This window comes from Mesoplodon densirostris, chromosome 2, assembly GCF_025265405.1.
Source record: "Mesoplodon densirostris isolate mMesDen1 chromosome 2, mMesDen1 primary haplotype, whole genome shotgun sequence".
NCBI lineage: Eukaryota > Metazoa > Chordata > Mammalia > Artiodactyla > Ziphiidae > Mesoplodon > Mesoplodon densirostris.
In genome coordinates this window covers 80,050,121-80,626,836 of record NC_082662.1, presented here as the reverse complement: position 1 = coordinate 80,626,836, position 576,716 = coordinate 80,050,121, and the positions used below count along the sequence as shown (strand labels likewise).

The 576,716-nt window shown below is 37.6% G+C and overlaps 7 protein-coding genes, 1 non-coding gene and 1 pseudogene across 15 annotated transcripts in view; 8 read left to right on the top strand and 1 right to left on the bottom strand.

Annotated features, from left to right (window-relative positions):
• The window catches only part of LOC132503253 (golgin subfamily A member 6-like protein 22), a 21,305-nt gene extending 5,074 nt beyond the window's left edge, over positions 1–16,231 (top strand). Inside the window, exons 7-16 of the mRNA XM_060119682.1 lie at positions 1,002–1,086; positions 1,958–2,122; positions 2,471–2,658; positions 9,951–9,999; positions 10,381–10,545; positions 10,896–11,054; positions 11,405–11,563; positions 11,914–12,072; positions 12,425–12,612; positions 15,929–16,231. Coding sequence (XP_059975665.1) covers positions 1,002–1,086; positions 1,958–2,122; positions 2,471–2,658; positions 9,951–9,999; positions 10,381–10,545; positions 10,896–11,054; positions 11,405–11,563; positions 11,914–12,072; positions 12,425–12,612; positions 15,929–16,231 — 1,620 coding nt within the window. The remainder of the gene's footprint in view (positions 1–1,001; positions 1,087–1,957; positions 2,123–2,470; positions 2,659–9,950; positions 10,000–10,380; positions 10,546–10,895; positions 11,055–11,404; positions 11,564–11,913; positions 12,073–12,424; positions 12,613–15,928) is intronic.
• Positions 16,232–36,446: 20,215 nt separating this feature from the next.
• On the top strand, positions 36,447–45,576 carry LOC132480773 (guanylate-binding protein 6-like; annotated as a pseudogene).
• A 25,892-nt stretch (positions 45,577–71,468) lies between these two features.
• On the top strand, positions 71,469–82,231 carry GBP5 (guanylate binding protein 5). Of its 2 annotated transcripts, XM_060085181.1 has the most exons (10): positions 71,469–71,710; positions 72,210–72,337; positions 74,331–74,440; positions 75,813–76,009; positions 76,377–76,619; positions 77,663–77,943; positions 78,691–78,903; positions 79,662–79,764; positions 80,061–80,242; positions 82,118–82,231. In XM_060085181.1, the coding sequence occupies exons 1-10, from the start codon at positions 71,521–71,523 to the stop codon at positions 82,229–82,231; spliced, it is 1,761 nt and encodes a 586-aa protein (XP_059941164.1). In that variant the 5' UTR covers positions 71,469–71,520. The 2 variants fall into 2 exon arrangements, with proteins under 2 accessions (XP_059941164.1, XP_059941155.1); XM_060085172.1 differs by lacking the exons at positions 79,662–79,764; positions 80,061–80,242 and having other exon boundaries at positions 71,521–71,710.
• A 31,327-nt stretch (positions 82,232–113,558) lies between these two features.
• On the top strand, positions 113,559–130,953 carry LOC132480755 (guanylate-binding protein 4-like). The gene is made up of 11 exons (XM_060085160.1): positions 113,559–113,612; positions 117,053–117,248; positions 120,641–120,768; positions 122,590–122,699; positions 122,904–123,100; positions 124,486–124,731; positions 125,608–125,888; positions 127,127–127,339; positions 129,214–129,316; positions 129,645–129,838; positions 130,714–130,953. The coding sequence occupies exons 2-11, from the start codon at positions 117,059–117,061 to the stop codon at positions 130,951–130,953; spliced, it is 1,902 nt and encodes a 633-aa protein (XP_059941143.1). The 5' UTR covers positions 113,559–113,612; positions 117,053–117,058.
• Positions 130,954–193,043: 62,090 nt separating this feature from the next.
• Positions 193,044–203,913, top strand: LOC132480748 (guanylate-binding protein 1-like). The gene is made up of 11 exons (XM_060085147.1): positions 193,044–193,166; positions 195,291–195,490; positions 196,012–196,139; positions 197,032–197,141; positions 197,414–197,610; positions 198,217–198,459; positions 199,322–199,602; positions 200,261–200,473; positions 201,105–201,207; positions 201,452–201,645; positions 202,738–203,913. The coding sequence occupies exons 2-11, from the start codon at positions 195,301–195,303 to the stop codon at positions 202,852–202,854; spliced, it is 1,776 nt and encodes a 591-aa protein (XP_059941130.1). The 5' UTR covers positions 193,044–193,166; positions 195,291–195,300; the 3' UTR covers positions 202,855–203,913.
• Positions 203,914–219,580: 15,667 nt separating this feature from the next.
• KYAT3 (kynurenine aminotransferase 3) lies at positions 219,581–272,710 on the top strand. Of its 3 annotated transcripts, XM_060090069.1 has the most exons (15): positions 219,611–219,638; positions 225,473–225,552; positions 226,817–226,916; positions 243,099–243,157; positions 243,750–243,894; positions 244,532–244,681; positions 247,817–247,903; positions 248,688–248,813; positions 248,910–249,030; positions 255,141–255,217; positions 256,460–256,549; positions 260,746–260,932; positions 264,657–264,733; positions 265,139–265,225; positions 272,338–272,710. In XM_060090069.1, exons 3-15 carry the CDS (start codon positions 226,818–226,820, stop codon positions 272,398–272,400), a joined length of 1,368 nt encoding a protein of 455 aa, XP_059946052.1. In that variant the 5' UTR covers positions 219,611–219,638; positions 225,473–225,552; position 226,817; the 3' UTR covers positions 272,401–272,710. The 3 variants fall into 3 exon arrangements, with proteins under 3 accessions (XP_059946051.1, XP_059946052.1, XP_059946053.1); XM_060090068.1 differs by lacking the exon at positions 225,473–225,552 and having other exon boundaries at positions 219,581–219,638; XM_060090070.1 differs by lacking the exons at positions 219,611–219,638; positions 225,473–225,552 and adding an exon at positions 219,794–220,484.
• Positions 272,711–288,431: 15,721 nt separating this feature from the next.
• GTF2B (general transcription factor IIB) lies at positions 288,432–315,495 on the top strand. Its single transcript, XM_060090067.1, has 7 exons — positions 288,432–288,525; positions 292,464–292,570; positions 308,694–308,827; positions 311,088–311,234; positions 311,356–311,485; positions 312,665–312,946; positions 315,107–315,495. Exons 1-7 carry the CDS (start codon positions 288,509–288,511, stop codon positions 315,238–315,240), a joined length of 951 nt encoding a protein of 316 aa, XP_059946050.1. The 5' UTR covers positions 288,432–288,508; the 3' UTR covers positions 315,241–315,495.
• Positions 301,673–465,831, bottom strand: PKN2 (protein kinase N2). 5 transcript variants are annotated; one of them, XM_060090065.1, is made up of 23 exons: positions 465,426–465,831; positions 425,811–426,111; positions 407,995–408,149; positions 400,970–401,087; positions 400,277–400,422; positions 399,974–400,187; positions 377,010–377,195; positions 375,927–376,036; positions 359,884–360,027; positions 359,488–359,563; positions 358,722–358,896; positions 358,366–358,492; positions 356,155–356,285; positions 355,999–356,074; positions 355,829–355,920; positions 349,555–349,731; positions 345,202–345,264; positions 343,886–343,962; positions 341,698–341,840; positions 339,464–339,571; positions 339,178–339,258; positions 335,871–335,900; positions 301,673–302,451 (listed from the first exon to the last, which is right to left on the bottom strand). In XM_060090065.1, the coding sequence occupies exons 1-23, from the start codon at positions 465,471–465,473 to the stop codon at positions 302,425–302,427; spliced, it is 2,805 nt and encodes a 934-aa protein (XP_059946048.1). In that variant the 5' UTR covers positions 465,474–465,831; the 3' UTR covers positions 301,673–302,424. The 5 variants fall into 5 exon arrangements, with proteins under 5 accessions (XP_059946048.1, XP_059946047.1, XP_059946046.1 ...); XM_060090064.1 differs by having other exon boundaries at positions 301,674–302,404; XM_060090063.1 differs by lacking the exon at positions 301,673–302,451 and having other exon boundaries at positions 335,793–335,900.
• Positions 305,833–305,905, top strand: TRNAR-CCU (transfer RNA arginine (anticodon CCU)). Its single transcript has one exon. It is a non-coding gene; the product is annotated as a tRNA-Arg (tRNA).
• Positions 465,832–576,716: the final 110,885 nt, after the last annotated feature.

Genomic DNA, 576,716 nt, shown 5'->3' with positions numbered 1-576,716 from the left:
TATTTTGAGATGGTTATTTTTCCTGTGTGCTCTCTCCCATTCATAGCAGCTCAAGTTCCTCTGTGGAGCTTCTCTTACCAGATCTTTCATTATCTTTATTATTCCTTTAGTTATATTACTGTTAATCATACACTTTAGATAGAATGTGAGGAAGCTACAGCTGTGAGGAACTACAGACATTATAAAAAGCAAACCCTACATTTCACCTGGAAGGCTCAGGGGATAAAGACACTTACTATTAGTCTTTTTTTTTTTTTTCTTTTTTGCGGTACGCGAGTCTCTCACTGTTGTGGTCTCTCCCGTTGCGGAGCACAGGCTCCGGACGCGCAGGCTCAGCAGCCATGGCTCATGGGCCCAGCCACTCCGCGGCATGTGGGATCTTCCCGGACCGGGGCATGAACCCGTGTCCCCTGCATCGGCAGGCGGACTCTCAACCACTGCGCCAACAGGGAAGACCTACTAGTAGCCTTAAAGAGAGTATTTCAGCACTTTTCTCTGAGATGTAGTAATTCAAGTTTATTTAAAGAGTTTTATTGAGATGTAATTCACAAGCCATAAACTTCATACATTTAAGTGTACAACTGATACAAATTTATGAATGTAAATGTACAGTGATTTCACATGGGGAAGGTAGTTTAGCGAATCTTCCTGGAAGAGGTGTGATGTAAATTTTGAAAATTTTGTACATATTATCCATGGTGGGATGTTACCTGAAGAGCCAGAAGCAGAAAAAACAGCATATGAAAAATATGAAATTGCCCAAGGTTACGTATTTGTAAAACTGCACATTATTCTGACTGGTGGAACCTCCATGGCTGGTGGAAGCAACACTGGAAGAGGAGGCTGGAGGGGTAGCAATGTAGGCAGGATCTTGGAAACTTTATTGTAGGCAGTTGGACACAACCAAGGAGTGTTATTCTGAATAGTTCTTTTCTCAGAATATATCAATGGAAGTTCAGGTTTGACCTGCCCGACATGTCTTTGCCACTTTGTGTCTCCAGAGAATAGGGTTGATAAAGGAGGAACTAGAGGAATGCTGCATGAAGACAGATGGGCTCCTTCGTGATGCAGCAAAGACCTTAGCAGGTACAGGGGAGGGGTCAGCTCACAGTGGGGTGGGTAGGTTCCTGCAATGCCCTCTGAGAACTCTGACAGGAGGAACTTCCAGAAGCAGGGACTTCTCCTTCTGTGAACACACTCTGCTTCATCTGAAAATAACAAGGCCAGTTGTGGTTTTAGGTCCAGCCAGCCAGTCAGTGTCTTTCCTAGCACATTCCCAAACCTGCCCTTGATATGTGATCACAGGTGAATACAGCCTCAGCCATCTCCTTTTTCACAACAGTTTGGTCACTGAGAAAGTAGAGGTTTAGTGGATGCAGGAGGTTGTACCTCTCAGGGCTGACTGTGTTTTCTTCCCTTTCTAAAATCTTCTTGGACAAGCAGAATGGACTGAAAGAGAGCCATCAGAGAGGGGAAAGGAGCTTCTAAAGCAAAAGTATAAAGAGATGTGGCAGAAGGTGGAGGACCAAGAAAAAGACTTTGAAGGATTCATAGGCAAAATGACAGAGAAAATAAGAAAAAGAGAAAAGACCTCAGCAGGTACATGGATGGGCCCAGCACACAAGGTGCTGGGTAGTTTCCTGCAATGCCCTTTGAGAAGTCTGATGGGAGAAACTTCCAGAAGCAGGGAGCTTCCTCTCATCTGTGAACACATTCTATTTCATTGGGAAAGGACACTGCAAGGTGTGGTTGTAGGTCCAGCCTGCTAGTCAGGGATCTTCCCAGGAGATTCTCCACCCTGCCCTTGGTGTGTGGACACTGGTGAATTCAGACATTTCCATCTGTTTTTTCACAACAGTATGGTCACAAAGAAGTTAGAGGATGGGGAGTGGCGAAGGGTTACAGCCCTCAGATCTGACTATTGCTTCCTTCCTTCTCTAACATCTTCCTCAAACAGAAGAGCGTGCCAAGAGGGAGGCAGCTGAGAGGGCAAATGAGCTTCTCGAGCAAAAGGTTAAAGAGCTGCAGGAAAAGCTGGAGGACCAAGAAAGAGTCTCTGAAGAATTAAGAGTCAAAATGACAGAGGAGATAAGAGAAAGAGAAAAGACTTCACCAGGTACAGGTGAGGGCTCAGCTCACAGTGGGGTATGTAGGTTCCTGCAGTGCCCTCTGAGACTCTGACAGGAGGAACTTCCTGAAAGAGGGACCTTCTCCTCCTTCTGTGAACACACTCTGGTACATCTGAAAATAACAAGGAGAGTTGTGGTTGTACCTCCAGGTAGCTAGTCATACCCTTTCTTGGCACATTCTCACACCTGTCCCTATGTGTGGTCACAGGTGAATTTAGACATGTCCATCTGTTTTTCCCAGATGGTTAGGTGACTCAGAAAGCAAGGGTTGTTGGTTGGGGAGTTGTAGCTCTCAGTGTTGACTGTTGTTTTCTTTTCTCTCTAAAATATTCTGGGAGCAGAAGATCTGGCCAAAAGAGATGTCGCTAAATGGGAAAAGGAGCTTCTTGAGCAAAAAGTTAAAGAATTGCAGCAAAAGTTGGAGGACCATGAAAGAGCCTTCGAGAGATTTAGAGTCAAAATCACAGATGAGATGAGAGAAAGAGACAACCATTTGAGAAAGGTGAATGAAAGGATTCAGATGCTGGAGGTAACCTGGTCTGGGTCAGGGCAGTGACTGTGGCACAAAACCTGGAACCACAGGAAGGGATGGGTGAAAATTAGATCAAAGTCATAGAGAGAAGCACTATTGTCCTTTACTGCTTTTGATTCACTAGAAGCCCTGAGTTTTTAGTGGCTTATATCCAGGCACTTTAGTTTGGTAAACAGTGAGCTTATGAACAGTCCATAAGGACCTTGGTATCTCCAAGCATTTACAGAATATAAATAATTTTCCCAGGGCTTGTGCTGCTGTTTTTTTTTTTTTAACATCTTTATTGGAGTATAATTGCTTTACAATGGTGTGTTAGTTTCTGCTTTATAACAAAGTGAATCAGTTATATATATACATATGTTCCCATATCTCTTCCCTCTTGCGTCTAGCTCCCTCCCACCCTCCCTATCCCACCCCTCTAGGTGGTCACAAAGCACCGAGCTGATCTCCCTGTGCTATGCGGTTGCTTCCCACTAGCTATCTATTTTACATTTGGTAGTGTATATATGTCCATGCCACTCTCTCACTTTGTCACAGCTTACCCTTCCCCCTCCCCATATCCTCAAGTCCCTTCTCTAGTAGGTCTGTGTCTTTATTCCCATCTTGGCCCTAGGTTCTTCAGGACCTTTTCTTTTTTTTTTTTTTCCTTCTTAGATTCCATATATATGTGTTAGCATACAGTATTTGTTTTTCTCTTTCTGACTTACTTCATTCTGTATGACAGACTGTAGGTCCATCCACCTCACCACAAAAAACTCAGTTTCATTTCTTTTTATGGTGGAGTAATATTCCATTGTATATATGTGCCACATCTTCTTTATCCATTCATCTGTTGTTGGACACTTAGGTTGCTTCTATGTCCTGCCTATTGTAAATAGAGCTGCGATGAATATTTTGGTACATGACTCTTTTTGAATTATGGTTTTCTCAGGGTATATGCCCAGTAGGGGGATTGCTGGGTTGTATGGTAGTTCTATTTTTAGTTTTTTAAGGAACCTCCATACTGTTCTCCATAGTGGCTGTATCAATTTACATTCCCACCAACAGTGCAAGAGGGTTCCCTTTTCTCCACACCCTCTCCAGCATTTATTGTTTGTAGATTTTTTGATGATGGCCATTCTAACCGGTGTGAGATGATATCTCACTGTAGTTTTGATTTGCATTTCTCTAATGATTAATGATGTTGAGCATTCTATCATGTGTTTTTTGGCAATCTGTATATTTTCTTTGGGACATGTCTGTTTAGGTCTTCTTCCCATTTTTGGATTGGGTTGTTTGTTTTTTTGATATTGAGCTGCATGAGCTGCTTGCAAATATATTCTCCCATTCTGAGGGTTGTCTTTTGGTCTTGTTTATGGTTTCCTTTGCTGTGCAAAAGCTTTTAAGTTTCATTAGGTCCCATTTGTTTATTTTTGTTTTTATTTCCATTTCTCTAGGAGGTGGGTCTAAAAGGATCTTGCTGTGATATGTGTCATAGAGTGTTCTGCCTATGTTTTCCTCTAAGAGTTTGATAGTGTCTGGCCTTACATTTAGGTCTTTAATCCATTTTGAGTTTATTTTTGTGTATGCTGCTAGGGAGTGTTCCAGTTTCATACTTTTACATGTACCTGTCTAGTTTTCCCAGCACCACTTATTGAAGAGGCTGTCTTTTCTCCACTGTATATTCTTGCCTCCTTTATCAAAGATAAGGGAACCATATGTGCATGGGTTTATCTCTGGGCTTTCTAACCTCTTCCATTGATCTATATTTCTGTTTTTGTGCCAGTACCATACTGTCTTGATTACTGTAGCTTTGTAGTATAGTCTGAAGTCTGGGAGCCTGATTCCTCCAGCTCCGTTTTTCTTTCTCAAGATTGCTTTGGCTATTTGGGGTCTTTTGTGTTTCCATACAAATTTTGAAATTTTTTGTTCTAGTTCTGTGAAAAATGCCATTGGTAGTTTGATAGGGATTGCATTGAATCTGTAGATTGCTTTGGGTAGTAGAGTCATTTTCACAGTGTTGATTCTTGCAATCCAAGAACATGGTATATCTCTCTATCTATTTGTATCATCTTTAATTTCTTTCATCAGTGTCTTATAATCTTCTGCATACAGGTCTTTTGTCTCCTTAGGTAGGTTTATTCCTAGATATTTTATTCTTTTTGCTGCAATAGTAAATGGGAGTGTTTCCTTAATTTCACTTTCAGATTTTTCATCATTAGTGTATAGGAATGCTAGAGATTTCTGTGCATTAATTTTGTATCCTGCTACTTTACCAAATTCATTGATTAGCTCTCGTAGTTTTCTGGTAGCATCTTTAGGATACTCTATGTATAGTATCATGTCATCTGCAACCAGTGAGAGCTTTACTTCTTCTTTTCCCATTTGGATTCCTTTTATTTCTTTTTCTTCTCTGATTGCTGTGGCTAATACCTCCAAAAGTATGTTGAATAATAGTGGTGAGAGTGGGCAACCTTGACTTGTTCCTGATCTTAGTGGACGATTTTTCACCATTGAGGACGATGCTGGCTGTGGGTTTGTCATATATGGCCTTTATTATGTTGAGGAAAGTTCCCTCTATGCCTACTTTCTGCAGGGTTTTTATCATAAATGGGTGTTGAATTTTGTTGAAAGCTTTCTCTGCATCGATTGAGATGATCATACAGTTTTTCTCCTTCAATTTGTTAATATGGTGTTTCACATTGATTGATTTGCGTATAGTGAAGAATCCTTGCATTCCTGGGATAAACCCCACTTGATCATGGTGTATGATCCTTTTAATGTGCTGTTGGATTCTGTTTGCTAGTATTTTGTTGGGGATTTTTGCATCTATGTTCATCAGTGATATTGGCCTGTAGTTTTCTTTCTTTGTGACATCTTTGTCTGGTTTTGGTATCAGGGTGATGGTGGCCTTGTAGAATGAGTTTGGGAGTGTTCCTCCCTCTGTTATATTTTGGAAGAGTTTGAGAAGGATAGGTGTTAGCTCTTCTCTAAATGTTTGATAGAATTCACCTGTGAAGCCATCTGGTCCTGGGCTTTTGTTAGTTGGATGATTTTTAATCACAGTTTCAATTTCATCACTTGTGATTCGTCTGTTCATGTTTTCTATTTCTTCCTGGTTCAGGCTTGGAAGGTTGTGCATTTCTAAGAATTTGTCCATTTCTTCCTGGCTGTCCATTTTATTGGCATAGAGTTCCTTGTAGTTATCTCTCATATCCTTTGTATTTCTGCAGTGTCAGTTGTTACTTCTCCTTTTTCATTTCTAATTCTATTGATTTGAGTCTTCTCCCTTTTTTTCTTGATGAGTCTGGCTAGTGGTTTATGTGCTGCTGTTTTGAGGGATCCTTGAATGATCTCATGGAGCCAACATTAAATGGGGTTCCCAGGGTTATCAGGTGGATATTCTAATGGAGTGTATCTAATAGAAGCAGGAGAAGTTACTGAAGCACTACATGTAATTTGTCTTAATAGTTAATTCTTCATGTTACCCTCTCTCCCTCACGGCCACTTTATTGGCCACAGATTTATTGCCATTCATGGTAGAAAGATCCTGATTCCTCTGAGTAAGAGATTTCTAATAGATGATATTACTCTATTTTATCTCCTTCTTTTCCAAACTCAGGCACTTCTTCTGGAAATCTCTCTGACCTCTGAAGCAAAGTCAGTATAGTACAGGCACTCAGATGTCCTCCTTGACTGAACACTTGCAAAGTTCCCATATGTCCTTGGAACACACTTAAGTTATTTCGAGCTTGTTGTTTTTCTGTGCGCTCTGTCTCATTCATAGCAATCCAAGTTCCTCTTGGAAGATTCTCTTACCAGGTCTTTCTTTATACTTACTTTGCTTTTAGTTGTATTACTGTTAATCATACCCTGTAGATAGAAACTCAGGATGCTAGAGCTGAGGAAGCACAAAGATTATATAATGTAAACCCAATATTTCACAAGGAAAGCTGAGGGACTTAAGCCACTTACTAGTAGCCATAATAGAGTATTTCGGGCTTCCCTGGTGTGCAGTGGTTGAGAGTCCACCTTCTGATGCAGGGGACACGGGTTCATGCCCCAGTCCGGGAAGATCCCTCATGCCACGGAGCAACTAGACCCATGAGCCACAACTACTGAGCCTGTGAGTCTGGAGCTTGTGCTCCGCAAGAAGAGAGGCTGTGACACTGAGAGGCCTGTGCACCACAGTGAAGAGTGGCCCCCACTCGCCGCAACTAGAGAAAGCCCTCGCACAGAAACGAAGACCCACCACAGCCAAAAATAAATAAATTAATTAAAAGACAAAAGATTTTTAAAATTAATAATTCACAAACCATAAATTTCATACATTTAAAATGTATAATTGATACAAATTTACCAAAGTATATACAATGATTTCACTTGGGGAAGGTGCTTTAGGGAACCTTCCTGGAGGAAGAGTGTCGTGTAAAATTTTGCTTTTTTTAACAAGGTCCTACTGTATAGTGCGGGGAACTATATTCAATATCCTGGGATAAACCATAATGGAATAGAACATTTGAAATTTTGACTCTTGTCTTAACTATCTCTCTGATCCAGAGTTTCTTTTTTTTACCTTTTTATTTTATATTGGAGTTTAGCCAATTAACAATGTTGTGGTAGTTTCAGGTGCACAGCAAAGCGACTCAGCCTTACATATACATGTATCCATTCTCCCCCAGACTCCCCTCCCATCCAGGCTGCCACAAAAGACTGAGCAGAGTTCCCTGTGCTATACAGTAGGTCCTTGTTTGTTATCCTTTTTAAATATAGAGTGTGTACATGTCAATCCTAAACTCCTTAACTATCCTTTCCCTCCACCCTTCCCCACCTGGTAACCATAAGTTCATTTTCTAAGTCTGTGAGTCCATTTCTGTTTTGTAAATACATTCATTTGTATAATTTATTTTTAGATTCCCTATATAAGCAGTATCATACGATATTTCTCTTTCTCTGTCTGACTTACTTCACTCAGTATGACAATCTCTAGGTCCATCCATGTTGCTGCAAATGGCATTATTTCATTCTTTTTTATGGCTGAGTAATATTCCATTGTATATATGTACCACATCTTCTTTATCCATTCCTCTGTCAATGGACATTTAGGTTGCTTCCATGTCTTGGCTATTGTAAACAATGCTGCAATGAATATTGGGGTGCATGTATCCTTTAAGACCATGTTTTTCTCTGGATATATGCCCAGGAGTGGGATTTCAGGGTCATATGGTAGCTCTACTTTTAGATTTTAAGGAACCTCCATGCTGTTCTCCAGTGTCTGTACCAATTTACATTCCCACCAGCAGTGTAGGGGGGTTGCCTTCTTACCACACCCTCTCCAGCATTTATTGTTTGTGGATTTTTTGATGATAGCCATTTTGACTGGTGTGAGGTGATATCTCATTGTATTTTTGATCTGCATTTCTCTAATCATTAGTGATGTTGAATATCTCTTCATGTGCCTCTTGGCCATCTGTATGTCTTCCTTGGAAAAATGTCTATTTAGGTCTTCTGCCCATTTATTTATTGGGTTGTTTGTTTTGATGATATTAAGCCACATGAGCTGTTTGTAGATTTTGGAGACTAATCCATTGCTGGTCACATCATTTGCAAATATTTTCTCCCAATCTGTGGGTTGTCTTTTTATTTTGTTTATGGTTTCCTTTGCTTTTGAGTTTAATTAGGTCCCATTTGTTTATTTTTGTTTTTATTTCCATTACTCTGGGAGCCAGATCAGAAAAGATATTGCTGCAATTTGTGTCACAGAGTGTTCTGCCTATGTTTTCCTCTAGGAGTTTTATAGTGTCTGGTCTCACATTTAGGTCTTTAATCCATTTTGAGCTTATTTTTGTGTATGGTGTTAAAGAATGATCTAATTTCATTTTTTTACATGTAGCTATCTAGTTTTCCCAGCACCATTTATTGAAGAGACTGTCTTTCTACCATTGTACAGTCTTGCCTCCTTTGTCTTAGATTAATTGACCATAGGTGTGTGGGATTACTCCTGGGCTTTCTATCCTGTTCCTTTGATCTATAGTTTTATTTTTGTGCCAGTACCATACTGGTTTGATGACTATAGCTTTGTAGTATAGTCTGAAGTCAGGGAGCCTGGTTCCTCCAGCTCTTTTTTTCTTTCTCAAGATTGCTTTGGCTATTTGGAGTCTTTTTTGTCTCCATAAAAATTTTAAGATTTTTTGTTTTAGTTCTGTGAAAAATGCCATTGGTAATTTGATAGGAATTTCATTGAATCTATAGATTGCCTTGGGTAGTATAGTTATTTTGACAATATTTATTCTTCCAATCCAAGAACATGGTATATCTTTCCATCTGTTTGTGTCTTTGATTTCTTTCATAAGTGTCTTATAGTTTTTGGAGTACAGGTCTTTTGTCTCCTTAGGTAAGTTTATTCCTAGGTATTTTATTCTTTTTGATGCAATGGTAAATGGGATTGTTTCTTGAGTTTCTCTTTCTGATCTTTCATTGTTAATGTATAGAAATGCAAGAGATTTCTGTGTATTAATTTTGCAGCCTGCAACTTTACCAAATTCATTGATGAATGCTAGTAGTTTTCTGGAAGTGTCTTTAGGATTTCCTATGTATAGTATCATGTCATCTGCAAACAGTGACAGTTTTACTTCTTCTTTTCCAATTTGGATTCCTTTTTCTTCTCTGATTGCCATAGATAGGACTTCCAAATCTATGTTGAATAAAAGTGGTGAGAGTGGGCATCCTTGTCTTTTTCCTGATCTTAGAGGGAATGCTTTCAGCTCTTCAATGTTGTGTATGATGCTAGCTGTAGGTTTGTCATATATGGCTGTTATTATGTTGAGGTAGGTTCCCTCTATGCCCACTTTCTGGAGAGTTTTTAATCATAAATGGGTGTTGGATTTTGTCAAAAGCTTTTTCTGCATCTATTGAGATAATCATATGATTTTTATTCTTCAATTAGTTAATGTGGTGCAGAGTGTGATGTAAATTTTGAAACTTTATACATATTATCCAAGGTGGGATGTTACCAGAAGAGTCACAAGCAGTAAAATACAGCATATGAAAAAAATATGAAAGCACCCAAGGTTACCGATTTGTAAAACTGCACATTCTTCTGACTGGTGGAACTTAGCATGGGTGGTAGAAGCAAAACTGGCAAGGAGGCTAGAGAGGTAGGTAGTGAGGCAGGCAGGATCTGGTAAATTTACTTGAAGAGTGGGAAGCAACCAGGGAATGTTATTCAGAACAGTTCATTTCTCAGAACATTTCAGTGGAAGTTCAGGTCAGACCTACCTGACATATCTTTGCCTCTTTCTTGTCTCCAGTGCCTACTGAGGATACCAGAAATACTAGAGGAACACTACATGAAGAAAGGTGAGCTCCTTTATGATGCAGAAATGAACGTAGCATGTACAGGGGAGACCTCAGCTCACAGTGGGGTGGGTAGATTCCTGCAATGCCCTCTGAGACTCTGACAGAAGGAACTTCCAGAAACAGGCACCTTCTCTTTCTGTGAACACACTCTGCTACATCTGCAAAAACAAGGCTAATTGCGGTTGTAGGTCCAGCCAGTCAGTCAGGGCCTTTCCTAGAAGGTTCCCAAACCTGCCCTTGTGTGTGGTCACAGGTGTATTTAGACATGTCCATCTCCTTTTTCACAACAGCGTGGTCACTGACAGAGTGGAAGTTTGGGGTAGGGTGGGCTCTACCTCTCAGGACTAACTGTTGTTTTCTTCCCTATCTAAAATCTTCCAGAAGAAGAAAAGCAGGCCAAAAGAGAGGCAGCTGAGAGGGAAAAGGAGCCTCTTGGACAAAAGATTGAAGAATTGCAGCAAAAGTTGGAGGACCAAGAAAGAGTCTTCGAGATACTAAGAGTTAAAATGACAGAGGAGTTGAATGAAAGGAAAAAGTCCTCAGCAGGTACACGGGAGTGCTCAGCTCACAGTGGGGTGGGTAGGTTCCTGCAATGCCCTCTGAGAACTCTGACAGGAGGAGCTTCCAGAAGCTCCACTCCTCCTGTGAACTCACTCTGCTTCATCTGAAAATAAGAAGGAAAGTTGTGGTTGTAACTCCATCTAGCCAGTCAGGGCCTTTCCTAGCGCATTCCCAAACCTGCCCTTGATATGTGGTCACAGGTAAATTTAGACGTGTCCACATGCTTCTTCACGACAGTTTGGTCACAGAGGACGTGGAGAGCTGGGAATTGGGAGAGCTGTAACTCTTAGATCTGACCGTTGGTTCCTTCCCTTTCAAACATCACCCTTGAGCAGAAGAGCAGGCCAAAAAGGAGGCAGGTGAGAGGGAAAAGGAGCCTCTTGGACAAAAGATTGAAGAATTGCAGCAGAAGTTGGAGGACCAAGAAAGAGTCTTCGAGATACTAAGAGTTAAAATGACAGAGGAGTTGAATGAAAGGAAAAAGGCCTCAGCAGGTACACGGGAGTGCTCAGCTCACAGTGGGGTGGGTAGGTTCCTGCAATGCCCTCTGAGAACTCTGACAGGAGGAGCTTCCAGAAGCTCCACTCCTCCTGTGAACTCACTCTGCTTCATCTGAAAATAAGAAGGAAAGTTGTGGTTGTAACTCCATCTAGCCAGTCAGGGCCTTTCCTAGCACATTCCCAAACCTGCCCTTGATATGTGGTCACAGGTAAATTTAGACGTGTCCACATGCTTCTTCACAACAGTTTGGTCACGGAGAACGTGGAGGGCTGGGAATTGGGAGAGCTGTAACTCTTAGATCTGACTGTTGGTTCCTTCCCTTTCAAACATCACCCTTGAGCAGAAGAGCAGGCCAAAAAGGAGGCAGGTGAGAGGGAAAAGGAGCCTCTTGGACAAAAGATTGAAGAATTGCAGCAGAAGTTGGAGGACCAAGAAAGAGTCTTCGAGATACTAAGAGTTAAAATGACAGAGGAGTTGAATGAAAGGAAAAAGTCCTCAGCAGGTACACGGGAGTGCTCAGCTCACAGTGGGGTGGGTAGGTTCCTGCAATGCCCTCTGAGAACTCTGACAGGAGGAACTTCCAGAAGCTCCACTCCTCCTGTGAACTCACTCTGCTTCATCTGAAAATAAGAAGGAAAGTTGTGGTTGTAACTCCATCTAGCCAGTCAGGGCCTTTCCTAGCACATTGCCAAACCTGCCCTTGATATGTGGTCACAGGTAAATTTAGACGTGTCCACATGCTTCTTCACGACAGTTTGGTCATGGAGAACGTGGAGGGTTGGGAATTGGGAGAGTTGTAGCTCTCAGATCTGACTGTTGGTTCCTTCCCTTTCAAACATCGCCCTTGAGCAGAAGAGCAGGCCAAAGGGGAGGCAGCTGAAAGGGAAAAGGAGTCTCTTGAACAAAAGGTTAAAGAGCTGCAGAAAAATCTGGAAGACCAAGAAAGAGCCTTCAAGGGATTAAGAGCCAAAATGACAGAGGAGATAAGAGAAAGTGAAAAGACCTCAGCAGGTACTGGGAGGGCCCAGCTCAAGTGGGGTAGGAAGTTTCCTGCAATGCCTTCTGAGAACTATGACAGGAGGAACTTCCAGAAGCAGAGACCTTCTTCTCCTTCCCTGAACACGCTCTGCTACATGTGAAAACAAGCCCAGTTATGGCTGTACATCTATCTGGCTAGTCAGTGCCTTTCCTAGCACACTCTCACACCTGCCCTTGATATGTGATCACAGGTGAATTCAGACATGTCCATTTGCATTTTTCAAGACAGTTTGGTCACTGAGAAAGTGGAGGGGTGGGGGATGAGGGTTGTAGCTCTCAGGGCTGACTATTGTTTTCTTCCCTGTGTATAATCTTCCTGGAGCAGAAGAACAAGCCAAAAGAGAGGCCACTGAGAGGGGAAAGGAGCTTTTTGAGCAAAAGTTTAATGAATTGCAGCAAAAGTTTGAGGACCAAGGAAGAGCCTTTGAGGCATTTAGAGTCAAAATGACAGAGGAGATGAGAGAAAGAGACAATCTTCTGAGAAGGATGAATGAATGGATTCAGATGCTGGAGGTAACCTGGTCTGGGTCTGGGTAGTGACTGTGGAACAAAGCCCTGGAACCTCAGGAAGGGATGAGTGAAAATTAAAGCAGTCATAAAGCAAAGCATCATGGTCTTTTACTGCTTTAGTTTCACTAGAAACCCTGAGATTTTAATGGCTTGTATCCAGGCACTTGAGTTCTCTTCACCGTGAGTTTCTGAAGAGTCCATGAGTATCTTGGTACCTCCAAGCATTTACAGAATATAAATAACTTTCCCAGGGCTTGTGCTGCTGTTTTGAGGTATTCCTGCATGATCTCATGGGGCCAGTATTAAATGGGGTTCCCAGGGTTTTCAAGTGGATTTCTGACCAATTGTATCTAATATCAATAAAAGCAGGAATTGGTTCACTTTACCAAGCTTCCTGCCAATTTTCAGGGATCCTACTACCCGCAAAGACCCTAAGACAGATCCTTGCTAACCTAAAACTGTCAAATATGCACAGACTTAGAAATGTTGGCAACTGACAGCTCCTAATCTGGCTGCAGTTGTCTGCAAGTGAGGATAACCTGCAGAACAGCCTGCAGCAAAGGGGCAGTTCTCTCTTCTTCCATCTGGAACTTAGCTTAGGAGTTCTGGGTATTTTTTATATGTGGGTGAGAATTCGTATGATTCACAGGGAGGGCTCCCACCCCAATAGCATAAATTTGGCTGGAATATCTTATAACAATTGTCCTTATGCCTGGTTAGCACTCTAGGAAAACCCTAGTGATGAGTGAGTATGAGTAAGGTTGTGCTATGCTTCGTCTCACCTTCCAAGCCTAAACCAGGAGATATTCTTGATGAAAATAATATCTTCTCATGATCTATTAAGAAAGAGCTCTTTAAAAGAAATCACAGATGATTTTATAAATTGTTAATGGAAAACCTTGTTTTTGAAATATTGAAACTTTGAAAAGTTTTCAGTTTACTAACACATCATACATTTTTAGGTCACAGTGAGCAATGATAATGACAAGAATTATGAGCAAAATACTGAAAATGACTGCACTTCATAGACACAGGAAGACAGTGACAAAGAAAATACTTCACGGCTTTTTGTTTTGGTCTCAGATTTGGGAGAAGATAAAACATGTGTGGTCACTAATTACCGGTTATTTTTCTTGTTTAAATTCTGGTAATATTAAAAGTTTTTATAACAGCTTTGTGATCTGGATTATTTTCATTTATGCATGCAATTTTTCTTTTTTCATCAAAATTTTAATATAAAAATAGAAAAATTATCTACTATAGGACATCAATGCCTGGCACACAAACTATAGAATTAATGTTGCTGGGTAGTTAATTTAAATGGAAATGGAAACAACTGAGTAGAAGACAAAGAGAAGGTCAAATTTGTAATATCTTGAAAAAAAGCAACATTCTAATGTTAAATAATGCTTCTGAAAGTCACATATAAATAATTATACAAATGAATATGTATACTGATTTCTTTAGAGGAAAGGACTAATTTCTTATATAAAACAATTATCTTTTACTTCACCTGTAAATTTTATGTGTTTTGAGTTAAAATTTCACAAAGGCTGATTGTAAATTTTAAATGGAGCTGATCAAACAAATTAAAAAGCCATGACAATTCAGAAGGGGTGCAATGAAGTTTATAGAACTGCAATAAATAGAACAATGTATCATTGAGGCAGAAATATGAAAACAAAGAGTAAGAACATGCTACATAGTCTAAAAATAGAACCAAAAATATACCTGATCAACTGTATGTGTACAGTGTTATTTCAGATCAGTTGGAAAATATAAACTGAATATAAAGTGTTGTCAGCCAACTGGACAGTCATATAGAATAAGAGGGTGACTAGATCACTTACAAATCTTGCACAAAGAAAATTCCAGCTTGATTTTAGACTTAAATGTTTAAAAATCTTGATAAAAACAGTAAATATCAGATAATTGTAAAATAAACTTGGAACATCAAATTTATTTTTAAGTGACATAAAACTCAGACACACATTTTATGATTTTGATGTCCTCTTTTACATCCTCATGTTTATCATTTTGCTGTTCATTGTGTTTATCACTGTTTTCACAGAAATTTTTTGATTTTTAAAAAATCTGTGTACTGACTTATTTAAGGGATTTACTTTCCAATTGTGATGTTCTTTTTCCTATACATACTTCTTTTCTATTTAGAGGAGACCTTTCAATTTCTTTTAGGATAGATTTAGTATTTCTGTATTCTTTTAGTTTTCACTTGTCTGAGAAATTATCTTTCCTTCTGTTCTAAATGATAATCTTTCTGGGTAGAGTATCCTAGGTTGCAGGTTTTTCCCCTTCAGGACTTTGAATATATCTTTCAACTCCCTTCTGGCCTGCAAGGTTTCTGTAGAGAAATCAGCTAATAGACTTACTGGAGTTCCCTTGCAATTAACTTTTTGTTTTTCCCTTGCTGCCTTTAGAATCCTCTCTTTAACTTTTTGCCATTTTAATTATAATATGTCTTTGTGTAGGTCTGTTTGGGTTCATCTTGTCTGGGACCCTCCGTGGTTCCTGTACCTGGATATCTGTTTCCTTCTTTAGGTTTGGGAAGTTTTCAGCTATAATTTCTTCACATACATTTTTGATGCCCTTCTCTCTTCTCCTCTGAGATCTTTATTATGTGTAGTTTGGGATCCTTTATATTATCTTATAATTGCTTTCATTTTTCCTCATTTGTTTTTCTGTCTGCTGTTCTGATCTGGGTAATTTCCATTATTCTGTCTTCCAGATCACTTATTCATTCTTCCGCATTACGCAGTTTGCTATTTATTTTCTTTAGCTCAGGTTTTGTCTCTGCAAATGAGTCTTCTAATTTCAGTTGGCTCCTCTTTATAGTTCCTAGTTCCTTTTTACAGTAATCTGCATTTCTATGTAAAGCCTTTCTTCATTCCTTCAGTATTTTCATTACCTCCTTTTTGAATTTGTGATCTGGTAGACTGAATGAGACTCTCCTTCATTTTACTTATATTTCTCTGACTCTATGAGTTTAGGAGAAATGGTTACCTACTGTGGTCTTGAAGTGCTGTTTTTATGTGGGAGTGTCCCTGTGTAGTCTGTGTGAGTCTAATATTTTAGGTGTGAGGGCTATTTTTTGTATGGATGCCTGCCACATATTTCCTCCGTGTGTGCTGGCTACTATCCCCTTGATAGGGGCTATGATTGTTGTTGTGATGGCCAGAGCCTGCACTGGTTGTTGAGTGGGGACTCCTCTTTGCTCTGTGGTTGTCACAGCCCTGTGGGGGGCAGGGTCAGCTCCACAGTTGTTGGAATAGATGCCTCCAGATCCATTTCTGAACTGTAGTGTGAGGTAGGTGGGACTGGAGTGCTCCTGCTGGGAGAGGAGCCACTGAGTATTATACTGCAGGAACTGCCCGTCGAGAAGTGTGCTTATGTGTGGTGTTGCCTGTCACCCATTGCTCAGATTCACAAAGCACACTGTTTTGGCCACCATCCTTGCCTGCACCTCAACTGTGGATATTCAAACAATCAGCCTGGGTGTTCCTCAGGTGCTATGCTCACAAAGCCAGTAGAGCAGATCTGTTGGTGCAGAACTGCTGAGGTCAGGCATGGGACTGCTGTAGTCTTGCACCTGGACCTGCCATGAGTCAGCCCAGGTCCTGGCCCAACCTCCATGTGCACACATCCTCAGAGCCTTCAGCCAGAACCGCTACAGCCAGGGAAGTACCAGCAACAACTTGGATGTCCCAAAGGCACTTATTTTACAAAGCTGCAGGTGGTACACAAATTCATGGATTGCACAGCCCCGGGGAGAGTGCTCAGATTTTAGCCCTGCCTCCTGTGTATGGTGAGAATGAGGTAGCTGCTGTGGCAGGAAACACCCTCCCTTCAAGCACACATGTTAACAATGGGGTTTCAGTGGTGGACCCAGGCTCCTCACGTTGCCCCCTGGAACACACTCCAGCCCCTTTAGGCTGTCTCCGAAAAGCCAACTGTAGTCCTCTCTTGGGTTTGTCCTCTGAAGCTCAAGTTTCAGCACCCAGCTCCAGCAAGTACCCACAGATGCACATCTGGGCTGAGGAACGCAGTGAGGTGGCATGGACACTCTGTGCTGGCCTCTATCTATTCTGCCTGCCACAAACTGGCTGCTACACTCTCTTCTGAGTCTCTGAAACTCCCTTTCTGTCCCGGTTGATCTCCGTGTTGGTGAGGAGGCTTCCAAAGGTGAGGGAATCTTTCTTCTTTCACAGCTCCCTCTCAGGGGTACATGTCCTGTCTCCATTCCTTTTTTCCTTTTTGTCCCACCTAGTTACATGGTGATCTTTTTTGCAATTTTGGTTTTATGAGATATTCTGCCAGCATTCAGCAGGTATTCTGTGAGAATTGTTCCACATGTAGATATGTTTATGATGTAAATATTTGTGGGAGGAGATAATCTCTTGTCCTTCTGTTCCATTGTTTTGATTCAGCTCTGCATATATCCGTTGTTGTTTTTTTTTAAATTTTATTGGAGTACAGTTGATTTACAATGCTGTTGTAGTTTCAGGTGTACAGTAAAATGATTCAGTTATACATATACATATATTCATTTTTTTTCAGATTCTTTTCACTTATGGGTTATCATAGAATATTGAGTAGAGTTCCCTGTAAAATACAGTAGGTCCTTGTTGGTTATCTACCTTAGGTATTGTAGTGTGTGTATGTTAATCACAAGCTCCTGACTTATCCCTCTCCCCCACGTTTCCCCTTTGGTAAACATAAGTTTGTTTTTTGATATCTGTAAGTCTGTTTCTGTTTTGTAACTAAGTTCATTTGTATCATTTTTTAAAATTAGATTCCCCGTATGAGTGATATTTGTCTTTCTCTGCCTGATTTACTTCACTTTGTGTGATAATCTCAAGATCCACCCATGTTGCTGAAAATGACATTATTTAGATCTTTGTTATGGCTGAGTAATATTTGATTGTATACATGTATTACATCTTCTTTATCCATTCCTCTGTAGATGGACATTTAGGTTGCTTCCATGTCTTGGCTATTGTAAATAGTGCTGTAATGAACATTGGGATGCATGTATCTATTTGAATTATGGTTTTCTGTGGATATATGCCCAGGAGTGGAATTGCTGGATCATGTGGTAGTTCTATTTTTAGTTTGTTAAAGAACCTCCATACTGTTCTCCACAATGGTTGTACAAATTTACATTCCCACCAACAGTGTAGGGGGGTTCCCTTTTCTCCACACCCTCTCCAGCATTTACTGTTTGTTTTTGATGATGGCCATTCTGACTGGTGTGAGGTGATACCTCATTGTAGTTTTGATTTGCATTTCTCTAATAATTAGTGATGTTGAGCATCTTTTTCATGTGATTTTTGGCCACTTGTATGTCTTCTTTGGAGAACTGTCTGTTTAGATCTCCTGCCCATTTTTTTTTTTTTTTTGATTTGGTTGTTTGTTTTTTTGACATAGAGCTGCATGAGCTATTTTGGAAATTAATCTCGGAATATTTTGGAAATTAATTCCTTATGGGTCACTTCATTAGCAAATATTTTCTCCCATTCTATGGGTTGTCTTTTCATTTTGTTTTTGGTTTCCTTTGCTGTGTAAAAGCTTTTAAGTTTAATTAGGTCTCATTTGTTTATTTTTGTTTTTATTTTTATTACTCTTGGAGGTGGATCCAAAAAGATATTGCTGTGATTTATGTCAAAGAGTGTTCTGCCTATGTTTTCCTCTAAGAGCTTTATAGTGTCCAGCTTTACATTTAGGTCTTTGATACATTTTGAGTTTATTTTTGTGTATGGTGTTAGAAAATGTTCTAATTTCATTCTTTTACATGTAGCTGTTCAGTTTTCCCAGCACCACTTATTGAAGAGACTGTCTTTCTCTATTGTATGTTCTGTCCTCTCTTGTCATAGATTAATTAACCATGGGTGTGTGAGTTTATTTCTGGGCTTTCTATCCTGTTCCATTGGTCTATGTTTCTGTTTTTGCACCAGTACCATACTGTTTTGATTATTGTAGCTTCGTAGTATAGTCTGAAGTCAGGGAGCCCAATTCTTCCAGCTCTGTTCTTCTTTCTCAAGATTGCTCTGGCTATTCAGTGTCTTTTGTATCTCCATACAAATCAAAATTTTTTTTGTTCTAGTTCTGTGAAAAATGCAATTGGTAATTTGATAGGGATTGCACCGAATCTGTAGACTGCCTTGGGAAGTATACTCATTTTGACAATATTGATTCTTCCAATCCAAGGACATGTTATATCTTTCCATCTGCTTATGTCATCTTTAATTTCTTTTATTAGTGTCTTATAGTTTTCAGAGTACAGGTCTTTTGTCACCTTAGGTATGTTTATTCCTGGGTATTTTATTCTGTTTGATGCATTGGTAAATGGGATTGTTTCTGTAATTTCTCTTTCTGATTTTTCATTGTTAGTGTACAGGAATGCAAGAGATTTCTGTGTATTAATTTTGTAGCCTGCAACTTTACCAAATTCATTGATGAACTCTAGTAGTCTTCTGGTAGGCTCTTTAGGATTTTCTATGTATAGTATCATGTCATTTACAAACAGTGACAATTTTACTTCTTTTTTTCCAATTTGGATTCCTTTTGTTTCTTTTTCTTCTCTGATTTCCATGGCTAGGACTTCCAAAACCATGTCAAATAAAAATGGCAAGAGTGGACATCTTTGCCTTGTTTCTGATCTTAGAGGGAATGCTTTCAGCTTTTCATCCTTGAGAATGTTAGCTATGTGTTTGTCATATATGGTCTTTGTTATGATGAGGTAATTTCCCTCTATGCCTGCTTTCTGGAGAGATTTTTATCATAAGTTGGTGTTGAATTTTCTCAAAAGTTTTTCTTCATTTATTGAGATGGTCATGTAGTTTTTATTCTCCAGTTTGTTAATGTGATGTATCACACTGATTGATTTGTGGATATTGAAGAATACTTGCAACCCTGGGATAAATCCCACTTGGTGAGTGATCATGGTGGATCATGGTGGATGATCCTTTTAATGTACTGTTGGATTCAGTTGCTAATATTTTGTTGAGGATTCATACATCTATGTTCATCAGTGATATTGGCTTGTAGTTTTCTTTTTTTGTGATATATTTGGTTTTGGTATCAGAGTGATGCTGACCTCACAGAACAAGTTTGGGCGTGTTTCTTCCTCTGCAATTTTTTGGAAGAACTTCAGAAGAATAGGTGTTAACTCTTTTCTAAATGTTTGATAGAATTCTCCCGTGAAGCCATCTGGTCCTGGACTTTTGTTTGTTGGAAGTTTTTAAATCACAGCTTCAATTTCAGTACTTGTGATTAGTCTCTTCATATTTTCTATGTCTTCCACAGGTTCAGTCTTGGAAGATTGTGCCTTTCTAAGAATTTGTCCATTTCTTCCAGGTTGTCCATTTTATTGGCATAGAGTTTTTTGTAGTAGTTGCTTATGATCCTTTGTATTTCTGTAGTGTCCATTGTAACTTCTCCTTTCTCATTTCTAATTTTTTTTGGTTTGAGTACTCTCCTTTTTTTTCTTGATGAGTCTGGCTAAATGTTTATCAATTTTGTTTATCTTCTCAAAGAACCAGCTTTTAGTTTCATTGATCTTTTCTATTGTTTTCTTCATCTCTATTTCATTTATTTCTGCTCTGATCTTTATGATTTCTTTCTACTAACTTTGGGCTTTTTTTTTCTTCTTTCTCTAATTGCATTAGGTTGTTTATTTGAGATATTTTTGTTTCCTGAGGTAAGATTGTACAGTAAGTCCCCTACATATGAAACTTCAACTTGCGAACTTCCAAAGATGTCCAATCACATAAGTTAGTTCATGTGTCTGGTGTACACTGTCACTTGTGTGCATCCTCTACAAGTGGTTGTGCTTTTGTGTACTTTATTGTACAGTCCTGTATAGAGTACATTAGTACAGTATCTTTATTTCAAGCCCAGGATGTCCAGAAGCAAGTGTAAAAGCAGCGGTGATGTAGCTGGTACTGCTAAGAAGTGCCAAGCAATAACAATGGAAACAAAAGTGAAAATAATAGAGTGAGTCGAAAAGATGGTAGATATTGTTTGTTCTTATAACATAAATCATTTAATCATCAGCACAATTCTAAAGAAGAAGGAGAAGGTCACAGAACATGTGAAGTCTGCTGTGCCGATGATGTCAACAATATTGAAGAAAAGTGGAAAAGTGTTGGAGGATATAGAGAAACTTCTCAGTGTGTGGATGGAGGATCAGCATCAGTGTAGAGTCCCACTCAACTTAATGCTGATTCAAGAGAAAGCTAAAAGCCTTTATGAAGACTTGAAGAAGAAACACAGTGAAGAATGAGAGGGCACAAATTTTAATGCCAGCTACAGCTGGTTTCATTGGTTCAAGGCTAGAGCCAACCTTCACAACTTAAAAGTTAGTGGCGAGGGGCTTCCCTGGTGGCACAATGGTTGAGAGTCTGCCTGCTGATGCAGGGGATACGGGTTCGTGCCCTGGTCCGGGAGGATCCCAAATGGCGCGGAGCGGCTGTGCCCGTGAGCCATGGCCACTGAGCCTGTGCTCCGCAGCAGGAGAGGCCACAGTGGTGAGAGGCCTGCGTACCGCCAAAAATAAATAAATAAATAAAAAGTTAATGGCGAGGTAGCAAGTGCAGATATGGTAGCTACCTGGGTATTTCCTGAAACACTTCGAGAAATTATTGATGAAGGTGTGTATTTACCCGAACAGGTTTTTAATGTGTATGAGACAGGACTGACTGCACTGGAAGAAGATGCCAGACCAAAGTTACATCAGTAAGGAGGAAAAGTTGATGCCAGGCTATAAAGCAGCAAAGGATAGGCTAACTCTGTTGTTTGGTGGCAATGCTTCTTCTGGTGATATGAAACTGAAGCCTCTTTTAGCTTATCATTCAGAGAACCCAAGAGCCCTTAAGACCAGCCAAGGGCTCTCTTTCTGTTGTATGGACGAGTAACCCCAAAGCCTGGGTTACACAGGCCATTTTCCAGGACTGGTTTTTCCACCACTTTATCTTGGAGGTAGAGAAATAATGCTTGGAGAAGGAAGTCCCATTCAATATTCTTTTGCCACTCGGCAATGTTCTGGGTTACCCCCATTCATGGATGACTTTCATCCCAATGTCAAAGTAGTGCATCTGCCACTGAATACCTGTACTACATTGCTCATCCAATGTATGGACCAGGGAGTTATAGCGACTTTCAAGAAATATTTACATCACATTTTCATCAGGCAGTAAAGGCAAGTGACTAATAGGGACAACATTGTGACAATTTTGGAAGGACTATAATTTCTACAAGACCATAAAAAACATTGACTTTTCTTAGCATGAGGTTACGGCCATCACCATGAATGGGGTTTGGAAGAAACCTTGCCTGCAATTTTTTCATGATATTTGTGGATTTGAAAATGTGGATGAGGAGTCCAAAGAGGTCTTCTGTAACTCTGTAACCCTCAGAGAGAAACCAGAGCTGGATCTGCAAGAGGATGACTTCATTGAACTCCTTACTGTGCAACACAAGGAGCTTACTAACAAAGACCTGATGGATCTGGAGGCCCAGAGAAGGATGAAGAGAGACAAGAGGAAGAAGAAATAACTGAAGAACTGAAGAGATTCACGATGCAGGAAATGGCAAGGGGATTTTCTTTATTTGAGGAGGCACTGTTAATTTTTGAGGAACAGGACCTGAAATAAAACAATACATGAAGGCTGCAGTAGCTGTTCAAAATGCAATCTAGGGATACCATGTCATCTATGATGAGAAGAAAAGAGCTACTACTCAGACATCAATGGATCATTTTTTCAAGAGGGTTTATAGAATTGAATCCAGCAAGGAACTAGAACGTGTGCCATCAATGTCAGGCATGAGTGAAATTGCAGCTTGCCCTCCTTGCATTCCTGAGATAAACCCCACTTGATCATGGTGTATGATCCTTTTAATGTGCTGTTGGATTCTGTTTGCTAGTATTTTGTTGAGAATTTTTGCATCTATGTTCATCAGTAATATTGGCCTGTAGTTTTCTTTCTTTGTGACATCCTTGTCTGGTTTTTGGATCAGGGTGATGGTGGCCTCATAGAATGAGTTTGGGAGTGTTCCTCCCTCTGCTATATTTTGGAAGAGTTTGAGAAGGATAGGTGTTAGCTCTTCTCTAAATGTTTGATAGAATTCGCCTGTGAAGCCATCTGGTCCTGGGCTTTTGTTTGTTGGAAGATTTTTAATCACAGTTCCAATTTCAGTGCTTGTGATTTGTCTGTTGATATTTTCTATTTCTTCCTGATTCAGTCTTAGCAGGTGGTGCATTTCTAAGAATTTGTCCATTTCTTCCAGGTTGTCCATTTTATTGGCATAGAGTCACTTGTAGTAATCTCTCATGATCTTTTGTATTTCTGCAGTGTCAGTTGTTACTTCTCCTTTTTCATTTCTTTTTTTTTTTTTTTTTTTTTTTTTGCGGTACGCGGGCCTCTCACTGCTGTGGCCTCTCCCATTGCGGAGCACAGGCTTCGGACGTGCAGGCTCAGCAGCCATGGCTCACGGGCCTAGCCGCTCCGCGGCATGTGGGATCTTTCCGGACCGGGGCACGAACCCGTGTCGCCTGCATTGGCAGGCAGACTCTCAACCACTGCGCCACCAGGGAAGCCCTCCTTTTTCATTTCTAATTCTATTGGTTTGAGTCTTCTCCCTTTTTTTCTTAATGAGTCTGGCTAATGGTCTTATCAATTTTGATAAGAGTCAATTTTGATAATGAGTCATCAATTTTGTTTATCTGCTCAAAGAACCAGCTTTTAGTTTTATTGATCTTTGTTATCGTTTCCTTCATTTCTTTTTCATTTATTTTTGATCTGATTTTTATGATTTCTTTCCTTCTGCTAACTTTGGGGTTTTTTTTTTTTTGTTCTTCTTTCTCTAATTGCTTTAGGTGCAAGATTAGGTTGTTTATTCGAGATGTTTCCTGTTTCTTAAGGTAGGATTGTATTGCTATAAACTTCCCTCTTAGAACTGCTTTTGCTGCATCCCATAGGTTTTGGGCCATTGTGTCTCCATTGTCATTTGTTTGTAGGTTTTTTTATTTCCTCTTTGAGTTCTTCAGTGATCGATTCCTTATTAAGTAGTGTATTGTTTAGCATCCATGTGTTTGTATTTTTTACAGGTCTTTTCCTGTAATTGATATCTAGTCTCATAGTGTTGTGGTCAGAAAAGATACTTGATGCAATTTCAATTTTCTTAAATTTACCATGGCTTGATTTGTGACCCAAGATATGATCTATCCTGGAGAATGTTCCATTAGTATTTGAGAAAAATGTGTATTCTGTTGTTTTTGGATGGAATGTAATATAAATATCAATTAAGTCCATCTTGTTTAATGTATCATTTAAAGCTTGTGTTTCCTTATTTATTTTCATTTTGGATGATCTGTCCATTGGTGAAAGTGGGTTGTTAAAGTCCCCTACTATGTATGTGCTATCATCGATTTCCCCTTTTATGGCTTTTAGTATTTACCTTATGTATTGAGGTGCTCCTATGTTGGGTGAATAAATATTTACAATTGTTATATCTTCTTCTTGGATTGATCCCTTGATCATTATGTAGTATCCTTCTTTGTCTCTTCTAATAGTCTTTATTTTAAAGTTTATTTTGTCTGATATGAGAATTGTTACTCCAGCTATCTTTTGGTTTCCATTTGCATGGAATATCTTTTTCCATCCCCTTACTGTCAGTCTGTATGTGTCTCTAGGTCTGAATTGGGTCTCTTGTAGACAGCATATATATGGGTCTTGTTTTTGTAACCATTCAGCCAATCTGTGTCTTTTGGTGGGAGCATTTACTCCATTTACATTTAAGGTAATTATCGATATGTATGTTCCTATTCCCATTTTCTTCATTGTTTTGGGTTCGTTATTGTAGGTGTTTTCCTTCTCTTGTGTTTCTTGCCTAGAGACGTTCCTTTAGCATTTGTTGTAAAGCTGGTTTGGTGGTGCTGAACTCTCTCAGCTTTTGCTTGTCTGTAAACGTTTTAATTTCTCCATCAAATCTGAATGAGATCTTTGCTGGTAGAGTAATCTTGGTTGCAGGTTTTTCTCCTTCATCACTTTAAATATGTCCTGCCAGTCCCTTCTGGCTTGCAGTTTCTGCTGAAATATCAGCTGTTAACCTTATGGGGTTTCCCTTGTGTGTTATTTGTTGTTTTTCCCTTGCTGCTTTCAATGTTTTCTTTGTATTTAATTTTTGACATTTTGATTAATATGTGCCTTGGCATATTTCTCCTTGGATTTATGCTGTATGGGACTCTCTGTGCTTCGTGGACTTGATTAACTATTTCCTTTCCCATATTAGGGAAGTTTTCAACTATATTCTCTTCAAATATTTTCTCAGTACCTTTCTTTTTCTCTTCTTCTTCTGGAACCCCTATAATTCAAATGTTGGTGCATTTAATGTTGTCCCAGAGGTCTCTGAGACTGTCCTCAGATCTTTTCATTCTTTTCTCTTTATTCTGCTCTGAAGTAGTTATTTCCACTCTTTTATCTTCCAAGTCACTTATCCATTCTTCTGCCTCAGTTATTCTGCTATTGATCCCATATAGAATGTTTTTAGTTTCATTTATTGTGTTGTTCACCATTGCTTGTTTCATCTTTAGTTCTTCTAGGTCCTTGTTAAATGTTTCTTGCATTTTGCCTATTCTATTTCCAAGATTTTGGATCATCTTTACTATCATTATTCTGAATTCTTTTTCAGGTAGACTGCCTATTTCCTCTTCATTTGTTAGGTCTGGTGGGTTTTTATCTTGCTCCTTCTCCTGCTGTGTGTTTTTCTGTCTTCTCATTTTGCTTATCTTACTGTGTTTGGGGTCTCCTTTTTGCAGGCTGCAGGTTTGTAGTTCCTGTTGTTTTTGGTGTCTGTCCCCAGTGGCTAAGGTTGGTTCAGTGGGTTGTGTAGGCTTCCTGGTGGAGGGGACTAGTGCCTGTGTTCTGGTGGTTGAGGCTGGATCTTGTCTTTCTGGTGAGCAGGTCCACGTCTGGTGGTGTGTTTTGCGGTGTCTGTGGACTTATGATTTTATGCAGCCTCTCTGCTAATGGGTGGGGTTGTATTCCTGTCTTGCTAGGTGCTTGGCATAGGGTGTCCAGCACTGTAGCTTGCTGGTCGTTGAGTGAAGCTGGGTGTTGGTGTTGAGATGGAGATCTCTGGGAGATTTTCACTGTTTGATATTATGTGGAGCTGGGAGGTCTCTTGTGGACCAGTGTCCTGAAGTTGGCTCTCCCACCTCAGAGGCACAGCACTGACTCCTGGCTGCAGTGCCAAGAGCCTTTCTTTCACACATCTCAGAAGAAAAGGGAGAGAAAGTAGAAAGAAAGAATTAGTAGAAGTAGAAAGAAAGAAAGAAAGAAAGAAAGAAAGAAAGAAAAAAGGAAAGGAGGGAGGGAGTGAGGGATGAAGGAAGGAAGGAAGGAGGGAAGGAAGGAAAGAAAGAAAGAAGATAAAGTAAGATAAAATAAAATAAAGTTATTAAAATAAAAAATAATTATTAAGAAAAAAATTAAAAAACGAACAAAAAACGGACGGATAGAACCTTAGAACAAATGGTGGAAGCAAAGCTATACAGACGAAATCTCACACAGAAGCATACACATACACACTCACAAAAAGAGGAAAAGGGAAAAAAATCATAAATCTTGCTCCCAAAGTCCACCTTCTCAATTTGGGATGATTCGTTGTCTATTCATGTATTCCACAGATGCAGGGTACATCAAGTTGATTGTGGAGCTTTAATCCGCTGCTTCTGAGGCTGTTGGGAGAGATTTCCCTTTCTCTTCTTTGTTCTCACAGCTCCCCGGGCTCAGATTTGGATTTGGCTCTGCCTCTGCGTGTAGGTCGCCGGAGGGCATCTGTTCTTTGCTCAGGCAGGACGGGGTTAAAGGAGCATCTGCTTCGGGGACTCTGGCTCACTGAGGCTGGGGGGAGGGAGGGGTAAGGAATGTGGGGCGAGACTGCGGCGGCAGAGGCCAGTGTGACGGTGCAGCAGCCTGAGGCGCGCCGTGCGTTCTCCCGGGGAAGTTGTCCCTGCATCCCGGGACCCTGGCAGTGGCGGGCTGCACAGGCTCCCCGGAAGGGGGTTGTGGATAGTGACCTGCACTCTCACACAGGCTTCTTGGTAGCGGCAGCAGCAGCCTTAGTGTCTCATGCGCATCTCTGGTGTCCGCGCTTTTAGCCGCGGCTCGTGTCTGTCTTTGGAGCTCCTTTAAGCAGCGCTCTTAATCCCCTCTCCTCGCGCACCAGGAAACAGAGGGAAGAAAAAGTCTCCTGCCTCTTCGGCAGGTCCAGACATTTCCCCAGACTCCCTCCCGGCTAGCCGTGGTGCACTAACCCCCTGCAGGCTGTGTTCATGCCGCCAACCCCAGTCCTCTCCCTGTGCTCCGACCGAAGCCCGACGCTCAGCCCCCAGCCCCGCCCGCCCCAGCGAGTGAGCAGACAAGCCTCTCGGCCTGGTGAGTGCCGGACAGTACTGATCCTCTGTGCGGGAATCTCTCCACTTTGCCCTCCGCACCCCTGTTGCTGTGCTCTCCTCCGCGGCTCCTAAGCTTTCCCCCTCCACCACCCGCAGTCTCCACCGGCGAAGGAGCTTCCTAGTGTGTGGAAACATTTCCTCCTTCACAGCTCCCTCCCACTGGTGCAGGTCCCGTTCCTATTCTTTTGTCTCTGCTTTTTCTTTTTTCTTTTGCCCTACCCAGGTATGTGGCGACTTTCTTGCCTTTTGGGAGGCCTGAGGTCTTCTGCCAGCGTTCAGTAGGTGTTCTGTAGTTGTTCCACGTATAGATGTATTTCTGGTGTATCTGCTAGTGTTGGAGGGTCTCCTGCAGAGTCAGGGGGTGGCTGTGTCTCTCCGTGAGGACAAGGACACTGGCAGCAGAAGTTCTGGGGAGTACTCTTTGGTGTGAGCCCTCCCAGAGTCTTCCACTAGCCTCAACAAAGAGCCCGGGTAGGCTCCAGTGTTGGGTTGCCTCAGGCCAAACAACCTTAGGGCCCTTCTATGCACTTTTTCTTCATGGAGGAAGCACCAGTGAAATAAATAAAGATCTAATTAAAGGTAAATACATGGCCAAGTATAAAAGCTAATATTAATATAACAACATTTTGCAACTATACTTTTTGTTTTCAATTATATTTACAAGATCAATTCATTACAAAATTAGCCTAAAAGCTAGTATTATTTTATTTTAGTCACTTTTCAAATTAATTTTTATTGCATTATAGGTGCTTTACAATGTTCTGTTAGTATCTGCTGTACAGCAATGTGAATCAGCTATACATATACATATATCCTATCTTTTTTGGATTTCCTTCCCATTTAGGTCACCACAGAGCACTAAGTAGAGTTCCCTGTGCTATACAGTAGGTACTCATTAGTTATCTATTTTATCCATAGTAGTGTATATATGTCGATTCCAGTCTCCCAAATCATCCCACCAACCCCCTTTCCCACTTGGTATCCATATGATTTTTCTTTATGTCTGTGTTTCTATTTCTACTTTGCAAATAAGATCATCTATACCATTTTTCTAGATTCCACATATATATGTTAATATATGATACTTGTTTTTCTCTTTCTTTGTTACTCCTATAATATTTCATTTATATGTTTTTCTCTTTCTGACTTACTTCACTCTCTATGACAGACTCTAGGTCTATCCACATCTCTGCAAATAACACAATTTTGTTCCTTTTTAAGGCTGAGTAATATTCCATCATATATATATACCACATTTTTTTAAACAACTTTATTGGAGTATAATTGCTTTACAATAGTGTGTTAGTTTCTGCTGTATAACAAAGTGAATCAGCTATACATATACATACATCCCCATATCTCCTCCCTCTTGTGTCTCCCTCCCAACCTCCCTATCCCACCCCTCTAGGTGGACACAAAGCACCGAGCTCATCTCCCTGTGCTATGCAGCTTCTTCCCACTAGCTATCTATTATAAATTTGGTAGTGAATATATGTCCTTGCCACACTCTCACTTCATTCCAGCTTACCCTTCCCCATCCCCATGTCCTCAAGTCCATTCGCTACGTCTGTGTCTTTATTCCTGTCCTGCCCCTAGGTTCGTCAGAACCATTATTTTTTTTTTTAGATGGCATATATATGTGTTAGTATACATTATTTGTTTTTCTCTTTCTGAGTTACTTCATTCTGTATGACAGTCTCTAGTTCCATCCACCTCACTACAAATAATTCAATTTCATTTCTTTTTAAGGCTGAGTAATATTCCACTATATATATGTGCCACATCTTCTTTATCCATTCATTTGTCGATGGACACTTAGGTTGCTACCATGTCCTGGCTATTGTAAATAGAGCTGCAATGAACATTGTGGTACATGATGCTGTTTGAATGATGGTTTCTCAGGGTATATGCCCAGTAGTGGGATTGCTGAGTCATATGTTAGTTCTATTTTTAGTTTTTTAAGGAACTGCCATACTATTCTCCATAGTGGCTGTATCAATTAACATTCCCACCAATAGTGCAAGAGGGTTCCCTTTTCTCCACACTCTCTCCAGCATTTGTTGTTTGTAGATTTTCTAATGATGCCCTTTCTAACTGGTGTGAGGTGATACATGCATGGAGGCTAAACATTATGCTACTAAATAACTAAGAGATCACTGAAGAAATCAAAAAGGAAATCAAAAAATACCTAGAAACAAATGACAATGAAAACACAACAACCCAAAACCTATGGGATGCAGCAAAAGCAGTTCTAAGAGGAAAGTTTATAGCATTACAATGCTACCTCAAGGAACAAGAAAAAATCTCAATAAATAAACTAACCTTACGCCTAAAGCAATTAGAGGAAGAAGAACAAACAACACCCAAAGTTAACAGAAGGAAACAAATCATGAAGATCAGATCAGAAATAAATGAAAAAGAAATGAAGGAAACAATAACAAATATCAATAAAACTGAAAGCTGGCTCTTTGAGAAGACAAACCAAATTGATAAACCATTAGCCAGGTGCATCAAGAAAAAAAGGGAGAAGACTCAACTCAACAGAATTAGAAATGAAAAAGGAAAAGTAACAACTGACACTGCAGAAACACAAAGTACCATGAGAGATTACTACAAGCAACTATATGCCAATTAAATAGAGAATCTGGAAGAAATGGACAAATTCTTAGAAAAGCACAACCTTCCAAGACTGAACCAGGAAGAAATAGAAAATATAAACAGACAAATCACAAGCACTGAAATTGAAACTGTGATTAAAAATCTTCCAATAAACCAAAGCCCAGGACCAGATGGATTCACAGACAATTTCTATCAAACATTTAGAGAAGAGCTAAAGCATATCCTTCTCAAACTCTTCCAAAATATAGCAGAGGGAGGAACACTCCCAAACTCATTCTATGAGGCCACCATCACCCTGATACCAAAACCAGACAAAGATACTACAAAAAAAGAAAATTACAGACCAATATCACTGTTGAACATAGATGCAAAAATCCTCAACAAAATACTAGCAAACAGAATCCAGTAGCACATTAAAAGGATCATACACCATGATCAAGTGGAGTTTATCCCAGGAATGGAAGGATTCTTCAATATACACAAATCAATCAACGTGATACACCATATTAACAAATTGAAGGAGAAAAACCATATAATCATCTCAATAGATGCAGAAAAAGCTATTGACAATATTCAACACCTATTTATGATAAAAACTCTTCAGAAAGTAGGTGTAGAGGAAATTACCTCAACTTAACAAAGGCCATATATGACATATCTACAGCCAACATCATTCTCAATGGTGAAAAACAGAAAACATTTCCACTAAGATCAGGAACAAGACAAGGTTGCCCACTCTCACCACTCTTATTCAACATAGTTTTGGAAGTTTTAGCCACAGCAATCAGAGAAGAAAAATAAATAAAAGGAATCCAAATTGGAAAAGAAGAAGTGAATCTGTCACTGTTCACTGATGACATGATACTATACATAGAGAATCCTGAAGATGCTACCAGAAAACTACGAGAGCTAATCAATGAATTTGGTAAAGTAGCAGGATACAAAATTAATGCACAGAAACCTCTTGCATTCCTATACACTAATGATGAAAAATCTGAAAGAGAAATTAAGGAAACACTTCCATTTACCATTGAAACAAAAAGAATAAAATACCTAGGAATAAACCTACATAAGGAGACAAAAACCTGTATGCAGAAAAGTACAAGACACTGATGAAAGAAATTAAAGATGATACAAACAGATAAAGAGACATACCATGTTCTTGGATTGGAAGAATCAACATTGTGAAAATGACTATATTACCCAAAGCAATCTACAGATTCAATGCAATCTTTATCAAACTACCAATGGCATTTTTCATAGAACAAGAACCAAAAAATTTCACAATTTGTACGGAAACACAAAAGACCCTGAATAGCCAAAGGAGTCTTGAGAAAGAAAAATGGGAGTGGAGGAAACAGGCTCCGTGACTTCAGACTATACTACAAAGCTACAGTAATCAAGACTGTATAGTACTGGTGCAAAAACAGGAATATAGATCAATAGAACAGGATAGAAAGCCCAGAGGTAAAGCCACACACGTATGGTCACCTTATCTTGGATAAAAGAGGCAAGAATATACAATGGAGAAAAGACAGCCTCTTCAATAAGTGGTACTAGGAAAACTGGACCGCTACATGTAAAAGAATGAAATTAGAACACTCCCTAACACCATATAAAAAAATAAACTCAAAATGGATTAAAGATCTAATGTAAGGCCAGACACTATCAAACTCTTAGAGGAAAACATAGGCAGAACACTCTACAACATAAATCACAGCAAGATCCTTTTTGACCCACCTCCTAGAGAAATGGAAATAAAAACAAAAATAAGCAAATGGAACCTAATGAAACTTAAAAGCTTTTGCATAGCAAAGGAAACCATAAACAAGATGAAAAGACAACCCTCCAAATGGGAGAAAATATTTGCAAACAAGGCTGCTGACAAAGGATTAATCTCCAAAATGTGCAAGCAATTCATGCAGCTCAATATCAAAAAACAAACAACCCAATCCAAAAATGGGCAGAAGACCTAAATAGATATTTCTCCAAAGAAGATACACAGATTGCCAACAAACACATGAAAGGATGCTCAACCTCACTAATCATTAGAGAAATGCAAATCAAAACTACAATGAGTCAGAATGGCCACACCAGTCAGAATGGCCATCATCAAAAAATCTACAAATAATAAATGCTGGACAGGGTGTGGAGCAAAGGGAACCCTTTTGCACTGTTAGTGGGAATGTAACTTGATACAGCCATTATGGAGAACAGTATGGAGGTTTCTTAAAAAACTAAAAATAGAACTACCATATGATCCAGCAATCCCACTACTGGGCATATACCCTGAGAAAACCATCATTCAAAAAGCCTCATGGGGCTTCCCTGGTGGCGCAGTGGTTGAGAGTCCGCCTGCCGATGCAGGGGACATGGGTTCGTGCCCCGGTCCGGGAAGATCCCACATGCCGCGGAGTGGCTTGGCCCGTGAGCCATGGCCGCTGGGCCTGCACGTCCGGAGCCTGTGCTCCGCAACGGGAGAGGCCACAACAGTGAGAGGCCTGCATACCGAAAAACAAACAAACAAACAAAAAGCATCATGTACCGCAATGTTCATTGCAGTACTATTTACAATAGCCAGGACATAGAAGCAACCTAAGTGTCCATTGATAGATGAATGGATAAAGATGTGGCTCATATATACAATGGAATATTACTCAGCCATAAAAATACATGAAATTAAGTTATTTGTAGTGAGGTGGATGGACCTAGAGTCTGTCATACAGAGTGAAGTAAGTCAGAAAGAGAAAAACAAATACCATATGCTAGCACCTATATATGGAATCATAAAAAAATAGTGGTTCTGAAGAACCTAGGGGTAGGACAGGTATAAAGATGTAGACATAGAGAAGGGACTTGAAGACACATTGAGGAGGAAGTGTAAGCTGAGACGAAGTGAGAGAGTGGCATTGACGTATGTACACTACCAAATGTAAAATAGATAGCTAGTGGTAAGTAGCTGCATAGCATAGGGAGATCAGCTCATGCTTTGTGACCACCTAGTTGGCTGGGATAGGGAGGGTAGGAGGGAGGCACAGGAGGCAGGGTATATAGGGATATATGTGTACATATAGTTGATTCACTTTGTTTTTCAGCAGCAACAAACACAAGAGTATAAGGCAAGTATGCTCCAATAAAGATGTTAAAAAAATACCTGCCCCCCAAAACAAAACAAACAAAAGAAACCAAATGAAATTCTGACATATAGTACAACACGAGTGAATCTTGGAGACATTATGCTAAGTGAAATAAGCCAGTCACAGAAAGACAGATACTGTATTACTCCAGTTATATAAAGTACTTTGAGTAGTAAAAATCCTAGAGAGAGAAAATAGAATAGTGTTTACCAGGGGCTGGGAAAATGGGGCTTGGGGAGTTATTGTTTAATGACTATAGACTTTCAGTTTTATAAGATGACAACTATTCTGGAGATGGATGGTGGTGATGGTTGCATGCAACGTGATTGTACTTAATACCATTGGGCTATGTACTTTAAAATGGTTAAGATAGTAAATATTACATTATGTGTATTTTACCACAATTAAAGAAATTGAAAAAAAAGTGCTTCTGTACTCATTTTCAAACCAATTTTCAGAATGGGGGTTCAATTCTCTTTGTGGACCTCCTTGATCAAATACCATCCCCTTACAGAAATGGTGGTCTGTAGATGCAGAGAACAAAGATAGTTTCCATCCAGGAGCCTACAAACAATTATCATTGGAAGAGATTATTTCATATTTATACAACCCTACAGTAAGGGCATTAAAAATCAGCAGGTAGGAGTGAATTTAGTCCCACAGCACAGGTCTTTATCAGATAAAAATAACTATAGTCAAAACTGAGATTTTTGTGTAGACATGTTTCCCTTAGAAACATCAGAATCACTGGCAGCTTTTGGTACACTTATAGACTCGGGCTTGGGAATCTGGGTTTTGCAACCACTCCAGATGTTTCTCGTGTATGTCAAATTTTGAAGATCACTTCTGAACAAGAGTTAACAACACTACTTTGTTTATGTGAAGCTAAAATCTGTGATTCTTTCACAGCTGAGACAATGCAGACTAGTTTAAAAATTTTTTTCAATTAAAATTCACATCTTTTTGGAGTTTCCCTTAATCTTGTCCCTGAAAAGTGGAGTGCAAATCCAGTGATTATAATGTAGCTATTAGGGGTTATGTTTTCCCACCATATGACTTATTTTTCAGAGCCTGAAGAATCCAGTAAAGGAGGAGTGAACAGAAATTGTGTGATTTCAGCAGATTATTGTTTAGTTCTGATGAAAAATTTATTTCCACACCTCATGTCTTTGTAATTTACAGTTCATAGAATCCATTGAAATATATTAATGGACTAAATTGTCATTGTGTCATTAATCTAATTACTGAAATCATATTTTGTGCTGGGCACTCTGCTAAGATGAAAGCTAATAGCATCTCATTAAAACCTGAAAACAAGCCTTGAGGTAGGATTTATTATTTTACCTATAACATTCATACAATAACTTAAAATGTGAGTTAGCCAGGTTAAGCTCCTTGCAAAGGTCACATAGGTAGTCAATTGCAGAGCTGGAAAAATTTGAAAGTAAAGATGTGTCTTAAATGTTTAATATATAAAATATAAAAATATTTTAGACACTTTGACTAAATGCTTTTCCATATTCTTATAATAAAAAAAATTAGAGATATCATAGAGAAGCATTTTAACATAAGATAATCAAGTATTTGCCTGGAGGCTCATGCAATAATGATACATTTAATATTTAATTATTTATTGAACTTTTATTTTGAAAAAATAATCTGAATTACAGAGAAAGTTTGATTTCAATGAAATATCATGTACCTTTCACTTACTCCTGGAGGTATTTTGAGACATTTGCTTTCTCTTCTTATAAATAGATGTATAAGTTTTTTATTTACATTCTAATTCTGATTATTATTTGGTGGCGTAGGTAGCAGAGGCCATGACCTTCAGCACGAAACACATCAGCACGTATCTTGCGATCCAGACACCTTCCTACATTTCCTTCTTGGAAGGGAGCTGCCTTCCCTAGATCTCCCTCATTCCCAAGACTGCTCCTTCCTCCAGCTCTGGCTCCTGGTCCATCACTCTACTAAATCTGGGCTGGATTTACCCCAGATTTAGTAGAGATAATTGTAAGTGTGATAAACAGTGAATTGTGATCAGTATGGGTATCATCTGTTGTCTTCCTAGTTTGAGGTGGTTACTGGGAAACACTTGTAGCTTCCCCTCATATCCATTTTTCCCTTCTCCCATAGTCATAGAACCTTTGCTTGTCTGCTGTGTACATGTTTTCCCAGAATACTCATGGTAATTCCAGCTTCTCCTATGGCTGTATATGGTAATTTAATAACTTAAGTGTTATTGTTTTTTAAGTAGAAGTGATGAGTTCTTAAAGGAAAGGCCTACACTTCTTGCCCTTCTCTAATTTGCTCTTATTACAATGAATGATGGCACACCATCTTGGACCTTGGGCTGCTCCTTATATTTGGCTGAGCTTATGATGGAAGGGTTCTGAGTTACAGTTCTTTTTTTAAGGGAATACTTTATTTTATTTATTTTTGAAGTATATTCATTTACAATACTATATTAGTTTCAGGTGTACAGCACAGTGATTCCATATTTTTATAGATTATACTCCATTTAAAGTTACTATAAAAGAATGGCTATATATGCTGTACAATATATTGGGCTACAATATTTTATGAAACAAATCTCTACCCTACTAGTTGTGGACTACTAATCCTAGAATTTATGTAAGAGATTAATTTAAATTGTCTATGCATCTTTTTCCCCTATTTCTCACAGCTAAACCTAATCCTAACTGATATAGTTAATCTAGTATTACTTTGAGAGCAGGAGCCATAGTTTATAAATAATTTTATCCCAGGAAACAAACACAATTTCAGGTACATAATAGATGCTCATCCAATGCATTTAAATAAATAAAAGACAGTATTAATAGAAGGAAAACATGAAATCCTACCATTCAAAAAATACTAGGTTACCAGGAGCCCTTGATGGAACACTGCTTATGCAAGAAAAGAGCCTGGTATCAAAACTACTGAGTGGTTTGTGGAGTGAGAGCCTTACCCTGCAGAAATAACAGGAACCAATGTTGTCACACTAATACATTAGAGAAGGTATTGTTGGTATAGGAGAGTCAATAGAAAGCCCCTTTACATTATTGATTGAAGAATATACAGGGTAATCAATGTTGTTGAGAAAGATTATCCTGTCTGATAAGTGGTTGCAAAGCATGGCATAGTGAAACAGACTTCCCTGGTTCACATCCAGGATCTACCACTTACTCATATATGAATGTGAGCAATCCCCCAGTCTTCCTGAACTTCGCCTTCCATATGTGCAAAAAATGGGTATTATAAGCCCAAACTTGCAAGGTTCTTATGAAAAAACAGTTAGGTCAGGTATGTAATGCATGTTTCACAGTGCTCAGCATAATGTAGACTCTCAGTGTATGATAAACATTGCTTGAATTTTATTTTTATGGAAATAAAATTTTGGAGGCTGGTGATATCTGTTGTTTCTGCAGTACCATCATAAAAGATTATGGTGGAGGAAGCCCTCTGTGGTCCACTAAACCCTAGAAGTACAGAAGTCCCATCAGCCTTCTGCTAATGACATATGCTTCCATTAACCCTGAGGCAGAAAATGAATTTGTGATCTTATTTCTACAGAGAGACTTTCTGGTTTGCAGGTTGCCATGACATCTGGACCCATCATGTTCGTTCCCGTGTGTTTGGTGGAAAACAAGAAAGAGCAACTGTCTGTGAACCAGGAAGACTTAAAGATTCTTTACAAGATTTCTCAACCTGTAGTGGTTGTGGCTATTGTTGGGCTATATAGTACAGGGAAATCCTACTTGATGAACTGTCTTGCAAGGGAAAAGCTTGGTGAGTGAAGTCCTGTGACAGAGGCTATTTGTGTGACTCCAGCTGAATCTCAGCTTCTCACCACTCCTCTAGGGGCACATGAAGAGAGACTCCCAATTTCTTATTAAATACACCATCTAATTCTAATTCTCACCAGCAAAATTGCAACCTGAACTTTTTCAGTCACCAATCCTTACTCCCATGTTTCTGCTTCCTATAAAAGGAAAATCTCCTGTACTAGAGCTCTCAAAGCTATCTTTTCTAACCTTCCAGGCATTGAGCACTTGCAGTTAGTCTCCCACATCGTATTTTGCTTTCTCTACTGGAGTAACATGCTTGAATATCTATCACTTTAAAAAAAATTCTCCCTGGACTCTATTCTCATCATGACCACCACCCCATTTTTATCTTTTTACTTTTCTTCAAGCAAAAATATATAGTCTCAATTTGTTTTTCCCACTTCTTCTCTCATCTCTCTCTTCAACTGACTCCCTTCTGGTTTTAACCCCAACAGTTCACTGAATGTTCTTGTTATATTTACCAGTGACCACCATTTTATCTGATTAGTCCCCTGTTTGGCATCATATCTCATAGTTGACTTACCTCCTGCTCCTAGAAATTCTTTCCTTCCTTGGCTTACGAGGCACTATGCTCTTCTGGGTTTCTTCCTAGCTCTGTGTTTAATTTTCTTCAGTCTCTTTACCAACCTCTGACTTTTCTTCTAGCCGTCTGAATTGTAGGTCCTTCCAGGACTTGGCCCTGGGATCTTTTCTCTGTTCTATTTATACTCTCAAAATTATCTCATTCAATCTCTGGACTTTAAATGTCACTTTTATTCTGACACCTCTCAAATAGATATTCCTTGCTTTAATATCTCTTCTGAAATTCGGACACATAAATAGAAAAATCACTTGATTTTTTCTTTTGGAAAGTTATCCACTTAAAGCTGCCATTTTCACCATAAAAGTCTTGATCAATCTCTCCTCCTAAACACACTTTCTGCTTTCTTATTCCTCTTCTTCTCAATAGTGTACCACCAACCTCCCAGTCTCAAGTCCCAAAACTTACATCCCTCCCTTGTTTATTTCCCATATCCAATTTGTATACCAGTCCTCTTGTTACTCTTGCTAAATATATCTTGAATCTGTCTCTTTCTCTCAATTTTTATTTTACTATCCTAGACTGTCACCCTCATCTTTTGCCTGAAACTTCTTTTATCTGAAGTGTCCTCTTTGCTTCTACTTTGACCCTCTCTAACAACAATTAAAGAACAACAATCTTTAATCTGGTTGCTTTTAATACTTCCTTAAGCTTGCATTATATCTTTATGAAATCCATACTCCTCAGAAGCCCACTCTGACCCTAATCTTTCCTATTTCTCCTAACTTATCTTTTTTTACATTTATTTTTTATTGAAGTATAGTTAATTTACAATGTTGTATTAGTTTCTGTTGTACAGCAAAGTGATTCAGTTTTATATATACATTCTTTTTCATATTCTTTTCCATTATGGTTTATTACAGGATATTGAATATAGTTCCCTGTGCTATACAGTAAGACCTTGTTTTTTATCCATTCTACATATAATAGTTTGCATCTGCTAGCCCCAAACTCCCAATCCATCCTTCCCCACCCCTTTCCCTCTTGGTATCTATGTCTGTATCTATGTCTATGAGTCTGCTACTATTTTATAGATAAGTTCATAAGTTCATTTGTGTCATATTGTAGATTCTACATATAAGTGATATATGGTATTTGTCTTTCTTTTTCTGACTTCTTTCACTTAATATGATAATCTCTCAGGCAATTCATGTTGCTGCAAATGCATTATTTCATTCTTTTTTATGGCTGAGTAGTATTTCATTTTATATATGTATATACATACACACACATTATATATATACATACACTTTATAATGTATATACATTATACATCATTATATATATACATACATATATATGTATGTATGTGTGTATGTGTGTGTGTGTGTGTGTGTGTGTGTGTGTGTGTGTGTATATATATATATATATATATATGACCCTAAGAATGACTCATGGATCTTTGCCCTGGCCGTGCTTCTGAGCAGCACTTTAGTCTACAACAGCATGAGCACCATCAATAATGATGCATTGGAGAAACTGCAGTATCCTTACCAGTTTTACTGAGAAATTGATGAGAATGGAGACCAAACTGGATTTCCCTTCCCTGTGGCCAAGTTGCCTTTGGTGGAGCAGTGGGGACCCATGGCAAAAAATAGTATTTACAATAATTTTTATGAGGAAAATGTGGGAATTGTGGGTAGAAAATTCCATTTCCTTAACCAAGTCCTAGTTATGTGACAGAGTTCACAGAACTCATCAGGGCCAAATCCTCTCCCAAAACGGGTGGAGTAGAAGATTCCACAGAGTTTGTGAGTTTCTTTCCAGACTTTATCTGGACTGTATGGGATTTTACCCTGGAGCTGAACTTACATGGTCATCCTATCACAGAAGATGAGTACCTGGAGAATGCCTTGAAACTGATTCCAGGTATCAGAGCATGACCTTGGTAGTGGGTGGTCCAATAGAGGGTGGGATCTAGGAAACACTGTCCATCATCTCAGGAGTTGCATTTATATTTGAGACTAGATCAAGGCCCATAGAAATGGTGACTGAGACCTAGGTTGTTATTCCTTGATAAGTTCTAGTGACTACAGTTAAACTCACCCAAGAAGAATAGGGCTTAACAAAATGAAATTATTCAAAACTAATTTGCACTTAATTTGTACCTTAACATTTGGATACAATGGGTACCAAAACTTTTCAAAGACCAGATGCTTGCTTTCCTTATTATGCTTCTCCCTTTTTCAGTTGAGGAAAACAATGAATTATATATAATTGTTAGGCATAAAATCACAATGAAGAATATATTTCCGTTAGTTTGTACACTTCTCAAGGAGAGTTATAACTTTCTAGAGTATGGATAATTGTATCTTCTACAAAAAGTGACTTTAAACCCTAAAAAAACTGACGATCTACTTTCAATCTATACTTTTCATTATTTCTGTTAACAGCCAGATCCTTCATTTTACTTTCCTCATCATATCATTCTTTTTTTTATTCTAACATACTTATTCACTCGGTCACTATTTTAAATTAATACATTATTTTAGGTGGGTGAGTACTTGACAAAAGCAGAGTGTTTATGGAGTAGTGCTAAGTTCTTCAAATTACATTTAGGTTCCTTTTAGTCTTCAGAGTTTGTACCAAAAATAGCTAGTCTTATTTGTATTATGTGAATTCAATCAATGAAGTTTTCCTTAACTGAACAAGGTATCTATTTCCTATGTTAATCATTACTCCATTACCTTTTCTTTTCTTTTTTCTTTCTTTTTTTTTTTTTTTTGTGGTACGTGGGACTCTCACTGTTGTGGCCTCTCCCGTTGCAGAGCACAGGCTCTGGATGCGCAGGCTCAGCGGCCATGGCTCACGGGCGTAGGCGCTCCGTGGCATGTGGGATCTTCCCAGACCGGGTCACAAACCCGTGTCTCCTGCATCAGCAGGTGGACTCTCAACCACTGTGCCACCAGGGAAGCCCTACTCCATTATCTTTGTTTGTAGTTCTTCTTCATTTTGTTCCTATAGTTTACTTCCAAGGTGGGCTGGAGTAGACCGGAAATTGATATTTGGTCATCATTCATTACATCACTTATTCGATAAAAATCTAATGAACTGGGTACCATGTTTGTTTCTGTGCAAACAAGCCTTAAGTTTCTTTACTTGGAGAGACTGTTTCCTAAAATTTCTTTCCAGTGATATGTCATTCATGTGAATCTCATTTTCAATTTATATGAATATGTTAGAGGAGTTCTATGAGCATAGAAGATTCCAAACATCAAAAATCCATAGTCATAAAAATCTTTAGCTGCATTATCCCAAGACTGTGCTGTTTTCTCCCTTCCTCAGGTCAGAATCCCAAAGTTAAAAATTCCAACATATCTAAGGAGTGTATCAGGCAATTTTTTCCAAAATGGAAGTGTTTTTTCTCTGACCGGCCAATACATGAAAAGGAATTCCTAGCCCATATTGAGGAGGTTTTGGAAAACCAACTGGATCCTAAATTCAAGGAACAATTGAATAATTTCTGTTCTTATATCTTCACCCATGCAAGGCCCAAGACCCTCAGGGAAGGGGTGAAGGTCACTGGGAATCATGAGTCTCCTTTTCTAAAATTATATTTCTGATGGCCTGATATGTGTTGACTATTTATTTATAGTATGTGTTCTTCAGTAGTTTTGTTTCATTGTGTATAGAAGTGTGTATTTATAAAAAAATAGTAATGCCCCAGAGAGAGATGTGTATGTGTTTTAGAAATTCTCTCTCATCATTGGATTAACAAATTCCTTTCCAAAACCCCTTGTCACTGCTATCTGGGGTTCCTGAATTTAAGAAGAATCCTACTGTTGATGATAAAATCACTAACTGGGTATACAAACAGAGTACATTATCTTCTCGGGTTAGTCCTATACGTCTTTTTCTTGAGGAGACTTCTTAAGAGTTTAAACCAGTCCAAAATAACTATTAGTTTCTGAGTTCCTGAAAATCCATGAGAAGTTTAGGAATTAGGAATAAATATTATTTTAATTATCCTGCCGAATCTATCTGTGAAGTCTGTATTTTTCTTTTAATTTGTGTTAAAGTGAAATAAATTTTCTCAGACAATTATGTTAGATGAAGATAGATATTTAACATTTTTTAATGTTATGGCTTGGAGAATAATAAAGAGTAAATGTGAAAATGAAGGTGATGATAGTAGAAATAAGTAGGTGTGTGTGAGTGTGTGTGTGTGGTTTTAGAATCGTAATTTCAGAATCTTGGATCTCATTGAGTAAGAAATTGGTATTTATCAATATTTCCTGCTTTATTCAGGGCTGGGGATTCTGGTGGTAACCTATGTGGATGCCATTAATACTGGAACAGTTCCTTGTTTGGAGAATACAGTGACACCTCTGGCCCAGCTGGAGAACCCAGCAGCCGTGCAGAAGGCAGCCAACCACTGCAGTGAGCAGATGACCCAGAGACTGAGCTTCCCCACAGACACGCTCCAGAAGCTGCTGGAGGTGCACACAGCTTGTGAGAGGGAAATCATTGCAGTCTTCATGGGGCGCTCCTTCAAGGATTACCGACAGAAGTTCCAGAAGAAGCTCATGGTACTTTGTCTTAGCATGTGTCCTTCTTGATTCTTGCCCTTCTGGAATGATGTCTGGAGTTTATCTGCTATTCAGGGAAAAACAGTCTGGATTCTCATGAGAGAATGTTAGAGGACTATATTTCCTTTTTTATCTTTAAAGCTAGGGAAATTTTTCAGGACCTGTCTGATCTCTCAAGCAGCAGCAACATTGATTTCTCCTTTAGTGAATTGTGGCATGGTTCCAGAACTCCCCTAAGTCATTCCTGATCTAGATATAATCACTCCTATCCCTAGATACTTGATTTCCTTGGTCAAACTCTCTTAACAAAGATCCTTCTTTATATTTACTTTCTTCTTTAGTTGTCTTATTGTTTTAATGAAGATAGAGCCACAGGATGCTACAGTTACTAAGAACGATAGAGAATAGATAATTCAACCTCAGCATTTCACACATGAAGAACCTGAGGCCCAGGGACATTAAGAAAGTTTTCCATAGTCTTGCAGAGATTTCAGAGTTGAGAGTAAATCTCTGTATTCTGGCTACATTGCTTGTGTTTCTACACTAGAATGCTTTTCTCACAAGGACCGCAGTTGGACCAATCTTTCTACCAGATTCCTTGGAAATCTATCTCCTCTGTTCCTTGCTTCTGGTGACATCCCTCTACGTTTCCCTGCAGGAAATCATAAAGAACAAGAAGGAGGGTTTCTTGCCGCAGAATTAAGAGGCATCTGTCAAATACTGCCAGGCTAAACTTGATCAGTTTTCAAAGGCCCTAATGGAAAGTATTTCAGCAGGAACTTTCTCTGTTCCTGGAGGGTACAAACTCTACAGGAAAGCAAAGGAAAGGTTTGAATGGGATTATTGCCAAGTACCCAGGAAAGAAGTGAAGGTGAGGGATAAGGGGAGCATGGGGAGCCTACATAATAGAGTCAAGGGGGTTTCCTGAGAATCTGAGAGCACAGCACCAGGTGTGGGTAATGAGAGAACATGGGCATATCATGACAGCTTTAGCTCTCAAGGCCCATTACATGCTATTTATCCCTGAGGAGGAATGTCCAGTCCCCAAAAACAAGTATGGATTTCTAAAATCCACCAGAGACAGCACAGAAGTTATTCATTTTCTTTATCCAAAAACATGACATTTAATGTGCCACATGCTGAGGATTTATGATGCAAAGTCAGAATCTTTGTACTCAAGGCTAATTAAAGTGAGAGAGGAAGCCAAATAAATAGACAATTGTATATGGAGGAATAACGCTTATGAAACTGTGATCCTGGGCTGCACTGGTGGTGGTAATAAACATCATAATAACAATACAAAGAATATATATCGAACTGTTATTGCCTATAGGTATAATGTTAAGCTCTTTCTCTAGAGATTTAAATTTAATCCTCCAAAAGTTGTTCTGAAGCATCTACTCTTATTACCCACATTTTATATATGTGAACTAGGAGGCACAGGATGGTTAAATAACTCGCCTAAATTTACACACTAGCAAGTGGTAGGAGAGAACGGCTGCATAGATTAGAGTCTGACTTTCACATTGGCACATAGTCTAGGAAAATTTCCTGAAAAAGAGGGGGATGTAAGTTGAAATATTTGTACATGTTGTTCAGGTTGAGATGTTATCCAAAGGGAAGAGCCCCAGGTAAACATGCAAATATATGAGACTGTGGGTTTGTACAACTGTGTTTAGTTCTGACTGCTTGATATCTGGAGCAGATGGAAGGAAGTAGCACTGGGCAGGGAACTGGAGAGAGATAGGGAGAGTCTCTGGTGACAATAGGGAGCTTGAATGCTTTGTAGGAGGATCCTGGAGCATTTTAAGCAGAAAGTAAAAAATGACATGGATGGACTTGTTTGTACAGAACAAGTCTCCTCAGTAGGAATCTAAAGTGCTTTGGTCCTTCTTAATTCCTCAGGCATATGAGGTGCTCCAGAGCTTCCTGCAGTCTCAGGTGGCAACTGAGAAATCCATTCTGCAAGCAGATGAAGCCCTGACCTATAGGGAGAAGGCCATAGCAGGTATGGGGCAGGGCTTAACTCTTAGCAGGGTTGGGATGTTCCTGCAATGCCCGCTGACAGATTGAATGAAGACCTTTCCAAAATAACAAGCTTCCAATTCTTTTGTGGAATACACTCTCACTAAATCTGAAAATAACAGAGTTGTGGTTGGACATCAGCCAGACGGTCAAGGCCCTTCCCATCATATTCTCAAACCTGCTCTTGATGGTGTGGCACCAGGTGAATTCAGAGATTTCTCACCCTCTTTTTCAAATTTGATTTGATCTCTGATCCCAAGAAGGTAGAATTTGAGCCTGATCAGCTACTTTCTTCTTTTTCTGAAACCTTAATGGGGCAGAGGAGTGAGCCAGGGAGGAGGCGGCTGAGAAGGAAGAGGAATTGCTAAGACAGAAACACTGGGAGCAGCAACAGCAGATGGAGGCTCAAGAGAGAAGCCTCAGGGAAACATAATCTGACTGAGAGAGAAGCTGGAGAGGGAAAGAGAAAATCTTCTGAGAGAGCAGGAAAGGATCCTGGAGCACAGGCTGAAGGTAAGTCTGGCATGGCCTCACTAGTTCCTGACAGTCATTGACCTGGCACATCAGGAAGGAATGGGTGAAAGTTAAAGCAAAATTAAAAAAAAAAAAAAAAGCACTACTGCCATTTACTGCATTTGATTCACTCAAAGTTTTGAATCCTGGCTTTTCAAAAGATCTTTGAATTCTGCTCCACACTGAGACCCTGGAGAGTCCAGGATGACCTTGGCCCCTCCAAGTCCTTGAAGAAAATAAATAACCTCACCAAGATTTTAGATTCTCTATAGCTGAGATTCTAGGGAGATCCCATGGAGCCCAAATTATTCAGGGTTTCATGGATTATCAAGTAGCTATTCCATCTAGGTGTTTTTAATATTAGCGGCAATTGGGTGTTTTGCTAAGATCATTGTCAATGGTCAGGAACCCTACTAGCACCAAAGACCCTGATTTGGGTCTATGCTGACCTAAAACTATCTGATATGTCCAGACATAGAAGTGTGGGGAACTGACACCTTATAAACTTGCTGTAGTTTTCTCCAGGCGTGGATAGCTTGCCTGTGTTACCACATAGAATTGGGGGAATTCTCTTTCCCATCTAGAAGTGTTTATATGGGATTTCTTGATCAGCTTATAAGTTCCCATTATTTTCACGATATGGGTGACCATGCCATCCCAAATGGGACTGATAATTTGTGCAAGTGAACTAATAGCTCTCTCCCAACCCTAAGTTTTGGTTGGAACATATGATTGCATTTGTCCTCATGCCTGACTTAGAACCCTAGCAAAACCCTAATTGTGTATAAATATCAGTAAGGTTGGGAACTATCCTTCCTCTCACTGTCCAGGTCTAAACCAGAAGATATTCTTTGCTTCAAATATTGTCCTTTGATGATCTAATAAGAGAGAATAATTATATGTGTCAAACAGAGACAATTTAACACAGTTCTTAAATATAAAATCTGACTCTTGAAAAAATGGGGATTTTCAAAGTTTCGCTTTTTCCTCTGCCCACAATCCTTTGTTTTAGGTTCAAAACGATCTGCTTACTGAAGGATTTAGTAATGAATCTGAGCAGATGAAAGAAGAGATGAATCATCTAAGAAAAATAATTGAGAATAATAAAAAGGATAAGACTCCCTGGATTGCACGGACCTTGGACACACTTTCCACTAAAGCAACTGCAATTCTGTCTGTTCCTGCTAAACTAATTGGTCAGGGTCTGAAGGGCCTGAACTCACTGTTTAAATAGGATTAGCTTTTATTTTAAGGAAATTATAGAATGTGGATATATGCTCTGCCCTATTTTTGGCATGTATGTTTTTTAGTTTCACTCAGAAATCTTTAAACATAAAAAGTGCCTACTAGGGCTTCCCTGGTGGCGCAGTGGTTGAGAGTCTGCCTGCCAATGCAGTGGACACGGGTTCGTGTCCCAGTCCGGGAAGATCCCACATGCCGTGGAGTGGCTGGGCCTGTGAGCCATGGCCGCTGAGTCTGCACGTCCGGAGCCTGTGCTCCGCAATGGGAGAGGCCACAACAGTGAGAGGCCCACGTACCGCCAAAAAAAAAAAAAAAAAAAAGTGCCTACTAGAGGATATCACTGCCTGACACACTTTAGATAGATTAAATGTTGGTTTTATTAGTTAGTTTAAAGGGAAAAACAAATAACTTTATAACAAGGCCAATAACTTTGGACTATAGACCAAATCTGCCCTGCTATTTTTGTAAGTAAAATTTTATTGGCACAATACCACACTCATTCATTTGCATATTGTCTCTGGCTGCTTTCATGGCACAACATCTGCAGAGTTGAATAGTTGCAACAAACACTGTTTGACCCATAAAATAGAAAGTATTTCCTCTTGGGTCCTTTACAGAAAAAGTTTGCCACTTGCTGTTTTAGGAGAAAGAGACTAAATTTGCAATAGAGGTAAAAATTACCTTGAAAAAACATGTCAAGAATGACACTGAAAGTCACAAAAGAATTATATAATTTATACATATTAAAGTCAATTCTCCTCTAATTCACTTATAAATTTAATGTGTTCTGTGGTAAATCTATGTTTTTATAAAGAGAGGTAGGCTACTACCTTTCTACATGTTTAAATGGAAATGCTTAACATACTTTTAAAAATTGTCAGGATAATACAGAAGAAAAGTAAAGAAGAGGAGCCATATCTGCTCCATATGAAAACCTGTTCTAGAGCTGGGTTCATCAGACCAGTGCAGCTCTGTGTTCTAACAATACAGACAAAGTTATAGAACAATTTACCTAGTCTAGAGATAGAGACAAACACTTCCAGAAACTATTTATCTTAAATGTTTTATTTGATATCAGTGGGAAATAATGAACTGTTGAATAAATTGTCTAAGGCAACTTGACAGACACCTAGAGAAAACAGAGATTAGACATCATATATATATATGTATATATTATGGCAACATATATATATATATATATATATATTATGGTAAAGAAATTCCAGATTTCCTATAGATTTAAACATGAAGATTGAAATCATAAAATTTGGAAATTGCAAATAATTTTTAAAAATCTTGGAATGTGGTAGTCCTTTCTAAGCAAGACACCAAGCCCAGAAGATATAAGATACATACAAAAGCACATAAAACTGAAATAAATCCTTTATGTCAAGAAAACAAAGTCAAAGGACAAACAGCTGTCTGAAAATATATTTCCAGCTTTTATCATAGGAAAAGCTAGTTTATTTAAGTAATATGAAAGAGATATGTGAGTAGAAGTTCACAGAAAATAAATAAAACATATTCCAACTTATTCATGATTAGTGAAATGAAACTGAAGCTACCAGATATAATCTTTCACTTCTCAGATTGACAAAGGTCAAAAAATCTGATAGCAAGTTATGTTAGAAAGGTATGGAAAGAAGAGCTATCTCATATGGGAGTATAAATTATACAATTTCTATTGAGAATTTGTCTTAATATTTCTTACATTTTAATGTATTTATGACTTGATATAGCATGTTCACTTTTAGGAAAATACATGTGCACAATTATACACATACACACACACACATACAAAAATGAGATCCATTGTGGTATTGCTTTTAATAAAAAGTGGTAATATAAATACAAAGTTAGCAATACATGTAGTTAATTCTAGGTCACCATTAAATAATTTGACAATGGAGTTTACATATACTACTATAGAACAATCTTCAAGATATATCTTAAGGTTAAAAAATGAGGTGTCAAACCATGTGTATAGTGTAGTTTTTGTGGAAAAAGAGAGGAAGTCATGAAAACTAGTAACATTCTTTCTGGGGAAAACTGGGTGGGATCAGGAGGAGGAAGGATACATAGCTTGTATTGTATATCCTATATTTGAAATTTTGTAAAGAAAGCTTAATACTCATAAATAAAAAAGAATTTATAAAATAATACTAATAATCAATACTAATCTGATGTGAAACTGACCACTAGATGATAAATTGCTCTTTGCTCCAAGAAATGACATCAGCCAGTTCAGTGAAGGGTTTAAGACAGAATCAGAGGACTGGAAAGCACAAAATTTGCACCCTAATCTTCTTTTCATTTTGACCTTGGTTCTTTAATCCCTATATTCATTTCAAAACTAAGGTAAAAAGTTTCTGGTGATCTTTGAACTCTCACTTAGAGTGGCCTCCATTTTCTATCTCTGAAGTGGAACTTTAAAGTGTTAGAATGAAAACTAGCCAAAAACAAGAAAGTGCACTGGTGAGAGGGATCCTGTCATCCTTGAACTATTCCATGCTGACCTCTCTGCAGTATGTCAGGGCAGGTGGGATGACATGCCACTGAAGAACAGTACTCCTGGTGGTGTTGACCAAGAGATATGAGAGATGAGAGACCATGTCACATGGAGGTCACGTGTTGGTTCCTACACATCAGAAGCCAAGTGGAAGCAGTGATAGTTGAGTAACAAGGTTGGAGTGACAGCCTGCTAGGCCTGATCATAGAGAACTCAGAAGATGATGAATAGAACATGGTCAAGTGAGACAGGGAGGAAAAAAATCAATGGAGTCAAGGATGGTTTAGGAGGAGGCTATGGATTTATATAGCCCCAGTTAAGTTTTCCAATACCTAGCCTTGATCTGAGCCAGTTTCAGACCAGGAACCCATCATCTGGAGGAGATCTGGGTCCTCGGGAAGAAGGATCCTGAGATTCCAGGACAAGAAAAATGAAAACAAGTCTTTCTGCCCTCCCTCTGGGGGACCACTGACCATTTACTCAAGTACATATGCACTCGGAAAATGGAACTACCCACACATTTAAGGACTCTTGACTCAGGATCCAATTTGGCATTGATACCCAATACCAGAAAGATTTACACACCCCCTGTTAAAGTAGGGGCATATGGATTTAGGTAATAACCAGAGTCCTTGTCCAGGCACAATTAAATTGTGTCTAGTAATTATTTTCAGGTAGATAGTAAAGTTCATCTGAGGGCAGAGACCATTTTTCTGCTCATCTTCTCAAAGTATGTTTAGGCATAGGATGTGCTAAATAAGACGAAGATGGTATTTTACATGATTTTTTTTCAATTGTAAGAATTCCATGAACCCTTCCAGTATCAGAGGAGGTAATAGTAGTTTGCAGTTTAGACACCAGATTCATGTCTCTAGAGTGATTTAAAGGCTAACAGAACAAAAGAAACTTCTGTAGAAAGGTCTCCTCCTCTGTAACCTTGACATCACAGTATCTGTGGTTCTGTGTAGAAGTTAACACATCTGTACCAGGGATTTTAATCAGGTCTATCCAGCTGAGACTTAAGTGTTCAGAAGGAAGAGTGGCTTTACATTTTAAAGAGAGAAACCATGCAATAATGAATGTGTCCATAAATTGAAGAGTTTAATAGAAAACCAAGCTACTCTATAGAAATATCTGTTCCCATCGAGAGCTCAAATTAAACAGATGTTCTGATTCCTTCAACTAAAGAGATCCTATGCGGTAGGCTGAATAATCTTCAAAGAGGTTCCCCTATAATTGCCAAAACCTATGAATATGTTCCCATACATGGTAAAAGGACTTTGCAGATGTGATTTAGTTAAGGCTCTGGAGATGGGTGCATGATTCTGGTGAACCCAATGTAATCACAAGGATCCTTGTAAGAGGGAGGTAGGAAGGTAAAGGCAGAAAACAGTGAGGAGACTACAGAAAGGGCAAGAGAGTTTGGAAGATGTACCGTGTCGTCTTTGAAGATACCAGATGGGCCAAAGAATAGACTTTGCCCTCAGAAGCTAGAAAAAGTAAGGAGAAGATTCTCCCCTTTTCCAGAAGGATAGCATCCCTGCCAACCCACTTTTGACTCTGATTTCCAGAACTGTGAAAGAAAACATTTGGGTTATTTTAAACCACTAAGTTTGTGGTAATTTGTTATAGCAACAACAGGGAACTAAAACACCATGAATTAAAGAACAAAAAGAAAAACAATGCTTTTATCTAATTAATAATTTGTACACATCTGTATTTCATATACATTAAGTTTTAGATTCATTTATTTGACTGCTCAATTCTCATTCTGTACCTATCATTGTCTGAGCTCTATGAAGAAAGGGACAAGACAGATAAAGCTCTTCTCTTCATGGAGCTTATGCTATATAGGGATATTAAAAATAAGTAACATTTTATAGGGAATAAAAATAGAAAAATTTACCTTTCTGGCTAGAGATTGAGCTCTATTAGAATAAGAAAGAACAGTCTTTCCTTAAGTTTAGCTTCAATCTAATTTATATTTCCTGGAAATAAAATTGCATGCTTCTTTTGAATCCCTAGGATCCAATACATTAACATTAGCATAGTATAACCCAAGGAGGGTGGTGATTGAAAAACTGAATGAATAAGTGTAACATTTTAAAAAATATTTTGAGAGATAGTAAATATCTCTCCTGTAACTCATAGTCAAAAATTAAAGACTTTTACTGAGGATGTTGTGTTCTTAGATCCAGCAGAACCAAGACACAGACAAGATCTCAAATAGAAGGATTACACTAATGTACTGATACAAGGCTCTTGATAGCTAGATTTATGTTTTCTCCACTTTTCTCGACCATTTTAAGTGGTCACCAATTTTATAAATATTTTTAAATAAGAAAATTTTAAATTATTTAAATTTTGGTTTTTGCCTGCAAGTTTTCTATTTTATAACTTTTTTGGTTTGTATTCCATTTAATTTTTTTCTTATTTCTTAAGACATAAGCTAGGATCAGTATTTAAACCTTTTCTATTTTAGGAAGTTTTAAAATTATAAATTTCACTATAATTATTGCATACATTCCTAAAATATTGATACTGTATTTTTACAATGTTTACCAAATTACCCTTGTGATCTCACCTTTACTTCTGGAGTTACATAGGTGTGCATACTTAACTTACAAATATTGGGCATTTTTACAGTTTTAAAAAATAACAATATAATTTTCTCTTTGTTGGAGAACATATTCTGGAAGATTTTAATCCTCTGAAAGTTATTGAGAGCGGTCTGATGTGCCAAATATGGTTTATCTTTATGAATACATGTCTATTCTTCAATTTGACCAATGAAATTTTAACTAATACAATTTAAATACAGATAAAAACTAATATATTTGGAGCAGGTACCATGGTGCCTCTTTCTTGCTTGACACTCAGAGGGTATCGAAGCACTTTTCTGTGAAGGAGGTATTGGGGAATGGGTATAAGAGGGAAATTACTTCCTATTACCATGTTTATAAATTCTCTTTGTTTCTTATTCTATATCCTCCTGTCCAAGATATTCTAATCCAGACTTTAAAGAACAGAATGACTTTAGTGTTCCTCTTTCAGTAATAAGTACCAATGCAAGCCAAGATATAATATTTTTGTATCATTTGTGATTTTATTGAACACCTCCAGAAGACATGGTATACGTCTGCACACAGTTGCTTCTACTCCATGAATTTATTTCTCTTGTGTTGTAAGAATTGGGAAAGGGAGAAGAAGAGATACATGTTAAAAGTTTCTTTAATATTCTGTCTGTTGGTCTCTAAGCTCTCCCTAGAAATGAGTTGAGACCCATCAGGCCCTAAGGACAAGGGTTCCACCTCAACCCCTGGAAAACTTCACCTAGCTACATCTTATAGATTCTGCTTTTTGGTGGCCTCTTGGTGAGTCCTTTGGGGATACTGTCGTGGTTCCTGCAAAATGATGGAGAAGAAGGATAGAGAGAAGTGGTTCCAATTGTACTAAAAAGGCCATTCTCAGAGGGCTAGGAGGAGGGAGGTGGCTGATGGCAAGATCTGAGCATTTCAACTAAAAATGGCAAATATTTACCCACCTTTATTTTTAGCTATAGGCTTGAGAAGCCATTTCCTATAAAGCAGGAAAAGATCTTTCTCTGTCCTTTATACTATTACACTAAAGTAAAATGTTTTAAAAGTGGAATTCAACTTCTGGAATGGCAGCGTTAGGAATTTTACAGACCTACTCCCCAGCAGAAGAACTGTTGTAAATTATTTAAACAGCAACCATTTAATGTCTCTGGAAATTGCCCTAGGACATACAGCAAATAGATAGGCACTTATTCAAGAAAATAAATTACTAAATTTTGGAAATAACAGTGCAAGTCTATCGTACTTGAGCCACTATCTGCTCCCTCTCCACACTCCCAGCTCATCATGACAGAATCTTCACTTTGGGTTGGTGTGGCCATGATAACAGAGATCTCCCTACGATCAGCTCCAGTCAAGGGACACCACTACACTAAGAGGAGCAGTCACTAGCGTTTTTCATCATTCCCAGCTCTGAGTTGCAGAGGCTAAACTCCTGGTGAGTGCAGTCAAGAAGTGAGATCCTGTCTTCCTCCACCCATCCTCCATTCACCTGGTTGGGGATCTCTGGCAGGTGCCTTCAGGCTTAGAATGCTGGAGTCCTGATCACACTTGCAATGCTCACTCCTAGGGAAGATATTCTGGTTCAGGAGATGCAAACTGAGGAAAAAAAGAGGCTACTGCCTTTGCCCAGCAACTTGCTTTTAAACAGAGGTGTTAGAAATGGGCCAATGTCTCACCCCTAGCTCTGGAGCAGGAACTCAGAGATTTTGCCCAGGGTCAGGGAAATCCATAGATAAGAGACTCTGAAACTGTCTTCAAAGGAACTGACTTTATTTGTAACAAAGTGTAGGGGAGTCCAAACCTAAGGCCTCTGTCAAGACCAACTGATATTTGAGTGGTAATCAAGAAAGAAATTTGAGTGGTAAGCAGTTTAGACATTTCATTGGTAAGCAATTATATACTCTTCTTAATTAAGAACAATAAGATAAACAGCAGGCCAGCTAGTTTATGAGAGAGAACCAGAAAAAGAAACCCTTAAGAGCCCTCCTGTGATCAGAACCCCCCAAACTGCCTGTAATATCTACCCTTCTCCAAGTTTAATTGAATTCTACTGGAGCAATTTATTCCCTAAGGCATTGTCAAAAACTATAGAGCATTCAGCTGGAAGTTAGTTGACCCTACAAATGGTTGGAATTCCATTAGTGGAAGACAGTTTGACAGAGGAATTAGGGAAAGAGACCAAGAAAAAACTGATAAAAACACTGCTATCCCAGGTGATTATCTGCCTGCTCAAGGCTGTTCCCTCTGAGGATTGACATCAGATGCTTCACACTATGGGGGAAATAAACTTTACTAGACAGTCTAGCCAAGTTAAGAAAATAATAAATTTAGTTAAACATGTTTTATTCCCAGAATGTAGTCTATCTTGGGAAATGTTCTATGTGCATTTGAAGAGTATATGCATTCTGCTAGTGTTGGATGGAATGTTCCATAAAATCATTTAGGACAAGTAAGTTGATAAGGTTGTCCAGGTCTTCTGTATACTGGTTTCCTATCTACTTGTTCTGTCAATTATGGAGATAGAGGCATAGAAATTCCTAGCTACAATTGTGAATTTGTCTATTTCCCCTTGCAGTTATATCATAATTTGATTCATGCATTTTGAAGCTCTATAATTTGAGGTATAAACATTTATGATTATTATGTCCTCCTGATAAACAGAGGCCTTTTCATTGTGAAAGGGTTTTCTCTTTCTTAGTGATATTAATTGCTGTGAAATCTACTTTGTCATATTAATTTGGTCTCTCTGGCTTTCTTTTCCTTGGGGCAAACATGGTACATCTTTTTCCATTCTTTTACTTTTAACTTCTATTTGTCTTTACAGTTAAAGAGGGTTTTCTGCAAGCAGCATGTAGAGGTGTGGTAGACTGAATAATGGATGGGTCTCCAGAAGATGTCCACATCCTAATCCTTGGAATCAGTGAATATGTTGCATTACATGACAAAAGGGACTTTGCAAATGTGACCAAGTTAAAGATCTTGAGAGGGGGAGATTATTTAGATCCTCTGTGGGGACCCAATGTAATCACAAGAGTGTTTTTAAGAGAGAGGCAGATGGGTCAGAGTCAGGAAAGGTAATGTGATGATGAAAGCACAGAAAACAAGATTCATAAATGCTACTGTGCTGGCTTTGAAGATGGAGGATGGGACCATGAGCCAAGAAATGAAGGAAGTCTCAAGAAGATAGAAAAGGCAAAGAAATGGATTCTCCCTTAGAGCTTCCAGAAGGAATGCAGCTGGCCAATCCATTTTTGAGTCTGACATGCAGAACTATAAGAGAAGACACTGTGGTTGTTTTAAACCACTAACTTCGTGGCAGTTTGCTACAGTCACAATAGGAAGGTAACACAGAGAGGTCACTGTTCCATGTTTTTTCAATTGTATATAATAATATCTGTCTTTCAGTTGGGTTGTTTAACACTTTTACATGTAATGCACTTATTTGTTGTGCTTAAATTTACCTTCTTGTTATTTTTTTCTATTTGTTCCACAAGTTTTTTGTTCCCCTTTCCCTCTCTTTTTGACTTGTGTTGAATTTATTGAGTGCTTTTTTATGATTTATGATTTCACTTTCTCCCTTTGATTGACTTATTAGCTTTAGTCCTTTGCCTTTTTTTCTGTTTGAGGTAGGATTTATAGTATACATCTTTAAATTACCACTGTCCATTCTTAACTGATATTATAACATATCATTTGTAGTACAAATGCCTTACAATTACCTTCTTTTCCATCTACTGGATTTGTACTATTATTGTCACATATGTTAGTACTACATATGCTATAACTGTATAATCTATGCTTACTACTTTTGGTTTACATAGTCACTTAGACAAATGATATTAATAAAAAGAAGACAAGTCTTTGTACCCTTGTAGGTAACATATCAGGTGCTCTACATTCTAAATCCAGATTTCCACCTGATATTATTTTCTTCTGCTTGAAGGTCTTCCTTTAACATTTTTGTAGTATAGGTTTAATGCCAATGCATTTCAAGTTCTATACGTTTGGAAAAGACATTACCTTCATTTTCGAAAATTATTTTCACTGGGTGGCGACAGTGGTACTTTTTACACATACAGGTTCTGGGCAGTGAGAATCTGTTTTGTTTTTTTAACAATCACCCCAAGGGGATTTATTCATAGTATTATATAATTACCATGTGAAAATTGTGATTTAGTAAGGTTATTCCCTTGCTCAGATCACATAAGAAGTCAATTATAGTGGGAATATTTTGAATCTTAAATATTTAACGTAAATTATGACATTTATGTTATTTATGACATTTGATACTTTTGTATACAATGCTGTTTGTATAAAGTTATAAAAATAAAGTGATAGTTTAGAGAACCATTTTATTAAAGCCAATCAAATATTTGCCTGAACACAAGCAATATTTCAAATTAAACCTATTTAAAAAAATAAAATCCTCAGTTACAGAGAAAAATAAGATTATGGTGAAATCTTACGCTATTTAGATAGGTTCATCCTGTTGTGATATTTTGTGACATTTGCATTCACTTTTTCTAAATAGATGTAAAAATTTTTCTATTTACATTCTTATTCTGATTATTATTTTAGAGAATAAATAGCAGAGGCTATGACCCTTCATCACTACACAACTCAGCATATATCTCTTGAGATCCAGACAACTTCTTACCTTTCCTTCTTGGAAGGGAGCTGCTTTCCCTGGATCTCCCTCATTTCCATGGCTGCTCCTTCCTCCAGCTCTGGCTCCTGGTCCATCACTCTAGTAAACCTGTGCTCAGGAAGGTCATCCTTGGCCTTCATGCTGACAACAGTGGTGAACTCTCCGGGTGTTTACCATCGCTGGCTTCTCCCCTCTCCTCGATGCTCACTCTGTCTCCTTGCCTCTGAAACTCCATGCTCCCTCAGGACTGTCACCCCTTAGATTTCCCAAATCTCTTCTTCATTTGTACTATTAGACTGAATTAAGTCATATCAACACACGATTTGACTGACTATATCACTCACATAGACCCCTTTCCTCAGGATTGATTATTTCAATTTAACAAATCTACTGTCCCCAGCCTGGAGACTGAGCAGAGAACAAGAGAGACATGGTACCTGCCCGATGTCCTTTCCCCACATCTCCAAGCTTAGGCTTTAGTGGAGATAAATTACTAGTGTGATAAGCAGTGGACCATGATCAGTGTTGTATTGTCTCCAAAATACTAGCAACCTGAATCCAACAACACATTAAAAGGATCATACACCATGATCAAGTGGGATTTATCTCAGGGATGGAAGGATTTTTCAATATCCGTTAAGTCAGTCAGTGTGATACACCACATCAAAAAATTCAAGAATAAAAACCATATGATCATCTCACTAGATGCAGAAAAAGCTTTTGACAGAATACAGTACCCATTTATGATAAAAACTCTCCAGAAAGTGGGCATAGAGAGAACATACCTCAACATAATAAAGGCCATATATGACAAACCCACAGTTAACATCATATTCAATGATGAAAAGCTGAAAGCATTTCCTCTAGGATCAGAAAAAGGACAAGGATGTCCACTCTTGTCACTTTTATTCAACACAGTTTTAGAAAACAAACTTATGGTTACCAAAGGGAAAATGTGGGGGAGGGATAAATTAGCAGTTTGGGATTAACATATACACACTACAATAAACAAAATAGATGATCAACAATGACCTACTGTATAGCACAGGAAACTCTACTCAATATTCCTTAGTGACCTATATGGGAAAAGAAACTGAAAAGAATAGATATGTGTATATGTATAACTGAATCCCTTTGCTGTACATCTGAAACTAACACAACATTGTAAATCAACTATACCCTAATATAAAATAAAAATTAATAAAAAAAGAAAAAAATGTTGCCAGAATCAGAAGCCTCTTGTAATTCTCCTTTTTATTTCTACTCAGAATAATATTAAGTAAAGAACTTATATCAGAATAAAATCCAACACCATCACTAAAATTATAAGACAAATCTAAGTAAAACCCCTAAGGTTACTGCCTCTTGTACAACATACGTATTTCACAGAGACAAGGGTTTCTTTTCGGTCATAGAACCATGAAGCTAAATCTAACATGAGAAGATGATAATGATGATGATGACAACAATGACGGTAACAAGTACAATAGTAAAGGAGGTCATATTCATGAAGTCATGTTTGAGCATCTTGAGGTAGATTTCCCACATTATGTCCTATCAGGTCAAACACCCAGGATTCTGTGAGCCAAACTCAGATGTAGACCTGACTGACATAGGGCATGTGTTTTTAAACATGATTGCATTTATTTATTCAATAAATAGTTATCGACCACTGACCATGTGCTGGACACTGTGGAAGGCATTGGGGAAAACAGCAGGAATACTGTGGTTAGTAAAACAGCTATGGTCCCCATGCTCATGCAGTTTTTTAGTTCACAAGTAAGACATCAATAAATTGTCATACCAATAAGTGTAATATTTCAACTTCTGAAAAACACTGTAAGGGACTAGTCCAGGATGCATGAAGAAGTGTAGAGGGGTAACCCAATGTAGATGAGTTGGTCAGAAATGCCTCCCTGAGAAAATGAGAGTTAAGATGAATTATTTTTATTGGAGTATAGTTGATTTACAATGTTGTGTTAGTTACTGGTGTACAGCAAAGTGATTCAATTATATATATATATATTTTTTTCTTTTTCAGATTCTTTTCCATTATATCAATAGTTTATTACAAAATACTGAATATAGTTCCCTGTGCTATACAATAGGATGTTGTTTATTTCATATACAGTTATTTATATCTGCTAATCCCGAACTCCTAATTTATCCTTCTTTCCCGCTTTCCCCTTTGATAACCATAAGTTTGTTTTCTATGTCTGTGAGTCTGTTTCTGTTTTGTAAATAAGTTAATTTTATCATTTTTTAGATTCCACATATAAGTGGTATCACATGATATTTGTCTTTGTCTGACTTTCTTCACTTAATATGACAATCTCTAGGTCCATCCGTTTTGCTGCAAATGGCATTATTTCATTCTTTTTTATGGCTGAGTAGTATTCCATGGAATATATATATACCACATCTTCTTTATGCATTCATCTGTGGATGGACATTTAGGTTGCTTCCATGTAAGATGAATTTTTATTAGGAGAAAATTGAGTCAGGAAAGGAAGGAGGGAATACAGTTCCAAGTAGAAGGAGACCTTGTTCAAAACTCTTCACTGAGGAACAGCTTGGTGTGTTTGGTTCTGAATGAAGGCCCATGTGTAAAGTAGAGATAGCTTGGGTTTAGAGCGGGGATAGGCAGGAGCCAGATTATGTTGATTCTTGCAAGTCACAGAGGAGGCTGGATGTTATACTCACTGCAACTGGAAGCTTTTAACTTTTTAAAACTTTTGGGCATAAACACAACAGGATTCGTTGTGGGTTTTTTTTTTTTTTTAAATCACTGCCTACTGAGTGGAGAATGAATTGAAAATAATCAAAAATAATGATTATAAGTCATGACATCAACCCTGTCAATTGTTCCCCCTGCAGCTTCCTGTAATTACGAGCCTGTTTGTAGAAAGATTTAAAAGATCTAAATGCCACACACTTGCTCCTGAAAAGCAACAATAAAAAGGGAAGTGCTGGAACTCCCTCCTTAGCCTCCAAAAGTTACAGGCATTTCCAGATATTATGCTGTTAATGACCTACTGTAAAGGTTTTCCTACTCTAAATGTTTTCCAGCCAGGAAAACAAGCCCTTAGGTCAATTCAAGCTTACTCAAAACAGCATGTTCTGGGATAGAATTCAGATTGAAACTGAAAGCAATAAACAGTTACTTGTATAACAGGCTCAATTCTAGGAAATCAGCTGCTCTTCTGTTCTAGCAAAACATGACTCTTAAAATATTTAAACTTGCATCAGACTGCATAAAAACTGTTGAAAGGACAATGAAGTCACTGTTCCTGAGGATGACTTTGAAGATGGTTACTAGATACCTCCTTTTTCCACTGTGGCCCCCTGTGTTTCCCTGGCTAGAAAAATTTCACATGCAGCTGTTGCTTGTCTGGAAACATCACCAAAGGCTCAGAGCTCACAAAATGTATAATTCATTTTAAGCTGCATGCCTCTGGACTCCTGTAGGACACTTTTTCACATGGTTTCCAGAGCACGGGTGTCTGTGCACAATTTACAATGCCCCACATTTTTAAATTCAGCCCCCTACTCTCTAGCAGTGGAAGAGCTACTGGGATAACATATTATAAAAAGGTAAAGCATATGTTTAGTATCGAACGGTTCACACCAAAATTCTTGCTGGAAGGGGAAATGTGCATGTTTGTAAAAAGTTATTGACATGCCTGTTGGAGCAGAGGTAGCAAATACAAGGATGTAAGTCCCAGTAGAAACCTGTGTGTTCCAAAAAGCAAGGTAGTGAGTAGAGGAAAGCAGACAGAATGGAGTCATCAGGGTAGAAAGAGAATGAGTTTTGGTGGAACAGAAGGCTTGTATCAAAGCTGTGATAAGAAAAGAAGTCTTAGGAAAAGAAATGCCCCCTACTGTACACCTTTAATGGAATCTACCACACTTAATGCATGATTTTCATATAGCCTGCATTTGAGAGCAGGGTTTATAAGAGCTGCTGTTTCCAACTCTACCTCAGATAAATTCCAATCCAAAAACAGTGTTCACCTTCACCATGACTGAAAATTCATGCTACAATAGATCAGACAATGACTCAGTATGGTCTCAGCCAGCCCTGGAGAACCACCTAAATGTCATATCTTAGGAATAAAATGGAGTCATCCTTTGATCTGATTTTCCCTTTAGGGGATGTATTAGTTAGGGTCTCTAGAGAAGCAGACCCAATAGGAGATGGATCTATCTATCTATTTATTTATCTATCTATCTATCTATCTATTTATCCATCTATCTATCTACTATCTACCTACCTACCTATCTAGAGTTAGGTGTGTGTGTGTGTGTGTGTGTGTGTGTGTGTGTGTGTGTGTATAGATAGATATAAAAATAAAAAGATAATATGTCTATCTATCTATGTATCTAACTGTACACACACACACACATACACACATATATACATTAAGGATTTGGCTCTTGTAATTAATTGAGAAGTCCCATGACCTGCCATCTGCATGCTGGAGATCCAGGAAAGCTGGTCGTGTGTAATTCAGTTTGAGTCCCAAGGCCTGAGAACCAGGGAAGCCATTAGTGTAAATTCCATTCCAAGGGCAGGAGAAGATGAAATGTTCTAGCTCAAGAGTGAAGGAGCAGGGGAAAAAAAGGAATGAATTCCTCCTTCCAATACTTTTTGTTCTATTCCTGTCCTCAGTGGATTGGATTTTGCCCACCATGTTAGAGGACAATCTGCTGAGTCCACTGATTCAAATGCTAATCACATCTGGAAACACCCTTTTAGACACACTCAGAAATAATGTTTAATCTGGGCAGTCCAAAGCCAGTCAAGTTGAAACATAAGATTAACCATCACAAGTTCACCTTTTGTCAATTTGGCACCCATACACAGCTCCTTAAATCATAGTTCTTCTCCAAATAAAGACAATAACAAAGTCGTAGTTCCATATAACATGATACTGCTATACTACACGCATTCAAAAGTGCACTAATCCCTTCCCCAGAAAAGGAGGTAAAGTCCTTGAGTAATGTTTACTCTTCTCCTTGATATCCCATAACTTAAATACTGTGATGTAAAGTTAACAGTGCTTAAAACTATGATGTAAAATCAGTAAGTCTTATGTTACTTGAAAGACTAAGAGAGGAAAGAAAACAAAAATTTGTATATATACACATACATGCAAACATATTATAGCAAAATAAGGAGGAAATACTCATGACAATTACAGTCTGTGTTTCTGTAACTAGTCATGTGGTATGTATAACTACCTTTTGCTACTACCCACTTCATATTCTCTTTGCCTTTAACAAGCATCTCAGCTGGTCATGGTTCTTTATATGATATGGGGTGACCCGAACTTTCATTTCTGAAGAGTCTGGACCATTAGTAGTCCTGCCTGGATTGTGTTGTTTTAGTGTTCTGTTGACCTTAATCATTATGAAATGGATCAGGGCCTATGGTCCTTCCCCACCATGTCCTCTGCCTGCCTTTTGTCTGTAGGAAAACTTTATCCAAAGAATAAGTTTAATTAGAGAAGTGAGAAAATATAGAAGCAAAGGAAAACAGTCAAACAAGACCAAATAATATTAGTTTAGACATTAAACAAAGACAAGGACCTTTAGTTCCCTCTTCAAGGGCTATAGATAATATTCTGAGCCATATCGTGTGAGCTGTCTTCTAGGTACTGAGACCTCCACCAGGTGAAAGAAGTTAACTACATGATGACCAGACTGTAGCCATGACATAGGCTGCCACAATTCTGAGAACTGGCCTCAGGGAAATGGGGAAAAAAAAACCCTGGAACTGAAGATTCACTGTACTTAAAACAATCGAGATGATGCTGAGACCATTGCACAACCAATTTCAAGATGACTGTCAGAGTTGACTGTGCTACTTCTGCATGTAGCCCCCTCCTCCTGCCTATACATCCCTGAAACTTCCCTTTAAAAGCTCTTTCCCACTGACTATCAGTGGGGGGAGTTGGCCTTTGGACATGAGTCCACCTCTCCCCAGTTGCTGGCTTCCAAAATAAAGCAAACTGTCCTTTCCATCAACCTTGCCTCTTTATTGGCTTTCAAGTGGAGAGCAGCCGGACCCCAATTTTGCTAACAATTATGCATGGTAATATTAAGAGATGCCCTAAGGATCCTCTATATTCCAGACACACTCTTCCTCACCTCCATTATGGAGTAGTAGTCCAATTTCCCCTTGGTAATCAGGGTCAATCATTCCAGCCAACACTGTCACTCCCTTCTTTGCCTGTTGATTCAGAGGCACAAGGACACCAAAGTGGCCAGATGGCAGTCTTAACTTCTAGTTCATTGGAATCTTTATTGTGTCTCCTGGTAGAAGCATTCCTACCTCTGGAATTAAGACCTCTAAACTATCAGAGCATAGAGTTGTGAAAAGAGGAGGCAAAACTTTTCCTAGGGAGTCCCTAGTGGTAATAGTGAGTGGTGCCACTCCCATTTCTATCCCTTGATTCCTGGACGCAAGAATCTTAATTGTCAAAGAATCAGCAACATATATTGGACACTGAGTCAGAGCATATACAGTATTTTGAAGAAACCTGCCCCAGCCTTGCCAGGTTTGTGGACACCTAGCTGGCACTGTAATTGAGTTTTAAAAAGGTTATTTCACAGTTCTATCAAGCCAGCTGCTTCAAGATGGTGGGGAACAGTAAGGTCAATGAATTCAATGAGCATGGGCCTATTGTCACAGTTCATTTGCTGTGAAGTGAGTTCCTTTATCAGAAGCAATGTTGTGTGATATACCAGGGTGGTGGATAAGGCATGCTGTAAGTCCACGGATAGTAATCTTGACAAAAGCATTACATGCAGAGGAGGCACCATCATGGGCCATGTCAGTGATTGGTGTTGATCTCTGCTACTGGCTAGACACTCAGCAGTGGTGGTAGTCAGAGCAGCCTTGGTGAGCAAAATCCATGTTGCTGAGCCCATGTATGACTTCCATCCCTGCCACCTTTCTTCTTGATTACTAAAATCCTTCTTTGCTGAGGGTCACACTTAGGTGAGAATTCACCTAAGGATGCAAATATCTTCATGTTTTTTACCCATTCAGAGAGAACAGTAGACATACATTTTCTCCAAATTCTTTCCCACCAATTTTCCAATCATGTTCCTTTTAAGTCCCTGATCATCCAGCCAAACCATTGTCCATTAGGCCATGAATCAGTATATAATCTATGTCTGATCATTTCTCCTTTTAAGCCAGGTGAACATCCAGGAGGTGCACTGCTCAATACTAGCTGGCATTAAAAATAATCAATTCCAGGTGGACTGTAGATCAAAATATGAAAGAAAAAATAATTTTTTTTGAAAATAGCAAAGACATTATTTTTACATCCTCTGGGTTGAGAAATAGGATGTAGAACATTAAACAGAAATAAAGAATTGATGAGTTTAGATCTATACACACAGACACACATACACACAGCTCAAATTCAGAAGATATAAAGCAATCTTTATATCAAGAAATAAAAAAGACAACCTACTAGAAAAATAAGCAAGAGTTTTGAATAGGTGTGACGAAAGGGATATCCAAATAAGCGATAGATATGAAAAGATCTTTAAGCTCTCTGATTATCAAAGAAAAGCAAATTAAACCTGCATTTACTACACTCACCACACCCTCACCAAGATGATTACATTCTAAAAGTCTGACATATCTAACCAGTGGTTAGTATGTGGAACGTTGGAAATTCTTATACATTGATGGTGAGAGTATAAATTGAGACAACCACATTGAAAACTATTCATTAATATGTGAAGTAATATGTTTTTACTGAACTCAACAACCTGAACGACTATAAAAACATAATGTTAAGCAAAAGAAGTGAAATACAAAAACAAAACGTCCTGTATAATTTAATTCGGATTAAGATGAAAGACACTAGTAATTTATGGTGTTAGAAGTCAGATTAAAGTTTCTGAATTAGTTATCTGTTACTACAAAACAAATTTCCCCAAAATTTAGTGTTTGACAAAACAACATTTATTATCTCACAGACTATGAATGTCAAGAATCTAGGTGGGTCCTCTGTTTCAAGGTCTCTCCCTGCTGCAAAGTGCCATTTGGGACTGCAGTCATCTCAAGGCTTGACCAGGGAAGGATTCACATCCCAACCTTACTCTTGTGGTTGTTGGCAGCATTAATCATTATGAATTTGGGGCTAAAGGCTTCAATTCCTCACTGGCTGTTGCCTAGAGACCACTCTCAATGTCTTGCCATGTGAGTGTCTCTACCATGGCAACTGGCTGCACCAGTGTCACCAAACCAAGAAGGGGGGGAGGGAGGGAGGGAGAGAGAGATCAGTCTTTTATAGCCTAGTCATGGAAGTAAAACCTCACAACTTTCACCTTATTTTTAAAAGAAATTCACTAGACTCAGCCCACTGTCAGAGGGAAGAGGATTGCACAGGGGTGTGAATACTAGGAAGTGGAATAGTGTAATGAAGCTAGGATCATTTGGAACCATGTCAGAGGCTATCTACCAGTTTCCCTGTGGGAGGAGGGAGTTGAAATTGCAAGGTTCTATGACTGAGTTTCTGGAAGTATTTGTAAAAATCTATTCCTTTACTGACATGAAAGCACAAGAACATATCTACTTTCAGAAAAGTATCTAATGTCTATATTAATTAGATCCTTGTTATCTAATTAGATACTAATACTAAAAGTATCTAATTAGATACTAAAAGTATCTAATGTAGATGTGTAATTTGGTCACTTCTCTTTATGTGTATGGTTTTCCAATAAATATTTTTAAAGTAAACACTGTGGAGTGACATCAACATCAGGGCAGAGACAGATGCTTTCTTTGTCTCCCCCCTACAACCTACGACCATTAAACATCCACAATTCAGCATAGATACCTCTGCCCAACACACCAGGAAACCGGAGAATTCCATAAACCTGTACATCTAAAGGTGGGTGAACTGTAACACACAAAGGACACAGAACTGGGGAAACAGTAGAGGCAGTGCCTGCAGTACTTGTCCCCCAGCTGCAGCAGTTGAGCCGGCAGCCACAGAGAACCCAGGAGCAGCAAGGGAGGTGGCACACACGACTCTGACCTTCTGGCCATAGCAATGCTTGTGGAGACAGATATCTAGGCAGTGGCAGCAGTGGGACCTGTGACACCATCCCTCCAGCTACAGAGGCACCCACAACTCCAGTCCGCTCATCCATCACCACCCACGGCAGCGTTGCCAGTGAACCTCGCAACCCTGGATATGGCAGAAGTGCCCATGATCCTAGCTCCCCCTCCCCCTTCTCCTCCCCCAGCAGAGGTGGAGCCTGTGACTCAGGAGATCTTGGATGCGGTGGAAGCACCTGCTATTTTGGTGCCCCGGACGGCAACACCAGGGACACAAGCAGTAGCAAGGCCCTAACAACCCTAGAGACACAAGCAGGGACAAGAAGGCACCAAACTACACCTCTGACAGAGGCAGTGGAGGGTGGAAAGTGCCAACTCTCTAACAACTCATCACAACATGAAGAACAACAGTAACACTGTATCACAGAAAGAAAGTGACAATTCACCAGAACCTCAGAGAGGCAGTACAATGAGCTCAGGAATAAATGAACAGAAGGAATACTTTGCTAAAGGGATTGAAACTCTAAGAAAAAGTCAAATAGAAATTCTGGAGCTGAAGTACTCAATAAACAAGATGAAGAATGCATTAGAAAGCGTTGGAAATAGAGCAGACCACATGGTAGAGAGAATTAGTCAGTTTGAAGATAGAAATCTAGAAATAATACAGGCAGAAGAGGAAAGAATTACAATCTTTAAAAAATGAGGAAATTCTATAAGAACTATCTGACTCTTTTAGGAAGGGCAACATTAGGTTAATGGGTTTCCCAGAAGAAGAGCAGATGAAGGGAGCAGAGAATTTATTTAAAGAAATAATAGCTGAGAATTTCCCAAGCCTGGGGAAGGAACTTGATATTCAAGTCCATGAAGATAAGAAAGAGAACACCTAGTTACTTCAATGTAAAAAGACCTTCTCCAAAATACATTATATTAAAACTGTCAAAAGTCAATGGCAAAGAAAGAATTCTAAGGCAGCCAGAGAAAAAAACATTTTAACGTACAGAAGAATCCCCAATAGGCTATCAGCAGGTTGCTCAGAATAAACTCTATGGACCAGAAGAGAGTGGAATGACATTCTCAAAATACTGAAAGGTAAAAACTTTCAGCCAAGAATACTCTATCCAGCAAAGTTTTTTCATATAAAAGAATCCTAAAATTCGTATAGAATCTCAAAAAGGCCTGAATAGTCAAAGCAATCTTGTGAAAGGAGAACAAAACTGAAGCCGTCATGCTTCTAGCTTTTAAACTATATTACAAAGCTATAATAGTCAAAATAGTATGGTACTGGCATAAAAACAGACACAGAGATCAACGGAACAGAATTGAGAGCGTACAGATAAACCCACACATATATGATCAATTATTTTACAACAAAGGAGCCAAGAAGATGCAACAGGGAAAGAATAGTCTCTTCAATAAGTAGTGTCGGGAACACTAGACAGCCACATGTAAAAGAAAGAAACTGGGGCCTCCCTGGTGGCGCAAGTGGTTGAGAGTCCGCCTGCCGATGCAGGGGATACGGGTTCGTGCCCCGGTCTGGGAGGATCCCATATGCCGCGGAGCGGCTGGGCCCGTGAGCCATGGCCGCTGAGCCTGCGCGTCCGGAGCCTGCGCGTCCGGAGCCTGTGCTCCGCAACGGGGGAGGCCACAACAGTGAGAGGCCCGCATACCGCAAAAAAAAAAAAAAAAAAAAAGAAACTGGATCACTATCTTTCACCACACACAAAGATAAACTCAAAATGGATTAAAGATTTGAATGTTAAGACCTGAAACCAAAAAACTCCTAAAACAAAACATAGGGATAATCTCCCTGACATTGGTCTTGGCAAAGTTTTTAAAATTTAACACCATAAGCAAAGGCAACAAAAGCAAAAATAAACAAATGTAACTACATCAAATGAAAAATCTTCTGCACAGCAAAAGAAACCATCAACAAAATGAAAAAGCAACCTACAGAATGGGAGAAAATATCTGTAGATCATCTACCTGATGAAGTTAATATCCAAAATATATAAGAACTCATACAACTCAGTAGGAAAAAAATTTCTGATTAAATTTGGGCAGAGGACCTGAATAAACATTTTTCCAAAAGGACATAAAAAGGGTCAACAAGTAACTGAAAAACAATGTTCAACATCACTAATTATTAAGGAAAGGAAAATCAAAACCACAATGAGATATCACCTCACACCTGTCAGAATGGCTATTATCCAAAAGACAATAAATAACAAGTGTTGATAAGGATGTGGAGAAAGCAAACACTTATGCACTGTTGGTGGGAATATAGATTTCATACAGCCACCATGGAAAACAGTATGGAGGTTCCTCAAAAATTAATAATAGAACTATCACATGACCCAGCAATTCCAGTTTTGGGTATATCTCTGAAGGATATGAAAACACTACCTTGAAGAGATATATTCACTTCCATGTTCATTGCAAGATTATTCACAATGGCCAAGATGTGTAAACAACCTAACTATCCATCAATGGATGAGTAGATAAAGAAAATGTGGTATGTATATATGATAGAATATTACTCAACCATAAAAAGGAAGGAAATATTGCCATTTGTGACAACATGGATGGACTTGGAAGGTATTATGCTAAGTGAAATAAGTCAGACAGAAAGACAAATACTGTATGATCTTACTTATATGTGGAATCTTAAAAAATAACAATACACTGACCTCATAGAACAGATGGGTGGTTGCCAAAGGGGTGGGGAGGGAGGGTGGAATGTGTTAAGGTGGTCAAAAAGTACAAACTTCCAGTTATAAATAAATCCTGGGATATAATGCACAGCGTGGTGACTATAGTTAAGAATACTGTATATTTGAAAGTTGCTAAAAGAGTATATCGTAAAAGTTCTCATCATAAGAAAAAAATGTAACTGTGTGGTCACAGGTGTTAACTAAACTTTTTGTAGTAATGATTTTTCAATATATACATATGTCAAATCATTGTGTTGCATACCTAAAAGTAATACAATGTTATACATCAGTTATATCTCAGTAATAATAATAAAAAGACATAGAGAACTTTCTATTATTAATATCTTGGGTGGTTGAAAGATTTAAGTTACAAAGCTCTGAAAAACAATGTGCCAACGCTACCAGACAGTAATTGAAAATAAGGAAGACAACCAAATAAATATTTGCATGCTTGGGAGGACTGGGTTTGAGGGAGGCAAAGGAGGCTGTAGGTTGCATTCATCTAGAGCGAAATCTCCTCATAGGCATTATGATGCTTCTTGATTGTTGGTTTCTTGCTTCTCTTTGAATACTGCAGTGTGTAGTAGGCATTCAAAGTGTTTGCTTTGAATGTTTGCCTGACAGATGAAAGGTGCAGTTACAAAAATCTGTTGACCATTTAATGACTGATTTTTTTTAAGTTCTTTAAAATTGTTTAGCATCTAGTTTGTCTATTGAGGAAGTGGATTTTTCTTCATTGAAATTATACAGCAGTTTATTCTGTGTGTCAAGCTCAAGTTTTCTCAGAAAAAGATTCTATCAGAATTCCTAAATGTTTAGCAAGAGATGACCTGAATTGGATAGGAAGGCTGGTTCCTTAAAAGCAAACAAACGGGGACTTTCCTGGCGGTCCAGTGGTTAAGACTCTGAGCTTCCACTGTGGGGGGCAAAGGTTGGATCCGCATCGGGAACTAAGATCCCACATGCGGCGCGGTGCAGCCAAGCAAAAACAAAAACAAAAAACAAACAAAAATGGTAAACTCACATAATGTAAACAACCTTGGGGTTATATTCACTGTTACTGTAGACTTATTATGGTTTCTCACAGCCCCGAGGACAGTTTGGAGTAGAAAAAAATGCAAATGATTTCAAAGTTCTCTTCCATGTACAATTTGGCTTGTGGTTTGGCTTGTGGTTTCAGTTTGGCTTGTGGTTTCAGTTTACTGCAGTGACATTTCAAAAACCCCTTCCACTTTCAGTTCTTGTTTCATACTGTAATCCTTGCCCTCTGGTAGAGTGGAGTGGAAAGAAAATAAATCTCCAGGACTGGATAAGAAAAAAGTATATCAGAAACCAACACAGCTAAACTGAGGGACAGATTTAGAACTCTTAGCAATTTCTCATTGAAGCACCTTTCTTACCAGCTCTAAAAGATCTCTGCTACTGATTTCACCGTTAAGGTAAGTCTGGGGCAAGGGTGGAAAGTGTCAGGATGTCTTAAAAAGTCTGTTCACGATACATTGCAGCTGAGCTCGACGTGGACTATCAACTCTTATTAAAGGTAAATTGTGGTGTTGTCAGACAGGCAGCAGAATTCATTAAGTGCCAGTTCTGCTGAATTAGACACGAGCACGTGTGGGGACTGAGAGTTTGAAATGTCTTCATACTGTTTTTCTTCCTTTGCCACCCTATGATCTATGGAGATCATAACTGCCACTTAGGTTACCTTTGGTAAAACCTGACAAAGATCCTTCAAACTGAAGCCTTAACTTTTGAAGAGTTATGACTGTACTATTTTCATGAGAAAGAGCATTGAACGAAATGTAATGTAAAAGGTTTGCTTACCTTGTTAAGGACAAAAAGAAGAAAGAAAAAAAGCTGAAACCCAGAATGAACAATGAAGAAGTTTCATGAAAATGGCTATATATTTTACTCATAGTCCTGCACTTTTTTGAAGATGAATTTCTTCCTTTAGAAAGAACCCTGAATGAATTAGTCTTGATTTATTGACACCCACTCATTCCTTAAGGCCTTTTGTGTCGGACTTTGTTTCTACTCCTCTGATAATTCTACTATTATGAATCACTTTTTGTTTTTTATGTATTTTTCATTGTTATTTTGTTTTGTTTTGGCTGCACCGCACGGCACTTGGGACCTTTAGTCCAGGGACTGAACCCCTGCCCTCTGCAGTGGAAGCGTGGAGCCTTAACCACTGGGCCTCCACGGAAGTCCCAACGAATCACTTAACACTGTCTGGAAATTTTGTTTACTCCTTGAAACATTCTCTTCCTTTGAATTTCTTATCACGGCACATACTTTGTGCATCTCCTTCTTGCTTGATTTCCATTTTTCTCATTAAGAAGAGCTTTTTCCTTTTCCTACCAACTCAAACCAAAAACAACACAAAGCAAAGTGAAGGCAACCAACATAAAAGTAACACAAAACCCATCTAGAAAACAGAGATGTCTTCTTCTAGAAACTCCATCAGTAGTCCTTCCAAGCCTTTTCTCTTATATTTCTTAGCACTTTCCTTCTTTACACATATTTTTCCTTTCCTACAGCTCTCTCTCTCTTTTTTAAGCTAGCAGTTATACTGATGTATATAAAGTTATTTATTTACTTTCTTTTTCTGAAGATAGGCTTAGAGTGTTAAGTGAAATGCCAGTGTCACACAGAGAGCCAGGTGGAGGTCTGAGATTAGAAATCAGATCTGCCCTATTTCAAAGTCAAAATGTATATTTGTATTTCTGTGTGTTTTAATGCATTCTTGCATTGTCTTTATTTACAAAAGAGTATGGGGCTCTAACAGAGTTAGGGAGAAGAATGCAACTCAGAGCGCACATCATAGGTTGAGTTATGATAGAGTAATAGTTATGTATGGGGCTCAAACACATTGAATTTGCAGAGATGTTTTGGAGATTGGGCTGTCCTAAAAACATTAAAGATGTTACCCGGGTAACATCTGGGGACAATGTATAAAATACTTTCATTAATATAGATACACAGCGCTAAATGTTATTCATTAGGAGGTCTGAAAATTCAGACAAACTAGCTTCCTTTCCCATTAGTGACCTCATTCCAAAGCACAAGAGCTTGTAGTTTCCCAAAGTCTGCAAATAGATTTAGATTGTGTATCTTCTGTCTTTCTAGCTAACTGTTATAGATCATCACTGCCAGGTCCCCATATCTTTCGAACCTAAAAATGATTATGACCCCTGCTATATACAAATCAGATAACAGAACTCAATAAGCATAAGGTGCCAAAACTGCATTGGAAGTGGATTAGAGTAAAAAGAAACTTTGCATTTGGGAATGTAAAATTATGTGTGATCCCCTCTTTTTGGATGTGACTTGGACTGAACATTTCCTGGCTCCCATGCCCTGACGCGATGACATGTGCAATGGATATGTTATCTGTTGCCAAGCAGTTTCTGTTTTTATTTATCTGTCATCTGGATAATCTCTGGGGCATTGGCTATGAAGAAAGGGGGAGAATGGGTCTTTATAACTTTTTAAAAGCTAGCAAGGGAATCCAGACCTTTGCGCTGTAAGATTTCAGTTTTTTGAAAAAGGCAAGCAGATGGTGGATTTTTAGCTTCTGTTGAAAATAATCACTTCTAAAATGGAAGAAAATTGTTCTTTATGATGTGGCAAGGCAGAAAAGCAAGCATTTGTTTTAATCTCAGATAGCTTAAAGATGTTTTATCGGGGACTCCTTAGGTTACAGAAATTGATGCCCAGAAATTAGAAAATAAATGGTTAAGTATTATTTAAGAAAATATTTTCACTCACTTTCTCATTCATAAAATGAACACTCATTAAAGTTTTGACTGAAGAACACATATTAATAGCTACATAAAAAATTCTTTAAGAGTAAAGCTTTAGGAAGTAAACAACCGTTATTTGTTAGATAATGCTACATAATGACCTGGCAGCGTTTAGTATAATACACTTTGACTGGACATAGCCCTAAATTAGAGAAAAGCAAGTTGATACAGTGTAAAAGCAAGAAGTGTCATGTAACAAATAGTGGTCATAAAGATTCAATCTGGGGATTCAAAGAGGTAAAAACTAAGAAATATAAGCAAGCCAAAACCAGTGGGGAAGTGTCAGACTCAAAATAGCAGTAAGTTAGTCTCAGAAAATGGTTTTCCATAAGGCCACCAAATATTTAAGAACCAGTGGGGTAGCCTATAGTAGAACTCTGTAGGGCCTAGGACATATTTTACTATGACCCTCTTTGCTCTTTTGTCTTTTTTAAACTTCTTCAGAAACTTAGGCCATGCTGCAGAGTAGTATGCCTGCAGGTTGAGGAAGCAAAATGATTTTTCTGTTTAAAGTCTAGAAATTCCAGTTTATCCCATCTCTTCCCTTGCAGATCAGGTGACCCCCCTGAACATGGCCCCAGTGGTTCACATGCCAGAACCCTTGTGCCTCATTGAGAACATTAATGGGCGACTGTTGGTTAATCCGAAAGCTCTGAAGATCCTGTCTTCCATTCAGCAGCCCACTGTGGTGGTAGCTATCGTGGGCCTCTACCGCACCGGCAAATCCTACCTGATGAACAAGCTGGCTGGGAAGAACAAGGGTGAGTGGCACCAGCAAAGCCCAGCCTAGTCCCTTCTGTCCACCCACACTCCCAGCATGCAGGAAGGTGATGCGAGGAGAGGAAGTTAGAGATGCGGAGGAATATTGAAAGCTAATGTTTGGGCCACCGATAGTTAATTATCTTCTGGGAGATAAAGAGTTGAGTTCTGTTTCTGACATATCACCTCTTTTTTTCTTAGAAAAATCATACTATTTTCCAATTATAAGGGTAAGACATCATTAAAATACTTCTACATATGTAATTACAAATGATTAAAATTTTAATACCATAATATTCTTGCAAAAAATCCATCAAATTTCCAGCCTACAGTACTTGGTATTCTTATTATCTCATCCCTCTATTGTAGTTCAGATCAATACTGGGTTATACTTTCTGCCATATCTTCATTTGCTTTCCTTAAACGGTAACTCAGTTGTCAAGAAAGTCTCCAATTTCCAGATCCCCTCCTCAATTACACCCTCTCCACTCCCCCTTGCAGGTTTCTCTGTTGGATCCACAGTGCAGTCTCACACCAAGGGCATCTGGATGTGGTGTGTGCCTCACCCTGAGAAGCCAAACCACATCCTGGTTCTTCTTGACACGGAGGGACTTGGAGACGTAGAGAAGGCAAGGAACAAGGATTTTTTTAAAATCAACCTCCTCATTCCTGAACATTCTTTACACAGGGAGATTATTTTTTTGTACTTCTGCTTAACCAGGGTATACCTTTTTTCCCCTTTCTTTCTTTCTTTTTTTTTTTTTTTTTTTTTTTTTTGCGGTACGCAGGCCTCTCACTGCTGTGGCCTCTCCCATTGAGGAGCACAGGCTCTGGATGCACAGGCTCAGTGGCCATGGCTCACGGGCCCAGCCACTCCACGGCATGTGGGATCTTCCCGGACCGGGGCATGAACCCATGTCCCCTGCATCGGCAGGCGTACTCCCAACCACTGCGCCACCAGGGAAGCCCTCCCCTCTCTATTTTTAATAGTCAAAGTTTGGAAACCTGAAGTGAGAAAAATATATGTATAAGCCAGAATCATAATTGGGAAGCTGTGCTAACGCGGAGATAGGCACTTAACCGAACTGCAGAAAGGTGGTACAAACAAAATCACTGTCACGAGTCTGACCCTGTAGAGGATAGAGATATGCAGTAAGCTTCAGGGCAGTGGGACTTGAGTCCAAATCAGGGTCCTGGCACTAGGAGCTCTCGGACTCTGACAAACAAGAATAAGTCTCCTCAAATCTTCTATTTCTCCTTTGGTCTCATCCATTTTATCATTTGCACAGGAGTAACGTGGGATTTTTCCACTTCTACGCTGGTAAGTGTCTAACAACCAGCCCACTGGGGAAAAAAAGCCTTGCTTTGTAGTAGTTGCCAGTTTTCCAAGTACTCCCATAACAGCTCACTCCAAGCTACCAAAGTCAAGTCACTAAACTCAGGGCTCAGGAAAGATGTACACAGCCAGCTCTGGTGAGCTGGCTCGAGCACAAAACTGGATCTTTCCCTTGAGCTCTCATTTTTTATGTCTTCGTTTTGCCTTTAATTTACCACAATTCAAAATAGTTAACTCACTTTTTCTTTAGTTTCCTCACCTGTAACATGGAGACAGTAGTTAAAAACTTATCTCGACAGTACCAGGAATCAAACATGTTTCTGCTCCAGTCCTGCTAACCAGTGAAGAATTATCTCTGATCCATTTTACATTTTAAACATTATCTGAAACCTCAACAAGGGGAAAAATATGACAGTAGTCTGTGGAGAAGAGGCTCTGGGGCTCAGGCTGATAAGGACTTTACCTTTCTCATCCCTACCAGATTAGATAATCACCTGGAGATCTGTAAGAAATGGCCTCCATGTACAGGGACTGTATATCTTTGTATCTTAGCATCTTCTGTGTACAGATCCCAACACGAAGAAGGTGCCTTGGAGCCCAAGGTTGGGGGTATCCAGTTTAGATTACATGTTCTAAAAGAGGAAGAGAACCATTTAGAGGTTTGCATTGAATACTCTGAAGGTTCTCCTTTGCAGGGCTCCTGATCCATTTGTGCAGCAGAGAAATACCAAGTCAATTCAGAGAACTGCCTTATTACCTGTGCAGTTTATTCACATCCTTCACCCCCAGTAGGCTCCTGAATATGTATCCCTAATACACCCCTACTCTTTGAGCAATTCTGGTGCTGAAGCTTAGCTGTATGCTGTCACTTGTCCTATCCCTCTCTCTAAAACAAAAAAAAAAAAAAAAAAAAGGAAAAAGAAAAACGTATCGAACTGTCCTGTGTATAAAAGCTACTCAATAAAATAGATGCATGTATTATGTATACAGACCAACTTTGTTTTACACAATTGAAAATCTTGATTTTAAGCACTCTGGTTACCTTCACGAACTTTGACTATCCATATTTCAAATACCTAACCAGTTATAAGAGGGACTGATAAGTTAACAAAATATGGTTTTGTATAAAATTATCAATGCTAATGACAGAACTATTCAAAGCTCATATGTTTCTCACAACCATTTCTGTTCGTCTTATCTAACATTTGTAAGTCAAGGGTCTATTTTTAATAACTGCTCATATGGGAATGCCATGAGACATGACTGAAATTTGTTCTGATTTCTAGGGTGACAAGAAGAGTGACACCCAGATATCTGTACTGGCACTACTACTGAGTAGTACCTTTGTATATAATACCATGAACACAATTGACCAGAGGGCTATCGACCTCTTGCAGTATCCTTTTGTTGTCCAGGATGGCACCAAAGCCAGAGAGAACTGCTTTATTCACCAGCTATGTTCATGAGTCCTTGTGTATCAAACACAAAAATGAAAACATTGTAAACATTAAAAAGACAAGACAACCCTCAGAATGGGAGAAAATATTTAGAAATGAAGCAACTGACAAAGGATTAATCTCCAAAATTTACAAGCAGCTCATGCAGCTCAATATCAAAAAACAAACAACCCAATCCAAAAATGAGCAGAAGACCTAAATAGACATTTCTACAAAGAAGATATACAGATTGCCAACAAACACATGAAAGGATGCTCAACATCACTAATCATTGAAGAAATGCAAATCAAATCTACAATGAAGTATCACTTCACACCGGTCAGAATGGCCATCATCAAAAAATCTACAAACAATAAATGCTGGAGAGGGTGTGGAGAAAAGGGAACCCTCTTGCACTGCTGGTGGGAATGTAACTTGATACAGCTGCTATGGAGAACAGTATGGAGGTTCCTTAAAAAACTAAAAATAGAACTATCATACAACCCAGCAATCCCACTACTGGGCATATACCCTGAGAAAACCATAATTCAAAGAGTCATGTACCACAGTGTTCATTGCAGCTCTATTTACAATAGCCAGGACATGGAAGCAACCTAAGTGTCCATTGACAGATGAATGGATAAGGAAGCTGTGGCACATATATACAATGGAATATTACTCAGCCATAAAAGGAAATGAAATTGAGTTATTTGTAGTGAGGTGAATGGACCTAGAGTCTGTCATACAGAGTGAAGTAAGTCAGAAAGAGAAAAACAAATACCATATGCTAACACATATATATGGAACCTAAAAAAAAAAAAAAAAAAGGTTGTGAAGAACCTAGGGGCAGGACCAAAATAAAGATGCAGATGTGGAGAGTAGACTTGAGGACATGGGGAGGGGGAAGGGTGGGCTGGGATGAGGTGAGAGGGTGGCATGGACATATATACACTACCAAGTGTAGAATGGATGGCTGGTGGGAAGCAGCTGCATAGCACAGGGAGATCAGCTCGGTGCTTTGTGACCGCCTAGAGTGGTGGGATAGGGAGGGTGGGAGGGAGGTGCAAGAGGGAGGGGATATGGGGATTTATGTATACGTATGGCTGATACACTTTGTTATACAGCAGAAACTAATGCACCATTGTAGAGCAATTATACTCCAATAAAGATGTTGGGGGGAAAAAAAGGGGCAAGAAAAAGAGTCCTTATATTTACTGATGAAATGAGGATTGGTTATAACCCAAAGGGAATATAAAAGTATAGGAGGGCATGGAATTAAATATGGTTTAGACACAGTTCTATTTCCAACAGTTTTCCTTAATTGCATCTCAGCTATGTGACAGAACTGTCAAATCTACTCAGAACAGTTACCTCACCTGATCTTGATGGGGTAGACAATGAAGCTGACTTTATGAGCATCTGTCCAGACTTAGTGTGGACTGTGAGAGATTTCTACCTTGACCTGGAAGCTAATGGGCGACTCATCACAGCAGATGAGTACCTGGAGAATTCACTGAGGCCAAAGCAGGGTAACAGGGACTTCAATTTTGGAAAGAGGGAGAAAAGTAGCACAAGAAATTATCTCTTGTGTATTGCTGGTTAAAGTTATAGTTTCCTATATTTATTCACCTGACTAAATTATCACATAAATAATTAATACTATTGATTTAAAGTGAACTAATACATTCAATATTAAATTGTATTACTCCCCTGTTCTTGGAGCAAATTACTTTTCCATTTTCCTTTCCCTGATTGATCACGTTTTAAGTTTGTGCTTAGGGTTTGTGAAAATGTAGTGAAAGAAATAACAGTAGGTAGAAAGCACATTTATTTGTGGGAAAGAGATTAAAATGAAAGTTAACCCTATACTAAATAATCCTATTTTTCCTTCCTCAGGCACCGATCAACATCTTCAAAATTTTAATTTGCCCCGTCTGTGTATACAGAAATTCTTTCCAATAAAGAAATGCTTTATTTTTGACTTGCCCACTCATCGGAAGAAGCTTGCCCAGCTTGAGACACTGCATAATGATGACCTGGATCCTGAATTTGTACAACAAGTGGAAGATTTCTGTTCCTACATCTTCAGCCATTCCAAGACTAAAACTCTTTCAGGAGGCATCAAGGTCAATAGATCTCGTGAGTACCTCTTCAAGGATTTTCCTTCAATCCAAAATAGAGAATGGGAGCACTGTTGTAATTTTCTCCTTCCACTGTTGAAAATACATAATCAGCTACTACCAAGAAAACCATATGTATCATATTTATTAAATTCAGGTGAGTACCAAAAATATTTCTGGGCTTTTTTTAGCAATGCCTGCAAAGTAAGATAAATTAGGAATATAACCTGATGAAAAGGTCAGGTTACAAAAGTTCTACCTATAAGTGGTCCACTGTTGAACTAGACTAACCCACATGGTTGGCAGCATTTGTTCTACCGATATTATGGATACTTATTATGCCTTTGATAAGCAGAAGATGAGGAAAACACATACATTTTCTGTATAAATAGAATGTTCTTGATACAAACATTAAACAAGCAGATGCCCAAGTTGTTTAGAACCCTTAAAGAAATCTAAGCAGACTTCTTGGTCCAGTTGTTCTTAAATACTCTATGTTTTGGAACTTTGTCAATTATTGCTACGCTCTAAAGGGAAGTTGAGTGCAAACAAAAATAGCTAAGGACAAGGAAGACAAACAGGACTATTCCAACAAAGAGTAAGGTGACCTGGTCTAATTTGCCTACTTTGTGATTTTTCCAGTGAGGGTAACACTCATACCAGCTTTACATGTTGAAGTGGAGGAGGAAATGGAATTCTGAAGGAAATAGAAACCTGAGGAAGAGAGAAAGAATGGGAAGTATAAAGAGGCAAAAGGTCTATAGTATTCTAATCAAATGAATACACACAATTTTATATAACCATTTCCTCATTTCTCAATGAGAAAATGATGAAATGTGGATCATCACATAGATCTTGAACTTTCCTCTTTGAACACTTTCTTTTCTCAAAGAATTAAAGATCTGTCTTTTTGGTCACATAATTTCCCAAAGGAACTTATTTGGGCCACTTGAACACTGTGCAGGAGGCTGAATACGCTAAATTAACATTCTCAGAATTACTCAGTTCAGAGCATGTCCTTTTTCTCTGCAAATAATTCAAGCATCTCTTCCTCCTGTGAAGATCTAGAGAGGCTGGTACTGACTTATGTCAATGCCATCAACAGTGGGGATCTGCCCTGCTTGGAGAACGAAGTCCTGGCCTTGGCCCAGATTAAGAACTTGGCCGCAGTGCAAAAGGCCATTGCCCACTATGACCAGCAGATGGGCCAGAAAGTGCAGCTGCCCACGGAAACCCTCCAGGAGCTACTGGACCTGCACAGGGCCAGTGAGAAAGGGGCTATGGAAGTCTTCATGAAGCACTCTTTCGAGGATATAGACCAAGGATTCCAGGAAAAATTAGAGGTAATTAAGTTTTATTGCTGTAGTTCATGGGGCTTAGGGGCAATATAGGCAAGGTATTGCTATGAGGCAAAATGAGGACTTAAGAGAAACAATTCTTACTAGACTGAGAGACAATGACTATCACTTATGTGACCAAGATATCACTATTATTCTGAAAACAAACAAACAAAAAACCAAACAAATAAACATGCAACTACTCTGGACCCTATAGATTCTGAAACTTTCACAGGCAGACAACTCAACTTACTATGTTACACCCATGGACTAATTTTTTTTTAAGTAATCTTATCCCTTAAAAAATGTATTCATAAAGTACTAATTAACTTTCCTTTTTTATTAATCAAGCATACAGAATTGCCAAATGGATCTACTAAAATATTATATCCCTAGGTTTAATAGCACACACTCATCCATTCTACATAATTGGGAATCCCAGCCCAGTATAATACTGGGATGGTTGTAAAACAGTAGGTTGCATTTAAAATTAGGGCATGAGGTAGTCTGAAGATCTTATCTAAAGCAGAAAAAGCAAAAGAATGGGGTTCCAGGAGATTTCAAAAACAAAAGTAAAGTCATTTTTCTACAGTGTATCATCCTTGGAACTTTTCTAGGTTTGGTAGGGAGGATATAGCATTGCTTGTAGGCCTTGAATTTACAGAAAAAATCCAGAAATTCTTTTTGTAAACCATTTCTAAAAGTGCTGTAGTGTTGCTAACACCTCTTCCATGGGCCTTTTTCCCTTTGAAGACCCTGCTAGAAGCCAAACAGAATGATTTTTGTAAACGGAATTTGGAGGCATCACTGAATCGCTGTTCAGCTTTACTTCAGGATATTTTTTGTCCTCTAGAAGAAGATGTGAAGCAAGGGATTTATTCAAAACCTGGGGGGCATCGTCTTTTCCTTCAGAAGAGAGAAGAGCTGAAGGCAAAGTACTATCAGGAACCCAGGAAAGGAATACAGGTATCCCTAGTTTTATGTATTAATTATGGGGAATTGCTAGGGGTCTTCATTTTTTGGACAGGAAGAATGAGAGCTGTGGTATTAAACTGACCTATCACCATAGTCACCAGACTTTTATCACAACCTTCAACACTCATTGCAACAAAGGGACTTTTTTGGTTACACAGTACAGAATCCCAATAATTGAACTAACTTAAGAAAATAATTCACTGGCTCACATAAACTAAAGGCAAAATGTTTAAATTTAGTTGTAAGTGTAGATATGTTCAAGAGTTTAACATAATCAGTTGAGTACATGTAACAATGTAATCAATTTTCCCCTTTCCTTTTTCTTTCCAATCTCACCTCCAGCTTTCTGTTCTGTTTTCCTCACCATTGGTGTCATTCTCAGGCAGGCTCACCCCACACAGCAGCAAAGATGACACCAACAGCTCGCAGCTTAACTAGTCCTTTGTGCCCTCAGTGTCATGGGAGAGAAAGCATCTTTCCCACCATCCATGTCAGTCTTTAAAACATCCAAGCTGCAGTATTTTCCCGCCTGTACTCAAATATTTTGCATCAAGTGGCCTTGGGTACTCTGATAGGCCAGCCTGGAGCTTGTGCCCACCCCTTGACAGAAAAGCCTTGACTGATAGTTTCACCAAGTACAGACTGAGCACTTCCAGGGAGGAAAAGATGCTGGGAAGAAAAGGAAATAAAGAGGTTTATAACATTTCTAATCATTTCCTAGCTCTAACTGCATTTTTTGGGGTTCCTAGGCTGAGGAAGCTCTGCAGAAATATTTACAGTCCAAGGAGTCTGTAAGAGTTACCATTTGGCAGACAGATCTGGTTCTCACAGCAAAGGAAAAGGAGATGGAAGGTGAGAAGAAAACGGGGGGAAAAATGCAAGACAGAAATTCTATACATTTTAAATTAACTTGGCCTGGTTCACCTGGGATCATTAAACAAGAGCAAGAATGGCAAAGATGTGCCATTCTTAGCTCCCCAGTCTATATCTGAATAGGGCGTATACTGTCAGCTACAATATAATTACCTGGAGGGGAAATATGACCCCAGGGAATTTTCTCTATGAAGTAACAGCAATAACAAATGAGTGGGGGGCAGAAGGAAGGGTACTTTAATCCTAGAGAAGTTTGCCATTTTCTTCCTTTTCAGAGGCACGTGTGAAAGCAGAGTTTATGAAGGCTGAAGAACAAAGGTTGTGGGCAATTCTAATGCATCACCAGCAAATGATGGAGCAGAGGGAGAGACTCCATCGGGAACAAATGAGACAAATGGAGATAAACAGAGTATACCAGCAGGCCCTGCAACAGAGGGCCCAAGAACGTCAGCTCAAGGTACTCATCAATTATTTCATTTCTGGATTTTAATCATATTCCCCTCCCTGTATTGATGAGAACATGAAGCAGTGACAATGTGGGAGAGGCAGCATAATATTGTAGCTCAGTGCAAGGACTCTGGAATCAGACAGCCTGGGTAAAAAAGCCAGCTCTGGGCTTCCCTGGTGGCACAGTGGTTGAGAGTCTGCCTGCCGATGCAGGGGACACGGGTTCGTGCCCCGGTCCGGGAAGATCCCACATGCCGCAGAGTGGCTGGGCCCGTGAGCCATGGCCACTGAGCCTGCGCGTCTGGAGCCTGTGGTCCGCAACGGGAGAGACCACGACGGTGAGAGGCCTGCGTACTGCAAAAACAAAAAAAAGCCAGCTCCACTTCTTATATTATAAATATATAAATATATATATTGTTCAGAGATGGTTATAATACCTATTTTATAGGGCTATTTTTTTTTTTTTTTTTTTTTTTTGCGGTATGCGGGCCTCTCACTGTTGTGGCCTCCCCCGTTGCGGAGCACAGGCTCCGGACGTGCAGGCTCCGGACGCGCAGGCTCAGCGGCCATGGCCCACGGGCCCAGCCGCTCCGCGGCATATGGGATCCTCCCAGACCGGGGCACGAACCCGTATCCCCTGCATCGGCAGGCGGACTCTCAACCACTTGCGCCACCAGGGAGGCCCTATAGGGCTATTTTGATACTTAAATGAGTCAATATTTGTGTTTAGAATGACGCTTGGCACAGCATAAGCACTATTTAATTTGTTAAGCAAAATCCAAGGATATTTCTAACCCACGGTAATTAGTCTTTTTTGTTATCTTGTTAATTGCTCTAGCTAGTCTTTTCCACTTGTCATAGATTACCTTGCTAAATTAATTTCATATTACTGTGTTTATGCTCCTTTCCTTTCCTTAATTGTCACTGGTTCTGAAAGTCTTTAACTTGTTTCATCCAGTCCTCTACTATTATTATCGCTCAATTAACAGTAGTTCTTATTTACCAAGCACTGTACAAAGCACTTTACACACATTCTCTAATCTAATCTATTCACTGTGAATCAGAACCATTATGTCCTTATTTTTCTGATTAGAAAAATTAGGTTCCAAAGAGATAACTAAATGCCAATATCATACATCCTAGCAAGTTATCAAAACCGCCTTCCCAGTGAGTGAGATCTACAATGCTTTCGTTTCTACAAACCTAGTCTGAAATTCTTATGTGAGCACCCTTATGAGACAAAGGACACCCTTCTCCTCCTCCAGGGTGGCTGATCTACCTGTAGGTCCTCGTTTTCCAGACACTGCTCCAAGACAATTTTGAAATTACAGACCTGCACTGAAGGACAGTATTTTCAACCTGGTGTTTCTGATCTCCCCACACGGTCCTTCTACTTTTACCCCATAACTGTGGAGACATGAAACAAATTCCCTTATTGAAGGCTCAGACTCCTCACCTGATTGTGGATATCACCTAGACACCTAGTTGTTGTATCAATCTCTCCTTGTAATACTAGATCTGACATTCCTCTGTGTATACATGAGAATTGACGTCAAGATGTGACTCAGATTCCCTAAGGACAAAGGGGGAAGGGGACTTAGGGTATAATTCTTGGAACACCAACAGTTCAGGGATTGAGAGATGATGATGCTTCTGTAGCTAGATAAAGAGACATGGGAGAAGAATTACACAAGTAGGAAACCAAGAGTGAGACGTAAAATGGACATGAACAGAAAGGAGGAATCAGGGTCTGTCTTTTGTTACTGATTGATTAAAATAACTAAGGGAAAGTCAATGATTTGGGCTCCTCACCTCCCCCCTCCCCCTGCAGTGATCTGGACACTACTTTTTGCTAAGCTCTTTGGTTTTATGTATCACTCTTTAGGAGGAGGCTGAAAAGCTCAAGGAGAGATTACAAGCTGAGAGCAGAAAACTTCAGGATGAGATCCAGCATCTCCAGAGGAATGACCCACCAGATGATACCTGTATCTTACTCTAAAGAACTAAACACTAGAACTTCATTTTCTTGTTCACTTTCACTGAAGACACAAAAGGAACAAGAAACTATAGAACTTGAGACAATCACCATTTAAATAAACTTCATAATAATTATATTGAGCTTTTGTATTGAGTTATAAAGTTATGATGGTCATAATTGGTAAAATGTGCATTTCACTAATTTCAATAGTTTAAATGTTGTTTGCTTCCTTGAAGAGATTATGACTTGTATTATAAGGGACATATTATCATTGCCACTATTGGCAGTGACATTGGGCAGGACCTATCAAGGGAAACTTTCTCTTGTACACCAGTACCACCCCTCGAATTTTCCATATTTGTCTCAGTGGGGATTGGAAGAGACCTGGGAGGGTGTTTCTACAGTAAACTAAGTCACATGGAATTTGCCCAGTGACTTGGACTCAGGTGGGCATCACTCCTGCCAAGTGGTTTTGTGCTGGATGCCATCAGGGAGAGGCACTGATGATAAAACACACACAAAAAAACTAACCTAGCTTCTTAGTGGAGACGTGTATGGTTCCCAGCTGGGTGGAGGCTCCTCAGTCTATGGGCAATTATATGACTCCTGGTCATGGTCAGTAGACAGTCTGCTTAGACTATTCTAAGCTGTAAGCAAATAACATCATAATGAAATAGAGGTGTTCTTGAAGATGGAAGGAACTACCAGCATGGAAATTGTGTCATAGGCTGAAGAGCTAAAGAAGCCTAACCTTCCTGTTATCCTCACCAAGGGCATAACTTAAATAGGACATTATACATTATGAAGCAATTTATATTGGACTTGATAATTGTGTATCACATCTTTATAATCCTTTAAGTCTATAAATAAATGGTATAAGGCAGGGGTTTCCAGTGCCTGGGCCATGGACAAGTACCAGTCTGTGGCCTGTTAGGAACGAGGTCGCATAGCAGGAGGTGAGCAGCCGGCAAGCGAGTGAAGCTTCATCTGTATTTACAGCCACTCCCCATCGCTTGTATTACCACCTGAGTTCCGCCTCCTGTCAGATCAGCGGCGGCATTAAATTCTCATAGGAGCGCGAACCCTCCTGTGAACTGTGCATGTGAGGGATCTAGTTTGCACGCTCCTTATGAGAATCTAACGCCTGATGATCTGAGGGAGAGCTGAGGTAGTGATGCTAGTGTTGGGGAGCAGCTGCAAGTACAGATTATCATTAGCAGAGAGGTTTGACTGCACAGAGACCATAATAAATCAATTGCTTGCAGACATATCAAAACCCTATCAGTGGGCCTCCCTGGTGGCGCAAGTGGTTGAGAGTCCGCCTGCCGATGCAGGGGATACGGGTTCGTGCCCCGGTCTGGGAGGATCCCATATGCCGCGGAGCGGCTGGGCCCGTGAGCCATGGCCGCTGAGCCTGCGCGTCCGGAGCCTGTGCTCCGCAGCGGGGGAGGCCGCAACAGTGAGAGGCCCGTATACCGCAAAAAAAAAAAAAAAAAAACCCTATCAGTGAGTGGCAAGAGAAAACAAGCTCAGGGCTCCCACTGATTCTGCTTTATGGTGAGTTATATAATTATTTAACTATATATTACAATGTAATAATAATAGAAATAAAGTGCACAATAAATGTAATGCATTTGAATCATCCCGAAACCATCCCCCCTCCCCCAGTCCATGGAAAAATTGTCTTCCATGAAACCTGTCCCTGATGCCAAAAAGGTTGGGGACTGCTGGTATAAGATATGCAAGATAATGTTCCAAAAGATCTCATAGGACTTATTTAATTTTATGCTTGCTTATAGTACTAAAATTAAATTATTTTAATTCTTTGAAATCATATATGGAAGCCTACTGATTTTTATTAAAAACTATGGATTCTATAAATATATCTGTGTATATATATTTTTAACTGTAAATAACCATACAATTTTTAAAAATAACTATACTACTTTGTGTTTTTTTCCTCCCAATAGCTAAAAGTCTATAGGGACTTCTGAATTTCCCTAAAAATATTGAGAACTTTTTTTCTGAGAATTATTTTAATATTGGAAATAAAACACATTTTCTTATACCTTTCTATTTGCTTTTTGTTTCTTTGTTTTATAAACCTCTAGTGAAATAGGTTTTAAAAATTATAGAAACATTATACAAAACTCTATTTTGTTTTCCTTAAATTGCTTACTTATTTATACAAGGCATTTCCCAATTGGATTACATTATAGGAGCTTGAAATTTTTTAGTTGCTCAAAATATGATTTACTGTTTAAAGAAGAAAAGCATATATATATATATTTCTTTTTTTTTTTCTTTGCGGTACGCGGGCCTCTCACCGCTGTGGCCCCTCCCGCTGTGAAGCACAGGCTCCGGACGCGCAGGCTCAGCGGCCAGCCATGGCTCACGGGCCCAGCCGCTCCGTGGCATGTGGGATCCTCCCAGACAGGGGCACGAACCCGTGTCCCCTGCATCGGCAGGCGGACTCTCAACCACTGCGTCACCAGGGAAGCCCGAAAAGCACATATTTTAACATCTTTTTTCCTGTTCTTTGCAGAGTTTTATTATGCTGAATTTCCCATAATCAGATAGGGCCTTGTGCTGTTCAGCTGTATTTCTGGACTTGAACTGAACATCCGAAGGTACCAAAGACCATAACATATTTGGCTGAGCATTTACCTAATAATACTTTATAACTGCCTTTGCAAGCTGTACAATTAATAAAGGAAAAAAATACATCTTAATACCCAAGGAATTGTCATGGTTGAAAAGAACAATATCTTCAAAATAAATATTGATTTCATTACTACCTCTCTTAGAGAGATTTTTAATAATTGCAGCTAAGCAAAATTAAGTCACTTATCTAAGATTCCAAGCTTGGTACTGGTAGCTTAGACTATATTACAAAGTGTCTGATTTCTAGTATAATACTTTTTTATTATATTTTCAGGGAAAAAAAAGGCTTCCTCCTTTCTCTTAGAACTTACAGAGGCACATGTTGCTTTCATCAGTCATCCACAAATATTCTTACCTACCACCTTTCGTTGGATGCATAATTAGGAGTGAAATGCTCAAGCTATTGGCTACTTATGTTCAACTTTAGTAGTTGATTCCAAATACTTTTCCAAAATACTGAAAATCATCCTTAAAATTATAATGGTTTCTAAAAGCTTTCCAGGAGTAGTATTTTTAGGCCCAAACAATGTATATGTGTTTAATGATTGATAATTCATAGTAAATATTTATATCTATTTAGAAATGATATACTCATGCAAACTAGTAAAATAATGCGTAGAATGCACTTGGCTATAAATATATTTTTCTGATTCAACAGACTCTAGATAACACCTCCAAAAGAGGAGGAGCATGATGGAGGAGAGTGGAGGAGAAAAAGAAGAGAACGAGGCAGGAGAAGGAAAAGTGAGGTAAAAGGAGCAAAGGATGCTGATTCTGCCAAACTTGTCTGAAATATGCTGGGCATGTAATCTCAGCAAAAAGTGGGTACCAGTGTAAAAATAACAGCTCTCCTGTTACAAGGAGTTGATGTTCTCCTTCAGGCTGCATCATTCCTCCCACAGTTTTGGGAAGGATTTTTCCTGAGTAGTGGTCCAATCAGTGACCTAACTGATGTTGAGGTTGGGGATGGAACAGCTCAAGTAATATGAGGGAAGTCCATCTAACAACTAGAATCCAGGATGTCCTGGGACATTGAATCCTTCAGAGGGCACTTGTGGGAACCCTAGATCAGGCAATTCAGAGGAACTTACTGGTCTTAGACTATGCTGTGTCTATTAATTCTGTTTTATCAACACAAATGCTGGTTTTGAAGGCATTGGAGCTATAATAATGACAAATAGGCAAAATGCAAATCAATTGCTTTTGATAGCAGAGTTTGATTGACCGGATGCCAAAGTCACAAATTTGAAAATTTCTTAACCTAAAATGAACTAGCCATGAAAAGTTTTGGAAATGTATAATGGACACTTTCAAGTTTATGATAATCTACTCACATGCATATTCAACATTTGGAAATAGATGTCACAGGTAACAGAGGACGCCAAATTATCTAACTATTGTTTTAATTTCACAGATTGGATCTTAGGACAAAGGGTGAAGATGCTCTTTCCAATTGGCCTCACTTGAGAGGCACCAAATCTGTTTCTATGGAATGAGTTAGGGCAAAATGAGAAACAATCAAGACTCCAGGGCTGTATCTGCAGTAGTGCTTATGATCACCATTGATGATATGGCTTGAAGTGAATGTGCTCAGTTAGTGGTAGAAGAGGAGAAAAGGTAGAGTCAGCTCAACCTGTGTTGAGGGACAAGGAACAGAAGGAAGATCAGTGCCTCTCAAGGAGGGACAGCCTTTTGTCTTTTATCACATTCACAAATACATGATGCCATACCTAGGATACTTTCTTTTATCTATGTGTCTATCCTACAAATATGAAATCTTCATAATCACCTTACTCCCCTCAACAGCAGTTTAAATTTTCATTGGGATTACATTGAATCCATTAAAAATATTTCTATCAGCTCTGCTTTGAAATCTCTGTATTTACATCCATTTTGAAACTTTTTTACTGAGTAAAGAAATTTGAGTTGACATTGTTTTTTTATTCAGTACTTTAGAAATGTTTTTCCACTTTCCCTAACTTGCACAGTTTCCAGAAAGAAGTTGTTCACCTTCTTACTCTTGTTTCTCTGTATGTAGTGTCTGTTTTTCTTGTAGCCTTCAAGATCTTTTATGTTCACATTTCATTATTTTGCCTATGGTGTGTTTAGGTGTGTTTTTCTTTGTATTTATCCTACTTGGGTTTCTCTGAACTTCCAAGTCTGTAGTGTGCTTTCCGTAATTTTAGAAAGTTCCCTTTCCTTTCCATTTTTTAATATTACAATTACATGTATATTGTTTTGATATTGTTTTGTGAGATGTACACGAACTACTGGTTGCTCAGTTATTTCTTTCACTCCTTGAATATCTTCATGGTTCAGTTTGGTTAATTTCTATTGACCTAACTAAAGTTCTCTGATTCTTTCCTCCACTGGGTACTCATTCAGTCATCCGTTAAACCCATTAAAGGACTTCTTCATTCTCCCTTACAGCATTTCCATCTGACTCTACTAATAGTTTCCACTTCTCCACTGAAAACTCACATCTGTTCACTGTGTTCATCTTTCCACTAGATCCTTTAACATAATAATTATAGTGATTTTAAAAGCGCTGTCTGATGGTTCCAATACTTGGTCTATCTCTGCTTCTGCTGCTTGTTTTATCTCTTCACAATGGATACTTTTCACTTCGTTTTTTTCTGTGTCTTATAATTTTTTATTGAATGCTGGCCATTGTGCAAAAATCAGTTGAGATTGAAATAATATTTATGCTTAGAAATGAGTACGTCTCTTTTCTGTTAAGATGTTTGTGGTGACCATTGATTTAATGTAGTTATAATTCAGTTGGATATGGGTTTTGTTTTTTCTACAGCTAACTTCAGTGTACCACAAGCCTCAAATTTCTCCAGTGGAGTTCTACAATTACACTGTTCTTTATGTAAAGCCTGGAGTGCCAGAAAGTTTGTCTCAGTATTGCTGTTCCACTCTCAGTTTTAGCAGACCCTGAACACTGGTGTCACATGGGTCTTTTATTTCTTTATGATCTTATTCCTATCACAATGATGGTCTGCTAGTACCTGTAACTCAGTTCAAGGTGCCTGGTGAAAGCATGGGTCATCTCTGCTCTCCAGGTACTGCTGTGCAACCTCAAACCATGAAATGCCCAACCTGCCTGTCCCACCAAGGGGGCTCCCTCATTTCTCCTGCCCTACATTTAATATTTTTCTGTGAGCACCTGATGGAGGCCAGCTTTTTAGTGTTTTACCAAACTTTGTGTAGCAGGATATTAAATAATGAGACTGTTCCTGTCTGAGTATTTTCACTAGGCTCAGTAGCTGAGTACTCTAGGTTTCAAAAAAAACCCCACAATTTCTAAAACAAGATGCTAGATGATCTTTTCTGGAATTCAACTAACAGAATATGAAAAACTTCATATCAACTAAATGGAGCCCCATTAAATTCTATCATTTTAATAACCCATTTTAACAAATTGTCCTTTACAATACTGTGCTCTTACAGCTGAACTTCTGAATGTAATTTTAAAAGGTATTCTACCTCAAAACATTTGCAAACCATGGAATCTGGAAGAAATAATCCAAATTTACTTTTTCCTCCATTATCAATTAACAAAAAACCTTTACAGTCAAAAAGAACTAACTAGACTTAGATTATTCTTCTCTAGAAACCCGTCTTTATAGCATCATAAACAATATTAAAAATAAAACCAAAAACACAAGAGATAAGGGGAGCTTCTTGGATCCAGGTAGGTGATAAAGGACTGTTATTATTCAGGCTTGGGTCATGTGCCCACCTTCCTTCTACATCAGTCTCTGTGTCTCAGGAAGTACAGGGCCACTATACTTAGCCCACCTTGGGTTCAACTCTCAAAATGGCCAAGATTGCTTTGGGACTCATTATAAAAAAATCTGTCTCTGATATATTGTTGCATATATTTTTAGAGTTATAACAGAATTTTCACCTCTAAATATTGCATGATTATATTTTACAAGATGAGCTCATGCAACCCAACTAGAGACTATATTTTTCTAGCTACGCTTGCAGCTTGGTATGGCCATGTGATTAAGCTTCACATGAAATATAAACAACAGGGAGATCAGCTGGGTGCTTTGCGACCACCCAGAGGGGTGGGATAGGGAGGGTGGGAGGGAGATGCAAGAGGGAGGAGATATGGGGATATGTGTGTATGTATAGCTGATTCGCTTTGTTATAAAGCAGAAACTAACACACCATTGTAAAGGAATTATACTCCAAAAAAGATGTTAAAAAAAAGGTATATGTATGTCACTTCTGGATCTGGATGAGAGAAATTTGAACTTTCACTCTGTGAATCCCTTTTTCCTTCCTACTGCCTGGATCACAGATGTGGCAGCAAACTTTGATCTTGCAGATGAATACTATGACTTGATGGGTACAGAAGAGCAGTATGCAAGGAAGCTGCATCCCTGAATGATCTTGTGGAGCAGTTTCCACTCAAGCCAAGAGCAGAAGGACCGTAACGTGTCTTCTAAGCCAGCGGTCCTTAACCTTTTTGGCACCAGGGACGGGTTTCGTGGAAGACAATTTTTCCACAGGCGAGAAGGGGGGAATTGTTCAGGTGGTAATGTGAGCAATGGTTCAGGCCATAATGCGAGCGATGGGGAGTGATAGGGAGCAGCAGATGAACCTTTGTTTGCTCGCCTGCCATTCACCTCCTGCTGTGTGGCCCGGTTCCTAACAGGCCGTGGACTGGTACTGGTCCAGGGCCCGGGGGGTTGGAGACCCCTGTTCTAAGCTACCACCTCCTAAATGAGCTCTTTCTCCAGTGAGCTCTTTTTTTTCCCTCTTTTCCTGCAATCAGAGTGATGCAACAAGCACAGCTCTGAGCATGCTTGATAATCTTCAAAGACTGCCTGCCTCTGAAATAAAGTCTATGACCTAGGCCACAACTGACCTTTCAACTTCATCTTCAATGAGCCCATTGGTTACAGTGGACTTCAAGTGATGTGTGTAGCATTTATTCACTACCATTATATATTTGCTCATTCCCTTCCTTTAAAACACATTTCCTCTAATCTCTCTTTGATGAAATCTGAGTCATCCTTCAAGATACAGCAGAAATTACACCTCCTTATGAAGCCATCTATAACCTTTCCAAGTATAATTGTTGCTTTGAAATAGACTCAAATATTTAATTTGTTACATTATGTTAGCACTGATATCTTCTCACTTTATTTTATATTATTTGCCCCCTTCAAGGTATAGTTTTGCCAAGAGCGAGAAATTTGTTTTAAATACCCAGTAAATATGGGTCTCCAATTGGATTACATGTACCAGTAAAATGTGAGTTCAAGTGTTGCAGGCAAAGATAGCATTGGTCAATTTTAATAATTCCAAATAAAGACAATTGAAAACATTGATCAGTGTGGCAGCCACACTGGCCATCTCATGGTTTCCTGAGCACACCAAGCTTGTTTTCACCTCTGCAACCTGCTGTTCTCCTGCCTGGAACACTATTCCACTTTATCTTCAAATGGCTTACCCCCTCACTTCAGTTACAACTTTTAAAAATGTTACCTCCTCAGAGAACCCTTATCTGACTAACATAGTTAGAATATCTACCTCCTCTGTCCATTACCCATTGACTTGTTACCATTCTTTATCTTCACCTAAAATTTTATATGCATATACTCATCCATGTAAACACACACATATTCATATACTAATTTATTATTTGAATTAGTATATTTCCTTTGTATGTTTTTCTCATAAACCTCTCTCTCCTTTCAAAATTGTAAACATTTCAATATCTGGGACCATGTCACAATCTGTACCTACTGCAGGGATTAGCATACAATAATTACTCAATATATGCCTGTCAAATTGAATTGAATCAATATAGTGCTCTCCACATTTATTATTCATTTACTTGTGTTGATTTTTTTAATTGACTAAAAGATTAAACAATCCATCTTTTCAGGTACATACTTAAGTGCTAAAATAGTTTAAAAAAAGAAATACAGCTTTCAGTTTAAAGCCATTGTTGCTTGGAAGATTCATACTGATAGCATACATATGTAGCAACCCTTTGAGGTAGATATTGAGTAAATATTTTTATTGCCAACTTTGAGTTAAGGAAATTGAAAATCTACATTGATTTTAGTATCTTTAACTGTAAAAGCACAAATGAATACTAGAGATTAGCTAAATCCACTTAGAGATAAATAAACTGCAGCTAAGAAAAACTAACAGAATTCCCAAAGTCCTTACAGACTGTTAGTGGACTAATGCCAGAAAGACTAATGCCAAAAAGTTGAAGTATTGGCAATGTTGAAATAGAAAATTATGTTTACTTCATACATGTTTTGAAGTTTAAAAAAAAACACTGATCATCTAATTTCACCATGATATTATATTGGAAGAGTATATTTTAGCTTTTAATATTAGGAAAAATAGTATATAATCACATCTTAAAGGTAAAGTTTCCTATGAAGATGAGATTAATAGCATTACATCATATATCAAAGAAAAAAGAAGGATTTTAACACTTCGATATGAAGTTTGGGAGACTACACATAGGCACACCAAAATCACAACTATTTGCAGAACAACCATTGAGGAAAAAGATTTGAAACTACTGGAAAAGATCTTCTACAACTAAAGATGTAAAGAACAGCAATAAGACAGGTAGAGGGGTGGAGTCATGATATAGTCAAATCCCATACCCCTGGATGGGTAAACAGAAAATAATTACAACTGTGCAGGTTCTCCCAGAGGAGTGAGAGGTCTGAGCCACAAATCGGGTACCCCAGCCCAGGGGTGCTGCTCCACAAAGCATTTGGCTTTGAAGGCCAGTGGGGCTAACTTTCAGGAGTCCCAGAGGGCTGAGAGAAATAGAGAATTCATTTTTGAAGGGCACACACAACATATCACATGCTCCAGAACCCAGGGCAGAAGCAGAATTTGATAGGAGCCTGGGTCAGACCTACCTGATGAACCTGGAGAGTCTTCCAGGGAAGCATGAGGCAACAGCAGCTCACCCTGTGGACATAGACGCTGGCAGCAGCCATTTTGGGGAGCTCATTCTGTCACATGGACACTGGCACTGGCAAGCAATTTTGGAATCTTCCCTCTAGCTTTTTAGCCCCCAAACCCAGCCCTGCTCTAATCCAATGGTCTGCAGGTGCCAGTGCTGGGATGTCTCAGGCCAAGCAACTAACTGGGCATGGACAAAGCCCCACCTACAGCAGACAGCCTACCTTAAGACCTCCTATGCCCACAGCCACCTCTGGACATGGCCTTGCCCACCAGAGAGCACAGAACCTGGTCCCATGCACCTGCACAAGTACTAGAACTGAGAGACACAGGGTCCTCCAGCCAGACGTCCCAGGAGCCAGCTCCACCCACCAGTAGGCAGGCATCAGCCCCAGAATCCCCTGGACACTGTGCCCTCTGGCAGGCAAGGCCATGTCCAGAGGTGGCTATGGGCTTAGGGGGTCTTAAGGTAGCCTGTCTGCTTACCAGTGAGCCTGCTCTAGCCTCGGGCCCAGTTCCACCCACAAGCAGACAGACAATAGTAGCAAGAAGATTGCAGTTCCACAGTCTGTAGATAAGGCCCACCCACTAGCAGGCCAGATCCTGCCCTAGGAAGGGCTGGGCCCAGACCTGGTCTACCAGCAGGCCAGCACAAACTTCAAGATACCTCAGGCCCTGCAGCTAACTGTACAGGAATGGCCACAACCACCAGCAATCCGACACTTGCTCTGGGATGCCTGGGCACTGAAACCAGACCACAGGGCCCAGCTCTACCCACCAGTAGGCTGGCATCAGGACCTGACTTCAGCCAGCAGTAGGTGGGCAAGAGCCCTGGGGACTCCTGGACTCTGATTCCTTCAACCAGTGACAGCACTATCCCCAGGGCCCCCAGGGGTTCCACAGTGAGCCACCTTGTGACTTAGTCCCACCTACCAGTGGCTGGCAGCCTCTGCAAAAGGCAGGGCCTGGCAACAAAATGGACCAGGGGACAATAAAGCCTACCAGACAGCCCACATAGTCTGTCCACCTCAACAGAAAAACCCACGCAGCCCTCACAGGGGAAACCCCTAGAGGATATAGCTCTGGTAACAAGAGGGGAGTGTGCTGCTGAGATGCATAGGACATCTCCTGCAAAAGGCCACTTCTTTAAGGGTGGAAAATGTAACCAACCTACCAAATACATAAAAATATAAACAGCAACTAGGGCAAAATTAGCCAATGGAAATTTTTTCCAAACGAAGAAACAAGATAAAATCCCAGAAGAACTAAGTGAAGTGGAGATAGGTAAGCTACCTGAGAAAGAGTTCAGGGTAGTAATGCTAAAGATGACTGAAAAACTTGGGAAAAGAATGGCAGAGTGAGAAGTTAGAAGTATTTAACAGAATTAGAAAATATAAAGAACAGCCAAACAGAAATTAAGAATAAAATAAAAAATGAAAAATACACTAGAAAGAATCAACAAAAGACTAAATGATAAAGAGGAACAGATCCGCAAACTGGAAGACAGAATAGCAGAAATCACTGATACTGAACAGAAAAAAGAAAAAAAGAATGAAAAAAAATGAAGACAGTTTAAGATACTTCTGGGACATCAAATGCACTAATATTCACATTACAGGGGTCCCAGAAGGAGAAGAGAGAGAGAAAGGTTCTGAGAACATAACTGAAGACATAACAGCTGAAAACTTCCTTAACCTGGGAAAGGAAACAGATATCCAAGTCCAGGAAGCACAGAGAATCCAATACAAGATTAACCCAAAGAGGAACATATCAAGACATATTTTAATAAAAATGGCAAAAATTAAAAACAGAGACAGAATATTAAAAGCATCAAAGAAAAAACGAGTAACATACAAGGGAAAACCCATATTGCAATCAGCTGATTTTTCATCAGAAACTCTGCAGGTCAGAAGAGAATGGCACAATATATTTAAGTGATGAAAGGGAAAGATTGACAACTAAGAATACTCTACCCAGCAAGGCTCTCATTTAGACTGGATAGAGAAATCAAAAGTTTTACAGACAAGCAGAAGCTAAAAGAGTTAGTACCACCAAATCAGCTTTACAAGAAATGTTAAAGGAACTTCTCTAAGTGAAAAAAAAAAGAACACAACAACAGGAAAACATGAAAGGAAAGAACTCAACAGTAAAGGCAAACATACATTAAAAAGAAATCCTAACACAAAGCTAGAAGGAAGGTTAAAACACAAAAGTAGTAAAATCATCTATATCCACAACAAGCAGTTAAGGGATACACAAAACAATTACATGTAAAATATGATAGCAAAAATAGTAATCATGAGAGGAGGAGAGAACAAATGCAGGGTTTTAAAATTTTATTTGAAATTAAGAGATCAGCAACTTAAAATAATCATATATATATATATATATATATATATATATATATATGCCTCACGGTAATTACAAACCTAGAACCTATAACAGACACACACAAAAAAAGAAAAAGGAATTCAAATATAACACTAAAGATAGTCATCAAATCATAAGAGAAGACAACAAAAGAAGAGGGGAATAAAAAAGACCTATGAAAACAAGCCCCCAAACAATTAACAAAATGGCAATAAGTACATACTTATCAATAATTATTTAAATATAAATGGACTAAATGTTTCAATCAAAAGACATAGAGTGGCTGAATGGATACAACAATAAGAACCATTTATATACTGCCCACAAGAGAGTCACTTAAGATCAAAGACACACACAAACTGAAAGTGAGAGGATGGAAAAACGTATTCCATGCAAATGGAAATCAAAAAAAATCTGGGATAGCAATATTTACATAACACACAAAAAAAGACTTTAAAACAAAGACTATAAAAAGAAACAAAGAAAGATAATACATAATGAAGGGATCAATCCAAGAAGACATACCAATTGTAAATATATATGAACCCAGTATAGAAGCACCTAAATACATGAAGCAAATATTAATATACATAAAGGGAGAAATAGACAGGAACAATAATAGTAGGGGACTTTAACACCCCACTTACATCAGTGAACGGATCATCCAGACAGAAAATCGATAAGGAAACAGTGCCTTAAATGACACATTAGATCAGATGACCTTAATAGATATATACAGAACATTCCATCCAAAAGCAGCAAAATACACATTCTCTTCAAGTGAACATGCAACTTTCACCAGGATAGGTCACATCACAGGCTAGGCCACAAAACAGGCTTTGGTAAATTTAAGAAAACTGAAATCATATCAAGTATATGTCCTGACCACAACTCTATGAGACTAGAAATCAATTACAAGAAAAAAAAAACTGCAACAAAACCAAACACATGGAGGCTAAACAATATGCAACCAATGGATCACTGAAAAATTCAAAGAGGAAATCAGAAAATACCTAGAGACAAATGAAAATGAAAACATGACAATCCAAGATCTATGGGACATGGCAAAAACAGTTCTAAGATGGAAATTTATAGCAATGCAAACTTACCTCAGGAAACAAGAAGCATCTCAAATAAACAACCTAACCTTACACCTAAAGGATCTAGAAAAAGAAGAACAAACAAAATTCAAATTGTAGAAGGAAAGAAATCATTAAGAACAGAGCAGAAATAAATGAATAAAGACTAAAAAAAATAGAAAAGATTAATGAAACTAACACCTGATTCCTTGAAAAGATAAAGAAAATAGATAAATATTTAGCCAGACTGATCAAGAAAAAAAAGAGAGAGAGCCCAAATCAATAAAATCAAAAATGAAAAAGGAGAAGTTACAACAAACACTATAGAAATACAAAGGATTATAAGAGACTACTATGAACAACTATATGCCAATAAATTGGACAACCTAGAAGAAATGAACTAATTCCTAGAAATGTACAATCTCTGAAGACAGACCAGGAAGAAATAAAAAATATAAAGAGTCCAATTACCAATAATGAAACAGAATCAATTATTTAAAAAACAAAAAACTCCCAACAAACAAAAGTCCCAGACCAGATGGCTTTCTCAGGGGAATTCTACCAAACATTTAGAGAAGAGTTAACACCTAACCTTCTCAAACTATTCCAAAAAATTGCATAGGAAGGAACACTGCTAAACTCATTCTATGAGGCCAATATCCCTCTGATTCCAAAACCAGACAAAAATATCACAAAAAAAGAAAATTACAAGCCAATATCACTGATGAATATGGATGCAAAAATCCTCAACAAAATATTAGCAAACCAAATCCAGCAACATATAAAAGGATCATACACCATGATCAAGTAGGGTTTATTCCAGGGATGTAAGGATTTTTCAATATCTGCAAATCAATCAATGTGATAGACCACATTGATAAATTAAAGAATAAAAACCATATGATCATCTCAATAGGTACAGAAAAACCTTTTGACAAAATTCAACTTCCATTAATGATAAAAACTCTCTAGAAAGTGGGTATACCAGGAACTTACTTCAACATAATAAAGGCCATAAATGACAAACCACAGTTAACATTATACTCAACAGTGAAAAGCTGAAGGCATTTCCTCTAAGATTAGGGAAAAGACAAGGATGCCCAGCCTCACCACTTTTATTCAACATGGTTTTGGAAGACTTAGCAACAGCAATCATACAAGAAAATAGAAATAATCCAAATTGAAAAGGAAGTAGTAAAACTGTCACTGTTTGCAGATGACATGATACTATGCATAGAAAATCCTGAAGATACCATTAGAAAACTACTAGAGCTCATCAATGAATTTGGTAAAGTTGCAGGATACAAAATTAATATAAAAAATCTGTTGCATTTCTATACACTAACAATTAAATATCAGAAAGATAAATTAAGGAAACAATCCCATTTAGCATCATAGTAAAAAGAACAAAATACCTAGGAATAAACCTAAGTAGGCAAAAGACCTGTACTCAGAAAACTAAAGGATCCTGATGAAAGAAGTTGAAGATGACACAAACAGATGGAAAGATATACAGTGTTCATTGATTGGAAGAATCAATATTGTTAGACTGTCCATACTACCCAAGGCAATCTATAGACTCAATGCAGTTTCTATCAAAATACCAAGGGCAGTTTTCACAGAACTAGAACAAATAATTTTAAAATTTGTAGGAAACACAAAAGACCCCAAATAGCCAAAACGATCTTGAGAAAGAAGAACAGCTCTGGAAGAATCAGGCTCCCTGACTTCAGACTATATTACAAAGCTACAGTAATCAAAACAGTATGGTACTGGAACAAAAACAGACACATAGATCAATGGAACAGACTAGAAAGCCCAGAAATAAACCCACACACCTATGGTCAATTAATCTATGACAAAGGAAGCAAGACTATACAATGGAGAAAAGACAGTTTCTCCTATAAGTTGTGTTGGGAAAACTAGACAGCTTTGTGAAAAAGAATAAAATTAGAACATTCCCTAACACCATATACAAAAATAAACTCAAAATGGATTAAAGACCTACATTTTATACTGGAAACCATAAAATTCATAGGAGAAAACCTATGCAGAACACTTTTTGACATAAATCATCGCAATATTTTTTTGGATCTGTCTCCTAAAGCAAAGGAAACAAAAGTAAAAATAAACAAATGGGCACTAGTTAATCTTAAAAGCTTTTACACACAAAGGGCTCCATTAACAAAACAGAAAGACAACCTACTGAATAGGAGAAAATATTTGCAAATTATATGACCAATAAGTGTTAATATCCAAAGTATATTAACATCTCATACAACTCAACATGAAAAAAATTTTTTTTAATTGGCAGAAGAGTCGAATAGATATTTTTCCGAAGAAGACATATAAATGGCCAATAGGCACATGAAAAGATGCTCAACTTTGTTAATCATCAAAGAAATGCAAATTAAAATGACAATGAGATGTCACCTCACACCTTTCAGAATGGCTAATATCAAAAATACCACAAATAACAAATATTAGTGAGGATGTGGAAAAAAGGAAACCCTTGTACACTGTTGATGGGAATGTAAATTGGAAAACCATATGGAGGTTTCTCAAAGACTAAAAATAGAACTACCATATGACCCAGCAATTCTACTCCTTGGTATATATCTGAAAAAAAAAATGAAAACACTTATTGAAAAAGTTACATGCACCACAATGTTTATAGCAGCATTATTTACAACTGCCAAGATATGGAAGCAAACTAAGAATCCATCAATAGATGAATGAATAAAGAAGATGTGTGTGGCTTCCCTGGTGGCACAGTGGTTGAGAGTCCAACTGCCGATGCAGGGGACATGGGTTCGTGCCCCGGTCCGGGAAGATCCCACGTGCCATGGAGCGGCTGGGTCCGTGAGCCATGCCCGCTGAGCCTGTGAGTCTGGAGTCTGTGCTCCGCAATGGGAGAGGCCACAACAGTGAGAGGCCCGCGTACCACAAAAAAAACAAAACAAAACAAAAAGAAGATGTGTGTGTGTATATATATATGTATATGTGTATACACACACACACACACACACAATGGAATACTACTCAGCCATAAAAAAGAATGAAATTTTGCAATTTGTAACAACATGGATGGACTTGGAGAGTGTTATGCTAAGTGAAATAAGTCCGAGAAAGACAAATACTGTATATCACTTATACATGGAATGTTAAAAATAAAACCAACTTGCTAATATGACAAAAAAGAAAGAAACTCACAGATATAGAGAACAAACTAGTGGTTATCAGTTGAGAGAGAGAAGCAGGGAGGGGCAATATAGGGGTAGGAGTGTCAGAGGTACAAACTACTATGTATAAAATAAATAAGCTACAAGGATACAACACAGGGACTATAGCCAATATTTTATAATAACTATAAATGTAATACAACCTTTAATAATTGTGAATCACTATTTCATACACCTGTAACTTATATAATATTGTACATGAATTATAACTCAATAATAAAATAATTTCAGTATGAAATTCTATTTCCATGGTGTTTTATTCTATTACTTATGATACAAGTTTGCCATATTAGGAACCTGATAAAAGCTGTGAAAAGTGAATCTCTAACATCTAAATGTTAGTACTTAGTTTTTACCTCTGCTACTGTGAGAGAGCCAATTTCACAAAAATATATTGGTGAAATTGGGAAAGACTCTTAAGGTCTTCTCAATTCACTCGGAACATTTTGGAAATAGAAAGGTAGCTAATGAACCAAAGACCACACTGTTCTAGCGAAACAGCTCCTACCTATATCTATTCAGAAGACAACAGAGGCCTATAATTGGCCTATAATAAAAGGCCAATTTGGGCTTCCCTGGTGGCGCAGTGGTTGAGAGTCTGCCTGTTGATGCAAGAGACACGGGTTCATTCCCCGGTCTGGGAAGATCCCACATGCCATGGAGCGGCTGGGCCCGTGAGCCATGGCCGCTGAGCGTCCGTGTCCGGAGCCTGTGTTCTGCAACGGGAGAGGCCACAACAATGAGAGGCCCGCGTACCAAAAAAAGGCCTATTTAATTATAACTGTTATTCTGTTGCTCAGTATAATGGAATGAAATTTTAAAGTGCATTAAAATGTTTCTTCTGTATGCCTCAACTTTATTGAGAATGCCAGAATTATTGCTCACAATGAAATTTAAATATGATAAGGAAGTACTCTAACAGAAGTAAAAAATAAAAGCTGAGATAAAATTCTGTAGCATTGTCAGCTTTAAGAAAATGTTACTTAGAATTTATTTGCTAATTTAAAATATTTTCTTTTGAAATTTTACTTTTTATTATTTTAAAGCAGAATCCCAAATTATATAAGCTTCAGGATATCAAAATCCAGATATACCTTAGCATAAGCAAAGAAAAAAATCAGGAAGAATGTACATCAAAATCGTAGTGATTATCTCTGGACTATAAAATCAAGGGTTTTATATATGCACGTACATATTGCACATATTTTTATTGTCCTGAATAGAGAAGGCAGGTTAACTACAAGAGTACTCTTTTTAAAACCTGTACGAGAGAGCAAAGAAAAAACAAGAAATGTGTAAGTAAAAATTACCAAAAATACCATTCACACCAACAAAACCTTAAACCTCTTTCCTGACAAAGCACCCCTGAGAAACAGGCTGTTGAACTATTTCATCCTACAGTTACTTTGTTCACATTCACGCCTGCTGCTCTGTATTTATGGCGGGCCAAGGACACCTAAGCCAACTGTAAAAGAGGGCCAGGCTTGGGTTTCCAACGCCAGGTGTTGAGGAACCGCGCGGACTTGCCACAGCCTCACCCCACAAACCGTTCTCCAACCTTGATTTTAAAAAACAAGTTAAAAAACCCCAACAGTTAAAGCCACAAAATAAGCTCATCTACTTTCGGTTCTGCTTATTCCCACCGGCTTTAACATCCTGCTCGATTTTCAGCTTCTAGAAGAGTCGGTTTCCGGAGGAGCCAGACGCAGGAAGAGGGCGAGGGGCGAGCAAAGGTAGGTGAGAACTGAAAACCTGTACTCCAGCTACAGCGCCCGCGCCACATAAATTCCCTCCCAAATGTGGTCATCCGCGCACTTTCCGTTAACTAACAACAGCACAGAACCTCCGCCTGTCCCGGGCCCAGACTGCAAGTCGGAAGGCAGCTGGCGGCCGCGCAGGGCTATGGTGTGTCGCAGCTGCAAGGCCAAATCGAGGGCACCTTGTTCTGGGATGCACTGCTCCCCTTCAAGATCCACCCAGGGCTGCACAAAAAGCCCTGCAAAGGAGAAGGAGGAGTGCATCGTACCTCAACTGCGGAAAGGGGGCTGAAGTCCATTTTCTGACTGAGGACCAAAATCCAGCCCCTTTGCTGAGGTGCTGGGTGGGGTCGCTTCATCCCACCTCTCCTCCCTCCTTCAAACATTTTCTAACTGCCCCCTGCCAAGCATTGGAGAAACCTAGAAAAAAGACAAGAGGGTCCTTACCTTCAGACAATATATCCCAGAAGATAGTTTCTTGCTTATTTTTGTATTAACTATGTTTAATTTCATAAATTCTACAAAGCTATATTACATGGAATAATTCAATCTCATTTACACTCACTACTGTTAAAAATAACTATAAAGTTTACTCTTATTTGTTTACCATGCACTTTTTAAATGCATGGTCCATGAACAAATTACATCAAAATTAGCTGTGGTACTTGCTGCAAATAGGGATTTGGGACATTTTTTATCATCACGCTAGATGACTTATGGATAATAACTTTTGGAAACTGTTGATCATCTACACAGTCTAATAATCTAATTTACCTGTTTAATTGAAGTTTGAAGCTTCTTTGCTTGGATAACTATCCTCCTTTGCAGTAAAAACAAAAAACAAAAGCAAGCAAATAAAACACCCCAAATGCACAATTGTGTAAGCACAATTGTGTAATGCACAATTGTGCATGAGATAGATATATATATACTTAGCTCTGATTTCTAAGTTTTTTCTTTATTGACCTGGGTATCACTCTCTTCCACATGATATTTTAACAAACAATGTTGTTTTCATTCTGGCATTAGTTTATTACTTTATTTTAGGGCCCACACTTCATTTCTGCCATGGAGATATTAGGATCACAAAGAATTATGACTATATTTTTCATTAATCTATCATTCAATAAACATTTAATAAGTACTTAATTCACCAAACTCCATACCAGTGCTAAGAAAACCAACCATAAGCTTCTTCACTTGGGCTGCATGCCTCTCCTTTCTCTCTTGAAGTACATCCTTGACTCTTGGCCTGTGCAGAAAATGATTTTCCTTGTCTTTGCTTGATTAGCACAAATTTGATTTGCAATAAGGTAATACTAGATTGGATTAAAGGAGTTTTGAAAGCATAGGAGCTGCAAAGAGGCAAAGATTCCTGGAAATGAAAGTCCTCAACACCCTTGCCTGAAGGCTGCCCCTACAATGGTCACTATTTTTCCACAACTGCAGGTAAGAGTCTTAAAATCCAAAATTCCAACATGCCCAGATTTTATCAGGTGGTTCTTTCTAAAATGGAAGTGCTTTGTCCTTGACCAGCCAATGAGTAACAAAAATCTCTTATTACAAGTTGATAATATTCCAGAAGACCAGCTGAATAGTAACTTCCAGGTGCATTCAAAAATTTTCTATTCCTATTTGTTCACCCATGCAACTATTAAGACCCCCAAAAGAGGGTATCATTGTCACTTTGTCCCAAAGCATATCTCTGTGCTCAGTATATGTGGTGGAGCTTTGATTATACTGTGAGTTCATCAATATTTGGTTTTTCAATAAAGCTTTAAAATTCCTAATCCCCCTAATCTCTTTAGATACTAAGTCATATGGGAAGTTAGCTGGAATGACATCTAAATTCCAGCCCCAAATTTATGAAGTTAGTGAATTAGAAGAAAATTTTTTCTTCAGGGTCAACTCCATTTCGGGGGAGTGCTTATGCTGTCTACTGCTTTAGACTCTGCAGTAGCTAGAATGAACTCCTTGTAATTCTACAAGCCGGACATATTCTCTTAACTCTGGGCCTTTGTCTTAAAGAGACACTCGTGCTTCCTCATCTGATACCCCTTATTTGTTCATCTCTGTTCCTCCTTATGGTACCCTACTTCCTAACTTCCTGAGGCTGGAAGGGGTGACCCACCTCTGTGCTGCCATGCCTTGCATGTTGTAACTCCTGAAAAAACACTTTTTATATAATTGTGAACTTGAAATTGCCTATGCACTTTTGTCTCCCTTACTGTCTCTTGATCTCATGTATTGGTCAGAATCATATATTGTTAGCTCCCAGTGCAGAGTCCACCACATAAACAACCAGTGTAGGCTGAGTAAATACAAGAACTGCCATTCCGTTTACTATGTCCTCATTATATTCCCTGCTTTCCCAGGGATCTCAAAATACTGGACACAGTTTTAGGAACTAGTGCAGATGGTAATCACCAAGGCAGAAAGGACATGCTCTCCCATCTGAACCTGTTGTCTTGTTCTCTTAGGGACAGAAACTCTATGTGCTCTGTGTCCTCAAACTTCCTCCCATGACAATTACCAGGAATTAAGCTATTGCCTTTGTCTCACAGGGTAATTATGGTGTTTAAAACAGTAAAGAAATTACCAGAATCATGGAAACCCTTCATAGTTCCACTGTAGTTGTTGTTTTTTTAAATCAGTTCAGGTGCTTCTGTTGAAATAAAATCATGCTTTTTCTACGAGAACCAATATCTCAGTGTACATAATACACATAGGCTGACAGTGTGGTAGAATCTGAACATTATCCATTGAGCCATGAAACAGCAACTCTGTAATCAGACTTCATTTCTTCTTTCCTTCTAAAGGCAGAGAGCACAGCTCTGCTTTCCTGAGGGAGGTGAGGTAATTCTTAGTCACCTTGCAGTTTCTCCAACCAACACTGGAATAAGAAGTGTGAGAGTTGAGCAAGTCCTAAAGCCCATTGGTCTCATCTAGAGAAATATGCTCCATACTGCATGTCTGGATGGTCTAGAAAGGGGATAAAGGGGCAGGGAAAAGCACTGTGTCCCCATCAATCTGCCCAGTATACATGACCAGTAAATGGAATATGCAACATTCAACACAAGAATGTTGGCATGCAATTAGAGATGTTTAACGATTAGGAAGGGATCAAGAGTGAGACAAAGGACAATGAAGCTGAGTGAAAGCAATATTCACCCATTTTGAAGTTCAAGCATGAGTTGTCATCTGTTGTCATATTTTATATACACAAAGAAAAGGTTCCAGGCAAAAGACCTCTCACATACTTGAAAACTAATTAATAATTATTGACATTGCAGGAATAAAAGATCTATTTCAAGTAACTTTTTCACAAATTTTTTGGAAGCCAGTTTCTCAACCATCCTTGCACGTGGTATTTTATACACTAAGTCAGCAGCTCTGCCATTCCTAGAATTCTCTCCTTACTTTTCAGCCTTATCTTCAGCTTGAAGACAGCTTATGCTGTCTTCTCACCTGTAAGCTTGGTCTCAAATAGCCCTCAGACAGGGTATTTCTTAAGGAAACACTTATGTGATGAAGTAGGGATTAGGGGCAGGAAATTATGAGAAATACAAAAATAAAAATAAAAAAGAGAGAGAGAGAGAGAGGAGGCCTCCCTCCAAGAACACAGGAAAGAGCTTAAGGAAGCTCAGGAGAGCTGGCGAGAGTGTCAGGTGGGTTCTTGTGGCCTCCTCAGTCTCAGATTAAATTCTGCAATATATGTGTACCTTGAAAATAACAAGAAAGTGAGAGCATTTAAACAATCTCTCTGCAGCCTGGAGAGGTCCCTCTGTGTGCAGCAAAGATTCATCTCCAGGTGGAGCCAGTGAGATTCTGTGGCAGGGACAGGATCCTCTCTCTGGGGCGAGAAGCAGGACCACGGGTTCTAGCCCTGGAATATGCATAGCTGGCAGGGTATCAGGTTCTGATCACTTCTCCGAAGCTATCATATAATTTCAACACTAATGACTTCATTATTTCTGCTAACCTTTATGTCAATTAATAAACTCCTTGTTGTAAATTCAAAAAAGAATACTTCCTCTGCTAACTCCTAAGGTGATGATACCAGATTAGGGCAATTCACATGCTCATTAATGACCCCATGGGTTTAAACCAGGGGCAGATTGGAAGCACACAGCACACTGCTTATTGCAAAATACTTTAAAGTAAATTACTACATGGATAATACAATAATTTGCTTTCTTGTTTGCCTCCTAGGATAAAAACATTGGATGGTGCAACTATAACAAATGAGACTGGTTTTGGTCCAAACCAAAGAGACCAGTACAATCCCTCATTCCAAGCCATCTTTCCTACATGATCTACCTTAATATAATAACTCCCTGTCTGTACACAGTTGAACATTAAGGTATGGCGCCATCGCTTATTAAATACTTCTCTAAAAAATGAATGACCAACGGATTGTGATACTCAAAAAAATATTTCTTGAATAAATGATTTTCTTTTTCAAAAGGAAAATTACTTTTTGGGTATGTTTTTCTACTATTATAAAATAATTTGTAGTCATTGAAAAAAATCCACAATATTCAGAAATGTATAAAAATAAAAAATAATCTCTAATCCCTTTAATTAGTGAGAAATAAGGTTAATTTTGGAATATACAATATATTCTTCCAGGCTTTTCTATACTAATTATTGATTTATAAGTATTTCATTGATAGAATAATTTTATACCTACCATAAATTGAATTATTCTCAACCAACATGCCAAATTTGTTATGAATATTAACTTTAGTTCATCTGGAAAAAGGTTTGGGGGTAGAGAGCAAGTTCAATTGCTTCATATTGTTGTGAATTAAAATTTTAATCAACCCTCCCCATAACAATTTCAAAAAGAAGGAAGACTTTCATTATTGAGTAAAAAGAACCAAGTACATGCATATAGGTAGGCTGAAAGTGACTAGAAAGTCAGGATAAAATTTCACACTTCTTCTATAGCCAAGCAAGTAACATCCTTTTGCACTGTTTTTAGCCAGTATGTGACATGTTTCCTTGGATCAATGGTATCCCGTTTTCCCATGGGTACTGTGCAGCACAGTTTGCTGTGACATCCTGAACTTCCTATACCTCCTTTTAAAGAATTCGCCCTAATCTCACTTGAAAATTGAAGTAGCTACTGTCTATTTAATTGCCCTCATCTGAAAGAATAATAAAACATTTCTAAGTTCTCAATTGTCAGGAAACCTGAAGCTCTAGGTTTCTGGGTGTTCATACTTCAATAGAGGTGAAGCCCAAACACTTGGAGACTCCTCTGGTTTGTAAAGCTGCCAATGGTTTTATTTAGACCCTGGAGTTATATTTACATTCAGAAGTTTAGAGAAAAGACACTGGTTCTTTGTTACCAAAGAAACCCTCTGAAAAGGGGATAGGGAAATGAGCTTTTTCCAGCAGGTGTTATTCTCTTTTATTTATCCTTATATTACACACAATTCACAAGAAGATTCAACTATTCCTGGAATTATATTTTGGTTGCCTGATAAAAACAACAGATTGTACTGGTCAGGAGAAGCAACAGTTGATTTCTCAGCATTAGCCCTAGTTCAAAGCAGCCCTGCCCTACTTTCACTTTCAATCTCACTTGTAACAGGAACTAAAGTTTCAAATTTGTCTTTGACACCAGAATCTTACACTCATGAAAAATATAGGGATGAATTATAGACCTTATAATTTGCAAAATATTGATCAGGGTAAGTTAGAGAAGGCAAGAAAAGAGACAGGTAGGATAGGAGGGTCCTTGCCCAGTTTCTCTCAGATTAGAGTTGATGTGGCCCCAAACTCTGTTGACTCAGTGACCGATCATTTTAGGATCTGAGCCAATTTTCCTGAAAGTGCGGGTAAGAAACTTAATTTGGACTTGGCTTTACATTTTCCAGTTATTTCACAAAGTCATCTAAATATTATCAGATGACTGTGACATTGGGGAAGAAGCAAGGCAGGGCATAATCATTTTATTTTTCTTTGTTGTGGGGAGAACACATTCATAAAATAGGCCCCAACTGGCTTTTTTATAAGGGTAAAGACATGTCCCATAACATTAAAAAAAAAAGTTAGTGTATGTATAAGATAGGAATAGAAAATTGCTCAGCTCAAAAGTACACAGTAGGTGAAATATCAGAAAATGAATACAACCACCCTGTTCATTTTGCACCAATATACCAGAGGTCTTCTTGTGCCCCCTTCTAATCAATAACCCCTCCTTCCAGTTCTAAAATAACTACTTTCTGACTCATAACATCAGAGATTAGATTTGCTTGTTTGTGAACTTCACATAAATAGAATGAATATTATTGGGCCCAATTCCTTTCACTCATGACAATCTGGAGATTAATTTTCAGTATTGAGTATAAGTGTAGTATGGTCATTTTCATGGCTATAAGACATTCCATTGTGCAGACATACCACTTATCCATTTTACTGTTGATTTACATTTGGATAATTTTCAGTTTGGCGATATTATAAATACTTATGAAACGGTCATTCTATATATGTCTCTGATATGCATGTGCATATATTTCTGATAGTAATGTACTTAGGAGTGAAATGGTCAAGTCCATAGAGTACTTATATTCAACTTTAGTATATAATGCCAGCCAGTTTTCCAGAGTGGTTGACTCTATTTTCTATTGCTGTATAATAAACACTCAAATCCTAGTGGCTCAAAACAACAATTATTTTATTTCTTACAAATTTGTGAATTGGGTGAATTGTTCTGCTAGACTCACCTGCTACCCTCATGTAGCTACTACCTTCTACTGGTGAATAGCTGGAGGTCGAGGACACAAGATGGACTCATCCACATCTATGGGGTCTTGGTGGTGATTGTTGGAAGACAGAAACCAATCTCTTTACATGGAATTTTCATCATTCAGTGGTCTAGCCTGATCTTTATAGAGGCTCGACTCCAAAAGCACAAGTCTCCATTCAGGAGACTTAAACAACCCTGGGTCATATTTGCTGATGTATCATTGTCAAGTCACAAGACCAAGCCTGTATTTAATGTGGAGGGGACTACACAAGGGCATAAGTACCAGGAGACATCTCCTGGTGCCATCAATATCAAAATCAAAGCCTACCCTAGTGGTTGTACTAAATTTACTCAGGAGCAATGTCTGAGAATTCCAGTTGCTCCATATATTAGTCTACATTTGCAATCATCAGTATTGTTAATTTAAGCCATTGTGGTAGGTGTGCACAATATCCTAGTGATGCTCACTTGATTTCTCTTATGATTTATGATACTAGACCCTTTTCTAATGTTTATGTTCATTTGGATATCTTCTTTTTACAGAGTCTAGGTATCATATCCTTTTTTTCTATTGAGTACCTATCTTTATAGAAGTTATTTATATAGTTATTCCTATATTTATATATGGTCATTTATCATTTATGTATGTCTTCTCACATGCGTGCTTTGCATTTTTCCTCTATTAATGGTGTCTTTTGATAAACAACTTAATTTTATATAGTCAAATTCATCAGTCTTTACAATTATGTTTAGAACATTTTGTGTCCTACAAAAAACTTTCCCTATCCTCAAACACTTGAAAATATTTTGCCATATTATTTTCTAGAGACTTTATTGTTTTGCCTTTTATTTTGAATTCCACAATCTTGCTGACTTGCTTTTTGTGTATGGTATGAGGTAGAAGTCATTTCCTTGTTTTTCCTTATGGGTATTCATTGACCCAGGACCATTCATTTAAAAACTCATCATTTCTGTCTGTAACAGTTTTAAATGTTCCCTGGCTTGCCCTCCTGCTCCCGGCTGGGACATAACGCTTAACCATAAGTCTGAGATAATATTTTAAATGGGCATCCACTATAGCTTTAGCATTACAATTTGTTCAGTCCACACTCGCCCTTCTTATTCCCACCGATTCTAATCTTCCCGTTTAGTACTTTATTATGTAACTCTCTCTTCAACTAAAGAGTATGTCCCATTTCAGGTAAAGATTAATTTTATTCATATTTATATTATATTGGTATATATTTGTATATATACCCAGATGGAAACTCAGAGACAGAGAATGGAATGAAGAGCAAAGAAAGGAATTCCACTGAATTATGTTGAGTTCTATTAAATATCCATAGAACACTGCACTCAACATCTGTAGGGTACATAATCCTTTAAACTGAACAAAGAATATTTAGGTCGACATATTTCTTACCTCCTGACTCTTTTTCCTCCTGGGACAGTGGGGATAATAATTAGCCATATCATAAAGCATTATTATGAGTCTCAAATTATATATGTGAAGAGTTTGGCCTGGGAAGCAATTGATAAATAAGAAACATTACTGTTATTATTGTTCACTCAGCAAACACAGAGGTATTAAGTGAGGTGATTGATAGCATGGGCTCTGGAGAAAACTTTTGGGGTCCAAATCATACCGAGTGCCTTGTGATTTTAACAAATTATTAAACCTCTCTAATATTGTGGTAAAAGTATTTGTAATAAGACTCAGAGGGGCTAATCTCTGTAAAGAAGTTGTCACTGGGTATGAATCAAGTGTGCAAAAAAATGGAATCTATACTCATTATTTTTTATTATTTATTAAGTACTAAGTGCCAGTACCTGGGTTAGGTAAAGAGAATTCCAAAATGTATGACATAGTCATTCCCTCAAAGAACTTACAGTCCTCACTCACTAAGCATGAGTAACCAGCTCCATTGTGACTGAGTCTAACTTGACATAGAAAATTATATTAGGTTTTCTCATCCTAATGCTTTTCAAACTGGCCCCAAACATGAAGTAAATAACATTATTTTAATTGATCCAATGGACCTTTCTTTCATTTTTATTATAAGCAGTCTCTAAGATGTCTTCTAATAATAGAAGTTAAAGCTTCCAGTTGAAATTTACTCTTTGTTATCTAGATTGCAAATATTTTTTCTCAGTTATTTCCTTTTTAACTTTGTTTATGTTTTCTTTTGCCCTAACAACATTTTATTTTTTAAATTAATTTTTATTGGAGTACAAGTGCTTTACAATGTTAGTTTCTACTGTACAGCAAAATGAAACAGCAATGCATATACATATATCCCCTCTTTTTTGGATTTCCTTCCCATTTAGGTCACCACAATGCATTAAGTAGAGTTCCCTGTGCTATACAGTATGTTCTCATTAGTTGTCTATTTTATACATAGTATCAATAGAGTATATGTGTCAATCCCAATCTCCCAATTCCTCCCACCCACGCTCCCTTTCCCCCTTGGTATCCATACATTTGTTCTCTACATCTGTGTAAAGGTCTATAAAGAAACAAATAAACCAATAAAGGAGACAAACAAGTGGAAAAATAGATTAATGATATGAATATAACTGTCATATTCACATAACTTTACTGATAATTAAATAACAAATCAAAACTGTAATTATTATTTCTTAAGTATTTCCAAATTTGAAAAATGTCAGTCAAATGTCAAACACAAATAAATACCAACAAATTGTCAAATATTAAAATAGCTATTATAATTTTAAAAAAAATAAAGTTTCCAGTTGAGAAATCACGTCAAACTCTCTCACTAGCATAGCTCTCAGTGATTCCTCTGCTGAGTGAATGCCTTGGACTCTCAGTTTCATTTCAGTCTATTTCTTTGCAGATGTCGCCTGCTAGCTTTGATTTTTATCATTGGGTCTCAGAAGAAAATCTGGAAAGTCTCAGGACATTGGAGGAATAAAGTCAAATCCAAATTGCTAGTGAGAGAGAAAAGTGAAACCAGTGAAGCTAAACTCTGATAAAAAACGAAGAGGATAACACTTCTAACTTTCCAATTGAAGCAGCTTTCTTCTCACCTCTAAAGGATCTCTCCACCAGCTATGAGGCTGGGTGGGAAGAGATTTATAAGAGGCAGTAAATGTTCTCTAAAACGACCATCCCAAGACAGGCTGCAGCTGAGCCTGATCTGGCAAATGAGTTCATATGAAAGTCTGATTTGGGGCAGCAGGCTGTCCTTTAAGTGCCCACGGCTGCAGCTCTGTGTCGAATTAGGTTCCAGCAGAGGTAGAGTCTAAACTGAGAACCAGGAATGTTTCAACATTATTTCTTTCTTGACACTTTCTTAAAGTACCTTACCTTTTTTTTTTTTCTTTTTTTTTGCGGTATGCGGGCCTCTCACTGTTGTGGCCCCTCCCATTGCGGAGCACAGGCTCCTGACGCGCAGGCTCAGTGGCCATGGCTCATGGGCCCAGCCGCTCCGCGGCATGTGGGATCTTCCCAGACCAGGGCACGAACCCGTGTCCCCTGCATCGGCAGGAGGACTCTCAACCACTGCGCCACCAGGGAAGCCCATTACCTTATCTTTGATAAAACACACTTAATAAAGCTCAGACTTCATTTCTTTCATTATTGCAAACTTTTCTAGTGCTAGGTAAATAGAAGTTGAGGTCTACAAAAAAGGCAACATGTTATTGTAATTTGGGAGCTTATGAAATCTTTGTGCAGCCACTTTTTCTGAGACAATCACTGATTGATTCCCCTTTTATAAAAGTGCTATGCCTCATGTTATAAAATCGGACAGACTATCTTCTTGCAGCAGTCCCAGTGAGCCATTGTTGTAAAAGGAAACAGGTCCTGATCATAGGAAAAAACGCTTTTTGTTGGCCATCGTTCCCTGAAGCGATGGGAAGCAAGATAGCAGGCAAGACTTCATCTTATTAGATCTAAGCCCTCAGCCAGAGCAAGTCAGAAGTAATCAGCCATAATGGAAGTGGAAGTGCTTTCTTACAGGATAAGAATAAAAACTGGCATGGCTGTAGTCTGCATTTGCTGGTATCTCAAAAAGTTAACAAATGTTTTATCATGAACACTTCAAGTTACAGGGACTGAGATGTTGAAATTAAAAAGATAATGATAGGACATTACTAAAAGAAGACTTTCATTTCTTTTAACTTTATAAAATTATCAAAAGTATCAAATTATCAAGCCCTGGTTAAAGAGGTCATGATTAAAATCATGTGAATAGATTGGTTCAATATGGCAGAGTTGAAGGACGTGCTCTCACTCCCGCTGCTTGAGCACTGGAATCACAACTAACTGCTGTACAATCATCAACAGGAAGACACTGGAACTCACCAAAAAAGATACCCCACATCCAAAGACAAAGGAGAAGCCACAATGAGATGGTAGGAGGGGTGCAATCACAATAAAATCAAATCCCATAACTGCTGGGTGGGTGACTCACAGACTGGAGAACACTTATACCACAGAAGTCCACCCACCGGAGTGAAGGTTCTGAGGCCCACGTCAGGCTTCCGAACCTGGAGGCCTGGCAACGGGAGGAGGATCTCCTAGAGAATCAGACTTTGAAGGCTAGTGGGATTTGATTGCAGGACTTTGACAGGACTAGGGGAAACAGAGGCTCCACTCTTGGAGGGCACACACAAAGTAGTGTGCGTATCGGGACCCAGGGGAAGGAACGGTAACCCCATAGGAGACTGAACCAGACCTACCCATTGGTGTTGGAGGGTCTCCTGCAGTGGCGGTGGGGGGGTCACTGTGGCTCACTGTGAGGACAAGGACACTGGCAGCAGAAGTTCTGGGAAGTACTCCTTGGCGTGAGCCCTCCCAGAGTCCGCCATTAGCCCCACCAAAGAGCCGGGTAGGCTCCAGTGTTGGGTCGCCTCAGGCCAAACAACCACCAGGGAGGGAAGCCAGCCCCACCCATCACCAGACAAGCGGATTAAAGTTTTAGTGAGCTCTGCCCACCAGAGCAACACCCAGATCTAACCACTACCAGTCACTCCCATCAGGAGTGACTCCCATCAGGAAACTTTACAGAATAAGCTCAGGGCAATCTGGCTAAGGATTATTATACTTTTCTAGCTGCTTTTGAAGCTAGATAAGTCTGCATATGGAATATGTGTCAAAGCACTTGCTCTTGGGGAGTCTTGGCCATAGAACTTTGAGACTACACTCTCCCTGTCCTTCCTTCCCCTCACTACGGTCTGAAATACAGATGTGGTAGTGAAACCCTGCTCCATAGGGTTAAAAACCTGTAACAGAAACTGGTGACTAACAAATTCTTGAGCTCATCTTACAGAACAGCAGATAAGGGAACAGATCGAAAATCCCTCCTCTTGTAAGACAACAAAACTGGCTGAAACAAGGTGAAACCAATATGGCTGATCAGAGTCTGCACAGAATATACTTGCTTGTCCCATAGGTGAATTTTGTCATCACAGCCCCAAATTCTTCAACCTGTTTCAAACCAAATCTCCCTGAATTTGCACAGGCATCCCATGAAGAAGCATGCAATTCAGATAAGCCTGCACAGAACTCCAATTACCTCACCTTTTCCCTACCTCCGATCACCTTTCCCCACGGTCTAAGACCACTTTGCTTCTTTGTCCCCTAAGTATTCCAAACATCTCTCCTTCTGGGAGGCAGACCTGAGACTTGTTCTCCTGCTTCTTCACTAGGTTGCCTCACAAATAAAATGTTTCTCTGTTGCAAACGTCAGCGTCTCAGTGTTGTGGCTTGCAGCTCCTCGAGCAAAAGAACCTGGTTGCCTAACAGCAGCAGTCAAGTTTTTAAGTTGTAGGTAAGTACAATGCCTTAAAGGATACAGAACAGGATGGAAGGAATCTGAATCAACTCTCAACCCCCAAATTTGCATCCACCCTCAAATTATAAACAGTCCTCCCGCCAACCCCCAACCCCCAAATCTGGATGCACCCTAGTAAAAGAAAAGAAAAGAAAAACTGTAACAAAATGATAGTGAATATGTCTGGGCTATAAAATCATGGATTTTATACACACACGTATTTTTCTTGCTAAGGAAAAAAAAATCACCGCGGTTAAAAAACAAAACCACTTTTTTAAAAAGGAAAGAGAAAGGAAATGAACAAATGAAATATTTTTCAAGTGAAGAAAATTAATAAAGAAACCTATTCTCTCACAAAGACGCCCCTGAGAGACAGGCTGTTGAACTCTCTCATCCTACCATTATTTGGGCCACGTTCACCATGGGGTCAAGGACACATAAGCCACCTGTGGAGAAGGGACAAAGTTGGGTTTACCCAGACAGGTGTGGCGGAACCCCTGTCTCCCTGTCTTTCCCCGACTTCATTAGGCTTCCTGATTCCATTAAAGGAAGAAAAAGAAAAAGAAAAACAGCCGTGTCCTTATGTCCTTTCGATTTCGATTTTGTTTCTTATAAACCCGACCCATAACGGGATGGCTTTTGATAATCGGCTGGCTTTTCAGCTTCTACAAAAGAGTCGGTTTCCGGAGGAGCCAGACGCAGGAGGAACCCTAGGGGCGAGCCGGAGCAGCTAACTTGACCCCAGCCGCAACAGCGCCACGTAAGTTTGCTGCTAAACTTTACCTTCCAAGCACATTTCCATTAAAAAACAACAATCAATCCTCCAGCGCAGGTTCCACACTGCAGGAGGGGAGGCCGCGGACGCCAGCGCCGCGCGGAGGGTGTGCGCCCCGGCGGGCGCGTTGCTTGGGCAGCTCAGCGTCTCCTTTTGGATCCGGGGCGGCTGCCAGGCGTGTCGCCGCGATGCGCAGCTCCTCCTCGAGCACCTACGCAGGGCTGCAGCAAAAAGCCCTGCATGGGAGAGGGAGGAGTGCATGCTATATCTTCTCAGGAAAGGGGGCTGAAGTCCTTTTCAGAATTGAAGACCCAAACCTTCGGCCCCTTGCAGGGGCGCTGGGTGCGGTCTCTTCCTCTAGCCCCTCCTCCCCTCCTCGGATACATCCTGACTGCGCCTCGCTGGGCACTGGAGAAACAGGGAAAAGATGGTCCTTGACGTAGAGACAATTTAAATCCTAAACTGACCCTGCATTATTTTTGTCTTAACATTTGATTTTCCAAATACTACAGAACTGTATTATACGGAATAATTCAATCTCACTCTCACTAAAAAAAAAAAAAAAAAAAAAACTATTGATAACTGTTAAGGTCTAATCATGTTTGTTTATCATACATTGTTTTTCATGTGTGGCCCAAACATTAATTGTATCAGAATAATTTCTGGTACTTGCTGAAAATACAGGGATTGGGGTATGTTAACTATCACTTTAGATAATTCTCCTGAACAGTAACCTTTGGAAACTGTTGATTGCCTCTGCCATCCAGTAGCACTATTCTTTTCCACTTGTTTAGTTTTGAAGTTAAAAGCTTCTGGTTTTGGTACCTCAGTATACTTTGAATTTAAAAAGAATCTTTGTAGACTCATTGACTTACACAAAGCTTTATCAGTATTCAATCTCAGAAATAAGCTCTACAATTTCTCTTGCTTATAGCTATTCAGCTTAAAAATAAAACAGCTATTTTACCAGCAAAAGTGAGTTTATTCGGGAATAGCAGAGGAATTGCAACTTGGGACAAGCAAGCTATAGAAAAAGCCATAGTCAAGTCCAACAAAGAAGAACATTATTTTATATTTTATAGAGAAAAGGAAGGGGCTGGGAAGGTTGGTTTGTAAAGAAAAGTCAGAGTTCAGGGTGATGACAGATTCTCATTGACTGAGTTGCCAGGTAGTCAATTCTTGTAGGAGATGCAATGTACACCTTTTCCTAAAGGGGACTGTCACTGATGACTCCTTCCCGTGGAAGATTTTTCCCCTGGGGTCTGTAATTGACAATTCTTCCTGTAACTGACCTCCAGGCAGTGGTTCTGCATGAGAGCTCCCCCTTCTGGCCTGCTGACTCCATGTGAGTGAGGTGTCCCTGTGATGGGGATGGGTGGGGCACGGCAGGAGCTTGTGGGATCTTAGTTCCCTGACCAGGGATGGAACCAGCGCCCTCCTCAGTGAGAGCTCAACCACTGGACCGCCAGGGAATTCCCCAGGTTTCCCTTTATTAATTTTCACATAACACAGCAGTAAAAGGTCATGTTTTACTCCCCCATCTCTGCTCCCAATCCACTATAGAAAAAGAAAAGAAATTGTACAGAGGAAGGCTGTTAAATAAATTCATGTTTTTTTCTAATAAAAAGATTTTAGATACAGTACCTTATATTTCTTGGCAATTTGCAGCTTACAGAATTCATTGACACATTATAACGCAATGTCTAATTGCTGATTATTGAAATAGTACATGACTCCAGGAAAATTCTTTTTTCATAATTGATAGCCTATCTGTTACCAGCTATACAGTAATGAATCAGGCAAGAATTGTTTCTTTACCTATAAACTGATAAGAAAATGCAGGCTGTGGAGGTAACTTCCTTTTTCAAGGTCTCAATAGACCATAACTGACTTAAACCCTCAGGTTTGAACCCTGGCAGCCGGACTCCAGAACCTGTACTTGGACATCCCAGGGCAGCTCTGAGTTCCTCCATCCTGTCTCTCCCTCCATCAGTGTCCTCCTTCTCAGCTGTTATCACTGGTCCTCCCCTACCTGCTCATCTTCCTCATGGGCTGTGTCCTCCCACTTGCTTGCAACCAGGGAGGGAAGTGTCACTGTTTCAGGCCAAAGCTAATCCTCCACTTTCATTCAGAAATTACCCTCTCTTCAGAGACACTTAATTTTAAAACAATACTTATATAGAATTTACTATGTACCAGCATAATTTTAAGAGCATTGTAAGCATTATGAGATATTTAACCCTCCTAATGACCCTAATGACATACTGAGTTTTACTTTTAGGGTTACCATTTTACAGAAGAGAAATCTGAGGCACAGAGAAATTAATCTTTCCAGTCGTCACACAGCTAGTCAAGTATGGGAACATGTGGATGTTGCTTAGTATTGTCTGAGAAAATAAAGGGACAGTTAAAACTCTCTGACTGCTGTCTGTCTCTTGCGATCATGAAACACCCAATCATTGTGATGAAATCTTTAAAGTAGAGCCTGGCCCAGATGTGAGACTGTGACATATGTAGGCAGACCTTAAAGCACCCTGGTTGCTTGCCTCTCTTCCCTGTCAGCTTAAATAATAAGAAATGTCCTGTAATTTCAGGTAATAAATTCATTCTTGCATGCCCAACTTTGTTAGGTACCTTTAAGGTCTGTCCTGTTGTGTTTGAGGGAGAGCTGCATTCTTTGTGTCTCCTTTCCCTCACAGTAACTCCTCTTCCAGCCTGTTCCCACCGATTCAGTGCATCTGTCCTCATCAAGGTCACCAGTCACATTCATTTTTCCTTTGTTGGCAAGTTTTTCCCTGATTCAACTCTATGTGAATTCAACCCCCAACACTCTAAACACCATTCCCTCTCATTTCCTTCTGATCATTTACCATCCTCTAATATACATACATGTATTTTGCTTTTCCACTTTCTGTATTATCTGTCTTCTCCACTAGATTAGATCTCCATGAAGCAGGGATTTGTACCCATTTTGTTCACTGTTTGATACTAAGCCCCTAGAACAATCTCCAGCACATGGTAGGTTCTCAATAAATATTTGTGCAATTAGTGAGTGACCAAATCATTCTGGAACTCCAGAAATCGTCTCTGGTCACTCCTCATCTCCTTCATGTCCCATTCTGCCTCCACATACCCCCAAAATGTTAGTGTTCTCATGGCTCCATCATCAATGCTTTGTTCTCTCATTCTATTCACTGTATGCATCACATGGATAAGGTTGCTTTAGGGTTCATGTAAGGATCAATAAGATGATGCACATAAAGTATCTATACAGACCTTGGCACACTAGGCTAAATACTTACCTTTTAGAAGCATACAAAACATAGAAAATTGATATATAAGTTCCAAATGCAGAAGCCTGATGTGCATCGTGAGAGATAACTTGTGGATCTTGTGTTTTACTGAGTCGTTCCTCTGGGTTACAGCTTCCCATGGCATCTGGATCCACCATAATGGACCCCATCTTTCTGGTGGAAAACCAGAACAATCAGCTGACAGTAAATCCAAAAGCACTGAAGATTCTTGACCAGATTTCTCAGCCTGTGGTGGTGGTAGCCATTGCAGGGCTGTATCGGACGGGAAAATCCTTCCTGATGAACCGCCTGGCAGGGCAGAACCACGGTGAGTGTCGTTTAGTGTTGTTCAGGACCATTTGCTCGGAAGCAGTGATAACAGGCTGTGGATCATCCTCCTCTAGTGTCATGTTAAGAAAGAGGCTAACCCCTCCCACTGAAGAAAACTTCTAATTCTCACCACCAAATTTATAACTTCAAACCCGTCTCCCCACAATGTTCACTCTTTTCTCCAGTAATCAAGTGTTCCCAACCCCATGGAAACATCCACCTCATTTGTCCTGATCCATTGCCATCTGCTCAGGGGCTCATCTTCAACAGTTATTCCCTTCCTTTCTCCTTCCTCACTTTGGCTTTAAACCAGTCATTCCAAGCAGCACACAAATATTGTTCAACGTGTCTTATTTTTAAAAAGGGATGGAAGGAAGAACAGACAGTAAAATCCCTATATCCCATATCTCAATGGGGCTACCATGCATTCTTTTTGGCTTAATTTCACAGCGAAACTTTGATAAACTATACCCCTTTTCTTTCTCTAACTAGTCTTTTGTAATACGTGAACTCTAAAACATATGGAAGAGTGCATAAAAATATAGATACATGTAATAAAGTTGATAAATATGAAGTGATCATCTGTTCAGTCACCACCCAGATCAAAAAATAAAACATCACCAACACCCAAAAGCCCAAATCACACCCTCTCACACCCTCACTAGAGCTCACCAATGTTTTGATTTTCATGCTGCATTCTTTCACTCTTCCTATTTAAACGTGGTTTTACAATCTATGTAAACATTTCTTAAAAATAGCTTAAACTTTATAGAGGGAATTTCATTCTGATATTCATTGGGATCTTGCTTCATATTCTCAATAAGCAGTTTATGAGGTTCATCTAGCTTGTCACATGTGTCTGCAATTATTTTCACTCTTTTGTACTTTGCAACTGACAGAGGATACCACAATTTATTCATCCATTTGTTGCTGATGAACAACAAATGGTGTTCTCATGATTATTCTTCCGTCTATATCCTGGTACACGTGTACACTAACTTCCTTATGTTATACCCAGAAGTGGAATTGCTGAATCAAGAAGTATTTATGTCTTCAGCCTTTCTAGATAATATCAAACCTTTTAAGCTTTTTAAACCTTTTAAGCTTTATCAAAACTTTTAAAGCCTTTTATGCTTTATGTCAGTTTGTATGCTTATTAGCAGTAATTTAGAATTATCCACATCCTTACAAAATTTTTGTAAAAACACTTTTTAACTTGCTGATCTGGTGTCTGTGTAGTTGCATGTTATTTGCCTCACTACAGATAAGCTTAAGCACCTTATCACATATTTACTATTTGCATTTCCTATTTCAAAAGGTTTTTTTTCCTACCAAGTTGCCTGACTTGTTTCTTGTTGATTTTTAGGACAATCCGCCTAGGTCCTGTTGGGCAGTTCTAAGAAGACCACACACCATTTCTTTCTTTCTTTTTTTTTTTCTTTTTAAGAAGATGTTGGGGGTAGGAGTTTATTAATTTATTTATTTATTTTTGCTGTGTTGGGTCTTCGTTTCTGTGCGAGGGCTTTCTCTAGTTGTGGCAAGCGGGGACCACTCTTCATCACGGTGCGCGGGCCTCTCACTATCGCGGCCTCTCGTTGCACCATTTCTTTCTTAATGCCTTCCTCTGTGGCCCAGCGGCTCAGCACAATTAGGGGGTAGAACCTCAGTCCACCAAACTCTAAGGATCCTTGGGAATATCTCATTGTCTCTCTCCCTCAAACTATCTCTGTCTCTGTATATCTCTCTCCCCCATCTCTCTATTTTCTTTCTTTCTCCCTCTCTCTTTTTTGCTTTGCAATATCTTATTGGCTTCAAGCAAAACATTTTATGTTTGTCTTTCTTTGAGAGGAACTTGATCACCAACCAGGGAAGACTTTTCCTTGACAGCCTAAATTAATAAATAGGTCATTTTTGGAGGGATTAAAGATTGGAGAACTCTAAGAAAAAGATACATACAAGGAGTTTCAACAACATTCTTGTTTTTCTACTTGAGATTACATCAGGTAACAAGGAGGTGATTTCCCTTACTGAGGAAATACCTAACCTAGTTTTGTTTTAAAACACCTGAATTGTGACTCACCACCCCAGTCATATTACAGGAAGAACAAAAACAAACAAACAAAATTAGCACCCAAAGTCAGCTAGCAGAACCAAGTCACTACTCTTTCTCCTTGTGATGACTTCTTTGCCTGTTCTTTACCTCACATAACTTGCACCGATGAACTCCAGTTACACCTTGTCTTTTCTAGCTGAGAAAGTTCAGATTTTTCTGTATTAATCAGCAAGCAGTCAAATACCATCACAATGTAGAAGAGTGCAGATCATCTCAGGTCTTATACCCTCTCTGAGCAGAATGCACAGGATGTAGCAATTGAGGGGCCTGAGCCATGCTGAACTATGCTCCCTTAGGTATTTCATCATATCCATTTCCATTCTCAGTTGAAGGGAGCATTGGCATATGGCATATGGTCAAAATCTTGGACTGTTGGACGAGATACATTACCTGCAGCTTCCAAGGCATATACGTCATATCCTCTTCCCCTGTGGGCTTAAGCCTTTGGAAAGAAAAGCAAGCAATTCTCACAGGTCTTTTCTGCTTTCCCTTCTATTATATCACCACGTGAGTCAGTGAACAAAGAATTCATCATTTTTTGAAGAGAAGAACAGAAATGAGGAAAATACAAGGAGGAAGTGGAGGAAAAGAAACTAAAAATGCTGATCTATCAGTCCACATCCTGAAAGGACACAGATAATCCATTTAAAGGATAACTGAAGATGTTTAATGGAGGGACAATTACAAGGGCACCAGCAGGACAAAGGGAACCAATGAAGGTACAGAGTAGCCAGAGAGTGGCAGGAACAATGGCCAGGTAGCCTTTATAACTCCTGTAGTATGAAGAGACAATGTGTAGATTCCAGAATGTGGCAGAGACCAGAGTTACTGGTTGGAGTTAAATGAAAGGAGATGTGACCAAAGTACAGGAACAGAGACACTGGGACACTGTGGCTCACCAAGGTGGAAGCCAGGGGAACAGGAGGCTGACTTCTGATCTCCTGCTGGTACCTCTCACTGACAAAAGTCCATCAGAAAGTGGGGGAGAAGGGAGCTCTTCAGTGGCAGATAAATATAGAAAGGTTAATAGAGCTAACATTATTTCTGGAATGTGACACAGTTTGAGCCATTAATATTAGGAGGTGAATAGGGGACACAAAGTGGTTCTTGAGAAGGTTCTGAATGTGTACAGAGGTTGGATTTTCTGTCCTTGTTGAAATGGAAGCACCTTCCTCTGAGACAGGCACTCACCTTCCGACAAGTTTACCCAAAGTAACCGCTGGGCAGCCTGGACTATCTGCTCTTACTGTGTGCTGCTTTCTCCTCTTTCTTTGCAGGTTTCCATCTGGGCTCCACAGTGAGGTCTGAAACTAAGGGCATCTGGATGTGGTGTGTGCCCCACCCCTCCAAGGAGAGCCACACCCTGGTCCTTCTGGACACTGAGGGCCTGGGTGATGTGGAAAAGGTAAGGCGGGGAATCCTCTATGCTCTTGGTACTCCACTTTCGCCTCAATTTCCCACCTCAATTCAACTTTTATAACATGTTCGTATAAACTGCAAATCCAATTAAGAATAATGAGGCTAAAATCTCTTACCTTGAATTTATTCTTTAATAAGATCAATACTTTCGTTATTGGGGATAGATTGCCCTATTTTTAACACTGGGGTGAAAGATACAAGTTAACAAATATTTATTGGACATCTGAATTCCAGGGCTTTTCTATCACAGTGAGTGAGGTATGGGCCCAGAGCTGAGTTGGGAAGATAAGAAATATGCAGTCTTATCAGTACAGGGAGCCATGGACAAAAAAAAGTGAGACCTTACCCCAGTTGTTCAGGTTCAGGAAGACATCCTGGTGGAAGCTATAATCCATGGAATCCACTGGCTCTACAGGTTAAGGTATATGGGGTTAGAGGTAGGAATCATGAAAATATGTTTTCAGTGAATAAACTTTTTAAAATCTCCAGAAAAGCTTCCACTATACCAGGAACATTTTATTCTGAGTTTCAGGGCTCTGAAGATGAATCCTTCAATGAATTCTATAAAAACATGAGCTAGACCCACCAAAAAAAGGTAAATGGGATAATATTAGGTATTTTGTCTTCACAGTGTTACTAGCAATCAGTCTTTTCTCCTTATTTATATTAATCTGCATCTAAATTAAAGTAGTAGCAGTGAATCTTTGGCTTTCATCACTGCAGGCAAGGGTTGGGGCATGAATTAAGAAATTGTGAATTTAAAAATCCAGGTTTAAAGTATTCAATAATCACCTCCGTGTCAGCCCAAGATGGTCTACTGATTCCTACTAGATTTTAGTTTGTATAATCTTCTTCTTTTTATCTAACTGCATTTGTCAAGGAACTAAAGCACACCAAATTGCAAACTGATAGAGCAGAACTACTTGCTGTCCTTACTACATGTAGTGTATTTTGGTAGTATATATAATCTATTCCAAAGTCACTCATGACTTGTCCTGAATCTCATTTTCATCCTCATCATCTATTACCACATGGGTAACCACTACTTCAGTCAAACAAAGTAACCTTGTAATACCTCTATATGACCACACTTTCTGGCAATTGTGATCGGCTTCTGTGGGTCCTTCTACCTGCATGATCCCTATAGCTCCACAAATCCACATTCTGTCAATTCTTTAAAGCCCAACTATTTTCGTCTTAATACCATCGTATCACTGTCAGACATATTCACTTCTTGCTCTGAATGCACAGAGTACTTTTTCTGTTTTTTTGGAATTGCCCCTTTGTCTTTTACATTATAATATTTGGTTCCATGCCTGGTGGTTTATCATCTTGAATGTATTTATATGTTCCCAGGTATATCTGCCCCTCCATCTCTCTAGGGCAGGGACTCTCATATGAAACTCTATATCCACACAAGCAGATGCAGTATCTGCTGTTTTCTAAATGCACAATGAATAGATGATGAATTTAATTGAATAGTACTAGTCCCTAATATAGCCCATGATCAAGAAAAAAAGTGCAAAGGAATCATGGCCCACTTATTACTGCATAACTTCTGTGTTCCAGGCACTGTATTAAACAGTTGACACATTTCACGTCGCTCACTTCTGTTAACAGCTAATGAAACTGAGGCCCTGAAAGGTGTCAGTGTCAACACCAGAAAGATTTGCATTTAACCCTGTCTTGAAAATTTATGTTATTTGTCTTACTACTGAGTTACAGGACAGCTATTTTAGTAAATGAACAACTGAATGAGAAAATGAGGAGGAGTGTCCTCAGTCCCCTGCTGCAATGTACTTTCTAGGGTGACTCCAAGAATGACTCGTGGATCTTTGCCCTGGCCGTGCTTCTGAGCAGCATCTTTGTCTACAACAGCATGAACACCATCAACCACCAGGCCCTGGAGCAGCTGCAGTATCCTTCCAGGAACTGAACCACCATGTTTCATTGAGTTTATGGGAATAGCAACTGACACTGTTTCTTCTTTCCCATGACTCCTTTCTCATGGCTGATGAGAAGGGAAATTGGAGCAAAAAGGAATGTTGATAAAACTTGTTTGGGGTTGAGATCTGGAAATTGTGTTGGAGGGCACTTCTCATTCCTTAGCTAAGATCCCAGCTATGTGACTGAACTAACAGAGCTAATCAGGACAACATCCTCTGCCAGCTCTGATGAAGTACAGGACTCAGCCGAGTTTGTGAGTTTCTTTCCAGACTTTGTTTGGGCTGTACGGGATTTCATGCTGGAGCTGGAGTTAGATGGATACCCCATCACTGAAGATGAGTACCTGGAGAATGCCTTGAAGTTGATTCCAGGTACCAGAGCAGGGCCAGGGTGGTGGAAGGTTCAGTAGGAGATGGAATCAACAGAGCTCTGACATTCAGCACTTGATGTCAATCTTGATTTGGGGTTGGATTGAGGCCATGCTAATGGTGCTTGGTGAATGACTGGTGGGTGTGGCTTCAGTCATTATTGTTACTGGGAAAACCCTAGTGACCAGAGCTTAAGCTCACAGAGGAAATTTATACTCCAATATTACACCAAATGATTTTAGAAAAAAGGACACCATGGGAAAAAAAGGCTCACATACTTATATTACATATTAAGTCTAAGTGCTTCTCCTTTCCTATTTGAGAAATATAATCCGTCAAATTGGAATTACAGAATCACAAGATAAACAAAAGCACTAATTTTTGAAATACCTTTAACACAGTGTATCTTACCAGCATACATAGCTACATCCTTCATATTGATAGATAGGCTATTTATACAATAAAGAGTTCAGAAAAAAAAGCACTGCCATGTCCTTCCAGTAAGACTGTCAGATCCTTAATATGTTCTTCCTCATAGTATCACAGTCTTCATTCTAGAACCTAACACCATATATGTCATGTTAATATAATAAATTAGTTACTCAGATTATTTTAGCAGAGAGGATAATGGGTGGTACCTAGAAGCAATATTCATTTTTTAATTTAATCATTTATTCATTGTTTCAATAAATATTTGTTGAACTACTGATATATGCACAGAATCCCTTTGTATGATAGTCACATCCAATGTAAAATGACGCAGAGGATGGATGAGGTCTCCTAGTTTCATTTAGGCTAACCTTACCATGAGATGGTGTATGCTAAAGTAATCTCCAAACACATTCATAGTATGTGTACATTTTTACTCTGATACATAAATCTCCTCTTTACTGTCCTGAGTATCATTTGTCTTCCACGGGTTATTTTCTCAGCAATATCATAAATATTTTTATGTCTACCATTACATTACTGACGTTACATTACATTACATGCCATTTCTGACATGGGGACTATAACGTCAGAAAAATATTTCTGACAATTTCTTGGATTAATCTACCATTCAAGAAACATCTAATAAATAGTTGATCCACTGCATGCCATGGAAGGGTAAGGAAAATAATCAGTAGTTTCTTCACTTGGAATGGATTCCTCCCCTGCCTCCTCAGAAGTACTTCCTTCACTCTTAGCTCTGTACAAAAATAAAGCGGGAGGCGGGGGATTTTCCATGTCCTGAATAGATTAGCATAAGGTTGATTTGCATGATTCAGTAATAGGAGATACACAGGCACAGTAGTTACAGTGATGCAAAGATCCACAGAAATGAAAGTCCTCAGCCCTCTCACCTGAAGGCTGTTCCTTCAGTGATTGCTTTCTTTCCACTCCTGCAGGCAAGAATCCCCAAATCCAAAATTCCAACATGCCCAGAGAATGTATCAGGAAGTTTTTTCCAAAAAGAAAGTGCTTTGTCTTTGACCGGCCTACAAGTAACAAAGAATTATTACTCCATGTTGAGGAAGTGTCAGATAACCAACTGGATAAGAATTTCCTGAAGCAATCAAAAAATTTCTGCTCATATATCTTTACCCATGCAAAGCCCAAGACCCTAAGAGAAAGAATCACTGTCACAGGGGGAGGTGAGTCTCCTTTGCTACAGCATGTCTCTCTGTGGTTCAGTGTGTGTGATGAAGTTGTGATTGCACTCTGGGTTTGTCAGCAATTGTGATTTCTTCTCTGTGTAACTTGGAAAGATGTATGTTCATGCAACACATGTAAATGCATGTTTCTTCATTAAAAGAAACTTATGTAAGGCTACCAAATCTCATGAAATTATTACACTAATGATGTAAGTTAAAGATTGAAATCTTCATGGTGATGAGGTGTCTGACGGGATAAGTGTTTCGAGTGAGGATATGTAAGATATTTTGTGAATTTACATGAATCGGAAAATAAATAGTAGTCCACGAATCCATGTAAGCTCATTGAGAGTCTAAGAAACAAATGTAAATACAATCTTATGTACAGGGCTGGCTTCACGGACATGAAACCTGGACAGTCACAGTGTAATGTGCTGAGATGGGCCCTGCTTGGTTTAATGTTTGTGTCACTGTCCTGAAATTCTTGATGACATTTTCATCAAGACATTTTCATTTACAAATAGTGCCCACAAGTAATGTAATTTACTTACAGGTTTATTTTATAAAAATGGGAAAAGTGTTCTGGGAGACCCTTGAGCATATCGTTTGAAATCATTCGGCTAATATTGTAATGGGATGAATTTGAGAACCATAAAAGGTAGAGTGAATAGGAGACACAGTGATGTTATTATAAAGAAGTGGATTCATAGAACAAAAAGGAGGAGGCTACAAGAATGAAGAAAATGAGGAGAAGAATAGATAGAAGAAAACTTCAAATTCAATAAAATTTTAGTGATTTTTAGAATGCTAATCTCTAAAGCTATTAAAACAGGTGAGAATTCTCTCTCCATTTCATAAATATCATGTCTCATTCAGGGTTGGGGACACTGGTGGTGACCTACATAGATGCCATCAACAGTGGAGGAGTTCCTTGTTTGGAGAACGCAGTGATAACTCTGGCCGAGCGTGAGAACTCAGCGGCTGTGCAGAAGGCAGCCCACCACTACAGTGAGAAGATGGCCCAGCGACTGAGGCTCCCCACGGACACGCTCCAGGAGCTTCTGGAGGTGCACGCAGCCTGTGAGATGGAAGCCATTGCAGTCTTCATGGGGCGCTCCTTCAAGGATGACAAGCAGATGTTCCAGAAGGAGCTGGTGGTAATGTGCCCTGGAATATATCCTTCCTGATTCCTTTCTTCTGGAATGATACCTAGACTCCCCCTTTTGACACCATGGTTCATGTGCTTCTCATCATATAAGGAGTTTAGATTCTAGTGAGTGATAGGGCTCTACAGGCTACAGTCCATCTCTTTTCTAAAAGTTGGGCTTTTAGTTTCTGTTGTGGCAATACAAATTACACTGTGCTTAGCAGCTTGAAACAACACACATCTATTAGCTTATAGTTCTTCAGGTCAGATACCAGCCCAGGGTCTATGGGTATTCTGCTCTGTGTACCATAGCTGAAAACAAGGTTCAAGTGGGCTTAGTACGCACATGGTGGCTCTGGGGAACCCCCCTCCATCTTCAACCCAGCAGTGGTGCACTGTTTCCTTCTTTTGTTTCTAATCTCTCTGACTACCTCTTCTGCCACCAACTGGAGAAAACATCTTTTAAGGGGCTTGTGATTAGGTAAGGCCCACCTAGATAATCTCCATTTCTTAAAGTCAACCTGTTCCATGTAATATAGTCTAAACACAGAATAATTGTTCAGCATCTTCGCAAGTCTAGGAACTATGCGGAGTGTGGACACCAGCACAGAGAACTCTTGGAGATCATAATTCTGCTTACCATTGGCACCTTCACTGAAAGTTTGACTTTCAGTCTCCCTTGACCATCCTATAATTTACAAAGATCTCTTAGTACATACAGAGTAAAACCAGCTCAATTGTAATTTATAAGTACAAGCAAAAAATTTCTATTCCTATAATTTCACACACTGAAATCCTCAATGAAACAAGAATTCAAAAAGAGTTCAAAACTCTGTTCAGTGTATACTTAATTCAGTAGTAGGAAGTTGATTTGCTGTGTACATATTTTTATCCATAGCACCCAAGTTTGAACAGGAAACCCTACTTCCATTCATAATTGTACTTTCATTGCTCATTGTTGATGGATGGATCACTATTAGTGCTACTACTGTTAAAGTAGTAGTTTGCCTCTGCCAACCCCATCATTGCACAGATGTTGAGACTGAGCCCAGGGGATTTAAGGGACTTCATACAAATCACACAAAGAGTTTGTCAGAACTGGAACTAAAACTAGACTCCTGACTGCACATCTATTATTCTGTGTCTCATGTACCTGATGCTGTCAGACTACTTCTTCCAGGAGGATCACAGTTGGACTTTCCCTCTAACAGCTTCTTTCTGTTGGATTTCCCCATATTTCCCTGGCAGGACATCATGGAGAAAAAGAAGGATGTTTTCATGATCCAAAATAAAGAGGCCTCTGTCAAATATTGTCAGGCTGAGCTTAAGAAGCTTTCAGAATCCTTGATGACAAGTATTTCAGAAGGAACTTTCTTTGTCCCTGGAGGACACAGTCTCTACTTAGAAGCAAGGAGCAAGTTTGAACAGGACTATAAACTGGTTCCCAGGAAAGGAGTTAAGGTGAGGATTAATGGGAGTGGGGAAGAACAGAAGATTGGAGTCAGAGGGTCTTTGTTGGTTCATTTGGTTGCCAGGTCCTGCTTTGTGCAGAGGCTGCTGGTCACAAGGAGGCTGACTGTTGAACCCCGGGGGGCTCTGGGTCTAGTGCTGCATTTCTGGTGAGCGAAGTAAGTGTCCAGGAGACCCCAGGACTGTTGCCTGCCCACTGGTGAGTGAGGCCAGGTCCTAGGGCTAGTGCGAGCTTTCTGGAGGACAGAGCCAGATCCTGGAGTCCGGTTGCAGGGCCCAGGAGTCCCAGAGCATGTGTTGGATCACAGTTGGGTACAGCCAGTTGGGCTGCTGGATCTGGGGTGTCTTGAAACTTCTGTTGGCCTCATGTTTGTCCAGGCCTGGGCCCAGCTGGTCCCAAGGCAGGATATAGCCTGCTAGTGGGTGGGCTGGCGCTGCAGATTGTGAAACTGAGGTTTTATTGTGACTGGTATCTTCCCCCTGGTGTGTAGAGCTGGGCCCCAGTATCTCTGGCTAAAGGGCCCTGGGAGTTTCAGGTCTAATGCCTGTGCCCTGGTGAGTGGTACCAGGTCCCTGGCCCTCTGGTGGGCAAGGCCATGTCCAGAGGTGACGGTGGGCTCAGGTGGTCTGCTGGTAGATGTGGCTCTGTCCATGCCCAGTTAGTTGCTTAGCCTGAAGCATCCCAGCACTGGCGCCTGCAGACCACTGGACCAGGGCAGGGCTGGGCCTTGGGGCTCATAAGCTAGGGGGACTATTCCAAAATGGCGAATGCCAGCACCAATGTCCATGTGGTAGAAGGAGCTCCCAAAAGTGGCTGCTGCCAGTGTCTGTGTCTCTGGGGTGAGCTGCAGTTGCCTTCTGCCTCTCTAGAAGACTCTCCAGGGTCAGCAGGTAGGTCTGACGCAGGCTCCTATCAAATTACTGCTTCTTCTCTGGGTCTCAGAGCATGTGAGATTTAGAGTGCACCCTCTGAGGGTTAAGACTTTATTTCCCCAAGCCCTCTGGGACACCTGAAAGTTAGCCCCACTGGCTTTCAGAGCCAAAGGCTCTGGAGGATTGCCTTCCTGGTGCTGGATCCCTGGCTTCGGCGCCCAGCATGGAGCTCGGACCTCTCATTTCTCTGGGAGAACCTCTGAGGTTGTAATCATTCTCTTGATTGTGAATAACCCACCCGGAGGTATGGAATTTGACTATATTGAGACTCCACCCCTCCTACCCATCTCACTGTGGTTCCTTCTTTATATCTTCAGTTGTAGGAGATCTTTTCTGATAGGTTCCGTCTTTTCCACCAATGGTTGTTCTACAAATAGTTGTGACTTCAGTGTGCCTGTGAGAGGAGGAGAGCTCAGGATCTTTCTGCTCTACCATATTGCCAAGATAATCAATTTAGTCCTCAAAAAAATGAATTAGGTACTGCTGTCATCCCCACCATAAAACTGAGAAATATGAGGTGTGGAAAATTTACTAAGTTGCCTAAGATCACACAGTCATCAAGTGGTAGTGCTGATAGGGCAAATGTAAGGTCTTGGCAGTCATTCAAAACTCAGAATAAAGCTTAGGAAAGCTTCCTGGAAGAGGAGATAAAAGCTACAAGTTGAAGTATCCATAAATGAAATCGTAATAAAGAAAGAGTAGATGAGCATTAGTCGGAAGAAAAACAACGTGCAGATGTAGGAGTTGCACAAAATGGAGGGTGGGTGTTTGTAGAATTGCACATAATTCTGGCGTCTGTAACCATTTTGGGATCCTACAAAGGATGGAGAACTTAAAGGGTCCAATCTGTAGGTTTATTGAACAATAATTTCCTCAGCAAGACACTACATCTTTGCTGCCTGACAAGTCTTTGCTTCTTGTTGTGTCCTCAGGCAAATGAGGTCTTCCAGAGCTTCCTGCAGTCCCAGGCAGGAGTAGAGGAAGCCATCCTGCACGCAGACAAAGCCCTCACTAATGGGGACAAGGCCATGGCAGGTAAAGGGGAAGGCTGAGCCTACAAAGGGAAAGATGGCTCTTGTGCTTCCCTTTGTCAGGTGTGAAAACAAACACTTAACTCACACGGGAGCTTCCTCTCCTTCTGTGGAGCCTCTCTGCTACATCTGGAAATAACCAGGGGAGTTTGGGTTGCATGTACATCCAATCAGTGCCTTTGCATCACATGTTGAAGCATGTTTTCTGATGTGGTAGTAGGAATATTCAGATTCCTTCCCACCATTTTAAAGTCATTTTATCTCTGAGCTAAGGAAGTGACAGCTCGGCATAGCTGTTATATTCTTCCCTCTTTAAAACTCTTGTGAAACAGTTGAGTGTGCCAAGAAGCATGCAGCTGAGAGGGAACAGCAGCTGCTAAGAGAGAAACAGAATGAAGAGGAGCAAAAAATGGCAGCACAAGAGAGAAGCTTCAAGGAAAACAGGACCCAACTGGAAGAGAAGTTGGATAGGGAAAGAGAAAACCTTCTAAGAGAGCAGGAAACAATGCTGAACCACAAGCTGAAGGTAAGTCTGGATGGGCCTGGGCAGGGCCTGATGGACAAAATGCTAGCCTCTCAGGAATAAAGGAACAGAAATTTGACCTTAAGTCAGATCCCAGAGGGAAATCCAAAGACATATGATTCTCTGTAACGTCAAAGAGATGTGGATCGTGCTGAAGACTTACCTCTGTAAGACTCAGCACCTTCTGTAGTGTTAGGGTTTGGAGCATACAAATAACATGGCCCAGGCTCCTGGACTGCTGTTTGTGGTGATTATAAGCTCGCATTTGCCCCCAAGTGAATAGCACCTCAGTCCTAGAGTCCTTAGAAATTTTGGTACAACCATCAGAGACCTGGAATAGTTCCATCTGCGCTTGAAAGTATCAGATTGTGCCTGGTATGAAATACTAGATTCTGAAAGCTCTAAAATTTGCTGCATTCATTTCCAGGTCTGCCTGATTCATTTTAAATACCTAGAGTAAATGCATTCTTTGTCTCAACCTGGAGTTTGATAGACAGTGTCCTAAAGAGAGTCAGCAGTGCCATTTTTGTGACATATGTGTGGTCATCCTACCTCAATGAAACTGACAAATATTTAGAATTCACCTACATTCCCTCCCAAAGTGCATTATTAGGACTGGAACACAGTCCTGGGGTAGTTTTCAGGTCTGACCTAGGCCCATCTTTTCTGTGCCCAGGGAGATGGTGTTGAGGGAACATGGGAAGCTCTAAACCCTGGATGCTCTCACTACCCAGGTCCAAACATTTGCAAATATTAGACAAATGTCAAAAAGCATCTAAGGTATTATAGAAATAGGCACACATACTTATCTGCTGTAGGTGTTTGATACAAAATCTTCATTTGGGCTATTTTCAAAAGGAACTCTCTCCTTTTTACAGATGCAAGAAGAACTACTTACAGAAGGATTTAAAAAGGAAGCTGAAGGCTTAAATAAAGAGATAGATCAACTAAAAGAACACATTGAGAAAACTAAAAATAATAAGTTCATAAAGGTTTCAGAGGTCCTTGATATGGCTAGCATGGCATTAGTTGCAGTACTACCTGGGGGTTATAAAGCACTTGGTATGGGAGTGAAACTTCTCAGTGATGCTATGAAAAGGGTTGAGAATCCCTATTAAGTATATCTTGGAAGGCTTCTTATGTTTTAATAGTGTAACACTGTAGTTCATTTTTTAAATATGTTGTCATGACAGTTTTGTTGAAGAGGAGTTTAAAAATAAAAACTGATTACCAAAGAATTACCAAAGTGATTACCAGGGCCTGAAATGCAAAAAAACAAACAATTTTGAGAATTAGTTAAGTTAAAGAAATGGAAAACAAGTTGGAGGATAATGATTAATTATAGAAAAGTGTTAAGAAGAGCAAAAAAACAAATGGTAAGAGGAAGAACACTCGCAATGTATGATACAGTCATGGAGATCAATTCATTAAATTATAAGGAGCCCATATAAATCAGTGAGGAAAGAGCAACAAACACAATTTTTTAAATGTGCGAAAATATACCAAGAGAATAAATGTGTTTAACTTTACTGATTATAAGTGATGTACAAGGTAAAATTAGGAGGTACCTGTGTCACCTTTCAGATGGGCCAGGAAGTACAGTTTGGACAGGGCACTAGCTAGCAAGAGGTCCGGGAAGTTGGCAGTCTCTGATATTTGCTAGGGAGAGTGCAAACTGATGCAAATACATACCAAAAATTTAAATGCAAATACTACTGATACAAAAGTCCACATTTAGGAATTTATCTTACAGATTTATTTACCCAAGTTGAAAATGGCTTATGTAGTAGTATATTTGTTGAAGGATTGTTGTAATTCCAGAAGATTGGAAACAACTTTCAAGTCTCTCTGTCACATACTTGTGAAGTAAATCCTGAGACACACTTACAAAGAAATACTCTACAGTCACTGAAATGGAAAGGGCAACTCTTATTTGTGCTAACATGAGAAAATCTCAAGATGCAGAAAGTGTGTATAGTTGTATTACCAATTTAAAAAAATAATGAGGGGGCTTCCCTGGGGGTGCAGTGGTTGAGAGTCCGCCTGCCGATGCAGGGGACATGGGTTCGTGCCCCGGTCCGGGAAGATCCCACATGCCGCGGAGCGGCTAGGCCCGTGAGCCATGGCCGCTGAGCCTGCGCGTCTGGAGCCTGTGCTCTGCAATGGGAGAGGCCACAACAGTGAGAGGCCCGCGTATCAAAAATAAATAAATAAATAAATAAATAAATAAATAAATGCATATATTATCATCTATCTTTGGAAAATACAAAAGAAATTGGTATCCATGAACACAACAGGAATGGACCTGCATATTTGAGGTAAGACATGAGAGGATAACTAACTTTGCATGACACATTCTTCTGTGCCTTTTATATTTTGTATGAATTCTTGCTTATTGAAACATAAATAAATAGTTATTAAAATTAAAATCAGAAATAATAATACATGGAATGCAAAAGTGCTCATGACAGGATGAAAGTTTTTTATTTACATTTATTTTATTATTTATTTATTTTGCCTGCACCAGGTCTTAGTTGCAGCATGCAGGATATTTATTTATTTATTTATTTATGGCTGCGTTGGGTCTTCATTGCCGTGCGCGAGCTTTCTCTAGTTGTGGTGAGTGGGGACTACTCTTAGTTGCGGTGTGTGTGCTTCTCATTGTGGTGGCTTCTCTTGTTGCGGAGCACGGGCTCTAGGCACGCGGGCTTCAGTAGTTGAGGCACATGGGCTCAGTAGTTGTGGCTCCAAGGCTCTAGAGTGCAGGCTCAGTAGTTGTGGCACACGGGCTTAGTTGCTCCTCGGCATGTGGGATCCTCCCAGACCAGGGCTCGAACCAGTGTCCCCTGCATTGGCAGGTGGATTCTTAAGCACTGTGCCACCAGGGAAGTCCCAGGATGAAAGTATTAAACACTACTAGAAATAACATGCCAGCTCAACAGGAAAAATCTACTTATTACAGCCAGAAACAAAAAGTATAAGATGTGCATCCTAATTTTCTTGTCATTTGAGGCTTTTGGTAAGGCCTGGAAATTCTAGTCCCTAATTTATTTACAGATAAAACGTCCCCTGGGATGTTGGCTAAAATGTTCTCTAAATACTCAAGTTTATAAAGATGGTGATTTCAAAGGAAAATTTCTCTTCAAGTTCAACTCAGCATTTTAGGAATTCTTCTCAGCTGTCTAATGCTTGATGCTTGTACTTAGAATAAACTGCTTATAATTCCACAATTGGACAAATTCTCTTGATTCAGGGATATTGCACACAGGACACAGACTTCACTAGACACCCTGGCTTCCTCCCCCGTGCCCCTTATTTGCTAACACCTGTTATTCCTTACGGTCTCTGATTTCCTGATTTCCTGAGACTGGTTGTGGTGTCCCTCCTCTGTGCTGCCATTGTACCATGTTTCCCTCCGACCACAGGACTTTTTATATAGTTGTGAAACTGAAGTGACCTATTTACATTTTGTCTCCCCTACCACATCATGATCTCATCTACTTGATGATCCTCACTGTATATTTAGCTCCCACCACAAAGCCTACCACATAAGCCCCAGGTGTTCAAACAATGCACGTGAATATATACATGAGCTTCCACCCATCAGGGCCCCAAATTGCCATTTCCTTGCTCTATTAACTGCTGCCTAGGGTTCTCAAGATGAAGTACACAGCTTTAGGAACTAGTACTGAAAGGAGTCGGGAAGAAAGCATATGCACACCTGTCTGAACCTGCTGCTCTTCTCTGTGAGAGAGGGACACTCCATGTGCTCTGAGTTCCTTGAGCTTTTCTCCCAGGAAACTTAGCCAGCAATGAAGCCACCACCTTTGGCTCACAGAACAATGATATTGTTTAAAATAGTAAAGAAAGAGCCAGTAATTGGCAAAGCTCTCATTGTCACCATAATTGTCACCTGTTCAAGGAGCTTCCGTTGAAATAAAACTAAGCTTTTGGTAGGAGGATCAATTTCTTACTGAACATGACACCCACAGTCTGACAGACTGTGGAATCTACAGGATGGCTCTGCTTTCTTAAGGGTTGTGAGTTTACTCTCAGTTGCCATTTCTCTGATCAAAGCCACTGGAATAAGTCCTGCAGCTGGTCCAGTTCCCAAAGGCCCTCTGGTGTCACCGGAAGAATGCCCTGAATACCAAATGTCTGGATGGTCTGGAAAAGGGGATGAGGGGGCAGTGATGAGTTCTGCTTCCCCATCAAATCTCCCCAACACACATGACAAGCAATGTAAATAAGAAACATGCACACAAGTTGGTGCCACGAAGTGATCATGGTTTAGAGAAAGGAAGGGATCAGGAGTGAGGGAAAGGACAATTATAGCAGAGTGAAAGGAATCTTCACTACTTTGATGTTCAGTCATAAGTGGGCATCTGTTGGAATAAAGCTATATACATCTCAAGACAAGGCTCCAGGTTAAAGGCATCTTCCATACTTGATAATTAATAAATAATTGTTAAATTACTGAAGGAATCAAAGATCTATACAAGTACTTGTTCAACAATTTTGTAGGAAGGCAGCATCACAACCATTCTTTCACACAGTATTTTGGAGCAGGAAGAAGTGAGCTACTCTGGACATTTCTACTTTCCTTTCCCCTTCTCCTCAAATTTGTGTATAGCTTGTCTCAGAAGTGCTCTCTCACTGTTAGCTGGGTATTGTATAGTCCTCACAGAATGTATTTATTAAGGAGATTCTTCAGTGTTACAGATGGGTTACAGGAACTCATTAGAAATGCAAAAAAAATAGAAGAGACTTCTCTTCAAGAATACAGGAAGTAGCTTCTTAAGGAAGCAAGACTGACAAGACAGTGTCAGGTGGTCTCCTTTGGTCTCTTCAGGCTTAGGTTAAATTCTGCTCATTGTGTACATTGAGTGTAACACAGGCAAGAACATTTAAAAAACCAGTCTTCAGCCTGGGGAAGTCCTTCTGTATGAAGCAAAGGCACAGTCCATGGTGGATGCCGCCAGCAGCTGTGGCAGGTCCTCTGGGCTTGAAGTTCTATCAGGACCTGGGTCCTCTCTGGAGTGGGGAGAAGCAGAAAACAGGAGCGTACCCAGGAATATGCACACTTGGCAGGAGCCACTGCCCCTGCCCTACCTTATGTCCTGTTCATACAAGGGGGTTGGGACCTGTTCAATTCTCTATTTTAAGCCACACTGACTTCATTATTATTATTGACTGTTATGCCGGCTAGCAAACTCTTTCTGTTAGTTCAGAAAAAAAGACATCCTGTACAAAAATCACCTTATCTTAAGACGTTTTATTCTAGATTTGGTAAATTCACATTCTATAAACCACCCTATGGGTATAAATTGGAGTCAGCATGTAAAACTACACAGCACACCTATATTCCTGAACTATTTTAATGTTAATTACCACATGGAAAAAAGTAATTATTTCCAGTTCCAAGCTGCTATTGTCTTGAATCTTTGTCTCCTACTTGGTCACTAGAATAAAACACCTTTATTGTACCCTCCAACTTCATCAATTGCCTCTGGTTTCCCTGATTTCTGTCCAAACCAAGAGGACTAGTAAAATCTCTCATTGTGGTCACATTTCCTATGTAACTTACCTGATTAAGATAATTCATCTGTGTACATTGAACACTATATATGACCAACTTTGTACAGTGTCATTGTTTAGTAAATACTCATCTAATAAATGAATGAAAGATGGATTTCAATACCAAACACCTAGCAGAAATTTTTTCTTGAAACAAAAGATTTTTGTTTTTTAAAAGATAAGTAATTTACCACTGTGTATGTGTTCTGTGACTATAAAACAATTCAAAATCATTTTAAAAATTCACTAGTCACAGAAAGAATAAAAATAATAAACTAAAATCCCAACCATGAGCTACAAATGCTGTTACTACTGAAACATATAATGATCAAGGTTTTTTTTATTAGTTTATAAATTTTTTCATAAATAGAATAATTTTGTACCTATTATGAATGGAATTATTCACAACCGACATGCCCGAATTTATCTATAGACAATAACTTTGGTCATATAGAAAGGTATGTGCACTGTAGGCAGGAAATTCATTCTTGCATATTATTGGTGAATTAAAAGTCTTAACAAAAGAAATCCTCTCCATAACAATATAAATAGAAGGAAATTTGTTATATTATTGAATAAGCAGTACCTAGTACATGCATATAGGTAGATTGAAATGACTAGAAAGAATAAAATAATGTTACTTATATATGCAAGCATATATGGATCCTTTTACATTGCACAATTTTTAGCCAGTATATAACATGTTTTCTTAGAATCAATTGTATCCTGTTTTCCCATAAGTAGACTGGACAGCACAGTTTGCTGTTATATGATGAACTTTTTGTACCTACCTTCATAGAGTTCAATCTATGCTAACTTGGGAACTGAGGTATCCATTGTTTGGTTAATTGGCCTCACCTAAAAGAATAATCTAACTTCTCTTATCTCCCTGAGAAGAAATGGTTACAGCCAGGATTGAGTCTAGGTTAAGCTCCCAAGGTGTCAGGGAGCCTGGAGCTCTAACTTTCTAGGTGTTCACACTTCAAAAAGGATGGAGCCCAAACACTTGGAGACCTCTCTGGGTTGTTAAGCTGACAATGGTTTTAATTAGTTCCTGGGAAGTTTTACTGACATTCAAAAGTTAAGAGAAAGTAGATTGGTCCAGCAACTATGGGAAACAGTATGGAGTTTCCTCCAAAAACTGAAACTAGAACTACCATGTGACCCAGCTATTCCAATTCTGGATATTTACCCAAAGAACATGAAAACACTAGTTCAAAATGATATATGCACCCCTATGATCTTTGCAGCATTATTTGCAATAGCCAAGACATGGAAACAGCCTAAGTGCCTGTCAACGGATGAGTGGATAAAGAAGATGAATAGTTTATATATAAAATAAGTGCTACTCAGCCATAAAAAAGAATGAAATTCTGCCATATGCAGCAACAAGGATGGACCTCGAAGGTATTACGCTAAGTGAAATATTGGTAGCTCAAACAGAGAAAGACAAATACCATACTATTTCACTCATATGTGAAATCTAAAAAAAGCAAATGAGCAAATAAAATAAAACAAAACACTCATACATACAGCAGACAATCTGTGGTTACCAGAGGGAAAGGGGGTCAGGGGTAAACAAAACTGGTGAGGGGGTCAACTGTAGGATGATGGATGGCAACTAGACTTGTGGTGGTGATCACTTTGTTGTGTATACAAATGTCAAATTATAATGCTGTACACATGAAAGTTATATTAAAAGAAGTGGGGAAGGACTATTGCCCAATTGTGTCTGAAGAAACACTCTAAAAAGGAGATGGGTAAATTGCCCTTTTTTTCAGGTTACAAACATAAAGAATTCACCATTATTTACCTTTATGTCATACACAGTTCACAAAAAGTTTTAATTGTCCCTAGAATAAATTTTTGTTTCCCTGACATAAAAAGCAGATTTTATTGTTCAGGAGAATAAGCAGCTAATTTCTTAGCATTAGTCTTATTTCAAGTAGTCTTGCCCTATTTTCATTTTCAATCTCACCATTTTTTTTTTTTTTTTTCAGTACGCAGGCCTCTCACTGTTGTGGCCTCTCCCGTTGTGGAGCACAGGCTCTGGACGCGCAGGCTCAGCGGCCATGGCTCACAGGCCTAGCCGCTCTGTGGCATGTGGGATCTTCCTGGACCGGGGCGCGAACCCGTGTCCCCTGCATCGGCAGGTGGACTCTCAACCACTGCGCCACCAGGGAAGCCCCAATCTCACCTTTTTTTTTTTTTTTTTTTTGCGGTACGCGGGCCTCTCACTGTTGTGGCCTCTCCCATTGCAGAGCACAGGCTCCGGATGCGCAGGCTCAGCGGCCTTGGCTCACGGGCCCAGCTGTTCCGCGGCATGTGGGATCTTCCCAGACCAGGGCACAAACCCGTATCCCCTGCATCGGCAGGCGGATTCTCAACCACTGCGCCACCAGGGAAGCCCAATCTCACCTTTATTAACCATCAATCAGGTTTCAAATTTTGTCCTCAAATTGACACCAGAACTTTACATTCTTGAAGAAAGGTGGGGATGAACTTTAGACCTTATCATTCACAAAATGTTAATCAGACAAAAGAAAGGAAAGGCAAGGAGAGAGACAGGCAGAATTCATGCATTCTTGCCCAATTTTTCTCAGATTAGAGTTGCATAGAGTCTTAACTTCTATCAAAACAATGCCTTGTCATTTGAGGATTTGACACTATTTTCTTGAAAGCTTCAGCAAGAAATTAACTTTAGATCAGGTTGATATTGTCCAGTGACTAAAAAGAGTCTAAATTCTTGACCTGACTGTGACATAGAAGAAGCAGCAGTTCAGGGCATGTTTTAATTGTTCTCTGTTTTTGAGAAAAAGTATTGATAATTGGAGGCCTCAACTGGCCTTTCTATTAGTGTAAGTTTTCTCCCAAAAGATCTTTAAAATTTTAAATTAATACATGACAAAGGAACACAAAAATGCTCAGTTCAAAAGTGTACAATAGGTGAAATATCACAAAATGAACACATGCCAGTAATTATTACCCAGGTCAAAAATAAGAACACTCCCAAACACAGTTTTCTTATACCCCTTTAAAACATTAACTCCTCACTTTAGCTTGTAGATAGTTATTACCTGACTTTTAACATCAGAGATCAGATTTTCTTGTTTGCGAACTTTACATAAATGGAATCAAACAATATGCATTCTACTGTGTCTGGTTCCTTTCACTCAACATTACCACTGGGAGATTCATTCATGTTGTTGGATATAACTGTAATTTTGTAATTTTCATACTGTAAGTCTTTTATAGGGATTATAAGGAATTATAAGTTATACTGTGCAAATATACTACAATGTACTTCTCTATTTGCTGTTGGTTAATAATTTGGCTATTTTCATTGTTGAAGTATTATAAATATTGATGATATGATCATTATATGTATCTCTTTGGTGTACATGTGCATACATTTCTGATAGCAATATATTTAAGAGTGAAATGGCCAAGTCCTTTGGTGCTTATGTTAAACTTTAGTGTTAACATATAATGTCATACAGTTTTCCCAACTGGTGGACTCTACTGTCTGTTGCTGCATAATAAACACCCAAAACCTACTGGATTAAAGCAACAATTATTTTATTTCTCACAATGTTGTGAGTTGGGTTGGTAGTTCTTTACCTGGTCTCATTCACATGGCTGGTGGGACCAGTTCTTACCACCCGGTATCACTCATGTGGTTGCATTCCACTAGTCAATCAGTAGGAGGTGGAGGACCCTGCATGGCCTCATCCACATGTCTGTAGCCTTAGTGAGATGGCCTGAAGACTGGGACCTCTCTCTTCACATGGACTTTCATCATCAAGTCATCTAGTCCACATTTTCTGAGTCAGCCATTGATTGATTCCCATTTTATCATGGTATGCTTCATGCTATAAAGTTGAACAGACTATCACCTTGTTCAACAAATCTTGTAAGCCTGTTGTAAGAGGAAATGGGTCCTGATCATAGGGAAAAAATGGCTCTTTTACTGCTCTTAAGAGTTGGGAAACTAAATAGGGGACTGGACTGGCATCCTTTTAGAAATAAGCCCTCAGTGTGAGCAGGTCAGAAATAATCAACTCTACACTGGAAGCAAATCATTCTTCATTATAGGATAAGACTGAAAACCAGGGTGCTATGTTTTGTGTTTATTTGTATCTCAAAGAGCTGACAAATACTGGATCATGATCACCTCAAGTTATCAAGATTGAGACATTGAAATTAAAAACACACAAAAAAGACTACTAACAGAAGTCTTTCACTGCTTTTAACTCTACAAAAGTATCAAAATTAACGAATCACCTAGCCCTGGTTAAAGACGCTATGCCTACAATTGCGTAAATAAATACACCACATAGACTAGAATTCAGAGAAAAAAATAAGCCATGGTTCATCAGAGAGTGTTTCATGATGGTAGCTTCATTACCTGAATGAATTTAAAGCAATATGCAAGCTAATACATATGGAAGTGATAAAGAATAAATTTAAAAAATGCGGAGAGATCAAAATCTGAAAACATGATTGAGTAAAAAATCAATAAAGAGTCACACTGAGGTATCAGGCCTGGGTGGAAAACATATGAATGCAGACACAGAGCAAAGATTAAGGACCAATGAGTGGGAAGACAAGATGGGTCTCGGCAGCTCCAGGGAGCATCCTGTACAGTAAGAGGAGGAAGACACTGGGGTGTCTGAATCCCTCCATCTGACCCAGACCCTGCCCAGGGACAGACTTAAGAGAAACCAGGACCAAGGCTTGGTTAGGACAGTGTATGTGTTTCAAAGTACAGAGATATATTTTACACATTTCTCTAGATGAAGACTACCTATTATTGACACTATATACCTGACCTGAAAAAGCTCAGCTTTGTTCATTCCAAAGATCTAAATGTGAAGAAGTAGAACTTCCAAAGCAAACTTTGTGATGAAGTTAGAAGATGTGAGATACCAAGGAAAAAAATTCATTTCCTGGAGAATGAGATGCAAAAAAAAAAGGATAGGAATACAATGTAACACATCCTTCTGGGGAGAACTTTGTCCATATCTAACAAAACCATGTGCTCTTACCTTTTGACCCTGCCATCCCACTTCCAGTAATCTAACCTGGAGAAAGGGCTGCAACAATATGAAAATAAATATACACAAGATTTGTAGGTTTGTTCATTTCAGCATTGCTTGTAATTGCAAAATATTGAAAACAATCTAAATGTCCATACATAGAAATGTGGTTAAAAAAACTCTGGCATATTCACACAGTGGTGTAAGCAGCTACAAAAGAACACAAAAGCTTTCTATGAATTTATATGCACAGATTTCTATATATCTGTACTGTGAGAAATTTCATGTTAGAAAATGTGTGTAATAAAACATACATGTATCTGTTCGTTTGTGGGAAGGAAATACAAGAAGAATAAACTGGGAACTAACAAAAATGGGTGGCTGTGTAGCATGAGCGGGAATGGTGTGGATAGAATAGAATGAAAGGTGATGTTGGAATAGAATAGTAAACTGAAGAAGTGGCATTTCTCTGAGTACACCTTTTTGGAAAGTTATGACTCTTATGAACCATGTTTCACACACTCAGACTATAAATTATTCAAATCAATCAACGTGATGAAAGGCAAATTTGAGCACAAGCAGGAACAAATAACCCGGACTGTATTATAAATGAGTAAGTTAACCACACTGGAGAAGGTGGAGAAAGAAAGAACTAATCTATTCAACTTTGGAATGCAGTGTTCTGACTATATATGTAAGGTTAAAGACAAAAAGAAATACACACTAATAATGTACTCTGGATAGTAAATTTACTTATCACAGAGGTATGTATCAGCAATTTTGAAACTACTTTAGGTATATATGTACTAAGATGGAACATATAAGCAAATTTATTATGGATAATGAGAGCCAGGTCTCTCATAGTCAAGAGAAATGAATTAAAAATAAAGAAAGAGAAAAGCTTGAATAAACCTTATTTTATTTTATTGGGATTGGAAATATCAGCAGGAAATCAAGGTTGTATGTAGAAATGGATAAAGAATAAATATAGATATGTATATTCATGTTAGTATATATAAATGTATTTCTTCTTAACTCTGCCCTCTGAGAGAGGCTAGAAGTAATGCACATACCTAGTGTGACATCTTCATATATAAATTTGTTATCCAACATAAGGGATCAGGCAATACTGGAGAAATGGTTAATTTCAGTGTTGAAGCAGGGCAGATTCTAGATGGGCCTAGGATATCTTGTGGCCTCAGAAAGTAAGGAAGTGCTCAAAACATGATGGGAGCATGCCAAAAATAGCCAAGAACCAGCTTGAAGAAGCTCTAAATGAACAAACATAGGACAAGTTGAGCAAAATAAATAAATAATGATAATAAAAAATTAAACCCCACAGAACTAAACAATACTTGAGCTCATACTGAATTAACTAAGTAATTGAATGAGTAAATACTTAAATGGAGGAGAAGGGACACCCTCTTCCCTAAAATGAACTTGAATCAATAAATGTAGATGAAATTATCAGAATAAAAATCATATTTAGACAAACACCACAGTAATAATTTTTCAAGCAAGAATCACCAATGTATGCTAAAAGTAGCAGCTTTAAAAATTGATATTAGGGCTTCCCTGGTGGCACAGTGGTTGAGAGTCCACCTGCCGATGAGGGGGATGCGAGTTTGTGCCCCGGTCCGGGAGGATCCCACATGCCATGGAGCGGCTGGGCCCGTGGGTCGTGGCCGCTGAGCCTGCGCGTCCAGAGCCTGTGCTCCACAACGGGAGAGGCCACAGCAGTGAGAGACCTGCGTACCACAAAAAAAAAAAAAAAAAAAAAAAAAAAAAAAATTGAGGTTAAAGTATGATGACAATGCATTCTCATAGTACGAGTATTTCCCCAAATAGTACTTCTTAATTAGAAAGAAGTAAATGATAACTTTACAGTGAAGAAATGTGGCAGACACCACCTTAACCTGTGATTAAAGTTACAGTCAAAACTTCACATTAACAAATCGTTCGCACAATTTACTGAACATGGAAGAACATCACTTCCAAGTCATTCTTGCCAAAAATGTATATCTTCAATCAAATCATGGGGAAACACGAGAAATACCCAAATCAGAGATTTTCTACAAAGTGGTTGACCAGTACTCTTCCAAAATGTCAAAGTCAAGAAAGACCATGTAAAAGTGAGAAACTATCAAAGAGGAGAGAAGACTAAGGAAACCTAATGACTAAATGCAATGAGGGTCCTGGACTGGATTGTAGGAGCAAAAAGGACATTACTGGGGAAAGTTGTGAAATGCAAATAAGGTGTACAGATTAGTTAAAGGTATTGTATCAACTTTAGAATCCTGTTTCAATAATTGTTTTATCACAGGCAACAAAAGCAAAAATAGAATAGTGGGACCACATCAAAGTAAAAATCTTCTGTACAGGAAAGGAAACAATTAACAAAGTGGAAAGGCCTCCTAAAGAATGGGAGAAAATATTTGCATACCATGTATCTGATAAGGAGTTAATTTCCAAACTATGCAAAAAACTTCAACTCAGTATCAAAAAAACAAGCAAACAAATAACACCATTAAAAAATGACAAAGGACTTGAATAGGCATTTCTCTGAAGAAGACAGAAATGGCCAACAGGTACATGAAAAGTTCCTCAACATCATTAATCATCAGGGAAATGCAAATTAAAAACCACAGTGACATTATCAAATCTCACCAGTTAGGATGGTCATTATCAAAAAACAGAAGATAAATGTTTTCAAGGATAGAAGAAATAGAAACCTTTGCGTACTGTTGGTGAAAATGCAAAATGGTACAGCCACTATGGAAAACAGTATGCAGGCTCTTCAAAAAATTAAAAATAAAACTACTATTTCTTCTAGATTTTCCAGTTTGTTGGCATATAATTCTTCATAAGAGTCCTAGGATCCTTTTTATTTCTGTGGAATCAGTTGTATTGTTTCCTTTTTCACTTCTGATTTTTATTATTTGAATCTCCTCTCTTTCTTAGTCTAGCTAAAGGTTTACCAATTTTGTTTGTATTTTCAAAAATAACTCAGTTTTGTTGACATTTTCTATTGTGTTTTCAGTTTCTATTTCATTTATTTCTACTCTGATCCTTGCTATTTCTTTTCATTCTGCTAACTTTAGGTTTAATTTGTACTTCTTTTTCTAGTTCTTTGAGGTGTAAAATTAGATTGTTTATTTGAGAATTTTTTTCATTTGTCTGCTAATATCGATGTTTATCTGTAAACTTCCCTCTTAGAACTGAATTTGCTGCATCCTACTAGTTTTTGTATGTTGTGTTTCCTTTTTTGTTTGTCTAAAGATATATATTTTTTAATTTCTCTTTTTGTTCTCTGATTGCAATGGCTAGGACTTCCAAAACTATAATAGTGAATAGTTGAATAATAGTGGCTAGTATGGATGTCCTGTCTTGTTCCTGATCTTAGAAGAAATGCTTTCAGTTTTTCACCATTGACAGTGATGCTTGCTGTGGGTTTGTCGTATATGGCCTTTATTATGTTGAGGTAGGTTCCCTCTACACCCACTTTCTGGAGAGTTTTTATCATAAATGGGTGTTGAATTTTGCCAAAAGCTTTTTCTGCATCTATTGAGACTATCATATGGTTTTTATTCTTTAATTTGTTGATGTGGTGTATCACACTGATTGATTTGCAGATATTGAAAAATTCTTCCAGCTCTGGGATAAATCTCACTTGGTCATGGTGTATGATCCTTTCAATGTGTTGTTGGATTCTGTTTACTAGTATTTTGTTGAGGATTTTTGCATCTATGTTCATCAGTGATATTGGCCTGTAGTTTTCTTTTTTTGTGACATCTTTGTCTGGTTTTGTTATCAGGGTTATTGTGGCCTCTTAGAATGAGCTTGAGAGTGTTCCTTCCTCTGCAAATTTTTGGAAGAGTTTGAGAAGGGTAGGTGTTAGCTCTTCTTTAAATGTTTGATAGAATTAGCCTGGGAAGCGCTCTGGTCCTGGACTTCGTTTGTTGGAAGATTTTTAAACACAGTTTCAATTTCAGTACTTGTGATTGGCTTGTTCATATTTTCTGTATCTTCCTGGTTCAGTCTTGGAAGATTGTATCTTTCTAACAATTTGTCCATTCCTTCTAGGTTGTCCATTTTACTGGCACACAGTTGCTTGTAGTAATCTCTTATGATCCTTTGTATTTCTGGGGTATCCATTGTAACTTCTCCTTTTTCATTTCTAATTTTATTGAATTGAGTCCTCTTCCTTTTTTTCTTGATGATTCTGGCTAAAGGTTTATCAATTTTGTTTATCTTCTCAAAGAACCAGCTTTTAGTTTCATTGATTTTTACTAATGATTTCTTTATCTCTATTTCATTTATTTCTGCTCTGACTTTATGATTTCTTTCCTTCTACTAACTTTGGCTTTTGGAAAAGAAGAAATAAAACTGTCACTGTTTGCTGATGACACAGTATTGTACATTAAAAAAACCCTAAAGATATTACCAGAAAACTACTAGAGCTCATCAATGAATTTGGTAAAGTTGCAGGATACAAAATTAATTCACAGAAACCTCTTGCAGTCCTATACACTAACAATGAAAGAACAGAAAGAGATATCATGAAACAATCCCATTTACCATAGCATCAAAAAGAATAAAATACATAGGAATAAATCTACCTAAGGAGGCAAAAGACCCATACTCAGAAAACTATAAGATACTGGTGAAAGAAATCAAAGTTGACACAAACAGTTGGAAAGCTATACCATGTTCATGGATTGGAAGAATCAATATTATGAAAATGACTATACTACCTAAAGCAATCTACAGATTCAATGCAATCCCTATCAAATTACCAATGATATTTTTCAGAGAATTAGAACAAATAATTTTACAATTTGTATGGAAACACAAAAGACCCTGAATAGCCAAGGCAATCTTGAGGAAGAAAAACAAGCTGGAGGAATCAGGCTTCCTGACTTCAAACTATACCACAAAGCTAAAGTCATCAAAACAGTATGGTACTGGCACAAAAATATAGATTAATGGAACAGGATAGAAAGTCCAGATATAAACCCATGCACCTATGGTCACCTAATCTATGACAAAGGAGGTAAGAATATACAATGGAGAAAAGATAGTCTCTTCAATAAATGGTGCTGGGAAAACTGGACAGCTACATGTAAAAGAATGAAATTAGAACACTCCCTAACACCATACACAAAAATAAACTCAAAATGGATTAAAGACCTAAATGTAAGGCTGGATACTATAAAACTCTTAGAGGAAAACAGGCAGAACACTCTCTGACATAAATCACAGCAACATCTTTTTCAGTCTACCTCCCAGAGTAATGAACATTAAAAACAAAAATAAACAAATGGGACCTAATTAAACTTAAAGGCTTTTGCACAGACCTGGGAGCACCCTCCTTGCCAGCCCCACCTCGGGAGAAGGGCTTCACACCAAGCCGACACACTTTGCCCCTGCGCAGCCCCCGTCCACCACCCTGTGGCTGCCCCACTGGCTGAAAAGTTTCTCCACGTGCGGAATTCTGGGCTTGGCTACCACCAGCATGGAGTGTGAGCACCAGTCTGGAGCCAGCCTGCCTGATGCCTTGGGGCAACAGATATGTCAGAAACTGAAGCAAGAAAGTACTTGGCAGAGGGCAGAGTCAAGATGGCAGACAAGGAGGATGCAGAATTTGTGTCTCTGCACAACTAGGGCACCTACCAGGCACTGGTGGGGGACCACGGACACCTAATGGGCTGGAAAGAACCCTCAGTGACTGGGTAGGACGTGGGGCGTGGGGAGAGTGAAGCGGGAGAAGAAGTGGAGGCGGGATGGGACTGGTGCCCTGAGGGGCGGCTGGGGGTGGAAGGGATCCCACGCCCAAAGGGGGAATTGGGGGACCACTGGGAGGGCAGAGGATCAAAAGGAAGCATGGCCAGGTTTCCCCTGTACACTTGGCCCCTGGGAGCGTAATGAGATCCCAGGCCTGATCCTCTGCCCAACAAGGCCCCCTCCAGCCAAACGGGTCTTGAGGGAGTGGGAGGGAGGGAAAGGGGAGCAAAAGTAAAGGCCAGACCAGCAACCCTGAGGGGTAGCTGGGGGAAGGGAGGAGTTCCTACCCCCAGTGGGACCCACCCATAGTTAGGGGTCCAGCGGCAATGGGGGAGGTGGTGGTGGGGTGATGCTGAGGAATGGAAGGGAATGTGGCCAGCACTTTCCCGGTCCACTTAGGCACTGGCGAGCCTGTTAGTCTCCGAGGCTGATCCTCTGCCCTTGGACCCTTCCTCCTGCCACACAGAGCCCAAACCCCGCCCCTACAACCCCATTCAGAGCCCTACCTCTACACTTGGAGACCCCCTCTGAGACCCCCTCCAATGCACTGGGCCTAATCCTCACCCACACACCCTCACTCAGGGACCTACTTCCAAACTCCAGAACTCCACAGTCCAGAGGCCCTCCTTTCCACACGCTGCCTCTCCCCTTCCGCACAGGTCCTAAGCAGAGGCCACACCCCACGCTTGAACGACACCCCACCTAGGCCCTGCCCCCAAGGCCATTTCCGGCCGCATGGGTCCTGAGCCTAGGCTCCGCCCCAAGCTCAAACGTCACCCCCTCACCCACCTAGATCCTGCCCCACCTTAAACCCCACCCCTGCCTAAGTTCCACCCCTGCCTAAACTCTGCCCCCATAGCCAAGGCTTTTTTCTTTTTCTTTTTTCCTCTTTTAGATTGGGGTTCTCTTTTACCTTGTTGATTCATTGTTGTTGATTCATTTATATTTTTATTTTTCCTAATAAATCTTTTATTTTTCTAATTTTATTTTATCCTTTATCCTTTGTTTTTGTTTTCTCCTTTTGGCTTCTTTCCCCTGCCACCCTCCCCCGCCATTTTCTTTTTCTTTTTTCTGTTATGGTTTTATTTTACCTTGTTGCAGTTATTTCAATTATATTTTTGTTTTTCCTAATATATTTTTTATCTTCCTAATGTTATTTTGTCTTTTATTCTTTGATATTGTATTGCTCCTTTTTTTCTTTTTTTGCCATGCCATGCAGCTTGCAGGATCTTGGTTCCCAGGCTGGATGTTGGGCACAAGCTCCTGTGGTGGGAGCTCTGAGTCCAAACTCCTGGACTAACAGAGAACCTAAGACCCCAGTGAATATTAATCAGAGTGAAGTCTCCTGGAGGTCCTAGTGTCAGCACCAAGACCCAACTCTATCCAACTGCCTGCAAATTCCAGTGCTGGATGCCTCAGGCCAAACAACCAGTAAGACAGGAATACAGCCCCACTGAACAAAAAAAAAATATTAAACGAAAAAAATATGTTAAAGATGAAGGAGCAAGGTAAAAACCTACAAGACCAGGCTTCCCTGGTGGCGCAGTGGTTGAGAGTCCGCCTGCCGATGCAGGGGACACGGGTTCGTGCCCCGGTCCGGGAAGATCCCACGTGCCGCGGAGCGGCTGGGCCCGTGAGCCAGGGCCGCTGAGCCTGCGCGTCCAGAGCCTGTGCTCCCCAACGGGAGAGGCCACAACAGTGAGAGGCCTGCGTACCGCAAAAAAAAAAAAAAAAAACAAACCTACAAGACCAAATAAATGAAGACAAAATAGGCAACTTACCTGAAAAAGGATTCAGAGTAATGATAGTAAAAATGATCCAAAATCTCGAAAACACAATGGAGAAAATACAAGAAACATTTAACAAGGATCTAGAAGAACTAAAGGGAAAAACAAACAGTTGTTTTTGATGATGAACAACATCAACGATGTTGATGAACAACACAATAACTGAAATTAAAAAATACTCTAGAAGGAAATCAATAGCACAATAACTGAGGCAGAAGAACGGATAAGTGAACTGGAAGATAAAATGGTGGAAATAACTGCCAGGGAGCAGAATTAAGAAAAAAGAATGAAAAGAATTGAGGAGAGTCTCAGAGACCTCTGGGGGAACATTAAACAAACCAACATTCAGATTATAGGGGTCCCAGAATTCAAAGAGAAAAACAGAGTCTGAGAAAATATTTGAAGAGACTAGAGTTGAAAATTTCCCTAACATGGGAAAAGAAATAGTCAATCAAGTCCAGGAAGCACAGAGAGTCCCATACAGGATAAATCCAAGGAGAAACATGCCGAGACACATATTAATCAAACTGTCAAAAATTAAATACAAAAAAATATTAAAAGCAGCAAGGGAAAAGCAACAAATAACACACAAGGGAATCCCCATCAGGTTAAAAGCTGATCTTTCAGCAGAAACTCTGCAAGCCAGAAGGAGGGGCAGGACATATTTAAAGTGATGAAAGAGAAAATCCTACAACCAAGATTACTTTACCCAGCAAGGATCATATTCAGATTCGACGGAGAAATTAAAACCTTTACAAACAAGCAAAAGTTAAGAGAATTCAGCACCACCAAACCAGCTTTACAACAAATGCTAAAGGAACTGCTCTAGGCAGGAAACACAAGAGAAAGAAAAGACCTACGAAAAATCCCCCAAAACACTTAAGAAAATGGTAATAGGAACATACATATGGGTAATTACCTTAAATGTAAATGGATTAAGTGCTCCAACCAAAAGACATAGACTGGCTGAATGGATACAAAAACAAGACCCGTATGTATGCTGTCTGCAAGAGACCCACTTCAGACCTAGGGACACATATAGACTGAAAGTGAGAGGATGGAAAAAGATATTCCATGCAAATGGAAATCAGAAGAAAGCTGGAGAAGCAATTCTCATATCAGAAAAAAATAGACATTAAAATAAAGACTATTACAAGAGACAAAGAAGGACACTACATAATGATCAAGGGATCAATCCAAGAAGACATAACAATTGCAAATACGTATGCACCCAACATAGGAGAACCTCAATGCATAAGGCAAATGCTAACAGACATAAAAGGGGAAATCAACAGTAACACAAAAGTAGTAGGGGACTTTAACACCCCACTTCCATCAATGGAGAGATCATCCAAAATGAAAATAAATAAGGAAACACAAGCTTTAAATGACATATTAGACAAGATGGACTTAATTGATATTTATAGAACATTCCATCCAAAAACAACAAATTACACTTTATTCTGAAGTGCTCATGGAACATTCTCCAGGATAGACCATACCTTGGATCACAAATCAAGCCTTGGTAAATTTAAGAAAATTGAAATCATACGAAGTATTTTTTCCAACTGCAATGCTATGAGACTAGATATCAATTACAGGAAAAAAAACTGTAAAAAATACAAACACATGGAGCCTAAACAATATGCTACAAAATAACCAACAGATCACTGAAGAAATCAAAGAGGAAATAAAAAATTACCTAGAAAAAAATGACAATGCAAAATGTATGGGATGCAGCAAAAGCAGTTCTAAGAGGGATGTTTATAGAAATATAATCCCACCTCAAGAAACAAGAAAATTCTCAAATAAACAACCTAACCTTATACCTAAAGCAATTAGAGAAAGAAGAACAAAATACTCCCCCAAAGTTAGCAGCAAGAAAGAAATCATAAAGATCAGATTAGAAATAAATGAAAAAGAAATGAAGGAAACAATAGCAAAGAGCAATAAAACTAAAAGCTGGTTCTTTGAGAAGATAAACAGAATTGATAAACCATTAGCCAGACTCATCAAGAAAAAAAGGGAGAAGACTCAAATCAACAGGATTAGAAATGAAAAAGAAGTTATGAGGCCACAATTGCCCTGATACCAAAACCAGACAAAGATGTCACAAAAAAAGAAAACTACAGGCCAATATCACTGATGAACACAGATACAAAAATCCTCGACAAAATACTAGCAAACAGAATCCAACAGCACATTAAAAGGATCATGCACCATGATCAAGTACTCTTTACCCCAGGAATGCAAGGATTCTTCAATATACGCAAATCAATCAATGTGATACACCATACTAACAAATTGAAGGATACAATCCATATGACCATCTCAATAGAAGCAGAAAAACTTTTGACAAAATTCAACACCCATTTATGATAAAAACTCTCCAGAAAGTAGGCATAGAGCAAACCTACCTCAACATAATAAAGGCCATATACAACAAACCCACAGCCAACACCATTCTCAATGGTGAAAAACTGATAGCATTTCCTCTAAGATTAGGAAGAAGACAAGGTTGCCCACTCTCACCACTATTATTCAACATAGTTCTGGAAGTTTTAGCCACAGCAATCAGAGAAGAAAAAGAAAGAAAAGGAATTCAAACTGTTTGCAGATGACATGATACTATACATAGAGAATCCTAAAGATGCTAACAGAAAATACTAGAGCTAATTAATGAATCTGGTAGAGTAGCAGGATACAGAATTAATGTACAGAAAACTCTTGCATTCCTATACACTAATGATGAAAAATCTGAAAGAGAAATCAAGGAAACACTCCCATTTACCATTGCAACAAAAAGAATAAAATACCTAAGAGTAAACCTACCTAAGGAGACAAAAGACCTGTATGCAGAAAACTATAAGACATTGATGAAAGAAATTAAAGATGGTACAAGCAGATAGAGAGACATACCATGTTCTTGGATTGGAAGAATCAACATTGTGAAAATGACTATACTACCCAAAGCAATCTACAGATTCAATGCAATCCCTATCAAACTACCAATGGCATTTTTCACAGAACTAGAACAAAAAAATTTCACAATATTTGTGGAAACACAAAAGACCCCAAAGGGCCAAAGCAATCTTGAGAAAGAAAAACGGAGCTGGAGGAATCAGGCTTCCTGACTTCAGACTATACTACAGAGCTACAGTAATCAAGACAGTACGGTACTGGCACAAAAATAGAAACATAGAGCAATGGAATAGGATAGAGAACCCAGAGATAAACCAATGCACATATGGTCACCCTAACTTTGACAAAGAAGCCAAGAGTATACAATGGAGAAAAGACAGTCTCTTCAATAAGTGGTGCTGGGAAAACTGGACAGCTACATGTAAAAGAATGAAATTAGAACAGTTCCTAACACCATACACAAAAATAAACTCAAAATTCATTAAAGACCTAAATGTAAGGCCAGACACTATAAAACTCTTAGAGGAAAACATAGGCAGAACACTCCATGACGTAAATCACAGCAAGATCCTTTTTGACCCATCTCCTAGCAAAATGGAAATAAAAACAAAAATTAAAAATGAGACCTGATGAAACTTAAAATCTTTTGCACAGCAAAGGAAACCATAAACAAGATGAAAAGACAACCCTCAGAATGGAAGAAAATATTTGCAGACGAAGCAAGTGACAAAGGTTTAATCTCCAAAATATGCAAGCAGCTCATGCGGCTCAATATCAAAAAAACAAACAACCCAATCCAAAAATGGGCAGAAGACCTGAACTGACATTTCTCCAAAGAAGATATACAGATTGCTAACAAACCCATGAAAGAATGCTCAACATCACTAATCATTAGAGAAATGCAAATCAAAACTACAATGAGGCATCACTTCATACCAGTCAGAATGGCCATCATCAAAAAATCTACAAACAATAAATGCTGGAGAGGGTGTGGAGAAAAGGGAACCTTCTTGCACTATTGGTGGGAATGTAAATTGATACAGCCACTATGGAGAACAGTATGGAGGTTCCTTAAAAAACTAAAAATAGAACTACCATACGACCCAGCAGTCCCACTACTGGGCATATACCGTCAGAGAACCATAATTCAAAAAGAGTCATGTACCACAGTGTTCATTGCAGCTCTATTTACAATAGCCAAGACATGGAAGCAAGCTAAATGTTCATCAGCAGAGGAGTGGATAAAGAAGATGTGGTACATACATACAATAGAATATTACTCAGCCATAATAAAGAATGAAGTAATGCCATTTACAGCAACAGGGATGGACCTGGAGATTTTCATACTGAGTGAAGTAAGTCAGACAGAGAAAGACAAATATAATATGATATCACTTATATGTGGAATCTAAAAAATGGTTACAAATGAACTTATCTACAAAACAGAAATAGAGCTACAGATGTAGAAAATAAAACTGTGGTTACCAGGGGGTAAGTGGGGGGGAGGGATAAATTGGAATATTGGGATTGATGTATATACACTTCTATATATAGAATAGATAACTAATAAGGACCTACTGTATAGCACTGGGAACTCGACTCAATACTCAGCAGTGACTTGTATGGAAAAAGGATCTAAAAATGAGTGGATATATGTATATGTATAACTGATTCACTTTGCTGTACACCTGAAACTAAAACAACATTGTAAATCAAGAATACCCCAATAAAAATTTAAAAATAACTAAATAGATAACATTTCTCTTTGATTTCTTCTTTGACCCATTGGCAGTTCAGGAATGTGCTGTTTAATTTACATACATTTGGGAATTTTCCAGTTTTCTTCTTGTTATGGATTTTTAGTTTCACACCATTGTGCTCAGAAAATCTATTTGTTATGATTTCAGTTTTCTTACACTTCCTAATGCTTGTTTTGTGACTTAACATATAATCTATTCTGGATCGTGTTCCCTGTGTATTTGAGAACAATATGTATTCTTCTGCTGTTGGGTGAAATGTTCTGAATGTCTGTTCCATTTGGTCTAAAATATAGTGCAAGTACCATGTTTTCTTATTGATTTACTGTTCAGATCGTCTATCCATTGTTGAAAGTGGGATATTGAAGTGCCCTACTCTTATTGTAGTGTTCTCATTCCTCCCTTCAGATCTGTTAGTAAATGCTTAATATATTTAGATGTTCCATTATTTGGTGGATATATATTTAAAATTCTTTTATCCTCTCAATGAATTAACCTCTTTTTAAAATAAATAGTGTTCATCTTTATCCATTGTTATAGGCTTTAACATAAAATCTATTTTCTCTGATATGATATATTTACTCCTATTCTCTTTTGGTTTTCATTCACGTGGAATATTTTTTTTTCCATTTTTTCACTGTGAGTGTTTGTGTGTCCTTAAACCTGACGTGAGTCTCTTGTATGCAGTATATAATTGGGTCTTGCTTTGTAATCTGCTTGGCCACAGAATGCCTTTTGACTGGAGAATTTAATTCATTTACATTGTAAGTAATTAATGATAGGTAAGGACTTACTCATGTCATAGTGTTCATTGTTTTCTGAATGTTTTGTACTTCCCTTTTTCCCTTTATCCTCTTTTGCTGTCTTTCTTTATGGATTGATGATTTTCCATAGTGGTATACTTTGATTCCCTTCTTTGCATATTTTGTATATATGCTATAGGTTTTTATTTGTGGTTACCATGAAGCTTACATAAAACATCATATAGATATAACTCTTGGTAAGTTGTATGTTTCTAGAAATTTATGCATGCCCTCTAGTTTATCCAGTTTGTTGTATATTATTCATAATAGTCTCTTATGATCCTTTTTATTTCTGTGGCATCAGTTGTAAGGTCTCCTCTTTCATTATTTTTAATGTCTTCTCTCTTTTTTCTTAGTCCAGCTAAGGATTTGCAATTTTGTTTATCCTTTCAAAAAATTAACCTTAATTTCATTGACTTTTCTATCGTTTTTCTATTTTTGATTTTGTTTATTTCTTCTCTTTGTTATTTCCTTCTGCTAACTTTGTGCTTAGTTTGTCCTTTTTATTTTGACTTCTTGAGGTGTAAACTTTGTTTATTTGAAATCTTTCTCCATTTTCAGTGTAGGCCTTTATCACTACAAATGTCTAATACTACTTTTGCTAGGGGTTATAATTTTTGATATTTTTCTACATCTTTTTTAGTATATTTTATAACTTCCTTTTTGATTTCTTTTTGACTCTGGCTATTTAAGAGTATACTGTTTAATTTCCACATATTTTTTAATTGTCCACTTTCTCTTCTGTTATTGATTTCCATTTCCATTCTAACATAGTTGGAAAAGATACTTGATATGATTTCAAACTTCTTAAATTTTCTAATACTTACTTAGTGACATTACATGTAAACTATCCTGGAGAAGGTTTCATGTGTGCTGAGAAAAATGTGTATTGTGCTGTGGTTGGGTAGAATGGACTGTTAAGTCCCACTGGCTACCAGAGCCAGGCAATCTAAAATTGTCTCAAGGTGGGTAGCCACAAAAATCAAGGTGTCAGAAAAGTATATAAGCTCCTTTCTGAGAGGTCCTGGAAAACTGGAGCGAGGAAGAGGGAAAGTGCAAAGATGTTAACTGCCAGCCTCTGTCTTTGCAGATTATTTCAGGAGGCCCCTAGATGTCTGTTAAACTCTATGCCTGCCCCTTAAGCCAATGCTTTAAGACAAGCAAGTAAGCCTCTTTCACAGAAAGTCTGGGCACTTTTCAGTAGGTGCCTCTAAACTGGGTCCTGGGGTGGGTGAGTCTGAATGTACTAGCACTTAAAAAAGTGTTTCTCGGTTTGTTGTAGTCTTGTGAGTCTCTAGAAACAAGCCCCACTGGTTTTCAAGCTAGTTGTTTGGAATAGCAAAGTGCTGAAAAAAAAAAAAAAAAGACAAAACTGTCAGCCTGAATTGTATACATAGCTAACCTAAGCCATCTTGTCATGATTAGGGTAAAATACATTTTCAAACATGCAAATATAGGCAGGATGTTTCCTATTAAGAAATCCTCACTAAAGAAATTTCTAAAAGCCAAACTTTAAGATGAAGAAAAATGATACCAGAAGGAAGGTCTGACATGTAACAAATCACCTAGAAGAACAGTAATGTGGAACATAAGGGTATTCTAAACATATATAATAGCACTTCAAATGCAATTTTACTTCTTGTCATGGAGTTTTGACAGACCCCAAAGGGTATAAACAATAGTTTCAGTACCATCTATTGTGAGCCTCCTAAGATTTAATCTGTTTCTCATAGATCTTATTTTTTTTTGTTGAAGTATAGTTGATTTACAATATTATATTAGTTTTGGGTGTATAGCATAGTGATTCAGTGTTTTTACAGATTATACTCTATTAAAAGTTATTGTAAGATGATGGCTGTAATTCCCTGTGCTATATATCTTTGTTACTTGTGTATTTTATACATACTGGTTTGTATCTCTTAATTTTATTCCCTTAATGCGTCTCTCTGATGTTCCCTCTCCCCACTGGTAGCCACTAGAGTTTCACAGCTGTAAGTTTCTGTTTTGCTATATTCATTCATTTGTATCATTTTTTGGGTTCCACATATAAGTGATGTCATAGTGTATTTGTCTTTTTCTGTCTGACTTACTTCACTAAGCGTAATATTTTCTATGTCTATTCACATTACAGCAAATGACAGGATTTCATTCTTTTTATGGCTGAGTAATATTCATATATATATATCACCCCTTCTTTATCCATTTGTCTGTTGATAGACACCTAGTTTGCTTCCATATCTTGGCTAGTGTAACTAGTGCTGCTAAGAAAATTGAGGTTCATGTGTCTTTTCATATAAGGGTTTTTGCTTTTTCCAGGTATACACCCAGGAGTGGAATTGCTGGGTCAAATGGTAGTTCTACTTTTAGTTTTCAAGAAACCTCCAAGCTGTTTTCCAGGATGGCTGCACCAATTTACATTCCCACCAAGAGTGTACAAGAGTTCCCTTTTCTCCACATCCTTGCCAATGTTTGGTATTTATAGACTTTTTGACAATAGCCATTCTGACAGGTGTGAAGGGATACTTCCTAATTGTTTTTTTATGTCTCTAATAATTAGCAATGTTGAGCATCTTTTTATGTGCCTGTTAGCCATCTATATGTCTTCTTTGGAAAAATGTCTATTCAGTTCTTCTGCCTATTTTTTAAAATTGTTTCTTCTGTATTGAGATGTATGAATTGTTTATATATGTTTGATATTAACCTCTTGAGGGTCATATCATTTGAAAATATTTTCTTTCATTCTGAAGGTTGTCTTTCTGTTTTGTCAATGTTTTCCTTTGCTGTATGAAAGCTGTTAAGTTTAATTAGGTCTCATTTGTTTGTTTTTCCTTTTATTTCTTGTGCCTTAGGAGACAGATCCAAAAAAGGATTGTTACGGTTTATGACAGAGAGTGCTCTGCCTATGTTCTCTACTAGGTGCATTATGGTTTCAGGTCTTACATTTAGGTCTTTAATCCATTTTGAGTTTATTTTTGTGTATGTCATGAGGTAATGTTTTAATCTCATTGTTTCATATGTAGCTCTCCAGTTTTACCAGCACCACTTATTGAAGAGACTGACTTTTCTCCATTGTATATTCTTGCGTCTTTTGTTATAGAGTAATTGTCCATGTGCATTGGTTTATTTCTGAGCTTTCTATTCTATTCCATTAATCTGTGCGTCTGTTTTTGTGTAAGTACCATGCTGTTTTGATTACTGTAGCTTTGTACATTGTCTGGTGTCTGGGAGGGTGATACCTCCAGCTTTTTTCTTTTATCAGAATTGCTCTGGCAATTCAGGGACTTTCGTAGTTCCATATGAATTTTAGAATTATTTGTTCTACTTCTGTGAAAAATGCCATGGGTAATTTCATAGGGATTGCATTAAATCTATAGATTGCTTTGTGAATTATGGCCATTTAAAAAATATTAATTTTTTCAACCCAAGAGCGTGGGGTATCTTTCATTTCTTTGTATCATCTTCAGTTTACTTATCAATATTTTACAGTTTTTAGAGTATAGGTCTTTCACCCCCTTGGTTAAGTTTATTAGGTATTTTATTCTTTTTGATGCAATTTTAAATGAAATTGTTTTTCTACTTTCTCTTTCTGACAGTTTATTATTAGGGTATAGAAAAGCAACAGATTTCTGTATATTAATCTTGTATCATGAAACTTTGCTGAATTTATTTGTTAGTTCTAATAGTTTTTTGATGGAGACTTTAGGATTTTCTTTATAAAGTATAATGTCATCTGCAATTAGTGCCAGTTTTACTTCTTCCCTTCCAAGTTGGATGCCTTTTATTTATTTATCTTGTCTAATTGCTGTGACTAAAACTTCCAATATTATGTGAAATAGAATTGCAAGAGTGGGCATCTTTGTCTTGTTCCTGAATTTAGAGGAAAAGCTATCATGTTTTCACCATTGACTATGATGTTAGCTGTGGGTTCGTCATATATGGCCTTTATTATGTTGAGATATGTTACCTCTATACCCACTTTGATGAGTTTTTTTTCATAAATTGATATTGGATTTTGTCAAATGCTTTTTCTGCATCTATTGAGATGGTCATGTGATTTTTATCTTTTTGTTGTTGTTGTTAATGTGGTGTATGACAATGTTTGATTTATGCATTTTGAACCATCCTTGTGTCCCCAGAATAAATCCAAATTGATTCTAGTGTGTGATCCTTCTTATATATTGTTGGATTCAGTATGCTAATATTTTATGAGGACTTTTGCATATATATTGATCAAAGATATTGACCTATAATTTTCTTTTTTGTAGTGTCTTTGCCTGGTTTTGGTATCAAGGTAATAGTGGGCTTGCAGAATAAATTTGGGAGTATTCTTTCCTCTCAATTTTTTGCAAGAGTTTGAGAAGAATAGGTGTTTGTTCTTTATATTTTTGGAAGAATTCTCCTGTAAAGCTATATGGTCCTGGACTTTTGTTTACCGGGAGTTTTTCTTTTGTAATTACAATTCAATTTCACTACTAGTGATCGATCTGTTCAAATTGCTTGTTTCTTCTTGATTCAGTCTTGGCAGGTTGTATGTTTCTAGAAATTTATCTGTTTTTTCTAAGTTATCCAATTTGTTGGCATATAACTGTTTGTAGTATTCTCTTTGATTTTTTGTATTTCTGTAGTATTTGTTGTTATTTTTCCTCTTTCATTTCTTATTTTGGTAATTTGGGTCCTCTCTCTTTTCTTCTTAATGAGTCTGGCTAAAGGTTTATCAATTTTGATTATCTTTAAAAAAAACCGAGTCTTGACTCCATTGATCTTTTCCAGTGGTTTTTTTTTTTTTTTCTGGTCTCTATTTCTTCTCTATTCTTATTTTCCGCCTTCTACTGACCTTGAGCTTTGTTTGTTCTTCATTTTCTAATTCCTTTAGGTGGTAGGTTAGGTTGTTTATTTGACATTTTTCATGTTTCTTGAGGAAGACCTGTATCGCTATAAACTTACCTCTCAGAAGTCCTTTTGTTGCATTTCATAGATTTTGGGAAGTTGTGTTTTCATTTTCATTTGTCTCAAAATTTTCTGATTTCCTCCTTGATTTCTTCATTGACTCATTGGTTTTTCAGTAGCGTGTTGTTTAATGTCCACATGTTTAATCTTTTATTGATATCTATGGGTTGGCCAAAATATTTTTTTGGCTTTTTCTGTGAGATGGCTCTAGTAGCACTTAGTTGTCTTTAACTTCATTCGAAACAATTTTGTTAGATTGTACTGTAACAGCTGTCATATCAATGTTCATTTAAAAAAAGACATCAAAATTGGTGAATTTTTGTGTAGCCACTTTAATATTGAAGATGGAAGGAAAAAAGCAACATTTTTGGCATACTATGTTTTATTATTTCAAGAAAGGTAAAAACACAACTGAAATGCAAAAGAAGATTTGTGCAGTGTATGGAGAATGTGCTGTGACTGATCGAATGTGTCAAAGGTGGCTTGTGAAGTTTTGTGCTGGAGATTTCTTGCTGGACAATACTCCACTGTAGGGTAGACCAGTTGAGTTGATGGCAATCACATCAAAACAATAATTGAAAACAATCAACATTACACCACATGGGAGATAGCCGACATACTCAAAATATCCCAATCAAGCACTGAAAATCATTTGCACCAGCTTGGTTATGTGAATTGCTTTGATGTTTGGGTTTCCCATAAGTTAAGTGAAGAAAATGTTCTTGACCCGATTTCCGCATGAAATTATCTACTTAAACGTAATGAAAGTGTTCCGTGTTTAAAACAAATTGTGATGGGCGATGAAAAGTGGATATGTACACTAACGTGGAACAGAAGAGATCATGGGGCAAGCAAAATGGACCACCATCAACCACACCAAAGGCTGGTCTTCATCCAAAGAAGGCGATGCTGTGTATATGGTGGGATTGGAATGGAGTCCTCTATTATAAGCTCCTTCCGGAAAACCAAATGATTAATTCTAGCAGATAATGCTACCAATTAGACCAACTGAAAGCAACACTCAATCAAAAGCATCCAGAATTAGTCAACAGAAAACGCATAATCTTCCATCAGGATAACACAAGACTGCATGTTTCTTTGATGACCAGGCAAAAACTGTTACAGCTTGGCTGGGACGTTCTGATTCATCCACCATGTTCACCAAACATTGCACCTTTGATTCCCATTTATTTTGGTCTTTACAAAATTCTCTTAATGCAAAAAATTTCAATTCCCTGGAAGACGGTAAAAGGCACCTGGAACAGTTCTTTGCTCAAAAAGATAAAAAGTATTGGGAAGATTATGAAGTTGCCTGAAAAACAGCAGAAGGTAGTGGAATAAAAGGGTGAATACATTGTTCAATAAAGTTCTTGATGAAAATGAAAAAGGTGTCTTTTATTTTTACTTAAAAACCAAAGACACTTTTTGGCCCACCCAATAGTTTCATACCACTGTGGTTGGAAAAAATGCTTGATATTATTTCCATCCTCTTAAATTCATTGAGACTCTTTTTGTGGTCTAGGATGTGATCTGTCCTGGAGAATTCCAGGTGCACTTGAAAAGAATGTGTATTCTATTTTTGGATTTAATGTCCAGTGAATATCTATTAAGTCCAATGGGTCTATGGTGTCACTTAAGACCACTGTTGCCTTATTGACTTTCTCTCTGGATGAATTGTCCATTGATATAAGTGGGGTGTTAAAGTTTCCTAATATTATTGTATTATTTTCAGTTTTTCCTTTTTCATCTCTTAGTATTTGCTTTATATATTTAGGTGCTCCTGTATTGGGTGTATATATGTTAATGAATATAATAGCCTCTTCTTGTTTTGACCCCTTTATCATTATATAATTCCATTTTCTGTCTTTTGCTATAGCTTTTGATATAAAGTCTATTCTTTCTGATATGAATATTGCTACTCCCACATTTTTGCCATTTCTATTTCATGAAATATCATTTTTCATCCTCTCCCTTTCAGTCTGTGTGTCTTTAACTCTGAAGTGAGTCTCTTATAGGTAGCATATAGAAGAGTTTTATTTTTTTATCTAATCAACCACTCTATGTCTTTGGATTGGAGCATTTAGTCTATTCATATTTAAATTTATTATTAGTAGATATGTATTTATTGCCAGCTTGTTACTTGATTTCAGCGTGTTTTTGTAGTTCTCTGTTCATTTCTTCTTTTTGTTTCTTGCCTTTTGTGTTGATGCTTTCCTTTAGTAGTATGCTCTGTTCCTTTCATTTTAGTTTTTGTGTAACTACTATAGATTTTTAATTTGTGGTTACCATGGGATTCATATATGTTGACCTATAACTATTTGTTTTAAATTACTAGTCATTTAAGTTTACACACATTCTAAATCATCTACCTTTTTTACTCCCCTCCCCCACATTTTGTGTTTTTGATTTCATATTTTACATCTTCATGTTTATCCTTTAAGTATTTATTGTAGTTATAGTTGCTCTTATAATTTTTTTATTTTTAATCTTTGTATTGAATTATTTAAGTGGTTGTTCCTCGGTCTTTACTATATATTTGCCTTTCCTCGTGGGATTTTTCATTTCCTGTTGATTCTTCTTTTCCACTTAGAGAAGATCCATCAACAATTTATTTTAGGGTAGATTTAGTATTGATTAACTCTTTTAGTTTTTACAGTGAAGAGTGTTGCTTTCTCACTTCCTCCACAAGTTAAATAGTGTTAGGTACTTCAAAGACCCTATTGGAAGCTGACATCTGCTCTCTGGAGTATGGAAACACTAACGTTGGTGCCCAACACATACCTAAAATCTTCTAATAGTTAAAGGTTGACCGGGGTAGTTTGCAGCAACAGAGAGAAGAGAGAGGGCTGCTGGGAGCAGCCTGCCCTTCTAGTGGTCGATTAAGCAGGCACATATGAGTTTTTATCCTGGGTGTACTGACTGGTGGGTGTACTGACTGGTGGGTGTACTGACTGGTGTCTCTGGACTTGGATGATCTTGAAATAAACCCTGCACAAGATCACAAGATGTCTAAATGGCAGGTGTTTGACTTCAATACAGAAAGAAGATTGTATGAATGAATAAATCCCTAGAAGAGAGTATTTGAAGAAAGGAATCAAAAGTGGACCACAGGAGGAAACTGCCAATGAGAGGGCCCAAGAAGGGGATCAGCAAATAACTCAAATCATTTTTATAGGAAAAAGATCTAAGTCAGATACACAGGGCAAGAAAGCCAGATTACTAGTGTATCATGCAAGATGATTTCCTTTTCCTTAATTCCTTGGACTTCAAGGTCACAACTTCAAGGTATTATAAACATGAGTTGGTGTGTCCAGGGGAAGGTAGAGTTGGGAAATGAGAAGGAAAAAGACATACTTCTCCTGTGCTGTGTGCTTACAAGGCTGATCAGACCTGGGTATGTAAGTGGGGTCTGAATAGGAGGTGAAAAAAAGAGGAGAAACTTTGAATCAAATTTGAGAGGGAGATTTTAAAATTTATATCAAGTTGAACTTTTCACTTACTTTGAAAAAAAGATTATTCATTAATCTGACAGTGACTAATGAACTAATGGCAGGAAAGAATGCTCCAATAAAGTAGTTTAAATGGATACATTTGAGAGAGAATAAAGTTGTTTTCTGCTTACAGAGAACTAGGTACAAAATATTAACTGTTCAAATGTAAGAACAATATCTAATTTAAGGAGTAAAAATTAGATACGGCTTAAATACAAACAAAATAATATGTTAGATGCTATGTGTGGGGAGTGAGGTAGATATTTGTTCTGTAGTACTTTTAAGGCTTTGTTAAGTACGACTGTTAAAAGATAAGAGTAACCGAAGAATGTTAACAAACTGAAGTGTATGACTTACAAAAACAATAAAGGAAAAGTTAAAAAGAATATTGAGATATCATGGTAAAAATAATGAATGTTGTATGTGATGTACATGATACTATTGAGTTTTTATTATTATTATTTCTAACATGAGGTATATCTACAGAGAGGTACCTAGAAGAATTGGTTGACTCTAACATGGATGGAAGTTGCTCACATTATGAGACTCTAATTACCAAAGTGGAAGATAGGCAACTCTCATTCCCAGACGTTCCAGTGGGGAGGCATGTGATTTATATTCTGTCAAGAAGATACACCTATGTGAGACTGATATGGAGACATGAGCAACCCAATATGCAACTCGTTTACTGCAGATATGAAGGCAGAGGCATCCATACATTCAGAGCTAACATTGGTGGAGCTTCTGACATGAGACCATTATGCCAGGTGGTAATGGATGTGCTGTTTTCTCTTGAGATGTCTTCACTGTGTGGTTGGTATGGTTCTTGATGAAACAGCAGTAGAGTTTGGCCGCCTTGCCATCCTAGAGAATCTGTCTGCTGCCTATCAGACTTAAAAATCAATTTCCTTTTTTTTTTTTTTTGCGGTACGTGGGCCTCTCACTGTTGCGACCTCTCCCTGTTGCGGAGCACAGGCTCCAGACGCGCAGGCCCAGCGGCCATGGCTCACGGGCCCAGCCGCTCCGCGGCATGTGGGATCTTCCCAGACCGGGGCACGAACCCCTGTCCCCTGCATCGGCAGGCGGACTCTCAACCACTGCGCCACCAGGGAAGCCCTCAATTTCCTTTTTTAATTTAAGTTACTGAGGAGATTCCATTTGTTGCAATAAAGATCCTCGAACGTTACATGTGCTGAAACAATTTTGGTAGGTTAATATTTTTGTATTAATAAATTGTTTTTTACTTTTCCTCTGTTTCTTGTCCTTCCATGCTAGACATTTACCCTGAGTGGCTCCCAGGGTGTGATGTCACAGCAGAGGGGGAGAAAGAAAAATGGAGTCAAGTTTTCGGTTTTGTTGGATTATGGTTATGATTCTCAGAGGAACGGAAAGGAATGTATTTTGAGCTAGAGTTCCATTTTTGTTATTGTAGAAATTATACTTGGAACTGTGGGAATAGGGTAAAACTAAGAAAAGAAGGGAAGAGAGATATGTTGGGTGGCCTGGAAATGAGACAGTAATTATCTAGAGGGATTTTATAGACAGAGAAGTTGAACATCCATTCATAAATCTATTTTGCACAGGCGTAAGCACTTCCCTTAATAGTGTCCAGGAGTCCCATCAGTGACTACAGCAATGCAACCTCCACCCAGTGGAGAATTGTACACTGTCTGCACACTGAAGTTAATTGTCCCACACCTCCCTTATTGGAAGCCATCATGTGACCCAATGATCACTTGGCAGGAGTGATGCTTAACTGTGCTCCATGGTTTTTTCACTCCCATGTAGTAACCTTCCTATTGTATTTCATCCATCTTCCTTACCTTAGATATGTATTTAAGAGTCCACACTACATAGATCAGAGTTGAGGGGGTAAAAAGAGTTTTTCCAGAAAGACTGTGTTGCCTGTGGCTGAAGGGGGCCACAAAATTAATTCTGGGTCACTAATATTTTAGAAACTATAAAGTGAAGAACATTTCTGCAACTAAAGCAGGCCCAGAAAATTATTGACAGGCATAGGAGACTCAAGGAAGAGTGATATAATGGAGGTTAAGGGAGGAAGAGATTTCAAAAACAAGTTTCAAAAATTTATGAGGGATTAATGTAGGTATGGACAGGGGAAATTATTTAGCAAATGTGGGAAATGTTTTAGGTTGTGTGAGTACAGTCTCCACTTTCCCTTTTAGGAAAATGTACGTCTTCTTGAGCAGGGATTCAAGAAGGAGAGTGTGAAACTTCTTAAAGAGATTAATGCTATCCAGATGAGATACAGAGAATCATTCCCAATATGTAACATTCTCTAAAAATGCAAGGAATGTAATTTGCTAACCCACTCCTGTCTGCTAGGAATAAGTTAAACAAGCAACTTCAAGAAGTCAAACAATTGCCACTAAACTAAACTCAAAAACATGAGACTTGAATTTTTGTTGAGCCATAAAGTGTGCAAAGATGAAACAAAATGTGAAGACAATGTGTTAACCTAGAGAGTACTTCAGTTCATCCTCAATTATAGTGATTAGTATGATCCCTAACTGGATCCTATATTTTAAATCATGCATATTGACTCTAGAGAGACTTTAAACTGGGGTGCATTTTACAATGGAGAGATATCAGACAGGTTCTGTTCAGGGTAGACTTTTTCCCCACTCATACACCACCCTTCTAGATATTCTCAGCTCCATGCTCTTACTCAAGGGTTTACTTTGGACCTGGGATAGAGTTGGAGTGTTGTGTACACAGGTGTACAAAGTAAACCCTTGAGTAAGAGCATGGAGCTGAGAATATCTAGAAGGGTGGTGTATGAGTGGGGAAAAAGTCTACCCTGAACAGAACCTGTCTGATATCTCTCCATTGTAAAATGCACCCCAGTTTAAAGTCTCTCTAGAGTCAATATGCATGATTTAAAATATAGGATCCAGTTAGGGATCATACTAATCACTATAATTGAGGATGAACTGAAGTACTCTCTAGGTTAACACATTGTCTTCACATTTTGTTTCATCTTTGCACACTTTATGGCTCAACAAAAATTCAAGTCTCATGTTTTTGAGTTTAGTTTAGTGGCAATTGTTTGACTTCTTGAAGTTGCTTGTTTAACTTATTCCTAGCAGACAGGAGTGGGTTAGCAAATTACATTCCTTGCATTTTTAGAGAATGTTACATATTGGGAATGATTCTCTGTATCTCATCTGGATAGCATTAATCTCTTTAAGAAGTTTCACACTCTCCTTCTTGAATCCCTGCTCAAGAAGACGTACATTTTCCTAAAAGGGAAAGTGGAGACTGTACTCACACAACCTAAAACATTTCCCACATTTGCTAAATAATTTTCCCTGTCCATACCTACATTAATCCCTCATAAATTTTTGAAACTTGTTTTTGAAATCTCTTCCTCCCTTAACCTCCATTATATCACTCTTCCTTGAGTCTCCTATGCCTGTCAATAATTTTTCTGGGCCTGCTTTAGTTGCAGAAATGTTCTTCACTTTATAGTTTCTAAAATATTAGTGACCCAGAATTAATTTTGTGGCCCCCTTCAGCCACAGGCAACACAGTCTTTCTGGAAAAACTCTTTTTACCCCCTCAACTCTGATCTATGTAGTGTGGACTCTTAAATACATATCTAAGGTAAGGAAGATGGATGAAATACAATAGGAAGGTTACTACATGATTCAGAATCACAGCAGATGTTTGATCAGGAAATTTAGTAACAGTCTCCATAATCTGGTGGCAGAGGTAATAGACAACAGTTGACATCAAGTCTGCACTGGTCCTTACTGTATCTCTGGGTGGACATCCCAAATCAATATAGACGTAGAGTAGGGCATGGAGTACTAGCAGCCTGGGTATTTAATTATGTAGTTAATTGTGTCAATGGTCATGAAGATGGTCACCCTACTCATTAGGGTGCCTCCAGAGATAAAGTCACCACGTATGGCAGAAACAGTCACTGTGGATTCCACTCAGTAGATGAGACAGCCCAGATATTTTCCCACAAGGAAGGACTCAGATAAGTTACTTATCTCTCATGAAATTGCAATTTCCTCTTTTGAAACATGACAATATAACATGTACCTGTAACATACCATGAGGATTTGATCACAGCATATCTGTAAAGCCACTGTGCAGTGCCTGGCAATGAATAGTTATGGTTTATTAGTAATTTAGTAATGAAGGGTTCCATGAGATTTGACCTGCAAGTAAATAGCCTTTAGTAACCAGAGATGGTCAGGGGTAGAAGCAGTAAGAGAATGAAATGCCTACTAGTGTTTGGGCTAGAAAAGTTCTTAAACTGACCTAGTACTCTAACTTCTAAGCAGTAGTTTTGTTTTTTTTAATAATATCTTTATTGGAGTATAAATTCTTTACAATGCTGTGTTAGTTTCTGCTGTAAAACAAAGTAAATCAGCTGTATGTATACATATATCCCCATATCCCCTCCCTCTTGAGCCTTCCTCCCACCCTCCATATCCCACCCCTCTAGCTCGTCACAAAGCATCAAGCTGATCTCCTTGTGCTATGCAGCAGCTTCCCACTAGCCATCCATTTTACATTTGGTAGTGCATGTATGTCAGTGCTACTTTCTCACTTCATCCCAACTTCCCCTTCACCCTGTGTCCTCAAGTCCGTTCTCTATGTCTGTGTCTTTATTCCTGCCCTGCCACTAGGTTCATCAGTACCGTTTTTTAAGATTCCACATATATTCATTAGCATAAGGTATTTGTTCTTCTCTTTCTGACTTACTTCACTCTGTATGACAGTCTCTAGGTCCATCCACATCTCTACAAATGACTCAATTTTTCTTTTCTTTTTATGGCTGAATAATATTCCATTGTATATATGTGCCACATCTTCTTTATCCATTCATCCGTCCATGGACATTTAGGTTGCGTCCATGTCCTGGCTATTGTAAATAGTGCTGCAATGAACATTGTGGTACATGTGTCTTTGAATTATTGTTTTCTCAGGGTATATGCCTAGTAATGGGATTGTTGGATCAGAGGAAAACATAGGCAGAACACTCTATGACATAAATCACAGCAAAATCCTTTTTGACCTACCTCCTAGAGTAATGGAAATAAACAAATGGGACCTAATGAAACCTAAAAGCTTTTGCACAGCAAAGGAAACCATAAACAAGAAGAAAAGACAACCCTCAGAATGGGAGAAAATATTTGCAAATGCAGCAACTGACAAAGGATTAATCTCCAAAATATACAAGCAGCTCATGCAGCTCAATATAAAAAAAACCAAACAACCCAATCCAAAAATGGGTGGAAGACCTAAATAGACACTTCTCCATAGAAGACATACAGACTGCCATCAAACACATGAAAAGATGCTCAACATCACTCATCAGAGAAATGCAAATCAAAACCACAATGAGGTATCACCCCATACCAGTCAGAATGGCCATCATCAAAAAATCTACAAACAATAGATGTTGGTGAAGATGTGGAGAAAAGTGAACCCTCCTGCACTGTTGGTGGGAATGTAAATTGATACAGCCACTATGGAGAACAGTATGGACGTTCCTTCAAAAACTAAGCAGTGTTTTTCATTCAGCACAGAATGGAGATAACACAATCGAATACCTGAAATTTAAGCATTAGAACCCTCCCTTGCTCTGCCATTAACTGGGTTCTCTCCTTTTCCATTTTCTCAGCCAACTGTTTCATATGTTCATGACAACTCTTTTCTTTTTCTTGCATTATCTGCCATTCTTCTTTTGCATTTCCTCCAAAATTTTGTTTGCAGCTTCTATAGATTCTGACTTCTCCATTCCACCGAAGAAGAAAAATAAGCAGGGAAATATGAGGACTAAATTGTTATAGCTTGGTTTTGCCATTCACCCCTTTTTGCTTGTTTGTTTTATTCTTATTTCATATAGAAAACTTCTTGGGGTAGTTTTTGCACTGAGTAATCAGAAGACAGATTAACATAAATATTGGTTAAGAAAAGAATCCCCTAAAGCTACGATCTATGCTTGATATTTTTTGCTCTATAGTAATATTCCAGGTGGACTACTGTGGCTAACATTAACATTTCTAGGGTTTTCCAACTATCTAGAGCGTTTTCAGCTGTTCTCACCTTCAATCTCTTTTTCCTTTTTTGTAAGTGACTGATCAGTCTGTAGAAGTGCATCAGCCACACCCTCCTTGGAATCCAAATATTTCTTCAGTATCTCTTCTTCCTAGTGATAACAGAGGAAATTAGAATTAGGAAATAGAAACTATGGGTCAAAGTAAAACCTAGCAGTACATCTCTTAATTCAATTTCATTTTAGCACCCATTTTAGAATTTAAATACCATTTCAACCTAAACTGGCTTAAAACCCAATTCTGGATCCATCCTCAAATTTGCTTTATCCTCAGTCACCCCAATTTTAGTAATTTAATTAGTAAATCTTGTCTTCTAATTGTATGGGTTAAAAACCTTATGGTTATCCTTTATGTCCTTTTTTTCTCCCAAGTCCCAGGTACCATCATCAGCTAATGATGTGTGCTCTGACTTCAAAGTAAAACCAGCGAGGGCCCATCAATTGTCACCTGTTCCTCCCGACACCTTGGTCCAAGACATCATCACTTCTTGCCTGGACCATGACATTAGCTTCATAATTGGTCTCCCTACTTCCTTCCACCCTTGCTCCCTTATAGTATGTTTTCCTCAGATCAGCTAGTGTTGTGTTATATTACTTTAAGAAAGATCACTTCACGTTGATGCACCAAATCCTCTGCTGATTTTCCAACTCTTCCCAAGTAAAATTGACACTTCTCTCAGTGGTCTCCAGGATACTACTTTGTTTAGCATCTGGCCTCTGAGCATCTCTCTGACCTCACCTCCTGCCATCTCTTCCTTTGCTCACTGCCCTCTTGCCACATTTCCTGCTATTCCTAGAACATAAACCAATTTATCCTTCTGGGATTTTCTGTTGTTTGAAATTTTCTTCTTCTAGATGCCCACTTGGCTCACTCCTTGACTTCTTTGAAGATTCTTCTGAAACAGTACCTCACAAGAGAGGTCTTCTCTAAAAACCTACATATAAAATAGTGCCACATTTCCTTCCTCTCCTATGCCTGTACCCTACATTGTTTTTCTTCAGGGCACTTTTTGTCACTGTGATAGTGATTTCTAGAGTCACCCAAATATTATTCTCCCCATTGCCTTAGTAACAGAACTCATTTTTTTCCACCAGGGCACATTGTGGGCCGTGATAAAATGTTGCATTTCCTAGTCAACCTTCTTGGTAGCTGAGGTAACCATATGATTAAAGTCTGGCCAATACCACTTACACAGAGGTGTTATATGGTACTGTTTGCAGACCACCTTAAAGACAGTTGACCCAGAGACATTTACTCTTCTGTTTTTCCCTTTTCTTTCCATCTGTAATGTGGAAGTAATAGATGAAATTCTAGCAGCCATCTTAGACCATAGACTGACCTTGAAGATGGAAGCTGGGTGCTAAAGTGCTGGAGCAGAACAAGGAAAGGGCCTGGGAACAGGATGACTGTGGAGTTGTCATGGCAGCTTGGACTCCCTCTGCCTTACTTCTTATATGTAAGAGAGAAAGAAACTTTTGTCATTTTAGGCCACTCTTGTTTTGTTTTGTTTTTGAGTAATATGTGCCCAAACTTAATTCTAACTGATATCACCTGAGTATACCAGCATAGAAGTATAGTTAAGAGCACAGAGTTGCTATAAGCATTTCCAGTCCAGCTGTACACTTATTACCTGTACATTCTCAGGTGAGTTATTTTACTTCTCTGTGTCTCCATTTTCTTATTAATAAAATGTGGATATTAACAATATGTATTTCCTGAGGTTGTTGTAAGGATTAAATGAGTTAAGCCCATTCATTTGTCTGAAACAAAATATGCTCTATATGTATTAGCTGTTATTATTATTAGTTTTTTCTGTAAGCTATAATTTGTTGATTGCTTGATGAATACTTTGAGAGAACTAGTTTGTTTTTATTTAATTACCCTAACGCCAGACATCTGATAATATTTGGCATATCTTTAGGCCTGAATAGACAATAGTTAGATGATTGAATGACTAAATTATTGAATAAATTCTACAAACACTTTTGGGGGCTCCATCTGTGCTTCCAAGAAGGAATCTGCTATTCATCCCATGGTAGTCTCTCCTACTGAATAAATCAATGAATGGATCAATGAAAGGTAGAGGTGCTGTTTACCAATCACATTTTGGTTGTTCCCATTGTTGTTTGAAAGAGTCACTTCAGCAAGGCCCAAGAAATGATGTTCAGTAGGTAGTTTACCAGTATCCCCTTTCTGGGGGCCTGGTAGTACTTATTCTTTAGCTCTTGCTTCTTCCAAACAAAAAACCGATTACCTCCTGGTTTAGAAAATGTTCCTTGCTTCACATCTTCATATAGATGGCCAAAAGTATCCTGAAGTAAAGCCATGCAGTAATCTGAGGATGCTTTCATATTCTGCTTACAAAAGTCATCTTGCTTTGCTTCTAACCATTCCTGTGAAGGGAAAAAAATTGCACAGATGGTACAGTAAGACATGACTAGGATGTTAACCACACATAAATTACTGGGAAATGCTTCTCCTGCAAAGACTGTGGCGTATAAACATGACACACCCCTCACCAAGCTGGGAGATTCTAGAATACCCCTAAACAGAGTGCTGGTTTAAAAACTACATCTGTGTGATTATCTGAAGCTTCTTTTCCATACTTCTCTTGCTTCAGAGAATGATTCTCAAAGCACAGACACTGTTCCATATGAAACTTCTTTTTTCAAGTCTCTAATTTCAGAAATAGTTTAGAGCACAAATATCCAGTAGGACAGGCCTGCAGGGAGTTCCTGGTTCCACCACTTTGTGATTTAGTGACACTCAACCTTATTAAAATGAGGTTTCCTTGTTGGTAAAACAGGGGAAATTATATCTATGTCACAGATATCTTGTCAGGATTATATGTGGTGATGTAAAGTGCTAAGTTCAGTGAGTTTTCCATAAGTGCTCATTAATGTGTCAATATCAGCGGTACATTTAAAATTATAATATTTTTGCATATTTTCTCAGGATAAGGTTAATGAAGGTAATGGAGATTTTACTCCAGGTATTTTCTGTATTGCAAAAGTCTAATATAACATTTACCTACATTAAAACATTAAAGAGAACTTATACATTAAGCTTTTTCTTTAGTCTAGAAAAATGCCCATTGTCTACTGACCTTCACTATTTAGTTTCATCAAAATTCTGAATGCAGCAAGGTATGATTTGTAAAATCCTGCCCTGCGAGCCAGGGAAGGGATGGTGAACCGTCAAGTGATTGAGTATTTGTCATGCAACAATCCTTCCTTAATTTGGAAGGACTCATGTCTTCAAATAGCATTCTTATGATTGATTTCTCTTTCCTGGCTTTCTGAATGTTTTACTGTTGCCTTACATTAAACAAAATACATTTTTAGGGTTTCCAGAAAGAAGTGAATCCTCCCAGATTATTAGCAGGGAACATGAAAGTACTGTGTCTTTGACTAACTTCAAATGAAAGAAATAAAATAATCTCATATAAATACAGTTTTACAATTTACTTGTTTGCTTAAAATACGGCATCCAGAGGGTGGAAATTAACAGAAGAAGATATTTGTAATAATTGGTCAGTCATGCTACCATAGTCTCTTGGAATAAGGTCAGGAGCAGTCTATTCTTTTAGTAAAGATTGCACGTGAGTACACATAACTGAGTGTGGCTGTCTTTGAGTCTCGGAGGGCTACTCATATCAAGATATTTTTTCTGCCCCTCATGAACCAGAATAGCAAATATCCCATTAATTTATTCTGGAAAACTTGGTCCACATCTTTGAAAGAGTTAGTTCTTCATGAAGACTTCAATGGCCTCTTTCTCACTGGCCCTGTGTGGTCCAGCAACTCCTGGAGGGTTTCTGTGGGCAGCTGCAGCTTCTAGTCCATCTGCATTTCATAATGGGTAATGGCCTTTTGCACTGCGACTGAGTTCTCGATCTCGGCCAACACCAGGACTGCATTCTCCACACAGGGCAGATCCCCACTGCTGATGGCATTGATAAGTGTCAGCACCAGGGTCTCTAGACCTAAGAAAGGGAATTCTAAGAAATAGTAGTTATCAGTGGTTGAGAGAGGAACAAACTATATTCTATTTTTTTTTAATTTTTTTAAAGTGAATGATGGTTTTTAGTTATTTACTTATTTATTTTGCTGCATTGGATCTTTTTTGCTGCGCATGGGCTTTCTCTAGTTGTGGTGAGTGGGGGCTACTCTACACTGTGGTGAGCAGGCTTCTCATTGTAGTGGTTTCTCTTGCTGCGGAGCATGGGCCCTAGAGCATGCAGGCTTCAGCAGTTGTGGCGTGCAGGCTCTAGAGCGCAGGCTCAGTAGTTGTGGCACATGGGCTTAGTTGCTACACAGCATATGTGATCTTCCTGGACCAGGGATCGAACCTGTGTCCCCTGCATTGGCAGGCGGATTCTTAACCACTGCACCACCAGGGAAGTCCCAAAATTGTATTCTATTTAGTCTTGAGAATGTAAATTTAATTCTTTTGAATCAACTGCTATAGTATTTTGTATGCTTTTCAAGTGTCACAAACAATAGTTTTAAAGACTTTTTGAGAAAGAATTATGATGGAATATTTTGTTAACCTCTTAGTTCAGAGGAGTTTAAAGCTGCTCTTTCTTCCTCCTTCCCTCACCCAAAAGGAAGATGTTGGAATGAATGGATTAGATTAAGGATATTTGGGTGACGAGACATTAGGTCTTTATCTTTTCTAGGCTTCCTGTATCTCCCTTTTGTCTGCCTTCTTTCTATTTCCCTCCTAACTTCTAATTTATGAAAAAGGTCAAGGAAACAGTTTAGTGCACAATTGTACAAGAGCACGTGTATGTGTGTGAGTGTATGCATACATGTGGTGCAGGCCATTAGTCCTGTGTCTGGCCTAAATAACAGGGCCTTCCTAGATATTCTCTCATCAGAGCTCCATGCAATGTGACCATTTCATCCAGTTTTGCCAGGGATTTGCTGGTTTTAGCATTGAAAATCTCATATACCAGGAAATTACAGCCTCAGGCAAACTGGAGTGGTTGGGTCACCCTACAACTATCAGTGTTGGGGACTCAATCCTGGGCCTTCTCTTCTCTTTCTATAGTTTTAAGTACCACATATATTTTAATTTCCTGCTTTGGCTTGATTTTTAAGCGTTAGATTTGTGTCTTTAAATATCTGGATGGTATTCCTTCTTGTACACATCAGAGGAAAATACTAAATAATCCAAAACTAAACAACTTCATCCACTCTGGAAAACAATTCTTCCTCCAGGTATTTCTCTTAGTAAATAACATCCGTTCAAGCAGTTGCCTAAGCTCAGAACCCTGGAGTCGGGCTTGACACTTCCGTTTAATTCCTTCCACACACCCATATGCCCTCCATCATCAAAACTTATGAATTTGACATTCAAAATATGTGTGGATTCTATCCATTTTGACAATCTCAGTTGCCACTGTCTTAGCTTAGCATAATTCCTATTTATTATTAAAATATTGCAATTATCATTCATCTTCTATTGCTTCATATACATCCCTCCAACACATTATCAACAAAATACTCAGAAGGATTGTTTTAAACATAAATTATATAACATTACCTCTGTGCCTATAATTCTTCAAGATCCTCTCACTGGGCTTAAACTCTAATCTCCTTGAAGTCATCCACTAGTCCTTTCAGGTATGGTTCCCTGCACACTTATCCAACCATGATGCCACTCTTATTCACTCTACTCTTGTTCAAATCACACTATCTTACCTTTACATTCTTGACATTGCAGAGATCTTTTCTGTCTCAGGCCTTCTCACATGATATTATCTCTGTCTGAAAACTACTCTGACTGTTCTTCTGATTAACTCCTACCAATTTTTAAGTTCTCACGTTACATGTCACTTTCAGAGACAAATATTCTCTGCCTTCAAATCCAAATTTTCTCCCACCTGCTTACACCCCCTCCTTTCTCATAGCAGTGTATTATTTTGATTTATTGTACTTATCACTGTTTATCATTATGGTTAAATAAATTGTTTAAATACCTTTTGCTCCCATCGTGCTCGAATGAGGATTATGCCTAGTGGTTGGTGCACTGCAGGCACTCCTAATCAATTCACATATTTTTGAATTGATAAACAAGAGAATTGTGCTAAGGTTAATGGCAAAGCCTCACATACATGGTGTATTTGCCTTTTCCTGATTTTGTCAATCTATAGCTCTCCTGGAAGGAAATTTCATAAATAGGGAGATGAGAAGGCTGGATTCTAGTTCTTTTCCTTTATTCACCTTGCTCATGTGAATATTAGATAACACCAGAAATAGTTTTAGTTCCCATGTAAAATTCACAATGTGATCCTTGTGGTATGTTTTCCTTGGCATCATTAGACTCTGTATTTGTCAGAAGTAACCCTCATGGTTCCCACTTCTATTGTCTACAATGGGCAATAGGAAAGTCCAGGTAAGGAGGGGCAGTGAGAGGGACTCACGAGGCCCATTGACTGTGATGCCCCCTGAGAGAGTCTCGGCCTTGGAATGGCTGAGGATGTAGAAGCAGAAGTCTTCAAATTATTCTCTGAATTCGGGTTTTATATCTTCCTCCTGTAGCTGCTCCAGGCGGGTGAGGTACTTCCTCTGAGAAGGGCGGTCAAAGATGGAGCACTTCTTCTCTGGGAAGAACTTTCAGATACATGACCGAGGTTCATTAAAGCTTTTAGTTTTTTTATCAGTACCTGGAGGAATGAAAATTAGAGGTAGTACAACTTCAGCTGATTGCTTCAAATATATGACCCTTCAACTTAGTAATTTGCACAAATCCTATATTAAGAGGTAAATATTAACTAATCATGGATCAGACCAAAAAATTAAAGGGGTAGAGAAATGAAATTTCTTTTCTTCTTCAAGAAGGAGGTAACTTAAAATTAGATCCAATTGATTCATCTAAAGAATGTTTTCATTTCCTCTAACAGAACAGCCCTGATAACAAAGTTACAAAATTATGATTTTCATCACCTACATAGAAATGATCATTGTGATATTGTTTTCTCTTTTTTTGTTAGCCAACCATCAGGCCCAGTAAACTTGCTTTAGCTTCAGTGAAACTCCAGGTACTCATCAGCAGTGATGGGTTGTCCATTTGCTTCCAGCTCCAGGGTGAAATCTCTCACAGTCTACACAAAGTCTGGAAAGAAGCTCACAAAGTCAGCTGATTTTTTTTTTTTTTTAAGAAGATGTTGGGGGTAGGAGTTTATTAATTAATTTATTTATTTTTGCTGTGTTGGGTCTTTGTTTCTGTGCGAGGGCTTTCTCTAGTTGTGGCAAGCAGGGGCTACTCTTCATCGCAGTGCGCGGGCCTCTCACTATCACGGCCTCTCTTGTTGCGGAGCACAGGCTCCAGACGCGCAGGCTCAGTAGTTGTGGCTCACGGGCCTAGTTGCTCTGCGGCATGTGGGATCCTCCCAGCCCGGGGCTCTAACCCGTGTCCCCTGCATTAGCAGGCAGATTCTCAACCACTGCACCACCAGGGAAACCCAAGTCAGCTGATTTTTGACCTCATATTTACCAGGTGAGGATTTTGCCCTGATTCAATCTGTCAGTTCTGTCACATAGCTGAGATGCTAACATAGGAAAACTGCAGAAAAGGAGTAGCACCTTTTATGCTGTATTTTCTCCCAAAGCTTATATAAAATAACTTTTCTTAATTAGTTTATTCATTCATTCATTCCACAAACATTTATTGAAAACTTACTATGGGAGACCTTCAAGATGGCGGAGGAGTAAGACATGGAGATCACCTTCCTCCTCACAAATACATCAAAAAAAATCTACATGTGGAACAACTCTTACAGAACACTTACTGAATGCTGGCAGAAGACCTCAGACTTCCAAAAGGGTATTAAAATCCCCACGTACCTGGGTCGGGCAAAAGAATAAAGAAAAAACAGAGAGAAAAGAATAGGGAAGGACCTGTGCTTCTGGGAAGGAGCAGTGAAGAAGGAAAAGTTTCCATACACTAGGAAGCCCCTTCAGTTGCAGGGACAGGGAGGGGGAAGCTTCAGAGACACAGAGGAGAGTGCAGCAACAGGGGTGCAGAGGGCAAAGCAGAGAGATTCCCGCACAGAGGATCGGTGCCGACCAGCACTCACCAGCCTGAGAGGCTTGTCTGCTCACCCACCGGGGCGGGTGGGGGCTGGGAGCTGAGGCTTGGGCTTCAGAGGTCAGACCCCAAGATGACTGGGGTTGGCTGGGTGAAGACAGCCTGAAGGGGGCTAGTGTGCCACAGCTAGCCAGGAGGGAGTCTGGGAAAAAGTCTAGACCTGCCAGAGAGGCAAGAAACCATTGTTTCAGGGTGAGTGAGAAGAGGGGCTTCCTGCTCTGTGTGCCCACAGTTGGCAGAGCAGCGCCTAAGCAAGCTCCAGAGATGGGCACAAGCCGCGACTATCATCTCGGACCCCACAGACAGGCGTGGACCACTACCACTGCAACTGCTGCCACCAAGAATCCTGTGTGCAAGCACAGGTCACTATCCACACCTCCCCTCTTGGGAGGCTGTGCAGCACACCACTGCCAGGGTCCTGTGATCCAGGGCCAATTTCCCTGGGAGAACACACGGCGCGCCTCAGGCTGTTGCAATGCCATGCCTGCCTCTTCCACTACAGGCACACCCTGCATTCCAATTATGACTACCATACCCCTCCCTCTCCCCAGCCTGAGTGAGCAAGAGACACCTGATCAGCTGCTGCTTTAACCCCTTCCTGTCTGGGTAGGGAAAAGATGCCTGAGGGCAGCCTACATGCAGAGACGGGGCCAAAACCAAAGCTGAACCATAGGAGCTGTGCAAACAAACAAGAAAAAGGGATATTTCTGCTGCAGCCTCAGGAGCAGTGGATTAAATCCCTGCAATCGGCTTGATAAATCCTGCATCTGTGAAATACCTGAATAGAAAATGAATGTTCCCAGAACTGAGGCGGTGGTCTCTGGGAACAACTATAGACTTGGGGTTTGCTTTGTGTGTTTGATTGGTTTTTGGTGTTATGTTTATCTTAGTTTTTAGGGCTTGTTTTCATTGGTGGATTTCTTTATTTTTGGGTTGCTCTCTTCTTTTTTTTTTCTTTTTCCTTGTGTGTGTGTGTGTGTGTGTGTGCGCGCGTGTTTCTTTGCATGATTTTGTCTGTTTAGTTTTCTTTTACCATTTTTCCTGGGGTTCTGTCTGTTCATTTCTTTTTTTTTTTTCTTTTTATGAGTGTGTGTGTTTCTTTGTGTGATTTTGTTTGTTTAGTTTTGCTTTTACTGTTTGTTTGGGGGTGTTGTCTGTTATTATTTTCTTCTTCTTCTTTATTTCTTTCTTTGCTTCCATGTCATGTGGCTGGCAGGGTCTTGGTGCTCCAGCCAGGTGCTGGGCCTGAGCCTCTGAGGTGGGAGAGCTAAATTCAGGACATTGGACCACCAGAGACCTCCTGGCCCCACTTAATATCAATTGGCAAGAGCTCTCCCAGAGATCTCCATCTCAATGCTAAGACCCAGCTCCACCAAACAACAAGCAAGCTCCAGTGCTGGACGTCCCATGCCAAACAACTAGCAAGACAGGAACACAAACCCACCCATTAGCAGAGAGGCTGCCTAAAATCATACCACGTTCACAGACACCCCAAAACACACCATCAGATGCAGCCCTGCCCACCAGAAAGACAAGATCCAACTCCACCCACCAAAACATAGGCACCAGTCCCCCAAACCAGGAAGCCTACACAAGTCATTTAGCCAACCTCACCCACTGGGGGACAGACACTAAAAACAACAGGAACTACGAACCCATAGCGTGTGAAAAGGAGACGCCAAACACAGTAAGTTAAACAAAATGAGAAGACAGAGAATTAGGCAGCAGATGAAGAAGCAAGGTAAAAACCCACCAGACCAAACAAATGAAGAGGAAATAGGCAGTCTACCAGAAAAATAATTCAGAGTAATGATAGTAAAGATGATCCAAAATCTCAGAAATAGAATGGAGAAAATACAATAAATGTTTAACAAGGACCCAGAAGAACTAAGGAGCAAACAAAGAATGATGAACAACATAGTAAATCAAATTAAAATTTCTCTAGAAGGAATCAATAGCAGAATAACTGAGAGAGAAGAATGGTTAAGTAACCTGGAAGATAAAATAGTGAAAATAACTACCACAGAGCAGAATAAAGAAAAAAGAATGAAAAGAATTGAGGACAGTCTCAGAGACATCTGGAGCAACATTAAATGCACCAACATTCAGATTATAGGGGTCCCAGAATAAGAAGAGAAAAAGAAAGGGTCTAAGAAAATATATGAAGGATTATAATTGAAAATTTCCCTAACATGGGAAAGGAAACAGTCAATCAAGTCCAGGAAGCACAGAGAGTCCAATATAGGATAAATCCAAGGATAAACATGCCAAGACACATATTAATCAAACTACAAAAATTAAATACAAAGAAAAAATATTAAAAACAGCAAGGGAAAAGCAACAAATAACACACAAGGGGATCCCCATAAGCTTAACAGCTGATCTTTCAGCAGAAATTCTGCAAGCCAGAAGGGAGTGGCAGGACATATTTAAAATGATGAAAAGGAAAAATTTACAACCAAGATTACTCTACCCAGCAAGGACTCATTCAGATTTGATGGACAAATTAAAACCTTTACAGACAAGCAAAAGCTAAGAGAATTCAGCACCACCAAACCAGCTTTACAACAAATGCTATAGGAACTTCTCTAGGCAGGAAACACAAGAGAAGGAAAAGACCAACAACAACAAATCCAAAACAATTAAGAAAATGGTAATAGGAACATACATATAGTTACCTTAAATGTAAATGGATTAAATGCTCCAACCAAAAGACACAGACTCTCTGAATGGATACAAAAACAAGACCCGTGTATATGCTGTCTACAAGAGACCTACTTCAGACCCAGGGACACATACAGACTGAAAATGAGGGGATGGAAAAAGATATTCCATGCAAATGGAAATCAGAAGAAAGCTGGAGTAGCAATTCTCATATCAGACAAAATAGACTTTAAAATAAAGACTATTACAAGAGACAAAGAAGGACACTACATAATGATCAGGGGATCAATTCAAGAAAATATAACAATTGTAAATATTTATGCACCCAACATAGGAGCACCTCAATACATAAGGCAAATGCTAACAGCCATAAAGGGGAAATTGAGAGTAACACAGTAGTAGTAGGGGACTTTGACACCTCACTTCCACCAATGGACAGATCATCCAAAATGAAAATAAATAAGGAAACACAAGTTTTAAATGACATATTAGACAAGATGGACTTAATTGATAGTTATAGGACATTCCATCCAAAAACAACAGAATAAACTTTCTTCTCAAGTGCACATGGAACATTCTCTAGGCTAAATCATATCTTGGGTCACAAATAAAGCCTTGGTAAATTTAAGAAAATCAAAATTGTATCAAGTGTCCTTTTGACCACAAACCCAGAGACTAGATATTAATTATAGGAAAAAACGGTAAAAAAACCCACAAACACATGGAGGCTAAACAATATGCTACTAAATAACCAAGAGATCACTGAAGAAATCAAAGAGGAAATCAAAAAATACCTAGAAACAAATGACAATGAAAACATGATGACCCAAAACCTATGGGATGCAGCAGAAACAGTTCTAAGAGGGAAGTTTATAGTCATACAGTTCTACCTCAAAAACAAGAAAATTCCAAATAAACAACCTAACCTTACATCTTAAGCAATTAGAAAAAGAAGAACAAAAAACCCTCAAAGTTAGCAGAAGGAAAGAAATCAGATCAGAAAGAAATGAAGGAAATAATAGCAAAGATCAATAAAACTAAAAGTTGGTTCTTTGAGAAAATAAACAGAATTGATAAACCATTAGCCAGACTCCTCAAGGATAAAAGGGAGAAGACACAAGTCAACAAACAGATTTAGAAATGAAAAAGAAGAAATAACAACTGACACTGTAGAAATACGAAGGATCATGAGAGACTACTACAAGCAACTTGATGCCAATAAAATGGACAGCCTGAAAGAAATGGACAAATTCTTAGAAAAGTACAACCTTCCAAGACTTAACCAGGAAGAAATAGAAAATATGAACAGACCAATCACAAGCACTGAAATTGAAAGTGTGGCTAAAAATCTCCCAACAAACAAAAGCCCAGGATCAGATGTCTACACTGGTGAATTCTATCAAACATTTAGAGAAGAGCTAACACATTTCCTTCTCAAAATCTTCCAAAATATAACAGAGAGAGGAACACTCCCAAACTCTTTCTATGAGGCCACCATCACCCTGATATCAAAACCAGACAAAGCTGTCACAAAAAAAGAAAATTACAGACCAATATCACTAATGAAGATATATGCAAAAATCCTCAACCAAAGACTAGCAAACAGAATACAACAGCACATTAAAAGGACCATGATCAATTGGGGTTTATCCCAGGAATGCAAGAATTATTCAATATACACAAATCAATCAATGTGATACAACATATTAACAAATTGAAGCATAAAACCATATGATAATCTCAATAGATGCAGAAAAAGCTTTTGACAAAATTCAACACCCATTTATCATAAAAACTCTCCAGAAAGTAGGAATAGAGCAAACCTACCTCAACATAATAAAGGCCATATATGACAAACCCGCAGCCAACATCGTTCTCAATGGTGAAAAACTGAAAGCATTTCCTCTAAGATCAGGAACAAGACAAAAAAACTGAAAGCATTTGCCCTAAGAACAAGACAAGGGTACACACTGTCACCACTATCATTCAACATAATTTTGGAAGTTTTAGCCACAGCAATCAGAGAAGAAAAAGAAATAAAAGGAATCCAAATTGGAAAAGAAGTAAAACTGTCACTGTTTGCAGATGACATGATACTATACATAGAGAATCCTAAAGATGCTGCCAAAAACCTACTAGAGCTAATCAATGAAGTTGGTAAAGTAGCAGGATACAAAATTAATGCACAGAAATCTCTTGCATTCCTATACATTAACAATGAGAAACAGAAAGAGAAATTAAGGAAGCACTCCCATTTACCATTGCAACAAAAAGAATAAAATACCTAAGATTAAACCTACCTAAGGAGACAAAAGACCTGTATGCAGAAAACTATAAGACACTGATGAAATAAATTAAAGACGATACAAACAGAAGGAGAGATATACCATGTTCTTGGATTGGAAGATTCAACATTGTGAAAATGACTATACTACCCCAAAAAAATCTACAGATTCAATGCAATCCCTAACAAACTACCAATGGCATTTTTCACAGAACTAGTACAAAAAATTTCTCAATTTGTATGGAAACACAAAGGACCCCAAATAGCCAAATCAATCTTGGGAAAGAAAAACGGAGCTGGCGGAATCAGTTTCCCTGACTACAGACTCTACTACAAGGCTACAGTAATCAAGACAGTATGGTACTGACACACACAAAAAGAAATATACATCATTGGAACAGGATATAAAGCCTAGAGTTAAACCCATGCACATAAGGTCAATTTATGTTTGACAAAGGAGGCAAGGATGTTCAATGGAGAAAAGACAGTCTCTTCAATAAGTTGTGCTGAGAATACTGGAGAGCTACATGTAAAAGAATGAAATTAGAACACTTCCTAACACCATACAAAAAATAAACTCAAAATGGATTAAAGACCTAAATATAAGGCCAGACACTATAAAAATCTTAGAGGAAAACATAGGCAGAACACTCTATGACATACATCACAGTAAAATCCTTTTTGACTGAGATTTCCGGGGAAAATGGCGGAAGAGAAAGACGCGGAGATCACCTTCCTCCCCACAGATACACCAGAAATATAGCTACACGTGGAACAACTCCTACAGAACACCTATTGAACACTGGCAGAAGACCTCAGACCTCCCAAAAGGCAAGAAACTCCCCACGTACCTGGGAAGGGCAAAGCAGAGAGATTCCCGCACAGAGGATCGGTGCCGACCGGCACTCACCAGCCCGAGAGGCTTGTCTGGTCGCCCGCCGGGGCGGGCAGCGCTGGAAGCTGAGGCTCGGGCTTCGGTCAGAGCGCAGGGAGAGGACTGGGGCTGGCGGTGAGAACTCAGCCTGAAGGGGGCTAATGCGCCACAGCTAGCCGGGAGGGAGTCCGGGAAAACTCTGGAGCTGCCAAAGAGGCAAGAGACCTTTTCTTCCCTCTTGGTTTCCTGGTGCGCGAGGAGAGGGGATTAAGAGCGCTGCTTAAAGGAGCCCCACAGACAGGCGCGAGCCACGGCTGAAAGCGCGGAGCCCAGAGACGGGCGTGGGACGCTGGGGCTGCTGCTGCCGCTGCCAAGAGGCCTGTGTGCAAGCGCAAGTCACTGTCCATGCCGCCCTTCCAGGAGCCTGTACAGCCCGTCACTGCCGGGGTCCCGGGATCCAGAGATGGCTTCCCTGGGAGAACGCACGGCGCGCCTCGGGCTGGTGCAACGTCACGCCGGCCTCTGCCGCTGCAGGCTTGCCCCGCACTCCGTGCCCCTCCCTCCCCCCCGGCCTGAGTGAGCCAGAGTCCCCGAAGCGACTGCTCCTTTAACCCTGTCCTGTCTGAGCGAAGAACAGACGCCCTCCGGCGACCTACACGCAGAGGCGGGGCCAAATCCAAAGCTGAGACCCGGGAGCTGTGGGAACAAAGAAGAGAAAGGGAAATCTCTCCCCGCAGCCTCAGAAGCAGCGGATTAAAGATCCACAATCAACTTGATGTACCCTGCATCTGTGGAATACATGAATAGACAACAAATCATCCCAAATTGAGGAGCCAGGAGTCAGTGCTGTGCCTCTGAGGTGGGAGAGCCAACTTCAGGACACTGGTCCACAAGAGACCTCCCAGCTCCACATAATATCAAATGGCCAAAATCTTCCAGAGATCTCCATCTCAACACCAGCACCCAGCTTCACTCAACGGCCAGCAAGCTACAGTGCTGGACACCCTATGCCAAACAACTAGCAAGACAGGAACACAGCGCCACCCATTAGCAGAGAGGCTGCCTAATATCATAAAAACTCTGCAGACACCCCAAAACACACCACCAGATGTGGACCTGCCCACCAGAAAGACAAGATCCAGCCTCATCCACCAGAACACAGGCACTAGTCCCCTCCACCAGGAAGCATACACAACCCACTAAACCAACCTTAGCCACTGGGGACAGACACCAAAAACAACGGGAACTACGAACCTGCAGCCTGCAAAAAGGAGACCCCAAACACAGTAAGATAAGCAAAATGAGAAGACAGAAAAACACACAGCAGGTGAAGGAGCAAGATAAAAACCCACCAGACTTAACAAATGAAGAGGTAATAGGCAGTCTACCTGAAAAAGAATTCAGAATAATGATAGTAAAGATGATCTAAGATTCTATTTCCAAGATCCAAAACCTTGGAAATAGAATAGACAAAATGCAAGGAACAGTTAACAAGGACCTAGAAGAACTAAAGATGAATCAAGCATCGATTAAAAACACAATAAATGAAGTGAAAAATACTCTAGATGAGATCAATAGCAGAATAACTGAGGCAGAAGAATGGATAAGTGAGGTGGAAGATAAAATAGTGGAAATAACTGCTGCAGAGCAAAATAAAGAAAAAAGAATGAAAAGAACAGAGGACAGTCTCAGAGACCTCTGGGACAACATTAAACACACCAACATTCGAATTATAGGGGTTCCAGAAGTAGAAGAGAAAAAGAAAGGGACTGAGAAAATATTTGAAGAGATTATAGTTGAAAACTTCCCTAATATGGGAAAGGAAATAGTTAATCAAGTCCAGGAGGCACAGAGAGTCCCATACAGAATAAATCCAAGGAGAAATACGCCAAGACACATATTAATCAAACTGTCAAAACTTAAACACAAAGAAATCATATTAAAAGCAGCAAGGGGGGCCTCCCTGGTGGCGCAAGTGGTTGAGAGTCCGCCTGCCGATGCAGGGGATACGGGTTCGTGCCCTGGTCTGGGAGGATCCCATATGCCGCGGAGCGGCTGGGCCCGTGAGCCATGGCCGCTGAGCCTGCGCGTCCGGAGCCTGCGCGTCCGGAGCCTGTGCTCCGCAACGGGGGAGGCCACAGCAGTGAGAGGCCCGCATACCGCAAAAAAAAAAAAAAAAAAAAAAAAAAAAGCAGCAAGGGAAAAACAACAAATAACACACAAGGGAATCCCCATCAGGTTAACAGCTGATCTCTCAGCGGAAACTCTACAAGCCAGAAGGGAGTGGCAGGACATAATTAAAGTGATGAAGGAGAGAAACCTGAAACCAAGATTACTCTACCCAGCAAGGATCTCATTCAGATTTGATGGAGAAATTAAAATGTTTACAGACAAGCAAAAGCTGAGAGAGTTCAGCACCACCAAACCAGCTTTACAACAAATGCTAAAGGAACTTCTCTAGGCAAGAAACACAACAGAAGGAATATACCTACAATAACAAACCCAAAGCAATTAAGGAAATGGGAATAGAAACATACATATCAATAATTACCTTAAATGTAAATGGACTAAATGCTCCCACCAAAAGACACAGAGTGGCTGAATGGATACAAAAACAAGACCCATATATATGCTGTCTACAAGAGACCCACTTCAGACCTAGAGACACATACAGATTGAAAGTAAGGGGATGGAAAAAGATATTCCATGCAACTGGAAATCAAAAGAAAGTTGGAGTAGCAATTCTTATATCAGAAATAAATAGACTTTAAAATAAAGACTATTAGAAGAGACAAAGAAGGACACTACATAATGATAAAGGGATCGATCCAAGAAGAAGATATAACAATTGTAAATATTTATGCACCCAACATAGGAGCACCTCAATACATAAGGCAAATACTAACAGCCATAAAAGGGGAAATTGACAGTAACACAATCATAGTAGGGGACTTTAACACCCCACTTTCACCAATGGACAGATCATCCAAAATGAAAATAAATAAGGAAACACAAGCTTTAAATGATACATTAAACAAGATGGACTTAATTGACATTTATAGGACATTCCATCCAAAAACAACAGAATACACATTTTTCTGAAGTGCTCAAGGAACATTCTCCAGGATAGATCATATCTTGGGTCACAAATCAAGCCTTGGTAAATTTAAGAAAATTGAAATTGTATCAAGTATCTTTTCTGACCACAATGCTATGAGACTAGATATCAATTACAGGAAAAGAGCTGTAAAAAATACAAACACATGGGGCCTCCCTGGTGGCGCAGTGGTTAAGAGTCCGCCTGCCAATGCAGGGGATACGGGTTCGTGCCCCGGTCTGGGAGGATCCCATATGCCGCGGAGCGGCTGGGCCCGTGAGTCATGGCCGCTGGGCCTGCGCATCCGGAGCCTGTGCTCTGCAACGGGAGAGGCCACAACAGTGAGAGGCCCGCATACCGCAAAAAGAAAAAAAAAAAAAATACAAACACATGGAGGCTAAACAAAACACTACTTAATAACAAAGTGATCACTGAAGAAATCAAAGAGGAAATTAAAAAATACCTAGAAACAAGTGACAATGGAGACACGACGAGTCAAAACCTATGGGATGCAGCAAAAGCAGTTCTAAGAGGAAAGTTTATAGCAATACAGTCCTACCTTAAGAAACAGGAAACATCTCGAATAAACAACCTAACCTTGCACCTAAAGCAATTAGAGAAAGAAGAACAAAAACATCCCAAAGTTAGCAGAAGGAAAGAAATCATAAAAATCAGATCGGGAATAAATGAAAAAGAAATGAAGGAAACGATAGCAAAGATCAATAAAACTAAAAGCTGGTTCTTTGAGAAGATAAAAAAAATTAATAAACCATTAGCCAGACTCATCAAGAAAAAAAGGGAGAAAAATCAATAGAATTAGAAATGAAAAAGGAGAAGTAACAACTGACACTGCAGAAATACAAAAGATCATGAGAGATTACTACAAGCAACTCTATGCCAATAAAATGGACAACCTGGAAGAAATGGACAAATTCTTAGAAATGCATAACCTGCCAAGACTGAATCAGGAAGAAATAGAAAATATGAACAGACCAATCACAAGCACTGAAATTGAAACTGTGATAAAAAATCTTCCAACAAACAAAAGCCCAGGACCAGATGGCTTCACAGGCGAATTCTATCAAGCATTTAGAGAAGAGCTAACACCTATCCTTCTCAAACTCTTCCAAAATATGGCAGAGGGAGGAACACTCCCAAACTCATTCTATGAGGCCACCATCACCCTGATACCAAAACCAGACAAAGGTGTCACAAAGAAAGAAAACTACAGGCCAATATCACTGATGAACATAGATGCAAAAATCCTCAACAAAATACTAGCAAACAGAATCCAACAGCACATTAAAAGGATCATACACCATGATCAAGTGGGGTTTATTCCAGGAATGCAAGGATTCTTCAATATACGCAAATCAATCAACGTGATACACCATATTAACAAATTGAAGGAGAAAAACCATATGATCATCTCAATAGATGCAGAGAAAGATTTCGACAAAATTCAACACCCATTTATGATAAAAACCCTGCAGAAAGTAGGCATAGAGGGAACTTTCCTCAACATAATAAAGGCCATATATGACAAACCCACAGCCAGCCTCGTCCTCAATGGTGAAAAACTGAAACCATTTCCACTAAGATCAGGAACAAGACAAGGTTGCCCACTCTCACCACTCTTATTCAACCTAGTTTTGGAAGTTTTAGCCACAGCAATCAGAGAAGAAAAGGAAATAAAAGGAATCCAAATTGGAAAAGAAGAAGTAAAGCTGTCATTGTTTGCATATGACATGATACTATACATAGAGAATCCTAAAGATGCTACCAGAAAACTACTAGAGCTAATCAATGAATTTGGTAAAGTAGCAGGATACAAAATTAATGCACAGAAATCTCTGGCATTCCTATATACTAATGATGAAAATTCTGAAAGTGAAATCAAGGAAACATTCCTATTTACCATTGCAACAAAAAGAATAAAACATCTAGGAATAAACCTATTTAAGGAGACAAAAGACCTTTATGTAGAAAATTATAAGACACTGATGAAAGAAATTAAAGATGATACAAATAGATGGAGAGATGTACCATGTTCTTGGATTGGAAGAATCAACATTGTGAAAATGACTCTACTACCCAAAGCAATCTACAGATTCAATGCAATCCCTGTCAAACTACCCCTGGCATTTTTCACAGAACTAGAACAAAAAATTTCACAATTTGTATGGAAACACGGAAGACCCCGAATAGCCAAAGTAATCTTGAGAACGAAAAATGGAGCTGGAGGAATCAGGCTCCCTGACTTCAGACTATACTACAAAGCTACAGTAATCAAGACAGTGTGGTACTGGCACAAAAACAGAAAGATAGATCAATGGAACAGGATAGAAAGCCCAGAGATAAACCCACGCACATATGGTCACCTTATCTTTGATAAAGGAGGCAGGAATGTACAGTGGAGAAAGGACAGTCTCTTCAATAAGTGGTGCTGGGAAAACTGGACAGGGACATGTAAAAGTATGAGATTAGATCACTCCCTAATGCCATACACAAAAATAAGCTCAAAATGGATTAAAGACCTAAATATAAGGCCAGACACTATCAAACTCTTAGAGGAAAACATAGGCAGAACACTCTATGACATAAATCACAGCAAGATCCTTTTTGACCCACCTCCTAGAGAAATGGAAATAAAGACAAAAATAAACACATGGGACCTAATGAAACTTAAAAGCTTTTGCACAGCAAAGGACACCATAAACAAGACCAAAAGACAACCCTCAGAATGGGAGAAAATATTTGCAAATGAAGCAACTGACAAAGGATTAATCTCCAAAATTTATAAGCAGCTCATGCAGCTCAATAGCAAAAAAACAAACAACCCAATCCAAAAATGGGCAGAAGACCTAAACAGACATTTCTCCACAGAAGATATACAGACTGCCAACAAACACATGAAAGGATGCTCAACATCTTTACTCATTAGAGAAATGCAAATCAAAACTACAATGAGATATCATCTCACACTAGTCAGAATGGCCATCATCAAAAAATCTAGAAACAGTAAATGCTGGAGAGGGTGTGGAAAAAAGGGAACACTCTTGCACTGCTGGTGGGAATGTGAATTGGTACAGCCACTATGGAGAACGGTATGGAGGTTCCTTAAAAAACTACAAATAGAACTACCATATGACCCAGCAATCCCACTCCTGGGCATATACCCTGAGAAAATCATAATTCAAAAAGAGTCATGTACCAAAATGTTCATAGCAGCCTTATTTACAATAGCCTGGAGATGGAAACAACCTAAGTGTCCATCATCGGATGAATGGATAAAGAAGATGTGGCACATATATACAATGGAATATTACTTAGCCATAAAAAGAAATGAAATTGAGCTATTTGTAATGAGGTGGATGGACCTAGAGTCTGTCATACAGAGTGAAGTAAGTCAGAAAGAGAAAGACAAATACTGTATGCTGACACATATATATATGGAATTTAAGAAAAAAAATGTCATGAAGAACTTAGGGTTAAGACAGGAATAAAGACACAGATCTACTAGAGAATGCACTTGAGGATATGGGGAGGGGGATGGGTAAGCTGTGACAAAGCGAAAGAGCAGCATGGACATATATACACTACCAAACTTAAGGTAGATAGCTAGTGGGAAGCAGCCACATAGCACAGGGAGATCAGCTCGGTGCTTCGTGACCGCCTGGAGGAGGTGGGATAGGGAGGGCGGGAGGGAGACGCAAAAGGGAGGGGATATGGGAACATATGTATACGTATAACTGATTAAATTTGTTAAATAAAAAAAAAAATCCTTTTTGACTGACCTCCTAGAGAAATGGAAATGAAAACAAAAATAAACAAATGGGACCTATTGAAACTTAAAAGATTTTGCACAGCAAAGGAAACTATAAACAACACTAAAAGACAAACTTCAAATGGTAAAAAATATTTGCAAAGGAATCATCTCCAACATATATAAGCATGTCATTTAGCTCAATATCAAAAAAACAAACAACCCAATCCAAAAATGGGCAGAAGACCTAAATAAACATTTCTGCAAAGAAGATATACAGATTGCCAACAAACACATGAAAGGATGCTCACCATCACTCATCATTAGAGAATTCCAAATCAAAGCTACAGTGAGGTATCACCTCACACCAGTTAGAATGGTCATCATCAGAATATTTACAAACAACAAATGCTGAAGATGGCTTGGAGAAAAGGCAACACTCTTGCACTGTTTGTGGGAATGTAAATTGATAGAGCCACTATGGAGAACAGTATGGAGGTTCCTTAAAAAACTAAAAATAGAATTACCATATGACCCAGCAATCCCACTACTGGGCATATACCCAGAGAAAACCATAATTCCAAAAGACACATGTACCCCAATGTTCACTGCAGCACTATTTACAATAGCCAGGTCATGGAAGGAACCTAAATGCCCATCTACAGATGAATGGATAAAGAAGATGTGGTAAATGTATATAATGTAATATTAGGCATAAAAAGGAATGAAATTGGGTCATTTTTAGACATGTGGATGGACCTACAGTCTGTCATACAGAGTGAAGTAAGTCAAAAAGAGACAAATAGGGCTTCCCTGGTGGCGCAGTGGTTGAGAGTCCGCCTGCCGATGCAGGGGACGCGGGTTCGTGCCCCGGTCCTGGAAGATCCCACATGCCGCGGAGCGGCTGGGCCCGTGAGCCATGGCTGCTGAGCCTGCGCGTCCGGAGCCTGTGCTCCGCAACGGGAGAGGCCACAACAGTGAGAGGCCCGTGTACCGCAAAAAAAAAAAAAAAAAAAAGAGAAAAATAATTATCGTATATTAACACATATATATGAAATCTAGAATAATGGTACAGATGAAACAGTTTGCAAGGCAGAAATAGAGACACAGATGTAGAGAACAAACGTATGGACACCAAGGGGGGAAAGAGAGGGTGTGGAGTGAGTTGGGAGATTGGGATTGACATATATACACTAATATGTATAAAACAGATAACTAGTAAGAACCTGCTGTATAACAAATTAATTAATTAAAAATTTAAAAAATGTTAGCCTTAGAAAAGGAAAATCTTGTCACATGCTACAACATGGGTTAAGTATGAAGACATTATTTTTAAAAAATAACCCAGTTAGAAAAAGATCAGTACCTTCTGATTCCACTTATATGAGGTATGTAAGGTAGTCAAACTCATAGAAACATAAAGTAGAATGGTGGTTGTCAAGGGCTAGGGTGAAAGGTTAAGGGGGAGTTGTTCGATGGGTATAGAGTTTCAGTTTTGCAGGATGAAGAAGCTCTGGAGATCTGTTCCACAATGATGGAATATAATTAACATGTAAGTATAGTTAATCTGTATACTTAAAATAGAATGGTAAAATTTATGTTGTTTTTTAACCACAATTAAAAAGGAAACATAATAATGTAAGAATATACATAACAATTTGAACTGAAATATAGAAAACTGCACAATAATACTGAAAGACTAAAAAAGAGTTTTAAATAAATAAAGCAACAATCCATACTCCAAAATGAAAGTAATTAACTAAAAATAGTATCTACGAGTCAGTTTCTCTTTCCTGTACCAATCAGGAAGGAGCTGGTTTCCTAACATCTAGTAAATTTCTGAGAAACTAAATTTATTCCTGCTTTTGCTTTCCACTGGCATGTGTTCAATAAAATAGTTGCAAGTTGGCCTGAATTGACATAAGAAAACCCTTTCTCATGAGAAAAAGTAGAGGAGAGCCAGAGACTTTTAGTTTATAAAATGACTAATCAGAATATTAGTATAGTTAATAAGGCTACAGCACCAGAGTGTTTCAGTCCACTTTTGCAAATACAGAGCCATGGTGGGCAAAAGGGTGAAGGGGATTAAGAGGTACATATCTCTAGTTATACAATGCATAAACCACAGGGATGTAATATATTGCATAAGGAATATGGTCAGTGATATTTTAATAACTTTGTATCAGGACAGATGATTACAGACTTATTGTGGTGATCATTTCATAACGTATGCACATGTCAAATTATTATGTAGTACACCTGACACAAATATAATATTGTATGTCAACTATATTTCAATTTAAAAGTTATTTTATGAAATGTTAGAAAAAACCAACATATCAATATTATATACACGTAAAATATATAATTTTAAAAATATAACTAAATTGACAAACAAAATACTTTACATAGGCATTTTACTATTTCTTCTACACTTCAAATTGGAAAAATGTGGGGTTACCTTCATATTTGGAGCCATTTTATATTTAGTCACACATAATATCCATTGAGCTTATACTCTCTTCCAAACTCTGTTTTAATTGCTGGAGACACACACATCTGTGAACACATGAGGTCCCTGTTTTTATGAACTTGAATTTCAGGTAGTCATAGGGAAAAGTAAAATATGAACTTGAATTTCAGGTAGTCATAGGGAAAAGTAAAAAAAAAAGCAAGGGGCTTCCCTGGTGGCGCAGTGGTTGGGAGTCCGCCTGCCGATGCAGGGGACACGGGTTCGTGCCCCGGTCCGGGAAGATCCCACATGCCATGGAGCGGCTGGGCGCGTGAGCCATGGCCGCTGAGCCTGCGCGTCCGGAGCCTGTGCTCTGCAACGGGAGAGGCCACAACAGTGAGAGATCCGCGTACCGCAAAAAGAAGAAGAAGAAAAAAAAAAAGCAGGGTGATGTGTTGGAGATTAACTTTCATGGAAGACCTCAGTGAGAAGATGCCATTTAGCTGAGACCAGCAGAATAAGAAGGAAGCAATCTTGCCAAGATCAGGGGTAAGAAAGTTTCAGATGCAGAAAATTGCTGTACATAGACCGCTAAGGCAGGAAGAAACTAGGTGTGTTCCAGCAACTGAAAGACCCAGATAAATCACATTTTTCAAAGCAAGTTAAAGTGCTACTTACTCAGAGACGCTTTAAAAGATAATGGCAAAGAGGGAAAGAAAAGAGTGTACTTTATTTGTTAAATTTCAGACACTGGCTTCCAGGTGTGGAGAAATACATTTATACTATGAGATCAGGAGAGAAACTTATAGATATCTCCCTTTCTCCTCACTTCCCTATTCCTCCCTTCAGAAACATTGTTCAGGGGGAGAAAAAACATAGTTTAAGGGTAAACAGAGTTTCAAACTTGCATCCTACCTCTATAACTTGCTTAATGCATCTGAACAGGTATATTATTTTACCCTCCCTCAAGCCTCCTGCAAGATGGAGACAATACCGCTTATTTTGCATGACTATAGTCAGGATTGAATTAGACATGTAACATGTGTACCTCTTCGAAAGCAGTCAAGAAATAAAACTGTTACTTCTGCTATTCATTGAGCAACCACGGAAAGGCAGTATAATGAAGTGGGTTAACAAGAGGGTTTGGAATCAAGAATGATTCGGTTCAGACTATTTACAGTGCTGTGATTTGGGACAAGACATTAAATCTTTCTGTGCCTCAGTTTCTATAAAATGGTGGGGAAATGTTTGTTATGAGATATCAGTTATTTAACCCTTGTAGAACGGACAGCCTGAGCCTGGAACACATGTGCAACACATGGAGCCCCTTCCAGCCTGTGCACCGGGTATTAAGTTCCAGGGGCTGCATGTTCACGAATGTGTAATATGTGTCCTTTTCCTCACTTACGGCATGCACAAATGAGGAACCAGGTCCACTGTAAGTGTGTCCATTATTTAAAGAAATTAAAACTAAAAATATGCTTCCTCATTCTAGGTTTCCCAAACTGACCCCCAATCCCGGGATACATTCCATTATATTTAAGTATCTAATAGACACTTTTTTAAACACCAAATTGTTTCTAAGATGTCTTTCAAAAAAAATTAATGTGAAGGCTCTAGTTGAGAAGTAGTGTCAAACCCATGTTCCCTCCAAAGAGGATAGCTTCCAAAAATTCCTTTTATGCTTATTGAGTCATTGTTCTGTTTTCAGTGCTTTCAGTTTCATATTACTCTAAATCTATTACAGAGGTTGCTTCACTTCTTCTGTCTGGTATTTACAGGAAATCAGGCAAGCCCCATGACCTTGGGTGTGTGAAATAAAAGTCTAACCATCTAGTGAGAGACAGAGAAGTTACAGAACCACTCCACCTAAACTGAGAAGAAAACAGGTAAGAACTCTACTTTTTCCTCAAAGCAGCTCTGTCTCCAGTGCTAAAGCAGCCTTGCTCTGGGAAAAGGAGCCCATGTTAAGATTAGTGCAGGGGTGGGAAGGGATTTTTAAGGGTTAGTTAGTTTTCTAAAAAATGACCAGCATCAAAATAGGTTGCAGCTGAGCCTAATGTGGGGAACAAGGTCAGATGAAATCCTGGTGTTATCAGGTGGCAGCACATCCCTGGGTCATTACTGTGCTTGTGTAGAATTAGGCACCAGGGACATGGAGCTAAACTAAGATCTTGAAATGCATTAGGATTGTCTTTCTCTTTGCTGATGTTGTCTGTGTTGACTGGGGACACAATTAAATTACCATTGTCTTTTTTTTTTTTTTTTTTTTGTGGTACGCGGGCCTCTCACTGTTGTGGCCTCTCCCATTGCGGAGCACAGGCTCCAGACTCACAGCCCAGCAGCCATGGCTCACGGGCCCAGCCGCTCCGCGGCATGTGGGAACTTCCTGGACTGGGGCACGAACCTGTGTCCCCTGCATCGGCAGGTGGACTCTCAACCACTGCACCACCAGGGAAGCCCCAAAATTACCATTGTCTTTGATACAACTTGTTCAATACTGATGTGACTGCAGCTAAGAAACTGAAAGGGTGACAAATATGTTATTTTCATGAGAAGGAAAGAATAGTAAATGAGATGCAGTGGAAACAGCTACATGACACTGTTAAAGACAAAGAGAAAAACTGAAACCCAAAGTGAAAGGTATAGATTCATGAAAATACCATACTCTTCAATCCTACATTTGAACTTTGTTTCAAAGTGGAGTTCTTCTTTTAGAAATAGCGCAAGTTCACTAGATACAATTTCTTGGTGTCAACTCACTCCTTACCCCTTAGGAGCAGAATTCAGCCCACTACTTTACTAAAAAGCTTCCTCTTTAAAGAATCCACTGTGGTGCAGCACTGAAGGTACCATCTTTGTTTACTTTGCCCTCTCTGTGCTCTCAAGAAGTTTTGATCTTGCCTTTTGGAAACTCTTCCTCTGAATTCCTTGGCTTGGCATTAGCTTATTCATCACCTACCTTGTCTGACACCTCTCTCTTCTTTTCAGCTTCCCCTCCCCTTTTCCATCCCCATCCCCTCCTCTTTACCCCTACTCCTCTTCCTGTTTCTACTTCTCCTCTACAAAATGGAAAAAAAAGAAGAAAACAGAAAACTTGGAAGTGCGTGGCTGGAAATATAGATATTTTCTTTCAACAACTTTCTTCTTTACTTCTCCTGATCTGTCTCCTGATCTTTTAATCTTTATTTCATTGTCTTTTGTTCCCTTACACACACACACACACACACACACACACACACATGTACAAATATGATTTTTAGCAACATGCAGTATTTGCAGATGTGCACTTTACCCCCACTTAGTTGGAGGCTAATTTATTTTGAAGCTAGTAAATTTTAAGTTTCAGAGCCCCTTGCTTCCACAAGCCCATACCAAGGTTTTGGAGGGGTCCCTAGCCATGTGTTTCACAAGGTCACATATTTTTATAAAATTTGCTAAAGTAAGTTCCACTTCTAGAATAGCAGTGTGAGAAGTTCTGTGGACCCTTATCCCAGTAAAAATAAGGCTAACTAGTGAGAAAAAACACATTTCAAATCACTGGAAATTGTTCAGAGACATATATCAAGTGACAAACATTTATTCATGAAATTCTTTATTCATAGTAAGAATTAGTGAATAAATAAATAAATACTGTATTTCTCACACATAGCCAGGATGTACAATGAATCTCTCTGAATCTTATTCTATTTTACATTTAATGTCTAGTATAAATTTTTAAATGACAGTCCAAAATAAAAGTTTTCCATGGTAAACTAAATGTAAGATTTTGTTCATGAGGGTGGTTGAATGTTGATAAATCACTGTCATATCAATATTTTTTAATGGACTACTTTGATAATACTTCCGTAACTTTCTAAAATGTCTTTCCCTCATCTATCTCACTGTTGACACAAAACTAGGTCATGTTGGGGGATTTTATGATTCCTCCTTCTGAATGCAAAATAACCTCGTGAAAGCTCTTGATCTGCTTAGACCAGAAATTCTAATTCATCCCATCTCTTCCCCTGCAGACAAGGGAACATGGCCTCAGAGAGCCACATGTCAGGCCCAGAGTGCCTCATCAAGAACACTAACGAACGACTGTTGGTTAATCCGAAAGCACTGAAGATCCTGTCTGCCATTCAGCATCCCGTTGTGGTGGTGGCTATTGTGGGCCTCTACCGCACTGGTAAATCCTACCTGATGAACAAGCTGGCTGGGAAGAAAAAGGGTGAGTGGCACCAGCAAAGCCCAGCTGAGTCCCTTCTGCCACCCACACTCCCAGCGTGCAGAACAGTGATGTGAGGAGAGGAAGTTAGAGACCTGGGAGGAATATTGAAAGCTAACTTTCAATACAGTGATGGGTTTCTTACATTTACTCTGTGCTGGAAGATAAGAGTCAACTCTTTCTCACCACTTTGACTTAATTTTCTCTTTAAAGTATAAATATGCCTTTCTGGAAGGAGTAAGGTAGTAATAAAGAAAATTAATACAGATAATAATAAACAATAAAACATTTACTAAAATGCATGTGAATTAACTTGAAGCTTATACTGATCTTTAAGGTAAAATAAATATTTCAGTTTGTACTGAATGTTCTAATTTCTCTCTTTTTCTGGTTGCAATTAAGATCAATACTGATTATGTTTTCATTTGTCTCTTTAAACCTTGATTTTGTGAACTATTATCTCAATTTCAAGATCCATCTGCTATTAAAACTCCACCCTTTCTTAACTCCATGCCCCCTTGCAGGTTTTTCTCTGGGCTCCACGGTGCAATCTCACACGAAGGGCATCTGGATGTGGTGTGTGCCTCATCCCGAGAAGCCAGAACATACTCTAGTTCTGCTTGATACTGAGGGCCTGGGGGATGTGGAGAAGGTAAGGGCTGAGGATTCAAATTTGGACTAAGCCCCTCATGTCTGAATATTCTCTACATTATTTAATTTTTCTTTAAATAAGACCTTGCACTTAACCACGTTTTTTCATTTCTGTTTACATGCCATGAGACCCAGTTTAGCAATGAGGGGTCAGGAAAATATTCATAAGGCAGAATCCTAGAAGAAGAGCATAGTGGTCAGTCGACAGTATTCTAATTATTAAAAGGCTGTAAGCTAAGCCAGTTAACCCAGATGCATAAAGGGAATACAAATAAATTCAACATAATGAATCTTATCCTGCAAAGAACTTTTGTTAAGGATTTAGGTTCTGAAGTCCCATACCCTTGGCTTTAAATTTAAAGTCTGTCAGTAATTCAATGATCTTAGCAAATTATTTGATCTCTTTTAACCTCAGCTTTCTTATCTGTAAAACAGATGTAACAGATCTACATTTGCCTCATAGTATTGTTTTGAATACTTAAAAGATAAGTAATGGAAAGTGTTAGGTGCACAACAATTGCTCAGTGAGATAGATACATGTATTATTACCCTTATATTAAGACAATTGTTCTGTAAAAATAAAGAGCAAAGTTTACATTTAAATTATATTTAAGGCCTTAGAATGCCCACAAGCAATGACTATTTGTTTGCAATTATCTACCAATGATTATAAGAGGGTCTTGTGAGAATCAGGGTAAACCAAAAACACTAATCAGAAAACTATTCAAAGTTCAAGTCCTACTAACAGTCATTTTTGCTTGGATTTGGTTTCCTCTTATAGGGCATTAGTCTAAAAAACCTCTAATTAAATGAGCATCCTTTTACTACTGCTGATCTGAAAAGTGCCATGAGAATGAAAAATAATCCTCTTCCAAATGTACTCTGATTTCCAGGGTGACAACCAGAATGACTCCTGGATCTTTGCCCTAGCAATACTCCTGAGCAGCACTTTTGTGTACAATAGCATGGGAACCATAAACCAGCAGGCCATGGACCAACTTCAGTATCTTTTTCGGGTTCAAACCAGCATCAGAGTCAGAGGGGAGACCAGTTTTAATAAAACAGCTGCCTAACTGTGAGTCCTTGTGAATCAAGCACAAAAAGATAAACATAAAAAGTAATTCAAGGACAGGGGATAATCCTACGTATCAATACCTACTGAAGAATTGATACTTGGGTTAAGAACAAAGGCGAAACAAGGGTTTTGTATATGTAACTAATATAGGGTGGAGGGCACTGTTCTTTTATGCCAGTTTTCCTTAATTTGCTGCTCAGCTATGTGACGGAGCTCACAGATAGAATCAGGGCAAAAGCCTCACCTGATGTGGATGGGGTTGAGGATTCAGCTGACTTTGTGAGCTTCTTTCCAGACTTTGTATGGACACTGAGGGATTTCTCCCTAGACTTGGAGGCAGATGGACAATCCATCACAGCAGACGAGTACCTGGAGAATTCACTCAAGCTTAAGAAAGGTAAAGGGAACTTAGAATTGGTAAATGGGATGAGAAAACACTAAAAACTATCATTCTTTAGTTTTCTATCAACAGTTTTCTTATATTTATAGTATCTATTTCTTCTCAGGGGGTGATTACTAAGAATTAACACTTGTTTACTATCTGAATGAATAGATTTGATTTGATTTTCTCCCTGTTTTAAGAACAGGTTTCATTTCTTTCACCTTTCCCTCTGCTGTGATTAGACTTACATTATATCCCTGCTTAGGGCTTGTGGTGCTGTAATTAACCAAAGAATATGGAGTAGAATAGGTAATTTATTTGAAGAAAATAAATAAAAGTGCGAACTGTGCACTAGTCTAGGGGTTGGCAAAGGATGGCTCACAGGCAAATAATGTCCAATCCAGCCTGCCAGCTGATTTTGTAAATAAGGGTTTATTGGAATCATGCTATGCCCATTCATTTATAGACTGTCTATGGCTGCTTTCATGCTACAGTAGTAGAAATGAGTACTTGGAAAAGAGACCATCTGGCTTATAAAGCCTAAAATATTTACTGTCTGGCCCTTTACATAAAAAGTTTGCAAGCCCCTCTATTAGGCAAATTCTTTTTATCTTCTTCCAGGTGCCAGTCAAAGAGATAAAATTTTTAATCTGCCTCGACTCTGTATCCGGAAGTTCTTCCCAAAGAAGAAATGCTTTATCTTCGATCGGCCCAGTGGTAGGAAGAAACTGGGCCAGCTTGAGGACCTGTGTGATGATGAGCTGGACCCCGAATTTGTGCAACAAGCTGCAGTCTTCTGTTCCTACATCTTTAGGAATTCCAAAACTAAAACCCTTTCAGGAGGCATCAAGGTCAATGGACCTCGTGAGTCTTCTTCCCAGTCTTTACTCTCACTGTTATGACTAAAAGATGGTGTAATAACATCCACCTAGCTTCGGCTTTGAAAAATGCACATCTACTGTTATTATTGTGGTAAATTCTAGATGACACCAACACTTCTAACAGGTTTTATTAGTCACAATTCTTAGGTGAGGAAAGATAGAAAAGGCCAAAGGAAAATAGCTCTAAAAGCTTAAAACTGTCCTAGTAAACTGGACCTGCCCTGTCCAATATAGTTGTCACTAGATAAGTGCAGCTATCTAAATTTAAATGTAAACTAATTAAAATTAAAGAAATTTAACATTCTGATCACACAGCTGTGTCTCAAGGGCTCACACTACACATGTCTAGTGGCTACGACACTGGACGGCACATATAGAATACTTCCATCATCACAGAAAGTTCTTCTGGACAATGCTCTGCTAGAATAAACAAAATGGAGGACTCCTTTTGATTTGTTCCACAAATATTAATTGAATGTTTCCCATGGACCTACCAGGGCTGATGATACAGACATAAGTGAGAGAGATATGGTTTCTGTCCTAACAATGCTTGGGGGTGAAGTAAATGTACTCAATAAACACAGGCCTAGGCTATCTAGAACAGAGGTTCTTAACCTTTGATGTGCATATGCACCACCTGAGGATCTTGCTAAAGATGAGGGTCTAAGTCAGTTGAACTGGGGCAGAGGCTGAGAGTCTGCATTTTTAGCCAGTTTTCAGGTGATACTGAGGACATTGATGCTGTAAGGCAAATGGTTGGTAATAGACATCATCAGAATTGCACAGAATAGAAAGTTTCCTCACTCCTCCTAAAATAAACATCACCATTTGTTCTCTATTTGTAGGTCTAGAGACCCTGGTGCAGACCTATGTCAGTGCCATCAATAGCGGGGATCTGCCCTGCATGGAGAATGCAGTCCTGGCCTTGGCCGAGATCGAGAACACAGCTGCAGTGAAAAAGGCCATCGCCCACTATGACCAGCAGATGGATCAGAAGCTGCAGCTGCCCACGGAAACCCTCCAGGAGCTGCTGGACCTGCACAGGACTGTTGAGAAGGAGGCCATTGAAGTCTTCATGAGGAAGTCCTTGAAAGACATAGACCATTTATTTCAAAAGGAATTAGCGGTAATTTTTTTCTTAAGTTTATACAGATTAGGCTCTTGGAAAGTAAAGTACTACTAGAAAATGAAATGGGTGCTTATTTTGAGAAAAGCAATTTTTACTAGACTTTTAAATGGTGACAAACACTATTTGTTATTATCATAAGAGGAACCAATTTTATTATGATATACTTTATTATGGTGCATTGAAACTTTTTTCTTTCATGAATAAACTAATATTCTTCTCTATAATTTCATTACATACATATAAGTAACAATCAGAGTTTCTAATCAAATTACATGCTCATTGTTATCAGGCTGATTGGATATTTTGGCCAAAAGCAAAGAAAATTTTAGCCTTAGTTATCATGAGCAGGCTTATGTTGAGCCACATTTATTGCATATGCAAGCATTGGTCCAGTTTGAAAAGCAGGAGTTTATCTCCAAAGGTGTAGCATATAGCTGGTAATCTCTGCTCTGAAGGTCACCCCCATGGTGAAAGGGACCTTTGTAGAAAGTCAGGATCAGTAGTAAGGATATGGTGTTGCTGAGTGCCTGTAAGTTCTTCTAGGGGGTCACAGACCTTTTATATTTTTATTTTTTTGAGAAGACTTTCCAGAAATTCTGAGGTCAAGTTAACATCTTTTCACTATTCTTTTTACTTCCTGTTTTTTACATTAAAGGCCCAGCTAGACAAAAAGCGAGATGACTTTTGTAACAAGAATCTTAAAGCATCATCAGATCGTTGCTCAGCTTTACTTAAGGATATTTTCAGTCCTCTAGAAGAAGGTGTGAAAGAGGGGATTTATTCTAAACCAGGAGGCTATCGCCTATTCACTGAAAAGATACAAGAGCTGAAGAAAAAGTATCTTCAGGAGCCCAGGAAGGGAATACAGGTAACCAAAATTTATTCTGGGAAGTTGCTGATGTGTTCCTTGAAACAACATGACCAAGCGTATTGCACACAGATGCGCAGTTACAGGACCAACAGCATTCATGCTCTCATTTAATAAACACATACAGGGAGCCTGTTATACCAGATATATCCTATGTGCTCATCCAAAAGAGTGCACTCAATTAACAACTGAGTTACAAATTGGATTATCAGATGTATCCAAAATTTCAAATAATGTCATCATTTATCTCTCTGCATGTTCCTCCCCTCAACCTCACACTTCCCTCCCTCCATCCCTTTTTCTGATCTGCTTTCTCAATGATGGCTTCATTCTCCAACAAGTTCACCCCATATGAGACCACAGTACCAACAGCACCAAAATTAGAGCCCTCAGTCTAAAAGAACAGAGAATCACTATTTAGATCTATATCAATCCCTTATAAAGATTCTGCTCAGGAAGCTGTCATGCTTGGCCAGCCTGGAGCATGTGCTCACCCAGTGACAGGGAATCTTGACCACTAGGCATGCCAAGACCAAGAGGAGCAATTCCTAGAGGGAAAGATGGTGGGCAAACAGGAATAAGTGCTTACAGCCATTTCCTATTACTAACCCCATTCTTTTCTGGGTCCTAGGCTGAAGAAATTCTTCAGGAATATTTGAAGTCCAAGGAGTCTATGACTGGTGCAATTCTACAGACAGACCAGACTCTCTCAGAGAAGGAAAAGTTGCTTGAAGGTGAGGAGTGAGTCAAGAGACTAAACAGCCTTGAAAGCACTTAAAAGTTCTAATTAATTCGGCTGGGTGAACCTAGGATCCTTAAACTATAGCAAGATGAGAAAAGATGACTCTTACTCACTAAAGTCATTTTTGAGTAGAGCATACACAGTCAATAGCAACAGTGGCAGGTTATGTGTACATGGAAGAAAGAAGCAACATGGTCACCCACATTCATTTTTCTTTTTCCTTTTCCTCCTGACAGTGGAACGTGTGAAAGCTGAATCTGCACAGGCTGCAGCAAAAATGCTGGAGGAAATGCAAATAAAGAATCAGCAGATGATGGAACAGAAAGAAAAGAGTTATCAGGAACATGTGAAACAACTGACTGAGAAGATGGAGAGGGATAGGGCCCAGTTGCTGGAAGAGCAAGAGAGAACTCTCTCTCTCAAACTTCAGGTATTTAATTGTATCACCTTGAGGTTCCTGTTATTCTGTTTTCTCTCCACACTCCCTGTTCACAAACTTGGCATGGCAGTGAGAACATGAAGCCCAGAAGAAGGACCTTGATTGCCCACTTGTACTTTTCAATCCCTATCTGCCAGACTGAACTGGCCCCTACAATGTCTGGTTGTTAAAAGATTTTATTTGCAGTTATGTCACACCCAGTCCATTATCACTATATCTGCCAATCGTGGTAGCTATTATCTGCTAGACATTATAAAAAAGTCTTTTCCATATCTCTTGCTTAGTACTATATGAAACAAGAGCTGCTATGTTCGTATTACTTAGGAGAGGAAACAGAGGTTCAGACAAGACTAAGTAATTTTTATAGGGCCACAATGCTTGGGAAGATATCTGAACAGTCTTCACCAGTTAGAGGAATCCACGAATTTTTCTTCTGTCACAGATTTTAGCTCTAAAAGAACCTTCATAAGCAGAAGGACTCAACTCTCACACCATTGTGTTAGTCTATCACTCCTACCTGTTTTCTTTGTCCTGCTCCTAGTATGTGTTGAGTTGGGAATTATGTGCAGAAATCCAGTATGGTCTGTCTGGGGCCCTGATTCCCTTACCTGCACTTTGCCCCTCTGCCACCAAGGTGTGGAAGCTTAGATCAAATTCCCTGATCTAAGATTCAGACACTGCATCAGATTTTGAAAATTCTTCATTTATTTCTGTGTTGTGTGTGTGTATGTGTGTGCATAAAAAAATCATAATGCATAGATAAGATCTGAAGCCAAACATTTCATTAAGATTGCCGACAAAGGTTGTATACAATTAATGGGACAAAAAAAATTAATACTGGTAATTTAGGTTCATCAGTATATTGGGAGATATAAGCCCCAAATCCTTCTTGACTCAAGGAGACTCAGAAAAAGTAATCACAGAGCTAGAAGGCCCAAGAGAAAGTACAATGAAATTAATGGTAGAGAAAATTTCAAGAAGAAATTAAATATTAAAAAAAAATCTATGAATGTGGAAAGTAGATAGAAGTTAGAGATTTACTTAATGTGACACGTTATTCAGTCTCCATTTGTACTTTTTTAGGAACAGGCCCGACTACTACAGGAAGGATTCCAAGAAGAGAACAGACGACTTCATAATGAAATACAGAATCTCCAGAAGAAGATGAAAAAACCAAGGCAGCAATGTTGCCTAAGCTAAAGAACTAAAAAATAGAGCTTTCCTGGTCACTCTTATCAGAGGCATTACTCAAGCAGTTTAAAATTAAGAAAAATGTCACCACACTTGATAATATTTAGATTTCACAGTTTTATTATACTAAATATTTTCAAAGACATGCAGTACCATAATTGAAATCATGTCCATCTTCCTCACAATATTGTAAACTGTGTAACAAGATGCATTTTACCTCTGTGCCAACCCAGGAGGTATCATAACCTGGTACCACCCAGGAGCTTCTTCTTCCAGATGACTACGAGTTAGACAAGTGGATATTGAGCAAAGTCTTAGGTTAAAGTCTTGGGACATAGTTGGTCATGAGTTTGGCCAAGTGCACCACAAGTTCCAATATCAGGGACAACCATTCTACCTTCTTAGTGAAGACAGTATACAGTGTCCCATTGTTTCAAGACCGCACACTCTGTCAGCAATGATGTGATTCCTGGACACTGGGAATGGGCAATGCTTACTGGTGAATTCCAAGCTAAAGCAAATCACCTTATATAGCGATCTAGAAGCTCTACAGAATTTCCATAGGAAGATGGAAGAAACCATTAGCATGAGTATGAGTTGGATCATAAATAAATGGGCTAAAGAAGGAAACTTTCCCTTCTTGCTCAGTTCACCCAGATTATAACTTTAATGGGACTCTTTAGAACTTTAGGTAAGTGATCCTGGACTAAACATAGTAACATGATGACAAATATACATTGTGTGTTTGTAGCAATTTATAATTGGCAAAGATGAACTTGAAATGATGACTGATAATGTGTTAGAAAACTGAGCTAAATTAATTATTAGATCATTTACAACCCTAGAGTTTAGGCTATCTTTTCCCAATTCTTAAGAGTCATACTTGAAAGCCTGCTTATTTTCCCCCAAGAGAATATGAGTTGTTTTTTACTTTTTTTTGACCAGTAAAATATGCTCTTGATATTACTTAGTATAGACTTTATCACAATTGTCAAAAGCCCTAGGTATGTTGTTGGAGTTTCTTAAAGCAATTAAGAATTAGTTTCAACCTGGAAATAAATTATGCTTCACTGTACTTTACATTTCTGATTTTTTAAAGTTTTTCACCAAAAAAAATAAGGTTCTAGTTTATACAGCCAAGGTTGGCTAACTTTTCTGTAAAAGATGGGATAGTAACTATTCATGGCTTTGTGAGCCATATGGTCTCTGACTCAACTACTCAACTCTGCCATAAAGCAGTCATTGATATACATAAATGGGTGGGCATGGCTGTGTTCCCAGAATACATTGTTTTCAAAAACAGGTGGCACTCAGAAGCCATAGTTTGCAGGCCCTTGCTTTATATAATAGAAACAACTCTCAGAATGGAAGAAAATATTTGCAAATGCAGCAACTGACAAAGGATTAATCTCCAAAATATACAAGCAGCTCATGCAGCTCAATATCAAAAAAGCAAACCACCCAATCCAAAAATGGGCAGAAGACCTAAATAGACATTTCTCCAAAGAGATATACAGACTGCCAACACACACATGAAAGGATGCTCAACCTCACTAATCATTAGAGAAATGCAAATCAAAACCACAGTGAGATATCACTTCACACCAGTCAGAATGGCCATCATCAAAAAATCTAGAAACAATAAATGCTGGACAGGGTGTGGAGAAAAGGGAACCCTCCTGCACTGTTGGTGGGAATGTAAATTGATACAGCTACTATGGAGAACAGTATGAAGGTTCCTAAAAAAACTAAAAATAGAACTATCATATGACCCAGCAATCCCACTACTGGGCATTATACCCTGAGAAAACCATAATTCAAAAAGAGACATGTGCTACACTGTTCATTATTAATAGTTCATTATAAATAGTTCAAGGCACTATTTACAATAGCCAGGACATGGAAGCAACCTCAATGTCCATCGACAGATGAATGGATAAAGAAAATTTGCTATATATATACAATGGAATATTACTCAGCCATAAAAAGGAATGAAACTGAGTCATTTGTAGTGAGGTGGATGGACCTAGAGTCTGTCATACAGAGTGAAGTTAGTCAGAAAGAGAAAAACAAATACCATATATTAATGCATATATATGGAATGTAGGAAAATGGTACTGAGGAACCTAGTGGCAGGGCAGGAATACAGGTACAGATGTAGGTAATGGACTTGAGGACACATGGGGGAAGGGGAGGCTGGAAGAAGTGAGAGAGTAGCATTGACATGTATATACTACCATGTGTAAAATAGATAGCTAGTGGGAAGCTGCTGCATAGCACAGGGAGATCAGCTCAGTGCTCTGTGATGACCTAGATGGGTGGGATGGGGAGGGTGGGAAGGAGGGGATATATGTATACATATAGGGGATTCACTTTGTTATACAGCAGAAAATAACACAACATTTTAAAGCAATTATAATCCAATGAAGATGTAAATAAATAAATAAATAAGATTTAAAAAGTACAATGAGATATCATTTCTTACCTATTAGATGGTTACTATTTTTTAGAAACCTGAAAAGATTACAAGTGTTGGCGAGGATGTGGTGAAATTTTAACCCTCGAACACTGTTAGTAGGAATGTAAAATGGTGCACCAGCTATGGAGATAGTGTGGGTGTTCCTCACAAAAATTAAAAATAGAACTACTGTATGATCCAACAATCCCACTTCTGGGTATATATGCAAAAGAATTTAAATCAGGATCTCAAAGAGATATCTGCATTCTCACTTTCATTGTAGCATTATTTACAACAGCCAAGATATAGAAACAACCTAAGTGTCCATCAACAGATTATTGGATAAAGAAAATGTGATAGATACATACAAGGAATATTATTCAGCCTTAATTAAGAAGGAAAGTTTGCCATTTGCAACGTGGATAAACCTGGAGGACATTATGCTAAGTGAAATAAACCAGTTACAAAAAGACAAATACTTTATGACTTCACTTATATGAGGTATCTAAGATCATCAAACTCATAGAAACAGAGAATATAATAGTGGTAGGCAGGGAGTTGGGGAAGGGGTGAGAATGGAAACTTATTGTCCAAAGGGTATAAAGTTTCAGTTATGCTAGATGAATAAGTTCTTGAGATTTGCTGTGCAACATAATGCCTATAGTTAAAAATACATTATTGTGCATTTTAAATGTGTTAAGAGAGTAGAACACATTTTTAGTATTCTTACAGCAAACAAAAAGGGAGGTGGGGGGAGGTTATGGGAGGTGTTGGAAATGTCAACTACCTTGATTGTAGAGATGGTATCATGTGTGTTTGCATATGTGCACTCATCAAATTTTATATTAAATGTATGTAGCTCTTTGTATGTCCATTATACCTCAATAAAACCATTGAAAAACTTTTGGAAAACAATTCTACAAATCCAAATGGACCCTTATGAATGGTGAATTTTATCATGCATTTAAAGAAAAAAAATGACACCAATTCAAAATGGAAGAGGAAAGATTTCCTGACTCATTCTACAAGGGAAGCATTATTCTGATACCACAATCAGATAAAAACAGTACAAAAAAAAAGAAAACTACAGTCCATTATCCTCGTGAAAATATATGCAAAAATCCTCAACAAAATATTAGCAAGTCAAATCCAGCAATACATAAACATAATGCACCTCGACCAAGTGAGGCTCCTTCTGTGAATGTAATAGTTAAAAAATCAATTAATGCAATTCACCCTGCTAAAAGTCTGAAGAAAGAAAACCACTTAATTATATAAATAGATGCAGAAAAACCTTGAAAAAACACCTATCATGATAAAACTCCCAGCAAACTAGAGTAAAAATGAACTTCTTCAAGCCGATAAAAGGCACCTACAAAAAACCTATATCTGACATCATATTTAATGATCAAAAACTGAGTGCTTGGCCCTTACAAAAGGAAAAAGCAAGGATGTCTGCTCTCACCAGTCCAGTTCAATGTTATACTGAAAGTCTTAGCATAATATAGCAAAAAAAAGAAACAAAAGGCACATAGATCAGAAAGGATAAAATAAAATGTCCTTATTCTCAGACAACAAGATCATCCATATAGAAAGTCCCAGGAAATCTACCTCTTAGAACTAATAAGTGAGTTTAACAAGGTTGGAACCCACAAGATCAACACACAAAAGTCTACCTCCAATTGTATTTCTATATACAAGCAATGAACCACAGTAGACCAAAACTGAAAAATTAATACCATTTACGATAGCTACCAAAAATGAATACTTAAGGTGTAAATCTAACAAAACATGTATAGATGTTGAAAACCAATCTAAGACCAAGAGATTATAGGATAGATTCCATCTCCCTAGTAGTTTTCACAATGACCCTTCCACTCTCTGAAGAGTAGAAGGTTTAAGACCCTTTTTCTAGAGTTAACCCTGACAAAAGCATGTGCCTAACATTGGTTAAATTCAAATGAGCTTAACCAATGGACTAGAAATACATCCATTGTTGCATTGGGCTTCTATCCAAATAGAAAGAGGAAAAAATATGGGCAGGAACTCAGAATGCCAAATAATTTGCCTACCATATACAAATATACATATCCCACTCTTCCCATCCACTGGGAGGTCCTTGACAGAGGGTCAGTCATAGAACACAAGACAGGCAAACTCAGCCAGTTTTTATTGTGGAGATTTTTTCCCAACCTAACTCCAAAACGATCCCCCTATAAAGTTAAAAGAGACTGCCTGGGAATCAGGAATTGTTCAGACTAAAGGGATTCATCCATTCAAAAGATTTGTACTCTGCCAAGGACTGAGAAACACAGTTGAAGTCTCTCTCTTAAGAAGCTAACAGTCTAATGGTGAATACAGATATTAAGCAAATAAATGCAGGAAGTTAAATACCCAGGAAACTGAGGGGAGAGGATTTCTATGATTTAGGAAGGAGTTGATCTAATCCACCTATACCAAGATATCTGAGATGATGCCTTAATATGTCTTAACCATGTTTCCCCTTATCAATCAATTAGTAGGGAAAAAAATCCAAATTGGGAGGGAGAAATAGGAAGAGAGACAAACTGAGGAAACAAAGGGTCTATCACCTGGCCCCAAAACATAACATGATAATAGTGTATCATGCACTCAGCTTCTCTTTTTCAGGCGATTGGTGAAAGAAATGACGAGAGCAATGAGCTCCATCTAGTGGCCAATACGAGTATTTTAATTTTTCTTCACAGTATTTTATCACTACCTGATATCACCTAAATTTGTTTGTTCATATTTATTGCCTGTCTCTCTCAGTAGAACATAAGCTTCACGTGGGCAGAAACTTTCTCTATTTTGTTCATCATGGAATCAGCAGGATCTAGAAGGCCGTCAGGCACATAGTAAACCCTCCATACAATAAGTATTTTTAAACACATGAATGACTATCTTATATACAGCATTTATCATCCCAACCGCATTCCTGTTGCTTTTCCCTGAAAGTTTACCATATTGAATGTTTCTAGAATTTGACAGTTATTTGTATTCTTGTACTATTTAGAAAGGAATCTTCTCCTTCTTTCTCCCCACAAAGGATTTCATCATTATCCCTTCTTTAGAGACCTAGAGAACCTGTTGTCAGTTTATGTTCCTGCCACTGCTTTGGGGATCTACCTGGCATAAAGCATGCAGTACTGACTTTGGACCAGCAGCAGTGTCAAAAGGACACTGCACACCACAACAAATTGAGGAAGCAAAGATCAGTAGCCATAGAGATCCTCCAGGAGCTGAGAACCTGCCTAGAGGGCTCTGAAAGCTGAAAAGCTCCAGTGTGAGCCACGAATTCCAGAGGCAAAGTCAGATTGAGAAAGGAACACAACACCTTCCCAAGAAGAGCAATTTCTACCAGGTTCTAAGGCAGTGATACTTACTTGTGTAGCAGCATGTTTTAACACACATTAGCCAGAAGCTACAACCTAATCCATGTTTTGGAGGGCACAGTACTTGTCAGTATTTCCACAGCACAATTTTTATTGTTTTTTTTTTGTTTTTTTTTTTGCTGTACGCGGGCCTCTCACTGTTGTGGCCTCCTCCATTGCGGAGCACAGGCTCCGGACGCACAGGCCCAGCGGCCATGGCTCACGGGCCCAGCCTCTCTGCGGCATGTGGGATCTTCCCAGACCGGGGCACGAACCCGTATCCCCTGCATCGGCAGGCGGACTCTCAACCACTGCGCCACCAGGGAAGCCCAATTTTTATTGTTATATGTTACATATGGAACCCATGTTTTGAATGAATTTTTTCTAACCAACTGATTTGTAAAGTCAAAATTCATTTTCTCTTTTAAAAAATTGTTCAAAGACTGTGAAGGCTTTCTCGTATTGACTAACCAATACTAACAACTGAATTGCTATAAATCCAGCCAAATGTGTATGTGAAAAGATACACAGGCAGGCGAACAGATAGATAAATAGATACACAGGTATGCTGTGCAACATTTCTGTGGGCAAATGAACAATTTCTACTACAGTTTTTGAAATATTTAAGCTAATGTTTGTACAGCTACTATTACCTGGCTGAAAAGCATTAATTTACAGTAATAATACATATGCATACTCAAAATATTCCATTTTAAATAGTTACATGAGGCTGAAAACATAACTTTTTCTTTTATACAGCAGGTTCTTATTAGTTACCTATTTTATACATATTAGTGTATATATGTCAATCCCAACCTCCCAATTCATCCCACCACCACCACCCCCAGCCCCACTTTCCCCCCTTGCTGTCCATATGTTTGTTCTCTACATCAGTGTCTCTATTTCCGCCTTGCAAACCGGTTCATCTGTACCATTTTTCTACATTCCACATATATGTGTTACTATACAATATTTGTTTTTCTCTTTCTGACCTACTTCACTCTGTATGACAGTCTCTAGGTCCATCCACGTCTCTACAAAAGACTCAATTTTGTTCTTTTTTATGGCTGAGTAATATGCCATTGTATATATGTACCACATCTTCTTTATCCATTCGTCTGTTGATGCGGATTTAGGTTGATTCCATGACCTGGCTATTGTAAATAGTGCTGCAGTGAACATTGGGATGCATGTGTCTTTTTGAATTATGGTTTTCTCAGGGTATATGCCCAGTAGTGGGCTTGCTGGGTCGTATGTTAATTCTATTTTTAGTTTTTTAAGGAAGCTCCATATTGCTCTCCATAGTGGCTGTATCAATTTACATTCCCACCAACAGTGCAAGAGGGTTCCCACTCCTCCACACCCTCTCTAGCATTTGTTGTTTGTAGATTTTCTGGTGATGACCATTCTAACTGGTGTGAGGCAATACCTCATTGTAGTTTTTTCTTTTCTTTTTTTCTTTTTTTTTTTTGCAGTACACGGGCCTCTCACTGTTGTGGCCTCTCCCGTTGCGAAGCACAGGCTCCGGACGTGCAGGCTCAGCGGCCATGGCTCACGGACCTAGCTGCTCCACGGCATGTGGGATCTTCCTGGACTGGGGCGTGAACCCGTGTTCCCTGCATTGGCAGGCAGACTCTCAACCACTGCGCCACGAGGGAAGCCCCTCATTGTAGTTTTGATTTGCATTTCTCTAATAATTAGTGATGTTGAGCAGCTTTTCATGTGCTTCTTGGCCATCTGTATATCTTCTTTGGAGAAATGTCTATTTAGGTCTTCTGCCCATTTTTTGATTGGGTTGTTTGTTTTTTTAATATTGAGCTGCATGAGCTGTTTATATATTTGGGAGATTAATCCTTTGTCCATTGATTCATTTGCAAATATTTTCTCCCATTCTGAGGGTTGTCTTTTCATTTTGTTTATAGTTTTCTTTGCTGTGCAAAATCTTTGAAGTTTCATTAGGTTCCATTTGTTTATTTTTGTTTTTATTTCCATTACTCTAGGAGGTGGGTCAAAAAAAGATCTTGCTGTGATTTATGCCAAAGAGTGTTCTTCCTAAGTTTTCCTCTAAGAGTTTTATAGTGACCGGTCTTATATTTAGGTCTTTAATCCATTTTGAGTTTATTTTTGTGTATGGTGTTAGGAAGTGTTCTAATTTCATTCTTTTACGTGTAGCTGTCCAGTTTTCCCAGCACCACTTATTGAAGAGACTGTCTTTTCTCCATCGTATATCCTTGCCTCTTTGTCACAGATTAGTTGACCATAGGTGTGTGGGTTTATCTCTGGGCTTTCTATCCTGTTCTATTGATCTATATTTCTGTTTTTGTGCAAGTACCATGTTGTCTTGATTACTGTAGGTTTGTAGTATAATCTGAAGTCAGGGAATCTGATTCCTCCAGCTCCATTTTTTTCCCTCAAGACTGCTTTGGCTGTTTGGGGTCTTTTGTGTCTCCATACAAGTTTTAAGATTTTTTGTTCTAGTTCTATAAAAAATGCCATTGGTAATTTGATAGGGATTGCACTGAATCTGTAGATTGCTCTGGGTAGTATAGTCATTTTCACAATATTCATTCTTCCAATCCAAAAACATGGTATATCTCTCTATCTGTTTGTGTCGTCTTTGATTTCTTTCATCAGTGTCTTATAGTTTTCTGAGTACAGGTCTTTTACCTCCTTAGGTAGCTTTATTTCTAGGTATTTTATTCTTTTTTTTGCAATGGTGAATGGGATTGTTTCCTTAATTTCTTTTTCTGATCTTTCACTGTTAGTGTATAGGAATGCAAGAGATTTCTGTGCATTAATTTTGTATTCTGCAACTTTACCAAATTCATAGATAAGCCCTAGTAGTTTTCTGGTGGCTTCTTTAGGATTATCTATGTATAGTATCATATCCTCTGCAAACAATGACATTTTTACTTCTTTTCCAATTTGAATTCCTTTATTTCTTTTACTTCTTTGATTGTTGTGGCTAGGACTTCCAAAACTATGTTGAATAACAGTGGCTAGAGTGGACTTGTCTTCTTCCTGATCTTAGAGGAAATGCTTTCAGTTTTTCACTATTGAGAATGATGTTCCCTGTGGGTTTGTCATATATGGCCTTTATTATGTTGAGGTATGTTCCCTCTATGCCCACTTTCTGTAGAGTTTTTATCACAAATGAGTGTTGAATTTTGTCAGAAGCTTTTTCTGGCTCTATTGAGATTATCATATGGTTTTTATTCTTCAATTTGTTAATATGGTGTATCACATTGATTGATTTGCATATATTGAAGAATCTTTGAATCCCTGGGATAAATCCCACTTGATCATGGTGTATGATCTTTTTAATGTGTTGTTGGATTCTGTTTGCTAGTATTTTGTTGAGGATTTTTGTATCCATATTCATCAGTGATATTGGTGTGCAATTTTCTTTTTTTGTAGTATCTTTGTCTTCTTTTGGTATCAGGGTGATGATGGCCTTGTAGAATGAGTTTGGGAGTGTTACTCCCTCTGCTATATTTTGGAAGAATTTGAGAAGGATGGGTGTTAACTCTTCTCTAAATGTTTGATAGAATTGACCTGTGAAGCCATCTGGTCCTGGATTTTTGCTAGTTGGAAGATTTTTAATCACAGTTTCAATTTCATTACTTGCGATATGTCTGTTCATATTTTCTATTTCTTCCTGGTTCAGTCTTGGAAGTTTATGTTTGTAAGGATTTGCCATTTCTTCCAAGTTGTCCATTTTATTGGCATAAAGTTGCTTGTAGTAGTCTTTACGATGCTTTGTATTTCTCTTGTAACTTCTCCTTTTTCATTTCTAATTTTATTGATTTGAGTCCTCTCCCTCTTTTCCTTGATGCATCTGGCTAAAGTTTTATCAATTTTTTTATTTTCTCAAAGAATCAGCTTTTAGTTTTATTGATCTATGCTATTGTTCTCCTCATTTCTATTTCATTTATTTCTGCTCTGATCTTTATGATTTCTTTCCTTCTACTAACTTGGGCTTTGTTTGTTTTTCTTTCTCTAGTTCCTTTACGTGTAAGGTTAGATTGTTTGAGATTTTTCCTGTTTCTTTTTTTTTTTTTTTTCTTTTTGCGGTATGCGGGCCTCTCACTGTCGTGGCCTCTCCCGTTGCAGAGCACAGGCTCCGGATGCGCAGGCCCAGCGGCCATGGCTCACGGGCCCAGCCGCTCCGCGGCATATGGGATCCTCCCAGATCGGGGCACGAACCCGTATCCCCTGCATCGGCAGGCGGACTCTCAACCACTGCGCCACCAGGGAGGCCCTTTCCTGTTTCTTGAAGTAGGCTTGTATAGCTATAAACTTCGCTCTTAGAACTGCTTTTGCTGCCTCTCATAGGTTTTGGATCATCTTTTTTCATTGTCATTTGTCTCTAGGTATTTTTTGATTTCCTCTTTGACTTCTTCAGTGATCTCTTGGTTATTTAGTAACTTATTGTTTAGCCTCCATGTGTTTGTGTTTTTTACATTTTTCTTCCCAGTAATTGATTTCTAATCTCATAGTGTTGTGGTTGGAAAAGACACTTGATATGATTCAATTTTCTTAAATTTACCAAGGCTTGATTTGTGACCCAAGATGTGACCTATCCTGGAGAATGTTCCATGTGCACTTGAGAAGAAAGTGTAATCTGCTGTTTTCGGATGGAATGTCCTATAAATATCAATTAAATCTATCTGGTCTATGATGTCATTTAAAGCTTGTGTTTCCATATTAATTTTCTGTCTGGATGATCTGTCCATTGGTGTAACTGAGGTGTTAAAGTCCCCCACTATTATTGTGTTACTGTCTATTTCTTCTTTTATAGCTGTTAGCAGTTGCCTTATGTACTAAGGTGCTATGTTGTGTGCATCTATATTTATAATTGTTATATCTTCTTCTTGGATTGATCCCTTGATCATTATGTAGTATCCTTCCTTGTCTCTTGTAACATTCTTTATTTTAAAGTCTATTTTATCTGATATGAGTATTGCTACTCCAGCTTTCTTTTGATTTCCATTTGCATGGAATATGGTTTTCCATCCCCTCACTTTCAGTCTGTATGTGTCCCTAGATCTGAAGTGGGTCTCTTGTAGACAGCATATATATGGGTCTTGTTTTTGTACCCATTCAGCAAGACTGTGTCTTTTGGTTGGAGCATTTAATCCATTCACTTCTAAGGTAATTATCAAGATGTATGTTCCTATTACCATTTTCTTAATTGTTATGGGTTTGGTTTTGTAGGTCCTTTTCTTCTCTTGTGTTTCCCCCTTGAGAAATTTTGTTTAGCATTTGTTTTAGAGCTGGTTTGGTGGTGCTGAATTCTCTTAGCTTTTGCTTTTCTGTAAAGCTTTTGATTTCTCCATTGAATCTGAATGAGATCCTTGCTGGGTAGAGTAATCTTGGTTGTAGGTTCTTCCCTTTCATCATTTTATATATATCATGCCACTCCCTTCTGGTTTGTAGAGTTTCTGCCGAGAAATAATCTGTTAACCTTATGGGAGTTCCTTTGTATGTTATGTGTCCTTTTTCCCTGTTGCTTTCAATAATTTTTCTTTGTCTTTAATTTTTTGTCAGTTTGATTACTATGTGTCTTGGCATGTTTCTCCTTGGGTTTATCCTGCCTGGGACTCTCTGCACTTCCTGGACTTGGGTGGTTATTTCTTTTCCCATGGTAGAGAAGTTTTTGACTATAATCTGTTCAAATATTTTCTCGGGTCCTTTCTCTCTCTCCTGTCCTTCTGGATCCCTATAATGTGAATGTTGTTGCGTTTCATGTTGTCCCAGAGGTCTCTTAGGCTGTCTTCATTTCTTTTCATTCTTTTCTCTTTATTATGTTCCACAGCAGTGAATTCCACCATTCCGTCTTCCAGGTCACTTATCTGTTCTTCTGCCTCAGTTATTCTGCTACTGATTCCTTCTAGTGTATTTTTCATTTCAGTTATTGTATTGTTCATTTCTGTGTGTTTGTTGTTTAATTTTTCTATGTGTTTGTTCTTTACCTCTTCTAGGTCTTTGTTAAACATTTCTTGCATCTTCTCAATCTCAACCTCCATTCCTTTTCTGAGGTCCTGGGTCATCTTCATTATCATTATTCTGAGTTCTTTTTCTGGAAGGTTGCCTATCTCCACTTCATTTAGTTGTTTTTCTGGGATTTTATCTTGTTCCTTCATCTGGTGTATAGCCCTCTGCCTTTTCATTTTGTCTATCTTTTTGTGAATGGGATTTTCATTCCACAGGCTGCAGAATTGTAGTTCTTCTTGTTTCTGCTGTCTGCAGAATTGTAGTTCTTCTTGTTTCTGCTGTCTGTCCTCTAAACATAACTCTTTTTTTTTTTTTTTTTTCTGTACTCGGGCCTCTCACTGTTGTGGTCTCTCCTGTTGCAGAGCACAGGCTCTGGACACACAGGCCCAGTGGCCATGGCTCACGGGCCAGCCGCTCCGCGGCATGTGGGATCTTCCCAGACCAGGGCACAAACCTGTGTCCCCTGCATTGGCAGGCAGACTCTCAACCACTGTGCCACCAGGGAAGCCCCTAAACATAACTCTTTTTGACAGATATAATCGTATATATTTGAAGTAGACAACATGGTGATTCCATATATATATACATTGTAGAATGATTACAAAGATCAAGATAATTAACACATACATCCCCTCACACAGTTAACATAGTTAACTCTTTTCTGTGTGTGTATGTCTGTGTGTGTGTGTGCGTATGTTGAAAACACTCTCAGCAACTTTCAACTAACTCTTTATAGCAGGAGTGTAAGAAGGAAAATGCTTTAGGAACTTACAAACCCAGACTTAATTGCCATTTTTTCCTGGAGCAGGTTCTTCCTAGTACTGCTTGAGTATTATGAGTAAAGGAAGAATGTAGTTCTGCCTGCCTGACCCTTAATACCTACAAGGGACAGATGCTGCTTGAGAAGTGGCCTTATTATTCCAGATAATAAGGCATTGCTTGTATCTTCCACTTTGTTCTCCTCTCTGCCATTCTATTGTCACCTGCAAGGTCCATGTAAAGTGAGATGCTTTTGGTAAGCAAATGAGAGGAGTCAGTAAACCATCACACAGTAATATGACTGCATATCAGGAGCCCTATACAAAAGATTTAAACAAAATTGAGGTTGATTTCTCTCTTATGTCAATACAGTAGGTCTGGAGCTAGAGTGGTAGCTTCATGATATCAGGGCTCAGGCTCCTTGTCTCCCATACTATTGTTCTACCATCTTCAACTTGAAGATTTTACCTGGTGGTGCAAGAGGGTGGTAGCCAACATGTCTGTACTCAAACTGTCAGGGAAACCACAAACAGAGGGAGCAATAAGGGCCTATGATCCTTCAAGACATTTCCTGAAGCAGCACATACAGCTTCCACTTATATCCCATTGGCTAGAATTTAGTCATATGGCCCCCACCCAGCTAAAATAGACTGGAAATCCAGTCTTTATACCAAGCACTCATACACTCTGCTGAAATTTCGGGGCTGTATTGCTATAGAAGAAAAGAATACTAAATATTGGGGCATAGCTAGCAGCCCCATCCTAAAGTTTCTCTTTCCCTTTTTCTTAAGGAACAATTCTATAGTACTTAGTAAGAACCAAGCACAGTTCAAAGGGTTTTTTTTTTTTTTTCGGTCTATGAAGTCATTTAATCCTTAAAATAGCACTATAAGTAAGGTTCTATTACACACATTTTACAGATAAGGAAATTGAAACACAGAGAAATGAAGTAACTTGCCCAAGTTTACACAGCTAGAAAATTGCAGAGTTGAGATCTGAACCAGACAGGTTGGCTTGCCAACTAAGCTATACTGCCTTCTCTCTGCTGTATTTCAGAATATTTTTAGCTCTCTGTATGAGAAAGTGGAAAACACTTTAAAAGGGAGATACCGTCTTTTTATTCAGAAAACAAATGAGCACAAGATATAAGAAAAGCACAGCCTTTAACTATTAATTCCAAGGAGTCACTTACATTTCTGTTTTAAAAGCCAACATGATTATAAAGAATAACACAGGGCTTCCCTGGTGGCGCAGTGGTTGAGAATCCACCTGCCGATGCAGGGGACACAGGTTCGTGCCCCAGTCTGGGAAGATCCCACATTCCGCGGAGCGGCTGGGCCCGTGAGCCATGGCCACTGAGCCTGCGCGTCCAGAGCCTGTGCTCCGCAACGGGAGAGGCCACAACAGTGAGAGGCCTGCGTACCACACACACACAAAAAAGAATAACACAAACCTTGGCATATGAACAAAGTATTTGAATGCCCAGCATTTGGTCTTCCAGTCATTGAATGAACATGCATGTAAACCAATAACAACAACAAGAGACGGCAAATCAAACATATTTATACTCTCTCTCTCTACTTAAACCACACTGAAATAACAGTGAGGAGGTTCTTTTAAGCCATAACCCTATGAGAAAAAGAACAAGAGGAAAGACAGTGACAAGTTTATAGATCTTAGAAAGCAAACAGACAGGTAGAAATTGACAGCAGATTCAAAAACGCTGAATCCCAGACTAGTCACAAAGAAAGCCAAAAAAAGCAACTAGATCTACCCCCACACAACTCTCCAAACGTTCAGGACTAAGAACATGAGGGTCATTTAAAGGCCTTTCTAAGAAACAACTAGATCCTCAGAGCCCCACTGCAAGTTTGCACATCCCCACCAAATTTCCTCCTTCACCTCAGCAAGAGATTGGCAGTTTATACTCCGAAGAGGGTAAACAGAGAGTGTATGAATTAGGACAAACTAGGCAGAGGTGACTGTGGAGTGGTAGAGCTGAAAAAGAGGAATAGGTGAATGTTGGCAGAATGAATGTTGTGACCCTAGCCCTCTTTTCTTCCTCTGCCACCACCCTAGCCCAGACAACATCATATCTCCCACTAACAACCTCCTAACCTCCTCCTTCCTGCTTCTACTCTCGCTCACCTGCAAGTCTCTTCTCCAAAGCAACTAGAGTGTCTTTTTAAAATGTAATTAAGATTATATTATTCCTCTGCTTAAGATCTTCCAATGGCTACTTCAATATAAAATCGAAACTTTCTGTGGTCTTCAAGGCTCTGCGTGATCTGGTCCCTGACTTCCTCTCCACCCTAATCTGGAAGCACTTTCCCCCGGATTACAGTGCTTTAAACACACTGGCCTCTTTCTTATTCCTTGCATGCCAAGTTTATTCTCATATCAGAGCCTTTTCAACTGCTATTTTCCTATGCAGAATAATTTTTTGCAAAGTTGTGTCTTTATCATTCAATTCTTGTTCAAATGTTATCTTCTCAAAAAAAAGCCTATCCTGACTATCATGTTTAAACTCTCTGCAGTCTCCACCCCTCATTGCTTCTTTCATAGCACTTATCACCATCTGAAGTCATTGTATATACTTACTTGTCTATTGCCTGTTTCTTCCTCTTTAAGGTTTGAGACACTCACTTTCTCTGCCTCATTTCCCCCAGAAGCCTCCACACCTATGTTTTCAATTCATGTATTTGTTAAATATGAGAAAAAGATAAGCAGTACCTGCCATCAGGAACTGAACTGACACTTACCCTTAAGGCTTCGGTATTGTTAGGAACTAGCCCTGGTGTTCCCCTGTAAAATATAAAAATCTAACAGAACACTAACATCAGTCACTCTCTGATTATGATGAAATGAGACAACAGATAAGATCACTCAATAAACTTGCCTAAACTCAAATAAAAACAAGGTCACTGCAAACTATAAAAATAGCAAACCTCCTCTTCTCCCGGCTAGCAAAACCATTGCTTCTTTACCAACTACAGACTTAGCCTTGCAATTTTCCTCCCTTCTTCTACATAAGATGTATTATGATGCCCAATCTAATAATCACCCCCACTTCCAGACAGCACTCAAGACAGCATGAATCTCCATTTCCTTGAACCCTCCCCTCCAAATCACCTAATACAAGCTCAAATACTTGTCCCTATTGTACACAAGCATCTCTCCATTCACCTAATCATCTTCTGAATCTCGCAGTACCTAGATGCAGAGTAGATTCCTTCAACCAGAGATTATCTTTGTTGTTTCCTCTGCAGTTGAATAACAAGCTACTGCCCCCCAACTCCTTCTATCCTCTCATTTTCTTAAATTAGGAGATAAGGAAAATCTAGTTATGAAACCTAATTCTTACCAGAACCTCTCCTTTCGCTAACACTGCCCTCAATAAAGGAGTAATTTCTGGTGTTCCTTTTTCTCTTAGCCGATTTTTGTTCTTCACGTTTAAAGTGTCACTTATTTTCCTTCTCAGTTTCATACCCTATTCCATTCTCGGTTCTCTGATCGAATTCGTATTACTGTTCAGGAAAGTAAAGTTCCTTTTTTTCCCCCCTCACCACCATCATAGATGATAAATACATCTATAAAACTTTTCGCACACTCTCTTTAGCCTTGCCCTCTCTGGCACCTTCTAACATCGTTCAAACTACAGCCTTCCCCTCACCTAAGCCCTGTGACCCCACAGTTTGCCTTTTCTTCCAAATCAATCCTTTGTCCTATAACCCGCCCCAAATCAATAGGTCACATACATCCAATTAGACCTCAATTTCATACCCAATCCTGGCCATATACAAGCCTCCGCCCCATTTCACCGCTTACCTAGACCCGCCTCTATTGCACGGCCCTGATCCGGCTCCGCACCTCCACCTGTCAAGTCCAGTCCCGGTTGCCGGCTGTCCTCACTGCACATCGCGCCCGAGTCTAGACACCACAGCCAATCCCCGGCCACATCTCCGCGCACCTCCATCCCGCCCCCTTACTCTCCTGTGCCCCGCTCCTTTCACCGCCCCCTTCTCCACGCCCGCCCAGTTGCGTCCAGTCCGCTACCCCGGCCTATTCCTCAGCCAATCGGCGTTTGGAATTCCGACCCCACAGTCAATCCCGTCCAGGCTCCGCCCCCACGTCCGAGTCCCGCCCCATCAGGCTCTCCAGGCCTCGAGGGACTGGAACTCAGGGAGGTGAGGTGGTCGCGCTACGGGTGTGAGTGGGGCGCAGTTTGGACACTTGGTGGGGGTGATGGCAGTGGTCTCGGGTGCGGAGCCGCGCGGAGGGAGGCTGGGAGGGAGGGAGGCGTAGCTGGGGTGCGCTCGCCGGGCCGCGCGCCTGGCGGGCTGGGAGGAAGAGCCGGGGCTGGATTTCCTTCAGCATTCGGACTTGCCTTCCGGAGCGGAGGCGGGAGCGCGGGCCTGGGCCGCTGACCCCCGGGCCCTGGCGGACCACGGGGCTAGTAGCAGAGGGTCAGCGCTGGAATTTCAGAGTTTGCTTGCTCCGGAGAAGGAATGGCCCTGAGGTGACTGGTCTTCTAGGGTGGGGTCCCTTGGACCCCGGTCTTCGTCTCCTCCTTTTGCGCTTCATTTTTGCAATTTGGACATTTTGTGGTGTGGGAAGCTGACACCGACTCCAGTTCAAACGTAATCAGTATTCTCAATTAAAAACAGGGAACAAAGGCTGCTCACTTGCCACATAAGTGACTCTTGGTGGAACCCATAGTTTTTAGATATAAGAGAAAAGAGGCCCAATCTGTTGCTTTTGGAGCCCCCCACCCAGTACGGACATTCTTCGGTCTTGCTGGCGCGCGGCTCCTCCGCTGCTACCTGAGGGCGCAGCCGGGCAGCTGGCTCCTTCCACACCGGGCTGCACACCCACCATTACAAAGTTTTAACTCACGTGGGGCTGAAACCAAACTCGTGACAACTTAAACCGGACAGCCAGATTCCTTCCCTCTGCAGAAATTTATGATTAATTACACGAATCCCATTTTCACAGAACAGCTTTTCAGCAATTTCAGGATCATGTCTCCTAACGTAAGTCTTGTGCCAGCTCAGTATGGCTGATTTTTTCCATTCTTGCTTCAGTGACATGGCTTTGAGGTTTATTCCCACTGTACTTCCCCCGCCAGTACCTTGTTCACCTCCTATATGCCCTCTGTTGTATCAGTAAGCCTTATAAACATTCTAGAAGTGGACCAACAGGTACAGCGTGAGGTGGAAATATACTTTCCTTGGGTCAGACTCTTAACCTGGGTTGTGCATTCATTAGCACTAGGCCTCTTTGCAGTCACTTCACATTAATCTTCCTTGAGCTTGCTGTTAACCTGAACATCTGTACTTTGTGAAATTCACTAAATCTTTTCCTACCTCTCCTCCACATATGCAAAGTGGTTATGAATTGATTATCTCGGTTTAAGTCCAGAGTTTCAAACTTTTTACAATTCATCTCGACTGCTTTACTCATCTTTTAGCTCTGGATTCTCCAACAATCCATCAGCCTTCTCAGCTTCAGGTCCCCCCAAGCTGTGCCACACATATCTTCTGTATCTTCATTTTAAACAGCCTACACCAATGATAATAAATAGCTTAATTTTCTATTGATCATGTGTATATGACTATGGAGTTTATCTTATGTATAATATGCCATAATCAGGTTTACTAGATACCCTGATTCACAATTTCCTGATTTTCTTCACAGATCAGTTTTTAAGTACAAATGAAACAGTGAAAATATTGTTTAAAATGAAAAGCCATATACCTTTTGATTTTGTCCAACTTTTCAATGACATCCCAATTTATTCATTTAGCTTCTCGGTGAATATGCATATGAAATGTTAATTGCTTTAGAAAAGTGTTGCTCAAAAAATGTTTATTTAAAGTACAGAAGAAAAAAAGCTTCAGGGGTTCTGAATCTGTATCTATCAGCCTGCTTAGATTTCTTTGGAGCCGATAATTCACTGGTGCCCTCACAGTTCCTTTTACAATGAAATTACCTAGTGAGAGAGTAATGAGTGAGAAGAAAAAAGATCTGGGCGTTGAGGAATTCTGTCATTTAAGTTTGGGAAAATGAGAGATTGTCATAGGTCAAAAACCAAGGGAAAATGGTGTTTCTGGGAGGAGACAGGGCTTGATCAGCTGATCTAAAGCTGCAGAGAGCTCAAGGAAAGTGAGAATTGCAAAATGTCCAGTGAATTTAACAATATGAATGTCAACATTGACTTGCGCAAGAGCTGCCTCTATGGAATGATGGGTACAAAAATCAGATTGCACTGGGTTGAGGAGTATAGATTGAGGAAAGGGGACAGTTAATAAAATGATATGTTTTCATTGGGTTGGCCAAAATGTTCGGTTTTTTTCAGTAAGATGGCCCTAGTAGCACTTAGTTGTCTTTAACTTCATTCGAAACAATTTTATTAGATTGTATTGTGCCAGCTGTCAAACCAACGTGCATTTTTTAAAAACTTATCAAAACTGGTGAATTTTTGTATAGCCATTTTAATATTGACAATGGAAGAAAAAAGCAGTATTTTCGGCATATTATGCTTTATTATTTCAAGAAAGGTAAAAACGCAACCTAAGTGCAAAAACAGATTTCTGCAGTGAATGGAGAAGGTGCTGTGAGTGACTGAACGTGTCAGAAGTGTTTTGTGAAGTTTTGTGCTGGAGATTTCTCGCTGGATGATGCTTCATGGTCGGGTAGACCAGTTGAAATTGATAGTGATCAAATCGAGACATTGATTGACAACAATCAACGTTATACCACTTGGGAGATAGCCGACATACTCAAAATATCCAAATCAAGCATTGAAAATCATTTGCATCAGCTTGGTTATGTGAATCACTTTGATGTTTGGGTTCCACATAAGTGAAGCAAAGAAAACCTTCTTGACCGTACTTCCGCATGCAGTTCTCTACTTAAATGTAATGAAAATGTTACGTTTTTAAAACAAATTGGGACAGGCAATGAAAAGTGGATACTGTACAATAATGTGGAACGGAAGAGATCATGGGGCAAGGGAAATGAACCACCAGCAACCACATCAAAGGCCGGTCTTCACCTAAAGAAGGTGATGTTGTGTATATGGTGGGATTGGAAGGGAGTCCTCTATTATGAGGTCCTTCCAGTAAACCAAACGATTAATTCCAACAAGTACTGCTCCCAATTAGACCAACTGAAAGCAACAGTTGACAAGAAGCATCCAGAATTAGTCAACAGAAAACGCATGATCTTGCATCAGGATAATGCAAGACCACCTGTTTCTTTGATGACCAGACAAAAAGAGCTTGGCTGGGAAGTTCTGATTCATCTGACATATTTACCAGACATTGTACCTTTGGATTTCCATTTATTTCGGTCTTTACAAAATTCTCTTAATGGAAAAATTTTTAATTCCCTCGAAGACTGTAAAAGGCACCTGGAAGAATTCTTTGCTCAAAAAGATAAAAAGTTTTGGGAAGATGGAATTATGAAGTTGCCTGAAAAATGGCAGAAGGTCGTGGAACAAAAGAGTGAATACGTTGTTCAATGAAGTTCTTGGTGAAAATGAATAATGGGTCTTTTATTTTTACCTTAAACTTTTTGGCCAACCCAATAACTGAGGAGACTTGAGCAAGGAAAGCTGAATATGCCGAGGAGAGGGGTAATAATCAATGGAGCAAAGTCTCTGTGGAGGGGAGAGGAATGACATCTAAGTCATGGGAGGAGGGACTGTCCTTTTGTAGCAGGGTCACTTCCTTTATTATAGTAGGAAGAAAAAAGGAATATTTTTAGGTTTGGTTTTTTAGATGTGGGTAGGTTGAAAGAGTTCACATCTGATGGCTTCTGCTTTCTCTGTGATAGAGAGCAAGGTCATCTGCTTAGACTAAAGAGGGTTTTATGTTAGAGGAGTGTGGGAAAAATTTAAATAATCATTTTGTACTATGGGAGAGAAATATTGCCTATTCTCTTATGGCTTTTGGGTGGGCCCAAGAATTAAACTGACATAATACAGATTAACAGGAGAAAAGCACACATTTGATAAAAGTTCTGTGTGACACAGGAGCTTTCACAAGGAAATGAAGACCCAAAGAAGTAGCAAAAGCAAGTGCTTTTATGCTAGATTGAACAAAGAGAGGCCATGTGGAAAAGTAACCAAAAAATATGGGGAGACTAAAGGAAGATAAGAATTATTTTAACAAGGTCTGTTTGTACAGAATTCTCTCAGCTTTAACTCCCTAAGAGTGTTTCTTTTTTCCCAGTATAGAGCAGGTATCTTTCACATGGGAATTTTATCTCCTGTGTTCAGGAAGAAAAGGGGAGATCAGATCACTCTTCTTGCCTCGGCTGTTTTTCCAGTGCCTTTAGCTCACAATAATCCTTAGGCCAAAGTGGCAATTTTTTGGAGGGGTATATTCTGCCATCCTCTACCTATAAAATATACTAGAAATGCTGGAGAGTGTTAGGGGTCAGTTTGAGATTAATGACCATAATTTGTGGTGAAACCAATCCTATCCTTTGTGATTTTTCTCCAGCAGTCCACAGCTTCATGGGCCATAGGAAAAACAGACACTGTAATTGAGTTCCTCCAGGGCCAGGGTTTTATAGATACCTATCTATAAAAGACAGACAAGGGGAGCTAGGGCATTGTAAAGAGCATTATTGAAGCAGTGGAACTGGCATCTAAATTGGAAAATAAAGGAAGGTGAGGGCTGATTGAGAAAAGGAGAGGCAGCCTCCTAGAGATCTTGATGATATTTAAGAATAGTAATCATTGGAATAAGTAAGCAAATTGGAAGGATAGGTAGTTTATGGTCAAAGATCAGAATACTTCAATTAATTGTTCTGGAATTAGACCAGATTGAGGTAATGGCAAGGTGCAGGGTGTGACTGTAGGAGAGAGTGCCTAGGGTGGGATGGAAGAGAAGAGTGATGGGCACAGGGATGTCAGTTGTTGGATGGGCCATCTCTGAAGACATGGGAATTACCTGGGATGATCACAGTACTTAGAGCTGAGAAGAAAACTGTGTGCCTAATGACAAAACCTCTAATGAATGACAAGGAGTTATCAGCAGGTCAGAAGATAATATCGTTGAAGCAGGTGATGGAAGTAGTAGTCTGGTAATGGTAAAATAGACGGTAAGAAAGAGATAAGTGAGGCATATACAAGCAAAAGCTGACACTGAGGCATATAGGAGTGGTATCTTCAGGGAGCAATAAGGTTTCAGTTCAAGCTAGGAGGTACAAGGAACACTCTGAAAATATAAAGATGTAATGGGATTTGCTGAGAATGGTGCAGCTGTTCTAAAAGACACAGTAGAAAGTTTGGAAAGTGGAAGAGAAATGAAGGGCTGGGTCAGTTGCCAGGCAATACATTGCATTATGGCGGTTATGTGCTGCAGAAAACAGGGAAGAAGAGGTGGGAATTAGGCTTTGGGATTTCCAGATGAAAACAGGTAGATTTAGTGTCAACTTCCAAAGGGGAATGGGTATTGAGGTGTGGTGGCCAGAGGGTGTGGCTCACCCAACCTGGGGGGAATCTCCCAAGACCTGCAGTCTGAGGTCACACACAACCAGCCACTGATATACAGTACTTTCTGAGATTACCTTGAAACCAAGGATTCATTTGTTCATCTGTTTTGAAGTATGGGGAAACTAAGGTCCACCAAAGGTCAGGGAATTGTCCCAGGATAGAAACCTTTTTTTTAATATCAAAAATAAGGGTTAGAATCCAGGTATCCTGACTCCTAGTCCTGTTTGCTCCCCTCCCAGCTCCCCAACCCCATTTATCTGAAGAAGGTAGAAGAGGTTTCTCTCACTTTTCTACTTGCAAGGAAGAATTTTACTTATACTTTCCTTAATAACAAATAAATTAGGTTGAATTTAAATAAATGGGCATTTATTTTCTGAAAAATATATTGTCCTAAATCAAATAACTCTATGCTACTGAATGAAGATTGTTCAACATAGTCACTGTTGTTTGGTAATACCTTTCCTCAAAACTAGCCCAACTGCCTAATCCAATTAATACTTTATTCCTGAACAGAACTATTAATGACCAAAGAATAGGCATTTCTTGATTTAAGAAAACCTGGTCTTTGACTTGGAAGACGTAAAACATAAGAGGTAATTATTTACTTTACAAAAGAATCAATATTTCATAAAAGGACTCATCATAAGTAGTTCACTTAAATCACTAATTTATAATGTGATTTTATGTATTCATTCAGTCATTTGACACATTTATTTATCACGTGCCTCCTATGTGCCAGAGAAGACAGTGGTGACCTAAACGCACCAGGTCCCCCTGTTCATGGCGCTTACATTAAATGGTCAAATGAATGAGTGAGTGGTCAGCCAAACAAACAGAAAGTGCTTTGCAGAGAATTAACCTAGGCTGATGTGATGTAGAATGGCTAAGAGGCTGTCATTTAAGCTGAATTTTATTGACAAGGTAAGGATTTTCTATTTCACTTTTTAAGAAACATCCAATATATTATTTTTCACATCTGTAGCCTTCACATTTTGGTAACTTAAAGAGATTCATAGCTATTGATAGTTTCAGTGGTCCCTTTGAATCCATAAAGTATGTCTTTTTTTCTAAAAGTTTGATTATTAAAGATGAAGGAAATGCCGTCCACTGATAGAACATTGTCAGAGTAAAACCTTATGGGAAGTTCCTGCTTTCCTGAATGCTTTCACTTCTAAATGGCAGTATAATAAGAATTCCATTTTGCTTTGATCTCCCTACTTTGACCCATGATTGATAATGATTTCCTTACAAGTAGAGAAGTAATCTAGATTCATGCCTCTTAGCAAGCCATTTCAATAGATTCTAGCTACCTAGCTATCTTCTGGAATTGTTGAAGGCAGTACCACCTGAGAAAATAAGGGAAGATTCATTCATATATTCTTCATATTTATCAAGGACCTACTATAATCCTTTTCAAACAACTTTCTAAATAACCTGTTTCTAACAACTTTAATTTACTGTTACAAATTGCGTTTTTACTAGTGACTTCTCCAGATGATTCCGAAATTTAAGTAGTTCTTAGAATGAAATATTCTGGATTTTATGCCTACTAGGAATGGAAGTTTTACTTCTGTAGTTTAATGCTCTTGACTAAATTAGAACTTTGTTTTTTAAATTCACCATATCCTTACAGATCTCTACTTTAAAACAACACATGCATAAATTTGTATAAGGAGGATTCTATTAGAATGATTCTAGTGATGAGAGATTATATCATAGAAAGAAAACTTAGCTATCAATAAATTTTATTTCTATTTTATATAAGTTTATGGTCTATCACCTAGCTATAAATGTTTAATAGTGATATAAGTATATATTTACTCCCTTTAAAATTTTTTCTTTTGTCCTCTACTGTAGCATGTTTTTGTCCCGGGGGAGACTGTGCACCCTTGGCAGTAGACCTAAATTCCTGACGACAATTTGTGCTTCAAAAATGCTTGGACTCTCTACTTCTGCTGTAAGTATTGCTTAATCACTTACAGAAATAATATTGCACATATTCTACAATGTCCAAAAAACATAATTTTTTAGATACTTTATAATTATTTTATTAGAATGGGTATTTCTGTTATATAAACTGAAATTATCTCTCGTCATCAGCTAGACCTGACCTTCACTGGGCAGCTGCTTGCCTGTCTATGTATCAGGCATATTGCTGGGCATTTTATTTAATATCTCACTTTATTTTTTATTTTTTAAATTGAAGTATAGTTAATTTATAATATTATGTTAGTTTCAGGTGTACAGCATAGTGATTCAATTTTTTTGCAGATTATATTTCATTATAGGTTATTATAAGATATTGGGTATAATTCCTTGTATTACACAGTAAATCTTTGTTGCTTATCTATTTTATGTATAGTAGTTTGTATCTGTTAATCACATACTCCTAATTCCCTCCCCCTGCACACTCTTTGATATTCATAAGTTTGTTTTCTATGTCTGTAAGCCTGTTTCTGTTTTATATATACATTCATTTGTATTTTTAGATTCCACATATAAATGCTGTCATATAGTATTTGTTTTTCTCTGTATGACTTACTTTACTAAGCGTAATATTCTCTAGGTCCATCCACATTGCTGCAAATGGCAATATTTCATTCTTTTTTATGGCTGAGTAATATTCCATTGTATATATACCGCATCTTCTTATGCCAGTCATCTGTTGATGCTTGGGTTCCTTCCATTGTAAATGGAATTTTCTCCCATTCTGTAGGTTGTCTTTTTGTTTCATTGATGGTTTCCTTTGCTGTGCAAAAACTTAAATTTGATTAGGTCCCATTTGTTTATTTTTTCCTTTATTTCTTTTGCCTTGGGAGGCTAATTAAGAAAATATTGCTACAATTTATGTCAAAAACTGTTTCACATATGTTCTCTTCTAGGTGTTTTATGATGTTATATCTTACATTTAGGTCTTTAAGCTATTTTGAGTTTATTTTTGTATATGGTGTGAGGGAAAGTTCTAACCTTATTGTTTTACACGTGTCTGTCCAGTTCTCCCAGAACCACTTATTGAAGAGATTATCATCTTTTCTCCATGTATATTCTTGCCTACTTTGTCATAGATTAGTTGACCATAGGTGGGTGGGTTTATTCCTGGTCTCTCTAGTCTGTTCCATTAATGTGGGTGTTTGTTTTTGTGCCAATACCATGCTATTTTGATTACTGTAGCTTTGTACTATTGTCTGAAGTCTGGGAGGGTTATGCCTACTGCTTTGTTCTTTTTCGTCAGGATTGCTTTGGCAATTCTGGATCTTTTATGGTTCCTATAAATTTTTTTTAACATCTTCATTGGAGTATAATTGCTTTACAATGGTGTGTTAGTTTCTGCTGTATAACAAAGTGAATCAGCTATATGTATACATATATCCCCATATCCCCTCCTTCTTGTGTCTCCCTCCCACCCTCCCTATCCCTATAAATTTTAGGATTATTTATTCTAGTTCTGTGAAAAATTTCATGGGCAATTTCATAGGGATCACATTAAATTTGTAGGTTGCTTTGGGTAGTATGGCCATTTTAACAATATTAATTCTTCCAACTCAAGAGCACAGGATATCCTTTCATTTCATTGAATCATCTTCAATTTCCTGTATCAGTGTTTTATAGTTTTCAGTGTTTAAATCTTTCACCTCCTTAGTTAAGTTTCTTCCTAAGTTTTTTGTTTTGTTTTGTTTTTATGTGATTTTAAATAGGATTTTTTTGTACTTTCACTTTCTGATATTTTATTACTTGGGAATAGAAAAGCAATTGATTTCTGTATATTAATCTTGTGTTCTGCAACTTTGCTGAATTAATTTATTGGTTCTAATGGGTTTTGTGTGAGACTTTATGGTTCTCTACATAGAGTATCATGTCATCTGCAAATAGTGACAGTTTGACCTCTTCCCTTCCAATTTGGATACATTTTATTTCTTTTTCTTGTCTGATTTCTGTGTCTAGGACTTCCAATACTATGTTAAATAAAAGCAGCGAAAGACAAGGCATCCTTGTCTTGTTCCTGAATTTAGTGGGAAGGCTTTCAGCTTTTCACCATTGAATATTATGTTAGCTGTGGGTTTGTCATAAATGGTTTTTATTGTGTTGAAATATGTTCCTTCTATACCCACTTTGACAAGACTTTTTACCATGAATGGTTGTTGAATTCTGTCAAATACTTTTTCTGCATCTATTGAGAATACTGTAGTTTTTGCGTTTCCTTTTGTTGATATGGTGTATCACATTGATTGATTTGTGTATGTTGAACCATTCATGTGACACTGGAATAAATCCAACTTGATCATGGTATATGATCCTCTTTAAGTATTGTTGGATTCAGTTTTCTAATCTTTTGTTGAGGATTTTTGCCTCTATATTCATCAAAGATATTGGCCTGTAATAATTTTCTTTTTTTGTAGTGTCTTTGTCTGATTTTGTATCAGGGTAATGGTGGCCTTGTAGAGTGAATTTGGGAGTTTTCCCTTCAGTTTTTTGGAATACTTTGAGAAGAATAAGTTCTTTTTTTGTTTGTTTGGTAGAATTCCCCATTGAAGCCATTGAGTCCTGATCTTATGTTTGTGAGGAATTTTTTTTTTTTTTTTTTTTTTTTTTTTTTGCAGTACGCGGGCCTCTCACTGTTGTGGCCTCTCCCATTGCAGAGCACAGGCTCTGGACGCGCAGGCTCAGCAGCCATGGCTCATGGGCCCAGCTGCTCCATGGCATGCGGGATGTTCCCGGACCAGGGCACGAGCCTGCGTCCCCTGCATCGGCAGGCGGACTCTCAACCACTGTGCCACCAGGGAAGCCTGCGAGGAATTTTTTAAATTACAGATTCTATTTTGCTTCTAGTGATTGGTCTGTTTAAATTGTTTCTTCTTGACTCATTCTTGGCTAGCTGTATGTGTAGAAATTTGTCCATTTTTCCTAGGTTGTCCAATTTGTTGGCACATAATTGTTCACAGTATTCTCTTTTGATTTTTTTTTTTTAAATCTCTGTGGTATTGCAATTTCCCCTTTTTCATTTTGTGTTTTGTTTTTCTGGGTCCTCTATCAGTTGATAGTCTCATGGGTGTTCCCTTGTAAATGATTCTTTGATCTTCCCTTGCTGCCGTTTGAATTCTCTCTTTTACTTTTGCTATTTTAATTATGTCTTACTGTAGGTCTGTTTGAGTTCCTCTTGCTGGGGACTCTCTGTGATTCCTATACCTGGATATCTGTTTCCTTCTTTAGGTTTGGGGATTTTTCAGCCATAATTTCTTTAAATACATTTTCAATCCCCCCTCTCTCTTCACCTTCTGGAATCCCTATTATACATAGATTGGCACACTTTATATTATCCCATTGATCTCATATGTTGCTTTCTTTTTTTTTTTACTTATTTGTTTTTCTGTCTGTTGTTCTGATTGGGTGATTTATTTTATCTTCCAGATTATTTCTTGTGTCATTAAGATGGCTATTCATTATTCCTAGAGTGCTTTTTATCTCAGAAATTCAATTATCTGTTTTCAGTTGGGTCTTTATAGTTTCTAGTTCCTTGTTGAAATAATCTGTGTTTAGATCAATTCTCTTTCTTAATCCAGTCAGCATTTTTATTAATAACTCTTTGAACTCAGTGTCTGGTAGACTGATTATATGTTTCATTATTTAGTTTTTTTAGGGGCTTTCTCTTGCTCTTTTAATTGGGAGAATTTCCTCTGCCTTTTCATTTGACTTAACTTTCTCTTTCTCTGTGAACTAGGGAGAAATGGTTATCTATTGTGGTCTTGTAAGGGTGCTTTCATGTTGGAGCATCCCTGTGCAGACTGTGCATATCCTTCAAAGACACAAACCAGTGTCTTTGGTGCGAAAGCTGGTTTTGATATGGATGCCAGCCAGCTCTTCCCTTAGGGTGTGCTGACTGCTATCACCTTGTTAGGGGTTGTGGTTGGTGTTGGAGGATCTAGAGCTTGTGCAGGGTATGAAGCAGGACTTCCTGTCTGCTCTGTGGCTGTCGCCACCCTGTCAGTGGTAGGGTCTGCTCACCAGTTTTTGGAGCAGAAGCACTGAGGTTCTGGATTGATCAGGCTTCATTCCCCTTGAGTGTTTGGCTTGTGCACTCACAGAGGTCTGAGGCACCACCTGAGTAGGTGTCTGTGGCTCCATTCAGACACAACCTAAAGTCACATTCCTAACCCTGTTGTGGTTATCCCTGATCTAGTGCAAGGCTATGGTGTGGAGTAGTCAGGCCAACACTCACTAGGCTGGGGCTGGGGCCAGGACATTGTGGCTGTAGGAAATGAGGTGACTATGCTGCCGCCAGAGATCTGGGCTGCCTCTGAGGCAGTCTTCTCCCAGGACCTGTCTGCCCAAGATCCAGTGCCAAGTTCTGGCGTGGAGTGGGTGGAGCTGGTACACTCATGTGTCTGTGAAAGGGACCTCATCATGTTGGTCACGGTGGTTCCCAGGCACTGCAGGAGTAAGCGCTAACAATGGCCACCACTCCAGCTGGACCACAACCCAGGCCCCTAGGCCATCTCTGTGTCCCTAGATCGAGTCTTCTCCCAGGACGTGTCTGCCCCAGATCTAGCGCCAAGCTGTGATGTGGAGTGGGTGGGGCTGGGGTGTTCTTTCTGCTTGGATTAGGAAATGTAGCTAGCCAGCAGCCACCAGTGCAGAGCTCTCTCTGCCCTGTTTATTGGCAGGCCAGCCCCCATGTACTCTTCACAGGTAAAGTCTAGGCTTCTCCAGTTCTCTCTGTTCCAACAATTCTCCCAGCAGCCAGGGGGCTTGTCTCCTCCATGTAGGACCCTGGGACTAGGACACCCCGTCTGTGGCTCAACCCACTTGCTCCCCAGGGTGAGGGTTCTCTCAGTCCTTTCAGGTCCCTCACTGTGGCAGAGCTCCCTACCCTAAACCTTCTTTCCATTCTACCCAGTTAGTGGAAATCTTTCTTGCAGTTTTGGTTGTATAGGTGTTCTTCTGTCAGTTTCCAATTAGTCTTCCATGCGAATCGTTCCACATGTAGATGTATTTTTTTTTAAACATCTTACTGTGCTATATTCAGTCTGTGCATTCTTTCTTTTTTTGTAAATTTATTTATGTATTTTTATTTATCTGTTTTTTTGGCTGTGTTGGGTCTTTGTTGTTGCGCGTGGGCTTTCTCTAGCTGTGGTGAGGAGGGGCTACTCTATGTTGTGGTTCACAGGCTTCTCATTGCGGTGGCTTCTCTTGTTGTGGAGCATGGGCTCTAGGTGCACAGGCTTCAGTAGTTGTGGCACGTGGGCTCAGTAGTTGTGGCTCACGGGCTCTAGGGCTCAGGCTCAGTAGTCGTGGCATGCAGGCTTAGTTGCTCCGCGGGATGTGGGATCTTCCCGGACCAAGGCTCAAACCCGTGTCCCTGCATTGGCAGATGGATTCTTAACCACCGCGCCACCAGGGAAGCCCCCTGTAGATGTATTTTGAATGTGTTTGTTAGGGGAGGTGATCTCCACGTCCTCCTACTCTGCCATCTTGATCTAATCCCCTTATTATTCCACTTTATATTTATAAAATTCTTCAAGTTATGATTTGTTATAATCCTGTTTTACAAATGAAACAGTGGAGCCTTAAATAAGTTTAGTAACTTGCCCAAGGTCACACAGCTTATAAGTGGCATAACTAAAATACCATTCTCACCTCTGTCTAGCTCTGGTATTCTAAGTCTGGCTCTGTCTACTCAAGAAAGGATATTATATAGTGACTGTAAGTGCAGACCAGTTATAGGAGATATGGCAGATTGAGGACCAAGTTATGTAACGAATTAGAAAAGCAAACAAATCCACAATGTGGGTCATAACCACAGGATAGATTCCTGACCTGGTTTCTTCAACAAGTCAGCACAGGGCAAAAGTGGTGGTGGGTAGTGTTTCAGAGGGACTGCTCTGGGGTGGAAAGAGGCTTAACCACCAGTATGATATATGGACCTTGTTTAGGAACTTGACCCAATCAACAGAAATGTAAAGAGATATTTTTAAAGACACTCAGAGAAATATGACTGTAGATTGGGTATTAGATGATATCAAGGAATCATTGTTAGTGAGCTGTGATGATGACATTGAAATTATATAAGAGAATATCAATGTTTTTTAGAGATATGTGCCAAGTATATAGTGGCAAAATGACTTAAGGTCTAGGATTTGCTTTAAAATTACTCAGCAATCAAAAAAGAAAAGAAAGAAAGAAAAGGAAATGCAGGAGAGATGAAGCAAATGAGGCAAAATCTTGATATTATTACTGAATCTGGGTAACATGTATATGAGTGTTTTATATTTTGTTGAGTCTTTTAAGTCTACATCCCTACTTTGCATTTCCACTTTCATTTTTTTCATTACAGGAACATTCTGTTATTTTCCTGTGCCATCTAGTGGCAAAAGAATGTAATTTGTCTGCTTTTTTGAATGGACAGCCATACCTTAGAAAACATCTATTACCTGTGAGATAATTCTGTTAGTGTCTGCTTGCTTGAGCAGCATTTTGTCCAAAGGGAGAAAGAGAACATGATTTCACAATACCCTGGCAGCTCTTTTTTTTTTTTAAGTTTTTAAAATTTTAATAAATTTTTTTTTAAAGAGCATTATAGCTTCAGAGCAAAATTGAGCAGAACCTACAGAGTTCCCATGTATCCCCTGGCCCTCACATGCATAGCCTCTCTCATTATCAACATTCCTTACCTGAGTGGAGTATGTATTACAAACATTGAACCTACCTTGATACATCATTGTCACCCAGAGTCCCCCCAGAGGCTCTAGAGAGAATCCATTCCAGCCTCTTCCAGCTTCTGATGGCTGCTGGTATTCTTTGGCTTATGGCCACATCACTCTAATCTTCATTGCCAGCATCTTCAAATCACTCTCTGCTCCATCTTCACATGGCCTTCTCTGTGTGTGTATAATCTCTCTCTGCCTCCCTCTTATATGGATACCTGTGACTAAATTTAGGGCCCACCTGGATAATCCAAAATTATCTCCTCATCTCAAGATCCTTAATTTAATCACATCTGCAAGGATATAAGGATATATATTGCCCTATAAGATAATATTCACAGGTTTCAGGGCTAAGATGCAGATGTTTTGGGGGAGGTCATTTCTGAGCCAACCACAGTGGGTATTATGGAGAAGCTGATCTCAAACAGAGGGAAGAACTTGAATAAAAGCATCGGAAACAGAAACGCACTGAAGGTAATTAGAGAGTGGCAAGCGGTCCTACGCTGTTGAGTCACTGTATATGAGGCAGCAGCACAGAGTGAGAGAAGGCTGAAATGAGATTAAGAGCCTTGAGTGCCAGGTTCGAATTTGAGTTACGTTTCATGGACTGAGGAGAGTCTTTGGAGATTTTAGGGCAAGCTAGTAGCATCCCCCAGTCTGTGTTTTAAGTGTTTAGCTCTGGAGCACTGCAAATGATGGATTAGAGGCAGAATGCCATTGAAATAATTCAACATGAGGATAATTAAAGAGGTAGGATTTCATTCATATGTTCAAAAAATACTTTTGAACACATTACCTTTCATACACGATTTTAGATACTGGAGATACAGCAATGAGCAACACAAGTCTTGTTTTCTGAGGTTTTCATTTTAGTGAGAGACAGATCATTTACAAGTTAAAATAATTTTAGGTAGTTGTGAATGTCATAAGAAAATGAAATAGAGAAAACTGCTAAAACCATTGGTGGTACTAGTGGGACAGAGGGGGTGAGTAACGTTAGGGCATATAGTTTTGGCAGCCCTCTCTGAGGAGGTTCTATTTGAATAGAGAGCATATCGAATAGAAGGACATAAGGAACCAGCCACATAAAGACCTAAGAGAGGGCATTCTAGGCAGAGGACACAGCAATTGCAAAAGCTTTTATATCAGTCAGCTCTGCTGCTGTAACAAAAGCCACCAAATCTTACCTTCTTATAACAGTAACCTTCCCATTCTCACTCAGGTTTTATGTAGGCTATAAGTCAGCTGTGGCTTTGCTGCAGGTTGCAGCTGCACTCTATGTGTTTTTTTATTTTCTTATTTTATTATGTTTTTTTGCGGTACGCGGGCCTCTCACTGTTGTGGCCTCTCCCGTTGCGGAGCACAGGCTCCGGACGTGCAGGCTCAGCAGCCATGGCTCACGGGCCCAGCCACTCCGTGGCGTGTGGGATCTTCCCGGACTGGGGCACGAACCTGTGTCCCCTGCATCGGCAGGTGGACTCTCAACCACTGTGCCACCAGGGAAGCCCTATGTGTTTTTTCTAAATTTCAGGATCTAAGGTAAAAATGTAACCCTATCTGAGACATGTTCTTCGCACAGCAGAGGAGAGAAGAACCAGAGGCTGAGCCAAACCATGCAACAGCTTTTAAAGTTTCTCCTGGACCTAGTATATGTCACATTCACTCACATTCCATTGACCGGAGCAAATCACATGTCCAATCTCAAAGTCACTCCTTCCAAAAAGGAGGGGTGAATAATTATACAGAGTAATATAATCCATGACAGATGGGAACAAACCTGGAGTGTTTAAGGCATAGAAAGGAGAAAGGCTCAATGAGAATAGAGAATTTTAGTCTGTTTTGCTCACTGCTATATCCCAAGAAGAAAAGTGCCTTGTATAAAATAAGTATTCAATAAATATTTGTTCTGTGGGTGAATGAAAGCCAGTGTGGTTCGAATATAAGGGAGATATGAGATTGCAATCAATGCATTGGTATATAGGAGGAAACTTAATTTCACCCCTGCCTTAGAATTTGGTTCTCCATTCACCTCTTCCCCGGCTCTCTGTTCCAGACATAGAAATTTACACTGCATACCTTCAGCTCTGCCATAGAAGTAGGGTGTCTGTACCCCTCTCCCTATCAGCCTTCCCTTTTAGATGGACTTTCATAGACTGCTGTGACCTGAGACCCCCTCCCTTTCTCTAAGGACAGCAGTTCCTCCTATCTTTCTGGATAGTGCTCTTTTCCCCATTCCAAACATATATTTTGTTAGGCGCTGGTATATTTGTAAAGATACTACCAGGGGCACTGACAGGTTCTAGCTCAGGGAGCACATCTAGAGGGGCTGGAGATGGGGAGTCAGGTCTATACCATTTTTTGATTGGGTAGTAAGTACATTTGAAAAAAAAAAGCATCCAAAAAAATGGCATCCTTGGTTGACTACATCTCTATTTCTCTCATGATCTTGCTTCACACTGCTCTGATATCTTTTCATTATAGTCTTAACAGGCATATTAATATAGTACTTTTTAAATTGGGGAGGGGGGGAGGAGCCATTCAGAGCCCTTCCCTAGAATTTTTGAAATTGGCACCAGAGAAGGCAGCTCTCAGGCCCTCTGTGGTGGTGAAATCAGGAGGTATAACTGTGTTTTGTCTCATGTGGAGAAAAGCAGACAGAGATTGCATAGAAAAGTAGACGAAGCAGAGCCCTGATGAGGTTTAAGTTTCTGGTTTCAGTGTTACCCTTGATGCTGGCTGCACCTTTTACCTTCTCATGGTGACATGAGCTTTCTAATAAATTCCTCTTTTTCCCTAAGCTGTTGAGATTGAATTTCTGCCTGTGCAACTAAGAGATCTGATTCATATAGTTTTGGAGCTTCAAAGGCATCTATGCACTGGTCCGTTTCTCACTCTCCAAGCTAGGAAAGAGTATAACAAAGTTTCCTTTTAGTTAGTTTGGGGAACTATCAAATTTCTAGCAGACTCTCAAACTGGTAATGTGTCAATACATCATCTTTCCAAAGGGAAAGAGGCACAACGTTTCTTTTTGAAACTGATCTGTTTAAACATTCACTTTCCACATCAAACTAAAACTGAAGGAAACAAAGCAGGGACCACATAATATACAGAAGAAACATACTTACCTAAAATTGCCAAACACTTGAATAATAAATGCACAAACTAGGGGAATGAAGGAGTAAGGTGTGATTCATAACCTGAAATATTACCTACTAATTAAAAGTGAAAATTTTATGATGACTAAGAAAATTCATAAAATGTTTAAGATATTCCATCAAGAGAAAAGGCAAATTTTTTTAAAAAAATCACATGTGATTACAACTATAAATACCTAATTCATAGATCTAAAAGATAATATATGTTTAGGCTACCCCAGCAGCCTGGCACCACATTAAAGGCATGCCCATTACACGAGTGCTCCCTTTCTGCTCCAGCCTAGTCTTGAAGTACTTCAGTCCATCTGCTTCTCTGCCTGGTTATTGTCTTCTCCTCTCAAAAAATTAGCTTTGTAATTTCTGTTTCTGGCCTTTTCTTGCATTCTTTTAAAAAAAATTTTTTTTTGCGGTACGCGGGCCTCTCACTGTTGTGGCCTCTCCCGTGGCAGAGCACAGGCTCCGGATGCGCAGGCTCAGTGGCCATGGCTCACGGGCCTAGCCGCTCCGTGGCATGTGGGATCTTCCCGGACCGGGGCACGAACCCGTGTCCCCTGCATTGGCAGGTGGACTCTCAACCACTGTGCCACCAGGAAAGCCCTCTTGCATTCTTTATCTTTTTTATACTTGACTCATACCCTGTGATTCACAGATATTGATAGCCTTAATTTCCCCAGCTGAAGCTCACCATTTGGGTTTTTTCTACACTTGTCCTATCCCATCTAAATGCCTCAGGTCAAACAGGTAGGGCCCTTAAATTATATACAACTGGGGTTTTTTCTACACTTGTCCTATCCCATCTAAATGCATCAGGTCAAACAGGTAGGGCCCTTAAATTATATACAACTGAAACTTGAGTATGTTTGAGTCTTAGGATAATGGGTAATATTTTTTTCTGCTTTCCAGACTTTCCTGTTCCAGTACCATTGCAGTTAACATTTTTTTTAAGTCGAAATGTATTTGACATACAATATTATGTTAGTTTCAAGTATATTACATAATGATTTGATGTTTGTATACATTATGAAATGATCACAACAATAAGTCTAGTAACCATCTGTCCCCATACAAAGTTATTACAATATTATTGATCATATTCTTTATGATGTACATTACATCCTTATGATTTGTTTTTTGCATAACTGGAGGTTTGTTCCTCTTAATCCCCGTTCACCTATTTTATGCCCCCTCCCTTCTGGCAGCCACTCATTTGTTCTCTGTATCTGTGAATCTGTTTTCATTTTGTTTTGTTTGTTTGTTTTGTCTTTTGGAGTCCACATATAAGTGAGATCATATAGTATTTGTCTTTCTCTGTCTGACTTATTTCATTTAGCATACGGCCCTCTAGATCCATCCATGTTGTTTAAAATGGTAAGATTTTACTTTTTTATGGCTGAGTATATTCTATGTATGTATGTGTATGTGTGTGTATATATATATACACACACACCATGTTTAATATATATACACACACACACACACACACACACACACACCACATCTTCGTTATCCATTTGTCTATCCATGGGCATTTATCTTGGCTGTTTGTAAATAATGAGGCAGTGAACATTGGAGTGTATATATCTTTTCAAATTAGTGTCTTTGTTTTCTTCGGGTAAATACTCAGAGGTGAAATTACTGGATCATATGGTGGTTCTATTTTTAATTTTTTTAAAGAACCTCCATACTATTTTCCACAGTGGCTGCACCAATTTACAATCCCACCAATAGTGCACAAAGGTTCCTGATTATAGCTATTCTGACAGGTACAGTAAACATTTTAAAGACAATAACAATAAGCTTTTTCTTATCTCTGCCAAGAGTGGCACTTAATGGTGATTCTGTAGAACTGCATTTTTTCAGCTTCACATTAACAACAAAAGATGCTGCTTACTAGTACCCTAGCAGTTTTGCATTTATAACATAACAGTTCAGTATATGTATGCCAGGTATTAATCTACCTGGAAACAGAAGCCACCTCATGGAGTTAGCGGCCCAGAAATTATACAGGCCCTATAGATGTTCCATTGTACACTTGGGGCTCATGTTTAATTCCCCATAGGATTTTAGGTTTATTTTCTTTTCCTAATACCGGATCTACTCTGGACAATAATTCTTAGGCAGTGAGCATTTGCACCTACTGCTGAATCTTGATGTCTTTGGGCATTGTAGCATGTCTTATACATTTCACTGCTATCTTCGTTTCCTTGGGCTGCCTTAACAAAGTAGCACAAACTGAGTGGTTTCAACAACAAAAATGTATTACCACACAGTTTAGGAGGCTAGAAGTCCAGGATCAAGGTGTTGGCAGTATTGGTTCCTTCTGACGGCTGTGAGGAGGAATCTGTCCCATGCTTGTCTCCCAGCTTCTGGTGATTAGCTGACAAACTTTGGTGTTTCTTGACTTCTAGAAGCATCACCCCGATTTTGGCCTTCATCTTCATATGGCATTCTCCCTGTATGCTAGTCTGTCTCCAAATTTCCCCTTTTTGCATGAACACCATTCACATTGGATTAGGGCCCACCCTAATGACCTCAACTTAACTAATTGCATCTGCAATGAACCTATTTCCAAATAACGTCACATTCTGAAGTACTGGATGTTAAGACTTCAACATAAGAATGGGCGGGGGGCGGGTGCTTCCCTGGTGGCGCAGTGGTTGAGGGTACACCTGCCAATGCGGGGGACACGGTTTCCTGCCCCGGTCTGGGAAGATCCCACGTGCCGCGGAGCGGCTGGACCCGTGAGCTGTGGCCACTGAGCCTGCGCGTCCGGAGCCTGTGCTCCGCAAAGGGAGAGGCCACAGCAGTGAGAGGCCCGCGTACCGCAAAAAAACAAAAAAAGAATGGGCGGGCGGTGGCGGGGGGGGGGGAACAATTCAACCCATAATAACCACGTATCTCATTATAGGTGGGGGGGGGACAATTCAACCCATATTAACCACGTATCTCATTGTAACTCCAGAATTCATTTCTGCCATGTTGGTGTCAGGCTTAGCCATGAAATTGCTTTGGCCAATAAAATGTGAGCAGAAGTGATGTGTCTGCATCTAAGCAGAAACTTCTTAAGAATTTTTTCCTTCTGCCATGAAACTAGCCATATTCCAGATAGAGGCTATTTCATCAGCCTGTGTCTCAAGAGTTAGAGTGACATGGAACAGAGCAACAGCTAACTTTCAGTGAATATGTAGCATGAGAAGGAAATAACCCCTTATGATTTTAAGCAACCAAGACTTTGGGGTCATGTGTTACTGAAGCATTAACTTAAGGTAGCTGACACCATAAGTTCACTCCTAATGTGTGGGTTTTTTTCATTCATTCATCAGATATTTATTAAAAGCTTGCTATGTGCTAGGCATAGCACTGTGTGTTGGACACTCTGATGGTTAATTTTATCTGTCAACTTGCCTAGGCCACACTACCCAGATATTTGGTCAAACGCCAGTCTAGATTGTTTCTGTGAAGATATTTTTCAGGTGAGATTAACGTTTCAATCAGTAGACTTTAAGTAAAGCAAATTACCCTCCATAATGTGGGTGGCCTTGATTCAGTCAGCTAAAGGCTGTAAGAGAAAAAAAAGACTGAGGTTCCCCCAGGAAGAGGGAATTCTGCCTCCACACTGCCTTCAGACTCGGGCTGCAACATGAGCTCTTCCTTGGGTCTCCAGCCTGCTGGAGCTCTGCAGATTTTGAACTTGCCAGCTCCCACAAATCTCATGAGCCAATTCCTAGAAATAAATCACTATATATATATATATATATATATATATATATATATATATATATATATATATGCACATCCTATTGGTTCAGTTTCTCTGGAGAAATCCGATTAATACACAGTCAGTGAACAGTGAACAACCTAGAAATAGTCCTCATAGAGCCTATAGTCTAAGGAAGAATACAGACAAATAAACAGAAAAAAGATAGTGTTATGTAGTAAATGCTGGGAATGCTTCATGTCAGAGGAACACATAGGAGGAGCATCTAACCATGACTTGGGGAATCAGAGAAGGCTCTCTGGAGGAAATGAAGTCTAACTTGAGAACTGAAGGTGGCAGGTGGAATAGGAGTTAGCCAAGTGAAGGGACGAGGTTGTGGAGAGCAGGGCTTAGATCGAATGCAGAACATGCATTCTTAACAGGGGCAATATTGCCCCCAAGAGGGATAAACTGGTGCTTGGCAGGTGAAATAAATCTTGGTTATTACAATGTTTTGTGATCATCCAAAGCTCAACTCTATCCGACAAAATCTTATTCCTTAATATTTAATGAGGGAGCGGGGGAGACATGATTAGAAAAAATGTCTAAAAAGTCTCCATGGTTGGGGTAGGGGGTTCATGGTGGTGACAAAAAGAAAAGGCTGAGAAACATTGGTGTAGAAAGACCTTTTGGGTAAGGGAAGGATCACATACGGAGCTTGTGAGAGAAGACTATAGCATATTTAACAGGTCAGAATGATTGAGGTATACAGTGGGAAGGAACAGAGGCACAGAGAGTCGTGGGAGAAGAGGCTCATCTAGATACAAATGTTAAAGAAAATTAAATCTGAAAAATGCATTTTGACCACAGTTATCCAACTATTTTAGGTGAAATTGGACTTTGTGTCTAAATTATCTACTGTAGACTATGCTCACTTTTATATATGAATTTCTACTTTGTGTTTGTAGTCATAGATTAAATGAATCATTAACTTTAAACATGTTTTAGAGATGACAAAGAACAGTTAGAATACCTTTTCTATCTTTCTCAGAGTTTTAGTTTTATAATTGTAGTCTCTATAACAGCATCACGTTCAGGTGGGCATTTAATCATTAGGCTGTTCTGGAAGGCACATTAACCTCTGGAGAATTTGCGTGTGATTTACTTCACTGGAGTTTCAAAGATAAAAATATGAGAGTAAAAAGATATTTTTCTTGCTTCCATTATTGGGAATAGAATGAGAACAATGGTCTGTTTAATAATCATTATCATTATCTCCCTCCCAGATGGAATTAAAGTTACTTTAATATTCTATTAGGAAAATCTTGGCAAAAATGCTGCCAATCATTATTTTTTTAAATTTCCAGCAGCTTGGCAACAATGAACTCAAAACCAATTCAGTGCTTTTGAGAGATAATATAAACTTAATTTTAGACTCTAAAGAACTAAAAAATTGCATGCTCTTCATAATTTTAGCTTTTAATATTTTTATACCCCAGCCCTAACTTGCTTGATGTGAGTAGACCTGACCTAAATGTCTAATATACTTTTTTAAGAGACAGCATTCTAGTAATCAAAGGTCTTGTTAAGTAAAAGACAGTATGCGGAAACAGTACTGAATATATGTTCTGAAGTCACACTACCTGGGTTCACATACTGAGTTGAATCTGTTTGGGTTTAAATGCTACTAGCTTTCATGAATTGGGCAGATGTAAAGTTACATGATCTTATCCTCTGTGTACCTCACTTTCCTCATGTGTACATTATGGCTCATAATAGAACCACTATATAGAGTTGTTGTAAATATTAAATGAGTTAATTATTTAAGACACTTAGTGCCTGGTACATACTTAGTACCCAATAATGTTACCTACTATTATTATTATTTAGAACTCCTTATTAAGTAGTTTTAAAACCATTTGTTTTGGTGCTTCCTGTATGACATACAAGGAACTTAATTGTGAAACTGTTAGTACACCTGACCTAAAATGATCTTCACAGCATGACTCGAGTATTTATTTATTTATTTATTTATATGTTTTGTTGCACCGGGTCTTAGTTGTGGCTCACAGCCTCCTTAGTTGCAGCTCGCTGGCTCCTTAGTTGTGGCATGTGAACTCTTAGCTGTGGTATGCGGGATTTTTAGTTGCAGCATGCATGTGGGATCTAGTTCCCTGACCAGGGATCAAACCCAGGCCCCCTGCATTGGGTGTGCGGAGTCTTATCCACTGCACCACCAGGGAAGTCCCCTCAAGATATTTCTTTAAACTGACTTTTTTTAGTATCATTATTGTTCTCTTCAGTATATTTCAGGCCTTTAAATTGATTTATTTTTTAGGCTAGGGTGATATTTTTGTTCTTAAGTGAGAAGATAAACATCTAAGGTTCATAAGGAAAAACACTCCTTAGAGCAGTAGGTGGGAGATGAATTCCTCTTCGGAACTTTGTATTGGCGTCTAGAATTTATCTCTACAGTACTGCTTTTTCCATGGTGCCAATAGGGAAAAGCAAGAGTTACCCATGATTTTCTGGCATTTTTGTTTTGATTAAAGAAATTTTAAAACCCTTTCAATATTTATATCTTTCAGAAAATGTCTTTGAAATTCAAAAATGCAAAACGAATTGAAGGCCTTGATAGCAATGTGTGGTGAGTACGTTAGAATAAACAATAATCATTGGGTGAAGTTTTTTTCCTCCACATGTTTATATCCTTATTTGGGAATTTTTAGCTTTATCTATAGTCTATAAATAAAACCACTTATTTTAATTCATCCATTCAGTGGAAATGGAAGGAAATAATGATTCATACACTGATTTATTCACTTAGCAAATGTGCCAGGTCCTGAGCTAGGCACTGGAAATGGACAGAGAAAATGACAGATTGGGTGGATGACCTTGTGGAACTTACCTTCTAATCCATCAACTTTTCCTATTAGCGCTCCTTTCTAATGGTTGATAAGAGAACCTAGCAGCAGATGGTTGAGAAAAATATATATATGATTAAAATATGGGTATCATGGAACTGAGATTTGTAAGAAACATTAAGTTCATCAGTTCAGCCATAATTTTTCCAGGTAAAGTCATTTTGTAGACGGTAAAATTTTTGTCGTGAACTCATTAATTGTGTTTGATCTGTAAGACTAAACTAAGTCTTATTTTTCAGTTTTTAAAGACTATGAGGTATAAACAGCTAACTTTGTAATTTTAATACTTACTGATATTAGTATTTTTTATCTTAGGATTGAATTTACCAAGTTGGCTGCAGACCCCTCTGTTGTGAATCTTGGCCAAGGCCTTCCAGATATATCCCCTCCTGTATATGTAAAGGAAGAATTATCAAAGATTGCAGCAGTTGATAGTCTGAATCAGTACACACGGGGCTTTGTAAGTATATGAGGACTCTGTGGGGTGTGAGCTTGTGTTTTATATTGTATTGTGCGTGAATGTTCTTCTACCACTTCTCCGTAATTGGCTTTCTGGAACCAACTGTCCTAACTTGATAACCAGAGGAACACCCACCCTTACCCTTATCTCCTAGGATGAGCTGTCCCCTACTTCCAGCTTCTCCACAGTCCTGTCTTGGCCCTTTGTTTACCATTGTTCCAGGATGGGGTCCTACAACAAGCAGGGAAGGAGAATATTCACTTTAGACATGTTTTCTCTCCCTTTCAAACTTATGCAGCCTCAGCACTGGCTTCTTACTTAATATTCTCTATTTCCAACTAGTTACTTTTTTTCTTTCTACCTCAGTACAACCTCCATCTTTCTGTGGTGGAATGCCTAGGATATCCAGAGATTTCATAGATTCTACTAAAAAAAACTTATCACAAGTCTTCATGATCATTCATGCAGGAACCCTCTGAAAATAGGAAAAAAATTAAATTTATTGCCATTTAAAAATACAAATTGGAAAATTATAAAACCCAGATGTTAAAAATTCTTACATTTTAGAGCCAAACTATCTCAAAGAAGTAAGTCCCATAATTAAATTTAAGGTTTTGTTCTTCCTTTTACTCAACAGGGTCATCCATCACTTGTGAAAGCTCTGTCCTGCCTATATGAAAAGTTTTATCAAAATCAAATAAATCCAAATAAAGAAATCCTTGTGACAGTAGGAGCATATGGATCTCTTTTTAATGCCATTCAAGGATTAATTGATGAGGGAGATGAAGTAAGTATATTAACATTATCATGTTGCCTATATTAATCACTATCATTTGTCCTGCTTTTATTTTTACTTATTTTATACTCTTTTTTATTTGAATTATTTTTGAAGTATAATGTATGTGCAGTCAAGTTCACAAATGTTAAGTACAACTTAGTAAATGTTTACATGTATATGTGTATGTATGTCTCCATGTAACCACAAACCAGATGAAGATATAGTACATTTCCAGCAACCCAGAAGGTTCCCTTTTGCCCCTTCGTAGTCTATATTCTTCCAGAGGTAACCACTCTTCTGTGTTCTGTCACCATAGGTTCATTTTGCCAGCTCTTTAACTTAATATAATAGAATCATACAGTATGTACTCTTGAGTCTGGCTTCTCTCATTTATCATTTTGTCTGTGAGATTCATCCATTTTGTTGCATGTCATTTATTCTTATATTTACAGCCTATTTAGATAAGGGAAGGTAAAAGGGGCTAGCAGTGATGCGGGAAAATGAATCTTAGTTTTCACTGCTAAAATAACCTTTAATCTGAACTCAATCAACAAGTATTTGGTCCCTGTCTTTTTGTACCCTGTATTGTTAGCAGCACTGTGTGAGGGATGTATAACAAGAAGGCTGAGTGATTTCTTTATTTAGTGATGTGATATAAAACCCACTTTGGCACTGACCTCAGTCAGCTCTGCCCCTAATTCCCCATTATCATTCCAATACCCCTGCTTCCGTATTTCCTCACCTCTTTCATTTATTCAGAATTTATTGAGGATACGCTAGACATTGTGGGAGACATTTTTAAAAGACAGTTTCTGCATGGAAGGGGTTCCCTGTTTAGTAGAGGAGATAGACTTGTAAACACATGAGGAGGAATGCAGTGCTATAGGCGGTGGTGGGGAATGTATAAGTTACCATGGTGACAAGAGGAAGAAGTGATCAACTCTGCTAATATAGGTCTGGAAAGCTCTAGAGAGGTGTTGGTTAAGCTGGGTGTGAAGAATGAATATTTGCCATGATCTGTATTGTTAATTCCTTTCTTTGAACTCTCCCCACACTTTATCTGTACCTTCTTTATGAAAGATACCTGTTACTTTGTGTTACATTATCCTTTTACATCTCAATTCACTCTCCTACTGCCAAACAATAAGCTACTTAAGGAGACATGGTAAGGAAGTACAGTCATACTTTCATATACGTAATCTCCTTTATTCCTATAAAATAGTTGAAAGTTTTATCTGAGACTTTGGTGTTGTTAATCCTTTGTTGCTTCCTCCTTCTCTGCACTTTATTGGTGTGTCCCAGGGCTCAGCCCTAGGCCTTCTTTCCTCTATCCTTTCTTCCCTGATCATCTTACCTAATATTTTGAAACCACACACACCACTTTCCATCATATTGACCTATTACTTTCCTTATAGTATTTATTACTGTCTGAAATTAGCTGATTTACTTCCTTGTTTTCTTATTTATTATAAATGTCTTGCAGGAGAATGTAAGTTCCAGGAAAACTAGTTTATCGCTATAGAGCTAGCACCTGAAATAGTGAGTGCTCAGTAAATATTCTTCAAAAAGAGAGGGGAATTATTTCCATTGTAAAAATAAGGAAATTTCAGGGAAGCATGTTAAGTATATTCTTCAGTTCCACCTCGCTGCCTTCCCAATTTACTTTCCTTCATTGAGCTCTCACTTCATACCAGGCACTGTTTCTCACCAGGGCTACAAAGATGGGTCATCTTAGTCCCTAAGAATTTCACAGTCTAATTAAGAACTTGAGGAAAAGATTCATTCCTGGCTCATTTCTTTGTCCTCCACAGTACCCAACACATAACATAGCACGTTGTATAGGAACTACTCAGTGTGAGTTGGATGACTAGTACAAACAAAGGGGCTTTAGAATATAAGGGCCTCCTATGACTCCAATGAGAAAGGCCTTGAAAAAGAAGTACAAGCAGTAAAAAGTGCAAATTTAGGGTGATAATTAGGTACCATGAATTTAACCAACACAAACTTAAATGTGGCAGTTTAGTGTAGACTTGTAAAATTATAAATTGTTGCCAGATTTTTCACAAGCAGTTTGACTATATATATAAATTACCATAAAACATGTTTATACCCTTTAGTCTAGCAGTAGCAATCATGTGAATTTATTCAGCAAATGATTTTAAAATGAAGATACTATGCATAGTCACAAGTGAACATTGCACTGTTATTTATACAAGCAAACTATAACAAAACTATTCTAGAATTCAATAGACTCTCAAATAGCCTTTAAAATAATAAATGCTAAAACTAAATAATATTAAAATTTTTGTGAAATATTTCTAAGTTTAAAAAAGATAGAAAATCAAATGTGTACAATGGATATAAATTATGTGTTCAAACCCTCCTTATAGAAAAGCAAAAAGTTAGGGATGCTAGGTCCAGGCTGGCATACTGCAGAAGGAATACCAACTGGACAGGTTAGTCTGGCCCAATGACCTGAAAGCCAGGCCATGAGTGATTGAGAGAGAGCCTGTAGGAGAAAAGGAACAGGGAGTATCTCAAGGGACTAAGGGACTAAGAAAAAAGGATCCAGATATAAGTCATCTGGAGGGAAATTGTGGTTATCAGACATTAGCAGTAGCATTCTAACTGTCTACCTGCATACACTTTTTGTTTGGGGATGCTTTTGAGAAATGACAAACGTCTTTACTCTCAGGATAATACTTATAAATTAGTACTCCACAGCAGAGAGCATCAGTTGCAGTGCTCTCTTTCCTTATGGTCTTGCTCTGCCACTGATCATTTATTTTCTAATTTGAAATTTAAACTCAAAGTTTTTGGCTGGAACATCCCTTTGAGAATGTGATGAGAGCTATGACCCCTTTCCCCAGAAAAATATACCTATGCATGTAGAAAATTTTACATACAATTCCAAGGGTCCCACTGCAAGCCTATCCACAGATCTCCCTAAGAGATCAAGGGCTCCAATTAAGGATCCCGACAAGTTTATCCCTAAGGTCTTTTCACTCAGATGTGCGAAGACAAAGCCTGCTTTCTACACTGCTTCATCTCAGCATGTAGTATAGTGCCTTGCACATAGTATGTACACAATATTTGTTAAATGGATTAATGATTGACATGTTGTGTTATTTGGTTTTATTCCAGGTCATAGTGATAGTGCCTTTCTATGACTGCTATGAGCCCATGGTGAGAATGGCTGGAGCAATACCTGTTTTTATCCCCCTGAGATCTGTAAGTTTGCCCCTATGATTCACATGTTTTAAGAAGTTTTGTAAATACCATTACTTTGTTGCCAGTAAAGTTCCTACTTTGATTACATTTTGGGATTTACTATATATCTCTACTATGACTGAAGGTAACAACTTTAAAGGGGGATCTTTTATTACTTTATCTTGTGTTTGCACATCTGTCTGCTGTATCAGCGTCTACATTGTATGTAATACTATTTTTTATGGTTATGTGTCTCCCCTATTGACTGAGCACCACCAGGTCAGAAACCATTTCTGACTCACTTTTATAGCTCTGGTCCCCAGCGACTAATAGTGCAGGGTATATGCTGGGTGCTCAATAAATGCTTATTGAATTCTGAATGAAGTAATTTTTTTAAAATTCTGCTTTTATCTTTAGGAATACAGTATAGAACCGTTGTCTTTTTAAATTTTTCATCAAAATAAGTGATACAAGGTGAATCACAGAATCTTCTATTAGTCTTATAGTATCAGATGTGTTAACCATAGTTACAGCTGGCTCCTTTGAAGGAATATAGGCACTTTCACAGCCGTTAATGTTGACAGAGTTCATGTTTCCAATTAACAGGTATGAGCATGGAACTCACATCCTGTTGGGCTCTTAAGGCAGAGTAAAGCTTAGTTATTTCTATTTCTTTTCTTTGTCATCTATTCAGTTACCTTTGCCATGCCTTTCTCTACTTTTTTTTCCTTGTTAGATTATTTTTTTGTAGGACAGCAAACATGAATTAACTGAATTAAATCACATCTTCATTCTTCATGCTTAGAAACTTGTTGATGGGAAAAAATGGTCTAGTTCTGACTGGACATTAGATCCTCAAGAACTGGCAAGCAAATTTAATTCCAAAACCAAAGCTATAATACTAAATACTCCGCATAACCCCCTTGGCAAGGTGAGTCTTTGATCTCTTTATACCGTCTTCTGGTCCGTCATTTTCTCACATGTTGACTAATTGGCTCTGCTCCTTTGTTCCCTTTCATATGTGTAGGTGTATACCAAAGAGGAACTCCAAGTAATCGCTGACCTTTGCATCAAATATGACACACTCTGCATCAGTGATGAGGTTTATGAATGGCTTGTATATACTGGAAATAAGCATTTTAAAATAGGTACCAATTATTACATAGAGTCACAAATCTAAATGTGTTTGGGCACGTGTGGAACATCTGATTGGAAAGGATCCCAGAAGAGCTTTAAAATAGTCTTTGTAATGGGTAAATGTCTGTGAGCGCTTAAAAATGGGCCTTGAATGAATGATGCTTGAGTGAATTTATGAGCAGATTGAAGGACAAGCAGTACAAACTTAGGAGATGACATTTTGGATCACACTATAAAACTATGAAACCAGAGAAGTAGTACTTTTGCCTTTATTTTTAGCTTTTTTCAAGAATCTAGCTATTACTTGGCATATAAGACATAGGGAACTTAATTGTTCCTGAACTGGTCTGTCCCTGCTGAGCAGGTTGCCAAAATGCCAGGTCAACAGGAAAAAATTGTCAGGACAGTAAGGTATTGCTGCATGGCCCTTGCCTGGAATTTCACCATTACTACTGGGCCATCTCACAAAAGCCACAGTGTCTTCTGAGGTAATCCAAACTTATATCAACTATAGGGTTATAAACTGGGCTGCAACCTTTGGGTCTTTGCACTTGCCCTACCTATACCTGGAAACACTTTTCGCCAAATATCCAAATGGCTCCGTCTGTCACCTCTCTGGGGTCTTTATTCAGATGTCAATTTTTTTTTTTTTTTTTTTTTTTTTTTTTGCGGTACGCGGGCCTCTCGCTGTTGTCGCCTCTCTCGTTGCGGAGCACAGGCTCCGGACGCGCAGGCTCAGCAGCCATGGCTCATGGGCCCAGCTGCTCCGTGGCATGTAGGACTGGGGCACGAACCCGTGTCCCCTGCATCGGCAGGCGGACTCTCAACCACTGCGCCACCAGGGAAGCCCCAGATGTCAAATTTGATGACCACAACATTTAAGATAGTTACACCTCTGTTTCCAGAATTTTCTTTGTCCTTTTTCCGTTCTGTTTTTGTTTTTTCCTCTATAACAAATATCAGGATCTATATATTTTACTTCGAACCTGCAAGAAGGTAGGAATTTTTAAATGTTTTGGTCTCTTCTGACTCCTTAGTTCCCAGAAAGTGTCTTGTACATGGTAGACAGTCAGAAAGTAATTGTTGAATAAAATGAATAGGAAGTATGAAAAGGGCGAGGGAAGGATAACTAAAATCACTGGCAGGAACCAATAAATTTTAAAATTAGTGCACTTATGTATAAATAGTTGTTGCACATATCATAATTATCCATGGCAAATTACAAATTGTTGTAGAGACACAGGAGAAAGCAACTGCTTCAGGTGATCAGCAAAGGAGTGGGCAAAAGACGGGACTTAGTTAGGCAGAGAAATAGAAAGAAAATTCCTATCAGATAAACTTTTATGTACTGAGGCAAGAAGGCATGAAAGATCAAGATATACTTAAGTGGTAGAAGGGTGTGCCGCAGTAACTGGCACAGATGAGAGTGGAAAAGTAGGGTGATTCTGAAGGACTTTATATATGAGGATAAAGAGTTTAAACTTCACTGAGGGGGTCAGTGGTTCTGAAACTTACTTTAGTGATAGAGCATCTTAAACTCATGATGTTCACATCATGAAATAGTGACAATACATACTTATTTCATCATAAACTAGAGACAGTTTTCTTAACAGAAATTCAGTAATTAGAAGTCAATGTAAAAACTACAAGTCTGTGTGTATTTACCTGTAACAAAGTGCTATTGAAATAAATACATCTGAGTTTTTCTGATTTTTGCCATTAATGTTCATTTTCTAATGCTCATTTGTTTCACTGTTGGTAGCATTCACTATCAGATAAGTGGTAGCACTTACCTTAAGTGCTTAAGAAAATTTTGTGGCTTAAGAAAATTTTGTGGAAACCTTAAAATTGATTTTTTAAAGTTCTATTTAAAAACTCAATAATTAATTTGATCATCAGGGTACCAGTGAGCATACTTTGAGAACTACTGCGAGGCAGGGTAATTAGTTCCATATTGGATTTGTTTTATAAAGGTAAGAACCAGCTACAGGTGAGGATCTTAAGTCAGATGCCCTGGCAGTGGAGATGATACATGAGGGCTACTTAGATGTAAAAACTATAGGGCACAGAACATGGCATTTGAAGGTGGGAAAGCAAGCAAGCAGGTGTGATTCTGAGATCTCTAGCCTGGACCACTAGGCAGTGATAAGGCCCTTACCCAGGGACGGAGATATGGGAGGAGGAACAGATCTGTGGGGAAGAGCTGAGCAAAGGAAATTCCTGCTTCTCATGCTCTAGCCTTGCTAAGTTTCAGTGTCTTTGAGACATAGAGGAGGAGATGTCTAGAAACAAGTAAAATTATAGGCCTGATTGTCAGGATCAAATTGTGAAGGGATTTATTTTTGGCAGTCATCAAAATTTTGTTGATAGTGGAACCCATGGAAGAGAATGAATCTTCTAAGGAAGAATGTATAAACAGAGAAGAGGGTCAGAGATTTGCAAGGTGTGTTGCCTTAGCCCAGCAGACCTTTGTTATTTGTCAACATTGCATCACAGTTCACCTTCTCACATCTTGTTGGTGATCTCTGTCTCAGGTCACTAACTTCTCTCCAGTTGAAAATCAGACCAAAAAGGACAATTAAATGTTTTGGTAATTTTTTTAGATTAAGCAGAGAAAGGAAGAAGTATCTATCTAATGAATAAATATAATTTTATACTTAACATTTTACATGTTTTACAAATGTTCATGCCTATGCAGTGTCTCAAGGCTTTAAAAAATTTAGTTAACTCAGTTTAGCAATATTCTTTCCAAAATACTACTTTAAATGATCTTGAAATTTATTGTTTAAACCTTATAAGCCCTTCAGGGTAAAAGTGTAAATGATGATGTTATTTCCTAAAGATATCATATATTTTTAACTCAGATTTTTTAGTTGTTTTAACAACTCATAAAGTTAAAACAAGAAAAAAATGAATTCACTATTTCATTATTTAGAGAGTGCAAATGTGTGAAAACTTATTCTATTAAATACAGTGGCCTTTGTTACATGAAAGATGCTAAATGGCTCTTCCATCAGTTTACAGAGTGCAATAGTAGCTCTTTAATATAATACAGTAAGGCTTGCTGGCCATACATCATGAAATTAGCATCATTTTCAAGTTGTCACAGAGGCAGTTTTTCCTGGTGTAGTTTTCACTCTTCATCATGTCTCTCATTTTTATCTGACTTCTAATGAAGCCTAAGTCACCTGTGAATAACTGTAATAGCTGCTGTGGCTGATTTAAGGATCATGGGTCATAAATGAGAAGTACAAAGACCAGCTGCCTTTCGGGTATAACTGCAAGCTAAACTTACCAATACTGGCACTGGATATGTTTTTTTAAAATCATCAGACCTGCAAAGTTTTTTTATTTCTTTAGGTTACTATATTCATATGCAGTGCTGTGGTCATCTGCTCTGCCTGTCTGTTTACATTAACTTCTGTAGCTCCCCAGATCTCTGAGATGGAGAGGACATGGACATTCAGATGTTTTAAATTACTTAGGGCCCTTTTTATTGAAATAGTAGAACTTGTTCTTACTGAATCAGATTCTTGACTCAAATGATTTCTGCAGGTTTCAGTAAAATGACATTACAGTCGACAAATGAAACCTCTCTTCTGGAAGAGATTATACTAATACACTGATATTTATATACTAATCCATTGATATTTGGAAAATTAGTATAAAATTCGTTGTAAATTATTTAGCTTATCAGCTTACTCCTTGAAAAAAAGACATCCACTTTTATATGGCCAAAATAGCCATCAAGAAATTACTTAGCTCTCCTTTTAAATTTATGCTATAGTTAGATTTTATATTTTGTGAATGAAACCTACATTTGATGTGTGCATAGTTTTTATTTCCTTCATGTATAAATTATTGTTAAAACGTATTAGTATTATATTAGTTTGGGTAATTTTTATTTTCAAAGAATTTATTTCTAAATATTGTTTTTACTAATAGGCCTTCCTGATTTTAGATATATATTATTACTTTAAAGGAAGTGATAATCTGCATTATACATAGTTTGGACTTTTCTGTGATCAAATAAGAAAGTGGGACATGTGTCGTGTCCTTGGAATATTTTAGAAGACTAAATTGAAGACTAGAAATGTCTCAAAACTTGAAAGGATATGGTTATCTACATCAAATGTTAGAATATTCCTTCTTAGAATGGACCCTCTAAATATTTTCTTCATTTGTCTTTTTGGGTTTTCTTATACTTCACAGAGATTACAGTGGTAACTTCTCTGATTTATATTGTTTTCCTGCCTTTACAAATGTTGACAGGTATTTCGTGATAGGCTAAAATTGCATATGCATCCATTTTGGAACTTTCTTTAGCTATCTAACATTTTAGTAGACACTTTACTTGCTTATGAGAAGATTACTTCAAGAAGACAGTAACTTAGCCCCCCAGAAATGGGTATTTATTTTCCCTTTGTGCATACCAGCACTCTTAGAACGATATAAGAGCATCTATTGTACCTCTAAAAAAAACAGGTGAAAAACTTGTGGAATTGCACGTGAAGAATTTCACAACTAAATTACTTGAGGAATCTAAAAAGCAGTTTTGTAGGTAGCATTCTCAGAAGATTAACGAGGAATAATTTACCGATGTCCAACAGAATTCACCAACTCTTGTATTTTATACCTCCATGACTTTGATACCTGCATCCCCTTTGCCCAAAACACCTTTTTTTCCCCTTCTCTACCCAGTAAAGTCCTATGTGGTCATCCAAATCTCACCTCAAGCATTACTGACTGCAGAGAGCTACCCCTAACACTATCTCCTATCCTTGCAGAATATTGCATGCCTGTTGCTATTATAGCACTTATCACACTGTAATATAATTGTTCTTCTTGTCTCCAACCCCCACTAGACATTAAGCTCCTTGAAGATAGGAACTGCATCTTTCTTGTCATTGTTTCCTCTAGACCTAGCTTAGTACTTGGCACCTAATCATTGCTAATAAATGTTTGATGAGTGTATGAATAAGTAAATGAATGATTTTGCTAAAGGTATCAACTTGAAAATTTTTATATAGTCGTTTGCCATTTTCATGGAATCTGTATTTATGAATTCATCTACTCACTAAAATACATTTGTAACCCCCAAATCACTAGAGTGCTTCATTCGCAGACATGTGCAGAGGGGTGAAAAATTTGAGTTGCCTGACATGCATGTTTCCAGTTAAGGTCAACAAGGCAACACTCTGCCTTCTTATTACAGCTTGTTCTATAAGCAAGTGTTCTTTTCACAGTGATTTTGCTATTTTAAATGGCCCCCAAACATAGTGCTGAAGTGCTGTCTAATGCTTCTAAGAGCAGGAAAGCTGTGTTGTGCATTACAAAGAAAATACATGTGTTAGATAAGCTCCATTCAGGCGTAAGTTCTAAAATTATTGGCCATGGGAATATTAGTGGTTGATACCTAATAGGTATAGGGCTTCTTTTAGGGTGAAAAAAAATGTTCTAAAATTGATTGTAGTAATTGTTGCTCAACTTTGTGGATATGGTACACTTAAACGAGTGAAACTATATGTCATGGGATTTATATCTCAGTAAGTTATTTATAAAACACATACACACACTCACACACATGCATGCAGATTGTTGGCCCTTCCCCAGAGTTTCTGAGGATCCAAGAATTTGCCTTTCTTACAAGTTCCCCAGTGATACTGCTATTGCTGTGTGGGGACTGTATTTTAAGAACCATTGCCCTAGGAATCCTGTAGAAGTAGACTCAGAAAATGGACAGAGTAGAGGTGAGCTAAACACTAGCCAGAACCACAAGCAAAACTGTGCCACAGAATGATTATGCTGGGCACCCAGCTACTACTAACACTGAGCACTGAGTGCTGTTGCTCCTGTGACCACAGCACTGAACCGGCCTGGAGTGCTGCCTGCTGGCACCTCTGCCATTCACGCCCTGGGAGATAATTTTGCCACTTAAATGTTTTCAAGCATGGTAACATTTTCAACTGTGTTTGGGTTAAAGTTAAATTCTCTCTAAAAAACCTATTGAAATAACTATACTGACTATATTATAAGGCATTTATGTTTTTAGATTATACTGCGTGTAGACTGATTATAAAGCAATTATCCTTTTTTTTTTTTTTTTCTTTTTTCTGTTCAGCCACTTTTCCAGGTATGTGGGAGAGAACAATAACGATAGGAAGTGCTGGAAAGACTTTCAGTGTAACTGGCTGGAAGGTAAGATGAAGAAGAATTTAACTGTTTGAAAACAGGCCTGTATTTTACTTCTTGTAGAGTATTTTGTGTTTTAAATGCATAGATATTCAGTTTGCCCAGGGTTTTATACTTACTGATCTGCTTATTTACTCATTCAGTTTTCATATTGGCCTTTATCCTTTTTGAGACTTAATCATTCCTTTAAAAGTAAGAAAAATTAGGTAATTTTTTAATTTTATAAGTAACCAACTAATGGTACTCTTTTCTTTGCAAAGAATGTTCAGATTACTGTATATTAATATAAAAGGAGAAAAAATAGTAGTTGATGTTTTGGCACTTACTATGTGTCAGGTTCTAAGAGCTTTCCACATACTGATTCCTTTCATTCTCATAACCACATTATGAGGTGGGTATAATTTATTATTCCCATTTACAGACAATAAAACTAAAGTACAGAGAAGCTAAGTAACTTGCCTAAGGTTACCTTGCTAATGAATTTGAATTCAAGCCAGGGCAGGAAGTCTAGGTTCAGAATCCACGCACTTAACCACTGCACTATGTAGTACAATCACAATTGATCCAATTGAAACTTAGTTATCTTCCAACTTCACCTCTTCTAAACTTGGCTAAGAAGCAGAGAGTATCAAAAATGAGGGCTGGAGAACCAAATTATGGAAGACTCCCTTACGGCCCTCATTCAGAGTTACTTTTACCTATATTTAAGTCAAACAAGCTTTATTTTTTATTTATTTATTTTTTTTGTGGTACGCAGGCCTCTCACTGCTGTGGCCTCTCCCGCCGCGGAGCACAGGCTCCGGACGCGCAGGCTCAGCGGCCATGGCTCATGGGCCCAGCCACTCCATGGAATGTGGGATCTTCCCAGACTGGGGCACGAACCCGTGTCCCCTGCATCGGCAGGCAGACTCTCAACCACTGCGCCACCAGGGAAGCCCAAAGTCATACAACCTTTTAACTGGTTATTAGACCTCCAGAATATTAGAAGTAGCAAATCAAAGAGGGGGAAAGATAATAATGATTGCAGACACTGTTTACCTTCTGAAGTCAGAATTTAGTGACTCCAGTTGGAAACTATTCCACAAAAAGATCAGGGTTGAAATGTTTCTAACTACTAAGACTACACTACTTTCATAGTGTGAGCATTTTAGAAATGCATATATTTAATAATTACATTAAGCTTAGCTACTCTATCAGATTTGGTACTTACAATTAGATTCATTTTTTAAATCTACTTTTCTTTTCCAGCTTGGTTGGTCCATTGGTCCTAAACATTTGATAAAACATTTACAGACAGTTCAACAAAACACCGTTTATACTTGTGCGACTCCTTTACAGGTAGGCGTTATAGTAATTTGGGGCTGATGCATAGTCTTTGGGTGGAGGTGTTAGTTTTATGTTGTGAATGTGAATTGGCTTCGTTCCTCCCTTCATGTCCTTTTTGAGCAGGGCTTCTAGTATACTTTGGAAATTTAGGAGCAAACACAAACTCATTGCTATCAAGAATAGTTTTGTTTTTAATACATGAAGTTTTAACTTTAAACACTTATACGTTGCTGGTGGGATTACAAAGTACTGCAAACTCTCTGGACGACAGTGACAGCCCCAAGCAAAATTAGAGATATATGTGCTCTGTGAAGCAGCAATGTATCCTCTGGGAATTTACCTTATAGCTATTATCTGCACACTTAAGAAGCTCGATGTATATGACCATTCATTGAGGAAGATAGGGGATAGTCCGTCTATAGACAATTGGTTAAATAAACTATGGTCTGTCTGAACGTTTAAATATTATATGACTATATTAGTTTCCTATTTCTTGGTGCCAAATTACCACAAACTTAGTGGCTTAAAACAACACAAATTTTTTATCTTACAGTTCTGGAGGTCAGAACTCCAAAAGGGTCTTGTGGGGCTACAAGGAAGGTGTTGGCCTTGCTGCGTTCCCTCTAGGGGCTCTAAGGGAGAATCTGCTCCTTGTCTTTTGCAGCTTCTTGGGGCTGCTCACATTCCTTGGCTTGTGGTTACATCACTGCAACCTCTGCCTCTGTCAATACATGTCCCCCTGTGACACTAACTCTCTTGCCACCTTCTTTCCCTTATAAGGGTGCTTGTGATTACATTAGGCCCACAGATAATCCAAGATAACCTCTCCATCTCAAGATCTTAACTTAAATCACATTTGCAAAGTTAATTTTACCATGCAAGGTGACATATTTACAGATTCTGGATTTTAAGACATGGACATCTTTGGGGACCATTACTGTATCACCATGGCTGTTTAAAAGTGAAAAAAAAAACAGAAAGGAAAGGGAAAGAAAGAAAGAAAGAAAAAAGAATGAGGAAGCTCTATAATTACTGACATGGAAAGATTTCCAGGATATAAAGTAAAAAAAGCAAGATACAGAGCAGTATATATTTATGCTATATTCTGTATAAGAAAGGGGGGAAACTATTTGCTTCTATTTTCTTAAAGGATCTCTGGAAGAATCTGTAAGAAACTAGTAAATGTGGCTATTTGTAGGGGTAAGGGGGGAATAGATGAAATTAGTAGATAGGGTCAGGGGTGGGTTGCAAGGCTTTTTATATTTTGTATTTTTTTAATATCTGTAAAACAGGGATCTGTGTACTATGACTTTGTGAATAATCAGAACACTGAGAAAAAATTTATTTTTTTGGAAGGCAGTTAAAAGGCCAAAACAGTAAAAAATATGTTGGCTATAATAAACTTTTTTGCCTCCCATCAAAAATACCTACTAAAGGAGAAAAAAAATCCTAATTTAAAATTCTTTTTCCAGTGACTCTCTAAAGTGATATGGTGATAAAGCCTAGTCGGACATTGGTTTTATTATATTTTAAACTCATTTCATCCTCTCAAAATAGATCCATTCACCTATTCAGTAATATTTACTGAGCATTAGAGATACAGCAGTCAAAAATTCCTGCCCTTCTGGACCTTACAGCCTTGTGGGGGAGTGCAGATCAAAAACAAGTAAATGGGGCTTCCTTGGTGGTGCAGTGGTTGAGAGTCCGCCTGCCGATGCAGGGGACGTGGGTTCGTGCCCTGGTCCAGGAGGATCCCACATGCCTGCCGTGGAGCGGCTGGGCCCATGAGCCATGGCCACTGAGCCTGCACGTCCAGAGCCTGTGCTCCGCAACGGGAGAGGCCACAACAGTGAGAGGCCCACGTACCGCAAAAAAAAACAACAACAAAGAAAAAACAAGTAAATGTCCTAATAACATAATATGTCGGATGTTGATAGAAGCAATGGAGAAAAATAAAATACAGATGAAGTGCTAATGGGGAAAATACACAATGTTAAAAGGAGTAATCTTTGAAAGCCTCACTCAGAAGGTGACATTTGAGCTGAGAACCGAAGGTTAAGCAGTCACATGGTTAACTAGAGAAGAGCCTTACGGACTGAGAAAACCAGTACAAGGCCCTAGGGCAGGCAGTTTCTACCAGTGAAAAGCACAAAGGCTGGGACGGGATGATCAAGGGAGAAGAATAGGAGGGAATAAATCAGAGAGGTAGCTGGGAGCCAGATCGAGTAGGGATATGTTTGTCACTGTAAAGCCTGGGTGAGATAGGAAGCCACTGGAGAGTTTTGAGCACAGGAGTGACATGATCTAACTTGTGTTATCAAAGGGACTCTAGCCGCTTTGTTGAGTTAGAAGACTATTGGAATGATCCAGGAGAGAGACAGCAATGGACTGAACCCATATGGGGATGGTAGGAGTGGTAGATAGTGATTGGGTTCTGCATATACTTTGAAGGTGGAGCTGACAGTATTGGCCAGTGGATCACATGTGGGGTGTGAGACAACGAGAGGAGTCCAGTATAATTTTACAGTGAGGACAGATGTTTATGTCTCCTGGGCTTTGAATGTTCTAGGCAATATCTCTTACTACAGGGAATAATAAGTTACTGAGGAAAAGAAAGATTCATCTAAGAACCTAGAAAATGTTTTTCTGAACTATCTTATTCTCCATTTCAGCTAAGTGCCTGTTTCTTTCCCATGCCCTCAGACAACCATGTTTGGAGACTGGAACCATAGATTCCAGTGGGGAACCACAGATTCTGAGGCTGAAACAACTGATCCTTATTTATCCAAGTTTTTTTTTTTAGTTCTGGGGAGTTATTATTATTGCTGTTTTCCGGCTGAATGTTGTTGACATGCAGTCTTCTCTGTGATTTTGCCCTTCTCCATCTCAGTGTCTTCTCTTGCCATGCTATCTCTCTTGCTCCCCTTCCACCACACCAGACTTCTCAGTTCTTCCAGCAGAACAAATTATATCCTGACCTTTTCATCTGTTTGTTTTCTTTCTCATTCCTCTCACATGTCCCTGCCAATACACACTAATTGGAATCTCCATAAAGGCAAGGACCATGTTTATCTTGTTTATCATTATATCCCCAGTATTTATCACAATGCCAGGTTTAACATAGGTACTCAATATATATTGACTGAGTGGATGAATTTATCCTTTAGTTCTTGCTGTCTCTTGGTTCTGATCAATTTCCTTAAAATTTGGCAATTTTGTTCTGCCCCTCTGTCTCTTAACTGTCCCGGGTACTTGATTATTTGTTTGGATCTCCTTGTTTGCTCTGAGAACCGGTATTTCTAAGTTCACCTACCAAATTTCTGCCCTCCTGCTTGTACACATCCTTGTTTTCTATGGATGCCCTGATTTGGACTTCTTTATCTGTTCCTGACCTGTTGCCTTCTAAGATGCCTGCCTGATCTAGACAATACAGGCTTTTTTGTTTGGCCCTTTCTCTTCTGACTTTCCTGAAGAATGGTAGAGAAGTAACTCCACATGCCCCCAGAAACTCATTTCTAACCCCTGTGGGACTTAGACGTCCTTCCTGGGATGTGAATGATTAGAGCAGGGATATGCACACTTACGAGGAATGCCACAGTGGGTCAACTTTCATTTATGCTACCTCGTCCTGCAAGGTAATGGGGAAATGCTGGCTGGTTCATCATTTCTCTGGTCATCTTTCAGACTTAGATCTAGCAAGTAACTCTAAAGCTAACCTCAATAGAAAACAACTATGTCTTTGCATTGCCAAGTAAGCCATCTTTATATACTACAGTCAGCCCTCCCTATCCATGGGTTCTATATCCATGGATTCAACCAAAGATTGTGGATCCACAGTTGGTTGAAATTCACAGATGCAGAACCCAGGGATACAGAGAGCTGAGTGTATTATGGATACTTGAGCATCCATGGATTTTGGTATCTGCAGGAATACTGGAACCAATGCCCTGTGAATACGAAGGGACAACTGTACTTCTGTTTCAGTTTGGATATTCATGGTTCATTCTCAGCTCTTCACATTAGATTTAATCATTTCCATGTAACTGATTCCTCCATTAATCTGTAGAAGTTCACATGGGTTCACAGGAATTCAACTGTAATTCCCTGAATGACTTTTTGCCAACAATCTTTATTTATTATACCAATAAATTCTGCAGTAAATAACATTACCATATTTCCTTTCCACATTTTTCAATCTTAATATACAGGAAGCTTTGGCTCAAGCTCTTTGGATTGACATCAAGCGCATGGATGACCCAGAATGCTACTTTAATTCTTTGCCAAAAGAGTTAGAAGTAAAAAGAAATCGGATGGTACATTTACTTGAAAGTGTTGGCCTAAAACCCATAGTTCCTGATGGGGGATACTTCATCATTGCTGATGTGTCTTTGCTAGGTTTGTAAAGTTTTTATTATTTCAAACATACAGAAACTTAAGAGTGAAATTGTATCAGAATTATGAAGAAAAGATTGGTGTCAAAGCCATATCAGCATTTCATTTATGGAAAAATGGATTTCCACAGTGTCAGTCATCTACAATCATCTTGATGATTAGGTTCTTAACCTTAAATATGCCTGTTGTTACATGGTTTGGAGTCGTTTGTTCTAGATATTCTATTAAGCATAGAATTTGCTGTCATCTTGTTCTGGTATGTAATTTAAAACACAGGTACATGAAATAATATATGTTCCTTGTGTTCTTTTAGTAAAATTTTAGTTTCCTTTTCACTTAAAAAAATATGATTTCTAGAATATTGATGCTATTGAGTGGATTTAACCAACTCTGGATTGTATAGTACCATGATATTTACTATTGAAAAAAAAATCTGTCTATAAGTGGATTTGTGCAGTTCAAACCTGTGTTGTTCAAGGCTCAGCTGTATTGTAGTTAGCATTAACTTGAGTCCAAACTTCGTGGCAGCAAAGGCAAATAGAAAAATGATATTAGCTACATAATTCTTGGATAAAAGTAAACTTAACAGCTTTTCTAGAACCAAACTAAAAGGCACTTATCACATTTTGACATTAAACATCAAAAGGACAGTAATGCAACTTTTGCTCGCATTAAGCTCTTAAACAGTTTCTCATTCTATCCTCAGTTGATCCAACCTGCATGTAATATTGGTTTAGGTCCTAGATCTTGAACTGGTGTGGTTGTAATAGGAGCAGAAAGGATTTGGGCTAGAAAACCTTTAATGATGATGGGGAAAAAAGATGTGTGTTATTTATGGTCCTCCTTCACCTGTGTGAGAAAAATGTTAGTATCTATAAGACCCTTCTACATATGAAGACGAAGTTCATTTTTTTTTACTCTTTCATCTTCTCAGATGGATTTGAGTGTAGAAATTCTTCCATATACTAGAGGTTGGCCCCACAATTTGCTAAAGACAGAAGCAAGAACCAACACTTTCACTTGATGGTAGCTTAAAAATAAAAATGAGCCATAAAATTCATGGACATAGTAATTCTCTTTAAAACTCATAGCAATGGCTAACTGGTTAATATTTTTGAGCATTCATGATCTAGTAGGTATTATGCTAAGAGCTTTACAAATATTACAATTCTCACAAAAGCCCTATGAGATTGGTGCTATTATATCCCCATTGATAGTTGAGAAAGATGAGATAGAAAATCAAGAAATTTACTGAAGTTAATCAACTAATAAGTAGCAGGGCTGGGCTCTGAATCCAGAGATGCATGTCCTAACCAGTGAACTTATCTTTTTCCTGCTATACTAAGCAACTTTCCTGACCAGTGAGCATCATCCTAGAACTAAAAAGGGAAATATTTGATTAGAATACAAGATTACAAATAAGATTATTACAGTTGTTCTAGTGAGATAAGGTCCAAAATTAGGGAGGAGATAGTGGGAATGCAACAACCAATTTTGATTCTCATAGGTTACTTAAATAAGCTAGTGCTATTATAATATGGTTCAAATCCCTACCTTCAATAAGAAATATTTTGTTTAGTTTTTTTGAGAATCTCTGACTCAAGGCTTCAAAAGAAGTAGATTCCAACTTTCTCCTAACTATAAAGTCTTTAGGATTGTATTTATTCCCTTATTTTTCTTTGAGCACCATGGCAATAAATTTCTCTTTTCTAAGCGTTACAAGAATAAATGAGTAGTTGTCATACTGAGTGAAGTAAGTCAGACAGAGAAAGACAAATATATGATATTGCTCATATGTGGATTCTAAAGAATGGTACAAATGAACATATTTACAAAGAGAAATAGAATCACAGATGTAGAAAACAAACTTACGGTTACCAAGGGGGAAAGCAGGCGTGGAGTGGGGGGGATAAGCTGGAAGAATTGGGATTGACATATACACACTACTATATATAAAATAGATAACTAATAAGGACCTGTTGTATAGCACAGGGAACTCTTCTCAATATTCCGTAATGACCTATATGGGAAAGGAACCTAAAAAAGAGTGGATATATGTATACATATAACTGATTCAGGGCTTCCCTGGTGGCACAGTGGTTGAGAGTCCGCCGGCCGATTCAGGGGACACGGGTTCATGCCCCGGTCCGGGAAGACCCCACATGCTGCGGAGCGGCTGGGCCCGTGAGCCATGGCCGCTGAGCCTGCGTGTCCGGAGCCTGTGCCCCGCAACGGGAGAGGCCACAACAGTGAGAGGCCTGCGTATCGCAAAATAAATAAATAAACAAATAAATAACTGAGTCACTTTGCTATACAGCAGAAAGTAATACAACATTGTAAATCAACTCTACCCCAATAAAAATTTTAAAAAATGAATGAGTAGTACAGCCTGTGTCACTTACAGTTAGTAAGTACCCTCCTGTTCTTTCTTCTACTGCTGTAATCACTCCTTTCTCCAGGTTACCTTTGAGTATGCTACTATTGTGTACTTGTCACTTGGAGTTTTCACGTAATTTACAGTTAGACTCTATTTTAATTTGTCATTTTGTTAGAGCCAAATCTGAATTAAACACACACATACATATGACTTGAAATAGTAATTTAACTTCTATATTTGTAAAATGAGGATTGTTGCTTCTATCAGAATTGTAGGACAAATAAATGAGAGAATCATGTAACATGCTTAACAAATAGTAATAAATGGTAGAGTATTATTAGCATTATTATATGGAAGTTTTACATTCTTAAAGCACAGGAGAAAATTGAAATACAATCATTAAGGAAAACCATATTAAGTCATTTAAAAAAAACACAGGTGAAACTTTCTTCAATGTCAAGGTTTTTACGCTGTTAATTTGAAGGGACCCAGTAGTATTTAGTGAATAAAAGAAAAAAGGTAAAGGTAACTGCCTTAATTTATTTTGAGTAATAAATTGTAAAATTTCATTGATTACAGTAGCCATCAATGTTTGTTGCTTTGGGGCATTCAAAAAGATCTTGAGTACAAGTCACTAAAATCGAAACAATATGAAATGTAGATTGCTGAATCTGAATGCCAGAGAAATATCTTACCCAGACCTTAAAGCAAGATTGGAACAAGAGATAAGTATAAGAATACATATTTGAAGTTTTTCACCAAATTTAAAAGAAAATTTTTTTAAGCATAATGTTTGGAAGAGGAAACAATAAAGATCACTTTGGAGAACTACATAGGCATTTTCCCTTCATAAATAATGAATAATATTAACTTATTCATTCTACAAATATGCTTTTCATTACTTATATGCTAGACTCTGACATAGGAGATGGGGATAGTGATAGATTGCAATACCCCTGTGGAGCTTACAATCTAATAATGAATTACCATTTGGAGACATAATTATTACAGATGAGTACTCTAAATTTAGGTGTTATTTCCTTAATAATGATCATAGAGGCTTATGTTATTTTTAAACGGAAAGGCAACACTCTTCTTTGTCCTTCCCCTTTCCTACTCTCTTCCAATGCTAAAAGCTATATACACAAGCATGATCAATCAGATGTATATGTGAGTACTGCCTTAGAGTATCAGTAAAGCTTCTCTGTGAATTCCTTACTTCCCACCACACCATGCAGTATGAATCCAGCATGAGAACATTTTGAGAGAAAATTTTGAATCTTGATAGACAGATGAAATACACGTTGCCTCAGATGTAATACATAGGCCATCCGATTTTTATTGTTTTAGATACAGACCTTTCTGATATGAAGAACAGCAACGAACCTTATGACTATAAATTTGTAAAATGGATGACTAAAAATAAGGTAATGTTTATTGGCCTTTGCAATATTGTGCTGTATGTTATAATTTATGAAGGAAACCTGCTGACATGCTTTGAAAACTGTTAACTGTAGTTTTGTTACATGATATTCTACTCATAGCTATTTGGACGATTTTATTTTATTTTTGGCTGCGCTGCATGGCTTACGGGATCTTAGTTCCCTAACTAGGGATTGAACCCAGGCGCTCAGCAGTGAAAGTGTGGAGTCCTAACCACTAGACCACTAGGGAATTCCCTGGAGGATTTTAAAAACATTTTTCTTTTGGAAATTATTGTGAGTATTTAGAAGTATCTATTTGTTTTTAATGTTTATGCTCCGAAAATTAATATTTAAAGTGTAAGTAGTTTTCCTGTTTTTCCTATTTTATATTCCTATTTGTTTTTTCAGAAATTGTCAGCCATCCCAGTTTCAGCATTCTGTAATGCAGAGACCAAATTACAGTTTGAGAAATTTGTGCGATTTTGCTTCATTAAAGTAAGTTCCCTGTTCTACTCAAAAACACACTTATAATGTCCTTCCTTCTGATTTATAAATCACCATTTTTTTCTGTTGCTAGACATGATGTACTCATATGCAGTTTTTAATTTTTGGCTTGCTGCCATAAAATTAATCTACCAGAACAAAACTCAGCACTTTTTGAAGTTGAGCTTACTGGATTACAATGTAATCAGACTCCTTACCTGTAACATTACAATGTCCAGCATGCAACCAAACATTAATACCCATGTGAAGACACAAGAAAATGTGACCCTTAATGAAAAAAAATGTGACTTCTATGCAGTCAATAGAAATAGATCTTAAGGTGACCCAGATGTAGGAATTATCAGACAAGGACTTTAAAGCAGATATTATAAATGTGTTCAAGAAATAAAAGGAAAATATGGTCATAATGAGTGACTAGATTAATTAATTTTAAATTCTTAAAAAGAACCAAATGGAACTTTAAGAATTTTAAAAAGTAATATCTGATATGAAACATATATGGGGCTTAACACAGAGGATTGAGGTTGTGAAAAAAAAAAAAGGGTCCACCTGAATACAGATCCACAGAAATCATCCAATCTGAAAAAAGAGGGAAAAATTATTTTTGAAAAATAAGGAGAGTCTCAGATCTATGGGTCAGTGTCAAGTAATAATATACATGTAACTGGAGTATCAAAGAAAAAGAGAGAGAATGTGGCAGAAAAAATATTTTAAGAAATAATGGCCAAAATTTCCCCATATTTGGTGAAAAGCCACTTAGAGATCTAAAAATTCAGTGAACCACGCAGGATACAAATAAAAATCACATCTTGACACATCATAATCAAACTGCTGAAAACCAAAGATAATGATAAGATCTTGAAAGCAGCCAGAGAAAAACTACACCTCACATGCATGGGAGCAAAGGTACAAATGTTAACTAACTTCTTATCAGAAACAGTGGAGACCAGATTACAATGAAATGTCACCTTTAAAGTGCTGAAATAAAAAATATGTCAGCCTAGAATTGTATATCCAGGAAAATATCCTTTAAAACTGAAAACAGTATACATCCCTGGTAAATGAAAGCTAAGAGAATTCAGTACCATCAGATCTGTGCTAAAAATAATCTGAATGTATTATTGCTGTTTTTAACAATTTAGTGATAAGATGTTATCACTACTGAAAACAATCTTATGAAGATTAAGGCACTCTCTATACCTGCACACTCATGTATAAGTCTAGACAGAATGATGTAAACACTTTTCAACTTTTAGAGCCATCCTATAGTCAAACTATGGGAGACTTATCCAGAATAGAATATAAATCTTACCAGCATAACAATGTCAACATTTAATTGTCTGAAATGTAGAAGAAAGGGTAAAGCCATTAACACTCGCATCTTATAGTGGATCTAGAAACAGAGGTATATTATTTGAAGTTATAAACAGAACTAACAGAAGAAAAAAGTAGCATAAGACTTCCAGTTTTAGAATGGTAAACATGGCCCTTCCCCATTCTCTTCTTGGAAATTATTAAAGAAACAACTAGGAGAATGGAAAACAAATTCACAAATCCCCCAGGAAGTGAGAAAGAGTTGCCAAATCAGTGAAGGTAATGGTAGAGGGAAGACACGAAGAAAGGCTTCTGCTTCTACATCTTCAAATTATAGACAGAGCCAACAGGTAGCCTACTCATTATCCAGAACAGCAGGAACAGTAAGTGCACTGGTAGTGGGAACTTCTCCAGACACATTTGGCCCCATGGAAGAGGCAGAGTGGAAACATACAGTCATGTCTTCTAGCACCTGTGCAAACCAGGTGGAAAGAAAGGGCTGTATAGATTTGCTCTTCACCTCTGTCATTTTTGCTAAAGCTGTGTTGAGGCAGTGCGGATACATTAAATTGGAGGGAGCCAATTAAATTAGTTGGAAAGAAATAAAGTCTAAAAGAACTCCCTCTCTCTGAACTCTACATTAACCATATTTAACCTTGTGAGCCAGAGATAATTTCTACTCCCTTCTAGTGGTTCCCTGGATCTTCCTTTATAGAAAACTGCAAATACCTCTTCAGATCGTAGACAGAGCCAGCAGGTAGCTTACTCATTACCCAGAACAATAGGAGCCGTACGTAGGTGTGCTGGCAGTGGGAGCTTACAAAGAGAATTCAATCAAAGATGAGTAATTAAAAGGAACCAGCTATGAATCTAAAAAGATACTATAAGGGGAAAAGGAGAAAGATACAGTGAAAAACAATATCAGAGAATATCCAACCAAAAAAAGAAAAAAAATGTTTCCATAGAGCAAACCAAAAGTGTGATATTTCAAATTCAAAACATGTAAAACAAGTTACAGCAGAGATTTTTAAAAGTTCAGGGAAGATAGAGTAAGATAATGTAAGAAGATGAAATGGCAGCTGTCAGAGCTCAGGTAAGAAATTGAAGGGAAAAAATAAAGCTATTGGTAATTGTAGTGACATTGGAAACAGCACAGAGAACACTAAATACTTCTGTAAGCACACTGAGGATTGAGAAGAGTGAGCAAAAAGAAGTAGAAAGGAACAAAGAATTTTTTTTTTTTGGCAGCACTGTGTGGCTTGTGGGCTCTTAATTCCCCAACCAGGGATTGAACCCGGGCCACGGCAGTGAAACCCAGAGTCTTAACCACTGGACTACCAGGGAACTCCCAGGAACAAAGAATTTTAAAATGTTAGAAAAATTACAGACGTGGAAGACAAATGAAATACCTAGAGTTCCTGAAGGGAGTGGTGCGGAGAGGCAGACCAATGGAACTGGGAAAGAATTGTATAGCTTTATTTTGAGAATGCTTTCCATTGAAAACAAACAAATCTAAAAATGGGAAGGGAATGGCTTGTCTCAGGGAACATTGTCACAGAATAACACTGAGATATGCCTTGTTTTAATCTATTGGACTTTATAAATGATCCTTTGGCATCTAGACAAGATGATCAAGGCCTCCGCGGAGACAGGAGAGGAGGATCAGTGTGGACTCACCTCCTTTGCATCAGCATTCAATATTGGAAGATAGTGGAGCAACACCAAGAAGTCCCTAGGGAAAGCTGACACACCTCATCCAACCTCTTGGAAAAGCCAAAAATAAAAGGGTGGCAAAACGTGCCAAGAAAGTGGAAATGGAAAGAAAGCAGGTTGAATTTAGGGCAAAACAAACCAAAAGCAGCAGCACTTTACAATGATTATGGGTAAAGTCCTCAGTAGTTGTCAAATATATGAAAGGATGCTACACCTCACTCATAATAAGAGAAAAGAAAAATAAAACTGCAGTGAAATTTTATTTTTTCTGATAATTTGGAAACAAGCAAAACAACTGAAAAGTTTCATAAGATACTCTCATGCATTGATTGAGAGTACTAGTATAATGTATAAAATCTCTGCAGTGGTTAGTATGAAAATGTATCATCCAAATATAAATGCACATATCTTCTGACCCAGCAGTTCTGCTTATAGGATTTTTTCCTGTGGATTTACTTGTACGTTGAATGTCTTGTGTTCGAGGATTTTCAGTGAAACACTGTTTACAATATCAAAGGATTATAAACAAAATATTCACCAATGAAGGCTGCTTGAATAAATTGTGTTACATTCACATCCATAAAAGTGCTCCATGGAGTGATAGAGCATAAGCTAAAAGCAAGGAGCAGACCAGTTTGTGAGGAATACTATTATCTATATAAAAAAAAAAGGGAGGGAGGGAGGGAGATAGAAGCTTTTAAGTGCCTAGACTGTCCCTGGAAGGAGATGTAATAAAATCCCAGTGTTGCCTCTGGGGAGGAGAACTGAGTGGTTGAGGGAGATGGGTGGGATGCTGGGTTACTTTAAAAAAATATTTTGAAATATTCTTAATAAATAAGTTTGAAGAACTGTTTTTCCAAACAATTTTATGTAGGTTCCTAACTTAATTATTGATGCCTCTATCACTCCCAAATACCTTATTATGTATTCCCCATTATACAACATTCTTCTACAGTATAACCATCAAAATCATGAACTTAACATTGCTATATCATTCTATCTAATCTCAGATCCAGTTCAAGTTTCACTAATTGCCCCAATAATGTCCTTTTTATAACAAACAACCAAGTAAGTAAATAAATCCAGGCCATAATCGTGTCAGTCAGCCAGTCATCCATCAGTCAATCCAGGCCAGAATTGTGCATTGTATTTAGCTGTCATGTCTCCTTCAAGCTAGAATGGTTCCTCAGTTTTCCTTGACTTTCCTGACCTTAATACTTCTGAAAATTATTGGCCAGTTATTTTGAAGAAGGTCCCTCAACATTTGTTTGACATTTACTCGTGAATAGACTCAGATTATGCACCTTTGGCAGGAAACCGTGGAAGTGATGCTTTAGTCACTGTTTTGCATCCTATCAGCACATAATTTTAGTTTTCCTACTGCTTGTAATGTTAAATTTACTTTATTGAGGTGGTGTCTGCCAGGCTTCTCTACTGTAAAGTTTCACTTCTTCCCTTGATAAATAATGAATGTTTTGTGGTGAGGTACTTTCAAACTGTGAAAATATTCCATCTCTCATCAAGCAATTTATTTATCTGTTCATTCATATATGTAAGGACTCATGGATTCCTGTTTCATTCAGTGGGTTATAATTTATCATTATTATTACTTATTTTGATGCTCAAATTTCCCCAGATTTGGCCATTAGGAGCCCCTTTAAGCTGGTCTCTTTTTCCTTTGACATGTCCCCATCATTTTTTGAGCATTTCCTTACTTTCTGGCATAGCAAGATGCACCAGGTTCATTTTGTCATTATCTAGCCCAACTTGGAATCACCTTTTAGTGGAGAATGGTATTAAGAAACCAAGATCTGGGCATTAGGAGTGCTTATTGCTGTTGGAGTATTAGTATTCCCAGGCCCTCCCAGGGGACAGACGTAGGGAATATGTAAATGTATATACATACATTCTATGTCTGTGTCTATTCTACTTATTTCTATGTCTATCTAAATATATTGAAACCACCACAGAGTTTATTCTAGCTTTCTCCCTATCCGTATTTGTCCCTCCCTTCTTTGACAGTAAAACACCTGGCTCATCATGTAACCACTTCTTTAATCAGTACTTCTGTACGTGACCAGTCTCCTGTCAGTGCCACTGCCCCTCCACCCAGCACCCCTGACAGGCAGCTTTTACCCTGATAAGGCTTTGACACCTCTACCAGGCTGCTGCCCCTGTCCCCTGTATGGCCACCATCCTCACCTCACCTGAGCTTCAACACCCTGTGCTGACCTGCTGCTGTCGCTCTCCTGTAGAGATACCCTCCTCTAAGTCTCCAAGGCCACCACTGTCACCCACTGCATAGAAGTCCTCCTCCTCCCTTACGGGCTCTGACACTCCATGCCTGTCTGCGTTGGCAGATACCTGCCTCATCACCTCCAGGCTCCAAGCTGCCTGGAGCTCCAGGAACCACCCTGCCATACAGAGGCCTTGCTTACCTACCCCCCTCGACTCTGACACCCTGTTCCTGGTCAGTGCCACCACTGCCATCACCACCACGTCATGCCACCAACATTGAAAGTCTACTCACTCCACTCTGGCTGCAGCACCCTGCACCAGGCTGCCAAGGCTCCCCCTGCCCCCATACATGATCTCCTATTTCACTCAGCCCCATGTAATGGCTTTTGGACTAAATCACTCTGCAGAGATGGAACAGAAAGGAAAGGGAGAAGTAGAGAAAGCAGAAGAGGAAGTTTATCCATCAATTTAATGTTTTACTATATGTAGATATTACCTGTTCAAAAAACAAATGAATTTTATCAATACAGTTGACCCTCAAACAGTGTGGGAGTTAGGGGCTTATAACTATGAGACTTAGATGGGAGGGGGCAGAATAGTGTGAATGAACCCAGTTTTCCTCATTCAGAGCAGAGAATGGTGAACATTGTCTGAAGTTGATAAATAAAAAAATTAGAAACACACATTATTTAGATTTTAGTGACAACCACTAGAACTGAAACCAGAAATTGCCATAAATTGTTGTGTTGGGGGATGGTGGGAGTAGTAGGAAGGGGTGGGGAGGGAAGAAGCAGATGATTATTTTTCAGTGTAAACTCTTCTGTACTCTTTGACTTTTTTCTGTAATTGTGTATTAATTTATTCCTCCATTCTTGCTCTGCCTGGCATCCTCTGTGTGTTGGGAGCTAAGGGAGGGGTTTTCCTCTGTTGTCTAGAAGCCTCTTTGAAAGAGGTCTGTGATTTTGTATACTTCCTACCCAAATGGATGAAACAGTGAATATGGATCCCATCAGCACATCTTTGAGACTCTCCTCCTGCATCAGTGTTATTTATGAGTCTGGGTCTTTGGTGCTGCAGGCCACTTGGGCTGCCATAAGTGGTTATGAGTGAGGGTGTTCACACTGACAGATATCCTTCTGGCTGGGATCAGGTTAAACTGTTTTCAGTCTGATCTGTATATACAGTTTGTCAGTCATTTTTTTTTTTTTTTTTTTTTGGTGATGCTCTTTGGCCCTATACTGGTTAATTTGTAGATTTCTTTGGTGTCAGGAAAGTAGTAATAAAGTGCCCTGAATTGGCAGCCAGCATCACAAAACAGTATGATGTAGTGATTGCCGTGATGCTTCTCTAGCTCCCCTAACATTGAATTCTTGTGAGGTTCATTCACTTTTCTAGCCTGACAGCAATGGGATATAGAATTATAAATAATTGGTTTGTTTGATTTGCTACTGGGCTCCTTAAAGAGCTCAGGACTTGTGTATTTGGCCACCAAGGCAAGGGATGATGCTGTGGATGCCATTTCCCAGTCTCTGTGTTCCTGCTGAGATTAAGTGGCTTAATATGGGGCAGAGCTTTCAGTCATGCAACTCAAGGTGTCCCCCACCCCTACCCCCACCCCATGAATGCTCTTGGGCTCTGTCTTGGCTGCAGAGGCCAAGGACTGGCTGGAGCCCATCTGGCCCCAGCTTAAGTTATCAGGGGTTGAGAAGCACTAGGTTCCCAAATCACTACATGACTATTACGGATGGACTGATTTGGGTATATTTTTTATATTTAAATCTTTATTTCATCTTGAGTTTATTTTGATATGTAATGATGATTATTTCATTAATTTACAGAAAGACAGTACACTGGATGCTGCTGAAGAAATCATCAAGGCATGGAGTAGACAGAAGTTTTGATACATGCAGACTGCATTGTTTCTATTAAATGACCTAGTATGGAATTATTTAGTACTGCTACTTGCTGGGTATTGAAAAAAAAATTTCAGTACAAATGAAATTTAAAGGACTATTTCCATTGCTAATCCCACTCCTGATAATATTCAGGAGATCTGATTTTTTTTTCAGCTGAAATGTATTAAAACACCTTTTAGACCATTTTATGAGTCAGTATAGTGCAGTGGTAAGAACTGTGAGATGCTGGTTGATGCTTAATCTCTCTAAACTTCAGTTTCCTCATAAAAGGGGAATAAAAATAGCACCTACTTTATATGAAGTTTGTGAGTTGTTGTTTGTGAGGATGAAATGGACTGATGTATGTAAAGCCTGGCAGACAATAAGCACTCAACTACTCTTGGCCAGTTTCACTTCTCTGCCATTGTGTGAAAACCCTTAACCAGTCAACTCTGTATCTTGGCTTTGTCTCTACCCACCTGTAGTTCTCTCCCCTTCACTTACTAATGGCTTTGAACTTTGCTCATAGTTTTGCCTCTCTGTTGCAAGTACTGCCATCATCTGAGGTGGCTTCAAGGTCCCCATGGATTACCTAGGCTTTTGGTACTTTGACCTCCTCACCTCTGGTGATACTCACCTCCACTCCACTCTCCACTTCAGCCACCCACTCCCTTGGGCATACCCTAAACCTTTCATCATTTCAGGCTGTTCCATCTTTGAGATAATAAGTTAGTCATTTCACACTGTAACCACCTATTCTTACACTAAGTATCCCGCCCGGCCAGTATTTCCCCTCTCTCCATCTCTCTCTCTCTCTGTCTCTCTCTCACTCAGCTCCTCTCAAAATATTACTTTAAACTATCATTGCAAATCCACTATTTCTCAAAAATTGGTCCATGGCCCTCTTACATCAGAATCAACTAGGATCTTAGAACCTTCTATCAGTCTCTTTGTACCTTCACTCCCTTCCATATCCAGGTTAGATTTCGTTATCCATAACTTCAGCCAAGATACTTTTGCTGCCTTGAATAACTTGCTCGTACTATCTCACCTACCTGGTCAAACAAACAAACAAACAAACAAACAAACAACTCATCCCTGGGGTTGAAGCTCCATGCTTGCAACTGGGCTGCTGAGCGCTGCTGTAGCAAAATGCATAATTGGGCAGGTTCTAACAACCATGAATGCACGACATTGACCTTAACTTGACTTAATTCTTCTGTGTTCCCCTAGTGAGCTTTCTCTACATTTTACCACGACAGCAATTCCTAATATTCTTCCATTCTCCATAGTAAAAATATCCAGCCTTCTCCATTCTCCTAACACCTCAAAGCCCACCACTGCCAGTACTATTAAATGACCTAATCTCCTGCTTCTGTGAAAAACAAAATTAAAAAAATGAAAAAGTAGGAGCCACCAGACCAGCACTCCCAGCTGGGATTCTACCAATAAGTGAGTCTATGACATCCACATCAGCATCCATCCTTTCTTTATTGCCCCCAGGGCCTGGGGACAGTGGGGAGGATTGGTGGTAAGCAGCTCCAGAAGGAGGCCAGGACCTCAAGAGCCAACTATTGCATAGCAAAACAAATTCCATGTGAAAATTGTGCCTGTTCACTCATGTGGGGGACTTGATAAAATTTTCACCAGGGTTTAAATCCACTCTTTGCAGCCTTGGACTTGTCCAGTGCTAATCCCACCACCTGTACTCTGGATCCCATGTCTTCTCACATTTTCAGGGACTTGGTTCAGCCTATTCTCTTATATCTTCAGCCTCTACTGGATCCCTTCCTCAACAGTAAGATACTTTCAAATCTCTCCCATCTTAGAAAATCCTTTCCCTGATTCTATCTACAACCCTATTATCTCTTCCTCTTCAGGGCAAAATTTCTTCCTTCCATTTTTTTCTCTCTCCCTACTGGCCTCCCTCCATCCTTCATTTTTTCCTTTAACAAATATTCATTGAACTCCTAATATGTGCCAGGCACTGTCCTAAGATATTCAGGCACTTAGGATATATCAGTGAACAAGTGAACCAAAGATCCCTGCCTTCTAGGGCTCTCCTAGAGAGGGGAGAGACAATAACTAAATCATAAACATAATGAAATATATTGTAAAACTTATACATGGCAATTGTATGAAGAGAAGAAGGCAGGGTAGAGGTTGGAATGAGAGTTTTAGGGAAGCAAATTGGAATTTTAAACAGTGTGGTCAGGTCTCATGGAGGGGACATAGAAGCAGACTTAGAAGAAGAGAGGGAGAGAGCCTTGGTAAGATCTTAGGGAGGGACATCCCAGGCAGAAGGAATAACCAGTGCAAAGGCTCTACAACAGGAGGGTGTCTTATGTTTGATGAGTACCAAAGGTCTGCTGTGGCTGGATGGAATAACCAAGGGATGGAGTAGCAGGTATTAGGCCAGAGAAGTAACATAGGACCTCAAGGACTGGAGTAAGGATAATGGTTTCGTGCTATCCTATCCATACCTTTTTTTTTTGATATGTAAAATAATGTTTATTGCAGCATGATTTATAATTCCTCCAAACTAGGAACAACCAAAAAGACATGAGACTGTGTACAAGCGCCAAATATGTCAGTATTAGTGACTAAAGGGGACTGATGACCTAGCTCTGGATTTTTTGAGAAATTTTACTGCGAAATGGAATAACTTGAAAAAGTTTTCCTCATTTGATGATTCCACTTTCTCGCACACACACACTCCTCACTTACCCTCAACCCGCTATAGTCTGGATTCCATACCCATTATTGTTCTAAGTTCTCTAATGACCTCCATGTTCGTAGGTTTAAAGGAAACGTCTCAGTTCCATCTGGCTTTACCTCTTAGTATTTACCACTGCAGGCTGCTTGGGCCTTCCTAAACCCTAATTTTTTTTTTTTTAGATCCTGTGGTGCTGCATGTTCATCAGTTGCCTTTTGTACTCTGCCCTTCTTCCTTCATCTCCTTTGCCTGTTTCTTAGATATTGGTATTTTGTCTTTCTCACTAAATAACTTCATTTACTCTGTATATGCTAGTGACTCCTAAATCTGTAACAGCCTAGTTCTATCTGTTGAATTTCACATCCAGTATCCCATTCGTCATCTCACATGGACATTTTATAGGCAAACCCTATTCAATCTGGGTTCCTCACCTCAGTGAATGGTGCCACCAATCCAGTTGCTCAAATCAGAAAACCTACAAGTCATTTTTAACTTTTCTCCCCACATCCAAATCCTCTATAGTACCCCGCCTGTCTTCAATCCATCACTTCTCTCTGCTCCAATTGCCCCCACTCTGGCACCAACAAATGTCATTTCTCAACTAAATTACTAGTCAACTCTTAACAGTTCTCCCTGTCTTGCTCCTTGTGACTTATCCCTGTAGCCCAAGCAAGCTTTATAAAATGCAAATGTGATCATGTTACATATATTAGTTAAGATTATTCCTGTTGCAAGTGACAGAAAGCCTAACCTGTATGGGTTTAAATCAAATAAAAAGGAATTGTCTGCCTCAACATTTTAGGAGTAGTCTAGTTTCAGTTACAGCTTGATCCAAGACTCATATTGTAATATATCACCAAGCTCCATTTCATAGTTCTGTCTTCTCTGTGTCAGCTTTATCTCCACGTTGTACCTCCTGGATAGAAACATGGCTACAACAGTTTCTGAGCGTCATATGGTGACACTAGCAAATCCAGCAAAAGAGGACACTTTCTCTGAAGCTCCAGCAAAAGATATATTGTGTCGTATTGGCTCATTCCTGAGCTATCCGCTGAGGCCAAGGGGATTGGACATGCTAACTAACTTAGGCCAATCCAAGGTCAACTTCACATGGACTACATTGGTTGAAAGAAGGGACAGAATGACGAAGGGAGGAAATGCATGAGAAAATGTCTTAAGTGACTTAAAATCTTTTACTCTCCATTGCTCTTAACATAACTGAGTTTTGTTGCTGCTGTTTTTAGGTTTCGTTTTGAGTTATTTTGGTGTTTGGGGTTTTTAGACGATCATTCTCTGATGCAAACCGCTTATTTATTTATTTATTTATTTATTTATTTATTTATTTATTTATTTATGGATGGCTGTGTTGGGTCTTTGTTGCTGCACATGGGCTTTCTCTAGTTGTGGCGAGCGGGGGCTACTCTTCGTTGTGGTGCGAGGGCTTCTCATTGCGGTGGGTTCTCTCGTTGTGGAACACGGGCTCTAGGCACGTGGGCTTCAGTAGTTGTGGAGCACAGGCTTAGTTGCTCTGTGGCATGTGGGATCTTCCCAGACCAGGGCTTGAACCCGTGTCCCCTGCATTGGCAGGCAGATTCTTAACCACTGCGCCACCAGGGAAGTCCCGCAAACCCTTTTTTTTTTTTTTTTTTTTAACATCATTATTGGAGTATAATTGCTTTACAATGGTGTGTTAGTTTCTGCTTTATAACAAAGTGAATCAGTTATACATATACATATATCCCCATATCTCTTCCCTCTTGCGTCTCCCTCCCTCCCACCCTCCCTATCCCACCCCTCTAGGTGGTCACAAAGCACCTAGCTGATCTCCCTGCCACAAACCCTTCTTGATTGAGGAAAGAATTAGTTCATTACTTAGTCAGGTAAGGGAATCACCCCTTAAGGTCATTTCTCCTCAGTCACTCAGACTCTCCTCATCAGGGCTTACAGTGCCCTGTATGATATGGTCTCCCTCTTACTCCTCCAGTCCATCTTTCCCATCTTTTCCTACTCAAATGTCTAGTCTTACTTTCAATTTCTAAATGAGCCCTATGCTCTCTACCTTTTAGCAGATGTTATTTCCTGACATTCAGGCATGGTTAATGTAGGTGGTATATTGGTGGTGCTTAATTTTATGTGTCAATTTAGCTGCACCATGGTGCCCAGATTTGTGGTCCAACGTTATTCTGCATGTTTCTGTAAGGGTGTTTTTGGAAGAGATTAACGTTTAAATCAGTAGACTTTGAGTAAAGCAAATTGCTCTCCATAATGTGGGTGGGCCTCATCCAATCAGTTGAAGGCCTTAACAGAACAAAAGACTGACACACCTCCCCCACCTCCCCTCCCCAACCTTACCACCCACCCCGCCCCTGGGGCAAGAGGAAATTCTTCCAGCAGAGGGCCTTCAGACTTGAACTGCAGTATGGTCTCTTCCTGGGTCTACAGCCTGCAGGCCCACCCTGCAGATTTTGGACTTGCCAGCCTCCATAATCATGTAATTCAGTTTCTTAAAATGAATCTCTTTCTATATATATATACATACACACACACACACCTTATTGGTTCTGTTTCTCTGAAGAATTCTAATACAAGTAGATTAGCAAAAATGCCGATAAGTTGTCTATAAATTCCCAAAGTTATGTAAGAACTCATTTTATGACATTATACTGTATTATAATAATGAGATATGGACTTCACACAATAATGAATTTTTAAAGATAGGTTTGCCTATCCAAAAGCCAATAATAATCCACCTTCTCCTTTGACTACTTCTACTATGGAGGCTAAAAGCCAAAATATCCAATTTCTCAGCTTCCCTTGCAACTAGTCAAAAGTGCCTGAGAAGAGCTTCCCTTCATGGAAAAAGATGAGGCAAAGTTATCCTGAGACTTCTTCATCTTTTTGTCCTCTTCATCCTTCTACTTTCTTCCTACCTGGAATGTATTACAGAAGTAAGGGCTGGAGGTGCAGCAGCCATCTTGCATTCAGGCAGCAACTGGCATCAGAGTGAAAGCCTACATAATAAGGATGGCAGAGCAGAAAGATAGAAGAGACAGACCCTGGAAGCAATTTGGAGCTACTGTAACCCCAGAATTTGTAATGCATGAGACAAATAAACCCCTATTTTTTAAGCCACCAGAATAGAGTTTTTAAAATTATTTACAGATGAATGAATTACTACCTGATATAGAAGATATGGTACGCAGATCAAATTTTTCTTCTAGAAGATAAACTGACCTGATGAAAAGGCCTGGAGGTAGTGAGAGACCAATCAGAAGGCTCCTGCAGGAGCCCAGGAAGGAGATGGTGAGGTCCTGAAGGATTTAGTATGAGAGAAAGGTAAATCATCACAAATATTTGTCAAACTCATACATTTTTATCATCATTCTTATGATGAAAACAATTATATAACTACACAGTTACCAAATATTTTAAATCAAAAATTGTCTCCAGATAAAACAAGAAGTCTTCTGGGTCTCAGTTGGTTAAACCTAAGGATAAAACAAAATAAAACAAAAACCTCAACCACATTCATGAGACATGAGAATTTCATTTTATTGCTGCTCTGAGAATACATCTAATTACTCAGTCATGCCAATTAAATAGTAACTTCACCTGCTGACAAACAGCTGTATTGGGATAGATCAAAATAAATTATAGAAATAATTAGATTTTCTAATCAATATTAACTTCATCATATTATACAGCTGCTACTTTCTTTGACATTTAATACAGCATCTTTTTTCTTAGTAAAACTTGTCATTTGTAGCAAAATCTCATAGTAAAAAAGATGAATAATAATTTTGTTCTTTTGTCAATGAGAGTGGTTATCCTGAACTATTACTTTTAAAAATCTTTACCCATCTCATTAATTATCTGTTGAAAGTATAAACATATTTTAGTTGAAACCTTAGAGCTATAGCTTCTAATACCATAACCTCATTTTCTGTGTAAATTACTGAGACGACTTTTTTTTTTGTGCCACACTGCACGGCTTGCGGGATCTTAGTTCCCTGACCAGGGATTGAACCCGCACCCTCAGCAGCGAAAGTGCCAAGTCCTAACCACTGGACTGCCAGGGAATTCCCCCAGATGACTCATTATAACACCACTTTTATAATTATTATTTTTAATTTTTAAAAAATTTATTTTATTTATTTTTAAATAATTTATTTATTTTTAAATTTTATTTATGTTTTGGCTGCATCGGGTCTTAGTTGCGGCACGCGGGACCTTCCTTGAGGCATGCGGGACCTTTCGTTGTGGCACACAGGCTTCTCTCTAGTCGTGGCATGTGGGTTTTCTCTTCTCTAGTTGTGGCGCATGGGCTCCAGGATGCATGGGCTCTGTAGTTTGCGGCACGTGGGCTCTCTAGTTGAGGTACACGATCTCAGCAGTTGGGGCACGGAGGCTTAGTCACCCCACAGTATGTGGGATCTTAGTTCCCGACCAGGGATCGAAGCCGCATCCCCTGCATTGTAAGGCAGATTCTTTACCACTGGACCACCAGGGAAGTCCCTATAATTATTCTTGAAGCATTCTGCTGACCAATACATGTGCAAAAGAGTACAAAACTCATGAAAACCATTCAGTTTTCTAAAGATTTTTCTCTCTCTGGAATGCCCTGGTAAAACACTAGTCTGCCTGCTCTACCCTGGGAACTGACCACTTTTGAAGGAAAATCTGTGCATGACACTTCACTGGTGAAAGCCCTTCAGTGCCACTCAGTCTCACTCAGAGTAAAAGCCAAAATTGTCTCTCTGACCTTGGCGCCCTGCATGACCTGACCCTGCTCTTCCCTAACCTCATCTCCTACTACCCTGCCCTTCCCTCCATGCACTGCTTGCTGATCACCAGGGCCGCTACAGATTAGGTCTGCTGTACCTGAGGTTCCGTCTGCCTAGATACTTTCCACCCAGTGTCCACCTGCCTACCTCCAGTCTTTTTTTTTTTTTTTTTCTCGGTACGCGGGCCTCTCACTGTTGTGGCCTCTCCCGTTGCGGAGCACAGGCTACGGACGCGCAGTCTCAGCGGCCATGGCTCACGGGTCCAGCCGCTCCGCGGCATGTGGGATCTTCCCGGACCGGGGCACGAACCCGTGTCCCCTGCATCGGCAGGCGGACTCTCAACCACTGTGCCACCAGGGAAGCCCTACCTCCAGTCTTTATTCAAATGTCATCTCAGGTGAACTTATCTGACCTCCCATTTAAAATTGTAAATCCTGGCTCTCCTCATCCCCTTTCCCTGCCTTATTTTTCTCCTTAGCACTTACTACCATTGAACTTAAAATGTTTCTCTCGTTCTATTTATCATTTTTATCCCCTCCTAACATACGTTCCATGAGACCAAGGATTTTTATTGTTTTGTTCATGGCTGTATCCACAACACCTAAAGCAGAGTCTGGCATAAAGTAGCACTGAATAAATGAATTTCTGCAAATGGAATTTGGCCCTCAGAACACCACTGTTTTTTTGATGTTGTTTTGTTTTTAACCTTGGGTCTCTGTTTGGCCCATGTCTTTCACTTATTAATAGTTTCCTGAAGTGCCAAATATTGTTCCTAAAACTGCAGATTTGGTTAGCCAGGCTTCTGAATCACCTGTGCTGAAGGCTTCAGCTAATCAATAATGTGGGACTCTATCTGACCTCTGGAAACCCAGTCCCAGGATACAGGACTCAAAGTTGCACTTGGCTCCTGGCTCCAAGACAATTAGATTTAATAGAGTAGTGGTATGCAAGTATTTTTAAGCCAGGGAGTGCATATGTTCACATGCATATGTACACACATGTACACACACACATACACACAAGCTTGGAATTACATCTATCTCCCTTTTGCCTGGCAAATAAATATTTATAATGAGGGCCTGGTTCTCAGTCTGAAATGATGCTGATAATGCTATCTCAGCCCCTGCCTTCCAAACCTGGGGAAATGGGACACTTGAATTGGTGCAACATCTCTGGAGGGCAATTTCACAATATCTATCAAAATGTTGTATGAGCATGTCTTTTGATGCCCGGATTCTGTTGTTAGGTATTTACACTTTGAACATGCAAACCTTCACCCACAAATATGAACAAGAATGTTCATGACAGCATTGTTTATAATATCACAAAACTGGAAACAACCAATTCCTCCATTATTGGCGTAATAGTTCAATAAACTATGGTATCTAGTCAAAGAATGCATTTCATCTCTGTTACTTGGAAAAAAAAGGAATAGACTATTGAACGTGATCTGCTTGTGCAAATAAAACAAAAATACATTAATAGATGATTATCCCTGGGCACGATATGGATGTATCTTATATGAATTTGAATTATGCAAATTAGGTGTTAGACCATATCAAAATATTAATACAATCTTATGCTTAGAATTTTAAATAATTTTCATTTCCTCAAATAAAAAATTTGTTTGAAAAAGTACATAACTTCAAGACTGGCAGGCCTCTTGCTTATACAATTGCAACATGGCAGTGTCATCTGAGCTGTAAACAGTGCCATCTTTTGGCCAAAATGCTGAGGTTGAAGGAGCTTGGGAAGTCAGAGGAACTGGATGACTGCCAGTGTGGTGTGACACCCCCATGCAGAGCCTTGTGTTCAGGAAATGGGAGTAGCTGTCTACAGCTGTCAACAAATTATCTTAAGAAGTCACATAGTCTTTCTCTTTATTTCATAATCAATTAAATGGAAAAGGGTTTTTCCATATTAATACATACAAATACTTTTGAGTTCCAAATAAAAGTACTCAAATAAAAGGAATGATCTATCACAGAGTATGTAGTTGTTTGAAAGCAAGCCATAACTAAATTCTCATTAACTTAAAGTGTAGCTCATATCATTTTACTCTGGAACAATTTTTTGAAAATTTGAAAGACTCAAGCAAGTTTAGTTATTTTAAATGTAGAAATTTGCGACCATTTAGTTTAGTGGGAAATTCTTAGGATCTCTATTGTAAAATCAAACTACTGACCTTGGGTTTGTGGGGAATTTTTTTTTAACATTAACTTCCACATAACAGAAAAGAAAGAAAGATATACCAATCCCTCATTTGCAAAATAGACAATCATGTCAGACTACAGCCAGAGTTTAACCTAACTGAAAAAGTAAAGATGATAGTCCAAAGACATATTAGGAGTGAGCATTTTGATGAGAATGCTACAAAATTAGCTTGAAAGGTCCAAACATTGGGTGGGAACAGATGAATGCAAAGAGTGGCAGGGGCTTCCTATGCAGCTTTTATACTGCATTTGGTTGCAAATGCCATAAAGTCATTAAACAGCGGAAGATTGCTAAACTGTTGTGGGTTTTGTGGTTTTAATAGAAAAACTACATTCAAGTTAACTTTTTTTTTTAACTTGAAAAAACCCATCCCAATAAAAGTATTCTAAGTAACTGATGGTGTACTGAATACCACCTCTATTAAGCTATATATGGGAACTGCTTATCTTACTGCCATTTAAAACACTCAAGAGTGAGCATGTTGTTAATACGCAGAAAATAATACTAGTGGTGATAACGTGGACTCTTGTGATGTCTGAACATGAGACACTGAGTAGAGATTACCCATTTTGGCTAAGATCAGTGGCAGGACAGTGGGTGGCAAATGCTTTATTTCACAAGTGTGGGGCAGTTCCTTTCATCTCGTTAATGCGAAAGAGCAAAATCCTAGGTAGGAAAGGTCAGAAAATAGTGAGAATGAGCAGGTATAATGGACAATTTTGTAGAGGAGAGAAAACACTAGGGTAAAAAAAAAGGAAAAGCTAGCCTTAATGGAAAAACCCTCTTCCTAAACCTCACTAATTTGGTTTAATTACTGTGAAGAACAGTCAGAATAATGATATTTTAAAATACATTCATTCAATCAATCAATAACTCACACAAACCACAGTTATTGGATGTCTTCTCTATTCAAAAGATTAGTCACAAAGGTCCAAAGGAAAAATTTGGATGCTTCAGCCCTCAGTGAGCTCACCACCATTTATTTTCAAGTACCTGTAGTAGTAGAATCAACCATGGTAAAGCATTGCTTAGAAAAGGGTCTTGGCACATGAATTGGTTTTTACCACCTAAATTGCACTAAGACCTTAGGGACTGTCTGTATATCATTTTCCTATTTCAAAGGTAAATGTTGCCTCTGTTTCATAACGTTATAACCAAAATTACAATTTTCCTATTAGCACTTATCTTGCTTCCAATGTTATTGTAAAAAACATTGCAATGGACATCTTCATGAATATAGTATCCCATATTTTAGGCTATTTCCTTACTCCAGTTCTCAGAAGTGGGATTACTGGCTCAAGAGGTTTTCACATCTAAATCATTCTGGAGTATTGCTGAATTGCTTTCTAAAAGGCTTGTACCAATTTATAATACTGTGAGCAATATGTGGCCATCATGAGAGACAGTAATGAGAGCAATTTTATATTCTCATCACATGGTCATACTTTATAATTAATATGGAGTTTTAATTTGATACACAAATAATATGAGATTACTTGAAAATAGGTAGTTATTTTACACAAGATCTTTAGCATGTGATTTTCATGGAAACAGTAATGTTAAAATTCTCTCTTTAAGAAAGAAAGTGTCAAGAAACGGGTCACATGAATGTTTCATGTTCTCATTTTCCCCCAATAGTTCATTACTTGAAAACCATTAGTAGGGCTTTAAAGACAAATTTCATTTACACTAAAATAAATATACTTAAAAAACATTTTTAGGAAATTATACTCTCATATATCATTCAATCTCCCCATGTTTTTTATTATAAAATGAGAACATTGTTATTTTGGGAAAAATATTAGCTTCAAAACATTTAATAGGGGCTTCCCTGGTGGCGCAGCAGTTGAGAGTCCGCCTGCCCATGCAGGGGACGCGGGTTCGTGCCCCGGTCCGCGAAGATCCCACATGCCGCGGAGCGGCTGGGCCCGTGAGCCATGGCCGCTGAGCCTGCGCGTCCGGAGCCTGTGCTCCGCAACGGGAGAGGCCACAACAGTGAAAGGCCCGCGAACCGCAAAAATTAAAAAAAAAATTAAAAAAAAAAAAAAAAAAACCAAAACAAAAAAACATTTAATAAAACAACACTAAATAGCATAGCATAACTTTTGAAGTCATACTTAATGGCAAACGATATCTTTTTGGAAAAAATACTGATTTTAAAAGTCACAAGCTACTAGCGTGAACCCTTTAGAGTTATTTTGTTTTGTTTTGTTTTTAGCAGAGTAGTTTAGAAGTTTAAAAGAAAACTAGTGTCCACTGAACATTGAATTAAAAAGTGAGTTAATTTCTAGCACTCTTCTTCCTTGATTCTGTAAGGGAATAATGACACTTAATATTTTCTATTTATAGATTATTAATGTTTTAAGCCTATATTCTACTTTCTAACACTTGGAGAAGCTGCTGCCTTTTCTCAGTGAACAAGTAGATTTATTCTCAAATGGACAACAAGCTGCCAGTACCTGAGAATCAAAAATTTCAAATAAATCAACAAACAAATTGAAAAGTTCAATTCAGGATCACATATGCAAGTACATTTAGCAATGGGATATGAGCCAGGCACATTTCGGTTTAGGTAGCACATGAACTGACAAACACAGGTGTCCTTAGGCAGACAGCTGGCCAGAATATTTTAGAGTACAGCTGCCCCACAAAATCAGCCCACATGATAGCTGCAGGTGCACTGCTTGTTGAATCCATTTCCTGATCTTAAGGTCTATAAGGTGAGTTTGTGTATATTGAGTTTCTAATAGGAGGCATACTGTCTGGACTCTGGACCCAAATTGCTAGGGTCTAAATCCCAGTTCTACTATTTACTAGCTGTGTGATTTCAGGCTAGTTACTTAACCATTCTGTGCCTCAATTTCTCCATCCATAAAGTGGGGACAATAATAGTATCCAACTCATAGAGTTGTTGGGAAGATTTAATGAGTTAATATATGCAAAGCCTTAAAATAGTACCTGGCACATAGTAAGCACTATATGAGTGTTTACTGATACTATTAATATCATGATTATTGTTTATTACTACTTCTACCTGTATTCAAATAAAGCTTTATGCCTTTATTAAAGACTAAAAGAATAATGAATGTGTCTACAAATATAATCTGTATTTCCCAGGGCACAGAAATTTGGGCTTAAAAATATAGTCTTGCAATAACATTTACATAGTAGGCATGCATAGAAGTGGGACAATTTTAGAGTCAGTCATTCCTGGCTTTGAATTCTATCACCACCACTAACTTATGTGTAACACTGGGCAATTTATCTATTCAACCTCTCTAAGACTTTAAAAGGAGAATAATAATACTTGCCTGACAAGATAACGAAGAACTAGATAAGATAATGAATGTGAGATGCCTGACAAATGGCCTCATGCAAGGACCTCAGGCCTACTTTCAAGAACTTACCTAGTTCTTGCAGCTCCATGCCGGGCCCTCCCTTTCCCTCTCTGGCTCTCTGCCACCCTCAGCAGGGTTTTACCTTTCTGCCCAGTGAAGTCAAACCAGCAAGAAGCAGGCCCAGGACAATCACCAAATGAAAACTTAGTGAGTAAAAATATCTTTGGTAATTTAGGAAGTATTATAATGCTTTATAAAAAAGGTTTAAAAGTCCATACTTCTTAGAAATGTAGACTAAAGTATGTATGGGTCAAAGTGATATATGGGATTTATTTTTAAAATACTTTAGTAAAGGGAGAAAAAAGGAAAGAAAAGTATACACAAAAAAATTGGCAAAATCATGATAATTGTTTAATCAGGATGATAGGTATATGAGGATCATAATATTATTGCCTCTAATTTTTAGTGTTTGAAAATCTTCATACATAAAAAACCATTTGAAAATTAAAATACAAACCCCTCACATTTCTAGAAGTAATACATATGGCCCCTCGGCCACCAGTTAAATGAGGTTTGTCTAATATTCTAGACAATTCATCTCATTTCCAAAAGAGTCCCAGTCAGAGCTGGTCATACATTGCAGTGAATCCTCTATTCTTCCTAGTCCAGCAGAATATGTCATATGACATATTTCAAATATTCTATAATTTCCAATCAAGTATTTGTCAAACCTTGCTTAAGTTAGGAAATTGTCATCTTGCAATATCACCATACAGACACTTTTATAACAGACATTTATATATCAGTGTTTCCAGGCCACAGGTAAATCTAAGGAAGCTCCATAACATTACGCCAAGAGGAAGAAGCCAGATGTAAAAGACAACATATCATATGATTCCATTTACATGAAAAGTCCAGAAAAGGCAAATCTATAGAGACAGAAAGTAGATGAGTGATTCTTGGGGCTGGAAGTGGAATGGGCATTAACTGTACATGGGCATGAGTGATCTTATTGGGATGATGGAAATGTGCTAAAACTGGGTTATGGGGATGGTTGCACAACTTGGTAAAATTAATAAAAATCACTGACTTCTAAACAGGTAAATTCTATGGTATGTAATTATACCTCAATAAATTTAAATATATATATATCTAGTTGGGTCACAAACTTTAAAAAATCATTTATTAGGTATGTAAAGCATTTTATACTTGGGAAGAACTATAACCTATCAAGTTGTGATTTCACAGTAGTGACATAAACTTAAAATTCTATTTTAAAAGCTTAAAAAAGATGAGTTCGCTAAAATAATTGATTTAAATAATTTTATTTAATTCATGTAGTTAAGTTAAATAAAAATGATGATATTAACAAGCTGGAAGTTTTGGTAAATGATAGTCTGGGTTATTGATTCCTAGGTGACACAACCCCACCTCTGTGTGTGTGTTTCAGTCTCAGGATCAGATACAAAGATTAAGTGGGATTATGTTGATGAAAATGCTTTATAAATTGCCAATGCTGTACTAACAACAAAAAGAGGAATGGCCTACCAAAGCTGCTTCTATTTTAATATAAAAGAAATCTTAACTAGGTTATGACAGACATTCTTGGGGGGGGGGTGGGCAGGAGTAATTAACCAGTTGCCCAGCTTCCCTCCTCTGGGGTTTCAATTTCTCTGATGGTTTCTTCCTTCCACAAACATTATTGAATGCCTACCATAAACCATTAGGTGGTAGGTCCTTATCTTGATTCTCAAGAGGTGCCCAGTTCCCTTCCTCCTCCTCTCCCTCTTCTCCCAAGCCAAGGTGCTCTACTATGAAAACTTCCTGCTGGATTGGGGTGCAGCATCCCCAAGCTCTTTCGTAGTTGCACTTGGCACAGCTGAAATAAATTGGCGTTTTGAAACTTTACGAGATATTGAGGGAGAAAATCCCCCACAGAAGTACAAAAGTACAGTCAAGTTTTTAAATTACAGCACGGAAGACAAAAAAAAAAAAAAAAAGCTCTCCCATCCCCATCTGGATTTCAGTTCCTAAACTTCTGCCTCTTGTTCTTTCTAAGGAAGCGAGTCTTTCCCACCTTTCAAGAAAACAATGGGGGCTCAGTGGCATTTAAGTCCCATGCCCAAAAGAATAAAGCAGCCACTATATCCTAAGTTCTCATCCCCAAAGAAACTCTTTTTCCTCCGATTCCCACAGGGCCAAGGGTGGTTTGTTTTCAGCCAAGTAGTGATAGTGTTGCTGTTATTTTTAGTACTATTCTGACATTAGTTTGGCTAATTAATAAGTCTAGGGAGCTTTTGCAGTATCTAACCATTTTTGCTAAGTTCTCTACATTTCAGCTGTGCCAAATTTGCAAAGACCATGAAACAGCAGTCAGGTTAGGGCCCACAAACACATCTCCCTGCCTCACGGTGTAGTGCTCTTACATGGTTTTGTTTCATCTCCTGCCAATTCTAAAAGGGTTTGCAAGGCAGATACTATTACCCCTTGCACCAAGGCGCAAAGGGACGTGCCTAAGAAGACACAGCTTGCTAGCTGATGACAGAGCCTGAATTGACACCTGTTCGGGCTGACCCAAGTGAATTTCTCTTTATTCCAAGTACCTTGGTGGAGTCACCCCTCTGGGCAAGTAAGAACTGCGCTCAAACTCGAGTAGCTGACTCCGGGCGGGGGGAAGGGTGGTTAGCCATCGGGGATGCGGGCTTTGCCCTCTCCACGATGCCCGGGTTATCTTTGTGTTTTAACTCAGTCAAGTTGAGGGTACCTCTGGTGTAGCTCGTTTGCAGGGTGCCCTTGTGAATTTTCCTAGGTAGTTTCCTCGATTGGCTCAGGCACCATAGCGAATGACCGAAACTGAATAGGAAAATAAGAAAACGCAAAGCACGTGGCGTACAGGAGCTCACCTTTTTTGGCTTTTCTCCCGACCCGTAGCCGCGCCCTATTATGACGGCGTGGGCGACTCGTCTATAAAAGCCAGTCTCGCAGCGTTTCGTCGCCACAGTCTCTTCCTGTTTGCTGTGTGTTTGTTGTCCCTGGTGCCTGGAATTGCAGTGGCCGTGAAGATGGCGTCTACCAGCCGGTTAGTACGTCCAGCCGAGATTGGGCAGCTGAGGGGCGGGCGGCGAGTGCGGGGGCTTGCAAGGTGGCCGCCGGCACTTCCGCGTCGGGCAAAACGCCGCGGAGGTGCGGGGAGAGGCGGCAGGACCGGCTGGCCGCCCCGGACAAAGGCACTCCCGGACGCAGGGCTGATAGGGGTGTCGCAGGGGGTACCGAACCGCCGGCATTTCTTCGCCAGCGTCCTAGGTCGTTTTCTCACCTAGGCACCACCGTGTGAGGGCTCATGTGTCCCCAGCCCCTGGCCTCGCGTCTTTTGCGGATATTTCACCAGTCCTTTTTTTCGTTGTTGTTAATTTTTTCTACGCTTAGTTTTCCATCTGTGGCTCAACCAGCCCGAGGGTCCGTGAATAATCCTCTCTAAAGGGAAAGGGTTAATTTTAGGCCCCTATTGATCTGGCAAGCCAGAAAATTAGGGATGTCAGCATTGGTAAGGCTGAGGGAAACTGATTGCCATCCCCGAGGCCTTTTGAAGTGGAAGCTAGGGCATTTCTGAAGAGTTGATAAGTTCTTTTCTAAGAGATTTCTTTACAGATGTCGTCTGCATACTGTTGAAGAAAAGCTTGCCTGCAGAAAATTACGTATGCTGGGAAGTCACTCTTTAATATTATATTTAAAAAATGTGATGTGCCCATATCTACAGGAAGTGCATACAGTGCCATTAGAGACAGCCTTTAATCCTGTGACATGAAAAATGTTTGCAGACCCTAATTATATCTCTCATGACTACTATGAGGTATATAGTAGGATTTTTTGCGTAAGTGTAAACTGAGTCATGCCAATGTTGATTTATCCAAGGTTAGTGTTAGAACAAAGTGTAGAGTCTTATATCTATTTCCTGTTGTCACACTTGGCCTCTAGTTAACTCATGTATTAAAAGTATCAAATTAACTTCTGTAGCTTCTGGAAGGCAAGGTAGCTCTGGCATAATTTTTCTGAGCTTGTTATCTTCTCTGGAATTGAATTCGCGATGAAAGCCATTATCACAAAATAGTAAGCTGGAGAAATCCAGGCCCTTTCTGGTAAACTACCAAGGCTTACTGCTTTATGTTACTGTTTTTTTAAAAGGTTGGGGGAGGAGGCAGCCTTAGCTAAAACTACTTGGACACAGCTTTTAAAGCCAGGGACACTTGTTCACTTGTTACTGAATTAGCAAACACTTGTTTGCTAATTGTGTGTTTGAATGCTCAGTCATTCTAACTGGGTGTGGCTCTGTCAGGTAAGGCTTCCTTGTAGGTAAATGGAGAAATAGCTTCCCAAACCACTTATCTATGACTTGTATTCTCTCATGGCAGTAGATCTGAAAGGTAAACGTGGTCATATTTGGGCTCAGCTTTTGTATATAATAGAACAGGAAATGGTATTTGTAAGAAATGTTGTAATAGTTAAATATAGTAAATTCACTTGATAGATTCCTTACCGAAAGAATACATTTCCTTTGTGTGCCTTTATTCTCTTCATTAAAAAAAATCTTTGAAATATTTCTTTGAAGTAAATTTTTTCTAGGCATGTCCAGCTCTTAAATGTATGTCATTGCTGTCCATCTGTTGAGTTTTTCTACCAGTGAGAACAAAGGTAAATGTTAGTATTTCTGTCGTTAGCTTTTTCCCCCTGAGGAAGATGTACAGTTACTAGGCTATGAAACTGCTTGGTGTTTTCACAGAGAAAAACACAAATGTTGTGACTTAAAGTCTAAACTCCACCACTTATTAGTTCTGTGATTTTAGGAAAATCGTTCTCTGAGCATAATCTTTAAAATGGAGGTAATGCTTAATTTGCAGAGTTGCTAATGAAGATTAATAATATAATATATAACCGCCTGAGTTATTTTAATCTCAGTGGTGGTGGTTTACTCCATTCCTTCCCTCTTGTTTCTCTCCCTTACTTCCCCACCACCCCACTCTTGTGCTTCCTCTTTTTTATTACCCTTGTGGGTAACTTCATTAAAAGTTGACTGCTCCAGCACAGTTTCATTTTATTTTGCATAGGTAACACATGCAAATCATACAAAAGCAAGAAGAAAAGTGAAAAGCAGTTTCCTTCTTTCCCTAGCTCCTAGCCATCTCCTTCTCCAAAGCAGTCATTGTAACCAGTTTCTTGGTGTTCTCATAGTGATTCTGTGGTTTAACAAACATATGCATATAGTCCTAACCTCTCTTCTTCCAAAAAGTAGTCTAATATAAACACTGTGTGCTACCTTGCTTTTTACCTTTTTTTGTGAAGTTAGCACACACATTTTAAGTGTACAGTTCAATTACAAAGTGAGCACATACACATAGCTACCACCCAGGTCTAGAAATCAAATACCACTAGCACCCTGGAAGCCTCCTTTATGCCCTCAATCATTATCCCTTCCCAAACGTAACCACATCCTGACTTCTAACAAACCATAGGTTTGTTTTGCCTGATTTAAACTTTATCTATAAATGTATATGTATTCCTCTGTGTGTGGTTTCTTTTATCAGCATTTTGAGATTTATTCATGTTACTGCATATAACTGTAGTTCATACTTTTTTCAGTTTTCTGTAAAATCCCTACCTTACTCTTTGAGATGTTTCCATATCATTTTTATATACGTATACACGCACACAATAGTATGTCTACTTTTTAATAGTATGAAATATATCAGTCCTTGGTATGCTGTGTGCCACATGGCTGCCCATTTTATGCATTTGTAATTACTGTTACTTTACTAACATTTTCCTTTATTTTTACATAGTTTTCTTTAATAATTTCTACTAATTTCTTAATGCTTTGTCATAATTTATTAAAATATTTTTCTAGTAGAAATTTATGGAATAAACGTGAATATAAAGCAAACCTCCATTCCCTATTTCTGCAATGAAAAGATCCAAGATGTGTTCTGGTTAACCTGAATATATAGATTTTGGGAATATGGATTACTTTATCAGTTTTTCTGTGGGTATCACCTATGTTGAAAGTTAACATTCTGAACTGTTTGCTACTTTGAGAAACTTTATCCAAAACCACAGATACCTATTTACATACTTTAAGAATGCTTGATCTTGTCTTTTATGTGTATATTTGTGATGGTCATAACATAACCTTGTTCTGTATTACTTCAGGTAAACTTTTAAAAAGGGCTTATTTTCCGTGATACCAGACATTTGTGATTGTAAGGCCACACCCACAGAAATAATTACTAAATCTATATTAAATATCTTTGATGCTTTTTAGAACTGATTCTGTTAGGTCATTTAAGTCTGATGTGTCTTCCCCAGACTGCCTTATTTTCAAAATAAATTAATCGAACAAATTGTTAATATCACAGATAGATTAAAAAGATTTTGAAACAATTTCTTGAGGGCTCACAAACTTAGTTCTGGACTAAATGAAATCATCAGGTCCTAGCCACCTCTACCACCCTCGTTTGTATACCTTTTAGGTTCAGTGTACAATTCTAAGTGTATTACTAAGGTAATGCAGCAAGTAGAAAACAAAGACTTGAAATTTATTCTCTGACTATAGAAATAAGTGGCAAGGGTCACAAACCCAGATGGTTATGTGTAAATGTTGCACGTTATTATGGTAGCTAGTTATTTCTATGTTAATCAAGGTTTATAAACATTTTAGTAGCCTACATGTTAAAAGAAAAAAACACTTGTTTTCCATTTAAGTTTTTAAAGTCTTCCATTCTGCAAACCAATAACTGTTCTTACAAAAAACAATTCCAGTCGTATCTGTTACTACTAGCTAGGATTTAAAGTAACCTAACCTAGGATTTTTACTTTGAGAATTTAGCTTAAATGTATTATAAATGTAAACGTATTATAAATTTATTGGAAAAATGTTCAAAATCCTCCTCTTTTTCCCCCCAAAAGATTAGTACTTTGTTGCATGTTGGTTAGGAGGATATTAAAAAAATTTTTTTTTTCATTTAGTTTGGATGCCCTTCCAAGAGTCACATGTCCAAACCATCCAGATGCGATCTTAGTGGAGGACTACAGAGCTGGTGATATGATCTGTCCTGAATGTGGCCTGGTTGTAGGTGAGCAGTTACTATGGTTTTAACTGAAATCACTATTTGGGGCATTTTGTTTTTGTGTATTTTCCAAACTCTCTTTTAATGAATACATTCTGACTTTTTTCCCCCTACAGGTAATTCATATTTATTGTAAAACAAAAAGAATTAGAAAAAAGGAAATAAGTAAGAGTGAAATCAGAGACACCATATTTTATTGTCTGTACAAACGCATATATTTCATAATGTGGGGTAGGAGGGAACATCTAAAATTGAGATAGCTGATCCAGAAGAAAAGGCCCCTTAGTCCTTTGTCTCCTGCGTCCTTAGTCTTAAACATTTGCACTCTTGTGCATATGAAATAATGAATAAATGTAATCTAACTTTCGTGACTTTGGTATATTTAAACATGATTTATTTCGGAGTAATAAAGGTAGATAAGCATGATTTATTTTGGATTAATAAAGATATATCTTTATAAATGTACTGAGTCTCATCCAAAGCCTTTTAGTCATCAAAAATGATTTAATTTTCATTTGCTCATACAGAATGATTTATTTATGAATTTCTAGTGTGAAATTGTTAGTGTCAAAATAATACTTCTTAAAATATCAGTTTTATTTCTACTTTCTCACTAATCTAGATATGTAGCATAACTTTAGGATAGAGATAGTCTGTTCAAAAAATTTTCTTATGGTGGGGTTGCCGCCAGCACCTGAGAAAAGGAGTACTACTTCGAAATTTGAAATACTCAAGATTGAAACTGCTAGTAGGATGGTGGGAAGTATAACAGAAACATGGGGGTTGATATACTGTGGAAGTGTCTTGCTTGGAGGACATCTGTAATATTCATGCAAATAGGCTGCTTGCCTCAGACCTCCAGTGGGAGTTTTAAATCACACAGAGTTGTTAATAGGAATCGGAATCCATTTGCAATTATATTCTGCTCAGTAAGCAGTATTAACAGTTAATATACTTATATGCTAGGCACTGTTCTAAGTGACTTACATATTCACTCAGTTTATCCTTGGAGACACTTGTGAGGTGTCTTCATTTTAGAGGTGCAGAAACTGAAGTTTAAGTAGTCTGGCAGTCTAGCTCCACTGCCTGCATGGGAGCCAAATTTCTATCCTGCCGTTGTCTTTTGTAATAAAATGAGTTCAATCTGAGATTGGCAAACTGTAACCTATCACCTGTTGTTATATGGTGTGTGTGCTGAGAATGACTTTTTTTTTTGAGAATGACTTTTATGTTTTTTAATTGTGAAAAAATTAGAATAATTTTGGGGACACATGAAAATATTATCAAATTCAAACTTCAGTACACATAAATAAAGTTTTATTGGAACATAGCCACACTCATTTGTTTATATATTGTCTGTGGCTGCTTTCCTGTTACAATAGCGGAATTTAGTGGTTGCAACAGAAACCATATGTGGTGCTCTCATCACATCATACTGCTGCTCAGTGCACTACAAATCCCAGTGAAGCAATTATAAACCCACAGCATTTATGAGTGCCACGCATATCTCCATACTGAAACATTTTATTTATTTAGTTACCATTGCATACCCATCATGTCAAAATGAGAAAAAAAGCTGAACTCTGAATGTCATGCTTTTAAGGCACAGTGGAGCATAGGTTAGTTGTTACTGAATTAGATGGCAAAGCATTGTGTTCATTATGCAGTGATACTATAGATGTGCCAGAAGAATACAACAGATGTTGACATTACCAGACTAAGCACTTATCACGATACTACTAACTCAGGAAAACAATGGTCAGAAAATTTAGAAAATGTGTAGTGGAATATCTCATCACAGCAGAATTTCTTCACAAAAATAAAAGAATAAAAATAAGTCAGTTTGGCCTCTTGACCTGCAAAGCTTAAAATATTTGCTTTGGCCCTTTAAAGAAAAGGTTTGCTGACCCCTAAGTTAAATGAGAGCGTTCTGTTTCTTCCAAAGTATTAGGATTGAACTGATGATATGTAAGAGTGAGACAGAGACAGAAGACTGAAGATAATTTCAGATCCTTGGCTCTCCTAACTTCTATAGCCACTTAAAAAGAAGTCGTGCAAAAATATTGCATTATATTTCCAGTCTTTCCATCAGCTTCACTTCCACTTTGACTAGCAAGATAGTTGGGTAAATAAAATTAAGCAACTGGAGAAGGAAGATATAATTCTCAAGGCTTACCTGCTTTTTTGTGCTTGGAATCCTTAATTTTTAGTTGCACTTTTCTGTTATATCAAACCAAGGGAAGTTAATTTTCCTTTAGTTTTGCTTTATTATTAGTCTTGAACAGCATCAAAACTACTATTTTTCATTCTAACTAAACCTACTAGGCTAAATTTTAAGACCTGAAAACTTAAAAATATAATCTGATTAAACTTCTCTCTATATAGAAATTCCTGTTTATGATACTGTGTTTTTTTGATGTAAAATATAACAAACACTTGCTTTAAAATACACAGTAGCCTTATTCACAGATATTGTGGTTAAATGTGTAATATGATGTCCTGCAAGTGAAGAATCTATTCCATGACTAGACAAGGGGAGGCAGGCAAGAGTCTGCTAAAAAAGTTCTGTTTTGCTAAGGATATCATCAGTCAAATTATGTTGAGAATAGTTTAATTGATCATGACATTCCATGGGTCCAAATTTTAAAAATAACATATACATATGTACATATACTCACAAATGTATATCATTGTCATATATCAATAATAAATTTAGATTTGCATCATCTTGCTGGTTTAAAGGCATATGCTTTGTTGCCAGCTCAGTTCAACCTTTATCTCTAATACTATGGAAATAGGGAAGAAATTAAGCTGGACAAATATTCTGCAGTCCATTGAGGGCATAAAATCTGTGGCTTTTTTCATGTTTGAGACATGATGTTCATAGAGATTTATATCTAGACAACATCATCATGTGTTTCCTAATAATCTTGGTGTACGTAGTTTGATTGTACTTGCCATGAAATTTTACATTGTCTGAAAGTTTTTAGATTATAACATTTATTGAGTAAGCATTTTGAATAGCTTTCTGTTTAAATAATCACCAGACAACCTTAGAAACAAACTCTTTTAGAATTGTTTTTGGACCACTCTGTACTTACTTAATATTTAATATGTTCTTGAAACTTAGGGCAGCGTGTTGTCACTAACTCCCCTTAATTTTAAACCCAAGACTAGATACTGCTCAACTGTTACCTTCAGAGCCATATATTATCCCTCTCAACTGAGTTATCAAGTAGGAGAGCCCATTACTATTATCTTTTTAAATGAAATTCATAATACAAAAAATATGTTTTATATAATATACCTTTTCTCTAGTCTCTAATAACACCTTTCTCACTGTCCTTCAAACCTTCATTGGTAGACTCCTTGAGGCCCACCACTCAGTCTTAAAACCAGTGCCACGTGTTTTAGGACTTTCTTAAAGCAACATCGTACTTCCAGGAACCAATTTCTGTTTCAGGAACATGACAGATCACCTCAAAATTTAGTGGCTTATAACAACCATTTCATTTTGCTCATAATTTTGTTGGTCATTAATTTGGGAAGGATCCATCTGGGCCATTGTTTTGGCACTGGCTAGACCTGGAGGATCCACTTCCATTACAGCATCTTCATCTGCATTTTGATGCCTTTCTGTTCCTTGACCTCCCCACAGAGATTTGTTATCATCTAAAGCTTCTCCATAGTTGTGTTAGAGTAGTCATATTTTATACAATAGTGGTTGGTTTCTACGAGAAATACCCCAGAGAGAACGGAAGCTGGACTCAAGTAGTTAAGGGCTATGCCTTGGAACAGGGTCACTAATGCATTCTATTAGTCAAAGCAGCCCTAGGACCCACCTAGATTGGAAGGGGAGGAGAAATAGCCCCACCTCAATGTGAGGGTGACAAGGTCATGTTGCAGAAGAACATGTGGATGGGAGATATTATTGCTGCCATCTTTGGAAAATACAATTTGTTACATGTTTGATGTCCTGTTTAATTTTTCCCCAGTATTTAAATGGTTGTGTAGTATTTAGTCTCTCAGGTAATTTAGGTTGTTTCCAATTTTTTGTAGCTGTTTGTAGTACTACTTATAACATGTAATAGTTTAATTGACTTTCCTCTTGTATTTGAATTATAAGATTGTTATTTTAGACGTATGAAGTATTATGATTTGTCATTGGCTGTCTCATCAGTGACCCTTAAGATATTGGTAGTGATCTCTAAAATAGGGCCAATTTTTAAAGCAAAGCCTTGTCATTTCTACCATGTTGGCTGTAACAGCACTGTGTGTGGGTTTTTTCCCCCAAATCCTATGTGATTATGACACTTTAAAAGTTGAGCACTAGGTGGCAGTATAATCATATTTAGATTGTCACTTTGTTCCCAAGTTTGACCTTGTATATCGGTTGGGCATGATTTATAGGCTGCAAAGTGTAAGGTTAGTAAGCTGTCGTAACAGCTATTAAAACATGAAATTGGTTATCAAGATTTTATAAATTAGGATTTCACAATGAGGTGCTGTTTAGAACTAGTGGTATCATTTCTACTTAAAGCCACTTTTTGTGTAGCATTTAAAATGGAATTTTTCCATTGTTCTTAAAAGTGATATAAGGAAAATGCCAGAAAATAGTTTAGATAAATTTGAAAGAGAAAAATGAGTCGATTTGACCTTCCCCTCCTAAATTCATTCTGGATATTGTTTATACCAGTGAATCTGAGACATGAACGTGAATTAAGAATCAGCTGAGAAATGTTTTAAAAGATTCCAGGCCCCACCTCCAGAAACCCTAGCTCAGGTCATACATTGGTAACATGTTAAGAAACACAGATCTATCCTGTAAACTTCATAATTTGGCACATTCTTTGAGATCTCTGTACTGTTAGGCTTCTCATCTTTGCTTTCATATTTCCCATGTCTCCAGACCTAGACTGCAAATTCCTATAAGACAGATATCTATGTGTGTCCATAGTTCCTAGGGTAACCAGGAGTCAATGGCCCTGGAGTCTAGACTTGGCTCTACTACTTAATAAGTTATGTAACTAAGGTTAAGTTACATAATTTCTCCAAGCTTAACTTTCTTTATGTGTAAAATAAGTACACCCCCCCAAAAGGACATGTACCATACATCTCAGATTTGTTAGGAATTGTTAAGAATAAAATGAGATAATGTATAAAATACATAGTATAATTTTAAAATGAGATTTCAATGATACATATTTTAGGGATATAAGTACTCCTTTTTTCTTAACCTTGTAGAAAAAAAGGGTGATTCCAAATCTGAGATGCCATTCTTCCTAGCAAGTCAGTTGCAAAATGTGTTTGAGTGATTGTTATGGGTCTGGCATATTTAACGCTGCAATTGTATTTTAAATATTATCGGATTACCATCTTTAAATTTGCATTAGCAGTGTTTCCTAAAGGAAAATATTCAGCTTTAGTTTACTATAGCCAAGTTATATTTTAAAATTAAGGAATATTTGTATTCACTTTCAGATTCTTGCTTTGTCATCTCTTGTAAGCCCTCAGACACAGCCTTTTTACCTAATTCAGAAATTTTTAATTTAGATGCTACTTTCTCTTAAGCATCAGAGAACCACTAATTTTACTTGGCTAACACAACCACTCTGAGGTAATTTTTTGATTTTACAGAAAGGGAAACTGAGGCTTGGAGTGTTTGGGTAATTAGCTCAAGATTCTACACCTAGTAAGTGATACAGCCACTTAGATCCAGATTTGTTGGACTTGAAAAGCCTTTGGTCTTTGTACTACATGTTTCCATTAAACACTGTGCTGGTCAAGGAGAGTGATAGAAAGATGAGATGCTATAAGCAAGCTCTGGACCAATTCTTCGTCTACTGTGTGGAAGGGAGGAAGGTAAATTAAAACAACAAAGAGTGGTAAAAGTTCTATTACAGATCTTCCAAGTTTGGTGAGAACACGTAGGAAGCAAGTGGTGATTTCCTAGGGAAATTACTGTTGAATTTACATTGAAAACATGATCATTAAGAATGAGTAAGGGTTTATGGAGGGAAAGTCATTCCAGGTAGAGGGGAAAAAAAACATGTGCCATAAGATGGAGGCCTGAAAGTATCAATATTAGTATGTGAAGGGCTAAATGTATTGTGACTAAGTTAAGATGCATCTTCTACCAGAGCCACAGCTCCTTAGCTTAGATGCTGCTGCTGCTGCTGCTTGCTGCAGACCTGCCCGTATTTCAGGAAAAGCAAGGTCTGTTCACATATTCAAGGATGGAACTTATAGTGTATTTTCCTTTACAGACTGTTTTCCTAATGGTAATTACACTGTTGACTTGTACAGGTTTTTTTTTGTTTTGTTTTTTTGTTTTTTAATGGTCTAAACATGGATAAAATAGGCTTTTATGGGCTGGTCTGGGAAATTAACCATGATATGGTTTGTTTCTAGTGGGTAATTCATTTTGGGTTGGTACCCAGTTTACATTGTGGGAACATAAACTGATTTAGAGACTGACTATATTATTAATAGTATTTCTTTATAAAATATCTCTTGGTCAAAGTTCCCTTCAAAATTATCTTTAATGCACGATTTGTGATAAGAATGTATAGTAACCCTAGACTAAAAATCAGGATTCTTTGAAATGTGAGAAGGAATGATAGGAAGGGTTAGGTGACTGAGGAAGGTGTGGAAACTAATGATGCATTTCATTTTCAGCATTAGATTTAACAAATACAGTGTGTTGGCTTAAACAGTTTTCCAGAGCACCTTGATTTTTTTAATTAAAAAATTCAGTGCTTTGGATTTACCCATCTTGAATAATAATACATTTTGATTATTGAAGTTTTTGACTTAGCACATTTTGAAAACTTTTGTAGTTTTAAACTAAATGGTTTTAGATAAATCTAGCCTATGAAAACAAGTAGCTTGGGGAATATTGTTCTAAGACTTTTACTTCTGAATTCTCTACCAAAGGTGGTATGCCAAAATGCTTACAAGATGGCAGAAAGACTTGAAATTCTGGGCAGTTCCTCTTAATATTCCCTTTTTAAAAATTCCTTTATTGGGACTTCCCTGGTGGCATGGTGGATAAGACTCCGTGCTCCCAATGCAGGGGGCCTGGGTTCGATCCCTGGTCAGGGAACTAGATCCCACATGCATGTCACAACTAAGAGTTCAAATGCCACAACTAAGGAGCCTGCCTGCTGCAACTAAGACCCCACGCAACCAAATAAATAAATATTAAAAAAAATTCTTTATAAATTTACAATAAGAAACAGAAAACAAAAATATCCTGAGTCTAGGTCAGGTTGGAAAGTCGGACTATCTTCAGTATTGGCTTCCTGGCTGCTTTTGATATGTTGCAGTTTTCCCCTTTGTTAAAATTGCTACCTTAAGCCATTATGATTTTAATATTGTACTACAGAATATCTTTGGTTGTATTTACCATTTATAGCTTGCCTGGTAAGAAGGTTAAATGTCTGTTTAATTTGGCTTTGTGTACTGTTTCCTTTATACTATCAAGCAAAGTACCTTGTTTCTACTGGACATCCTTTCTTATCTCTCTCCCCTGCTACGACATTATTCTTTGTAGCAGAAGATGCTGGTTGTTTCCCAGTATCTGTTACCCAACTCTTTCTTTAATAATAAGAATCCACTGGGCCTGTGGCTGCTCAGCTAGACTGTATTTATTTCCCAGCTTCCCTTTCAGTTGGTTATGGCCACCTGACTAAGTTCTAAGAGTGCACTGTAAAGTAGAAGAGATTTGTGCAATTCTAGATCCTGCCCTAAGGGATGTGCTCTCCCTTTTTCTCCTTCCCATTGGCTAGAATGCAGCCATGATGGAGGGAACTACTAGCAGCCATCATACACTACAAAATGCAAGTCATGATGAAGATGGCTTATCAAAAAAGATAGGAGGGCTTCCCTGGTGGCACAGTAGTTGAGAGTCCGCCTGCCGATGCAGGGGACACGGGTTCGTGCCCTGGTCCGGGAAGATCCCACATGCCGCGGAGCGGCTGGGCCCGTGAGCCATGGCCGCTGAGCCTGCGTGTCCGGAGCCTGTGCTCCACAACGGGAGAGGCCACAGCAGTGAGAGGCCCACGTACCGCAAAAAAAAAAAAAAAAAAAAAAAAGAAAAGAAAAGATAGGAGCAGCCTGGGAGTCACACTAATCCAAAACTATTAACTATGGTAACCTGAGAAAGTTCTATCTCGTTGAAGTTACATTGTTTTTGCTCTGATTACAGACCTACCTGTATCCTTCCTAATACATTTTTGGAATCATATTGGGAGTTTATTTTTGTTTGGATTCTCTGTTGTCTGCCAGGGATTTGTGAGTACCCAGAGAGGCTGGGAGTACTTACGGTGGTGGATTGGAAGGTTTTCCAACATCACTACCACCACTGGACTTGGATTGATAATTCTTTATTACAGGATGAATAAGCATTAACATCAACCTGAGGCTTATGAATACAAACTACAGTAAAGAGGAACAGTGGTCCTATGGACTTAACAGAAAATTCTGCTTGTGATACAGTTTACTAGAAAAAGTTATAGAAAATAACTGCTTTTTTTGTGATCAGTGAAATAAAGCTTCCTTAATGTTTCTATTAAAAGTGGTTAGAAATAAAGAAGATAGCACAAGGAGACAAACACAGTAAAACTGTTTACATAGCAATGAGCTGACTTAACATTCTAGAAAATTGAATCAGTAAAGCAGAAAACAAACCTGAGAATATAAAGAGTGAATTTTGGAAAGTGGTAAAGACAAGATAGCCACTATGGTACTACTTGAAGATCCAGCTGAATATGATAAAATATTAAAGGTGCAATAGAAGAAAACTTTACATTCCTCACAGAAGACCCTTAGGGTTGCAGATCAAGATTCCCACGCACCACTGGGGAATGTATCCTTTTAACATTTAAAAAGTTTTATTAATAAAAATTTGCAAGCAACCAACCAGTAAAAACATTATTTTGAAGGGACCTAAAATTTTATTGATGGAATACAATGAAGTTAAGTCTGATTCCTGTTTGTCTTGTGACACAGAAAGGAGGTCATAGAACAATCTTTTAAAAATAAATTTATACAGAAATCCACAAAAATACAAAGCTGAGTTTTATTTGCTAATTGTCATGTGGGACAGTACTGATGACTATTCCCTGATATTTCTGGTTCTTCTCTTTTGGGCCACATGGTACAATTGTATTTCCCCACTCCCTTTGAAGTTAAACATCACCCCTTGACTGGCTTTGGCCAATGGCATGTGAGTAGAAATGTTACTATTAGAAACCTATTTCCCTAGCATGGTGACTGGCATGTCTCAAGTGGTAGGAATTCCATCATCTTGAATAAGGACTGCATAGAAAGCAGTCCTGGCCTTTCTATTCATAATCCTTGGCCAGCTTTTTTCTCTCCCTAATCCAACTTGTCTTTTTTGAGGCAGTACAAAGCAAGCATTAAAAGAAACTCATGCTAAGTTACTTTTGGGCCAAAAGGAAAATGCAGTGAAATGAAGCATGTTGGCTAACTAATGCTTTATTTTTAGAGTTCTAGAGAGACTTAAAAGATGTGAGTTAGTAAAGATAAAGTATTCTCTTTTTTTTTTTAATTAATTAATTTTTGGTTGTGTTGGGCTTTTGTTGCTGTGCGCGGGCTTTCTCTAGTTGCGGCGATCAGGGGCTACTCTTCGTTGCGGTGCACGGGCTTCTCGTTGCGGTGGCTTCTCTTGTTGCAGAGCACGCGCTCTAGGTGCCTGGGCTTCAGTAGTTGTGGCACTTGGCTCAGTAACTGTGGCTCGTGGGCTCTACAGTGCAGGCTCAGTAGTTGTGGCACACGGGCTTAGTTGCTCCGGATCAGGGCTTGAACGCGTGTCCCCTGCATTGGCAGGTAGATTCTTAACCACTGTGCCACCAGGGAAGTCCCTATTCAGATCAATTTTTAATAATTAATCGGCTATAAAAGTGGTTGAATATAAGCATGTAAAGGTGGTTGAATTAAAACCACTGGTTAAAAGTGGTTGAATATAAGCATATAAAATACTATAGCAATTACTAGTTAGAAAATGAGATTCTTAACAAAAAAGGTCTAAATGTGACATACATGTAATCTGAAAGAAGACCTTGAGAAAGAGTATATTCCCTTGTCCAAGAAGATTGATAAAAATTGTTCTGTCACTCCCCCCAAAGTGTATAGGTTTGATACAGTTTAATTCAACTTCAGCAGTATTTTGGTGGGGGTGAATTTTAATTTTTAGTTTATTAAGGTATAATTGCAGACAATAAAATTCAAAGATCCCAAATGTATGGTTTAAATTTTGGCATTGCATATACTGGTGTAACCAACACACTAATCAAGATGTTTAGGGACTTCCTGGCAGTCCAGTGATTAAGACTCTGGGCTTCCACTGCAGGGGGCATGGGTTCTATCCCTGGTCAGGGAACTAAGATCCTGCAAGCCTCACGATGCAGCCAAAAAAAACCAAACAGACAAACAAAACATGATTAGACCATTTCCCTCATCTCAGAAGTTTCCTTATGCCTTTTTCTAGTCAGTCACCTCTACCCTCCCCACCTCCAACCCAACCCAGCAATCACTGTACTGATTTCTATCCTCAGAAATTGTTTTGCCTGTTTTTGAACTTCCTACAAATAGAATCATATAGTATGGTTGGTTTTTCTTGTGTGTGTGTGACTGACTTTTTTTTTTTTTACTCAAAATAGTGTTTTTGAAATGCACTTGTTACTGCATTATTAGTAGTTTACTTGCTGAGTTTTCCATTGTTTACATTTTCCCATTGATGGACATTTGGGTTTCCAGTTTTTAGCTAATATGAATAATGCTGCTGTGCACATTCTTGTATGAGACTTTTTAAAAATAAATTTATTTTATTTCATTTTATTTATTTATTGTTTTTGGCTGTGTTGGGTCTTCGTTGTGGTGCACGGGGGCTTCTCATTGTGGTGGCTTCTCTTGTTGTGGAGCATGGGCTCTAGGCACGTGGGCTTCAGTAGTTGTGGCTCGTGGGCTCTAGAGCGCAGGCTCAGTAGTTGTGGCTCACGGGCTGTAGAGTGCAGGCTCAGTAGTTGTGGTGCACTGGCGTAGTTGATCCACGGCATGTGGGATCTTCCCTGACCAGGGATCGAACCCGTGTCCCCTGCATTGGCAGGCGGGTTCTTAACCACTGCGCCACCAGGGAAGCCCTGTATGAGACTTTCTAAAAAATATTTATTTATTTATTTTATTTGGCTGTGTCAGGTCTTGGTTGCAGCGTGCGGGCTCTTCGTTGTGGCGCGTGGGCTTCTCTCTCGTTATGGTGCTCCGGCTCCAGAGCGCGCGGGCTCTCTAGTTGTGGTGCTCAGGCTCAGTAGTTGAGGTTCACGGGCTTAGTTGCCCAACCAGGGACTGAACCCACGCCCCCTGCATTGGAAGGCGGATTCTTAACCCCTGGACCAGCAGGGAAGTCCCATATTCTTGTGTGAGATTTTTGTAGGCAAATACTCAGGAGTGGAATTGCCAGATCATAAGGTGGGTAGGTGCCAAAGTAGTTGAACAGTTTTAAACGGGTGTGAATGATTTTGGCAATTATTCTCAATTTCTTCTTGAAAAAATAAAGAGATGAAACTCATTGTTGTAGAATATAGTATAATATCTTAGTTAATACTCTTTAGACACCACTGATACGTGGATTGAGAACTGTGTATGTGTGTAATACCTAAATGTACATATTGACTCTGTTTACCTTTTTGGATGGGGAACTTGATCAGAGTGTTAGATGTTAGAGATCATACTCTATAGATGGAGGGAGGAGTAGTGCTATTATGTACATACAGTCGTGCTATGATTTTGGCTATTAAAAATCTTTATATATAGACTTTCTATCTGGTGTTAATTTGACAAAAATCAGTGTGTGGTTAAGAAAGGAACTGGTGAAAGTTGGCATGTTTCTCTGTTCTAGAACGTGAAAGGCTGTGTGAGGTTGTGTGTTATGTGCACATGCGCTAATTGGCAGGCAGCTTCTTGTCAAAGGTTGATTATGCCCAAACAGTATGGCTGCCTTGTACACTTACTCCTTGAAAAATTCTGTAATGCAGTTTCCTTCCAGAGCAACTTTTAAAAATGCTACCATTTAGAGGTTTTCCAAGAAAATCCTTTATGTATTCTTTTTTTCTGAATGATCTGCCCTATTTCTTGTTACTCATGCACTTAATCTGGTGGTCTAGTTGTAGTTTCATGATGTGCTATTTGAGTTATTTTGGAAATTTTATTTTTTACAAATGCTGTGTTTTGAGCAGTAACGTATAAAAAGAGGGAATAGCTCTTAGCACAAACCACAGATTGTTGAATGAGTCATGTAGATCATTCCCACGTATGTGGAAAAATTACATCACTACCCAGTTCTGGGCTTTCTATTTATACTATCCTAGGGCAGCTTTTTTAAAAAATTTTTTTCTCCCTAATCCAGCTTGTCTTTTTTGAGGCAGTACAAAGCAAGCACTAAAAGAAACTCATGCTAAGTTACTTTTGGGCCAAAAGGAAAATGCAGTGAAATGAAGCATGTTGGCTAACTAATGCTTTATTTTTAGAGTCCCAGAGAGACTTAAAAGATGTGAGTTAGTAAAGATAAAGTATTCTCTTTTTTTAAATTAATTAATTAAAATAATTTTTTAACATCTTTATTGGCATATAATTTCTTTGCAATGGTGTGTTAGTTTCTGCTTGGCTGCGTTGAGTTTTGTTGCTGCGTGTGGGCTTTCTCTAGTTGCAGCGAGCTGGGGGCTGTTCTTCCTTGTGGTGCACGGGATTCTCATTGCGGTTGCTTCTCTTTGTTGTGTAGCATGGGTTCTAGGCGCGCGGGCTTCAGTAGTTGTGGTTTAGTGGTCTCTAGAGTGCAGGCTCAGTAGTTGTGGCACACAGGCTTAGTTGCTCCGCGGCATGTGAGATCTCCCCAGACCAGGGCTCAAACCTGTGTCCCCTGCTTTGGCAGGAGGATTGTTAACCACTGTACCACCAGGGATGTCCCTAAAATATTCTCTTAATACAGCCATTGTGTTAATTAAGATATTAAAAGTTAATGATGACATTTGATTTTTTTTAACTTAAATTTATTAAGTAACTCTAGATTTGAAGGCCACAGTAGTTTTTTGTTTTGTGTACGTTTGTGTTTTCATTTCACTGACTAGGAAAGTTAGATTCACTTTTCTCTCTTTGAAAACATGAAGCATGGAGACACTGTGGTATCACTTTGGTCAGTGGATGCTATTAAAGGGGCTAAACTTTGTCTAAAAATCTTGTTTTGGGGGACTTCCCTGGTGGTCCAGTGGTTAAGACTCTGGACGCCTAATGCAGGGGGCCCAGGTTCGATCCCTGGTCGGGGAACTAGATCCCGCATGCTGAAACTAAGATCCCGCATGCCACAACTAAGACACGACACAGCCAAATAAATAAATAATAAAAAATAAATATTTTCAAAAAATAAAAATCTTGTTTTGGTGTTTCAATAGAAATTTAGTGAAAAGAGCTTGTAGTGGAATAGGCACAATATGATATAATTTTTTTTTTTTTTTTTTTGCGGTATGCGGGCCTCTCACTGTTGTGGCCTCTCCCGTTGCGGAGCACAGGCTCCGGACGCGCAGGCTCAGCGGCCATGGGTCACGGGCCCAGCCGCTCCGTGGCATGTGGGATTTTCCCAGACCGGGGCACGAACCCGTATCCCCTGCATCGGCAGGCGGACTCTCAACCACTGCGCCACCAGGGAAGCCCTATGATATAATTTTAATCTTACAAAAAAACATATATATACACACGAATGAAAAGACAGAAAGAATATATGCCAGAATATTTACAGTGGCTGTCTTTGGGTGTTGGTAATACAGATAATTTAGTTTTGCTTATATAACTATTTTTTGTAAGCAGCTATTCTTCTGTAAAAAGGAAGAAAAGTCAGTCTCTTTAGAGTGGTCTCTTGGAGACATGGGCCTTGCTTATTAGTATTATAGTAAAGTTCAGTGCACAGTTACAGATTTTATGTTTCTTTCAGGTAAGTTTTAAAAATCATTATTAATTTATGTAATTAGAATTGCTTCCCAAGTTTAGTGATGTTTGCTTTTATGAGGAGGAAGCAGAGAAATCCATCATGACCATCCTATCAATTTAACTTTTTCTCCTTATTTTGGGCCACCTGCCCAATCTCTGATCCACAGAAGTTGCCTAAACTGATCTCCCTGCTTCTGCTTTCCCTGGTCATTCTTATTGCATAAGGTATGGCAAATGGGGATCCTATCTCTATCCCAGTTCCCTAGTGACAGGGACACACGATAGTCCAAGTGAGATCTGGTTATTGCCAAGTGATCTGAGCATTCAGAGAAAAACAGATTTTCCCAAAACCATCAGGAGTGAATGATTCTGTTGTGTATTTACCTGTTGTCTTAAATATAACACTAAGATCAGATCACTGTACTCTATTTATAAGCATTTTAGTTAATGTACCATATATAAAAACGTTTAGAAGATTTAGCACAATCTACATGTAGTTCCTTCTGTTCTCTCCCTGCCTCCTTTGCTGTCCTACTGATCCTACTGATCAAATACTTCAGCAAAGCACTCTGATATTGATACTGTAAAAGTCTCATATGGAGATTAATATTTTACAGCTGGTGCTCTTATTCAGAATGAATGTCAAAATGTCAGAATGTTTGTTATCTTATTATTTTTATAGCAATAAATAGCTAATATCAAGCAACTTACTTTGAACTGGTTTTTAAGCACTTCATGTGTACTGAACCTATATTAGCTTATTTAATGTTTAAATCTTTAAAATGACGTTATTGGGGAAATTTAAAGCTGAGGAAGTGAAGGCACAGAAATGAGGAAATTTGTCCAAAGCTAAGCAGCAGGAGTCCACACTGTTAACCATTATATTAATTGACTGTCAATACCAGACTTCTTTTTTTTAATTCCTTCCTTATTTATTTTTTATTTTTTTGTTGGAGTATAGTTGCTTTACGCTGCTGTGTCAGTTTCTGCTGTACAGCAAAGTGAATCAGCCATGTGTATACATATATGCCCTCTTTTTTGGATTTCCTTCCCATTTAGGTCATCACCGAGTAGGTTTCCCTGTGCTATATAGTAGGTTCTCATCATTTATCTATTTTATACATAGTAGTGTATATAAATCAATCCCAGTCTCCCAATTCACCCGCCCCCCTTGGTATCCCTACTTTTGTTCTCTACGAATACCAGACTTCTTTTAGCTACTGAGGTAACTTAACTTCTGCCATTCCTTTCTCCTTTCTGTTTGTTGTGTATAGGCACAGATGAAAATGATCTGGTTCCTGCTTTCAGTTTTATCACAGCTGGTGGAAAAGCTCATGTTTTACGAATGCAGTATAGAACAGATTTTGGAATCCCATTCGCGTTTTCGGCAAATTAGTTTTATTTCTAGTGTAGCAATAAAAGTGGTACCTACCTTTTATAAAGCTTTCAGGATTGAAAGAGAACATTTACAAAGGGCACAATCACTAGCATATGCATGTGTTCATGTTAACTCTTGTCTGTGGTTGGAGGTGTTACCAGCCATTGAGTATTCCCCCCAAAGCAGTAATCTATACCAGATCTACCCATGTCTGGCTTCTTGCTTACTGATTTCTAGGCTTAAAGTTTATTCTGTATGAATTGTTTGGCCCAAAATATTTTTTCATCAAATAGTTACTAAAACGTACCCTTAGGCTTATTAGTTCTTTGCAGAGCATTGCCCATGAAAACTTTGTAATTTTTTAAATGTTAAACTATGTGTATTAATACCATTGTGAATAGTGTTTTCTGTTTTTTTCCATGACTGTTGCACATTTTGGTTCTTCATGGTTATATTACTTTATCTTTGCATCACATATGAATAGCTTTATTTTGCTATTTGTCCTTATTTTGACTAATTCTTTGTTCCAGGAGTTAGAATATGATTAATCATAGCATAATGTTTAAAGAGGGTTATTATTGGACTGGCACAATAGGAATGCTTTAGGACAAATGCCTGAGACAAGATACTTAAGCTGAAACCTGATGTTTGTGTTGAGATTTTCTGGGAATAATAGGACCGAGTTGGGCATTAAGCAGCATTAAATAAATCCCATCTTGACAAAACAATTTAGACTTGCACTTATATTCTCAGGTGACCGGGTTATCGATGTAGGATCCGAGTGGAGAACTTTCAGCAATGATAAAGCAACAAAAGATCCATCTCGAGTTGGAGATTCTCAGAATCCTCTTCTGAGTGATGGAGATTTGTCTACTATGATTGGCAAGGTAATAAATCCATTTGGTAGGAAGGTGCAGACTGACTAAAGACCTGTTTGGGAACTTTGCAAAAGTATCAGTCACTGCCCCAGTGAGTAATCTTGATCTGAGAATAAGATTTGCCAGTACTACTATTGTGAATGATGGTTGCCTTATGCATTTCTTCCATCTTAAATGGGAGACCAATAGATGGAAGTTACAGACCCTTTGTATCTCAGGCCCTTGTTTTCATGAAGCAGTTTTGCACAAAAAATTGAGTGTAGTATGTTCTTTGAGTTCATATTGACATGTTCCTTGAATATTAGGAATGTTTTCTCTTTTCCCTCGATACCACCTAAGATAAATTGGATCTCGGTATAGACTACTTTCTAATATTGGTGAATTTATGACTTGCCTAAGCTTTACTTTCCTCATCAGTTAAGTGAGAATACTACTACTTTATAGAGATATTGAGGGTTACATGGGAATGTATGTAAAGTATCTATAACACATGTAGTGTATTGAATGTGTTCAATAAATGGTACCTGCTGCTATTATATAAAGCAGGAGCATAATCTTCCTGGCAGCCTGGCTGTTTTTTGCTCTGTTATCTGAATTGGAAGTAGTAGTGGCATTATTCCAAAGGACTCATCAAGGAAGTGTATGCTATTTTAGGACTGAATCTGTACTACTGCATAGTCTATTTTTAAGAAAGTATTCAAAAGTAGGTCATTATTTTTTCATGGTCTATAAATTACATATTAAGTTTGAAAAATGGTGTAGGCTAATTTAAAAAGTTTATAATATTCAGAAATATTTTAAAGTAGGAGGTTTCTGTGTTTGCTTTAGCTTTACAGGCTGGGAAAAAGTATACTAAGGACAATTTTAAATGCTTAAGATTGCAACTAATTAATGCTGTGACTTTTTTAATGTTTAATTTTTTTCAATAGGAAATACATGATACAAAAACAAAAATGTAAAAAAACCACAGTGGTTTTTCCTCACCCTTGACCCCTAAACTCTGTTTCTGTTGCAGCCCCCTTCCCTGTCAGAACAGGTAACCACTAATATTAGGTTCTCCTGTTTCTTTTGAAAGTTGCTTATGCCTATATGGCAAAGAAATTTTTTAAGATGGTACATTTGTCATATGTTAAATTTCTGAATGTATTTGGGGATATTTCTGGACTTTTCATCCTTTCTCTAACCTGGTCTAGTTAGTCCAATGCCACGCCACACTGTTCTGATATCTGGCTTTATTGCCCTTTTTCAGCATTTTCCTCACTTGTCTTTTCCATTTAAAGTTAGGATAACTTTGTTTAGTTGAAAAAACAAAAAACAAAACTTGGGTATTATTTTCACTGAGTTTTGTTAGATTTGCAAATTGCCTTAGGGAAAATTGACTTCTTAAGGAAAAAATCTTGTTATCCAGAAATACAGTATGCATTTCCATTTCCTTAGGTCATATGTGTCCTTCAGTGGATGTTTTAAAGTTTTCTTCATCAGGGTCTTGCATGTTTCTTAAGTTGATCCCGAGATATTTTATCTTTTTTGTTGCTGTTGTAATTGCAGCTTTTTCTTTTATTGTCTTCTAACTGGTTGATTACACATATGTAGGCTATTGATTTCTATTTGTTAATTTTGAACTTGCCCCTCTAATGAATTCTCTTATTATTTATAGCAGTTTGAGTGATTTTCTTGAGTATTCTAGGTAAATACAAAGGTAGTATCTGCAAATAGTTTATCGCTTCTGTCTCAAATTTGTACTTCTAATCTTTCTCTTGCTGAATTTTAATATAATTATACTAAAGTAATTAATATAATTATTATATAATAACATTACATAATTAAAATTACATCATATTGGTTAGTTTTTCTAGTACAGTGTTAGAAAATGGTAGTGGTAGGAGGTGTTTTTGTCTTCTGACTGAAGTGGAATGCTGCTAATGTTTCTTCATTAATCATTGTGCTGGCTTTGGACTTGGGAGTTTTGTTTGCTTAACTTTTTTAAGCACCTTCGGAGATAATCATGTGACTTTTCTCCTAGGTCTATTAATATGATGGTTTATATTATTAGATTTTCTAATAATATGTTTACATTTAAAGTATTTGCTAGAAAACCTCTTTAAAACCATCTTAACCTGGTACTTTTTCTTTTGAGGAATAGAGAGGTTGCTCAGGGTAGATTTCTTGGGTAATACGGAGTCAGATTGTATAAGTTAAGTTTTCTTAGAAATTGTTCATTCAGGTTTTCAAAGTTTTTTGCATAAAGTTATAAAACTTTGTTTTATAGGGTACAGGAGCTGCAAGTTTTGATGAATTTGGTAATTCTAAGTACCAGAATAGGAGAACCATGAGTAGTTCTGATCGGGCAATGATGAATGCATTCAAAGAAATCACTACCATGGCAGACAGAATCAACCTCCCTCGAAATATAGTTGTAAGTTCTTTTCTTTAAGCCATGCTGGCTTTGACTTAGCATAATTTAGTGAAAACGTGAAATTTTGCTATTGTGGCTAATTAAATGGCCTAGAATTAAACTTAGTTTCTCTGCTTTGAAGGATCGAACAAATAATCTGTTCAAGCAAGTGTATGAACAGAAGAGCCTGAAGGGAAGGGCTAATGATGCCATAGCTTCTGCTTGTCTCTATATTGCCTGCAGACAGGAAGGAGTTCCTAGGACATTTAAAGGTAAGTTTTTAGTTGCTTAGATATAAATGTTATCTATTTCATATTAAAGTGACAAACCAAAGTCAAGCAGCTTTGACAGTAAGTAGATAAGTCACGTCTTCCTGGTTACATAGAGTAATCCACCTAAGTATCTTTCTAAACACCGCCTTATTTTATTCCTTGACAAAAATTCTGTGATCATACTGATCATGTTCTTTTCAGGCTATTTCCCATGTAAAGTCATGTTAGTCCATGTAAGCCCTCTGTTCTTTGCTAGTAGGATCTTCTGACTGTATCTTGTGCGCTTTGAGGCCTGGCCTCAGAAGCCTTTGTAGTAAGTCTGTACACTGGATGCACAGAAAAGTTTCCGCTCCCAGCACAGGTCTCTACAGGTGAGGGAGTCAAGCCTTAGAAAGCATGAATGAAACTTTTTCTCTTGAGTTAGACAGTTTGTATTTTCACACTTCGGTTGGAGGCTTTGCTAGAACCAGTGTTTTTCATCTAATTTGTAGTTTACCCATGAAAACATTACAGCTTATTCACAGTGTTGCTGTGATACTTACACATTTTGGCTTAAGACTATAATTACCCTTCATCCATGAATATTTTTTACGTTTTCTTGTGTCAGAGTGAAGAGGCAGTGACCATTATCATTACCATCTTTTGGGTTATTACAGCTAAAACTAAGGCTTTTGTTAAATTTATTCTGAAAGTGGTAGTTGAATTTTTAGAATAATAGGGTCAAATATTTGATCTCATTTTTCTATAGCCTGTAATCTCAGGGATTGCATGTACATATGACATTGTGTTACTTGAGAAGCCTTTAGTTTGAGTATTTTCTTTCATCTTCTTGACATACTCCTTACAACAGATTAATACATAAATATCAAAGGAGTTTTTGATTGGTTGAAGAAACTTACTTGCATGAATTGAAACTTAAGAGAAGTTAATATTTTGAAATATTAAGACCTACATTTAACTTTTTAAAAACTTCTTTTAAGTGTAATAAACATTTAAACTAACTGAGAAATTTTAAATTAGCTCTATGAGAAGTATCACTGAGAGGATTAGAGATTGATCTTTAAGGCATGATTGAATTTTGCAATTAGAATATATTACTTTTATAATCAGAAATGATAGATTTTACAATGAACTACATGGCCTATGTGGATTTATTTATTTATTTATTTTTCTTTTTAGAAATATGTGCCGTATCACGAATTTCTAAGAAAGAAATCGGTCGATGTTTTAAACTTATTTTGAAGGCTTTAGAAACCAGTGTGGATCTGATTACAACTGGGGACTTCATGTCCAGGTTTTGTTCCAACCTTTGTCTTCCTAAACAAGTACAGATGGCAGCTACACATATAGCCCGTAAAGCTGTGGAGTTGGACTTGGTTCCTGGAAGGAGTCCAATATCTGTGGCAGCCGCCGCCATTTACATGGCCTCACAGGCATCAGCTGAGAAAAGGACCCAAAAAGGTAGGATTGTTCATCAGGAAGGGTAGTGATGAAATTAATGAAGGCTGTAGTATGTGACTGTATTTCCATTTTCAGTACGAAGCAGGTACAGGCCTACCTGGTTCTGTTGCACTTTGCAGATACTGCATTTTTTTTTTTTTTTTTTTTTTTTTTTTACAAATGGAAGGTTTATGGCAATTCTGAATTGTCAGATGATGGTTAGCATTTTTTTAGTATTTTTTAATTGAGGTATATGCATTGTCTTTTTAGACATAATTCTGCACATTTAATAGACTACAGTATAGTGTAAATATAAATTTTATAAATGTACTGGGAATCCCAAAAATTCCTGTGATTTGCTTTACTGCAGTATTGGCTTTATTTCAGTGGTCTGGAACTGAACCTGCAATATCTCTGAGGGATGCCACTAAATATCCAGAGCCCATGTTTAAGAGGTAGTTCCTTAGCATCAAAACTTAAGAAAATACAGCATTTTAAGTGTCTCATAAATAAAAATATTTGGAAGCATAACCCTGTGTACAGACTTAACTTTTTTTCCATTTGAATTAAGTAATTAATTTTAGTTTGTACATTTTTCATTTTTAGAAGCTTTTATTTGTTCCCCCTAAATTCTCCTGGTTATTTTGAATAGTCTCTGTTTTTCCCCTCAAAACTTAACTTTTTAAATCTTGAGAGGTGGCCATGCTTTGTTTCTCATTGGCTGGCATGGTACCCTACAGAGAGGCACACTATAAATATGTGTTGACCATCAAGTTTTAACTTACTGTGCAACCTGTTCTCTTTCTTCTTTTGTATGCTATTCACAGTTTCTTCATGAAAATGCTAACATAAGTAGTTCAACTTTCTGCAGCTATTTTTGAATTTACTGTTGTAGAACTTTCAAGCAGAAGTATTAAGTGAATTTCTTTACAAGCATGCATTCATTAATTAGTTCCATGATCCTCAAAAAGATTTATAAAGAAAAAGGAGCAGTCAATTCTAAATTTTAAAAGTGAGGTAGTGAAATTACTTGCTGCCCAGCAGCCAGTTGACAATCACATAGTTGGCATTGATTGGTATTTATGTCTAGAAAAATATAATGCAACATAAGATAAGGAAATTTAAAATTAGCTAATTGTGCACTGATGGCAGCATCCACACTGAAAAGCTGTAAAATCTCACCGATTTGAACTGGCTCTGAAAAGATGGTAAAATGAGTTTGTATTAAAGGGTGTGTTTAAAAAATCTATTTTGATTAAGTATAACTAACCAAATAATTGTCAAGTGGCAGTCCTTTGGGACTTGGTTTAAAAAATGGAAGGAAAATATGACACTGACTTTGAATGGTAAAAGTGGATCCTTGGATTCTGTAAAAGACTGTAGAAATAACTCGTGTGAGCTCAATATATATGTTCAAGTATGTGTTTATAATAGTGAAAAACATCTATATCATGCTATAATATACAGCTGTTTGACCTCAGATATGTTAAGTAGAAAAAAGAGGCTGTAGAAAAATAACTTAACCCTGGTGGTCCAGTGGTTAAGACTCCACACTCCCAATGTAGGGGGCCTGGGTTCGATCCCTAGTCAGGGAACTAGATCATCATACATGTCGCAACTAAAGATCCTGCACGCGGCGACGAAGATCCCACGTGCTGTAACTAAGATCCAGAGCAGCCAAATAAATATTTTTTTAGAAAAGAAAAATACCAACATGATCCCATTTTGGTTTTAACCTAACAAGAACCTCTTAATAGAGGTTTAGCTAGGGGAGACGTTGCAGGGGAACTTTTAAACACAGAACTAATAAAGTGAATTTCTTTACAGGAATGTATTCATGGATTACTTCTGTGATCCTCAAAAAAATTTATTGTGAAGAAGTCAGTTCTAAATACAATGAGCAATATAATAGCTATCACACATAGTGCTATGCCTTGAGCATTGTTTAAATGTTTTCTGTATAGTAAACCTTTTAAACTAATTCGACAATGCTTTGCAAAAAGTACTAATACCATTATTATTGTTGTTACTGTAGCCCTGCTTTCTACTTATTAGTTTTTGAAAATATTTTTGTTTTCTTTTTCACTTAGACGTTTTATAGTACCATGTCCCACAAATGCAGGTAGTAGAAGGGGAGGTAGGATGGAAGTTAAACTTAATATTTTGATTTTTGTCTTTTAGAAATTGGAGATATTGCTGGTGTTGCTGATGTTACAATCAGACAGTCCTACAGGCTAATCTATCCTCGGGCCCCAGATCTGTTTCCTACAGACTTCAAATTTGATACCCCTGTGGACAAACTACCACAGCTATAAATTGAGGCAGCTAATGTGAAACTCCTATGAACACTGAACTTTTGCCTGTTGTACATAGCCTATACAAAGTGCTGGATTGAGCCTTTAATAAGGAAAAACGAAAGACATGGTACGCATTCCAGGGCTAAATAAATATTAATTGCTTGGCATTCATATGTATATACTAGTGAAACATATTTAATGATTTAAATTTCTTATTCAATTTGCTTTCTTTTGTAGCAATCTAGGAAACTGTATTTTGGAAGATATTTGAAATTACGTAATTCTTGAATAAAACATTTTTCAAAACTAAAGTTTTTGTTACAGTTATGTTACATGTAATTTATAATTTATATAATTTATAATTACAAATGCATATTGCAGCTAATAAAGCTGATAGAGGTCCTTGTTTTCCATTATTTTTTCATATATATTTAATTTTCTTATTTTAATAAAGTTATGGAAATAACAGGCTTTTGAGGAACCACTGTTGAACATATTTAGTTTTCAGTTTAAAAGGAGGTGTGTGTGTGATTTCTTAATATATGTATATTAAAAACCAAGAAGTGATGAACAGGGCCTTGAAAGGCACTGGCTTTAGAGATATAAGAATGTGTTTTTTCTCAGTGAGCTTATTGAGAAGATGATGCTAGTAAATAATTAGTAAGAGAGACATTTCAATTTCCAGATGTTTACATTTCACTGTATAGAATCTGCGTATCTACAGTTCTTTGTTATTTTTACTAATTGGGATACTCATAGTCTAAAGAATATTTAAAATGGAGATTATTGGGCCTGAGGAAGTCCAGGAATTTTTTTAACCAGTACCTTACCCCTAGGTGATTGTGATGTGTACATGTTTTGCATCTCACTCTTTGAGGAACACTTGACTACTAGGTCTCTTGACTACTAGGCAATGTAAGCGAAGACCAACAACATTTTGCCCTTTTGACAGCTAGGTAGTTTGTACAGGGGACTTGAATCCATGGTAAACAAACATCCCCACTGCTGTAAAACAGGTGTCATGGTTCTTACACATTTGTAAAAAGGTTAGCACTAGATTAAAAGGACAATCTCCTGTTGTGGCCTTGGTGGGCAGATTGCAACTCCGGTCCAGAGAGGAACTTTCCCCTCTGTAAGGTCAGACTTCCACTGTCATTTCTGTTGACCATGGGAGGGGGATAGGTATTGGACCACGAAGACAAATGGTATTTCTCCCTTACACAAAATGTAGGACACTCAAACACTACTACTCAAAAGCTGTGGAAGAACACCAGACAAATCAACACAAGAACAATATAACCCAAATACAGGATTGCAAGGATAGTGATGAAATGTATATGCCAGGCACGTAGAACCCATCTTACCCAAAGTGAGACCGAAGAAGGAAAGAAATCCTAGGTTAATGTCCCTTTCTGGGCACCATGTTTTGGTCCCCAGCACCACACATCTCCATCTTTCCAAGTATGGACTGAGAGCAGTAGCCTCCCTCCTCTAATGCTCCCCAGTTTCTAGTGATTGACCACAAAAGTCCCATTCAGTAATGCCTGACTCTGCAAGCTGCAACCAGTTAAGTAAATCTTAAAATAGTTATTTTTGCAATTATCGAAGGTTGGTTAGTGCATGCACATTATAGAACATTTGGAAAATGCATAATGAAAACATCCATGAGCTACCCAGAAATAGCCACCAGCATTTTGGTATTTTTTTTCTTTCCAGCTGTTTGCTATGCTTTATTTTTAAAACATAGCTGCAGTTCAGGTATAGTAATGTGATTTGTTTAGTTTTTTCATTTTCCTGGCTACGAAAATGTATTAGATAACTAGAAAAATGCAGCTAAGCATAAAGGGAAGGGAGGGACTTAGCTCCTGCCACTCAACTATGTCAACATTTTGGTCTATTTTTTAGAATACATTTTAAAAACATGGATCAATAAAACTGATTTTAAAGAGTAATCTGTGGGCAGAGGGTGTATTTGCTTTTTTAGAGAGTGGAGCTTACAGCCTTAGCTCCAGGTGTGGAAAAACTCCCCATACATAGGTGGGCAGCCACTTCACTGGTAGAATGTGAAGCCTATTTCTGTTTGGGGCCTACATTTTTAGCAAGTTAGGAATATTAGTGAGCTATGCAAGGCCATTTCTATGAAGATAAAGTAGATCCATCCTGTTCATGCTAGCATCTTTAAACAGTTGAAAACTTGGTTACTGTGGCCCCTTCCATTCGGGTATTTAAAACAAAGACTTGCTGGAAGCCACTTTTATGGACAATTTCTATTACTCTAGTTCAAGGATTTGATTATAAGTTTCATGGAATCTGAGTTTGCTCCGGTCTGATCTCCCCATTTTGTAGTTCAGAGAAGCCTAGAGAAACCAAAAGCTCTGTCCAAGTTCACTTAGCAGAGATGGGACTCACTCAGGTCTCTTGATCACTCAATTCACTGCTCCTTTCCACTGAACCATATTGTTGAAGCTTATTTCACAGGAAGCTGCTTCAGGCCTGACTTTAGTTGTAGCTTTCAAATAGACTTCTTTTCAGTTTATGAATGAACAGAATTATTCAATGCAATACTTGTATCTGGCTCTTTGGCGAATGCTCTTCAGAGTGAGTTTTTGAATTTTTAAATCAGCTCAGGTGATAAGGAGTTAATAGCTAGAAACTGTTCTTTTAGCTCTTCCTCCAAATGAAATGCTTCTTAAACTAAATGTCTCTTGATAGTAATCCTCTGTGTTCAAAGCAACAAATGTACTTTACCCAGGGTTGTCTTTGGTTTCTGAGCTAATTTTGTATCGCAGGTGCAAGATTTACTTTGATTATCAAGATGAACAGCTGGGAGGGGTCAGCCTATTACCCATCTGGTCCTAATCCAGCCAAGAGGCCTCTGTGCCCCATGCCAATATTTCCAATTGTCAGTGGCCCTGACTTTTCCTGTTGCTGGAGTTTTAATCTCATTTGCAAATTGTGGAGCTACTGAGAGATTTTTGGCCCCCTGAACACCTCACTCTCTCCCTCCCAGGTATTACACATAACATACTTACATCAGGATCTCAAGGTCTTAAGGTGTCACTGCAAAACCACTATTTGGCTCATCTCTAGGCCGCAGGGATGCCAGCATCTCTCAAAAGCACAAACTTCCATTCATAATCCTACTGGCATTTCTCTGGCTGGGGGGACTTTTAACTGCCATTCTGGGACGCTCAAGGTCATACTTGGTGAAAAGAGGAGCAGGGAAAAAAAGGTGACCATGAAACTTTTCTTCTGCAGAGTATCACAACCTCATGGTTTTTCTCTGATCTGCAACAGCCTATGGCTGCTATAGCCGTTTTTGGGGTTTTTTTTTAGGTCATCATTCCTCTCTTTTTAAGTGAAGTAAAGTCGATTTACAATGTTGTGTTAATTTCTGCTGTACAGCAAAGTGATTCCGTTATATATACTTTAAGATTCTTTTCCATTATGGTTTATCATAGGATATTGAATCTCTGCTGTACAGTAGGACCTTGTTTATCCATTCATTCTATATATAATAGCTGCTAACCCCAACTACCCACTCCATTCCTCCACCAGCCCCCTCCTCCTTGGCAACCACAAGTCTGCTCTCTGTCCATGAGCCTGTTTCTGTTTCGTAGATAGGATCATTTGTGCCATATTTTAGATTCCACATATAAGTGATATCATATGGTATTTGTCTTTCTGACTTCACTGAGTATAATAATCTCTAGTGGCATCCATGTTGCTGCAAATTGCATTTCATTCTTTTTTATGGCTGAGTAGTATCCCATTGTATATCCATTCATCTGTCAGTGGACATTTAGGTTGCTTCCGTGTCTTGGCTATTGTGAATAGTGCTGCTATGAACACAGGGGTGCATGTATCTCTGAATTAGTTTTGTCTGGATATATGCCCAGGAATGGGATTGCTGGATCATATGGTAGTTCTATTCTTAGTTTTCTGAGGAACCTCCATACTGTTTTCCATAGTGACTATACCAACTTACATTCCCACCAACAGTGTAGGAGGTTCCCTTTTCTCTATAACCTCTCCAGAATTTGTTATTTGTGGAGTTTTTAGCAATGGCCATTCTGACCAGTGTGAGGTGGTACCTCGTTGTAGTTTTGATTTGCATTTCTCTAATAATTAGTGATGTTGAGCATCTTTTCATGTGCTTTTTGACCATCCATATGTCTTTGGAGAATGTCTGTTTAGGTCTTCTGCCCATTTTTTGACTGGGTTTTTTGTTTTCTTGTTGCGTTGTATGAGCTGTTTGTATATTTTGGAAATAAAGCCCTTGTCAGTTGCATCATTTGCAAATATTTTCTCCCATTCTGTAGGTTGTGTTTTCATTTTGTTGATGGTTTCCTTTGCTCTGCAAAAGCTTGTAAGTTTGATTAGGTCCCATTTGCTTATTTTTGTTTTTTATTTCTATTGCCTTGGGAGACTGGCCTAAGAAAACATTGGTACAATTTATGTCAAAGAATGTTTTGCCTATGATCTCTTCTAGGAGTTTTATGGTGTCATGTCTTATGTTTAAGTCTTTAAGCCATTTTGAGTTTATTTTTGTGTATGGTGAGAGTGTTCTAACTTCACTGATTTACATGCGGCTGTCCAACTTTCCTGACACCACTTGCTGAAGACATAACAACCGACACTGCAGAAATACAAAAAACCATAAGGGAACACTATGAACAATTAGACCAACAAACTTGACAACCTAGAAGCAATGCACAAGTTTCTAGAAACACACAGCCAACCAAAATTGAATCAAGAAGAAATAGATAATTTGAACAGACTGATCACTAGAAGTGAAATAGAATCTGTAAAAACTCCCTACAAAGCAAAAGTCCCCTCCAAACAAAAGTCCAAAACCAGATGGCTTCACAGGCAAATTCTAGCAAACATACAAAGAAGAACTTATACCAATCCTTCTCAAACTCTTCCAGATACTGAAGAGGAGGGAATATTCCCAAAGACATTCTATGAAGCCACCATCACCCTGATACCAAAGCCAGACAAAGACACCACCAAAAAAGAAAATTACTGGCCAATATCTTTGATGAATACAGATGCAAAAATTCTCAACAAAATATTAGCAAACCAAATCCAACAACATATAAAAAAGATCATATGCCACAACAAAGTGGGATTCACCTCAAGTTCACAAGGATGATTCAATATACACAATCAATGTGATACACCACATAAAAAACACATTATCATCTCAATAGAGACAGAAAAAGCATTTGACAAAATTCGACAACCATTCATGATAAAAACTCTTACCAAAGTGGGTATAGAGGGAACATATCTCAACATAATAAAAGATATTTATGACAAACCCACAGCCAATATAATGCTCAATGGTGAAAAGCTGAAAGCCTTCCTGCTAAAATTTGGAACAAGACAAGGATGCCCACTCTCACTTCTTATATTCAACATAGTTTTGGAAGTCCTAGCCACAGCAATCAGACAAGAAAAAGGAATAAAAGGTATCCAAATTGGAAGGGAAGAGGTAAAACTGTCATTATATGCAGATGACATGATACTATATATAGAAAACCCTAAAGACCTCACACAAAAACTACTAGAACTGATAAATTCAGCAAGGTAGCAGGATACAAGATTAACATGCAGAAATCAGTTGCATACTTAGGAATAAACCTGACCAAGGAGGTGAAATACTTTGAGAACTATAAAACATTAATAAAGGAAACAGAAGATGATTCAAAGAAATGGAAAGATATCCTATGCTCTTGGCTTGGAAGAATTAATATTGTTAAAATGGCCATACTACCCAAAGCAATCTACAGATTTAATGTGATTCTTATCAAATTACCCATGAAAATTTTCACAGAACTAGAACAAATAATCCTAAAATTTATAGGAACCATAAAAGATCCAGAATTGCCAAAGCAACCCTGAAGGAAAAGAGCAAAGCAGGAGGCATAACCCTCCCAGACTTCAGACAATACCACAAAGCTATAGTAATTAATCAAAACAGCATGGTATTGGTGCAAAAACACACACACGGATCAATGGACCAGAATAGAGAGCCCAGAAATAAACCCACACACCTAGGGTCAATTAATCTTTGACAAGAGAGGCAAGAATATACAATGGGAAAAAGACAGCCATTATTTGAAATAAATATTTTGAGACATCTGGGAAAGAAGATCATTGGTATGTAAAGTACTTAACAAGAGTAATAAAAACAATCAAACAGTGCTATTATGTTGAATTTAAGATTCTGCCAAAAGATATTTTGTTTTAAATTGACATAGTTGAGAAAGTTAAAACACAAAAGAATTGGGTTTAGTGCTTTTAAAGACGTTAGAAAGGGTACTTTGTTCTATACTGTTCTGAAAGACAGGTCTAGGATGCAAAAGTTACATGGAGCTCCCAGACGACCATATGGTCAGGTTGAAGACTTCACTGAAGGTATTTAAGCAGAGACTTAGCTGATCTGTAAGAGATTTCTCTGGAAAGACCTTACTGCCTCTGTGGTTCCTTCTAGCTCTACAGCTAGAAAACTTAATGATGGACTCAGAGCTTTCAACATCCTCCTGCATTGCTGTGGCCCAACAAATATTATCTGGTATTTGATATCTCCTTTCACTGTCCTAATTTGTCACTGTGAGCAGAGGTCTGCTCTTCAGTACAAGAGAGGGGCTTGAATTTTGGCCCTTATACCACAGTTTAGCTCAGTGACTTTGAGTCGACCATCATATTGGAGATGGTCAATGACAGCTCTAAGGCATTTAATTAAGGGTCTTCTAGTAGCATGGACATCAAATTGTGTAGGCTAGGGGCTTTGATGGAAGACCTCAGAATTAGCTCCAGTGAGTGACAAACTGGGCCCCCAGCTTGCTTCTGCTCTGACTTTGTTATGTGCTGGAGTAATACTGAAGACTATAACTCCGTCATTTTACAGATGAGAACATGAGGGTGAAATGTTCACATATCACTAGTAAGGTGAAATCACTTGTCCAAGGTCACACTAATAGTAGCAAAATAAGGGCTAGTCCTAGGTCTCTTTGCTACCTCCATGTGATGATTTTCCAAGTGGCTATAAGTTGTTTTTTTTTTTTTTTTGCGGTATGCGGGCCTTTCACTGTTGGGGCCTCTCCCGTTGTGGAGCACAGGCTCCGGACGCACAGGCTCAGCGGCCATGGCTCACGGGCCCAGCCGCTCCGTGGCATGTGGGATCCTCCTGGACCGGGGCACGAACCCGTATCCCCTGCATCGGCAGGCGGACTCTCAACCACTGCGCCACCAGGGAAGCCCCCAAGTGGCTATAAGTTTTAAGTGACAGCTTATATGTGGAACTTCTCTACAGATTAGGAAGAACTAAACTTAAATGAGGGATGACTCTTGTGGTGGTTGTCAGAGGGACACTTTTATTATGTTGGAGCCCAACTGCAATTCATATCAACAACTAATCCTAGGTTGAATCTCAATCACTCATAGAAACTTCCTAATATTTTATATTATTCTAAATGTCTTTGTATAGAGCAAAGCAGGCCATTCCTTCATCCTCCACTATGAAGACTCTGGAGATACAAGATACAAGAGGTGAATAAGGCATGCCCTGTCCTGATGCTATGAGTGTAAGATGGAGGTGTGTACAACCCCAAGGGAGTCAGAGAGAAGGAGACATTCATTGTACCTGTGTGGAAAGAGCAGGGCACAAAGAGGAAAAAAGTACTTTTTAACTGGAAAAGGCCCTTAAAGGATAAGTGGAAATCACATTGCTTGGGGAGACATTTCTGTGATGTGGTTGGTACATGGCCCCTATGGGCTACCTGTAGTCAGTCCTAGTTGTTTTTACCACCTGAAGAGGCCTTATCCACCCACTTTTCTCTCTCCTGCCTTACCCTAGTTTAGGCCTTTATTATCTCCCACAGTTGCTAAGGTGGCTTCAAGCTACTGCTCCAGGCTTCAGACTTGAACCCTCTGATCCATCCCTCTGATCCATTCTCCCCATGCAAATCTAACCACATTTCTCCCAGCTGAAGATGCTTCAGTGGCTCTGAGGCATAGGTGATTTATCAGAAACCTAATGAAACTTAAGGTGCACTTGCACAGACCCCTTCCAAGGCTCTGAACTTAATTCTGTAGCTATAAATACAAAATCATGGGTTTCTTAAAGAGGGCCCCCCAAATTGTATATACTTTTGGCCCCACAAAATTTAGATCTGCCCCTGTGACAAATAACCCTTTCTGATTTGGAGAAAAGGGAACCCTCCTACGCTGTTGGTGGGAATGTAAATTGGTACAGCTACTATGGAGGACAGTATGGAGGGTCCTTAAAAAACTAAAAATAGAGCTACCGTATGATCCAGCAATCCCACTCCTGGGCATATATCTGAAGAAAACCATAATCGGACAGAGAAAGATGAATATCATATGATATCACTTATATGTGGAATCTAAAAAAAGTGGTACAAAGGAACTCATTTACAAAACAGAAACAGACTCACAGACTTCGAAAACAAACTTATGGATACCAAAGGGGAAAGGTTGGGAGAGGGCTAAATTAGGAGTTTGGGATTAACATATACACGCTGCTATATGTAAAATAGACAACCAACAGGACCTACTATATAGCACAGGGGACTCTACTCAATATTCTGTAATAACCTATGTGGGAAAAGAATCTGAGAAAGAATAGCTATATGTATATGTATAACTGAATCCCTTTGCTGTACACCTGAAATACAACATTGTAAATCAACTATACTCCAATATAAAATGAAAATAAAAAACAAACGAGCAAAAAAACCCACCTTTCTGAACAGAGCCCACAATGCCTGCATAATACGACCCTTTCTTTCCTAGTCTTTCCTCACCTACTCCATTGCAGTTTTTACATATACTCCAGCTACAGTGAAGTTTCATTTCCTCAAAAGTGCCATGTTCTTTCATCTGTATCATTAAGCTCTTGGAGCAAGGTGTACACAGATGAACAAAGAGAGCATAGATGTTAACCCTTTTTGTCTTCTAGAAAGGAAGAATAAGAAAGAAGGCTCCAGTGGTTAACAGTCTGGAAGTTTACACGTCAGTTTTGCAACTGTTCCATTTTTTTTTCCCAACAGAAACATTTATTGAGCAACTGGACACTCTCAGTATGTGTTATGTTTAACAAATGGTGTGGTAGTTCATTTGTGGGAATTTTGTCCTTTTGAATTCCTTGATAGCCATCCATTCATTCATTTATTCAATCATGCATTGACTATAGTGAGCTTAAGAGCATGAATCTTGCTAACAGACTGGGTTTGAGTCCTGGCTCTTCCACTTACTATGTGACTCTGCACAAGTTACTTAGCTCTCTTAAGTCTCAGGTTTCTTATTTATAAAATGAGAATATTACAGTGCTTTTTTCACAGAGTTGTTGTGAAGATCCAATATGGTAACACAAAATACCTGATTTTTTAAAATGAAGGTTATTGCTTTATAAAAGGCTATTACTATTTATTGAACACTACAGTGTATCAGCGACAGAGCTGTGCACTTGGCATCTAAGATGAATAAAACACAACTTATGGAGAAAAGAGACATGTAAACAAATAAATGCAATAAAGCATGGAGAGTATTTTGCAGGTTATGGTGGGGACACAAGAGGATTTGATTAATTCTATGTTGGGAGAGAGTGGTCAGAGAAAGACTGTTTTACTTTAGCAGAATCTGGAAGATGATTAGCACTTAAGTTCACTGGGTTTAGCCCCATCTCTGGGAAGAGTGAAGATGATCACCATGAATTAAACAAGGAGGCCTCATACTGCATGGTTCCTGTGGGGATTACAAGCAGTTTGGCTGGCTTGCTCCCCTCCCATCAACATGTAAACACATTCCAATCTCTTCTGTGTCCTAAACTCCTTGATCCCTGGCACTTTCTTGCTCTTCATAGCCAAACTTCTTGAAAGATTCCCTCTCATTCCCACTGTAAAGCATTGCAGGCTAGTTTCAGCCCTGGGCACACCAGTAAAACTACTCTCATCATGGTCTCAAAAATATCCATGTTGCTAAAGCAGGTGGGACATCTCAGACCTCATCTTCACCAATTAACACTTCACATGTTGTCCATTTTCAATCCTCTTTGAAACTCTCTTTCCCTAGGCTTCCATAATACTAATTCTCTCCTCATTTCCTTCCTACCTCTGGGTTACTGCTCTTTTAGGTCTCTGTTGAGTCTTCCTCTTCTACTCATCCCTTAGAATTTTGTCCTTGGTTGACCCTTTTATCTTCTTGCTCTCCACACTCAACCTTAAATGATCTCATCTACTCCTGTGACTTCAGTTACCATCCAACGACCCTCATATCTCCAGCCCAGTCCTCTTCCTGAATCCTATGCTTGGACATCTCAACATGGATAAGTATAAGACATAATACAGAAAAAAGAAATATATATGCATTCTGTTTTATTTAATTTATATAGGTTTTATTAACTAAACTAGAGGTAATTTCCAGTTCAAAACAGTTATGCACACTTCAATTTAGACTGCTCTTTTCTTCAAAGGCCTCATTTCAAAGGTCTCCAATTTGGAGCGGTAGCTTCAAATGACAACGTTTAAAAGGCCATTTTGGCATTTATTTTCTACCTATTCTAACTAGACTATAACACAAACAACTTGAGGGAGTAGTAAAGCAGTAGTATCAGTGTGTAAAGATAAAGCAGGTACCAAGGAGGCATCAGGGGTTCTTTAGAAATCGAATTGCAATTTATTTACTTTATCCAAAAGATCCTGGGCTTTGATGAGTCCAGGATGGTGGATTAGAAAAAGGTACAACTCTTTTTTACAGTGTTTAGATGCTAGAAATCCCTGGATGTCTACTAAGTGGTTTACATGCAGTTTGGGGGTCAGAGATAAAATTACTGGGATTAAGGTTTTATCACACAATTTCAAATTTGTAAAAGTTAAAAGTAGTTACTATTTCCATAGAAACCTCTTTTGTTAATACTTACACTCTTAAATATTTCATGCATACTACACAGACTGCGTTAATCAGATAAGGCAATAAGGTATTTGTCATTTGCATATTGTTTAGTTTCAGTTAGTATGCATTTTTCATTATTTTTATTGTATTGCATTATGTCCATATTTCAAGAAGTAAACCAATAACTCAAAAGTAGCTCACTGAAATATAAAAGCATGAAGAAGCAAATGCTACAATTCAGCATAATGCTGTAAATGTCAAAAATACTGAACTGGATTCCACTGAGAATCTAAAATGTGAATCTGTATACTTGGAGAAGTAAATTTGTGAGTGTGATGACTTTGTATAAACAGCTAAAAAGAAAACAGAAATTAGAAACTATAACAACAATCACCTGAAAACTGGATTTTTTTTTAGGACCACTGATCTGCTTGCCTGTTTCCTACTGAGGCATTGAAGGTAGTGACATGAGGTTTTTAAGCTTTCATATTATTATTATTATTATTATTTTGGCCATGCTGCACAGCATGCGGGGGATCTTAGTTCCCCGAACAGGGATCGAACCTGTGCCCCCTGCAATGGAAGTGCGGAGTCTTAACCACTGGACTGCCAGGGAAGTCCCTCCTATTAATTTTCAAATAAAGTATACTGATCTCTTTGGTAAACTGAACAAATTTTTCTAAAACAAGTAAAAATAATGCTTTCTAGTATGAAATTGAATCACCATATAGACTCTTAAAAATGAGGGTCTATAATGGCAGAAGAGAGATGAAAATATGAAATGAGGATAAGTTGAAAAAGAATCCTGTGAGGCTCCATTTAAATTAGCATGAACTCATGATTTTGAAAAAGGTTTATTTGCTTCGTCTATCAACTGAAAGGGTCTAGATATCATGACTTCACAATAGCAATCAGATTTTAGTTCCTAAATATTCTTTCTCAAAAAAAAAAAAAAAAGGCTAATTCCAGGTTTGCAGGGAACACAAAAAGTGGGCCTGGAACATCTTATAGTGCAAGAAAGGAAGGGGGTACTCAAAGACAAATGGGCTCAAATCTGGGAACAATTTAAGCATCCAAGAAAAAAGCAGTAATAGTAATGGATTATAACACAATGATTTTAAAAAGTCCTTGCAACCATAGTGATACTCAAATTAAAAAAAAAAAGTGAGGTTACGAGGAAAAAGGGAAAGCTTAAAAAAAACAAAAACAAGAATGGCAGCTAATGCATGTAGATGAAATCCTACAGTTGGAAAATTATTTTGCAACTTCCAGTGTAATAATTTACTCAGATGAGTATTGGGAGGAAGGTTTTTGGAAATAAAATGATCTCAAGTATTACCTCAGATTGTCTATTAGTTATACAGTAAAACTGTTATCTTCAGAGAGATCTGATGATCACCACCTTAACCAAGTGATCAAACTTAGTGGAAAAATTTGAGATTACTATCTCCCAATGTGATGCAGTAAGATGTAATACCACTGATGTAGTTAGTATTCCTGGGGGAAGGGAGAGGGGAGTTTTAACTTTATTCTGTCTTCATTTTACTTTCAGGGGGAGTTAACTATTGACTGGTCTAATTTAAAACCAACTTAAACAAAAAGTTTGTGGTGTAACAGAAGAGGCACTGGGCAAGGAAAGGGTCATAGTTCTGGCTCTGCCACTTAGCAGCTGTGTGAGCTGGGGCAGCTTACTTCACTCCACCAACTTCATAGGGTAGTCTTGGGGATTAAATTAGATCATACATGGGAGACTAAAGTTTTAAAATACACTATTTTACTTCTAAAAACAGAAAAAGATGGTAATACTAATGTCACAAGCACTCAACAGTTTCAAGTCAGAGACCTGATTAATACAGGATGACAAGCAAGTGAATAAAGTAGATCTGAGTAGAAAGGGGAAAAAAAAAGGCAAGGTCTAGTCAGTGAAAATAGGAACACTTAAACTGCCCTAGAAAGTCCAGTGCCGAGATGGTGATCTTGACATCTTGGATTTCTGGCTTTCTGTTTATGTGTGTTCATGCCTAGGAGATACACAGTGCTGATTATTTGAAGGGAGGAGGGGTATTTTACAGATTACTCTACATAATTATATTTCCTTGACAACACCAAATAGGTATTTAATTTATGCAAATACCTACTTGGCATGCACACACACACACAAGAAAGAAAGAAAAATAAATTTTGTAACCAGTTTTGTCTCCCATTCTACTCCATCTCTTACAACATAGTTCCTAGATGTTAGCCCATCATTTAAACCTATTCTCAATTTAAGAATAGCAATGTGTTTTGATGCTAGAGGACAAACTTATTCCTTTGACATAAAGACAGTATTTCTGTCTCCAATGTAAAGGAAAATAAAGCTACAAAATCAGCAAGCAATCAAAATTGGAATGAGAAAAATGTCAAGCAAGAAATAAAAAAGCATCCAAATTGGAAAGGAGGAAGTAAAATTGTTGTTCGAAGATTATACGATCTAAAGAAAACCCTAAAGACTGAACCAAAAAACTATTAGAACTAATGAACAAGTTCAGTAAAGTTGCAGGATGTGAAATCAACATATAAAAATCAGTTGTGTTTCTATACACAATATCTGTATTACCCAAAGCCATCTATAAATTCAATGCAGTCCCTATCAAAATTCAAATGACATTTTCCACAGGAAAAAAAAATCCTAAAAATTTGTTTGGAGCCACAAAAGACCTCGAATAGCCAAAGGAAACCTGAGAAAGAACAAAACCAAAGGCATTCACACGTCCTCATCTCAAACAGTACTACACAGTTATAGTGATTAAAACAGCATGGTACTTGCATAAAAATTGACATAGAACAGTATAGAGAGCCCAGAAATAACCACCCCCTGCATTTATAGTCAATTAATATTTGACAAGCGATCCAAGAACACTCAGTGGGGAAAGGATAGCCCCGTCAATAAATGGTGTTAGGAAAACTGGACAACCACATGCAGAAAAATGAAACTGGACCTCTCTCATAACACTAACAAAAGTTAACTCAAAACGGATTAAAGACTTAAAACATAAGACCTAATACCATAAAACTCCAAGAAGAAAACAGGAAAAAAGCTCTTTGACATTGGTCTGGGCAATGATTTTTTAGATATGACACCAAAAGCACAAGCTACAAAAGCAAAAATAAGTAAGCAGGATTACATCAAACTACTGCACAGCAAGAGACAACTAACAAAATGAAAAGGCACCCTACAGAATGGCAGAAAATGTTTGCAAACCATGTATCAGATAAGGGGTTAATATCCAAAATATATAAAGAACTCATACAACTCAATACCAAAACAAACAAACAATCTGCTTGATGAGGCCCATGTACAAATCCTTCCAGTGATTCTGATACACCCTAAAGTTTGAGAACCACTAGACTAAGGAAATTTAGTATTGACTCACTTCATGGTAGTGAGATGAGTTAGCATGGTTGTTCAGATGCAGAAATAGATTTAACAGAGGTTTGGGTGGGAGTTTAACAGGGTTGTACAAAGAAGCAAGAAAGGAGCAGGGAGCTGAGGATCACATATGTGGGAGAGTATGATGGATATGGCAATTTAAGGTGGAAAAGGAGAACAGTGAGGACTCAAGATGGTGAGGAGTATATTATTTATTAATATACTGAACTGATTAAATCACCACCCAAACTGATGACCTAAAATACTACCAGCAACTTCTACCTGTCAGGTATTCCCCACCACTATCATATTCTTCTGTCTCATCAGATAACCCCTATCTTAATTTTCGTTCAACAATTACTTGCTTAAAAAAAAAAATTATCACATTTATGTTTAGCTTGGCTTAGTTTTTAAGTTTTTAAAAATACCAGGCTATATACAGTCTTTAATTAGCTTCTTTCACACATTTTGCTCTTTTGTACTGTTCACTATAAGGGCAGTTGATTTTCATTGCCCTATAATATTTCATACTATAGTATATATTTTATACTATATTTTATTAAACCATTCTCTTCCACTGATGAGCATTTGGGTTGTTTCCAGTTTTTGCTTACAAATAATGCTAGGAAAATTCTTGTTCATGACTCTTGGTGCATATGTAAAAAGTTTCTTCAGGATACAGTACTCAAGTGGAATTGCTGGGTATCATGTTCAGCTTACAAGACAATACCAAATTGTTTTTCCAGAGTGGGTATTTCTTTATACTTCTCACAGCAATTTACATGAGATCTCATTGTTCCACTCCATCTCCACAACTTGATATGGTGTTAATTTAAAATTTTTGCCAATTGAATGTGTGCAATTGTATGTCAGTATGGTCTTGATTTTGTAGTTTCTAACTACAGTTGAGATTGGGCATGTTTACTGTCCTTGTGAAATATCTGTTCATATCTTTTGAAATTTCCCATTGTTTTCCTTATTGAGTTTCAGGAATTTTTAATTTATGTTAGCTATCATTCTTTCTCTGTTACATGTATGGAAATAAATCTACTTCCAGTTTGTGACTTGCCTTTTTACTTTATGATGTCTTTTGATAAACAGAAATTTTGAATTTTATTAGTTGAATTTATGAATTTTCCTTACATTTTAGTGCTTTCTTCTCCTACATATATTTTCAAAGTTTTAAGTCTTACTTTTGACATTTTATTTAATTCATTTGAAATTTTTATGACGGTGTGACACAGAAATTGTTTCTTTTTCCCTTTCCATATGGATAAACAATCTTCCTAGCTCTACCTACAGAACATTTTTTTCTCCACTAAACTAACATATTGCTTCTTTTATATATCAGTTTCATACATGTGTAGGACTATCCCTTGGCTCTCTTTCTCCATTTGTAGTATGTACCAATTCTACAGTAATTGCTACATTTTCATAATTCTTGATATGTGGTAGGGCAAATTCCCTCTCCTCCTCTTTGTTCTTCAGGAATTTCTTAAACTGTTCTTTACTATTATTGCCCTTTTGCTCTTCTATATAAATTTTAGAATGGGCTTGTAAAGTTCTATAAAAAATGTTGAGATTCTGACTGGAGTTGCATTAAATCTACAGAGCAATTTGAGGAGCACTTGACATCACATCATAAGATGGGATATTTCTACATTCACTTAGGTCTTCTTTAATGTCTCCCAGTGAAGAATTAGAAGCAAAACAAAACAAAACCATTCTTGCACATCTTTTGTTAAATTTATTTCTAGGTAACTTAGTTTTGTTGCTATGTAAAAGTTGTGTTTTAAAAATATTATGTATTCTAATTATTTGGTGATGGTCCACAGATATGTCACTGACTTTTGTATCTTCATCTTATAACCAGAATCTTGGATAAACTGATTGCTATCAAATTGTAGTCTTTTGAGTTTTGTAGGTTGATAATCATATCATCTGCAAATAATAACCATTTTATATCCTTTTTTAACCCTTATATCCTTTTAACCCTTATATTAAAGGAGTTCAATGTTGAAAAGAAGTAGTAATGACAGGCATCCTAGTTCTATTCCCCAATTTTAAAGAGAATGTTTCCTCATATGGGATGATGCTATTGATTTTAGTTACTTGTGTTTTTTGTTTTACTATAGATACCACTTATCAGTTTAACCAACTCTGTCCCACTCCATTAAAGCAAGAATGTGATCAGCTCTTTCTAAATCTATTACTTTTTCTCCTTTAATCCGTTACTATGGTAAATGACAATTATAGATTTCCTAATATTAAGCCATCCTTACACTACCAGGATAAGCCAAATTTGCTAATGGAAAAGTGTCTTTTGCATACATCACTGAATCTGACTTGGTAATATTTTGTTTAGTATTTTTATATCCATATTCATGAGTGAAATTTGCTAGTAACATACTCTTCTTGTATATTTTGTCATCTAGATTATACTGACTTCATAGAATGAGCTAGAAAATATAACTTTTCCCCATTATCTCAAAAACTTTCTTTGTGGTTAAAATAATTTCCTCCTTGAAATTTGGAAGGATTCACTTGTAAAGCAATCCAGATCCAGTGTTTTCTTTGTGGAAAGACTTTTATCTTCTGCTTTTATGTTTTTAATTGTTATGAGATTATTCAGTCTTTATTTCTAGGTTAGTATTCTTATCGTTTTCAAAGATTATCTCCACTATTTTAAGTTCTCAAATTTATTTGTGTTATGTTGAAGTATTTTCTTTCAATTTTAATTAATTAATTTATTTTTGCTGTGTTGGGTCTTCGTTTCTGTGCGAGGGCTTTCTCTAGTTGTGGCAAGCGGGGGCCACTCTTCATCATGGTGCGCGGGCCTCTCACTATTGTGGCCTCTCTTGTTGCGGAGCACAGGCTCCAGACGTGCACGCTCAGTAGTTGTGGCTCACGGGCCTAGTTGCTCCGCAGCATGTGGGATCCTCCCAGAGCAGGGCTCGAACCCATGTCCCCTGCATTAGCAGGCAGATTCTCAACCACTGCGCCACCAGGGAAGCCCTTGTTTCAATTTTAAAAAATCTTTCTTGCACTTGCATTTTCATTTATAATAGGTAGTATTTTTTATGCCTTCTCTCATTTCATCTTTTCAGAGCTGTGTCTACTTTGTTAGCATTTTAAAGGAACAAGGTTTTGGCTTTTGTTTCTATTATATTGACTATTTTTACTATTTACTTCATTTATTGGTGTTTTTTTTTTCTTCTATCTTCTTAAACTGAACAATTTGATCCATTTTTAACCTTCCTTTTTCTAATAAGTAGTTAGTTTATAAAGCATCCTGGAAGAACCACTTTCGCTGCATCTCAAGTTTTGGTATGTAATGCAATGTTTTTACTATTACTCAGTTATAAGTATTTAATGATTACTATTATTTCTTCATTTTCTCCATTATTGAAAGGGTAAATTTTTTTCTCAAATACTTTATATATATATACACACACATATATATGTACATATATGTAATCTTTTTGTTCTAACTAGACAGAAAATATAATTGGTATAACTATACTCTGTAATTTTCTGCCATTTGTTTTATGGCTCAATTTTTGTAAATGCTCCATATGTACTTGAAAAAACTGTGGAATCCCTTAATTGTTGGAGGCAGAAATCTATGTATGTCCACTGGACCAAGCTTACTGTTTTCTTCCAACATTTTATATCTTTGATGATTAGAAAGTCTGTTGTCCAATAATGAGTTGAACTCTTCCAACCTGATGGATATTTGCTAGTTTTTTAAAGTAGCTCTAAGAATTTTTGCTTTATGTATTTAGAGACTATTTTATTAGATACATATATGCTTGGAATTATTATATCTTTTTGGTGAACTGAATCTTTTATCATTGTGTAGGAACACTCTACTCTTAGTGACACATGTATTTCAAGATGGGTCTAAAATCAGTTTTGTTTGATATTAAATAGAGCTACCATAGCTTTAGTTGGATTGGTTTTTGCATTATACATATTTCCTCCTACTTTTACTTTCAACTTCTCTGCGTACATGTTTTAGATTTATCTTTTTGTAAACATTATAAAGTCAGATTTCCTTTTAAAAATCTATACCTTGGTTTTAACTAGTGAGTCTGCTCCATTTACATTGCTATACATTTAGATTTCTACCATGCTACCTTTGGTTTGGAATTTATACACACTATATTCTTTCAGTGAATATCCTTGACATTTTATGATTGTACATTTAACTAAAGTTAATCAATACCTTGACACCCAGCTTACCCTTACCCGACGAAGTGAGAGAGTGGCATGGACATATATACACTACCAAATGTAAACTAGATAGCTAGTGGGGAAGTAGCCGCATAGCACAGGGAGATCAGCTCGGTACTTTGTGACCACCTAGAGGGGTGGGATAGGGAGGGTGGGAGGGAGATGCAAGAGGGAGGAGATATGGGGATATATGTATATGTATAGCTGATTCACTTTGTTATACAGCAGAAACTAACACACCTTTCTAAAGCAATTATACTCCAATAAAGATGTTAAAACAAAAAAGACCTAGACACCCCAACAACACAATAGAATACTTTAGTTCTGATCTTCTCTATCTCAATTTTCTTACATCTGTTGCCCAGATTTTCTGTTGACTTAACAGAAAAAAAAGGCTTCTATGTATGGATTTGGTTTATTTAGATTTACCTAAGTGTTTACCATTTTATTTGCTCACAAGCCTTTTTTGTATCTTAGATCATCTTTGGGGATCATTTTCTTTCTTCTTGAAGCACTTCCTTTAGAGTAGGACCTTGATCATAAACCCTCCTTTAAAAAATATTTTAATTGATTTCATTCTTAAAAAAATTTTACGTCCTACACAATTTCAGGTTGACATTTTATTTTCCAGTGCTCTGAAGACAATATTCCACTGCTTCTATTGTTGCTATTGAAAAGTTAGCTGTTAGTCTTTCCTTTCTCCCTGGGTATTTTCAAAATGTTGTCTTTGTGGTCTGCAGTTTCACTACAATGATTCTATGCATAAATTTATATTTATTCTGTACAGAGAATATTGTACTTTAATAAATATTTTTCTTCTCTGGGAAATTTGCAGCCATTATGTCTTTACATATTGCTTCTCTTCCATTTATTCCAATTGTGTCTCCCTTCCATCTTCCATATCTCTTAACTTTACTTTGATATCTTCCATTTCCTTATCTCTTTATTTGATTTACTTGGGATTATTTTTCAGATGTATCTTTCAGTTCTCCAGTTCTTTTTTCACCTGTGTAATCTGCTGTAATGCTTCCACTGAGTTTCAAATTTGGTCATTTATATATTTTTTTAATTTTTGGATTTTAAAAATGTTTGTTAATTTCTTTCAAATTTCATTTTACATATTTATCCTCGTAAATTTTAGGTATATAAACTTTTTTATATAGTTATTTTAAATTTTATATCTGAGAATTCTAACATTTGCAATCTTTTGGAGGGGCTGTCTATATTTACTATTTTTATTGGCTTCATTCAAGATAACTTGCTGTCTCTCATGTATTTGGTGATCTGTGATAGTGTATTATTTGATCTTAACCTGTTGAAATCCTATATATTTCCATCCAGGAAAGCTTTCACTGAGAAAGTATTTGATTCTACTGGTAGATGGAGAGTGACTTGCAAAATAGAACTTGAGCTCCTCTAGAGAATTTTAGCACAGAACATATAAGTTCTACTGCAATTCCAAGGTGTGTTATCCTCAGAATGGTATTGCTATAGAAATCCATCCTTGGCAACTCCACTTCTTCTGGGTGTCTGCATTTCCAAAGTCAGCTCCCTGCCATTTTGGCTCTTATCTTCTCCAACTTCCTACTTCTCTGGCCTAATCTGTGGACTCAGCTTCCATCCCAACCTCTGAGTATTCTCACTTTTGTGCTTGGATATTCCCTAACTCTTAGGAGCTGAAGCCCTAGTGTGTGCAGATTCATGCTCAAGTTTGTTTGCTTACTTTGGGGTGAGGGGTGGCTGGAGACCACTCTTATCTTTAATGAGACCAGCAATGACTCAAATTATGTTTTCGTACTGGATGTCTGAGAGTTTCTACTTAGTCAAGTTACCAGAAGGAATTACGCAAGATTTTTGACACTTTGAAGTTACTTTACAAACTTACCTCTATTTATATATGTATATATTTACATACATATATTTATAAACACATATAGTTATATATGTATATACATATAAAGCTTATAGCTCAGAGAAACACTAGATCTCAAAAGATAGCTAGAAGGTAAACAAAAATTCTATATTAAAAATATGATCCATGGGTTGGCATTTGTTCTTTTGGGTTTCTCATACTCACCCTCAGTTGCTTTGGGAAGATCAGCAGCACCTGTAAAAATTTTGTTAGATTTGAATCTTTAATGCAGCTTTCACCTAGTCAACATACAATGGTGATTACATTATGACCTTAATCTGTGTCACAGAGATAGCAGGGTTCTTTTTACATTTCTGAAATATTCCATTTGTAATTTTTGAATAAGATGACTATAAAATGGCTAGTATTCTGTTTTCATTTACCTATTTTCTGAAAGGTCAGATTCTAAAATTACATAAGTTATTCTCAAACAAGAGAAAAGTACATATAGTACTAGTGCTTGCATTTTAGCATTAATGTTTACCATTCTTCATTTATGAAGACATTGGTGCGTTTTTTTTTGTCACCTTTCTATCCTTAGTGTCTAGCACACAGAAGACATCCCATAAGTAACCACTGAATGAAAGATGCTACTAAACTTACAGGAACAGAATGCAAAATTTCCCCACTGTTACCAGTGAAGTAGACAATTTGGTTTGACTCTTAATGATTTTGTCCTTCCCCAGGACAAAAAGTACCTGTAAGAAGGCTAACTAAAGTTAACTAGTCTTTGAGATCTTGAATCTAGGAAAGCTAATACATATTCTGACCAACAGGAAGTTTCCAAAAGGAAATAATACTTAAAAACAAAGTTACAAATTACAATCTAATAAACTTTAATTTGTGCATTTGTGGTAATTTATGACTGCAAAACACTTTTTCTTAAAATGACATAAAGGCACATTTAATTTGAATGCATAGTGTACCATTCTAAAATATCTTAATTTCCTTACAAAGTGCTTGAGCAGTCACTTACACATACAGTAATAACAAAATATATTTACACTCTATAGAGTTTAAAAATTTTAAATCTGACTAAAATATATATATTTTTAAAACTACAGAAAAAATTAGTGCTTTCTTCAGCTTAATTGTGTGAATATACCCTGCCCTCTAATTTTTTTAGTGATTGACTTCAATTAAAAAAAAATTCTGTACACTGTGTAGTTACAAAATGCTATGTCAGTTTTTAATGCTAAACACCTATTTTAGACATTGCTTTCTATGCATATTTGAGAACCAGAAAAGGTGAGCAGACTGTACCTCAAAAGTATTTAGTGTTTTTTTTAATGTTGTATTAACACTGTTTACATTAAAACCAGACAATTAAGCTAAGATCCTCTATTGTCCTTCACCAAGGAAGTTAACTGGCATTTTAAAAGAATTTTAAACAACATATTGCTGCTCCCTCTTCCTATAAGATTTTCCCCCAAAGGATCATGGGTAATAATCAATTTGTAAGGAAACAGAAATTATCTCTGAACAATTTTAACTGTTCTCAGAGTATAGCAAAAACATGCCAACACACCCTGGCAAGGCTGAAATATTCATAAATGTTTTAAGCTCAATTCTCTATAAATCAATGTGCTTTCATTTTTCTCATAGGATTTAAACTTGAACAACTTTTAAGACATGAGATCATAGTGATTAAATGGTTAACTCAGTATGGTTAGTTAACAACTTGCTATTCCTGAGGTATGATGGCCTTAACATGCTAAGCACAGAATCAAAGATGTTATTATTGAACTAGGGAAAAACAATAAAGTCATAGACTAGGAGGGAAAACAATTAAAACAAAACGAAAAAACCCAAAACTCCAGGCAAGTAGAAAAGTCATGGCTTGCAGAAAGACTTCCCTATCTTTATAAGAGCATTAAAAAGCCACAAATGGATCCTCTGAAGAGCTGTAAAAAAGTATTTGATCAAATTATTTTTGAGACTTTTGAGGTACAGCTTTAGTGTTATAATAATTTTTATAAAATATAGACTGTTTTATCAAAAATATTTATACATTCTGTTATAAAATATTGCTTTTGCCCTCAGTAACTGCCAATATAAAATCTGGATCCAGTGGCCTAAAATGTACAAATGCACTTAACGTAAATGCTGGAGTCTGAGGTGTCTGCTTGGCCACTGTACAAAAGTGATGAAGTGGTGAAATTAAATAATAAACCTACAACATAGAATACATTACAACTTGCACATATACATGTTCACAGCATGTATACAATGATAATCCCTATGTTTTAACAAAGATATAGTTCCCTTCTACAGTAGACACAAGAACAAGATGAATTAGGTTGATAAATGTACAATATCAAAAAAAGGAGTAATCAGTTCACTGATTTGGGAAGAAGGTATGACTGAACATACTGAGTATCTAGACTTTGGGAATGCATACAGGTAACAGTATCTTGGTTCAGGCTGATCATAAGTCCTCATTCTTAAAATTTTAAGTAAACGTAGATGTTTAGTTGTTTCTGTTTGTTTCAGCATAGTTGGTTTAATAAACATAATTGTTTGGCAAGTAGCTCTGTTGGAAAGCCATGAGGCTCTGTTACACGGTTGGTAAAGATAAGGCAATAAAAACTTTCTCCTAATAAATATAAAAAATTTATAATACAAGACATCAACTCATTCTGTTAAAGAAAAAAAGCCCCAAAATGTGCACACACTAATTTTTTTGATATTACAGTAATTTCTTTACAAAAATAAGAGCATTTGCCTTATTCAAACAGAATCATACTATGTGTGAATAGTAATAGCATCCCAAGCCCTTTTTTCCTCTTTTTGTAAAATACAGCTAAGGAAGTTAACTGATTAATTTTCCTTCCACTTAAGACAGGAGTACAGCAAAGCTAGGGACTGTAGAAGAGTGTTTTTTTTTGTTTCTTTTTTTTTTAAAAAATAAGACTATTGATCCAAAAGTATTCATTTCTGATAGATTTTCATGGCCGATGTTCATTCAGCTTAAACTCCATGAAACTGTTTCCAGTGTTCAGATTTACATTGAAAATACATTGAAAAGCCACTTTTCAAGAAGGTATTAGAATAGTATTTTTAAACACATCTTCATATGTTTAAAAAAAGCTTTTGTTGGCACAGAGAGCAAATGAAGGGTTGCTATTTTTAGGAGGTCTTCTTATGAGTCAGTCTGCTTGGTTTCACATTGTGTAGCAACTTAACACCAATCAGCAATGTAGTCAAAATCTCTGAACATTTCTTGCTCCTCTTCTGAAAGTATCCTTGGTTCTCGAGGTGGAGTCAGAATAGGTGCTTCTGAGGTAAATTCATCATCAAAATTACTAACATCTTCCCGCCCTCTAATTGTAGGTACAAACGGCGGCTTTACTTTTTTGTCCATCAGAGCACTCCAATCAATTAGCTGGATTACAAAATATAAAATGACCAGTTTAGTTTCCTACTCCTAATTGCTATAGTTTCATAAAAAATTTTAAACTTTCATACTTACTCGGAAAAATGGGTGCTTTTTTACATCCTCTGCATCTTTTTCACCAGCTCCAAGGCGCCGCTCAGGATTTCTTCTTAATAACTAACACAATATAAAGGAAGAAAGTTAATATAAAACCAGGGACTCATTGACAAGGATTCTCATAACTTGCAAAGCTTTAGATGTTTCTTTTGGTATGTGTTTGTCTAAACCATGCAACATCTATAATTGAAAAACAACTTCTAAAATTCTACTGGGAAATGTTCTTTAAAAAATTTCAGTAGTTTTATAAATCATTCATTCTTACCCTTCTCATTATTGAAATGGCTTCTGTAGATAAGAACCTTGGATACCTTACTTCATCATTTACAATACTGTCAAAAACCTCCTCTTCATCATCACCAGGAAAGGGAGACTAGAAGAAATACCCTTGAGTCAATCAAAATGAGTTTCAATACAGTAAAATCTCATCATCTATTCAAAGTTCCGAAGTACAACCAAGAACCAGATAGTGAGGAAAATAAGAAAAAGGAAAAACAAAAACAAAAAAACAGACCCACCAAAACATCAAACAAATAAGGATTACAAGAAGTCACAATAGATAGGTAACTACTAACCAGAGGATACACCATATACTCTTATTGAAATCTTCTTGTGGAAAGACAGAAGGAAATGGGTAAGGCAAATACAGTAATAAGTGTTACTACAGAGGGAAGCACAGACTTTGTAGAAATACATCAGACATGGATGTGGTTTGAATTTCACAGTCAACAGCAAATTAATGGTGGCAAAACACAATTAGAGACTGCAGGCATAATGACTGCACTAAGAAGCAACTGCCGGGACTTCCCTGGTGGTACAGTGGTTAAGAATCGCCTGCCATTGCAGGGGACATGGGTTTGAGCCCGGGTTCGAGCCCTGGTCTGGGAAGATCCCACATGCCGTGGAGCAACTAAGCCTGTGCGCCACAACTATTCAGCCTATGCTCTAGAGCCCGTGTGCCACAACTACTGAGCCTGCGCCCTAGAGCCCATGCTCCACAGCAAGAGAAGCAACCGCGGTGAGAAGCCCGCGCACTGCAACGAAGAGCAGCCCCCGCTCACCACAACTAGAGAAAGCCTGCATGCAGCAACGAAGACCCAACGCAGCCAAAAATAAATAAGTAAATAAATAAAATAAACCTATTAAAAAAAAAAGTTCAAGTATGTCAGAGCTTACAGAAACAACTATCTGGCACTCATAGAAAGTAAAGACCACTGTGGATTAGGGATAAAATATACCTTTCCATCTTTATGCTTTTCTAAATAGAGGTGAAAAATTCAGATCTGAACCCATGGTCTTAAGAAAAGAAATAAATTTGGGTATATTAAATACCCTATCCTGCAGGCAGCAAACCACAATGGTTTACAGACAGGTTAAAATCCCAGCTCCATCATATGAGAGCTGTGTGACTTTAAGCAAGCTATTAACTTCTTTGTGTCTCTATTTATGCATCTGGAGATTAACATAAGACTACTATTGAGCTCATTAAAGTTTGCTGAAAAATTAAATGAGCTAATACTTATAAAGCACATAGAATAGTGCCTAGCACATAGTAAATATTTTAATTTGCTATTTCTTTTCCTCCTTTTCCAAGTTTCCACTCCAATTTGACATATCAAAAAGTACTGTCATTGGATGAACTAAATTCATTTATTTACTTGTTTGGTATAAGTGCCACTAAATGACAATCACAGAGCAAAACTTTAGAAGTTTCTGACATTCAATAATTTAGTCATTCATCATTCAGCCACTAGTTTTTTCATGCCTAGAATGTACAAGGTTGGTCATTGGCATTAGGGAAACTGCAGAACAATGAACCAATGCAAGGTAATTTTTCTTGCATCTCAAGATCATCAAACCCATCTAAGTAATTTTCAATTACTTGTCTAAATATTTACTCTTTTTAAATTCTACCCTAATTTATCATTTCCAATAATTTATGACAAAATAGATTAGTCTCTTCTTACTGCTTTATTAATTAGATATAATTCACTGTCTTCTAAGTGGTAACAATTTCTGTATACAACTAAGTTATCCCCAGAAATTTATTTTAAGTTAATCTAAAGAAAACAGTAGGGAAAAAAATGTTAATCTTTTCAATTCTACTGTATCGCTTTTGAAGGTAACATTTATTTTTGACTAATATATAGCTGACCTTTCTTTACAGGTACAGAGTACATTCCTTTTATCAGTCTTCTTGCTTTCTATTTCTTATGAAATAATCAGTTACGTGTGATTGTGTTTAAAAATCATAAAATATAACCAGAGCAAAACTGAAGTATAAGAAACTATTTTTGAAGCATTGGTATACATTCCACAGATAATATAAAAATCTAAAAAAGATGGTGAAGGTAATATAGGATCATAGGCAATTACTGATATATAAATATTTATAAAGCTTAAGTTCTACTTACGCAGGAGACATATTAAGTGGTTTTACAAGTGACATGATTTGTTCTTTCAATCACGTTTCCCTTTTACCTATTTTATACTGCTTACCTCACCAACGAGCATTTCATATATAAGTACGCCAAGGCCCCACCAATCTACAGCCCTTGTATAGGATGTTTCTGTTAATACTTCTGGGGCAAGAAATTCAGGAGTGCCACAAAATGTGCTTGTCCTATCTCCAAACCCCATTCCTGAAAAAGGTAAAATTCAAATATTTGTTAGCAAAGAAAAAAATCTGGCAAAAAAATTAGAAGATATCCTTAGGAAGCAAAATTGAAGGTGTACATTTGTGCATGGTAATCAAACTCAAAATACATTAAAGACTTTAGCTAACTTGTTTTCTAAATATGTTTCTCAAAATTTAGTAATAAATTAGTCAAACATACATTCTACATATTGAAGAAAATGTCTCATTGTATTCTAAACTGCTAAAAGCACATTATACACATCATCTTATGAAAGCTGACTTGTTAGTTGGGATAGGAGGAGAGGAGCCTCAGGTAACTTATCTGCAGAGGTGACACCTGAGTTGAGTGAAGGATGAGCAGATGTTAGTCAGCAAATAGAGCCGAGATGAGTGATAGTGGTGGAGAGACAAAGACTGTAAGCAGTTTATTGTTGCTGCAACAGAAAGTACTAGGCAAACAGCTGCAAGAGATCTGGCTGGAGAAGGAGGCAGGCAGATCAGGAAGGGCAATGTATATCACATCTTTGCCACTGAAGGTTTTCAGTAGCAGCGTACCATGGTCAGATTTGTATTTATATGGGCCCCTTTTGCATTTTAGCAATTACATGGCAGATTGATTTGAGGGAGAAAAAGAACAGAGACAGAAAAGTTAAAAGGCTATTAAAGTAGTCTTGTCAAAACAAGATGATGGTTGGCAGTGGTAGAGGGAAGATGAAAAACTTAAGGAACATTAAGGAGTAGATGTCAGCACAATTTGGTGATTAACGGGATGTAGAAAGTATTGAAAAGAAGAGAGTCCAGGATAATTCCACATTTTCAAATTGGGAGACTGAGATGACTGTGGCACCAGCAACTTCAAACAAGACTGAGGAAAAGAAACTTGCTTGTGCAGCGTTTGAGGTACCTGCTGACCAAGTAAAACTGTCTAGTAGATAGTTGACTATATATGTTAGGAAAGGAAATAATAGATTTGGAAATCATTAGAATATAGTTGCTAGTTAAAAACTACCTGAGAAAAGCAATGGGCTAAGGCCAGACTCTAGAGGAACAAAAGCATTTAAGTCAATAGTGTCCAATACCGAGAAGTCCAAAAAAGGAAAAAAAACTTTCATTAGATTCAATAATTAGGAGGTCAATTGGTAACTGATGGACACAGATTTATAAAGTTCATTCATTAATTCATCCAATTACTTATTAATTAAGCATTCACTGAATACTTAAGATGTGCCAAGCACTATACTATATACTATGGAAAGAAAGCTGAATAAGAAACAGGAAGCTACCGGAGTAGAGGGGGAGACAGACAATGTTTGCTACAATACAGTGTATTAAGTGTACCTATTTACTATATGTTAGACACTGTGCCACATACTTATCTCTAATTCTTATAATACTCCTAAACAAGAAGGATTATATTTATTTTATAGCTGAGGAAACAGACTCAATGAGGTTAAAAGTAACTTGTCCAAAGACACAGCAAATAACTGGCAGAGCCAGGATTCAAACTTAGGACTGTGTGGTACCTAAGCCCATGCTCTTTACATTTTCTTATGCTACCTCTTGATTCAAATTTCCCCAGTTTACATATTTATTTACATGTTTGTGTGTGTACACACACACACATGTATAGGTACATAAAAGATTCTTGAGGCATATGCATATTTTTTTCCTATTTAAAATGTTAAAAGTTTTAAGAAGCAGGAGAGAAGTTTTTAGGCATGCATAATTTACTCTGCACAATCCCAGCAAAGCAAAAAATTTGGTGCTTAACCAATGTTTTCTTAGAGTAGAGAGAATTATTATCATACAAAGAGAATCTTGTTTTTATACTATGATTTCTGAAAACCTAACCTTATTCATATTCACAGAATAAATTCTTAATAATATAATTAGGTTATATGAACAACCTGTAAGTCTCAATAAAGAATAAGTTAAAGTTTAATTTTTAATAAATTAAAAAATACATTTTGCTCTCCACAAATTTGAAAACTTCCAAAGTACAAAGGAATAGTAATCTATTAGAAAAGGCACTTTAAAATACCCAATTACCTTCTTTGCAAAGACCAAAATCAGCAATTTTCACAAAGCCCTCTGTATCTAGCAATAAGTTATCCAATTTCAAATCTCTGTTCAGGATAAAAAAATGCAAAATGAAAAAAAAATCAATAAAATCAATAGATAATAAAGTAAAAATATCATTTTAATAGGAGCTGTACTTTCTCTTTACTAAAAATGAATTTTTTCAAGTTATGGTTTGAGATTTAAATACCATATTACAAATGTTCATTTTCTTCCTTTTGGCAAGTTTATTACTTTACAAAAAAATAATTTCTGAATATTTTCCCCGTTATGTAGAAAAGGAAGAATATATCTAAAAGAGAAATGCTTGATCTATTTAAATATATATTTTAAAGCTCAGAAGGAGTTCATGGATCTTTAACGCAAGGTTAATTAATTAATTAATTAATGGCCATGTCACGCAGCTTGTGGGGATCTCAGTTCCCCCACAAGGGACTGAACCTGGGTCACGGCAGTGAAAGCGCCAAATCCAAAGCACCAGAGCATCAGGGAGCTCTCGGATTTGGACTAACTTTGAAGTTTGCCTACACGCCATCCGTAAGAATGAATTATCAAACAAACAGTATAAGTAAGGTATAAGGGAGCAGGTTTAACCTTCTAAGAAAATAATTCAAAATAAAGAGGAAGCTATTAAGTCATAGTAAATGATTACAAATTAAGTTGAAAATGTTTTATTCTTTAAGTTAAATAGGGCCATTAGGAAACTGTTATCTTGGAAACATTGTTAGAAGTTTGAATAAACTGATGTTTATAGTCTTTTAATTCTTACTGGCCTTCCCATAATTTGTCTGATCTAGAGCAATGTTATTCAAAGTGTTAACCATGGACTAGTTGCTGGGCTATGAACTATTTCTAACTAGTCTGCAATTTGGTAAGGAGTTTGTGCCAGTACATAAATCAGATATGTCATCAAGTACACTGTCTAGTTGACAGCAAGGCTTAATGAAGGAAGCAAGGTGATGTTTTATAATCTGGCACAAGTGGATCAGTTGAATATAAAGTATTCACCAGGATGAATATTGTTGGTAAATTGCGTTATCATAGGCCAACTTATAATCTGACTATTCTAATTAGGTAATGGGAAGAGGACAAGTAACAAAGAAGTTTATCATATAATTATTGTGTTAACCATGTCTTTCAAAATTGGAGTTTAACTTTTTTAGTGGTCAATTATCATACAAAAGAGAAAATTAAGAAGCTGGTTAAACACAAAATATCCTTCTTAATTATCTTTAATTCTACTTCATATCAAAATAAGCAATTAGAAAATTCAAAACTTTACTTACCTATAAACAATTTTGTGTTCATGTAAATACTGCAACCCAAGAACTACACATGCAGCATAAAATCTGTTTTAAGAATTAAATCAAAAGAAGTTTAATAAATTCCACTACTCTTGAATCCCAGTTTATACTTTTATGCTTCAAAGCAGAACCCTGTAGTTAACTAATTTCACAAGTATTTATTTAGTCCTTACTATGTGCCAGACATATAAGTAAGATATGTGCTAAATATTAGGGGTGAAATTTAAAAATAAGAAAAGTGCAGTCTCTAAAATGGAAGCCATTATCTTTGCCTAGTGGAGTCACTGAAGCCCTTGAGGTAGACATTTGATCTGGGTCTTCGAAGAAAGTACAATATGCCATCATAAAGGCAGAAGGACGGTATGAAAGGTAGAACTTTTGTGGGGGAAATACAGGGTATTCCCCTAAGAGGGAAAGGAATAGACGTGTAAAAGGCATAACCTGTTTGACAACCATAATGAGTTTATTGTGGCTGAAGTAAAGGATAAGGAAGAAGTAGCGGGAGATGCAGCTGAAAAGATAGCCTGAGATCAAGTTGTGAAGGACCTTGAATGTCATATTATGAACACAGGTATACCTTGTTTTACTGTGTTTTTACTTTATTGTGCTTCACAGACAACTGTGTTTTCTTACAAATTGAAGGTCTGTGGCAACCCTGAATGGAGCAACACTATGGGCGCCATTTTTCCAACAGAATTTGCTCGCTTCAGGTCTCTGTGTCACATTTTGGTAATTCTCTCAATATTTCAAGCTTTTTCATCATTATTATATTTGTTATGGTGATCTGTGATTTCTGACATTATTATTGCAAAAAGATTACGACTTGCTGAAGGATCAGATGATGGTTAGTATTTTTTAACAATAAAGTATTTTTTAATTAAGGTATGTATATTGTTTTTTTTTTAGACATAATGCTATCGAACACTTAATAGACTGGAGTGTAAATGTAACTTTTTTATGCACCAGGAGACCAGAAAATTCACGACTCACTTTATTATGATATTTGTTTTATTATGATGTTTGTTTCAGTATGGAACTGAACCTGCAATATCTATGAGGTATGCCTGTACTGAAAATTCTTCTCTTAGTGATAGCAAATCAAACCATTTTAATCAGGGCAGAATAATCAGATTTATGTTACAGAGAACTTTCTTGATAGTAGTATGAAGTAGAGTGGAAGTAGGTAGATATCCAGAGGGAAAAGGAACAGATAAGGCTAAAATGATAGTACAGATGAAAGATCATGAGTACCTCTAATGTAGTGGCAACAAAGAGAATAAGAGATGGATTCAAGAGAAACTTTAAAACGAGCATGATAGGACTTGGTGTCTCATTAGCTATAAAGGATGAGGGAGAGGGAAAAGCTGAAGATGACTCTCAAGGTTTCCTTTTTATTGTAATGAATAGGTGGAGAAATACAGAAGTAGCCAAAGTTTTGTGGGGAAAGTGAGTTTGCCTTTAGACATATTGACCTCAAATTGCCTTGGGAAAGGTGAAGAGGTCTAGAAATTGGATAAACAGGTTTAGATCTTAGAAAAACTTCAACCCAGCTAGAATATTAACTCTTGAGGGATCAGACCATGTTTGTCTTTTTCAGTGTTTAGCCTAAATGCTTAGCAAAATGCTTGATACACAATAGCCTTACTGAATAAGGAGGTAGGTAATAAATAAATGAATGAATTAAAAAATACAGATCTGTCTTCAGTGTAGAATAGCCTATAAGGAGACACTTAGGAGAATCAGTTCTTAATTTTACAAGTAATACATGGATATTTCCTCTATAAAATACACATAATATCCCTACCCTAAAGTACAATTTTTCATTCATCCATCTCCATCTCACCCCGACGCCACTACTATCCATAAAGGTAACTACTTTTGTTAGTTTGGTGAATGTCCTTCAAACTTTTAGAATGTATTTACATGTACATGTAGATATGTTTTGTGTTTATTTTTTTTAAAATGGAACCATAATTTGGAGATTTTTTAAAATGCAACTATTTATAAATATTTGATTATACATTAGATCTTATGTAATTATTTATCCTAAGTTTAAAAGATTTAGCTGAAGTCCATTAAAACACGTGTGATTCTAAAACTGCTTAAGGTAGTTTTTTTTAAGCAAACTTATTTTGGTGGCAAAACAATACTGTAACAATTATAAAAATACCCTGATTTCTCTTTTGTTCCATTATTTGTAAACAGATTGTCCTAATGATACTTAATAAATAACTGGGTATACTGGGTATCATCAAATCAAACCTTTAAAATAAATATATTACAGAAGCAGAAAATGAAGCTCGCAGAGAGAGTAACTAATTTATCTAAAGCGACGTAGCCAGAACACAGCAAAGCTAGGACTCAAATTAATTTTGATTCCTTCGTCTCAAGCAATAAGAATACAACATTTGCCTAGTATATGTGAGTCACCCTTCTAGGTGTTCCACTAGTACACAGAATACACATAGTCCTCGTTGCTCCCCTTTAGTGAGGGGAGACAGACAATAAAAATGTAAAAAATAAATAAGGTGATTTCAGGTATAAAGTGCTATGGAGAATATAAAATATAAAATAGAATAGAGTGTGGCCTGATTTAGACGTTAGTGATACAGTGGTATTTTAGTTAAAGTAATGAGGAAAGACCTCCAAAGAAATGACATTTGAGGTGAGATCTGAATGATTAGAGGGAGGTACTTTAGATATTAAGTATTGCAATAAAGCGTTTTATTCTTGTATTTCACTGGGCTTAATTGTTTCATTGGTACTATATAATTTGTAATCTCAGCAAAAATAAAAAGTTTGTTAAGGCAGAATAGGATTTTATATTTATTAAAGAAAAGGCATAACAAAACAAATTCCCAAGGCAGTTCGTACAGGGCTAGGTGTAATCTAGATGCCCTGTTTTTAATTTTTAAATATTAATTTTTAAATATGCAGGGAATGAATTATTAGTAGCCTTCTATTATTTTGTGGCTTTTGCCTCCTTTTCTGAAAGCTTCACTATCCATCAGAACTAATGCCCTAGTACTACTATCTGCTGTGTTATACTTCTTATGGTTATGATGAGAATCAAATAAAGGAATGAAAGTAAAAATGTTACACAAATGTCAGCTGTCAGAATACAGACAAGTGATAAAAATTCACTAATAAAATCAATAAAGTTTTACTACTGGTTTATGAGTTTTATGATTTGGGCTATGTTTTGGAGGTAAAATTTGGATGTTGCATGTAAGGAAAAAAGAGAATCAAGAATGACTCCCTGTGTTCTGGCTTGAACAACTGGTAGATGGTATTGCCATTTAATAAGAGAGAGGCCTAGAAGAGTAACAGGCTGGGGAGTGGTGGGTGAGGTGGGGGGAAATGGGAAATATCAGGCGTTCATTTTGAGACGTTAAACAAGAAATACTTATTAGCCATATAAAGGGAAGAGTCAAGCTGGCTGCTGAATGTTATTGGAATTGGAAGTTTAGGTAAGAGGTAAGGGCTGGAGATATAAATTTGGTAAACATCTGCATATACAGTGTAGCTATTAAGAGCATTTTCCTAGGTTCAAATCCTAGCTCCAACACTTAAGAGCTTTAAAACTGAGATAACAACAGGGGAAGAATATATATAATTATGTTTAATCACAAATGTTTGCTATTATTTATTCTTTTGCATCTGAATAAGCAAAACCTTCATATAATATCAAATTCAAAAACTACAAAAAGGGTTTTAGCGATAAATGAAAATATTTAACACAGTACCTGATATCCTGTAAGTGTTCAGTGAAATATATATTTTAAACAGTATACCCAGTTATTTATTAAGTATCATATCTGGATTCTATGCCTTTCATTGGAGGTGATACGCATACCAATTTCTTTTATATTCTTTAGAGATATTGTAAGCACATGCAAGCAAACACTTAAGACATACTCTTTTAAATTACCCTTTAAAATGCAAATACAAGTATTTCATACAAATATATAATACAAACTCTTCTACATTTTCTTTTTTCACTTAACAATGTACTTTGAGTATAGTTAATATTTAAAGCCATGGTCCTAGATGGCATTCCCTAGGGAGAAAATATACTGGAAAAAAAAAAGAAATTTTACTAAAATAAACCTAAATTGTAAAATTATCAAGTGTGATTTAGGGTAATCCATGAAATTTTCAACATGAACAACAGAGAAGAATAGATACATTTATTTATGGCAAAAAGTAAGTTCTATTATTCCTTCATCTATTTTCCATATGAGGGAAAAAAATAAATCTAAAATTCAGAGAGCTTTTTTCCTTCCCAGAAAGAAATCAGTCATGAAGAAACTCAGAGAAATGCTAAATACTCACACAGCTCTTGGTTCAGAAAAGACATCAGTATGAATGTGCATCATTAGGTCCCCACCGGCAGCATATTCCATTACAAAGCAAACATGCTCTTTGGTTTGGAAACATGCAAAAAGGTTCACCAAAAAGGGATGCCTTACACTATTCACAGTTTCAAAAATTCTTTTTTCACACATCAGGCTGTAAGAGAAAACATTTAAAAATCACTGGTATTTTTTTTTTAAGTTCTAGTTGGAAATAACATTCTTTAAAAATTACTAAACTCTAAAATAAGCAAAGTTCTTAATCATTATAACTTTAAAACCATAAAATGTGTCCTAGTTTTGCTACAAATGCTTTGAAAAATTTGGGCTACTTGATATATATAACTTTAATAGAAATATATTAGTGAAAACTAAATATGACTAGCATGACATAAAGTTCACATTGATAGTATCAGAGTAGCACACATATGGCTAGTGGTAATAGTTAATAAAAAAGGCTTAATTAGGAGTGAATTGTGAAAAATTTTCAGGATTGGTCAGAGGATTTAGCAATCTAAAGCATAATTTTAAAATACAAATTTTCTGATCAAGGCAATTTCAAGGACAGTATATATTTATAATTCACAAGCTATGGTATACAAATATTCTATCGTATAATATATGAAGCTGAGAGGTAAAGATACACTGCATAAAATTTTAATTTAGAAGGCTAACTGGAAAATAAAGAGATTACATGGAGAATTCTATAACATACTTCAAGGAAGCTCCTGGAGGATGATACAATTTATCTATAAAATCTATAGCTATCACAGGTTTCCCTGTAAGAACTCTTACAAGCTGTTTAAAAGAACAGTGGTCAAACTTACTGACTCTGAAACAATTTTGCCTAAATAGCAAAAAAATACCACTCTTCTTCCCCCTGAAAATATTTAGTAAATCAACCTGACTTAAAACTCAAAGCAGATATGTACACACTGCTATATTTAAAATGGATAACCAACAAGGACCTACTGTATAGCACAAGTAACTCTGTTCAGTACTATGTAAAAACGTAAATGGGAAAAGAATTTGAGAAAGAATAGATACATGTGTATGTATAACTGGGGAAAAACAAAAAAAAAAAGAAAAAAAATCTAAACAACAACAAAAAACACCTCAAAGCAGAAGAAAACCAGGTCAAATATTATTCAAATACAACTCGGAATTAACACTTTAAGCATCTGATCAAAATAAATATACCTACAGACGTATTTTATTGACAATTAGATTACATTTATGTTTCTAATACAAAATAGGCATTTTTGTTTGTTTTTGAGACTGGAACCAAAAATTAACATTAATGTTTGTTGAAAAGCATTAATAATGCTTTCATTTTTAAAATTAAAGAACTGCTTAGATGTGTGTGTGTGTGTGTGTGTGTACTTGGTTATTGATTTCAAAATACCAAACCAAAATTCTAATGTTAGAAGGAGGTAGACCCATTCTCCTTTCTTTTGGATCTCTACAGAGTTAATTTTAAAAAGGTTAATTTAAAGATTAAAGCATTTGTTTGGGTATCCAGATTATACTGCTATGACTCAAGAAAATTAAATAGAATTTTGAAAACATTTAAGAGTATACCTGTTGTGTAGAAGGAACATGGAATTTTTATTGCTGTTAATATAGCTGTATTCTGAATTATGAACTAAAACACCTGTTCAGTTTTAAATACTGACAGCAAATGCAGCTATTATGAAATAGTGTTTAAATTCCATTTAATATGGTCACATTCTAGATGAACTCTTACCCTCTTATTTCACACAATCTGTTTACAACTTTATATATACTCAGAAACAGAAAGCCCCACTGTAATTGTTTCTAAAGCGTTGGGCTTATGTCTACATACATATGCAAGGTTTCTAAATGTTACTACAAATTAAGTCTCTATTAGAAATAAATTCACAGAAGATTAGAAAGAAGTTAACAGCTCTGACTTTATCACCATTTAAATTTATTGGAAAACAATGACCAATTGGGCAAGATCTGTAAGACAGATTCTAAAACAATTGATTTACTATGTCAATCTAAATTTTGGCTAATGAGGATAAAATATTCATGAAATGAAATAAGACAAACTGGCAAGATGTTTTGGGCTCAACTAGATGGCAAACGTGGCCTCTTCACTGTGTATGGTTTATGGGTGAATTACTAATCCATTATGGGTGAATTACTAATTCTCAACTGGATAAGTATAAGGTTAGACCTGTGTTGAACATGTAAATGGTCTAAAGGATTAACCAGAATTCCTCTTAAAATGGTTTTAATGCCATTCATAGAATTGTTTGATGAGGACTGACAATATTGATGAGGGCTGGATAGATGTCTTAGGACTGTTAGGTAAAGGAGGAAGGATTATTATAGACCCCAACAGGAACAATAATTTTAATTTTAAGCATTATACAGCACACCAGAAAGCTGCTCCATAAGTCTTTAACTTTTCCCAACCTAATCTAAATTGTATATTCTCCTTAAAAGTCCATGAAACAATCCAACCTTATTCAAAACTTCAAACTTCATTCTGTCCAGAACATTTTCCTCTATCTTGTCATTTCTCTCCTCTCCATGTTCCCAAATATCTTCCATCTGCCAAAGATCAGCACAAATCCAATCTTCTTTACAAGGCCTTACCTAAATCCACCAGCACACCTTCATTATTCAGCTTAAACTCAAACGTATCTAATCTGTTTTATTTATATAACTAATGTATTTATGTTTTATCTCCCTAAGTGACTAGGTCCATTCTAACATTTTTTGGTGTACTTCCTTCAGTACATTATTAGACATGATAGAAACTTAAAAACTATATAAATAGTTATTTTGGTCAGTGGAAAATTACAACATTAATAAGGCTAATCAGGATTAAATCATATATACGAAAAAAAATCATATATACGTATATATGATATATATAGAAAATCTGGCTAGCTGTGTTTTTGTTCTGCAACTACAAAAATATACTTCCAAGTCTATTCTGTTGTTTTGAAATGTGAACTGGTAAGAAAAGGAAGCTGAGTGAGCAGGCATTAACAGTAACACACATTTAACATTCCTACTCAGGAGTGGGGGAAGATGGCACTCAGAAAGAAGTTCTACTAATGGTAGGTGGAAAACGTGATCTTTGTACATGAATTACATTACTTTGAAGTTAGTGCATAATTTGTGTTCCTTTAAAAAGATGTAGATTTGGGCTTCCCTGGTGGCGCAGTGGTTGAGAGTCCGCCTGCCGATGCAGGGGACACAGGTTCGTGCCCTGGTCTGGGAAGATCCCACATGCCGCGGAGCAGCTGGGCCCATGAGCCATGGCCGCTGAGCCTGTGTGTCCAGAGCCTGTGCTCTGCAACGGGAAAGGCCACAACAGTGAGAGGCCCGCAAAAAAAAAAAAAAAAAAAGATGTAGATTTGTGGTTACCAGAGATGGGGTGAGGGGAGGGGAAATTGGATGAAGGCAGTCAAAAGGTACAAACTTCTAGTTATAAGATAAATAAGTACTAGAGATATAATGTGCAATATGATAAAGTTAACATTGCTGTATGTTATATATGAAAGTTGTTAAAAGAGTAAATCTTCAGAGTTCTCATCACAAGGAAAATATTTTTTTTCTATTTCTTTAACTTTGTATCTCTATGATGTTCACTTAACTTATTTTTTTTTTTTTTTTTTGTGGTACGCAGGCCTCTCACTGTTGTGGCCTCTCGCGTTGCGGAGCACAGGCTCCAGACGCACAGGCTCAGCAGCCATGGCTCACGGGCCCAGCCGCTCCGCGGCACATGGGATCTTCCCGGACCGGGGCACGAACCCATGTCCCCCGCATCGGCAGGCAGACTCTCAACCACTGCGCCACCAGGGAAGCTCACTTAACTTATTTTGACAATCATTTCATGATGTATGTAAGTCAAATCATTATGCTGTACACCTTAAACTTATACAGTGCTGCATGTCAATTATATTTCAATAAAACTAGAAGAAAAAAGACCAAACCAAATAACAACAAAAAACAAGTTGATTTGGAATTTTCTATAAGTAAAATAATGAAATTCACACTAGAAAGAAAAAATTTAGAAATGAAAACTGTCATTAAGAACCATCAAGCATTTCAGAAACATCTATAGGAAAAAAAAAAACCCACTGATATGCAATAACATTGAATTCTATGGATCTATTAAAAGGATGAGATAGAACATGGATATAAAAGATTTCTGCTTAGTTGTTTACTATTCAGACTTGCAAGTTATATAACTTTTAAGAACATGCTGGTCTGTTTTCTTATTTTCTAAATTAATTTTTTTTCTTGACTTCTCTAATTGCTCTTTTTTCTGCTGCCTTCCTCAAAGTCCTCTAAGAGTGAGTTTTATTTCTCACTCTGAATTTTACATTTCTCTGTTTTTCTGGTTCTACTGGAAATTATTTTACTTCCATGTTACTGAATACATGGATTTATAACTGAAGTTAGATAAAGAGTACTCATCAACTTTTCACTAAGGCTGGATTAATTTTAAGTAGGGGTAATGTCCCAGGTTGTGGCTAAAGCTTCATCCTCTGATCTGGACATTCTTCTTTAATAGTAATATTAATATTATTCTATCTATATTTAATTAGGAAGTTTTTTCCTACAGAGACGTGGCTCAAAGTAGTAACAGTGTAGCAGAAAGTTATACAGACCACCAAGTAATTACCACTTTCCCATTATTAACTGCGGTAGTACCAGTCTCCTATTATTTTAGGATGTAAATGAATTTACCATATATGAATCTGGAATAAAGCAAACATTCTTCCAGAAAAGAAAAACATTTGACCTTACTATTACTGTAATTAAAAACAAACTGACAGTGTAATTAAAGGTTTGCTTTAACTACTTATGTAACAGAAATATACAGTTGTTAGCAATACATTATAGTGTTCAGAATATTTCATAAATATTATGCAAAGTCTCTCTAAGTAGTTTTAGATCAGGGAAGAGTTTATTTTGATATAATTGAGAAGTATGAGAAATGGATAAAAACAAATAGGCAAATCCAAAAGGAAGAGATTTTTTTATATAAAGGAAACCCGCATTTTTTAAGATCTATCCTAATTCTAAGAACTTCCCATATCATGGAAAAAATATTAAAAATAGCAATTTGATATATCTATATGGCACTTAACACAATTCAGTAAGGCAAGTATTACCAAAAAATATATTTTAAAAATATGTGGGTTAACTGAGGCTCAAAGATGTTCAGTGAATTGCCCTGAGATCAAATCATTAATTAAGAAGGAACAATCAGAACTAGGTAAGTCTTCTCACTGATAATCACAGGCTCTTCTCATTATACAGGGCTGTCTTCTATTAATATCAACTGGTGCTTCCTTAAACTGGTGGTTTAAGAAAAATACTGCTTCTTCTAAATATCAAATGAGAGTCTCATTCTGTAATAAATATGCCATTTTATTAGACAATAATTTCCATGTTGAACCACTCCATTAATTCGAGATAGTCTTTTTAAAGTATATTCTCTAACCTAATTACAATATTATCCCCAAAGTCCTTACATTTTAATAATTGTAGATGAAGAGGTATCTGTATCAATTTACACCCAGAAATGTAAGATACTGTGGTCAAAAATACCATTTTCAGAAACATAGAGCAAAAAATAGATGTAGGTGCATTTTCAAAAGCAGAATATATTAACCATTCAGTTAACTGAAGATTATTCGTAAATGACATTTTATTACTTCTGTAGTATGAACAGGAAATAGCCTCACCCAACGACAGATGTATAACAGTTCCTATTCCATATAAACAGTTTAACATTTCCAAGTATAAAAGCTTATTAGAATTAGTTTAAACATTTCATCATCTTTCCTTGGTATTCACTCAGCAGTAAAATGTCTTAAGAAGGGGAAGAGGGAGTTAACTAGAAAGAAAAACATTTAATTAATGCCTACCTTATGCATTCATTTATTTAGTTTCTTTACTTATTACAGTTGACCCTTTAACAACATGGGGGTTAATCCGTGCATAATTTATAGTCGGCCCTCTGTATCTGCAGTTCCTCCACATCTGTGGATTCACCAACCATAGACCATGTAATATTGTAGCATTTACTGTTGAAAAATATCCATGTTTAAGTGGACCCATGCAGTTGAAACCCATGTTATTCAACGGTCAACTGTATTAGGAAAATAGAAAGTTTTGTTGTTGCAATACATACACTGATTTTTCACGATAAACTACATTTTCAGAAAAATAAACAATTTCATTTTAAAAAAACTAACCTGTCTACTTCATCTCGAGCCACAATGTCTCCTTTCTTTAAGGCTTTTATAGCAAACATTTCATTAGTGTGTTTATATTCAGCCAAAAGCACCTGAAATGAGATTAAAATAATTATTTCCCATGTGAGTTATTACTTTTGTAGGCATTCCAAGAAAATTTAAAAGATTACCTTTCCAAAATGTCCTCTACCCAAGACAGCACAACACCGGAAGTCTTGTAGATTAAACTGAAACATTTGTTGAGATCTGAAAACAGTAATGTCAATCAAAAATAAGGCAAAAGTATGGGACTAAACATGTAGCAAAGCTGTATACATATTCTTTACCTTCTGTCCTCAAGTTCATGAATACCACTATATTCTAGGCCTGATTGAGGAATATCAGGCTCATATTCAGATTGAGATTTTGGAAGTAGTCTATTTCTGTCATTCTCAGTATCAAAAACTGTTTCTGAAACCTGTAAAATATTAAGCACTCATTAAATCATAGAAACATTCAGAAAACAACTTATTAGGTAAGGATAACTAAAGAAAAAAATGTTAAAAGTTGATATAAATATGGGTGAGAAAATAAAATTCAGATATTGGATATTCATTTTTATGGTTATTAATTATATATTACTCTTATCTAAAAAAGGTAAAAAAATGAATACATTGGAGAAAACAAAAACACTAATTTGAAAAGATACATGAGCCCCAATGTTCACAGAAGCACTGTTTACAATAGCTAGTTACACAGAAGCAACCCAAGTGGCCATCAACAGATGATTGTTTTAAGAAGATGTGGTACATACAGATGGCAAATAGGCACATGAAAAGATACTCATCATCACTAATTATTAGAGAAATGCAAATCAAAACAACAATGGGGTGCCACCTCACACCGGGCAAAATGGCCATCATTAAAAAGTCTACAAATCATAAATGCTGGAGAGATGTAGAGAAAAGGGAACCCTCTTACACTATTGGTGGGAATGTATTTAAATTGGTACAGCCATTATGGAAAACAGTATGGAGGTTCCTCAAAACACTAAAAATAGAGTTGCCATATGATCCAGCAACTCCACTCCTGGGCATATACCCAGATGAATCTCTAATTCAAAAAGATACACGCACCCTTATGTTCATAGCAGCACTATTTACAATAGCCAAGACATGGAAACAACCTAAATGTCCATCAACAGATGAATGGATAAAGAAAATGTGATATATATATATATATATATATATATATATATATATATATATATAATCACACACATACATACAATGGAATTACTCAGCCATTAAAAAGAAATAATGTCATTTGCACCAACATGGATGGACCTAGAAATTATCATGCTAAGCAAAGTAAGTCAGAAAGAGAAAGACAAATACCATATGATATCACTTACATGTGGAATCAAAAATAAAACACAAATGAACGTATCTATGAAACAAAAACAGACTCACAAATATAGAGAACAGACTTGTGGTTGCTAAGGGGGAGGGGGTTTGGGGGAGGGAAGGATTGGGAGTGTGGGATTAGCAGGTGCAAACTATTATATATAGGATGGGTAAACAACAAGGTCCTACAACATAGCACAAGGAACTATATTCAATATCCTGTGATAAACCATAATGGAAAGGAATATGAAAAAGAATATATATATGTATAACTGAGTGACTTTGCTATACAGCAGAAATTAAACACAACACTGTAAATCAACTATACTTCAATAAAATTTTTTTAAAATGTGTGTGTATACATACACACACACACACACACACACACAGGAATATTACTCCCCCCAAAAAAAGAATGAAATAATGCCCTCTACAGCAACATGGATGGACATAGAGAATATTATGCTTAGTGAAATAAGTCAGACAGAGAAATAAATAGTATATGATATCACTTATATGTAGCATCTAAAAAAGAATACAAATGAATGTATATACAAAACAGAAACAGACTCATAGATTTAGAAAACAAATTTGTGCTTACCAAGGGTAGGAGGAAGGTGGGAGGGACAAATTAGGGTATGGGATTAACAGATACAAACTACTATATATAAAATGGATAAGCAATAGGATATACTGTACAGCACAGGGAATTATACCCATTATCTTGTACTAACCTATAATGAACTAGAATCTGAAAAAATACTGAATCACTATGCTGTACACCTGAAACACAATGTTGTAAATCAACCATATTTCAATATAAAAAAATGAATACATTACTTTCATCTTACATGCATTTTCAAAAATCATGTTAACCTAGTTAGAAGATGCACAGTGTTTCAGGCAACACGTCATCCAATATCAGCCATGCTCCTATGCTCCTAGATTAAGCAGCCTATTCCATCTCTCCTGGCTCATGAGCATCCAGAGGTTTTTATGTTTCATTCACAAGAAACATAAACAACACAGTTCACACAGGCATTTTTTAACTAAAATGTTAAATGAGATGTTTTTAACATCTCATTCACTATGATGCTTTTACTGGTAATTCATTTGGTGAAAAGGAATTATACAAGGTTTAAAATGCCTTACCTGTCCTTGTGTATCCAAATCTCTTAATTCAGCAGATTCATCTATTTCTCCAAGGGAAGAATCACGTGGTGGGGCCAGAGGAGGCTCAGGTTCAAGATCAAAGTCCAATTTGGTTACTGCAGATTCACTTATAAAAGATAAAGCAATTCACCGAAGGCAGTAATCAAAAGTATATATTTTAAATAACTTTACAATTAAGGCAAACAATTTTATTGTTTTAAAAGTAAGCAGAGCACTAGTTTCAAAATACTATTTGGAAAAAATGAGACTTTTAATAGGTTCACTGTAATCAATATGTACAAATGTCACAATAACTATTTTATAAAAGCAACGCTTAAAAATCTTAAGACACATACCTAGCTGGAGGTGCTAGTTCAGGGATGTGTACATCAACCACTGGCACTGTAGCAGGCACAGGAGCTTGAGGGCTGAAGGTGCCAGAATGATTTACTGTAGGAATAGCTCTTCTCACTAGTCTTCCCCAAGTGGCAATATTAATATTCATTTGAGGAGCTCTGAGAAATGTTTTGCCTGTGGATATTGTAAATAAAGAAAACAGAACAAGTATTTTTTTAATATATTACCAAAAGCCATAATTTAAGAATTCATATTCATCGGTTTATAATTTATGAAGAAAAAACAATATTTGTCACTTAAAAAAATAGTTCCTAACTATTTGTTATTAAAGGCTAGTACAAAAAAGCAAAATCAGTTTTAAAAATAAATACATAGGAATTGCTCATTTAAGTCTAGTAATGGTATGTGGTTAAGGTTTTAAAAACAGAATTCTTATCTTTTAGAGATACTACCTGTAATATTTATGGATGAATCAATATGATGTCTGGGTTTGCTTCAAATAATCTGAGGAAGTTGTGAGTGATGGAACATAGATGAAACAAAATTGGACATAAGCTGACTGTTGTTGAAGCTGAGTGATGGCACAACGCACTAGTCTCTATACTTATACATGTTTCAAATTTTCCATAACAAAATTTAGAATAATTGAACAAATAAGAAGAAAACAAAAAGAAAAGATGGATATCACTTTTTAATTAGTATATACATGTTTAAAGTAGTTAAGGTAACACCAAAACACTTTGTACTTGATTTCTCAGTAATTACCTTGTTGTTTTGAAAAAATTTTCTTTTGTCTTTGGAGTTTTGGTCTTCTTTCAATAACTGGATTAAAAAAGGTAACCTGCAGTGAAGAATATTCAAGTTGATATGACTATAGCATTAGATTTATGGTTCATGAAATTCAATAAACTTCCAAGTTTGAAAACTTAAGAGAATCTGAGATATAATTTAGTTCCATCTCCTCATTTTCTAGATGAGAAAACAGACCTAGAGAGGATAGATGACTTGTCTTAGGGTAACATACCTATTTAGTGGCAGAGTTGAGCCAAGAATTCAAGTTGTCTGCCATTCAGCCTAATACTCTTCCCACTTCTACATCATGTTGCCTACATATATAATTTCAATGGTAGTTATGCGTATTTAATAAAATACATTTATTACCTCTGCAAATAAAGTACCCTGCGGTTCCAAATAGAGACACATGCCATGCCGTTGGTTGTCTAAAAAATCTTCTAACCTCAGAAATTTTACCGCACACAGAGATCGCCAATCACGCCAATAAACTGAAATTTCCAGTTCACGTGACTAGAATAATTAAATAAAAAATAAAGAAAACAGGGAACACATCATTGGACACACATGTGAATAAAATATTACAAAATATATAAAATACAAATACAATAAACAAAGATAACATACACAACGGTTGCACTATTTTAAAGAGTGCTTTTATAACGTTTCTCTATTATATATTACTTTAACAAACTTACACATTTTAACTAAAAGGAAGACATTCATATTCCAACATTCTCCAGTTAAGGTATTCCTTTTAGATAAAGAATACACAACTAGGAACAATCAATACAGATGAATGACCACCGAAACTCTTTCCATCTCAGAGCTTCAATCTTTTGGATTTTCCTTCTCCTATTGGCTTCATAGGCTGTGCTGTTGCTAGACTTCAATGTTCACCTCAAAGAACCTATTTCAAACCTTCTTATTTCTTTATCCCAATGTTGATCAGGAAAAGGTCTGTGAATAGCATTTATTCTCCACTTTCAGTGTGCCACACACTATGCCAAACACTTTAAGAATGTTAGGTTATTTAATCTTCTAAAGAATACCACTGGGTAATAGGACCAGTGATTACAGGGGTCTGCGTAGGTAGGTAGCAAACAGGAAACTAAGTTTTATACAGAAAAATGTTCATTTATTACAACACCAAACACAACAAAACTAAACAAAAAAGCCCCCCCAAAACCAGGGACAACTTAGGAGTATATTATACCATATCTACATGAGGGAACATTCTGTAGTCATTAAAAATAATGCTTATGTGGAAAATATATTTAAGGTTTTAACCATCAATTATTAAATGTACTTGTAGAACACAGTTTATAAGCTGGAGGTCAAGCCATAAATTGACCTCTACATATAAGTCATAATCTGCATATATTTTAATTATAAAGCATAAGACTTCTCCATTATTTTGTTTTTCAGGATTTTGTGGATCACCCACAAAAAGAGATAAATGTTTTTCCCTTTAGGCTCAACAAAGTAATAAATTACTTCTTTCATATAAAAACTTTCAATTTGTGAACTTATGCATCTTATTATCTAAGCTTCTAGTATGCATAATAAAAAACCATTTGACTTTAAATAATAAAACTAATTGATGCAAATGAACACAGAAAACACTTATAAAAAACAGAACATGAAAAAAATGAGTCAAGACACAATGTGCCAAAAGGGTCTCATAGACAGAAAAAAAGGACTAGAAAAAGATATCTTGGCAGTGAGTATATGAGCTCAGGACTTCCTACCTCATTGCTTCTCTCTGATAAATAATTACTATGGGAGAGAATACTTGTCAGGAAAGGGTAAGGATGAGTAGAGGATAATTATTTTAAGATCAGCAAATGGCATTTAGAAGTGGTGGGTACTAATGCTATAATATTCCATTCAAGTTAAAATTTTAAGTATTTTGAAAACAGTTATTTTGGGAAATAAACTGCATACCTGAACCAGGGGTTGGTAATTTAGACTACTTTATTTTAGATTAGAAAAGGAGAGGTCTACTTTCTCCTATCTTCTTCCACGGTATCAGGGAGGAAAACTTGTTATGGATCAGGCAAATGCAAGTGGTATAGATGCTAGGGACGAAATTAGTAATTCTTAAAAGTTCTTATACTTTTCACACTGCTAAAATTGTAAGAGTATATCTTTCTCTGGATGAGAGAAGGTCAGATCACCTCCTTTATATTTTTTCTAGCCACTCTGGTAAAGCTCACATATTAACCCATTTCTCTTTCCTCTGTTTATTCCATTCTTCAACCTGAAGTATGTTAGAAACACCTGAGATTTGGGATGGAAGGTTATCCTAAGGCCTACATTAGCTTTCCTGGAGTTCTACATGAAATTTTAGGTATAAAGCTCTTCACTTTTTGTTACTTTGCACTGTTCCCTGTATCACTCTCTCTACAATTTAAGGGGGGAGAGTGGCTACAGTCCAAAGCACATTAAGATATTTTATGTCTACTCATAACACTGTTGCATGGAACCCCAATCCTACTTTAACTCCTAACATCTACTGCAGTTCAGTAAAGCAGGGATATAGTATCTGAAAAGCATACCCTCTATATAGGGAAATGCCACTGATATTTATTGAATTTAAACTGCAAGTATGACTGCTCATTTGCTGGCAATTTTCCAGATGAAGCAGGTCCATTCCATAAAGCAAGGGCATGTTTGTATGTAATGTCAAACCTCAAGAGCAACAAAATTCTACATGGAGTAAAACCACTGCCAAAATAGCTGAGCAGTATGATCTGAGCTAAGTACAGATTGACAATACTGGCAAACTGTCCCAACTTGTGTTTCATTTTGTCTTATTATGAATCTGAACCTAGGATCAAAGAAGAAACTGTGGTAGAACTAAGGAATCTGTATGGTTTGTCTGAAGTCTCTGTAAGGCCTGAAAGTAAATAGTAACTACTTTTTCTAAAGTAGTTGGCATGATGATTTGATACACATATACATATATACTATATACTACTAAAGAATTCCTCCCATCTAATTAACACACCTATCACCTATTTTACACACACGCACACACACAAAATATTTATATTTGGTAAGAACATTTAAGTTCTGTTCTCTTAGCAATTTCATTCACACAATATAGTATTATTAACTAGTCACCATTTATACATTGCATTATACATTAGATGCTCAGACCTTATTTATCTTATAACTGAAAGTTTGTACCTTTTTACCAACCTCTCCATACAACCATTTTTCTACTCTTGGTTTCTATGAGTTTGACTTTTGAAGATTTCACATGTAAATGATACCATGTAATATTTGTCTTTCTCTGTCTGACTTCTTTCACTTAGGATAATGTCCACAAGGTCCATCCATGTTGTCACAATGGCAGTTTTTCCTTCCTTCTCATGGTTGAATTATATTCCATGGTATATATATATACCACATTTTCTTTATCCATTCATCTTTTGATGGACACAGACTGTTTCCAGATATTGGTCATTGTGAATAATGCTGCAATGAACATGGAAGTGCAGATATCTCTTCAATATCCTATTTTCATTTCCTTTGAATATATACCCAAGAGTTGGATTGCTGGATCATATGGCAGTTCTATTTTTAATTTTTTGAGGAACCTCCATACTGTTTTCCACAGTGGGTGAACCAATTTACATTCCCACCAACAGTGCACAAGGGTTCCTTTTTCTCCACATCCTCGCCAACACTTATCTCTTGTCTTCTTGATGACAGCCATGCTAACATGTGATATCTCACTGTGGATTTGAATTGCATTTCCCTGATTAGTGATGTTGAGCACCTTTTCATGTAGTTGTTGGCCATCTGGATATCTTCTTTAGAAAAATGTCTATTCAGTTTCTTTGCCCATTTTAAATCAGATTATTTGTTTTTTGTTGTTCTTGCTATTGAGTTGTGCAAGTTCTTTATATATTTTGCAATATTAACTTCTTATCTGATAGATGACTTGCAAATATCTTCTCCCATTCTGTAGACTGCCTTTTCAATTTCTTGATGGTGTCCTTTGCTGTGCACAAGCTTTTTAGTTAGTAACTACTTCTTTTTTAAATTTAATTTTAATTTTAATTTTTGGCCACACTACGCAGCTTGTGGGATTTTAGTTCCCTGACCAGGGATCGGACCTGGACCCTGGGCAGTGAGAGCGTGGAGTCCTAACCACTGGTTGTCAGGGAGTTCACAGTAACTGCTTCTTAATAAATGGAACTACGGGGTATTTCTTTTGGCCTAGAGACGCGCTGTAAAAGAATTACTGGAACACTGAGGATGTTGTGAATTGAGAAAGTTTGGGAACCTCTGATAGGTGAAAATGAGAGGCAGGTTTCACTGCTGAAAAGGAAAGAAAGGTCAAAAAGCAAATTTTCTGCAGCTACTACAACAGAGAAAATTATTCAAAGCATGGAAAATTCAAAAGCCAAGGAAAGGTGAGATTTGTAAAGGTGCACATGTCAGGTGTCACATTAATTGGTCTCCTCCTTTGATTACTTGGTCTTCTATGGGCTTCTGAGGACAATACAGGCTTGGGAAACATCAACTAGGATCCCAGCAGTAAAGAGACTGCACACTCAAAAAGAGTTTAAGTTTTAAAAATTGGCTGTTTATGAAGGTAAGATTCAGGTTAAGGAATCAACAAGGATGGGAAGTATCTGAGGATTAGCTATAGTAGAAATCTATTACCACTCCTAGCCGGAATGAGCAAGAAGAAACAGTTACCAGAATTCAGTGAGAACTGGATCTTGGAAAAGGGACTGTCAAACAGGAACTGCAGCCATAGATGAACACTGCTGTAAAAAAGGGAAGGAGAGAAGGAAACAAACACCCTGATTACCCTCTCCTCCTGCCCTTAGATCTTCTAACATTGTCTCCCCTTTCATGTCAGAGCCCACTGATTCAAACCCGCAGCTATCAGCCTCCAGAGACAAAGAGAAGGACAGGGAAGGGAGGCCATCAGAATCTACTATGGGGCAAAGAGAAAACTACCACCTCAGGAAACAGTAATATCTGTTTTCAGTTCAGGAGTTCAATGAGGGTGATTCTCAGCTGGAACTAATGTGACAAAAAGAAGGAAACCTTAGGATCTTTTGGGAAAAGGAGAAACACAGAGAAGAGCGAGACTGAGATAATGGAGAATACAAAGCTATGACCTCTGCTTGAAAAGTCTGCCCCCTATAGATGTGGGAGCAGAAAAGAAAAAGTAAACAATTGTGATACAAACTATTTAGTGCTGTAAGTTATATATCACTGCACCCTATATCAATTCACATCCTAGAAAAAGTTTCAAAGAATCACTATTATTCCAAACCTATTATGAACTTTTCTGCCTCAGTATATACACATACAGTTCCTATTTCTAATCATGTATCTTATTTCCCAACCAAGACCTACACACTTATAAAGACAAGGTTGAAGGATGCTGTGGGGGCATCAGTAAGGAAATGGTAAAGGGTAACAATAGTTTTAGGGTAAACAGAGAAGAAAATGAAATTTTCTGATGGCCCCTTCCTAAACTACTTCCTGAAGAATCAAGGAAATAGAAATGTTTGACCAAACATCTAGCTGTGTGGTAACAAAGAAGTAAAAGAGCCAGAGGAGTAACAATAATAACATAAGCTATCATTTACAGCAAAACCATTATGTACAAGGGGTTAAACTAAGTGCTTTATGCAGATTTTGTAACAGTTTAGGATACTAAATTTAAGATTTCAGAACAATTCATTGCTAAAATGACAAGGAGCAAAGGTATACTGGGGTTGACACATTCAAAGAAGTTTGAAATAATATGTTAAATGGGTTGTTGTTTAGATCGTTAGATGTTTAAAATCCCCCATAATGATGATGGGATGCTGGAGTGAAGAACCAAAGTCCTTAAGGATACTGGCAAGTGCCTGGTGGTCAAGAGATGATAGAGGAGTGGGGGGAAAAGACAATTATATATATAGCTCATTGGCTCAGAGAACTCATATAGCCTCAGAGGATACAATGTGTCATTTGATAGTAATAGAATGGGAAGCAGCAAAAGAGGTAAAAAGGGTAAGTATTATTATAGCTCCATTATAAGTTAAAAAACAGCATCTCAAGAATAAAATACCTAGGAATAAACTTACCTAAGGAGGTAAAAGACCTGTACTCAGAAAACTATAAGATACTGATGAAAGAAATCAAAGATGACACAAACAGATGGAGAAATATACCATGTTCTTGGACTGGAAGAATCAACATTGTGAAAACGACTATACTACCCAAAGCAATCTACAGATTCAGTGCAATCCATATCAAATTACCAACGGCATTTTTCACAGAATTAGAACAAAAAACTTTACAATTTGTATGGAAACACAAAAGACCCCGAATAGCCAAAGCAATCTTGAGAAAGAAAAACAGAGCTGGAAGAATCAGGCTCCCTGACTTCAGACTATACTACAAAGCTACAGTAATCAGGACACTACGGTCCTGGCACAAAAACAGAAATACAGCTCAATAGAACAGGACAGAAAGTCCAGAGATAAACCCATGCACCTATGGTCACCTAATCTATGACAAAGAAGGCAAGAATATATAATGGAGGAAAGACTGTTTCTTCAATAAGTGGTGCTGGGAAAACTGGACAGCTACATGTCAAAGAATTAAATTAGACTACATACACTATACACAAAAATAAACTCAAAATGGATTAAAGACCATTCTGAATGTAAAGTCAGATACTATAAAACTCTTAGAGGAAAACATAGGCAGAACACTCTTTTATTGCAGCAAGATTTTTTTCTATTCACCTCCTAGAGTAATGAAAATAAAAATAAAAATAGACAAATGGGACCTAATTAAACTTGAAAGTGTTTGTACAGCAAAGGAAACCATAAACACAACTAAAAGACAACCCTCAGAATGTGAGAAAATATTTGAACAACAAAGCAACCGACAAAGAATTAATCTCCAAAATATACAAATGGCTCATGCAGCTCAATATCAAAAAAAGAAACAACCCAATCAAAAAATGGGTGGAAGACCTAAACAGACATTTCTCCAAAGAAGACATACAGATGGCTAAAAAGCACATGGAAAGATGCTCAACATCACTAATTATTAGAGAAATGCAAATCAAAACTGCAATGAGGTACCCCTCACACTGGTCAGAATGGCCATCATCAAAAAATCTAAAACAATAAATGCTGGAGAGGGTGTGTAGAAAAGGGAACCCTCCTACACTGTTGGTGGGAATGTAAACTGGTACAGCCACTATGGAGAACAGTATGAAGGTTCCTTAAAAAACTAAAATTATAGCTACCGTATGATCCAACAATCCCACTCCTGGGTATATATCTGGAGAAAACCATGATTCGAAAATATACATGCACCCCAGTGCTCATTGCAGCACTATTTACAATAGCCAGGACATGGAAGGAACCTAAATGTCCATCATGGAGGAATGGATAAAGAAGATGTGGTACATATATACAATGGAATATTACTCAGCCATAAAAAAGTATGAAATAATTCCATTTGCAGCAACATGGACTGGACCTAGAGACTGTCATACTGAGTGAAGTAGGTCAGACAAAAACAAATATCATATGATACCACTTATATGTGGAATCTAAAAAAAGGGTACAAACGAACTTATCTACAAAATAGAAATAGAGTTACAGATGTAGAAGACAAACTTATTTGTTTACCAGGGGGTTACCATGGGGTAAGGAAGGGGTGGGATAAATTGGGAGATGGGGATTGACATATATGCAATACTATATATAAAACAGATGATCAATAAAGACAGTACAGCACAGGGAACTCTACTCAATACTCTGTAATGGCCTATATGGGAAAAGAATCTAAAAAAGAGTGGATATATGTATAACTGATTCAGTTTGCTGTACACCTGAAACTAACACACACTGTAAATCAACTATACTCTAATAAATATTAAAACAAACAAACAAACAAACAAATAGCATCTCAGATTAAACAATATGCCGAATGTGGGAAATGCTTGCCAGTCCAGTTGTTAGGACTTGGCATTTTCACTGCAGTGGCCTGGGTTCAATCCCTGGTTAGAGAACTAAGATCCTGCAAGCCGCGTGGTACAGCCAAAAACAACAGTAATATGCTGAATGTTAGCTCACACATGGAAGAAATTAAAACTTCTTTGTATTTCTATTCTATGGCTTTTTCTATATTAAGATGTTTCACACCCCATTTAGATGTTTGCATGCATTTTTATCCTTTTATAGGGAGGAAAGCATCTTGCTCATTATCATGGTTTCTATGAGGAATAATTTTCATTCTTCTCCTAAATATCTGGATCTCTACCTTAACCCTCTTATTCGTCTCCTGGAGTGAGTTATCTGATAAAAGACTGGGAGAGAAACTGGACATGAATAATCCAGTCCATTTCTTCCTTTTTTCCTTGCAAGCCGGGCTGTTAAATGGAAGTATACAATTTGTTTTTCTCTGCTATGCCTTAAGTTTTATATGGGCTGGAGCCCACAATGATCTAAGGGACTGAGTATAGCCCCATTATTGTTGCACACCCAACCACACTTTCAAATATCAGCTCATAATGACATTTTACTTTTCATTAGTCACACCTTTTTTTTCTTTAAACTAGTTCAGAACTTGGGTAAGGAAGAGCCCCACATACCAAACTTCCAATCTTTTTCTTAATGGCTCATTTTAAGACAGCCAAGGATGGCCACACATTTCACCAAATCTGCAATATGATAAACAGAATATGAAATGGATCTCAGGAGAAATAAAGACAATTAATTCAGGGAGAAGAAAACGTAAAACTGATATCCTCTAAAATGTAGGAGAGGATATTACCCCCATGAGAGGAAAACAAGATATTTAAAAGAATAAACTTTTAGAAATTAAAAATATAATATCAGATATAAGTTTGTCAATCAAGTCTTGGCAAACGTATCAAACTTTCCCAGAAAGCAGAACAAAAAGACACACTGACAGACAATAGATAAAAGATAAGAAAATCAGAGGATCAGTCTAAAATGTTCAACTAGCAAGAGAGACAATGAAAATGAAGAGGAAATTATCAAATAAATGCAATTTCTCAAATCTGAAGAATGAGCTTTCAAAACTGAAGGTGCCACACAGTACCTATCACAAAGAGTGAAAACCACCTACACCTAAGGTACACCATTAAGAAATCACAGAACCCCAGGGAAAAAAAGATAAAAATCTTAAAATCTTTAAAAAAGAAAAAGCAAATCAAAATCAAAGATTAGAAATCAAAGACACATAAGCAATCTCAACTACAATACTAGAACTACAATTCCTTAAAATTCTTAATGAAAATAATCCCCAACCTAGAATTCTAGACTCCAAGCATGACAGCAGAATAAAGATATTTCAGATATGCAAGATCTCTAAAACTTTCATTCACTCTTTTCTCAGCATGTAAATGTGGGATATGATCCACCAAAATGAGGAAGTAAAACAAGAAATCTGAAAGAGAAATTCAAGACTCAGGTGATCCAATAGGATTATGGTGAAAGATAAAAGCTATATAGCAGTCATTTAAATTCGAGCAGAAAGATGTAAGGCTCCAGAAAGGACGTTGCTGGGGAGTAGAGTGGGTCCAAGGATGACTGACAGCTTGCTGATACAACTGCCTACATAGAGTTATTCTAGAGTCCTTCTGGAGATTCTGGTGATAAAGGATAGGTGTATAGAAAACTAAGCAAAGCAAAACAAAATAAACAATTAAAAAAAGGGCAATTATTTGCCCAAAGGGGGTCTTGGTACTAAAAAGAGAATGTAATCATGGTTAGGAACATGGTTCATCTGTAACAACAATATTTACAAAGCATAATAATATAAACATTAAGTTACTGATTTAACCTAATTATTTGGAAGAATGAGGATAGGAGTGTGGATGGTTTAAGAGTAGTATATATAGGCAATTTCCGAAAATGTGAAACCAATAAATAATAAGAACCCCTTGAGTTCTTGGATACTTTAGCTTCTCACGCCTACCAATATCTACAATCTTTCCACAATCTCAGCTGTTTGAATCCTTCTCTCTGACCATCACCTCCTAACATTCTACTAGCTCACTCTTTCTAGTCCCTCAACATTCACTGGTCTTTCAATGCCACTATTACTTCTAATCTATTAACCCTATTTCATTTTTACTGGCTCTCACTTCCTGGATGTTCTCTTCTTCCTTTTCCATTGATCAGTGAACATTCTCTAGTACTCTGCTCTTAACAGATCTGGCTCCTGCTAAAATTTTTCTAAGTTTCAGTTCATCCTGTTTCTAGTATTGATAAAGATGGTTCTCTACTACATTAGCAAACTTAATCAAAAGGAAATGTGAATGGGAAAAGGTTAGATATAAAGGGTCTTGCTTTTTATTTCAATCTCTCATGGGAGGATTAAACTTTTACAGCAGGAGGGCTGAGGGAATTCAGAAAAAATGTGAAATTACATAGCTACTGTGTTTATAATAAACATAAAGAAAGACCAAATTTTATAAGAAAATATAAAAAGAGTAACCTGATAACAGAAAGAACACAGAACTGACAGGACACTTCAGAATCCTAGATTATAGCTTAGGCTAGTTATTTAACCCCTAGGCCATAATAATATCCTTATTAATCTGTAAAATGATGGGGCTGGATTACACCAGCAATTTCCAAACCTTTTTTCTTTTTTTAAAGCGGCAAATTCCAAATGACATCTTACCCAGAATCTCAAAACAAACAAACAAAAAAGGGTCTGTGTTGCCATCTGAAATAATTCTGCAGAGCCCTGAGCTCCCAGGAACATAACTGAATTTTTCTAGATCATCCTAGATCTAGATAATTTCTATAGTATCTCAAAACTCAAAAAAGACCTATCTGGGTGTTCCCTGGTGGCCCAGTGATTAGGATTCTGGGCTTTCACTGCCATGGCCCGGGTTCAGCCCCTCATTGGGGAACTGACACCCCATAAGCCACGTGGCAAGACCAAAATAAAAAATAAATAAATAAAAAGACCTATGAATTTTTGTATTTTGGAAAGGATAGAAACAGTATAGACAACTTAGTTCCAGAATGTCATAGGAAAGAAACTTGACATTTGAGGCAAAATGCTGAGTATGAACATGTCAGTTTAAAATAATATTTTCTATAAACATTTTCTATAAATATTCTATAAATATAAGGAATAAAATAAAAGACTAAAAAAGCACATGAAAAGTAAAATGTACTGTGTAAACAGAAGGATTTATCACAATAAGGAATGTGGCCTCCAAAGAGGAGCTTATAATCCAATTAGGGATACATAACATGCATATCAGGAACCCAGAAGGTCTAACTGGCCTCAGGGAGAATAGCTTTACTTAGCTATGCAGTGTCTTCAACGTTTTTAAGGGAGGATTACTCCAAAGTGGGAAGAAAGTCTGACGCCATGAAGAAGAAAAACAATTTTAGGTGAGGATTAAAAGTGCAAGTAAAAACAACCAATCAACAGTTATCAGTCTTTCTAGTTTTCTAAGCTTGTAGCTTGGGTAATATTAAATTATTCTCTCTTTACCAGGCTTTCATCGTCTTCTGCTGTTTCCTCCTTTTTGCCACTAACTTTCTATCTCATACAAGTCACCACAGAGGAAACAGCATTTTGAAGGACACTTGAGGTCTAGTACCAGCTCTGGAATTTATCAATATGTAATCACTCTGTTTCTCAGTTTCCTTAATTATAAAATGATGGCAAGACACTTAACTACTTTTAAGTTCTATTTTAAATACAAAACTCTAACACAATAACCTGGCTACAAGAGAAATCTTCTAACCAGCCATTTTCCCTTTAACAATAAATGTCTTAAATTTCATTTTGATCATAGCACTCATTAAAATCCTATAATTACTTTAAATAGGCTCTGAAATGAAAGAAAATGACATTCAACCAGTTAATTTCCCATTACTTAAAATGCTCTTCCATTATACTCAAATTCATGGCCACACGTCACAGCCTAGGGCTAAAGAAAGAACTAAAGTCACTGAGTAGCTAAATGTGCCAGGCAACACAAAGCATTTCTTCTTAACAGTCCTGTAAGGATTATATTTTATCCCCATTTTAGAGATGGTGAAATAAATGCCCAGTAGTAAGGTTATGTATCTTGTCTACCATCAAATATCTAATAAGTAAATGAATCCAGTTTGTCTGGCTTCAAGACTAATGTTATAGCAAAACTATTAATTTAAGAATGAATGGAAACTGAAACATTTTAGAGTCATAAATATTTACATGTACTCACAGTTTAGAAGGAAGATGCAAATATAACAAGACATGTATATAACGATATCCATATACACTAACAACCTCAACTGCATTTCCCTCTCTGGTGGGCTTGACTGAATTATACTGGTCTAACTATTTATTTAAACAGCTAATTTACAGCATGTAACAATGCTAGTTCTAGCAAATATCAGAGCTGAAAAAAAATCAGAGTTGAAAAAGAGAAAATATCAGACTTGAAAAAAATCTTGCAAGTGTAATCTTTTTCTGATACAACAATTCCCTTAAATCTCTCTTATATGAGTTGCTCATTCAACTTTATTGAGAGAGCCTTAAGAAACTAAAAATAGAGCTACCATATGATCCTGCAATCCCACTCCTGGGCATTACCTGGAGAAAAACATGGTCCGAAAGGATACATGCACCCCAATGTCCACTGCAGCGCTGTTTACAATAGCTAAGACATGGAAACAACCTAAATGTCCATCAACAGAGGAATGGATAAAGAAGATGTGGTACATATATACAATGGAATATTACTCAGCCATTAAAAAGAATGAAATAATGCCATTTGCAGCAACATGGATGGACCTAGAGACTGTCATACTGAGTGAAGTAAGTCAGAGAAAGAGAAATATTGTATGACATTGCTTATATGTGGAACCTAAAAAAAAAAAAGATACAAATGAACTTATGTACAAACAGAAACAGACTCACAGACTTAGAGAACTAATTTATGGTTACCAGGGGGGCAGGGTGGGAGGGAGGAATAGTTAGGGAGTTTGGGACTGACATGTACACTCTGCTATATTTAGAATGGATAACCATCAAGGACCTACTGTATAGCACAGGGAACTCTGTTCAATATTCTGTAACAACCTAATTGGGAAAAGAATTTGAAAAAGAATACATACATGTATATGTATAACTGAATCACTTTGTTGTACACTTGAAACTAACACAACTTTGTTAATCAACTATACCCCAATATAAAATAAAAAGTTAAAAAAAAAACTTTACTGAGAGAGAACTTACTACAGCAGCTCAGTTCATTTTTTAACAGTACTATTCTTTGTACTGAAATGAAATCTGCCATCATTGACTTCTGCTTTGTCTTCCACACCCACAAAGTATACAGTCAATCCAAGGATGGAAGGAACATGTACTACAGCTTACCACTTGCCCCTTTTCCTTGTATCTGGCAAACACTGCTACTTGATCAGCATAAACAAGGACCCATCCAGTAAACCTTGACAGTGAGCTCCAGAAAGTTACTACTGATCCATCAGAGTCAATACACACAAATGGAAATCTCATTGCCATCACTAGTTTAATTCTTATTTTATGTGTTCCTCCTTTTAACTTTAAAGAGTTACCAAATCTTTGTTAAATCTCTTCTTTAATAGATTTTAAATCCCACTTTCCTTCAACTGTTCCATATGTAACAGGATTTTCATCACCTCACCATTCTAGCAACTCTTCACTGGATAAGCTTTTATAAGGTTAAGATCTGATCTAGGGTATGATCTGATCCAACCCAGAGTTTTCTATTTCTCTTTGGCAAACCTTCCTTCTCCTCCTATACTTGGAATACTACTTAAGATTTGATTGTTAGACCTTTTTTTTCTTTCTTTATAAACTCTTTCCCATTATGGGTTGCTAACTCTTTTATTAGCTTCTATATTTATATTATTTCTATTTGATCATCTAAATCAGATGATGAAAAATCCCCTATTAAAAGCCCTTCAACTATCTTCTAACTATTGACTATAAAGACCCTAGTAATCTGACACCCACCTACATCTGCTATTTTACTTCTTCACACTGATCTCTGTTCATGATTTTTATTCTTACAACACATCAAGTTTTCTCCTACCCCAAGGCATTGTATGTTTTTTCTCCTTTGCTGGGAACACTCTACCTGGATCTTTGTAAGTCTGGCAACTTTCCCCCCATTGGGTTTCAAGTCAAACGTAGCCTCCTCAAAGAGACTTTCCCTAATTATGTCCTCTACCTAAAATAGCCCCCACCCCCTTCTTTACGATACCTTATTTACTTCCTTCATTGCCCTTGAAGATAAAAACAAAAAAACTTGTTAACTATTTGTCTTCCCTCATTAGAATATAAGGTCCATAAATATAGGGACTTTGACTATTTTGGTCAATCATAACCAGCATCTAGAATGGTGCTTGACACAGAACAGAAAATCACTGAATATTAAGCCTAAGAGTTCCATTACAGCAATTCCTACATATATCTCTTTCTTTCTATTCCTACTGCCACATTTTACTTCAAGTTCTCTTCACCTTACAGTTGTAGCACTGGAGTAACCTCCTGCCAATTTATATGCCGTTAGTCTCTATTCTCTCAAATTCATTCTTCATACATACCCCAATATCAATTTTTCCATTATATCTCTCTCATCCCCACTATCAACAAGTATAAACACCTTAGCCTAGTATTCAATGTCCTCAATATCTTTTTAACTGCAACCATACACAGTTTCAGACGTAATGGTAAAAAGTCTGCAAATAATCAGACATATACTGAGAAGCCACTGAGGTATAAGTTCCTTGAGGAAATCTTGAGAGATCTTGTTTATATTGTTTGTTGCTAATCTATCACCTGGAAGTGCCTGGAATACAGTATGCATCAATGAATAAATGAACAAATAATTTCATAATAATTTTTTTTTTTTTTTTTTTTTTTTTTGCGGTATGCGGGCCTCTCACTGTTGTGGCCTCCCCCGTTGCGGAGCACAGGCTCCGGACGCGCAGGCTCCGGACGCGCAGGCTCAGCGGCCATGGCTCACGGGCCCAGCTGCTCCGCGGCATATGGGATCCTCCCAGACCGGGGCACGAACCCGTATCCCCTGCATCGGCAGGCGGACTCTCAACCACTTGCGCCACCAGGGAGGCCCCATAATAATTTTTAATGAATGATCCTAAACTAGAGAATGAATGCTTAGATGAAAGTATTATTCTTTGAAGATCAGTCTGGTTCTTAGACACATGGAGATTAGTTAGTAAATTACTTTAGTAAAAATAGCCAACATTAACTGAGTTCTTACCACTAGCCTAAGATTTTTACACGGATTTAATCCTCACACATTTCAGTGAGGTAGATAGTTTTAAATATAAGGAAACTGGTATACATAAAAAGTTAAGCATTTTGTTCAAGTACATTTAATGTTTAAGTGTCAGACACAGTATCTGAACCAAAAAAAGCAATGATGAGAGCCTGATTAAGATATTGGCTGTGAGACAGAAAAAAATAAACTAGAAAAAATATTTTAAAAGTAGAGGCCAGAGCAGTAATTGCCACCTCACATCATCATTAAGCACTGTAAATGTGCTCTCACTAATATATGTAATTTTTATTTTATCTTATTTTTTATATTTGAATTTTATTTTTAGTATTTTATACAGCAGGTTCTTATTAGTCATCCATTTTATACATATTAGTGTATACATGTCAATCCCAATCTCCCAATTCATCCCACACCCACACCCACCCCATATATGTAATTTTTAAAATGACATATGTACCATCAATCTGAATACTAAATGATAAAAAGCTTAATATCTTTCTTATTTTTTAGATAAAATTATGATTAAGCTTTAATATTTTCTTCCCACACCCCAACGGATAGATCAGAATCTAAATAATAAAGTTATCATCATGGATTTAAATCTACTGTGGACCAAGTTAACTTCTGCTGGGTTCTACAGCTACAGATTGCATTCTAGCCACTCACATTATTCATGAAAGCCACTGAGATACATGGAGGAATGGTTGTCTGAGCACAATAGCTCACTTCAAATCCAGCTTTGATAATATAACCAACAAGTGGTGAGTCAGAAGAATCACCTTAGTGGTCAGAGAGCACATTATTAAAATAAAAAAAATTTCAATATTAGATGTCACCTGATTGCTGATCTTTCAGGGTAGTACAAAGTATATATTTTCAAATCACTGCACAAATGAAAACTCCTGCAACAATCTGATAAGGTAGATTTATGTATACCTCATCAGATGAGAATGTCAAAAATACCTAGGTTCTTCTTATATGCTGTTAAGAATAAAACTTACCAAAGTCTTCTAAAACATAAAATTTATATTAAAAATGAATTATAAATATAATGAAAATTCAAGTAAAAGGATTCTCATCTTACCCTGTCCAGTTCCAGTGTAAACTTCTGGTCCCACGACTGATTGGAAATGGGTTTCCAGCTAGTTTGGCCAACCACAGTATTATCTAGCTTCAAAACTGCACAGACATCATCTGTAATTACAATTTAAAACTGGCTTAAATATTTTAAAACCTTTAAAATAGAAATGCCACTGTTTAATATCAACAAAAGTCTTATGAGCCTTTGAAAATAAGTTTTTCTTACTCACTACTGAAGCTTTTGAATCTTAAATGGCTAGTTTTATATATACACTCCCACTAGACCCTCCCAAGTTATCCTTTGTGTTTCACAAAAACACAAATAGTAATGGCTATTTCATTTATATTACAATGTAACTGAAAGGACTAACAGGTGACCAGTAATTGTTTGTCACTGTGTGTGTATATTTATATATCAATATCAGTCATCCAGTTTTTCTCCCTCTACATTTGCTATTTATTAATGTTGTTACCTTAAACAATTTTTATTTTCACATTTTTCCTGAAGTCTCTCTCTATATACAGGAAAGCACAGACATACTATACTAGGTTGAACTGTCACATGCCTTTCCCACCAGTTGTATAATTATATCATAGTTTATGATTACTTTAGAGTGTCTCCAAAGTACTTCATAAACCTCTCCCATTTTACTTTACCACCTTTACCCACTGCCCCATTTCAGTTTACTTCTGGGACACAGTCCTAGTTAAACATGTTTAGTTCAGTGGTTAGTTATCAAAATTTCAACGTTAGTTTAGAGGTGTCATTATACCATTAAAAGAATCAAGATGTGACACAAAGAGTTTGACATAAAGAGTGATGTTTAATATTCCATTATTCCAAAAGAATTAATGTTATATGTCATTCAGTTTTCTAACATATTTTCAGCAGGGTAAATTTTGTAGCCTTTTAAATCTTCCTGTCATTATAGCTTTTGATATTTTAAATTTAAATTATGGAAATCATAATTTTAAAGTTTGTTGTCCAACTCTGACTCGTCTCACTCTTCTCTGTCCCCACTGCTCAGCCCTTTGTATAGGCCCTTTAATTTGTTATATGATTGTTAAAAAAATCTGATTACTGAACTGGATAAGTCATCGGTTTTTAGGAGATTTCGACTACTTCCACTTTTACTTTTACTCGTTCTGCTCATGAAAGATGATCTGGTTTCACTTGGACTCCAACCAGGTAGTGCAACCGATGCTGCTTTTGACCGTCCGGGGACATTCTCTAGGATATCTTGACAGCCCATTAGACGAACTTCCAAAGTACCTGTAGCATGAACAAATATCAAATAAGAAAACATCAATACTCAACATATAAAATTATGTCGTTGTTACCTATTCAGAAATGGGGGGGGAAATATCTGCTAAAATAACAAAATCTCTTCTTCCAGAGCATCTTCGAGGTAACTATCATCTTTACTGCTTTAATAAAAACTCTTAGTTAATTAAAACAACCATAAAAAAATGTATAGAAAGGACAGCACCAGCCAAAAGCTATCTGTCGGGCATAGAACAAAACTAGTTACTTAAACTTCTTGTGTATCTGAATACTCATTTCTATAATTCCACGGAAAAATTACAGAATTATGTGGATAAAACATGTGGGAGGGGAAACATAAAACTAAATAATATGCCTACTAAAATAAACATAAAGAAATTAGAAACAAGGAAATCTGACAATGTAAATAACAGTTGTGTTTAATAGTTATATAGTTAACACAGAAAAGGACTATAGGGGTTTTTTTTTGGCATAAGTAGATGGAGTTCTGCTCTATTTGAGATGTAAAATAACATTACCTTCTCACTTTAATAGTTTAGTTAGTCAAATAATTATGGGCTATAATTATCTAAGCATAAAGTAATTATAATTTCCTTAGGCAAATACATACTAAAAGTGTTCAAATGAAAATGAGGAACTGTGAGCTTAGCCATCTGGAGATATGGCTTTGTTATCATCTGGGCTAGACTTAGTGTACTAAAATTTAAAATGGTGCTTCAGTATTAAAATTTTAGATACTGCCCATAGTATAGCACTTTAGGAAGAGTATTTCCTGGTAAAAGCTGTCCCATTAAACTTAAATAATTAAAACTTAATTTTTTAATTATTTAAAAGTAACCAAAGGACTCTTTCAACAAAGTAAAAAAGTCTGTATTTAATCTCAACTCAACGAAAAAAAAAATCAGACAAAAAATATGAAAAAAACAGTGTTAAAGAAAAGGGACATCAGGCAATGAAGAACAGTGATCCCTGAGAGAAGAGTCCTAAGATTGCTTACTGCCTTGAGAATATCTAGGACACAGCACAGGGAGGGAGAACTCAGATGGAGCCAAGTGGACTACCTGAGTTAAGGAGACAGAACTGAGAGTATTGAGGCTGAACTGACTGAGGTGGCTAGATTTCACAGGCAGAGTAAAGGAAAAAATACAGCTGTCCAGAGACAGAATCCCTGAGATGTGCAGAAGGTTCTCCAGACCAAGTATTCAGTCTCGCCCCAGGAGTAGAGAATAATTACCCTTAGACTAAATGATGCTCTAGTCCCACATAACAAATCTTAAAAGCATTAGCCAAAAGATCAAACTGTTTCCAAGTAACCTAACTATGACCCAGAACAAAGCTCAAAAATATTTGTAATATTTGTAGGAATACAAAAATACCCAGCACCTAACAAGCTAAAATTCCAAATCCCTGGCATTTAATCAGAGATTATCAGGTATATTTGTTTTCTATTGCTGCATTATCAATTATCACAAATGTAGTGGCTTAAAACAACACCCATTTATTATCTAACAGTTTTGTAGGCCAGAGTTTGAGTGGGCTGGTCTGCACTCTCTGTCAAAGATCTCATAAGGCTGAAATCATTGTGTCTGCCAGGCTAGGCTCTTATCTGGAAGTTCTAAAGAAGAACCTGCTTCTAAGCTCATTCAGGGTATTGGCAGAATCTAGTTTCCTGCAGCTGTAAGAATAGGGATCCTATTTCCTTGCTGGCTGACAGCCAGGGGCTGTTTTCAAGTTCTAGAGCTGACCTGCATCCCTCATCATGTGACCCCCCCATCTCTATGCCAGCAATGGCACATAAAATCCTTTTTATGATTCATATTTCACTTCCCCTTCTGCCACTGGCCAGAGAAAATTTTCTACTTTTAAGGGGCTCATGTGATTTTATTAAGCCAACCCAGATAACTGTTCTTTACGATAACTCAAAGTCAACTGATTAGTAACCTTAATTACATATGCAAAAATCTCCTTTGCCATATAACGTAATATTATCACAGAAGTGATACCCCATCCTATTCATGGGGGAGAGATTCTGGGAGTCATTCTTAATATTCTGCCTATCACACCAGGGAAGCAAAGAAACAGAAAAATGGGACCCATTAAAAAAATAAAATCAAATGAAAACCAATACAAAACTGATATAAATGTTAGGATTAGCACACATTCACACAGTTATTATAAATATATTCCATCTGTTCAAAAAGTTGAATAGGGACACTGAAGAAATCAGAAAAACACAAAACAAATTTCTAGAGATGAAAATAACACTGAGATTTTTTTAAAAACCCAAAAAACTGGATGGGATTGGTGGCACATTACACATTGCAAAAGTAGAGGCTAGTGAACTTGAAGCTAGAGCAATAGAAATGATCAAAAAGAGAAGACAGAAAGCAAAGACTTGGAGGGCAAAAACAACAACAAAAAACCAGCACAGGGCCTCCCTGGTGGCGCAAGTGGTTGAGAGTCCGCCTGCCGATGCAGGGGATACGGGTTCGTGCCCCGGTCTGGGAGGATCCCATATGCCGCGGAGCGGCTGGGCCCGTGGGCCATGGCCGCTGAGCCTGCGCGTCCGGAGCCTGCGCGTCCGGAGCCTGTGCTCCGCAACGGGGGAGGCCACGACAGTGAGAGGCCCGCATACTGCAAAAAAAAAAAAAAAAAAAAAAAAACAGCACATATGTGAGCTGTGAGTTTAACTTCTAGTGGCCTAATACATGTGTACTTGAAGTCCCTGATGAAAAGCAAAGAGGATAGGGAACAGAAAATATATTTGAAAAAATAATGACTGAAAAATTGCCTAATGTAGTAAAAACATTAACCCAAGAAGTATCCAAGAAGTTCAATGAACACCGAGCAAAAGAAAAATAAGTAAATTACACCAAAGCATAACATAATCAAATTTCTCAAAACAAACAATAAGAGAAAGTATTAAAAGCAGCCAGAGGGCTTCCCTGGTGGCGCAGTGGTTGAGAGTCCACCTGCTGATGCAGGGGACACGGGTTCGTGCCCCGGTCCAGGAAGATCCCACATGCCACGGAGCGGCTGGGCCCGTGAGCCATGGCCACTGAGCCTGTGCATCTGGAGCCTGTGCTCTGCAACGGGAGAGGCCATTAACAGTGAGAGGCCCGCGTACCGCAAAAAAAAATAAATAAATAAAAAAAAAAAAAAAAAAAAAAAAAAAAGCAGCCAGAAAAAAGGACATGTACATATAAGATTAGGACAGCAGCAGATTTCTCATTAGAAACAATGAAAGCAAGACAGAGAAGCAATATCTTTAAAGTACTGAGGAAACAAACCATGAACTTAAAATTCTAAGCCTACTGAAAATTTCTTTCAAAAATGAAGCTTTTTCAAATATAAAAATGGATAAAGAACCCATTATCAGCAAATTACCATGTGATCCATCCACACAATTCCTAGGTATTTATCCCAGTGAAGTGAAATCTATGTTTACACAAAAACTATACAGGGATCTTATTAGCAGCTATATTTGAAAAAAGTACAAAATAGAAACAATCCAAGTATCAATCACAGGTGAATGGATAAACTAGTTATGGTATATTCACACAATTGAATACTACCAATAATAAACAGAAAAGAACTACTGATACATGCAACATAGACAAATATCAAAAGAATTATTCAGAGTGAAATGGCCAGATTCCCACCCCCACCAAAAAAAAGAGTATGCACTGTATGATTCAATTTATATAAAATTCTACAAAGTGAAAACTAATATCTAGTGACAGAAACAGGCCAGTGATTGCCTGGGGACAGGTGTGGGGAAGGAAAGCATGAGGAGAGCAAGAAAGAGAGATTACAAAGAGGCACATGAGGATACTTTTGGGGATGATGGATGTAATTATCTTGATTGTGGTGATGGTTTCAAGATTTTAAATAGATGACAAAACTTGTCAAACTATACACTTTAAATATGTGCAACAAAACTGTTCTAAAAACTGGATACTGATAATGGTGGCTCAAGTATATATGTATTTCCTAAAAATTTAAAACTATACTTAAAATCGGTGAAAATTTATATACTACAGTGTATAAATTATGTCCCAATAAAGATTCTAAGCATGAGGGGAAACTTCAATCTTATGTTTGGTTAGGCTATGGAAATCTTATCTTACTGTAAAGTATTAAGGCAGATTAAGTATAATGGAAATCATTTCAATTCTGGTTCAAAAGAAACAACTTGTGTCTGTGTGTTTTATTTGCTTTTTTGTTGCTGTTAAGGTAGCAAACTTAGTTCATTTCCACTGTAAGTCCTCGGATGTAAAAGTCATCCTGGGAAAACCGTAAACATCTGGTTACTACTTCAAAGCCTGGTAGCTTATTAAATATTTTAGTAATTTCGATGTATTAGGAGATGACAATGTTCAACACCTGCTTTCATTTAGGATAAAATCTGCAGGGATTTAAGATCTTTATTAAGTATCTAGAAGTTTCTTTCTTTTATGAGGTGACACAATTGCTATTGCATATAACCATATAAGAAGTGGCTTAAAATTACATTTTTTACTTTTATAACCCATAATATGAAATTTTTAAAACAAGCAAATCCAAAAAGTAAATGTTTGCATTCATAAGCAATAGCTAAAATTCCATTAGAACAAGTAAATACTTTTTTATTTCTTTTAACTTTCTGGAAAAATTGTTTTATATCAATTTTACTAATTCAGTATTTCATCTTGATACGATTAACTTTTCTTTAATTCTGAGGAATCTTCTTTTATAAAAACTAGTAAATGTCTCAAAATTTGGACTAAAAATTAAATTATACTTTATATCAAAGTAATTTGCAAATTTTAGTATTATAATCATACAACCACGAAAGAAACCAGAGTATAAATGAGATAAACCACAAATAATAGCATACAGTAAAAACTCAGGCCAGTAAATACTCCTACTACTTATGCTAATCCTTTATCAGGTCTAATCCTTTATTAATACCACTACTATTTCTCTTCCTAGTTAACTCCATATTTAGTTTAAGGTCCAGTAGATAAAGGAATTTTTTAAAACACCAAAATATCTTAAGAATTACAAGATATTTCCTTTTAGACTGGTGATTTACATCACTATGAGTAAAGTTCATTAAGGGAATGAAGAACAGGGAAAGAGAGAACTAAAAAGAGGTTAAAGAGTTGGGGAGAGCAGCCAACCAGAATAGAAAAGGAAAATAATTTCCAGCCATATCAGTTGATTTTCCAAAATGCGGCTTTATTACTTTTCTAAAAATACTATTTAACAACCATATTTTAACCAATGGATCATTCTGAAATTCTTGAATATTAAAAATATGTTCAGCCCTGAGCCATAAGATGGTGAAACTTAGATGTACAGTCCCTGCCTTATTATCAAATGACACCAAATATCTACTGAGTGTATAAAGTATCTTGTGATAGGGGTTAAGATTACATGTAGGTAGATGACAAGGTTTTCATAGGTCTATATCCCAGTTTTGATTTAAAAAAACAAAAAACAAAAAACAGGGCTTCCCTGGTGGGGCAGTGGTTGAGAGTCCGCCTGCTGGTGCAGGGGACGCAGGTTCGTGTCCTGGTCCAGGAAGATCCCACATGCTGCGGAGCGGCTGGGCCCGTGAGCCATGGCCACTGAGCCTGCGTGTCCGGAGCCTGTGCTCCGCAACGGGGGAGGCCGCAGCAGTGAGAGGCCCACATAACGCAAAAAAATAAATAAATAAATAAAACAGTAAGAAAATGGATAATAAGTCAAAGACATTAAATAGGCACTCTGCACTAACCAGATTAATTGTGATAGAAGATTCATGGTAGGAGTTATAGAAGATGTGGCTGGAAAGATAAATGCTTTATTTTATTTACTTATTTTTTTAATTGGAGTACAGTTGATTTAAAATGTTGTTAATTTCAGGTGTACAACAAAATGAATCAGTTATACATATACATACATCCACTCTTTTTCGATTCTTTTCCCATATAGGTAGGCCATTATAGAGTACCGAGTAGAGTTCCCTGTGCTATACAGTAGGTCCTTATTAGTTATCTATTTTATATATAGTAGTGTGTATATGTCAGTCCCAATCTGCCAATTTATCCCTACTCCCCCTTTCCCCCAGTAACCGTAAGTTTGTTTTCTACATCTGTAACTCTATTTCTGTTTGGTAGATAAGTTCATTTGTACCCTTTGTTTAGATTCCTCATATAAGCAATATCATGATATTTGTCTTTCTCTGTCTGATTTACTTCACTCAATATGACAATCTCTAGGTCCATTCATGTCACTGCAAATGGCATTACTTCGTTCTTTTTTATGGCTGAGTAATATTCCACTGTACATATGTACCACATCTTCTTTAACCATTCCTCTGTTGATGGGCATTTAGAGGTTCCTTGAATGTCCTGGCTATTGTAAATAGTGCTGCAGTGAATATTGCGGTGCATGTATCTTTTGAATTATGGTTTTCTCCAGATATATGTCCAGCAGTGGGATTGCTGGATCATATGGTAGCTCTATTTTCAGTTTTTTAAGGAATCTCCATGCTGTTCTCCATAGTGGCTGTACCAGTTTACATTCCCACCAACAATGTAGGAGGGTTCCTTTTTCTCCATACCCTCTCCAGCATTAACTGTTTATAGACTTTTTTGATGACGGCCATTCCGATGAGTGTGAGGTGATACCTCATAAGATAAATGCTTTAAATAATAAATATTTAAAATACAATGGAGAATTTAGAACAGAGGTTCCCAAGCTTTCTCGTTTCATGATACCCTAATGTCTCAATTTTTTCATTGTGCTTCTAGTCTGAACAATATACCTAACAGTTCTGTTTCATAAGATATTGTAACAAATTAATTAATAACTATTTGAAAAATAATACACGTAGTTTGAAAGAAAAAAGTAATCTTACTTCATTCTTAAATAACCATGATCACTTCCTAATGAGATGTGTGTATCTATAGGGCACTGTGTAACTTATCAAACTTTGGGATTAGATTTGAAAGTGCCACCCTTATCTTCTATTCCATATTGATTTTCCCATAGTATTTATCACTATAGCAGTGAAGGAAAAACCAGGAACACCCAGCTTCATCAATATATGACATAATCAGAAGGCATGTAGTTAGACCTAATGCTGAAACTCCAACTACCTTGAAGCTAGTAGATTAATGGTGATGGTAGGAAGTGAAATAATACTGTGTTTCCCTCAAAAACTTAAAATATCCTGTTGTACCCTCGTGAAATCATTTTGGCACCCCAGGGTACCTCAGATTTAGGAACTCAATTTGGTAACTGCAGATTTAAACTGATCTTAATAGTGGCAACAGCACTGTTCAACTGTAAATTTCTCCTTCAAGGTTTAATATAAAAGTCTGCCATAATAAAAAGCTGATTAATGATACCCAAAAGTACTAAAATGTGATAGCACGCTATGCAATTCTGAAGAACACTTTCATATCCTCAAAATATTTAATGACATTGTTTTTAGGGTAAAGCCCTCTCTGACATTCATATTGATAAGATAATTTAAGGATTCCTGGAGAAGAGGGAGGCCTGTGTATCAAAAATATGCCACATTCACATGGGCCATAAAAACCTTTGTAGGTAATGGTAAGAAAATGGTAGACTTGCAAAGTCCAAAGGCAGTTTCTCCACAGAAACACAGGAAAAAAAACAAACAAATAAAACTGGGAAACTACTTATAATCAACTTTAACAAAAATCTGGGAAACAAAGGTTTACTGCAACCAAGCAAATGCTTGATCAAAAAATGCAATGAATACTTGGTAGGAGAGCTTTCTGGCATTTTAATTTATCTTTGCTTCATCCCCACCCCCACCCCCAATGGTTTGGTGATAGTCCTGAAGATAGCAGGCTGCATTCCTGGTACAGTTTCCTGGTGCCAGAGGGAGCAGAGAAGACTTCATACTCAAAGAACTGTGGATGTCTGCTTTGACCTCTCTGAAGGCTCCCTGAAGGACTCACAGAAAGGGTTTACCTTTTTTTCACCTAAGAAGTCTCTCAGGACAGAGAAATAGCTAAGTGGAGGGCATTTAAAGGCAAATGAAACAACCACTGAAGCCAGGAGCAAAGGATATCAGTTGTCTATATTGTTTAATAGACATCCTAGAGTCTTGGGGAAAAGCTAGGGAGTAAACTGTTTTAAGGAATAAGAGCTTTGCAATGCTTCCACGTGTTACTGGAAAACTAGAAGGCTAGATGCAAAAGGAGTCATCCTCAGAAGAGATCTGAAAAGGTCCTAAGCTCTCACATCTGGAGGATCTTCAAGCTCTGTGCAAGCAAAGGCAGAGTTTACAAAATGCCTGGGTGAATGTTGAAGGTATGCCTTGGCACACAAACACAGAATTCAGCTGCAAACATGGCAAATTTTCTTTCTGCTTGCAGGCATTTGGAAGTCCTAGCCACAGCAATCAGAGAAAAAAAAAGAAATAAAAGGAATACATATTGGAAAAGAAGTAAAACTGTCACTGTTTGCAGATGACATGATACTATACATAGAAAATCCTAAAGATGCCACCAGAAAACTAGAGCTAATCCATGAATTTGGTAAAGTTGCAGGATACAAAATTAAGGCAAGAAATCTCTTGCATTCCTATACGTTAACAATGAAAGATCAGAAAGAGAAATTAAGGAAATAATCCCATTTACTATCACAACAAAAATAATAAAATACCTAGGAATAAACCTACCTAAGGAGGCAAAAGACCTGTACTCGGAAAAATATAAAACACTGATGAAAGAAATTAAAGATGATACAAATAGATGGAGAGATATACCATGTTTTTGGATTGGAAGAATCAATATTGTGAAAATTATTACACTACCCAGAGCAATCCACAGATTCAATGCAATCCCTATCAAATTACCATAAGAGACCCCGAATAGCCAAAGCAATCTTGAGAAAGAAAAACAGAGCTGGAGGAATCAGGCTCCCTGACTTCAGCCTATAGTACAAGTATAGTAATCAAGACAGTATGGTACTGGCACAAAAACAGAAATATAGATCAACGGTACAAGATAGAAAATCCAGAGATAAACCCACACACCTATGGTCACCTGGTCTATGACACAGGGGCAAGAATATACAATGGAGAAAAGACCGTCTCTTCAATAAGTGGTGTTGGGGAAACTGGACAGCTACATGTAAAAGAATGAAATTAGAACACTACCTAACACCATACACAAAAATAAACTCAAAATGGATTAAAGACCTAAATGTAAGGCTGGAGACTATAAAACTCTTAGAGGAAAACATAGGAAAAACACTCTTTGAAGTGTTTCGAAGTGTTTGAAACACTCAAATCACAGCAAGATCTTTTTTGACCCACCTCCTAGAGTAATGGAAATAAAAATAAACAAATGGGACCTAATTAAACTTAAAAGCTTTTGCACAGCAAAGGAAACCATAAACAAGATGAAAAGACAACCCTCAGAATGGGAGAAAATATTTTCAAATGAAGCAACTGACAAAGGATTAATCTCCAAAATATACAAACAGCCAATGCAGCTCAATATCAAGAAAAACAAGCAACACAATCAAAAAATGGGCAGAAGACCTAAATAGACATTTCTCCAAAGAAAACATACAGATGGCGAAGAGGCACATGAATAGACAGATGCTCAACATCACTAATTATTAGAGAAATGCAAGTCAAAACTACAATAAGGTATCAACTCACATCGGTCAGAATGGCCATCATCAAAAAATCTACAAACAATAAAGGCTGGAGAGGGTGCAGAGAAAAGGGAAACCTCTTGCATTATTGGCAGGAATGTAAATTGATACAGCCACTATGCAGAACAGCATGGAGGTTCCTTAAAAAACTAAAAATAGAACTACCATGTGACCCAGCAATCCCACTACTGAGCATATACCCTGAGAAAACCACAATTCAGGAAGACACATGTACCCCAATGTTCACTGCAGCACTATTTACAATAGCCAGGACACAGAAACAACCTAAATGCCCATCGACAGATGAATGGATAAAGATGTAGTACATATATACAATGGGATATTACTCAGCCATAAAAAGGAACCAAATTGGGTCATTTGTAGAGATGTGGATGGACACAGAGTCTGTCATACAGAGTGAAGTAAGTCAGAAAGAGAAAAACAAATATCGTATATTAATGCATATATGTGGAACATAGAAAAATGGTACAGATGAATCTATTTGCAAGGCAGAAACAGATATGCAGACATTGAGAATGGATGTGTGGACACAGAGTGGGAAGGGGAAGGTGGGATGAATTGGGAGATGAGGTTTGACATAAATACGCTACCATGTGTAGAACAGATAGCTAGTGGGGGCCTGCAGTATAGCACAGGAAGCTCAGTTCGGTGCCCTGTGATGACCTAGATGGGTGGGATGGGGGGCAGGGGGGAAGGGAGGTCCAAGAGGGAGCGGATATATGTATACATATAGCTGATTCACTTTGTTTTACAGCAGAAACTAACACAACATTGTAAAGCAATTATACTTCAATTAAAGAAAAAAAAAAGTCTGTCAAAACGCTAGTTGACCACTAACTTAGTGGAGACCTCAGTGACCACACATGACAAAAAATACAGTCTTTAGCAAATAAAGTCACTAAACAACTACACCCTGTTTCAAACAGCAATAAGAAATTATAGAAAAGAGGAGTATCTTCCAGTTACACATTATAATATTCACTGTATCCAGCTTTCAATAAAAAATTATGAGGCAAGCACAGAAGTAAGAGAGTATGGCCAATTCACAAGAAAAGCAGAAATTCACAGAAACCATCCCTCAGGAAGACATTGGATTTACTAGATAAAGACTCTATACCCACTGTCTTACATATGGTCAAAGCTTATATGTGGTCAAAGACCTAAAAGAAACCAAAAGGAAAGAGAGAATGGTACTTCAACAAATAGGGAATATTAATAAAGATACAGAATTTATAAATAAGAACCAAATAGAAATCCTAGAGCTGAAAAGTACACTAACTGGAATTTACTAGAGATGTTCAACAGCAGATTTGAGCATCCAGAAGAATAAGAAAACTTAAAGATAGTTGAACTTAAGTATCCAGACTTAGGAACAGAAAGAAAAAAAATGAAGAAAATTCTATGTAATTCTATGTTACTTCAATAATTGGGGAGTGAGGGACATTACATGAAGGGAAACATTGATAGGAACTACAGCTGACTTCTTATAATATTGGGTTGGCCAAAAAGTGCCTTCGGTTTTTAAATAAAAATAAAAGACACATTTCACACTTTCACCAAGAACTTTATTGAATAACATATTCACCCTTTTGTTCCACTACCTTCTGCCATTTTTCAGGCAACTTCATAATTCCATCTTTCCAAAATGTTTTATCTTTTTGAGCAAAGAACTGTTCCAGGTACCTTTTACAGTCTTCCAGGGAATTGAAATTTTTTCCATTAAGAGAATTTTGTGAAGACCTAAATAAATGGAAATATGAAGGTGCAACGTCTGGTGAATATAGCAGATGAATCAGAACTTCCCAGCCAAGCTGTAACAGTTTCTGCCTGGTCATCAAAGAAACATGCGGTCTTGCGTTCTCCTGATGGAAGATTATGGTGTTTTCTGTTGACTAATTCTGGATGCTTTTCATCAAGTGCTGCTTTCAGTTGGTCTAACTGGAGCAGTACTTGCTGGAATTAATCATTTGGTTTTCTGGAAGGAGCTCATAATAGAGGACTCCCTTCTAATCCTACCATATATACATCACCTTCTTTGGATGAAGACCAGCCTTTGGTGTGGTTGGTAGTGGTTCATTTTGCTTGCCCCATGAGCTCTTCTGTTCCACATCATTGTACATATCCACTTTTCATCGCCCATCACAATTTCTTTTAAACACGGAACACTTTCATTACGTTTAAGTAGAGAATCGCAGGCAGAAATACGGTCAAGAAGGTATTTTTCGTTTAACTTATGTGGAACCCAAACATCAAAGCGATTCACGTAATCAAGCTGGTGCAAATGATTGTCAACACTTGATTTGGTTATTTTGAGTATGTTGGGTATCTCCCGTGTGGTATAACGTTATTATAGCAATCGATTTGATCGCTATCAACTTCAACTGGTCTACCTGACCACGGAGCATCATACAGTGAGAAATCTCCAGCATGAAACTTTGCAGACCACTTTTGACATGTTTCATCAGTCACAGCACCTTCTCCATACACTGCACTGGCATTTCAGTTGTGCTTTAACCTTTCTTGAAATAATAAAGGATAATATGGCAAAAATGTTGCTTTTTTCTTCCATCTTCAATATTAAAATGACTACACAAAAATTCACCAATTTTGATGTGTTTTTTAAAATGCACGCTGATATAACAGCTGCACATACAATCTAACAAAATTGTTTCAAATGAAGTTAAAGACAACTAAGTGCTACTAGAGCCATCTTATGGAAAAAAACAAACAAAATTTTTGGCCAACCCAATAGAAAGAGGAAAGCTAGAAGACAATGAAATCACATTTTTAAAGAGCTGAAAGGAAAAAAAACACCTATAGAGGTTTTCTACTGACAATATTCTTTAAAAATGAAGATGAAATAAACAAGAAAAAGTGGAAAAATTAGACTCTACCACATCTTCACTACAATAAATGCTAAAAGAAATGTCTATGGGCTAAAGGAAAATTCTAACAGGAAATCTCAAGTACAACAAGAATAAGTGAAGAACAACAGTAAGGGTAAATGAGCCATTAGATATAAAGAACAATGTTTTGTTTTGTTTTTTGAAAAAATACTTTGTAACAAAGTAAATTACAGTTGACCCTTGAACAATGTGGGAGTTAGGGGCACTGACCCTTCTTGCAGTCGAAAATCCACATGTAACTTAACAGTAGGTTCTCCATATCTGTAATCCCACACTCACAGATTCAGTTAACCATGGATCATGTATATCCTTAAAGTTCTTAGCTCTTTAAAGTAAAAACAACACTAGAAGATGTACAGTGGAACCTTGAACAACATGGGTTTGAACTGAGCAGGTCCACTTATACGTGAATTTTTTTTCACTACATACATAACTACAGTACTGTATGATCCACAGCTGGTTGAGTCCACAGACATGGAGGGCTGACTGTGAAGTTATATACAGATTTGTGACTTCACAGAAGGTTGGTGCTCCTAACCCCAGTGTTGTTCAAGGGTCAGCTGCAGATTAAGGCACAGGTAGAAGTAAAATATATTACAATGAGGATAAACAAGGTGAAATGGAAGAATTTGCAAATATGTCTCCATAAAAATTTTAAACTGATTTGGAAGAGAGTACATTGTGATCACAGACTGTAATAAGTTCAATATGCATACTTGAATCTCTAAAGTAAGCAATAAACACACCACACACACACACAGGCATAATTAAAACACTGTTATGGGACATGAAAAGGAATAATGGAACTATTTGCTTCAAAAACAACTACAAAGAGCAGGAAATGATGAACAGAGAAAAAAAGAGTAAATGCAATTCAAACATCAAGATTGTAGAGTTAAATACATATCAAAAATAATATTAAAAGGATAGTTTATAAAGGGTACATGGAAACTTTTGACGGTTGATATGAGAGAAGTTATCAAATTGTACATATCAGATACGTGCAGTTTATGTATACAAATAAAGCTGTTAAAAAATATAAGACTAACAACTTCAGTTAGATTTCCAGGTTAGATAAAAAGAGACATCTATATGATGTACATAAAATATATCACTTTAAGTAAAAAAGAACAAACAGGTTGAAAATAAAAGGATGAAAAACTTCATTAGGTTACCTTAAGCATAAAAAGGATAGTATGGCTCTACTAATATCAGACAAAGTAAACTATAAGTCTATTTTCAGAGATAAAGGGAAATATTTATAATGATAAAAGAGTAAGTTGATCAGTAAGACATAAAATTAAATGTGTATGCTACTAATTAAAAACAAGACAAAGCAAAGAAAACAGGAGGTACAACTCAACAGACTTAAAAATGATTTGCAATCGACCTAACCAATTTGACACCTGGCTTAATATGTTAAGAGGCTTTATGAGAACTTCTCTTTGAGCTCTGCTAAAGCCAGGTTTTGGGAGAGATCTTGGTGTTCATGTTTATGAACAGGCTCATGGGAGGTTGCTGGTGGGAGGACTCCCTGAGCTCTGCTGCTTGTCTCTGCTTCATAATATCTGATATTCATGAAAGCTGATGCTTGTTTCTGTGTTTACATCTGTGTCTCTGAGCCCCCCCAAAATGTCTGTACATCAATAAACATTTGTTCTATACAAACAAACAAAGAAAAAAGCCAGAGACTAGGCGATTTCTGGGATACCATAAAGACTACAAAAATACACATTATGGGGATCTCAGAAGGACAGAAGAGAGAAAATGGCAGAAAGAATATGTGAAGAAATGATGGCAGAAAACTTCCCAAATTTGATTAATGACATGAATCTGCACATCAAGAAGCTCAAAGAATCCAAGTAAAAAGCTCAAAAGAAATTACCATTCTGAGATGCATTATAATCAAATTGTGAAAACCAAAGACAAAAGGGAATATTGAAAGCAGCAAGAGAGAAGCAACTCATCACTTAGAAAGAATCCTTAATAAGTTTAAAAGTTGATTCATCACATAGCATAAAGGACATTTTTAGAATGCTGAAAGAAAAAAGCTTGTCAACGAAGAATTCTATATATGCAAAACTAACCTTCAAAAATGAAGAAAATAAGCGATTCCCAAATAAGCAAAAGTTAAGGGAGCTTATCACTAGTAGACCTTCTTAGAAGAAATGCTAAAACAAGTCATCCAGATTGAAATGACAGGACATTAGACAGTAACTTGAAATCACAGAAAAAATAACACCAGTAAAACTAACTATATAGGTAAATTAAAAAGCCAGTATTACTATATTTTCAATTTGTAACTTTGTTTCCTGTATGACTTAAAAAACAAATGCATACAACAATGATTATAATCTAATATATAATAATATAATATAAAGGGCATACAATGTATAAAGACATAATCTATGTCAACAAAAATATAACGATGGGGAGGCACAGCTGTATAGGAGCAGAGTTTTTGTAGGCCACTGTGATAAATTTAGGTTGTTAACTGTAACCATTAGAGTAACCATTAAGAAAGTAATTTAAAAATATACAGAAAAGGGAGGAGGAGTCAAGATGGCGTTGTGGGAAGACACAGAGTTAGCGTCTTCCCACAGCTAGGGTGCCTGCCAGTCGCTGGTAGGGGACTCTGACCCCCAAGGACATGGAAGGAACCCCAGATTGAACTGGTAGGACGTGGGGGACCAAGGGGAGAGAAGAAGTGGAGGCCAGACAAGATCGGCCCCCCTGAGGCCGGGGAGATCAGGAGAGGCAGGCCGGTTCCCCAACCCCCAAAGCCCCTTACAGGCAACGTGGGTCCTGGGGGCATAGGAAGGAAGCAGGGGAGATTAGGAGAGGCAGGAAGGAGGGGCACCCTGGGAGGAGTGGGTGAGGGGAGGAGGGCGATTGCCCTGCCCACTAGGGCCCAGGGAGCCTGCTGAGCTCCCAGGCCAATCCCCTGCCCTCAAAGACCCCTCCAGGTTGCCTGGGTCCTTGAGGGCACAGGAAGGAGGCCGAGGGGAGAAAAGGAAAGGAAGGCAGGAGGTGCCCTTTGGGAGGAGCGGCAGAGGAGCAAGGGCAATTGGCCCGCCCACTCAGGTTCAGGGAGCCTGCTGAACTCCCAGGCCGATCACCCGCCCTCCAGGGCCCCTCTAGGCTGTGTGGGTCTTTGGGGGCACAGGAGGGAGGATGCAGGGATCAGGAGAGGCAAGCGGGAGGGGCCCTCCCAGACCCCAGACCGGAGGAGCAGGAAAGGAAAGGAGGGAATTTGTCCTGCCCACTCGAGCCCAGGAAGCCTGCTGGGATCCCAGGTGAGGTCCCCTGACCTCTGAGGCCAGGGGTGGGGGACACACCTGGGCCCCTTCTGTTCCTTGAGCCTAAGCCCCACCCCCCACAGCCCCCAGGGCCTTTTCTAGCCCTTTGGGTCCTGAGCATTGGCCCTACCCACTGCCTAAACCTCACCCTTGCCTAGGCCCCACTCTCCACAGCCAAGGCCTCCCACGCCCCCCCCCATTTTTTCATTCTTTTCCCTCCTCCTCTTTTTTATTATTGTGGTACTGATGTACCTTCTGGGTGTTGATTCATCTATATTTTTATTTTTACATTCTTTCTAATAACATATCTGTTAGTTTCATAGTCTAATTTTATTTTTTACTTTGTTACTTTTTTTTTTTTTGCCATCCCACACGGCTTGCAGGATCTTGATTTGCGAGCCCAGGGTCGAGTGGAAGCTCCTGCGGTGGGAGTTATGAGTCCAAACCACTGGACTAACAGAGAACCTCAGACACCAGGGAATATTCATCAGAGTGAGGTCTCACAGAGATCCTAATCTCAGCACCAAGACCCAGCTCTACCCAATAGCCTACAAACTCCAGGGTTGGAAGCCTCAGGCCAAATAACCAGTAAGACAGGAACACAATCCCACTAATTAAAAAAAAAAAAAAAAAAATGAGATGGCAAAAAAATATGTCACAAATGAAGGAGCAAGGTAAAAACCTACAAGACCAAATAAATGAAGAGGAAATAAGCAATCTAACTGAAAAAGAATTCAGAGTAATGATAGTAAAGATGATCCAGAATCTCAGAAATAGAATGGAAGCAAGGATTGAGAAACTACAAGAAATGTTAACAAAGATCTAGAAGAACTAAATAACAAACACACAGAGATGAATAACACAATAACTGAAATGAAAAATACAATAGAAGGAATCAGTAACAGAATAACTGAGGCAGAAGAACGAATAACTGAGCTGGAAGACAGAATGGTGGAAATACCTGCCGAGGAGCAGAATAAAGAAAAAACAAATGAAAAGACTTGAGGACAGTCTCAGAGACCTCTGGGACAATATTAAATGCACCAGCATTCGAATTATAGGGGTCCCAGAAGAAGAAGAGAAAAAGAAAGGGTCTGAGAAAATATTTAAAGAGATTATAGTGGAAAACTTCCCTAACATGGGAAAGGATATAGTCACCCAAGTCCAGGAAGAACAGAGAGTCCCATACAAGATAAACCCTAGGAAAAACATAACAAGACACATATTAATCTAACTAACAAAAATTAAATTCAAACAAAAAATATTAAAAGCAGCAAGGGAAGAAAAACAAATAACATATACAAGGAATCCCCAAAAGGTTATCAGCTGATTTTTCAGTGGAAACTCTGCAGGCCAGAAGGGACAGGCATGATATACTTAAAGTGATGAAAGAGAAAAACCTACAACCAAGATTACTCTACCCAGCAAGGATCTCATTCAGATTCGATGGAGAAGTCAAAAGCTTTTGAGAGAAACAAAAGCTAAGAGAATTCAGCACCAGCAAACCAGCTTTACAACAAATGCTAAAGAAACTTCTCTAGGTGGGAAACACAAGAGAAGAAAAACACCCACAAAAACAAACCCAAAACAACTAAGAAAATGGTAATAGGAACACACATATCGATAATCATCTTGAATGTAAATGCCCCAACCAAAAGACACAGACTGGGTGAATGGATACAAAAACAAGACCCATATATATGTTGTCTACAAGGCACCCACTTCAGACCTAGGGACTCATACAGACTAAAAGTGAAGGGATGGAAGAAGATATTCCATACAAATGGAAATCAAAACAAGCTGGAGTAGCAATACTCATATCAGATAAAATAGACTTTAAGATAAAGACTGTTACAAGAGAAAAGGAGGGACACTACATAATGATCAAAGGATAAATCCAAGAAGAAGATATAACAATTATAAATGTTTATGCACCCAACATAGGAGCACCTCAATACATAAGGCAAATGCTAACAACCATGAAAGGAGAAATTGACAGTAACACAATAATAGTAGGGTGCTTTAACACCCCACTTACACCAATGGACAGATCATCCAAACAGAAAATAAATAAAGGAAACACAAGCTTTAAATGACACAATAGGCCAGGTGGATCTAACTGATATTTATAGAACATTCCACCCAAAAGTGGCAGAATACACTTTCTTCTCCAGTGAACATGGAACATTTTCCAGGACAGATCACATCTTGGGTCACAAATCAAGCCTTGGAAAATTTAAGAAAATTGAAATCATATCAAGCATCTTTTCTGACCACAGCACTATGAGATTGGAAATCAATTACAGGATAAAAAACACAAATATATGGAGGCTAAACAGTGCGCTATTAAATAACCAAGAGATCACTGAAGAAATCAAAGAATAAATTTAAAAATGCATAGAAACAAATGACAACAAAAACACGATGACCCAAAACTTATGGGATGCAGCAAAAGCAGTTCTAAGAGGGAAGTTTAGAGCAATTCAATCTCACCTCAGTAAACAAGAAAAATCTCAAACAATCTAACCCTACACTTAAAACAACTAGAGAAAGACGAACAAAGAAAACCCAAAGTCAGTAGAAGGAAAGAAATCATAAAGATCAGAGCAGAAATGAATGAAATAGAAATGAATAAAACAATAGCAAAAATCAATAAAACTAAAAGCTGGTTCTTTGAGAAGATAAACAAAATTGATAAACCCTTAGCCAGACTCATCAAGAAAAAGAGGACACAAATCAATAAAATTAGAAATGAAAAAGGAGAAATCACAACTGATACCACAGAAATACAAAGGATTATAAGAGACTACTACAAACAACTATATGCCAATAAAATGGACAACCATGAAGAAATGGACAAATTCTTAGAAAGGTAAAATTTTCCATGACTGAACCAGGAAGAATTAGAAAATATAAACAGACCTATCACAAGTAATGAAATTGAAACCATAATTAAAAATCTTCCAGCAAACAAAAGTCCAGAACAAGATGGCTTCACAGGTGAATTCTATCAAACATTTAGAGAAGAGCTAACACTGATACTTCTCAAACTCTTCCAAAATATTGCAGAGGGAGGAACACTCCCAAATTCATTCTACAAGGCCACCATCACCCTGATACCAAAGCCAGAAAAAGACATCACAAAAAAATACAATTATAGACCAATATCACTGATGATCATAATACTAGCAAACAGAAATCCTTAACACTAAGACAACTTGACTATGCTGATTCTTTTTTTTTTTAATAAAAATGTTATCAATTGGAATTCCCATCACATACTCCTATCCAGTGGAAAGAAAATTCCAGACCTGCAGAAGCCTGGATGGGAGTAATTTGATGATAAGTACTCTTGATAAAAAGTTAAGTACAGGTTTCTATACTTCCCAACTCTTTTATTTGCAAATGAAAGTAACAATGTTGACCACATATATTTTTTACTGCTCAATAAAAATGTGAATACTGCCATGTAAAAAAAAAAAAAAAACCAGAATCCAACAGCACATTAAAAGCATCATACACCATGATCAAGTGGGATTTATCCCAGGGATGCAAGGATTCTTCAATATATGTAAATCAACCAAAGTTATACACCGCATTAACAAATTAAGGAATAAAAACCATATGATCATCTCAATAGATGCACAAAAAGCTTTTGACAAAATTCAACACCCATTTATGATAAAAACTCTCCAGAAAATGGGCACTGGGGGAACGTACCTCAACAAAATAAAGGTCATATATGACAAACCCACAGCAAGCATCATACTCAATGGTGAAAAACTGAAAGCATTTCCACTAGGATAAGGAACAAGACAAGGATGTCCACTCTCACCACTCTTATTCAGCATAGTTTTGGAAGTCCTAGCCACAGCAATCAGAGACGAAAAAGAAATAAAAGGAACACAAATTGGAAGAGAAGAAGTAAAACTGTCACCATTTGCCAATGACATGATACTATACATAGAAGATCCTAAAGATGCCACCAGAAAACTACTAGAACTAATCAATGAATTTGGTAAGGTTGCAGGGTACAAAATTAATGCACAGAAATCTCTGGCATTCCTATACACCAACAATGAAAAATCAGAAAGAGAAATTAAGGAAACACTCCCATTTAACACTGCAACAAAAAGAATAAAATACCTAGGAATAAACCTGCCTAAGGAGGAGAAAGATGTACTCAGAAAACTATAAAACACTGATGAAAGAAATCAAAGATGACATAAACAGATGGAGAAATATATCATGTTCTTGGACTGGAAAAATCAGCACTGTGAAAATGACTATACTGCCCAAAGCAATCTACAGATTCGATACAATCCTTATCAAACTACCAATGGCATTCTTCAGAGCATTCGAACAAAAAATCTTACAATTCGTATGGAAACACAAAAGACCCTGAATAGCCAAAGCGATCTTGAGAAAGAAAAACAGAGCTGGAGGAATCAGGATCCCTGACTTCGAACTATACCACAAAGCTATAGTAACCAAGGCACTATGGTACTGGCACAAAAACAGAAATATAGATCAATGGTAGAATAGAATAGAATGCCCAGAGATAAACCCACATACATATGGGCACCTAATTTATGACAAAGGAGGCAAGAACATACAATGGAGAAAAGACAGCCTCTTCAATGAGTGGTGCTGGGAAAACTGGACAGCTACATGTAAAAGAATGAAATTAGAACACTCCCTAACACCATATGCAAAAATAAACTCAAAATGGATTAAAGACTTAAATGTAAGACCAGACACTATAAAACTTTTAGAGGAAAACATGGGAAAAACACTCTTTGACATAAACCACAGCAAGATCTTTTTTGACCCACCTCCTAGAGAAACAGAAATAAAAACAAAAATAAACAAATGGGACTTAAAAGCTTTTACAAAGCAAAGGAAACCATAACTAAGACAAAAAGACTACCTTCAGAATGGGAGAAAATATTTGCAAATGAAACAACAGACAAAGGATTAATCTCCAAAATATACAAGCAGCTAATGGAACTCAATATCAAAAAAACAAACAATTCAAATTAAAAATGGGCAGAAGAGCTAAACAGACATTTCACCAAGGAAGACATACAGATGGCCAAGAGGCACATGAAAAGATGCTCAACATCACTAATTATTAGAGAAATGCAAATCAAAACTACAATGAGGTGTCACCAACCACCAGTCAGAATGGCCATTATCAAAAAAGCTAGAAGCAATAAATGCTGGAAAGGGTGTGGTGAAAAGAGAACCCTTCTGCACTGTTGGTAGGAATGTAAATTGATACAGCCACTATGGAGAACAGTATGGATGTTCCTTAAGAAACTGAAAATACAACTACCATATGACCCAGCAATCCCACTACTGGACATATACCCTGAGAAAACCATAATTCAAAAAGAGACATGCACCACAATGTTCACTGCAGCACTATTTACAATAGCCAGGACATGGAACCAACCTAAATGTCTATCAATAGATGAATGGATAAAGAAGATGGGGCACATATATACAATGGAATATTACTCAGCCATTAAAAAGAAACAAAATTGAGTTATATGTAGTGAGGTGGCTGGACCTAGAGTTTGTCGTACAGAGTGAAATAGGTCAGAAAGAGAAAAACAAATAATGTACGCTAACGCATATCTATGGAATCTAAAAAAAACAAAAAGTACTGATGAATCTAGTTTCAGAGCAAGAATAAAGAGGTAGACAAAGAGAATGGACTTGATGACATAGGGTGGGAGGGCAAAGCTGGGATGAAGTGAGTAGCATCAACGTATATACACTACCGGATGTAAGATAGTTGGCTGGTGGGAAGCAGCAGCATAGCACAGCGAGATCGACTCAGTGTTTTGCGATGACCTAGACGGGTGGAATAGGGAGGATGGGAGGGAGGCTCAAGAAGGAGGGGATATGGGGACACGTGTATGCATATGGCTGATTCACTGTTGTGCAACAGAAACTAACACGGTATTGTGAAGTAATTATACTCCAATAAAGATTAAAAATATATATATATATACACACACACACACACATACAGAAAAGGAAACAAGGAGAGAATAAAAAAGGTAAACTAGAAAAATTCAATCAAACACAAAAGAAAGCAAAAGAATTCAGGAAAAAAAAGATTAAGACTTACAGAAAACAATTAGCAAAATGGCCGATGTAAGCTTCTTTTTTCTATAATAATGAATTTGGCTGGTTTATTTCCCTGGTTCTTAAGAGGGAGCTTTTAAACCCTTGCAATTTCCCTAAATAACTGAAAACAGGTGTTCAAACAAAAACCTGCATACAAATATTCATAGAAACACTATTCACAGTAGTCAAAAGGTGGAAACGACCTAAATGTCCATCAAACAGATAAATAAAACCAGATATATACCTGTACAACAAAGTATTACTTAGCCATAAGAAGGAATGTTACAAGAAGAATGAACCTTGAACAGTACAGAAAGTGAAAGAAGTCAGACACAGAAAGCCACATATTATATAACTCCATTTATAGGAAACATCTATAATAGACAAATCTATAGAAACAGAAAGCCAATAGTGATTGCTAGGGGTTGAAGGGAAACGGGGAATTGGGAATGACTACTTAATGGGTACTGAGTTTCCTTCTGGGGTGCTGAAAATACCCTGGAACTAGAAACTGGTTATAGTTATACAACAGAGTGGCTACACTAAATGCCTATGAGTTGTGTATTTTAAAATGGTTAAAATAATAAATTTTGTTATGTGTATCTTACCACAATATTTAAAAATTCTGTAAACACATTTTTATTCATTTATTAAACCAGAACCAGATGTAGATTAAAAATGCACGAAAAATTTTAAAACAATCAGGATGATATATGCTACGTACCTGTTAGTGCTGCTGGTTTGGATAGGGTACTATATTGGTTTTGTGTAGATATCATACTTTGACGTGGACTTAGTGTTGGTGATGCAACAAGTGAAAGCTCCTCAATAATAATACTGCTTTTGGGATGATTTTTGGGAAGTTCATTTAATCTTTGCTCTAATGAATACTTCAAAAGGTCCAACTTCTGACTTGATTCATTAAATCTTGCTTGAGCCTTAAACAGGGAAAAGACAATGGTGTCATTTAAATAGTTATATTCTTTGACTAATATATTTATAAGTTAAAATTTTTATTTAAAATTACTTCTGAAAGTGCTTTTCTGTCTGTTACTTTTCCTGAGCCAAGTAATTTCATTACATTCTTTGCACCTTCTGCTACTGCAAACTCTATCCTAAAATGATGCCTTAATTCTTCCATCCGAAGTTCAAGAGGACTTATGACAGGTTTGGCTAGAGGGGGACAAAAAAAAAAAAACTTAATTGAACCATTTATTTGACTTTCTAATACGTAGGGATTAAAACACAAGTAAAAGAAATAAATTCTTACAACATTAAAAGTTAGTTTTTTTTTTTTTTGCGGTATGCGGGCCTCTCACTGTTGTGGCCTCTCCCGTTGCGGAGCACAGGCTCCGGACGCGCAGGCCCAGCGGCCATGGCTCACGGGCCCAGCCGCTCCGCGGCATATGGGATCCTCCCAGACCGGGGCACAAACCCGTATCCCCTGCATCGGCAGGCGGACTCTCAACCACTGCACCACCAGGGAGGCCCAAAAGTTAGTTCTTAAAAGTCAATAAACACTGAAGTAATACTTAATAGACACAATGTTAAAATACAGTCTTTCATCTTAGCCATCAAAACTCAAAGATAAAAACTCAAGATAAAAAAACAGAATGCCTCCTCCTCCTTAATTTTGAACCACCACTTCTTTCCTTAAAATTTATTTAGCACTATATATGCCCATAATAATAAGAATGACAATTTATCTCTGTTCCATCACCATTATCAAAAGCCAATTCATTGGTCTGGACTGCCTGAAGAATCTGCATTCGTATCACTTCTATTTTTGTCTTGCTGTCTTGGAGCAGCTGTTGAGCTGTGCCATGGAGTTTCCGATCCTATTAAGAATAAGTTTGAAAAGGTAAGCAGATACAGAGACAAATAAACCATTTTTATAACTTCTAAGTCAGATCAAATGACATCAGCAAGTGAAAAACAAGGGTCAAAAGAATACTGTGAGCACTATAATATATATATTTGGGGTAGATACATTTATTTTGAAAAGCATCAAACTGATAGGGTGAAAAATAAGAAAAACAACTCCATTAGTTAAAAGTTAGGGAGTAAGTTATAGTGAATAAACTTCTATCATGTCTAAAGACTTCAAGAAAGGTCCTGATATAAGTGAAATAATGTTACTGTCCTACCTCCCAGTTTAGTTCCAGTAATACTGAATCACAAAAAAATTACCATTTAACGACCCACCCAAAGATGTCCATGTGGCAATACCCAGAACCTTGTGAATGTTACTTTACATGTGAAAGGGAAATTAAGATAGCAGATGGAACTGAGGTTGTTAATCACCCAACCTCAAAATACAGAGGTTATCCTGGATTATCCAGATGGACCCAATGTAATCATAAGGGTCCTTAAATGTAGAAGAGGAAGGCAGAAGAGGAGGTCACATGAGAAGAACTGGAGCCACTGTTTCTGGCTTCAAAGACAGAGGAAGAGGGCCATGAGCCAAGGAATATGGGCAGCCTCTAGAAGATGGAAAGGGTAAGGAAACGAACTTTCTCCTATGTCCTCCAGAATGTGAAATCCATTTCAGACTTCTCAATTATAAAACTGTAATGTAATAAATTTGTGTTGCTTTAAGCCACTAAATTTGTGATAATTTGATACAGCAGCCACAGAAAACTAACATAGAATTTTTTTCAAAAGTTTCATGAGAAAAGTAACAGAAGTTAATGCCATCTCCTACTTAGTTATATTAGTTGTCAAAGTCTAGTAGGCTTCAATCCACAAAAAAGAAATGATAAAACTAAGCATCAAGTTAGGAAGCACTTATTCACAAGAAAGACCAATTTTTGCATATTATTTAAGCATCTCTACTTTTATCACTGAGGCAGTCAGTATTAATCTGGAAATAAAATAGCATACAATCAACCTATATTCTCCAGAAGACTCAAAACTACCAGCTAAGAGACAAGCATCAGATGTGCAGCATCATATCAATAAATCAAACACACACAGTATATCATGACACTGAATTAAGGGGAGGATGGAGATACTTGTGATGGGAGAGACAATATGTACGAGGAAAAAAAAGTGAGCTGAAATATATCACGTTAAACACCAATACAACACATTAAAAAAGTGAGCTGATATATATCACATTAAACACCAATATAACTAGTTAAACACGTTATATACAGTGGAGGAAAAAGCAATTAGCAAATTTATGAATTTTTCTTTCATTTCTCTCCTGTTCCCATGGTCACTCATTTAGGAAAGAGTTTCTGGTCAGATTTTGTTCTTTATTAATAAAATATTTGGATTTCACATTGAGTTGGGCTTAAATAGTTACTAAGTCCCTTAAATATTCATTTACAACATGAAGCACACACACACACTATAATTTTTTTAAATTATGCTTTACCATTAAGAACACTAGCTTGAATCTGGTGTTTGTTTGAAAAGGTATATTCGTATGCTTTTATGAATATACCTATTAAACTTCCAAATTTAAAATAAAAATACTTTTTAATTCTTCCTGTTATCCAGTATTAGGAACATCAAACTGAAGATTTGAAACAACTTTTCTATTTCTCTGAGACCAGATTAGAGTAAGAGAAAAAGTTAGTATTTCAAAACTCCTAATTTAATGGGACAAATAGGTTTCTTGAAGAAACTATGTAAGCAGGGATACCATTCTCTAAAATACAGAGCTTCTGTAAGCATTAGATAAAATTAAAATTATATTGCCTAGCATATGATTGGCATTAAAATGTTATCTTTTAGAGGAATAAAAATAATGATTAATTATAGGATCTCAATGAAGTTCTAATGTAAAAGTATAAATATTTATATATGCTTTTCAATTAAGCTACTCCTTTTATTATTTTATCACTATGCGAAAAGACAGTAGTTCTGTCATTTACTTCTTTAGAAATGCCTTTCTTAACTATTTCAATTCAACGTGCAAGGAAAAGCATTTGTATTTCATTTTAAAAAGTAAATGATTTTTCCCACACAGATTTCTGGAAGATGTGCATAGATGTCAAAGTATGATAAAGGTTTTTAAAACTGACATTGGATATTACCTATCACAGGCAATTTACAGTTACTACATGTCAGTCTTATGCTTTCCAGCATTCAATGAATTTTTATTGTCAGTTTTATGCTTTCAGGCATTCAATGGATTTTTGTGTTGAGCACCTAATATGTTGAAGACAAGAGGAAAGCTAGATCCAAAGCATATGAACTGGATTATATATTAGAGAAATACTGGCTTTTATGCTAAAACTATGAGAAAATTTTTACATATATAGGTTGAACCATATGAACATGCCAATATCTGATTCTGAACTAAAAAACAGCAATTTCATATGGTTCAAACTAACAGACTAGATAAAGTTGTTAACTATTAGTAATTAGCATACTACATTCTACAAGTAATTATATTTCAAATGTACAATATTTTACAATTATAAATAAAAATAAAGTACATTTTATATTTTCAAATTATATTTTTTTACTTTATAAAAAATAACTTTTTGTTTTAAAAGTCATAGTGTGATATTGTAAATAATAAACTACACTATATACACAGCTTTCAGAAATAAATAAACCAATCATTATCTTTATTTTTCCATCACATATTTATGGCTTACTTTGCATGAATTAAATGTTGCCACATCCAGTAAAAATACAAAGATTAATCAGTTAGAATGCTACCCTATAAAACTTATAGTTTGAAGAGATACAAATATTATTATATGTAACAGAATGTTAAAAGTAGTCACAGAAAAATTCACAGGAAGATGGGATCAGTTTTAGTGGAAGGAATCCAGAAAAATTTTGTGAGCTTTTAATATAGGTAAGACTGGAATATGTCAATTTTGGAAGATCTGAGAAAGGGAGGCCTAGATAGATGGTCCAGTACTTTCAAATGAGGAAAAAGAAAAGACTTGGAAGCATTTAAAAAAAGAAAAAAAAAAGTGATACAGGCTAGAAAGAACCCCAGATATTAATAAATAGCTTAGTTTGTCATATGAATATATGAACAGGAAACATTTCTTCAGCATGTCTTATCAAGTCTTCAGAGATTATTCTGAAAACCAGTGGTACTACTTAACCATGAAATTTACATTCTAATGTTGAAAATAGAGGATAAAGAAATTGATTGTATAAATTATTATTTCAGGTAGTGGTAATGCAGTGAAAGGGATAAGGAAAGACATGGGTTGCTATTTTACATAGGATAGGAATGAAGAGCTTGCTGAAGTGGCAGCACCTGAGTAGAGATTGTAATGAAGTGAGAGAGAAAGCCATGAAAGTACTTGGGAGAAGAGCTATCTAGGCAGAGACAGTAAATGCAAAGGCCCTGAGGTAAAAGTGTCCTTGGTATGTCCAAAAGATAGCAAAGAAGTCAAGATGGCTAGAGGGTAATGAGAGAGAATGAAAGAGTTTTGGAAGATAAGTGGAAGGTAGCCAGGAGTAAATCATGTATGAACTTGCAGAATCACAGTAAGGCCTCTGGATTTTGTTCTAAAATAGCTAGAAAGCCACTGGAGGGTTTTGAACAAGCGTGTAAAAATATCTGACTTACCTTTTGAAAGGACAACTCTGGCTATAAAATGTACAGGGGTAATAATTTTATCATATAGAATTCAATAACCAGAGTTCTGAAGAGGACTATCTACTGCCAAGCTGAGTTAATCATACCTATCACTCCCCATTATGAATTACCTATCGTTGTGAAGGACACCACCATTCATCAGTCTGTTCACATAACCAATCTAAGAATCATCTTCAATTCTTCCTTCTTCCTCATATCTAGACACCACATATTTATTCTACCAAAATTGCTTGACTCTCTCTTCTTTGCTTTCGTTGCTGTTACAAGAGGCATTAAGCATGTTTAACCTGGACTACCACAAAAGCCTCCTTAAACTTGTTGCCTGTAGACTTGACCCTCTCTAATTAATTCCAAGTCTGAGGAAGAAGGATGTGAATTTTCTAAACTGTAAATCTGATCGTATATTTTCTTTGCTAAAAGTCTTTCAGCAACTCCCTACACCTTATAAGACAGAATCTCAACTGCTTAATTTTGTACAAAGTACTTTATAATCTGGTTTGTCTTTCATTATGCTACACCTCTCACTATGCTTCATTTGCTTAAAGCTCTTCTGGTGGGGAACAGAAAAAGTCCTGTTGGATTCATCTGAAGGACTTTTCCCAAATAAAATGTGTCTTTCTGGAGATTCAGATGTTACCCCAGTAGGGCATGGCCTTTCATTGAAAATAACTGCTAGAGTTGATGACTGTTACAATTAGAAGTGCATCCTACCTACCCTCAGGTATGTCAGATAAGAAACTGCCATACGAAAGCACTTCCTTAGAGCAAGCCACTCTATCCCACAGTTCCTTACCCTGTATATACTGGGCTTACCCACATCACTATCCCTAGAAAGTAATTCCTTCTTAAACTCTAAATCATCCTTCAAATCTTATACTAAGACTTTAATTATTTCTTCTGATAGTTAAGTGATTCTTCTCCACTGTGCTTCTAAGTAACTTGAACATACCACTATTATATATTGTAGTTATTTACATGTGAGATCTGCTTTTTAGATAGTGTGTCTCTTGAAAGCAGGATATTATCTGTTGAGTACCTACTACGTATAAGACACTACTTTTATAATATTCATACTCCAGAGCCCAGCATAACAGTTATCAAACTTTTAACTACATAATACCTAAATTAATATTCTACATAACTTCAATGTACAACTTTCCCTATTCTCATAAGATATACTTTGACCCTATGAGAGGTTTAAAGATGAGAAATGAAACAGTTAACGACCAAATCTTGACAACAATAACTGGCAGGCCTACCTCAGAGACTATAGCAGCTGTTAATATGCTCTGGACCTCCACTTGACCCCTTCTCAAATTAATGGATCTCCTAATCAAAAATAAAAGGTTACTGGAACTTATCTATTTGTTTTAACAGGCTTACTAGTAGCCCTGTTTATTTTGGACTTGTGGTTGTCGTAAGTTATCTATTTCCCTTTTAATACATCCATAAACCTGTTAAATTCGGGAAGGGGGGTTGTTGGTTACAGACCACTTTGAGAATACAGTGAAACTTATGGCCCTCTTATTCATCCATTTATCAATATACACACTCACTTTTCCTATAACTTCAAAGGATTCATGAACCTCTCAATCTAATCCATCAACTGTAGGCTAAAAAACCTTACTCCAGAGGTGTTTTAATTTTAAAACACTCAGCATAATATGGTGCATTCACAGTTCCAAGAACACAGTATTTGCCTTAAAAAAAGAAAAAAAGCCCCAAATAACATTTGATAAAAATGAAAAAAAAAAACAACCCAAACTAAAGGTCAATACTAAAAACAACAGAAAAACCAACTCTACCATCCCATAATAAATGTTCAAAGTTAGTGAAGTCCCATAATAAATGTTCAAAGTTAGTGAAGTAGTATACTATCAAGTATCAGATCATGTAAGTAATACATCAAGTAGGAATAAATACATTTCTCTAAAAATAATTTAGAACTTATTTTGAAATATGGCATATAATTGAACTAATTTTCATAAATAAGTTAAAAAATCTTATTTATAACATATACACATTTCTCTTTTCAGCATCTTCACAAATTTCATTTGAATGGGTACATAGGGTACTTGGCTCCAAGCAAAGATTCCTACTGTCCCCTCCAGTCCCCCCAATTTCAAATTCTTCCTAAACTTAAAAAACAAAAAGAAATACCTAAAACTTTTATTCTGAAATTACTTAAGAACTATCTATTAAAATATGGAAGAAACTGATTTGCAGAGACAAAAATCTTTAAGATAAATGAGTTGAAAGTAGAAGGGTGGATTTTATAATAAATCAACCTTTCTAAGACTTTTTGCAAATTATAAAACTGTAGAACATTAGATTGGAAAGAACCTTCATGTTAATCCAGTTCAGTTGTTCCTATCATTTTCTCTTCCACATTATATCTCAGAAAAAGGACACATTCCTATTAGTAACAAGTGTTCTCCGTAACACTGGTTTTTAATTAGGAGTTACATGCCCATACCAGATTCCCTGAGAATCCAAAGATCTAGTCCAAACAATCATTAATGATAGAACGTCTTCTCTTTTTTTTGTCCTTTCTTAATGATCTGTATGTAGTGATGGAAAACTCATTATAGCCAAAACTTTTTTAAATAAATTTTTTGTTTTAGAATAATTTTAGATTTACAGAAAAGTTGTAGTTTTCTGTGGAGAGTGGAGAGTTCCTGTGTACCCTTTACTCAGACAATTTTCTTTAAAAATTTTTTATTGATTGATTTTGATAGAAATAATTTTTAAAATAATATTTTAGAAATCTTTTGTTTCCAATTTGTTGTATTGTCAATACACAGATTTGGAGGCTAAAAAGATCTCAGAAATCCTAATACAGTGTTTAAACAGCAAAATCATGAAAAGCAGACAAACGCAAAAAATGTGGTACTAAATAGATGATGAAAAGCATACTTGTTTACAGTATAAGAGCTTAAACAAGAAGAGTATCATCTTGTTCAACATAAGCTGTGAACGTTCGCATCAGATAACTCAAATTTTTTACACCTCTGTGCATTGCCCACAAATGACTGTGAAAGTGCCACGAGTACTGATGTTGGGTTTCAAATAAATTTTATCAGGTAGGTTAATTCACACATGTGGAATCAGTGAATAACAAGGATTGACTGTATACACACATATTTATTTACTGTACTTACCTTTGAAGATCCATTTGAATACATCTGTATCATGTTCTCTGCACCTTGTTTTACTTTAAGTTCTATATCCAATTGTTTTTGTAAGGCCATCAGTCTATTATTGCTGGTGGAACAACGAGGATCACTACTGGGAGTATCTGGAGTCCTTGGGCAATCTGTAAGTTAAATAGTATATTAAAAATTATTTACTAGGACCAATTGCTGCTTAAAATTGGAAGTTAATATTTTCAAAGAATAAAGAATTACAAGGTTTGAGACAAGCTTGAATCTCCTTATGCTTACAGAAAATACAAGAATTCAAGTCAAGAAAATATTCAAGTAGAGTTCTAGGACTATCTGCCAGGGATACTACAGAAGTGACTACACTGAGTCTGAAGCTGAGTTAGATCATTGTCCAAGGTTCTTCTAACACAATTACTTTAAAATTAAATCAAATCAATTTGACTAATGTATTTAAGAATTAAACTAAATTCCCTACTTATTACCTGATTGGTTAGAGAACAAAGCATACTCAAAATTATACAAATTCTACTAAAATAATTACCTATACATAGGACTAAGGGTACTTCAAATATAATGCTAGCATTAATTAAAATAATCTAAGTGTATGCATAAAAGCCTTCACATTTTGCTTTCTACTATGATGGTAGGGCGTGTAGGAAGACCAAAAATTCAAGTCCATTACTTTTCATAAAGCATACCGTGGTGCTTCTATTTTGAAACAAAAACAAAAACTTCAAACAGAACACTCTAATTATTCTCAGTAATCCATTATTGTTGAAACACATCTAATAGTTCTACCACATATCTAAATTTCTTCATATTGAAGTTATTTTGTGTTTTATCCACACCAGGTCTCTAGATTAAAAAAAAAAAAAAAAAAAAAAAAAGCTAGAAGACTAGGGTAATAGACCTGGTTTAGTTATAAGTAGCTTGGTAATCACCAGAAAACTGCTTAAACTGCAAGTCATTTAACCTTTATGCTTCAGGGCTCCCTTCTCTCTCTAATAAAAGATGGTGTGACTATCCAATTTTAATAAATATGTTTCATATTTGGTTTTATACTTCTTTAAAAAAAGAGTCACTAGCTCAAAAACGTTTAAAAATAAGTTAACTAACTTACAAAAATACAGATGTTATGTTAGATACTGATATAAAATAATATTATTTTATCATTTACGTACTACTTTACAAGGTCTAAGTCCTGATTTAAGGGCTTTATTGACTCATTAATCCTCATAACAGCCCTGAAATAAGTATTACACCTATTATTACTGAAAAGAAGACTAGAGCACAGGGAAGTTAAGAAACTTGCCCAAAGTCATACAGGTAGTAAGTCAGTTCTGTTCCAAAGTCTAGCTTAATAATTGCTGTGCTATGCTGCCTCTTTGCCATTTAAAAGCCTTGTAAACAGCTATACTAACCGCTGTGTGTATGTGTGTATACTTACATATATAACAGTATAATTATACACACACACAAATGTGTATGTATGCATATTAATCCTTAAAATAACATTTTGAGACAGATATTATCCATACTTTACATATCAGGAAATAGGTAAAGTTACAGTTATTAACTAGGATTCAAATTCAAGAAAGGTTTCTATTGCTACTGAATTCCCAAATTACAAATGAGCTGCTCCAAAAGTTGATTTTTGTAAGTTGACATATGCTTAAAGAAAACTACTATAACAGGTAGACAAGCTTTCAGATCAGGCACACAAAAGAACTACATAACATATTGCTATGGTTGGAATGTTTGTGTACCCCCAAAATTCATACATTGAAGCTCTTACGTGAGGGTACTTGGAGGTGAGGCCTTTGGGAGGTAATTAGGTCCTAAGGGTAGTCTCCCTGTTATGCAAGGATATGGTGAGAAGACGCTGTCTACACACCAGGAAGAGGGCCATCACCATACTTCTGACCATGTTGGCACCTTAATCTCAGAGTTCTCAGCCTCCAGAACTATGAGAAATAAATTTCTGTTGTTTACGCCATCTAGTCTATGGTATTTTGTTAAAGCAGCCTAAACTAAGCATAAATAAATTCTCTCTCTCTCTCTCTCTCTCTCCTGGCTGTGCCTAGCTCTGAATCCCAGTTTTGGCACTGAGATTTAGTACAAACCATGTGATATGGGATAAATTACTTAACACCTCTGTGCCTCATTTTCCTCATCTGTTAAATAGTGAAAATAACATCTACCTCACAGGATTATTGTGACTAAATAAGTTATGTGTAAAGAGGTTAGAAAAGGCCATGGTGCATAGTAAATATCCAGTAAACAGTAACTAGTACTAGTCAGTGTACAAGTGTTAAGTATATCTCTGTTGAGTCCATAAATGAAGTGTACATTTATTGCAATGACTGAAAAGTGCATTCAGATCTGTGAACAGTTAGGTTTTCTCTCCGACTTCCTGTTTTTTTTTTTTAAACATAAATGATACAAGACTCTTGGAAGAAACTGAAATTATACAAAATTTGGTACATAGTTAATTTATAGCAAGCACATTTTTAAAAAGAACTGGAATGCATTCAGAGTAGAAGGACCTCAGCTGAGAAAAGTATGGAAATTTGTTGTCTGTAAAATACTTGATGGTGTTTAGCCTAGGGTAAAAGAAATGATTCTTGCCTAAACATTTAAACAATTGTCTATAAAAGAAGCTGTCCTCTTACTATCTCCTCACAGGGCAGAGAATTAGAACCAAAGGGTAAATGTAGTGAGTGCAAAAATTTTATCCCAGGATAAAGAGAAATTCCTTATAAAATTAAATGGTTTGCCTTAAAAAATGTAATAAAATCCCTTGTCTCTGGAAGCATTTATATAGAAGCTAGATTACAAACCATTAAGGATACTATATAAGAAATTCTTGCACATTAAAGGTTGTCCAAGATATTGAAACACCCACTGATTCTATCAGTCTGTGAACTCGTAATAATATTATAATATCTAACACTGTTTTCATGGAAAAGTATACTTTCAGTTTTAATAAGAATTTTAAGAACATAAGAAATAACACAACAGTTAAGAGTCTGGGCTCTTGAGGTCAGAATGTCTGGGTTAGAATCCTGTGATTGTTACTTATTGGTGTGATCTTGATCAGATACTTAATATGTGTTAGTTATCTAACCACAAATTGGGGGTTACTGTGAAGATAAATCCTGTACAGTGCTTAGGCTAAAGTGTAGGGCTCAATAAAACTACATGTCAGGGCTCAGTTAAGCAGCTATTTCTGCCATCTAATCTTCAAAGGAACTAACAATGGTTTGTAATATAACCTTATTTTAGAAATAAAAAAGCAAACTCAGAGAGGTTAAGTAATTTGCAACAGTCACAAAAGTATATGCCAAGCCAGAAATTTAACTTTAGAAATGTCTTGTTTTATAAAGACCACTTTTTACTCATTTAGAAATTAGAGAAACACTTTGCTGTCTTCCTTAGATTTCACCTATTTTCCCTTTCAAACTATTTTTCTTCCTTCCAGTTTTTTCTATTAAAATTTTTTAATACAATTTTTAAAGGTTACTTTCCATTTACAGTTATTACAAAATACTGGCTATTACTGGTGTTGTACAATACATCCTTGAGTCTTACACCAACAGTTTGTACCCTCCACTCCCCCACACCTATATTGTCTCTCCCACCTTCCCTCTCCTCACTGGTAACCACTAGTTTATTCTCTATATCAGTGAGTCTGCTTCTTTTATGTTATATTCACTTGTCATATTTTTTAGAGTCCACATATAAGCAATATCATACAGTATTTATCTTTCTGACTTACTTCGCTTAGCATAATGCCCTCCAAATCCATCCATGTTGCTGAAAATGGCAGAATTTTGTTGGCCATTTTTATGACTAAGTAGTATTCCATTGTATGTATATATACCACAGCTTCCTTATCCATTTATCTGTGGATAGACACTTAGGTTGTTGCCATATTTTGGCTATTGTAAACAATGCTGCTATGAACATTGGGGTGCATTCATCTTTTTGAATTGGTGTTTTTGTTTTTTTCAGATATATACCCAGGAGTGGAATTACTGGGTCATATGTATTTCTATTTTTAGTTTTTCGAGAAACCTTCGTACTGTTTGCACCAATTTACATTCCCACCAACAGTGTATAAGGCTTCCCTTTTCTCTACCTCCTTGCCAACATTTGTTTTTTGTAACTTTTTGATGATAGCCATTCTGACAGCTGTGAGGTGATACCTCTTTGTGGTTTTGGTTTGCATTTCCCTGATGATTAGCAATGTTGAGCATCTTTTCATATGGCTGTTGGCCATCTGTATTTTCTCTTTGGTAAAATGTCTATTCAGTTCTTCTGCCCATTATTTATTTATTTATTTATTTTTAATGTTGAGTTGCATGAGCTGTTTACATATGTTGGGTATTAATCCTTCATTGGGTCATATCATTCGCAAATAATTTCTCCTATTCAGTAGGTTGTCTTTTCTTTTTGTCACTGGTTTCCTTTGCTGTGCAAAAGCTTTCTGTTAGGCTCCATTTGTTTAATTTTGCTTTTATTTCCTTTATTTTAGGAGAAAGATCCAAAAAATAACTGCTGTGATTTATGTCAGTATTCTGCCTATGTTTTCTTGTAGGAGTTTTAAGGTTTTTGGACTTGCATTTAGGCCTTTAATCCATTTGGAGTTTATTTTTGTATATGGTGTTAGAGAACATCCTAATTTCATTCTTTTGCATGTAGCTGTCCAGTTTTCCCAGCACCACTTATTGAAGAGACTGTCTTTTCCCCATTGTATATTCTTGCCTCCTTTGTCATAGATTAATTGACCGTAAGTGCGTGGGTTTATTTCTGGGCTTTCTATCCTGTTCCCTTGATCTACTGTTTTTGTGCCAGTACCATACTGTTTTGATTACTGCAGCTTTGTAGTATAGTCTGAAGTCAGGGCGCTTGATTCCTCCAGCTCTGTTGTTCTTTGTCAAGATTGTTTTGGCTATTCGGGATCTTTCGTGTTTCCATATAAATTCTAAAATTATTTGTTCTAGTTCTGTGAAAAATGCTATTGCTATTTCGTTTTGGTTTATTATTATTATTTGCGGTATGCGGGCTTCTCACTGTTGTGGCCTCTCCCGCTGCGGAGCACAGGCTCCGGACGCGCAGGCTCAGCGGCCATGGCTCACGGGCCCAGCCGCTCCGCGGCATGTGGGATCTTCCCAGACCAGGGCACAAACCCGTGTCCCCTGCATTGGCAGGCGGACTCTCAACCACTGCACCACCAGGGAAGCCCGCTATTGGTATTTTGATAGGGATTGTACTGAATCTGTAGATTGCCTTGGCTAACATGGTCATTTTAAGAATATTGATTCTTCCAATCCAAGAACACAGTGTATCTTTCTATCTGTTTGTATCATCTTCAATTTCATTCAACAGAGTCTTTAGTTTTTGGAGTACAGTTCTTTCACCTCCTTCGGTAGGTTTATTTGTAGATATTTAGTTCTTTTTGATGCAATAGTAAACAGATTGTTTCCTTAATTCTCTTTCTGATAGTTCATTGTGAATGTATAGAAATGCAACAGATCTCTCTGTATGTTAATTTTGTATCCTGCAACTCTACCGAATTCATTGATGAGCTCCAGTAGTTTTCTGGTGGCATCTTTAGGATTTTCTATGTATAGCACCATGTCAGCTGCAAAAAGTGACAGTTTTACTTCTTCCTTTCCAGTTTGGATTCCTTTTTCTATTTTTTTCTCTGATTTCTATAAAAGTGGTAAGAATGGGCATTCCTGCCTTGTTCCTGATCTTGAAGGAAATGCTTTCAGCTTTTCACTGTTGAGCATGATGTTAGCTGTGGGACTGTCATATATGGCCTTTATTATGTTTAAGTATGTTCCCTCTATCCTCATTTTCTGGAGAGTTTTTTTTTTATCATAATAGATGTTGAATTTTATCAAAAGCTTTTTCTGCATCTATTGAGATGATCATATGGTTTTTTTTTTGTGTGTGTGGTACACAGGCCTCTCACTGCTGCGGCCCCTCCCACTGCGGAGCACAGGCTCCGACGCGCAGGCCCAGCGGCCACGGCCCATGGGTCCAGCTGCTCCACAGCACACGGGACCCTCCCAGACTGGGGCACGAACCCGGGACCCCGCATAAGCAGGCGGACCTCCAACCACTGCACCACCAGGGAAGCCCCTGATCATATGGTTTCTATTCTTCAATTTGTTAATACTGTGTATCACACTGATTGATCTGTGGATATTGAAAAACCCATGCATCCGTGGGATAAATCCCACTTGACCATGGTGTATTATTCTTTTAATGTACTGTTAGATTTGGTTTGCTAATATTTTGTTGAGAATTTTGGCATCTATGTTCATCAGTGATATTGGCCTGTAATTTTCTTTTTTCGTGATATCTTTGTCTTTGGAGGACATCCTAGGAAATTATAATTCCACAAAAATAACTCAAGAGATAACAATTACCTATAAAAATCAAGGTGCTACAAATTATAGAGTCAGAAGATATTTGCAATCTTTAAGTACCTGAAACGGTGGGTTGACTAACTTAATACTCCATGTGCAATCTCCTTCTCTCTTGCTTAAATTAAGAGCAGGTTAAGGGGAAAAAGATAACAAAACAAACAAACAAGATTTCTCAGACTTACTTGCATTTGGGGGATAGGGAGAAGGCAGTGAATGCATGGTGCATGTGACACAATCCCGGGACAGATATAAGTAGACATTTGTACCTTTGTGCTTCTGAGAATGTTTTTGCTTTTCTGAACAAAAGAGACTTATTAGGCTCTCATCATCCTGATGAAGTAAAGCTTGGATTTTAATAAGCCCAAGAAAAGGCCCAAGGACTCTTACAAAGTAGGCAGTCAGATCAGGAAAAACATGATTAAAGACAGGAACCTTAAAAGTTGTCATCCACAACAGGTGAATTATTTGTTGACTTGCTTTTGGCTTGGGGTGACTGGCGGGAAGGGGAAATGGATATTCTTTAAAAAAAAATTCTTACTGCTCTCATACAGGTTTGAAGCAGGAAATCATACTATCTATGTGCCCCCCCCAAAAATTAATCATAAATTTTACTTTAATTGGCCTCAGGTTGATAATGCTTTCAGGCATCTTACAGAAACAAATGCAAATCCTCTTTGAAAGAAGGCACTTTAAATCCAGACCTAAAATAATTCCCACAGATAAAGTTCCAATGAAAATGTGCCCACAACTAGAAATCACAAAGTTCCGGCAGAAAAAAAAAAATTCATCGTGAGTTAGAAAAAAACTACAGGAGTATCATAGTAAAGATTTCATTTGTTGTCATTACCTCACACAAAATGTGAAAAAGTATATTTTATAGGTAAAATTAAATAGAAAGGTATCAAAAGAATGACTAAAACAAGAGACTATCAAAAATTACCAAGATTAACAAAACAGAACTTGTAGTAGTAAGTGTATGTGTGTATATATATATATATATATATAAAATACATATACAAACAAAACAGAAATTAGAAATATAATATACACGGTCAAGAGCAAACTGGACACATGGAAAGAATTAGAGAAATAGAGATAGACTTGAAGAACTTATCATGCATCTAACTGGAGTTCCAAAATGAAAGAGAAGAAGGAATACAAGACATGCAACATTCAACAAGATAGGCGCTAAGAACTTCCCACAATCAATGAAATACACAAATCTCAGATCCAGGAAGCCCAACATATCCCAAGCTGATCAAATGAAAAGAAATCTTTACCATTCAGCAGAACACTGCAGAAAAAGAGTTTCTTAAAAACAGCTAGGGAGAAAGGCAGAACATCTGCATAGTTTAACCATTAGATCAGTAACTGCCCCCTCAAAAACAACAGGGGAATCCAGAAGACATAAAATAATAGTTTCCAGGTACTGAGAGACAATAAACGTCAACCTAGAATGATATACCCGGGGAAATATCTTTCTAAAGTCTATACCTTTAGGAAGAAAAAGAAACAAGATGAAGGAAGGCCTGAGAAGCATGAAGAAATGTTGAACAAAGAAAATGATAAACACGTGGGTAATTATAAACCAACAATGACTATATAAAACAATAATAGTTAATGTAACTTGTGGAAATGAAGATAAAATGATAGAACTGGAATATGAACAATGACAGCACTTAGGTCAATTGGAGTTACGTAGATTGAAATTAAAGTATTCTAAGTTTGTTATATGGTATATAAAGAAAGTATACCATTCAGTCTAGTTGACAAACAGAAACCACACTAGATATTTTGAACAAAGGGAATTTAACACAGGGAATTGGTTACATCATACATATTCAGGTATTGTGCAAAGGGCTTGAGAAAAAAAATCCTTTTCTTAAAGGGCTTAGAGTCAGGTACAACCTCTATGTAACTATATAAATGGGTATGTGTGTCTATTCATGCAACAGTGTATGTGTGTATATATGAACATTTTCAAATATACTGAAAAGATGAAAGAATGGTATAGTGAGCACCCATAAACCCACCACCTAGATTTGCCAATCTACACACACACACACACACACACACACACACACACACACACACACACACGTGTAGGAAGATAAAAAAAGAGAGCAAACATAAATGGTACGAAGAAAGATGGGAAAATTAGATTCGGGAGCAACAATTTCACTCAGAAATTGAAGTTATTAGCAGAGGCCAGATTATATGAAAGGCATCTCTGTAATGCTATAAATTTGTACTGTATTCTGTAGGGAATGGAGAGCCACTGAAAGGTTTAAAGCAAGAAAGTAACAGGATCAACTCTGAATACTAAGTAAAAAATACTGGTAGCAGTGTTTAGGTTGGATTAGAGAAATACTTAACGTGCAGTCTTCAGCAGTAAGGATGGAGAAGAGACAGATTTGAGACCTATGTCAGAGGTAGAATCTATAGGGCCTGGTGACTTGACTTACACTGGAGAGTGAAAGTAAAAAGAAAGACAGACATCTACAGTAAAAGTCAGATTTTAGTTACAGATTAGGGGGGTCATGCCATTAACAGGACAAAAAACAAAAGGGAAAGATTTAGAGGCAGTGTCTCAGGAAGGAAGAGTTCAACTTTAAACATGGTAAGAAGCAAAGCCAACAGGATAATAATACCTATATTCAGGCAATATCCATAAGGCTATAAGGCTATGAAGCCCAGAAAATCCATTTTGGTTTGAAATACCACTTTGAAAGTCAGCAGAAAATACAACGTGGTTAAAATCTCCTTAGGGATGAGATTTTCCAAGGCCAGAATGATGAGTGAAAACTGAATTTGTTAGTAGTTTTCCCAACAATGTGTAGAGCAACAGATATGCTGTTTCTGGTACTTTTTGTATTTTCTCTAAATCCACAACTGAGCAGTTGGCTTCCAAAATGAGTTAAGAGTTCTAGAAAACAGGAGCAGTCCCGATCCTTAGAAGGCTCCTAAATAAGGTTTAGCCTTAAACTGGTTACTTCATTCTCATGGAGGTTAGTAACGTAATTGACCTTTAATCTTTACTTCCTAGCCCCAGGAAAGCTTCCTCAGATTTTACTTACATCCAGAGGTTTCATGTTCAGAATTAGAAAAGCTTAAATGCCTCATACTTGACCTTTCCTCAAGCTATTAAAACCCTTGTTCACAAAACACCATAGAAAGAGCATATAAAGTCTCTATTCTCTTTATGAACGAGAAAAGAAAGGACTGGAGGGGTTGCAAGTGATACACAAACACATAACTACGTAATGATCCAGCTGGAATGAGACCTTGGATTATAGAAACTTTGTTCTTTAGTTTATACCTAGCTGATTCCCAATGCTCAATATTCATAAAGTGGTACCTGTACAGCCAGGATGTCTGTTTATGGAACAAGGCTATTTATTTCATTCACAAAAAAATAAGAGGAAATATAACTGAAGTAAATCTAGCCAAATCTAAATTAATAAAGGTAGTAGTATGCTGAAACACTATCTTACTATTTAACTATCTCCACAAACGTCCATCTATAAGTCTCGTAGTTACTGTTCACTGGTCAACATTTTGGTTTTCACTTAGTACTTATATACAGATATTTTAAAAATAAGCCACTCCAGATTCTTGACATGTGTTACAATTATATTAACTGTTTATATTTCACCCCAAATCCATCTTTCTTGTTTTTTTTTTGTTTTTTTTTTTTTTTGATGTACGCAGGCCTCTCACTGTTGTGGCCTCTCCCGCTGCGGAGCACAGGCTCCGGACGCACAGGCTCAGCAGCCATGGCTCACAGGCCCAGCCACTCCGCGGCATGTGGGATCTTCCCAAACCCGGGCACGAACCCGTGTCCCCTGCATCGGCATACGGACTCTCAACCACTGTGCCACCAGGGAAGCCCCATCTTTCTTGTTTAAACAGATATGCTTACCTTATATAGTCATCTGGAAACTGCTCAGATTATAATAAATGCTCACTAATTATTAATGGATTCTTCATCAGTTATTTTGTGTACTCAGGATGACCTATGTCAGATGTCACCAACTGAACTAATTTTGCTGAAATATTTTATAATTAACGCAACCTTTGGTTAAGCTTTCTTAGTATTTTACAAAAATAGCATGGATAAGATTATGGGTTGTAGTGTTTTTCATTTAAGGTAAAATAAGCAACCTAGGCATTAAAATTTCAGAACTGCCTATATGTTATATCTTTAAAAAATTATTTTTATTAAAGTATAGTTGATTTACAGTGTTGTGACTAAAACTGGCTTTTTATATAATGAATATATTTTTTTATTTTTTTTTATTGGAGTATAACTGCTTTACAATGTTGTGTTAGTTTCTGCTGTACAATGAAGTGAATCAGCTATACGTATATCTATATTCCCTCCCTCCTGGACCTCCCTGCCACTGCTCCCCCTCCCCCATCCCACCCATCTAGGTTATCACAGAGCACCAAGCTGAGTGCCCTGTGCTATACAGCAGGTTTTAACTCCCTATTTTACACATGGTAGTGTATATATGTCAATCCTAATCTCCCAATTTGTCCCACCCTCCCCTTCCCCCACCCCCCATGTCGACATGTCTGTTCTCTATGTCTACATCTCTATTCCTGCCCTGCAAATAGGTTCATCTGTACCATTTTGCTAGATTCCACAAATATGCATTAATATACGATATCTGTTTTTCTCTTTCTGGCTTACTTCACTCTGTATGACAGACTCTAGGTCCATCCACATCTCTACAAATGACCCAGTTTCATTCCTTTTTATGGCTGAGTAATATTCCACTGTATGTATGTACCACATCTTCTTTATCCATTCATCTGTCGATGGACATTTAGGTTGCTTCCGTGTCCTGGCTATTGTAAATAGTGTTGCAATGAACATTGGGGTACATGTGTCCTTTTGAATTATGGTTTTCTTGGCGTATATGCCCAGTAGTGGGATTGCTAGGTCACATGGTAGTTCTATTTTTAGTTTTTTAAGAAACTTCTATACTGTTCTCCATAGTGGCTGTTATCAACTTACATTCCCACCAACAGTGCAAAAGTGTTCCCTTTCCTCTACACCCTCTCCAGCATTTATTGTTTGTAGCTTGTTTGATGATGGCCATTCTAACTGGTGTGAGGTGATACCTTGTTGTAGTTTTGATTTGCATCGCTCTAATAATTAGTGATGTTGAGAATCTTTTCATGTGCCTCTTGGCCACCTGTATGTTTTCTTTGGTGAAATAAGGTCTTCTGCCCATTTTTTAATTGGGTTGTTTGTTTTTTTGATATTGAGCTCCATGAGCTATTTGTATATTTGGGAGATTAATCCTTTGTCAGTTGCTTCATTTGCAAATATTTTCTCCATTCTGAGGGTTGTCTTTTTGTTTTGTTTATGGTCTCCTTTGCTATGCAAAGCTTTCAAGTTTAATTAAGTCCCATTTGTATATTTTTGTTTTTAGTTTCATTACTCTAGGAGGTGGGTCAAAAAAGATCTTGCTGTGGTTTATGTCAAAGAGCGTTTTACTCTAAGAGTTTTACAGTGTCTGGTCTTACACTTAGGTCTTTAATCCATTTTGAGTTTATTTTTGTGTATGGTGTTAGGGAGTGTTCTAATTTCATTCTTTACATGTAGCTGTCCACTTTTCCCAGCACCACTTATTGAAGAGGCTGTCTTTTCTCCATTGTATGTTCTTGCCTCCTTTGTCATAAATTAGGCGACCATATGTGTGTGGGTTAATCTACAGATTCAATGCAATCCCTATCAAACTACCAATGGCATTCTTCACAGAATCAAAACAAAAAATTTTACAATTTGTATGGAAACACAAAAGACCCCGAATAGCCAAAGCAATCTTGAGAAAGAAAAACGGAGTTGGAGGAATCAGGCTCCCCAACTTCAAACTATACTACAAAGCTACAGTAATCAAGACAGTATGGTACTGGTACAAAAACAGAAATACAGATCAATGCTACATTACGTCTTAATGTTTAAAAACTGCATATTGCATATCTCTGGTAGGAAAGACTTCTTCATTCTGTATATAACTCTGTACCTAGGGCATGCACAGTTCTTTCATAAATTCTCCTTAAGATGGTGCTACTTTATTTTTCTTCTTTCCTCCTCCTAATTACAATATATATCATCAACCACTATACACCTGTTAGACTGGTTAAAAAGTACATTAACAATACCAAGTGCTGGAGGAGATGTGGAACAACTGGAACTCTCATATAATGCTGGTGAGAATGAAAAATAATATAGCCACTCTGGAAGACATTTTAGCAGTTTCTTATAATCTTAAACATATTCTAACATATGACTTAGGAATCATATTCCTAAGTGTTTACCAAGGTGAACTGAAAACATGTTCACACAAAAACCTGTTAATGGGTAGTTACAGCAGCTTTACTGATAACTGCCAAAAACTGGAAAACAACCCTAATGTTCTTGGTGAAGGAATGGATAAGTAAACCATGGTACATCTGTACAGTGGACTACCACTCAGCAATAAAAAAAAGAATAAACTATTGATAAATGCAACAACCTTGATGAATCTCAAAAAGCAATATGTTGAGTGAAAGTCAGTCTCAAAAGGTTATAAACTTTGATTCCATTTATATGTTATTCTTGAAAAGCAAACTATAAGTGACAGAAAACAGACCAGTGGTTAACAGGCGATATGGAATAGGAAGAGGGTGTGACTACAAAGGGATAGTACCGTTCCTTTTCCTGACTGTGGTGGTGTTTAGATGAACCTATATGTATATTAAAATTCATGGAATGATGTACCCAAAAAGAATCAATTTTACTGTATATTAACTTTAAAAATATATATATATCAAAGAATTCAAGTATTAGGTGTCTATGAATCATTTAATTTCATGATTTTTTTTTTTTTTTTTTTTTAATGGTACGTGGGTCTCTCACTGTTGCAGCCTCTCCCATTGTGGGGCACAGGCTCCGGACGCACAGGCCCAGTGGCCATGGCTCACGGGACCAGCCACTCCGCTGCACGTGGGATCCTCCTGGACCGGGGCACGAGCCCGCGTCCCCCGCATCGGCAGGCGGACTCCCAACCACTGCGCCACCAGGGAAGCCCTAATTTCATGATTTTAAAGATGAGAAAACAAACCCAGGGGCATTAAAAGTGCCTTGTTAATTAACGATCATAGTTACCTACTTAACAGCAATCCTTTACTTAAGAGTACACAACTTGGGCTTCCCTGGTGGCGCAGTGGTTGAGAGTCCGCCTGCCGATGCAGGGGACACAGGTTTGTGCCCCGGTTTGGGAAGATCCCACATGCCGCGGAGCGGCTGGGCCTGTGAGCCATGGCCGCTGAGCCTGCGCGTCTGGAGCCTGTGCTCCACAACGGGAGAGGCCGCAACAGTGAGAGGCCCGCGTACCGCAAAAAAAAAAAAGAGTATACAACTTAATACAAAATATGCTTACCTCAAAATGAGAAATTCAATCAGAAATAAGGAATATGTAGAAACTGCATAATAAACCAGGCCACACAGATTTTAATAAATATAAAATTCAACTATAATTTCTATGCTACATTTAGGTGGATAGGCCAATAATAAAAAGAAATTTAAATTCTCACTTCTACTCATTCAAGGAAGACTTCATAAACTACATTTTAATCATTAAGAAGACTCCCTCAATATAGGTATATCTCTGGGATTTAGAAGAATTTCCAAGGTTAACTCCAAAAAATTTCAGGGAATTCCCTGCGGTCCATTAGTTAGGACTCTGCGCTTCTACTGCAGGAGGCACGGGTTCGATCCCTGGTCAGGAAACTAAGATCCCACATGCTGTGTGGTGCAGCCAAAACAAACAAACAAAAACAAAACAAAAAAACCACACACAAAATTCCAACACTATTAGTTCTATACTAAATCAATATTTTCTTTCTCAACACTCTATATATTAAAGGAAACATTCACTACCTCAAAAGGTAAAAGTCAATCTAAGCTTGGTGGGGTCTGAGAAAATGGAAATGGGAAGAGGTACAAGAGAAGGAAGTAAGATAAAAACAGAGGGAATTATACTACACAAATTATTAGTTATACCTAATATGAAAAATATTCTTGTCCTCTGCTTTAGGGATGATATATGAGTCCAAAGATTCAGAAAATTAGTTGTTTCTTAAATATTTCCTTTCAGAGTCTCAGGTATCAACTAAGGCTTAGACTACTAATGCACTTTACAGAGCTCCAATAACTTTTTTCACAAGGTGCGTTCAGCCTCATTTTATAATATGCTTATAATTTCCATGTGGGAATAATAATAATACTCCATGAGAATATTCTTGAAGTATATTGAAGGTGAACAGGAAGCTTAGAGTATCATGGGCATGAAAAGAACATCAAACAGTCCCAAATTATCTGATCTTGACATTATAATAAGCAACATTTCAGAGAGTTTTATAGCTAAAAGTCTGAAAGTTCATTTGATAAAAGTCCTTATTTTACAAATTAGAACCTAATGGTTAACAGAGTTACTTATTGCAGAAGTGATTTAAGAACAGGTCTCCTAACTGCTTACATGGTAATCATATATACAATGCAAATTTAAATTCTGTCCCTCTTTCCTTGAATCATTCATTCTGCTTACATACCCCCAAGACAACAGGAATTAGCCAAATACTTCTGAACATACTTATTAATCTACATACTTTAGAGAACTGAAAGCAAAATGCTAGGCCCTTGACCCTTTATGCCAGATCTAATCAAATTAAATGATTTTGCCTACTTTAGCACACAATGTAAAACATAAAATTTTATGGCAATGTGACCTAAAATTAACATTGAACTACCTTTAACCCTCTGTGGTGTTGTTCATTTTAATGCAGTCAAATTAGTATGAGAAAAAAAAAAAAAACCAAAAAACAACTTATTACCAAGATGTGTGAATATGCCATTTGCAAAGAGAACTGTTTCTTTAATATATTCAAACTTTAACCAACTTGTCAAGTTCATTCCAAACAAACTGAAGTATTAAGAAGTCACAGTAGAAAGTTGTATTTCATATAACATTCGCCCTGCAGTTATCTGATAAGTCAATAACAGCAAAGAAAGTTTCTGGAATTATTTCTCCTAAAACTTTTATTTAAGGCTTTATTCCCCAAGTATTAAATATTTAAAGTACCATGATAAATTACGCTTTGGTATTAATTACAAAAACTAATACAAGGTTTTTATTTGCTGGGATTATTTTTTTTTGAGATATAATACTCTCAACTAAATACCTACTATACTCCAGGCTTTATGATAAACCTTGAAAATAAATGAATGAAAACATGGTCCTGTCCTCAAGGATCATACAGTTTAGTAAGTGATATAAAAATGTACAGAAATAAATTGTAATACAACAATGAGTGGACAAAGTAGAATAGAGAAGATAATCAGAGAAAGTCAAGGAAGGTTTCACAGAGATATCCAAATTGGCTTTTGAGGTAGAAAAGGAATTTGATAGTAGGACTAAAAGGTCATTTCTTTATAGGAAACTTTAGGAAAGACAAATCTAATCTAAAGTGATAGAAGGCGGACCAGTGGTTACCTAAAGCCAGGGATGGGGACTGGAGATTGATTGCAAGTATGTATACAAGAGAACTGAAGTGATGGTCAGGATCCCTAGTTGTAGTGATGGTTACCTGGGTATATACGTTTGTTAAAACTCATTAAATCATATACTTAAAATATGTGCATTTTATCATATGTAATTTATATACTTCAGTAAAGTTAATTTTTTACAAGGGACTGGGGAAACCAAATGGGCTACTCTTTGGGTGGCAAAAACACTTCTATATTCCAACTACAAGGTAGTTATTGGTATTCTGTGATTATCAAAAATGTTTTCTCTAAACTGAGTTTAAAGCTCCAGCACAGTTTCTTATTTTAGACCTCTCCTAAAAAAGTAATGGGCAAAGAATATAGAGCTCGTCAGAGTTCCAACAGAATAGGCTATATCTAAGTTTATATGATATTGCTAAAGAAAAAGCATTTCATAATACAAATTTCCATTTATAATGTAATTACTGAATTTGTGGATAAGAAAATACTAGATTGAAGAGTTCTTTAGCTAGTTTTGTAATTCTGGGCAAATTAATTCACATCTTTGGGATTATTTCAGCTATAAAATAAGAAGGCTGGCTTCTTTATTTCTTTCACTTCTAAGATTTAATTATTCTTACAAGATTGAAATCTCTACATGGACAGTCTCCAAATGAAACCCCTAAGGTAAGTTCCAGATGTTGAAAGTAATGCATTAAAACAAGCTCTATAAGTACACTGAATATCAGAAGCATTGTACACAACTTTTAAGATTGGAAATTTGTGTTTCTTGGTCAAATTTATGTACTTTCTTAAGCAAATTTAATTTTACTTATATCTGTTTTTTCTTGGCTAATCATACAGGTTCTTCTAAAATTTCTGTGGTGCTAGATACATCATTCTACGTATACCACTCCTTATCTTTGCAAATGAAGAAATTAAGGATTGAGACATTAAATAACTAGCTCAAAATATCCTCAAAGACAAAACTATTAGATCAAATGTGTCTTATATGATTTGTTAAGTAAAAAGGTTTAGAAAGAATGTATATATGAATGGATGGACATTGATACAAATATAGAATTTTTTTTCTGGAAGAACATAACAACAAAAAACTTAGTAATGTTACCTTTAGGGAGTGGGCCTAGAGTGGATAGAGGTCATTTTTCTATTTTTATTTTCTGTACCATTGAAAAATTTCCAACATGAACATGTTAATTCTACTGTTTAAAAATTATGCTCTTAGGTTGGACTTACAGGTTGTATTTTCATTTTCTATACTGGAGAAAAAAAAAAGTAATGTTTGGCTTTTTAAATTCTCTTCTTTTTTAAACTTTCTTCTTTTTTAAACAAAATGCCTGGTAGTGTAGTTGTTAATTCAGTTGCTTAGAACTCAAAGAACAAAGGTCATAGGTTTGATTAACTATATTTGCAAAAAATAAAAATATCCCTTGGTCATAGAATGCATTTTTAACTTTAAAAAGTCATCTGGCAAACTCGTGCTGCTGATCTCAAGGATGAATCAGGTAAGGGCATGTGGTTGACTCAATATAAAACATAAGTACTGGAAAATAACTTTAAGTAATGTCTTAGTGACAGAGGGTAAGAGAGTAGACAGAGAATTACTCATCTCTAAGTAAACGTTTTAATTTTCATATTCATCAACTCACTGCACCTTCTGAATAGAATATAAATAAGACCTTAACTGTAGGAGAAAATACAATCCCTGTACTTTCAAAAAAGCTAAAGACTATACATGTCACAAATCTTATTATTTTTAAAATAATACATTTCTTATTAGTATACTATATAAACATCAAATAAAATACCTGTAACATCTTCTGGATCTGATACAACAATATGTGCATTTAGTTCCTGTAGCTTGTGATGCAATTCGTCTAATTTTTTATTTGATTTTTTCAAAATGTTGTCCACATAAGCCAAACTTTTTTTATCTGTTGTGACTTTCCTCAGATTTTCAGCTCCTTCTTTGATTTTCAGTTCTTTTCTTATTTCTCTCTTAATTCGATCCTTGATATCATCCAATTTCTGTTGCACCATTGTATCTGAAAAGTCTAATTTTTGAACAGCACTCACATTCTCAGAAAAGGGAAGACTTCGGGAATCTCCCTACAGAAAAAAAATAAACACACAAATGTGGGAGTTTAGGAAAGTTAGCTGCTCAGTAAAATATGCCATATAAGAATACAACTGTACTTAAAGCAATTCTTCAAAAACTCTGCCCACTAACTAAATAGCATTACCTGACAAATTTATATTAAAATAAACACATCTATACACAAAGACATCTTTGGGCTGTATAAACAGACAATGAATTTTTGATATTCCATGAACCCAAGTTAGATTCCAAAACCTACACTGTGAATCTTGAGCAAGTTATTTAACCTTTCAAATACTCAATCTAATTGTGTAAAATCTAAATAATAATATTAGGCACTTTTCAGAGATAATGTGGTAATTCAAAATATTGTATGTGAAGCTCCAAATATAATTCTTGGCCCACTATAGTCACTTAATAAGTGAAGATTATTATTAAATTCCATAGGTGAGATAAAATTCTATTTTATCTTCTATAAGAAACCTCTTAAAAATAAACTAATATTGGCAAAAATAAAATAAAATTATATCCTTATGACCACTTTTTAGTTAAGCAATTAAATGCATTAGGGCTTGGGAAGACTAATTTCAGAATTCTATTCATATATTTCATGACTATCTATCCCAATTGATAATTTGGTTGACTGCCTACATAAACATCACTACTAAAAAATGTCTAAATTATGTCCTACTGACAGAAGCTAAGAGAGTATACAGTATCAGTTATTCATCTTAAAATGAAAATCAAATCAGGTAAGCACATCTAATCTACATTTAAAACCGGCAAAGTTATGTTCTGGCTATTTGTATATCATTCACTATTTTAAACTCCATTACTACAATACTATTGGTTTTTAAATTTTTAATTTCTGAAACACAAGAAACTAGAGTTAACTTTTGCCTTTGGGAAGAGGAATCGAGCTTGTGAAGGACACAGAAAAGAGATTTATATTTCACTGTGCACCCTTTATGTATCTTTTGAACCACAGACCTAAGTAATTAAAAGATTTTCTTTAACTTCTTTGGGAATTCATCACACCTATAAAATAAGTTCTATTTAAATACTTGGTGCAAATACTCTTTACGTCTAATTCTTCACCTCTAAAAAACATGTATTTTGCAAAAGAGTGAGTTAATGGATGGGAGAATACAGGATTTAGTCTTGGCACTGGTACCAATTTACCTGGTGCCGACAGGCATACTATGCAAAAAATGAAGTAGTTGATGTATAAAGTTGTTCTTAACCTTTTTAGGACCAACAACCCCTTTGAAACTGACCAAAAAAAGAGTAGAACAAAGAAAATTTCATGTTTGTATGTACTATTTCCAGGTACCATAGATCTTAGATTAAAAATTCCTGAAACTGGTGATCTACACCTATTGGCCTTAAATTTCTGATTCTTATCTATACGAACATAGAATGATCTCCTATCTGGGCCAAAATAATGTTGAAGCTTTTCACTATTTAAAATGGACTATAAGTCCTATCAATCCATTTATTCAGTTTCCAAAGTTTATAAATCCACCTTTGCCTGTTTATCAAAAACATATGACTATTGTCAAAAGATAAAATCCCAAATTTCTATTGTCTACCTTCAGGTAAAGGGAACGGAGGCAAACAATTCTTAAATGAGAAAGCTTAAGCTAAATGCATTCCTCTAGATATTTTTATTTCTATCTTTATAAACTTAAAAAACCCTACATGAATTGCTTTCACAAATCTGTACTTTGATATTAGGTACTAAGCCTTTTTAAGTGTCTCAGTAATCTTTTCTTTATGCATAGGCTAAAAGAAATACCTAACAATTCCATTTATTAAGTAGTAAGGTCCAAATAACTTAATCAATACTTATAACAACTTAGTAGCTGTTTGAAATAATACAAATTGAAAGAAAATTACATTTGTATTTCATTCTTTAATAGCCACAGTTACTTATTAATGGGATATATGTCTGCTATTGGGTACTTCACAATTTCTCAAAACTTGAAATCAGTTGCACATTCCCACCTTCATCCTATTCTGCCAGTACAAAGGGGTTGGGGGTTGTAGAATATCCTTAATATTGAAACTTTACTGACTCTAGTTAGTCCACATGGTATCCAACAAATGGTGTCACTGTGTTTCCCTGAAATTTTTAAAATACACTGCAGCATCCTGAGAGCTTGCTGAGGCACTCCAGAGAGCCTTGTTGCAGAGTTTGAAAATCATGGTACTAATTTTTTTTTTTTTTTTTTTTTTTTCTTTTTGCGGTATGTGGGCCTCTCACTGTTGTGGCCTCTCCCGTTGCGGAGCACAGGCTCCGGACGCGCAGGCCCAGCGGCCATGGCCCACGGGCCCAGCCGCTCCGCGGCACATGGGATCCTCCCAGACCGGGGCACGAACCCGTATCCCCTGCATCGGCAGGCGGACTCTTAACCACTGCGCCACCAGGGAGGCCCCATGGTACTAATATTTAAAGGCTGTTAAAAACAAAACAAACAAAAACAACAACCAAAAAACACTGTTACCCTTGGCTACTTCAACTGCCACTTTTCAATTTGCTCGCTAAATGCCAATCATATCAAATTACGGAAATTTACTGCCAGAGACAATCTCTTTTGGCTCAGCTACTATGCATGCTGCACCTTTGGGATGCATATTTACCCTTCTTTCTTCAACTATCTCTTCCTAGTCCTTTCTTTTCTTAGTTAACTTTTACTTTGTTTCAAAGTTTACCACAATTTTTTCCCCAGGAAAGAATTTCCTGCCTATGCCCTCTCTTAGAATTTAGATTAAATGCCTCTCTCCTGTGTGCTCTGATAATGTGGATTTTATTTAAACAAGTATTCCTTTCCTTATCTGACAACTCCAAAGACTGTGAGCAATTTGAGGGCAGAGCTTATGCCTGGTAGAGTGGTTCTGTTCTGTTTTCTTAATTATTTGATTACATTATTTAATATTCTTCTTTTAGAATTCAGGAAAATCTATCACTGCTAAGGAAGTCATGCTTTCCTCTTTCTGGTAAAGAGAACTCATACTCCAGGAAGCTCTAAGGCAAAATAGATATTCAATCATAGCAACTATACTGGCTAAAATTAGATATTAGATATAAATCATATGTGGTTAGCATGTTTGCTTCCTCTTCCTAAAAGGCCTGAATTTTTAGTAACCATATTTTTACTCCCATCTTTTGTTGTGACACGGCTCAAATACCTTTTGGAAAGGAGGAGATACATACACCATAATCAATAACTTAAGATAAACTATGCCCCCTGACAGCAGACAGGAAAGGTTACAGTACTTTCTATTACTCCTTTCCTAAAATTTTTAGTTGCAATAAACTGTGAAAGTTATTGGAAAATATAATTTTCTTGCATTTGGAACAACTGAAATGAGATATTCCATCTATTAAATTATGTCTCTACCCTAAAAAAAAATAAGAGCAATTATATCATAAATGGAATCAGTACTAGGCAATGTAATAATATTCTTGACACAGTAAAGTAAATCAGTCTCAGAAAAAAAAAATAGCTATTTAAGCAGTGAAAATCTTCAGTGATAATCTCTGTCTCAGCAGGTTCTCTTAGAGGCAATAGTAACATTATGGTAATTTATGTTTACAAGCTTTACCCTTTCATCCACCATTCAACTCTTTGTACTCTATAATAAAGTTCACACCTCCCCCAAAAGTAAACAGTAGATACCTTTTCTCATGTTTTCAAAACCAAGCAAAGTTAGATCCAACCTCTAATCACAAACTCCCTTTTAAATTCATTAATATGCTCAGAAAGAGATGAAAGAAAGGAAAAAAACACAAAAGTAATCCTAAACATAAAACTAAACTCCTAGTAGTATTCATGATTCTCTACCAATCATATATACATAAAAGAAACCCCATTAATTCTCAAACCTTTTATCACTGAAATCAGCAAGCTTAGTTAGCCACTCCTTTCTAATCAAATTAATCTAACACTTTGCTGTTATATTCTCTTACCCCTGTCTTTCTTTCTTATACCCTATTCCTTTCACTATCAATCTAAATCCACCATCATGTTTAAAAATATTTCAACTCTTTCATGATTAATCCTACCTATTTTTAATGTATTTTATATCATCTATATCCTTAATGCAGCCTTTCAAATCAGATGGGCCAAATCCAAAAACAAGGAAACCATTATTGAAATTAATACACTCAGGATTTATAGTAGTACAATCGAAATGATTTTTAGGTTAAGTAGATTTCGAGCAGCTAAATAAATAAAAGAAGGAATAGAGACTTCAATGAGTAAGAAACAGAGTAAAAATTAGATGGAGTTCAAAGGAACCAAAATACATTAAAAACTCAGTGGACAGGTTAAATAGCAGATTAGACCAAGCTAATGAATTAGTATCCTGGCAGATAGATAACTTGAGGGAATTACTCTGAATTCATCATACAGCGATATGAGAAATTTAAAGGCATGGAAGACAGAATGAGAGGATCCAATATCCACGTAGTAAGAGCTCCAGAATAACAGAATAAAGACAACGGGGGAGAAGTGCTACATGAAGAGATAATTGGATGAGAATATTCCAGAGTTGAAGCATGATATATCCCTAGACTGGAAGGTCATACCAAGTTGCAAATAAGATAAATGAAAATAACGCAGCAACTACAAAGTAAACAGAGAGAAAAAGCATTTTTATCTACAAATGAATGATAATTAGATCAACAGAAAACTATTCTTTAATAACAACAAAGGTTCCAAACTATCAAACTTCTACAGGATTTTCAGCCTTTATCTTCATATATTGCTAAGGCTTTCTCCAAAATTAAAAAAAAATTAAAAACCAGCTGCTTCAAAATATTAACATTCTTGGGGAAATGACAGATGAACTAACCCAGTGCCCATGTTACACTTACATCATTCCCCTGCTTACTTTCATGTATATGTTCACTTCTATTGAAGGAAAAAAACTTGTGCTATGGCAGAAGAGACTGTACCATTTTTACCTCTTAAATTGACAAAGTTTTCTAATCGTAATGTTGGCAATAATCCAGATGTAAGCTGTAAAACTTTATAAAAGTTGGAACTATAATAACAAGAATCTTTAAAATAGTGATTCCCTTTGGCCCAGTAATTCTAATTCTAGAAATGTAAACTAATAAGATAATTAGGAATTATTACTATATAGAATGGTAAATGCAATAATTTTTAAAATAATATATGTTGGGCACAGACAGACTCCCTTACAAAACTTACAAGTAGCAGGGCTTTAAACCAACTTATAGAAAAGAGAAAGTTCAGGATATAAGTGTCATAACAAAAGAATTTCAAACAGTCTAGGGAATAAGGAAAGGTTTCTTTTATTTATAGTCTTTATTATTCCTCAGCAGTATGTCCAGCCCAATGTATTGCAACTATGCACACAGTTTTATTTCAGATTATGTTTAAAATAAGAATGGACAAAAAAAGACTGGGAGGAAAGAGATTAAAATATTAACAATAATTATCTCTGGGTAAAAAATCTAAGATTTTCATTTTGTTCTTCCAAGTTTTCCATATTTTCTCAAATTTTTTTCTTTTTTAGCAATTAATATATACTGCCTGTCTAATAGGAGGGAATTACATTTTTTAAAGACATCAAAAGTAACTTTCGGGCCTCCCTGGTGGCGCAAGTGGTTGAGAGTCCGCCTGCCGATGCAGGGGATACGGGTTCGTGCCCTGGTCTGGGAGGATCCCATATGCCGCGGAGCGGCTGGGCCCGTGAGCCATGGCCGCTGAGCCTGCGCGTCCGGAGCCTGTGCTCCGCAACGGGGGAGGCCACAACAGTGAGAGGCCCGCATACCGCAAAAAAAAAAAAAAAAAAGTAACTTTCACTTTATTTCAATTTTGGTAAATGCAAAAGCTTATAATGATACTTTACACTCTACAGTATATTCGCTATTATTTACTAGGTTATTTCAAGTCAATACAATTCTACTGCAAAGGATGAGACTACACATTCCACTCATTATAACTAGACCACGTCATATGCCAGTCAAGTATTCCAAGTATGCAAATGTGTTAATATATATTTGATAAATACAACTATTTTTATTTTATGAAATAATGAAATTCTGATCTGTAGAATAAAATATAAATTGACATTTTCTATTTACTACATTTCAACAAACTCACAGTGAAGTTAAGAAAAACACTAAAATAAGAACAGGATCAGATTCAAAGAACAAAATGAAGAAAAAAGTCTGTCACTTATGACCAAGTACTTCATTTAGGGAGAGACAGGAAAGGATGTTTACTTCTCACTGGCCAAGTTCCCAGAGAAGAAGTGAAAAAGCTGTTACTTTCTCTATATTATAGAAATATAAAACAGTCTGACCTGATAGATGCCAAGAAATGTTAGAGCACCCATAAAAACTCAGTGGGTACAATGATTCATATACTGTTTAGCTAGAAGGAATTTCAAAGATCATGTAGTGTAACTCCCTTGATTTTAGTTTTGAGGAAAGCAGGTTCAAAGCAGCTATGCAACTTGCCTAAGGTCACAAAGAGAAGTCAGTGAACTGGCTGGGTTTAGCATACTAGTCTCCTAACTTCTGGTTTGGTGCTCTTTTACTCCATACCACCTTCTTATCCATTTCCCTTTATTTGAACTACACCTTGACCTAACTTATTTGCATTAATTAAGGGATATTATGTGCCTTAATTCAGGGGTACTGGCAGGACATATTTCCTCTTATTCTCTCATATCACCCTAATCCAACCTTCTGGTCTAAGGGGAGAATGCTCTCACCAGAAAGCAAGAAACCAGTTCTTACACCAGCTCTCTGTCACTAGCTATGCAACCCAAGCATGTTATTCCATCTCTGTACCTGTTTGCCCATCTGCAAAATTATGTTTGGTTCTCCCACCTTTTAGTTTCTTTAAAACTTCTTTATTCAAAATATTCACTGAATGCTAGGTAATGGAAATGACACAATCCTGCTTTCTTTCAGGTATTCAATTTACTAAAGCAGACATGAATACCAAACAAAATCTGAAGCAGTAAAGCTTTACACAAATGTAGGCTATATTGTGTGTGTGTATGTGTGTGTGCGTGTTTCTGCATGTGTCTTAACAGAAAGCTCAGTTAGAATGTAGTATGATGGAAAGAACTAAGTATTTGGAGTCAGACTGGCCATGTATAAATTCTGATACTGCAACCATGCTAAAGCTTTCATTTCTTTTTTCTGTAAAATGGAATTATTACAACTACCTTGACTGTATTATTTCTAAGTCTCATAATGGCTATGCCTAGGAATAAGAAGTATGCTTTCATAGCAATAGTATATTTCCTGGCACATAATACTGAGAGATAGTGCTGGGTGCCTACATAATATCCAGCCTCCCCCTTTTCCTCACTAAGGAAATTTCCATTTTAGTAGATGAAACAAAGTGCTGAGATAAAATTTTCACTTCACCAGACTCCCTTGCAGCTAGAAGTAGTTACATGACAATTCCTGGCAAAGGGAAGCCCAGGATTTTGGGGAAAACTTCCAATTTTCCCTTTCTTTTTGCCTAGAATGCAGACCCAAAGTCTAAAGGTGTAATAGGCAAATAGGACAGAAACAACAAGGATGACAAAGCAGTGTGGAAGAGCCTAGGACCCCAATGGCTTTACTGAACTGCTACACAAGTCCTAGACTGCCTACTTTGGACTTCTTGTCTCAGATGAACTATAAATCCCTCTCTCACTAAGGATCATATAGGGCCTTGTAGGCCAATATAAAGACTGGCTTTTATTCTGAATGAAACGGTGTAGGGCTTAGGGAAGGAAGTGATGTTGTATGACCTCCTGTGTTAACAGATTTGAGGGGGCAGGGAAAACGGCTATGAAGCTATGGTAGATTGTTACTAAATGGACTCAAATGAATTTTGCTTTCCTACATTCATATCATCATGTAGCCTCCTTCCACACTGACTCAAAGCTAGCCTTCTGACTTACTCTGACTAATAGTGTAATGGAAGTGACATTCTGATGATGGACAGGGAGCTTCAAGAAGAGGCCTCATAGCTTCTGTCTTGTTTCTTGAAAACTCAGCTACTATTTAAAGAAGTCCAGATTATTCTGCTAGAGAGAGAGGACCCTGGAGGATGAGAGAGGCCATGTGGAAAGAGGCCATGTGGAAGAGAACCAAAGCACTCCAGCTGTCTCATCCATTCCAGCTGAGGCACCAGACTTGTGAGGAAGGCCACAGTGGACATTCCAGTCTAGCTTAGCCACCAGCTGAATGCAGCTGCATAAGTGAGCACAGGCAAGACTAGAAGAAGAAACACCTCTTATACCTACAGAATTCTGAGATGAGTTTATTACACTACCATAGACATATGATACAGAGGTTACTGCAGCAATCCAGACAAGATAGCTCTTAGAGCCATAATGATAGCTCTAAGCAGTCTCTTCAATTTTCATTATTTTGTTGTTGTTGTTGTTGTTGTTGTTGTTGTTGTTGTTGTTTTGCAGTACGTGGGCCTCTCACTGTTGTGGCCTCTCCCATTGTGGAGCACAGGCTCCGGACGCGCAGGCTCAGCGGCCATGGCTCACAGGCCTAGCTGCTCCGCAGCATGTGGGATCTTCCCAGACTGGGGCACAAACCCGTATCCCCTGCATCGGCAGGTGGATTCTCAACCACTGCGCCACCAGGGAAGCCCCAATTTTGATTATTAATTACTTTTTGTTGACTCTCAATAGATAAAAAGTAGGGATGGGGGTGTGAATAACATTATCATTATGTTAAAAAAGAAAAAACAATTTTCCTTTTCTTTCCCACTTTATACCTCTCCATCCCAACACTTTGAGAAGACGTAGATAGAGAAAATCAGTAAGGACACAGGTTGAGCATCTAAATCCTTAAATCTTTAAACATGCTTAAAGCAAACATAGCCCCATGCCCCTAAACTCATTCATCACAGTGCCAACCAATTCATTTTTTGCTTAAGTTAGTTTGACTTAAGTTTTCCCTTACCACAAATAAGAGTCCCAAATAATATTGATAGGTCTAGCTCCCTGCTTTGAAACATGAAATTTTATCTCTGTAATTTAGTAGATACCTGCAATTCCAGATCAATATATATATGATTTTTTTCCAATATCAAAACCAATGTTCCCCTATAAGTGTTTGTGTTCTCTACCACTCTAGTCTCATTTTATACCACAGAACTGAATTTAGGGTCACATTTCCACCCTTGTTCCAAAGGATGCCACTAGTAATTTTTCATCTTATTTTGCATACTCTTCTCCCCTGAGCTTCTGGGAAAATTTTTTTTAATAAATTTATTTATTTATTTATTTATTTATTTTTGGCTGTGTTGGGTCTTCGTTGCTGTGAGTGGGCTTTCTCTAGTTGTGGTAAGCAGGGGCTACTCTTTTTTGCAGTGCGCGGGCTTCTCTTTGTTGCAGTGCGTGGGCTTCTCATCGCGGAGGATTCTCTTGTTGTGGAACACGGGCTCTAGGCGCACTGGTTTCAGCAGTTGTGGCTCGCGGGCTCTAGAGCACAGGCTCAGTAGTTGTAGCACAGGGGATTGGTTGCTCCACGGCAGGTGGGATCTTCCCAGACCAGGGCTCGAACCCGTGTCACCTGCACTGGCGGGCAGACTCTTAACCACTGCGTCACCAGGGAAGTCCTGGGAAATATTTCTGATCTCACTCAAACCATGTGAGTCTAGTGAGGTCTTCAATGCTCTTAACATGATCCTATAGATCTGTGGCCACAGTTGAATGATCTAAGGATGGACACCTCACTAAATTAAACCAGAGTTGACCCACATCCTGGCCAAACATGATTGATCCATTCATCCTGCAAATATTTACTGAATACCTATTACATGTGCTAGATGCTGTACTCAACATTGGACATACAGTGGTTTAAAAAAAAAAAAAACGACATCCGTATCTACATTAAGCTAAACATGAGTTCATAATGAGGCAGAAAAAGCATTTGACAAAATTCAATATGCATTCATAATTAGAAACTCTCAGTAAACTAGAAATAGAGACCTTCCTCAATTTGATGACGAATATCTACAACAAACTTACAAACTTACTTCGTGGTGAAAGACTAAATTCTTTCCCCTAAGATCAGGATCAAGACAAGGATGTCTACTCTCAGCACTCTTATCCAACACAGTACTGGGCATCCAAATCACTTCAGTAAGACAATAAAAGGCATATGGATTGAAAAGGAAGCAATAAAACTGTCCTGTCCCTATTAGAAGATAACATGGTCATCTACATAGAAAATCCCAAGAAATTTACCAGAAACTTCTAGAATAAAAGAGTTCAGTACTATCACAGGATACAAGAACACTCAAAAATCGATCATACTTGTGTGTACTGACAATGACCATGTGGACACCAAAGTTAAAAACACAATACCATTTAATAATTTTTGCTTAGATGCTCCTGTGAGATGATCCATAGTATGCATGCACATACCCTATCATATTGCTTATAACAACTTAGTTTGTCTTCCCTGCTTGACAATAAGACAAGCCCTCTCTAAGTACAGAGGCATTATCTGTCTTGTTCTTTACTGTATCCCCAGCATAGTATCTGGTACATCATAGGTAATTAATAAATATTTTTAAGGGAATTTAAAAAAAAGAAGAATATGCTTCAAGTTTCCTAAGTAGACTAGCAATCCCCCATATCCAAACCCAAAACTCTACCCTCCCCCACCAAAAGCTCTAGTTATAGAAAAAGTTTCAGGCAAAAAGAAAAGGAAGGTATTGAAACACACAAACAGCTAGAGTCAAAAATCAAGAAAATCCTCAAATTTATAATATGGAAAGGGCTTTCAGACACAAGTCTTTGTTCTTTTCAATTAAGTCATATATATTCAAGCACAAAAAAAATTATACAGTGAGTAAAATCTGAATTTTGTTAGTAACTTCTTTTAATGACTTAGGTTAATTTTCCTTTGTTACTTTTTTCCTTTATTTATTCAAATTCTTAGAACCTTTTAGGTTTCATTATCAAGTGACAGATACTAGAGCTACGAAAAACTAGTATAGCGTAATCACCATTCCACTGATCAATTTTACCAATTTTCCAGCAGTGGTTCTCAAAATCTTTTTGTTTATGTGGACTGAGGTGAAGGTGATGGGAGGCGGGGCACAGATTACAGATCTACTCTGGGATACAGATGGAAGCAATGGACTCTCAGAAAATTCCATGTGTGGAACACACACACACACACACACACAGTGGCAGGAGGTTAAGGGGTTCACAAATCCCCAAGCCAATCTAAGCATCCCAAGTTCAGAACCCATGTAGGTCTAGCCTTTTGTCAACCAGTTCCAGCTATTAGCTATTTCTTAGGAGCCTAATAAGCAAAAAAGATTTTTAAGGAAAATATACCACATTCGCAGAAAAGGCATACAGTAAGACCTTGATTAACTGACTTCCCAGAATACCTCCTTTACATAAAATCAACCATGTTAAAAATTTAAACAACTTCAAAAATTATATTAAGCAGAGCTCCAGATGACCAGAGAAACAAATCCTTCTCAGTGCCTAGATTCTATTTGTTCTCACATTTCTGAAGGTAAAACAGTTGATCTTCGTTCTGAACCTCCCCCATTCCTGAGCTTCCCAGGAGATAAAACATACAAACCCTGTTTTGTGTACACAGTCCTGACAGTATAAGAAATAATGATAATAGTTTCAAACACCTATTACTGACCATTATACTCTAACTGAAACTCTTAAAAACAAAGTGTAAAAAAAATTTTTAAAGGGCTATTTACACATTATATTTTTCTTTCATCTCTAAATGTGAACCACAAGTCATTTCCCCTAGCCAGAACTTCTGTGAGGGACTTTATCACCTCCTAGGATCATTCTGGAAATATTTGGAAATTCTGGTTGTGAAGATGACAATAGGATAGAGGCAGATGATAGGCAGGGAAGTGACCAGGCAGAGCCAGATACTATGAAATAGAAAGCCAAAAGACTCCAATAAAATAGTTACACCTACAAGTACATCAGAATAATCAAGATCAATCAAGATTTTCTCTCAAAGGAATATAAAATGATTAAATTAGTAAAATATAAAAATCTTTGTCACAGTATCTGACATTTGTTCAATTATTACCATTATGACTAAAAACAGTCAAAAAGTGGGCAAAGGATAGTAGGATATCAAATTGAAGAAAATATGGGACAAAAACTAATTTTTATTTGTCATGCTTAATTTAGAGCAGATCTATCACACAAAAGCTCCAATGTGCTAAAGTGTTAAACATTTTTTAGAATGACTAAGCATAAATGAAATAGATAACATGTAGCATACCTACTTCAAGCACAGTGTTAAGAATTTGGGAGCTTCAGAATAAAGAGATATTATGAGAAAAAAGACTGCAAAGGAAAAGCCCAGAGATGCTCTTGTTGTTTGAAAGTATACAATAAAAGGCAACCAAACTAAGATTATAAACAGATAGATAGATAGACGGACAGACAAACATGGAGAGAAAGAGAGAGGGAGGGAGGGAAAAAGGGAAGGAGGGAATCAGACTGGGGCTCTCATTAAATGTTTTATTTCACTGATTAGGATGAAGAAATAGAGAACAAGTTGTCAGTTTCTCAGAGCTGGGCCTGGGAACACAGCAATGAAACTACACAGAATACAAAAGGTCTCTGAGGAAGTAAAACTAATTAGTCAATGCAAGATAAGTAACAGCTATTTACAAATAGAAACAATAAGAGCCAAGAGACTTGGTTGAAACAAGTTAAAAATTAGTGAGTGATAAAGTGTTTTAGTGGCAAATTGATAGAAATGTGGTACATGAAAGAAAACAAGAGCAACCTTCCGACTGTCCTTCATATTGGTCTTCATGTCTGCTGACGACACAAGGAAAAGAGGGTTTCAGAGCTAGAGATTTCATCAAGAAACAAGTTCTGGTGAGGAAGTGATTTATAAATATACCAGATTTGGTATAGTAGTTGGGGGTGGAGGGATGGGAAGGGAAAGAAATGTCAGAGAGAGGTATCCAGAAAGCTTCATTCGACTGTATTGGTAATGTGTATTTCTTTAAATCAGTAGTGAATACAATGGTGTTTTATTACTCCCTATGTACCTTTTGGTATGCCTATAACATTTTATTAAAAAATGAGAAAGGAATGATACAAAAAACTAAAGGAGAGTGCTATCTAATAGTAAAGATACTGGATTTCATTACTGAGAATGTAGTTTCGGAAGGCTATAGAATTCTAATGTAGGATAGTCCCCCGTCTGGAATTTCGAAGGTAATGGCCTCTCAACCTCTTAAAATTGTTCTAGTCTGAGAGTACATTTTCTTAAAAACATGATAAGAATTTTTAAGTTTAAATGCCATGTTACTGGGTATATTTCAATACCTAAGAAACATTAAGTATATATTTAAATTTGCGACCAATGTAATACATAAACTTCTTTTATAATTCCTAAAAATGAAGTTTCTTAGCTATTACTTAACTACATTTTCAGTATTATCTCACAGATTTTTTCTCATAATATAAAGCTGGTGTCCACAAATATTAATATATCAGATAAAACAATTAAAATGCCACAAATGGGGGCTTCCCTGGTGGCGCAGTGGTTAAGAGTCCGCCTGCCGATGCAGGGAAGGCGGGTTTGTGCCCCGGTCCGGGAAGATCCCACAGGCCGCGGAGCGGCTGGGCCCGTGAGCCATGGCCGCTGAGCCTGTGCGTCCGGAGCCTGTGCTCCGCAACGGGAGAGGCCACAACAGTGAGAGGCCTGTGTACCGCAAAAAAAAAAACAAACAAAAAAAAGGCACAAATGTATTACGAGTCAAGTTGGTGTATTAAATGCATTCTGAATTACAGCCTTAATTTAAAATATTTATACTTTATGGTATATTATTTTAATAATACTGTTTTTAATAATTCATAACAAACCCTGGTTATTACCCATTTGAAGGAATCATACACATTACACTCTTAACAATTCAGAATATGGAGTGCTTAGTTCTCTTAATTTTATAGTAGTATATAATAATCATAATTGCAAGCATGTTCCTCCTACAAAAGTCATATTCCATGAGGTACTACAAAAACATACATGGGAAGAAGTAGCAGTAGCCAACAGTAGTCTGTTCAGATATAAACCATAATTCGGGTCTTGACAGGTAGGAACTCTCATATATCTTCTGTCCTATAACTTAGCATACAAGTTTGTGTTTTAAAATTTGTTTCATTCAGCAACAATTTATTAAATGTCTACTATGTGTAAAGTTCTATTCTAGACACTGATGATATAAAGATGATCAAGCCACTCTTCCTATAAAGTAGTGGCTCAGATCTAAGTTCACAGAAGCATTATCTACTTTAATATAACTTTTTAAAAAATTTTAGTCATGTTATCTTAAAAAACATAATTTTAAGCCACTAAAGTATATGTAAAACAGAAGTAATTTTTTTTTTTTTTTTTTTTTTTTTTTTGCGGTACGCGGGCCTCTCACTGTTGTGGCCTCTCCAGTTGCGGAGCACAGGCTCCAGACGTGCAGGCTCAGCGGCCATGGCTCACGGGCCCAGTTGCTCCGCGGCATGTGGGATCTTCCCGGACCAGGGCACGAACCCGTGTCCCCTGCATCGGCCGGCGGACTCTCAACCACTGCGCCACCAGGGAAGCCCAGAAATAACTTTTTAAACCAATAATGTGTCACAAAAGTTTACTCATCTTAGCAATTGAATTATGAAGGCACAGGAAAAAGAAGTAGGTTAAAAATAATTTCTCCACATTGTATCCATTTTCTTACCAGGCCTACACATATATAAATATACCAAGTATAATAATTTTATAAACCAACCAAATCATAAATATGTTTATATTAGAACTGTAGAGGGCAATGAAAGAAAATTACATAAAACACAGTTCCTTCCTCCTCAAATTTTGATTACCATTCCTCAAACCTCATTTTAATCCAATAGGTTTGAAATTATGGAGATTTCATCTCTCTACTTCCTAAGCAATAAAAATGATCACATTTCTATCTACAAGTGTAGTGTTTTACAAGCATTCTAGAAGTATATACATTTTATTAAAATGCCTTGTATATCCAAAGCAATAACTTAAACATCTATGATTTAATCACTTCATTAATATGGAAATCATTGTTTCAGCTCAATCATATCTCCTATTTAATATTACTAAAATTATTATTGGTAAAAATGACATCTCAATTAAAAAATATAGTTAAAAATCATACCTATTTTAATAGCATGTGCAAATCTCAGGCTCTCACATGCTTCCAACACAGAAACACTTTTCACAACCAAAACTATCCATAATGATTAAGCAAAGGTAGGATATTAAAGGCAACAGAGAGAGAGAGAGATTATGAATAAGAAAACCGAAATTCTAGTCATGGTTCTGTCACTGATTTGCTATAAGACACATGGCAAATTTTTAAATTGTGTTTCAATATTTTTTTTCTAAAACAGTCATTTAGCTCTAATTTTAACTCAAACTTTACATTATATCCATTATGAATCCTATAAACAACGTTTGTTGTCATGATGATTTCGGATTGTATGCTTCCTTTTTCCCCCCATTCATTATCTAAGTTTAGCAGGAAGTCCCAATATCCCTGTATAATTACTTAACGTGTATCTTTCCTTCCACAATTTAAGTTCCCTGAGAGAAGGAAGTATATTTGATCACTATTAAACATTTTGATCCTTCTTTTATGACCAGGTCCCAGAATAATGCTTCGAATACAGAAAGTGCTCAGTCAATATTTGTTGAATGGAGAAATGGCTGCTCAAAGTTGACATACTGAGTGAGAAGTAATACCTGAGAGAAAAAGAAGAAGAAGAAAAAAAAAAAAAAGAATCATACTAACCACTAAAGTCATCTGGTACAGGAATAAGGAGTACTACATATTTCAAGAAAGAGTCAAACTTTCTATGTATGTTATGTAAATCAGGAAGCAAAATGTGACATACACTACATAAATGTAATTTCTAAAAACAATGTTAAAAATCAATGCTTCCTATATTTAAAGGGTTAAGAATACTTTATTTGGAAAATATACTTCATTTCCCATTGATGAGACATTAAAATATGACTGAATACATAATAAAAGAAAACTACATTTTAATCACAATTTAAAATTGGTAACTTTGAAGTATGACTTGATATCGTATCACAACACATTAGGTCACATTCTCCAAAGTGAAGAACCAACTTTTCCACTGGTATAAGGAGCACCCCAAAGGAAAATAAACAGTCACAATAAGACTTCAAGCTATCTTATTCTTTACTACCAAATAGAACAGAGTTTATAAAATGACATGTTCCATTATGGGTGGGGTTAGATAACAAAAACCTACAGAGAACCAGTCAATAACCATAACTAGTTTCATATCTATTCACATTAACACAAGAACTACAGGTTAGACAGGCTGAACCACAAAAAAACAGTTAGAGGATAACAGGTAGGCTATAACTGAAGATCTATAGAATGTCACTAAGGCATTATGTATAAAGGAAACACTTAATAACAATAATAATAATTTGAGATTCCCCTCCCCCACTCCAGGTTGTCAATCAGCATTAGTGTTAGTCATGCTACTGAGTGTAACCAAATGGCAATAACTTTTGTTCCTATATACTGTCCAATAAGCTGGATTTCCTTCAAATATACAAAACAAGTAAAAATGCATCAAAAGAAAAATATAAGAACAATTACTGACCCAAGTACTATAGTAATTCAAATGTAAATTACTCATGGATTACTTTTGCCATTATCTAGAGCACTCTAGGGTAAACAAATGTGAAATGTTAGAGTTGCTTTCCCTCAATATTTTGGTTAAAAAAAAACAACCAGGTAGAATTCAGCATGGACAATAAGCAAATGAAAAACTACCAAACCTCTGTCAGGAGATGCAGTTAAAATAATGAGATATTTTTCACACCAAAATGAATTATTTCTCTCCCAGGCATTTACCCAAGAATAATAAAAGCATAAATCCACTGAAATACTTGCACACAAATGTTCATAGCAGCTTTATTTGTAATAATCAAAACTTGGCAACGACCCAAATATCCATGTACAGGTAGATGGAAAAACAAATTGTGGTATATCCATACAATGGAATATTACTCAGCAATAAAAAGGAACAAACTATTGCTATATACAAAAGCATGGTAGAATCTCAAAAATCACTATGTGGAGTGTACAAAGTTATGTTTTAAAAAAAAGTACACACTGTAAGATCCTTTCATGTAAAACTCTAGAAAATGCAAATGAATCTATAGTGATAGAAAGCAGTTTTCTAGGCCTGGGAATTGGGGAAGACAGTGTAATGGCAAGATTACAAAGGGACACAAAGAAACTTCAGGGAGTGATAGACATGTTCACTGTTGATTGCAGTAATGGTCTCATGAGTGTAGAGGTGTGCCAAAACTTATCAAATTGTGTATTTTAAATATGTACAGTTTATTGAATGTCAATTAGATTTCATTAAAGAAAGGTTTTTTTTTTTTAAAAGAGAAAGCCTTTTTAATTATCTTATTCCCTATTGTAGACATGGTCATATTTTCCTTTTATTAAATTCAAGGTTGTTCATTAAAAATCTCTACTCAAGTTAGGATATCTTGGTTCTAGTCTCAGCTCCCTTACTTAGTGATGGCAGACAAATCACTTAACCTCTCTGGGTCTCATTTTTCTTATCTGTAAAATGAGTTTAGGCTAAGTTGATATATGCCCATCTCACTTAATATTCTGTGGATCTATAGACTAGTAGCCTCAGCTTTTTATCATATTATGTTGTTCCAAGAATTCTATAATAAATCAAGTCACATCTGTGATGGGAGAAAATGTTTATTATAAAATTCAACAGTAAACCTCTATAATTGTTTAAAATATAAACTATATAGTGAAAAGAGCATCGGTTTAGATTTAGATAGAGCTAGTTTCAAATTCCAGTTGGGCTAACTTGCTATGTAACATGAACAAGTAATTTTATTTCTCTATGCCTATACAATATACAATAGCCAAGATATGGAAGCAACTCAAGTACCCATCAATAGATGAATGGATAAAGATGATGAGGGGTGTGTGTGTGTGTGTGTGTGTGTACATATATATATATATATATATATATAATGGAATATTACTCAGTCATTAAAAAAAATGAAATCTTCCCATTTTGACTACATGAATGGACCTAGACGGTATTATTCTAAGTGAAATAGGACAGAGGAGAACAAATACTATGTGATTTCACCCATATGTGGAATCTAAAAAATAAAACAAATGAACAAACAACAAAATGGAAACAGAGTTATAGATACAGAAAGCCAACAGGTGGTTGCCAGACGGGAGGGGGTGAAGGGGAGGAAAAAAATAGGTGAGGGAGATTAAGAAGTACAAACTTCCAGCTGCAAAATAAATGAGTCATAGGTATGAAATGTACAATTTGGGGAATATCGTCAATAACTATGTAATATCTTTGTATGGTGACATATCCTGACTAGACTTATTGCAGTGATCATTTGAAATGTACAGAAATACCAAAGCACTATGTTGTGTAACAAGAACTACCATAGTGTTATAGGTCAATTATATTTTCAAAAACAAGCAAATGAACTCATAGAAAAAGAGATCGGATTTGTGGTTACCAGAGGTGAGGGGTGGAAGGAGAGGGAAAAGTCATTTAAAAAAGTTATAAAACTATTTGCATGCTTTAGACTTTATTGTAATACATGAAAATAATTACCATATTATTAGCATAAATTAAAACAACTACCACTTTAAAAAGTATCTCTCACTATACATTTTAAAAGACAAGAATTTGGTTACTCATGATGATGAGGAAGGTTAGACAAGAATACTTATTGAGTGCCCACTAAGTATCAGGCACATAAAATAATAAATGCTTTATTTCATGTAATCTACATAAATAAACCAAGAAAGCAGAAAGGGGATAAGGAGTGCTGGAAGGTAGGGTGGGAAGTACTGCTACTTTTATATAAGACAATCAAGGAAATGCTCTCTCTCTCATAAGGTATTATTTAACAGGGACTTTAGTATATTTTAATTCATAAATCATTTTTCTACTCAAAATATCACTGCATCAGTAGTCAAAGATTTCCCCGGCTAAACAATTTAAGAAGTCATCCCTTTAAATTGGTGTATGCATGAACAGAATACAAAATATTTCAAACACCATGCTGCAAGTTAAATTCCCCCAAAGAAAAGATCTAACAACTATTAAACAGAAAAAGTTTTCAACTGAAACTACGATACCTTGTGAAAACTAAGCATTTGAGAGCTTTCATTTGCTTTTCTCTTAGCTCTTTGAGTTAAAATATCTTGCATCATACGAGAAAGAAGTCATAAGTGACTAAAAAACTTTTAAGTGGTGAAATCTGCATATTCCAAGTAAAAGGAGTAAATATGATATAAAGGAAAGCTATTTTTTAAAAAATAGGCTTTATCGGTGTTAGGTTCACAGCAAAATTGAGTCGAAGTTCATAAAGATATTTTTTAAAAGTTTACATTCTTCACATCTTTTTGGCTGTTGACCTCAAAGAATAAAAGCAGCACAATGCCTTATTTCTCAAGCTGTTGACAAAAGTTTAGAACCAGCAAATGTATCAAGGCCAATTTCAATTTTTAAATAATGTGCCTGTTAAAACAGAAAAAAAAAAACCCCAAGAAACATAATTTTGGGCAGCTTTCTAAATGAAAAATAGGAAGTTTTATTTAATTTCCCCTGCCTGCATGCATTTGGTTCCCATTATCCCACTCTCCTAGAACATCTTTTTCTCTTAATAAAATTCTACCTATCCCTTGAGCCAGTTTAAATTTCACCTGCTCCCTAAAGTTTATCTTAAAGTGACCACTCCCTTCTCTGAAGTCCTATAGCAACTACCTGTACAACTCACTTAGAAATTGCGTGTGACCTCCAGTCATCTCTTCCATTGCTATCCTGAAATATAATTTCAATCTTGGACCGGTAACTATTCATGAGATGGTCTTAGCAACTCAATTTAGTTCTAGAGCACCACTGTCAGTGAATAGTCCCTAACCACATGCAGCTGTGTATATTTAAATTTAAATTAAACTAAAAAGACAGTTCCTCAGTTGCACTAGCCACAATTTACATATGGCCAGTAGTTACTATATAGGGCAATAAACAAAATGATATATAACATTTCTACCATCCTAGGAAGTATTACTGAAGAATGCTCTTCTAAAGGGTAGTGGCCAGGTCCAATGTTCATTTGTATATACCACAGTTCTTAACATAGTACCTGGATATGGTAGGCACTTCAATATTTGATTTAATAAAGACAAATTACTGTAGTGAAAGAGATGGTCCTACAAGCATGTCTTGTTTGATTAGAAGTCTTTTAAGAATTTAAACAAATATTTTAAAATTTAGAGTATATCTCCCTGCAAAAAGGCAATGAGAGCCCATATGGAAACAACCACAGCCAAGAAATGATTGACACCAGCTGCTTTTATACTTCTCGATTCCACATTGTGTGTATGTTCCCTACATTCACCTGCTTCTCTATTTTGTTACTTGCCTAGATCCTGAAGGCATGTTAGTTGCGACGTCTGTTGCAACGTCTGCTCTATATTCTATGGACATTTAAAAATTATTTTTTGGGCTTCCCTGGTGGCACAGTGGTTAAGAATCCGCCTGCCAATGCAGGGGACACAGGTTCAAGCCCTGGTCTGGGAAGATCCCACATGCCGCACAGTAACTAAGCCCGTGAGCCACAACTACTGAGCCCGCGTGCTGCAACTACTGAAGCCTGTGCACCTAGATCCTTTGCTCCGCAACAAGAGAAGCCACCACAACGAGCACCCACTGCAACGAAGAGTAGCCCCCACTTGCCGCAACTAGAGAAAGCCCGCACGCAGCAACGAAGACCCAATGCAGCCAAACATAAATAAATAAAAATTTTTTAAAATTATTTTTATTAACTAATATAAGAATTAATTTTGATCAGTTTTCTAAAGCTATAAATAGTGTACTTTAAATTGAATGGCTCCAGTTTGATACATAATCCTTTCAACAATGCAAGCCCTTAAGTAAACTGTTCTTTTTACATAAACGAAAGGTTCTGAATAAGAAATTTTCATACGGTGTCTAGTTGGCAATACCTGAATCATAAGAATTAATCGCCTTTCAGGGAGAGCCTCTCAAATACATGTCTTAATAATGTAACTTTTGAAATTAATTTTTTAAAAACGTTCCTTTTGGGACTACTGAAACAAAGAGAATGTGTCTATTTTAACTTCACAATAATACCAAAATTCATTTGCTCAAATATGATTACAACAGTAGGTACACAATGGCATTCCTACTGACTGAATTAATGAATTATATCCTTGCCTAGATATGAAAAAACTTGTTGCAAGTATCATCAGATAAAAACAAAATGTTAGTGTTCAAATAGTGAAATAGTGAACTGTGAAATACTGGTTTTATAACTCTTTCCTGAACTAAATATTTGTTATTTGTTTTTTTGCTATTTGTAGGTGTTTTATGGTATCTACATACACTAGATTTTAAAAATTATCTACTTTCCTCAGCTTCAGCCACTTCTCATTATCACACCAGCTCTTTATCTGTAACTGCAGAAAGCCAAGTTATTAACAGAAAAACAAAAGTTTCTGTTTTACAAAGAGGTGGAATGTGAACTGGTATCCTTTCTTAGCTCAACTCCAATAATTAAGCCTAAAAGGATATCTTTTCCAGAGTTGCTTATTGTCAGTATCACTCCCTTCCTTCTCTTTCTACAAGATCAGAACAAACAACAGCCTAAGTTTTTGCACCTTAATACTAGTTCTAACTAAAAATTGTTTTTAAACTAATGCAATAACAGTTAAAAGCTCTGATATGGAAAAAGTCATTTGATAGATTTTTTAAAATTAGATTAGATCAATTTCCTTTTACTTCTGAAAAGAAATACATGAACCATTATTCTAAGAAATGAGGAATTTTATTTTTGGCTTACAGTCTTTCAAATAAGATACTCATGGAATTAATAAAATGTTTTAAAAATTACTTTTAAAATGCTAGATTTAAATGAGCTCTCAAGCTCAAGCACTTATTCAGCAATTAAAATAATTTCTAAACATAGCCAGCAGGTTCAAAAACAGTTTCATGCATTTTAAAATATCCTGTGATACATTTTTAAAAAGTAATCTAAAAAGATAAGTCGATAAACTGGTATTAATAAAAACACACAACACAGAGTAATAAAGGGAATGCTGCACACACACACACACACACACACACGCACACGCACACACACACACCACCTGCCCCTCCAGTTCTCTAAAGATGGCATTTGAGGTTGTCAGCAAAAAAAAAAGCTTCATCTAATTTCAGTGATAGTAAAAATGCTTAAGAATACAGTACAGAATTTCTAGCTAACAATACTGTATAGTATATTAGAAAGTAGCTAAGAGAGATCTTATGAAGTTCTCATCACAAGAAAAGAAAACTTGTGACTATGTGTGATGATGATGTTAACTAGATTTGTTGTGATAATTTTTTAGCGACATATACATGTATCAAATCGTTATGTTGTATACCTAAAACTATTACAATGTTATACTGAAATTATATCCTGATTAAAAAATAAAATTTAAAATACAGAATTTCTAGAATAAGTTGTTTTAAGATCTCAACATGAAGAAACTGGACAAATTACTACTAATCATCGTTTGCTGTCTTCTACACCTGAGATCAATTAAACTCCAACTCCTAAAAGCAAACACAACACATACTCTCCTAAGAGAATAATGGATATAAAATATGATTTCAAACTCAGTCTACTTTCCTGTAAATCTCTGATATATACAGATATATACACTTTACATATTTTTAATATATTAAACTTCTAAGACATTGTTTTACTTCACTTGAAAACCAATTTAACATTCATTCAGCACAAAGTACTTTAATACTTTCCAGTGTGAACCCAAACCTCTTGACTCACTGCAAAAAATGTCTTTAAACAGACATAATTCTTTTCTAAACAAAACTAAAACATTTCTTTATTCGAATATAAATAAAAATATTTCCATAATCCACAAGAAACTTTTCTGTCTTCCTTAAATTCAAGGTATTAAAATAAGCATTCATTATACAGCACTGTTCAATAGAACTTTCTGTGATGATCGAAATGTTCTATGTATCAATGCTACCCATATGGCAGTCACTAGCCACATGTGGCTACTGAGCACTTAAAATGTGGCTAATGTGAATGAAGAATTAAATTTTAAATTTTATTTAATTTCTATTAATTTAAACTTTAATAGCTACATGTGACTAGTGGCTACTGCACTGAACAACAGTTATACCCTATCAAATGATCACAACTAGGTACAATACCTCAGTGCAATATATATTAAAAGAAGAGCATCAAAGGAAGCAACCCAAGTGTCCATTAATGGATGAATAAACAAAATGTGGTATATACATACGATGGAATATTATTCAGGCTTTAAAAGGAAGGGAATTCATGCTATAACAAAGATGAACCTTGAAGACATTAAGCTAAGTGAAATAAGCCAGTCACAAAAAGATTTACACAGCATGATTTCACTTATACGTCAAATTCATAGCGACAGAAAGTAGAAGAGTTTTTGCCAGGACCTGAGGAAAGGGGGTAGTGAGAAGTTAATGTTTAATGGGTACAGTTTCAGCTTTCCAAGATGAAAAGAGTTCTACAGATGGATGGTGGTGATAGTTGTACAACACAGTGGATGTACTTAATGCCACTGAGCTATACACTTAAAAATGATTACCATGGTAAATGTTATGTGCATTTTACCACAATTAAAAAACTTTTTTAAAAGCATCATAATCTGACCAAATAAGTACTTCTGATAAAAGAGCTAACTGGAAATCTAAAGTCACCAAAAAAGGAAATACAGTGCTTTTTTTACAGAAGAAAACATCAGATTTGCTGAAAAAAAGTTATAGTAACCCCATTAGGAATCAAGTTGTATTACATTATCCCACTATAGCCAAGAGCTGAGCATTTTACTTCTACAGGATCTAGGTGGACAGAGAATATTGTCTTTTTTAAGAAGGCACAAGGTTAGACAGAGTAAAGTCAAAGCTGAATTGCAAAGTATTGATACTTAGTGTTTTGTTGTTTGGTTTGGTTTGGTTTTAGGCACTGGCAATAGAGCTGGCCTTGAGCGAGTCACATATTGAGCAACAAGAAAAATAAAACCCAGAAATACATTCAATTAACTGTATAGCTATTTTTAACTTCCTTAGAAGATAAGATGAACTCTATTTTAGTGGTAGGACATAATAAAAGTACAGTTCTCAGATTGTAAAGAGCATAGCAAGGAAAAACTAGGGTAGGGATAAGAATACTACCACTAATAAGAAATTACTTAGGCACAAGAAAGGGGGATAAAATTAATGTAGATAACAAAAACAAATAGATCATCCTTTTTCTCACAAATCTATCTGAATGTATTTAGGCCCAAATGCTATGCTCACTAGAAGTGTTAACATGTTAAAACAAAATATTTTAGGAAAGTTATTAGATGCTCAAGTAGAAAAGGGCTTATAAAATGAAGTTTATTCTAAGGTGTTTTAAAAACTTTTTTATTTAAAGCAGTTTATAAGATATTTGCCCCCACAAACTAGAAATAAGTGCAGACTAAATTTTAACATCAGAGAGATATATATTATTCCTTTAAAAGATATAAAATGAGTAATTTTTCAGTGCACTAATATGTCTCATGCATATAAAATACTCACTTTGCAAGTCGATATTGTGGGTAACATGATTGGCCTATTTTAACATATATAATTTATAAATATAGAAAACATCATTCAACTTCATTAGCAATAAATTCTTTAAATGATTTTTAAATTATGTATGAACTTTAAACCATGATAAACTCTCCAGAAGTTACACACTACTACTGCTGGAATCACTGTGCCTCTACAATATTTTTATGTTATAAAAATTCTACAAAGGACTTTGATACTACCGTGAATACTCACAACTAGGTGGCAAACTATATATTGCCTTTATAGCCGTTCTGTTCTCTTGAAAAAAAAATGACATTCATTTTTAAAATAGCTTTAAAAATGTTAACCATTTTTTAAGCATAGTAAAGAAAAAGATTACAACTTTAAAAGTTAATAAAACTAGAATTGTATAGAGTACTAAAATGAGGGACAGGAGTCAGAAGATAACGGTTTAGGTTAAAGCAGGCATTGGCTGAGTAAACATGAACACCTGTAAACTGGGTATAATAATTCCTTCCTATGCCTAACTAAAAGGGTCATCTTAAGAATCAACTGAAATAATACATATAAAAGTGCTTTATAACTCAAAAATGCTTCACAAACATAGAGTGATATTGCTATTAGTAATATTACTCATATTTTTTCAACATCTTCCTTTATTTTGTATGAGGTAACCAACCAACACCAGTTTCATTTCTATAATTGCCATTACAGTACAGTAAAATAAAGACTATCTGCCATCTTGCTAAATTCAAAGAAAAGGAAAGGAAAGGTCCACTTTTTTTTTTTTAAGATTTAGTGAAGTGGTTTTTTCTAGGGATTTGATAAGTAAGAATTTTACTTTAGATCTGATATTTAAGATTTCCAATCCTTAAAAGGACAAACCAAAACTAAGTGTAGAATTTTGTATAGAGTTTTATGAGGTTTTAACACAATGAAAACATACACCAGAACAAAAATTTATAGTAAAATGAACTCTCCTGATGCTGGACTGCAAAGACAAGGTTTCCATAGCAACAAAATGAAAAGTCAATTATCCTTACCAATAAGCAACAAACAACTGGACATTTACTATAACTTACACATCAAAGCTCAAACATATTCAATTAGAGTTGATATTATTTATTAATATTCAGAAGTATATTACCACAAGTCTGTTTCTCCAGTGCTGAAATGTGAAGGACCATTTTGGAATTTGCAGATATATAATCTTAGTTCAAATTTATAAAAAGTCCAAAAGCCTCTAGGAAAGGACAAAATAAGGATCTGAACTTATTTAAACTGCTTCATGAAATCTCTGAATTGTTCTATTGCTCAATATTTACAATGCGTATTTTTTGCATGACAAATAACAGACTCTTAAATGAAAGCTCAATCCTAGAAGTTCATCATTTATCAAACTATCATTTTCTTATTATTCTTACACACATAACTTCAGCATACTGATAATTTAAATTAAGACAATCATGGAAATACGCACATCTTTCAGATAGCTATCCTCATTATATCCTCTATGAAGCAAAAGAGGAAAGAAAAGAGGGGAAAACAACCTATGAAGTATGATCAGTTCTCTAGATCTCTTATGCCCCACTTCAGCCAGCCTGTCAACCACAAAACTTAAATATTTAAAGAAAAATGAAGTAATCCTAAAACATAAACCTGCAGGGGAAGGATTACTGTTTATTATATACCAGGAACTTTATGTACATCATTTAAAAAAATACATCAGGGAAATGCATATCAAAACCACAATGAGATCTCACTTCACACCGGTCAGAATGGCTATCATCAAAAAGAACACAAATAACAAAAGACAGAAAAAGAAAAATATCGTATGATACTGCTTACATGCAGAATCTAAACAAACAAAAAAATGATACAAATGAAATTATTTACAAAACAGAAACAGACCACAGACTTAGAGAACTAACTTATGGTTACCAGGGTGGAAGGGTGTGGGGGAGGGAGAGTTAGGGAGTTTGGGATTGTACAAGCTGCTATATTTAAAATGGATAACCAACAAGGACCTACTGTATAGTGCAGAGAACTCTGCTCAATATTATGCATCAATCTAAATGGGAAAAGAATTTGAAAGAATTTGAAAAAGAATAGATACATGTATATTTATAACTGAATCACTTTGCTGTACACCTGAAACACAACATTGTTAATCAACTATATTCCAACATAAAATAAATTTCAAACAAACAAATGCTGGCAAGGATGTGGAGAAAAGGGAACCCTCATACACTGTTGGTGGGAATGTAAATTGGTGCAGCCACTGTGGAAAACAGTATGGAGGTTTCTCAAAAAACTAAAAATTGAACTACACAAGACCCAGTAATTCCACTCCTGGGTATGTATCCGAAAAAAACAAAACCACTAATTCTAAAAGATACATACACCCCAGTGTTCATAGCAGCATTATTTACCATTGCCAAGATATGCAAACTACCTAAGTGTCCATCCACAGATGAATGGATAAAGAAGCTGTGGTATATATACAATGGACTACTACTCAGCCATAAAAAAGAATGAAATTTTGCCATTTGCAGCAACATGGATAGACTTGGAGGGTATTATGCTAAGTGAAATAAGTCAGACAAAGACAAACATTGTATGATATCACTTACATGTGGAATATAAAAAATACAACAAACTAGTGAATATAACAAAAAAGAAGCAGACTCACTGATATAGAGAACAAATTAGTGGTTACTAGTGGGGAGAGGGGAGGAGGTAGGGGCAATATAGGGGTAGGGGATTAAGAGGTACAAACTAGGGCTTCCCTGGTGGCGCAGTGGTTGAGATTCCGCCTGCCAATGCAGGGGACGCAGGTTCGTGCCCCGGTCCGGGAGGATCCCACATGCCGCAGAGCGGCTGGGCCTGTGAGCCATGGCCGCTGAGCCTGCATGTCTGGAGCCTGTGCTCCGCAACTGGAGAGGCCACAACAGTGAGAGGCCCACGTACCGCAAAAGAAAAAAAAAAGAGGTACAAACTATTATGTATAAAATAAACTACAAGGATATACTGTACAGCATAGGGAATATAGCCAATATTTTATAATAACTATAAATGGAGTATAACCTTTAAAAAGTGTAAATCGCTATATTGTACACCTGTAACTTACATAATATTGCACATCAACTATACTTCAATTAAAAAGAAACCTTACAATAGCCCTGAGCCAGAAATTATCACCATTTTTATAAGAAAACTTGCCTCATGGAGCTAAATAACCCACAAAGTCAGACAGCTAATTTGTGCTAAATATGGGATTTAAACCTAGATCTGTATGATTTCAAAACTTTACCTACTAGACTGGTGATTTCAACTAGGCTTTAAAATTATTGATCAGTAAATTTCCAAAAAGAAATTTGGCAGATATATATAAGATTACTGATTTATTATTTTGCCAGTTAGAATATAACTATCAATTATTCTAATCATTTCTTAAAAGAGTACATTTTGACATCAAGAATGGAAGGATATAAAGAGAAGCAGAAACAGCAAAATCTCAGAATGGAGTACAGTCCACATCTCTACTTATAAACTGGCAACTTTATTTAGACATACACAGAATACATACTCATACAACATTGTCCTTAGGGTGAAAATATCATCATGAATAGCACTGGTCCATGACCTACTAGTTGTAACATGCTTAAGTATCTTCAAAAAAAAATGCATACTTTTAAAACTCAACGCTTCCTTTTCTTTATGTACCAAACTGATAATGCATCAAGAACTGATAGAGTCAAGTATCTTTATTGTCACAGACACTTCTAACTGACAGGCTCATTAGTAGATAAAAGAATACTTTCCCTCTCCTCAAGGCTCCCAAGAGAACAGAAAATTAGATAACTTTTACTGATACAGCAAGAAATAAGTTTTGCTGTTTACAAGTATACCTGTTTTCTAAGGAGGACTGATTCTTTTAATATATAAGGTCTTGTTTGATGAACACTTGAGGAACTTGGCTCTGCCTTTTGAGAGGAAGAATTTGAGGGAACTGAACTGTTCTTCTTTAGGGAGAGAAGAATTCGGAGTTTTGATGGCAAATAAGAAAGAAAGGATTGAAGAACAGACCTGAAGTTGAGGAGAGAGGAGCCAACCATGGGATATGAAACTGGGTATACTATGGGGGAGAGGACTAAGTGAAATATAAGTATCTTTGCTGAAACCAGTTAAGTTGTTACATGCCTATAAACATGTGTAGAAACAAAAACCCAGGAAGCATAGGGTGCCCTGAGAATTTAAGTGCTTCCCACCAGGAAAACAAATCTTGGGGAGACTTAGGATTTCCATAGGCCATAAGATTGTGGGTTCAAGCCTATCCTACCTAGAGCTTGAAGGTAAGATCTGTCCTTCAGATCAACTAGCTAGTCATCAAGAATAATCCTAATGAAAAAGCAAACATTGGCATTGTTGAGAGATAAGTAATGATATAAAATAAGAGATGCTGCACAAAGTGAAAGGCTAGGTTAAGAACTTGAGCAGACAGGAGATAGGGGGTGGTTACTGGAGTGGGGTGAGTCTGGGAAAAGGAGGAACAGAGAAAAATGCCAAAAGAAGAAAGAGAAACTATAGTACATGGGTTAAGAGGAATTTGTCCTCTCAAGTCAAAGAGCATCTTGGTTCATGCCAATTATGTGACCATGGAGGTTATTTCCTTTAAACTTTTGCTTTCTTGCCTATAAAGTAGAGATAATAGTCCAAATTCAGTAGAATTGTCTTAAGGATTCAGTGAAATAACATCAATATAAATTAGTTATAATTTGTTTTTAATAATATAAAAAATTGCTATTTTTATTATTACTTGCTTCAGTTGTATCTAGACTTTGTTCCTTCTGCCAGTAGAAAATTCTCGGTCTGAGATGAGGAACTAAATTATTACGACTAAAGGTAATAAACTTAAAATCATGTACGTGTCAAGTGGCCCTACCCAAGAAAAATGACGCGATGCAGTTCTGCTCCCTCAAAGAGACCATAACAAAAGCAGGAAAAAAGTTTTAGGTAATAAATTTAAACTCTGGGGACTTTTAGACATGAGCCTGTTATTTATTCAACAGACACTAACAAGTAGCTACTATGTACAAGTTGCTCTGCTAAGAACTAAAGGCGTAAAGGTGAAGACAGGACATATAGTTCTTTTTGTCAAAGATTTTAAGCATTCAACACAGCAGAGAAAATGAGGCAGGATGCAAACAACTATGGTGCAATACAATGTATGGTAAAAGTCATGAGATAGAAAATATCCTACGTAAGTTTTGAGGAGATATTATACATGACTTGGGGAAAATAAGAAAAAAATTAAAAAGCAGATCTAAACTAGGCCCTAAAGAAACATTCCAGTTGAAAAAATAAAACAATAAAATACAGACAGAATATAGGTGAGGAAAAATCACTAATCATGCTGTGCCTAAAAAATAGGCTGTTTGCATGAAAAGAGTTAAGAATTAAAAGGTATTTTGGGGGGCTTCCCTGGTGGCGCAGTGGTTGAGAGTCCACCTGCCAATGCAGGGGACAGGGGTTTGCACCCCAGTCCGGGAGGATCCCATGTGCCGCGGAGCGGCTAGGCCCGTGAGCCATGGCCACTGGGCCTACGTGTCCGGAGCCTGTGCTCAGCAACGGGAGAGGCCACAGCGGTGAGAGGCCCACGTACCACAGGAAAAAAAAAAAAAAAAAAGGTATTTTGGGGGGCTTCCCTGGTGGCACAGTGGTTAAGAATCGCCTGCCAATGCAGAGGACACGGGTTCAAGCCCTGGTCCGGGAAGATCCCACATGCTGTGGAGCAACTAAGCCCGTGTGCCACAACTACTAAGCCTACGCTCTAGAACCCACAAGCCACAACCACTGAGCCTACATGCCACAACTACTGAAGCCCGTGTGCCTAGAGCCCATGCTCCGCAACAAGAGAAGCCACTGCAATGAGAATCAACAAGGAGCAGCCCCTGCTCGCCGCAACTAGAGAAAGCCCGCGAGCAGCAATGAAGACACAATGCAGCCAAAAATAAATAAATTAATTAATTAAAAGAGAAAAAAAGAAAGAAAGAAAATCCTCCACAGGATTGCCTTTGCACCTGCGTCAAAAATAAATTAAAGGGCTTCCCTGGTGGCGCAGTGGTTGAGAGTCCGCCTGCCGATGCAGGGGACACAGGTTCGTGCCCAGGTCTGGGAAGATCCCACATGCCGCAGAGCGGCTGGGCCCGTGAGCCATGGCGCTGAGCCTGCGCGTCCGGAGCCTGTGCTCCGCAACGGGAGAGGCCACAACAGTGAGAGGCCCGCGTACCGCCAAAAAAAAATAAATTAAATAAAAATTAATTAATTAATTAAAAAGAAAAAAAGGTATTCTGGGGCCACGGCAATGACAGCTTTCAGCTCTGAGCTAAGGAATTAGGACTGTATCTCACAAGCAGTCAGGAGTCACTGAATGCTACAGACAACTTCTGAATCTAGCAGCTATACATAGTCTAAACAAAAACAGAATGAGACTGAAGAAGTAGAGGTGGAATATCAAGATATTGTAATCATCCAAATGATAATGAGAGCCCAAACTTGGGCAGTGGCAAAGCAATGAATGAATTCAATTTACATAAACAGAAGAATCAACTGAGGAGGCTGAGACAGCAGTCAAATGAAAGTGACCAGCAGATCTTTCTAACACGGGCAACAAGAGAAAGAATGATCACCTTCAGAAATACAGACAAGTCAGGTGTAGTAAACGGGTCATAGAATTAGTCATAGAAATCAGTCATTTATTTATTAAGCATTATTTATTCAGGCATATTTCAAGTGAAAGCCATATGTCAGGTGCTAGGGGCATAAAACTGAGTAAGACCTAGTTCCTGTCCTGAAAGTGGGAGACACACATATAATTTAACAATTAACTGCTATATTGGATGATATATTCAATCACAGGAGCTGCAAAATGAGAAGTAGGCTAATTTGCCAATGGATCAAAATGCTACATGACCAATCACTAAATTTACTTATTTATTAAAAATGTACCTTAAGCAAAAGTCTTCTTGATTATATGATATGAATATATTTATATATTCAAGAAAAACATTTTTCTTAGTGGAATTTTAAGGAGTGCCCAATTAGTCAAAAGTTTTTTAGGCATACCATCAATAAATTTAACAAAAATTAAATTTAAATTTTCTTTCATCAACAGATATCACAGCAATGGCAAGAACTGCATTTAGGATTCCAGGTTTGTAAATACCAGCAAATTCTGCAAGAGATGATTATTTTCTATTTTATATCCAGTATTAAACCTGATCAGCTACAGCACTTTATTGACAAGCTATGCATATAACTGAATAACCAATTCACATAATTCTAGACTTGGAATATATTGTCCTTCAAATGAAAGAATAAAATATTAATAATTAGTAATAGTAATAAATTTGCACTGAAAAGATATGGAATGGGAAAATAAGCAACTGATGAACTATTTACATGGATAATTTACACTATTTATTTCTAAATTTACCCTTTGAGTCAAATAACATTTGAGTGCCTAGTATGTGTTAAACAATACAATATTTTATACAACTTCCTATAGTTGTTCCCGTGGATACTTTGTAAATCCATGAGTCATAAACTGTGTAACTTTACCCTTTCTATACCAAGCCTAGACTAGATATTAAGTGCAGGCTTGCTGATCACAATGATGTAAATGATTTTCAATATTTACCAAAAAGGTAAAACACTTAAAACTGTCCCTCCCACAAACCCCCAAAAGAAAGTGAAAAGACAAGTTACAAACTGAGATAAGACATTCACAATACACACAAAGGATTTATATGAGGAATATAAAGAACTCTATTTTAAAAACACAGAAAAATAGGCAAGACTCATGAACAGAAATTTCACTGAAGAGGAAACATAAAAGGCCAGGAAACATTAAAAAAAAAAAGTTCTACATCAGTGATGATCAGGAAAATGCAAATCAAGACCATTTGATGAGATCGCATTTTACAGTCTTCTGATTTGTAAAAATTAAAAGACAATAGCAAATGTCAGAAAGGATGGATGACCAAGGGATCTTTTATCTCTTACCTGCTGACATGACTATAAATTGGCACAACCACACTGCAAGCTGGGCATTACCCTGTGAGGCAACAATTCTACATCTGGCTATATAATTAATAGAAACTCTTACATATATGCAATAAGAAAGAATGCACAGAACATCCATAGTATCATCGTTCACAATTACAAAAACCAGAAAATAAATAAATGCCCAACAAGGAAAAGTCAGTGGATAAATATCCAAATAACCAATAAGGGGAGAGCTGAATATTTTACTCATTGAAATATCACACAGCAATTAAAATGAGTGATTACAGCAACATACAATAATATGGTTAAATCAGCAATAATAAGTGAAAAATCAAGTTTGGAGACATTATATTGAACACAATTATATAAAAACTAAAATAAAAGATATAACTTTTAGAATTGTATATCCAACAAAACTAAATGCAAAGAAAGAATGAACACAGGACTCAGGATGATGGTTACTTTGGATGACAAGAAGGTGGAGGAAGGGGGATGGAATGAAGAAAAACCATGTATAGGTTAAGTTCCTAGCTTTTAGGGGGAGTTGGGGAGTGAGTGGTGGTCCCTGGGTGTTTATTACAACGATATATGGATGGATAATGATTAATCCAAACCAGTGTACCTAAGGTTTAATAAATGGGAAAAAAAACTCTGAAAATTTAATGAAATTTGTTCAATGAAAATTCTGAAACAGACAAAAAAAGCACCTCCTTAGAGAATCTCTAAGGAAACAACTATAGGAAAGGGAAAACAATATGATTAATTGTAAAATATATGATATTTAGCATATGTATTGGGTGGTAAGTATATTTTCTATAATCTAAAATAAATTCTAAATTCTATAATAACAACTTTCCAATAAATTATGATGTTTGTAAGCCAGGGCAGTAAAGCTTCAACCAATTAGAAAAAGTAAACATTGCCAAGTTCCTAAAATAGATTAATCCTAATAACAGTATATATTATGTAATTCTTGTCTATCAGTTCATCTCTATAACATGACACCAACAGTTACCTTCAAATCTAAGGTATTTATCATCAAATACACTCCTCCCAGGCTTTCCTGTTCTTCATTTTTAACAGACAATATTTATGTATATAATATTACACAAATTTAATTTTTCTGAAATTGTGAAAAACTGAATGTGACAACAGAGCTAGTTTCAAATAAGATTTCATTAGATAAAATTAAGAGAAACTAGACATGTATCAAAATAAGTGTTCTCTATTTCTGCTTTTCTAAGATATTAGAAGTTTACTTTTTCATTAGTATGTTTTTCTCAGGCAAGATTTTAAGTATCTTTTTTTTTTTTTTTTTTTTTTTTTTTTTTTTTTTTGCGGTACGCGGGCCTCACTGCTGTGGCCTCTCCCGCTGCGGAGCACAGGCTCCGGACGCGCAGGCTCAGCGGCCATGGCTCACGGGCCCAGCCGCTCCGCGGCACGTGGGATCCCCCCAGACCGGGGCACGAACCCGCGTCCCCTGCATCGGCAGGCGGACCCCCAACCACTGCGCCACCAGGGAAGCCCCTTAAGTATCTTTTTAAAGCTTTTAACTAGTTTCGACTTTCTTTGTTGCCAAGTTTGAACTCTGCTGCATACCAAAAGTTATTCGTATTAAATGTTACATGATTTCTGTCATACTCTAATTAGAGTAAAATTGGTTTTTGAAATACAGTAGACATTTGACAATTGTTCAACAGAGTACACAGTACTAGAAAATGATGCAAAATTAACTACTCTGTTCAAATATCATATATGCTTCTGGACGTAACATTATTTTAAGTGATATTCATCTCTCTATTAACTAGAGATGATCGAAAAACATGATAATTTTAGAGCCATCATTTTATAATACTAGTTTCAGCACAAAGACTTACTCAAAATAAAAATATTGTGAGATAAAAAAGTCAATAAAGCTAGTTTGATCCACTTATCTAGAACTAGTGGCAATTTTTTTTTAACCTACAGCTATTTCTATCTTACAACTCTATGAACCTCATTTCTCTTTACAATTCTAATAAGTAAAATAGGATACAGAAGGGAGGAAAAATATCAAATCAGTATGTTGTATACCTTAAAATCACACGTTGTATGTCAAATATATCTCAATTTTTTTACAAAAGGGAGGAAAAAGAGGAAATGGACTCAAATGCCATGGGACTTATAAGTTGGAAAAGCTTGTCAATTACTCTGATAGAACTATGAGCACCTTCTATTTTCTTTGATGCTTTTCTGCATTTTCCAGATTTTCTAGAATACACTTGTATTACATTGATAATTTGAAAAAAAACTGTAAAATGTGTCTTACCCATCTACCTACTTTCTCATGCTACATTCCCCCAACTCATGCTAGTCTTAATCCTCCCAACACAGACACCTTCTACGTTCCAGTATCACTGCAAAATTAGATGCCACCTCCTAATTTCCCATCAAATGTGTAAAATAAGAGGGTGCTGTATGTAGATATAACATAACTAGTGAAGAAATCCCTTTTGAACTTTTTAAGGGAATATTTTTGGGACAAGGGATTAGAAATGTAAATTAAAGAAAACTAAGTAATTTAAGTCAATGATCATAGTCAACTTTTAACAGTCAAGACATTTCTCATCCTAGGTAACAAATGGAGCCTTCTCATCAATGTACTGTGTGCCTACTCAGTGCCAAACACATAGCTTGGTTACATAGCTTAAAATTTTAAAGCAAAGTTTATTTTATGGACAGTCTACAGAGAAACGTGAAATCTTCTGGAAGGTTTTGGGTGAACATCTGACAACTTTCATCAGAAACATTAATTGTTAAATGAAGAAAATCTGCAAAAATGTTATTGTACTCTTATTCTTTGTAGAATGTTATACCTTATTTGCAATAATAAAGCACTGTTAAATTATAGACTACCAAATAAAATGTGGAAATCACTTTTCCTTGTCAGAGAGGAACCTAACAAGTAGTATAAAGTTTATATTAAAGTTAACTCTGGTTAACTACATTTTGGGCCAATTTTTAGAAAGTTCACACATTTACAATATTGGAATGCAAAACATTTATGGGTCCACATATTACAAAATGGTGTAGTGGAAAAGATATAAATCCAAATTCAAACTCAGACTTACATTGTGAACATGAATGACTGACTTTAACTATTCCTGAACTTAGTTTCCTGATCTGTAAAATGGAAATAACAACACTCACTTTATTGGATTGTTTTAAAGATTACATAAGGTACACAGGGTACCAAGTACAATGTCTAACATACAGCAGATAATCAATAAACATTATTTGTACTCTCCTCTGGAAAGTGAAAGCCATATCCTGTCATCTTTATGCCCTCCAATATACCTTTGGTATATTATACTCAATAAAGGTTTCTTGAAATGAATCCCTGTAACTTAAGACCAGCTACCTCAACCTTCCACTTGAGCAAGTCACCTCTACCTAAATAAATTCTGCTGAGAATGGAATTCAAGATTCCCAACACTTTATTGGCTATTTTGATGAAGATGAATATCCGATAATCAACAAGGTAACTTTATAAGTATGCTACTCAATATTTGGGTCTGCACTCTACAAAATTACTGTTGTAGCCAACATTTTCATTTTGAGATTCTTTATATAGTTTTCATTAACTCAGTTTCCTTGAAAATAAACTTTAATTTCTTTGGCCTCATGAAAGTATCACACTCATTTTCCCACTACACTTAAAATAAAAAAGAGAACTTGACATAACAAGTTAATTACAAGAGATAAAAATTATAAATTGCCAACTAAGTTTGTGTTTTTAACAGCCTATTTTTATTTTTACCACAACAAATATTCTTCCTTACACATTGAAGCCTCTAGCCTTCAAAGTTTGTGTATACCTTATTAATGATTCCTTGTTGAATGTCTCCTAAATTACTAACAAGAGTTAGAAACATTACATTATATAGAAATATTACAATTAACAAGACTGTGGTTTCAGATTTTCTTTGTCTTTTCACAATCAAAAATTATTAATAAGCCAATTCCACCTCAAGTAAAGTATTTCAAGTTCTGCCATATAATTCGAAAAATAATTTTTTACATGTTGGATATACAATGTTTCTAAATAAGTATAAATTTCATTAAAAGAAGTTGTAACATGTAACTTTCAGAGTGAGAAAAGATATGGCAAGGTAACAATTTCAACTAAACAATTTAATAACTTGCTACACAAATTACTATTTAATTACTTAAAATCTGTACGGCAGAAAAGCATTAAGAAACTCACATTAAACAACTTTTAAATTTCAATAAATTCAAACAACTCAGAAGGTCTCCAAACAAGTTTGATAAATATCTGGTTACTATATTCTAGTTTAATGACCCAATGAAATAATAAAATGTTTGAACAGATGCATATACTTGGTGAAGCAAATTTTATCATGGTTCATCTTGAGTGCTGATATAAATAATATTTTAATAAACATGATAAAGTCCAAATGCAATAACTTTTATTAGAATTGGGAGTCAAATACACCAAGAAAAATGTCCTGGATATACATGACAACCTAAAATGTAACACTTATTAAAAACTATTCTTTTTCTGGAGGGGGTTACATTTTAGTTTATTTAAAAGTCTAACTTTAGATTGGACGTTCCCCTAGTTTGGTCCCATTTTTAAAATACTCATATTTAAATATTCCTATTTATTTGACTTGCTTCTTTGTTACTGTAAAAAATGGTTTTATTAAAAGTCCCTAAATGTTATATTTTAATGTACATGAAAATATATTTTCACATTCAGTACCAAAATAAGAGTTTTTTATGTCAACTTTCTATAAAATACAAATAAGGATGCCAAATACTTTATGATTCTGAAGCCACTCCACTCAAGGAAAAATTCTCCTGCTATTTTCATGGCTTTTTTTCAGTCAGAAGTAAAATATGCTTTTCAAATTTCAAGACTAGGAAATGGAAAGCATTTCTGATGTGCCTCAAACTTCATTTCAAAAGCTCACGTAAAGTAATAAAACAATAAATTCCATTCATTTAGCAAATTGGTATGCTACAAGGCTTCCTTAGAAAAGGCTAAGAGTAATTAAAACACTATATAGCAACATGTTCAATAATATGAAATTCAGCCTTGCATTTCCAAAGGATTCCAAATTTGCAAAAGTGCATTGATATACCTTGTTGAAATCTATTTTTATGGAGGAAATATCGAGTATTATAACAATGCCTTCAAGCTTACATCTGACTGCACAATAAACCAAGCTAATATAGGAATTTATCGAAAATACATTTAAACAGCAAAAAATTTAGAAGCAACTGAATTTTGAAATCATCAAGAATGAGCCCTTCAGAGTGTCTAGATTCAGCCTTCTCAAAAAAATTAACTGCCCAACACACAAAAACGAATGTAAGTAGGCTATTTTTTTTTCTCTTAACTCCCATATCAATCTTCGAGTAGCTAAAAGACGACCATATTTAAACAAACCAAAATAAGTTTAAGTCAAAGGACAAGCATGAAACTTTAATCCAGATGTAAACATCTCTGGGAAACTCCAAAGTAAAGAAAAATAAACCCAACAAGGTAGCGCACGTACCCTGCACATCAAAGAGACCTAAACACCAAAATCGTGCCTACATCATCAAATATTTAGCTGGAAAATGGGAAGAATAATATTGCTACTCAACGTGGACTTTAATTAAGGGATCTATTTTGTTCACATCTTCTGCAAGCATGTGATGTCCAACATTTTCCCTTAGTCGACTGCTTTGCCGTTTGTAAACTACTTCTGTAGTTCTTTTTTTGGTATTCAAACAGGAGGGAAAATGAAAGTCTGAAAAGCATCAGCATCTGAGCTTCCGGATCTGAGCCGGGAGTAGCTGAGAAGGGGACCATGCAACTATCACTTGGTAAAAAAGAAATAAAAGGGTTAGCCCTCAAAATAAAAGAAAGAAATCTAGTCACCTAAAGAGGGTTGGTGAAGTGAAGCCAGCATTTGGTGAGACACTTTTTTTTTTTGTTTTTTGTTTTTTCTTTAAAAAAAAAAAACTTGTCTGGGGGCTGGAAGTTATGGGGGCGCTCTTTGTGCAGAGTCGGAGGGGAAGGGGAGGGACAAGAAAACAGCTTGGGAGTCATTCAAAGGAGTTTAAGGAGCGGTGTTCGAGGGAAAGGCGGGGCGGGGCCCGGCCCGCAGGAGGTAGGGGGCGCCAGGGGTGTCCGCGGGCGGCTCTGACACCAGGGAGGGGGAGGCGAACTGGCCGCCCCGGGGACCGGGTGAGAGCAGACGCCGGCCGCAGGATGGGGTCCCTCTGGTAGGCAGAGTCAAATTAAGTTGGTGGCAGGCCACGGCTCCGGCGGGGGCAGAGGCTCTGGCTCCAGAAGGAAGCGGCTCCCGAGTGACATCCCCGAGTTTCCTCACTTAGCGGGCTAGGGGCGCGGCGGCTGCACGGCTCCCCTCGGCCCCCTACCCCGCGCCAGACTCTCTCCCTCTGCTCCGCCAGCGCCTTGCGCACGGGCCGCGGCCCTTACCTGCAGCTCCGTGAGCAGAATCTCCCCCCGTTCGGGGTTGGACGCCATTGCGCTCCGCTCTGGACTCCACACCTGGACGCGGCCGCTGCTGGCGGGCGAAGGGAGAAGGCGGGACGGGATCCGGGGTGGGGGGTGAGGAGCGGGGAGAGAAAGAAAAAAACCTAGGGATTCATGGAGGCGCAGCCCCTGCTGGAGGCGCGGCTTATTTCGCCCGGTTCTTGGAGAGCGGCGGGGAGCCGGGACACTCGTAGCGGGCTCCCCCTCGCCGCCGCCCGCCCGCGCTGGACTCTCTTGCTCAGTCGCTGCCTCAGGGCGACGCCAGGAGCCGCCTCGAACCTCTCGGTGCGGGGCTGTGAGGCCGCGGCGGCAGCTCCTCCTGTCGCACCATTTGGCTGTCACCGCGTCGCAAAAGCGGCCTCACTTGGCGGCTGCCAGGGCACGTGACAGCCGCGGCCGCCGCCTCCCGCCGGGCGAAGGAGGTGGGGCGGAGGGGACCCAGAGGGCGGGAGTGGGGCGGGGCGGCTTCCGATCAGGCTCCGCGGCGGGGACTGCCATTGGACCCGGCGAGGGTGAAAAGGGGGGAGCGGACTGTGCTCGCGTCTCCTGGGAAGCGGGAAGAGGAAGAAGAAAACACACGCCCGCTTTCCTGCTTCGTTTAACTGCCCCGCCGTGAACGCTGGAAATCGGGAAACTACTCGTTCCTTTTTGTTTTTTTCCCCAGGTCCTTTCCTCTTTGCTTGCCACAGTTTAGGCCTAACGTAAACGGACTCTTTTCTAACCTCCACAACCCAAAGAGTTTCGGAACTCAAACCTAATAGAATGTTCCCCAGCCCAAGCTATTAATCTTGCCTTTTGCTCGCACCCACCCTCTGCGCGCCTCTGCGACCAGTAAGGTGCACAGCTGGCGAAAGTGGGGTGTGGTCTGTACTTTTCAAGAAATGTTAGCGGCTCGACCTCTGGCAACTCTTAATGAACAGTTTTTTAAAGATACCTTTTCCCAAGCGCTGCACTACTGTGGTTTGGGCTTTAGTATTACACTGAGTTTAGAATTTAATTAGTTGGCTTCTTGAATTGTTTTAACTGAATTTAAAGTGAAGGCGGTGGTGCGGGATTAGCCCCATGAATGGGTAAAAGCCAACTTTCCCTGTTGTAGTAAACATCCAGGTTAACCTATTAGTAACATGTAGCTAAGTAGTCTTAAGTTGGGGGTTTACGAAATGACACTATAATATTCGGGAATGTCAACAAAATCTCCATCCCGTAGCTTTTGTTTTGTCTGAGGAGTGAATGCATATTTTAGGCACCTGCTTAACTTTTGATTATTTGAGGCTGAGATGCCATGGCTTTGTTAAATACTACTTAGGGAAAGTGATAGGGATAGTTTAGTTAGATAGCTACTTGAAGAATGGCTTAGTTGGCATACTTCTTAAGTATGCTATCATGAACCTCTTACGCTGCATGTAAGATCTGTTGGGCTGATGCTAGGACTTAAGTTTATCTTTTTACCTTCTAAAGTCTAATGCATTTGTTTGACAAACACTTGTCTAGAGTTCTGTGATCACATTTTCTGAACTCCAATTCATGTGATAGAGAAATTTTCTGGTGAGTCTTTCAAAAGTTTAAAAACTGTTTATATGTTTAATACATAGCCTTGGTTGAAAACGATAATTAAAATATATGCTATAACAACACTTGGAAAAACCAGGATAAAAATGCCCTCCCTGGTGAGAGCCAGACAGTGTTCTAAGAAAGAGTCCTTGTCCCTGGAGTGATTGTGTCCTTTGGAGAAACAGACTTGTGTCCAAACAACTGTAGTGCAATTTTAAATGGTAGTCACAAAACGTTAGGGGACCACTGCATTCAGATAGATAGATGATAGATAGATATACATATTTTGTGTGTAATAAAAATACATTACATAAAATTTACCATTTTAACAATTTTAAGTATACAATTCAGTGGCATTAAATGCATGCAGATATATTTTGCTTATTTTTCTTTTGCCTTACTCCAGAATGGATTTGAGATAGCTGGCACACATAGTAGGTGCTTAATAATGATGTAATTTAAAAGTACCTATGTAAGGAGTTAGAAATATAGTGAATGAGCATTCTTTTTAAAAATAAATGTAGATATAAGAGAAAGATGTTCACCTTTTAGTACCATGGTATTTTAAAGCTAGAAGAGACTTAAAATGTTGTCCAACACTTACTATACGTAGAAGAAAATAAGCCATAATTTACTTAACTATTAGGAGCATGGGAACATTATTACCCTTAGTGGCAGAGATGGAAACTGCAATCTAAATCTCCTAATTGCCAGTCCTGTGCTTGTTTAAACTTAAACCATGCTGCTATAAGTACTTTAAAATAGATTAAAAAGTGAACTCAAAACATTATAGTCTCTCAAATTTTTTACCATAGAAAAAGATTTCAAACTTTACATATTTCTAGTGCTAAATCAAGTATTAATAGTAATTTTAATTTTATATATCACATGTAAATGTAAGCAACCAGCATAAAAAGTTTTTTTAATTAGAGGAATTATTTCTGAGATTAGTTATGTTGGGGAGAGTAGTACAATACAAAAGAGAGCCAAGACAATATAAAACTGCTTGAGAATCTGGAAAATGTGATGGTTTAAACAGTAAATTAGCTTAAGCTGAAAACTACTACCCAGATCACAGTCTATGTTCAGGGGGTGGGGGGTGGTAAGTGGGGGAAAAGAACAAATAATAGGACATGGAATATATTTATCAAAATGAAGCATACTTGAAAAAGTTTTAATGGAAACATATATCATGTTGATTCAGATGAGCTATACTCAGTCCCTACTTGCAAATATTTTTAAGGAATCCTAAATATAGTTCACCTCAAGTTATGTTCTAATTTATATTAACAATGAAAAAGAGGAATTATTTTATTTTACTTATTTCCATGTAAGAAATTAAAGACATAAAAAATATCTGAATTGTGTCACTAATTTTGCAGGTAGCTTTTAAATTTTTTCATAGATGTTTTAAAGGTCTTTAAGAAGTAGAGATGACCAAACATGTAGAAATAGTGTTTTGTTTTTTATTATTATTACTTTTTTATTTTTGGCTGCACTGGGTCTTTGTTGCTGCGCGTGGGCTTTCTCTAGTTTCAGCGAGCAGGGGCTACTCTTCGTTGCGGTGCGCGGGCTTCTCATTGCGGTGGCTTCTCTTGTTGCGGAGCACGGGCTCTAGGCACGTGGGCTTCAGTATTCATGGCACATGGGCTCAGTAGTTGTGTCTCACGGGCTCTAGAGCACAGGCTCAGTAGTTGTGGTGCACGGGCTTAGTTTCTCTGCGGCATGTGGGATCTTCCCGGACCAGGGCTCGAACCCGTGTGCCCTGCATTGGCAGGCAGATTCTTAACCACTGCGTCACCAGGGAAGCCCCTCTTATTGTTGTTTTTGCAAGTTAGTGGGAAGAAAAAAAAAAGTAACTCCCTACTCCCAAGGGATAAAAGTAGAGTAGCGGTGGTAATCAAAGTAAGAGACTCCCAAAGGAGAGGCAACTCAGAGAGACAGTCAGAACTCCTTGGTCACCACCTTTTTCTTCCTTAGGAAACCCCTTGCAGGGATGTTCCCTTGCAAGCTCTATGAAGGTAATTTTGAGAACAAGATTGTTAAAGTTGAGAGCACAGTAGAGTTAAGTTGTAGTGACTATAGCAGATACTTTTGGAGGTGTCTGCTCAGCCCACATTCACTTCTCTGAGAATTACCTCTGTCACCAGAAAAGAAGTCTCTGTAGCCATGTTGATTTGGCTTAATCTAGATCTTTCAGCAAATTATGGGTGGGCCATGATAGAACATGTCCAAGTTTAGCTAACCAGATTATCTCCCCAAGAATTTGAAAATAGAATATTGAAATGCTGGTCAATTGGTGGCCCTAGACCAGCAATGGTGGGAGGGTTATGGTTGTAGGGCTAGAATGGCTATTTTTTGCCATGTGTCCAAACATGCAGAAAAAGCTGTTTTTGAAAAGAGAAAAGAAGTTCTTCCTTCCTGTCACTGGGAATATAATGGTTATTGAGGCATAACTGGTCTTTGTCTTGATGGGGCTTATAGTTAGTTAAAGAGACATAATGACAAAGAAGGTGAATTCAGGGTACTTTGAACAAAGGTCAGGCAATTCTTTCCTAAGTACTCACACTTATGCTGAGATCTCACTGGTGAGTAAATGTTAACTGGACAAAAAAGGTGTAAAGAACTTTCCAAGGAGAAAGAATAACTTAGATAAATGTTCTAGAATGGGAGGGAGCATCTTATTTAAGTACTGAAAGGCCAGTGGGACTATAGCAAAGAAACAGAGCAATAAGCAGGAGCTTATAGACCATGTGTATCAGTTAGGATGGGCTAGGTTATGTTGAATAACAAATGATTCCAAAAATTCTCAGTGGCCAACAATAAGGTTTATTTATTTTTCATGCTACATGGCCACCAAGTTTCTGCTCCATGTCATCTTCACTCTGGACTCAGGCTAACAGTGCAGGCTTTATCTGGAATATTGCCATTGTCATGTCAGAAGGAAAAGAAAAGTGGTAAATCACCCACTGTTTCTTAAAGTGCTTGCTCATATTTCTTTCACATTTCATCAGCCAAACTTGCTGTGCCTGAAAGCAACAAGGGGCAGGGTTGTATAATCCTCCTACAGAGAGGGACACCACAACGATGGGCACTGAATGTAGGTGAATAGTAATCCAGTTCCACACCATGTTTAAGATTTTGATGTTTATCCTAGGAGCAATGGAAAACCATTGAATAAATTTTCCATTTTTTAACAAATCACTCTGGCTATGGTGACAACAAGATTAGAAATGGGCAAGAGTAGGCTGGGGGAGAAAAATTAGGATTAAATAATGAATAGTAGTTTAGACTGGGGTCATGGCATTGGAAATGGAGAGAAGCCAAGAGATTTAAAAGACAGGAGGATCTGGTGATGTGGAAAGAGAAGCAGAGGTGAGAGACTTTGTGGCACCAGGACAGTGGAAGAAATGTAGGCGAATTGGTTCCCAGTGTCTTACTATTTGCTTGCTCCAGTCTTCTGGGAAGTTCAGCTACTCTATTCTCGTGTTTTGGGGGTTTCCTGTGTTCCCCTAATAAGTCTTTCTTTTTGCTTAAGCTACTGTGTGTGTGTGCCCCCCCCACACACACACACTCTAAAGCAGACGTTAAGACATCAAGCCAAGGTGAGAACCATCAGAGAACGAATGACACCATCATTCTGGCTATAGGGTAGAAGTGGGTAGGACAAGCAACACAAGTTAACTACTGCTGTCTCCTCTTTCAATGACTCATTTTCTATCCAGTCTACTGATTATTCCCCAAAGATTCTGACACCAGCAAATATACAAATTATAAACAAGTATATATTAAACCTAATATGAACCTCCCCACAGCACTTTGTTGATACATCTATTTGGGCACTTAAATTTCTTCTTTGTCAAGTCATTGTATACAATATTTTTCTCCTGCTAGACTTAAGCCCACCTAAAGAGTGTCCATGTGTCTATAGGGCCTAGTATAGTTCTCTTATGCATAGATATTATGTGTGTAGGTGTGTTTATGTATGTATTACAGAAATATTTTAGGATAACTGTCTGCTAGGTAAGCTTACCGTGAATGCCCAGTTTCATAGCCTCTAAAGTCAAGAGACTCTGTTTCTCCCAGTCCAGTTTTGGGGACTCTGACATGTTATTTACACACGCTTTCCTCCTTCTCTGTCCCTCCACAAACACCCCCAAAACTACTCCCTACTGTCTGTGGCCCTTGTTTCTGCCTATATTGACATGCACCTAAAGCTCAACCCATGACCAGTTATCCCCAATACAAGCTGTTCTCAAGCATTTATTAATTCATTAACTTCATACCAAAGATTTAAGAGGGGTCACACTATAGGATATGATGACTTTCCCCCTGACACTGGGTCTACCTCTCTTTTTCCACCCTCAACAGATTAACAAGCAAATCCTGCTCCTTTCCAAGGCTTTTAGAGTTTGACCATACTCATGGTCCTTCTGATTCTCAACTGTTATTCCAAATAAGATTGTTTGGAAATTTCTCCCCCAAATATGCAATGTCCTCCTGAAAAGGATACCAGAAAATACCATTTTCCTAGCTTGGTACATGACATCAAATGAATGGTAACATTTTTAATTTTATGTATTTGAAGTAATGGAAAACAAATGTTTTAACCACCATTGAGAAGTTAAACTTTTTGTTCTAACCCTCAGGATCCCTTCATACTCTTAAGAATTATTGAAGACCACAAATAACAAATATTGGCAGGGTTGTGGAGAAAAGGGAACCCTTGTGCACTGTTGGTGGGAATGTAAATCGGTGCAGCCACTATGGACAACAGTATGGAGGTCCCTCAGAAAACTAAAAATAGAACTACCATATGATCCAGCAATTCCACTCCTGGGTGTCTATCTGAAGAAAATGAACATTAATTTGAAAAGGTATATGCACCCCAATGTTCATAGCAACCTAATACGGAAGCAACCTAAGTGTCCATCAACAGGTGAATGAATAAAGAAGAAGTAGTGTGTACACACACGCACACACACACACACACACACACAGTGGAATACTACTCAGCCATAAAAAAGAATGAAATTTTGCCACTTGCAACAACATGGATGAACTCGGAGGGTATTATGCTAAGTGAAATAAGTCAGACAGATAAAGACAAATACTGTATGATATCACTTATATGTGAAATCTAAAATATAAAACAAACTAGTGAGTATAACAAAAAAGAAACAGACTCACAGATGTAGAGAACAAACTAGTGGTTACAGTGGGGAGAGGGAAGGGGGAGGGATCAGATAGGGGCAGGGGATTAAAAGGTACAAACTACTATGTATAAAATAAACTACAAGGATATATTGCACAGTACAGGGAATATAGACAATATTTTATAATATCTATAAGTGGAATATAACCTTAAAAAATTGTGAATCACTGTGTTGTAACCTGAAACTTATATAACATGGTAAATCAACTATACCTCAATTTTAAAAAATTAATGGAGAAAAAATTTAGTCTGCAGGCATTCATTTGCCTGTTGCAAAAAAGTAGATGTTTTATGTATTACATAATTTAAGTAAATGTACTCTACAATCAGCAAACCACCTGGTGGTTAACATATAGATTTCTGTTAACTTTTTGTTCTTTTGGAATGTATAAAGTATTCCATAATACATTTTAATAATTAAAAATTAAAATTCTATTGACTAAAAAAAATTATCAAAGACTCTAAAGAGCTTTCGTTTATGTGGGTTATATCTTCTAATGTTCACTGTATTAGAAGTTAAAACTGAATAGTTTTTAAAGCACAAGAATATACAAGCTCACATTTCATTAGCCATCAGAGTGATGACCTCATCCTATGAACTTAGCCTCTGAAAAACTCTACCTTATGCCTGTGGGAGAATAAAAGTGAAAAAGGTGCATTACATCTTAATATTATTATGAAAATAGGTTTGACCTTGCAGACCCCCTTTGAGAAGTGCTGTTCTAATCTATAAGCCTACCTCTGATGATTCTGAATTAGTACAGTTTCTCTGCATGTGAATATGGGAATGTGATTTCTGTGTTTCCAGAGTTTAAGATCTACTACCATGCCAAAATAATTACAAACTTCTGGACTTTTCAAGTGAAACATTGCTGTGGTACATGAAAAAAATGTGTCTGTCCTTGTCAAAATGAAATAGGAATATAGTATGAAAAAATTTGTGTAAATCATGACAGTTTTAGTACTGGCACTTCCTCTAGAGGAAAACTCTTCTGCAACTGCAAAATACCAATAAAAATTAATGGATACAAAGAACGTAGTATCAGTCATACCAAACATTTTAAAGGGTTTGGGAGGTGAACACCAGGGAGGGGGCTTTCCCTACCATCATTCCAGCTATTATTGAATAATGTGCATCTACTCTCTGAATTAGAGTTAAGCTAAACTTTTAACAAAGAGACACAAGACTGTGGTTTAAAGAACACTGAAATTTGTTACTCCCTCACACGCAGGGACTGCACAAGGTAAGAAATCCAAGTTATCAGACTGGCTGTGCACTGTGAGGCCATCCAGAGATTCAGGGGCTTTCTGTTCTACTTCTCTGCCATCCACCATGGCATTATTCTCAACTGCATCGTTGAAGCTGGGTCAAGCAACTCCACAATCTACCTTGCAGGAAGGAAAAGAGAGCATGAAGGGTGATATGTCCTGTGTTTTAAGGCCCAGGCTCAAACTTAGCACATATCATTTCTGCTTTCATTCCATTTGAGAATGTAAGCATTTGACCACACAGCCCCAAATGAGGCTGAGAAGTGTACTCTCTAACTAGTCATGGGCCAAGCCACAACTCTTTTAATGAACAAGAAGAACAAGTTGGATTTTGATGGACAATTCACAGTATCCATCACATAGACTTTCTAGTCAATGATTTTTTGTAATCAGCAAAGTGTTCTACTTCTCAGGCTTTAAAATGCAAGCTCCGTATCTGTAACTATCAGATTCTTTAGTCTGTCACTAGAGTAAATATATATTGTGTCAGTTTAAAAAAAGCCCCATAAATTCTTTCACACTTATAGCAAGTGTTACTATGTTAAAACACTTGCTCTCTTAGAATACTCCCTCTTAGTCTGAGCTTTCTTAGAATGCAGCCACCATTCTGTGAGAAGCCAAAGCCTCACCAAAAGGCTATATGTAGGTATTCTGGTCAATAGTCCCAGCTAAGCCCAGCCTTCAAATCATTTCAGCCGAGACACCAGACAGGTGAGTGAAGAAATCATTTTGGTAACAAATCTTGTCTCAGCTATTCCAGCCCCTATTTGTTCAGGCCACCAGCTGTTAGAATCATCTTATTTGAGGCCATAGACATTATGGGAAGAGATGATCTCTGCTATGCCCTGCCCAAATTTCTGAATTTATAATTTGCGAGCATAATAAAATTGTTTGTTTTAGGGGTGGGGGAGCAATAGATATTCATGGGAATAGATAATTGGAACATACATTTCAAGCTGGATATTTAGATAAGTCTTCTCAAACTTCCCATTGATAGAATTTTTCTGAAATATTTAATTTACATTCTCTAATCAGTTAAAAACAAAGTTTAGCTTGTATATAATTCATTCACTTATTTGACAATATTTATGAAGTATCTACAAGTTGCTGGGGTTATATCTGTAAGCCACACATCTTAGGACCCTGTTATATTCACTCTTATGTTTCCCAAGTAGATTTTAAGCTTCTTGAGTGAAAAAAAAATTAATATATATCAGACTTCTGTAATCGCCACAGCATCTAGTATATGTAAAGCTCATTATGAGTAGAAAGTACTTGATAAGAACTTGTTTGATCTATAAGAATTTTTAAAATTTATAATAGAAGTGTATATATGTACCCATTCTTCGTGTTCATACCTATAGTTTAGTCAGGTATGGCTGAAGAGATGTGTATTTTCTAATTAAAAGTAAGAACTACTAGTTATAAGTACTTATGAATTATAAAAATGACTTTAAAATATGTCACTTTATAAGGATTCTTATGAAGGGTTTCCTATTAAAGATGCTATTTTGGAAAAGAGTATGTATTGCCGTCATTTGCATATTTATTTTTACATGCTGGCAATTCACATGATCTGTGTATTGCTTTTACCGTTTAACTGTAAGCTTCTCACCGAATGAAATTTTATTTTTAAAGTATCTTATCACCACACACACATACACAAGCAGTTTGAATGGTGTAAAATATAACATCCACATTTCAATTGCTTTACTCTGTTGCCTATCACAACTAGAGATTCCTAAAGTTCTCTTTATTAGAACAAAATGTCGATGATTCAAATACCATGCTTCAGCTGCTTTCATCATTTGAATGAGATAAGCTCTCAGCAAGATGTATTCAGGAAACTATGGTTCAAACTGTGTTATCCTGCTATAAAGCAATCTGCTAAACATTTCTGAAGCATTTTAGACCGCTGTGACTTAGTTGCAAACAATGTGGGCACTTAGTCTATTGATTTGAAATTGAGGCTGCAGAGAAGATATTCTCACGATTTCGTTTGCTACATAGAAAAACACTTCCTATTTTTTACTTGTTAAGAATGGAAAGCTATTCAGAACTATTTATATTAAAACAAAGAATGAAAATGACTGACCTTATAAATTAGGTTTTTACCAAAGATGGAGATACAATGATATTATGCAACCTATTTTAGGTATAAACATATTTTAAGGGCTTTTACTCAAAAGAACATGACATACTTTTAATTTTTTTCCAGGTTATATTTACTTAGTATAAATACTTCTTAAATAGTGGTAAATGGCTTATCTATATTATCAATATCCTTTTTCACTGTTTTCTTATGCTGATAAAATCTGTATTTGGAGTAATTATTCACCTAAGAAATGCATGCCTTCCTGACTTGAAACACATTTCATAAACAATTCTCTGTACTGAGACACTTAAAATGTTACATTAATCAATTACATTATAACCTTTGATACTGATCAAACCATATTAAAATTTGAAATTCACTATATTCATCAATATATGAATAAAGACAAAGGAATATAGATACATAGAGGAGATACATAAGGGGAAATAAATGCTCATTTTTAATTTTTTTCAGTTATTTAAAAGATATTATTTAGGTTATGACTATATTTTATAGCTCACTGTGTAGAAAAATCAGCTATATTTGTTTAATAAAACCAACAGATAAGCTAGATTTTATTTTCAACTTCTTTTTTTGGCATTATATGAGTATAGTTAACAGAATAATAAAGCAAATAACTTTTTATAGCCTATTGATTATTTAGCAAATTTTATGTTACCTCAAATTTTCACTTTTGAACTGTCATTCTAAAACTATCAACTTTCTAATACATCTTTCTCCTCCCACTGGCTTGTGATATAGATGAACAATGCCAGTAATGACAGCTCTGAGTGAATCATTTTCATTAGCACCTGTTTTACTTGCCCTAGGTACCAAGTGATAGGTGATTTCAGTTTGGGCCTTCTCCTATCCCTTAAATGTGAAATAATTTAAATTTCTTAGCTATAATAATACATTCAATTTATTTGTTTTTCTCTGAAAATTAAATGAGGCCAGAAGCTATAAAAACTTTTATGAAAAACAAAGCTTAAAAAATATTAAAGATTTGATTTGTTATCTATATGCAGTTCATACAGAACATCCTTTGTCTAAGGCAGTGTTAATTAATGAAAGATAGGACATTCCTGAGAAAGATTTGAAGTGAGATAGTCAGGGTTTTCTACATATTCATTCCTTCTACACTTGCTGTGATATCGATGTGTCTCTTTGATGGAGATGGCTTGTAGACAAATTGTAGTTATATCTATAAGTGGCAAAATATGCTTTTCAATATACCATCATTTTTTCCCCTGACATAGACCCCCTGCCCTCCCTTACTCACCTCCTTCTTTACCTCACATGGTTAGAAATTAGTTGGAATGGATTGGTGAAGTAAGACATGTAGAATAAGGGTAATATCCCACAGCTACATCAGTTAATTTCAGGGTTTAGATTTTTTTGTCCATATATATACTTTAAAAATTTTATTAATTCTGAAGTGTTTTGTACATAACCTATCCCAAGAGAATAATCCTAACCTTAAAATTTCCAAAAGAAAATAATCCATCTGTTCCCCATATATTACAATCTTAAAATTCTTCCTTTTGTCAAATCTACACATTTTTTTCAGTCAAATTGTCAGTTCTCCATTCTCAACTTGAAAAATAGAATAACTGTCTGATTTTTACATTTAGCAATTGAAAACAAAAGAAATAATTTACAGATATATGCATATATTAGAATTAAATTAAGTGGATGACTTATTCAACTCTCTGTCCAGCAATTATCAATCTGTTTACATGTGATCCAAATTTAGTTTTCTTAAATATCAAAGGAATGTATTAGGGTCCCATTTGCTTCTTAATTTGAATTATCCTGTGGACCTTATCAATATGACCAGACAAACTGCAGAAAAGAAAATTCTTCCTTTTCATTTCAGACAGGGAGATTTTAAGATTTGAGTTCTAGCTTTAGTTCAAATTGCCGCTACAATTTTATTGTTATTGTTTTTACATGACTGTGTTGCACTGTTTTGTATTTCTCTGTGTGATTATAGTGGCATCTGTTTAATTGAGCCACAAAGAGTAAAACAGTAAGGAACAAAGAAGCAAAGAGGATGAAACAACAGCAGAACTTAGAAGAAGTTAAATAAAACACACATTCAATTTTACCTCTCTCCAGAGGACCCATACTAGCTCTAAGTTTAACTCATCGAGATTGAAGTGAAGATTCTCTTTCTGTCTACCTGTTTGCCTTGGTACTCATTGTACCCAACCATCACATACGACAAAATATAACGTGTATGTGTTATGTATGTATGCATATTTGCATGGTTTGAATATATCTCTTATGACAATAATAAACATTTATGAGAAGTACTATTCTGAATGCTTATATTTTATCTCCCCAACAACCCTACAAAGTAAATACTACTAGTACTTATGTTTCATAGGTGAGGAAACTGAGGCTCAGAGAAGTTGAGTGAACTGCCCAAGGCTTCAAAGCTGTAAGAAGCAGAACCAGGATTCAAAGTTGTCTGGCTCCAGAGCCTATGCTCTCTTAATGCTAACACTCACTCATGCAACTATGAACACTAAAATCTATTTATTAATGGATTGAGGCAGAACACATGTACAGAAACCAAAGAAGTAGAGTGAGGCAGTTACTAGAAAAAGAGGATTTGGGACACTGTTAAATTAATTCCAGATTTTTTTGTGAAGTTCTTAATGAGAGTGGTACCATACTGGATACTTCCTTTGGGTTTCTTTCTTTTCTTTTTCTTTTTTTTTAAATGTGATGGTTTCCTTAATTGGAAAAAAAAAATTTTAGTTTTGACTGCATTGGGTCTTCGTTGCTGCACGTGGGCTTTCTGTAGTTGTGGCGAGTGGGGGCTACTCTTCATTGCGGTGCGCAGGCTTCTCATTGTGGTGGCCTCTCGTTGCAGAGCATGGACTCTAGGTGCACGGCTTCATTAGCTGTGGCTCGTGGGCTCAGTAGTTGTGGCTCGCGGGCTCTAGAGCTCAGGCTCAGTAGTTGCAGCACATGGGATTAGTTGCTCCGCAACATGTGGATCTTCCTGGACCAGGAATCGAGGCTGTGTCCCCTGCATTGGCAGGCAAATTCTTAACCACTGTGCCACCAGGGAAGTCCCTCCTTTGGGTTATTTTGTTCTTCCTGTTACACCTACTCATAATAGTCATTCAAAAATTTTTTGTTGTTGTTGATTCACTGTCTGGGAGGCCTGAGAGCTTTCAGAGCTAGAAGAGAGCAAAAGAATGATAGGCCAGAAACTTTATTTTCTGACTCCTGACCAAATGGTTCAGTCTTAGGGCTAAGTATCAGATAGGTGGGCCATAATTTTGATACCTAATATTTATTGACATCATATGCCTTGATAGTAATAAAATCTTCCTCTTTGGATAAAATGCAGCAAAACTTCTTTAAAAATTAAACATAAAATATTTTATTGAAGTATAGTTGACATACAATATTATATTAGTTTCAAGTGTACAACATAGTCGTTAACATTTATATACATTAGAAATTGATGCCCATGATAAATCTATTAATAATCTGTCACTATACAAAGTTATTGCGGTATTATTGACTATATTCCCTATGCTGTATTTTATATCCCCATGACTTATTTATTTTACAACTGGAAGTTTTTACATCTTAATTCCCTTCACCTATTTCCCCAACCCCCCAACCTCCTCCCTTCTGGCAATCACCAGTTTATTTTCTGAATCTATGAGGCTGCTTGTGTTCTGATTTGTTGTTCATTTGTTTTGTCTTTTAGATTCCACATGTAAGTAAAATCATACAGTATTTATCTTTCTCTGTCTGACTTATTTCACTTAGCATAATAACCTCCCAGTGCCTCCATAATGTCTCAAATGGCAATATTTCATTCTTTTTTGTGGCCGAGTAATATTCCATTGTGTATATATATCACATCTTCTATATCCATTCATCTATGGATGCACACTAAGGTTCCTCCCATATCTTGGCTATTGTAAATAATACTGCAATGAACTTGGAAATGTACATGTTTTTTCAAATTAGTGTTTTCATTTTCTTTGGATAAATACCCAAATGTGGAATTGCTGGATGGTACAGTAGTTCTATTTTTAATTTTTTGAAGAACCTCCATACTGTTTTCCATAGTGGCTGCACCACATTATATTCCCATCAACAGTGCACAAGAGTATGCTGAGCATCTTTTCATGTGTCTGTTCGCCGTCTGTGTTCTGTGTGTCTTTCTTGGAAAAATGTCTATTCAGGCCCTCTTTTTTTTTTTTTGGCTGCACCTCACTGCTTGTGGGATCTTAGTTTTCTGACCAGGGATTAAACCTGGGCCCCATGGCAGTGAAAGCACTGAGTCCTCTGGACCACCAGAGAATTCCCCCTCTGTTCATTTTTAAATTGGATTGGGGTTTTTTTTTTTTTTTTTTTTTTTTTTTTGATACTGAGTTCTTTTTATACTTTGGGTATTAACCCCTTTTCAAATATATCATTTGCAAATATCTTCTCCCATGCAGTAGGCAACCTTTTCATTTTGTTGATGGTTTGCTTTGCTGCGGAAAACTTTTTAGTTTGATATAGTCACATTTGTTTATTTTTGCTTTTGTTGCTCTTGCCTGAGGTGACAGATCCAAAAATATATTGCTAAGGCCAATGTCAAAGAGCATACTGTCTAGGTTTCCTTTTACAAGTTTTATGGTTTTAGGTCTTATATTTAAGTCTTTAATCCATTTTCAGTTTATTTTTGTATGTTGTATAAGAACATAGTCCAGGTTCATTCTTTTGCATGTAGCTGTTCAGTTTTCTCAACACCATTTATTTGAAAAGACTGTCTTTTCCCTGCTGTATATTCTTGGCTCCTTTATCATAAATTAATTGACCATATAAGCATGGGTTGATTTCTAGGCTCTGTTTTGTTCTTTTGATCTATGTGTCTGTTTTTGTGCCAGTATCATACAGTTTTGATAACTATAGCATTGTAGTACAGTTTGAAATCAGGGAGCATGATACTTCCAGCTTTGTTCTTCTTTCTTCTTTCTTAAGATTGCTTTGACTATTCAGGGTTGTTTGTGGGTCCGTTCAAATTTTATGACTACTATTTCCAGTTCTGTAAAAAATGACATTGGTATTTTGTTAGGGATTGCATTGAATCTGTATATTGCTTTAACATTTTAATATGGACATTTTAACGGTACTAATTCTTCCAGTCCATGAGCACTGTATATCTTTCATTTGTTTGTGTGGTCTTTAATTACTTTTACTAATGTCTTATAGTATTAAGAGTACAGGTCTTTCATCTCCTTGGTTAAATTTATTCTTAGGCATTTTATTCTTTTTGATACAATTGTAAATGGGATTGTTTTCTTAATTTCTCTTTCTGATGGCTTGCTATTAGTGTGTAGAGACACAACAGATTTCTGTATATTGATATTGTATCCTGCACCTTTACTGAATTTATTTATTAGTTCTAATAGTTTTTGGTGGAGTCTTTGGGGTTTCCTTTATATAGGATCATGCCATCTGCAAATAGTGACAGTTTTACTTCTTCCTTTCCAACCTGGCTGACTTTTATCTTTTTCTTCTCTGACTGTCAAGGCTAGGACTTCCAATACTATGTTGAATAAAAGTGGCAGTGGTGGACATCCTTGTCTTATTCCCAATCTTAGAGGAAAAGCTTTTAGCTTTTCACCATTGAATATGGTGTTAGCTATGGATTTGTCATATATGGCCTTTATTATGATGAGGTATGTTCCCTCTATATTTACTTTGTTGAGAGTTTTTATCATAAATAGATGTTGAATTTTCTCAAATGTTTTTTCTGCATCTATGGAGAAGATCATATGATTTTTATCATTCATTTCGTCAATGTGATATATCACATTGATTGATTTGTGAATGCTGAACTTCAGCTTTGACATTTGAATCCCTGAAATAAATCCCACTCGATCATAGTGTATGATCCTTTTAATTTATTGTTGAATTCTGTTTGCTAATATATGTTGAGGATTTTACATCAATGCTCATCAGGAACATTGGCCTGTAATTTTCTTTCTTTGCAGTGTCTTTATCTGGGTTATGCTGGCCTCCCGGAATGAGTTTGGAAGTGTTCTTTCCACTTCAATTTTTTGAAATAGTTTGAGAAGGATAGGTATTAACCCTTCTTTAAATGTTTGGTAGAATTCACCTGTGAAGCCTCCTAATCTTGGATCTCCCTTTGTTGGGAGTTTTTTTGATTTCTGATTCTAGTTCATTACTAGTGATTTGTCTGTTTAGATTTTTTGTGTTTTCCTGATTCAGTCTTGGAAGATTGTATGTTTCTAGGAATTTATTCATTTCTTTTAGGTTGTACAGTTTGTTGGTGTATAAGTGTCTACAGAAATCTCTTATGATCCTTTGTATTTCTGTGGTGTTGATTGTAACTTCTCTTTTGTTTCTGATTTTATTTATTTGGGCCCTCTTTTTTTTTTTTTCTTTCTAGTCTGGCTAAAGGAGTATCAATTTTGTTTATGTTTTTAAGGAACCAGCTCTTAGCTTCATTGATCTTTTCTATTGTTTTTTTTTTAGTCTCTATTTCATTTATTTCCACTCTGATTGTTATTATTTCCTTCCTTCTACTAACTTTGGATTGTGTTTGTTCTTTTTCTAATTCCTTTAGGTGTAAGTTTAGATTGTTTATTTGAGACTTTTCTTGTTTCCTGGGCTAGGCTCTATTGCTATCAACTTCCCTCTTAGAACTCCTTTGGCTGCATCCTATAGATTTTGGAATGTTGTATTTCCATTTTCATTTGCCTCAATGTATTGTTTAATTTCTTCTTCAATTTCTCTGTTGATCCATTGGTTGTTTAGTAGCATGTTGTTTAACCTCCATGTGTTTGTGTTTTTCCAGTTTTCTTCTTGTAATGAATTTCTAGTTTCATACTGTGTGGTTGGAAAAGATACTTGATATGATTTTAATCTTCTTAAATTTATTGAGACTTATTTTGTGGCATGCCACATGATCTATTCTGGAGAATGTTTCATTTACACTTGGAAAAAAATCTGTGTTCTACTCTTTTGAGGTAGAATATTCTGCATATACCTATTAAATTTGTCTGATGTAACATGTTGTTTAAGGCCAATGTTTCCTTATTGATTTTCTGTCTGGATGATCCATCCTTTGATGTAAGTGGGGTGTTAAAATCCCCTACTATTTTTGTTTGTTTGTTTGTTTGTTTTATTTTGTTTTTGGTGCACTGAGCAGCATGTGGGATCTTCGTTCCCTGACCAGGGATCAAACCCATGGCCCCTACAGTAGAGGGGTGGAGTCCTAACCACTGGACCACTAAAGAATTCCCTAAAATCCCCTGATATTAAAGTATTGCTGTCAATCTCTCCCTTTATGTCTGTATTTGTTTTATTTATTTTCTCTGATATTAGTATTGCTACCCCAGTTTTATTTCCATTTGCATGAAATATCTTTTTCCATCCCTTCACTTTCTGTGTGTATATCTGTGTGTGTCTTTAGATCTGAAGTGAGTCTCTTGTAGTCAGCATATATATGGGCCTTGTTTTTTTAATCTATTCACCCATCCTGTGTCTTTTGATTGAAGCATTTAGTCCATTTACTTTTTTTTTTTTTTTTTTTTTTTGCGGTATGCGGGCCTCTCACTGCTGTGGCCTCCCCCGTTGCGGAGCACAGGCTCCGGACGCGCAGGCTCCGGACGCGCAGGCTCAGCGGCCATGGCTCACGGGCCCAGCCGCTCCGCGGCATATGGGATCCTCCCAGACCGGGGCACGAACCCGTATCCCCTGCATCGGCAGGCGGACTCTCAACCACTTGCGCCACCAGGGAGGCCCAGTCCATTTACTTTTAAAGTAATTATCGATAGGTATGTAGTTATTGCTATTTTGTGAATTGTTTTTCTGTTTTTTTTAATTTTTTTGGTAGTTCTTCTCTGTTCCTTTCTTCTTCTCTTGTTCTCTTGTGATTTGATAACTTTCTTTAATGTTATGTTTGTATTCTTTTCTCTCTATTTTTTTTTTTTGTATCTGTTATAGGTTTTTGGTTTGTGATTACCATGTGGTTCTTATATAACAACCTATGTACATACCAGGCTATTTTAAGTTGATAGTCACTCAAGTTTGAGCACATTCTAAAAAGCACTTGTATTGTTTCATGTTTGTTATATCATATTTTACATCTTTTAATTTTGTATATCACTCAGTTATTTTAGATATACATATTTTTTACTACTTTTGTCTTTTAACCTTAATGCTAGCTTTGTAGGTGGTTGATCCACTACCTTTACTTTATATTTGCCTTTACCAGTGAAATTTTTTCTTCATAATTTTCTTGTTTCTAGTTATGGCTTTTTCTTTTTCATTTAAAGAAGGCCCTTTAATATCTCTTATAAGGCCAGTTTAGTGGTGATGAACTTCTTTAACTTTTGCTTGTCTGGAAAATTCTTTCTCTCTTTTTCAATTCTGAATGATAACCTTGCCAGGTAGAGTATTTTTATTTGTAAGTTTTTTTTCCTTTCAGTGTTTTCAATGTATAGTGCCACTCCCTTCTTGCCTGTAAAGTTAACGCTGAAAAATCAGCTGATTTTTGTACATAACTAGTTGTTTTTCTCTTGCTGTTGAGTTCTTTTGTACATAACTAGTTGTTTTTCTCTTGCTGTTGTTAAGATTCTCTTTATTTTTTTAATTTTGACACTTTAATTCTAATGTGTCTTGGTGTAAGTCTCTTTGGTTTCATCGTATTTGGAACTCTCTTTGCTTTCTTGACTTGGATGTCTGTTTTCTTTGCCAGGAGAGGGAAATTTTCAGCCATTATTCCTTCAAATAGATTTAGTGTCTCTTTCTGTTTCTCTTCTCCTTCTGGGACCCCTATCATGAAAATGTTAGTATGCTTGATGTTGTCCCAGAGGTCCCTTAAACTATCCTCATTTTTTAAGTTCTTTTTTTCTTTTTGCTGTTCTGATTGGGTGATTTCCACTACCCTGTCTTCCAAATTTCAATCCATTCTTCTGCATCCTCTAATCTGCTGTTGATTCCCTCTAGTGTATTTTTCATTTCAGTTATTGTATTCTTCAGTTACAATTGGCTCTTTTCTATCTCTTTGTCAGCACTTTCACTGAGTTCTTCTCCCAAGTTTGGTGAGCACCTTTATGACTATTTCTTTGACCTTTTTTTCTGGTAACTTGTTTATCCTCATTTCTTTAGTTCCTTTTCTGAGGTTTTTGTCTTATTTTTCCCTTTGGAAGGTATTGCTTTGTCTTCTCATTTTTCCCTAACTCTCTGTGATTGTTTCTATGTATCAATATTAGGTAAGTCAGCTATGTCTCCTGGTCTTGAAAGAGTGGCCTAATGTAGAAAGTGTTCTGTGGGACCCAGTGGTACAATCCCTCCTGGTCACCAGAGCCAGGTGCTCCAGGGGTATCCCTTGTATGTGCTGCATGTGTCCTTCTGTTGTGGTTAGGCTGTGAGTGCTGTAGGCATGCTGGTGGGTGAGTTTGGCCTTTAGGTTGGCTGTCTGAGAAGCCCTGCTATGACTGTGGGCACACTGATATGCGGGACTAGTCCCCAGCATGACTGGCTGCAATGTCCAGCTGCAACTGTTGTGGGCATGCTGATGTGTGGGCTGGACCTCCCAGAGCAGGAGCTACTTTGGAGGGATACTGCTGGTTCCAGCCAGTGCTGCCCACCAGGTGAGGAGGGGCAGGATCCATTTTGGAGAGGCCTGCTTGGGCAGGTGTGTTGGGCAGGGCTGTCCTCAGAAGAATGCTGGGGCAAGGTGCATGGTGTTAGCTAGGTTGATAGAAAGTGACAAAAATGGCACCTACCAGCACTATGCCAGCTAGGTGGATGGAGAGTTAAAAAAAAATGGTGCCACGAATGCTTCCATCCCTGGAGAGAGTTCCATCAGATCCATGCCCCTCTGGCACATGCTCTAAAGTTAGTCATTGAAGTTCCTTCTCATATGACCCATGTACTTTCAAGCTGCTGCCTCTGTGCTGGGACTTGGAAGGAGTAAGTTTTTGTGCAAGTCCTTCAAGAGTGGAGTCTTCCCACAGCCCTCTGGGTCTCCCAGATATAAGCCCCACTGGTTTTTAAAGACAGATGCTATGTGGGCCCATCCTCCTGGTGCAGGTTCCCCAGGCTGAGGAGTCCAGTGTGAGGGTCAGACCCCTTTCTCCTCAGGGGAGACCTCCACAGTTGCGATAACCCTTCCACTTGTGGGTCACTATACTGGGCATGCAGGCTCTGACTAGACCACATCTCTGCCCCTCCCACCCTTCTCGGTATTGCCTTTTCTTTATATCCTTAGTTATAGGAAATCTGTTCTGCTAGACTTCAGGTCATTCTCAGAGGTAATTTTTCTATAGGTAGTTGTAGTTTTGGTGTGCCCATGGGAGGAGGTGAGCTCAGAATATTCCTACTCTTCCATCTTGATCTACCAGCCTCAAAACTCCTTTTTTATATGTGATTTTGGAAGATAAGATTATAATCTGCTCTACAGAGAATAAGGCTTTCTCTAGGAATGTATTTTATTTGATCTCTAGTCTATTCAAATCTATGTAATAGATAGAATATAGTATTTAATATTAAAATTACTCAGAGGATAGGAGACCATTATGATCCTTTCATTCCTACCTTTTCATTTCAAATCATTTTCATAGGCAGGAACACCATATGTATGTTCTACTGGTACATAAAGGACATATAATGGGCTTATTTTCATATTGCCAGTGTACTACTTTTGAAATAAACTCATTATTACTATTGTATTTTTCCTAATTACTCATTTCTAATTATACTCACAAGTCATCATCAATAATATCTTACTTCCTTATTCAGTTAAATATTTGCATAACATTCTTTATACAATTAAACATCAACACAGATACTTTGGATTATACAGTATACTAAACTCTTCAACATGGTATTTGAAAAGGCATATTTCATTCGCCTAGCTTAAAACCATACAATTAAGAACATTCAGAGATGATTTGGAAATTCTTCTTTGGAAAACATACCACAATAGATTTAAAGAAAAATATTATGTGAAGGCCAACCTGTGCATTAGATTTTGGCTAGCAAGTTTACATTTTAATGTACATGAGACTTAGTTTATAACCCAAGTTAGGAGCAACTTTTTGGTATTCAAATATTCTCACTCTGTATATTTGAATTTCTTGATTGAACTAATCTAGTTTTGAAATTCAAATTCAAATCAAGTGCCGTGTTTTGTTATATCTCAGATGACAGGCAATAAATGATCACCAGTTCAAGGCAGTAATTTAATATCCTCAGTCCACATATTTAAGATTAATATGTAGGAAAAGACAACCTCACATGTCAAACTTTGGTTCCTAGCACCTCCCTTGGTTAACTCATCTACTTTTCCAGCTTCCACTGACCTCACTGAGAGATAACTGCCAATCTAGAAATGTAGACTTGACCTCTCTCATTTAACTTCAGCCTCACATCTCTTACACCTACTGACTATTCTGAATATTTCCACTTGAATATTTCTCATTCACCTCAAACTCAAATTATCTAGAGCTGAACACATCACCTTTCCCCTTAAAATAGTCTCTCTGTCAGGCTTCTTTATTTCTATGAAGATTACTTTCATTCTTCTAGTTATTCAGGCCTAAAATCACAAGGTGATTTTTGACTCCTTAACTCTCTACTCCTTTCCCACCTCACCCATTGTCAATTTCGAAGTCTTGTCTGTTTATTACTTCATTAGTGTTTCTTACATCCATCTCTTATTTTTTTCCTAAGATCACTTCCCTAGTTATCGTCTCCAATATATCTCATAGGCTCATAATATCTCTTATTAATTATTCTCCCAAATCACAGGATTTTTGGATGAGCTGTTCCTACAAAATTGGCTGCTGCATTTTCTGCTGCTAGAATCTGCTTATTGCTGTCAACACCACCATCATATTGTTCTCTACGTTCTCTCAAGCACTTTTCTCTTGGCTGGTTTTTTTTTTTCATCATTTGAGGCTAACAGCTACACCTGAAGGCCTAGATTCCTTCTGTTTTTCTATTATGACAAATCTTGTAGCAGAGCCCACATTTCTGGCAGCACCATCTCTGATTTGAAATTCTCACTTAGTCTTAAATCCCCTATGTTTACAGCTTGCTCCTTCTGAATTACTAGAGGAGTGAGCCATGGTCTGAGTAGATCATTCTCTTTTCTTACTCACAGCACCCCATCCCTAACCTACCTTCAGTCTTCTCTTCCTAACTATAAAGTGGGACTTTCTTTCCCTGGAGACTACTGACATATACTAAAGCTCACATAGGCCCCCAGTTGGCCAAACAAACGAATTCCATTTGGCACTTAACATGAATAGTGAAATCACTTGCATGTTTAGTGATGACAGTTGGTCTCTACTCCCTGTCCCCTTCAAAGCTTTACCATAATGTCTATCTGCTTTGTGGTTACACTTTAGGCATTCTGCTGCTGCTACATATAAAGGATGAAGTTCAAATCTGTGACACACTTGCTAATATATTTAAATAAGCTTCAATGTTGTGAATTAACCAGTAATTCTGATCATTTTTCTTCCCATTTTATAAAGCATTCAAGAGTGCAAGAGAAAGAAAATAATGTTATCATAAAAATGACCTTAAGTCTCTAAAAAAAGAGAGCACTGCTAGCAAACTTTAAAAGCACATCTCGGGCTTCCCTGGTGGCGCAGCAGTTGAGAGTCCGCCTGCCGATGCAGGGAACACGGGTTCGTGCCCCGGTCCGGGAAGATCCCACATGCCGCGGAGCGGCTGGGCCCGTGAGCCATGGCCGCTGAGCCTGCGCGTCCGGAGCCTGTGCTCTGCAACGGGAGAGGCCACAACAGTGAGAGGCCCGCGTACCGCAAAAAAAAAAAAAAAAAGCACATCTCTATCTGGTAAGAATTGTTTGAGATATACCTCATATCCTTCACAATAGGTAGATACACCATTGTCCCATGACCTTGAGGTTGAGAACATTGCCATTGGTGGGTCTTTATTTTCTTCAAAAGATTTACAACAAAGGAGTGGTTAGACTTCTTGCTTGAGCTCAGTAGGGATGTACCTAAGTAGATGTCCCTTTTGATTTTGATCAGGGACCATACTTTCAAAGCTTACAGGGGCTAAGTGGGTTATGTTTATGAGTGATCTAGGCAGAGCATAAGGAAAACAACACTATAAGCTTGAGGATAAATGACAACTGGCACAGAACACAGTATCTGGGAGATATTAAGAAATGATGGGGACTTCAGTAAAAGTGCATCTAAAAGTGCAGTTGCTATTTGAGGATGGAAATCAAATGTTAAGGATTGCAGAGCAGAAAGGCAGAAGGAGCCTGGATCCCTGATGATTATGGAGCCACCATACTGTCACAGGACTGCCTACCTCCTCACATAACTGGTCAGTCTAGGCAAGTGACAGCTTCAGGCATACCAGACCCAGGGATCGACAAGCTTTCTTCATCTCTCAGGCCTTGCTTTCCTTTGCTCCTCCTTTGGTATCTCTTGGATTATTTTCTCCATATGGTGGGAAAAGTGCTACTTCTCATTTCACACTTAACATGAACAGTGCAATCATCTGCATGCTTCAGGCTCCACACTTGGAGCTTGTGACCCAAAAGCAACATAAGGATACTACTCCCTTTCTAACTCCAGCAGGAAAGCTCTGAGGAGGACTTTCATTGACCTGGGACAGTTTCATGCCCATCCTTGAACCCATGCGATTGGCTCTTTCAGATCAGTGGCATTGAGGAAGAATTGCCTAAAGCAACTAGGAGGAGACAAACACAAACAGTACTTCCCACAGTCCACTGTTCTCCTGCATTGGAATTGTCTTTTTAGTTCTCTGTCTCCTCTACTGCTTTGTAAGGACCTTGAGGGCAAAAACTGTGCCTTATTAATTTTGTACCTACCCTACGAAGATATAGTAAGTATTTGCTGAAGAAATGAAAAAGGAAAGCCAGGCAAAGAATTTCAAGAAGAGCAGGCTAGGAACCCATGACAAAACTTTGAGCAATAGGTATAAAGTATCAGCAATAAACAGTGGCATTATGACCACTAAACTAGCCTTCGACGTGGGAATTTTGTACAGTTCTGGTGGTGACAGGAACTCATTGCAATGTGGCCAGTTCATGCTGAATAAATATGTGATTGGCATATAAACTGTGTGCAGAACAAGCAAATATTTTTTAGCAGGACATTCCTGAAAAGTCTCTTATAATTTATTGTTTAATCTTGTTAACATTTTTAATAACTCACATTTCAAAATGTATTTCAGGATGATGGGAATGTAAACCACCATGAGAAACGTTTGACTGCCCCAAGTGATACTGGTAATTTTAGATTCAGAATGACAGGACAATTGTAAGATCATTTTATAGACAAGTCTCAGTTTTATCAACCTTTTCCCAAAGCATGAGCTTGGGTGGGAAAACATAATTTAGTAAGAGAATTGTGCCAAGAAAAGATAAAAATAAAAGCTAACATGAATCAAGTTTGAAATTGACTTGTTCGGGAAAGAGTTTGAAGATAGTGTGTGAGGGAGACTACATGGTAGGAATTGCTGTATTCAGGTTAAGTGTGTATAGAGACAAGACACATTGAGTAGAATATTAGCTACAGGATCATATTTGAGAAAAGCCAGTTTTGAGGCAATAAGTGTTCATCTTGAGGAAGAAATCATTTGTTGAAGAGGTGAACAGAACCAAATATAGTGTTATCAATATAGGTAAAACAAGTGAAAAGTTTGCTTTGAAGAAATTCATTTTATACTCAAATTTTGCATAATATCTCTATTCTTTAATATGTTGACTATTCGTCCATTTGTTAAACTACTGTACTCTCTGACTTGACTGTCAAGCATTTGATTTATTTAAAATATTTAAAAAGATGCACTGAGATGATTTACATACTGAATGTTATCCTAACCTATTGTGATGTTACAGAGGGCAAAAATATCATATTTTATTCATCTTTATATTCCCAGCACCTAATAAGGTTCACAAGCCACAGTAGGCACTCAATAGATGTTTATGGAATGAAAGATTATTTAAATTCTACAGTGCTTTACAATTTTCAAAATTTCACACACATGATTTCATGTGATCCCATAATAACCCTTTGAGGTATTTATAATATATTTTTTCAGATGAGAAAATAGATTCAAAAGAAGAAAATAACTTCCCAAGTCATAAGGATTTTGAATCCAAATCTTCTTTCTGGCTTAGTTTAGTCATAATGTCTACTTTCAGTGAATAAAGTATGTTTTAAATCATGACACACCCAGAGACATGCAAACATGTAGAGGATATCTAGTTTTTGCCTGTTCAGTACCACACCTCTTTTAAGGCACTAAAGGTGGCCATTCATGCTATTCTACCCCTCTGGTCATTAGGGTAGGAAAGTGATCCATTGCCAGCTAGTAATAGTACTCTGACTGCAGCATTTGGCTGAGGTGAGGGTATGGTCCAAGCCATGTCAATCTGAATCCTTCTCTAGGAGTCTTCCATTTAGAGATAAAAAGGTTGTTGCCCTTTGAAATCACAGAGGATGAAGGATGGAAAGGTGGGTCTGCTTATGGCCATGGAGAAAGACTAGTTGTAATTGGAGAACATAAAGCAAGCTGACTGTGAGATGGAGTGATACAGAGCCCCTGGGCTGCTCATGCCTAATGCATCAGCTCGATCCTAGATATGTTGAACCATATGAAATTACCATTTGTAGGTCAAAATGGCTAAATATCATCATTTTCATTTGGCTCAACCTACTATACCAGTTAAAAGACCACACTTCAATTTTATCCAGAATCTTATGAGACTTTTCCAGCCCAACTTTTTCTTGTGATAAATGGGAAAATGAAAGTCTAGAAACTTCAAAGGACTTGTCCAAGGTTACTAATGCCAAGTAATGCAGGTTTTCTGAATTTCCATCCAGCACCCTTTCCATTAAGCATAATGAGTCCAAATTTTTAAATTAGTCATTTTCAAATTTTGCAAACCAGTTGCGTTTCACTGCTTGTTTTGTTTTTAACTTTACATTTTTTTTCTTTGTTAAGCCTATGGAATCATGCTGTTATGAATCAAAGCAGGCAAATTTAGTTGTTATAAACTTTTCCAGGAAAAATATTCTCTAGATTTTGACTAAAACCATGAACTTTAAAACCAAAAGAAATAATCTGATTCAAGTAAAATACATGGTCATTCTAAAGACAAAACTCACATATCCAACTCTGACTACTTTTTCTTCTTCCTTTTTATTAGGTCTTCCAAAAGAACTTATTAAACTTTGGTGTGTATAAGACACAGCCGAAGTTGCTTTTTAAACATGTAGATTCCTGAGTCCTACACCACTGAATCAAAGTCTCTGGGGGTGGGTCTAATCATGTTCATTCTAACAAGCTTACTGGGTGTTCTACACACACTGAAGTTGAAGCAGTAGTGCCTTAAGTATTGCCACTCTTAGGGATTCGTCACTTTATGTTTCTCAACACTCAAAGGGGAGAGTGCTGAGAGCATGTGCCTATAAAGTCACGATATTGCCACAGTCACCAATGGGGCTGTGATATATCATGCAGGTGTGTTGGGCTGGGAAATGGCTAGGAACCAGTGTTTCACACCTGGGCCAGCTCATCAACTCCTATTAATTAGGCTAATACTTATGCATATCTGTATCCTGCTCATATTTTTGTTCTAATCAACACAATATTTCTAAGAACAACCAAGTATTTCTAGCTCAAACCCCACATATCTTCAACCAAGCTCGTTTTATTGTTTTTCCCAAATCTGCTTTTCCTTCTATATTATCTACTTTAGTTAATGGCACCACTAGCCACCTAATTGGGCAAGCCAGAAAACTCAGAATTGTCCTCAGTTCTGTGTTTTACCTCTCATCTAATACTAGTCATGTCAACCCTACTCTTCTAACATGCCTCAGATTAGTTTTCTTCTCATAATCCTCATGGCCATTGCCTTTGGGTCCTTCCTCAGATGTTTGTTACCTCTTCTGGGCTTCTGAAATAGCCTTCTAAAAGGGTTTCCTGTCTCTAGCCTCACTTTCTCTGTAATCCATCTCTACACTGCCACTGGAAATGCATTTCTAAAATGCAAATCAGGGGGCTTCCCTGGTGGCGCCGTGGTTGAGAGTCCGCCTGCCGATGCAGGGGACATGGGTTCATGCCCCGGTCTGGGAGGATCCCACATGCCGCGGAGCGGCTGGGCCTGTGAGCCATGGCCGCTGAGCCTGCGCGTCCGGAGCCTGTGCTCCACAACGGGAGAGGCCCGTGTACAGCAAAAATAAATAAATAAATAAATAAATAAATAAATAAATAAATAAATAAATAAATAAAATAAAATGCAAATCAGCTTTTGCTACTCCTTCTAAGGTGGCTCCCCATTACCTCCCAGTTAAAGTCCAATTCATTTGTATGTCATACAAGGCCCCTTGTGATCTAGATTATTCAGAGTAATAATCTATTGCTATTTCTGCCAAATCTCAAATGATTCAAATGCAATAGCTTTAGAGTTCATGGAACTATCAAATATTGTATTATTTTCATCTTTTTAAAATGGCCCTAAAATAATATCTTGTTAGTGTTTATTAATTGTAAAATCTGGGGCTTTTATAAAATGTTTTGAAAATGATTAAAGCCTAACTCATACCAAACCAAGGACTCCCTGTGAACAAAACAAAAGTGTGCCACTGTTATCTATGCAGAAAAGTTATGTTGACATCCTATAATTTATCCATGTGTAAAGATCTGTTGTCAGCAGGAAGTAAGAACTGGAAACCCTTCTCTGCTGTCTCAGGTCAGCATTAATCTGATATTCTAAGGATGTCTCCTGAAAAGTTTGAGAAAGAAATTCAAAGGAAAAAAGTGTTACTTCCTTGTATTCAAGATGGGAACACATGTTCTGTTCCAACCTACACCAACTCAAGCCTCTGTACTGTAAGATTTTTAGGTATAGTTTCCTTCTGTAAGTAGTAGACTGACTCTTTCACATGTATTTCCAGTTTCTCATCCAGCCTTACCCAGTGTCATTGCTCTGCACTGCTAATGTAGTGAATTATAGATCAAGAAATGATATAAAGTGGGAAAAGCGTAAGATAGCCAATTTAGGAAGAGTCAGTTTGCATTACAGATTTGTCTGCACATTTTCATGAGGCGAAGTTTAAGACAATAGGAAGCAGCCTTTAGCATACATGTAATGAATTGTAGAGTAAGTCGTAAGTAAGAAAAGAGAGCATATTGCAAACGAAAGAACATATAGGATTATGGGAAAGGAAAATATACTGGTATGTACAAAAAATTGAACAATGGTCATCATGGGGGTCTAGAAAGAGGTGAGTAAAAACGTCAGTACTGACCTAGGGCAGTTCAAGAGGCCATATCTCAAATAGTCCTGAATACACCATCAAAGAAAAGGTACAATCCTTTTATTTTTAAATGGAGCATAGAATAATTCTTTAAGCTCTCTCTCTCTCGTTTTTTTTTAATAAATTTATTTATTTGTTTGTTTTTATTTATTATTATTTTTTTGGCCACATTGGGTCTTTGTTGCTGTGTGTGGACTTTCTCTATTGGTAGTGAGCAGGGGCTACTCTTCCTTGCAGTGCATGGGCTTCTCATCGTTGTGGCTTCTCTTGTTGCAGAACACGGGCTCTAGGCATGCCGGCTTTAGTAGTTGTGGCATGCAGGCTTCAGTAGTTGTGGCTCGCAGGCTCTAGAGCGCAGGCTCAGTAGTTGTGGCGCACGGGCTTAGTTGCTTTGTGGCATGTGGGATCTTCCTGGGCCAGGAATCGCACCGTGTCCCCTGCATTGGCAGGCAGATTCTTAACCACTGCTCTACCAAGGAAGCCCTAGGCTCTCTTATCATCTTTAGCACTGCTGTTGTCTTCCCCTGCCAGTTCTTAACATTTTTCTCTAAGAGGATACACCAACCTTAAACTCACATACCTTGGTCCCAAATCTCTTTGAATGAATTTGTCCCTCTCAACTAGGGGCTTGTTTCTCACATGCTGGGGGTCTCTCTTTTTTTTTTTTTTTGCCTGTTCTCTGAACTGGTTAGCAGGTAGGTTTTTGGGGTTTTTAAAATAAATTTATTTATTTTTATTTATTTATTTTTGGCTGTGTTGGGTCTTCGTTGCTGCGTGTGGGTTTTCTCTAGTTGTGGATAGCGGTGGCTTCTCTTGTTGCGAAGCATGGCCTCTAGGTACTTGGGCTTCAGTAGTTGTGGCACGCGGGCTCAGTATTTGTGGCTCGCGGGCTCTAGAGCTCAGCCTCCATAGTTGTGGTGCTTGGGCTTAGTTGCTCCGCAGCATGTGGGATCTTCCCGGACCAGGGATCGAACCCATGTCCCCTGCATTGGCAGGCGGATTCCTAACCACTGCGTTACCAGGGAAGCCCGGTAGGTGTGTATTTGACCCAACAAGATCCTACCTTTCTTCCAAGTTGCTTCTCTTTGTCTTTTCTTGTGAAACACAGCAGACACCACAGACTAGACCGGGATGGTTGCTGGGTATAACAAACACCCCGTGTCCCTCTTCCACTAAGCACTGTAAGATAAACATTCTGTTCTTTACCAGTCACTCACTAGCTGGACTATAAAGTCCTTTTGTTTGTATTCAGGAACAAGGTGAATTATTTACTTTCTTAGCTGTGGATAGCTTAGCCACTAGCATCTTCAAAAACAGCCTGAGGTCACTGAAGTTGTCAGTATTCTTAGAATCTAGGAGCACAGTAGAAAACTTTAATAAATTACATTTCCAGAACAGAAAATTTGATCATCTCATGAGTTAATCCATGTTAACAACTAATAAACCTGCTATCCAAAAACATTGCCATTTATGACAAGACTTCAAGTTGTAGGTTAAGCCTGTTTTATCTTTTGTCATTAGTGTACATGGTTATAGTTGGTCTCTGTCCTATTATTATAGGACCTTTCCTTTATCTTTTCGGGAATTCCATCTTCTAAGTTTTTTTTGTTTTTTTTTTTTTTTTGAGGTACGCGGGCCTCTCACTGTTGTGGCCTCTCCCGTTGCGGAGCACAGGCACTGGATGCGCAGGCTCAGCGGCCATGGCTCACAGGCCCAGCCGCTCCGCGGCATGTGGGATCTTCCCAGACCGGGGCACGAACCTGTGTCCCCTGCATCGGCAGGCGGACTCTCAACCACTGCACCACCAGGGAAGCCCCCTAATTTTTTTAAATTTTATATGCATCCTCAGAGTTGTCACGTCAACTTAGGTTCTAACATCTCTACCTTGCTCTTAAAGTGGTGGCTGTCAGCATTAATGTGTCTCGTGGTAGAGGTTGCACTAGCACTGAACACACCAGGGAGTTTGCCTGGTGTTCCTCATGTACCAGATTCCAGTTTACAGATCAGAAAAAAGTGCAGGGCTTCATTGTTTATTCATGGTCAGCTACTTATTCACTTTGACCCTACATGTTTTGCTGACATGCTTTTGTATAGCCACAATCCCTTTCTTTTTAAAAAATTGGTTGTTGCTGTTTTGTGTTGCACCTGCTCCTCTTAATACTATATTCTTTGTTTCTAACACTTCTCTAATTATCCAAGGTAATTTTGAATTCTGATGCAACCTTTTGGCTAATGGTTATCCATTACCAGAGATATTGTTTTTTTCTTTATTGGAGTGTAATTGCTTTACAATGGTGTGTTAGTTTCTGCTGTATAACAAAGTGAATCAGTTATATATATACACATGTTCCCATCTCTCTTGCGTCTCCCTCCCTCCCACCCTCCCTATCCCACCCCTCTAGGTGGTCACAGAGCACCGAGCTGATCTCCCTGTGCTATGCAGCTGCTTCCCACTAGCTATCTATTTTACATTTGGTAGTGTATATATGTCCATGCCACTCTCTCACTTTGTCACAGCTTACCCTTCCCCCTCCCCATATCCTCAAGTCCATTCTCTAGTAGGTCTCTGTCTTTATTCCCGTCTTACCCCTAGGTTCTTCAGGACATTTTTTTCCTTAGATTCCATATATATGTGTTAGCGTATGGTATTTGTCTTTCTCTTTCTGACTTACTTCACTCTGTATGACAGACTCTAGGTCCATCCACCTCACTACAAATAACTCAATCTCATTTCTTTTTATGGCTGAGTAATATTCCATTGTATGTATGTGCCACATCTTCTTTATCCATTTGTCCGATGATGGACACTTAGGTTGCTTCCATGTCCTGGCTATTGTAAATAGAGCTGCAATGAACATTTTGGTACATGACTCTTTCTGAATTATGGTTTTCTCAGGGTATATGCCCAATAGTGGGATTGCTAGGTCATATGGTAGTTCTATTTGTAGTTTTTTAAGGAACCTCCATACTGTTCTCCATAGTGGCTGTACCAATTCACATTCCCACCAGCAGTGCAAGAGTGTTCCCTTTTCTCCACACCCTCTCCAGCCTTTATTGTTTGTAGATTTTTTGATGATGGCCATTCTGACTGGTGTGAGATGATATCTCATTGCAGTTTTGATTTGCATTTCTCTAATGATTAATGATGTTGAACCAGAGATATTTGGGAGCATCACTTCTATCTTCTCACCCAGGTTCACACTAAGTTTGCAATAATTTACCTACATATCCACAAATATCAGTGAGAAAATCCCTTTAGGGTAATTTCACCCACATAGCAACAAACTATATAAAATACCTAGAAATAACCTTAAGAAGAATCATGTGAGACTCATGTAAAGAAAAATACAGGACTATTGAGCTATAAAATAATTTCTTTTACAGGTTTTGTAGCTGAGAAGGACTTAGCATTCACCCAGGAGGCACTATAGTGAGTGAGTTAAGCAAACGGATGCTGGTGTTTCTAGCGGAAGAGCTGCTGTTGGGAAGCCACACCACTTTGTGACTTGCTACTTTCTAAATACACCAAATCAAGAAGATGTATTTGGAAGGTATTGGGCCACCTGCAACCCAAATTACAATAGACATGCTAATAATAATGAGCATTAGGTCAGGTTGCAGTGTTTCTTGCAGGCAATAGTTTTTAGTTTTATTTTACGAGAAAATATAGGCATTTTTGTTAAGAAATTAAAAATCATTGTGGACTCTCATTGATAGATTTAAAATGTGATTATTTATTTAAGGCCAATAGACATTCAGCTTTAAAAAATTGCACTTTAAATATGTAACTAATTGGACACTTGAGCTTCAAAAAGTTAAGTTTTTTAAAACCTTCACGTGGCTCTTTTTCACATAGAGTAAAACTGAAACCTCTGGTGTCCTGAACACCTAAGAAATGAGTTTCTGAGATAACTTAGTTTTCTCCATTAGTTCAAAAAACTTTAAATATATAATCATTTTAGATGGAAGTTTTCCTTAAGACTATTATATATACATGCCTCTGTGAACCAACATTCAGAATAAAACTTAGCTTTCACTTGATGTCACAGGTTCAAAAGAAGAAGAGACACAGGAGATTAAGGAGCTTTTTCTATGCAAATTCTGGTTCCATCATTTAACAGCTGTGCACTTGGACAAGTCTGTCAATCTCTCTGGGCCTTGGATTACACACAACCTGAGCTATTTACTTTTCCAGATTGTTGTGAATACCTGAGAGAGAAAATCATAGCATGGATTGTACACTGTGAAATGTAGCAGTATTGTTTGAAGTTGAATTTGGGATTCAGAAGTGAAAGAGAACTAATATATTTTTTTGAATGGTGGGTGTGCCAGATATTTCAAATGTTTTGTCTCCTCCTATATTCATAACAACTTTAAATGTGGTTATTATAATTCCCATCTTATAGATGAGATATTAAAGCTACAAGAAGTTAAGTAACTTGCTCTTTGTAATAATGATGAGAGAATGAGAGTTAAGTGGGGCAGGAATTTTCGTCATTGTATGAGCTATAAATCGAAGTCCAGAATTTGCCATGGATACATACTGGACAAAACTAAGATTTAAACATAATTTTTTTCACTGTTGGTTCATTGTTTTATTTCGTTTTATTTTTGTTCTTAACTTTTAAAGTTTTCAGTTTTTTACATTAGTAAAGGAAATATATGACTAGATATTTCTTGATATTATACTATTAGTTTTGAAGGTATGACAGTGATGTTATGGTTACTATGATTTTTTTAGAGTCCTGTTATGGACTGAATATTTGTGTCCCCGCAAAGTTCATATGTTGAACGCTTACCCCCATGTGATGGTATTAGGAGATGGGGCCTTTGGGAAAGTGGGGTCAGAAGAGGAATTGAGGGTGGAGCCTTCATGAATGGGATGATGCCCTTACAATAGTCAGGAGAGAGCTTGCTTCCTTTTTCTGCTCTGCCATGTGAGGTTACAACTAGAAGTCAGCTGTCTACAGCCTGGACGAGGGCCAGAACTTGATGTGCTGGCACCCTGACCTCTGACTTTCAGCCTCCAGAACTGTGAGAAATAAATTTCAGTTGCTTATAAGCTACCCAGTTTATGGTATTTTGTTAGAGTAGCCCAAGCTGAAAAAAACAAGTCCTTTCCTTTAGAGATACATTCTAGAATATTTGCCAGTGAGCAGTTATGATTCCTGGAATTTGTTTTTAAAATTACTTGGAGGTGAAGGGGGTTGGGTGTGGGTTGGGGTATGCGAGAAACCAGGTTAGCACGAGTTAATAAATTTTGAAAGTGGGTGATGAGATCGGAGGTTCAGTCTGCTTCATTCCAAAACCCATACACTGTTTTATCAGGTGTGACCTTCAAACACCATTAATTACAATACCATATTTCCTAGGTCTCCTCTAAAATGAAGTAAAGTAGTGATTTTTTGAAAACCACCTATTATGATGAACTCTTCCTTTTTCTTCCCCCGGAATTCTTATTAAACTTCCTCTAAAGGAGTCAGGCCTTGGGAAAGGAAATAGAAGGCGTATGTTTTCCCTTTGAGCAATAATGTATAATAGCTCAGGCCACTCTTACTACTGACTGACATGGTCAAATTCATGTGATGCTTCCTTATTTTGCTGGCAGAGATTTATCCCCCAGCTGAAGACTCTGTGTTGTTGCTGATGCTGTGTGGCTTAGCTGTTGAGACTGGAAGTGATTCCCAAAGTCTTCAAATGGCCACTTGTGGGAGTGTTCCACTATAGCTAGCTAGCTGCCGTTGCTGCCACTGATGTCTTCCACTGAACTTTCTACAGGTTCCCAAATCTGAACTTGAAATTGTCTGCTCACGCAGAAGTGGGTTTATCATGAAGTTATTGAAGGTTAAGCTTCAGGGCTCACCACCTGTCTAGGCTGCTTCCAAGACCCCAGCAATATGGTTAATTGAATGTTGTGAATTCAAAGAGTAACTTAACAAAGTTCCTGCCAAAAAACCTTGAATTGCCCTAAAATCTTGTCATTGATTTATGATAAAAATTTGATATTTTCAAAATTTGACAGCAGTCCTAAAATGACATTGGGAATAGTGAGCTGTGAACCTGAAAGACACTTTTCTAATCTATCGGTAATAAAAAAAAGTTTGATCAACCATTCTAGAGGAAAGATGAATTATCTTTTAATTCCCTCTATAGGTAATGTTATAAAATCACCATCATTTAAAGATGCTTTCAGGGGACCTGAAATCTTGAGATGGCAGAGGAGTAAGACGCGGAGATCACCTTCCTCCCCACAAATACATCAAAAAAAATCTACATGTGGAACAACTCCTACAGAACACCTACTGAATGCTGGCAGAAGACCTCAGACTTCCCAAAAGGCAAGAAACTCCCCACGTACCTGGGTAGGGCAAAAGAAAAAAGAATAAACAGAGACAAAAGGATGAGGATGGGACCTGAACCAGTGGGAGGGAGCCGTGAAGGAGGAAAGGTTTCCACACACTAGGAAGCCCCTTCGCGGGTGGAGACTGAGGATGGAGGAGGGGGGAAGCTTCAGAGCCATGGAGGAAAGCGCAGCAACAGGGGGGCAGAGGGCAAAGCGGAGAGATTCCCGCACAGAAGATTGGTGAAGACCAGCACTCACCAGCCTGAGAGGCTTGTCTGCTCACCCGCTGGGGTGGGTGGGGGCTGGGAGCTGAGGCTCGGGCTCGAGGTCAGATCCCAGGTAGAGGACTGGGGTTGGCTGTGAACACAGTCTGAAGGGGGCTAGTGCACCACAGCTGGCAGGGAGGGAATCCGGGAAAAGGTCTGGACCTGCCGAAGAGGCAAGAGACCATTGTTTCAGGGTGCGCAAAGAGAGGAGATACAGAGCACTGCCTAAGCAAGCTCCAGAGATGGGCGGGAGCTATGGCTACCAGCACAGACACCAGAGACAGGCATGACATGCTAAGGCTGCTGCTGCAGCCACCAAGAAGCCTGTGTGCAAGCACAGGTCACTATCCACACTTACCCCGCCAGGAGCCTGTGCAGCCGCCACTGCCAGGATCCCGTGATCCAGGACCAACTTCCCCAGGAGAACACACGGTGAGCCTCAGGCTGGTGCAACGTCACGCCGACCTCTGCCGCCGAAGGCTTGCCCCACACTCCGTGCTCCTCCCTTCCCCCGGCCTGAGTGAGCCAGAGCCCCCTAATCAGCCACTCCTTTAACCCTGTCCAGTCTGGGTGGGAACAGATGCCCTCAGGTGACCTACACGCAGACAAGGCAAATGCAAAGCTGAAGCCCAGGAGCTATGCGAACAAAGAAGAGAAAGGGAAATTTCTCCCAGCAGCTTCAGGAGCATCGGATTAAATCTCCACAATCAACTTGATGTGCCCTGCATCTGTGGAATACCTGATAAACAACAAATCAATCCAAAATTGAGGCGGTGGACTTTGGGAGCAACTGTAGACTTGGGGCTTGCTTTCTGCATCTAATTTGTTTCTGGTTTTATGTTTATCTTAGTTTAGTACTTAGAGCTCATTATCATTGATAGATTTATTTATTGATTTGGTTGCTCTCTTCCTTTTATATATATATACATATATTTTCATTTTTCTCTTTTTGTGAATGTGTATATGTATGCTTCTTTGTGGGATTTTGTCTGTGCAGCTTTGCTTTTACCACTTGTCCTAGGGTTCTGTCTGTCTGGTTTTTGTTGTTGTTGTTTTAGTATAGTTTTTAGCGCTTGTTATCATTGGTGGATTTGTTTTTTGGTTTGGTTGCTCCCTTCTTTCTTCCTTTTTCTCTTTATTACTTTTTATTTTTTAATTTTTAATTTTAATAGCTTTCTTTTCTCTTTCTTCCTTCCTTCCTTTCTTTCTTCCTTTCTTTTTCTTTCTTTCTCTCTCTCTCTCTCTCTTTCTTTCTTTCTTTCTTTCTTTCTCTTTCTCCCTTTTCTTCTCAGCCATGTGGCTGACAGGGTTTTGGTGCTCTGACCAGGAACATTCTCCAGGAGAGCTCATATCTTGGGTCACAAATCAAGCCTTGGTAAATTTAAGAAAATTGAAATCATATCAAGTATCTTTTCCGACCACAATGCTATGAGACTAGATATCAATTACAAGAAAAAATCTGTAAAAAATACAAACATATGGAGGCTAAATAATACACTACTAAATAACCAGGAGATCACTGAAGAAATCAAAGAGGAAATCAAAAAATACCTAGAAACAAATGGCAATGAAAACACGACAACCCAAAACCTATGGGATGCAGCAAAAGCAGTTCTAAGAGGGAAGTTTATAGCAATACAATCCTACCTTAAGAAAAAAAAATCTCAAACAACGTAACCTTACACCTAAAGCAATCAGAGAAAGAAGAACAAAAAAAAACACCAAAGTTAGCAGAAGGAAAGAAATCATAAAGATCAGATCAGAAATAAATGAAAAAGAAATGAAGGAAGCAATAGCAAAGATCAATAAAAATAAAAGCTGGTTCTTTGAGAAGATAAACAGAATTGATGAACCATTAGCCAGAATCATCAAGAAAAAAAGGGAGAAGACTCAAATCAATATAATTAGAAATGAAAAAGGATAAGTAACAACTGACACTGCAGAAATACAAAGGATCATGAGAGATTACTACAACCAACTATATGCTAGTAAAATGGACAACCTGGAAGAAATGGACAAATTCTTAGAAAAGCACAACCTTCTGAGACTGAACCAAGAAGAAATAGAAAACATAAACAGACAAATCACAAGCACTGAAATCGAAACTGTAATTAAAAATCTTCCAACCAACAAAAGCCCAGGACCAGATGGCTTCACAGGTGAATTCTATCAAACATTTAGAGAGGAGCTAACACCTATCCTTCTCAAACTCTTCCAAAATATAGCAGAGGGAGGAACACTCCCAAATTCATTCTACGAGGCCACCATCACCCTGATGCCAAAACCAAACAAAGATGTCACAAAAAAAGAAACTACAGACAAATATCACTGATGAACATAGATGCAAAAATCCTCAACAAAATACTAGCACACAGAATCCAACAGCACATTAAAAAGATCATACACTATGATCCAGTGGGGTTTATGCCAGGAATGCAAGGATTCTTCAGTATACACAAATCAATCAATGTGATACACCATATTAACAAATTGAAGGGGAAAAATCATATGACCATCTCAATAGATGCAGAAAAAGCTTTTGACAAAATTCAACACCCATTTATGATAGAAACCCTCCAGAAAGTAAGCATAGAGGGAACTTACCTCAACATAATAAAGGCCATAGTGACAAACCCACAGCCAACATTGTTTTCAATGGTGAAAAACTGAAACTATTTCCCCTAATATCAGGAACAAGACAAGGTTGCCCACTCTCACAAGTATTATTCAACATAGTTTTGGAAGCTTAGCCACAGCAATCAGAGACGAAAAAGGAATAAAAGGAATCCAAATCGCAAAAGAAGAAGTAAAACTTTCACTGTTTGCAGGTGACATGATACTATATATATAGAATCCTAAAAATGCTACCAGAAAATTTCTAGCACTAATTAGTGAATTAGGTAAAGTAGCAGGATACAAAATTAATGCACAGAAATCTCTTCATTCCTATACACTAATGATGAAAAATCTGAAAGTGAAATTAAGGAAACACTCCCATTTACTACTGCAACAAAAAGAATAAAATACCTAGGAATAAACCTACCTAAGGAGACAAAAAACCTGTATGCAGAAAACTATAAGACAGTAATGAAAGGAATTAAAGATGACACAAACAGATGGAGAGATATACCATGTTCTTGGATTGAAAAAATCAACACTGTGAAAATGACTATATGACCCAAAGCAATCTACAGATTCAGTGCAATCCCTATCAAACTACCAATGGCATTTTTCACAGAACTAGAACAAAAATTTCACAATTTGTTTGGAAACACAAAAGACCCCAAATAGCCAAAGCAATCTTGAGAAAGAAAAACTGAGCTGGAGGAATCAGGCTCCCAGACTACAGACTATACTACAAAGCTACAGTAATGAAGACAGTATGGTACTGGCACAAAAACAGAAATATAGATCAATGGAACATGATAGAAAGCCCAGAGATAATCCCACGCACATATGATCACCTTACCTTTGATAAAGGAGGCAAGAGTATACAATGGAGAAAAGACAGACTCTTCAATAAGTGGTGCTGGGAAAACTGGACAGTTACATGTAAAAGAATGAAATGAGAACACTCCCTAACACCATACACAAAACTAAACTCAAAATGGATTAAAGACCTAAATGTAAGGCCAGACACTATTAAACTCTTAGAGGGAAACAGAGGCAGAACACTCTTTGACATAAATCAGAGCAAGATCCTTTCTGACTCACCTCCTAAAGTAGTGGAAATAAAATCAAAAGTAAACAAATGGGACCTAATGAAACTTAAAAGTTTGCACAGCAAAGGAAGCCATATACAAGACGCAAAGACAACCCTCAGAATAGGAGAAAATATTTGCAAACAAAGCAACTGACAAAGGATTAATCTCCAAAATATACAAGCAGCTCATGCAGCTCAATGTCAAAAAAACCAAAAAACCCAATCCAAAAATGGGCAGAAGACCTAAATAGACATTTCTCCAAAGAAGATATACAGATTGCCAAGAAACTCATGAAAGGATGCTCAACATCACCAATCATTAGAGAAACGCAAATCAAAACTACGATGAAGTATCACCTCACACTGGTCAGAATGGCCATCAACAAAAAATCTACAAACAGTAAATTCTGGAGAGGGTGTGGAGAAAAGGGAGCCCTCTTGCACTGTTGGTGGGAATGTAAATTGATACAGCCACTATGGAGAACAGTATGGAGGTTCCTTAAAAAACTAAAAATAGAACCACCATATGACCCAGCAATCCCACTACTGGGCATATACCCCGAGAAAACCATAATTCAAAAAGAGTCATGTACCACAATGTTTATTGCAGCTGTATTTACAATAGCCATGACATGGAAGCAACCTAAGTGTCCATCATTGTATAAATGGATAAAGAAGACGTGGTACATATATACAATGGAATATTACTCAGCCATAAAAAGAAACTAAATTGAGTTATCTGTAGTGAGGTAGATGAACCTAGAGTGTGTCGTACAGAGTGAAGTAAGTCGGAAAGAGAAAAACAAATACCGTATGCTAACACATATATATGGAATCTAAAAAAAAAAAAAAAAGGTTCTGAAGACCCTAGGGGCAGGACAGGAATAAAGATGAAGATGTAGAGAATGAACTTGAGAATATGGGGAGGGGGAAGGGTAAGCTGGGACGAAGTGAGAGAGTGGCATGGACATATAAACAGTACCACATATAAAGTAGATAGCTAGTGGAAACAGCCACATAGCACAAGGAAATCAGCTCGGTGCTTTGTGTCCACCTAGAAGGGTGGAATAGGGAGGGTGGAAGGGAGAAGCAAGAGGGAGGAGATATGGTGATATATGTATACACATAGCGGATTCACTTTGTTATACAGCAGAAACGAACACACTATTGTAAAGCAATTATACTCCAATAAAGATGTTAATTAAAAAACAATTTGTTATCGGAGAATACACAGTCAAAAAATATAGAAAAATATTCTAGTTTATGTCATAAAATTAATTATTAAAATGTTATTTTTCTGGATTTAGGGATGTTTGTGATATTTTTCAGCTTTTCAAAGTTTGTAATTTATTGTCATTTCTTTTCTTATTCTATACGAATATTCATTTTTTACCCTAAGTGTTTTAAATTCATAAGTTTTTATTCCTTTTCTTAAAAGATGCTCCCAAATTGTGTTAGCATCAGGCAGGACAAAACCTGGACCCACCCTTATACCTACCCTACTCTCTCAGCATCATTTACATACTGAACTTTTTATTTTACACTATTTTTGTCTTCCTATAAGAAGTTGACAGAGCCTCCCCAAAGGCTTTCTAGTTCTTCCTTTCTTAGAAAAAAGAGACATATCCTGAAAATTTAGCTTGGGATGTTGATCCCAGGGCAGCCAGGCAGTAGTACTCAGTGTTCCCTTGTGTCCACTTGTCTTACAGATGGGGGTTGGGGGTTGTATTATCACAGCTTTCACATCTTCTTGTCTGAGACATGTGATCTGAGCTGAGTCACAGGACTGGCTATGAGAACTGGTTCCTTAGTATGCACACCTGCAGGTCCAGTAACTAGCTCTCCAGCTGGGTTGGGGCACATGACCTGCCACCTTAACAAGATTTATGGTGGCTTCTCTCTAAGCCTTCCCCTTAGCAGAGGCCCTCTGCATGTACTCTTTAGACTCAAGCTCTCATTCGTGGAAATCCTGGCCCCTAATCATGGTCCCTAGTACCTGGAGCACAAATGACTCAATAGAACTGGGATCGGTGACATTTCCTCCAGGACACAAGCACATTCTGACACTAATTCTCACAATCTCTAAGCTACATTTCATCACTGATTGTACTTAATACTAAGTAAGATTGGGTGGGGTATAGTAACTATTTTTCTGAATTGAAAATTAGGGAAAACAGTTTGAAAATTTTGAGTGTCCCTATGGGGATTATGGAAATAAATACTTAAAATCTGAAGTGTCCTGAAAAATCCAGAAAACATGTAATCAAAGAGCAGTTTGCTGGTGTTTTAAATGACCCCAGGTTGTTGTGCATTTTAAATCAGTTCGGCTGCCCTTCACAAGTCCTCTCTTCCCTTGCTGTCAGGCCATTTCTTGCTTCTGTCTAGGGCCTGCCAGCTAATAGCCCTTCTTCACAGTAGAGGTTGTGGTCTTAAGAATGAGTCTAGAACCAGGCTGTTTGTGTGGAAATCTCAGATCTGTCACATAAGAGCAGGAAACCCTGGGTAAGTTACTTAACCTTTCTGCTCTTCAGTTTTCTTATGTATGTAATGGCAGATAATAATAGCACCTACCTCGTGATGTTGTCATGAAGATTAAGTGAAATAAAACTGCTTAGACGGTTCCCTGGTGGTGCAGTGGTTGAGAGTCCGCCTGCCGATGCAGGGGACACGGGTTCATGCCCCGGTCCGGGAAGATCCCACATGCCGCGGAGTGGCTGGACCCGTAAGCCATGGCCGCTGAGCTTGCACGTCCGGAGCCTGTGCTCCGCAACGGGAGAGGACGCAACAGTGAGAGGCCCGCATACTGCCAAAAAAAACCAAAAAACAAAAAACAAAAAAACTGCTTAGAAACAATGCTTGAAAAATAATGGATGCTCAATAAATGTTTGTTATTGTTATTCTCTTTCTCATTTGTTATTTGAAATCTGCTAAGGATTAGGAAACCAGATAATCAGGCTTATTCAAACTCTAAATAAGATAAAATGAAATTTTATTTGAGTGAATGCTTAACCAACTAGCTTATAAGGAAAGGCAGCATTACTGCAGCTGGCCCATTCAGGCAGGAAAAAGCTTTAATGAGGCATCATTCTGTTAAGAGGCACTGCTTACCTGACCTGCTTTTTTCTGATCAACAGAATCTTGACTCTTATTATTGGTCAAGAGAGAATTTTAATGTTATATATAAAAGTATTCTCTAACTCAGGTTTTTATAATGACAACTAAAAATTATATGGAAATGGCTGAGCCTGAAATATGAGCACATAACTTATGAGTGTATTAAACAACAATGCTCAGAACAAACTTTAATGTTCTGTGTGGTTTTGATGTTGATCTCTAATATTCTATGTCCAGGAAATGGTGACCCCCTTAGTCAGTGGTGGGTGAAGAAATGTCTCTGTCCTTATTCAGTTTAGATTCTTCTTCCATCATCCTGGTTTTCACAAGCTTCAGCAGTTTTGTTTCATCCACTCTAGATCTCCTTCCTTCTTGTTTCTCCAGAACAGCCCCATGTAATGCTGAAATTTCCAGTGCCCAGTCAGCCTCAGCCTAATTCTGAGACAAGGTTCTGTCTCTGAGATGAAAGTCAGTGGAGATTATGATGTACAGTACATAGCAGTCTCTCAGTAAATATTAAATGAATGGATAATGGCTCTGGTTTTCGGTGGGAAGAGAATAACACACATGGTCTAGAAAAATGACCCTCAATTGTGCAGAAATCAATGGCTCTAAACTGTTGTGTTTCCTGTGCCACACTATCAAACAGCATCCTGGCTCTTCCAGCCAGGACTTGAACTGTTTAATGCATACACAAAACCATTGATGCATGAAGCCGTCTATAAACCAACCCTGTGGCACTTGTTCTGGTGGGTCAGAGGTATTTTTTGCTTGGTTTGACTGGATGGGTCACATTTTTCGGTAGCAGATTACAGATAGGAGGGCAGCTAATGTAGTTATTAAGCATATTAAAATCTGTTTAATTTGAATTTCTTATGTATTTTGCTTGAAATTCTGAACTTTTGTCTATGATCAATCTTTTCTCACAAAGCTTTAAGTTTACAAGCATAAAATGCACTAATAGCAATGTTGTTTTGTTAACTTTTCTCTACTAGAGACTATAATAAATGTACAAACATCTGATAAAGAAAAAGAAACGAGAGCAGTTAATAAGTAACCTAAAATCCAGACTAAATTCAGAACAAGCTTCAAGGTTTGCCACGAGTGAAAAAATATAAAATTTAGTTGCTCCATCTAGTGGTAAACTTTAGTGAAGACTTTATAACTTTAGTGAAGAGATTTTATAATAGTTTTTCATGGCGAAGATTTTATTCAAATTTTGGTCTGGTAAGCATTTAATAGACTCACTATCTTATTATGCCACTTAATTGACAAAGAATTATTCCACATAAAAAGAAAACATCACTACCTAATCTAAATAGACTTAAAGATGTATTTGCTAACCAAGTCAAATTTCAAATAATTATTTCTTCCTCAGTCAGTCTAGGAACTAGCACTGATACCTATGTCTATACCTACATTAAAAATCCATATATTATCCTGGAAATATAAGAAAATTTAGGGATAGTCTGGATTAGTAGGAGAGAAATGCTAGTAGAAAGATCAGCCCTTCTGAAGTTAAGAGCATGAGTTTGACTCAGGCCTTAATAAGGCCTAAAAATTGTTCTGAGTTGTGTGAAAAATATCAATCTAGTTTAAAGGTATTTAGAAATAAAGATTACATGTGTACTTGAATGTAATAAACTGTGGTTAACATGGGCTCCAGGTCAGGCTACTTGGGTTCAAATTCTGGCACCAGCACTTATTAGCCAGAGAGGCCTTTGTGTCTCAGTTTCTTCATCCATAAAATGAAAATAATACTACCCCTCTCATGGAGGTTAAATTAGGTACTGCATGGAAAGCACTTGGGACTATATCTGACACAGAATAAATACCCAATAAAATTTTCCTAGTATTATTACTGCCTTTTGTGTATTTGTGGATTTCTGTGTGTTGATTTGGTGGGTAATTGAATTGTGACAAGCATTCAGGTATCCATTTGGCAAGCCCTTGGGAATCTCTTGCTTCCTTGAGTCAGTGAAGTGTTCCCACTGAGGGAGGGTCTCTTCACTGCAATATCGTAAGTGTGACAGCACCCAGATCCCATCCTGCAACATTATTTATATAGTCAGTCATTCACTTTCCAAATCCAGGTTTCTCTCCCAGGATTTCAGCACTCACCTGGAAAGCAGAGATGGTGTGCTTGCTCCTGGGCATTCCCAAAGTCTGATAATTTCCTCCTCAAATCTTCAAAACCATGGTGTGGCACTAAAGCCAAACTTTCCTGATGGCAAATTAATCAGAAAAAGAAGAAGAAAAGTTTCCATAAAGCTACTTGCATACGTATTCCAGGAAAATAGCACACTGGGTTGACTAAGTTAGACCATATTTTCTTTGGAAATGTGTCTGCCGTGAACATACCTTCCTTGGAAAGGTGTCTACCATGAACATACCTTCATTCTTCCTGGATCTATTTGCAGATTCCCTTAGGAGCATAGACTATGGACATGCCTAGTTTTAAATCCTAGCTCCACCATTTAATAGTAGATAACCTTGGACAAATTATTGACCTGTGTGGGCCCTTGTTTATTCATTTGTAAATGGGAAATCATTTTACCTATCTCAAAAATTGTTCTGCAAAGTAAATGAACTAATTTATATAAAGCATTTAGAATAGTGACTGGTAAGTAGTAAGTGATATAGGAGTTAGTTGTTACAGAGTTATTGTTTGAAGATACTCATTCTGTGGAGCACGAATGCTGTTTCTTTCTAGAAATTCCAAATTCAACATAATCTAAAACATTCTTTCGCTTTCACCTTTTGTGACATTTTTCCATATACTCTGGTCTTGAACTTTTTTTGCCTCTTTCCAGTCATTTATTTCTAATTTTTCATCTTAGATGGTTTTGTACACTTCAGAAACTCTTTTCTCTTGTTAATACATTTTTCTCTAACCCTTTTACTTCTTACTAGGGAATTCCTCAAAGACTTATTCTTATATATTTCTGATGTCTTGTATAGGGATAGAGCCACAGGAGGTGCACAATAAACATGCATGAATAAAATATATAGAAAAACCAGCTTGTATTTGCACCTGAAGCTAAGCACTGCGCTAAGGGTTTTGTGTAGCATGGCCTCACTAAATGGCATCAAGAATTTTTGAGGTAAATTCTATTAGTTTCATTCTACAAATTAGGAAGCTGAGTTTCAGAAAATATAAATTACTTGCTCAAGGTGTCGCTGTTAATGACCAAAGCCCCTTTCTCCTGAAAAAGCCTCCTATTGGTTATTGAACAACTCCATTTTTTATTCCTCCTAGTATGTCAGTTTAGGATGGGGCCACAGATCTTTGGTCTACTATCTCCTGCAGACAAGTGCCTTTGCTGAACTTCCCCAGAGAACTACACATTTCAGAGGCTATATTTTTTGTGCGAGGGTATGAGCTGTGTCCAAAAGAACAGATCTGACTTAACTCCATCCCAATATTGTCAGTCAGAAAAGCTAACCCAGTGTTGACAGATACTCTGATTTTTCAAGAGCATTTGGAAATCTTGAGTTTTGTGTTTAACCTCTAAATTCAAAAGCTGAATTTTAAATGTTGACCCAAATTTTAAAAGAACACTGTGCAGGCCAAACAAAACAGGACTATGGGCCAATCTAACCCTTGGGCACCATTTGCAACCTCTGACCCATACATTAAAAATGGCCAAGCTCTTGGTTTCTCTGCTCTGCAACTAAGTCCCAGGTCCAATGACATGCACAGATATGATCTGCAAACAGTTGTCACTGGCCTGGGGACCATGTGGCCAACATCAGGGGCCATAGCTCATTTATCAGCAAATAGACTGCTGTGTAGAATTTTAAAAAAATGATCTCTCTTACCTTTTTCTTTCCTTCTCTTCTTTTTGATGCTGGTTGTGACTGGGAGCCTGATCATTCCCATCTGTAGCAAACTCAAGCAAGTTCTTGACCTGAATACTTCCTTGCCTCTTTGGGGTTCCTAAGTAAGCATTTAAAAATTTTAATTCTCTGTGAAGAAAAACAACTTTTCATAGTAAATCATTTGATGGAGTAAGAGGTTAAATAGTAATAACTGAATCTCTTAGAAGGTTTAAAAATAAAAATAAAAAAAGAACCAGAGAGAGAATAAGAGAAAATAGGCCAGCATCCTGGTTCTAGTCACCACCTTGAATAGGTAGGCTTCTAAATCTTCCTCTCTGTCCCCGACTTTTCTTCAAATCTTCCTAGTCCTCTAACTGTCCAGGTTATACCCCAAGCTCCACGAGTATAGAGACCTTGTCTGTCTTGTCACAGCACTAGCCGAGGCTTCAACACATTGCCTTAACACAAAGTAGGGGTTCAATAGATATTTGTTGATTGACTCCTGGATGTATCCCCTTGTATATCATCCTGCCACCCCAAATCTACTATGTCCAAATCTAACGTGTCTCCAAATCAGCTCCCTTCTGAACATCCCTGTTCCCATGAATGGCATTATTATTTTCTTATTCACACAGGCTTTGAGTCACCTTTGAGATCCCCATTTTCCCCGTCCTACCAGTCACCAGAACCTGTGAATCCTCTGTGAATGATGTCCTCTTGGCCTCTCTGTCCTTCCCTTCCTCTCCACATCACTCTAGTTCAAGCCCTTGTGACCTCACGCCTCCAGGGACTACTGCAAGAGTTGCTCATCTCCACAGGTCTTGTGTCTTCCCCTCCCTAATCTGTTCTGTTTATCACAGAGAAACAAATTTTTGAGGATTTTAGTCCCTTACTAAAAAGCCATTGTGGTTTCCTATTGTTTATTACTGAGTCCAAAGTTAGCTCTTCATTATAGACCAGCCACAACTTATTCACACCTAATACTCCAGTCTTAATTTCCATTAAGCTCTTACCTAAATCCTCTGCTTTAGTCAGAACGGTTCCATTGGCAGTTCCTGAAAATGCCAAGCACCGACTTTCTTTTTCTTTTCTGCTTATGATATTTTCTTAGTTTCTTCCAGTTAAGTAAATCTTAACTTAAATTTCTGTTGTATACTAGTTTTTTTGTGAGGCAAATTCTTGTCTTCCTCCCTCTCTCCCTCTCCTTCCTCCTTCCCTTCCTTCTTTTCTCCTCCCCACCACCGTTTCTCTTTCTTTTCCCCAACATGAATTTCTCTGACACTCTACCACACTCATTCTATCATGAATATGGAATTCCATATACTGTTTTGTAGAAAAGCATTGGCGTATAGTGGTCCAACACATAGACTCTGGAGACAGGCAACTGATTTCAAATCCTGATGCTCTCGCTCACTATCCTGGTGACTTCAGTCAAGTTGCTAAACCTCTCTGCACCTTAATTATTTCTACGCTACATTGAGATAAAAATAATGCCTATCTAACAAGATTTCTGAGAGGATTAAATGAATCATTGCATGTAAAACAATGCCTGGCACAAGGTAATCACTAAATGATGATGATGGTGGTGGTGATGGTGATGTTATTTGTTCTTTTATGTGTACTTCATTTTCCCATAACTGATTCGTAAACTCTTTCAAGTCAGACATTTGCACAGAGGAGACTCACAGTGGGAGAGTGTGATGCAGAAGTTTATAGTGGTCAGGAGAGCAGGCATATCAGATTAGATAGGTCTCACAACTTCTTTGAGACCCCCATTTGCTTATGTGTAAAATGGAAATATTTTTTCTTGCATTTATATAGTGTATTAAAGTGTTTCATGTACAACTCATTTATTATCTGCCTACTTACCTCACATATAAGATACTTTACATGAAACACATTGGAAACTGAGGCATGAAGATGTAAACTGTATTACCAAGGTGCTCAATAAGTGCTTTTTGAAAAATGGGATCAAATATTTGTCTTTCTCTCCCCTCCCCAGTGTAAACTCCCTATAAAAAGGATTAGAGTTTCTTTTTGATGTTTTCGGGCAATAATGTTCTGATCTTGTGATGGAGCACCCTCCCACCCTCTCCCCAACCTTCCAGAAAAGCATTATTTCTTTTAGAAGGGCAAGTGGTGAATATGAATAGAGGCACCTAGTATACTGGTGCCTGGAAAATAGTAGGAATGAAGAAATCTCTTAAAATAATCTTCTGACTCTTGCTCCATAGAATTTAGTTTTCTGTCTACTGTTTATCAGAGTGATTATTATCTCTTTTCTGAGGTAAAAAGAGAAGCTAGACTTAAAGAAAGGGGAATAGAGAAAGTGAGGTATAGAAAACCCAATAGTCATCAGGGGAGAGAGGAAAATCAGAAACCGGAAACCGACATAAGGACAATAAAGATATTAGATTAAAAATAAATAAAAGGTAGAACCATATAAAATGAATATTTTTAAGGCAAGAAACTGTGACTCATTTAGTCTTTGAGAAGCAGAATATTATCAAAAAACATCGTAAAAATAATGAGTACAGAAGGGTATATTATATGGCCAGCTGTGGGAATTTCTAGGCTGGCTTCTGTGCTAATTATGAAGTATCCCAGCTCTCATTCCATATTCAAACTAAGCATCCATAAACTTCTCTCTCTAGCAGGATGAGACATAGGAAGTATTCAAATACCATAGTATCTATGGAAATAGGAGGAAGAAAGAATTCTTGAAAGTCTCTGGGTAAAGATAAAAGGAAAACAGAATAAAGATCTCACAGCAGGGTCTTGTGACAGATCTCCAAATCAGGAAGTCAGGGAAGATGAAGTGGAACAAAGCCAAATCTCCACATCCAGGGAGATGGACCATAGATTTCAACTACCTGGTTAACTTTCAGATAACTCACTCAGGAGAACAGAACTGGAAACATATAAAACGTAAGTTTAATTCTCTCAGTAAATGATGCAAAAAGAGTTGCAAGAAATTTGAAAACAGTCTTACATTTGGAAAAAGATTTTATAGACTGTCTGAATGTCTTAAATAACCTGGAGAAGAATGATCTGAATTAGCTAAATTCTAAGTATGAGCATCATTCCAAAATGTTAGGAAACCAAGCTTAACTTGCTTATAAATTTGATGGGTTAAGAAAAAAAATATCAAAAAAATTGAAGGAAGATTATATATTTGTGTCATACCAAATAAAAGGCAATAGGTACTTGTAAATATATATTTAATATAATGCCTTATTGGATCCCTATTTTCTTATTACAGTCTGAAATTAGCTGTGAGTTTTGTGATGTATGTTATCTGTGTCTGCATCCCCCCCACCCCCCAAATCTGGAAATTTCCACATGGTTTCTTATCCTCTTATCTGGCGTGTTCACAAGGTCTCTTGAGGCCTAGGCTTGTAATTCTCACAATGTCACTTCCTCCTCATTCAGTCAGACCAAATCTCAAGGCCAGCCCCTATTCAAGGGATGGGGAAATTTCCTCCTCTTCATGAGACTAGATAGAAAGAATTGGTGGCTAATTTTCATCTATCATAGGTGTTTAACTCAATTACAAAATGGGGTAAGAGGTATGAAAGAATCAGACTTAAATGGGAAACTTCTGAATCATTGCAGAGTGTTACTGTCATGTAGATGACCCATTGTTCCTTCTCTCCTTCTCCAGGGTCTTTTTGGCAGGTATGCCCTTGAGGAAGTTCAAGACAGGATACTGCAGGCATACCGAGACAATTGGAGCATGTTCGGGGCTTTGGCCACTACCTATTTGTTCCTTGCTATTCAGTATTTCATGTATGAGTCTGTTACCAATTCAATGATGCATAAATTGAATCGGATTTCAGAAAGGAAGATTTTTCTGTGTGCCATAAGTCTTGTGATAATGTTTGTCATTAACTCAAGTACTGATCCATAGTGCAAAGGAAATTTACACTCCAACACAGTAAGACAACTTTTTACCTTCTTAAATCTTGGTACCAGCAGGCCTAAAGAAAATAGTTAAAAAAAAAGTTAAGGTTGAATTACCTTATTTATTTAGCTGTGACATCCTCACAAGAATTCAACAGTGACAATGAGCCTGAGTGGACACCTCTTGTGGTGGATCCACAGTGCAGGATTCCCCTTCTCTGAGGAGCTGCCAAGATTCACAGATAGGGCCTCTCTTTGCCCCTGCCCTGACAGCCATCTCAATATTAGGAAAGTGTCCCCTGGGCCGTAGCTTATTGTTTCTGGTCTGTCATCTCACCTAAGGTGAGCCCATCAATTTGTTTCTCCCATGAACTGGAAACGTTGCAAGAAAAGCATCAGTGTTATTGGAAGTTGTTGGCAGCTGAGACACATTGCAGTGCTCTGAGAGAAAAGCCCACAGCCTCCTACAGAAGAAATACATGGAGTTGCCCTAGTTCCTACCCTTTCAGAGCCTTGGTTTAATTCTTCCTTAGATTCTGTAAGATATTCCAGTATTCTTGCAACCAGTTCCCTGTTTTTGCTCATACTACTAGAGTTGGTTTCTATGACTTGTTATCAAAAGAAATTTAGCTAACACAAGATGGCCACAACCATGGCTGAATGGTTGGAAGAAAATGGTTTATCTGTATGCCATTTCATTGATTCGTTCAATAGTCATTTATTGAGGATCTATTATATGTCAATCACAGAGACAAGCACACAAATAAGACAGGAGGAGGTGTGGGGAGACAGTCCTGCAAACATATGATTACACTGAATTGTGATAATGTTCTGGTAGAGAAGCTTACAAAGTGAAGTGGGAATACAGGTAAGAGCATGAATGAACTCTCCGGAGAGGTTGGGGAACTGAGGTTAATCAGCTTGGAGAAGGATATAAGCTAAGGACTAAATCAAAGTTATACAGAAAATCCAACCCCATTACATTACAGTGGCAGCAAATGAAGAATTTCTACATAGAGGCTGAAGACCAGCTGTTCTCAATGTCGACTCAGCTCTGCCAAGTGGAAACTGATTTTAACAGCAGCATGAGAGACTTAGATTATATGTGGAAGAATTTCCTGACAGTGAGAGGTGTTAATGTTGGGAGATTATAGAATCTTCTCTGGAGCTTAAAAAATAACATAGCTCTTCATCTGCCTGGGATAGCATTATTGTGATGTTGTCTGAAAGTAGGGAAATGGAAGATAATGGCCCAAGGTCATTTCCAGCTTAGAGTTTATATAATTCTGTCACTTTTAAGAAAAAGTCATTGAATCAATGAAAAAAATAAAATTACAGGCAGAAATGTAATACAAAAAAAGGGGGAAATAATCAAATTATTAATTCTCTCTTGGGTCAGGAGTAAGAAAGAAGTGAAGAAACTCAAAAATTTAAGTATTTGTTAATTTAGAAATTATTTTGAAATCACATAGTCTATTGGTTGTTCTAGAGCTTCCTGGTTGGGGCTCAACTAGCTGTAAACTAATAGAGGGTCCTGTCTTTTCCTTCCCAATTCAGAGTGGTTTAGTTTCCTTTAATTCACTTCGCAGTGAATCTCATCTTGTAGATTTTGTGTATGTTTATAAAATTATTTTGATTGTGAACTGAAGCAAATTTATAGAATAAAACAGTCAAATGAACATTAGCTCTTTGCATCACTCAAAATTTACATCCGTCCTTTTAAAGTTTAGCTACATACATTCTATTTATAGAATTTTTGAATTCTGCTTTCTTTCACAAGATTGATTTCATTTATACTCTTTCATGGGTTGATGTAGTCCCTATACTTGCCACATTTAATAGCACTTTAGCACATTACTGTGAATCCATAGATTTTGATATACGTAATAAGTGGGGTAGCTAGAACTGAGTGGGAGGGCAGATGCCCTGGGAGCATCTGTCCCAGGGCATCTGTGATGGGATGAAATTAGCTCATCCATCTAATCCTTTTTCCCTTCCACCCTCCCTCTCTTTCTCCTTCCCTCTCTTCCTTCCTTCATGTCTCTCTCAATCTTTCCCTCTTTCTCTTTCTTTCTTCTGTCTCCCTCATCTCCCTTTCTTCCTCCTTCCCTTCTTTTCTTCCTGTTTCTCTCTCTCCTTCCTTTTCTTCCAGTTAAAGAGACTAGCAGGAGCTTAACATTAGAGCATGTGTTCAGAGAATTATAGGTCTAATTGAGTTAAAGTTAAGGTATACAATTAGAAAATAAAATTGGAAAATTAAGTTAGGTAAAATTATGTAGAATTTGTTAAACCACAGGGTTTAGTTTATTGGTTGGATTTGGGAAACAAACACAGCATTTGGAAGATAAGCATGCAAGTGGTGTATAGTGGAAGGCTACTGAGAATGGTAATCATTTTAAAGAGTCAGTTAAAGTAGGGTATCATTCAAAATGATACATTAACATTTTACTTTATATTAAAACCCAAAGATGTACATATATGCACCAATATTTTGATGTTAGGTTAAGACCTTATTTTGTTCTAAGTTTTTTTGTTTTGCTACAACCATAACCATAATACATTGTCTGTGATTTCCAGTTTTGCTTTCTTGAAAGCCAAAAAAAAGTTTAAAGATACTTGCAAAACAATCTTAGTGTACTATCCCTTAAGATTTTAATTTTTTCCCTCAATCTTTTATGCTTGTCTCACCTACACTTACGATGACAATTTTATCTAGTCATTTATCTAGTCTTACCAAAGTATTCCACTTAAATTTCATTAAAAATTTTTCTCTTTTTTCTCACACATACTTCATCAGTTTACAAAAGTTTTATTTCAGTAAAGCAATTAGTAATGAAAACACACCACAAATTGATTCTTGATAAGCATACAACTTAGCTGATATCAGAGATTCACCCCATGTAGTGTTAATTCCCTTTCATTCATGGGGTATGCATGTATGGGTACTGTAGCATCTGGGCCTTGATATCAATACAGAAGCCTCAAGGTAACAAGTGAGAAGTGTGCAGCATGGGGATGAGGTAAGGGTTGTGCCTGCATGAAGTCAATCACTGCAGTAGTAGTTCAAAGAGACGGTAAGGCTGAGACGGACAAGCTTGAGACACACACTAAAATGGTATATATACCATTCATGTTCGATACATGGATCTTTCTTCAGTTCTAAAACATTTCCTGCCATTTTATCTTCAAATATTACATCTTTCTGATTCTCACTCTTTTGAAATTTCTATTGACTGTCTGTTGGAATTTCTCACTTTATCCATAATTTCTCTTAATTCTGCTTTCATGTATTTCATCTCTTTTTCTCTAAACTGCATTTTGAGTGATTTTCTCAGTTCTATCTTTTAATTCATCAGTTCTCTCTTCAGCTGTGTCTACTTTACATTTCAACCTATCCATTAAGTATTTAATTTTAGTGCTTGTATTTTTCACTCCCAGAATTTTTATTTCATTATCTTAAAAAGTCTATCTGTTGTTTTATAGAAGCATAGTTCTTTTATTGCCTTATTATATCTTCTTTTATAATTGTAAACACTTCATTTATTTTGAAGTTTATTTCAGATTTTAATTTTTCTCTAGCTCTTAAAGATAAAAATCCTGTTTTTTTTTGTTTGTTTGTTTGTTTTTTTAATGTGGATTGCTTCTTCCTGTGAGTAGTTTTTCATAGGAATCCTGGGTCCTGGAGAGCTTCTTATGAACAGTTTCAAGTTTGCTTTTACTTTTAAGAGTTCCATCTGTTCTGGACCAGTTTTTTTATGTCAACTTTCTAGCTTAGGATACCTCACCATATAGGTAGTTTGAATTCAGACCACATGCCCCTGTGCAGCTTAGACCATGTATTTAATATTTTTTAGAAGTTTTTAATCTCCTGCACCACAGAGGGAACTGCCTCTAGCATAGATAAACCTATTCGAGGTCCATGTTACATAGTGAGCTGCCTTCCTCATCCCTAGGCTCATGCATGTAGCTCAGGCCCAGGTCTCCGAGGTCAGGTGTCTGAGGCTTAGACATCTCTGTCCCTCAGGTAGGTATTAAAGACCCAGCCCCCAGGCCTCTTTTTTTTTTTCTAATTACCTTTTAAAATTTTGCCTTCAGTTTCTGCTTACAGTTCTCATTTTGAAATCTGTCTTTATTTCTAACCCCTAGATAGTTTTTCTTTCTTGCTCACAATTTATCTATGCATTTAAAGTTTGCCATTTTTGTTAAATTGTGTCCAGAATTTCTATGTGTTTAGAGCCAGGGCAGGGGTGTCAAGAGTGGGGCAGAAGCAGGGAGTGCAGAGACTTCCCCATCAATGATCTGTTTCCATGTATGAACCTTTTTACCTCCTTGGCAATGTTATCCAGTTTAGGGATCTGTAACTTGTTCATCATGGTATCCCCAATACTTAACATAGCTTTAGGTTCCATAAATAATAATGCCTAGCATGTTCCAGGTGCTAAGCAAAGTATTTTCCTATCATATATTATTTAATTCACCAGTGCAAAATACTAGAAATTGTTATTGTCATCTCCATTTTGCAGAAGAGGAAACTAAGACTTAAAAAGTTTCAATAATTTTGGCAGATACAATCAATAGATGACAAAGTAAGATCAGCATCCAGGTCCTACAGAAGTGCTAAAAGCCTAAATGATGGTGTACTGCCAGCCTCTCCAATCTTTCTCCAAGGGGGCCTTCCCAGGAAAGTGTGTCATTCCTTATTCCTTGATGACATTATCCAGGTTGTCAGTTTTCTGACATTTGATTATATAGCTTATTCCACCTTATATCTTTGTCTCTGTCCCCAAAGAGTGCAGGGCTTTAAATTACATATGATTTCTAAAGGCAGAGGAAGACTAGATTAAGGTTGGTGGACTATAGTGTAGATTTTTTTCTTGGTACCCAGTTCAAATAGTATCAAGGAGGTGAGCACTAAATAAATATGCTCCAGGACTGAGGGAATTTAATAGTGTTTATGTGGGGAATTTACAATCTCCTTTCAACTTTCCTGTGAAATTACTTCTATCTCCACCTACTTTTTTCTTAATACCCAAACCTTTCAGTCAATGAGATACCTTCTCTCCTGTACCTTCAACCTCTTCTTATTGATTCCATCCCAATGACATTTAAATGTGTTAAATCTTTTCTACTAATTCAAACACAAACCTTGGGCACCTTCTCAGATTCTCCCGGTTACTTTCTTTACAAAGACACTGCTTGCCCCTGGACCACGCTGTTACCACTGCCATCACTAGCACCTTTACTCTCCTTTGCTGTATTCTCTGAACAGGCTGCAGTCTGAGTTGGAGCCTTAGACCTGCCTGGCTCTCCTGGCTCACACACTGTCCTCTGTTCCAGGGTGCCCTTAATGTTTCATTCAGATCGGATTAAAAACTACACTGTGGGCACGGGATTTAACTTCCTGATGACTGCGAAGGCCAGATGTTATAGCCCGGAATGTGGAGGAGTAAGTTGCCTATGGGATGACACTTCACCACTGAGATTCAAGAGTAGGAAAGGATAAAATAAATTCCCAAATCTTTCCCCTTTGCAGACAACTCTGAGGTGTGATTTCTTCTAACAGCCTTTCAAAAAGCCCTGCAGATACACCTGCTGAGCAGCCCATGTTTCTTTGTGGATCATTATAAATTGGCAATCAGTTCTTCAAGCAGCTCATCACATTGCTTTGCATCTCTCCTTGCCTTATTTCCCACTTTCCTTACCCTTACTTCCCTGGACTCACATTTCACAAATAAAGAAGAGTGATTTAATCCTTACTTCGGGCTCTGTTTCCTAGAGGATGTGGGCTAAGATACTGATTATAAAAAAGTTGTCCTCAAACCCACATCTTCCTCCATCCATTCCACTTATATCTCTCTTCCTTTGAAACTTTTTGAAATAGACTTTTTTTTTACTCTTTATCTCTGTTCTCTTATCTGCCATTAATTCCTCAGTTTAGATTCTCTCTACCATTTCTCTACAAGTGTTTTCACCAAGATCAATAATGATCTGTTATTCTTAAATCCAGAGGATAATTTTCAGTCTTTATCTTACTTGATCAGCCTGTAGCACTTGACACTTACCTTACCTCCTTCCAACATTGTTTTGCCCTGAATTCTAGACAGCGCACTCTTAGTTTTTATCTTGCCATTGTAGCTGCTCCATCTCGGTCACCTTTTATATGTCTTGTAAATATGTCTTGATGTTTCCCAGGGTTCTGTCCTCAGCCCCCTCCCCTTCTATCCCCTCTCTTTCTCTTCCCTCCTCTCCTCTTCTCTTCTTCTCTGGTATAAACTAGCCCTGGGCAGTGTCATTCATTCACATAGCTTCAAGTACCATCTATATGTCAGTAACTACCAACACTATATTTTAAATCCAACTTTCTTTCTTGAGTACCAGATTCTTAAAAGTTTCTAATTGTCTATTGGATATTTCCATATTCTCTCTTTAATGTCCTATAGGCTCCTGAAACATGCCCCTAAATTAAATTCAGTGTTTCCTTCCCAACTGAATTTGTTCCTATTCCTGCCTTCCCTGTCTCAGTGACTGGTACCTCCATTCCCAAGCCAGAAATTAGCTGTCATCCTCACTCATCCACAACTTCAACTCCCATTAGGGTAACTAGTTCATCTCAGCTTTCTCAGGACTTTCTGGGTTTTAGTGTAAAGGGTCCCACATCCATGGAAACTGGAATGGCTTGCCCGGAGTTGTCCCCATTTTAAAACTGGAAGTCTCACACCTTGGGAATCCCTCAGTCCTGGGCAAACCAGGGAGGCTGATCACCCATTCCCCCTCATCCAGTCAATCATCAAGATCCACTGACTCTAACTTTTTAATATGTCCAGTTGTCCAGTTCTCTCCATTTCCACTGCTACCAGTACAAGGCTTTAACATTTCTTGTCTGGATTGCTGCAAAGCTTTGTAACTTTTCTTTGCCTCTATCATTGCTTCCTCTACCCCATTCTCTGAATTGTTGCTAATCTTTTTAAACTATAAACCTAATGATGTCATTCTTCTGCTTCAATCTTTTTAACTGTTCCCTATTTGCCCTGAGATAAGATGCACACATTTTTAGATGGCTCACATGACCTCTCATAAAATCACCCTGCTTATTCTTCCAGATTCATCCTTTCTCACTGTCCTCTTGCAATTTATAGAAGCCCAGAGGCCATCTGTCTCCTCTATAAAAGCAACCTTTGTTTTTATCTTACACCCATGTGGACATAGAACTCTTACATGTCTTCACATTCTGTTACCAAATCCATTTTTGCAAAAGTCCTAGTGAGAAACACAAAATTCACAGGGGAGATGAGGGAATATTCTATCATATGTGGTATAGTAACAACCTCCAATTCACCATTTGACATTTTTTCCCCAAAGTTTCTTTTCTGCTGTGGCACTCTTAGGAAATTTCTTTTTCTTTGTCTCTACTTTTCCCCCAAGGTATACAGTCTTCCTGGATCTACTCATGCCTGCCCCCCACCCCAGCTCTTTACACTCATCCCTTTATTATACTGAGCAGTTTGGCTTTGCCCCAGCCCCTGATTATAAACGTACATTCCCAACTCCATCCAAGGGCTCAACAAAACAAAGTGCCCTTCTATTTCTAGATTCCATTCTTGCTTAGTGCCACTATTTTTAGTTTGAATATGTCCCTTGTAGTCTCACCTCTCATCCCAAATAGCTTATTAAACTGTTTATTTAAAAATATTGTGTTAAGCTCCTAGAGGAATTATTCTACCAGATGCTAAGAGAGTAAACGTTTCTTCATTTTGTTACACATGTTTCAGCCATACTGGCTTTCCTGCAGTTCTCATAGTATTCCTTGTTCTCTGCTACTATGTCTTTGCATAAGCTGCCAATTTACTGAGATATTTTAGTACCATTTAAAGAAATTGACCGATTAATAAATATATTTAAAGTTATGAGACTTTTATGTCTCCTTGCCAAAATTTGTCTTCTGCATCAGGAGGAACAGACTGATTTTTATAAATGGAATCAGTGTTAGATATAGTTCATGGGGCTTGATTTGCACAAAGAAATTCCTAATTATATCATGACTCATTTCAGCATTTTTAATCATCATGGCATGATGAAATTCACTGCATTGATCTCTAGGGGATTAGAAAGAAAATTAATTTCAGTTTTTGAAAGTCATTTTCAAGACCTCCAAAGAAGGTTTATAAAGGACATGAAAGGGCCTAAGAATTACATAGCTCTCAGTTTGACTCTAAGTCCGAGAATTAGTACAATTAATCAAAACTGCAATCTACAGCCCCTTAGAAAACAACAATATGCAAAACACATGGCCATTGTGTGCAGTCCAAGCAATCATATACGTTTACAGGTTGGTCATATTCAATTAACCTCATTTGTTTTCTTGATATCATCATTGAGTATATCTTCATTTTTGCTAATGCAAATGATTGAAGATATTAAGATGGCAGTAGAATAACTTCTTATTGTGTATAGAGAGTCACACTATTCGGTTTTCTCAGTGGCCTTTTTTATTCTCAAGCCCTTGCTTCAAAGCCCGGAGAGGAATGTGGATAAACAAAACAAATACAGAGCTAGAATTCAGAAAATTAGATTTCCATACAGCTATGTTTTCTTAAGTCATTTAAAACTCTCTGCACTTTCTTATATTTTAAGCAATCTTTACACTTACATGTTAAAGATAGATTGTCCTTTGTTTTCTTTCTCACTCAGGAAAGTAATATAAAGAAAGTACTTTGAAAATTAAAAATGCATTGCAGTAGTAGGTGGGCCTGTCATTTTTCAGATTTGCAAGGGGCAACCATGAGGAAATTCACTGTACCAATCTTTTCATCCTTCCTAAGATTCAACTATCCATCAATCTGTCTTTCCCGTCCTTTATTTTCCCAACAAGTATTTATTGAGCACTTAGTATTTGTATATAACAAATAAGATCCCTGTCCTCATGGAACTTATACTCTTGTGTAAATAGTAAATAGACAACTTAAATCCAGTTTTATAAAGACCATAGTTGGGAAGAAAACTGTGGGATGGTTAGATTAGGTAGGGTGGTGGTTAGGGAAGGTTTTCCACAAAAAAGTGATGTCTAGGGTGAGAGCTGATCCTTCAGCTCTCATGGGAAAATATGAGATATATTGAGGTCTCACGGGAAGTATGGGTAAGAGCACGGCAGAGAGGTGATAGAATGTCCCAAGTAGAGAGAACACTGTGTGCAAAGGCCCTAGGCAAAAGTCAGTGTAGTTTAATAAAAATTTCAAGATAGCTGCTCTGCCAGGTAAGAAATCCTCACTTGAATTGTTTATGAAAAATATAGTAGTTAGTTCCATTGAATATCTGGTGTATGAAAGTAGTAAGTTTTATCTATTTGCAACTCTTCTTTGGCCTCAAGTCTTAGATGGAATTGTACCATGCCTGACAGCTCTCTAGGTCTTTTTTTAAAAAATAAACCCTTGGACAATGGATTGGTATGATTCCAAAGCCTTTGGTTTTTAAGATATGACTCTTTGAAATGAAACACTGCAATTATCAGTGATACTCAATACCATTATTCTCATCTCTTCTCATTTTAAAGGGAAGACACTGGGTCACAGAGAGTTTATATACCTTTCCAGAGATTACAGAGCCATTAAGTCACGGTTATTATATCGAGTATAGGCTAGACCTGGGGCAACAATGTTCTCCACATATAGAACCAAGAGCAACATGACCACTGAAATATATGAAAATCAAGAATAACCACAGAGGTTGACTACTACCTGTAAAAATACAGGACAACCAGGGAACTAAAACTCTTATCATAGACACAAGCATATTCATTGTCTGATTCGAGTGTCTTCTAGTCTGAAAACACCGACAATATCACCTGCCATCGCTCCTTCCTAACATCCTATTATTAGAGTAGTTAAGTCTTGGGAACATGAATTTTCTCCTAAAATTCTCTTAAAGTCGATAACTTGTTGAGCACAAAAGAAGTTCCCAGGCAATGCTTAGTAAAGATAGGAACTTGGAACTGAGGAATAAGAAAAAGACAAATGAAGTGGAAGTTTAAGAAACCCAAATATAAAAGTCTATTTACATAGGCTGACAGTTTATGATTCCTAGGGAAATTGAGCAATCAAACATAATCAGAATGATTGCTAAACATCTCTAACCTTGACTAACAACTAATCATAAGAATAACAACAAGAAAGAAAATAGAGTCCCTCTCCAGTCTGATTATTTAGATACCTGGGTAAGTTAAGTATGGGGAAGAGAAGCAGGTATGTCATACATGAAAGTAGTAGACTAAAGTCTATGAGGTATATATCACAGCAAGAAACATTAGTGATTCCAATCTCTTCACACTCACTTCCCCCAGTACACATACATGAGGCAATGGCAAAACTTCTGTTGCAGTTGTTTTCCTGCTACAGGAAACTTTGCAGAGGATGTCCTAACCCTTGAGTAAAATGAAAAGGTCTTAACTGTGAACCTTCTGTTACCAGAATTTTTTTTCTACCATAAAACTTTCTATGTCTCTTAGAAATCTTTCAGTTGCAAGTGACAAAATAATTAACTCAAACTTGTGTAAGCAAAACATTTATTGGCTCAAATATTTGAAAGGGCCAGAGGTAGGTCTTGTCAGAGATGCAGTTTGATGTGGGAGATCATATGATGGGTTTCTCATCACCTCTCAGCTCTTTCTTCCTTGGTGTGCCAGCTTCTTTTTGGGGTTGCTTCTTTAATGAGACAAGATGGTGGCAGCATTTCTAACCTTCATATCTTCACCTACAAAATCCAGTGGAAGAGTGAAAGCTTCTCTTCCTGCGAGTTGGTCACCATGGCCAGGGAGTTGGGGTTTTGAGGTTTTGCTTAAGTCAATTAGTGTCCTCCACGGGGGTGGGGATGGGGGTGGGATCTTTCCCACTCAGCTGAGTTGGCAGATACTCATGCTGGGAGGATTTTGCCAAAGGAAATTTTGCTTCTGGATGAATAGGGAAATGGAAGCTAAAGAGCAAAGAAAGGATTTTTGCCACCGTTAATTTTTTTCTTCTCTATTTTTTGGCATTCTACCTGATAAAGACTTTCAGTTAAGTTTAGATTCTGTTTAGGTTAGAATATAGTTTCAGGTGCATGAAATAAAGACTCAAAATAACAGTATATTAAACAAGATAGAAGTGTATTTCACTCTTGTTTAAAGTCTGAAATGGTGTAGTGGTTCTGCACTGTAAAATTGGAAAGGACCAGGGTGTTGCTCTGTCTTTTCCAGGGTGTTGCTCTATGGTCCAACATGGGTCATTACTATGTCCCAATTCCAGTGGAAGGGGCAAAGAAGGGGAGGATATGTCTCTTTTCTTTAAATCAGTTTCTTAACATTGGCACTATTGACATTTTGGGCAGATTATTCTTTGTTGAGGAAGGAGGTTCTGTGCATTGTAGGGTGTTTAACAGCATCCCTGGCCTCAACCCACTAGATGCCAGTAGCATCTCCCTTACCCCCAGTAGTGTCAATGAAAATGACTTCAGACCTGCCAAATATCCACTAGGGGGACATATTTTACTTCTGCGCATATTCTTTGGCTAGAACTGAGTCATAAGGTCATTCATAGCTACAAAGGAGACTGGGAAGTGTGATCCTTTTCTTTTTTTTCTTGATGGCTCTGTGCCATCAAGAATGAGCCTATTAACCTTCTTAGTCACAGTGTTCAAGTGTAAGTGTGCCATCTTTGTTAACATCAACCTAGAGGCACAATGATGATAACAGGCAATAATTATTTAGGTTTCGCCTTCATCCACCTCCAGGATTCCACAAAATTTCCTTCAAATCTTTCTGAAACTCTTTGGGATTTCATATTTGTTAACATCCTTTTAGATTTCAGCTATGGGAAACTTGGAAATCCATGAAACTATATGTAGGTGTTTTACAAATGATGTTTTCACTGGTGCCCATTTTGAGGGCACTGAAGTCTGTGTCAAGTGTAATTTCTAGTCACTCTCAAAGCTTTCTCTCCAAAGCTGTTGGTGCAGCCTTATGCCTGCCATTTCTGCTAAAGCCATTGGTGCCAACTCAAGCCATCACCCATCCTGCTACACTTTAAATCACCTCCCAGCCCATCTTTGGTCTTGATGAAGTACTGATGAGATCTTCCAACATGTTATAGACATTTTAGTGAATCGAGCTTTTCCACATGGCTTCTTCTCTCCTTATGGCTCACAGCAAGACTGGGTGTTGGGATGGAAGACAGTTCTGAGTAACACAAAACCCAATGTTCTCAAAATCATTCTTCCATTCTCTGATGATTGAAACATTGTTACTGAGTCATGCTTACATGCTTGACCCATAGCAGAATTATTTCCCCAAATTATTTCTCAGTCCCACAAATGAATAGAATTCAGGTATAATATACCGTATGCTTTCCTGACCAGCCCAAACATGTGGACATCCAGTTTAAGGCTGAAACTGGAGATCTTGACTAATTAATTAATTAATTAACTCATTATTTTCATTTAATCAATACAATTACTAAGTGTCTACTACATAAAGGCATGTTCTGGGTCTCAGATTTGCAGCTGTGAACACCACTGACATGACCCTGGCTTATCCAATCTAACAGCTCCCTCCTTCTCCACATTATCAGTCTGTGGATTATGTACTTTGTGCATTCTTTCATTGGAAGTCTTAAGTTAGACCAGAATCTCTCTGCTACCAGTTGCTGTCAGTGGTGTATACTCAGGCAATTCAGTATTTCTGTAGACCAATCCTACTGATGAAGATGGTCCCAAGACAAAAAGTAAAAATCACCCAGTCACACATTCTCAAATTAAGCAGAATGTCTGAGTTACTAAGAATTTGGGATTGTCTACTATTTGCTGAATCTGAGCTGCACTTTATCTTTATGAGCTTCAGTCAGATAGAGGGTTAACTACATTGTAATGTATGATTTACTCTGTAAGAGCTCATCATCTGAAATGCTTCTTTTGTAGAATTACTAAAAATATTTTATTGTGGTAAAATATATATAACATAACATTTATCATTTTAATCATTTTAAAGTGTGTAGTTCTGTGGCATTAACTACATTCACATAGTTGTGTAATCATCACCACCATCCATTTCCAGAACTTTTCCTCTTCCTCATCTGAAACTCTCTACTCATTAAACAATAACTCCCCATTACCCCTTCTCTCTAGCCCCTGGCAACCACTGCTCTACTCTATATCTCTGTGAATTTGACTACTTTAGGTATGTCATATAAGTGGAATCATATGGTATTTGTCCTGCCTTATTTCACTTAGAATAATGTCTTCAAGGTTCATCCACCCTTAAAAACCATATGATAGGGCTTCCTTGGTGGCGCAGTGGTTGAGAGTACTCCTGCCGATGCAGGGGACATGGGTTCCTGCCCCGGTCTGAGAAGATCCCACATGCCGTGGAGCGGCTGGACCCGTGAGCCATGGCCACTGAGCCTGCACGTCCGGAGCCTGTGCTCCACAATGGGAGAGGCCACGACAGTGAGAGGCCTGCGTACCACAAAAAAAAAAAAAAAATATATATATATATATATATATGATAATCTCAATAGATGCAGGAAAATCGTTTGACAAAATTCAACACCCATTTATGATAAAAACTCTCCAGAAAGTGGGCATAGAGGGAACCTACCTCAACATAATAAAAGCCATACATGACAAGCCCACAGCCAACATCATTCCCAATGGTGAAAAAGTGAAAGCATTTCCTCTAAGATCAGGAACAAGACAAGGGTGCCCACTCTCACCACTATTATTCAACATAGTTTTGGAAGTTTTAACCATGGCAATCAGAGAAGAAAAAGAAATAAAAGGAATCCAAATTGGAAAAGAAGAAGTAATACTGTCACTGTTTGCAGATGACACTATACATAGAAAATTCTAAAGATGCCACTAGAAAACTACTAGAGCTAATCAATGAATTTGGTAAAGTAGCAGGATACAAAATTCATGCACAGAAATCTCTTGCATTCCTATACACTAACAACGAAAAATCAGAAAGAGAAATGAAGGAAACACTCCCATTTACTGTTGCAACAAAAAGAATAAAATACCTAGGAATAAACCTACCTAAGGAGGCAAAAGATCTGTACGCAGAAAACTATAAGACACTGATGAAAGAAATCAAAAAGATGATACAAACAGATGGAAAGATATACCATGTTCTTGGATTGGAAGAATCAACATTGTGAAAATGACTATACTACCCAAAGCAATCTACAGATTCAATGCAATCCCTATCAAATTAGCAAGGGCATTTTTCACAGAACTAGAACAAGCAATTTTATAATTTGTATGGAAACATAAAAGACCTCAAATAGCCAAAGCAATCTTGAGAAAGAAAAACGGAGCTGGAGGAATCAGGCTCCCTGACTTCAGACTATACTACAAAGCTACAGTAATGAAGACAGTATGGTACTGGCACAAAAACAGAAATATAGATCAATGGAACAGGATAGAAAGCCCAGAGATAACCCACGCACCTATGGTCACCTTATCTTCGACAAAGGAGTCAAGAATATACAGTGGAGAAAAGACAGCCTCTTCAAGAAGTGAATCTGGGAAAACTGGACAGCTACATGTAAAAGAAGGAAATTAGAACACTTCCTAATACCATACACAAAACTAAACTCAAAATGGATTAAAGACCTAAATGTAAGGCCAGACACTATGAAACTCTTAGAGGAAAACATAAGCAGAACACTCCTTGACATAAATCACAGCAAGACTCTTTCTGACTCACCTCCTTAAAGTAATGGAAATAAAATAAAAGATAAACAAATGGGACTTAATGAAACTTAAAAGCTTTTGTACAGCAAAGGAAACCATAAACAAGATGAAAAGACAACCCTTAGAATGGGAGAAAATATTTGCAAATGAAGCAACTGACAAAGGATTAATCTCCAAAATATACAAGCAGCTCATGCAGCTCAATATCAGAAAAACAAACAATCCAATTCAAATGGGTGGAAGACCTAAATAGACATTTCTCCAAAGAAGACATACAGATTGCCAACAAACACATGAAAAGATGCTCAACATCACTAATTATTAGAGAAATGCAAATCAGAACTACAATGAGGTATCACCTCACACCAGTCAGAATGGCCATCATCAAAAATCTACAAACAATAAATGCTGGAGAGAGTGTGGAGAAAAGGGAACACTCCTGAAAGGTTGGTGGGAATGTAAATTGATACAGCCACTATGGGGAACAGTATGGAGGTTCCTTAAAAAACTAAAAATAGAACCACCATATGACCCAGCAATCCCACTACTGGGCATATACCCTGAGAAAACCATAATTCAAAAAGAGTCATGTACCACAATGTTCATTGTAGCACTATTTACAATAGCCAAGACATGGAAGCAACCTAGGTGTCCATCGACAGATGAATGGATAAAGAAGATGTGGCATATATGTATATATAATGGAATATTACTCAGCCATAAAAAAGAATGAAATTGAGTTATTTGTAATGAGGTGTGTGGACCTAAAGTCTGTCATACAGAGTGAAGTAAATCAGAAAGAGAAAAACAAATGCCGTATTCTAACACACTTATATGGAATCTAAAAAAACAGTACTGATGAACCTAGTGGCAGGACAGGAATAAAGACGCAGAAGCAGAGAATGGACTTGAGGACATGGGAGGGGGAGGGGAAGCTGGGACTAAGTGAGAAAGTGGCATTGACATATATACACTACCAAATGTAAAATGGATGGCTAGTGGGAAGCTGCTGCATAACACAGGGAGATCAGTTCGATGCTTCGTGACGAACTAGAAGGGTGAGATAGGGAGGTGGCTGGGAGGCTCAAGAGGGAGGGGATATGGGGATATATGTATACATATAGCTGATTCACTTTGTTATACAGCAGAAACTAACACAATGTTGTAAAGTAATTATACTCTCATAAAGATATTAAAAAACATTAAAAAAGGTTCATCCACTTGTAGATTGTGTCAGAATCTCTTCCTTTTTAAGGCTAAATCATATTCTACTTTAAGTATATACCACATTTTGTTTATCCCTTCATTCACTGTGGACTGAAATGCTTTTTTCTGTCTTTTAGGTGGAGTCTCATTTAAAATATGCCCTCAAATCTTGTACTAAATAAATACAAACCATTTAAAGTAGGGCATTTAGGTCTGTGGCATTAATGAACAAACTATAAAATCTGCAGCTGCCACTCAAGAAGAAAATGTAATTTTACAAATCAGGTTACTGCCACTTTTTATTAGCAGTAGAGGACCTAAGATGAGGATTATGAAATGATTGTTTTATGATAGAAGTCAGTTTAAGAATTTTAGCAGTCTTCATGCCATTAAGAATATTTGAAAATCATGGGAAATCTTTTCCTTATGTGTTTGTGCTGACCAATATGGTAGCCACCAGCCAAATGTGGGTTTTAACATTTAAATTAATTAAAGTTAAATGAAATTTAAAAATTCAGTTTCTCAGTCACACTGGCCACATTGCAAATGCTCTGTCACCATTGTTAGTGGTTATTGTATTGAACAGTACACACAGAATATTTCTGTTATCCCAGAAAATTCTGTTCCACAGTGCTGATTGTGTTAGCTTGGATTTTGTCCCCCAAAGTCGTCAGGGATCATTTAAACTTCGTAAAATTCATTCCTGCCTAACAGAGTGTGCTATTCTGATTGCTCCTCAGCTTTGCCAGCCTGTAGTCTATAGTTGAAGGACAGGACTTAATCTTCTGTGGAGCATAAGAACAGAATCACTATAGTCTTGGTGCTTGCTAGCCACTCACCCACATAAGAACACAGAGCCCGGTATGCAGAGAGGAAAGAGAAAAGGTGAAACTCCAGTAAGGGTGAAGGAGGCAGGAAATGAAGGAATTAGTTCACTGGAAGTTAATAGCATTTTAAGATTTTATGGTTTTTGAAATTTAGTTTGAAGCCTGTCAAACCCCAAGTAGTAATAAAAATGCACATAGATGGAGACCCTCAAACAATAAAGAACACGTTTGGACCTAATGTTGCTTAATTCTTATAATGGGATACTTGAAAATGTATTGTAGAGAGAAGTCTCTTGGGGATGGTAAATAGGACCTGATTGTGACAGGACAGACTACTTTAGACTCCACCTCTTCTTTAGAGAGGTGATTTTCAACTTTTCTTTGTAGTTAAGATACCTTGGTGGTAATGGTTTATTTATAATTATTTTGTTATTTTATTTGTATGATATCGTGTGCTCTTAAAGGGAGAAAATGAACTTCATTTTCAGGGTTTTGACATTCTTTTGACTCATTAGGACAGACGCAACTCTTAGCAGCTTCTTCTGTCCCCAGAACCCAGTATAGTCCTTGCACATAATTGGTGTGCAAGAACTGTTGGATGAATGAATGTGAATATCCTGGTTGTTCTGAAAGGCTGGGGCTGGGAATCATTTTATTAGGAAAATTGATTTTCCCTGAAAGATACTATGTCAAATCTATTCATCAATAGGCTTGCAGGGTCCTTCTTCAATTTACAAGCAAGCAGAATAGGATAGTGATTAATTTGTTGGACATAAACATGAGATGGCTTGGGTTCAAGTTCCAACTCAAGCTCTGATTAGCTATGTGAATGTGACCGTATTAACCTCTCAAAGCTGTTTCCATATTTGGAACACAATAATAGCTACACTCTAGGATTTTTCTGAGAATCAAATAACTTAAGATACACAAACAGTTTAGTAAAGTGCTCGACATATATTTAGCTCTCAGTATGTGTTAACTTTAAAAAAGAGAACACTTTAAGCGTTTTGGGGGAGAATCTAGGCTCAGGTTGAAAGTAAGAGAAGAAGAAGAGAGAGAATGCTTGTGTTATGGGAATCTAGAAGAAAGATAGAGCTTGTGCCACGTACAGAATCCAGAGCAAAGGAGATGAAGAAGTGGTGCAACTTTGTTGAAGAGTGGGCAGCTGGAACTTCCACTTCTGTTAAGGAACTATTCTGTCCTGGATACCTGCTGGGTACTTGACAGGCCAAACACACTCTAGCCTCTAGGCCTTTGCCTTTTTTGTCTCTTTGTTTGAAATTGTTTTCCTCCAGATACCTGCATGGTCTCTCTCTCACTTCATTTAGGACTCTGCTAAAATGATGCTCCTCTCTGTTGAGCCTACCAAAAAAGGTACCTCCCCCCAATAATGCAGTATCTTCAATTATAATGATAATTACATACGCTACTTTATTTTTGCTATTAACAGTATCACTACTGATACTATTATATATGCTGTAATTACATATGGGCAGGAAGTATCTTTTTATTCACTATGTTTTGAATAGTGCTTGTTTATGATAGACTTACAATGAATTGTTTTTTTGCTGAATTCACATTTTTAATCATTTGATCCTCATAAGAACTTTGAGTGGTAAGCGCCTTTACACTCAGGCTGTGGGGAGAAACATGGTGTTCAGAGACATTAGATGGCTTACTCAAGATCACATAGCTAATGGGTCTTGGAATCAATATTTGTCTTCAAAAACAAATGGTCTGGGCTTCCCTGGTGGAGCAGTGGTTGAGAGTCCGCCTGCCGATGCAGGGGACATGGGTTCATGCCCTGATCCGGGAAGATCCCACATGTCGCAGAGCGGCTGGTCCCATGAGCCATGGCCGCTGAGCCTGCGCATCCGGAGCCTGTGCTCCACAACGGGAGAGGCCGCAACAGTGAGAGGCCCGTGTACCGCAAAAAAAACAACCAAACAAACAAATAAAAACAAACAAACAAAAAACAAATGGTCTTTGCACTATATCACATAGATTAGTTTTATGTTCTTTTTTCAAAAGGAATTGGGGACTTACAGGTTTAATGGGGATAGTACTCATTATGCAAAATAAGGAAATAAGGATAAAAGAGAACAGAGATCTTATAGGTAAAATTAAGGAAATAGATACTCTCTGACATCTGAGATAAGAAAAATGTTGCCACAATTCTTTGTTTTTCTGGGTCCATGGCAGCTGTAGAAATGAACAGGTTCCCCTTGACCTTACACTCAATCACATATCCCAAGTATTTGAGTCCCAACCTCAGAAGGCTTAATCATCTAGTGAGTCTATTTTCTTTATTACATTATAAACTCTTTCAGGACAGGGGCTATATCTTAAATGTTTGAATCCCTTACAACCTTTAGTGTGATGCTTTTCCAGATGGTCAATGTCTAGAATGACAGAGATCTGTGCTTCCATCATTGCAAGGGAGGTTGTACTAAATTCTACCCTTATGCCTACCTCTAAGGGCCTATGACTCTTCTGAAAAGTACTTGAAGTGTTGATATGCACTTACTAAAGTAGAGTCATTTATGTCAAACCCAAGAATGAGGGAAATTGAAAGGGAATAACAGTGAAAGTTTACATGGGGCATACAGGTGGCTTACCCACCTGAGCATAAACATGAGTGGTAGGTGTACCTGTACTTGGAGGCTCCTTTGTGCTCTGGAAAAGAGCTTTGACTTAATGGCTGCTTGAAGCCCTGAAGTTCTGTGCTATATACCATGAAAAAGATAACTGTACGTAGGTATAACTTTAGAGCAAATGTGCACTTTGATTACTCTTTTATCAAGTAGGGCTTAAATTTGGCTGTGTGCAGTAAAATACCCAAATAATAGTGACTTGAGTTAGACAGGGGCTTAATTTTTATTCATGAAACAAAAAGTATGCAGGAAGGCAGGCATGGTAAGAAGCTCAAGTATATCAAGTCTGTAAGATCTTTGCAGGTACTCCTAGCCTTTCCTTTGTGGTCAAATGCAAGTGGCTGCTACAGTACCAGCCATCATGCTTGCACTTGAGGATGCATGAAGGCGAGAGAACAAAGGTCACAAAGGGTAGAAAGGACGTGTCAGCTAAGTCTGTCCCCGCCTCCTTTACATACTTTTATTTTTCCTGCCTCCACATACCTACTTATTTCTCCTTGGCCAGAACTCTGACACATGGATGTCTCTGTTCATGTGTACATCTGTCTACAATGGAGGCTGGGAAATTTAGTTTTTATTAGCTGGGCACTTTGCTCTCATCTCCCAGGAAAATAAAGTTTCTGTCAGTGAGGAACAATGGGAGAATGGATATTGAATCAACACTAGCAGTCTTGCTGTAACTATCTTTTGAAAAACCTTAGCAAGGGCCCAGGGAACCCTTTATTTTAAAGAACATTTTACATTTTGATGAGTCTCCTGATGAATTAGTTGCATGACACGTTCTGAAGTAGCTTTACAAGCTTGTCTTTTGTTGGAATATTTAAGAGTAGATCTCTGAAATGTTCAGTATTATATGGAAGGAGCCATGGAATGGGTTCAAACTTTGGCTTCACTACAATTCACTGTGAACCACTTTGAGGTACAGCTCAATTACATGTGAAAGGAGATATGGCAAACTGAGTTTTACATTTATATGCAAGAGCAAATGATTAAGAATAAATAAGACATTCCTAAAGAAGAAGTACAAGGTGGAAGGACATTTTTTTTTATCAGAAATTAAGAATTTATTATACAGCTCTATTTCTTCAGATGGTCTGGGATTAGGTCAGGGCTATACATATTGACCAAAAAATAGAAAGGAGAACCCCAAGACCAATACCAAAAATGGACAATTTATCTCTGACTGAGATGACATTGACACTACACATTGGTTAGGAAAAGATAAACTTTTCAATAATGGAATTGGAACAACTGGTAATCTGAATGTGAAAAGATGACTTCAGAAACATATCTCACAACATGAAAAATGGAAAAAAATGAAATACATGTGGATTAAGACTTACAAGTACAAGGCAAAACTACAACGTTGAGTGGAAATAGTAAGCTTCCAGTATGTCTCCACTTGTACAAAGTCCAAAGCATGCAAAACTATGTAATATAGTGCTTGATAAAACCAACATGGTTAAATATAAAGTGGGGAAAAAAAAGGTAAAGAGAAAATTCAGGTTTCCATTTCCTCTCAGGAGGAATAAAAGGGGAGATGGAGGATCTAAATGTTCTTGTTTTTAAATTGGGTGGAGCCTACACAGAAGCTTATTAAGTCATTATACAGTATACCTTACACATTTTTTTAAAGCATCTTTATTGGAGTATGTTTGCTTTACAATGGTGTATTAGTTTCTGCTTTATAATAAAGTGAATCAGCTATACATATACATATATCTCCATATCTCCTACCTCTTGTGTTTCCCTGCCACCCTCCCTATCCCACCCCTCTAGGTGGTCACAAAGCACCAAGCTGATCTCCCTGTGCTATGCGGCTGCTTCCCACGTTATCTATTTTACATTTGGTAGTATATATAAGTCAGTGCCGCTCTCTCCTTCATCCCAGCTTACCCTTCCTCCTCCATGTGTCCTCAAGTCCATTCTCTATGTCTGCATCATTATTCCTGTCCTGCCCCTAGTTTCTTCAGAACAATTTTTTTGTTTATTTTTAGATTCCATATGTATGTGTTAGCATACGGTATTCATTTTTCTCTTTCTGACTTACTTCACTCTGTATGACAGATTCCAGGTCCATCCACCTCACTACAAATAACTCAATTTCGTTTCTTTTTATGGCTGAGTAATATTCCATTGTATATATGTGCCACATCTTCTTTATGCATTCATCTGTTGATGGACACTTAGGTTGCTTCCATGTCCTGGCTATTGTAAATAGAGCTGCAATGAACGTTTTGGTACATGACTCTTTTTGAACTATGGTTTTCTCAGCGTATATGCCCAGTAGTGGGATTGCTGGGTCATATGGTAGTTCTATTTTAAGCTTTTTAAGGAACCTCTATACTGTTCTATATAGTGGCTGCATCAATTTATATTCCCACCAAGAGTGAAAGAGGGTTCCCTTTTCTCCACACCCTCTCTAGAATTTATTGCTTGTACATTTCTTGATGATGGCCATTCTGACCGGTGTGAGGTGATACCTCACTGAAGTTTTGATTTGCATTTCTCTAATGATTAGTGATGTTGAGCAACTTTTCATGTGTTTGTTGGCAATCTGTATATCTTCTTTGGATAAATGTCTATTTAGTTCTTCTGCCCATTTTTCAATTGGGTTGTTTGTTTTTTTGATATTGAGTTGCATGAGCTGCTTGTAAATTTTGGAGATTAATCCTTTGTCAGTTGCTTCATTTACAAATATTTTCTCCCATTCTGAGTGTTGTCTTTTTGTCTTGTTTATGGTTTCCTTTGCTATGCAAAAGCTTTTAAGTTTCATTAGGTCCCATTTGTTTATTTTTGTTTTTATTTCCATTTCTATAGGAGGTGGGTTAAAAAGGATCTTGCTGTGATTTGTGCCATAGAGTGTTCTGCCTATGTTTTCCTCTAAGAGTTTTATAGTGTCTGGCCTTACATTTAGGTCTTTAATCCATTTTGAGTTTAGTTTTGTGTATGGTGTTAGGGAGTGTTCTAATTTCATTCTTTTACATGTAGCTGCCCAGTTTTTCCAGCACAACTTATTGAAGAGGCTATCTTTTCTCCATTGTATATTCTTGCCTCCTTTATCAAAAATAAGGTGACCATAGGTGCGTGGGTTTATCTCTGGGCTTTCTATCCTGTTCCATTGATCTATATTTCTGTTTTTGTGCCAGTACCATACTGTCTTGATTACTGTAGCTTGGTAGTATAGTCTTAAGTCTGGGAGCCTGATTCCTCCAGCTCGGTTTTTCTTTCTCAAGATTAGTTTGGCTATTCAGGGTCTTTTGTGTTTCCATACAAATTGTGAAAATTTTTATTCTAGTTCTGTGAAAAATGCCATTGGTAGTTTGATAGGGATTGCACTGAATCTGTAGATTGCTTTGGGTAGTATAGTTATTTTCACAATGTTGATTCTTCCAATCCAAGGACATGGTATATCTCTCCATCTGTTTGTTTCACCTTTAATTTCTTTCATCAGTGACAGCTTTACTTCATCTTTTTCAATTGGATTCCTTTTATTTCTTTTTCTTCTCTGATTGCTGTGGCTAAAACTTCCAAAACTATGTTGAATAATAGTGGTGAGAGTGGACAACCTTGTCTTGTTCCTGGTCTTAGAGGGAATGGTTTTATTTTTTCACCATTGAGAACAATGTTGGCTGTGGGTTTGTCATATATAACCTTTATTATGTTGAGGTAAGTTCCCTCTATGCCTACTTTCTGGACGGTTTTTATCATAAATGGGTGTTGAATTTTGTCAAAAGCCTTTCCTGCATCTATTGAGGTGATTATATGGTTTTTCTCCTTCAATTTGTTAATATGGTGTATCACATTGACTGATTTGCATATATTGAAGAATCCTTGCATTGCTGGCATAAACCCTACTTGATCATGGTGTATGATCCTTTTAATGTGCTGTTGGATTCTGTTTACTAGTATTTTGTTGAGGACTTTTGCATCTATGTTCATCAGTAATATTTGCCTGTAGTTTTCTTTCTTTGTGGCATCGTTGTCTGGTTTTGGTATCAGGGTGATGGTGGCCTTGTAGAAAGAGTTTGGGAGTGTTCCTCCCTCTGTTATATTTTGCAAGAGGTTGAGAAGTCTCTAAGTGTTTGGTAGAATTCACCTGTGGAGACATCTGGTCCTGGGCTTCTGTTTGTTGGAAGATTTTTAATCACAATTTCGATTTCAGTGCTTGTGATTGGTCTGTTTATGTTTTCTATTTCCTCTTGATTCAGTCTCAGAAGGTTGTGTTTTCTAAGAATTTGTCCATTTCTTCCAGATTGTTCATTTTATTGGCATATAGTGGTTTGTAGTAATCTCTCATGATCCTTTGTATTTCTGCAGTGTCAGTTGTTACTTCTCCTTTTTCATTTCTAATTCTATTGATTTGAGTCTTCTCCCTTTTTTTCTTGATGAGTTAAGCTAATGGTTTACCAATTTTATTTATCTTCTCAAAGAACCAGCTTTTAGTTTTATTGATCTCTGCTACTGTTTCCGTCACTTCTTTTTCATTTATTTCTGTTCTGAACTTTATGATTTCTTTCCTTCTGTTAATTTGGGGTCTTTTTGTTCTTCTTTCTCTAATTGCTTTAGGTGTAAGTTTAGGTTGTTTATTTGAGATGTTTCTTGTGTCTTGAGTTAGGACTGTATTGCTGTAAACTTCCCTTTTAGAACTGCTTTTGATGTGTCACATAGGTTTTGAGTTCATTGTGTTTTCCTTGTCATTTGTTTGTAGGTATTTTTTGATTTCCTCTTTGATTTCTTCAGTGATCTCTTGATTATTTAGTGGTGTATTGTTTAGCCTCCATATGTTTGTATTTTTTACAGATTTTTTTGCTGTACTTGATGTCTAGTCCCTTAGTGTGTGGTCAGAAAAGATACTTGATATGATTTCAATTTTCTTAAACTTACCAAGGCTTGATTTGTTACTCAAGATATGATCTATCCTGGAGAATGTTCCATGATCACTTGAGAAGAAAGTGTATTCTGTTTTTTTTGGTTGTAATGTCCTTTAAATATCAATTAAGTCCATCTTGTTTAATGTATCATTTAAAGCTTGTGTTTCCTTATTTATTTTCATTTTGGATGATCTGTCCATTGGTGAAAGTGGGGTGTTAAAGTCCCTTGCTATGACTGTGTTTCTGTCGATTTCCCCTTTTATGGCCATTAGCATTTGCCTTATGTATTGAGGTGCCCCTATGTTGGGTGTATAAATATTTACAGTTGTTATATCTTCTTCTTGGATTGATCCCTTGATCATTATGTAGTGTCCTTCTTTGTCTCTTGTAATAGTCTTTATTTTAAAGTCTGTCTTCTCTGATATGAAATTTGCTACTCCCGCTTTCTTTTGATTTCCATTTGCATGGAATATAGTTTTCCATCCCCTCACTTTCAGTGGGTATGTTTCCCTATGTCTGAAGTGAGTCTCTTGTAGACAGCATATATAAGGGTCTTGTTTGTGTATCCATTCAGCCAGTTTATGTCTTTTGGTTGGAGCATTTAATCCATTTACGTTTAAGGTAATTATCCAATGTATGCTCCTATTACCATTTTCTCAATTGTTTTGGGTTTGTTTTTATCAGGCTTTTCCTTCCCTTGTGTTTTCTGCCTAGAGCAGTTCCTTTAGTATTTGTTGTAAAGCTGGTTTGGTGGTGCTGAATTTTCTTAACTGTTGCTTGTATGTAAAGGTTTTAATTTCTCAATAGAATCTGAATGAGATCCTTGCTGTGCAGAGTAATCTTGGTTGTAGGTTTTTCCCTTTCGTCATTTAAATATGTCCTGCCACTCCCTTCTGGATTGAAGAATTTCTGCTGAAAGATCAGCTGTTAACCTTATGAGGATTCCCTTGTATGTTATTTGTTGCTCTTCCCTTGCTGCTTTTAGTATTTTTTCTTTGTATTTAATTTTCGATCATTTGATTAATATGTTTCTTGGCGTGTTTCTCCTTGGATTTATCCTTTATGGGACTCTGTGTGCTTCCTGGACTTGATTAACTATTTCCTTTCCCATGTTAGAGAAGTTTTCAACTATAATCTCTTCAAATATTTTCTCAGACCTTTTCCTTTTCTATTCTTCTCTGGGACTGCTATAATTTGAATGTTGGTGTGTTTAATGTTTCCCAGAGATCTCTGAGATTGTCCTCAATTCTTTTCATTCTTTTTTATATCCTACTCTGCAGTATTTATTTCCACTCTTTTATATTCCAGGTCACTTATCCATTCTTCTGCCTCAGTTATTATGCTATTGATTCCTTCTAGAGAATTTTTAATTTCATTTATTGTGTTGTTCATCCTTGTTTGTTTGCTCTTTAGCTCATCTAGGTCCTTGTTAAACATTTCTTGTATTTTCTCCATTCTATTTCCAAGATTTTGGATCATCTTTACTATCATTACTCTGAATTGTTTTTCAGGGAGACTGCCTATTTCCTCTTCATTTGTTTGGTCTGGTGTGTATTTACCTTTCTCCTTCATCTGCTGTGTGTTTCTCTGTCTTCTCATTTTGCTTAACATACTGTGTTTGGTGTCTGCTTTTCGCAGGCTGCAGGTTCATAGTTCCCGTTGTTTTTGGCGTATGCCCCCATTGGCTAAGGTTGGTTCAGTGGTTGTGTAGGCTTCCTGGTGGAAGGGACTGGTGCCTGTGTTCTGGTGGCTGAGGCTGTATCTTGTCTTTCTGTTGGCAGTACCATGTCCGGTGGTGTGTTTTGGGGTGTCTGTGACCTTTTTATGATTTTCGGCAGCCTCTCTGCTAATGAGTGGTGTTTTGTTCCTTTACTGCTAGTTGTTTGGCATAGGGTGTCTAGCACTGTAGCTTGCTGGTCATTGAGTGGAGCAGGGGCTTAGAATTGAGATGGAGATCTCTGGGAGAGCTTTTGCTCTTTGATATTACATGGAGCCTGGAGGTCTCTCGTGGACCAAGTCCTGAACTCAGCTCTCCCACCTCAGAGGCACAGGCCTGACACCCAGCTGGAGCACCAAGACCCTGTTAGTCACACAGGTCAGAAGTAAAGGGAGAAAAAAAAAGAAGAAGAAAGAAAGAGAGAATGCAAGCAAGCAAGAAAAAAAATAAATAAAATAAAATAAAGTTATTAAAATAAAAAATAAAAAAATATAAAAAATAAAAAAATGGAAAAGTAGTTAAAAAAAGAAAGAAAGAAGAAGAGAGTAACCAAGCAAAAAAGAATCCACCTATGATAACAAGTGCTAAAATTATTTAAAAAAAAAATGGACAGACAGAACTCTAGGACAAATGGTAAAAGCAAAGTTATACTGACAAAATCACACAAAGAATCATACACATATACCCTCACAAAAAGAGGAAAAGGAAAAAAATATATACATCTGTATATAAAACAAAGGAAGAGAGCAACCAAATCAATAAACAAATCTACCAATGATAATAAACTCTAAATACTAAACTATGATAAACATAAAACCAGAAACAAATTAGACTCAGAAAGCAAACCCCAAGTCTGCAATTGCTCCCAAAGTCCACCGCTTCAATTTTGGGATGATTCATTGTCTATTCAGGTATTCCAGAGATGCAGGGCACATCAAGTTGATTGTGGAGGTTTAATCCGCTGCTCCTGAGGCTGCTGGGAGAGATTTCCCTTTCTCTTCTTTGTTCGCACAGCTCCTGGGGTTCAGCTTTGGATCTGGCCCTGCCTCTGCGTGTTGGTCTCCTGAGGGCGTCTGTTCTTCAGTCAGACAGGACGGGGTAAAAGGAGCAGTTGATTAGGGGGCTCTGGCTCACTCAGGATGGGGGAGGGGTTATGGAATGCACGGCGAGCCTGTGGCGGCAGAGGCCTGTGTAATATTGCATAGCCTGAGGCGCATGTTGCATTCTCCCGGGGAAGTTGTCCCTGGATCACAGGACCCTGGCAGTGGCGGCCTGCACAGGCTCCCAAGAGGGGAGGTGTGGATAGTGACCTGTGTTCGCACACAGGCTTCTTGGTGGCTGCAGCAGCAGCCTTAGCGTCTCATGCCCATCTCTGGTGTCCATGCTGATTTCCGCGGCTTGTGCCCGTCTCTGGAGCTCATTTAGGTGGAAACAATGGTCTCTTGCCTCTTCCGCAGGTCCAAGCTTTTCCCAGACTCCCTCCCGGCTAGCTTTGGTGCACTAGCCCCCTGCAGGCTGTGTTCACGCAGCCAACCCCAGTCCTCTCCCTGGGATCTGATCTCTGAAGCCGGAGCCTCAGCTCCCAGCCCCCACCCACCCCAGTGGGTGAGCACACAAGCCTCATGGGCTGGTGAGTGCTGGTCAGCACCAATCCTCTGTGTGAGAATCTCTTTGCTTTGCCCTCTGCACCCCTGTTGCTGTGCTGTCCTCCGTGGCTCCAAAGCTTCCCCACCCCGCCACACCCCATCTCCGCCAGTGAAAGGGCTTCCTCGTCAATGGAGACTTTTCCTCCTTCACAGCTCCCTCCAGAGGTGTAGGTCCTGTCCCTATTCTTTTGTCTTGGTTTCTTCTTTTTTCTTTTGCCCTACCCAGGTACGTGGGGAGTCTCTTGACTTTTGGGAGGTCTGAGGTCTTCTGCCAGCATCAGTAGGTGTTCTGTAGGAGTTGTTCCACATGTAGGTGTATTTCTGATATGTTTGTGGGGAAGAAGGTGATCTCCACCTCTTACTCCTCCGCCATCTTGCTACACATGACTTTTAAAAGATTTAAAATGTAGATATGGAAAGATATCAGTCTAGTTGGATTATTGTGAATATCTGACATGAAACTATTTGAAGTATTAAATAAACATAAGTTATTTTTGTCTACTACACTGTGCACTTATTGAAGGCAGAATTATTTTTATTCATTTTTGTATCCTTAGCACAGTGTCTGCAATACACTGTGTACTTAATAAACATTTTTTGCATCAGTGAATGAATGAGTGAGAAAGTCATTTTGATGTTAGCATATTTAATACAGGTTTTTAATTTTGGTATTTTTAGAACTGAGCTGCTCCTTCTAGTATTTACTAACAAACATATCACTGTTTTCACTCATTTACTTATTTATTAATTTATCCATTCTTCAAATATATAATAAGGCCTACAATGTTTCAGATACCATGGTAGTTAGTAGGAGATACTGAGATGAACTATACATATTTCCTATTTCCACTGAGCTCATAGTCTAGTGTGAGAGACAAACAAGTACCCAGACAATGATTGCTTCTGTAAACCATTTCTTAGTAGCGATAAGTCTATCACTACTATGTATGATAAAGGATGTTTATCCTCCTGGTTGATTTTTTCTTTTCTTTAGACAAGGAGGACATTTTCAAAGTTTGCCTTGATGAGTGGTAAATCAACTTACTTAACTCTATTTCGTAAGCATTTCAGGGAAATGAGATTCTATTATCTCACATGAACTGGAGGCTGGGGAGGTGGCATGTTTGTGCCTTTGAATTGAGTTTAGTTCAGACTGGAATCAGGTGTGAATAGGAAAGAGATCTACTTAATCAACACCTGTGATGAGACCACTGACACTCAGAGAGAGGAGCTTTAAGTACAGAGAGTTTGTATATGAGACTTCAGCACCCAGCAGGCAACATGATAGCAAGTGCCAAGATGGGACCTGATTGCTGTGGGGAATATGAGCACAGCTAAGGTGAAATCCACAACAAGGAGTGAGGAAGATGGAAACTTCAGCTGGGTTGATGCTAGGGTGATTACATTAAACAAGATGGACAAGTGTTGAGGTCAGGATTTCCCAAATCATATTCCTTAGAATGTCATTCCTTCAAAGATACTTTATGAAAAAAAAGGAATTGAAATACATTTGAGAAATGCTAATCCTTTCCTTTAATGTAGATTCACAATGCAGAATATCATATTAAAGGCCCTCATGAAAACAGTTCAACTTCATTTAGAAAGAACAAAATTATGTGAAGATATTTCTCAATTTTTGATGTCTGTCATTTCTATTTTTAATTATGTCTTTTTTTGCCCAACAATGATTTCTTGAATGCCTACTGTAAGGCAATGGAGCAACTGACTATTAAATGAACAGAGATTTGGGAGAAGGTAAAATAATTTTTAAATAAATGAAAAAAAGGCACAGCTTGTTTTATTGCACATCAGTTTATTGTGCTTTGCAGATATTGCAATTTTTACAAATTGAAGTTTTGTAGCAACCCTGCATCGAGCAAATCTATTGGCACCATTTTCCAAACAGCATTTGCTCACCTTGTGTCTGTCCTATGTTGGAAATGTTTGGAAATATTTCAAAATTTTTCATTATTATTATGTTTGTTATGGTGATCTCTGATCAGAGATCTTTTAAGTTACTATTGTAATTGTTTTGGGGTGTCACAAACCGTGCCCATGTGAGATGGCGAACTCAACTGATCAATGTTGTGTGTTCTGACTGCTCCACTGACTGGCTATTCTGCCACCTATCTCCCTCTCCTTTGGCCTCCCTATTGCTTGAGACACAACAATATTGAAATTAGGCAATTAATAACCATATAATAGCCTTTAAGTGTTCCAGTGAAAGAAAGTTGCATATCTCTAACTTTAAAAAGCTAGAAATGATTAAGCTTAGTGAGGAAGGCATATCAAAAGCCGAGATGAGCTGAAAACTAGGTCTCTTGTGTCAAACAGCCAAGTTGTGAATGCAAAGGAAAAGTTCTTCAAGGAAATTAAAAGTGCTACTCCAGTGAACACATAAATGATAACGAAACAAAACAGCCTTGTTGTTGATATGGAGAAAGTTTTAGTGATCTGGATAGGAGATCAAACCAGGTACAACATTCCTTTAAGCCAAAGCCTAATCCAGAGTGAGGCCCTAACTCTTTTCAATTCTTTGAAGGCTGGGAGAGGTGCGAAGGATGCAGAAGAAAAGTCTGAAGTCAGCAGAGGTTGGTTCATGAGGTTTAAGAAAGAAGCCATCTCCATAACATAAAAATGCAAGGGGAAGCAGAAAGTGCTGATGTAGAAGCTACAGCGAGTTATCCAGAAGATCTAGCTAAGATCATTAATGAAGGTAGCTACCTTAAATAACAGATTTTCAACTTCATCTAGTTTCTATTTCATCTAATAGCCTTCTACTGGAAGAAGATGCCATATAGGACTTTCATAGCTACAGAGGAGAAGTCAATGCCTGGCTTCAAGCCTTCGAAGGACAGGCTGACTCTCTTGTTAGGGGCTAATGCAGGTGGTGACCTGACGTTGAAGCCAATGCTCATTTATTATTCTGAAAATCCTAGGGTCCTTACGAATTATGCTAACTCTATTCTGCTTGTGCTCTATAAATGGGAACAGCAAAGCCTGAATGACAGCACATCTGTTTACAATGTGGTTTACTGAGTGTTTTAACCCCACTGTTGAGACCTACTTCTTAGTAAAAAGATTCCTTTCAAAATATTACTGCTCATTGACAATGCACCTGGTCACTCAAGAGCTCCGATTAAGATGTGCAATGAGATTAAGGTTGTTTTCATGCCTGTTAACCCAGCGTCCATTCTGCAGCACTTGGACCAAGAGGTAATTTCAAGGGAACTAGAATTAGTAGTGGAGCTTGAAGATGTAACTGAATTACTGTAATCTTAAGACAAAACTACAACGGATGAGAAGTTGCTTCTTATAGTTGAGCATAGCAAGTGGTTTCTTGGGATGGAATCTGCTCCTGTTGAAGATGCTGCGAAGATTGTTGAAATGACAGCAAAGGATTTAGAATATTATATAAACTAAGTTGATAAAACAGCAGCAGGTTTTGAGGGGATTAACTCCAGTTTTGAAAGAAGTTCTACTGTGGGTAAAATGCTATCAAACAGCACTGCACACTACAGATAAATCATTCATGAAAGGAAGAGTCAAACAGTGAGGCAAACCTCATTCTAAGAAATTGTCACAGTCACCCCATCCTTCAACAGCCACCACCCTGATCAGTCAGCTGCCATCAACATCAAGGCAGGACCCTCCACCAGCAAAAAGATTATGACTCACTGAAGGCTCAAATGACGGTTGGCAATTTCAGGAATAAACTATTTTTACTTAAGGTATCTACTTTTTTTTTAAAGATATAATGCTATTGTGCACTTAATGGACTACAGTACAGTGTAAACATAACTTTTTTATACACTGGGAAATCGAAAAATTCTCATGACATGCTTTGTTGCAGTGTTGCTTTATTGCAGTGGTCTGGAACCAAGCTAGCAATATCTCCGAGGTATGCCTGTATGGGACTGGGTTATTGTCTCTGGGTCATAGTACTAAGTATGTATGGCAAACTTAAATTAAAATGTCTTGAATATCTGCTAGAGAAACAGTGTACCACCTAGTGACAATTCCTAAAAGTGCAGGCATATCCCATAGATGGTTTTCTATCCCATCCCAGAATGGAGTCAAGTGACCCTCCTCACACAAAGATCCCTGAAAAGTAAATAATGTTTGAGTGGGCCATGAATTTAAAAAGTTTTATTGCAAAAGTCATACATGTTAGTTTTAGAAAATATAGAAGATCAAAATATGAAAAAAAGAAAAAAGTAAATCAGGTGTATATGTATATACACATACATACTATAAATGTTTTTTGTATTATGAATTGTACTATGATTGACAATTACTATAAATGTTCTTTTATAACCATAAGTCACATAATAATAATTCATGTATATCTATTTATGTCAATGGATATAAATCTAGATTATATTTTAAAATTATTTCTTAATATTTTATTATATGAGTATATCATTATAATTTAACCTTTCCCTATTGATGAACATTTAAGTTGTTTAAAATTTTTCAGGCAATAAACGTCTTTTGTATTCCTGACATTTATTTCTTCAAAGTAATTTTTTAGAAAATGGAAATGCTTGTCTTAAGGATATAGACACTTAAATTTAAAAAATGTTTCTCAGAGAAATTTATACCAATTTATGCTCCCACCTGTAGTGGTTATGAATGCTTTTCTCCCTGTATCTTCACACGCTGAACTGTATACGTAAAACACTGAATTTTTTAGGTAAAATCAATGTGCCAATTTGAAGACAAAAATATTTCATTTTAATTTGCATTTCTTTGATTAACTACTAAGTTAAGAACCTTCTTTCTTTGTGTTTACTGCTGACCATTTGTCTCCTTTTCTTTTACAACTTGCTTCCCTAATTTTTGCTTATTTTTCCTGTTGGGGTTTGACTGCCTTTCTACTCATTTGCAGTCAGATTGCTTTGCAAGTGTTTTTGTTGTTTTAAAATTTTTATTTTGAACTAATTTTGTTTGGACTTACAAATTTATAAATATAGTACATAGAGTTCTTGTATACCCTTTACCCAACTTCCTCTAGTGTGTTAATCTTATATAACCATAACACAATCAACAAAACCACCAAATTAACATTAGCACAATATTACTAAACTAACTACTAACAGATCTTGTTTGAATTTTACCAGTGTTCCCATTAGTTTCCTTTCTGTGTTCCAGTGTGCAGCCCAGGATCCCACATTGCATTTAGCCTTTATTTCTCCTTAATCTTGTCCAATTTGTGACTGTTGCACAATCATTTTTTGTCTTTTGTGACCGTGACACTTTTAAAGAAAGCTGATCAGTTATTTTGTAGGATGCCCCTCAATTTGGGTTTGTCTCATGTTTTCTTATAACTGGAATGAGCTTACACACTTTGGGCAAAAATACCACAGAAGTGATGTTCTGCTGTTCTCAGTGTATCATATCAAAGGGTTTATGATGTTGATACATTTTACTGCTGGTGAAGTGATCACTTGCTTAAGGGGATGACTGATGGGTTTCTCTGTTGTAAAGTTTCTTTTTTTCCCTTTCTAGTTAGTATCTTTCTTGGGGGAGATACTTTGGGGTTAGGCAAATCCAGTTTCTCCTCAAGTACTTAAGTTCTTGCTTTAAATTGAATAAATTGAAACTGAAAATTGTACATGGTAAGTTATAGATGGGGTTGTTATAAGACAGATATTTAGGATGACAATCACTGGGCCCATTCTCAAACAAAAGTCTTTGACTCTACATTTTAAAAAAGTGGTGAATAAATATTTTATATAATGTTTCATACAAAACATTTAAACATTTATAGGTTTTAACAAAATAAAATATTTAAAGTATTTATTATCTTTTAGTGATTTCATACTTCCACTGATTTCTTCAGTTAGCACCCTAATACTGGACCTGATTACATTTGATAAGAAGGCTCCTACTGTATAAGGAATTCTACGCTATATTGCTTGATTAAAATCTTAAATCTGTGGAAGACAATTTGAAGAAATATTAAATGCTGAAAGAATTGTGGCTTTCTGTTTTTTTATAATAGATCAAATAAAATTTTATGAGTGTTGACACTGCAATATTTTCTTGTTGCATATCTCCTATCCCTGAACAGCCATATTAACTTCAGATAAATAGTTGCCAAAAAAACTAGATTGTGTTTGAATTCTAAGTTTCCTCTTATTAGCCATATGACCTTGGGCAAATCAAGTTCCCTAAGTCTCAGATGCCTTACCTGTCTCACAGGACTCTTGTAATGATCAACTGATAGAACACTGGCAAAGAGGTTTGTAAACTATAAAGCAATAAACACATGCAAGGGATTATTAATGCTATTATTATATTTTATTAGCTCTTAAGACCATTCTCAGAGGTATAAGTGTTGGTTACTGTAATGTCAGTTTTGTTTCTAGGGGAGAAAAGATTATTATGAATTATGTGGCATGTGCTATAATATATTTTGTTTCTTTAATATACAGTATTGCATTTGATTCATTTCTATATTATTTTCCTGGTACAACTTCCTACCATAGTTTGACAAACAAGGAATGAGCTGCTTATCTATAAAGATTTATAGTAGAGGGATTCTATAGTCTTGGGAAGATGTCATTGGCAGCACAAATAGGAAGGTTAACATGGCTGTTTACGAAACAAATACAAACTTCAGTTAGTATTTCATCTTGAAAACCAGTTTAACACTCTTTAGATAACCTCTTATAATTGAAGTCCTTTTATAAGCTTGGCCTTTAGAGTGAGTTTTGTCAAATTCAAGGTCAGGCAGAAATTCTAACATTAATCGGTTCAAAATTGTGGCTATTGTCTTTTCATGAAATATACTAGCTGTTGCTTGCCTTTCTATCATCTTCCCTTTTCTTCTTATATCTCATGTGTGTAGTTTTTATTTTTTTAAATAATTTCATTAAGTTGAATTAGTCACAGTGGAAAAGAAGTTCTTGCCTTTGGTTTAGTGAATGCCTTCTGACTTACTACATGCACCGTCAAAAGCAGTTCATTCTGATTTGATAAATGCATTGAAAGCATCTGAAATTGTTTCATCCTTTTTCTTTCTTGCCTTTTCATCTCTGGAGCAATCAAATGAAATATCCTCTAGGTTTCCTAATCGAAGCAGTCTGCTCTGCCCCGGTGTTAAAAAATGTATGTTTCAATAATTGTTCCTGTGTGACAGTAAGTTCCCCAGTCTTAAAAGTATGTTACGTTAAAGTTTTAAAACAGAACACCCTAAATGAATTTTTAGGATGTTTTCAAGTTGTGCATCTATTATTAAATCAGTATGTGTATATTAAACACATATATGTACAATATATTATACTTGTTACTATATTTGTTAGAATGAGAGAGAGAAATATTATTTATTAGTTGTTTTGGTAAGTAGGGCACAGATCATCCACGGTAACTTCTATTCTTACATTTTTCTGTCCATGATTTTAATGCTAGTACAGGCTCACAGAATTATGGTCTAGAACATTATTTTAAGATGTTTCACAGTTTATCATTAATAGAGTAAGAGCAGTAACTTGACATTGCTCGCTTACTAGTTCAGTTGCTAATAATTAATTCGAAGGACATAGGCATTTAGAGTTAATACTTGATATAGGATTTTTACTTTGTGAAACGGTACTGCCTGATGTAATCCTCAATGTACAGTGCTCTCATTGTCATAATTACTTTTTGTTTTGTTCTCAAGAGAAGATGCATTCACTTTTGCAGTGATTTTTCTCTTTTCCCTTAAAATATAAACTTCTTTTATCAAAATATCATAGTGATCTCTTCTGTGATACTTTTTTATATTGCACAGTCACTAATAAGGAGAATCACACTTTGCCAAAATATATATAGAAGTACAAAATGCCACTTGGGCCCCCAAGTAACTTGCTGAGAATGTGATGACAGGACAATGATTGAAATCATGTAGCGGTAGTTTCCATACTTTCACAAACATGAGAAAGAGCTGGCATAAAGGTGTGGTGGCACTTTGAGAAGACAAGCACCTGTCATCTGTTGGTGGAGCGATGGACAGGCAGTGAGGAGCTGAAGTACCACCCAGGTATGCTAGGCCTCCCCTAGCATCGCTTGATGCTGAAATGATATGAGTTCCTGTATGTTAGTCAGGAGTTCTTTACTGAAATCTCTGCTAAGATATCAACAGGATGGACTATCCTAGCTTGGATCCATTTTAGGAGATTAATTTCAAGAGAAAGTGTTAGATGTTTCCTATATCTTTCTACTTGTACTCTCAGATAATACTTGTTCACAAATGATTGCATGGAAGCTTTTTTTAAAATTGTAAATTAAGCTTGGCTGTTTAAAAAATGTTTCAAAGATTCTTTAAATTTTGAACTTGATAAAATCTTGTCTTGTTATGCTCCATCACTGTTATTATTTGAATATATGATTCAGTACAAATGAATATTATTAAGGCTTTGATTTAAATATATCATTTACTATGTATCAGGTACTGTGCTAAGTGCTGAGAATGCAGGGCTGGGTAAGACCTGGTTCTTGTATGATTCTTGTCCTTAAGAAATATAGTGTGTATAAGGGGTGGGATGAAATTCTCTTCTGATGCAGAGAAGTAAATGTGAGGTAACGTCTCTACATCTGTATAATGTTCTTTGGCATTCAAACTACTAGAATATAGACAATGGACTCTTCTCTTAAGCAATTAAAGCCTGTGCTTACAAAAATGTAACACGGTCAAAGTGGGTCTGTGGCAGTGATACTCTAAAACCCAACAACATGGGGACATTTCCTGTATTTCAAAAGGAAATAATGACTCATACCATTTTGCTCATGGGACCAAAGACCAAAGAGTACTCTTTCACTAGTTTTATGAGGTCCCTAAACCTAAGTGTTCAGTATTTTGAAACATACTGTGAAGGGCTAAGAAAGAAGTACCAAGGGAGATATCCATCTCTTCCACCCATCTTGAATTTTATCATATCTTATTCTCTTGTCTGTGCTGTACATCCCTTTCCCCCCTCATCCATCTTGCTAATCTCATTCATTCTTTGTATCTTGGCATAAATACCACAGCCTCAAGGAAGCCCAGGTACCCTAGATTATGTTAGGGTCTTCTGTTGTATGTGCAAAGAACACATTGGCTTTTCCTTCAGATTACTTATCACAATTGTTATTCAAATGCTTATTTATGTTATATTTGTTTAATGTCTGCTTTCACCATCAGGCTCTAGCAGACTGGTAATATTGGCAACTGGAGTTTTAGGAATTTATAATTATTTCTCAGTAGAAAGATTTAAAGGTTGAGAAATAGGAGGCGATGATTTTATCTTCCTTTTTTAAAAATTTTTATTTATTTATTTATTTATATATATATTTGGCTGTGTTGGGTCTTTGTTTCTGTGAGAGGGCTTTCTCTAGTTGTGGCAAGTGGGGGCCACTCTTCATCGCGGTGCACGGGCCTCTCACTATCGTGGCCTCTCTTGTTGCAGAGCACAAGCTCCAGACGCGCAGGCTCAGTAGTGGCTCACGGGCCTAGTTGCTCCGCGGCATGTGGGATTTTCCCAGACCAGGGCTCGAATCCATGTCCCCTGCATTGGCAGGCAGATTCTCAACCACTACACCACCAGGGAAGCCCAATTTTTTCTTTTTATGAAAGAAAAAAGGTATGAAAATATAACAATAATGTTGATTTCATAGAGTGGGAAAATATGTTTATAAAGTAATGAAACAGCTATTTAAATAAAGAGCTATGAAGATATAAAGTATAGATATTTATATGTTCTAGATGGCTTCTTAATTTTAACTTTAGTTTTTCAGAGGCAACTGGAAAGATTAAACTCTTGAACTTTGGGGACTTCCCTGGCAGTCCAGTGGTTAAGAATCTGTGCTTCTGGGCTTCCCTGGTGGTGCAGTGGTTAAGAGTCCGCCTGCCGATGAAGGGGACATGGGTTCACGCCCTGGTCCTGGAAGATCCCACATGCCGCAGAGCGGCTGGGCCCGTGAGCCATGGCCGCTGAGCCTGCGTGTCCAGAGCCTGATGCTCCGCAACGGGAGAGGCCACAACAGTGAGAGGCCCGCATACCACAAAAAAACCCAAAAAGAATCCATGCTTCCACTGCAGGGGACATGGGTTCGATCCTTGTTAGGGGAACAAAGATCCCGCATGCTGTGTGGTGTGGCCCCAAACAAACAAACAAACCCCAAAACACTCCTGAATTGTGGATTGACCATTAGTTCTGTTCTTTAAAACTCTCAGAAAAGCTCTTCTTGTGAAAGGGAGTATGTCAAGGAAAGGTTGCCCACTCTAAGTACAGCTATTACAGGTAAGATTCCCTGGGAAGAAAATTCTGAGATTAGCATGCAGAAAGTTTACCAGGGAGCATTCTTGGGTCACCTCCTGTAGGGGAGTGAAGAATGCAGGATGGGGCAGAGGGAAGAGCTGATGTCATCACAACAGAGATCTCAGCTGACCCATCAGGAGCTCTGGAGCTGAAAGGGCCCGGAGCCAAAGGGATTGAGCCTTTCTACCCTGTATTGACCAATCATTGGATGCAAGTTACTCTGGGAAGGGAACATGGCATTGGAAGAGGTGGCTCTCCTTAGCTGACACTCTGGGCAGCTGGGAGAATGAGTGCTTCAGGACTGAAGAGGGTGATCTGGGCAGCACACTGAAATGCCTACCGAAGTCTTCTCCTTGTGCCCCTGAAATCCATTTGCCTTGTAAAAGTTCTAGGGACTGCTCCTTTGGGGTTTTTGTGGGCCTCTTTTCCTTGGTGAAATCTTTCAAGAGAAAGGTGAATGGGATGAATCCCAACCCCCACTGTTTCAGCTGGTCTTGAGGCTGGACAGAATCCAGCCCATGGTGAGCAGTCGTGACAGCATGGTTACTGCAGTCCTATGATCAGGTACTCCAGTTTTACCAAGGCCCAGTAGCATGCCAAGAGCTGTGTGCTTTTGAAAGTTGTCTAATTTTCCACTTCTTGTGGGGTGGTTTTGCTCCAGAATTCTGGGATTCTTCATTGTGATTTTCATATTAGAGTTTGCCATACACTCAACACTGTGTCTTTCCCTCCCACAGATACCTGAAAATCCATAAGGTCTGCTGTGTCCTCAGGCCCAAGTGGCAAGACTACCTGTACCATGACCTGGACTTTTACAGCTCTGGATGTAGCCAAAGCTGGCCATCTTTCGTGTTTCCTGGTATATGGGTCAGAATAATAGTCCAAGTGTGGAATATGCTTTTTCCAGGCCCTCAAAAAGACCTGCCAGACATTTTGCTTTCTTCTTTGAGGTGGGAGGTAGGAGACGCAATACTTTCTTCTTTATTTTGAGAGGCTGTCCTGGCATGCTCCCAGACCACTGGACCACTAACATTTTACTGATGCTGCAGATCTCTTAATCTTTGTAGGATTTATCACTACTCGTGAGAGTGTTATGTTCATTACTAAAGCTTCCAACATACTTGCTGCTTCTTGATATTCTGGCCCCGTTTATTTATCACTGATATGGCAGACCAAATGTGATGTTCTGCAGGGTACTCAGATGATCCAACTCCCTTTGGACCACGTTATGATATAGTGTGAGAGAGTTAGCATAGTCCTGGGGCAAGACTGTGGATATACACTGTCATGAGAACTGTTTCTGATAGAAATGGAAAGAAATGCATAAGCCTGGTCAATGGCTGCATACCATGCACCTGAGGTTGTGCTAATCTGCTCCAGCAAAAATATATACCTGGCCCAGTAGCTATAATTGAGGATTCTGCTTAGTTGAGTTTGTGGCAGTTTACTCTAATCCTTTAGGATTTATCTGATTTTACAGAGACCTGACTGGCAAATTAAATGAAGAGATGATGGGGACCACCACCCCTAAGTCCTTTAGGTCTCTAAGGGTGGCACCAACCTCTGCCAGTCTCCACAGGTTCTAATATTTTTTTTTTTGATTAACTATCTCAGTTGGCCAAGAAACCCATGTTGGAGTTGTACCAGCTACCAAGAAAGTCTTCCAATTAGAGGACCCACTGGTGGGTCCACAGGCCCAGTGGACCTTCTGTGAGCAGGACTTTTTAAAATTACCTGGTCTCCACATACCTCTGCTCTAATAGGCAGTTGTGAATGGTGCTTCAGGACCTTAAGTATGTCAACATGGACGCTGGATCCAATAATCTTCAAAATATTTGATATTACCCTGTCTCCAGTATATGTGTCCCCAAGTAAACTGCTTTAGGTCCCTTTCAGGAAGGACTGAGGAATCATTACCAGGCATGCTTGCATAGTGTTGCAGGAGCCTTCCTCCTGGGGACACGGTGTATTTTTCAGTCAATCAGTTTGGGTCTGAAAACTGGCTCAGGTCCAGAAATTGGGCAAGGGATTATAACTCTTTACATGCCTTCAGCTTCTCGATCATCTATCTCTGATTTTTTTTGATTGTACAGATTGAGCAGTACCTTTTTGGTTGCCCATATATCTTGCCCCTATGGATACCATGTCCTATTAATCACCTCTATAACTCTCTGTGTGTCAGACCCTGCAGGCTAACATTCCAGTCTTGCTGCTGTGTCCACTTTACTTTTAATGGTTAACTTCCACCGCCTGGCTTCTGTTATTCTGGGGTCCTATCATTCCATCTGTTATCAAGGGGTCTGGTTTCATAATGAAATCTCTTACTGTCAGCTCTGGTCAACAATGGACAGCCACTACTGAGCTTCTCAGTGATTCTTATATCCCTCAGGCAGTGTATTTCTTATTGCTTTGATTACAGAATATCCTCTGGACCTCCTAGAAGGCTGTAATCAGCTGGTGGTTTTTCTGGCCTTACTCAGTGTTTGTGTTCTAGCATAGTCATTTTTCTAAGCCTTTTGATCCCTCTTCTGTGGTCTGCCAGGGCAATTGTGGCATATCTACTAGACTTAGTAGGGGTCATTGTTTTCTTTAAACGAAAGGTCATCCTAGTAGTGTGTTGACAAGATTTTTCAAGATTCTTGCCTAGATGTGTAATCTTGAGATTGGTCTCTCAAATCAATATGTTTTTTATCCAACTTCTTGTACTACCTTCTTTGATCCGGTACACTCAGAATCTATCCTGCATGTACTTTCTTGCCTCCTGCTGGTACATGTTGTCTAGATCCTGCAGCTCCTTCCAGATATAGTCTCTTTCCCTTAGAAGGCTGAACACAACTTCAACTAGGTTTTGTTGTGGCTTAATATTAGATTATGGCTGTGTAACCAGGGAGAGAGGTGGGGGAATATTCTGAGGGGATCCATGTTGATTTGCAAAGCAGAGGCCTCTGCAGCATCTTCAAGCATGGGGGCGGGGGGAGTGCTAGATCTTAACAGGGAGGAGTGGGTCACTTCCTCAATTCCAGAGAGTTCAGGAGAACCTGGCAATTCATGTTTGAAGATTTTCCATTTCGTATTTCAAGGTCTCACTTGTGCCCAATCAGAGACCTGGCCTTCACAAAGCAGACCTGCTGCAGCTGAGAATTCAGCCTTTTCTGAACCTCTGTGACTTGTATAGTAAAGTCCTGGTCATGGTCTTCAGCCTTTTCTGTCTTTTGGCTGCGGGAGATGAGTCTGTTCATAAGCTGCAGAGAGCTTTAACTTTGAGAGCTGGCTTTTAATTGCTAATTAATCACCCTCAGCCTTTTATTACCTCTTTTTTCCAAAAGCATTGATTGCCCCCCAGAAAGAGCCTCTGATTCTATTATCTTTATATATGCAACTTCTCCTGCGTTTCTCCAGTGTATGAGCTAATACACCCACCACTGCATCCCCTTCCACTTGATTAACATTTCAGTTTCCCAGTGGTGAAAGTTTTAACAATGTCATGCTAACACATGTCATGGGCTACCTATGCTCCATCTACCACCCGTGAGGAGACCTTCAATGCCAGTGGGCCAATGGGTAATTCAGCTCCTTCATCCCACTTATAAGTCTTCTTTCTTGTACCATGGGATTAACATCTATGACAGAAGAAGCAGGGGTGGGCATCCAGCCTGTGGGGGGAGCTGGGGATTATCTGGCACAGTTGACTTGATGGTAACTATGGAGTACAGACCAGCTATTAGATGCAGGCTGCCCCTGATGAGGGAGCATGGCTTTGGTTGAGGTGACTCTCTTTAGCTAAGGGCAATATCTGGAGAGGCACTCAGCTGTAAGCTATGGGTCGCCAACACTCCCAGTACATGGGTCCGTGAGGGGGCCTGTGGTATCTGGGGGTGCACCAGAGCATTCGCTACATCCTTTCATTGCCCCTGTGGTGTCCTTCTCCACCCTCCACCTTTTACGATCAGGATGGGTATAAGGATGAAGCAGATGACTAAAACATTATTGCCCTGCTGACTCCCTTCTGGTTAAAAAGGTACCAATCTAAGTCGTTCCCTTGTAATGTAAATACCCTAAGTGCTTAAGAACAATTGGATCTGTCAACTGATTTTATATGCTTGATAAATATGAGGTGCTAAAGAATTATTTGTTGCATAAATAAATGAACAAATGATTAAGTGCCTACACTATACCTGTGGTCAGTCATGCCCTTAACAAATGATTGATGAAGAGTTGAAACTAGATTCAGACATCACCCAGATGGAATTATGTGATTTTTGACTCTTCCCTGGGTAGAATGGAAACATGGAAAGAGAACTGAATTTTGACTCAGTAGGCCTGGTTGCATGCTTTGACTATGTTATTCACAAGCTGTGGGACTGGGGCAAACCACTTGACCTCCATGAACTTTGGTCCTTTTATCTCTATATTTTGTATAATACCAGTCCTGTCTTCCTCACAGTGTACTTATGAGAATTAAGCTGATGTATTAGTAGCTAAAATATTGACAGCTATAAAACATTATGCAGACATGGATGTATTTATTATTTTTTTTATTATTGTCATTATTACTAATATTAGTAGTTCCCTTGCCAGTCATCATAAGAAGCAGGAGTGTGTCAGGGAACACTGAAGTGGCTAAAACTGGAAGAAGAAGAGCAGGGAGCTTGCATAAGTAACTAAAAATTATAAAAAATCAGCATGCGGATGTCTATTCCTAGAAGATGGTGTTGGGACCGTTTGTTGTGTCTTAGGCTCTGTACTAGGAATAAAATAGAAGAATGGCTAAATTCCTGATTATTTGGTTAAACATATAGCTGTAATACTTATCTCTGTATTAAACTGGAAACGTATGTAGCATTTTCTTTTGTATATTCTTTATCATTCACAACTCCTGCTTCTCTCAAGCAACCTATAATGAGGCCCACAGTCAAAAGAGTGTTTACCTAGTGTTGATTTTTATCAATCTCAGTTAATTGTTCAGAGATGAGTGTCCCATGAATGTGTTACCGTACGTTATTTCTTTAAAGCACACTATATTAAGGTTATGGATTTGGATATCACTGAACACAAAATACATTAATTGAGAAAGAAGTGTTTTATATCCTCACACAAAGACCTTATGCCATGCAACAGCAAATAACAATAAAAGTCACTGTTCAAAAAATACTTTTTTGACCCTGAAGCATAGATGGTCATTGAATGGTCAGTACTCCAAATGATTTCTTGTTATCTTGTGAGTGTTCAAATCCAACTCAGTTTTAAAAAAAATTATTTATTATATTTTTGGTTGCATTGGGTCTTCACTGCTGTGCATGGGCTTTCTCTAGTTGCGGCGAGTGGGGGCTACTCTTTGTTGTGGTGCACAGGTTTCTCATTACGGTGGCTTCTCTTGTTGCGGAGCATGGGCTCTAAGTGCATGGGCTTCAGTAGTTGTGGCACGTGGGCTCAGTAGTTGTGACACACGGGTTTAGTTGCTCCACGGCATGTGGGATCCTCCCGGACCAGGGCTTGAAACCGTGTCCCCTGCATTGGCAGGCAGATTCTTAACCACTGCGCCACCAGGGAAGTCCCAATACAACTCAATTTAACTGTTAGTTGTGATGGCGCTATAAAGAAAACCATATATATATATATATAATCATTCATTGCCATATGTCTGGATTCCTAAAGGAAAATTTCTAGAGTCATCTTTTCTGTCCTTGCCCATGTTTCCCTGTCTTGTTCTAAAATCAGGTAGGAGGACAGAGCCTGTTCAGTTCAGGTTACAATTAGGCAAGCTCACTTCAACCACAGAAATGCATCAACAACATGTCTATTTTCTCAGTTTGAATTCCTTTAATCTAAACCCTTCCCTGAGAAAAGGAAAACGTTCAGTACAACTCAGGTTCATCACCTACCATGAACACAAACTCCATGACACTCAAAAATGGGAATTAAATGTTCCTATCCTCAGGACCTCAAAAACTAGTAAATGACTAATAAGTCAGTATAAAGGATGGCAGGGTGATGAGCACCAAAGAGGGAGTTTCAACCAGTTGATGACTTCACAGTGGAGGGAGATATTAATTTAAACTGTGTGGTGTGAGGGTGGGGTCATCTGGGAAAACTTCTTAAAGAGGTAAAGTTTGGGATAAACCCAGAGAGGCATCCTCAACTTTTTCTGTACTTATTGACCCATTCTCAGAACAATGTTTTGAAATATATAAAATAAAACGCAAATGATAATAGCAAAAACCAATTTAATTGAAACAGAGCTGTTGAAATACCAAAAAGTTGTGAAATCATAATAAGTACACTTCTTTGTTAAGGCATTAAATAAAAAATTCCAGTTGCAAGTCTAATAACTATTGTAATTTCAAAGTAGTGATGAGCATAAGTGTTAATTCATGGTATCTGCAGTGACTGTAATGTGATATGGCTATATCTGATTTCTATGTGTGACAAAGTCACATGTACTTCTAAAATTTCTATAGTTTGTTGCCTACATTCATAATAGAAGGAAATGCTACACTTCTGCCAGAAGTTAGTGAAAATCAAGAGGTAATTTTTCTTATATTCAAGCTCACAAATCCCCTTAATTTTACCTCTGGGCCCTGAGTGTTTGAGGAGTAGATAGGTATGGCTAAGGCCTTTGTGTGTGTGTGTCTGTGTGTGTGTGTGTGTGTGTGTGTGTGTGTGTAGAGTGTGCACCGTGTGGGGCAGGATGAGAAAATGATGGATGGATGGGAAGAGAAGCGATTGTGAAGGTTTTGGCATGCTAGAGAAAGGAATTGTATCAGTGGGGAGCCATCAGTGAAGTTTTTGAGCTGGGAGTTGACACAAATATATATTTGTTTTAGGAAAGTAATTTCTAGTCTAATGGGAGTTGGGTTAAAAGGGCTGGAAGCAGGAAGACTTTTAGTAGTTCATTGCATTGGTCAGGAGAAATATATTGAGAGCTTGAAGTAATTCAGTAGAAGTGGAAAAGAGAAGACCTAAGCAAGGGACAGTGGATGGGCATACTGAAAGGACTTGGTGACTGACTGACAAGAGTAAATGATGGAACAGAGAGAAAAAAGCTGATTCTAAGTGTTTACCTTGTCACAAAGGGAAGATGTCAGACAGGGAAAATGAATTGAAACAGAGAACAAGCGAGGTGGGTAAATTTGTGGCAAAGGAATTATAAGCTCTTTTTGGGTATATTGAAATTTTGAGATCTTCATGGGCTGTTCATGTGAAAATGTTCAGTGGAAGTTGGAGATATGAGTCTAGAACTTGGACAAAAGTTCAGGGTTGGAGAAGTAGATTTGGCAATCATAAGAAAAACAGCTGAAATCAAGGGAGTAAAGGAAATCACCAAAGGAGAGCAAGGGTGCTGAAGATGGACTCTTGTGTGACTTCTCAGGCTGTGTAAATATGTTCCAGGAAGAAAGACGTAGCGATTTTGCACCTTTAGTCCTTGTTTCTTCAGTTCCACAAAGTGAAAAATGTGCTTGTTGTTTCAGATATTTTACTTCCTCAAAGATCAATAAGACATTGGCCTACTTTCAAGGAATTAATATTTCTGGTAGGGAAGCCGACATATGGACAAATATAATTTAGTGTAAGTGCAGTAACAGAAGTACGTATACAGAAGAGGGGAGTGATTAACTATAACTGGGGTGATAGACAAGGAAGGCTTCTGAGAAGGTGACATCTGATCTGGGTTCTGAGGAATGAGTAGTAGTTTGCCAGGTGGGAAATGTATTTTAAGCAGTGGGAATGGTAGTTGCAGAAGCCTGGTGTGTTCAAGGAACTGCTTTCCTGCATCTGCTTGTGTCATGCAACAATATTTGAATATTTACAAGACTTGAAGCCCTGTCTGTGACTAGCCCCTATCTTCATCTTAATCGGTAAAGAAGGACCCTCAGATTCTACCATGAAACTCTGCTTTATGCTTAGTCCAAGTTTTTTCCATTGAAATTTAGCTCCACTTTCTTTGGTTTTGTTCTTTTAAAATTGGAGATGATTCAGCAATCATACTTTGTCAAAAAAAAAAAAAAAAGGCCTACAAAGTATCCAATAAGTGCAAAATTAAAAGTAATGCCATATTTCATGGAACATAATTCATCCAAAGTCCTCTGTGCCTCAGCCTTTTTTGTCTCCAGATTATATTCATAATAATTTGTGTCCTTTCATGGAAATTAAGGCCATGTCAGAGCCCATGTTTTCAACTGAAGCATGTCAGCACTGTTCATGATATGTCCCAGCTGGTTAAGCTTAGTTTCATAGTAGAGCCATGAGCAGTATTTGGTAGATAGATGAGTAATTTTTAAATATGAAAAATCCCATCATGAAAATTGTTTTATTTTGTTACTTTACATCTTTATAATATTGTATCAAGACAGAATTGTCTTCTCTACTTCTTTCTTGGAGTGCAGCTCTACTCATACTTTCTGGAGCTCTGGCTCATACTTTTTAAGGATGACAGAAGATATTCTTTGAAAAAATAAGCAGGTCAGAAAGACTCTATCAGCATAACAACAGAGTTCTGATTTAATATCAAACAAAAGAGAGATTTGTCTTTTACATATTTAATTCTGAGCTTGGACTAGGAATGATTATTTTCCTTTGTTTTCTCAAGTTACCCCGGGATTTGAAGAGCCATACATAGCTCCAGTGGGGAGAAAGCTGGATAGAACCATTTGACTGAAAGCCCATGTCCAAGGTTAAGAGTAAAGATCTGGGATACTGTGCAGAGGGGTTAAGAATAAATGAAGGGTGAAGACAGAGAGAGACCAGAGAGGAGGGACTCAGTTATTGAATGATGGGAGACTCAAGGAGGAAAATGAGTTTTTCAACAACTTCTAGACTTCAGGTATAGGCCTGTCTATCTAAAAAGACACATAATTCATATATATTATCATATTCAGGCATTTGCCTGTTTAGGAGAAACCAGTTCACACAAATGCCAATACTCCATGCTTAGAAGGTATACAGGAGTGGAAAAATATCTGTTTAGGAAGAAAGATTCTGTTGCACTTGGTACTATCTTATACATATCATAGGGTCTGGGGGAGGAAATAGCCTTCTCCTAGGAATCCTCTTTTTATAGATGCAGGGATTGCCTAGAAATGGACTTCAGCTCCTTACTGAGCTCCCCTTATCTGAAATTCTAAGGAGATGGTTCCCGTATAACTGGAACCAGCTGAAGTCTGGTTTAGCCTATTATGATCTCTTGCCTTGAATTGATTGATTAAATAATTAAAGGTTTGCTGAGTTGTGCACCATCTTCCATGTCCCATGTCCTGTGTAGGAGCTGGGGGAACAAGGATGAGAATAAACAGAACCTCTCCTTGAGGAGCTGAGGGGTATTGAACAGGCAATACACACTTCCCTTCTACACACTGCAAAAAAGAAAAAAGGCTCTAAAGTCTTTAAGGAATGATGCTCTGCTGGTGGCTTTTTATCAATATTAGTGTGATGTGTAGCTAAAAACGGCTCAGATATGTAAAAAAATATCAGTACAAGTCTTCCAGAGACCTAGACTTGACTCATATCTGCTCTCCGGTTCCTAAATTCTGTTAAACAACTTTTATTTGCCTGTTGGATTTACAAGAGGCCCCTTTAAATCCAAAGTTTAGGCTGTTAGGAGTCTGACTTTTCATGAAGACAATGACAGCCACAAATTTAGCTTGAATCATTTATTTCCCCCTCTACAGACCAATATCACTGGAAAAAACTATACTTACCCCCATTTGTTGGCAGGGATAGCACTGAACGTACACACTGTTTGACCATCACTTCTAGGCTCAGAATGGGGCTCCCTATATCCTGTTAGTCCTTTCTCTAATCTGCCCTATCGACTGCCATGGTCTTCTTAAAACTTAGATCTGGTTAGGCAATTCACAGGTTCTCTGGTGGGGAATGATCTGAAGTCCTTAGCGTGGCCTCTGTGCTCTCTGCAGCCAATCTTTCTAGCTTTATCTCCTTGTCCAGTGGCCACTCTGGGTTTTCTGTACACACTGAGTGCTCCCATGATCTTTATGTTTGCTCTTGCTGTTCCCCCTCCACTTGGAATAGGCTTCTCCTCTTAGGCTGTTAAACATGTCAAGCCGTTAACATCCTATTCTTTCTTCAGGAACTGATTTAATTATTGTAAGTATTTTGGAAGAGCCTTTGTGATTTCCTTTCTTGGTATTAATAACTTCGTGCTCTAGGTTTTCATAGCACTTTACTTATACCTCTCATAACATAAAGGTTGCAGAATTAAATAGTATAAATCACAGTGTTTGGCACAGTGAATGTACTCAATAAATATTAGCTATTAGTTTTACTTAACATACAATGTCTGAGAAAAACATTTTTCTATATGTGTAAGTAATATGTAAATAACTCCTCCAATAGTCTATAAGCTCTTTAAGAATAAGAAAAGACAATGACTTACCCATTTTAGTATTTAGAGCCTTAGAATTGTGCTGTGTTACCTAGGAAAAGTGCAAAAAGCATTTGTTGAAACACTGAATGAATGAATGAATGAATCTTGTTACTAGAATCTAGAAAACAAAATATAGAGTGGAAAGGCTTTTGACCCTGCTCTGTCCCAAGGCAATCTGTTGGATTTTGTAGGCTTCACCTTATTCAATGCTTAAAACCACCCTGTGAAACGTACATTGATCTCACTTTACACAGGAGGAAACTGAGACTAAGGGAATTTAAATAATGTGCCCCAAGTCAACAGCCAGTAAGAAGAGAAGCTGTTTGTTATATATCTGACACCAGTTTCCAGACTCTTGTTCCCATGCTACGCTGACACTTGGTGACATCATACTGTCCCCAAGGGGGTTGAAATGTAGACACCAAAATGGCTCTTAACAAAGATTACTAATACAGTTCTCAGAAAGATCACAGACAATTAAAAAAAAATTCATCATTTCAACCCAAAGTTAGATTCCTAGGTTTTTTCCAAAGACATCCCACCCCCCTTTGAAACATGCCTTTGGAATGGACCATAAAATAGCATTTAAATTGTAAATTCCCGTGGGAACAAATCAAACTTTTAAATAGTAGTGTGAATGAGTGTGTTGTCAGAGGACCCTAGGTGTGTAAAATCCTTTAATTGCTATTTCCAATGCTAATGTATATACCTTAATTAGAGGTGTGTAGTAGGCTTCTTTGTTAAAAAAAAAAAAGAAAAAGAAAAAAATCCCTGGACCATATGGATGTTGCCTCATTTTCATCTGAACTCTTCCAGAGACTGTGAGATTTAAAGTGATGTTGGAACCCAGCACTTTTCTATCTGCCAAAAAAGGTGAGAACAGTAAGTCTTGGTGCAAAGGCTGAATATACATGAGAGAAGTGTAGCCTTAAACTACGCTTTGCTTCCACATGCCTTGGTCCCACTTTGCTTTGACTAATTATATAATCTGCAAAGTGACAAAGCCAAGTGATTTTTACCTATCTTGCTGATTACGTGGCTTGGAGTAGTGATGCATTTGGTATGAGGCAGCTTTTAACTTGCTTTAAATTTGGAACAATAAGCAATAGGGGTTTCCTGAGAAAGAAAACTATTGAGCAGACCAGAGAGAGAAGAGGAGAGGAATGGATTTGATTGTGGGAAGGCAGAACAGCTCAGGCTCTGGGCTTGCGTTTTGGTTTGCTATTTAATAGCTCTGTGGTTGGCCTTCAGCAAACTTTGAACCTCTCTGAAGCTCAGTTTCCTCATCGACAAAATGAGGATAATACCTCCTTCCTTGCCAGGTGATCATGAGATTTAGGGATAAATTGTGTAAAGTGATGCCTAGGAGGCATGTGAGAAATATCGGATATAATTTTGATAGTTTTTATTTTTTATTGAAAGAGCTTGTCTTCCAGCAGTGAAAGGTCCTGAAAAGAATCGGGATTCAGGACAAATCTGCTTCATGCTGATGATAACTCTCTTGGTGCATTTTTCTTATTTCTTTGCCCTTTTCTCGTCTCTGGTTTTCCTTGGGTTAAATTAATGTTCCAGATTCACTCTTATCAGACTCTTTTTTTTTTTTTTTTTTTTCTTTTCATCCGTTTAGGCAAGAGAAACTGGCAGAGTTAGTCAGACCAACTAGTCACAGGCAGGCTTTGTCTGGAAGTGAAAATTTGTTTCTCTTTCCTTTGCTCTGCCTGTTCCTCCTCTGGTCTTCTCAATCTCTACATATCTGTAATAAAATGAATTGTGAGACAGATCAACAAATGCATCACCTTGACACTTTGGTGAGTGAAGACATAGATTTGAATAATAGACTTGGCTGAAATATCTTCTTGGTGGTGTCCAGTTCTGTTATTTTCAAAACAGTTGCTATACTGGAAAACAACTGGTAGATACCTCCCCCAAACTGAGTATAGTTCTTATAGATGTGGACTAAGGAAGTTATTTTCCTGAGGGATTATTAGATTTTGATTAGCCTCCAATATATTTGTTTGGAACTAAATGGAGGATTTTCCCCAGGCCAGGCTGGGGTTGCCAGCTGTGACAGAGATGGACATTTAATTTGTTTGTGATTGGGTTGTCATGGCTGGACATTTGTCATTTGATATTTCCTCTTTACTTCTTTTCCCCAAATCTACTCCTAACAAGGGAAATCTTAAAAAATAAGGTAGATTAAAAATTGATGATGTGGAGTGTGTACTGGATTGTTTTCTGTTTTATTTTGCTTAGTGAAAATCATAATTTTGGGGCCAGAGATTAAAATTCCTGACTCTGCTACAGGAAAAGCTCACATTTCTCACAAAACACCCCAGTAATCTGTCCCATTTTTAAAGGAAGATTTAATAGCAGGCCTGTTCAGTGAGGCACATACAAGTTCATTACCTTTATAAAACACTCTACAGGAATTTTACTAGTGTCCAAAGCAGTGCTGCTAGTGGTTTCCAGCTACACATTGCTACAAAAGAACAAAAGGCAACCAGTCCTGTGTTAGCCTTATGTTTTGGTCTTTTTTGCTTCCTTGATAATCTTCTAAATTCAATCATTTACACTGAATCTTAAAATCATTTGTATTAGCTAGCAGCCTGCTCCTACTGTGGTATTTCACTGTCCTTGTGATAAAATTTGCTTTAAGAATGTGTTGTCTAAGCTGGAGTTTGCTCCCTTGTGCTTAGTTTATGCAAAATTTCAGCTGAGATACAGGCACAGATGCTGACTTTTGTGCTGCTGTACAGAAGGTCAACCGGGGTTTGTGTTACTCAATTTCTCAAAGGCAAATTGGTCAGGAGCAATGTGGGATGTTTGTTTTAATGTTCTCTCTGGCCTTCAGCTTGAGTCTTTGGTAATCTCATGCCAGATATTTGGTGAAGTGTTGCAGTTTTGATATTCATATTCTTTTCAGAGATTAGACTTCAAAGAACTTTTAAACCCATGATTCAGTTTGGAGCCCTTTTTGTGAACATGGCTTGATGGGGGTTCACCCAATGTGCTCTGGAAACTTGAAATGATCACTCCCTTATACTCCCCACTGCCCTAGCAACTGTCTACCCTGGTTCTGAGCTCTGAGTTGAGACATTCTTAGCTGTGATACTTTAATTTCAGCTCTCAGGTTAGGTTGGTCTAATTAGGATAGAGGTACTATATTAAATAAATATTATTTCGATCTTTTCTGTTTGAAGTGGGCTCTGTGTGCATATCCACATAGAATATAAATGGCCAATATTTGACTCCATCACCAACTATTTGAGTGCCCACAGGATCCATGGGTTTGTACTATGAAGAAGGCAGTTTGGTTATAGACTCAGTCTTCAAGAAGAGAGGAGGTTGTCCAAGTTAGCAGAAGTGTGATACGCTGTCAACATGCATCAAAGAACATCCTTGCACACACTGAAATGAGCACATGAGGATGCAGTGGTGAGCCCCTCCATATTTTTGTTTCACAAGTAGTTGCTGCTAAAGATGTAGTGGAAAGAGAATTGTATCTGGAGAAGGAAGGTTCTAGTCCTGGCTTTTCCGCTAGCTAGGTGTGACCTTATTTAAGTCATTTAATCTTTCTTAAGCTCAGGTTAGATGTCTGTCAATGAGTAAGTTTTACTGGATGATTTCAAAGGTTCCTTCTAGCTCTAAAAAAAAGCTTTTGATTCTCATAATGGGATGTTTTATTTGATTGTGACATTTCATTTGGTACCAATTCTGTACAGATGTCTTAACTCAGAATATTTTTGTTCCTGTAGATTTAATACATGGAATTTACCATTCTATTAATGCACCTTTGAGTAAAATGCATGTCTGTGTATCTACTGTTCTCACATTCATAGTATATATTATATCTTTTTAATGTACATCGTGAGAAATGCCTGTGGAACAAAATGAAATATTACTATTGTTGCATTCATTCCCACCAACTCTGTCAGACTGGATGAATTAAATAAGGAATGATGTGTGCTACTGAAACTACATTTACTATATACTCAAGTGTCCGCGTGCTGTATAAACGCAGATATTGAACATGCTTTGGGTTTTCTTTACTAAGAGCTAGAAAAGTTCCTAACTTGAAAATAAATTGAAAATCAAATGGATGATTTAATTTTTAAACATGAGTCTGAGCTATTGTTACAGAACCCATTGCCTCGGGCAGACAGCACAGCTGGGGACTCCTCAGTGACTTTTGTCCTACACCTGGTAATTGAGCAGGTGAGAGGGGGTGAGGTAGATGTGAGACGCACAGGTTATAAGATTATGAATAGTAGGGAACGATGAACTGAGGATCAAGAAGCCTGTGGGGACTCTTGAGAATAGAAAAGCCAGGGATCTTCCATCTCCAGCTCTGTATACCCTTCAGGACATTCTACATTTCCCCTTCTCTCTGTCCTGTTGTTTTGGCCAGCTGTCTGAACAACTTCTCATCTTACTTCTTCTTTATAAAGACACTACAGTCTAATTTTTGGAAACCTCACTTTAGCATGAATATTTTTGGATTTGAATAGTAAATTCACACCAGAAATAATTCTGCCTTGACATTTATTTTTATTTATTTATTTATTTATTTTTTTTTGCTGTACACGGGCCTCTCACTGCTGTGGCCTCTCCCATTGCAGAGCACAGGCTCCGGACGCACAGCCTCAGCGGCCACGGATCACAGGCCCAGCCGCTCCACGGCATGTGGGATCTTCCCAGATCGGGGCACGAACCCGTGTCCCCTGCATCGGCAGGCGGACTCTCAACCACTGAGCCACCAGGGAAGCCCCCTGCCTTGACATTTTTATACTTGAAGAATATATGAAAGGACTTGAGAGGCAAGGGCCAGAGAGCAGGACATGGATTTCCAATTTGGGAAGCGATACTTAGAGTTTGCATTAGCACTTCTCATCTTAGGCTGTCCCTTAAAAAAATGACCTAGTGATGTCAGAATGTTTTTGTTTTCCTTTGATTTTTAACTTTTTTAAAAATTGTGAAATAATTTATATAGAATAACGTGTGCAAATCTTAAATGTACAGCTTTATGATCTCTCACACACACACGCACACACACACACACACACACACACATACTCCTTGTAATGACCATTAGATAAAGATTTAGAATATCCTTAACATCCCAGAAGGCTACTTTGTGACCCCTCCCAGCATATAAATTCATCAATTTGTACTTCCTAATCTCTTGCAACATGTTTAGAAGAAGGCTTATAGTTGTTTAATTCACAGACATTGCTAAGAAAAATGTACCCCAATAGGTTCATTTTAAGAAGCAAAATCCAAGCCCTAGAAAATTAATTTTGATAGCATTGTAAGTTCAGGGTATTAGCTGCTGAGTATTTCAAGATAGGTCCAAGGGAAACCGTTGCCGTGGTCTACAGGTATCTTTTTATTGAGGGTCACTGCAAGCCACAGTAGAATTCCAGCAGTCTCATTTACAATCATACTCATCCTCAGTAGCCATATTTGTGGCTTCCTGTGTAATGAGGTGATTCATCATGGTATGTCAGCCATAGAGAGTTCAATATAAATGAATTTAGTTTCTTCAAAAAAGGTATTTATATCTAAACAATTTTACAATAATCTGACATTGCCCTTTAAAGGTAAGCACATGTTATGTGATTTGCATATGAAGAAACCATGCATTACTCTTACTTGACTGATGTCAGCTTCAGCAGCTGCACCTGGTAGTCCCCAGGGCTGTCATTGTTTCCATGATAGAGCTCATTTCTCAAGGGTTAATAACATAGACCTTAACATTCACTTTGGGTTGAAACTTGGTAACCATTATGAGTATACAGCCTAAGGAGCTGATTTTAAACAAAAATGGTTTAAATTGATTTACCCTTTTCAAATTAGAGTATGTCAAAATAATGGAACTTTGCATCAGTTCTAATGCTTTACATTTATTTAATGTAAAAATTTGTAAGCTATTATTCCTGGGTAGTAATTTGGGGGATGCCAGCTATGGGACAAGTTAGAGACTGGTTTCCATTGAAAATTCCAAAAGAAATTTGCAAACTTTGACTATTTTTCTTTTGTAATATCATTGCTGCTTTAAAAGAAGAGATGCTATGGCCCTTACCTTTAACAGAAGGGAGCAGTTGTGGAAGTAAAAATGATTTGAAAAGAAAGGTGGAAATAAAATGTTGGAAATCATGTTTAGTTGTATAGAATCCTGATCCCAGGATGGGTTCCTTTCAGCTCAGCACCTCTGAATGTTATTTGAACTGGGCTAAGCTGGGGTGTGTGTAGTTGTTCATGGTCTTTAGCTTTTCAGTTTTAAAAATTCCACATAGAAAAAAAGAAGGGAATATTTGCATTCCTACTACAGTACACATTTTTGCTTCCCTTTTCAAATGTGCATTTCTATGTTATATACATTTATTAAAAATATAAACTCTTCCATCCTCCTTACTGAGCCAACAGAAGTTAAAACTTCACACTCATTTCTCTCTTTTTAAAAAGACTTAGATGTGAACATATTTATATATTTAATGTACAGCCACATTCTAAAGAAAAAATGCTGCTGGGCAATTTCTACACTGAAGCCATCTTCTCAATGAGAAAAGAACTGGCCTAATGAGGACATAGGACTGTCAGTTTTCAACTTTGATCAATTTTTGGCTGAGCATGATACAGACAGAAATTTGGAGAGGAAGTTCTTACATATATTAGACAGTGAGACTGAGTTATCATGTGTCAAAAGATGCAACTTCATTCTCCTATTGTTCAAAGACATGACTGAGAAATAAAGTCATTAGTATTACCGAGTGGTCTGTAATAAAGTACAGATGTGAGACTGGAGGAATATGGTCTAGATAAAGCCAGGTACAGAGGGAATAACATTAGCCTTGGAGCCAAGCATTTTTGCATTCGAATTGTTTTACCATTTATTAGGTCATTTGTGCAAACTCGAGCATGTTAATTATCCTTGCTGGTTCTCAACAAGGTGTTAGTAGTCACTATATTTCTGTTTTTGTAAGAATTAAAAATAATGTATGTAAAGTATTTGGCGCATAGTAGTTGCTCAATAAATGGTGAGTGTTATTATGATGGTGTGATTGTAAGCATTTAAAAAGTGAGCTTTTAAGTCATGGAGGGTCTCTGCCAGTTATATTACCTCCTTTTGAGAGGTGTCAGGGTATAATTATAGTCTTCCTGGTGGTGACTTCTTCAGAAATCTTCACAATTTTTCTACCCTCACACCCAGTAAAGGACATTTCACTCACAATGGTCAAGAGACACAGTGCTGCCCAAAGAAGTATCTATGGCATCTATACAGACAGCGTCTGGTCAACCAATCAGAAACTTAAATTCTAGTCATATAGAAAATAAGGCAGGAGGGTGGTAAAAACAGAAAGATATACCGAAAGAAGGCAATGAGCACCCATGGGTTAGAAAGAAGGGTAGAGAGGAGCCATAATATGGTGATAGTAAATAAATCAGTTGTGCTAAAAACAGGAAAGCAGAACCACTATGAACAGCTGGGCCACTATAATGGTGGACCAACTGAGTCATGAGCAATAGATACATCTTTTGGATGGGAGACTCTATGAGTAGCACTGGAGTGTTCCTTGCTACTGTGTCTAGAATGATCTTCCATTTCTCCCACAGGCCTGGCTCTATGAGGCTTTTATATGATGCTCTGTCTCTTACTTCCCCAGTTATGTTACAATAAAGCCCCTTTAACTGAAGGAATTTGAGTGTGCCATCTGAAAAACCTGAAAAATAATGTTGTTTGACCTATAGATCAAGGTCAGCTTAGAGAAAGGACCCTAGGTATTTTCCCTAGAGTCCAAATAAAGTCATGGATGTGTGAAGCAGTGTGGTATTTGGAGAAACTGTGAAAGGTTTAGTATTTCTAGACCATAAAATATGAGTCAGGGTGAAGTGGGAGATGAAGTTGGAGAGGTCGGTGAGGCAAGCTCGCTGAGGCAAATTATAAAATGTGAAGGAGCTTGGACAATACCTATGGTTGCAGGAACCATTAGAGGGTTTTTAAGAAGGGGAATTATATGGGTAGATTGTTTTAGGCAGATTGTTTTGAAGAAGATCATTTGAGGGCGACAAGACTAAATAAAGGGAGACAGACATAGAGACTGTTAAGTAGACTGGCTTCTGATTACCAGGGCTTTAAATAAGGGAGCAGCAGTGGGAATGGAAAAGAGGCTATGGTATTCAATACAATTTTAATTGACTAAGTCAGAAATATTTGATTGATGTAAAGAATGAAGGGGGCAGTCAAGGATGATTCCCAAGTTTCTAGTTTGAGTGTCTCAAGGGATTATGGTGATATCAATGTTGAAAGAGAATATAGGAGGAAGAGATGGATTTGGGAGAAGATGATAAATGCCCTTTTGGACATGCAGTTTATGCTGGTCTACAGGACATCCAGGTAGAGTTGTTCATGAGGCAATTAGATGTATGAATCTGAAGTCTAGGGGAGAAGTCAGTGGCAGGGGTAGAGAATACACCCACTTTTGTGTGATAGTTGAAGTCACAAGGATGGAAGAGATTATGTAAGGGCAGAGGAGGACTAGCGCTCAGCAGGTGAAGAAATACCACTGAAAGAGTAGGCAGAGGAAGAGGAGTCCATGTCAAAAGGAGAGAAGGACTAGGCAGAGTGAAATGAAGAAAATCAAGAGAAGATGGTAGAATTAAAGTCAAGGGAGGATAGAGTTTCATTGAGGAGAAAGTAATTATCAACATAATTCAGTGTAGCAGTGAAATATAGAAATATAACTACTGAAACAAGGGCAGTTTCAGTAGAAAGGAGTGTTAAGAAAACGTTGCAGTGGAGCTGTGAGGGAAAATGAATGATACTGCTTTTTTGAAAAGCTTGGCTGGAGATATGGTGGGGGGAAGAGAGAGGCTGGGCCACAGCTGAGGGAGATTTAGGGACAAAGGAGATATGGAATCAGGGGAGATTTAACAATTTTTTTTTCAAATGATGAGAGCAGCTTGAAGTTGTTTATAGGCTGAAGAAGAGACAGTAGGGAGAGAGGAGGTTAACTTGAGATAAACGTGTGAGAGAGTTCAACTGATTAAATGAGGTCCCAGAAGAGGGAGAGGAGTCTTAAAGAAAAACTTGTCTCATTCTCCGAGTCCGGAGGAAAAGGGTCAGTGCGTGTGGCTGTAGACACACTTGTGGGCTGTGGTGGCTACAGTGGAGTGGAAATCTGGGGGATGAGATCATACCTACAGATTCAATTTTCCCAGTGAGGAGGGAGGCAACGTCAACCGCTGTGAGTGAGAGGTGCAGGGTTGAGCTTCTGAGAAGACTGGAGATGTCTGGAATTAACAGTTACTTCCAGGAGGGTGAGAGGGAGATGATTATAAGCAGATAAAATGCTTATCAGAGCCAGAGGGCAGAGAATTTCAGAGACCATGAAGGTGTGTGATGCCCTTCTGCAAGGTTATATGAAGTTTTTTTCAGGCACTACTTAGCTGTCTATAATTAAGCTTGTATCTTAAATATGCAGTCAAGTTTTTCATGTGTGGTCATTCAAATATGCATTTTCCTCTTTGGGTCCGTTTCAAATGCAATTTTGAAATGAGACTTGGGAGGACTTCACACCGAGATGATGGCATTTGGCCTGGGCACTGTGGAGTGATCCTTACCCCTACCTCATATATTATTTCGTTTTCCAATTCATGCCATATTCTCTTGTGGAGAACATATATTTGGTGTTTAAATAAAGCAAATTCACATTTGGGGGAATATTTTAAGGAATTTATTATCATTTCTTGGGCACCTTGGATTATCCAAGAACCAAAATCATTGCTTCAGGTGTTGCCACTTGCTTCCTGGCAGAAAATATATTCAAGCATTAGCTCAGGCACAAACACCTAAAACAAGAGGATTTACAGTATTTAACACTTGGGCCCAGATGATTTGCTGGCTGTGTCATCATCATTATCTGTGTTAACTCCTAAAAACAGAGAAATCGTTTTGTATAAAATAAAGGCTTATCTGAAGCTTTGCTCTCAGCTCCAACTGAATGTCAAGTTTCTCTGAATATGAAAATGCTAACAGAAATCTTTTTTGTAAAAATGTATCACTTTTATTCTCTTTTTGCCCTTCTGCCTTCAACCTGGACCTGGGAAGAAACGTCAAAACAACTGTAGAGAAGTTGTGTCAGAGGTAGTAATGGCTCTTTCAACAGCAGAGCAGAGAAAGATCTCAAAGTGAAGCCTATTGTCGGGAGACTTGCGCCTGTCCTGGCAGACTTCCAACTTCGAGTTAGTTTGGATTAGACTTGGGTTGGGTAACATTTAATTTCTTAAGGGAAGATTTGAATCAAATTGTTAACCTCTCAAAATTTAACCACCCAGGTGTGATGATGGTGTTAAAAAATTAAATGCCTGATTCTTGGTAATAATTATAATAATACAACATTTACTCTTCTCAAATTTCCTGTCTTTAAGCCTTTGCCTTAACCACTACTCAAAATTTTCACATGTGGCTATTTGGGAATAGAATTCTTTTTTGCTGTTATTGTGTAATAAAGTAATTGCATACATTACTTTTAGATATGCAGTTAGTTTGATTCGAAAACATTTACCAAATAATTTGCCTCTAGATTTCAATTAGCAGAAGACTTATCTACATTAGCCTTGCAAATGGAGTGGCCAAACTATATTGATTATCAGAGTGTAAGGAATTATCTATGACACAAAGGCCACACCAAAACAGATAAGTGGCTTGTCATATAAACATTTATGAGCCCATGGAATGACAGTCCTCATTTGAAAGCATACAGTATAAATTCGGCCCATACCACAGTGGGTGTGAAAATTGCAAGGTAAAATAAAACAGATGAGACCATTTAAGTTTGAAATGGAAGAACAGATCACTGGCAACAGCTATTTACTTTCACAGTCACTAAAATAGGGTGTTTTGTTGTGAAAACTATCAATACAGGGTGATGGATACCCTGCTTAAAGTGCCAATATGATGCCATTCTGAACTACAAAACGATTTCATTACAAGTGTATGGGGAATCTTTAAACATGACATTATGATACGACTATAATGTAAGATAACAATGGAAAAAACAATTTCAGAGTAAGTGTAAGGAGACTATAACCATGCGGTTAGAAGGCCACTGGAATGTGAGATTATAATAGCTCAACATTAAACTGGTGAAAAGGATATGGTAAATTGCTTTTTTTTCTTTTAAAACTGGGATTATCCCAGACAACATTTATACTCATGAATAGTACAGTCATGGGATGTATTTTAGAGAGGAGGGAAACCCAGTACCAATATATCCAGTTCTTATCCCCATTCTGAAGCATATCCCCACATTTTTCCCTTTTCTGAGGTTAAACTGGAGATACTTTTGTCTGACCTTATCATTCTCCTTCAGCTTTACCACTTTGAGACACTGTTCCAAGTTCATAAACATTTTCTTTCTTACTCATGTCTAGCTCTGTGACTTGGTTCCATTAACCACTTATGGGGTAAAATCTGAGTTCCCTAAGGATGGTTTCCTAGTGCCCATCTTACCTCTCTAGCCTCTAGTTATCCATGGACTTCAGCTGAAATCTCATCACTAGAAATTTATTCTTTTGGGTCTAAATGGAATTTTCATTTTCAAGAGCATCTAATAAATTGAAGTTGAAGAAACACTGATGAATTTATAAAATGTAGCTATCTGTTTGAGGGATAACGCATTAAACTTGAACAGTCTAAGAAGCACAGACTGTCCTCAGTCAGACTTGAGTTCATATCCTGGCTCTTCCACTGAGTAGTGTGTGAATCCAAAGACTTTTTCTAAGCCTTGCTTTCTTCATCTGCATAGTGGGGCTAATAACAACACTTAATTCCTAGGCTAATTGTAAGATGAAAAAGATACAGTGTGTGAAATGCCTTTCACAGTACCTGGCCTATATGAGGGCTTCTGTAAACATTGTCTCTGTAAAGATATAGAACAAGATAAAGGAATGGATCAAGATCCTGGAGAGTGAAGCAGAGGAGAGAAAATGGGGTTTAGTGACTAATTTAACTTTCTTTTTGAACCACTTCAGTTCAAATTACAGTCTCTTAGTCTCGATTATCTAAGGCATACTTGAGTTTTCATAGCTCTTCCTGCTGCACTGCCTCTTTAGGTTATTGTGTTTGTCCATAATTAGCACCTCACTTAGTGCTGCTGTTTCTAGGATGGTGGGAAATCTGTCTTTGGGACATGACTGCGGCCACTGCTTGAGGTGTCTGTCACTGGACCTCTTTCCTCTAAGCTTCTAGCTTGCCTGGTGCTACCTTAAATAAAGTAATTTCATCTAGGATCACAATCTGGGGCTGTCATGTTCCAGCTGCTGAGGTTATACAAATACTTAAACAGGCGTTTTGCTGCGTCCTTGAGCCAGTTTTAAATCTATTTATCCCTGTTACACCTAAAGGACAAACTCACCAATAAGATCAAACACAATTTTGTGACCATAGAATAAAATCTTTTCTCCCCAGAGTTTTCTTCTGTTAAGGATCTTGATTTTAACTATGGTATTAGTTTTTCTCTAAAGCCCTTATAACATTAACAGAGTGTTCTCATGAAGGAGTTACCTGGCTCTAAAAATATGTTCTTAGATGACTCAGGTTTAATGGCTTCATTCAGCATACCATTGGCTTATTTCCTTAAAAGTCCTTCCATAGGGATGAGTCATCAAAGGAATAACTCACTAAACTTGAACTCCTTGAGAGCAGGGCCCATGTTGAACATACATTTATGGTCCTAGGCCCTAGCAGTGCCAGACATTGAAGGTGATTAATAAATGATTTTTGGAATAGAGTTTATGTAGACTACAAAGCAAGCCAAATTATCCAAAGCAGTATTATCTGGAGTGATCTGGAATGCAATGCAACTGCTTTGCACTCAGTGCATAATGGTCACTCAGCTATGTGAAAGATGTGAAGATAAATATTAAGCGTATAACATGGAGATGGGATTGGGGAAGAAATATATTTGTTATGTGTCTATTGTATGTTAGACTTCATATGTCTTACTTAGTTCACTTAATCTTTAAACCAACTCTAAGATGTAGGCATTGCCATTATAAAGAACAGAGGCTGGGCCTCCCTGGTGGCACAGTGGTTGAGAGTCCGCCTGCCGATGCAGGGGATACGGGTTCGTGCCCCGGTCTGGGAGGATCCCATATGCCGCGGAGCGGCTGGGCCCGTGAGCCATGGCCGCTGGGCCTGCGCATCCGGAGCCTGTGCTCCGCAACGGGAGAGGCCACAACAGTGAGAGGCCCACATAACGCAAAAAAAAAGGAAAAAAAAAAAAAAAAAAAAAAAAAAAGAACAGAG

Excerpts from the sequence above, each read along its gene's own strand:
- LOC132480755 (XM_060085160.1), top strand. The coding sequence starts at position 117,059 with ATGGCATCTGGATCCACCATAATGGACCCCATCTTTCTGGTGGAAAAC. Across the intron at positions 123,101-124,485 it reads TGCCTTGAAGTTGATTCCAG|GCAAGAATCCCCAAATCCAA; the intron begins GTACCAGAGCAG and ends CCACTCCTGCAG. Across the intron at positions 125,889-127,126 it reads TGTTCCAGAAGGAGCTGGTG|GACATCATGGAGAAAAAGAA; the intron begins GTAATGTGCCCT and ends TTTCCCTGGCAG.
- GTF2B (XM_060090067.1), top strand. Across the intron at positions 292,571-308,693 it reads TGAATGTGGCCTGGTTGTAG|GTGACCGGGTTATCGATGTA; the intron begins GTGAGCAGTTAC and ends TTATATTCTCAG. Across the intron at positions 308,828-311,087 it reads TGTCTACTATGATTGGCAAG|GGTACAGGAGCTGCAAGTTT; the intron begins GTAATAAATCCA and ends TTTGTTTTATAG.
- LOC132480748 (XM_060085147.1), top strand. The coding sequence starts at position 195,301 with ATGGCCTCAGAGAGCCACATGTCAGGCCCAGAGTGCCTCATCAAGAAC. Across the intron at positions 197,611-198,216 it reads TTCACTCAAGCTTAAGAAAG|GTGCCAGTCAAAGAGATAAA; the intron begins GTAAAGGGAACT and ends ATCTTCTTCCAG. Across the intron at positions 200,474-201,104 it reads AGCCCAGGAAGGGAATACAG|GCTGAAGAAATTCTTCAGGA; the intron begins GTAACCAAAATT and ends TCTGGGTCCTAG.
- PKN2 (XM_060090062.1), bottom strand. The coding sequence starts at position 465,473 with ATGGCGTCCAACCCCGAACGGGGGGAGATTCTGCTCACGGAGCTGCAG. Across the intron at positions 400,423-400,969 it reads TGAATTGGCTTTTGATAATG|CCAAACCTGTCATAAGTCCT; the intron begins GTGATGGAACAG and ends GTCCCCCTCTAG. Across the intron at positions 358,493-358,721 it reads GAACTAGCACCTCCAGCTAG|TGAATCTGCAGTAACCAAAT; the intron begins GTATGTGTCTTA and ends ATCTTTTATAAG.
- GBP5 (XM_060085181.1), top strand. The coding sequence starts at position 71,521 with ATGGCCCCAGTGGTTCACATGCCAGAACCCTTGTGCCTCATTGAGAAC. Across the intron at positions 78,904-79,661 it reads AACCCAGGAAAGGAATACAG|GCTGAGGAAGCTCTGCAGAA; the intron begins GTATCCCTAGTT and ends TGGGGTTCCTAG. Across the intron at positions 79,765-80,060 it reads AAAGGAAAAGGAGATGGAAG|AGGCACGTGTGAAAGCAGAG; the intron begins GTGAGAAGAAAA and ends CTTCCTTTTCAG.
- KYAT3 (XM_060090068.1), top strand. The coding sequence starts at position 226,818 with ATGTTTTTGTCCCGGGGGAGACTGTGCACCCTTGGCAGTAGACCTAAA. Across the intron at positions 226,917-243,098 it reads TTGGACTCTCTACTTCTGCT|AAAATGTCTTTGAAATTCAA; the intron begins GTAAGTATTGCT and ends TATATCTTTCAG. Across the intron at positions 249,031-255,140 it reads AAATAAGCATTTTAAAATAG|CCACTTTTCCAGGTATGTGG; the intron begins GTACCAATTATT and ends TTTTCTGTTCAG.